Source organism: Rhinopithecus roxellana, chromosome 2 (genome assembly GCF_007565055.1).
Source record: "Rhinopithecus roxellana isolate Shanxi Qingling chromosome 2, ASM756505v1, whole genome shotgun sequence".
NCBI lineage: Eukaryota > Metazoa > Chordata > Mammalia > Primates > Cercopithecidae > Rhinopithecus > Rhinopithecus roxellana.
Window position 1 is genome coordinate 130,208,534 of NC_044550.1, and position 561,595 is coordinate 130,770,128.

The window sequence follows — 561,595 nt, forward strand, 5'->3', positions numbered from 1 at the left end:
AGAGGCTTGAAAGAAGCATGATTGGAAAATTGGTGACAAATCTGGGGAAGAGGTATGTGGATGGACCTCTCCGAGTGGTCAAGAACTGTGAAGATATTTGTATCCCATGTGAGTGCTCACCAATGGGTGACTTCAGCAGAGGAGGATTTTAATAATCAGGTGGACAGGATGACCTCTTCTGTGGACACCACTCAGCCTCTTTCCCCAGTCACCCCTGTCATTGCCCAATGGGTCCATGAACAAAGTGGCCGTGGTGGCCAGGATGGAGGTTATGCATGCAGATTCAGCAACATGGACCTCCGCTCACCAAGGCTGACCTGTCTACAGCCACTGCTGAGTGCCCAATTTGCCAGCAGCAGAGACTAACAGTGAGCCCTCAATATGGCACCATTCTTTGAGGTGATCAACCTGGTGGCAGGTTGATGATATTGGACCTCTTCCATCATGGAAGGGGCAGAGGTTTGTCCTCACTGGAATAGACACTTATTCCTGATATGGGTTTGCCTGTCCTGCATGCAATGCTTCTGCCAAGACTACCATCTGTGGACTCACGGAATGCCTTATCCACCGTCATGGTATTCCACACAGCATTGCTTCTGACAAAGGCACTCACTTTACAGCTGAAGAAGTATGGCAGTGGGCTCATGCTCATGGAATTCACTGGTCTTACCATGTTCCCCATCGTCCTGAAGCAGCTGGATTGATGGAACGGTGGAATGGCCTTTTGAAGTCACAATTACAATGCCAACCAGGTGACAATACTTTGCAGGGCTGGGGCAAAGTTCTCCAGAAGGCCGTGTATGCTCTGCATCAGCGTCCAATATATGGTCCTGTTTCTCCCATAGCCAGGATTCACGGGTCCAGGAATCAAGGGGGTGGAAGTGGAAGTGGCACCACTCACCATCACCCCTAGTAATTAAGTAGCAACATTTTTGCTTCCTGTTCCCACAACATTACGTTCTGCTGGCCTAGAGGTCTTAGTTCCAGAGGGAGGAACGCTGCCACCAGGAGCCACAACAGTTCCATTAAGCTAGAAGTTAAGATTGCCATCTGGACACTTTGGGTCCTCCTACTTTTAAGTCAACGGGCTAAGAAGGAGTTACGGTGTTGGCTGGGGTGATCGATCTGAACTATCAAGATAGAACCAGTCTCGGCCAGGCGCGGTGGCTCATGCCTGTAATTCCAGCACTTTAGGAGGCTGAGGTGGGTGGATCACATGCAGCCAGGAGTTCGAGACCAGCCTGGGAACATGGTGAAACCCCTGTCTCTACAAAAGAGATGGCCGGGGGTGGTGGCTCACGCCTGTAATCCCAGCTCTCAGGGAGGCAGAGGCGGGAGGATAGTTTGAGCCCAGGAGTGCGAGACCTGCCTGGGTAATATAGTGAGACCCCGTCCTCCACAAAAAGGAAAAAAAAAAAAGACAAAAGAGACAAAAATTGGCTGGGCACAGTGGCTCATGCCTGTAATCCCAACACTTTGGGAGACCAAGGCAGGCGAGGTCAGGAGATCGAGACCATCCTGGCTAACATGGTTAAGCCTCGTCTCTACAAAATACAAAAAATTAGCCAGGCATGGTGGCGGTCGCCTGTAGTTCCAACTACTCGGGAGGCTGAGGCAAGAGAATGGCGTGATCCTGGGAGGCGGAGCTTGCAGTGAGCTGAGATCACACCACTGCACTCCAGCCTGGGCGACAGAGCAAGACTCAGTCTCAAAAAAAAAAAAAAAAGATGGAATCAGTCTCTTACTGCACAACAGAGGTAAGGAAGAATATGCGTGGAATACCGGAGATCCATTAGGGCATCTCTTAGTATTACCATGCCCTGTGATTAAAGTTAATGGGAAACTACAACAGCCCAATCCAGGCAGGACTACAAATCACCCAGACCCTTTAGGAATGAAGGTTTGAGTCACTCCACCAGGAAAAAAAAAAACCACAACCTGCTGAGGTGCTTGCTGAAGGCAAAGGGAATACAGAATGGGAAGTAGAAGAAGGTAGGCATCAATACCAGCCACGACCATGTGACCAGCTGCAGAAACCAGGACTGTTAATTGCCATGAGTATTTCCTCCTTTTGATGAAAACATTTGTGCATGTATACACGAGTACTAAGAAAATCTCTTCATTTCGTTTCCTTTCTCCTTCATCGTGTGACATAAGATTTACTGACTTCACATCAACATTTGTTACCTTGGCCGGATGCAGTGGCTCACGCCTGTAATCCCAGCGCTCTGGAAGGCAGAGGCAGGCAGATCACCTGACGTCAGGAGTTCGAGACCAGCCTGGCCAACATGGTGATACCCCATCTCTACCAAAAATATAAAAATTAGCCCAGCACGGTGGTGGGCACCTGTCATCCCAGCTAATCGGGAGCCTGAAGTGGGAGAATCGCTTGAACCCGGGAGGCGGAGTTTGCAGTGAGCCGAGCTGAGATCACACCACTGCACTCCAGCCTGGGGAACGAGTGAAACTCCGTTTATTGGTACCTTTATGTAATAGTATTTGGGTTGGGGATTGGTGCATTTCCGGTTGTATGAAGGATCGTTGTATTATGTTAGGTGTAATTGTGACTTTTTGTCTTTATTTGAAGATTATTATCTCAGGAATACGTATGGGTTCAAGTTGACAAGGGGTGGACTCGTGATGGTTAATACTGAGTGTCAACTTTTGGACTGAAGGATACGAAGTATTGATCCTGGGTGTGTCTGTGGGGTGTTGCCAAGGAGATTCACATTTGAGTCACTGGGCTGGGAAAGGCAGACCCACCTTCAGTGTGGGTGGGCACCATCTAATCAGCTGCTAGTGCTGCTAGAATATAAGCAGGCAGAAAAACGTGAAAGGAGAGACTGGCCTGGCCTCCCAGCCTACATCTTGCCCTTGAACATGGGACTGCACGTTCTTCAGTTTCAGAACTCGGACTGGCTCGCCTTGTTCCTCAGCCTATTGTGGGAACCTGTGATCATGTGAGTCGATACTTAACACACTCCCCTTTATGTATCTATTCCATTAGTTCTGTCCCTCTAGCGAACCCTAACACAGCCAGGCTCCCAGTAACCCCCTTGTCTTGGTGACTTGGCAGAAGGCAACAGCAGGAGCATTTTCCCATGCCAGCTGCTGTCAATACTGCACCCCAGCTTCCAACACACATTCTCAGAGCAGTCACAGTAGCAAGAACGTTTATTATAAAAATAGGTGGATAGAGTAAGTGTGCTTTAACTTCCAGACAGATGACAGTGCTACTGCGATGCAGTTTCTCAGGGCAGACATGCGGCTCTGCAATGGCGGGGGCGGCCCCCCTAGTGTGATGCACAGCCGCAATACTTCATTTGACAAACCTCCTGGTTCAAGGCAGAGAGGAGACACCTTATTCTACATAACAGGATGGGGCTTCCACCCTAGGGACCATACAAGTGACCCCCCCATAGGCAGCCACCCCTTTCTGGCAAGCTGCGGCATGCCCAGGTGCAGGCTAGGGGAGGGGCTGGTACGCTAGCACCAGATTGCTCTGGCTTCAGCCTGATGGAGACACAGACCAGGACCTTCCTCTGCCAGATGTTCTTAACCCCATCTCCACCTCCAGCCTCCAGCCTCACTGGCAGTTCCCTGTGACCCAGCCTGTTCCATAGCCAAAGGGGCACCAAGGGAGTGATCACAGTGCCCCGCACCTATTTAGGGGCCTTGGATCTCAGGAGAGCTCAACCCATGGCATCTGAGAGTACCCACCCTGTCCCTGAGGGCAGCTGCGCCGGGCCAGGGGGCCGTAAGGGCACGGGTGAGTCTCAGTCACTGGCAGCACTCAGCCACATGCCTGAGCAGCTCTTCACCTTGCTCGTCACTGAAGCACTCCAGGCAGTGAGGGCACTGAAGGTCCCCCTGGCCTCTCTGGGCCATGCCAGGATGCCCGCCCTCTGCAGGGCGTTCCAACTGCTGGGCCCCAGTCCCAGGCCTCCAGCCACCAGGCACCATAAGCTCCAATGCATCGGTGGCCAAGTACTTGGCAGCTTTGCTCCCAACATGGATCCGGCAGGCGTCTGGCTCCTGAGAATCCTGGAGAAAAGGCAAAGGTCTATTTACATGGGCTGTGCTGAAGGTCAAAGTCTGGTCTCAGGTTCCAGCAACTAGAGGTACTTCATCTATCCCTGAGCGGAACCTCAGTCCCTCACTTTGCTTCCTGCTGTGCCCCAGAGCCCAGACAAGGGGGTGCTCAGTGAATGACTGAGGCGATCGCACCCACGCTCCCTCATGCGCTCATGAAGAAATAGGCCCTAGCGTGGTCCACTCCCCAACCCCTTGGTGGAAGTCCTGTTCAGCCGGACCCATCGGCCCTAGGAGACCCGACTGATAAGCTGGCCCTGATGATGTAGCCCACACACCACTGCAGAGTGGAGGTGGCAGAGCCTCTGGTGGGGAGCTGGGAAAACTCAGTCCAAACCCTACTCTGCACCTCCTCTGTGGGGCTTGGGGGTGCTCAGCACTCTGGGGCTCAGGAGGTCCTTCAGTAGCAGCAAGAGGTATCCCTGGCTTGGCCCCACCAACCACTTGGCACGGCCTGGCATGCGTTCTCCCAACATCCGTCCTGAAGCACCACAGCCTACGGCCCTCACTGCTTGTCTGTGAACTTCATTCCAGTAGGCCTTGCTGCTTCCACTTCCTGTCTGAATGTGGACTTTCCCCAGTGGGACTACAGCTTATCACCCAAGCCTTCAGCACCACTGTCCCTGGCTGTGCCACCCAGGGACTGAGCAACCCTCGAGGGGCCACAGGCTACTGTTGAAAGGGACACAAAGGCCACTTAGTACAAAGTCTGCAGGCCCCACCAGAAACTTGACCCTCAGGGGTAAGAATCTGGGCCTGCAAGTCTGGAGCCAGTTCCTCAGGTCCGAAATCTTTGAGAGGTGGCCTGAGACCATCCTCATGATTGTACCAACAGTGATCCTTCAATCCAAATCACATGCTTCCTTGAATTCGTGAAGGCCAGAAAACCCACAGGCAAAACCAAATCCCAGGAAAACCCACAGGTAGGTCTGTTGCAAGATGTTCCCATTCCTGCCTAGGGGACATGCTGAAGAATCCCTGTGCCAGGGACTTAGGAGAATCTGAAATTGGGGGATGGGGAGCTGCCCATACACATTCCATTCTGTGATGCCAAGAAGGCTGCGGGGGCTGGGCAGGGGCTTGAGGCAGGGCCTGCTGTGGCTGGTGAAGCCTCCAGTGCCTCCTTGTCAGCCTGTGAACTTAACGGAGGAAGACACAGTGCCCCACCAGGTTCCTCCTCCCTCATGCACAGGTACAAACAGCTGCCTGTGTCTAGCCCTCTGCTGCAGACTTAGTCCAAGGGTGTGTTAGAAAGGTGTCCACCATTGACTCTCCTGTGCCCTTCAAGCAGAGGAGAAGCAGAAGCCACAGAGGCCCAGTGGCTGCTTGGAGCAGGGCAGTGGGGGTGGCCTCACGGCCCCAGGGTCCCTGTTCACACCCTGAAACACGAGGCAGCTCAGCTTGGCATCCCAGCTCCAGCCCGGGGTGCATCGTTTCTCAGGAGGTATCACTACTGTTCAGTCTATGCCAGGAGAGGAAGCTCTTTGAGTGGGGCCCAGGGCCATTCCCAGGGCCAAAAGTGTGTCAGATACTTGATGAGGAGCTAAATAAACAAACTTCTCCTGGATTTTTTTTTTTTTTTTGAGACCGAGTCTGGCTCTGTTGCCCAGGCTGGAGTGCAGTGGAACGATCTTGGCTCACTGCAAGCTCCGCCTCCCAGATTCACACTATTCTCCTGCCTCAGCTTCCCAAGTAGCTGGGACTACAGGCGCCCGCCACCACGCCCAGCTAATTTTTTGTATTTTTAGTAGAGACGGGGTTTCACCGTGTTAGCCAGGATGGTCTTGATCTCCTGACCTCGTGATCCGCCCGCCTCGGCCTCCCAAAGTGCTGGGATTACAGGCTTGAGCCACCGCGCCCGGCATTTCTCCTGGAGTTTTGCAAAGCACGTCAGTGAGGAGAAGGAAGAGGCCATGGGTCATACACTGAAGAACCTCACCGGTTCCCATTCACGCCAGGCCTCCCTCAAGGTACCCATGGTAGGAAGAGCACTGAGCCCAGGGGTGGAGTGAGGGGCCCCTGGCCTGCAAGGTCCAGCTCCACGTGCCAGGCTGAGCTGGGGGATGTTAGTGGACACCCAGGGCCCTCATATCTATGTGAGAGGGTAAGCAGGGTTCCCGCCTCACAGACAGGTCAGGACATGTATGGAGCTCACGCTTAGAGGCCCGAGACATGCCCTCTGACTGCATGGCAGTGATGGACGGGCCCTGAGGACAGCCACCTGTCCTCAGGCCACCATGCCAGCCTCCTCCATAACTAAACAGTACAACAGGGAAGCTTTCCATGACCACGCCCAGGTACTAGGCCAGGTGGCTCTCCCCAGAGCAGGGAGGGGCCCACCACAACCCTCATCACCAGCAAATCAGGGCCTTGGCAGACACAGAAAGGCTCTAAACTCATGAGAAGAAAAACAAAAACACTAAACCTAAGCAGGAAGAAAAACACGTTCATACTCTACCTGTCTCCAGGACACCTGGTGCAGCAAAGAGGTGACCTTTTCCTCCAGTTCTTGAATCCTACTTTGAGCCCGTTCCCGATCGGCCCTTTCTGACATGAAGTCATCCTTGTAAGCGAGAATCTGAAGAGGCGAGACACACATTTCTGTTCAAGGAAAGAGAAAGTGCCCCCCAGGCTTCTCCCACCCCCACCATGACCACTGCCCACTCAGTGCCACCAAGCCTTCAGCCCAGCCTGTCCCATGATTTCGGCCACCACCAGCCAGCAGCCATCTGGTCGGTGCCATCCAGAGCCCGAGGGACAGACACCTGCTGTTCCAGCATCTGCACCCGCTCCAGTGCAGCGTCCCGGGCCGTCCTGGAGGCCGCCAGCTCCTGCTTCACTTCTGCACAGTCGTTTATTTTCTCTTCCAACTGTCTGTTGAGCCGGGAGATCTCCTTCCTCATCAGCTCGGGCTCATGTGGGATCTGCAGCCCCCTGAGCTGCGCATGGAGCCCCCTCACATATTCGTCCCTGCTGGCGTCGTAGCGCTGCCACTTGGCATTGAGGTCTTCAACCTGAGGAGGTGGAGCCGGAAAGCTCATGGCGAAGGCAGCGGACAGAGCTGCTCAAGCCACACCCAGGGGGAACCATTCATCAGCAGTGATTTGCTGAGTGAGTGTTTCCTCTTTTTTTTTTTTTTTTTTTTTTTGAGACGGAGTCTCCCCCTGTCGCCCGGGCTGGAGTGCAGTGGCCGGATCTCAGCTCACTGCAAGCTCCACCGCCCGGGTTCACGCCATTCTCCTGCCTCAGCCTCCCGAGTAGCTGGGACTACAGGCGCCCGCCACCTCGCCCAGCTAGTTTTTTGTATTTTTTTTAGTAGAGACGGGGGTTTCACCACATTAGCCAGGATGGTCTCGATCTCCTGACCTCGTGATCTGCCCGTCTCGGCCTCCCAAAGTGCTGGGATTACAGGCTTGAGCCACCGCGCCCAGCAGAGCGTTTCCTCTTAAATGGAAGCTGCCCCTCCCTGTCCTGTAGAGAGCAGGCACTAGGCCCACGAGAGAATCCTAAGGCACCGTGATGACACCCGGACGCCACCAGCAGAAACAGAGGTGCACTCGGTGCAGCTTTTCTGTCTTAGAAAATGTACCTCCTGGCCGGGCGCGGTGGCTCAAGCCTGTAATCCCAGCACTTTGGGAGGCCGAGACGGGCGAATCACGAGGTCAGGAGATCGAGACCATCCTGGCTAACATGGTGAAACCCCGTCTCTACTAAAAAAAATACAAAGAACTAGCTGGGCGAGGTGGCGGGCGCCTGTAGTCCCAGCTACTCGGGAGGCTGAGGCAGGAGAACAGCATAAACCCGGGAGGCGGAGCTTGCAAGTGAGCTGAGATCCGGCCACTGCACTCCAGCCTGGGCGACAGAGCAAGACTCTGTCTCAAAAAAAAAAAAAAAAAAGAAAAGAAAATGTACCTCCTGCTGCTAATTCTTGCATCTCCTTTACTGACCTGTGGATTAATTTTAGGGGATGGAGATGGACAGGACATATCCTGTATCTCGTTTTAAGCAAAAAAGTCCAGTCTCTAGGTACTGTATCAAGTCACAGTGGCCAGAGGGCGGGGGCAACCTCTGGGCCTCGGCCGAGGAGAGAACCCTCACTGACAGTTTGTAAGCTGCGTGTTCTCAACCAAAATGTGGAAGACACTCACGTGAGTCACCTTCTGTTTTAACAGTCGATTTTCTTCCTGCAACTTCTCAATAACACTCTGGACAGAGGTGTGCCCACCTGTATGTTCTGACTGCATGAGGAAGGGACAGAGAGAAGACAATCTGTTACATACAGCAAGAGGGGAGAAAGCTAGACCCAGAGGCTGAGGCCACAGATGATCACTGCATCCCCCAAGGCAGCGGGTAGTGATCATTCACTTGGCAGAGAAGCAAAGCAGGGACAAGCGACCACCTTCTTCCTGCCCAGGCCCACCCCTACCAGGCCCAGGCCAGAGCCCGGACGGACGGTCTTCAGGCCACATCACCTTTGACACCGTCCTTATCCCATCCTACCTACCAGTTTGAGCTGTTTGTCTTTTAAATATTTGGAATGTAAATATTCTCAAGTCATAATGTCTACAGGGATTGGCACACCAGACATGATCAAGTCTTCTCTTTGCCAGAGGTTTGCCATTATCACAGACAGCAGGGAGGGCAGGAAGCCGAATCCCATTGTAAACCAGAGATCTCCAGCGAGGGGGCTCCCAGCTGCCCAGGGTGGGCCTGGCCACGCACCCTGCTTACCTCCTTTGGAGCCCATGACACTGTCCTGTCTGCAGACAATCGGGTTCAACCAGGTGATTCTGGACACAGCAATCTAACCTCTGCCCCACGCAGGGTCAGGAGTCATGGAAGCCACAGCCCAAACCAACCCCCACTAACAACTACAGACCTGAATGAAAAGTCTCATGAAACTCGTGTGTACTCTAGAATTCTGACTGTATATCAGTGACATAATTTTTGAGAATTCCCCCCGAGTGACAAAGGAAGTGCATGTCCTAACGCAGCCTACACTGGGAAGCCCCGGGTGACTCAGCTGAGTTCAGGGCTGAGAAGTGACACTTATTTAGAGACTGTGATGAGGGCCTACGCTGCCACTGGCCCCACCCCCGCCTCAGGCTCAACACTGTGTGTGGCTCCTTTCAAATCCCCAGCGGGAAATGACACGCTGACTCAAAATCAGACCAGAATACCCGGCCTCCGCCCAGACAGCACTTTTCCTTTGGTTTCTGAATGCAGCTGTGTCTCTCTGAGGTTCCCCGCCTGGAATCCACCCAGCTGAGGTGGGCAGTTCTCAGACCAAGCTTCTCCCCAGTGGGCGCCTTGGTGAGGCTGCCGACGGGTGCAGAATGTACTGTCTGCCGCAGAACATCCCAGCCTGTGTGATTCTTTTTTTTTTTTTTTTTTTTAGACGGAGTCTTGCTCTGTCCCCAGGCTGGAGTGCAGTGGCTGGATCTCAGCTCACTGCAAGCTCCTCCTCTCGGGTTCATGCCATTCTCCTGCCTCAGCCTCCCGAGTAGCTGGGACTACAGGCGCCCGCCACCTCGCCCGGCTAGTTTTTTGTATTTTTTAATAGAGACAGAGTTTCACTGTGTTAGCCAGGATGGTCTTGATCTCCTGACCTCGTGATCCGCCCGTCTCGGCCTCCCAAAGTGCTGGGATTACAGGCGTGAGCCACCGCGCCCGGCAAGCCTGTGTGTTTCTGCATGAACCTTGGTGGTGCCTCAGAGAACCGCCTAGAAAGGACCCGAGCAAGAGGCCCTGTGCCCGGCAGTGCGAGTGAGGTGGGGCCTCAGCCTGGATGAGATGTGCACAGAGTGCCTCCATGTCCCCGCCTGCCACACACAGACACCACGGGCACCAGCGAGATGGAAGGTGCCTGGCTCACAGTGGCCACAGCACCTGGCACACACATGCCTTGGCCCGCTACTCCCTACTCTTCTGCCTAGGAGCCTCCTGGTTTCTCCTGATGCTGAAACTCCCACAGTCCCTCTCTCTCCCACTGGACCCCACAGGGAGCTACAGCCCAGATCCAGCCTATCCTGGAGGTCCAATGAACCCTTCTTTGGCCCTCACTGTCACCTGGTGCTGCTGTCCCCTGGCCCTTGCTTTGATGATGAGGCTGTGGCCCTGAGCCAGGTCTCCAAGCTTGTGGGAGGCCGTGCTGCTGGCAAGGACATGCCTAACGCCAGCTTTGGAGATGGTGGATCCAGCTGTGCCTGGATCCACTCAGACACACTGAGCCTGCAGAAGGCGAGCACTCACGGTCCTTCCAGGAGTTCTGGGTGTGGAACTGGAGGCACTCCCTGTCCCCAGCAGTACCACCCGGCTCTGCTTCAGTTTCCTCAGATGAGGAGGATGTGACTGTACTTCCTCCAGGCAGCTCTGCCACCCTCATGTCTTCCTCCTCATCCTCAGCTGAGGCAGATGAAAGCCAAGTGCCACCTCCCACCTGGGAGCAGGGTCAGCTACAGGCCTGGTGCTGGGCAGTGCGGTGGCTGCCTGCTTTCCTATTACATGGTGCATGTTCCATCATTTTAAAATAAACCCTTGGGGCCGGGCGCGGTGGCTCAAGCCTGTAATCCCAGCGCTTTGGGAGGCCGAGACGGGCGGATCACGAGGTCAGAAGATCGAGACCATCCTGGCTAACATGGTGAAACCCCGTCTCTACTAAAAAATACAAAAAACTAGCCGGGTGAGGTGGCGGGCGCCTGTAGTCCCAGCTACTCGGGAGGCTGAGGCAGGAGAATGGCGTAAACCTGGGAGGCGGAGCTTGCAGTGAGCTGAGATCCGGCCACTGCACTCCAGCCCGGGCGACAGAGCGAGACTCCGTCTCAAAAAAAAAAAAAATAAAAAAAAATAAAATAAAATAAAATAAAATAAACCCTTGGATGAGCGAGCTTTGTCTCGTCAGCAGACTCTGGCTGCTGAGAACAGAGTGGGTTCTGGGACAACCCCGGCCTCTGTGATTGGGGCCTGCAGGCAATGCTCCCAGCACACAGGGTTCTTCAGCACAGTCTGCTTACATTGTGGCCTACCTGGTCAGGACTTCCCTCCCCCACATTCCTGTGTGCATGCTGTCGTTCATCCAGACACTTGGCCAGATGCTGACACATGTGGGCAGTGGCGGTCAGCGTCCTCCGTAGCTGATGGGTCTCATTGGCCAAGGAGCGGCACAGGACATCACTGGCGGCCCGGGCGCGCTCCCCTTCCGCCATGCTCCTCCGTAGCAGGACGACTTCCTTCTCTCGCTCGTGCTGGGGCTGGCTCAGTAGCTGCTGCATCTCCCTCTCTTTTTCTTCTAGTCGCTCAGTCAGCCTCTCAATTTCCTAAGTGGAAGATTTAAAAGCACAGTTGACTGAATTAAAAGCAGCAGTGTCGAGAGCAAATGTTCAGAAAGCAAAAGGAGGCCTGGCATGGATGCCCCAACAGCAGACACAAACACACTCACTCCGAAGTCAGGCATCTGAACTAACAATTACTCACTCAGAAGTCGGGCATTTGAACTATTAACTCTGGAGTTTTTCGGCCTACAATGTTCTGTTCTGAAACTTCATCTTAAAATTTTTTTTTTTTTTTTTTGAGACAGTCTCGCTCTGTTGCTCAGGCTGGAGTGCAGCGACATGATCTCGGCTCACTGCAACCTCCACCTCCCAGGTTCAAGCGATTCTCCTGCCTCAGCCTCCACAGTAGCTGGAATTATAGGCGCCCACCACCACACCCAGCTAATTTTTGTTTTTGTTTTTTTTTTTGAGACGGAGTCTCGCTCTCACCCAGGCTGGAGTGCAGTGGCGTGATCTTGGTTTCACTGCAAGCTCTGCCTCCCAGGTTCACGCCTGTCTCCTGCCTCAGTCTCCCAAGTAGCTGGGACTACAGGTGCCTGCCACCATGCCCAGCTAATTTTTTGTATTTTTAGTAGAGACGGGGTTTTACTGTGTTAGCCAGGATGGTCTCGATCTCCTGACCTTGTGATCGACCCACCTTGGCCTCCCAAAGTGCTGGGATTACAGGCGTGAGCCACCGCGCCCGGCCCAATTTTTGTATTTTTAGTAGAGACAAGGTTTCACCATGTTGGCCAGGCTAGTCTCGAATTCCTGACCTCAGGTGATCTGCCCACCTTGACCTCCCAAAGTACTGGGATTATAGGCGTGAGCCACCATACCCAGCCCTTTTTTTTTTTGAGGCAGGGTCTCACTGTCACCCAGGCTAGACTGCAGTGGCACAATCATGGCTCCCTGCAGCCTCGGCCTCCCCAGGCCCAAGTGATTCTCCATCCTAACCTGAGTAGCTGGGACTATAGGTACGTGCCACTGTGCCTGGCTAACGTTTTTGTATTTTGTAGAGACAGGGTTTTGCTGTGATGCTCAGGCTGGTCTTGAACTCCTGGGCTCGAGCGATTCAGCTGCCTTGGCTTCCCAAAGGGCTGGGATGACAGTGTGGGCCACCGCACCCCGCCAAATTCTGTTTTCACAAGCAAGCACATCATTTTAGATTTCATATCAAGATGTTGTTTTGAAATGAGGGTCTCGCTATATATAGCCCAAGCTGGTCTTCAACTCCTAGGCTCAGGCAAATCCCCCCACCCCAGCCTCCTGAATAGCTGGGACTACAGGCTCAAGCCACCACACCCAGTTTTCATCAAATTATCAAAGTGGCAATTCCAAGCACTTTTTTGATAGGAAAGGTAGAAACTCCACTGTAGTGGGTAACCCCCAAAAGATGTCCACAACCAAATCCCCCATTCCCCAGTATCTGGGAATGAAACCTTATTTAGAGATAGGGTCTTTGCAGATGTAATTAGTTAAGGTGGGGACAAACTGGATCAGGACGGGACTGGTGTCCCAAGAAGAAAACAGAAGTCTGGACAGACACACAGAGAGAAGGAGGCCATGTGACAACAAAGATATGAGTGACATCTTGTGGATAAAGGCCAAGGAACACCAATGATTGGCGGCCCCCACAGGAAGCTGAAGAGGCGAGGAAGCGCGTTCTTCCCTAGAACCTTCAGAGACAGCCTATGCCTTGGTTTCCCGCTTCCGGCCTCTAGAACTGTGAAAGATTAAATTGCTGTTGCTCGCAGCCCCGGTTTGTGTTACTTTGTTACAGCAGCTCTAGGAAATTAACACACCCAACCCCAGTTACTTCTTAAAGAACTGAAAAAGGTTCTTAAAATGACAATTTTTTCTTGAGACAGGGTCTTGCCCTGTCACCCAGGCTGGAGTACAGTGGTGCCATCATGGTTCACTACAGCCTCGACCTCCCAAGTTCAAGTGATCCCCTTGCCTCAGCACCCTAATGAGTTGGACTACAAGTGCAGGCCACTGTACCTAGCTAATTTCTGTATTTTTTGTAGAGACAAGGTTTCACCATGTTGCCCAGGCTGGTCCTGGACTTGAGTGATCTGCCTGCCTCAGCTTCCCAAAGTGCTGGGATAACAAGCAAGAGCCACCACATCTGACCTGACAATTTTTTAATACCTGGCCTTAAATTTGTGCTTTTCCATTTTCAAAGACTCCTCCAAAATAAACAGTACATTACATGAAGGAGGTGAAGCAGGCACAACTAGTCCATCCCACAAGTGAAGAAACAGTTTCAGAAAAGTCAGGGAGGAGCCCAAGCTTCCCCCAGAAGCGGCAGGAGAAGGGTCCAGCCTCTGTCTCTAGTACTTGAGGTGAGAAGGGACAGAGACCAGGAACCTAGAATGTTCTCATCACAATGGAACAAAATACTAAGCCCTATTACTGCAAGAACCCTAATTATTCTTTTTTTTTTTTTTTTTTTTTTTTTGAGACAGGGTCTCGCTCTGACACCAAGGCTGCAGTAGAGTAAATCAAAGCTCACCAAAGCCTTGAACTCCTGGACCCAAGTGATTCTCCCATCTCAGCCTCCCGAATAGCTGGGACCACGGGCTCGAGGTCAAGGCTGCAGTGGGCAGTGATGGTGTTACTGCACTTTAGCCTGGGTGACAGTGAGACCCTCTTCAGGGATAAAAGACTTGAGGCAAAACCCGACTTCTGTTTCTGTTTTTGTTTTTTTTAATACAGACAGGGTGTTGCTATGTTGCCTAGGCTGGTCTTGAACTCCTGGCCTCAAGCAATCCTCCCCCTGCCTCAGCAGGAGTCACTGTGCCCAGGTAAAATCTGATTTCGGAGCCTCCTTCCTACACTGGTCAAATGCTGACAGCAGGAGAAGCAAACGACCCCACCAACAGGAGGGCAGCACGCCCACAGCCCAGAGATCCTGACGGCTCTCTCTCTCACCTCCACACCTTAGTACTCAACACTGAGCCCAGCCCCACACAGATGCCCAGTAAATGGGAATATGACTGGGCCATATGGAGACAGATCAGGACCCAGGCTCTATGCTCAACCCATGGGGGCAGACCAGCCCTGCAAACGGCTGCCCCACATATCCTCCCCTTAGCAGCATGTAGGGACCCAAGACCCCTCCAGCCCCCGGGGTTCTGGCATTTGTCCCTGGCTCTAAAGTTGCAGAGATGTGCGCTGGTTTACCTGTCTGAGTGCCTTGTCCAGTTAGTAACAGTTCTTAGGACACAACAGCACCTCGACCACTGTGGCCAGAAAGCAAGGTATGTGCTGGAGATGTGGCTCTACACACACGGCACAGCACATGGACTAGTCAGCGACGGGGCAGTCATCTCTCAGGAAAGCCTGTCGCTGGGACCCACAACCCCACGCTCCACGCTCAGAACAAAAGTGTCAACAGCTCTATTCATAGTCTTGTGGATTGACCTTAAAAATAAGAGGCACAGGCCAGGCGTGGTGGCTCACGCCTGTAATCCCAGCACTTTGGGAGGATGAGGCAGGCGGATCACGAGGTCAGGAGATTGAGACCATCCTGGCTAACACGGTGAAACCCCATCTCTACTAAAAATAGAAAAATTAGCCAGGCGCGGTGGCGGGCGCCTGTAGTCCCAGCTACTCAGGAGCCTGAGCAGGAGAATGGTGTGAACCCGGGAGGTGGAGCTTGCAGTGAGCCGAGATCGCGCCACTGCACTCCAGCCTGGGCGACAGAGCCAGACTCAGTCTCCAAAAAAAAATTAAAAAAATAAGAGGCACAGTGGCCTCTTGGCTTACAGGGCTGCTGTAACAAAGTACCACAAACAAAGTACCACAAACTTGGTTTTTTTTTTTTTTTTTTTTTTGAGACAGAGTCTCGCTCTATCGCCCAGGCTGGAGTGCAGTGGCCGGATCTCAGCTCACTGCAAGCTCTGCCTTCCGGGTTTACGCCATTCTCCTGCCTCAGCCTCCTGAGTAGCTGGGACTATAGGCGCCCGCCACCTCGCCCAGCTAGTTTTTTGTATTTTTTAGTAGAGACGGGGTTTCACGGTGTCAGCCAGGATGGTCTCGATCTCCTGACCTCGTGATCCACCCGTCTCGGCCTCCCAAAGTGCTGGGATTACAGGCTTGAGCCACCGCGCCTGGCCTCAAACTTGGTGTCTTAAACAACAGAAGTGTACTCTCCCAAAGCCTGTAATCCCAGTACTTTGGGAGGCCAAGATGGGAGGATCACTTGAGCCCAAGGATTGGGACTAGCCTGGGCAACATGGCAAAACCCCATCTCTACAAAAAATACAAAAAACATTAGCCAGGCAGGGTGGCGGGCACCTGGGATCCCAGCTACTCGGGAGGCTGAGGCAGGAGGATCACTTAATCCTGGGAGGTCAAGGCTGCAGTGAGCTATGATCATGCCACTGCACTCCAGCCTGGGCAACGGAGTGACCCTGTCAAAAAGAGGGGAGGGGAAGGGAGGGGGAGGAGAAAAGAAAAGAAAGGAAGAAAGAAACAAGGAAGGGGCTGGGTGCGGTGGCTCACACCTGTAATCCCAGCACTTTGGGAGGCTGAGGTGAGTAGATCACAAGGTCAGGAGTTTAAGACCAGCCTGGCCAACATGTTGAAACTCCGTCTCTACTAAAGACACAAAAAATTAGCCAAGCGTGGTGGTGGGCGCCTGTAATCCCAGCTACCCAGGAGGCTGAGGCAGGAGAATCGCTTGAACCCGGGAGGTGGGGGTTGCAGTGAGCCGAGATCGTGCCACTGTACTCCAGCCTGGTGACAAAGCAAGACTCAGTTTAAAAAAAAAAAAAAAAAGGAACAAGGAAGGAAAGAAAGAAAAGAAGAGAAGAGCCGGGCGCAGTGGCTCAAGCCTGTAATCCCAGCACTTTGGGAGGCCGAGACGGGAGGATCACAAGGTCAGGAGATCGAGACCATCCTGGCTAACACGGTGAAACCCCGTCTCTACTAAAAAATACAAAAAACTAGCCGGGTGAGGTGGCGGGTGCCTGTAGTCCCAGCTACTCGGGAGGCTGAGGCAGGAGAATGGCGTAAACCCGGGAGGCGGAGCTTGCAGTGAGCTGAGATCCGGCCACTGCACTCCAGCCTGGGTGGCAGAGCGAGACTCCGTCTCAAAAAAAAAAAAAAGAAAAGAAGAGAAGAGAAAAGAAAAGAAAGAAAGAGCCAAGAAAGCAAGCAGAGCAAAGCTAAGCTAAGCTGGAAGGGAAAGGGGGCTGATATGCCAGGACCAGGCAAAGCCTACGAAGCGGGTCCCTAGAGTGGTGACAGGACGGGCTTGCACAGTAACAGGTTGCATAATGAATTGGTGCCATTATTCCAGAAAGTATTAACCGGAGGAGCTTTGCAAAGCTGTCCACTCAGGCCTTGTGTTACAGATGAGGTAAGGTCTTAAGTCCAGCTGTGGCTGCAGTGAAGATCACAATTCTCTGGCCTGATCTTGCCCCATCACACACTGACCACAGCTTGATCACAGATGCACTGGTCAGCTGCTCCACTCCCTGAGCCTCAGCGCTCTCTCTAGGAGCCCTCAGTCCCTATTGGTCCAGGGTTCCTGCTCCTAATGGGCTCACTAACACAGCCATAGATGAGGGCAACCTAGCCACAGCTTGCTTCCTGCTGTGTCTTTGACTCTGCACTGCCACCTCAGTGAACCCAGGGCCTACAGGAGGTGACAAACCTCTCCATTCTTCCACAGGTTCTGTGATTGACCTCAGATTAAATGCTGGGATGAGCAATAAGTATGTAATTGCATAAGATACCAGATAAGGCCAGGCACAGTGGCTCATGCCTATAATCCCAGCACTTTGGAAAGCCGAGACAGGAGGATCCCCGGAGGCCAAGAGTTTGAGACCAGCCTGGGCAACACAATGAGACCCCCATCTCTACAACAACTTAAAAAGGTAGCCAGGTGTGGTGGCTTACAGTCCTTGCGGTGGGCTCTTCGCCTAGAGTCCTCGCCACTCGGGAGGCTGTGACGAGAGGGCTGCTTGAGCCCAGGAGTTCAAGGTTACAGTGAGCTATGATGGCCCCAAGGCATTCCAGCCCAGGTGGCAGTGTCACAGAGCAAGACCCTGTCTCTAAAACAAACAAACAAACAAACACAACCAAATCATTAAAATGGGCCGGGCGCGGTGGCTCAAGCCTGTAATCCCAGCACTGTGGGAGGCTGAGACGGGCAGATCAAGAGGTCAGGAGATCGAGACGATCCTGGCTAACATGGTGAAACCCCGTCTCTACTAAAAAATACAAAAAAAATAGCCAGGCGAGGTGGCGGGCGCCTGTAGTCCCAGTTACTCGGGAGGCTGAGGCAGGAGAACGGCGTGAACCCGGGAGGCAGAGCTTGCAGTGAGCCAAGATCCGGCCACTGCACTTCAGTCTGGGCGACAGAGCGAGACTCCGTCTCAAAAAAAAAAAAAAAAATCATTAAAATGTTCCTTAAATAATTAAAAATCCCATGCAGGTCATGGCAGCTCATGCCTGTAATCCCAGCACTTTGGAAGGTCAAGGCAGGAGGATCACTGGAAGAAAGGAGTTCTAGACCAGCCTGAGTGACACAGCAACATCCCGTCTCTACAAAAAAATAAATAAATAAACAGAATTAGCCATGTGTGATGGCAAACTCCTGTGGTCCCAGCTATATGGGAGGCTGAGGCAGGAGGATCATGTAAACCCAGGAGGTTGAGGCCGCAGTGAGCCGTGTTTGTGCCACTGCACTCCAGCCTGGGTGGCACAGTGAGACCCTATCTCAAAATAAATAAATAAATGAAAATCCCAAAACAAAACCTATATGCTCACATGTTGGTAAGACAGGACCAGGGCCAGTAATACTGGGACCACAGACCTAATTCTATCTGAGGCTACCAGGAAGCTGCAATAAGCTGCTTGGTGAGTGGCCAGATACATAGGACACAGGGGACACATGTGAGCTGAACACCAATGGCCACCAGACTGCAAGTATACTGCTCTGGTTGTGAGGTCCCTGCATCCTCTGTCCCACCAACATTCTGGAGATGAGTTCAGAGTGGCCGTCCGGGTCCTTGGTCTGTACTCATCTGTGGCTCCTGGTGTCCACAACTCTAAAACCTGTTGGTGTAGACCAGGGGACCTCTAAACTTCCCTTCTGCTCTAGTGAGTCGGGATCTACCTTCCAGAAAGAGGGAGAGAGTGGAGTCGTGGAGACACCGGCTGCTAAAAGTATTTTAAATGATGTAGATACTGACAACCTAATATTAAGCGGAACTGTATACATAGCATGAACACAGCCATGCCAAGTGTACACAGAGGAAAAACAGCAAGAAGGCATGCCAAGAGATTGACACGAGTCATCCCTGCACTGAGGGATTACAGTGGCTACTTTATTCTTTGTTTTTCAGATATTCAAAATTGCTTTTATAATTTTTTTTTTCAAAGGCATGTTTCTTTTTCTCTCTAAAATTAGGCTGTGGGGCCAACCCTGGAAACAAAAACTACCTTTCGCAGGCTACTGCCTTTGCAGCTTTAGTTTCTTTCCTGGGAAAACTAGGATGACAGCCATGAATCAAACGGAGTCACAGATGCCAGAGCTCACCCAAATGTTCCAGATGCTTGCAAAGACTATTCCACAAAAAAACTGTTACTCACACTGCTGTGGTGGTGCTTATAGTTTATCACCAAACACAGACATAAACATCACAGACAAGGACAAAGAGAGGAAAGTTAGGATTTGTGTCTATTTTTTTGAGACGGAGTCTCGCTCTGTCGCCCAGGCTGGAGTGCAGCAGTGCAATCTCGGCTCACTGCAAGCTCTGCCTCCCGGGTTCACACCATTCTCCTGCCTCCATCTCCCGAGTAGCTGGGACTACAGGCGCCCACCACGCCTGGCTACTTTTTTGTATTTTTAGTAGACACGGGTTTTCACCGTGTTAGTCAGGATGGTCTCGATCTCCCAACCTCGTGATCCACCCACCTTGGCCTCCCAAAGTGCTGGGATTACAGGCAGGAGCCAGTGCACCCAGCCGAGGATTTGTGTCCATTATCAGACACAGGGGCTGCATTTGCCATTGCTCCCAGCATAAAGTTGAAGTGCCACTAGTGAAAGACACATGTATAGGTGAGGGCTGTAAGGGACTCTAGAACACAATATGAGTACACTGACCTTGGACCCAAGACACACATGCGCGTGCACACACACACACCATACAGACACACACACCTAGGCACCACACCACACACCAGACACACCCAGACCACCATACACACCAGACACACACACCAGACACACCACATACACACCACACACACACCAGACCACACACACCAGACACACACACACCAGACACACACACACACACAGACACACCAGACACACACACACAGACACACACACACCACACACCAGACACACACACCAGACACACGACACACACACACCAGACACACCAGACAACACACAACCACACACAGACAGACACACACACCATACACACACACACCATACACACACACCATACACACCATACACACACTACACACACCACACTATACACACACTACACACACCATACACACTATACACACAATACACACCATACACACACACACCATACACACATACACCACACACCATACACACACACCATACACACACCATACGCCCACACCATACAGACACACCATACACATCATACACACATCATACACACCATACAACACAACCATACACACACCATACACACACACCATACACATGGACACACAAACCATACACACAAATCATACACACCATACACACACACCATACACACGCACACCATACACACACCCCCCATACACACACCATACACACACACACCATACACACACAAACACCATACACACACACCATACACACCATACACACACACCATACACACCATACCACACACCATACACACATACCATACACACACACACCATACACACCATACACACACCACACACACACCATACACAGCATACACACACCACACACACACCATACACAGCATACACACACCACACACCATACACACCATACACACACACCATACACACACACCATACACACGCACACACACACCGTACACACCATACACACACACACCATACACACACACACCATACACACACAAACACCATACACACACCATACACACGCACACACACACCATACACACACACCATACACACACGCACACCATACACACCATACACACGCACACGCACACCGTACACACCATACACACACACACCACACACACCATATACACGCACACACACCATACACGCACACACACCATACACACACCATACACACACACCATACACACCATACACACACACACCATACACACATCATACACACCACACACACGCACACACACCATACACACACACCACACCATACACACCATACACATGCACACACACCATATACACGCACACACACCGTACACACATGCACACCATACACACCACACACACACCATACACACACGCACACCATACACACACCATACACACGCGCACACACACACACCGTACACACCATACAGACACACCGTACACACACACACCATACACACCATACACACACCATACACACCATACACATGCACACACACACACCATACACACACACCATACACACCATACACACGCACATATACACCACACACACCACACACACACACCATACACACACCATACACACGCGCACACACACACACCGTACACACCATACACACACCATACACACCATACACATGCACACACACACCATACACACGCACACACACCAGACACACCATACACACACGCACACCATACACACCATACACACACACCATACACACACACACCATACACACCATACACACATGCACACCATACACACGCACACACACACAACCGTACACACACACCATACACACACACCATACACACACCATACACACGCACACACACACCGTACACACCATACACACACCATACACACACACCGTACACACACACCATACACCACACACACACCATACACACATGCACATCATACACACACCATACACACGCACACACACACCGTACACACCAACCATCCACACACCACACAACCATCCACACCATACACACACACAGCACACACACCCCATACACACACCATACACACCATACACACACCATACATACACCACACCCCACACACTATACACACACACACCATACACACACGCACACCATACACACACACACCATACACACACACCATACACACCATAAACACACGCACCATACACACCATACACACACACCATACACACCATACACACAATACACCGCATACACACACACCCCATACACATACACACCATACACACACACCCCTTACACGCACACACCATACACACACCATACACACACACCCCTTACACGCACACACCATACACACACCATACACACACCATACACACACACCCCTTACACGCACACACCATACACACACCATACACACACACCCCTTACACGCACACACCATACACACACCATACACACACACAGACCATATACACACCATACACACACACAGACCATACACACACACACCATACACACCCCTCAGAATGTGTCTCCTGCACACACACCTCAAAACACCCCTAAGAACCAACCGGAACATACACACTACACACACAGCATACACACTACACACACACACCCCTCAGAATGTGTTCCCACACACGAACTTCAAAACACCCCTAAGAACCAACCTGAACCTACACAGCACACACAGAACCCTAGAACTGCACCAACCCCCCTCCTCAGAACCCAGTGCCTCCTCCTCCTCACCAACCCCCCAGGACCCAGTGCCCTCCCAACCTCCCAGTTTCCAGCATTCCCTTATCCCCTTCAGAACCTTGCGCCCTCACCCCCTCCCAGGACCCAGAGCTCCCTCACCTCCACCAGGACCTGGTCCCCCCTCAAACCCCCCAGGACCCGGCACCCCTTCACCCTCCAGGACCCAGCACACCTCAGCCCGTGGTGTCCCATTACCCCTCGCAGAACCTGGTCCCCGTCTCTCCCCTAGGACCCAGGGTCCCCTCACCCTCCAGGACCTGTTGCCCTATCACCCCCAGGACCCAGTGCCCCCTCACACACCCCAGGACTCAGTGCCCCCTCCCTGCCCCAGGACCCAGCACCCCTCACTCCCTAGGACCCAGCACTTCCTCAACCCCCTCAAGACCCAGAGCCCCCTCACCCCACCAAGACCTGTGGCCCCCTCACCCACCGTGGCTGCCTCACTCTCCAGGGCCCCCTCACCCTCCAGGACCGTTTCACCTGCAGGGTGTAGCACCCACTCACCCACCCGGGACCCAGCGCCCCCTCACCCCCAAGACCTGGTGCCCCCTCAACCCCAGGACCCAGCACCCCCTCAATCCCCCAGGACCTGGTGGCCCCTCAACCCTTCAGGACCCGGGGCCCGCTCAACCCCAGGTCCCGGTACTCCCTCAACCCCTCAAGACCCGGGGCCCGCTGACCCACCCAGGACCCGGCACCCCCTCACTTCCCAGGCCCCTCACACCCAGCACCTGGTGCTCCCTCAACCCGTCAGGACCCGGGACCCGCTCACCCACCCAGGACCCGGCGGCCGCCACACGCACTCTCGCGCCCGCAGCACCTCTGGTGCCCGCCCTGGTACCTGGCGCATCTGGGCCTCTGCGGCGCCGCCCTCCTGCCGCCGAAGCTGCTCCCGGAAGCGCGCAACCTGCTCCAGCAGCGCGTCCACCAGGGACGGCGCGGCGTCGCCCTCCAGCGCGGCGAGGCGGGCGCGGAGGCGAGTGATGAGGGCGTCGCGGGCGGCCAGCTGGTCCTGCAGGCGGCGCAGCCGCTGTCCGGCCTCGTGGTACAGGGTGCAGAGCGCGGCGGCTGCGCGCGGGGTCCCCTCCCAGCCGCCCGACCCCGGGTCCCGGGACATGGCTGTAGGCCTGCCCGGGAGGCCGCGCGGCCGCCGGCAACTTCCGCGCCCGGGCCCCGCCGGCTGCCGCCCTTCCCGGAACTTTCCCCGGTGCGCCCCGCCCACCCACCACAGCCCGGCCCCGCCCTCCGCCGCACAGCCCCGCCCAACGGCAGCCCGCCCCGCTCCTTCTCGCCCGGCCCCGCCCCTTCTACCGCCGACAGCCCAGCCCCGCCCTTGCCGTGCGCAGCAGCCCAGGAGAGTCGGCCTGGCCCCCGAGGCAGTCCACACCCCCAGCTGGTGCTGGGCTTATTCCAGTGGCCCCAAACACGCGCCTCTGAGGAGTTGTCGGAGAGTCGAACTCAGCCCATGGCCCGGGGTTGGGAATTCATCAGCCTCTGATGGAAAGAAGGGCTTAAAGACAACCCCCAAGCGTTGGAGCTGAGTGTGGGTCTGAATCTGCCCGCGAGGCTGCAGGCGTTGTGGCCACAGGAGCCGCAGAAGCTCCAGGAGCTGAGCTCGCGGCGCACCAAGCACGTGTCATTAGTTTCCTCACCTGGGGACACTGAGTTCAGAGAGCGCTCCAACCCCTGCCCCACACGCCGTTTCTGTTTCTTTTTCCTTTCCTTTTTTTTTTTTTTTTTTTTTTTTGAGGCGACTTTTGCTCTGTCATCCAGGCTGGAGTGCAATGGCGCGATCTCGGCTGACTGCAACCTCCGCCTCCCAGGTTCAAGCGATCCTCCCTGGTGGCTGGGATTACAGGCGCCCGCCACCAGGCCCGGCTAATTTTTTTGTATTATTTGTAGAGATGGTGTTTCACCATGTTGGCCAGGCTGGTCTTGAACTCCTGACCTCAGGTGATCCGCTGGCCTCGGCCTCCCAAAGTGCTGGGATTACGGGGTGAGCCACCGCAGATGCTGCTTTGTGAGGTGGCTAGTATGGGCCCGCGGGACAACCTTCCTGCTAGATGGTGTTCTTAGAGCAGAGGCAGCAGGAAGCCAGCCCTTTCCCACCCTTTCGCTTGTCCATCGCTTTCCTTCCCCAAAATTCCCAAACGCTAGTGTTTTTCCACAGCCCAGTCTTCCCCACAATGATGCCCAAGCACACATGGGGTCTTTCTAAGTTTCCCTACTCGGGATCGGGCAGGGGTCTTCCCTGTGTGTGCGCTTGCCCACAGGCTCCACCCCTGAGCAGCATCCTAACTTTCTTTATGTGATCCACAGCCAAGCCTGGGCTGAGCCTGGGAAAACACTCACAAGCTTGTAGAATCAGACAAGCCTATAAGCAAAGCCAGAGCCAGCCAAGTGTTTAGGGCCTGGACATTGGGCTACACAGACCTGGCTTTGCTTTGGAAGGCTCCTTCTTACCCATCAGAGCCTGGGCTTCCTCTCAGCAGAAGGAAGGGCAGCGTGAGTGCCCACCCTACCTGGTTGGACGTTGTGGGGACTAGAGGGTGGAGTGTGCATGAAACACTTGTCCAGGGCAGTGGCTGCTGCACGGCAAGCCCACAGTTCACGTGGCTATGGTTACGAACAATGCCAACTGATTGGGTGGGGCATGGGTGGAAAAAGCAAAACTGGACCCAGAGCTGTTAGAGGCAATGTGTGGCCTGGGGCAGGTCATTCCAGTGACCTTGAGACTCTGCCTCAACTGTAAAAGGTGCATTTTACAATCTGCAGTCTCTCATCCAACAGCCTTGGGGTCAGGTGTATTGTCTTGTATTGTATTGTATTGTATTTATTTATTTATTTTAGATGGAGTCTTAATCTGCCGCACAGACTAGAGTGCAGTGGCATGATCTCTATGATCTCGGCTCACTGCAACCTCCGCCTCCCAGGTTCAAGCGATTCTCCTACCTCAGCCTCCCAATTAGCTGGGATTGCAGGCACCTGCCACCACACCTGGCTAATTTTTTGTATTTTTTAGTAGAGAAGGGGTTTCACCATTTTGGTCAGGCTGGTGTTGAACTCTTGGCCTCAAGTGATCCGCCTGCCTCAGCCTCCCAAAGTGCTGGGATTCTAGGCATAAGCCACCATGCCAGGCCACCAGGTGTATTTTAGAAATGAGGATCTTTGGATTTCAAATAGGTACATATAACTGGGGTAGCCAGCCTCCAAAGAGGATCCCCCCCCCTTCCAATATCCATGCTCCTGTGTAGTCCCCTCCAATCCACTGGAGAGGGCTGACCTGGGTAACTAAGAGGGTACTGCAGAAATGATGGAGTGTGACTTCTGTAGCTAGCTCCCACAAGACATCATGGCTACTGCCTTGCCCCTATTTCGGAGCTCTGGAGGAAGCCACCCACCCTGTCGTCAAGTAGCCCTGTGAAGAGGCCCATGTGGCAAGGAACTGAGGCTTCATGGCAGCAGCCGGCACCCACTTGCCCACTGCAGTGAGGAAGCCACCTTGGGACTGTATCCCCTGATGCTAGTCAAGCCTTCAGAAGACAGTAGTCCGTGGGCCGGGCGCGGTGGCTCAAGCCTGTAATCCCAGCACTTTGGGAGGCCGAGACAGGCAGATCACGAGGTCAGGAGATCGAGACCATCCTGGCTAATACGGTGAAACCCTGTCTCTACTTAAAAATACAAAAAACTAGCCGGGCGACGAGGCGGGCGCCTGTAGTCCCAGCTACTCGGGAGGCTGAGGCAGGAGAATGGCGTAAACCCAGGAGGCGGAGCTTGCAGTGAGCTGAGATCCGGCCACTGCACTCCAGCCTGGGTGGCAGAGCAAGACTCCGTCTCAAAAAAAAAAAAGACAGTAGTCCCCACTGACATACTGACTGTGACTCCATGGGAGACCCTGGACCAGAACCACCTAGAGAAACTGCCCCTGAGTTCCTGACCACAGAAACTGGATGAGATAATATATGCTTATTGTTGTTTGAAGCTACTACCATTTGGGATAGTTTGTTCTGCAGCAATGGAAAATAAACAGCTAAAATCTGACTCAGTGCTCCCACTAGGGCACAGTACAGCACCACAAAACCAGAGAGATTACAATTTCTTGCAAAGACAGGGTGACCATCAGACTGTGAGATGAAGATCAGAAAAAGCCTTGTAGCTGTTCAAGTCAGATTTTGCACCACCTTTAAGAAAAACATTTTGGGGCCAGGTGCAGTGGTTCATGCCTATAATCCCAGCACTTAGGGAGGTCAAGCAGGAGGATCGCTTGAGCCCGGGAGTTGGAGCCCAGTGTGGGCAACATAGCAAAACCCTGTCTCTACAAAAAGTTAAAAAAAACTAGGTGAGGCCGGGCGCAGTGGCTCAAGCCTGTAATCCCAGCACTTTGGGAGGCCGAGGCGGGCGGATCACGAGGTCAGGAGATCGAGACCATCCTGGCTAACATGGTGAAACCCCGTCTCTACTAAAAAAATACAAAAAACTAGCCGGGCGAGGTGGCGGGCGCCTGTAGTCCCAGCTACTCGGGAGGCTGAGGCAGGAGAATGGCGTAAACCCGGGAGGCGGAGCTTGCAGTGAGCTGAGATCCGGCCACTGCACTCCAGCCTGGGTGACAGAGCAAGACTCCGTCTCAAAAAAAAAAAAAAAAAAAAAAAAACTAGGTGGGTGTGAACCATCTGCCTGTTGTCCCAGATACTCAGGAGGCTGAGATAGGAGGATTGCTTGAGCCCAGGGGTTTGAGGCTGCAGTGAGCCGTGATTGTGCCACTGCTCTCCAGCCTGGGCCACACAGTGAGACCCTGTCTCTGAGAAAAAAAAGAAAGAAAACTATTTTGGGTTTCTGAGCTTTTTAGATTTCAGAATTGCAGATGAGGGATCCCAGTCCTCCAAGAACACTTGTCTTAGAGGGTGTTGTAAATATTCAGTAAGGTCACATGGGAAGTACCCAGCATGCTCTTGCCTTCAATGCAAATTCAGGTACCGGGCCAGGCACTGGGGACTAATGGGCAGACATTGTAATAGTGGAGACAGATCCTTTTCAAAACAAGAATAATTGTAACATAAGGAAATTTTGTGTAAGGAAAGGAAGGGAAAAATGTGTATAAGGAAACAATAGGCCGGGTGTGGTGGCTCATACCTGTAATCTCAGCACTTTGGGAGGCCAAGGGGAGTGGATCACTTGAAGTCAGGAGTTCGATACCACTCTGGCCAACGTGGTGAAACCCTGTCTCTACTAAAAATACAAAAATTAGCTGGGCATGGTGGCAGGTGCCTGTAACCCCAGTTAGTAGGGAGGCTAAGGCAGGAGAATTGCTTGAACCCAGGAGGCAGAGGTTGCAATGAGCCAAGATCGCACCACTGCACTCCAGCCTAGGTGACAGAGTGAGACTCTGTCTCAAAAAAAAAAAAAAAAAAAAAAGGAGGAACCTAACTTTAAAGAGAGTGATTAGAGACATAGAGACAAGGTAACAGTCCAGCTCTGCCACCTAAAGGGTGAGAAGGAGCCATGCATGAGAGCTGGCTGAGTGAGTTCACAACTGGGTACAGCCTGGAGTAGGGCAGGAGCTGATACAGGGAGCATTTTCTTTCTTTCCTTTCTTCTCCTTCTTTTTCCTTCCTTCCTTCCTTTTTTCCTCCCTCCCTCCCTTCCTTCCTTTCTACATTCTCTTTCTCTCTTTTTCTCTCTCTTTCTTTTAAGGCAGGGTTTCACTCTGTCACTTAAGCTGGAGTGCAGTGGCGTCATCTCAACTTCAACCTCCACCTCCCGGGTTCAAGCGATTCTCCTTCCTCAGCCTCCTGAGTAGCTGGGACTACAGGCTTGCACCACCATGCCCGGCTAATTTTTGTATTTTCAGTAGAGACGGGGTTTCACCATGTTGGCCAAGCTGGTCTCAAACTCCTGGCTTCAAGTGATCTGCCTGCCTTAGCCTCCCAAAATGCTGGGATTACAGGCGTGAGCCACCGCGCCCGGCCGGCATTCACTTTCTGTGTTCTGAAACTTATCTGGATTTGTGCGGGATAGGGTTAATGCAGCAGGCCTAGTGTAGTCAACCCTACACATTCCAAAAAAGGGATTGGTCCTAAACCTTTTGGAATATCCTACCTGATAAGAGTGTCTTTGATTATGTGGGGGCCTTGGACCACACCAGGTAGTCTAAGCTAACTAGAGGCCTTTGGGTCATGAGCTTGAGCTCCGAAGGAGCTGGAGACCGAGTAATTCAGGTCAGCCACATAGGCACTCCACACTCCACACCCATGTGATCAACCCCTAATCAAGACTCTGGACACGAAGGCTCGGGTGAGCTTCCCAGTTTGGCAGCGCTCCCGGTACTGCCGGGAGAGTGATGTCCTGTGGGTGCTTGCACCTGGTCTCCCCCCAGGCCCTGCTCTATGTGCCTTTTTTTGCTTTGCTGATTTTCTTCTGTGTGCTTTTGCTGTGATGAATCATAACTGTGAGTCCTTCTACTGAATCCTCAAACCTGAGGGCTGTCTTGACAACAGAGCTTTTTGCAGCAAATATGTATTTGTGCTAGATGGACAGTTGCTCCCAGCTTTTTACCACCTCCTGCCATGCCCTTTGGCCGTGTGACTTTGGGTACCTGCTCTGGAGTAGACCAAGTCTGTCCCTGCCTGCTTGAGGCTGCGTGGCCAGTGGATATCAGCAGAGGTCATGCAAGGGAAGGCCTAAGGCAAGACACCAGCCCCCCAGAGGAGCACGCCCTGGGTAGCTGCTGATCCCAGAATGGATCAGTGGAGTAAACCTGAGCCCCACCCACAGATGAAGCTGCTGAGGCCTGTGTGGTCCCCCTGGCCCTGCTGTTTTCAGACACATCTGCACTCCTCTCTGCGGCTGTGGACCAGCCATTCTGAAAGAGCCCATTACAAACACCAAGTTCTCTCCTGCCTCAGGACTTGGCGCCTGCTGCTTCAGTGCCTGGAATGCTCATTCCTTCCAGGTTTTGCACGAGTGCCGCCAGGGGGTAGGGCTCACACAGGGGCACTGTGGCAGGAACTGGATGTGGGCGTCAAGGTGGCCACAAAACAGACGGCTGGGTCAGCTCCCCAAAGAGAAGCCCCGAGCTGCCCAACAGGTCCCTCTAGGCCCCACACTTCAGAGGCAGGGCTGCCACGCATGCCTCCTGGGTCGCCTCTTGGCGTCCCATGGCCCCTGTGGGGCTCCTCCCTGGCATACCCTCACTCTGGGCTCCCCAGGCTCCAACTCAGCAGGGCGGTGGGAGGTTGACAGGAGCAGGCAGGGCACGGGAGGGCTCAGCAGGGCGTATGAGGGGTGGGCAGAGCCCACCTGACTCACACTTTCTCTTCCCCTCCTCCTTTGGGCACCTTCTTTGACTCCCACAGGCTCCTGGCTCAGACCTCTCCACTCTTCCTGGCTTTCCTTCAGGGAGGTCAGAAAAGTCAGGGACCCCTGGATAAAGACCAGGAGAACACCATGCAGGTATCTGGGCCAAGAACCTCCTAGACAGAGGGCCTGGCGAGTGCAGACTCCAGGGACCTGTGTGGGGCCTGATCAAGCCCCTTGGAGGAGTCCAGAGGTGGCTGGAATTGGAGCAAGCGGGGGAAGGATTGGAGTAGCCATGGGAGGGACAAGGACAGACTGAGCCCCAAACGTCCCCGTCGCCTGGCCCAGCCCATGGATGCTAGGCAAAAAACACTCAAGAGCAGGCCGGCCTCCAGGAGGGCAGGGGTCTTCTCCCACACAGGGGTCCCGGCTCAGGGCCGCCGCCCTTCCGGCCCCCACCCCACCGCCCAGTGCCCCGGGACCTTGGGAAATCTTTGTCCTGTCCTGAGCCAAAGCATTTGCCTTGTTGAGCCCTTAGGAACAGAAAAATATAGGCGAGCAGCTGGCAGCCACCATCACATTTGCTCCCAGAAGGCAAGACGAGGCAGAGAAAATTCCAGAACCCATTTAAGCGTTTGGGACCCTGAGGTCACCGTGGGCTACTGGCAGGCTCGGGGACACAACGGGTACAGAAGGGGTCTCTGGAGTTTCGTGAGGAAGTATTCGGGCTGTGTGGCCCCGTGACCCTGGCGGGACGCTGCCAGCGGAAGGGGGGCGTGCTCGGGGCTGCGAGCAGCGGGGGCGCAGAGGGGAGAGCCAGGGACGGGGCGGGGAGGAGCAGCAGGCATGGGACCCTCCGGGTGGGTGCGTCCCTGCGGGCTCTGCGGCCACACCGCCACCGTGCGCAGCGGCCCCATCAGCGCATGTGCAGGATGAACCCCGGACACGCGCCCAGAACCGTCTCGTGACCCAGTGATGAAAGCTCTAATCTTACAGGATCCGTATTCAGTTCCCCGTCCGCTCAACCCCAGCCTCCGCGGGAGGCGCTGGCCCTCGCGGCGAGTGTCCACGAGGAGGCGGTGTGGACCCGCGGACCCCGGACCAGGCCTCAGGCAGGGCCAGCGCGAGCGCCCCGCCCAGTCCCGCCCCGCCCCGCAACCCGCGCCCGGACTAGCGCCGCCAGCACCTCTCCACCCTCGCTCGGGAGTGGTCTCCACGTTTGTCTCAGAGCAGACCGGCTCAGTTCCCCAGCATGGGCCCCTGAGCGCTGGGGGCAGTCTGTTTGTTTGTTTATTAAGACAGTCTGGCTCTGTTGCGCAGGCTGGAGTGCAGTGGTGCAATCTCAGCTCACTGCAACCTCCCTCTCCCGGGTTCAAGTGATTCTCCTGTCTCAGCCTCCTGAGTAGCTGGAATTACAAGTGCACACCACCACCCTGGGCTAATTTTTGTATTTTTAGTATTGACGGGCTTTTGCCATGTTGGCCAGGCTGGTCTTGAACTCCTGACCTCAGGTGGTGGGCCCGCCTTGGCCTCCCAAAGTGCTGGGATTACAGGCGTGAGCCACCGTGCCTGGCCCGTATTTTTATTTTTTGAGACAAAGTCTGGCTTTGTCGCCCAGACTGGAGGGAGTGGTGTCATCTCGGCTCACTGCAACCTCTACCTTCCAGGGTCAAGCAATTATCCCACCTCAGCCTCCTGAATAGCTGGGACTACAGGTGTGTTCCACAACACCAGGTTAATTTTTATATTTTTTGTAGAGTTTTTTTTTTTTTTTTTTTTTTTGAGACAGAGTCTCGCTCTGTCGCCCAGGCTGGAGTGCAGTGGCCGGATCTCAGCTCACTGCAAGCTCCGCCTCCTGGGTTCACGCCATTCTCCTGCCTCAGCCTCCCACGTAGCTGGGACTACAGGCGCCCGCCACATCGCCCGGCTAGTTTTTTGTGTTTTTTAGTAGAGACGGGTTTCACCGTGTTAGCCAGGATGGACTCGATCTCCTGACCTCGTGATCCGCCCGTCTCGGCCTCCCAAAGTGTTGGGATTACAGGCTTGAGCCACCGCACCTGGCCTAGAGATTTTTATATTTTTTGTAGAGCAGTGGGGCGTTGGGGGGGTGGTGTCTCACTATGTTGCCCAGGCTGGTCTTGAACTCCTGGGCTCAAGCGATCTTCCCGCCTCAGCTTCCTAAAGTGCTGGGATTACAGGCGTGAGCCACAACCTGGCCTCCATAATTCTTTTACTTCCTAAATGCTAGGTGTCAGAGAGCATCCCGGCCACACTATGGGAGAAAACTCTGTCCTGAATCCCCTTAGCTTAGTCGTCCGATGCCAAACCAGGTCAAACCCTAGAGAGAGGCTTCTAGAAGCCTTCCTATGGGAGCAGAGGGACCTTAGGATTTGGACAGCCCTGCCTTGAGCCAAGGAACCAGCTCTTGGACGCTTGGCCTCTTCTGGGAGCCCCTTAGGAGTGAGGGCAGCAGAGCCGGGTTCTCCTAGGCAGCACCCCCAAGACCTGGGAGGAGTGACAACCCAGGGCCTCTTGGTAGCCTGGCGTCTCTGACAAACTCCAATGATGGGTGGGTGTGGCGCACAGCAGCTGAGGACAGATGAGCACAGCAAGAAGCCTGCACGGCCCCGGAGTGGGAGACCCTGGCATGTGACCTGCAGGCTCTGGTGGCCTTGACAGATCTTTCCCCTCTCTAGCCTTGATGATTGCATCTGTTCAATGAAAATTAGCCACAGCTTACTTTTGTCGTGTGTTAAAGACATTTGTAGCAAACATCCATGATAGCTGGTGTGTGCCAAGTTCTCTGCTGCTCCCAGGCCACCTCATCTGGATGAGGGTGATGTGCCCATAAGGTAGAGGTGATGCCACCTGTAAAGGTGGTGCCCGGGAGAGCCCTGAGCTGCAAAGCCCCTGGGCTAGGTGGTGAGGGTGGCTCTTAGGTCTTTGGTGGCTCCCATTCCTTGTCAGAGCCATTTTCCTCCTCCCAGAAGTCGCTATTCTGGCCTCCTTCCTGTTCCACCCCAGCCCCTCCACACAGAGTGGGGGGTCTGTATTTCATTCCCCACGGAGCCTTCATCTCAGCTGCCAGTGACAGTTCAGGTGCCGTTTGAGGCATGTGCTGATAGCCACGGTGTTACCTCTCAACTCCAGTGTTGGGTGGTGGCTAAAGTGTAGTCTGCAAATTACGATGTTTGATGGTAAAGCTTAATACTGATTGGAGTTATTTATAACAAAGAGGTTTTTGGAGACAGAAACTGCCGAGGAAGACAAGCCCCAGGAGAGATGCTGCTAGGGGCGAATTAGGTACCTGGCAGCTCCCTGCAGGCTCCTCCCCAGGTTCAAAAGTCCCTTCAGGTGCGAAGAGCCCAGGGGAAATGTAGTCCTCATTGAACAGCTGGGAAACTGGGGCTCAGAAGGAAGGACTAACTACAGCTTTGGTGGCCCCCAGGACAGAGGGCAGGGCTCCCCATACCCCCAGACCCAGGCCCTCGTATTCCTCCACCAAAGGCTCAGGAATTTGTGGCTCCGTGTAGGAGTGTGGGTGACAGGGAGCTAAAAATAAGCAGGATAGCTAGAAACTGGCAGGGAGCCAGATCCCCTCCAGGAGGAAACAGAGACTGTTCTGTGAGAAGACGGCTTGGAAAAAAACTGTCATTAATAGCTTCAAGAAGGAAAGATAAAATTTTGTATTTATGAAAAAAGAACTGGGTGCCATAAAGAAGGAACATTGAGAGAATATAAAGAGCACTTGGAAATTAAAAATAGGATCATGGAAATTGAAAACTCAGTAGAAGAGTTAGAAGATAAGATTGAGGAAATTTTATAGAAATTAGAGCAAAAAGTTGAAAATAAAGCCCCGTGCAGTGGTACGTGCCTGTTGTCTCAGCTACTCAGGAGACTGAGGCTGGAGGATCACTTGAGTCCAGAAGTTCGAGATCAGCCTGTGCAACATAGCCAGATCCTGTCTCAAAAAAAAAAAAAAAAAAAGGTGAAAATTAGAGAAAAAAAGGAATTGAAGGACCAGTCTGGGAAACCAAACATCTACATGATATGTCTAGATAGGGAGAACAAGGAGGGGAGAAAATCATCAAGAAATAATACAAAAACATTTCACAGAAATTAAACTCAGCTGGGTGCGGTGGCTCATGCCTGTAATCCCAGCACTTTGGGAGGCCGAGGTGGGTAGATCACCTGAGGTCAGGAGTTTGAGACCAGCCTGGCCAACATGGTGAAACCTTGTCTCTACTGAAAATACAAAAATTAGCCAGACATGGTGGTGCACGCCTGTAATCCCAGCTACTCGGGAGGTCGAGGCGGGAGAATTGCTTGAACCTGGGAGGCGGAGGTTGCAGTGAGCTGAGATCATGCCACTGCACTTCAGCCTGGGTGACAGAGTCTCACTCTGCTCAAAAAAAAAAAAAAAAAAAAAGGAAATTAAACTCAAGTTTCTGGATTGAAAGGACCCGTTGAGTGCTTAGAACCAAGAATGAAAATAAAAGTGTACTTAAGGCACTTCAAAGGGAGTTTCAGAACATGGGAGACAAAGAGAAGATCCTGTCAATATCCAGAGAGAAACAATAGGTCCTGGCCAGGAGCAGTGGCTCACGCTTGTAATCCCAGAACTTTGGGAGGCCTAGGCAGGCAGATCACTTGAGGCCATGAGTTTGAGAACAGCCTGGGTAACATGGTGAAACTCCATCTCTACTAAAACTACAAAAAATTAGCTGGGCGGGGTGGCGGGCACCTGTAATCCCAGCTACTTGGGAGGCTGAGGCAGGAGAATCACTTGAACGCGGGGGGCAGAGGTTGCAGCCAGTCAAGATCGCCCCATTGTACTCCAGCTCAGGCAACAAGAGTGAAACTCCGTCTCAAATAAAAACAGAAAAACGGCCGGGCGCGGTGACTCAAGCCTGTAATCCCAGCACTTTGGGAGGCCGAGACGGGCAGATCACGAGGTCAGGAGATCGAGACCCTCCTGGCTAACACGGTGAAACCCCGTCTCTACTAAAAAATATAAAAAACTAGCCGGGCGAGGTGGCGGGCGCCTGTAGTCCCAGCTACTCGGGAGGCTGAGACAGGAGAATGGCATAAACCCGGGAGGCGGAGCTTGCAGTGAGCTGAGATCCGGCCACTGCACTCCAGCCTGGGCGACAGAGCGAAACTCCGTCTCAAAAACAAACAAACAAACAAAAAACAGAAAAACAGCAGGTCCTGTACAACTGGCCAGGATCAGAATGGCTTCTGACTTCTCAACAACACAACTAGATGGCTGAAGTCAGTGAATGAAAGCTCTCAAAATTCTGAAGTTGAATGATTTCTAACCTAGATTTTTATACTTAGCCAAACCATTAATCATGAGTGAGGGTAGAAGAGAGAATTTCAGAATGATAAGCCCTCAAAAAATGCACATCCCTGGCCCCTTTCTCCGGAAGTGACTCCAGGGTGTGCTCGTCAAAGAGAGAGTAAGCCAAGAAAGAAGAGAGAGTAAACCAAGAAAGAAGAGAGAGTAAACCAAGAAAGAGGAAGTGGTGGGATCCAGGAAGCAGGGGATCCTACAGAAGACAGAAGGGTAAAAGAATGCTGGTGAAGGGAGGCCCCAGGGTGAAGGCTATGCCCCAAGCTCACAAAGCAGAGTCTATTTTGAGTTGGCAGCATGTCTGACGTACTGAAATGCTTTGGGGGAGACTGGGACATTTGGCAGAATTTGGAGTTGAATTAGTAATAATAGTTTTTAAAAAAAGGAAGCAAAATTAGAAAGACAGCATTTATTAACTCCAGGGGAAACAAGAAGTTAAGCAGGGAAGGGAGAGTTATGATGACCCATTACATAGCTCAGGTATGAAACAGTTCATGCCGTCCTCTCACAATGTCATCTGTGACTCTTGACCTAAATCAAAGATGATACAGTGATACTGGAGGTCAGGAAGTAGCAACGTAAGTGTGCTTTTCAGGGATACGAAGGTGAAATCAAAAGAATGAGCTGAAAGTTGAAGTCAGTGGCCTCCAGTGATGTGAGTACAGGGGACTGCTGTATTTTGTAAGCAGCCTTGTAAAACTATATAGCTGTTTAAATTGTGTGCATGTGGCCGGGTGTGGTGGCTCACGCCTGTAATCCTAGCACTCTGGGAGGCCAAGACGGGGGATTGCTTGAGCCCAGGAGTTCGAGGCATGCCTGGGCAAGATGGCAAGACCCCATCTCTACAAAAAATAAATTAGCTGAGTGTGGTGGTACACATCTGTAGTCCCAGCTACTTGAGAGGCTGAGGTGGGAGGATCGCTTAAGCCCACAAATTTGAGGTGGCAGTGAGCTATGACTGTGCCACTACACTCTAGCCTGGGTAACAAAGGGAGACTCTCTCTTAAAAAAAAAAAAAAAAAGAAAAGAGGCTGGGCACGGTGGCTCAAGCCTGTAATCCCAGCACTTTGGGAGGCCGAGATGGGCGGATCACGAGGTCAGGAGATCGAGACCATCCTGGCTAACACGGTGAAACCCCGTCTCTACTAAAAACTACAAAAAAACTAGCCGGGCATGGTGGTGGGCGCCTGTAGTCCCAGCTACCCGGGAGGCTGAGGCAGGAGAATGGCGTGAACCCGGGAGGCGGAGCTTGCAGTGAGCTGAGATCCGGACACAGCACTCCAGCCTGGGTGACAGAGCGAGACTCCGTCTCAAAAAAAAAAAAAAAAAAAAAAAAAAAAGAAAAGAAAAAGAAGGAAAGGAAAACAAAGAAAATGTGCATGTATAACTCTGATGAAAAGTAGAAACCAACTTTGAAACACACTCATGACTTACATGTCCAGTTTTACCTTGTTGGTAAGTCAGCAGGATATGAATTTGTACCTCGAGATTGACAGATTTCTGTGCAGTACTAGTGCATGTCCCTGTTGTCACAGGGCTACCCGGCACCCCCCTAAGTGTGGTATTGATAGGGAAAAGAGCATTTTACCAATTCAGGTCTGTGCACACCAGCAGAGGAGCACCCCTCAGCAGCCTCCTGCACTGGCTCATGCAGGGAGGGAGCAGGGTTGCTGTTGGGGACTCCCATCATGCTGCAGTTGGGGCTGTATGACAGCACAGCCCTACCCTGCTAACACCTGGCCAGGCAAAGTGTGCCACTGTGGGGTTCTCATTGACTGATCTTTTCTTTTGAGATGGAATCTTGCTCTGTCGCCCAGGCTGGAGTGCAGTGGCATGATCTCGGCTCCTTGCAACCTCCACCTCCCTGACTCAAGGGATTCTCCTGCCTCAGCCTCCCGAGTAGCTAGGATTACAAGTGCCTGCCACCACGCCCAGCTAATTTTTGTATTTTTAGTAGAGATGTGGTTTCGCCATGTTGGCCACGCTGATCTCGAACTCCCGACCTCAGGTGATCCACCCACCTCGACCTCCCAAAGTGCTGGGATTACAGGCGTGAGCCATTGCACCTGGTCCAACTGATCTTATGATAAGCACACACATTAATGTGTAGTAATAAAATGTTGCTTTTACCTGCCATTATATATGGGGGTGCCACTAAGTTTTATCTTCAATGAGCAAAAATGCTATCTCATTCTTCTCACTTGTATTTATTTAATTACTAGTGAAGTAGAACATTGTCTCAGTTCATTTTGTGGTGCTGTAACAGAATACCCAAGACTGGGTCATTTATAGAACAGACTTCCTTCCTTCCTTCCTTCCTTCCTTCCTTCCTTCCTTCCTTCCTTCCTTCCTTCCTTCCTTCCTTCCTCCTCCCTCCCTCCCTCCCTCCCTCCCTTCCTTCCTTCCTTCCTTCCCTCCTTCCCTCCTTCCCCTGCCACCAGGCTAGAGTGGCGTGATCTCAGCTCATTGCAACCTCTGCCTCCTGAGTTCAAGTGATTCTTCTGCCTCAGCCTCCCGAGTAGCTGGGAGTACAGGCACCCGCCACTGTGCCCAGCTAATTTTTTTTATTTTTAGTAGAGACGGCGTTTCACTGTGTTAGCCAGGATGGTCTCGATCTCCTGACCTCATGATCCTCCCTCCTCGGCTTCCCAAAGTGCTAGGATTACAGGTGTAAGCCACCGCTCACGGCTAGAACAGATTTATTTCTTCCAGTTCTGGAGTCCAGGAAGCCCGAGATCTAGGAGCCCACACTGGGACAAGGGCCTCCTTGCTGCATAATCCCATGGAGGAAGGTGGAAGGGCAAGAGGCATGCCCCAGAGAGAAGGGAAGGAGGCCAAACTCGTCCTTTTATTAGGAGCCCACTCCCGTGAGAACTAACCCGCTTCAGCTAGAATGGCATTAATCCATTCAGGAGGGCTTGGCTTATTAAAAAGTCCTGCCTTTCAACACTGGGGCACTGGGGACTAAATTTCTTTTTTTTTGAGACGGAGTCTGGCTCTGTCTCCCAGGCTGGAGTGCAGTGGCCGGATCTCAGCTCACTGCAAGCTCCGCCTCCCGGGTTTACACCATTCTCCTGCCTCAGCCTCCCGAGTAGCTGGGACTACAGGCGCCCGCCACCTCGCCCGGCTAGTTTTTTGTATTTTTTAGTAGAGACGGGGTTTCACCGTGTTAGCCAGGATGGTCTCGATCTCCTGACCTCGTGATTCGCCCGTCTCGGCCTCCCAAAGTGCTGGGATTACAGGCTTGAGCCACCACGCCCGGCCTAAATTTCTAATACTTGAACTTCAAGGGACACATTCAAACCCTAACAAACATGTTTATTTATTCATTTGCCTTTAGAGACAGGGTCTCACTTCATCACCCAGGCTGGAGTGCAATGTCACCATTGTAAATCATTACAGCCTTGAACTCCTGGGCTCAAGGGATCCTTCTGCTTCAGCCTCTTGAGTAGCTGGGACTATAGGTGGGCACCACCGTGCCCAGCTAATTTATTTTTATTTCTCAGTAGAGACCAGGGATCTTGCTATGTTGTCCAGGTTGGTTTGAACTCTTGGCCTCAAGCAGTCATCTCACCTCCACCTCCCAAAGTGCTGGGATTATAGGTGTGAGTCAACGTACCCTGCCAGGGATTGATAGATTGATTGGTTGATTGATTTTTAGTGACAGAGTCTTGCTCTGTCACCCAGGCTGTAGTGCAGTGGTGTGATCATAGCTTACTGCAGCCTCGACATCTTAGGCTCAAACGATCTTCTTGCCTCAGCCTCCTGAGTCATAAGATTTTAAACTATGGGCATTTTAAGTTTTGTCATTCACCCTGGCACTTTCCTGAGCAACTATAAGCCTAAAGTGTTTCATTGTCAAAGAGTGGTCAAGGGAAGTTACCCACTAGGGCTCATGGTACCACTGATCTCTTGCAACAACTGGGGTCATGGGCGAGTTCTCATTCAAATTCCCAGCTCTACAAATGTGAGTTTGAAGCTCTCCAAGTTTATTTGAGCAAAATAGATCAAATTGGTTCTGATAATTCACTGGAGTGGACTCAGCTGGAGGCCTCAGTTAGGCACTTTCTTTTTTTTTTTTTTTTGAGATGGAATTTCACTCAGTCGCCCAGGAGGGAGTGCAGTGGCACGATCTGGGCTCACCAAAACCTCCGCCTCCCAGGTTCAAGCAGTTCTCTGCCTCAGCCTCCCGAGTAGCTGGGATTACAGGCGTGTGCCCCCACGCCTGGCTAATTTTTGTATTTTTAGTAGAGATGGGGTTTCACCATCTTGGCTAGGCTGGTCTTGAACTCCTGACCTCATGATCCACCCGCCTCGGCCTCCCAAAGTGCTGGGATTACAGGTGTGAGCCACTGCGCCCAGCCCACTTTTTTTGATGATGGGTTCATTTCAATTCAAGGAGTCCGTGAAGACTGAAATTGGCACAACTAACAGAATCAATTGGAGTGTCTTGGCTAAAGATATTACTGATTGACAGACATCAGATCCACTCCCACTGGAAAACAGATTGATCCCTTATAAAATAGTTACACTCATACCTCTAATAGAGCTTCACCTGTCTCCTCTTGGCTTACTGCAACTTCTGCCTCCTGGGTTTAAGGGATTCTCCTGCCTCAGCTTCCCACGCGCACCACCACTCCTGGCTAATTTTTTTTTTGTATTTTTAGCAGAGACAGGGTTTCACCATGTTGGCCAGGATGGTCTCAATCTCTTGACCTCCTGATCCGCCCACCTCAGCCTCCCAAAGTGCTGGGATTACAGGTGTGAGCCACAGCACCTGGTCAATACTGCAAGACTTTAATGCATTGTGACAAAGTGTACTTTTGCCATTGACTGAGGACAATCAAACCTTTCACAATCTAGAACCTGGAAATTTGGTCTTGTGGAAACTACATCAGAGAGAGACTGCCCTTGAACCCCACTGGAAGAGACCATACCAAGTTCTTCTCACCACCCACACTGCAGTAAAACTTCAAGGCCTCCAACTTTGGATTCACATCTCCTAACTCAAAAGGGCCCCTCCAGGCTCCTGGAACTGTATATATGTTGGAGACCTCAACAGAAAGCTGATGAGGGAGGTTTTTCTTTAGACGCAGATGGGATCCTGGATGTGGGCGGCTTTCCCAAGGTCACAGATCAAGACTTCTCTGTCATCACGAAAGCCTTATATTTTTTCCTTGTTTTAATTTCCTGTTGTCTTAATCCCTTCCCTTTCCTTACAGGAGACTCCATGGCACCATAATCTGTGGTTTATCTGTGGACCAAAACTGCTTTAGCACAGGCTTATGCTCTAGCAAGAAACCAGAGAAATTGTTGAGTCTGTGGGCTAATGCCCCCCAAATCAGGAAACGATTCCACTGATGCCAGTGCCTCTCCATATTCCCCATAAGTCCCCTGGGCCAGGCGCGGTGGCTCATGCCTGTAACCCCAGCACTTTGGGAGGCCCAAGCAGGTGGATCACCTGAGGTCAGGAGTTTGAGACTAGCCTGGGAAACATGGTGAAACTCCGTCTCTACTGAAAATACAAAAATTAGCCGGGTGTGGTGGTGTGTGCCTGCAGTTCCAGCTACTCAGGAGGCTGAGGCAGGAGAATTCCTTGAACCTAGGAGGTAGAGGTTGCAGTGAACCAAGATTGTGCCACTGCATTCCAGCCTGGGCGACAGAGGGGAGACACTGCCTCAGGAAAAAAAGAGTCACCCTGAAACCCCAAAGGACAGTGGAAAGCTATCCTTGATTTTTTTGTTTTTGTTAGAGACAGAATCTTGGTCTGTGTCCCAGACTGGAGTGCAGTGGCATGATTTCAGCTCACTGCAAGCTTGGCCTCCTGGGTTCTGGTGATCCTCCCACCTCAGCCTCCCAATTATCTAGGACTACAGTGGTGCACCACCAAGCCTGGCTAATTTTTTGTAAAAACAGGGTCTTGTCGTGTTGCCCAGGCTGGTCTCGAACTCTTGGGCTCAAACAATCCACCCACCTTGGCCTCCCAATGTGCTAGGATTACAGGCAGTGATCCACCGTGCCTGTTCTATCCTTGATATTCTAGACATCACTGCTAATGCTTTTCTTTTCTTTTTTCTCCTCTCCTCTCTTTTCTTTCTTTTTTTTTTTTGAGACGGAGTCTTGCTCTATTGCCCAGGTTAAAGTGCAGTGGCACGATCTCAGCTCACTGCAACCTCCGCCTCCCGGGTTCAAGCCATTCTCCTGCCTTGGCCTCCCAAGTAGCTGGGATTATAGGAATGCGCCACCACGCCCGGCTAATTTTTGTATTTTCAGTAGAGATGGGGTTTTGCCATGTTGGCCAGGCTGGTCTCCAAACTCCTGACCTCAAGTGATCCACCTGCCTTGGCCTCCCAAAGTGCTGGGATTATAAGTATGAGCCACCGCGCCCAGTCAGAGCACAGTTTAATTTTATACTTTCTAGAGAGACATGAGACATCAATCAACATATGCAAGATGAACATTGGTTCAGTCTGGAATGGCGGGACAACTCAAAGCAAAGGCAGGAAGACTCCCAGGTCAAAGGTAGATGAGAGGCAAATGGTTGCATTCTTTGGAGTTTCTGATTAGACTCTCCGAAGGAGGCAGTCAGATCTGCATTTATCTCAGTGAGCAGAGGGGTTACTTTGAATAGAATGGGAGGCAGGTTGGCCCTGAGTAGTTCCCCAGCTTAACTTTTCCCGTTAGCTTAGTGATTTGGGGGCCCGAAGATTTCTTTTTTTTTTTTGAGATGGATTTTTGTTTTTGTTGCCCAGGCTAGAGTGCAATGGTATGATCTCAGCTCACAGCAACCTCCACCTCCTGAGTTCAAGCAATTCCCTTGCCTCAGCTTCCTGAGTAGCTGGGACTACAGGCATGCACTAGCATGCCTGGCTTCTTTTTTTTTTTTTTTTTTGAGATGGAGACTCACTCTGTTGCTCTGTTGCCAGGCTGGAGTGCAGTGGTACAATCTTGGCTCACTGCAACCTCCACCCTCCCTGATTCAAGCAATTCTCCTGTCTCATCCTCCCGAGTAGCTGGGACTACAGGCACCATGACCAGCTAATTTTTGTATTTTTAGTAGAGACAGGGTTTCACCATGTTGGTCAGGCTTGTCTCGAACTCCTGACCTCGTGATCCACTCACCTCAGCCTCCCAAAGTGCTGGGATTACAGGCATGAGCCACTGCACCTGGCCCATTCTTTAATTTTATTTTATTTTATTTTTTTTTGAGATGGAGACTAACTCTGTTGCTCTGTTGCCAGGCTGGAGTGTAGTGGCCGGATCTCAGCTCACTGCAAGCTCTGCCTCCCGGGTTCACGCCATTCTCCTGCCTCAGCCTCCCGAGTAGCTGGGACTACAGGCGCCTGCCACCGCGCCCGGCTAATTTTGTGTATTTTTAGTAGAGACGGGGTTTCACCGTGTTAGCCAGGATGGTCTCGATCTCCTAATCTTGTGATCCGCCCGCCTCGGTCTCCCAAAGTATTTTCTTAAAAAGTTTAAGTTGTCTAGCTTCAGTTTGCACGGCTTTATGAAATTACACCTTAGCTTTCAGTGATTTCAAGTTGGGAAAAAAGACAAGAAGAAAAAATGAAAATATTATTTTAAAGACTTGTAGCCAGGAAAATTTAGAATTCAGTATAAACTGTAGAAAATAATAAAAATTGAAAAGCATTAGGCAAGACTAGAATTTAACAACAGGTGCACTATAGTTTTTGAAACATAATTTTCCTCTCTCAAGTTTCCCATTTTTACCAAAGACTAATCATGGTAGGACCTATCTGCTTTATTATACTTGGCCAGATTATTTGTATAAAGTGCAACAAGAATAATTATTGTTCACATATGCTTTTTTTTTTTAAAAAAAATTGGCTTCAATGGAACTTTGTCCATAGAAGGAATCTTAGATAAGATTTTTTTAAAGCCAAACCCAGTCATGGATTTGCACCATCCAATACCTATGGGCTGGGTGAATTTCCTCTCCTCTTGAGGTTCCAAGATAAACTTGGGGCTCCTGGGCCTGTCAAAAAGTGACATTCCTTACTTACCACAGGTCAAAGACCCTGTACAGGGACTGTGTAGACAAAATATGGGGCCAGTTTTCCCAAGGGTTTTATTGGCTCCATAAGTCAAGTTTGATTCCTTAAAGGAAAGCACACCATTCCAATAAAAGCCTTGGAAAAATAACCAGTTTCTTCAATTGTGTCCTGTTACAAAGGAAATCAGATTCTTGCTGCAGTTATGCAAATAACTATATTGCCGTAAGTTAGGAATACTCACAAATAGTTTCCAAATTCTGGAGAAATCAGGTAAAGAGAAACAAATATGCTCCAAATTTTGTTCATAGGAGTATATTAAATTGTTAAAACCTGTCAATAGCTCAAAAGAAAAGTTTCAAGACTCTGAAAAACAAAACAAAGGATTAGCAACATTTTAAGCAAAAAGTCAAAAAGATTGGTTCAGTCCATGCAGTTAATTCCTCTTCTGTTTGATATCCATGAACATTTTAGCTTTCCATGAGTCCTGAATTTTTTCCTCTATTCTAATATCACAATCTCCAAAGTTATCAGAAACATGCATTCAAGAGCATCTGTTAGAGTTTTATAGGTGATTATAAAACCACCTTCTAAAGAGGACCAAAACAAGACAACAATTGTCCGTGGATGACAAAGTTTTATGGCAGCCATAGTCAAAAACATAATTGACAAGGAAATTTGCTACCTCTGTGGCACACAATAATTTTAACACTACAATTATGACTGTTATTGATAATGTACACCAAGTCATATCAGAATTACAGGATTTTCCCATAATTTTGGAACACATATCAATAACATATTTATACAAATACAGCCCAAAGAACACCAAACACCATTTCATATTTGACAATGCTTCCTGTCTAATTTTTATACCAAAGAAGTGAAATTATGTCATTTTTGAACTTTAAGGAATCTAATATCTTAAAGGATTAATTAGGTCAGAAAAATACATAATTTATCATTGGATTTTGGAAAGTTTGTCAAATATCAAAGCTTTAAAACAATTGATATCACAAAATAGAATCACAGATCATTGTAAAATAGGTCACTCATTTAACCAAAGTGATAACTCAAGGATTTCAAAAAAAGGTGAAAACCTTCATTCTTTGAGAGAGACTTAATTTTCCAAACAGTAAGTCCTACTAAAAACACTATGGGCCGGGCGCGGTGGCTCAAGCCTGTAATCCCAGCACTTTGGGAGGCTGAGGCAGGCGGATCACGAGGTCAGGAGATCGAGACCATCCTGGCTAACATGGTGAAACCCCATCTCTACTAAATATACAAAAATTAGCCAGGCGTGGTGGCAGGCGCCTGTAGTCCCAGCTACTCGGGAGGCTGAGGCAGGAGAATGGCATGAACCCGGGAGGCGGAGCTTGCAGTGAGCTGAGATCCGGCCACTGCACTCCAGCCTGGGTGACAGAGTGAGACTCCGTCTCAAAAAAAAAAACAAACAAAAAAAACACTATGAAGCCAATTAAATTTATTTCTCTTTAGGTCTTTTTTTTTTTTTTTTTTGGATACAGAGTTTTGCTCTGTCACCCAGGCTGGAGTGCAGTGGCACAGGCTGAGCTCACTGCAACCTCTGTCCCCTGGGTTCAAGCAATTCTCTCGTCTCAGCTTCCTGAGTTGCTGGGATGACAGGTTCATGCCACCACGCCTAGCTAATTTGTGTATTTTTAGTAGAGATGGGGTTTTGCCATGCTGGCCAGGCTGGTCTCAAACTCCTGACCTCAGGTGATCCACCTGCCTCGGCCTCTCAAAGTGCTGGGATTACAGGTGTGAGCCACCATGTCAGGATTTAAATTGTTTTTTCAAAATTTTATAAACAATCTATAAAATGTTAATCTTGACCATAAGATACAACCTCCATCAGCCTTTTGAAACCTTTATAACCTTTATTAAGGAGTCCGTTAATGCTTCAAAAAAATCTTGTTGGCTGGGCGCGGTGGCTCAAGCCTGTAATCCCAGCACTTTGGGAGGCCGAGATGGGTGGATCACGAGGTCAGGAGATCGAGACCATCCTGGCTAACACAGTGAAACCCCATCTCTACTAAAAAATGCAAAAAGCTAGCTGGGCGAGGTGGCGGGCGCCTGTAGTCCCAGCTACTCGGGAGGCTGAGGCAGGAGAATGGCGTGAACCCGGGAGGCAGAGCTTGCAGTGAGCCGAAATCCGGCCACTGCACTCCAGCCTGGGTGACACAGCGAGACTCCATCTCAAAAAAAAAAAAAAAAAAAAAAAAAAAAAAAAAAAAAAATCTTGTTAATCTGACACACGGGCTCATATGCTGGTCTTGCATCAATGTGCCTTTGACATTTATGATTATAGAGAAACTGAACCTATTTCATCTTTCAAAAATCAGCCCTTACAATCTCACACACCCACCTCTTTGGTGATAGTCCCTGGGCCTTAAGGAGTTGAGTAGCTTTAATTTCTGGCCCTGCATCTGAGGAATGCAGTTTATTCTGAATGGCAACTTCTCCCTGGGCCTGAAGATGAGGCTTTACTGTCAGTATTTAAGATGTGGCAGAACCTGGTGTCTTTTTTAGACCTAGCATCATTGTCTGGGGTAAATACCTGAGATTCATTGTCTCATGGCCACGGAAAACTAGGACTCGGCACACCAGAGTGAGGTTAAGAGCAGAAGTTTAATAGGCGAAAGAAAGAGAAGAGATATCTGCAGAGAGAGGGGTCCCAGAGAACATGAGTTGCCACTTCCACCGTGAAGTGAAGGAGGTTTTTTTTTTTTGAGACGGAGTCTCGCTCTGTCGCCCGGGCTGGAGTGCAGTGGCCGGATCTCAGCTCACTGCAAGCTCCGCCTCCCGGGTTCACGCCATTCTCCTGCCTCAGCCTCCCGGGTAGCTGGGACTACAGGCGCCCACCACCTCCCCTGGCTAGTTTTTTGTATTTTTTTTTTTTTTTGAGACGGAGTCTCGCTCTGTCGCCCAGGCTGGAGTGCAGTGGCCGGATCTCAGCTCATCGCAAGCTCCGCCTCCCGGGTTTACGCCATTCTCCTGCCTCAGCCTCCCAAGTAGCTGGGACTACAGGCACCCGCCACCTTGCCCGGCTAGTTTTTTGTATTTTTTAGTAGAGACGGGGTTTCACCGTGTTAGCCAGGATGGTCTCGATCTCCTGACCTCGTGATCCGCCCATCTCGGCCTCCCAAAGTGCTGGGATTACAGGCTTGAGCCACCGTGCCCGGCCTACAAGGACTTTTAAAGCACATACAGAAAGATACGTGAATGTAATAACCTTAATTTAAAACCTTTGTCTCTCAGGTTCAAGCGATTCTCAGGCCTCAGTCTCCCAAGCAGCTGGGATTATGCCAAGGTCAGCTCAGTCGGGGAGACCCTAACCCACCAGCACTAGAGGAATTAAAGACAAACACACAGAAATATAGAGTGTGAAGTGGGAAATCAGGGGTCTCACAGCCTTCAGAGCTGAGAGCCCCGAACAGAGATTTACCCACATATTTATTAACAGTAAGCCAGTCATTAGCATTGTTTCTATAGATATTAAATGAACTAAATGTATCCCTTATGGGAAACGAAGGGATGGGCTGAATTCAAGGAGAGATTCATTCTTTCCACTATGGCTTGTCCTTGAGAATTGTATGGGATACCAGTAATGTGTTTAGTATTCCACATAGAAAAAAATGTAGCTAGAGCTTGGCTAGTATAGCCTGGGGCACTATCTGTTTTAACAGAAGCTGGAATGCCCATCACTGCAAATCACTGCAAAAGATGACATTTAACACAGGCAGAAGACTCTCCTGATTGGCATGTGGCCCACACAAAGTGAGAAAAGGTGTCCACACATACATGTACATAATCTAGTCTCCCAAACGAGGGAACATGTGTGACATCGTTTTGCCAAAGAGTTAAGTTCCAATCCTCGAGGATTAACTCCTCCTGTAAAAGATGAGGAACGTACCATTTGGCAAGTTGGGCATCGCTGGATGATAGCTTTAGCTTCTTTCCAGGTAATGCTGTATCTGCGTTTGAGACCAGAAGCATTGACATGAGTTAAATTGTGGAAATATCTGGCATTAGATATTGTATTAGCAACTAGACGATAAGCCATTTGATTCCCCTCAGTCAAAGGTCCTAGAAGTATGAGCCCTAATGTGAGTGATGTAAAAAGGGTGCATTCTACTACTAACTGCTGTTTGCAATTGGGTAAATAAAGTCATCAGTTGTTCACCTGTATGAAATCGTAACTTAGCATTTTCAATTAACTGTGTGGAATGAACTAGGTATGAAGAATCAGAAATCACATTAATAGGCATATCAAAAGCAGTCAATACCTCAAGTACATACTTTCTGTGGCACAATGGTAGTATCATTTACTAAGGTCCCCAAGCAGGAGTAAGGAGTAGTAGTCTGAATTTTGTCAGGAGCTATAATTAAACCAGCATGAGATACTGAACTTTGCAAGTGATCATAACATTGGAGTAATATTTCTCCAGTGGGGGCAGCACAAAGTATATCATCCATACAATAAATAATGTAACACTGTGAAAACTTTGTGCCAGTAGGTTCAATTGCTTGCCACTGGCAAATTGTTGGACTGTTTAACATGCCTGTGGCAACACTTTCCAGTGAAAACGCTCCACAGGCTGTAGATTGTTTACTGCAGGAATTGTAAATGCAAACCGTTCACAGTCTTGCTCAGCTAAGGGGATAATAAAGAAACAGTCGGTTAAATCTATGACTATTAAGGGCCAATTTTTTGGAATTATGGCAGGAGAAGGCAATCCTGGCTGTAATGCTCCCATAGGTTGTATAACTGAATTGATGGCTCTTAAGTCAGTTAGCATTCTCCATTTACCTGATTTTTTTCTTAATTAGGAAAACCGGAGAATTCCAAGGGGAAAATGTTGGAGCTCTGTGCCCATTTTTAAATTGTTCAGTAACGAATTCCTCTAAAGCCTCCAGTTTCTCTTTATTTAGCAGCCATCGTTCTACCCAAATTGGCTTATCTGTTAACCATTTTAAAGGTATAGGTTCTGGAGGCTTAACAATGGCCACCATCAAAAATTATTTCCTAGTCTTTGGCAGGAACTTTGTTTTTCCGCTTGAAGTGGTTCTTTCAAACCTTGCAAATTTTTTCCTAGTCCCATACCAGGGACATACCCCATGTCATGCATTGTATGTTGACTTTGAGGGCTATATAATTGTTCTGGAATTAGAACTTGAGCTCCCCATTGTTGTAATAAATCTCTCCCCCATAAATTTATAGTTACAGAAGTTATAATTGGTTAAATAGTCCCAGGTTGTCCATGGGGACCTTCACAATGCAAAATATAGCTACTTTGATATACTTCAGGGACTTTTCCAACTCCAACTATGTTAAATTGAGTCGGCTGAATTGGCCACGTGGATGGCCAGTGCTGTAGAGAAATGATTGAAATGTCTGCTCCTGTATCTACCAAACCTTTACATTTCTTTCCCTGAATAGTTATTTCACAGGTAGGGCGTTTATCAGTAATTTGATTTACCCAATAAGCTGCTGTGCCCTGTTTATTTGTGCTTCCAAATCCTCCCGTTCATTTAATTTCACTTTTTCGCATTCCCACATATGGCACAATCAGGAGCTGTGCTACGTGCTCTCCTGGCTCTGCTTTCCAGGGAACAGAAGTAGATATAACAATATGAATTTCCCCATTGTAATCTGAATCAATGACTCCTGTATGTATTTGTACACCTTTGAAACTTACACTAGACCTTCCTAGAAGTAACCCTATTGTTCCTGCTGGCAAGGGTCCACAGACTCCTGTTGGGACCTTTTGTGGGGGTTCCCCAGGCAAAAGGCTCACAGCTTTTGTGCAGCATAAATCTACTGCAGCACTACCAGCTGTGGCGGGGGACAGACATTGTACAAGGGTGAGGGAATGGCCTGAGCTGGAAATGCCCTGGTTTAGAACGGGTCCCGGGACGGGCCCCTCATGGCGTTTCCCAAAATCGGGTTCCCATCTTTATCAAACTTAGGGTGACATTGATTAGCCCAATGTTTTCCTTTTTTACATTTATATTTCAGGCTCAGCAGTTTTCTTTCTTCCCCTATCTGGTGGCCTGACTTGCTGATTTTTTCTACATTCTTTTTTACTATGACCATGCTTCCCACAGTTAAAACAAGCTCCAGGAAACAGAGTATTTCCTTTATCCACTCTCAGTCCTGCCATTGCCTGTGCTAGCAGAGTAGCTTTATGCAGGTTACCTCCGATACCATCACAGGCCATGGTATAATCAACTAAATGTGCTTTCCCTCTGATAGGTCACAGGGCAGCCTGGCAATCGGGATTAGCATTGTAGAAAGCTAATAACTGCAGCGCTATATCCTGAGCAGCCGAATCTGCAATCATCTTTTTAAGAGATTTCTGTAACTGAGTTATAAAATCAGCATATGGTTCTTTGGGTCCCTGTTTTATAGCACTAAAGGAAGGGTATTGTTCTCCATCTGAAGTGATTTTTTCCGAAGGTCTAATGCACACTCCTCTAAGCTGTTCTGTGGCCTCATCCTGCATGACCACTTGTGCATCTAAACCAGCCCAGCCGCCAACCTCCAAAAGTTGGTCTGCAGTTATATTAATTTGAGGTTGGGCTTGGGCATTGCAAGCAGCCTGAATGGAAGCTTCATCTGCCCACCAAGCTTTAAATTGTAAGAACTGAGCAGGAGTTAGACAAGCTCGAGTAAGAGAGGCCCAGTCAGCAGGAATCACCCACTGGAAACAGTAACATTCTTTAACAGTCCCATTACAAAAGGAGAACCTGGTCCATACTCATTTACAGCTTGTTTAAATTCTTTGAGTAATTTAAAAGGAAAAGGTTCAACTGTAGTTATAATATTTCGCTGTTGATCTGGGGGGTGTATTCTAACAGGGAACTGCCAAGCCTCTAAATCATCCTCTCATCTAGCTTGCTGAATTCCTACCTGAATAGAACTAAGAATGGTCGCTTGAGGCACTGCTCTAATAGTCACTGGAGTAACTACTTTTTGCCCAGTGTCCTCTGGAAAAGAAAGATCTGGAGGGTCTTTTTCTTCAAAATAATAATGAGGGGGTGCAGAAAGGTAGGGATGAACCTCTCCCTCCTTTGCCGCTTTAGCTGGCAAATAAACATGCTCTGTAAACTCTTCTGTTACTTCGCTATACTCTCCTTCCTCCTCACCATCAGTGTGAAAAAGTTCCAAGGTGGAACGAACCACAGCCCACACCTGTCCCATTGTTATCCTGACGCTTCTGAGCTGCCCTTCTTACTCACCACGGGGATTGCTTTAAGAGTACTCAGGTGTTGGCCGGGCGCGGTGGCTCAAGCCTGTAATCCTGGCTAATGCCGCGCCCGGCATGCTGGCTAATTTTTGTATTTTTAGTAGAGATGGGGTTTCACCATGTTGTCCAGGCTGGTCTCGAACCCCTGACCTCGTGATCTGCCTTCCTTGGCCTCCCAAAGTGCTGGGATTACAGGCGTGAGCCACCACACTTGGCCTTAAAAAACAACTGTTTTTTGCCGGGCGCGGTGGCTCAAGCCTGTAATCCTAGCACTTTGGGAGGCTGAGACGGGTGGACCACAAGGTCAGGAGATCGAGACCATCCTGGCTAACATGGGGAAACCCCGTCTCTACTAAAACATACAAAAAACTAGCCGGGCGAGGTGGCGGGCGCCTGTAGTCCCAGCTACTTGGGAGGCTGAGGCAGGGGAATGGCGTGAACCCGGGAGATGGAGCTTGCAGTGAGCCAGGATCCAGCCACTACACTCCAGCCTGGGCAACAGAGCGAGACTCCGTCTCAAAAAACAAACAAACAAACAAACAAAAAAAAACAACTGTTTTTTAAAACAAATGTTTTAAACACTTAAATTCCTAAGTGTCTAAACTATGTTCTTCCTTAAAAATGCAAGAGTAGGCCGGGAGTGGTGGCTCATGCCTGTAATCGCAGTGCCTTAAGAGGCTGAGGTGGTTGGATCACTTGAGGTCAGGAGTTTGAGACTGGCCTGGCCAATATGGCGAAACCCTGTCTCTACTAAAAATACAAAAATTAGCCGAGCATGGCGTCCCACGCCTATAATCCCAGCTACTTAGGAGGCTGAAGCAAGAGAATCACTTGAACCTGGGAGGTGGAGGTTGCAGTGAGCCACAATCACACCACTGCACTCCAACCCAGGCAACAGAGCAAGAGTCCATCTCAAAAACAACAACGAAAACAAAAACCAAGAGTAGCCTCTGTTGTAATAACTATTTTAGTAAAAAAAATCAAGTGAAAAAATTTTTGCTCAAAAATAAAATAAAAAGGCCAGGCATGGTGGCTCACGCCTGTAATCCCAGCACTTTGGGAGGCCAAGGTGGGCAGATCATGAGGTCAGGAGATCAAGACCATCCTGGCTAACACGGTGAAACCCTGTCTCTACTGGAAACACAAAAAAGTAGCCAGGTGTGGTGGCAGGCACCTGTAGTCCCAGCTACTCGGGGGGCTGAGGCAGGAGAATGGCGTGAATCCGGGCGGCGGAGCTTGCAGTGAGCCGAGATCGTGCCACTGCACTCCAGCCTGGGTGACAGAGCAAGACCTTGTCTCAAGAAAAAAAAAAATAATAAATAAAATAAAATAAATAAAAAAGACAAGGTCCTAGGAGAGAAAAACGAAAACATGAAGGCCTTTTAAATACACACATGCACACACGCACACATACACAATACATCTTGGTTGTTAGCCTTTTACTTAAGCTGACTTTTAACCATTGAGCTCCTTAAAACAAAAAATCCTTTAAAATCTCATTACCGGCCGGGCGCGGTGGCTCAAGCCTGTAATCCCAGCACTTTGGGAGGCCGAGACGGGCGGATCACGAGGTCAGGAGATCGAGACCATCCTGGCTAACACGGTGAAACCCCGTCTCTACTAAAAAAAAAAAATACAAAAAACTAGCCGGGCGAGGTGGCGGGCGCCTGTAGTCCCAGCTACTCGGGAGGCTGAGGCAGGAGAATGGCGTAAACCCGGGAGGCGGAGCTTGCAGTGAGCTGAGATCCGGCCACTGCACTCCAGCCCCGGCGACAGAGCGAGACTCCGTCTCAAAAAAAAAAAAATAAAAATAAAAAATAAAAAAAAAAAAATAAAATCTCATTACCATATTTTAGCTAGGACAAATTGCTGCTACTTCAGAAGTACCAAGTAGCAAGCCAGAAAGGGCTCGATTTAGGAACCAAACCCAGGCTGTCACAGTGAAAAAAAAAAAAAAAATGCAGGACCTTAGCTATGGAACTGCAGGGTGGAGTGACAGCCATTGCTCTTTCAGTTTGGCATGGCTCACAACAAGGTGGCCTTGTTATGTAAATAAAACCCCTTAAGTAGTCAAAATCAAAAATGTTTCCTTTCTTGGCCAGGTGTGGTGGCTCACATTTGTAATCCTAGCACTTTGGGAGGCTGAGGCAGGGCGAAAGCGGATCACCTGAAGTCAGGAGTTCAAGACCAGCCTGGCCAACACAGTGAAAACCCATCTCTACTGAAAATACAAAAATTAGTGGGCCGGGTGCGATGGCTCAAGCCTGTAATCCCAGCACTTTGGGAGGCCGAGACGGGCAGATCATGAGGTCAGGAGATCGTAGACCATCCTGGCTAACACGGTGAAACCCCGTCTCTACTAAAAAATACAAAAAAAATCTAGCCGGGCGAGATGGCGGGCGCTGTAGTCCCAGCTACTCAGGAGGCTGAGGCAGGAGAATGGTGTAAACCCGGGAGGCGGAGCTTGCAGTGAGCTGAGATCCGGCCACTGCAGTCCAGCCTGGGCGACAGAGCGAGACTCTGTCTCAAAAAAAAAAAAAAAAAAAAAAAAAAAATTAGCTGGGCGTGGTGGCGGGCTCCTGTAATCCCAGCTACTCGGGAGGCTGAGGCAGGGGAATCACTTGAACCTGGTAGACGGAAGTTGCAGTGAACTGAGATTGCGTGTCTCAAAACAAAAAAACAAAAAAAACTTTCCTTCTTTTTTTTCCCCTTTTTTTCTGGCCATTTTTCTCCCCCCAGCACACCACCTTTGTGTGTGTGTTGGGGGTGGGGGGCGGGGGTGTGTCATTTAGCCACTTTAGAGACCTTGTTCCCCATAATCTGGAACTTTCCTTTGGAATTTATCAAGTCAGATACAGTTGGTCAAACCCAATGGGAAAGACTGAAACAACAACAAAAACAGAAACAAAGAACAACAACAAAAAAAAAAAACAGTTAAGCAAAACAAACGATCACACAGCTTATATGATTACTGAGTGTTCTAACGATAAGGAGAGATTAAGACCAGCTGGTTGTTAATCTTAACTTCAGCCAAGACAAATGGCAATTCAGTTACTTACCCAGGGATGGGTCTCAGGCTGCAGACAGTTCTCTTCCATCCTAGAAGCAGGAAAAAACTCATCTTCTCTGTTGGAAGCGACCTCTAACTCCACAAGGGAGTTACCTACCTTCCGTCGTCATGGAAACAGGAAATCGTGCCTTACTTGTTGGAAGCAAGTAAAACAAAAAAAGAGGAGTTGTACAGCAAAATAAACTCTAAATCTTGACCAAATTTGGGGAGATGAGGGATTCTCTGGAGGGGGTGCTCTTGGACCTCAGCAAATTGTCCTATTGGTTTGAGCCATAAAGTTAGCTCATTCCGGTACCAAGCACGGATAGGAGATTTGTCAAAAGTCAGGGGCATCTTCACTCACAATCCCTCCGTGGTTACCAAAATGTGAACCCTGAAAACCTGAGACAGGTCTCAGTTAATTTAGAACGTTTATTTTGCCAAGGTTGAGGATGAGCACCCGTGACACAGCCTCAGGAGGTCATGACGTGCCCGAGGTGGTTGAAGCACAGTTTGGTTTTATGCATTCTAGGGAGACGTGAGACATCAATCAACATATGCAAGATGAACATTGGTTCCATCTGGAAAGGCGGAACAAGTGGAAGCAAATCCAGGAAGACTTGAAGTGGGGAGGGGCTTCCAGGTCATAGGTAGATAGGAAACAAGTGATCGCATTCTTCTGAGTTTCTGATTAGCGTCTCCAAAGGAGGCAATCAGAGATGCATTTATGTCAGTGAGCAGAGGGGTGACTTTGAATTTAATGGGAGGCAGGTTGGCCCTAAGCAGTTCCCAGCTTGACTTTTCCCTTTAGCTTAGTGATTTGGGGGCCCCAAGATTTATTTTCCTTTCATAGACTGTATATTCTGCAGTTGTTGGGTAGAACGATCTGTGAATATCTGTTAAGTATATTTGTTTTATGGTATACTTTAAGTCTATTGTTTCTTTGTTGACTTTCTGTCGTGATGACCTGTTTAGTGTTGTCAGTGGAGTACTGAAGTCCCCCACTAATCCTGTGTTGCCCTCTATCTCATTTCTTAGGTCTAGTAGTAATTATTTTATGAAGTTTTTTATAAATTTGGGAGTTCCAGTGTTAGGTGCATATATTTACGATTGTATTTTCCTGTTGGACTAGTCTTTTCAGCATTATTAATGACCTTCTTTGTCTTTTTTTAACTGTTGTTGCTTTAAAGTTTGTTTTGGCCAGGTGCAGAGGCTCACGCCTGTAATCCCAGCACTTTGGGAGGCCGAGGTGGGCGAATCACGAGGTCAGGAGTTTGAGACCAGCCTGGCCAACATCGTGAAATCCCATCTCTACTAAAAATATAAAAATTAGCTGGGCATGGTGGCAGGCACCTGTAATCCCAGCTACTTGGGAGGCTGAGGCGGGAGAATCACTTGAACCCAAGAGGTGGAGGTTGCAGTGAGCCGAGATTGTGCCACTGCACTCCAGCCTGGGCAACAAGAGTGAAACTCCATCTCAGAAAAATAAATAAATAAACAAAGTTTGTTTTGTCTAACAATAGCTACTCCTGCTCACTTTTGGTGTTCATTTGCATGGAATTTCTTTTTCCACCCCTTTACCTTAAGTTTATGTGAGTCCTTACATGTCAGGTGAGGCTCCTGAAGACAGCAGATTCTTGTTTGGTGAATTCGTATCCATTCTGCCATTCTGTATCTTTTACGTGGAGCATTTAGGCCATTTACATTCAATGTCATTATTGAGATGTGAGGTACTCTTCTATTCATCATGCTATTTGTTGCCTGAATACCTTGGGGTTTTTTTTCATTGTGTTGTTGTTTTATAGGTCCTGTGAGACTTATGCTTTAAGGAAATTGTATTTTGGTGTGTTTTGAGGATTTGTTTCAAGATTTAGAGCTCCTTTTAGCAATTTGTGTAGTGCCGGTTTAGTAGTGGTGAATTATCTCAGCCTTTGTCTGAAAAAGACATCTTTGTCTTATGCCTGTAATCCCAACACTTTGAGAGGCTGAGGGAGGCGGATCACGAGGTCAGGAGATTGAGACCATCCTGGCTAACACAGTGAAACCCCGTCTCTACTAAAAATACAAAAAAAATAATTAGCCAGGCCTGGTGGCGGGCACCTGTAGTCACAGCTACTCTGGAGGCTGAGGCAGGAGAATGGCATGAACCTGGGAGGCGGAGCTTGCAGTGGACCGAGATGGCACCACTGCACTCCAGACTGGGCGACAGAGCGAGACTCTGTCTTCCCCCACCAAAAAAAAAAAAAAGAAAAAGTATCTTTCCTTCATTTATGACGCTGGATACAAAATTATTGGCTGATAATTCTTTTGTTTAAAGAGGCTAAAGATAGGACCCTAATCCCTTCTAGCTTTGTAGGGTTTCTGCTGAGAAATTTGCTATTTATTTGATAGGTTTTCCTTTGCAGGTTACCTGATGCTTTTGCCTCACAGCCCTTAAGACTTTTTCTTTCTTTTTTTTTTTTTTTGAGACGGAGTCTCGCTCTGTCACCCAGGCTGGAGTGCTGTGGCCGGATCTCAGCTCACTGCAAGCTCCGCCTCCCAGGTTCACGCCATTCTCCTGCCTTAGCCTCCCGAGTAGCTGGGATTACAGGTGCTGCCGTGTCGCCCGGCTAGTTTTTTGTAGTTTTTTTATTTTTAGTAGAGACGGGGTTTCACCGTGTTAGCCAGGATGGTCTCGATCTCCTGACCTCGTGATCCGCCCATCTCGGCCTCCCAAAGTGCTGGGATTACAGGCTTGAGCCACCTCGCCCGGCCAGACTTTTTCTTTTGTCTTGACTTTAGACAACCTGATGACTATATGTCTAGGTGATGATCTTTTTGCAATGACTTTCCTAAGTCTTCTTTGAGCTTCTTGTATCTAGATGTCTAGATCCCTAGCAAGGCCAGGGAAGTTTTCCTCAATTATTCCCTCAAAAATGTTTTCAAAACTTTCAGATTTTTCTTCTCCTCAGGAACACCAATTATTCTTAGGTTTGATCATTTAACATAATCCCAAACTTCTTGGAGGCTTTGTTTGTTTTTTAAACATTCTTTGTTTTTGTCTTTGTTGGATTGGGTTAATTCGAAAGCCTTGTCTTCAAGCTCTGACGTTTTTTCTTCTGCTTGTTTGATTCTGTTGCTGAGACTTTACAGTGCATTTTGCAGTTCTCTAAGTGTGCCCTTCACTTCCAGAAGTTGTGATAGTTTTTTTTAATTCATGGTATCTATTTCACTAGAGATGTTTCCATTCATACCCTGTATCATGTTTTTAAAATTTCTTTAAGTTGGACTTCCCCTTTCTCTGCTGCCTCCTTGATTAACTTAAGAGTCAACCTTCTGAATCCTTTTTCTGGCCATTCAGAGGTTTCATCTTGGTTTGGATCCATTGCTGGTGACTTAGTGTAATCTTTTGCGGGTGCTGAAGAACCTGGTTTCATCATATTATCCGAATTGTTTTTCTGGTTCCTTCTCATTTGGGTAGACTATGTCAGAGGGAAGGTCTGGGACTCGAGGACTGCTGCTGAGATTCTTTCGTCCCACAGGGGTATTCCCTTGATGTGGTGCTGTCCCCTTTCCCCCAGGGATGGGGCTTTCTGAGAGCCAAACTGCAGTGATTGATCTTTATCTTCTGGATCTAGCCACCCAGTAGAGCTACCAGGCTCTGGACTGGTACTGGCGAGTGTCTGCAAGGAGTCCTGGGATGTGATCTGTCTTCAGGTCTCTCAGCTGTGGATACCAGCATCTGCTCCAGTAGAGGTAGCAGGGGAGCAAAGTGGACTTGGTAAGGGTCCTTGGTTGTATTTTTGTTAGGTGCACTGGTTTTCTGTTGGTTGGCCTCCAGCCGAGAGGTGGTACTCTCAAGAGCACATCAGCAGTGGTAGGATCAGGTGGTGGGTAGGGCCATAGAGCTCCCAAGAAACTATGTCCTTTGTCTTCGGAGTTCCTCAGCTGTCCCACGGAGCCTGCAGCAGCAATCCACGTCCTTCAAAGGGTCTGTGGATTCTCTCGGCTTTCCTGGTATGTTCCTGTAGTAGTTCTTGGAGCAAAAGTTCACGATGTGGGGCTCCACATGCTTCTCTGACCATCCAAGTGAGAGCTACAAGTTAGTCCTGCCTCCTATCCACCATCTCCCCACAACTGTGGTTCTTCTTTTTTTTTTTTTTCTAAGACGCAGTCTTGCTCTGTCACCAGGCTGGAGTGCAGTGGCACAATCTTGGCTCACTGCAGCCTCCACCTCCCGGGTTCCAGGGATTCTCCTGCCTCAGCCTCCTGAGTAGCTGGGATTACAGACACATGCCACCATGCCCGGCTAATTTTGTATTTTTAGTAGAGACGGTGTTTCACCGTGTTGGTCAGGCTGGTCTTGAACTCCTGAACTCAGGTGATCCACCCACCTCAGCCTCCCAAAGTGCTGGGATTACAGGCATGAGCCACCGTGCCCGTCCAACTGTGGTTCTTAATCACCATTGTGTTCCAAAGAAAGACTGACCAACGGGACTTGAATGCTGTTGAACCATCTTCATTGCCTGAACTTTGAATTGTTTGGTTTTGATCAGTCGGTTTGCAGAGCCTCCTGTTAATGAGTGTGCTTCAGTTTCTTGTATCATCCTCCTGAAAGCCATCAGAACAGTTTCTCTGAGGCACTGTCCCCTCAAGTGTCTTAAATGCTTGTATGCAGCCATCCTTCGTACATCAAATGGTCTCACCACAGTTAGAGGAACAAAACATGAAGAAAACATCATCATCCAACTAACTTGACATTGTGAATTATGAAATTCACATTGAGACCAAACAAATCCATTATGATGGTGACAGAAAGTGACGCCAGTGCCCAAGGTTTCAGTCAATTGCTCAAAATTGAGAGGCTGACTAAAAGAGCCAAAGGTTAAATTAACTTAAATTTGGCCTAAAACTGCCTCAGCATATGGCAAACCCCAACCTAACTTAATCTGTAAACAAACTGCAGCCTGAATATACTCCCAGGTTAGATTAGTGTTTGCTATAGTCACAGGACTCTTTGAAAGAAGTCTGAGTCTTGGCCCATCAGAGCAGCTGAGCTTTCAGCCAATCACAGGCTGCAAACCACTCAGGCAGGTTCAAAGAAGGCAAGCACCTAGTTGTAGCCAATCAGGCGATTTCTGTGTCACTTCCTTTGTCTGTCCATAAATACTGACTGCCCAAGTTGTTGGATGGAGCTCTTTGAGCCTCTACTGGTTCAGGGTGCTGCCTGATTCAGGAATCATTTCACTGCCCAAATAAACTCTGCTAAATTGAATTCATCTAAAGTTTTTCTTTTCTTTCTTTCTTTCTTTTTTTTAATTTTTTTTTTTTTGAGACAGAGTCTTGCTTATTGCCCAGGTTGGAGTGCAGTGGCATGATCTTGGCTCACTGCAACCTCCACCTCCCAGGTTCAAGTGATTCTCCTGCCTCAGCCTCCCGAGTAGCTGGGATTACAGGCGTGTGCTACCACACCCGGCTAATTTGTGTGTTTTTAGTGGAGACTGGGTTTCACCATGTTGGCCAGGCTACTAAGTGGCTTCAGGGACGAGAAGGTGTGAGGATGTGAAAAGCACCTGGTACTGTACCTGGCACGGGACATGCTCCAGGAGGGCTGAGGGTGTGCACATCCCCAACTGGGCCTCACACCATCACAGGCCAGACCTTGTTCAGCTCTGCGTCACCACCCCCGCCCCCACTCTCCTGCTGCCTCCTCAGTGTGATGGGAAAGTCCCCACCCTTGGGGTCCTGAGTCTTCTGCTGTTCCTGCCAGCTCTGGGCTAGGTGGGGCAGCTCATCTTTCCAGGTTCACCCCGGTCAGAGGCCGGGAGGAGAGGCAGTGCAGGCTGGGGGCTCAGAGGCAGGGCCACTGGACCAGAGCCAGGGCCACTGGACCAGAGCCATTCTGAGCTACTTGGTGAGCCCTAGTAGAACCGCCGATAGAACCCCACCCTCCACAGGCTCACTGAGGGCAGCTGGCCACGCCTGACCCTGAGCTGGGCACATCAGAGGTGCCCCTGAGTGGAGAGGTGGCACTGTAGGGCATCACAGCGTTGGGGGCTCACACATAAGTATCCATGTCATCGGGCAGAGGGTGGCACTTTGGGGAGGGATGTTCTCAGGGCCGTAGCGGGGGCCTTTCGGGCTGCCAGCATGGTGTAGAGGACCCACAAGTGCGGAATTAAGGCCAAGGTTCCACTCCCAAGGATGGAGAAGTGGAAGGGGGAGGGAGTGGTCCTCTGGGTCCTGGGCTGGGCAGGCGGCTGAAGGCCTGGTGAGACCCCTTCAGAACCCACTTGTGGCCAGGTAGGATGAGGAGTTCTGGGTCCTGGTGGGGTGAGTCCCTCATTCACTCCTGCCAAGGCAGCCCAGTCTTGCCAGGGCCCTGGGAGAGGCCAGGGGAGCTGAGGTAGGAGCAGCCCTCAAGTGCCTCCTGGGGTCCCCTCTCCCGGGAGGCCTCCTAGGCTCATCTGTTCCCCTGTTCCTCCCTGCTCTGGTCATGAAGGGCTTTGCTGTCACGCAGGCCACCTTGCACCTCATGTCTCAGTGTCCAGCGCTGGCTGGGAAAGGGCTGGCTGCCTCTCCTGGCCCTGGGCTGGGGTAATAGGTGGGGACCCCTTGGGGTGACGTGGGAACCTCACCATTGTTGAAGGCCACAGCTTCCCCTTCCCAAGCCCCACATGCGCTTCCCCTTCCAGACCTCAATGCATTCCTGAAGGTCACGTGGCTGGCAGGAGGCGGTGGTGGGGGTGGGGAGTGCCAGGAGAGGGGGCGTTTTTGGAGGGAGGCAGGTGGGGCAGGCTGTTGTGTACAAACACCCACCTCCCACGGCGCAGGGACCGGAAGTGGCCTCGGAATAGATTTGCACTGCTTTCAAGTTCCAAATTGGGCTCCGGGGGTGAGAGCAGGTGACTCTGGATGTAAAAATAGAAAAGCTAGTGTGTGCGTGGGTCCTGGGTCCTCTGCCCACAGGCCTGGTGTTACAAAATAGAGCTTCCTAGTAGGACCTGCCTGACACCCTCATTTTATGTAGAAAATTGACTCAAGCAAACCTCAGAGGACAGAGCCAGCAGCTGACTTGGGCTAGGGGTGTGGCAGCCAGGCAAGCAGGGCAGGCCCTCCTGGGGAGTGCTGGTGGCCTGGCGGTGCTGGCTGGCCCTTGACCGATGTGAGCTCTGACTCTATTTCCCTCGCTGTGCCCTCTAGGGTTGTGCCCCTGCCAGGAGAGTCCTCCCAGGTTGTGGGAGCCCAGCTCAGTCCTATTGTCCCCCAGAAAGCCTTCGCAGACGTCGTCAGCCTTTACCAGCTCTCAGGCTGGCCAGGAAACCAGGCCTGTCCCGGGCACGAGGGGCAGCGGGCGAGCTGGCTGTGGGCCCCGCCCTCCACAGACTTACTGAGGGCAGCTGGCTAGAAGCCCACAGGCTGAGGCCACCCACTGAGGATGTTTTCTGAGCAGGGCCCCGAGCTGGACCATCCTGGGGACCACAGCGACTGGAAGAGCCCTGCCCTCAAGGCGCCCCAGCCTGGGGAGTGGGATGGAGTGGGGAGGAAGGCTAGTACTGGGCAGTGTGGTGGGTGAGGCCTGGGATGTAGGTGCGCATCTAGGCATGACTGTGGGGGTCTGGGGAGGTCCCCTGGGGTAATGCTACTGAGCTGGCTTTCCCGGGATGACACTGGAGGGCAGTGGAGGCAGAGGGGAGGCCAGCATGCAGAGAACTCTGGCTTGGGGTCTGACTGAGACCAGAGAAGGCCTCCATGCCTCCACCCCTCGCCCAGCACACACATCCTACTATCCCACCCAACCTCCACTGCTCCCCCTCCAGCCCTGGGCTACTCCTTTCCCTCATTCGGCAAAGGAGAAAACTCCCCATCCCACCCAGGGCAAGGCGTGAGGCAGCCAGGCCTGGCCTGGGATGCAGAGACGGCCCAGAGCCTGGAGGGGCCTCTCCCGCCCAGCCCACCCTCCCTGCCAGAGTGCCTGCCACCAGCGCAGCCTCCTGGGAGAGATGCCAGCCCCCAGCCCTGTCCTGAGAGCCAGCCTGATGCCTGCGTGTGAGGCCCAGCCTGCCTCCCCAAACTCCTCTTCCCATGAGCCACATCCTCCCCCACACCCCTCTCTGCCCCTCCCTCCAGTGCTGGGCTGTGTGGCCAGGGGACTGGACTGTGTGGCAGGATGACTCCAAACAGCCTCCCCCAGGTAGTGGGGATTGGGGGAGGTAGGGTGGGAACCTGTCCCCTCCCATCCCCAAGGAAGCAGGTGGGCAGCCTGTGGCCTTGGCCCTACTCAGGAATTGCCTCTCCTAGCGAGGCAGCCTGGTGAGGTGGTACACGGTATCACTGTGGGGCCACTCCTTGGAAGCATGGACCCTGCCCTCCCACCTGTCCCTGTCCCCAAAACCTGGCTAGGATGGGCGCGATGGCCCACACCAGTAATCCCAGCATTTTGGGAGCTGAGGTGGGTGGATCGTTTGAGCCCAGTAGTTCGAGACCAGTCTGGGTAACATGGTGAGACCCTACCTCTACAAAAAAAATAAAAATAAAAAATAAATAAAAATTAGCTGGGTGTGGTGGCAAATGCCTATAGTCCCAGCTGAGGTGGGAGGCTCACCTGAGCCCAGGAGGTTGAGGCTGCAGTGCCACTGCACTCTAGCCTGGGCAACAGAGTAAGACCCTATCTCAAAACAAAAAACAAAAATAAAACCTACCTAGCTCCTTCCCTGGGGCTGCCCCTTGAGGCCTTTGTCTGTTCATCCACCAATCATTCACTGGGAGTCTATTTTGTAACTCCGGTGCCCTGGAAACAGAGCCTAGACCGAGGGAAGCGAGGGCCCAGGCACACCGGCTAAGGCAGGAATGGCAAGTGCAAAGACCCTGAGGTGGGAAGGTGCCTAGGCACTGGAGGAGACGGGAGGCCAGTGTGGCCACCAGAGCGGGGCTACAGAGAGAGGACTCAGGAAGCAGGCCGGTGGCGCAGGCTCGGTCTGGGCCCTGCCCATGCCAGGACGGAAGGCATTTGCCTTGGGGGAGGCGGGAGCTACGGAAAGTTCTGAGTGAAGAAGAGACATGACCTGACTCACACTGTGACTGGATTCCTCTGGTGTAACGATGGACACTGCCAGGCAAGGGCAGGAGAGAGAGGATGAGACAGGCAGGGACTGAGAAGGGCAGGATTCTAGGTGTACTTTGCCTACAGAACCTTCAGGGTGGACTGGATGTGGGGCGAGAGGAGAGGCATCAATGCGGACAACTCTGGGGTTGCTGGCCTGAGGAAGGAAAAAGAGACTCGGGAGGGGTCCCTGCTGGCGCATAAAGCCCCCTGCTGGGAGGCCTGTGACCCTTAGGCCAGCAGCAGATCTCGCCCTCCCTGTCCTAACCACCAGCCTCGCCCTCAGCAGGGTCCTGCCCCGCCCCCAAGACAGCAGCTGCCTCTGCCTGTTCTGGGTCCTACCGAATCAGTGGCATGCCGATGGCACCTGGGGGATGGGTGTGGCAGGGGACCAGCCCCCTGTTCTTTGACCTTGTTCTGTGAGTGTGGTTGGGGTGTCACCATAGGTTTCTATCCCAGATGCGCCCTGCAGAGGCCTGCTCCCCAGCTGCCTGCCAGCCAGGGGTCCTCACCTCACCTCTGCTCACCTGCCCTGCACACCCTCCCAGCAGGTGAGGTCATCCTCCTCACCCATGCCCGCCCTGTCAGCCTCAGCGGAACCCCTAGGTGCCCAGAGGCTCTGGCCTCAGCCTCCAGCAGCTTCTTGCTCGGATGGGTTGCTAGGAGCTGCCCTGAGGCCCCAACTAGGGTTCCTTCCTCTCATGCCCTGGGGTTGGACTGGTAAGGAAGAAAGGAGTAATATGAGATGTCAAATTCTCCCCAAGGTGGAGGCTGCATCCTGTTCCCCGTTTGGCCGAGGTGCCCTGCACAGAGGCGATTTGCATTTCTGGGTGATCATTCTCTGGGCGCCTGGTCTGTCCACACTGTCTGCAGTGACCCTGCTCCATCAACTCTGAGCTTGGCATCTGAGGCCAGCCCTGCACACCCTACCCTGCAGTCAGGCCCTGGCGGGGCAGCACCGACGTCTGGCTTTGCTCCACTCGCCTCCTGGTCTCTGCTCCTCTCCCCAGCTGGCCCTCTGGGAACAGGACACTTGCTGTGACCCTATGGCATCTGCTCATTCATCCATTTGCTCCTCTCATGAGCCACAAGGGTAGGGACTTCCCTGTATCATCTTGGGTTCCTGGGGTCTGGTGTGGGGCCAGGCATTTCTTTAGCTGAACTGGACATCAGGGACATCAAGATGTCCAGCCCCAAGGTCATGAGTGTTTTGTCAGGAGCCCTAGCCCAGCCTGGCCCAGCCTGGAGCCCCCTCTGCATGTGGCCTCTTACAGGAGTGATTTGGTCCCATGCGGTACCAACAGCGGCAGTACTGTGCGTCAGATGGGGCTGAGCCCAGCCACTTCCACACCGGCTGTAGTTCCTATCTCTTCCTCCCGCCTAGGAAAAGGAGAAATAGCCCAGGGTGGAGGGGTGGGCAGAAAAGTTGCAGGCTACCCGAGGCTGGGACGAGCAGAGTTGAAACCTGGGGAGCCAGGCCCAGGAGACTTACAGGTGGGGGTGTGAGCAGGCACCCCAGAGGGTGAGCACCCCAGCCAGCCAGCACCCATCTCCTCCATCACTGGGGTCTAAGTTCAGCCCTGAGAGCTAGTTGTGGGTGGGTAGAGTCACAGCCCCAGCGCTGGCGTGAGCCAGGTAGGGTGAGTATGCCCCATCCACTTCTCCTGCCACCTCCCCAGTAGAGACCCTCCTCCATTTCACAGATGGGGAAAAGGGGTCCTGTTGTCTGAAGACTCTCCCATACCCTCCCCTGCCTCTGCCATCCCCTACTTTGTCCCTTCCTCTCCAGCGGCCCTGCCTTGGTCCTGGTCACTTCCTGGTAGGCACCTGCTCCTCCTCTATGCCTGGGCTCAGGGCCTGGCCACCTAGTTTTCTGGCTCCTCCCACTTACTCCCTTCCCCAGTTAACCTCTCTGATCCCAAGTGTGTCTCTCTATCAGGGAGGAGGGCTATTGCGGTCAGGGATCCCCTTTCTGAGGCTTGGGACCCATTGCTGGGCAGCTCTGGGACAGGTGGACAGTGACTTGGCCCTTGCTCGGTCCAGCTGCAACCCTGGGAACCCACTTGGTCTGGCTGTGTCTCCTGGAGGTCCCCGGGTATTTCAACCTGTAGGACCCAAACCCAGTCCTTCACCTGCTGCAGGGCCAGCCCTGGGCACCTCTGCCCCTGCCTGATTTGGAGCAGCCAATTCAGCCCCTGTCATTGCGCCTGATGGACTCTGACCCCTTGTGCTCAGCACAGAGGGTCAGACCTTGGCCTCCTGCCTGGACAGGGCCAGGTCACCACCACCCACCCCCAGCTCCCTTGGGTTCCCAGCAAGATACCGTCCTTCCTCTGCTCACAGCTTCCTGGGCTCTGGGACCTGGGGTCCAGTCCCCACTCCTCACGGGGAGGAGTCCCCCCACGCCCCAAGCAGTTGACTCCTCCACTGGGGGGGGTCCACTTGCCCTCAAGCTCTGCAGGCCCTGCTTGGTCTCACCAGCCCCTTCACTCTCTCCACAGCTCCCTCCACCTACCTGGCCCTGAGGGCTCCCGAGGGAAGCCATTTCCTCCCAGGAAGCCCCCTCCTCTTCTCTCCCCGGCCCTTAAACCAAGGAATCTGGGTCTACTATTAGGGAGAGGGTGATGGTGGAGGTGGAGGAAAGGGAGCCTCAGAGGAGGCCAAGTGTAAAGCACCCGGTCTCCTGTGCCTCCCAGCCCCCAAGACGACCTCTGAGCCACCGGGGTTCAGACCTAGTCCAAGGGGCGAGGACCCCTTGGGAAGTGCTTGAAAAGTACCCTGGAGGGAGGCCATCTGGAAGCCAAAACAAGGTTCCCTGGTGCCCAGCAAGCCCTCCTCCGCCTCCTCTGCTCCTGTCTTGGCCTGGGCCTAAGTCACACTCACCGGGCAGGGGTGGGGCCACCCAGAATTAGGACCACGGGGTTGGGGGGGTGGACAGCACCCTTTCCACCTGGATCGTTGGGCACGGGGTGTCACAGGGAGGGACACGCAGGAGGAACAGACATGCTACCTCACTCACGGGTAAGAAGTAAGCACGTACTGTGGACCCGGCGTCTAAGCCCGGGACGACGCCAGCCTTCGCCCCCCAGGGGCCTCCTCCCGGGGCTGCGGAGGCCACGTGCAGTTCCCCGCCCACCCTGAGGTCCCGGCCCCGCCCCAGCCCAACTCGGACCCCCAGGACTGTGGGACCGGCCGGGGAGGGGCGGCGCCGGCCCGGGGCGGGGCCAGGAGGAGGGCGGACTGGGCGGGCGCGGGCGGGACGGAGCTGCGGGCGGCTGGCCCCGCGGGCGCGAGCGCCTGGCGGCCGAGTCTAGCCGCCGCCTGGACCCAGGGCCCGCGGGCCAGGAGAGCGCTCGGCGGGTAAGCCTAGGCGGCGGTTCTCGGCGGGTCTCGGGGGTCTCGCGCGGGGAGGATGGTCTCGGCGTCTGGAAGGGGCTCGGCGGGTCTCGGGGGTCTCGCGGGGGGAGGATGGTCTCGGCGTCTGGAAGGGGCTCGGCAGGTCTCGGCGGTCTGGGGGGTCTCGGCGGGTCTCGGGGGTCTCAGAGGAGTCTCGGGGTCCCGGCAGGTCTCGGCGGGTCTCGGGGGTCCCGGGTGCGCAGCGGCCCCCCGCCCTGCGCCCCGGGGCCTCCGTGTCGTTGCCGAAGGACGCACGGAGCCTGGGCACGGCGGGCACTGCCCGAGGGAGCGCGGCTTCGGGGTGGGGGCCGGGTGTCCCTTGCCGGAGGCTCGGGGTGGGAGGCGGTACGATGCGTCTGTTTCGCACCCCTCGCGCCCCTCTGGCCCCGCCGCCGGGCCCTATTAGGCGACCCTGCCCCACAAGACTCAAAGACTGCGGCGGGCACTTGCTCTCCGCCCTTCCCGGAATCCAAACTTCCTTCCCTCTGCAGCGACCGCGCTTCACGTAGGGCGAGAAAAGCCGTCCACTGGCGCTGATTCACACCGAAGTGTGAGTGACTGATAGCTGGGCGTCTGCGACTCTTACGGGCAACAGGGAATCTCAGGGATGGCAGAGGGACTGGAGGAGTTAGGGGGCGGTGACAGCCGCTTCCACTTGTGCGCCAGCCTCCCTGGAGCCCAGCACTTTCCCGCTGCTCTGGGCCTGGGCTCCCTGGGGGCATTGAGGGCCTGAGCCCTGCTGTGGGGAGCCTCCTGCTGGTGCTCCGTGAGCGCCTCCTGTCCCCTCTCTGTGCCTCAGTTTGCTCGTCTGTTGACACTGGGAACAGCTGTGCCTCCTGGTCTAGTGACCACACTTAAGTCCTTCGAATTGGCTGTGGCCGGGGTGGGTGCTCCATGTGGGCTGCTGGGGTGGACAACCTGCCTGGATGACACGTGTATGGCCCTGCAGGTGACATGGGTCGGTGATGAAATGTGTATAATTCTTTCCACAACCGCCTGAAGGCAGGGCCGATGGCCTCCTCCTGACCGAAGCAAGACTCTGGGTTCAGGTCAGCCCTGCACCAAATCCATGTGCCTGGGCAAGCCCCTGCCCTCACTGACTCAGGCCCTGTGGGACCAGAGGAGGGGCTGGGCTCCACCTGCTCCTGGTTCTTCCCACTCCATCCACTGTGTCCTTTACGTAGACACCCTGGAAGGGTCCTCTTGGAGCCCAGCCTCAGGGCCCCACTCCCAGCTTTCCACTCCTGGTGGGACAGGAGGCCTGGGACGAGGGATGTAAGGGAATGAGGATTCTGTCTACACCCTCTCCGTGCCACCCGCCAGTCTCCGATTGCCTGACCCTGTGCCCAGCATTGGGCACACCCTGGAGGGGCAGGCAGGTGGAAGACAGATAGGCAGCCGTATCTAGGAACTGATAGCCAGAGCCATCTGGTGAGAGGGGTGCTGACAGGGGGCCTGGCCTTTCGGGGAGTCCCCAGGCCTCCAGGGTCATGGGGGAGTCCACCAAGGAGGCTGGCCTGGAGAGGCAGACGGAGGGAGGGCAGGCTCTGGGCCTGCCTCGGCCCTTTCTGCCCACATGGACAGAGGAAGCAGTGTGCTGAGTTAGCTCGAGCTCCCCACCCCGCCCCCCCAGGGACGCTCGCACACAAGCAGGCCCACAGACGGGAAGTCCAGGGGCTCAGAGAGATGAGATGGTCAGCCTGGGTTCCTGAAGGGCAGGGAGGAAGGGTGCAAACTCAGCTGGGGTCTTGGGTGTGAACTCTGATGCCACCAGTTTCCAGCTGTGTGATCCTGGCCAGGAGGCTTCCCCCTGCCATGCCTCCATTTTCTCATCCATGACCTGAGGACTGTGAAGCACTTTGTATCTGGTGGGTGGCTACGAGTGTCCGTGGGGGGATGGTGGTGGTGGTGACATGTGCTTGGTATTCAGTGAGAGTGGATCGCTGAGGGTGGGTGCTCTCCCTGGCCCTCAGGGCCGCTGTATATCCTGGCTTGGGTGGGGACAGGGCCTGGCCTGGAGAGGCCTGGGTAAAGGTCAGGGCTCCTGGGTTCCTGCCCACATTAGGCAGAGGCCTAAGTCCATCAGGAGTGGCCAGTGTTGGGCAGCCCCTGGGTCTTCCTGGGTTCTGCCCTCAAAAGCTCCCTTGTGGAGACACCCCAGGTCAGTGACTATGTGTGGCAGGCTCTGCCCTCCTCACTATCTGGCCTCTGTAAGCCATGGGCACGAGTATACGGTTCTTTTTTTTTTTTTTTTTTTTTTGAGACGGAGTCTGTTACCCAGGCTGGAGTGCAGTGACTCAATCTCGGCTCACTGCAACCTCCACCTCCTGGGTTCAAGCGATTCTCCCGCCTCAGCCTCCCGAGTAGCTGGGACTACAGGCATGCGTCACCATGCTCAGCTAATTTTATTTGTATTTTTAGTAGAGGTGGGGTTTCACCATGTTGGCCAAGATGGTCTTGATCTCTTGACCTTCTGATCTGCCCTCCTCCCAAAGTGCTGGGATTACAGGCGTGAGCCACCACGCCTGGCCGAATATATAGTTCTTTAATAACCGGGTGGCTTGGCCATCACTGTGCAACCTGGGCGGGTGAGGACAAGGGCAGGCTGGCAGGAAAAAGACAAGGAATTTGCCACAAGGTGAGAGCTGTCCTACCCCAGGTGCAGTGGTGTGGCTCCCACCCCTTGGGCCAATGAATACAGGGTGTGCCATCAGGATGAGAGATCTGAGCCGGGCGGGCAGCCATGCAGGTACAGACAGTGTGAGCCAAAGGCGGGCGGTGGGAAGGGTGGCAGACCAGTTTGACGGGAGTGGCCTATGCATGCCAGGTGTGGTGAGGGCATGGAGGGGCCTGGGAGGCAAGGAGAAGGGGCCATGCACATCCTGGAATCCTTCCTCCAGGATAGGCGGCTCCTCCCCAGAAGGCCTCTGCATTCTTCTGGTGGCCCTGTCCGGACACCCGGGGCTGGACACAGTCCCATGTGTGGGTTGCCTAAGTCCAAGAGGGGGTGGTAGGGAGCACTTCGGGCTCACTGGCTGGTCCCCCTCCCTGGGGCACTAGAACCCTCCCCACCACCCCTTGACCTGTGCACGGGAGGCAGACAGGATGGTTCCAAGAGCAAGGGACTGCCTCTCGGCCACGAGCCAGGAGACTGAGCCTTGCAGGTGAACTGTACTTCCTGACCCTCAGTTTCCTATTCTGCAGAATGGGATGACAGAAGTCCCTGGCTCTGGGCCATGCTGCTGGATTTGGGTTCTGTGCCGGGCCCCTGACGACACTCGTCCTTCAAGGGTGATGCTGGAGAAGCGTGTGCCCAGGTTTGGGGCGGGTGGAGACCTGGGTCAGACAGGAGTTCAGGGTGAGGAGCTCGAGATGGTGCAGGCTCCCAGGAGGGGAGAAAGGTGCCCTCCCCCAACCTCCTCTCTTTTCCCCAGGCTCTGTAACTTTCAAGGCCATGAGAGTGGTCAAGCCCTGCTTGGCCTCCTGGCCCCCGATCACAGATCGTGCTGGAACTGCTGGCCCCAACACCCAGAGGGGACTGGCCCTTTCTTCATGGATTCCAGTCACATCTGGTCCATCTTTGCCAGCTGGCCTCTGGGAAGAATGTGGGCTCGGCCACCTGGATCAGTGGCCTGGGGAGATCAGAGCAGCCCCGAGGGGTTGGCACAGCACCCTCGTGGTCTCCATACCCCCATCCCTGTAGCCGAGCTGATTCCAAGAAGTGCCCTGTGCTTCCTTGTGAATCAGATGTTTACTGCATGCCTGCTGAGCCTGCTCCAGGCAGCTGGGTGGGGTGCGCGGTGCTTGTCTGCTCAAGCCTGCAGAGGGAGGCCAGGTCCCCGCCCCAGGGTCTGCTGGGCTGACAGGCAACAACAGCCTCAAGTAGGCAGTGTGCGTGCCATGCACACGGGGCCGAGACAGCGAGGCAGGGGCCGAGGGAGGCGGCACAGAGCTTCTCCCAGGCACCAGAGGGGAGCTGAGGTCTGGACTCAGAGCAGGCTTCGTCTAACGGCTTCAGCTTCCTCCTTGTGAAATGGGGTGAAAGTAGGTCTAACTCATGGGAGGCCAGATCCCCAGGCACCAGCTAGGGCCTCCCTGCCCTTGACCCTGCGCAGATGGGCAGCTACGTTTGGGGGAGTTCCTTTAGCCTCAATCCAGGGGTGTTGTAATCTAGTGATGCTCTTCTGTGGCATTTGAGGGCCCTGGGTCCCCATGCCCTGGGCTGCTCCTGCAGCCCTGCCCATTGTCCCGAGCCAGGCATAGGGGTGGGCCCTTGCCGCTGGCTGCCCCTGGACAAGGTGGGAAGGGGTCAGGGGCCAGTCTGGGAGCTGGGAATGCTGGGAGGTCCTTGGCTTTGTCTCAGCCTTGGGAGTCTGGGGCAGTGGCACGCCTTTGACACCCAGCCTGGCCTCTGCCTCTGGGGCCATGGTGGACCTCCTTCAGAAGTCTGCTGCCCAGCCCCGGGCCCCGCTCATGCCATGCTGGGTGCCTGTGTACTGGGCCCTGAGCTGGTCACCCGCTGCCAGAGCAGACAGGCCACAGATGAGAGGGCAGGAGCGCTGGCAGGTGCCCATGGGTAGCAGCTGTCCTGCCTGGCCCACCTTGCCACTCTCTCCCTTATAAGTAATTTCAACTGAAGACATAAGTGTCTGTCCTGCTTGGTGCTCAGGGTACCCCCCTTGGCCACCCCCAACTCCACCCTGAGCTGGGTGCCTTCCTGAGCCCTCAGCCTGGTCTATGGCCACCATGCATGTTGACCCATCCATGGTGACCTGTTCGCCTGCCCCTCCTGCCTGGGAACTCAGGAAGACTCAGGGGCGCCTGAGTGCCCATGCCCTGGTGGTGCCCACGTGGGGCTGTCCCAGAGGAAGGGTGAGGGGAGTGTGGGCTCTCCCAGCCTCCCACTCCCAGGCAGGGAAGTGGCACGGGCAGTGGGCGGGCTGTGCCAGGCTCTTTGAAGTTGGCTTGTCACTATTCCCACCTGTGTTTAACTCTCTACTGAGCATCGGAGCCTAATGTGCCAGTTAGCCTGGCAGCTGCTGCCCAGTTGGTGGAGTTTTCAATCAGATAATAGCAGACTGTTGTGCTTTGGCCTCCCACGAAACTCTTCAGGTTTCCATCAGAGCCTCCTCCCTTCCCCCTGTGGGCTGCACTGTGACAGCCACCGCTGCCTGCCACCTGGCAGCAGGGACCCAGCTACTCCTGGGCCTGGTCTCGGTGGCCCTGGTAGCGGTAGATAGGGGGACCAAGGCCTGGTGAGGAAGGAGCCGCCAAGCCGAGTCCGGTACCCTGTCCTCTCCCTAAACGAAAGTGCTTTCTTTCTTCGTAGCTGCTCTTCCTGAACATGTGTGTTGGCACAACGTTGGAGTTAGCCTGGCCTCCCTGTGCCACCTAGGGCTTGGGGTCCTGAAGAGCTGGTACCTGAGGCAGGTCCAAGAAAAAGGCCGAATTTGTCACTGTTTGGAGGGCGATGGGGAAATACCCAGAAAAGCTGGCCTGGGAGCCCTGAGTGGCAGGTGGGGGGACACAGCCCTACGTGGAGACCAGGCTCGGAGCCAGGGGAGGCAGGCCAGGAAACTCAGCACTCATCTCTCTCGGAAACGCCCCTCCCTGACCCGACCCCAGCTGCTTCCTCTCCTCCTACTTGAGGCCAGAAAGGGAAGCCCCTTTCCAGTGGGGCGAGTGACTGGCGCTGCCCCGGGCGGCCCGCTGATGGCTGGGCAGATAGTGTTGGGGCCTGGCCTGGCAGGCAGATCAGTGGTGAGCAGGGTGAGTTTGACCAGGGCAGAGGGGAAGATGACGAGGCTGCATCCCCCAGCAGGGGGGAGTGACTTCCTGTTGCCATCACCTCCTGTGGCCTCAGGCGTTCCCAGGCTGAGACCTCTAGGAACATAGGTGCTGGGTGGCTCAGGGGGCTCCACCAGGCCAGGCCGTGTGACCTGGGCATCCTCCACCCTCTCTGGGCAGGGCAGGGACAGGAAGTGCAACCTCATGGGATGCATGAGGGTGAGGGGTGCCCACCCAGCTGCTGGGGCAGGATGTGTGGGAGTGGCCCCCCAGGAGCTCCACGCAGCACGGTGCTTCGGGGTCTCCAAAGCCGGCGTCAGGTCATCAAGGCCTCCGGGCTGACCAGGACTAATGGCGCTCAGGGGTCCAGCCTCAGCCTCCACCCGCCACCCATACCCGCCCTGCCTCAGGACTTTGTTCCTGCTGTACCCCTGCTGGCTGCCTGTCCCCACAGGTAGCTTCCTCCCCTCCGAGGAGCTGCTTCCAGACGGGACCCTGGAGGGGGCTGGAATCTCTGAAATGCCTTCCCGTCGGGACCCTCACTGTGACTGGACCTCGCTCAGCTTCAGACCCTGGGTTGCAGCTGCTTAATGATGTGGGATGGGGCCCTGGGTGTGTAAAGTGGAGGGAGGGGCAGTGGCCACCTCTGAGCCCTGGGCTGTCCTGGGGTCCTGGGTGCTGGTTTCAGGAAGATTTGCTACTTGGGGCAGGGGCTTTCTGAGCTCAATCTTCCCATTTTCTTGAAGATGTGACCAGGAGGGTGAAGTTTTGTGGTTGGAGTGGCTGTGCCTCTGGGGCAGGAAGCTGCTGGGGAAGGAAGAAGATTGAGAAAGGACCCCCAACCCCCCACCTCTGCAGAGGATCTAGCGGGCCCTGCCTCATGCCAGGGTTCCTGCCAGCTGGCACCAAGGGGGAAGCTGTTCCAGGGCTGGGGTCCTGAGAAGCAGGGGGGGACCCACTTGGCAGCCAGGCCCCCTTGAAGACCTACCCAGAGTCGCCCTTGCTGCAGGCAGGGTCCTGGCCCTTCCAGCACGAAGCTGGGAAAAGGCACCACCAAAGATGCCAGGGGCGCCTCATGGATCCCCCTGGGGGGCCTCCTTGAGGTGAGAGCAGGAGGAGGGGCCAGGCTGAGGGCTCGGGCTGTGTGAAAGACACCCTGGTTTGGAAAAGGGAGAGGGAACAGAGAGGTGGGGCCCAAGGGCCTGGCAGGGTTTCCAGCAGGGGCTGGCTTATGTTTTCAAGCTTACTCTGGGGTCTGGAGACCACCGCCGAACACACCCTCCAAGCAGTAGCCACAAGAAGACCATGAGGAGCTTGGGCGGGGTCTGGGGAAGGGTGGGGGCTGCCACAGAGAGAAGTGGGTTCATGGAGGCTGCGGAAGGCTGGGTGGGAGTGGAGGAGGTTGACGTGACCAGGTTGGGGTCAGTGACCCCTGCACAGGGGCTACTGGGGATGACAGGGGAGGGAGAAGCAGACTGGTGAGATTGGGGTGGCATTGGCCCTGGTGGTACTGACTGTGCCCGGCTCAGTCTCCCTCCTCCTTGGCTGGTTTTTTTGGCAGACAGTGGCATGGTCCAGTGCTGCCTCCCTGGGGAGGGAAAGGGCATCCCCAAGTCACTCCTGAGGCTGTGTCCCCACAGTGTCCACTGGGCTGTGCCACCTCCCTGCCTGGTGCAGCCTGCCTCTGCCTGAGCTGCCTGAGCCTGCCCCGTGGCTGCTCCCCATCCAGGAGGAGGCCTTAGGGGCAGACACTGGGGGGCTTGCTTACAGGCTCTGCTGACACCAGAAGCACCCCTACCTCCAGAGTCTTACTGCTACCCGAGCATTAAATGAAGGTGCTTGTCCTGTGACCCCCACACTGGGCTGATGACAGGCCAGGTGGCACTTCGCCTGCAGTCTCTGGGGAGGCTTTCTTGGGCCCCTGTGCCAGGGGTGGGTGCAGGGAGGCTGGGCAGACAGGAGAGCTCAGGCCTCGGGGCTCCCGTGGGTCTAGGGCTGTGGTGGGTGGGGTCCCTGACTAGAGCCATCTACTCCTCTGAGGAAGCACCTGGCCTGGAGCGCCATCCCCAGGGAGCTGTAGGGGTATTGGGGGTGTCTTGGGGCAGAAGGCCAGGCAGGAGTTTGCAGGTGGGGAATGGCACGAGGAACTCGTGGAACAGCCTGAGAGGTGTCCGGCACTGGGTGGCCTTGAACCCTGGGGCTGAGCAGGGCTGTCTTTGAGAGCCACTTCTGCTGAGGCTGCAGCAGAAAGGCTGTGACAGGCTGGCTCCGAGGGAGGAAGGGGCTGGGTTGTGGGCGGCCTTGCCTTGGGAAGGAGGCAGGACAGTTGCGTGGTTGGGGGCGGAGAGAAGGAGAGGAGGAGACCCTGATCCGGACCCCACCCCTGCCTGTCTTGACCGGGGCCAGACTGCAGGGGTGCAGGGAGCCTGCGGGAGAGGCTGGGGGCTGGGCTCCTTTCCCGGCAGCCCGGGCCCACCGCCAGACCCTTGTCCTCACTGGGCCTCTGAACAGTGGAGCATTGTGAGGGCCCTAGGAATGTTCAGGTCACCCAGGCCCCCTCTGGGCCATGCTGAGGGTGAGGACAGGAGCCAGCGGGCATGAGTCATCCCGTCCCCTGCCCAGGCCCCGAGGCTCTGGGGTTCCCAGGCTGAGGAGGAACACACAGCTCTCAGTTCCCCAACCCGGGGTCTGGCTCACTCCTTCTTCTTTTCGCCCCACTGTCAACACCTTTTCGTGTGGCCTCCCTCTGGCTCCTGGGTCTGCCGGCATCTCCCTGCCCCTATCCAGTCAGAGACCCCAGCCTAGGAGTGGCTGTGGCCTGCTCTCCCACCCCCACTGTCTGCCGCAGCCCCAGCAGAGGGGCTGGCCTGTCACCTTGAGCCCACCTATGCTGGCCTGTGAGTGGCCCCAGGAGGAAGCCAGTGCAAGGACAAGACCCAGCCTAGACGGGAAACCTCCTGAGGCCAACCTAAAATTTACTAAGGAATAAAAAGTGACAAGAAGCAGAAGGTGAGGGGATAAAATAATAAACCCAGAGAGTAAAAACTAACAACATCCAAGAAAAAAACCCATGTTTGAAAACAGTTTAAAAATATTAGCCAGGCATGGTGGTTCACGCCTGTAATCCCAGCACTTTGGGAGGCCAAGGTGGGCGGATCACTTGAGGTCAGGAGTTCAAGACCAGCCTGACCAACATGGTGAAACCCTGGCTCTACCAAAAATACAAAAATGAGCCAGGCGTGTTGGCACATGCTTGTAATCCCAGCTACTCGGGAGGCTGAGGCAGCAGAATCACCTGAACCTGGGAGGCAGAGGTTGGAGTTAGCAAAGATTGTGCCACTGCACTCCAGCCTGAGTGACAGAGTGAGACCCTATCTCAAAAAAAAGGGCCGGGCACAGTGACTCACACTTGTAATCCCAGCACTTTGGGAGGCTGAGGCGGGCAGATCACCTGAGGTCAGGAGTTCAAGACCAGCCTGGCCAACATAGTGAAACCCTGTCTCTACTAAAAATACAAAATTAGCCAGGTAAGGTGGTATGAGCCTGTAATCCCAGCTATAGGAGGCTGAGTCAGGAGAAGTGCTTGAACCGAGGAGACAGAGATTGCAATGATCCAAGATCAGTGCCACTGCATTGTAGCCTGGGCACCAAAGTGAGACTCTGTCTCAAAAAATATACACACACACACACACACACACACACACACACACACACACACATGCAACGTTAGGGAAAAGGGATCACAGCGAATGCATTAAGACAGCAGAAAGACATGACCCTCCACTGCTGAAATAAGTGGACAGAGGGAAGGGACCCTGTTGTGCTGACTCAGCCTTGGTGGGTCTCAGCCTGTGGCACCCGCTGACAGATGGTGACGGGGTTCCTGGGTAAGCGAGGGGCCCGAGGACCCCCAGCGGTACACAGAGGAGCCGTGATGGGGGCCGAGCCTGGGCCCCAGTGTCCTTTTCCCCGACCCAGGAGCTTGTCCAGATGAAATGCCATCAAGTGCCTGTGCTGAGCCCGAGGTGTGTGCGGAAGCTTCATGGTTTCCTGTGGTCCGAGGGAGGCCACCAAGGCCACCATGGTACAAAAAGTACCACAGTGATGAGTAAAAGGGACAGATGATGCAGGAGGCTCAGGCCACTTACTGCTACAGGTCCCAAGGCCTACCTTGTAGGGCTTACACAGGTGCCACACAGGGTGCCCGTCGTGGTGGCTCCTGACCTCTCCCGTTGGCTCTGGGCAGGAGTAGTGGGGCTGGGTTTCTCTGGCGCCCCTACTGCATCCTGCCCCAGCACGAGCCCCATGGCCTCGGAATCCCCACTCTGTTCCCTTGTCACCTCACCATGGTGCTGGGATCTGGGATAAGCAGGGTGCTCTCGACTTCCAGGGCCTAGGGACCCAGTGCTGGGCCAAGTGCCTATGGCCTTGGGAGTGGTCTGGTTTGGTCCTCAGAGTCCTGTTGCTAATAAGCGCAGAGCGGGAGGAGGAAGCAAGGCTCAGGGAGTGAAGTGACTTGCCGCCAGCCTCCAGCTTAAGGGAGCAAGGCTGGGACTGGAGCCCAGGCGTGAACGGTGCCCAGGAGCTCAGCCCAGGGAAGGTGTGAGACGCTATCTGCCTCACCTGGGCATGTGGCCTGGACTGGCGATTCTAACTGGGACCCATCTCTGTCTCTCATGTCTGAAGGTGTGTGCCTTCTCTTACCTGCAACCCCAGGGCCTTTGCACAAGCTGTGCTCTGTCTGAGACACTCTCTATGTAATCCCATGCTTGGCTAACTCATGTGGAAGATTGCTCCCAGGACGCTGGCGGATGTGTCAACGTGTCTGGGTGGAACAGATGTCACAAGGATGTGAGTCAGAGGTGGCTGCCTCCCCAGCAGATTGGGAGCCCAGGCAGAGGGTAACAGCAGCTTGGATCCCGGGTGCAGGGTGTGGCATTTGCCTGTAGGCCCAGTGCCCTGAGTGCTTCCCCTGTGCCCAGTATCACGAGACTCCAGGCCGAGTGGAGTGACACTGTGTAAGAGAGACAGAGTCCATCTGACCAGCCCCACCATGACTCCAGCCAAGCCCAGTGAATAGGTGGGCTACCTTCCACCATTCTCTGGCCTCAGTTTCCTGCTCTTGGTTTCCTCAGCTGCCTGGTGGGTTCCACTGCAACTCACTGGGGGTCTCCTTCTGTCCCGGCACCGCCTGCTCCTGTTCCTCATCCGAGTCTCTGTGGATGCGTGGACCCCGCCCTCTGTGCAGCCTTAGCACTGAGTCCTGCACCGAGCAGCTCCTGGGACTGCCCAGTTACTCCTGGGACACTGAGGACCGAGGCTCTGCTTCCTTGCCAGAGTGTTCTCCAGGCTGAGCACCAGACCACTGTTTCTTCAAGGGAACTAGCGGCATCGAGCGGGACCCAAAAGGGGGCTGTGGCCTGGGAGAGCTTCCCAACCAGCCTCCCGGGGGCCGTTGGGATCGGTTTAAAACAGAAGCAGCTCCTGGCCGGGCGCGGTGGCTCAAGCCTGTAATCCCAGCACTTTGGGAGGCCGAGATGGGCGGATCACGAGGTCAGGAGATCGAGACCATCCTGGCTAACCTGGTGAAACCCCGTCTCTACTAAAAAATACAAAAAACTAGCCAGGCGAGATGGCGGGCGCCTGTAGTCCCAGCTACTCGGGAGGCTGAGGCAGGAGAATGGCGTAAACCCGGGAGGCGGAGCTTGCAGTGAGCCGAGATCTGGCCACCGCACTCCAGCCTGGGCGACACAGCGAGACTCCGTTTCAAAACAAAACAAAACAAAAAAAAAAACAACAAAAAAAAGCAGAAGCAGCTCCTAACTCCTCAAGGGTGGGCTGGAGTCCCTGCTTCCCCAGGCCGTCCTGTCCTGCTGAGCTGGGCCCTATGGTGGCTTCCTCCCTGTACCCCACATGGCGTGGTCCACCCCGTGTCCCCTGGCCTCCTGCCCAGAGCCCTGCGCCCTCCACAGAGGCCAGGGCCCACCCCCACTGTCCTTGAGGTTGGTGGGCTTCCTTCTGAGAGTGGGCCTGGGGCTTCTCCTCTCCTTATCCACCCCAGACCCAGGCTCAGCAGGAAATGTCTGTTGGGGCCCTGCCAGGGCCATAAGGCTTTTGGGGCACCCTCAGGCTGTGTGGTAGGGATGGGCCAGGTGGCCCCAGGCTCTGGGTGACACTAGCCACGCTGGCTGGGTGGTCGAGCGTTGCAGCTCACTCAGCCTTGAGGTCCTAATCAGGAGAGCAAAACAAGTAGTTGGTGATGGAGCGGGCACGGAGCTAGTGCATGAGTGGGCACAGAGCTGGCACACTCGGAACACAGTGGACATTTCCTTGGGGGCTCTCTGCCCCTCTCCTGGTCCAGCGGCCCAGCCTTCCTATCACAAGAGGTGACTGTGGTCAGGGAAGCACCCCCAACCTTCACACCCACTGTGCCCGTGGCCCAGGCGTCCCAGGCGTCCCAGGAGGGTCTGGCTGGCGGGAGCTCTCTGCGTCTGCTTCCTCTAGATGAGGAAGGTGCCCGGCAGATTTCCCACCTAAGCACACCCCCCGGGCCTGGAGGGTCAGCAGCCAGGCTGGTGTGGGCGTGGGGTGTCCCAGCCACAGCTGCTCTGCTCAGTGAATGCTGCTGTTCTTGCCTGTAGATGAGGATGCTGGGGCTGGGAGGTCACCCTGGGGGCCCAGGCTGCACTTGGTGGGTGCAGAGCCCCTGGAGTGCCCCCCTCCTACAGCCAGGGGTCCCCCAAGATGGAAGAAGTGGGGTGCCTGGGGCTGGCTAGATGGTGTAATTCAGCACATGAGCCCGTGAGCTAGGCCCCATGGAGAGTAGGAGTTCCAGCCAGCTGGGGTGTGGACGAACGAGGTCTATTCATGCTACAGGAGGCACCTGGTGCCAACGTCATGCTGGGCACTGTTCAGGCGCCAAGGGCATGGGGGACGGACATGCAGAGATCTCTCCCCACAGAACTAGTGTCAGGGGAGGGGCAGATAGACAACAGACACGCTGAAAATGCCACAGCATCAGGGGTGCTGAGTGGGGGCCACCTCTCTGAGGAGCGGGGGCCCTGCCTTGGACTGAGTCTGTGTGGGAGAAGGGCCAGGGCCTGCGGGTCGGGGTCCAGCCCAGGGGAATGTGGTCTAGATGAGGGGCCGGGGGCAAGGGCTTGGCAGAGGAGTTGGAGAGGGTTGCGTTCCAGGTGGAGGGCACCACTGCTGCCAAGGTTCAGAGAGGGAAGGGTGTGGCACTGGGAATGTGGCTCTGTCCGTGCCAAGGGCTGCAGGGAGATGCGTGTTCTGGAGGCCAGGCCCGCAGGCACAAAGGGAAGGCGCAGCCGGACGCGAGCAGGGCGGTTCCTCCCTTCCCTTGATGCCAGAGCGAGCCCAGCAGCCAGCTGCCCCACCCCCACTGCTCAGGTGAGGAAACTGAGGCTGAGAGTGGGCCACAAGGCCAGGAGGAGGGGACTGCACCAGGCTTGTTCCCACCAAAGCCTGCAGGCTGACCACGGCTCTATTCTGCCTGCCAAGGTCACATGCGTGGAGTGGCCCTCTTGGGCGAGAGCCACTGGGTGCAGTAGGACTGCCGCCCTCAGGACCCTGCAGGGCTGGGGCAAAGGGTGCCCAGGCTGGCTGCAGTGGGGGACAGTGAACCCCTTCAGGCCAGGAGAGGCGAGGCAGGGCGGGGAGGAGGTGGGCCCCAGCCCTGGGTGGGAGTCAGGAGCTCGGGGTGGTGGACCCCGCCCACCTCACACATCAGGACTCTGGAGAATTTTTTCTCAAGTGATTAAAAGGTGGAAACTCATCAGTGTTTGTGAAGAACTGAAGTGTGAATCCTGAACCACCTCTGCTGCTTGTGGTTTGAGACCGGAGAGTGGCTCCAGGGGAGCAGCAGCGCCAGCCATGACTTCCCCCAGACCCACCTCGCCTCGCCTCACCTCACTGTCCCCAGCCCCACCTCACCCTCACCACAGCCTCACCACCCTCGGCCTGGAACCCGCCCTGGCCTCCTGCCTCCAGCCACTGTGCTGTCCCTGCCTGGCCAGGCCAAAGCTCCGCCTAGGGCAGCCCTCTCCCAGGTGTGGAGGCCCCTGGGCAGTCCTGACTCCCATGCCCATCTCAAGAACCCTTGCTGGGGACAGAGACACCAGGCCTGGGAGAGGAAGGCCCAGTGGGGCATTCGGGGATGTGAGAACATTGCAGCTTCCCTCTGAGGACAGAGCTTGAGGGCCAAGCATCCACCAACAGCTCGGCCTTGCCCTCTGAAGCTCAGGTGCCATGCAGGCAGCCGTGCCTACGGGGCCCTTGTCTGCGCTTTTCTTAATTCCCTCTGTCCGTCGCACACAGGAGTGGCCTGACTCTGCCTCCACACTGCACCGCTCTGCAAAGCCCCTGGGGCCTCTGAGCCCCGATCACACTGTGTCTTCTGGGAGCACTACTAACTCCAATGCACCAGGCTTTCTCTGTTTTGCAGTGAGCAGCCTCACGTGCGTGCCCAGGGCTGGCCGGCGGCTTGTCTCACTGGGCAGAGGTCCAGGGGTGTGGGAGGGCCTCAGCTGTGGCCGTGCTGCACACCAGTTCTTTGAAAACCTCTCGCACTGAGAGTCCGATTAGCACTAAGTCACAGTTTCTTCACTCTGAGCTCTGAAGCACGTACTGGTTACAACCTCGCTAGGGTCTGGCTTCAGGTGTGGACATGACAGTGAACTCATCTGTTTGTCTGTCTGTCCTTTTGGGTCCTGCCATGGGCCAGGTGCCCACCTGGGCCTTGGGGATTCAGTGGGACTTGGACCTGTGGGGAGTGCCAGGGACACATGGGGTGATGCTGGTGGCAGAACTGTGCCATTGACTTGGAGATTTCAGAGAAGGGGGCAAGGTTCTAGATGGTTCCGTCCTCAGAGGATGAGGGAGCATTTGGTTTCCATGTGGAGGTGACTGCAGGTACCAAGATGGGGCAAGTGCATGGCAGGTCCAGTGTCGGGGGCCCAGGGCAGGAAGGGAAAGCAGGCGCTGCACCCCATCCACTTGGACAGGGAGCCAATGTTGCCGCTGCACCGTGGTGGATGCGGCCTGAGCCAAGGAAGGTCAGGCCAAAGGGGTGAACGTGAGGCCAGGAGGTGGGGTCAGCAAGTCTGGTGGGGGTGGGTCAGGTGTGGCAGGTGAGGCTGGTGGACCCTGTGTGCAGGAGCGGGGGAGGTGGAGAGCTTAGCCTTCAGGAGGCTGTGGGCATCCGCGGAGGCGAGCTCAGCAGTGCCCGTCCAGCTGGTCACAGCCTTGTGGAGCCTGCCTCTCCCTGACAGGCTCACCCACACTGGGGACAGACTAAGTGGAGTCTGCAGGTCATCCTGGGGAAGGACTCAGGTGAGTCTCCATGTGGATTCATTTCCTGGACTGCCCTAACAAAGCTCCACACACGAGGGGCCTGAAAACAACAGAAATGTGCTCAGCTCACGGTTCCGGAGGCCAGAAGTCCAAAGCTGAGGGGTCTACAGGGCCACCTTGCCCTGGTGGCTCTGGGGAAGCCCCTTCCTCCCCACCCAGCTTCTGCTGGCGGCTGGCGATCCTTGGTGCCCTTGGCATGTGGCCACATCCCTCCAGCCTCTTTTCCATCCTTACACGGTCCTTCCCAGGCGTCTTCTCCTACTCCATCTCTTACAGGACGGTTGCCATTGGGTTTAGGGCCCACCTGGTCAATCCAGGATGTGCTGCTTAACTTAATTACATCTAAGATCCTTTTTCCAAATAAGGTGTTCACAGGGTCTGGGGATTAGGATGTGGACAAAGCTTTTGGGGGCCACCGTTCAGCCCACTGCACCATGTGACCCCAGGCACCGTCCTGCTTTCTAGGGTGCCATCTCCCTCTGCCCCAGTTGGGTAGTGCCCATTCCGAGTTCCCGGGAATCCTCCCGGTCCCACATCACAGGACAGCAATCAGAATGGGGCAGGGAGGGAAGGGGCTTCTGGCTGGGGAGAGTCTAGGAGGGTCCTAGGGCTGGCTGCAGAGTGGACCCAGGCCCTATGGGAGGGGCTGATGCAAAACATCTTATTTTGAGAGCTTGAGATTTTCCTCTATGGGGTTGCCCACCTTCCCCCAGGCTCAGTGCCCTCCCTCCCTCCCTCCCCTGGGCTCAGTGTCCACTTTCCCCAGGCTCAGTGCCCTCCCTCCCTCCCCTGGGCTCAGTGCCCTCCTTGAGCTCAGCAGACCCTCCTTGACGTGTTCAGCACCTGAGCCTCTCCTGAAGGTGGCAAGCAGGCACCAGGCTGGGTACAGGGTCCCTGGGTGCCAGTCCCCATGCCACTGTTCCCTAGCTTCCTCTCTGAACCCCAGAGATGCAGATGGCAACAGGACTGTCCTCTTGGGCTGTGAGCCTTGAGATGAGGCAGGTGCTGTGAGGCAGGAGGTGCCAGGGCAGTGCCAGCACTGTGCTGGGTGTTTGCCTTACTCCTGAGTGGGCTGAAGGCCTCCAGAACCCAGTGAACACTCCCTCTTTTTTTTCAGGCTGACCCTTGGCCCTCTGCCTGCCCTGCCGGCTGGCTCCCACTCATCCTGGTAAGTGCCCTGTGTCTGGCATGGTGGGAAATCCTCAAGCCTGGCAGTTTGAGGCACCAGCTCAGGGCAGGGGAGCACCTGCGACTTGGCAAGGATGGAGAGGGACACCAGGGCTGCCCAGTGAGGCGGCCCCAGCCAGGCCCTGCTGCACACACCCCCTGCCTGGATGCAGGCGTGGGGTCATCTCCACGGTTACCGGCACAGGGTAAAGGTCAAGGAGTGGCCATGGTTGAGGAGGGGAGAATGGCCTGTGTTTAGGAATATGAACGGTAGTGTCTTAGGCCACAGGGATGAAGAGGAGGTGAGAGAGCAATTGGAGAAGCTGAGGCCCAGAGAGGAGGGGTCTGCAGAGGTCACCCCGCAGCCCAGGACTCTCAGCTCCAGCTTCCTTCTGTAGCAGCCCCCTGTAGCATCACAGCACTGAACCAGGGTTGCAGGGGGATGGGCCTGGGCCAGGGTGGGGTGGGCCTTTTGCTCGCTTCCGCCTCTGCTGAGTTTATGAGTGTGGGGCTTTTGGCGGAGCAAGGGCAGGGGCGAGCCTGGCTCCTGCCCCCAGCTCAGGCCTTGTTCGCTCTTGCTTTGCCTGTCCAGCGAGGGGTGGCGTGTTCCTGAGCGCTCGCTGCCTCTGGCTTCTTATCCTCACGGGTTGTCATCCCCGAAGCTGTGCGCTGGCCGCCTCACTGCCTGTGGATTCCTCCCAACCCTGGGGTTGCTCACCCCAAGCCCCTTCCTCCTGTGGCTCCCTCACCCCGTCCCCTTCCAGCAAACTCTTCCTCCTCCATCAAAGCAGGGCCCCTCCTCTGGGAGGCGTTCCCCAGTCCAGCACCCACAGGGCCCGGCCTGTCCTCTGGACCCTGCAGCCCTGACTTTGAGAACTGCCTGCCTCGTCGTCCAGGCTGGGCCGTGGCCCAGGGGTTCCTCACCTGCTGTTTGATCTCAACCCTGCTGCAAGGAGGAAGGAGAATGGGAAGAGACCCCACTCTGTCCGTGCCCCCCTCGCTGCCCTCTGTCTGTCTGCTGTGGCGAGCCTTCTGCTGAAGGTGTAGTCTGCCCTTGGCCACCTGAGGGGACTGAGGCTGGCCCAAGCTGGGGATGCCAGGGTGGCTGTGCATGGGCTGTGCCCATGCTAAGGAGGCCCCAGGCCTAAAAGCCCAACTCCTCACCCTCTAGGAGATAGCAGGAGGTCTGGAGCCCAAACGGTCCTCTAGGGGGGCCTTGGCAGTAGGGCTGGGGCTGCAGATACAGCTGGGGAGACGGAGGCTCCTTAGCCTAGGAGCTGCCCTTTTTGACCTGACACTTAGGCCTGTGGGACAGCTTGGGACCTGCACAGCTGGTTATGGGGCTGGGGTCCGGGGTTTGTTGGGAGCCTGGATTCAGAGGGCCGTGCCCTAGGAAGCCTGGTGGGCAAGATGAGGCCCCTGCAACTTTGTGGCCCTGTGCTCTGTAGCCTCTGTCACCCTCAAATCCTGCTGTGGGGGTGGTTCCGGGCCCCAGAAAGCCCCTTTCTTCAGCTGCCTCTGCCCAGGGATCCTGTCTTCCCTGGGCAAGTTCTGGGAGGAGACGCAGGGCGCTCAGCACCCAATGGCTAGAATCCCCATTCCCCGCTTCCGGGCTCTGGGCCTGGACAGGGCATTGAGCTTGGTGGGGGCAGAGCAGCCCTGGGAGGAGCGGAACTCTGAGCAGGCCCTGGGACAGGGGCCGGTGAGTACGGGAGCGTGCTTTGCCACTCAGCCATCATGTGCTTTCTAGCAAACCAGATATTAGCAGAGCTGGTGTGGGTGCGGGGACACGAAAACACTGAGGGTGGGGTGGGAATTGAGAAATGCCGGAGCCCAGGACTAGTCCCTCGGTCCCTTGGTGTCAAAGGGCACAGAGGTGGCCACCTTGAAATTCACAGAACCGGGTGCAAGACATAGCAGCTCTCTGTGTGGCCTCAGATGGCAGAGCAGGCGGCAGTGGCTGCCCTGGCAGGAGGAGCGTGCTGGTAAGGTGACACCATCCCTGTGTGTGCTGTAAATGCTGCTCTGTGGTGGGCCTGACACCCAGGGTGCGAGTTGTTTCATGGTTTGCTAGGGAGAAGCCGAGTATGCAGAGGTGGCCGTGGGGGGAGGCAGCAGGGAGCTTCCTCCCAGGGGTGCAGATGGCCTTGTGCTGGAGCCAGAGAGCCCTGATCTCTGACTACAGGATGGAAGGGCAAGAGCAGTGGAAGGTAGGGGCTAAAACCCGGATTGTGGATGAGGGGCAACCCTGGGCCCCAGGCAACTTTCAGGACCTCCTGGGGCAGAAGGCAGGAAGTGCCAGCTACTTGGTGCTGCCCAGGGAGCAGGGAACAGGAAGTCCCGGGTGGGGAGGAAGCACTGGTGGCCACAGGCCTCAGATGCAGCAGGAGTGAGCTGTAGGCACAGCTGTGGGGCAGCCAGGCGCGTCAGGCCTCACATGTCTGGGAGATGCAGGTTGCCTGGGCTGGTGGCCCCTGAGCCGCATGGCCTCCCTGGGCCTCAGGACACCGGCCCCGAGCAGGTCACGAGGACGGAGGGCCATGTGTTGGGTCAGCACCATCAGGTCAGTGGGGTGGCCCCAGGACTGGGGGCTCGGGAGGCAGCACTGGTCTAGCACCTGAAGAACCAGTAAGAGGGCCCCACGTGAGAGCCACAGCCTTCCTCGGGGCTGGCCATGGGGGCCCACACGAGCTGGCCCTGGGCCTGCAAAAGGCAACAGGCTCTGAGGAGAGTGGTCTCTGTCTGGCTTGAGTGGCCCCTGAGCTGGACAGGCACAGGGGAAGCCCAGAGAGGGAATGTGATGCAAGAACACCCCTCACCCGCGGCCGATAGGGAGGCGGGAGCCAGCCTGCTGGGGTGGGACCCGGGTCCGGGAACTTCCTGTGATACAGCCTGCAGGGTGGCCTTGGTGTTTGGGTCCTAAGTACACACATGTTGTGTGTGGGGGACAGAGAGAGCTGCACAAGGTCCTTGCTGCCCACCTAGGGAGTGCCATGCTCTGAAACCTGGTGCATTGTGGAGGACCCACAGGGACCTCAGGGACTGCCGGGCTGGGGCTGTGCTCAGGAACCCCAGGCTGTGCCACCCTTCCCCTGGCCGGCAGTGCTTCTCCGGCGTAGCTGGTTACTAGGCCTTTACGGGAAAATTTTGGTTTTGATTATGTTAACAGTGAAAGATTCTGGGAAGAGGAAGGAAACGAGGGAAACCGAAAGGGAAGAGCAGACAGCTGTGGGGAGGCAGGGCAGCCAGGGCTCCGCGGTGGAAGCCGCCCCATCTGCGCATCCCACCCCCGCCACCGGCCACCCACTGTGTGCCAAGCTGGGCCAGTGGCTGTGCTGGGCCGGGGGTGGTGCATGAGCCACCATTTACTGGCTGTGAGACTTTGGCCAAGTTTCTTCGTCAGTGACTTAGGGAGGACTCTGGTTTGAAGCTCAAGGTGTTGGATGATGAGGCGATCGCTGAGAAGCACAGAGCTTGGTCCACAGGGAGTGCCCAGTGCACTTGGCACAAGGCCTGATCCTCTCCCAGCCTCTATACCCGGGTCTGCAAAATAGAAGTAAAGTATTGAGCTCAGGTGGACCCTGGGTGATTTAGTGAGTGTGAGGTGCAGCTTGGCACTGGGCCTGGCAACTGGGAGTGGTGGTGATGATTCTGTACGCAGGCTGCAGGACACTGAGATGCTGAAGACTGCACATGACAGGTCTTGTTGGTGTTTGGAGGCTGTGTGTGTGTAAATGAGTGTTTGCATGTGCATGAGTGAGTGTGATGAATGTGTATATTAGTATACATATGGGTGTCAGTGTGCACGTATGAGTAGACATGTGAGTGCATGAGTGTGTATGAGAACGTATGAGTGAGTGGGCATGTGGGAGAATGAGTGCATGTATATGTGAGTATGGATGGTGTGAGTGTTAAGTGTATATGTGTGAGTGTGACAGCATGCGCATATGAGTGTGTGAGTAAGTGTACAGGGTGACCTGGTATCTTCTCCCTTTGGGCTGGCTCCCCAGCCCCAACTTGCCCTCTGACTCCCACAAATGGGGCCAACCTCGTCACCACTAACAGTAAGTCCTTGACCCTACGGTCACATGAGGTGCTGGCTCCCTCACCACAGCCAGGATGATCCTGCAGGAGCCCAGCCTTCCAGAGCCCCCACCCTGCTCTCATGCAGGGACTCACGCCCGTGTGCAAGCAAGCCGTGCAGCTCATGTGCACGTCCTGTGTGAGTGCACCACCTGTGACATTAACTGGGTATGCAGAGACACAGCGCACATGAGGTCCTGCACGGGCCATGACCACACACGCCTCAGGGCTTATGGGGCCCCAGGGTGGTGGGAGCCACAGAGCCTACGTTAAGTGGAACCTGATGGGGTGCCTCTGTGGGACTGAGCACTTTTTACCTGCCTGCTCTGCCCCCAACACCAGCAGCCTCAGGCCTTTGGGTCACCTGAACCAATTGCAACTTTGAGAGAAGGTAGGGAGAAAAGCACAGAAACAGAGACCTGGAGAGTGTATCCCAGGTGCCCCGCCTTCCCTAATGTGCACGTGCACACACACACACACACAGACACGCACAAGTATACAAGCTCAAATGCATACCCCATGTGGGCACACACGCAAAGATCACATACTTTCTGGAAGGGCTCATGGAGCCCAGCAGCCACCACCAGATCTGGCCACCCAACGCTGGCCCATGTGTCTCCAGAGCCCTGCCCCAGAAAGCAGCTGCAGAGGTGTCAGGGGACTCCGAGAGTGGACTCCTCCATACCCACTTTACATTGGAGGAGGTGGGAGCTCAGTGGAAGAAGGGCCCCGGGGAGGATGTGAACCCAGGTCTTCGGCACTCTCCCTCACAGCTCCTGCCCATGTTAACTCAGCCGACACCGCAGCAGCATGGTGACAGGTCCCCACCAGGGTGTCTGCCTCTACAGAGGAAGGGACTGAAGCACCCAGAGAGCTGACAAGTAGGCTTGTGGAGTCCCCTGGAATGAATGAGTGGAATTTAACCATCAGGTCCCTGGAAGAGGGGCTGGGCACTGAGAAGCACAGCCAGGGCGTCCTGGCCAACTAGGAGTGTGGGTGCTCCTTGGGGATGCTCCTTGGCTTTCTCGAGCACAGGTGGAGCCGGAGTTTGTGAGCTGGTCAGAGATTCCCCAAGAGCCGTATGGTCACCACGGCCTCCATGGCCCATCATCAGCCTCAGCCGACACTTCCCCTTTCTGCTTTCAGCCTGGCCTGGCACTGGGCTCCTGGGCAGGTACCATCCCCTGGCACACGGCAGGGCCAGGTGGGGCAGAGGCTAGTAGGGTGGCAGGGGTGGGTTTCCCCTTGAATGGTCCCTCTGGAGAGGGGCTGCGGGTGTCAGTGTCTATCCCTGAAGTGAGGAACTCCCAGGGGAGGTGAGGGTGCCACATGACCTTGTCATGACCTGCCTTCCTGCCCAGGGTCAGCTGATGATCACCTAGGAGGCTTCAACCTGCCCACAGCAGGACAGCAGCCAGGCAGGAACGAGCCCCTCACAGGCCTGCCCCTACCTGACCACTGAGCTGGACCCATGTAGGACTGTAACCTGTCCCTGTAACTCTTCCTGCTGAGCCTTGTCCAGGTGTGGAGCCAAGAGGAGGTGGTGGGCTTCATCTGTCCTCACAGTGGCTCCTCCCACTTTGACACACAGGCCAGGTCTTCTGAAAGCTTTTGGGTGGCGGGGGCCCAGTGGGGAGTGATGTCCCAGGGTAGGGGCTCTCTTTCAGCTTCCTGTGCCTTTCAGGAAACTTGCAGTCCCTGTCACCCACGGGATGAACATTCCATCCTTTGTGGGCTCCCTGGGTGTCCACCCTAGGCTGGGTCTGAGCTGGTGAGGATGGGAGACAATGACCACCTAGTGTGGTCAGTGTTGGGGCAGAGAAGGCTATGCTAGCCCCAAGGGAGGGACACAGGACTCCAGAGAGGTTATGGGAGACTGCGTGGAAGAGGGAACGCTTGAACTAACTCTTCCTTTCATTTTTGGATTGTTGCTAGTATATAGAAATAGAATTGATTTTTGTATGTCGATCTTGTATCCTGCCACCTTGCTACTCATTTATTCTAATTTTTTTTTTTTTTTTTTTTTTTGAGATGGAATCTCATTCTTGTCCCCCAGGCTGGAGTGCAATGGCACGATCTCGGCTCACTACAACCTCCACCTCCTGAGTTCAAGTGATTCTCCTGCCTCAGCCTCCCAAGCAGCTGGGATTACAGGTGCCTGCCACCTTGTATTTTTAGTAGAAATGGGGTTTCACCATGTTGGCCAGGCTGGTCTCAAACTCCTGACCTCAGGTATTCCACCTGCCTCAACCTCCCAAAGTGCTGGGATTACAGTCGTGAGCCACTGAGCCTGGCTATTCTAATAATTTTTAAGTGGATTCCTTATATGTAAAATAATCTAATCAGTGAATAATCATACTTCTTTCTTTCCATTCCAGATGCCTTTTATTTCTTTTTATTGCCTAATTACTCTGGTCAAAATCTCCAGTACTATGCTGAATAGAAGTAGAGCAGACATTCTTTACTTGTTCCTGTTCTTGGGGGCAAAGCTTTCAGTCTTTTACCACTAGGTATGTTAGCTTTGGGTTTTTCTTTTTTTTTTTTTTTTTTTTTTTTTTTTTTTTTTGAGACGGAGTCTTGCTCTGCCGCCCAGGCTGGAGTGCAGTGGCCGGCTCTCAGCTCACTGCAAGCTCCGCCTCCCGGGTTCACGCCATTCTCCTGTCTCAGCCTCCCGAGTAGCTGGGACTACAGGCGCCCGCCTCGTCGCCTGGCTAGTTTTTTGTATTTTTTTAGTAGAGACGGGGTTTCACCATATTAGCCAGGATGGTGTCGATCTCCTGACCTCGTGATCCACCCGTCTCGGCCTCCCAAAGTGCTGGGATTACAGGCTTGAGCCACCGCGCCCGGCCTAGCTTTGGGTTTTTCACAGATCCCTTTATCAGATTGAGGAAGTTCCCTTGTCATGGAAGAGTGTTGAATTTTGTCAAACACTTTTTCTTCATCTGTCAAAATCATGTGGTTGTTTTGTCCTTTATTCTATTGATATGGTGTATTACATTCATTGTTTTGAATATTAAACCATCCTTGCATTCCTGGGATAAATTCCACTTGGTCTTGGTGTAGAATCCCTTTTATATGTTGCAGGATTCAGTTTGCTAGTATTTTGTTGAGGATGTTTATGTCTATATCCACAAGGGATATTGGTTTGTAGTTTACTTGTGATGTCTTTGTCTGGTTTTGGTATTGGGATAATGCTGGCCTCATAGAATGAATTCCCCTTCTCTTCTATTTTCTGGAAATTTGTGAAGGAGCCGTGTTCTTCTGAGCCAACTTTTGAGGGCTGGGTTAGTTCAATTTCAACTTTAGGCTTAGGCTGTGGCAACAGCATGGGCTGAGGCCTGGAAGTGGGTGCTTGCTTGATTCAGGTAACTGGAGCCATAGGGTCTGGCTGGCATAGGAGCACAGAAGGTAGAGGGCAGGAGTGACTGAATCAGGAAAGGCCAGTTTGGCATGAGGAGGCCCTAGAGGTTTAGCACTGAGCAGTGATGGGAATGGTGTGCATGTTGATTCTGTGCTGGGTGGGGGGCTGGAGGCTGGGGAGGCCTGAGGAGAGGAAGTGGAAGGGGCTGCCAAGAAGCAATGGAGAGGGGCCGGGCAGGGTGGCTGGAAGGAGGTGGGAGCCTTGAGGCAGGCCAGACAAGGGCACAGAGATGGGACAGAGCCTTGAAGGCTGGGTGCAGTGGGAAGCCCAGAGAGCGGACCTGAGATGGGGCCTTGAAACCAGGGTGGGTGCCCCAGATGGACAGCTAGGTGGGGTCAGGCCCAGGCTTATAGAGCCACACCTGTACCTGGTCCATCTTGGTGGCAGCCTGTATGCAGGTGGAAGATGGAGGAGGCAGGATGCCTGGGAGGCCAGCAAGGGCCTCTGCTGGCCTTTTGCCACCCCAGGGGACTCTCCTGGGTGAGGCGCCTGCGTATGGGCAAGCAGGTGGGAGGTGCCAAGGACCAGACTCCTGGCTCCTTGGGGAATCTGGGGCTGAAGGCCCATGGAGTCCCGCAAGAAGCTGAGGTGAGGGCGGGGCACGTGCCAGATCCCTTGCCCTGCTGCTGCCCTCCGTGCAGGTGCCGTTTTACAGAGGCCACTATCCCGAGGGAGCTGGTCGCAGGGGCCCGACGAGATGGGACCTGGGCAGGGCCTCAGAGCCGAGGCTCCCTCACCCGCCGTGGATTTCCAACCAAGCTGTGTGGACTCGCAGGTGCTGGGGGAGTGGAGCGGGAGGCCTCGTTTGCATCGAAGGCTTCTTGATTCCAGGCTGCACCGACAGATGTGGGCCTCCTGTCCCCAGCGCCCACCACCCTCCTTGCAGCGTGGGGAAACTGAGGCCCGCAGGGGGCGGCCGCGCACGGTGACGCAGCAGGGGGCGGTGCCGGGAGGGGCGGGCCCGGGATCCTCACCTGCCCGCCCCGTCCCCCGCCGAGAGGGGAGGAGTCGGCGGCTGCCGGGCCAGGGCCGGCGGGCGCGGCGGGCATGGCGGGCTCCGGGCCGCGGCCGCGGAGCTGGGGCCGGCGGGAGGCGGGCGCCCGGGATGAGGCGGCGGCGACCGGGGGGCGCGGCCCGGGGCCGTGCCGGTGCTCGCAGGGGAGGCGGGCGTGGACCGCCCCGGGAAAGCCGGCCGTTCCCGCCGCGTGGACGCCGTGAGTACCGAGCACCGGCCCCGACCCCGGGACGCGGGCCTCCAGCTTCCGGGTCTGGATCCCGCACCCCGACCCCCTGGACCCAGGCCGCGAGCCCCGGGCGCTGCTGGTCGCCCACGCGCTTCTTGGGGGAACAAAGGCGGGCGTGGACCGTCCCAGCTGGCGGGTGGGGGGCTCAGGCCGGCACGGGGCTTGTCGGTCTGCGGGCAGCTCTCCGCGGGCGGACTGGGCACGGGGCTCCCTCTTCCATCCCCACCGCGTGGCTCCCTCGGGCCGAGCGCGGTAGGGCGGGCGCTGGGGTGTGGCGGCGCCTTTGTTCCAAACCTTGGCCTGTGGTTGGGGGCCCTGCGGCTGGGACCCGCCCCTGACCCCTCCCCGCCCAGAGGGGCTGGCTTTGGGTGCAGAAGGAGCTGGTGGGGTCCAGCCTGGTGACCCAGGCCGAGGCTGGCAGAAGACAGCCTGATGCCTTGGAGTCTTCCTCTTGCACTTGTGCTGCTGGTTTGCTAAAAGCGGAGAGTACTCTTCTTTTTATTTATTTTGTTTTTAATTTTTAATTTTTAGCTCCGGCTCTGTTGCCCAGGCTGGAGAGCAGTGGCCAATCATAGCTTACCGCCTCCCGGAACTCTTGGCTCAATAGAGCCTCCTGGATTAGCCTCCTGCAGGGACTATAGGTGTGCACCACCAAGCTCAGCTAATTATGTTTTAGAGATGGTGGTCTCTATATGTTGCCCAGGCTGGTCTTGAACGCCTGAGCTCAAATGATCTGCCTGCCTTGGCCTCCCAAAGTGCTGGGATTACAGGCGTGAGCCACTGTATCTGGCTGTTTTATTTATTTCTAGAGACAGTGTCTCGCTTTGCTGCCCAGGCTGGAGTGTGGTGGTATGATCATAGACCACTGCAGCCTCAAACTCCTGGGCTCGAGTGATCCTCCTGCCTCAGCCTCCTAGAGCAGCTGGGACTACAGATGTGCCCCACCATGCCTGACTAATTTTAAAAAAAAATTTTTTTTTTTTTTTTTTTTAGAGATGGTGTCTTTCTATGTTGCCCTGGTTTAGTTTTCTTTATGTGTGTTTTTTGGGGTTGGAGCTGTAGTGGAACCAGTCCCAGCCCCACTGGGCATCTGGGTCTGACCTTAGCTGCTCCACTAAGAGCTTAACAGGACACTGGCCACAGGCCTGCTCCCATCCAGCTCCACTGGGGCCCCAGGAGGGACCCTACCCAGGATGGAGTGAGGGCAGGCACAGACCAAACAATGCAGGGTGGGGGATACTGTTCACTGGGATCAGAGGTGAGGAAGATGCTGGATTTAGGTGAGCAGTGAGGGTGCCTAGCAGAAGAGGAGACTCTCAATCTGGGTCTTGATGGATGAGTAGAAGTTCTCTGCATGGGAAGGGGTGGAGGTCATTTCAGGCAGAGGAGGAAGCATTAAACAGCATGGTGGATCTCAAGGAGAGCAGCTGGAGCATGAGTAAGAGGGGCTGGAGGAGGGGGCAGGGCATGACGTTGGGTCTGGTGGGCCTGGGTTAGCCCCAAGGCAGTCACTGGTCCTCCACTGACTGTGTGGTCCTTGCTCGGGCTCAGAGGGCATGGCAGTGATATCCTGGGCTGGTGGGGTGAATAGCAACCAACCCACCAAATGGTGGTCACGGCCACTGCTGACCACAGTGTGCTGTGTGCTGGGCTGGGTATCCACTCTGTCCTCCAGCAACTGAGTCTCAGGTTCTCCCAGGATGGGAGTCCAGGTCGTTTGACCTGGGAACTGGGGGCTCTTGGCTGCTCACTTGCCCTCTTCCTGTCTAGGCCCCTTATAGGCTCATCTGGCACTGGGACTTGAAGTAGTTATGGCCTGAGGTCTGACTTACCTGGGCTGGGGGTTTTCTGAGTTCTTTCACCTCTACCCAGCCCCCACAGGGCCTTGCACTCAGTTGCTGTGTGCAGAATGAACCAGTGGAGAGAAAGGGCTGCACGTAGCACTCAGGATCCTGGGGTCGGGTGTGTGGCCGAGTGGACCAGGGGCTGACTGAGTGGACCAGGTGGCTCTGTCTCTCCTTGGGGTCCCACCCGGAAGCCCAAGGTCTTCAGAAAAGGGGTTTCCTTGCCTGTCACGGCCCCACCCTCCATGCTTTGTCCTAGATCTTGGCAGTGTCCCCATGAACGCCCTGGCTCAGCCATCTCTTGCCTGACCGTAGCTGAGCCTCGTGCCTTTGTTCTTTATTGCAGCTTCATGGCGGCTGAAGAGATGCATTGGCCTGTCCCTATGAAGGCCATTGGTGCCCAGAACCTGCTAACCATGCCTGGGGGCGTGGCCAAGGCTGGCTACCTGCACAAGAAGGGCGGTACCCAGCTGCAGCTGCTCAAATGTGAGTCCCCAGGGTAGCTGGGAGCACAGAGGGAGGGCATGGGGGCAGGGCTGGCCATGTAAGTGAGCATCCTCTCTGAGCCTCTGCTTTCTCACGTGGTGGGCCCTCTGGATTTTTCTGTTTCCTCTCTGGTGGCTGGCAGCCCTGGAGAACCAGAGGTTGACTTCCCTAGCCCCCAGGACTGTAGCAGGGTCCAGGGTGGTGCACACTGCTGGCCAGCTGGCAAGGGGAGCTGCAGCCTGCAGCCAGGACCCGGGGACCACAGGTGGCCAGGTAGGTCTGGCCTCTGGTGCTGCCCTCACTGAATCTGTGAGTGTTCAGTGAGTTCGTTGGTCACTTGGCCCACAGTGAACCTATGTGTCAAGTCCTGGCTGGGTGCTGGACCTCTGGAGCTGCACAAGCCCCAGGCTCTGGCCCCCAGGACAGCTGGCTGAGAGGAAGAAGCAGCCCTCAGGCTCAGGAGATGCCCAAATGCTGAGATACTGAAGGCTGAGAGCATCAGGGCCTGAGCAGCAGGTGCTGCGTGCCTTTGCAGTAGCAGTACTCTCTGCCAGGGACTCCCTGGCCGGGCCACCTGGTTGAGATGTCCAGGCTGGACTGATTGGTTCCTTTGAGGGCACTGGTTGAGCTGCTCTTCTCTGCACAGACAGCCTCCTTGGAGGAGCTCTAACTGGCTTGTCACCCAGCCTGGGAGGCACTGCTCGGGGCTGGGGCAGTGGAGCTGGGGTGGTTCCAGTGTAACTTTCCACCTAGGGGTGGCCCCATACCAGTGGCCCTCACTGGCAAACTCTCTGGGCTCCTGAGTCTCCCTCTTTTACTTTGTTTTTTTGAGACAGGGTCTTGCTCTGTTGTCCAGGCTGGAGTGTAGTGGCACGATCATGGCTCACTGCAGCCTCAACCTGCCAGGCTCAGGTGGTCCCCTTAGCTGGGACTTACAGGCATGCCACTATGCCCTGTTAATTTTTTCTAAGTTTCTTGTAGAGATGGAATTTCATTATGTTGCCCAGGCTGGCCTGGAGCTCCTGAACTCAAGCGATCCACCCACCTTGGCCTCCCAAAGTGCTGGGATTACAGGTGTGAGCCACCACGTCCAGCCTATTTTTAATTTATTTTTATTATTTATGTATTTATTTTTTTGAGATGGAATCTCGCTCTGTTGCCCAGGCTGGAGTACAGTGACGTGCTCTCAGTTCACTGTAACCTCTACCTCCCAGGTACCAGCGATTCTGCCTCAGCCTCCTGAGTAGCTGGGATTACAGGCATGTGCCGCCATGCCCAGCTAATTTTTATATTTTTAGTGCAGACTGGGTTTCACCATGTTGGTCAGCCTGGTCTCGAACTCCTGACCTGGGGTGATTCCGTCTTGGCCTCTGAAAGTTCTGGAATTACAGGCATGGGCCACCGTGCCTGGCCTATTTATTATTTTTATGTCTCACTCTGTCACCCAGACTGCAGTGCAGTGGCACGAACATAGCTCACTCTAGCCTCAACCTCCTGGGCTCAAGTGATCCTCCCACCTCAGCCTCCCAAGTAGCTGGAACTACACGTGCATGCCACCATGTCCGGCTAAGTTTTGTATTTTTTGTAGAGATGGGGTTTCACGTGTTGCTTAGGCTCACCCCATCTTTTATTTTTAGAGACAGTCTCACCCTATCACCCAGGCTGGAGTGCAGTGACACGATCTTGGCTCACTGCAACCTCTGACTCCTGGGTTCAAGTGATTCTCCTGCCTCAGCCTCCTGAGTAGCTGGGATCACAGGCATGTGCCACCACACCCGGCTAATTTTTTATTTTTTGTAGAGATGGCGTTTCACCATGTTGGCCAGGGTGGTCTCAAACTCCTGACCTCAGGTGATCTGCCCACCTTGGCCTCCCACAGTGCTGGGATTACAGGTGTGAGCCACCGCACCCAGTGTTAGTCCCCCTCTTTTAGCTCTGATGTAGAGGGAGCCTCCAACAGCCCTGCAGCACCTAGCAAGTCAGCTGTGGCCTCCCTGGGCCTCTGGTCCTGGCTCTGCCTTTCCTCGTGGTGGCTCCACACAACCTCCCACATCTACCCCTTCTTTGTGGGCAGCCAGGCCTGCCTTCGAGTGGCGCTCTGGGGCTAGCCAGTGTGCCCACAAATTTTTCCTTATTTGGTCCCAGATTGGGCTCCTGGGGAGAGGGCAGCATGCCTACCTTGCTCCTGCTCTTCCCTTTGGTGAGGCTTGGAGGCAGGAGGCCTGGCCCCAGGTTGCCCTGGGGAGGGTCCTCACAGGGGCTCTTGGCAACCACCCCTCCAGGCTCATCCTCCTGCCGTTGCCACCTCCCACAGGGCCCCTGCGCTTTGTCATCATCCACAAACGCTGCGTCTACTACTTCAAGAGCAGCACCTCTGCCTCCCCACAGGGTGCCTTCTCCCTGAGTGGCTATAACCGGTAAGTACCCGACCTGCCTGCTGACCTCGACCTGCCTGCTGACCTCGGGCCCCCACAGCCAGCGGGTCCCTCCCAGCAGAGCTCCGGCTGGGCCTAAAGGAAAGTGCTTTCCCGAAGCAGCCTTCGTGCCCATCCCCTGCCCTCCCTGCCTAGCCTCCATGGTGCCTCACCCTCTCCATAGGTCCTGCCCTCAGGCCTAGGACCTTGGGTGTGCCAGGGTCTTCCTGTGGCTTCGTGCACAGGTCACAGGGGCCTGGACAGCCTGGTCTCCAGAGTCTCCACTTGGCCACCACCCAGTGACTTCTGCATCCTTCCCCCCTGCCAACCTTGCCCCTTCACCCACCATGGCCTCTTTCCAGGCAGCCCAGACCCCAGCCAGCCCAGGCCCTGTCCCAAACTCAGGCCCGGCCCCAGGATTCCCTGCTTCAGGGTCCTCCCGGGCTGGGATCAGTTTCTAGCTTCACACATGTCCTGGGCTGGGCTTTATCCAGTGATGGGCCGTGAGGTGCCCTGGAGGGCCTTCTGCACTAACAGGCAGGTGGGCAGTGACCAGGTGACAGGTGGACGGTGGCCAGGTGACAGGTGGGCGGTTGTCAGGTGGCAGGTGGGTGGTGGCCAGGTGACAGGTGGGCGGTGGCCAGGTGGCAGGTGGGTGGGGGAGTGCATTGGCACAGCCTATGGCCTGGGGCCCACGCAGAGAGTTAATGCTGGCACTCAGCTCTGGTTCTGGGTGCTACCCCACCAGAGCCCTGCACCCCACAGCATTCATCTATGCCTCTTAGCACCCCTTAAGGGCTCAGTCCCTCCTGCCTATGAGGAATCAAGGGTCACATGGTGTCGGTAGCGGGACTGGGGCCTTTGGAGTGACTCTAGGTCCCGGCCTGCACCCTTGCCACAGGCCTGGTAGGGCAGCCTTGCCAGAGCACCCAGCCCAGTGCCAGGTCCCCAGGCTGGCACAGACCTCTGGAGTCCCCTGGGGAAAGTCACTCCCTTTCCACAGACAGACACAGTACCTTCTGGCCTCTAGCATGTGCCAGCCGTGCCGTGAATCCTGGGCCCAGTGGCAGATGCAATCATGCCCCAGGGAATTGTCTAGCCCATCAGGGAATGCTGGGCCTGAGGGGTTCTGGCCAGGCTCTCTTATGGGCCATACAAGTGCTGTACCTGCCCTGGTGCCTGACCAGCAGGGCTCCCCGCATGATACACGTTGTGATCTCAGTGCAAACCCCACATTCTGGCTGTGTGAGTGGGCCACAGAGCAGCCACAAGTCATTCCCTGAAATGCACGCAGGGCTGCCGCTGGGCCGCAGGGGCACGGAGCCCTGTGGGGGCCCCCAGGCAGGCCAAGCAGGCCTGGGCAAGTGGGGCCAGAGGTGGGAGGGTGGCGTCCATGTAAAGTGGCATTGGAGGGCATTGAGGCAGGTGTGTCCTTGTCTCCTGTGCATTGCTGCTTCTAGGAAGGCCACGCAGCACCCCTCCTCCACCCCCTCCATGTCCCCTTATGCCTGCTTGGGCATGAAGCTCACTACCGGGAGCATCAGCAGCCGGGGCCCACCCTGATCTGCCTGCTTCCGCTGGGGCGTGGTGCTGGTGCCGAGATGCGTTCACGGGTGGGGGCCGTGGGAAGGCCATCCCTACAGCTGTGAACCAGGCCGTGACCCCTGGCGCTGTGCCCCCAGGGTGATGCGGGCGGCCGAGGAGACCACGTCCAACAACGTTTTCCCCTTCAAGATCATCCACATCAGCAAGAAGCACCGCACGTGGTTCTTCTCAGCCTCCTCGGAGGACGAGCGCAAGGTGACTGGGGGTGTGGGCCTGCAGGCACCAGGCTGGACCTGCCTTGGGGGCTCGCTGGTGCCGGGGCTCTGACCTCTCAGCCCCGAGCAAGGAGGAGGTGTGGCCAGGACACAGGCAGCTGGGTGGGCGCCACCCCTAGCCCCATCCCCATGCCGAGAGCCTGGTGCCAGCGCCCACATAAGAAACGTGCTGTCCTGGGAGGTGCCCCTGTGGGCTGAGGGGAGCCACACAGCCATGCTGTATCCAGCTGGGTCTTCTCCTCTGACCTTGGGAGTCACAGCAGAGCAGGCAGGGCAGTGATGGTGGAGGGGTGCGGTGGGGCCCACCCTGGTGGCACCGTGCTCACCGCAGCCCCGCTGACCTGCAGAGCTGGATGGCCTTGCTGCGCAGGGAGATCGGCCACTTCCACGAAAAGAGAGACCTGCCCCTGGACACCAGGTGAGCCCGGGCCCGGGGCATGCCAGGCAGTGAGGGCCCCTGGGGTGCCTGAGCCTGACCCGGGTGTCCACCTCCCAGCCCCGGGCTTGGCATAGAATTCTCTCTTCCAAAGTTTCCGGGAGATGCCAGCCGGGCCGCGTGTATGGGTGTGCATGCATCTCTCTGCTTCTGTCTACCTCCAGCCCTGTCTTGTCACGTATGTTTCCGTGTTGCTGCCATGGGTAGTCCCTGTAGGGGATCATGTGTGTTTATACATCCGCCACCAGGGGGGCCCAGCGTGGCAGCAGCTGGGCACTTTGGGTTCCCAGCCCCCTACACCCACCCTGGCTCACCCGGAGTGAGACCAGAATGAATCTCCCGGCGGGTCACTGCTGGGCATTCTGAGCCTTGGCAGCCTCCCCCGTGAGCTGGCCCAATGCCCAGCAGTTACTCTCTGGGTTGGGACTGCCTGGCCCAAGATGGTGTGGAGGGAACAAACCTTCCTGTCCTTTCACTGGTGGGGACAGGAGGCCTAGGGAGGGCTGGGCATACCCAAGGCTGCCCTGCAGGTCCCTGCCTGACCCCGAGCTCCTGGCCCCTGGTCCAGCCTGTCCTGCCTTGGACCCAGCCCAGAGTTGCCCAAGCCTTCTTGAGGCAGGAGCAGGTGGAGATGTGGGCACAGTCAGGGCGGCCATCCTTGTGGGCCAGGAGGGGCACCTAGAGGAGGCACCACAGCGTCCAGTTCTCCTGTCCGTCCTTGTAACTGCGTGTGCATGTCCGCGTGTTGCTCCATGTTTGTGTGTGCATGTCCGCGTGTTGCTCCATGTTTGTGTGTGCATGTCTGCATGTTGCTCCATGTTTGTGTGTGCATGTCTGCGTGTTGCTCCGTGTGTGTGCGTGTCCGTGTGTTACTCTGTGTCTGTGTGTGCATGTCTGTGTGTTGCTCTGTGTGTGCATGTCCACGTTGCTGTGTGTGTGTGTGTGTGTGCATGTCCGTGTGTTGCTCTGTGTGTGTGAACATCTGTGCTTGTCCTGTGTCTGTGTTTATCCTTGTACTTCTATGTCTGTGTGACGGAGTCCTTGTGTCTGTGTGTCCACATGTCTGTGCGTGTCCCTATGTCTTTGTGTATATATATATATCCATATCTGTGTGTCTGTGTTCCTGTGTGTGCATGTGTGTGCACGTGTGCATCTGTGTGTCTGTCAGTGTATCCTTGTGTGCATCTGTGTGTCTGTCAGCCTATCCGTGTGTGCGTATGTCTGTCAGCATATCTGTGTGTGCATCTGTGTATCTGTCCGTGTATCTGCGTGTGCCTGTGTGTACCTTTGTGTGAGCATCAAGGGACCTCCCAGGCCTGGTGTTCACTGTCCGCCCCAACCCACCCTGCATTGCAGCGACTCCAGCTCAGACACAGACAGCTTCTACGGCGCAGTCGAGCGGCCTGTGGATATCAGCCTCTCCCCATACCCCACAGACAATGAAGGTGAGGAATTTCTCCATGTCCACTCTCCATCCGCCTCTCCCCACCTGGCCTCTGATGGTGAGGGGCCCAGCCCTCCATCTTGGCCGCTGTGGAGGAGAGGGAGGTGTGTTCGTCTGTGCTCCTTGCTCTGGCCCTTTGGCAGAGCGCAGTGGCATCCCTGGGCTCTGGCCTTCAGCAGCAGGGTCTGGACTCACAGTCCTCCCATTGGGTGCTCACCCCTTGCCTCCTGGACTCAGCCCCAGGCATGGAGCATTGCTCGGAGATTGGGCCTGGGCCAGTTTGGCTCTCACCCCCCGCCCCTCCCATGCAGACTATGAGCACGACGACGAAGACGACTCCTACATGGAGCCCGACTCCCCGGAGCCCGGAAGGCTTGAGGGTAGGTGGGGCGGGTGGGCCTGGGGAGCTCTGGGTGCATGGGAAGCAGGGGCTGGGACTGGGAGCAGAGCCCCTCTGAGGCTAGGGATGTTGGCCCAGGTACCACTCTGGGTGGCTTCTGTTTCCCTGTGGTGGCCCAAGTATTATGAGGATTGGAGCAGAAGAGGTGTACCCGCTGCCGGCTCTGCTTATTTCCTCCTCCCACCTCCCAGGAGGATGGACAGGCACATGGTGATAAGTGGCAGGTGGAGCCAGGGTGGCGCTGGGGGATGAGCATGGGGAAGGAAGGACGTTGAGGAGCACGCAGACTCAGGGCAGGTCCATGTTCCCATGGCTGCCAGCTTGTGTGGACACTGCTGCAGACCAGGTCCTTGCCCCACCACGCCCCATCCCATCCCAGTGTCTACCTACCTCCTGCAGCACACGGCCTAGTCATGGAGACAGGCTGATACAGGTGGTCACATGTGGATGACGGAAGCATGAGCTGGGTGGGGAGGACGTGCCTCTGTCCTCCTCTGTCCCCTCCCTCCCTTCTTCCCTACCCATTATCTCTCCAGCCCCTCATCTTGTCAGTTTCCTCATGTCTGGGGCTGATCTTTGATCTTTCCATCTTCCCTGTGTCCGTCCCTGCCTCCTTGTTTTCCAGCCTCCTGTCCTCACTGACCTGGCCTCTGCCGACCCCAGTCCCCGACCCCGTGTCCTCTCTGCCGCGCGTCCCCTCCCACCTTCAGGCTCCCAGGTCCAGCCCCTCTTCTCCTGCCGCTCACTCCCTCCTTCCCTCTGGGGCCCCAGTGCCACCAGGATCTGTGGACTGCTTGCCTCAGTTTCCCTCCATGCAGAGCTCTCGTCTCACAGTGTTCACCATGCCTATCCCCTCACCCACACACTCCTGCCTCCCATCTTAGCCTGGCTGGCCCAGCCTTGGTGAGCTTGGACTCCATCTGCCCAGCCCTGAGCTGCAGCCCAGTGAGGCTAGAGATGGGCCTGGGGAGCCACCAGTGCTCCTGCATGCTACTGTTCTGCTCGCCCTCCCTCTGGACCCCCTCCATCCTCTCCCCAAAACATTTCTCGTTCAGGACCCCTGTGGCCTCCCCATTCCCAGTTCCAGCGCTCAGTCCTGAGCCACACCAGCCTGGCGCCTGCCCTATTCCTTGCCTGCCCGTCCTCCAGGCGCCTCTTGCTCCCGGGGCCCTCTTTGCTGTGCTGGCCCCGTGAGGGATGCCCAGGACTCAGGCCTCATTCCTCTCCCGAATTCCCTGGGTGACAGCCTGGGTCATCTGCAGGCTGCCGACTCTGACTCATGTCCAGCTGGGACCTCTGAACTCTGCACACGTTCCCTGACCCCTCATCCCCTGGCGTCTCCCAGCTTTCTGGACATGTTCTGAGCAAACACGGGCCTTCACCTTCCTCCCAGCTGCTCCCGTCCCCTGTCCTTGGGAATTCCGTCCTCCCTCTCGCTCCGGCCAAGCCTGGAGATCCTCCTTGACTTCTCTTCCTTTCGCTTCCTTCCACCTCTGTGAACCTGATGGCTCCTCAGGTGTCTTCTAGGCTTCAGGAAGCGTCCACAGGCTGCCATAGGGAGGATGAATGGGGAGGGCTGGGGGTGGTGGGTGGTCTGGGACCCTGGGGAAGGCAGGATGGGAGTCCTGGATGCTGGGCTGCAGGGGTGGGTAGGCTGTGGTGTGGGCCTACCACGGGTTGCACTCCTGGTTGGTCCGGCTGACCACTGCCAGCAGAGAGTAGTGTTGGCTCAGTCTCTGTCAGGGTCCAACTTGGGTCTCTTTGCTCTACAGATGCCCTGACGCACCCACCGGCTTACCCACCACCCCCAGTGCCCACGCCCAGGAAGCCAGCCTTCTCCGACATGCCCCGGGCCCATTCCTTTACCTCCAAGGGCCCCGGTCCCCTGCTGCCACCCCCACCCCCTAAGCACGGCCTCCCAGATGTTGGCCCAGCTGCCGAGGACTCCAAGAGGGAGCCATTGGGCCCAAGGCGGGCTGAGCCTTGCCCCAGGGTACCTGCTACCCCCCGAAGGATGAGCGACCCCCCTCTGGGCAACATGCCCACCACACCCGCCCTCCGGAAACCCCCTTGCTTCAGGGAGAGTGCCAGCTCCAGCCCGGAGCCCTGGACCCCTGGCCACGGGGCCTGCTCCACTTCCAGTGCTGCCATCATGGCCACTGCCACCTCCAGAAACTGTGACAAACTCAAGTCCTTCCACCTGTCCTCCCGAGGACCGCCCACATCTGAGCCCCCACCTGTGCCAGCCAACAAGCCCAAGTTCCTGAAGACAGCCGAAGAGGACCCCCCAAGGGAGACAGCCATGCCCAGACTCTTTGTGCCCCCCGTGGCTCCCCGGCCTCCTGCACTAAAGCTGCCAGCGCCTGAGGCCACGGCACGGCCCGCAGTCCTGCCCAGGCCAGAGAAGCCACAGCTTCCCCACCTCCAGTGAGTTTGTGTTGCGGCTGCAAGCGCTGCCTCCAGCTACAGAGACCCTGGCCTGGCCTCTGATGGGCACTCTGCCCACCCCGCTCCCCTGGCACTCTTAGCCCACGATGGGGTACCAGGTGCAGGGGTAGGAAGGTTCCCTGATGCCTCCAGTCTGCCTTGGTGGAACGTGAAGCATGTCCATGACTCAGCCCTGAAGCTTGCTGGAATGCTTTGGGTTTTTTTTTTTTTGAGACAGGGTCTCACTCTGGCAACCAAGCTAGAGTGCAGTGCCACGATCTCAGGTCACTGCAACCTCCGTCTCCCGGGTTCAAGTGATTCTCCTGCCTCAGCCTCCTGAGTAGCTGGGACTCCAGGCGCCTGCCAACACACCTGGCTAATTTTTGTATTTTTAGTAGAGACAGGGTTTCACTATGTTGGCAGGTTGGTCTTGAACTCCTGGCCTCAAGTGATCCGCCTGCTTCGGCCTCCCAAAGTGCTGGAATCACGGGTGTGAGTCACCGCGTCTGGCTGAAATGCTTTCTGCTTTATTTCTGGGAAGTGCCAGGAGACCAGTTTGTCGCCCCCTCCCACACAGTTACTCACACCAATGGGTGTGGTCAGAGGCATCTGGGACCCCCGGTGGGTTTCCTGCCTTGCCTGGCAGGCAAAGGGGCAGGTTTCACATGGGTGTGCTGGTTGCACGCGCACCCCTGAATGCCCACAGTGCCCTTCTCCCAGGGCTCCGTGAACACCTCTGAGATGCCTGCTGCCTGCGTGGAAGTGCCTGTGAGCAGCCCTTGTCACACTCGTGGTTCTGGTTCACCAAGGGCTGCAGAGGTGCAGATGTTTGGAAGTCACTGTTTTCCATGACTGTGGGGACAGCGGTTCCAGGGCTCAGCCTCACCCACAGGCTGGCCGCCCATGCTGGCGTGGCCCCGTTAATCCTCCCTAGAGCCCAGGAGGCTTTGCTGAGCGGACCACCTAGCCACAGGGAGGCGTGCAGGCTTCTGCCATGGGCGTCCCTCGGGGTCACATTGCGTTGTTCATCCGGTTCACATCGTCCACTCCCCTGCGGCTCTGAGTGGGCTGTGATTTGGCCATGGCCAGACCTCCCCTCCCCACGAGCATCCAGAGCAGTTGTTGACGGTGCGATGACACTGAGCTCGGGCCTCTGGGCCCCCCTTACCAGCATCCGTGGCAGCCCTGACCCCTGACTCAGGTGTCAGGCGATTCCTGCTACCCCAGGGCAGTCAGCACGAGCCCTACCCAGATCTCTGTTGTCCTGGGCCTTTTATGGTCACAGGGGCCATAGTAGGCAGCTTGCCGTCCTCACACAGAGGGGAGTGGGGAGGGGAGCAGAGGGTGGCTGGCCCCTTGTCTGACAGTGAAATGGTCCTGCCTTCCTCTCGCTGGCCCTCCAGGCGATCGCCTCCTGATGGGCAGAGCTTCAGGAGCTTCTCCTTTGAAAAGCCCCGGCAACCCTCGCAGGCTGATGCTGGCGGGGACGACTCGGACGAGGACTATGAGAAGGCAAGGCTGAGCAGCAAGCCCAGGTCCCAGTGGCCAACAGAGGGACAGGTGGTGGGAGAGCCGTAGGCCAGGGTGGCCCCTCACAGACCATCCTGAGCAAGGACCCCCCAAGAACCCGGGAGCCTAGGGGGGACACAGCACCATGCAAAGCCCCAGATCCTGGCACTGGGTGGACGCCGTCCGGGGAGTGGTGGTGCGGGTAGATCACTCCGACGTTGGCACTGACACCGTCAGCCTCTTGCAGGTGCCACTGCCCAACTCTGTCTTCATCAACACCACGGAATCGTGCGAAGTGGAAAGGTCAGCACAAAGCCCTGGATGCCCTGGGTCCCCCGCTGTGCCCCGGCTTCCTGCTTCTGTGTCCCTCTCACTAGCTTCTGTGTTGGGGAGTTGCTGGCACAAGTACATGGTCCTGCGTGCAGAAGGAACCGGAGGAGTGGACCCCCCTGCTATGTCTCATGCCCAGCTGGCACCCTGGCTGGCCCGGGCTCTGCTGGGCTGCTTCCCTCAGCTTCACTGCAGCCCGACGCACTCAGCGCCTGAGACATACAACAGCGAGAGGACAGAAAGCCGGGCTTGGGTGCGGGGCAGGAAGGTCCCTGTGAAAGCTGCCCGAGAAGGGCTCACCTGCCAATATGACTGTCTTATTTTAGGCTGTTCAAGGCTACAAGCCCCCGGGGAGAGCCCCAGGATGGACTGTACTGCATCCGGAACTCCTCTACCAAGTTGGGGAAGGTAGGCACCAGGGGAAGACGCCGCAAGGCCCCATGCGGTTGGCCTCTCTGGCTCTGCACACACCCCGGCTGTGGGCGGGCCCAGGACTCCCCAGTTCCTAGACCACTCCCCTTGTGGACTCTCACTTAGTGTCTCAGCTAAATTCTCTGCCCAGCAGCAGCCCCTAATCTATTCCCTAATAGATCTCCATCTGCAAATTGGGGGCGATGATGGCCACCTCCCAGTGCGGGCCAGGACTCGGGTAGGGTAGGGCTCATGCTCCGGGGTGGGGGAGGCCACATGGGGCAGTGGGAACGCCCGGTCTGCCCGTGTCCCTCCGAGCGTGAAGTTGTGACCTCACTGAGCCATGCTCTCCCGGGTGTGTCGGAGTGGTTTTTGGTGGTTATGAGCTGTTGCTCATCAGAGGCTCTCTGAGGGCTGCCAGTGTCGTCCCCGCTGTCCCTGTGCAGGTGGTCTGGAGCCCCTCCCCACCCCCCGAGGTCCACAGGACCCAGCCTTGATGGTTCTGCCCCGCTATCCCCAGCCCACGGTCTCCCCAGGCTGGTCTCACTGTTTCTCAGGAGCTGTCAGCCTCCCACTTCCCTCCTGTAGGTCCTGGTTGTGTGGGATGAAGCCTCCAACAAAGTGAGGAACTATCGCATTTTTGAGAAGGTGAGAGGGTGAGAGGGTGAGGGGGAGAGGGTGAGAGGGAGAGGGTGAGAGGGTGAGAGGGAGAGGGTGAGGGTGAGAGGGTGAGAGGGGAGATGGTGAGGGGGTGAGAGGGTGAGAGGGAGAGTGCGTGAGAGGGAGAGGGCGTGAGAGGGTGAGAGGGTAAGAGGGAGAGGGAGAGGGCATGAGAGGGTGAGAGGGAGAGAGGGTGAGAGGGTGAGGGGGTAAGAGGGAGAGATGGTGAGGGGGGTGAGAGGGGAGATGGGAGAGAGGGGAGGGGTGAGAGGGGGTGAAGGGGTGACGGGGGTGAGGGAGAGGGGGGGAGGGGATGAGGGGGTGAGAGAGTGAGAGAGTGAGAAGGTGAGAGGGTGAGAGGGTAAGAGGGAGAGGGAGAAGGGGTGAGAGGGTGAGAGGGTGAGGGAGAGAGAGTGAGAGGGTGAGGGGGTGAGGGTGAGGGGGTGAGAGGGAGAGATGGTGAGGGGGTGAGGGGGGGGTGAGAGGGGAGATGGTGAGGGGGTGAGAGGGTGAGGGTGAGAGGGGGTGAAGGGGTGACGGGGTGAGAGGTGAGGGGATGAGGGGGTGAGAGAGGAGAGAGTGAGAGAGTGAGAGAGTGAGAGGGTGCGAGGGGAGAGGGAAGAGGGAGAGGGAGAAGAGGTGAGAGGGTGAGGGGTGGGGAGGAGAGAGAGGGAGAGGGTGCGGGGGGTGAGAGGGTGAGGGGGTGAGGGGGTGAGAGGGAGAGATGGTGAGGGGGTGAGGGGGGTGAGAGGGGAGATGGTGAGGGGGTGAGAGGGTGAGGGTGGAGAGGGGGTGAAGGGGTGACGGGGTGGAGGGTGAGAGGGTGAGGGGGTGAGAGGGTAAGAGGGTGAGGGAGAGAGAGTGAGAGGGTGAGGGGGTGAGGTTGAGGGGGTGATGAGAGAGAGATGGTGAGGGGTGAGAGGGGAGATGGTGAGGGGGTGAGAGGGTGAGGGGGTGAGGGAGTGAGAGGGGAGATGGTGAGGGGGTGAGAGGGGTGAGGGGGTGAGAGGGGAGATGGTAAGGGGGTGAGAGGGTGAGTGGGTGAGGGGGTGAGAGGTTGAGGGGGTGAGAGGGGTGAGGGGGTGAGAGGGGAGATGGTGAGGGGGTGAGAGGGTGAGAGAGTGAGAAGGTGAGAGGGTGAGAGGGTAAGAGGGAGAGGGAGAGGGGGTGAGAGGGTGAGGGAGAGAGAGTGAGAGGGTGAGGGGGTGAGAGGGAGAGATGGTGAGGGGGTGAGGGGGTGAGAGGGGAGATGGTGAGGGGGTGAGAGGGAGAGGGGGTGAAGGGGTGACGGGGTGAGAGGGTGAGAGGGTGAGGGGGTGAGAGGGTAAGAGGGTGAGGGAGAGAGAGTGAGAGGGTGAGGGGGTGAGGGTGAGGGGGTGAGAGGGAGAGATGGTGAGGGGGTGAGAGGATGAGGGGGTGAGGGGGTGAGAGGGGAGATGGTGAGGGGGTGAGAGGGTGAGGGGGCGAGGGGGTGAGAGGGGAGATGGTGAGGGGGGTGAGAGGGTGAGGGGGTGAGAGGGTGAGAGGGGAGATGGTGAGCAGGTGAGAGGGGTGAGGGGGTGAGAGGGGAGATGGTGAGGGGGTGAGAGGGGAGATGGTGAGGGGGTGAGGGGGTGAGAGGGTGAGGGGGTGAGAGGGGTGAGGGGGGTGAGAGGGGTGAGGGGGTGAGAGGGGTTGAGGGGGTGAGAGGGCTCCCAGTGCGACAGGGACTCTGGCTGCATGGCCTGGCAAGAGGCAGAGCAGAATCTCCCTGATTGGGCGTAGGCAGCAGGTAGACTGAGACTGGCACTTCTGGGATACCAGCCTCCCCCTCCTGCCCAGCCTCCCTCCTCTCCTGGCCTGGCTTTGTCCTCCGCACCCTAGTGGGGACGGGTGGTCAGCACCAGACCCCGGGTCGCTTGTCTTGTCTTTTTCTTTTCGCGGGGACGGGGGTCTCACTGTCTTTCTCAGGCGGGGACAGGGTCTCATTGTCTTTCTCAGGTGGGGACAGGGTCTCACTGTCTTTCTCAGGCTGGTCTCAAATTCTGGGGCTCAAGCAATCCCCCCACCTCGGCCTCCCACTGTGCTGGGATTACAGGCCTAGCCCGGTCCCTAGGTTCATTCCCTGACCTGGTCTGCAGTGCTCTGGGTGCAGGCTCCTGGACACGGGGGACGGAGGGGAAGTGAGGCGGGAACGTGGAGAGCACGGGCCCGATGCGGAGGCCACCCTGGGGGCACCACCGACAGCCAGGGGCCGGCCTGGCGATGCCGCTGTTGCTGCTGCCGCCTTGTGTTACAGACAGGGAGACTGAGGCCTAGAGCCGCCGAGTGGCTTGGCCCTGCTGACGCTCCCCCTTTCTTTCCCCACAGGACTCTAAGTTCTACCTGGAGGGCGAGCTCCTGTTTGTGAGTGTGGGCAGCATGGTGGAGCACTACCACACCCACGTGCTGCCCAGCCACCAGAGCCTGCTGCTGCGGCACCCCTACGGCTACACCAGGCCTAGGTGATGCCTGCCCGTGTGGCTGCCAGGCCAAGGCAGTCACAGGGGCCCTGACCCCGGGCCACACAGATGGACACGGGCCCACATGGGAGAGTGCGCAGGAGCAAGGCCGTGCTTGCCTAGGGCCTCTGCGATGGACATCTCGTAGGACCCAGCCAGTCTATCCAGAAGGCTGGGTTCCAAGGCTGGACCAGGCTCCAGGCTCCAGGCTCCAGAGGACGAGGGGACTCTTGCCCCACACCAGCTTGCCCTGTCCCAACCCCAGAAACCCAGGACCAAGTCGTGCCTGGGCTCCGAGGACAAGAACAGTGGTCCCCCCATCACACCCACCCCGCAGTGGGCTGGGAGCCAGGCAGGGCCAGGGCAGCTGGGTGGGGGCCGGGGCTGGCCCTGGGACCCCGAGGAACGCTAAGACACAGGCTCCAGTAGGGGCTTTTGCCTCCAATAAAGCACCAGTGAGCTTTGCCTTGGTGGCTGGGGCTTGATTGGGAAGGAGGGGATTACCAGCTTCCTGGGTGCCCACACTGATGTCCAAGTGGTGACTGCAGCAGTACCCAGGAACCCCAAGAGTTGGTTGTCTTGTCTTCCAGGGTGCAGGTCACTGAGTGACTTCTCCAGGGTGCACAGCGAGTAACAGATCAGGACCCAAACTTGGGCCGTCTGGGCTGGGAGCCCACACCCCACGCAGCAGTTCTGCTGCCTTGGGTCAGGCCAGGGCAGTGCTGCTCAGAGCTAGAAGGCCCTGCAGCTACAGCTGGTTCATTCCCTGCATTAGCGAGCAGTTACTGGGTACCTCCTGCATGCCTGGTCCCGTTCCAGACAGGGGCCTCTGGCCTGGCTGAGTTCGCAGCCCAGTCTGGGGACAGCTGGGTATGAGGTGCTTATGGCACAGTGTCCAGGGCAGCTGGGTGTGCAGGGACTAGAGGTTTCAGGAATACTTGTTGGAGTAAGTGACAGCTATGATGGGACGGGAACAGTGGACCCTAAGCAGGCCAAGGGTGGGTCGGGACGGTGGTACCCAGATGCCCAAGTCCTCCAGGCAATACTTGACTCAGGCCCAGCCCCAATCGGTCCCCTTACTTTCTGCCATGGAGTTCCAGCGGGTCACTCTCCCTGGCACACCTTCCAGGCTGGATTTTTTTTTTTTTTTGAGACAGAGTCTCGCTGTGTCTCCCAGGCTGGAGTGCAGTGGCGCGATCTCGGCTCACTGCAAGCTCCGCCTCCTGGGTTCACGCCATTCTCCTGCCTCAGTCTCCCGAATAGCTGGGACTACAGGCGCCTGCCACCATGCCCGGCTAATTTTTTGTATTTTTAGTAGAGACGGGGTTTCACCGTGTTAGCCAGGATGGTCTCGATCTCCTGACCTGGTGATCCGCCCGCCTCGGCCTCTCAAAGTGCTGGGATTACAGGCCTGAGCCACCATGCCCGGCCCTTCCAGGCTGGATTTTTAATGAAACAGACTTGGGGGAGGTCGAGGGTTGGCAGGGACCCTAGGATCCTTGTGATTTTTCTTAGCACTTGATGTCAGGGAAACCTAAACTGAGGTCCGCACTTGTGCCACTGACAGTGACTGACTGGGGGAGAAGGTCCTGCGGCCCCTTCCCCGGGGTGTGTTCTGGGACCTGTGGTTTGCTGGCGGAAACAAGTGATGAGGCTGGTTAGCGGATGTGGGAGGCTGTGGCCCTAGGGGGCCATAGGGTGCGGTGGAACTGCAGGCCCTGCTGATGACGGCAGCCAGCTGCTTCCAGGAACCAGGTGTCCAAGGCCACCTCTGCAGGGGCTTCCTCTTCAGCCTGCCTGGGGCGAGAGGTCAGTGCACCACAGCCAAGGCTGGGGCACAGGGAGCTTCTGTTGTTCTGATCTGTCTCTGGAAAACCAGCCATTCCTCCTCCCTGCGGTCAGAATTCTTTGCCCTGTCTGACCTGAACTCGCTTAGGGAGTCATGCCACTCCCCACTGTGGCCATAGTTTCTCTTCCTGTAAAATTTTATCATTTTTTGTTTTTGTTTTTGTGATGTAGTCTCACCCTGTCACCCAGGCTGGAGTGCAGTGGTGTGATCTTGGCTCACTGCCACCTCTGCCTCCCTGGTTCAAGCGATTTTCCTGCCTCAGCCTCCCGAGTAGCTGGGATTCCAGGTGCCCGCCACCATGCCTGGCTAATTTTTTGTATTTTTAGTAGAGATGGGGTTTCATCATGTTGGCCAGGCTGGTTTCGAACTGACCTCAGGTGATCCGCCCATCTCAGCCTCCCAAAGTGCTGCGATTACAGGCGTGAGCCACTGTGCCCGGCCACTTCCTGTAAAATTTTTAAATGGAGGATTGGGTGAGACTTGTGGTTTCCAGCCTGGTGCCTGGAGTGCTGAGCTAGTGGTGCACTCCGGGACACCTTTGCTTTATCTTACTTACATGGCCACCTGGAGCCGGCTCAAGTGGCTAAAGCATCCTGGGGCCCAGAGCCAGGTGATAGGTCCCTCTGGCCAACTGGACAGCTGAGGCCTGTGGCTACCCAAAGCCCAGCTGGGGCCCTGGCCCAGTCTCACCTCCCAGAGTCTGCACCTGCTGGCATAGCTGCCCACCTCTGTGTGAGCTGCTCTAGGTCTAGGGCCTCAGTTGCAAGAGTGTTGGGCTGGGGTAGGGGCAGGCCATGGTCCTCCAGCATGAAGAAGGAGCCATGAGGGGTTCCCACGACCTCCCGAGACTTGCCGTAAATGTTCTATTCCACATATAAGGGTAGGGTTGGAGTTACCATTTACTGAGCACATCTGTGAGGTGCTGAGCTGGGTACTTGACATCATTTGCTTGGAGAAGCAGTTGCTATTAGACCCATTTTATAGGTGAGAGAACCAAGTCTCACAGAGGCCTGAGTTCAAGTCCCACCTCTGCCACTAACTGGCATGTGACCCTATCCAGCCTTCACTGCTCTGAGCCTAGACCCTGGCTCCTGCCTGGCTCCCTGCCACCCCTCATGGCCTCTGATGGTCATTGTGGGGGTCTCTGCCTGGCTCCCAGGGCTAGGGTTAGGGCTCTGGGGGTGCTTTCACTCAGTCAAGGGGGCCACAGCACTGGGGAGTGAAACTGCCCCGCCTCACCCTGCTTTGCCCTCTGGATCTGTGAGGGTGGGCTGGCAAGAGGCCTAGGCCCTGCCCTAGGGACAGTCCTGCTTCCTCATCTTTTAGGTAGGGAAACCTAGGCTTCAAGAGGACTCACTGACTTGCCTGCCTTCAAGATGACTTCAGGTGGGCTCAGTTCTGGGGCTTGGGAAAATGGCCCCAGTGGCTTTGGGAAGCACCCTGAGGCCAGGATGAAACATGCTTCTTCTCTTACTGTGGTTCCATCCGAAGGACTGTGGTGAACCCCGTGCCTTCTGTTAATAAAGACTTTTATTGTGAAAATATTTTTTTTTCTTTTTTTTTTTTTTGAGACAGTCTCACTCTGTCGCCCAGGTTAGAGTGCATTGGTGCGATCTCAGCTCACTGCAAGCTCTGTCTCCTGGGTTCAATCAGTTCTCCCGCCTTACCCTCCCATGTAGCTGGGATTACAGGTGCCTGCCAAATTTTTGTATTTTTAGTGGAACCGGGGTTTCACCATGTTGGCCAGGCTGGTCTTGAATGCCTGACCTCAACTGATCTGCCCACCTCTGCCTCCCAAGTGCTGGGATTACAGGCACGAGCCACTGCGCCCAGCCTTGAAAAGATGTTTTTAGAACCAGAAGCCTCGGTTCCCACTGCTGCTTCTGGGCCACATTGTGCGGAGCTCCCCTGCTGGTTGGGGCTCAGTGCAGCCCCAGGGAGGTGCTTCCTGCACCTCAGGATGGGCGAGGGTGGGCATCGGGAGAGAGGGGTCCTGGGGCCTGCGGCTCAGTGCCCTGAGGCAGGCAGGGCTTACTGGGGCCATTTAATAGAAAGGCAGATTGAGGCTCAGCAGGGAAGAGGCTTTTGAGGGTGATTCAGGCCCTGGAGGGATGGCCTAGGACACCAGCGTCACACCAGGAACATGGGAGGGCCGTGCTCATCTCTAGAGGAGGGGAATGGGGGAAGGGTCGCAGCCTTTGTCTTTGACTGTGACCCAGCAGTATCAAGCTCCTCGCTGGGCACCTCGCACACACACCTGCCCTATCTCTGCCTGCACGCCCTGTTCCCTCCACCTCAATAGACTGCCTCCCGAGGGGGCGGTGCCAGGAGGACGCGTGTCCTTGAGGAAGCGGGGCAGTGACCCCATGAAGATGCTTGACAGACAACCCCCGTCACCTCAGAAGTGTGTAAGTGGTGATCCCTTTTAAGCCATCTTCCAGCCATTCTCACTGGAGGGAGATTTGATGGGCACAGAGCAGACCCCTACCCATCTACCCTCCTTTGGACCCCTAGGAAAGTTCGCAGACATTCCAGGCTGCTGGACAGCCGCCCTTGCGTTACCGTCAGCTTCATCCGTGGCGGCGCTCTGAGGGGCTCAGAGCTGAGGCAGAATCCCTTTTTCATTCGTTTCCTGCAGAATAAAACAACATACAGAAAAGTGAATAAAACATAAATGCACAACCTAACACACGGTTAGGAAGTGAACATCTGTGCAGCCTCCGTCAGGAAATAGTTTTGCCAACACCCAAATGCCCTCCCCTCACAGAGTCACTTCCGGCCTCTCCGCCCTGGCTTATGTGAGTCTTACGTTCTTGTTTTTCTAAAAAGTCTTCAACACCCAATTATGCAGCCATTGCAGTATTTTCCTGTTTCTGTGCTTTATCCCCTTGAATCACACAGACACAAGTTCTGGCAGCGGACTTCTTTGGCTCATTATTATGTCTGTGAGATTTATTCACGTTGCTGTGTGTAGTATAGTTTGTTGCATGTTCATTGCTAAAAACTTCCATTGGCTATATCATAGTTCACAGATTCATTTTACTGTCAGTCAAGCTTGTCCAGTGCATGCAGCCTAGGATGCCTTTGAATGTGGCCCAACACAAATTTGTAAACTTTCTTAAAACATTATAAAATTTTTGTTGCTTTTTTTTTTTTTTTTTTAGCTCATCAGTTATAGTTAGTGTTAGTGTGTTTTATGCGTAGCCCAAGACAGTTCTTCCAGTGAGGTCCATGGAAGCCAAAAGATTGGGCATGTCTGCAGTAGCTGGACAGTTGGTTTGTTTCTAGTTTGGGGTAATTACACAAATGCTGCTAGCAACAATTTTGTCCATGTCTCTGATGCATGTGTGTTTTTTGCAAGTGGTGCACAAATTTTTCTAGGGTTTGTACTTCTGGAGTATGACTTCTGGGTTCTAGGGTATGAGGATCTTTCTAAATATTGTTCTAGTTTATGTGCCCACCAGCAGTAAAACAGAATTCCCTTGCCTTCCCATCCTTGTCAGACATTTCACTTTTGCCAATATGGTGGGGTGTAGTTACGGCCTTAATTTGCATTTAGCTAATTACTAAGGAGATTGAGCATATTTTTATGTTTTTATTAACCATTTTGATTTTGTCTCCATCATCTGATGTCTATCATCTTTTGCCCATTTTTTAACATGTTGTCTTTTTCTTTTCTTCTTCTTTTTTATTTTTATTTATTTATTTTTTTGAGACAGGGTCTCACTCTGTCGCCCTGGCTGGAGTGCAGTGGTGCGATCTCAGCTCACTGCAGCCTTGAGTCAGGCTCAGGTGATTCTCTCACCTCAGCCTCTCAAGTAGCTGGGACCACAGGCCCACACCACCAACCCCAGCTAATTTTTTGTATTTTTAAGTAGAGACGGGTTTTGTCACGTTACCCAGGCTGCTCTCAAACTCCTGAGCTCAAGCGATCTGCTGGCCTCAGCCTCCCAAAGTTGGGATTATAGGCATGAGCTACCAGATTTTTTCTTATTAATTATTTTCTAATAATTCTTTATATAGTCTTGATTTTTTTTTTTTTTTTTTTTTTTTTTTTTTTGAGACGGAGTCTCGCTCTGTCACCCAGGCTGGAGTGCAGTGGCCGGATCTCAGCTCACTGCAAGTTCCACCTCCCGGGTTTACGCCATTCTCCTGCCTCAGCCTCCCGAGTAGCTGGGACTACAGGCACTCGCCACCTCACCCAGCTAGTTTTTTGTATTTTTTAGTAGAGACGGGGTTTCACCGTGTTAGCCAGGATGGTCTCGATCTCCTGACCTCGTGATCCGCCCGTCTCGGCCTCCCAAAGTGCTGAGATTACAGGCTTGAGCCACCGCGCCTGGCCTATAGTCTTGATATTATCCATAATGTGTATTGCAAATATCTTCTCTAACTCTGGCTTGACTCTTTATGATGTCCTTTTTTGTTTTTTGGGGTTTTTTGAGACAGGGTCTTGCTCTGTCACCCAGGCTGGAGTGTTATGGCACAATCACGGCTTATTGCAGCCTTAATTCCTGGGCTTAAACAGTCCTCCCACCTCAGCCTCCCGAAGAGCTGGAACTACAATCACACACCACCATGCCCAGCTAATTTTTTTTTTTTTAGAGATAGGATCTTACTATGCCCCAGCTGGTCTCAAATTCCTGGGCTCAATGAGCCTCCCATCTTGACTTCCCAAAGTGCTGGAAGTACAGGCATGAGACACTGTGCCTGCCAGTTCTTATCTTTAATGCAATTGAACTGATCAGTGTTTTCATTTTGGTTAGTGCTTTTTGTGACTTAAGAAATCCTTTCCAGGCTGGGTACAGTGGCTCACACCTGTAATCCTGTAATCCCGGCACTTTGGGGGCAGAGGCAGGAGGATCACTTGAGCTCAGGAGTTTGAGACCAACCTGGGCAACATAGCGAAACACTCTCTCTACAAAAAATAGAAAAATTAGCTGGGCATGGTGGTGCGTGCCTGTAGTCCAAGCTACTCGGGCTGCTGGGGTGAGAGGATTGCTTGAGCCCAGGAGGTCAAGGCTACAGTGAGCTGTGATTGTGCCACTGCACTCCAGCCTGTGAGACAGAGTGAGACCCTATCTCAAAAACAAACAAAAAAAACACTGAAATATTTTCCACCCCAAGGTCATGAAGACAGTCTCTTAGATTATATTCTGATATCCTTATAAATTTTAATTTTATATTTAGGCCTTTAGTTCATCTGGATTTGTTTTCTCGCATATGGTGTGAGGTAAGGATTCACTTTTATTTTTTTCTCTCCATAGGATTACACACCTATCCTATCATTATTTATAATCTGACTTTCTGCGCCCATCTGCAACGCCACCTCTGTCATATGTCCACATATATGTAGATCTGTTGCTGGATTCTTTCCTCTGTTCCATTAGTCTGTCTGTTCTTGTGCCAATATCAAGCTGTCTTCATTATTATCAATTATGTATTGATATCTGATAAAGTACGTCCTTTCCACCTTATTCTTCTTCTTTGAGAGTGTCTTGAGTATTCTGGCTCTTTGTATTTTCATGTAAGGTTTTTCTCCCATATAAATTTTAAAATCAGCTTGTCAATTCCAACAATGATGCACTTGATAGTTTGGGAATTTATTATAGCTATCAGTCAGTTTTGGAAAATTTACATCTTTACAATATTGAGTTTTCTGATTCATGAACATGGTCTACCTCTCTATCCATGTGGGTCTTCCTTAAGGTTTGCCAATAGGATTTTATAATTTTGTCCATTGTGGTCTTGCTCATCTTAAGTTTGATTTGTAAATATTTTATGTTTCTTTTAGTCTATTGTAAATTGCATATTTTAAATTTCATTGTTTTGTTTGTTAATAGCATATAAAACAATGGACAAAACGCTCCAGTTAAAAGACAAGGTGTGTTTTATATGCTACATATTGTCTCACTTGTGTTTGTGTTTTTTTCCTCCCTTTTCTCTCCTTTTCCCCTTCTTTGGGATTGAGCAACTTAAATCATTTCATTTCCCCGCTTCTCCTAGTTAGACAGTTAAACACTCTCTATTCTTATTGAAGTCTAGAGTTAACTAATAAATATTTTTATCCTCCTCCTGGACAACCTAAGGACCTCAGGTGACTTTCATGTGTCTCCCTCATTACTTGATATTATTGTTGTATATATCTAATTCTAACTCAATATGTGTTAAAACTCTCACCCAAGACAGTATTTTTTTTTTTTTTTTTTGGAGAAGAGTCTCTCTCTGTCACCCAGGCTCGAGTGCAGTGGTGCCATCTTGGTTCACTGCAACCTCCATCTCCTGGGTTCAAGCAATTCTTGTGCCTCAGCCTCCTGAGTAGCTGGAATTACAGGTGTCCGCCACCACTCCTGGCTAATTTCTTGTATTTTTAGTAGAGATGGTGTTTTGCCATGTTGCCCAGGCTGATCTCTTAACTCCTGAGCTCAGGCAATCCTCCCACTTGGCCTCCCAAATTGCTAGGATTACAGGCAAGAGCCACCGTGCCTAGACCTTTTTTCTTTTTTGTAGTTGGAAAAGGAAGGAATATTTTAATAGCTTTAAAATTGTTTTATTATGGTAAAATTTTCATATTATAAAGTTTATCATTGTAAGTATTTTAAAGTGTACAGTTCTGTGACTTTGCAAATATTCATATTATTGTTCAGTCATCACCACCATCCATCTCCAGAACTTTTTCATCACCCCAAGCTTAAACTCTGTACTCATTAAACACTAAATCTTCATTCCTCCAGCCCTTTGCAACCACCATTCTGCCTCCTGTCTCTCTGAATTTGACTACTCTAGGCACCTCATACAAGTGGAATCATACATTTATTTTTTTGTGACTGGCATATTTCACATAGCATGTCTTCAGTGTTCATCCATGTTGTAGCATGAGTCAGAATTTCCTTCCTTTTGGCTAGGCATCATGGTTTATGGGCTTATGCCTGTAATCCCAGCACTTTGGGAGGCTGAGTTTGGATTTGGGAAGATTGCTTGAACCTAGGAGTTTGAGACCAGCCCTGGCAACATAGTGAGATCCCGTCTCAAAACATGACAAAAATTAGCCAGGCATGTTGGCATGTGCTGATAGTCCCAGCTACTTGGGAGGCTGAGGCAAGAGGATCCCTTGAGCCTAAGAGGTCAAGACTGCAGTGAGCCATGGTTGCAACACTGCACTCCAGCCTGGGTGACGGAGTGAGACCCTGTCTTAAAAAAAAAAAACACACACACACAAAACCCCAATAAATAGAATTTCCTTCTCTGCATAATGCTGCTATGGATATGGTACAAATAGCTGTTTTCTTTTCTTTTGCATGTATATCCAGAAGTGGAATTGCTGGATTATGTGGTAATTATGTTTAATTTTTTTTTTTTTTTTTTTTTTTTTTTGGGAGACGGAGTCTTGCTCTGTCGCCCGGGCTGGAGTGCAGTGGCCGGATCTCAGCTCACTGCAAGCTCCGCCTCCCGGACTTACGCCATTCTCCTGCCTCAGCCTCCCGAGTAGCTGGGACTACAGGCACCCGCCACTACACCCGGCTAATTTTTTTTTATTTTTTATTTTTAGTAGAGACGGGGTTTCACCTATGTAGCCAGGATGGTCTGGATCGCCTGACCTCGTGATCCACCAGCCTCGACCTCCCAAAGTGCTGGGATTACAGGCGTGAGCCACAGCGCCCAGCCTCTTCTCATTTTTATAGAGAATAGGGTCTCCTTATGTCCAGTTGAGAGAAAGGACTAGCTGGATTTCCTAGGCCAACTAAGAATCCCTAAGCCTAGCTGGGAAGGTGACCGCATCCACCTTCAAACATGGGGCTTGCAACTTAGCCTACACCTGACCAATCAGAGAGCTCACTAAAATGCTAATTAGGCAAAAACAGGAGGTAAAGAAATAGCCAATCATCTATTGCCTGAAAGCACAGTGGGAGGGACAAGGATCAGAATATAAACCCAGGCATTCAAGCTGGCAATGGCAAGCCCCTCTGGGTCCCCTCCCTTTATATGGGAGCTGTGTCTTCACTCTATTTCACTGTATTAAATCTTGCAACTGCACTCTTCTGGTCCGTGTTTTGTTATGGCTCGAGCTGAGTGAATTTTGCTCGCTGTCCACCACTGCTGTTTGCCGGCATCGCAGACCCACCGCTGACTTCCATCCCTCCAGATCCAACAGGGTGTCCGCTGTGCTCCTGATCCAGCAAGGCGCCCCTTGCCACTCCCAATCGGGCTAAGGACTTGCCATTGTTTCTTCATGGCTAAGTCCCTGGGTTCGTCCTAATCGAGCTGAACACTAGTCACTGGGTTCCACGGTTGTCTTCCGCGACCCACAGCTTCTAATAGAGCTATAACATTCACCACCTAAGATTCCATTCCTTGGAATCTGCGAGGCCAAGAACCCCAGGTCAGAGAACACGAGGCCCGCCACCATTTTGGCGACCACGAAGGGACCTCCAAAGCGGTGAGTAATATTGGACCACTTTCGCTTGCTATTCTGTCCTATCCTTCCTTAGAATTGGAGGAAAATACCTGGCACCTGTCAGCCAGTTAAAAACGATTAGCGTGGCCGCCAGAGTTAAGACTCACGTGTGAGGCTATCTGGGAAGGGCTTTCTAACAACCCCCAACACTTCTGGCTGGTTGAGATCATGGCGCAGCCAGAAGTCTCTACCCAACTAGTCGCCCATGCGTGTGCCCTTACCTTTCCTTCTGACCCATACTTCCTAGGTCCTGACCACGACTTTCTTGAAAGTGTAGCCCCCAAATCTCCTTACCTCTGAATCTACTTCCTCTGATGCCTGCCTCCTAGGTACTAACGGTTCAGACTTTCATTTCCTCTAGCAAGTTGTATCTCCAAAGGGATCTAAGGAAGCTCTAGGCTGTGTCCTTGGGCATCTAGACTATAAACCCAGGGAGTCTTGTCCCTGGTATCCCTCCCGATTTAGGTATACAGCTCTCGACATGGGCAGTTATGTAGGACCTGTTCCCCACCACCCTTGCCAGGGTCCCCAAGTTTGTAATGGCCGAGAGAGAGATGGAGGGAGAGAGAGAGACGGAGGGAGAGACAAAGAGAGAGTTGAAGAGAAAAAGAAAGAAAAAGAAGTAGTAAAAAAGTGTGCCCTATTCCTTTAAAAGCCAGGGTAAATTTAAAATCTGTAACTAATTATTGAAGGTCTTCTCTGTGACCCTATAACACTCCAATACTACCTTGTTGTCAGTGTAAACAACGGCGTATCCTGAAAACACTGAGGCCACTGACAACCCGGAGCTTTCCTATCAAAAATCTTTAACCAAGCAGATTTCCTAACAGGGGATTTAAATCTTAATTACCATACAAGGTCTGACCAGACCTAGGAGGAACTCCCTTCAGGACAGGATGATAGATGGTTCCTCCCAGGTGATTGAGAAAAAACCCAATGGGTATTCAGTAATTGATATGGAGACTCCTGTGGAAGCAGAGTTAAAAAATTGCCTAGTAATTGGTCTCCTCAGACGTGCGAGCTGTTTGCACTCAGCCAAGCCTTAAAGAATCAAAAAAGACTATCTCAATCCTGACTCAAAAGGTTAGCTACACCGTCTCTGAAACGAATTTGCATAAGAACTGTTGTTTATAGGAATGCATTTGGATGGGGCAGCTGGGTGGTTGTGAAATTCTCAGGAGCCCAGTCCAGCTCTAGGACTCACCCCGGAGTGCACAGGCAATAATGGGCACGCTGGTAAAGGACCACTAGAATCCAGCAGCCCAGATCCCTTTCTTTGTGGTCAAGAGAGGCGGTACAGGACTGCTACAGCTTAAGCATAACTAATCCCATAAACAGAGGTCCATGGGTGGTTACGCACCCTGGAAAGGAACTCACCCCTGAGCGCACAGGCAATGTTGGGCACGCTGGTAAAGGACCGCTAGAATCCAGCAGCCCAGATCCCTTTCTTTGTGGTCAAGAGAGGCGGGGAAACAGGTGCAGGACTGCTACAGCTTAAGCATAACTAATCGGATAAGCAGAGGTCCATGGGTGGTTACGCACCCTGGAAAGGAACTCACCCCTGAGCGCACAGGCAATATTGGGCATGCTGGTAAAGGACCACTAGAATCCAGCAGCCCAGAACCCTTTCTTTGTGGTCAAAAGAGGCGGGAAAACAGGTGCAGGACTGCTACATCGGTGAGAGTAACTAATCCAATAAGCAGCGGTTGATGGGTGGTTATGCACCCTGGAAAGGAATAAGCATTAGGCCCTTAGAGGACGTTCTAGGACTAATGCTCATCAGAAAATGACTGGGGTGCTGGCGTCCCTATGTTCTATTTTCAGATGGGAGACGTTTCCCCCGCAAGGCAAAAACGCCCCTCAGATGTATTTTGGAGAATTAGGATCAATTTGACCCTCAGATGCTAAGAAAGAAACGACATATTCTTCTGCAGTACCGCCTGGCCACGATATCCTCTTCAAGGGGGAGAAACGGCCTCCTGAGGGAAGTATAAATTACACCACCATCTTACAGCTAGACCTCTTTTGTAGAAAAGAAGGCAAATGGAGTGAAGTGCCATATGTACAAACTTTCTTTTCATTAAGAGACAACTCGCAATTATGTAAAAAGTGTGATTTATGCCCTATAGGAAGCCCTCAGAGTCTACCTCCCTACCTCAGCATCCCCCTGACTCCTTCCCCAACTAATAAGGACCCCCCTTCAACCCAAATGGTCCAAAAGGAGATAGACAAAGGGGTAGACGATGAACCAAAGAGTGCCAGTATTCCCTGATTATGCCCTCTCCAAGCAGTGGGAGGAAGAGAATTTGCCTCAGCTAGAGGGCATGTACCTTTTCCTCTCTCAGACTTAAAGCAAATTAAAGTAGACCTAGCTAAATTCTCAGATAACCCTGATGGCTATATTGATGTTTTACAAGGGTTAGGACAATCCTTTGATCTGACATGGAGAGAGATAGTTACTGCTAAATCAGACACTAACCCCAAATGAGAGAAGCGCCGCCATAACCGCAGCCCGAGAGTTTGGCGATCTCTGGTATCTCAGTCAGGTCAATGATAGGATGACAACAGAGGAAAGAGAACGATTCGCCACAGGCCAGCAGGCAGTTCCCAGTGTAGACCCTCACTGGGACACATAATCAGAACATGGAGATTGGTGCCGCAGACGTGTGCTAACCTGTGTGCTAGAAGGACTAAGGAAAAGTAGGAAGAAGCCTATGAATTATTCAATGATGTCCACTATAACCACAGGGAAGGGAAGAAAATCCTACTGCCTTTCTGGAGAGACTAAGGGAGGCATTGAGGAAGCATACCTCCCTGTCACCTGACTTTACTGAAGGCCAACTAATCTTTTTTTTTTTTTTTTTTGAGACGGAGTCTCGCTCTGTCACCCAGGCTGGAGTGCTGTGGCCGGATCTCAGCCGGATCTCAGCTCACTACAAGCTCCGCCTCCCGAGTTCACGCCATTCTCCTGCCTCAGCCTCCCGAGTAGCTGGGACTACAGGCGCCGCCACGTCGCCCGGCTAGTTTTTTGTAGTTTTTAGTAGAGACGGGGTTTCACCATGTTAGCCAGGATGGTCTCGATCTCCTGACCTCGTGATCCACTCGTCTTGGCCTCCCAAAGTGCTGGGATTACAGGCTTGAGCCACCGCACCCGGCCTGAAGGCCAACTAATCTTAAAGGATAAGTTTATCACTCAGTCAGCTGCAGACGTTAGAAAAAACTTCAAAAGTCCGCCTTAGGCCCGGAGAAAAACTTAGAAAAAACCCTATTGAACTTGGCAACCTTGGTTTTTTATAATAGAGATCAGGAGAAGCAGGTGGAACAGGACAAACGAGATTTAAAAAAGGCCACTGCTTTAGTCATGGCCCTCAAGCAAGCGGACTTTGGAGGCTCTGGAAAAGGGAAAAGCTGGGCAAATCGCATGCCTACTAGGGCTTGCTTCTAGTGCGATCTACAAAGACACTTTAAAAAAGATTGTCTGGGCCGGGCACGGTGGCTCAAGCCTGTAATCCCAGCACTTTGGGAGGCCGAGACGGGCGGATCACGAGGTCAGGAGATCGAGTCCATCCTGGCTAACATGGTGAAACCCCGTCTCTACTAAAAAATATAAAAAACTAGCCGGGCTAGGTGGCGGGCGCCTGTAGTCCCAGCTACGTGGGAGGCTGAGGCAGGAGAATGGCGTGAACCCAGGAGGCGGAGCTTGCAGTGAGCTGAGATCTGGCCACTGCACTCCAGCCTAGGCGACAGAGCGAGACTCTGTCTCAAAAAAATAAATAAATAAATAAATAAAAATAAAAAAGATTGTCCAAGTAGAAGTAAGCCGCCCCCTCATCCAAGCCCCTTATGTCAAGAAAATCACTGGAAGGCCCACTGCCCCATGGGATGGAGGTCCTCTGAGTCAGAAGCCACTAACCAGATGATCCAGCAGCAGGACTGAAGGCGCCTGGGGCAAGCGTCAGCCCATGCCATCACCCTCACAGAGCCCCAGGTATGCTTGAGCATTGAGGGCCAGGAGGTTAACCATCTCCTGGACACTGGTGTGGCCTTCTCAGTCTTACTCTGCTGTCCCGGACAACTGTCCTCCAGATCTGTCACTATCCGAGGCGTGTTAGGATAGCCAGTCACTAGATACTTCTCCCAGCCATTAACTTGTGATTGGGGAACTTTACTCTTTTCACATGCTTTTCTAATTACTCCTGAAAGCCCCACTCCCTTGTTAGGGAGAGACATTCTGGCAAAAGCAGGGGCCATTATACACCTGAACATAGGAGAAGGAACACCCGTTTGTTGTCCCCTGCTTGAGGAAGGAATTAATCCTGAAGTCTGGGCAACAGAAGGACAATATGGATGAGCAAAAAATGCCCTTCCTGCTCAAGTTAAACTAAAGGATTCCGCCTCCTTTCCCTACCAAAGACAGTATCCCCTCAGACCCGAGGCCCAACAAGGACTCCAAAGGATTGTTAAGGACCTAAAAGCCCAAGGCCTAGTAAAACCATGCAATAGCCCCTGCAATACTCCAATTTTAGGAGTACAGAAACCCAACGGACAGTGGAGGTTAGTGTAATATCTCAAGATTATCAATGAGGCTGTTGTTCCTCTATACCCAGCTGTACCTAGCCCTTATATTCTGCTTTCCCAAATACCAGAGGAAGCAGAGTGGTTTACAGTCTTGGACCTTAAGGATGCCATTTTCTGCATCCCTGTACATCCTGCCTCTCAATTCTTGTTTGCCTTTGAAGATGCTTCATACCCAATGTCTCAATTCACCTGGACCGTTTTACCCCAAGGGTTCAAGGATAGCCCCCATCCATTTGGCCAGGCATTAGCCCAAGACTTGAGCCAGTTCTCATACCTGAACACTCTTGTCCTTCGGTACGTGGATGATTTACTTTTAGCCACCTGTTCAGAAACCTTGTGCCATCAACCCACCCAGGCGCTCTTAAATTTCCTCACTACCTGTGGCTACAAGGTTTCCAAACCAAAGGCTCAGCTCTGCTCACAGCAGGTTAAATACTTAGGGCTAAAATTATCCAAAGGCACCATGGCCCTCAGTGAGGAACGTATCCAGCCTATATGGCTTATCCTCATCCCAAAACCCTAAAGCAACTAAGAAGGTTCCTTGCCATAACAGAATTCTGCTGAATATGGATTACCAGGTACGGTGAAATAGCCAGACCATTATATACGCTAATTAAGGAAACTCAGAAAGCCAATACCCATTTAATAACATGGACACCTGAAGCAGAAGCGGCTTTCTGGGCCCTAAAGAAGGCCCTAACCCAAGCTCCAGTACTCAGACAAAGAAATAGAATAGGGAACCTCATGAGGACATAGTTTCCTCCCCTCAGGATGGCTAGCCATTGAAGAAGGAAAAATACTTTTGCCTGCAGCTAACCAATGGAAATTACTTAAAACCCTTCACCAAAACTTTCACTTAGGCATTGATAGCACCCATCAGATGGCCAAATCATTCACTGGACCAGGCCTTTTCAAAAGTATCAAGCAGATAGTGGGGGCCTGTAAAGTGTGCCAAAAAAATAATCCCCTGCACTGCAGGCCATACATTTAAATCCCTGTATCTTTAACCTCCTTGTTAAGTTTGTCTCTTCCGGAATCGATGCTGCAGAACTACAAATAGTTCTTCAAATGGAGCCCCAGATGCAGTCCATGACTAAGATCTACCGCGGAACCCTGGACCAGCCTGCTAGCCCGTGCTCCAATGTTAATGACATCGAAGGCACCCCTCCCGAGGAAATCTCAACTGCACAACCCCTACTACGCCCCAATTCAGCAGGAAGCAGTTAGAATGGTCGTTGGCCAACCTCCCCAACAGCACTTGAGTTTTCCTATCGAGAAGGGGGACTGAGAGACAGGACTAGCTGGATTTCCTAGTCCAACTAAGAATCCCTAAGCCTAGCTGGGAAGGTGACTGCATCCACCATTAAACACAGGGCTTGCAACTTAGCCCACACCCGACCAATCAGAGAGCTCACTAAAATGCTAATTAGGCAAAAACAGGAGGTAAAGAAATAGCCAATCATCTATTGCTTGAGAGCACAGCCGGAGGGACAGTGATCAGGATATAAACCCAGGCATTCGAGCCAGCAATGGCAACCCTCTTTGGGTCCCCTCCCCTTATATGGGACGTCTGTTTTCATTCTATTTCACTCTATTGAATCTTGCAACTGCACTCTTCTGGTCCGTGTTTTGTTACGGCCTGAGCTGAGCTTTCGCTCGCCGTCCACCACTGCTGTTTGCCGCCATCGCAGACCCACCGCTGACTTCCATCCCTCCGGATCCAGTAGGGTGTCCGCTGTGCTCCTGATCCAGAAAGGCACCCCTTGCCACTCCCAATCAGGCTAAAGTTTTGCCATTGTTCCTGCAGGGCTAAGTGCCTGTGTTCGTCCTAATTGAGCTGAACACTAGTCACTGGGTTCCACGGTTCTCTTCTGTGACTCATGGCTTCTAATAGAGCTATAACACTCACCACATAGCCCAAGATTCCATTCCTTGGAATCTGTGAGGCCAAGAACCCCAGGTCAGAGAACATGAGGCTTGCCACTGAGAGGTGACAACATGCTAAAAGCCCTCGCTCTCGGCACCTCCTTGGCCTTGGCATCCACTCTGGTGGCACTTGAGGAGCCCTTCAGCCCACCATGGCACTGTGGGAGCCCCTCTCTGGGCTGGCCAAGGCCAGAGCCGGCTCCCTCTGCTTGCAGGGAGGTGTGGAGGGAGAGGTGTGGCCAGGAACCGGAGTTGCACATGGCGTGGGCCAGCGCGAGTTCCTGGTGGACTGGGCTAGGTGGGCCCTGCACTTGGAGCGGCTGGCCGGTGCTGCCGGCCCCAGGCAGTGAGGGGTTTAGCACCCAGGCCAGCAGCTGCAGAGGGTGCGCCACACAGTGCCGGCCTGCTGGCACTGTGCTTGAATTCTCACCGGGCCTCAGCTGCCTCCCCGCGGGGCGGGGCTTGGGACCTGCAGCCTGCCATGCCCAGGCCTCCCCTCCCCCGCTGTGGGCTCCTATGCGGCCAGAGCCTCCCCGATGAGTGCCGCCCCCTGTGCCATGGCCTGGTCCTATCAACCTCCCAAGGGCTGAGAAGTGCAGGCACATGGCGCAGGACTGGTGGGCAGCTCTGCCTGCAGCCCAGGTGCAGGACCCACTAGGTGAAGCCAGCTGGGCTCCTGAGTCTAGTAGGGACTTGGAGAACCTTTATGTCTAGCTCAGGGATTGTAAATACACCAATCAGTACACTGTATCTAGCTAACCTGGGGGCGGACTTGGAGAACTTTTCTGTCTAGCTCTCTGTGTCTAGCTAAATGATTGCAAACGCACCAATCAGCACTCTGTGTCTAGCTCAGGGTTTGTAAATACACCAATAAGTACTCTGTGTCTAGCTCAAGGTTTGTAAATACACCAGTACTCTGTCTAGCTAACCTAGTGGGGACTTAGAGAGCCTTTCTGTCTAGCATTCTGTGTCTAGCTAAAGGACTGTAATCGCACCAATCCGCACTCTGTGTCTATCTCAGGGATTGTAAACGCACCAATCAGCACTCTGTCAAAATGGACCAATCAACTCTCTGTAAAACGGACCAACAGCTCTCTGTAAAATGGACCAATCAGCTCTCTGTAAAATAGACTGATCAGCTCTCTGTAAAATGCAGCAATCAGCAGGACGTGGGTGGGGTCAGATAAGGGAATAAAAGCAGGATGTCTGGGCCAGCAGTGGCAACCCCCCCTCAGGTCCCCTTCCATGCTGTGGAAGGTTTGTTCTTTTGCCCTTTGCAATAAATCTTGCTGCTGCTTACTCTTTGTGTCCATGCCACCTTTATGAGCTGTAATACTGCGAAGGTCTGCAGCTTCACTCCTAAAGCCAGCGAGACCAGGAACCCACCAGAAGGAACGGACAACTCCAGATGTGCCACCTTTAAGAGCTGTGACACTCACCGCAAAGGTCTGCAGCTTCACTCCTGAAGTCAGTGAGACCACGAACCCACCAGAAGGAAGAAACTGCGGACACATCTGAACATCTGAAGGAACAGACACCGGACACACCATCTTTAAGAACCGTGACACTCACCGCGAGGGTCTCCGGCTTCATTCTTGAAGTCAGCGAGACCAAGAACCCACCAATTCCGGACACACCACCATCTTGGAAGTGGTCGGCCACCATCTTGGGACCTCTGGGAGCAAGGACCCCCAGGTAACATAGTCAAGTCTGCCAACTCCTGGGCTCAGGCTATCCTCCTGTCTGCCTCCCTAAGTGCTGGGATTTTAGGCTGAAGCCACTGCGCCCAACTTGGCTCTCCCGCTTCCTCAACTGCCATCCTAATGAATGTTAAGTGGTATCCCACAATGGTTTTGATTTGTGTTTCCCTAGTGATTAACGATGGGAAGCAGAAGTGAATGAGACAAAATTGTGATCTTGTCAGAAAAGTCATCTTGGAAAAGCCAACGTCCAAAAGAAATGGTTAGAACAAGGGTCGCTGACTCCCATCCAGGCGGTATCCCTGACCCTTGTGGGGCAATGTCACAGAGGCTCCTGCTGGGCAGGGAGGTCTGGATTCCACACTCTTCTGCCACTGCCCAGTTCTGGACCTCAGTTTTCTACGGGTGTCAAGAGGACAAGCAGCCGTGCCCATTTGTCTTGCTGGTGTTTTTGGGTGTCAGATGCGCCAGCAGGAGGGACAGTGTGTGGGAAGGTGCTGGTCTGAGGCTGGTCCCGCCAAAGCCCTGCAGGCTCACTCCCTGGTTGTGCGGAGGTGCTGGTGCTCGCTCATCCCCTCAGCACCCACAGGCCGGGCCCGGATGCCAGGCAGTTGTCCTCTGTGGAGCCTTATCGGGGCCCACAGGCCCTACTGCCTCGACCCCACCCGGGCCCCAAAACTCGGCCTGGGGGCCGCACAAGGCGGGGCCACGCGGGGCAGGGCCCGTCTGCTGGGGGAGTGCGCGGGGTGGGCAGCGCGGGTCAGGGTCCCTGGACTCCGACAGCCCGTCCGGCCGAGGTCAATCACAATGAAACCGTGTCCAGCGGAATCGGCTGGGACTCGCCGCAGCCGACCAAGCCATCGTGAAGCCATGACGTGGCGCCCAAAGCTGCTGGCCTAGTGCACTCCGTGCGGAGGCCCGGGCCTCCGCAGGCCCCGACGGGGTCCCCCAGAGGCGGGTCTGGCGAGTCCAATCGCCCCGCCCACAGGGGACCCGCCCCTCATGGGCTCCGCCAATCGCAGGGTACGTTGCTCGGCAGCGCCGCGCGGCTCGGCCTATGGGGCGGCGTGTTGTTGGGCTGCAGCGCCGCAGGCCGCACCCAGCTCGGGAGGTGGGGGCCAGCGGAGGGGCTGAGGGGCGGAGAGGCCGGGCGGGCCGCGGCTGCAGGCCAGGGGACGGGGGCGGAGCCGGAGTCGGAGCCCACGGGCGGTGGCCGCAGTGGCACCCCGGAATCCCGCGTGCTGCCCACGATTCGCTTCTGAGGTGAGGCTCACGAGCGGGAGCGGGGGCGGCGGGGGCCCGGTTCGGCCTGAGGCGGCGGCTGGGGCGCGGCGAACTGGGCCGCGGTTGCGGCGGGCGGGGACCGCTAGGCCTGCAGCGGCCCTGGCAGCGCGGGGGGCGGGGAGGCGGCTTCGGCGCCGAGGGCGTCTTGGAGGGGTCCCTGCGGGGCCGTCGGCCTGGGCCGAGCCTGGGAGCGAGGGCGCCGCGAGTCTTTCAGCGTGATAGGACCCCGAGGACGAGGCTTCTCCCTGGCCGGTCGTTCCTGGCCGGCTGGTGGGCTGCAGGGGTCGGGGCGGAGGAGGAGGACCCTGGGCGGAGGCTGGTCAGCATCCTGCTTGGGAGACCGGTTCCGCGGTCCGCAGCGCTGGTGGCTCCAAGGTTTGTGTACGGACGCCTGTTTGGGTACTGCCTGTCGGCTCTCGTATTTAAAAACGACGGCTTCTGCCAAAAGAGAAAAGCCGTATCTGCCGACGGAAGCTCAGGAGATAGCTCAGGAGATAATCCTGGAACTTTATCAGCGATGGGGCTGTGGGTCACCTTTGCCCTCCTTCTCTTTTCTTTTTTTAAAAAATATTTTATTTTCGTTTTTGGGAGATGTCAGAGGGCCTTTCCCTATTACAATGACTTTTATCTTTGTTCTTGTAATGGCTCAAGATAGTTGGGAGGTAATTTGCATTCACTTTATGCATGCCCACCTTGAAAAACATATTTTGGTTCTCCTGAAACTGTTGTGGGTTTGAGCATAATTTATGCCTAGAATGGCAGAAAGCAATGATCATATCTCCAAAGACCAAAAACATAGCTGATAGCTGTATGCATTACTGGTAAGTTATGATTTTTTGTGTGAAAAATTGAGATATTAATGGGGATAGGAAATAGAATGCTGATAGGTAGACTGTGTCTATGAGTAGAGGCACCTACTGAAAACAAGCTTGGAGTGGATGGATAGGAGTTCAGCAGGCACCAGAGAGAGGAGGGCATTTCAGGCAGAGGGTATGAATTGTATGAAAGTTGGTTTGTAAACTTTGGAGTCTTGAATGGACAAGGGCCAGTGATGATAACTTTATTTTTTTTTTTTGAGGCAGAGTCTCGCTCTGTAGCCAGGCTGGAGTGCAGAGGTGCCATCTCGGCTCACTGCAACCTCCGCCTCCCGGGTTCAAGAGATTCTTCTGTCTCAGCCTCCTGAGTATCTGGGACTACAGGCGCGCTGCCACCACTCCCAGCTAGTTTTTGTATTTTCAGTAGAGACGGGGTTTCACCCTGTTGGTCAGGATAGTCTCAATCTCTTGACCTCGTGATCCCTCCGCCTCAGCCTCCCAAAGTGCTGGGATTCCAGGCGTGAGCCACCGCGCCCGGCCTACGTTAAAATTTTAATACATCCCTTTGATTTTGACAGTGGGGAAAACTAGAATAGTAAAGCTGTCTTTTAAGGAAGTGGATGATTTTGGCATCAAAACTGCTTTTCAGAGTTTCGGTGTGATTTACAATGGTATGGGCAAGCCGGTATGATTTGTTAGTTTGCTACTTGTGGTGTCTTTAGGTTTTTTTAAAGTTTCGGAGACTGAGTGATGTGAGTCTAAACTCTAGCCGGTCCCCGAATTGTGAGATAGTTTTCCTTCTAAATTATACTTCGTGCAAGCTGATCATTTTTTCCCCTTAATTCTTTTGATGTTATCTGATGTACTGAGAAGGTTTTGTTTGGTGTTCAGTTTTGTGTTACTGATTTTGCCATAAAAACTGTTTCTTTACATGATTATTAGTTTTTAGTTCTTTCTTATAGTCTTTGACTTGAATAATAAAAGTAAATACTGAAATGCTTTTAAAGATAAAGTATTTATTTATTACTCAAAACTTAGAGTTGACTGCCCTTCCTTTCTTTCCTTCCATGTTTACATCTTCACATACACACGTATGTAGAGAGAAAATAGTATAAACCCCTTTTCTCATCCAGTTTCAACAATCTTGCTTCATCGTATCCCCGCAGTCCTAGATATCATTTAACCGTTAAATAGTTCAATATGTATATCTTAAAGGCTTAAAAAAAAAGGTAAACATGAGTACCATTATCACAGAAAATGAGTAATTCCTTAATACTTTCAAATATCCAGCCAGTGTTAAAATTTTCAGAATTGTCTCTCTCTCTTTTTTTTTTTTTTTCTTTAACAGTTTCCATCTGGATCCACATGCTATCCATACAGTGTGACTAGTTTTGTGGTAGTTTCCCCCTCCATATTTAGTTTTCTCCTATAATTTATTTGTTGATGAAACCTGGTAGTTTGTCATGTGGAGTTATGCACAATCTTGATTTTACTCTGTGGCGTAGTTTAACAATACAGAATTTACTGAAAACTGGTCGTTAGGTCTAAAGGTGTGATCAAATTCAGCTTTATTTTTGTCAAGAAAACTTCATAGGTAAGTAGGCAGAAATGATTAGTAGTCTTTGTTCGCAGCCCTTGATTGTCAGTGCCTACAGTCATTTCAGTAAGCACTGAGATTGTTGATATTTGAATTCTCTAACTTCTTTTATTAAATAGAATATTTTTATAAAGAGAATTTTTCATGCTTCCACTATTTGGTTATCTTGAAGTACTGTATACCTCTTATAGAAAAGGAAGGATAAATTCTTTTTTTTTTTTTTTTTTTTTTTTTTTTTTTTTGAGACAGAGTCTTGCTCTGTCACCCGGGCTGGAGTGCAGTGGCCGGATCTCAGCTCACTGCAAGCTCCGCCTCCCGGGTTTACGCCATTCTCCTGCCTCAGCCTCCCCAGTAGCTGGGACTACAGGCGCCAGCCACCTCGCCCGGCTAGCTTTTTTTTTTTTGTATTTTTCAGTAGAGACGGGGTTTCACCATGTTAGCCAGGATGGTCTCAAACTCCTGACCTCGTGATCCGCCCATCTCGGCCTCCCAAAGTGCTGGGATTACAGGCTTGAGCCACCGTGCCCGGCCAGAAGGATAAATTCTTAATTCTTCTGCATTATTTGCTAGGTTTCACATAATGAATTGGTTCGGTAACATCCTTCAAAAGTAGCCAATGAAGCTGGGCATGCTAGGGTGGGCCTGTAATCTTAGCTGCTCCTGAGGCTAAGATGGTACGAACCTGGGAGCCTGGGAGGTTGAGGCTGTAGTGAGCCGTGATCACTTCACTGCAGCATTCCGTCGCTTTAAAAAAGAAAAAAAGGTGGGGGGCTGGGCTCGGAGGCTCAGGTCTGTAATCCCGGCACTTTGGGAGGCCGAGGCGGGCAGATCCCGAGGTCAGGAGATCAAGACCATCCTGGCTAACATGGTGAAACCCCATCTCTACTAAAAATACAAAAAATTAGCTGGGCATGGTGGTGCGTGCCTATAATCCCAACTACTAGGGAGGCTGAGGCAGGAGAATCGCTTGAACCCAGGAGGCGGACGTTGCAGTGCCATTGCACTCCAGCCTGGGCAACAAGAGTGAAACTCCATCTCAAAAAAAAAATAAAAAAGTAAGACTAGGATTCTACTCAGCCTTCTCAATTTTATATGCCCATATCTACTTTTCTTCTAAGCCAGACATTTTGGTTCTACTTGCTCACTGTTTGAACCCACACATTTCAGTCTCAGAACAAGATGAACATGTGAACCCCGAAAATTTGAGACAGGTCTCAGTTAATTTAGAAAGTTTATTTTGCCAAGGTTGAGAATGTGTGCCTGTGACACAGCCTGCAGAAGTCCTGATGACATGTGCCCAAGGTGGTCAGGCACAGCTTGGTTTTATACATTTTAAGGAGACATGAGACATCAGGCAATATATGCAAGAAGTACATTGGTTCAGTCCAGAAAGGCGGGGACAACTTGAAGCAGGGAGGGAACTTCCAGGTCACGAGTAGGTGAGAGACAAATGGTTGCATTTTTTTGAGTTTCTGATAAGCCTTTCCAAAGGAGGCAACCAGATACGCATCTATCTCAGTGAGCAGACGGATGACTTTGAACAGAGTGGGAGGCAAGACTGGGCGCCATGGCTCATTCCTGTAATCCCAGCACTTTGGGAGGCCACGGCAGGTGGATCACTTGAGATCAGGAGTTCGAGACCAGCCTGGCCAGCGTGGTGAAACCCTGTCTCTACTAAAAACACGAAAATTAGGCCTGGTAGTGGGTGCCTGTAATCCCAGCTACTCAAGAGGCTGAGGCAGGAGAATCGCTCGAACCCAGGAGGTGGAGGTTGCAGTGAGTTGAGATCATGCCATTGCACTCCAGCCTGGGGCAGAGTGAGACTCCGACCCCCCAAAAAAGGAATCTTAACATAGCATAATATTAAACTTTAACAGAGTTGTTTAATTGTTAATGCTTATTCTGGCCTTTGTACATTGAGGAACCTTGAGTTTAAAGGAATGAGGGGAAGCACATTTAATACAGTTTGCCTTTTGAGCTTAATTTTTCTAGAAGTACCTTTTTAAACAGTTGTTATAACTAGCGTGTAACACTGTTTTTGGTAACTGTTAGCTTAAGTGTGCTGACTATATATTTAATTAATTAATTTTTTTTTTTGTTTGAGACTGATTCTTGCTCTGTCACCCAGACTGGAATATAGTGATGTGATCATAGTTTGCTGCAGCCTTGAACTCCTGGGCTTAAACCATTCTCCCACCTCTGACTCAGAAGTAGCTAGGACTGGACAGGTTCATGCCAACAGGCTTGGCTGTTTTTTTTTTTTTTTTTGAGATAGGATCTTGCTGTGTTGCTCAGGCTGATCTTGAATTCCTGGCCTCAAGTGATCCTCCTGCCTCAGCCTCTGAATATGCTAGGATAACAGGCATGAGCCACTGCACTTGACCTTTTTCCAGGGTTTTTTTTTTTTTTTTTTTTTTTTTTTTGAGACGGAGTCTCGCTCTGTCACCCAGGCTGGAGTGCAGTGGCCAGATCTCAGCTCACTGCAAGCTCCGCCTCCCGGGTTCATGCCATTCTCCTGCCTCAGCCTCCCGAGTAGCTGGGACTACAGGTGCCGCCACCTCGCCCGGCTAGTTTTTTGTATTTTTAGTAGAGACGGGGTTTCACCGTGTTAGCCAGGATGGTCTCGATCTCCTGACCTCGTGATCCGCCCGTCTCGGCCTCCCAAAGTGCTGGGATTACAGGCTTGAGCCACCGCGCCCGGCCCGGTTTTTTTTTTTTTTTTATGAGACGAGTCTCGCTCTGTCGCCCAGACTGGAGTGCAGTGGCCGGATCTTAGCTCACTACAAGCTCTGCCACCCGGGTTTATGCCATTCTCCTGCCTTAGCCTCCCGAGTAGCTGGGACTACAGTAGCTGGGACTACAGACACCCCCCACCTCGCCCGGCTAGTTTTTTTTGTATTTTTTAGTAGAGACGGGGTTTCAACGTGTTAGCCAGGATGGTCTTGATCTCCTGACCCCGTGATCTGCCCGTCTTGGCCTCCCAAAGTGCTGGGATTACAGGCTTGAGCCACCGCGCCCGGCTTTCAGGTTTTTACTGTTATAAGCAGTGCTCCAATTAACATTACATCTCCGTATTGAGCATTTATGAGGGACATCTATAAATACATTCTCTGAAGTGAAATTGCTATGTCGAAGGATAATTGCACTTTTCATTTGCATAGACATTTCCAAATTACCCTCCTGGCCCCAATTAATATTCTTACATTTCCATCTTTGGGCACCTATGAAGTATATCTATAGATACATTCTCAGAAGTGAGATTGCCGTGTCAAAGAGTAATTGCACTTTTACTTTCCGTAGATGTTTCCAGATTATCCTCCTAAGAAGTTATATCAGTTTATACTCCTACCAACTGCGTATTTTCTCCACATAATGAAGTATGGACACTAAAGTGACAATAGTACCTATTTTACATGGTTATTGTCAGGATTAAATGAAGTAAATGCCAAAAGGTGCCTACTAAGCTATCAGCAAATGACTTATTAATATAATTATTATTTTTTTCTGAACTTTATTACCAGAAATATTATAACCCTAGACAGTGCTTCATGAGGTTGGGAAAGAGGGTTCATACAATTGATCTGAGCAATATATGCCTCCAAAATACTGTTATCTGTGTTAGAACAAATGAGCTCTGCGTCTAGGCCTTGGGGCCGGGGAGTCTGGCATCTGGGGCTGATGTTAGGGGACAGAGCCCACAGATACATCTCAGATTTTGCTGGAAAGGGCATCCCTCAGGAATGGGGCACAGTAGATGTAACTGCATGTGTGCCTCTGCAGCCTGGAATAGCAGCTTTGGCTGTTTGCATGGGGAGGAGAAAGTCATCATTTGGGAGGGACCTTTAGAATAACCCATCCCAAACACTTCTCTCCTTCTCTTACTCTGAAGGGCTTAATGTAAATTTGCTTTGTGAATTAACTTATTGAGAATGATTTAGGGAGTTCGTTACCTAACAGATGTTCTCCCTTATCTGCACACTGTTGCTTGAAATTTGTTTCAAGGAGACAGAGCCATTAACACATTAGGCAGTGTGGTGTTATGAAAGGAGCACTGGCTCTTCACTATGGGTTTACTATGGTTTGCTGAGGGTAGTCGAGTGGGTGAGAAAGTCACTTAGCTGTCCCAAGCCTCAGTTTTCTCCATTGGAAAATTAAGTAGCTACGTAATACATGAAGGAGAGAATGTTGTGAAAACACTTTGAGAATGCAAAGGCCCAATGAAAACATATGTCCATACAAAAGCTTGTGTGTGAATGTTCAGAGCAGCATTATGTTTAATAGACAAAAAGTGAAACACCCCAGATGTCCATCAGCTGATGAGTGGATCAACAAAATGTGGTCTGTTCATATGATGGAGTAGTATTTGGCAATAAAAAGTATTGAAGCACTCATACTTGGTACAACATGGATGAACTCTGAACACATGCTAACTGAAATAAGCCAGACACAAGAGACCACATGCTTTATGATTTTACTTATGTGAAATGTCTCTAATAGGCAAATCTTTTTGCTTTGTTTTGTTTTGTTTTTTGTGAGACTGAATCTCATTCTGTTGCCCAGGCTGGAGTGCAGTGGTGCAGTCTTGGCTCACAGCAACCTCCACCTCCCACATTCGAGCAATTCTCCTGCCTCAGCCTCTCGAGTAGCTGGGAACAGGTGTGTGCCACCACGCCCGACTGATTTTTATGTTTTTCGTAGAGATGGGGTTTTACCACATTGCCCAGGCTGGTCTTGAACTCCTGACCTCAAGTGACCCACCTGCCTGGGCCTCCCAAAGTGCTGGGATTACAGGTGTGAACCACTGTACCTGACCCCCAGTAGGCAAATCTATGCAGGCAGAAAGTAGATTGGGGGTTGACTGGGGCTCCAACCGGGGAGAGTGGAGTGGGAATGAGGAATGACTGCTAATGTGTATGGGGTTTCTTTTTGGGTGTTGAAAACGTTATAAAGTTAGATTGTGATGATTACACAACTCTGAATACACTAAAAACTGCTGAACTCTGTATACTTCATTTAGAGGCAGAGCCTTGCTCTGTTGTTCAGGTTGGGGAACAGTGGTATAATCATAGCTGACTGTAACCTGGAACTCCTGGGCTTGAGTAATCTTCCCCACCTCAGCCTCCGGAATAGCTAGGACTACTGGTGCATACTACTACAGCTGGGTGATTTTTAAAAATGTTGCCACTCAAAATGTGTGGCCCTGGATCAAAATGGTGAAATTCTCTGAACCAATTTTTCTCATCTGTAGAAATAAGAGTAATAATAGTAACAGTCATATCTAACTGGAGGTGTGAGGCTGTGGTAAGCAAACTTACAGTGCTTACAATATGTGAGGATTCTGTCAGTGTGCTTTTTTTCCTTCTTTTCCAGAACATACAGGATGGAGGATCAGGCTTTAAGAGGAAAAGACACAGAAGATGCAATAGAGAGCCCTGTAGCTCTTTTTTTTTTTTTTTGTCTCTGTCTCTTTCCCTCTCTCAAAATAAAGCCTATGTAGAGGTATTTTTTTGTCTGATACAGCTATGTTTGCAGTTTAGTAGGAACTTTGTGGTTAAACCATGCTTTCTAAGGTTTTCTTAAGAGGCCAACCTTGTTGCCAGATGATACCATTAATCAAGTTATTGTCGCATAGGGCTTCAGGCAGGAAGCAAGGTTAGGAATGGTCTTTAGTCTCAGAATGAACTCCCTTTTCGTTTGAGTGTCTGTCTACTTCAGTGGGAAGGGATGTGATGTTGATTGACCAGTCTTTAGGGGAAATAGATGACCCCCACCATCCAGATACTCATTTTTTGTTCTTTTCTTTCTTCTTCTTATTTTATTTTATTTTATTTTTTTGAGAGAGAGTCTCACTTTTTCGCCCAGGTTGGAGTACAGTGGTGCGATCTTGACTCACTGCACCTCTGCCTCCCGGGTTCAAGTGATTCTTGTGCCCCAGCCTCCTGGGTACCTGGAACTGCAGGTGCACACACCACGCCCGGCTGATTTTTGTAGAGATGGGGTTTCGCAGATACTCCATTTCAGTTTTTTTCTGAGCATCATCTCCAGAGACTGAAGCACACATGCTTTGACAACAGAATCACCAGCAATGTCGCTGACCTAGGGTGTCTGCAGCATTCAGTGTCTTCTATTTTCTGTACTAGGTGTTTGATTGTTTTGTAAAGCAGGAAATTTTTATTTTATTTTTTTGGAGACAGAGTCTTGCTCTGTCACCCAGGCTGAAGTGCAGTGGTGCGATCTTGGCTCTCACTGCAGCCTTGATCTCGTGGGCCCAAGCAGTCCTCCCACCCAGCTTCCTGAGCAGCTGGGCCTACAGACCCATTCCACCACACCCAGCTAACTAAAAAAAAATTTTTATGTAGAGACGAGGCCTTGCTATGTTGCCCAGGCAGGCCTGAAGGTGCTTTTAAACTCAGATAACCAGGACATTTGTAGCTGTGGAAATAGCTGTAATCTAACCATCAGAGTTGTTTTAAGAATACAAAGTACAGTGTTTAAAGCATAATGAATGTACAGGTTGCTAGATTGGGGTTTACTCTATTCTTTTTGTAACTTTTTAGAAGTTGGTCACTTTTTTTTTTTTTTTTGAGACAGGTTCTCACTGTGTTGCCCAGGCTAGAGTGTAGTGGCACGATCTTGACTCCCGGCAACCTCTGTCTCCCGGTTTCAAGCAATTCTCCCACCTCAGCCTCCCCAGTACCTGGGATTATAGGAGCCCATCACACCCAGCTAATTTTTGTAATTTTAACAGAGATAGGGTTTCACCATGTTGGCCAGGCTGGACTCACACATCTGACCTCAGGTGATCTGCCCACCTTAGCCTCCCAAAGTGCTGGGATTATAGGTGTGAGCCACCGGCATCTTTTTCTTTTCTTTTTTTTTTTTCCGAGACGGAGTCTTGCTCTGCCACCCAGGCTGGAGTGCAGTGGCCGGATCTCAGCTCACTGCCAGCTCCGCCTTCCGGGTTCACGCCATTCTCCTGCCTCAGCCTCCCGAGTAGCTGGGACTACATGCGCCTGCCTCGTCGCCCGGCTAGTTTTTTGTATTTTTAAGTAGAGACAGGGTTTCACCGTATTAGCCAGGATGGTCTCGATCTCCTGACCTCGTGATCCGCCCGTCTCGGCCTCCCAAAGTGCTGGGATTACAGGCTTGAGCCACCGCGCCCGGCCACCTTTTTCTAATATAAGTGTTTAAGGCTGTATAGCTCTCTAGAAGCATCTCTTTAGTGAAGCCAATAGTTTCCAACTGTAATATTTTTATTACTAAATAATGTGTGTTTAGATTTTCATTATGATTTCTTGTTTGACCCATAACTTATTTTAAAATGTACCTTTAAATTTCTAAATATATGGTTTCAAGAAACTCTTCTGTTATTATATTGTGTTTTTTTCTTTGAGACTGAGTTTTGCTCTTGTCGCCCAGACTGGAGTGCAGTGGTGCAATCTTGGCTCATCGCAACCTTTGCCTCCCAGGTTCAAGCGATTCTCCTGCCTTAGCCTCCCAAGTAGCTGGGATTACAGGTGCCTGCCACCACACCTGGCTAGTTTTTGTATTTTTTGTAGAGACGGAATTTCACCACATTGGCCAGGGCGAACTCCTGGCCTTAGGTGATTGACCTGCCTCGGCCTCCCAGAGTGCTGGGATTACAGGCGTGAGCCACTGCGCCTGGCCGTTACTATGTTTTAATTGCATTGCACCCAGAGAAATGGCTTGTGTGCTGCTGATTCCCTTGAATTTGTTGTGATTTTCTTTATTGCCAGATATGACATGAATGTTTATAAACATTCCTTGTATTCTAAAGAATATGGGCTGGGTATAGTGGGTCATGCCTGTAATCCCAGCACTTTGGGAGGCTGAGGTGGGTGGATCACCTGAGATCAGGAGTTCGAGACCAGCTTGGCCAACATGGTGAAACCCCATCTGTACTAAAAATATAAAAAAATTAGCCTGGCGTGATGGCACACACATATAATACCAGCTACTAGGGAGGCTGAGGCAGGAGCATTGCTTGAACCCAGGAGGCGGAGGCTGCAGTGAGCCAAGATCATGCCAGTGCATTCCAGCCTGGGCGACGGAAGACTCCATCTTAAAAAAACAAGCAAGCAAGCAAGAAAGAACATGTGTTTAATTTGTGTGAGAAAGCAGGGAGGTGCAAAGTTCTATATATCTCTAATGATCTAACTTGTTGCTTGCATTGCTCATATTTCCTATTTACTGTTACTGATTTGAGCAATGTGGTAGATTATTATGGTAATCTCATTATGGTAGATTTGTCAATTTCTCTGTGAGTTCTAGCAATTTTTGGTTCATATATGTTGACAGTATTTTATTAGGTGTGTATAACCTTATACTTTTCATCTTCCTGTTGAATCGTACTTAGGTTTGTGGCCTTTTCCATTCTGAATAAATGCTTTTATTTTCTTGGTCTTCGTTGTCTGATATTAATATAGTTACTCCAGCTTTGTTTTGGTTGGTGTTTGCCTGGTGTTTGTATTTTTGTCCATTTATTTTCAGACTGTGTTCTGTTTCATGAGTATATTAGTTTTTTTATGGCTCCTGTAACAAGTTACCACGTACGTGGTGCTTTAAAACAACAGAAATTATTCTCTCATAGTTCTGGAGGCCAGAAGTTTGAAAACAATATCACTGGACCAAAATCAAGGTGTCGCTAGGGCTGTGCGTTCTTCCTTTGGAGGTGGTATGGGAGAATCTGTTCCTCGTCTGTTCCAACTTCTCATGGCTGCCATGTTCCTTGGCTGTGGCTGCATCACTCCAATCTTTGTGACCCGAGTCAGATTGCTTTCTTGTCTTCTGTGTGGTTAAAGGTCCCCCACCTCAATTTTATAAGGATACTGGTGATTACATTCAGGGCCCACCCAGGTAATCCAGGATAGTCTCACAATCCCAAAATACTTACTTTATATGGCAAAGACTACAGATATAATTAATATTTACAGGTTCTAGGCATTATTTGGACCTGTTAACTTGGGGACTGTTACTCAGCTTACTAGAATAGTGTCTCTTATAAGTTACCTATAATTTCTGTCTTAACTGGCATAATTTAGTACATTTATATTATCATGATTCTGATAAATTTGTACTTTCTTTATCATCTTGGGTTTTGTGTTCTATTTCTTTTTTTTCTCCCCATGCTTGCCTTTTTAAACAACTGGGAGGTTTTTTTTTGTTTGTATTCTTCCATCTTTTGGTTTGGAAATGACATACTCTTAATATTCTTTTAGTGATTGCCCTTGAAATTTTGCTATGCATATTTAATGAAGTCTAAAACTAATATTCTGTCACTCTCTTAGATACAGCAAAGGCATGAAAGTTCTTTAATTCCAATTACTCAACTCTTTTTTTTTTTTTTTTTTTGAGACGCAATCTCGCTTTGTTACCCAGGCTGGAGTGCAGTGGCGAGATCTCGGCTCACTGCAAGCTCTGCCTCCCGGGTTCATGCCATTCTCCTGCCTCAGCCTCCAAGTAGCTGGGACTACAGGTGCACACCACCACACCCGGCTAATTTTTTGTATTGTTAGTAGAGATGGGGTTTCACCGTGTTAGCCAGGATGGTCTCGATCTCCTGACCTCATGATCCGCCCACCTCAGTGGCCTCCCAAAGTGCTGGGATTACAGGCGTGAGCCACCGCGCCTGGCCTCAATTACACAACTCTTAAGTTACATGCTGCATGCTGCTGCTGTTCAGTGTTTTAGTCCAGGCTTTTTTTTTTTTTTTTGAGAGGGAGTCTAGCTTTGTTGCCCAGGCTAGAGTGCAGTGGCGAGATCTCAGCTCACTGCAAGCTCTGCCTCCCAGGTTCATGCCATTCTCCTGCCTCAGCCTCCCAAGTAGCTGGGACTACAGGCGCCTGCCACCACACCAGCTAATTTTTTGTATTTTTAGTAGAGATGGGGTTTCACTGTGTTAGCCAGGATGGTCTCAATCTCCTGACCTCGTGATCCACCCGCCTTGGCCTCCCAATTTTTTTTTTTTTTTTAAAGGCACAGTCTTCCTCTGACACTCAGGCTGGAGGGCACAAGTTTTTTTCTTTTATTTTTTTTGAGACAGGTTCTCACTCTTTCACCCAGGCCTCAGTGCAGTGATGCAATCACAGCCCACTGCAGCCTTGACCTCCTGGACTCTAGTCATCCTCCCATCTCAGCCCTCAAGTAGCTAGGACTACAGGCACATGCCACCATGCCCAGCTAATTTTTGTATTTTTCTTTTGAAACCGGGTTTTGCTGTGTTGCTTAGGCTAGTCTCAAACTCCGGGACTCAAGTGATCTGCCTGCCTCAGTCTCCCAGAGTGTTAGGATTACAAGCGTGAGCCACGATTGGGCATGGTGGTGCATGCCTGTGATCCTAGCTACTTGGAAATTATTTCACACAAGTTCTTTAAAAAAAAAAAAAAAAAAAATAGAGACGGATCTCACTATTATGTTGCCCAGGCTGGTCTTGAATTCCTGGGCTCAAGTATCCTCCCACCTCAGCCTTCCAAAGTGCTAGAATTACAGGCATGAGCCACCACTCCCAACCTTCACCTAAGTTCTTGAAAGATAATTTTACTTGATATAGAAATCCAGATTGACAGTTATTTCTTTCCAGCATTTTGGAGTTATCCTACTGTTCTCTACTTTTGTTGTTTCTGTTGGCAAGTTTGGCAGTAGTCAGTTTGTTATTCCTTTGTAGGTGATCTGTCTTTTCTTTCTGGCTTCTGTTAGAAGTTTCTTTTCTTTATTTTGGCCTTGGCTATTCTGCATATTCATTACAATGTGTGTAAGGTATGAATTTATCTTTATTTATTTTGCTTGGTTTTTGTAGATTCATGTCTTTCAGCTCTGGGAAGTTGTCAGCCATTTTCTCTTGGAATATTTACCCTTCCCTATTTATTATTTCTGCATGTAACTCAAGTAAATGGTTCCTAGACTGTTTTGTTTTTTGTTTTTTGTTTCCCTAAGATAGAGTCTTGCTCTGTTGCCCAGGCTGGAGTGCTCTGGCGTGAACTCTGCTCACTGCAACCTCCCCCTCCTGGGTTCAAGTGATTTTCCCATCTCAGACTCCCAAGTCGCTGGGACTACAAGTGTGCACCACCACATCTGGCTAATTTTTGTATTTTTAATAGAGACGGGGTTTCACTATGTCAGCCAGTCTGGTCTCAAACTCCTGACCTCAGGTGGTCCGCCCAGCTCAGCCTCCCAAAGTGCTGGAATTACAGGTTTGAGCCATCACACCCAGCCAACTTTTTTATTCTATTGTTTTTTATATTTTATTTTTTTTGAGATGGAATCTCGCTTTGTTGCCCAGCCTGGAGTGCAGTGGTGGGATCTCAGGCCACTGCAACCTTCACCTTCCGGGTTCAAGCAATTCTCCTGCCTCAGCCTCCTGAGTAGCTGGGACTATAGGTGTGTGCTACCACGCCCGGCTAATTTTTTGTATTTTTAGTAGAGACAGGGTTTCACCGTGTTAGCCAGGATGGTCTCGAACTCCTGACCTCGTGATCCACCTGTCTCGGCCTCCCAAAGTGCTGGGATTACAGGCATGAGCCACCGCGCCCGGCCCTTATTCTGTTATTTATATCTCTTCTTTCATATTTTGCATCTCTTTTTCTCCTTGTACTGGTTTCTGGGTAATTTTTTCTTTTTTTCTTTCTTTTTTTTTTTTGAGATGGAGTCTTGCTCTGTCGCCCAGGCTGGAGTGCAGTGATTTGATCTTGGCTTACTACAAGCTCCGCCTCCCGGGTTCATGCCATTTTCCTGTCTCAGCCTCCCGAGCAGCTGGGCCTACAGGCGCCCGCCACCACGCCTGGCTAATTTTTTTGTATTTTTAGTGGAGACGGGGTTTCACAGTGTTAACCAGGATGGTCTCGATCTCCTGACCTCGTGATCTGCCTACCTCAGCCTCCCAAAGTGCTGGGATTACAGGCGTGAGCCACTGCACCTGGCCAGGGTAATTTTTTCAAAGCTATGTTTTAGTTCACAGATTCCTCTTTGTGTCTAAGCTGTTATTCATTTTTTGACCTAAAAATTCAATTTAAAGTTTTTTTTTATTCTAAAAATTAGCAGGCATGGTGGTGCTCCTGTAGTCTAAGTCTCAGCTACTCAAGAGGCTGAAGCTAGAGAATCACTTGAGCCCCGGAGTTTGAGACCAATGTGGGCAAATCGAAACACCGTCTCTACATAAAATACAAAAATTAGCTGGGCATGATGGGGTGCACTTGTGGTCCCAGCTACTCAGGAGGCTGAGGTGGGAGGATCGCTTGAGCCCAGGAGGCAGAGGTTGCAGTGAGCTGAGATTGTACCACTGCACTCCAACCTGGGTGACACAGCGAGACCCTGTCTCACAGAGAAAATCTGAGTGGTAGGGATTTTCAAGTATTTGTGTTAGTTGAGGTCTCCAAATGGAAATAGTGATTGGGAACTAGTTTAAAACAAAAGGTGTATTCAGTGTGAGGTTGGTTCCAAAGTGCACAGTTTGACAGCCCAGGGAGCGAGTGAGGTGTGTTGTTGGTGTTTTCCATGATACAGGGGAACTGACTCCAGTGTGGCCAGCATACAAGACTTTGGTAAAATCATTACTTTGTTCTGGAACTCGATTTTAGCATCTGTGAAATGACTGGGTGACTTCTAAAGTTCCTTCTGGGGCAGAAAATACATGCTTCTAAGGTTCTGTCTCATTGCTTTTTTTTTATTATCATAATGTAATAATTTAATAAGCATTTATTTAAGATCTGTGTTCAGAGCATTATGTTAGGAGTATTGGAAGTAAAGCATTGTAATAGCTCTTGCCTTCAGTAAGCTCGCAGTCTGGCAGTTGGATTAAAAAAATGACCATACGCAGCAGTGATACAGCCTCTAAGAGGGAACTCTACTATGTGGTAGAGAGATGTGTCCCCCTGCAAATACCAGGAAAGACCGTTAATTATTGTCCAATACAGAATGATGTTCTGGTGTCCTTTTTAGAGAGATTCAGTCAGTCTTTAAAGATAATGCTGTTGCTGCTACTGCTAATAATAATAATGATAGCTACCACTTACTGAGTGTTTACTATGTACCTTGTACTAAACACTTGACATAAGTTGACTCATTTAATCTTAAACCAAGGAAGTAGATAATGATTCTCATTTTACAGATGAAGAAACTGAAATAGAGAGAGATGAAGAAATGTGCCTAAGGTTACATAGTTTAGTGAACTGGGATGAGAACCTGGGTTGTCTGGCCTTAGAGTTATAAACCATAGATAGGAGTTGAGCACATTTATTAATCAGCATTGCGAGGCTAATGGAATTTTGATAAAGACCCAAACCAGGTTATTTTCTGCACCAGCAATACTAGACATACTGTGGAAATATAAACAGGATAGGGTGCATTAAAGTTCACTCGCATTTGTTCAGTTAGACAGATGGTTGATTTATCTTTCGTTGCTTCACTCAGAGTCATTTTCAAAACCACACCCAAGGCCAGGCAGTGGCTCATGCCTGTATTCCTAGCAGTTTGAGAAGCTGAGGTCAGAGGATCACTTGAAGCCAGGAGTTTGAGACCAACCTTGTCCATGTAGTGAGACCATGGCTCAACAAACAATGAATAATAAACATATTTACTATCATGGGAGATCTGTGTTGCAGACATTGTGCTAGGCATTTTACATTTATTAGTTCTAATTGCCCCAACAACCTGGGAACATATGACCGAGTGTATTTTACTACAAATGTGGAAACTGACGTACAGAAGACAATAAGCCTATGAAGTGATAGTAGGGCATTGCTGGTACAAAGTCAAAACCTGCCTCTTTGGACCCTGCGCCTCTTTGTCTGTGGGGAGAAGGGATTGTTGATGATGTGATAGCTAGAAAACATATCATTCATCAGCATAAATCCCAGGTGGATTAAAAAGAAATGTTTAAAATTATAGAGGCACTGTGGAGACAAAGCAAAATAAAATGTTTATCAGAGATAACGCCTTAACATTTTCTTGGTACATTTTATTAGATGTGTGCTTGGGAAGGAATAATAACTTTCTTTTTAAAAGCAGAAGAAATCACAAAGGAAAAGGTTTGTTGACCTAAATATGCAAAATGTTAAAATATTTTCTTATTGAAAAATAAAATTATAGAAGATAATAATCTGAGAATGACAAATATGATAAAAGGGTCAATACCTGTACCATTTTTTTTTCAGATGTGTGTGTAGAAATAAATACATGAAGATCTCAACAGATATGTGGACAAAGGAAATAATAGACTATGGGAAATTTTATTTTTATTATTTTATTTTATTTTATTTTATTTTTTTGAGATGGAGTTTCGCTCTGTCACCCAGGCTGGAGTGCAGTGGCCGGATCTCAGCTCACTGCAAGCTCCGCCTCCCGGGCTCACGCCATTCTCCTGGCTCAGCCTCCCGAGTAGCTGGGACTACAGGCGCCTGCCACCTCGCCCGGCTAGTTTTTTGTAGTTTTTAGTAGAGACGGGGTTTCACCGTGTTTGCCAGGATGGTCTTGATCTCCTGACCTCGTGATCCGCCCGTCTCAGCCTCCCAAAGTGCTGGGATTACAGGCTTGAGCCACCGCGCCCGGCCGGGAAATTTTAAATGTAAATAAGCATATAAAAAAATTCATGCTCACCAACTGAGAGAAATGTCAAATAAAGTAGACATTTCTACACTCCAGCCTCGGCGACATTGAGACCGTGTCTGAAAAAAGCCAAAACAAAGCAGACATTTCCCATCTACCAAAACAGAGAAATTTTAGTGATAGCCTCTGCTTCCTTTTCAGAGTATGTAAGCCAAAAACGAAGTGAAACTTTTTATTTAATCCTTGCCCATTTTGGAGGTTTTCTTTACTGTAATTTTTCCTTTCCACTGTCAGGCTTACCCTTCACGCAGTTACCACTTTAGACACATTGTTTACCACCATTTCATTTAGCAGCCGCGTTATTCATAAGATCACTTTATGATGGCATACTTTTCCATCTTACTGTTTTATAATTATTAAATGATTCCCCTGGTATTGTTCCTTTGTTTTTTTTTGTTTTTTTTTTTTTTCAGGGGAAACATTCTCAGGTTAGTACTGTTAATCCCTCCTTACGTGTTTAATTAGATTATAGAGTGTTGGTTTTTTCCTTCCTTATAAAATCTTACGTAGAGTTTTCTATACTGTGTCCAGTCAACCTGTGCTTCCTGACTTAGCTGAGTCTTCCTGCAGTCTTTATGGGGTTTCACTGTAGTACCAGGCTCACTTAGTTACAACTTCCCTGAGGTCTAGAAATCTCCTTTTCTTTCTTTTCTTATTGTCCTACCTCTGGGAGTTGTTTATGTGAGCTTTAGTCTCCAAATCTAGCCATCAAGAGGCAGACATAGTAGTAACTTTTGCTTTATCAACGTTGGGAATTGACGTAATTCTTGGAAACATAAGACCTTCTTAATTCAGAGATACAAAACCCCATTTGATATGCAGATTGTCCATTTGCAGTCTAGAATTTCCTTGTGAGTGGCGAACTTGTGAGTGAAATTTGGAGTGTTTTAGTTTGCCGCTGTCCCCCAAGGGTGTCTTCAGTGGGATGTCAGTTGTGATTGAATGAAGCAAAGCAAAGGTTTTTCTTAGTCATATGCCTTTAGAAACCAAACTTAGATTAGCATTGTTAGTCCAAAATGTTAGATCTGGAAATGTATTTGTTCTTTAATATGTATTAATTGAGAGACTATTATGGTGACAGCTCTGTGAATATAGTAGTGAATAAGACAGACAAGTTTCTTGTCCTCTTGGGAGTTTTATTATACTGGGGGAGATAGTTTATTTCTGACAGTAATACTAAGAGTTAACACTTAAGTACTTCCTATTTATCAGCCACTTACTCTAAGCATTTTACATGCATTAACCTGTTATTAAACTCATAATTCACATGTGGAAACTTCCACCAGAGAAGTTAAGAAATGTTGCCAAGGTTACAGAGTCAGTGAGTGACTGAGCTGGAGTTTGAACTCAGGCAGTCTAGCTCCAGAGTCTGTGCCCTGATAGTGATAAGTGCTTTGAAGGGTAAGAAAACACAAAAAGTCCAGGGTGATTTGAGAGAGCTGGGAGTGGGGACTATTCTAAATAGGGTGGGCAGGGAAGCAGACTTCAAAATTTAGAGGTGAAATTTGACCGGCAGCCAAACTGATAAGGACTAAAGCATTCAGAGTAGCAGGAATAAATTATTTGTTCTGGGCAGAGAGGACAGCAAGTACAAAGACTGAGGCAGGAAGGGACTGGGGGTGTTTGAGGACAGAAGGGAAACTGGTGTGTCTGGGAGATGGTGAGCAAGGGAGCGTGGGGGCTGGGGGCCAAACTGGGAAGGCCCTTGCATGTTGGGGTCAAGAGTGCAGATTTTATTCTAGGGGCTGTGGGAAGCCATTGAACTCTTGGCCCCAAGTGGTCCTTGGCCTCCCAAAGTGCTGGGATTAGAGGCATGAACTACCACTGCCAAATTAAGTAGGGTGTGACATTTAAATATAGTAATACCTTTATGGAGAATGAATTATTAAGAGTTTACGAGTTTAGAAGCAGAGAGACAAGACTAGAGATTGAGTCTTATTTTGAATAAGTTAGGTTTGAGTGGACTTTAAATATTCAAACAGATGTTTTGTCGCCATTTGGACATGCATGTTTGGACTTGGAAGAGTTTAGGGCTAGAGATAAAAATTTGGGGTCCATTAGTGTATATAAATCTGTGGTTCTCAACTCTTGAGTGCACATTTGACTCACCTTTAAAAATGCTGATGCCCAGGCTCCATTCCTAGAGATTCAGATTCCGTGGGTCTGGGTTTGGGTCTAGCCATGGTTTGTTTTAAAGCTATCTAGGTCACTCTAATGTATGGCGAGGGCTGAGAACCACTGGTGGAGGTGGTGTTTAGAGCCAAGGATGAACCTGGATCAGTGTAATCCTTTAAGGCAAACTTGTCCAACCTGTGGCCCACGTGTGGCCCAGGACAGCTTTGAATGCAGCCTAACACAAATTTGTAAACTTTCTTAAAACACTATGAGATTTAAGTTCATCAACTATCGTTAGTGTTAGTGTATTTTATGTGTGGCCCGAGACAGTTCTTCTTCCAGAGTGGCCCACGGAAGCCAAAAGATTGGACACCCCTGGCTTAAGGCAATGGGATAACTAGGGAAGAGAAGCAGCTCAGGGTACTGGGCACCCCAGCAGGTAGAAGTTGGATAAAAGAGGTAGAACAGCAAGGGAGAGTCCCAGCAGTAGCTGGAGAGGTAGGAAGAAAACCAGAAACTGATGTCTGAAAACCAGAAGAGGACAGTGATTCCTGAAAGTGGGAGCAGCTGTGCCAGATGTTGCTGAGAGCTAGTAAAGTGAATGCGGTCAGAAGGAATTGAAACCAGCGTCACTGAGGAGTGGGTCTCAGAGGTTCAAACCAGGGTTTTAGGAGCTATGGATTCAAATCCTACCCCTGCCACTAGTTTTCTATGTAAAATTAAACAGGATGCTCAACTCTTAGCTTCTTTTTATCTTTGCTTATTTACCAAAATGTGACTGAACTATCTCAATGCTTAAAGAAAGGAGATGATAAACAGACAGCTTTATTCCCCTCTCCCATTCCCAGACAAAAGCCAGTTCTTACCTGGGGTTTTGACTCTAGCTTTCTCTCTGCCTGGAATGCCTTTCTGGATATATGGATATATGGCCACCTGGCCCAGTGCTCTCACCACCTGTTTGTCTATGAGTCCTTCCTCAGCTGTCCCCTTCTCTGGGAGCTTTCCTCTGCTCTTCGTACTTAATGATGTGACTCACCTCCCCACCTGGTGGACTCCCAGTTCCCTACCCATAGCACTTGTCGCCTTCTAACAGACTGTGTGATTTGCTTATGTATCATGTTTACTGCCTGGCCTCCCTGCAGGAATGTAAGAAATCTTTGTTTTGTTCATTGATGTCCCCCAAGAATCTGGATTGCTGAGCAGTGCCTGGTCTGTAGCAGCCTCACAGTTGGTGCTTGGTAGATACTTGGTGACTGAGTGCTGACTCCATGACAGTGATTGTCATCCTTTGACTCTGCTCCATTGCTTTTGAAAAGTTGCATGGGATCGGCCACTTCTCTCCATGACCCAACTGTAGAGACTTCTAAAGTGTGGCCTCTCCCCTCTACCTCTGTACTGTCATGCCTATTGAAATGACTCCATTTTGGTGCCATATAAGTAAGAACTAATACGTATGTATGCAATTTGAATCATAATTTTCCTTTGTTTAAATTTATGTTTGGCCTTTTTTTGCCATTTGTGGCAATTAAGACTTTTCATGATTTTCCCTTCCAAATATCACTTGGAATTTTCATGTTATTATTTTAATTTTTTTGAGACAGAGCTTCACTCTATCACCCAGGCTAGAGTGCAGTGGCATGATCGTGGCCCACTACAGCCTCTTCTGGGTTCAAGTGATCCTCTCACCTCAGCCTCCCGAGTAGCTGGGACTACAGGTGCATGCCACCATGCCCATCTAATTTTTGTATTTTGTTTGTTTGTGTTTGTAGAGATAGGGTTCTGCCATATTGCTCAGGCTAGTCTCAGACTCTGGGGTGAAGCGATCTGCCCGCTTCTGCCTCCCAAGGTGCTGGGATTACACTTGTGAGCCACTGTACCAGGCTTTACTTGGAATTTTTAAAGACTTCAGAAATTATTTGAATGTTAGTATAGGAAAGTGGTAGTGATAATTAGAAGCAAATTACATATATGAGAAACAGTATTTAATATATTTTGGAAACCAAGTGTTATGACAGGGATCAGAAATTTTCAGTTGTCACTGACAGTAAAAATCATTGCAAGAAGCAGTTTGGTGCTGTGGAAAGTTCATAGTCTTGGAAGCCAGGATACTTGGTTCTTAGGTTTGTTCAGTAATCTTAGCCACCCTACAGTGAGTGTCTGCTGTCTGCCAAACACTCTAAATGATTTCCAGACAGCATTTTTGATTTTACAGTATCACTCATGGTTGCCATTACTACACCTTGTTTTTTTGTTTTGTTTTGTTTTGTTTTTTGTTTTCTAAGACATAGGGTCTCACCGTGTTGCCCAGGCTGATCTCAAACTCCTGGGCTGAAGTGATCCTCTTGCCTCAGCCTCCCAAGTAGCTGTGAGTACAGGCATGAGTCACTGTGCCTGGCTACTTCAGCCTGTTTATAGATTGAAATACTGAGTTCCAGAGAAAAGATAAGCAAGAAAGAAAAGATTCTGTTCTGATATGAACAGAATCATTTTGGAGACCATGTGGGGCACATTTAACCCCCATACATTGTCAACTAGAGAGTTTGGTTAATTTACTATCTCTACCTTAAGGTAAGATACAATCTCCGAGGACCTACATTTTATGACCTGTGAGATCAGGATAAGGCTATCCTGCTAAAACACTTAAATAACAGAATTTATAGCCGGGCGTGGTGGCTCATGCCTATAATCCTATCTCTTTGGGAGGCCGAGGCGGGCAGATTGCCTGAGTTCAGGAGTTCGAGAACAGCCTGGGCAACATGGTGAAACTCCATCTCTACTAAAATACAAAAAATTAGCTGGGCGTGGTGGCGTGTGCCTGTAGTCCCAGCTATTTGGGAGGCTGAGACAGGTGAATTGCTTGAACCCGGGAGGCGGAGCTAGCCGTGAGCCAAGATCCTGTGTGCCATTGCTCCACCCTGGGCCACAGAGCGAGACTCCGTCTCAAAAAAAAAAAAAAAGAATTTATATTGTAAAATATAAAACTTTAAACAAATGTTTGGTATCATTATGCTGCTGAAAATACAGTGTTCCAACAGTGTCCTCTGTTCATTTTATACCCACAGTGATGCTTATTATTTTATTTATTCGAATGCATCTGAGATGCCAAGCTCAGGAGATTTTTGGAGTCCTGCTCTGTGTGCCCGTCTGCCAGGTGGCCCTACACTCATGAGCACTCTTAGGTGTTTACACTTCCTTCCCCTTTCTGGTCAGGGTCCCTGGCTCCCTGTGGAGTCTCCTCTCCAGGAGGTGGGGTGGGAGCTGATGCCTGCAGGGAATGGGGGGCCTATTGCTCTCAGTGATGCTTATTATTTTATGTTCTTAATGGTTTGAGTTTTTGTTTTTTTTAAGAGATGGGGTCTTGCTTTGTTGCCTGGCTGGACTTTAACTCCCGGGCCCCATTGTGCCTCACTTGTTTCATTTTTCAAATTTTATTATTTTGAAAATTTACGTTTTATAAATCTTTAAAAATGTATGTGTGTGTGTATCTATGAACAATAAAGGATCTCCTGGTCATCTCTGTCCCTATCCACCCAGCTCCCTCTTCTTCCTTACAAGTAAATCACCATTGTAAGTTTCTTGTATATTCTTCCTGCATTTCTTTATGCAAATACAAGCAAATGTGAATATTTTTCTTATTCTCTTCCTTCCCCCCACAAAAGGTACCATACACACACTATTTTCTCTTGTTTTTTTTTTTTTTTTTTTTTTTCTGCCTAACAGTATTTCCTTGTTTTTGTGAAGACCAGACCGTCTAAAATTTTGTGTACTCATAATTACTTGATAGCATAAAGACTTTCAAGTCTCCATCAGCTGACATAATTAATTTTCAATGAACATACCTTTGGCAAGTGTTCTTAGGCTTATTTTTGTGATTTTAAATGCTTCCTGCCTAGCTCTAAAAGGAAAACCTGGCACCATCTTCAGAAGTTTCAGAGTTAATGAAGTATCTCGTGTTTCAGCCTTTGCGTGTACAGAATAAATATATTTTTCTCAGTACACTTACCCATTGTGGTGTTCTCAGTTTATGAGCCCTTACGATAATTTTCAAAGCTTTCTTTTATCATTTGTCTTCCAGATAAACCAGCTACTTCACAACTAGGAACTTTTAGTTGTTGATTATTAAATTCTGTCAAAACTGCCTGTTTTTTTGTGGTCAGTATTTTAATCTGCCTTATCTGCAATCCTGCCAGACTTCCCCACCTTCTCCTTCCCTCTAGAAAAGTAAAATCCAACTCAAACCATTATTTAGCAAACCACTCTCACAGAGTAAAATTCAGAAAAAAATTTTGTTTCAATAAAAAGATTTTGAAAGATTTAATCACTTCAACAAAAGTATAGTTAAAAAATTAAAATATTATATTAATTGAAGGACAGTAACAGTATAATGAGGGAGCAAAAATAGAGAAAGCAGCTGACATTGCCAGAAGATAAGTCGAGTTCTGCTTTTTCCCACATGTGGATTGTTCAGGACATGTGGCTCAGAATATGTGAATTAGTATAGTAACTACAGCAGGGTCTCTCTTGGGTTCTGTTATTTGCTTAAGTGCGAGCTAGCAGATATATAAAATTATTTCTCCTAGATTTCTCTCCTGAAATCTTAACTGCAGTCTGCTTTGTGGAATTTCTTCTTGAAAAAACTTGTTTAAGAGTATACTGATTGATATTTGTTCATGGGCCATCTGAAAATTCTGGATGTTTTATTTTATTTATTTCATTTCATTTTTTTTGAGACAGTCTCCCTCTGTCCCCCAGGCTGGAGTGCAGTAGCACGATCTTGGCTTACTGCAAACCTTTGCCTCTCAGGTTCAAGCAGTTCTCCTGCCTCAGCCTCCGGAATAGCTGGGACTGTAGGCACGCACCATTGCACCTAATTTTTTTTTTTTTTTTTTTTTTTTAGTAGAGATGGGGTTTCACCATGTTGGCCAGGCTGGTCTCGAAGTCCTGACCTCAGGTGATCTGTCTGCCTTGGCCTCCCAGAGTGCTGAGATGACAGGCGTGAGCCTCTGTGCCTGGCCTGGAGGTTATTTTAAATAGTATTTTTGGGGGGAATGAAAACAAATTTTGTGAAAATTAGTAATACAGAATGATTTTGTGTTTTTTTTTTTATCATTCATTCATTTACCAAATATTTATTGAGGCCTGTTCTGTGCTGAATGGTGGGGAGATGGTGCTGCACTAGACAGAAGAACCCCAGTGTGCCTGCTAGCTCTTCCCGTGTTTACATTTTGATTTTCTGTGCTGCAGTACAGTAGATGAGCTTGGCATTGAGAGTAAGTAGTCTTGGATTTAGGTTTTGAAAAAGCCAGCTATTTATTTGTTGTGAGACCTCTGGAACTTAAAACTGTGAGCCAGGCACACCTGTAATCCCAATACTTTGGGAAGCCAAGGTGGGTGGATTGCTTGAGCCCAGGAGTTCAAGACCAGCCTGGGAAACTTGGCGAAACCCCATCTCTACAAAAAATACAATAATTTTCTGGGCATGGTGGCATGCCCCTGTAGTCCCAAGCTACTCAGGAGGCTGAGATGGGAGGATCACTTGAGCCCAGGAGACGGAGGTTGTAGTGAGCCCAGATCACACCACTGCACTCCAGCCTGGATGACAGAGCAAGACCCAGTTTGAAAAAGAAAGAAAACCCACAAAAACACTGAGTCAGTCTTTGATCTGCACATGGAGGCATCTTGTTAGGGTGGTTGGGATTAATTAGTGTGTGTGAGAACATTGTTCTCTGCAGTGGTCTTCATAGTGTCCTTATACAATTCATGGTCACTTTTCTGGATCCCTCGCATTTTCTAGCTGCATTTTCCTCAACTGGGTTTGGGAAAAATTAGGTCTGGAGTTTGGGAGGGGAGCTGTTTTTACTTTACAGGAGAGGTAACTCCATACGTGTTGAAGTTTTACAGGAGTGAGTGAAATCAACCTCTGATTTTTGGCTCAGTACTGACCCTTGGACTGGAGAGTCCTGTTGTCAGCAACAAGAACACAGTTTAATGAGAAGCAATTAGGAGTGCAGTCTCCAAACCACAGTCTTAATTTCAAATTCTTGCTTCTCCTCTTACTGCTTTCTCAACCTTAAGCAAGTAACTGGAATATCTCTCATAATATACCATAGGATTAATTAATGCTGTAGTTAAAAGAAAAACACCAGCTATATAATTGTATAAAAGACTTAATAAAATGTGGACGATTTAGGCTGGGAAGCCGTTAACTATCCATTCATCATTAAAGAGCGAGGAAGCAAGAGGACCCACTTGAGTAGGCTGGGACACTTTGCTGTGGTTCAGTTTTACGTTTTGCTTTTGTTTCTAATTGGAGACATCCTGATTGTCAATGTGAAGTGGAGGGAGGAGGAGGAGCTCTGGAGCCAGGCAGCCCGAGTTCAGACTCCAGCAACCCCATTGTTGACTGGCTGCTTAACTGTGTCATGCCTTATCTGCAGAAAAAATGAGTTAATACACACATAGTAAACAGTGATAACTTCAGCTGTGATTATTTGAAAGGTACCTTTTGAGCAGCTTCTTCTGCAAGAGGACATCCAGAGACACAGGAATAGAAATGATCCGATCAGAGTAATTAAAGGCTTTTACTGAGCTTTGAGGTCCCAAACAGGGCACATTCAGTCAGCCTAAAGCTGTGAAGAAGAACCTTCAACATAAGGTAGGTGTTCTCTTTTAGGGTAGTGGAGAACCGCGTCATTAGGCTAGTACTGTAAGCAGTGCGGTGTTAGAACTTACTACATTTGTGCTGTTTGATTTGGGAGATAGTGCCAGATGTTGGGCTCCCTCCTGCCAGTAGATAACGGGGATTTCCTTTGCGTTGGCTGGTGCTGCAGCCTTCCAATATTGCAGGTTTCCAAGTGTTTGTAATGAATTTCTGGCCAGGGTGTCCATGTCTCTTCTGCTCAGGGTGCTGGCCAGGGTGTGTGCTGACTGCTACACTGTTCCAGCCCTCTGACTGGATTTAGTCATCAGTGTTGGAGCCCCCAAGTCTGCTTACAATCTCGCTACTCTTTCCAGCGAAGTCTCCACCTTCTGTTTCACTGCCTATTTCCTGACCATGCAGTTTCATTTTGGATGCAGACCTCGTGGAGCCCTTTGTCCGAGGGAAGTTAGATGTTCCTTGTAGCAAATACCTTACTTCAGGAATAAACAGAGTCTCAGTTGAGCCCCTGCTATGTATAAAACACTCCCCCAGGGCCTTTGTACAAACATGAGTTAGAAATGTATTGTTCCTGTATTTCACAGGCCCACAGACCAGTGATGGAGCAAGCATGTACCCAGATAATTTATCCGCATATGATTTGGTCCTGTTTGAAAGTGGCCATGGGAGAGGTGGGAATGGTGTATGTTGACACACAGGAGGTCAGGTGCCAGGCTTCGGGCATGGGGAACCTTCATAGAGCAGGAAGCATTTGAGTTGGATATTGACAATGAGTGGGGGCTGAAAGGTTTAGAATAGAGAGAATAGTTAAATTAGGTCATTAAAAATGTGTGGAACACCTGCTGGGTGCCAGACACTGTGTGTAAAATCAGAGGAAGGTTGACTGCACTCACTCTGCTGTCTCTTCTGTGCTACTCCCTAAAGCTCAACAGGTGTTTATTCACCAGGTGACTGCTGCCTTCTCCAAGCCACCTGGCAGACACATATTTTCCTCTGAAATCATCTCTGTGAAGCTTTCCTGACAGCCCCTCTGTATGAGTTTCCCAGGGCTGCTGTAACAAAGTGCCACAGACCAGGGGCTTAAACAACAGTAATGTGTCATCTCACAGTGCTGGAGGCTGGAAGTCTAAGATCAGGGTGTGGGCAGGGCTGGTTCCTCCCGAGACTGAAGGAAAATGGGCCCCATCCTCTCTCTAGCTCGGTAGTTGGCAGTCCTTGGCATTCCTTGGCTTGAGGAAGCACTGCCTCAACCTCTGCCTTCATCTACACTTAGTTCTCCCTGTGTGTGTCTCTTTGTCCACATTTTCCATTTTATAAGGACATAAGTCATTTTGGATTAGGTCTGCCTTGTGGACCCCATCTTAATGAATTATATCTGTAGCGACCCTATTTCCAAATAAGGGCATATTCTGTAGAACTCTGGGGGTTAGGGCTTCAACATGTGAATTTTGGAGAGTGGACACAATTCAACTCATAACATCCTCTCTCACTTCTTTCTACCTCCCACACATGGACACTTTTCCCCTGCTGATATACTGTAAGTAGAGTTCTGTCATGCACTAAGAGAATTTTGTCTGTCATCTGCTACTCTTTGTATTTTTTAATCTCTGGTGCCTTGCATGTAATGTGGAAAGTGTCTCCAGTGCAAATATATTGTGTGTCAGGAGTTAGTAGAAATAAGGGAAGATACTGTAGAGATCACCCCTCTTCTTAGTCTCCTATTGACAATTCCAAAGGCTCTCTGGAGTTGGGTGCCAGGTTGCCAAGGCACTAGCAGGGGATACCACTTTCATTATCTCCTGACTTTTTTCCCACGGAGCAGTAATTCATTATTAGCTGACAATCAAAGAGCATTCTAATGGACAAGATCCTTTGGGTCCTCTAGCAGGCCTTTTTCACTTGGCTCTCTTCTTCCTTGTTTCAGCCTTAGGTTTTCATGTTCCAGCTTTAGGGACTCAAAAGTAAATCATGTGAATGCTGGGAATAGTTACCATTACCAAAGATGTCTGTGCCAGAAGGGAGATGCCAATAAATAATTGAATCTGTCCAAAAGTTTCAGAATTCCCTCATTATATATTTTAGAGAAGCAAACATTTGTCTGGTTTCTGACCTGAGATTTAGTTACACGTTAATAAAGATGGATCATCCTGGGGCTGCAGTACGTCTGCTAAGAAAAATATTCCAGCGTACCGTACTTTGTTATTTCCGGGTCAGTAAATAATGTACTAGGCAGAGTGGTGTTTTCTGGGACATTAGAAAAGGGATGTTATTTGGACTAAATAGTGCTGTTCCGTCAGGATTTTCTTCAATGCCATTTAGCAAACCAACTGTCCTTAGTCTGTCCAGCTAGCAAAAATTTGTGTGATGCAACAGGGTACTTTACGGTTTTCACACTTCAAATATCACATGAGGGGTTCTTCACCAGGCACCTGGAACCCAGTCTAGCAAAATTAGAGGAAAGGCCCTAAGGAGATTTATCTCTGTTAAGAGAAAAAGTTAACATTTTCAGGCTAAATAGTTGAATCTACTAAAGATAACAAATAATGTCTACTATCTCAACCCACCAAAGATTGAAGAGTGTTAGGATTGTCATTTGTGTTTTTTTGTGGGGTAGTTGAATAAAATTGGGCAGTTAAAATTTTCAGTTCCATGTACCTCCTAAACAAAAATCAAAATAAGTAGTTTGTGAAGTGACTGCAGACAAAATAGGAACTGTGCTGCATTCTGGTTTTTGTAAACAGATGACATTTTCTTTCTTTTTCTTTTCTTTTCTCTTTTCTTTTCCTTTCCTTTCCTTTTTCCTTTTTCCTTTTTCCTTTCCTTTGCTTTCTTCTTTCCTCTCTTCTCTTTCTTTCTCTTTCTTTTTCTCTTCCTCTTCCTCTTTCTCTCTTTTCTTTCTTTCTTTCTTTCTGCAGGAGTCTAACTCTGTCGCCCAGGCTGGAGTGCAGTGGTGCGATCTTGGCTCACTGCAATCTCCGCCTCCTGGGTTCACACCATTCTCTCGCCTCAGCCTCCCAAGTAGCTGGGACTACCTGTGCCCGCCACCAGGCCCGGCTATTTTTTTGTATTTTTAGTAGAGATGGGGTTTCACCGTGTTAGCCAGGATGGTCTCGATCTCCTGACCTCGTGATCCCCCTCCTTGGCCTCCCAAAGTGCTGGGATTACAGGCGTGAGCCACCGTGCCTGGCCAACAGATAACGTTTTCTAACCAGGCACATGCCATCCAATTTACCTGTCGATCATACCAAAAGCAGCAGAACTGAAGGGGAAAAATGATTGTTAAACACATTGAATTGCTTTTATGTCATTTAAGATAGTTGGTGTAAGTGTCTTGACTTTTTAAATTTGGAAACATTAAATAAAAATGGAAATAAATTTTTTAAAAAGGGATGTTAATCTTAGATAGCTGTTCATCCTGATCTCAGTAGTATTAGTCTGAAAAAGCATGCTGAAATATCTTCATCTGAAGGCAGGCAGAGACCAGCTCATGTAAGGTCTGGAGGTGCTTTCTTCTGAGAGCAAGAAGAATCATGGAGCGTTTCAAACACAAACGAAGTAGACAGCACAGTGTGATGAGTCCTGCACCAATCTTCATCCAGCATCAGTGATCAGCTCATGGCTAGTCTTGTGTAACTTCACTTCCCCTTCCCCCCACATACGTTTTCGGCGCATTTCAGATGTTATTTTATCCAGAAACATTTCTGTATCTAATATAATCATAATAATACTACACCTAAAATGTAAAACTAATTTCTTAATGCCATCAAAATCTAGCTAGTGTTCAAATTTCTAGTTGTCTCAAATGTCACTTTTAGATTTTTATTTTACAGTTTGTTTCAACCAGGATCCTACTGAGGTCCACATATTAGTTCTCAGATTTTAAGCGGAGGAGTGAGTGACGTGATCTGACTTACATTAAAATTCTCTAGGGCCAAATTTTAGAGAATGGATTGCTGTGGGAGTTGTTAAGAGGCTGGAAGTAGAGAAACCAATTAGGAGGCCGTTGAGTGTCCAGGGAGGTGAGTGATGACGACTTGGATTTGAGTGACATCTGGGGGGATGGGAGATGTGGAGGAAGTAGATGTCACTTGGGCAGGTCATACTTATTTGTCATGGTTCATCCAGACTTTTGTTTTCTGTTGTCTGTGTTTATTTGAAAATATTGTTCCCAAAGATTTCGTTAATTTAACTGTCACTATATTGTTGATGGTGAAACCTTAAAATGTATTACATAAGTAAAATTAAAGCAACATTATAGAATACTGAGATAAAGAAACATTCATCCGTACTTTAATCAACTTACTCAAATTTATTCCAACTTATTTGCCATTATATCATCTTGCCAGTGTATAATTACAGCATTACATAATAGAATAAGAAATATAGTTTTCCCCTTAATATGTTTTATACTCTTTTATCTGTATTATGCTAAAGAGTCTCTATAGTTACATGATATTGTATTGAGCAGATTTTAATGTTTATGTTACATTTATTTATTTGAGACAGTGTCTTGCTCTGTCACCCAGGCTGGAGTTTAGTGGTGCCTTCATGGCTCTCTGCAACCTTGACCTCCCAGCTCAAGTGATCCTCTCTCCTCAGCCTCCTGAGTAGCTGGGACTACAGGCGTGTGCCATCACTCCTGGCTAATTTTTTTGATGTTTTTGTTGAGATGCAGTCCTTACTATGTAAGCTAGGCAGCTTTGAACTCCCGGGCTCAAGTGATCCTCCTGCCTCAGCTTCTCAAAGTGCTGGGATTACAAGGCATGAGCCCCCACACCTGACCTGTTCCTACTTTTAAAATTATTTTATTTTATTAGTTTAAATTTATTTTAAGATACTACGAAAAATGTTCCAGAAGTTTGTTTATTTATTTATTTTTTTTTTGAGACAGAGTCTCCCTGTGTCGCCCAGGCTGGAGTGCAGTGGCGCGATCTCGGCTCACTGCAAGCTCCGCCTCCCGGGTTCCCGCCATTCTCCCGCCTCAGCCTCCGAGTAGCTGGGACTACAGGCGCCCGCCACCGCGCCCGGCTAGTTTTTTGTATTTTTAGTAGAGACGGGGTTTCACCGTGTTAGCCAGGAGGGTCTCGATCTCCTGACCTCGTGATCCACCCGCCTCGGTCTCCCAAAGTGCTGGGATTACAGGCTTGAGCCACCGCGCCCGGCCCAGAAGTTTGTTTTTTGCATATTTTTCCCTTTCTCTCTCTCTCAACTTTTTGATTAATTTTTTTTTTTTTTTTTTTTTTTTTAAGACGGAGTCTTACTCTGTTTGGGCTGGAATGCAGCAGTATGACTCAGCTCATTGCAACCTTTGCCTCCCGGGTTCAAGTAATTCTTGTACGTCAGCCTCCTGAGGAGCTGAGATTACAGGCGCGCACCCCCACGCCCAGCTAATTTTTGTATTTTTAGTGGAAACGGGGTTTCAGCATGTTGCCCAGGCTGGTCTCAATCTCCTGAGCTCAGGCATCCACTTGCCTCAGCCTCCCAGAGTGCCAGGATTACAGACATGTGCCACTATGCCCAGCAAATAATAATTTCTTTGTAGAGATTTTACTTGAAAATGAAGTTGATGAAACCTGAAGCCATAATTTATAAAAATGAAAGACAGGTTTGTACTTCAAAGTAGAATTGTGCTTAATCTTGATAATTGGGCTCAGAATGTGTATACTTTGATTTTGATTTAAGTTTATAGACTTCCTTATTGGAATGGAGCATGTATATACCTGGCGTGCAGTCTTTATCTTATCCCATTCACACAGCAATTTGTAACTAGGGGAAAGTAATACCTGCTTTATCTCAAATATGTTGTTTTTACAAAGATTCCTATCTTTCAGTATCTTCTGGGAACCAGGAAATAGCTATAGTTACCTCTAAAATATATCCCTCATATCCTTATTTACCGATGAAGATGGTTTACAATTGGGACTCAATGATTTTCTTTGGTCTTTTTTTTTGAAACACTGAAGCAGAACATTTTTATTGTTGGCTCAGAATGTTCAGCTTCAATTACATCTGATGAAATATTGCCAGATAACTTTTGTTTTGTTCTTTGGTCATTCTTTCGGAAGGTTTACAATAAATGGATTGAGTAGCCAGATTAAATTAAACAATTTAAAGGATATAAATAGAGAAGAGTAAGTTTCAGAGATTCCACTTAGGCTGGGCTCATGCCTGTAATCCCAGCACTGTGGAAGTCCAAGGCAGGAGGATCACTTGAGCCCAGGAGTTTGAGACCAGCCCGGGCAACATAGTGAGACCTCATCTCTACCAAAGAACTAAAAAAAAGTAGCCAGATGTGGCGATGTGGGCCTGTAGTCTCAGCTATTTAGGAGCCTGAGGCAGCAGGATTGCTTGAGCCCAGAAGTTCCAGGCTGTAGTGAGCTATGATTGCACCACTGTATTCCAGCCTGGGTGGCAGAATGAGGCTCTGTCTCAAAAACAAAGAGAAAAAAGAGTCCACTGAGGTCGTTAGTTCATTTATTTTGTTTTGATGTTTAGTTCCCAGTTGTTTTCATGTTTTGCCTTTAAGTTCTTGAAGTAGTGGTTGGGCGTGGTGGCTCATGCCTGAAATCCCAGCACTTTGGAAGGCCTAGGCGGGCGGATCACCTGAGGTCAGGAGTTCGAGACCAGCCTGGCCAACATGGTGAAACTCCGTCTCTACTAAAAATACAAAAATTTACCCAGGTGTGGTGGCACGCGCCTATAATCATAGCTACTCGGGAGGCTGAGGCAGGAGAGAATCACTTGAACCTGGGAGGCAGAGGTTGCAGTGAGCCGAGATCATGCCATTGCACTCCAGCCTGAGCGACAGAGTGAGACTGTCTCAAAAAAATAATAAATTAAAAAAAAGAAAAAAAGAAATACTGCCACTTTAAGCATATTTTTATCTTTCACATTTAGAACAGAAATATCAAATTGATCTTTTTTTAAACAAAAAAAGCTAATTTCTTCAGCTGATTCTTTGGCTGTTGGTTCCACAATAAAAATATCTTTTTTGCCTAACAAGCTCTACTCTATAGGCTTGCTGTCCAAAGTGTGGTTCAAGTTCAGCAGCATTGGTATCACTTGGGAATTGATGAGCCATGCAGAATTTCAGGCCCCACTCCAGACCTAATGAATCTTAATTTGTGTACTAATTTAATTCCCAGGTGGTTCATATGCACATTTGAAAGCTAACAGGGCGTGGTGGCTCATGCCTGTAATCCCAGCACTTTGGAAGGCCAAGGTGAGAGGATTGCTTGAGGCCAGGAGTTTGAGACCAGTCTGTGCAACTCAGGGATACCCCCATCTCCACAAAACTTTTTTTTTTAATTAGCCAGGCATGGCGGTGCACGCTGGTAGTCCCAGCTGCTTGGGAGGCTGAGGTGGAAGGATCACTTGAGCCTGGGAGGTTGAGGTTGCAATGAGCTGTGACTGGGCCACTGCCCTCCAGCCTTGGTGGCAGAACAAGACCCTGTTCCCCTGTCCCCGAGAAAAGAATGTAATGTCAGTAGCCGTATTCACATAATTTTAAATTTGAGCCATCTTGGCATGTTATGTTATTAACAAACTGAGCATCTTGACATTGCCAGTACCTGCAATGAAAGGAGCTGTTAGGGAGGAACATTTACCATTATGTGAGTTGTGTGTGAGCGGCTTCTATTCTGTTGATCTGTTTGGGGGATCCTTTGCAAAAGCACTGCTGGTACCTTATGGGGAAAAAAATCAGAAATCAAGTTCTTTTGGAATAAACTGTGCAGATCTTGTCTGTATGGGACAAATCATGTCTGTAAAGAATCACGTGGTCAAAAGTTTACTGTTTAGTTCTTTTTGGATTTTTCAGAGGACTTAATTGCTTTGTTAGATTGTTCTCTTGTTCTCTTCTTTGGAACAATGGCTAGGACAAAACATGCCATTGGTTAGTGGGAGGGTGGGAGGTGGTTGATCAGCCATGTGCCTCTGAGGCCACAAAGAAGCCTCACAGGTCATGGTTTCCACTGTCAGTTGGTCATTGCATCCTCCTGTTGAAGGTTGTGTTTACCAAGCTCATGTGCTCATCATGAAACACTGTTAGACATTGATTTGAAAACAATAATTTCTTTTATTTTGATTCTGTAGGAACCTAGAAAGATTGTACAATGAATGGGGATTCTCGTGCCGCGGTGGTGACCTCACCACCCCCGACCACAGCTCCTCACAAGGAGAGGTACTTCGACCGGGTGGATGAGAACAACCCAGAGTACTTGAGGGAGAGGAACATGGCACCAGACCTTCGCCAAGACTTCAACATGATGGAGCAAAAGAAAAGGGTGTCCATGATTCTGCAAAGCCCTGTAAGAAGAGAAATCTTTTCTCTGACCAGATGTTATCTTTCCTTTTCTCATACTTCAGGTCTTATGCCCTCTTGTATAAGTGGCATAGTTCATTGATCTTATCACAGGAAATCAGTGCCTTGAGTATATGTATATGGTTGTTGAAAGAATTCAGTTTAGTTCATGTTATCAGACAACATAAATGAAAGATCTTCAGTGTCGTAAAGGATAGGAAGTGTTAATTTCTCCTTTTTACTCTTGTGACTTTTCCAGAGGGTCTCTATATATTGGGGCAATTTTAAAATTACAATTTAAAAAATACCTAGCTTAGGCTGGGTGCGTTGGCTCACGCTTGTAATCCCAGCACTTTGGGAGGCCGAGGTGGGTGGATCACTTGAGGTCAGGAGTTCGAGACCAGGCTGGCCATCATGGTGAAACCCTGTCTCCATTAAAAATACGAAAATTGGCCAGGCGTGGTGGCCCATGCCTGTAATCCCAGCACTTTGGGAGGCCAAGACAGGTGGATCACGAGGTCAGGAGATTGAGACCATCCTGGCTAACACGGTGAAACCCTGTGTCTACTAAAAATGCAAAAAAAAAAATTAGCCAGGCGTGGTGGTGGATGCCTGTAGTCCCAGTGACTCGGGAGGCTGAGGCAGGAGAATGGCATGAACCCCGGGAGACAGAGCTTGCAGTGAGCCGAGATTGTGCCACTACACTCCAGCCTGGGCAACTGAGTGAGACTCCGTCTCAAATAAATAAATAAAAACTGAGTGAGACTCCGTCTCAAATAAATAAATAAATAGATAGATAGATAAATAAATAAATAAAAATACAAAAATTAGCCTGGCGTGGTGGCGCATGCCTATAATCCCAGCTACTCAGGCGGCTGAGGCAGGACAATCGCTTGAACCCGGGAGGTGGAGGTTGCAGTGAGCAGAGATTGTGCCAGTGCACTCCATCCTGGAGAACAGAGTGAGACTGTCTCAAAAAGAAACCAAAAAAACCCTAGCTCAGTCCTGGGTATATAGTAGGCCTTAACAGTACCTGCTTGTTGATTGATACCTTTAGTTAGAGTCAGCATTTTGAGTCATAGTCATGCCCAACTGAGTGTTTTCCAGATTGCACCTTTCAGTCAAGTAGTTGTATCTGCATAGTTTTCTCATGTTGATGCTGCTGCCTTTGTGTATGCTTCATCCTTTTTTGTCCCTTCTTCTGATTTGTTCTCGCTATGCCCCTTCGTATCAGGGGAGTATCATTTGGCAGAAAATCATTGATTTTTTTTTTTTTTTTTTGAGACGGAGTCTCACTCTGTCACCCAGGCTGGAGTGCAGTGGCGCGATCTGGGCTCACTGCAAGCTCCGCCTCCTGGGTTCACGCCATTCTCCTGCCTCAGCCTTCCGAGTAGCTGGGACTACAGGTGCCCGCCACCACGCCCGGCTAATTTTTTGTATTTTTAGTAGAGACGGGGTTTCACTGTTTCACTGTGTTAGCCAGGATGGTCTCGATCTCCTGACCTCGTGATCCACCCGCCTCGGCCTCCAAAAGTGCTGGGATTACAGGTGTGAGCCACCGCACCTGGCCTGATTTTCTCTTTTTTCTTTCTTTCTTTCTTTTTTTTTTTTTTTTGAGACGGAGTCTTGCTCTGTCGCCCAAGCTGGAGTGCAGTGGCCGGATCTCAGCTCACTGCAAGCTCCGCCTCCCGGGTTTAGGCCATTCTCCTGCCTCAGCCTCCTGAGTAGCTGGGACTACAGGCGCCCGCCACCTCACCTGGCTAGTTTTTTGTATTTTTTTTTTTTTTTAGTAGAGACGGGGTTTCACCGTGTTAGCCAGGATGGTCTTGATCTCTTGACCTCATGATCCAACCGTCTCGGCCTCCCAAAGTGCTGGAATTACAGACGTGAGCCACCGCGCCTGGCCTGATTTTCTTAAAAAAAAAAAAAAAAAAAAAAAAGATGTTGATTGTCTCTTATGTGCTGTTTAAGGAACTGGGGATTTAGCAGTAAATTAGACATACAAGGCCTTTAGTAGATTTTGTTTAGTTGTTGTTACTGAGGTGTAACTTACATAACGCACACAAATCTTAAGTATATAGCTTGGCAAATTTCGACATAAATGTTGCTTGTGTAGCTACCCAGATCAAGTCTCGGTCTTTACGCTCTCGTTGAAGGAAATAAACAATAAAGAACAAGCAGAAGGGCAGTGCAGACAGTAGTAGGACGATTAGATTAAGTGTGACACTCTCAGAAAGGCCGTTCTCAGGTGGGAAGGTTTAATCTGAACTCAATGACAGGAAGGGGCCAGTCTTTCAAGAATCAGGGGGCCGGGTGTGGGTGCTTGGCTGGGCATGGTGGCCCATGCCTGTAATCCCAGCACTTTGGGAGGCCAGTGCGGTGGATCACTTGAGCCCAGGAGTTTGAGACCAGCCTGGTGAAACACCATCTCTACAAAAAATATGAAAATTAGCTGGGCGTGGTAGCGTGCCCCTGCAGTCCTAGCTGCTCAAGAGGCTGAGGTGGGAGGTTCACTCAAGCTGAGGCTGCAGTGAGTTGTGATCGTGCCAGTGCACTCCAGCCTGGGTGACAGAGTGAGACCTTGTCTCCAAAAAAAAAAAGGAGAAATGTTCCCGGCTGAGGAACCAGCTAACATGAAATTCCTAGGATAGGGATGAACTTGATGAGCCCACAGAGGCAGAAGGCAGACAATGTGGTTCGGCCTGGGAGTGGCAGAGTGAGGTGCAGTGAAGTTGGAGAGAGGAGGGAGCAGATCCTGGAAGGCCGTGTTTGCTGAGATTGAGAGTTTCCATTGCATTCTGTGTGTGGCAGAGTCATTGGAGGGCTGCAGACAGGGAAAGGACAAATAGAATTTTAAAGAAAATTAATCTGGGTTTGGTTTAGAGTAAAAATCGGCTGGGGCAAGAGAAAAAGCTGTCTTCCAAATGAGAGATCATGGCAGCTTGGGCCAAGATGGCATAGTAGAGGGAGGAAGAGGTAGATTTGTATGGCTTTCATTTTGAAGGTAGTGTCAATAGGACTTGCTGATGGATGGGATGGAAGAAGTGAAAGGGAAAAAAAGAATCAGGATAACACCTGGACTTTTGGCTCGAGCAGTTTTCTTACATGAAAACAGCAAGAAGCTAAGTAAAAATGACTTGGGATAGTTGAGAAACTGGTAGCACCTAGTGTGTGCCAGGCGTTGTTCTAGGCACTGGGGATGCAGAGAGAAGAGAGTAAAGTTCTTGCCCACAGATGGTTTAGAACACAGTAACCATCAAGGCTGGGCGCGGTGGCTCATACCTGTAGTCCCAGTGCTTTGGGAGGCTGAGATAGTAGGATCAGTTGAGTCTAGGAGTTTGCAGCTGCAGTGAGCTATGATCACACCACTGAACTCCAGCCTGGGGCTTGAGGTTTTGCCAGATGGTTTGGTAGATTTGGAGGTGTTAGCAGGAAAGTGATTACAATGTAATCATTACAATGGATCTAAGCCAGTGAGGGACTTCAGAACGGGGAGGTGAGCAAAGGTGAGAAGGTGTTAGGGTGATAAATGGATGGAAGAAAGTGAGCTGGATGCTAGGAGGGGGTGGTTGCAGGGCGCATACTTGGCTTTGGGATTGAAGAGGGGGCATGGTTACTAGGAATGAGCAGGTGTAGTGCTGACCATGGACGTGGGAGCCTGAGGTGGGTTGGGTGCCAGGATCTTTGGAGGAGAGAAGGTCCAAAAGCAGAGAGGTAGGGAGGGTCCCAAGCTGAGAGTATGGATGTTGAACCAGCAAGAGTTATGATCAAAGTGGCACACACAAGGTCCTTAGACTAGTGACAGCTGGCTGGAGCCAGACGTTAAGATCCAGATTGGTGGCTCCAGGCCCTCACTCAGGACTAAGCTCAGCTCTGTGCCACATGTCCTTTCTGCACGTACAGGTCATCTGAAATGCTGTTTATGCATAGGGCTCCCGTACTGTGGTTTTCTTCTTTTTATGTCTTCCTTACCAAGCTTTAAGTTTCTGGATGGCAAGGACCATATTATTTATCAGTATGTATATCCTTAGCGCCTAAAACTGCACCCTGGTACTTAGTAGTGTGTGTCAAATTGAACTTTCCCTAGATCTGTATGTGGATTTGAAAACCATTGAAATAGATCCTTTGAATTTTCAGACTGAGAGCTCCTGAAGGCAAGGAGCTTTAGCTTTTGCTTTCCCTGTGACCAGCGCTGTCAGTGATGTTCAGGAGATGCCATCTGTATCTCTTTACTCTCTCTCTTTTTTTTTTGAGATGGAGTCTCACTCTGTCACCCAGGCTGGAGTACAGTGGCATGATCTTGGCTCACTGCAGCCTCCACCTCCAGAGTTCAAACGATTCTCCTGCCTCAGCCTCCCGAGTAGCTGGGATTACAAGTGTGCACCACCATATCCAGCGCACCACAACCTCCTCCTCCTGGGTTCAAGTGGTTCTCCTACCTCAGCCTCCCAAGGAGCTATGATTACAGGCACGAGCTTTCATGCCTGGCTTTTTGTATTTTTAGTAGAGACAGGGTTTCACCGTGTTGGCCAGGCTGGTCTCAAACTCCCGACCTCAAGTGATCTGCCTCCCTTGGCCTCCCAAAGTACTGGGATTACAGGTGGAAGCCACTGCGCCCGGCCTATCTGTATTTGCACATATTTCCCTTTCTCTCTCTTTCTCTCTCATTGCATTGTGCTTTGATAACAAAGATGGCTAAATAATCACCATGTTTTGCTTTTCTTCTTTATTTTTTGCTTGCAGTCAGAGTACTTCTCAGCTTTTCCCTTCCTCATGGATGACTACAAAATATGATCTGTGACATTACTTGTCATGGTTTGGTAAATAGGGGGTCCTCAGAGGGCTCTTGACACATTCTATTGTACCCTTAATTAACAGCAGTACATGTATTTGTTGTGTGCTTCCCCCAAGTGATAGGTACTCTTAGATTGTCTCTTGGCAATTTCTTGCAATATGTTTTCAGCTCAAGCAGTGACAAACTAGAAGTAAATTTGATGTGGATTAACATCCAGTGAATTTACATGTTCATATTGGATATCATTTATAACTGTTTGACAAGATTTTTTTTTTTTTTTTTTTTTTTTTTGAGATGGAGTCTCGCTCTGTCGCCCAGGCTGGAGTGCAGTGGTGCGATCTCGGCTCACTGCAAGCTCCACCTGCCGGGTTCACGCCATTCTCCTGCCTCAGCCTCCCGAGTATCTGGGACTACAGGTGCCCGCCACCATGCCCGGCTAATTTTTTGTATTTTTAGTAGAGATGGGGTTTCACTGTGTTAGCCAGGATGGTCTCGATCTCCTCACCTCGTGATCCGCCCACTTGGCCTCCCAAAGTGCTGGGATACAGGCGTGAGCCACCGCGCCCGGCCTCTTTTGTTTTTTCTTTTTTTTTTGAGACGCAGTCTCACTCTGTCCCTCAGGCTGGAGTGCCGTGGCCTGATCTCGGCTCACTGCAAGCTCCGCCTTCTGGGTTCACACCATTCTTCTGCCTCAGCCTCCCAAGTAGCTGGGACTACAGGTGCCCGCCACCACGCCCAGCTAATTTTTTGTATTTTTTGTAGAGACGGGGTTTCACCGTGTTAGCCAGGATGGTCTGGATATCCTGACCTTGTGATCCGCCTGCCTTGGCCTCCCAAAGTGCTGGGATTACAGGCAGGCGTGAGCCACCGTGCCTGGCTGATATTTATTTCATTTAAGGGTATGTGAAAAAATTATTTTAGTGCAGGTAGGGAATATAAATTGTCTGTATTGTTTTTTTTTTTTTTTTTTTTTTTTGAGACGGAGTCTTGCTCTGCCGCCCAGGCTGGAGTGCAGTGGCCGGCTCTCAGCTCACTGCAAGCTCCGCCTCCCGGGTTCACGCCATTCTCCTGTCTCAGCCTCCCGAGTAGCTGGGACTACAGGCGCCCGCCTCGTCGCCCGGCTAGTTTTTTTTGTATTTTTTTTTAGTAGAGACGGGGTTTCATTGTATTAGCCAGGATGGTCTCGATCTCCTGACCTCATGATCCGCCCGTCTCGGCCTCCCAAAGTGCTGGGATTACAGGCTTGAGCCACCGCGCCCGGCCATCTGTATTGTTATAATAGTGATTTTCTATTAAAATCACCATCAATCTAATTGCACTTTTTTTTTTGCCTGATTTAGTATTATTTGATAAAGGATGGATGTTTACGTTTTTTTTCCACATTTAAAACTAATTTGAAAAGTATTTTGAAGAAAGTACTGCAAAGGATAAAGTAGAATATGAAAAATTACTGATAATTCTATGACTAAAAGGATTACAATGAACATTTTGATGTATTCACTTTTTTTTTTTTTTTTGAGACAAAGTCTTGCTCTGTCGCCTAGACTGGAGTGCAGTGACGCAATCTCAGCTCACTGCAACCTCTGCCTCCTGGGTTCAAGCAATTCTCTTTTCTCAGCTTCCCAAGTAGCTGGGATTACAGGTGCCCACCACCACACCTGCCTAATTTTTTGTATTTTTAGTAGAGATGGGGTTTCACCATGTTGGCCAGGCTGGTCTTGAACTCCTAACCTCAGGTGATCTACCTGCCTTCGCCTCCCAAAGTGCTGGGATTCCAGGCATGAGCCACTGCGCCCAGCTAATGTATTTACTTTTAATCTTTTTATATCTTTAGGTATGTATTTGCTGTAATAAGGAGTGGTTATACTGCTTGATAACATTGTCACTCAAACATATATCAAGAGCAATTTTATGCCGTTTAAGTTTTTTAAGCTTTCCATGTTGAACGCATGCATAGCATTCCCAGTGTATTTTATCAGTCCTCTGTTGATTGAAATGTAGGATGTTTTTCCCTTTTATCAATAATGCTGGAATGAACATCCAAATGAATCAGTCTTTGAGCATTTCCTTGACTGTTTCCTTAAAATAGATTCCTAAGAGTAGAATTCCTGTTCAGAGTTTTAAGCTTTTATTGTAATAAATTCTTTCTAGAAAAGAATGTACCAGTTTATATTCCCAGCAGTAATGTGTGAGAATATCCGTTTGCCTTTCCAGCACTGGATGAAAACAAAAAATTAGTCTATGTGATAGCTACTCCTGACCCTCTGCCCAAGGAACAGAAAATAAATGCTATCTCAGTGTTTTAATATTTTTTACTAGGCTTTCTGTGAAGAATTGGAATCAATGATACAGGAGCAATTTAAGAAGGGGAAGAACCCCACAGGCCTATTGGCATTACAGCAGATTGCAGATTTTATGACCACGAATGTACCAAATGTCTACCCAGCAGCTCCGCAAGGAGGGATGGCTGCCTTAAACATGAGTGAGTAGTTCCTGATTTTTGATATATGTTCTGTGGTTTTCAGGTAAAATTTCCTGAAGATTGCTCATGTGAAATAAATGGGCATGTAACTGTGTAACATGACAGAGTTGAGTATTTTGAAAATTAATATGTTTTCGTTAGTCATAGTAAAAGATAGGCTGGAATTCTGAAATCGTCTTGAATGTTGCAGACTCCTCTTTTCTTAGCCAGTGAGACTGTTATTTCCGAGGCAGATGACTTTTTATGTGTCTTCCCAGCCCCTATGTAGATTAAAATAAACTAATCAGAAATAATGCTTGTGGAATGGCTTGTCGGTTTTGCCTGGCCAGCATTTCTTACCTGGCATTCTTCACTGCTGCATCCTAGCTAGTGAGAAAGAGAAATTCTAAAAGAAAAGCCAAAGGAAAAATACTGGATGGGTGAATATGAGCAAAGAATGGTCAGCTGTGCAAGAATGGAGCTGTGCCATGGCGATCGAGTTTGTAAATGTTTAACATGACAAAGCATCAACTAATCTGAGCCACCGTGTATTGTACAGGATTGGTCTCGGATGGGTCTGGTTGGATGGTCAAATCCAAGTGCCCAAAATAAGGTACTGGTTTCTGTTAGATCTGCTGACGTTTGCTCTTTACCTGTCTCCTCTGTGGTATTCTTAGAAGTTGAATAGCATTCACCAGATCTGATATATATTGTAATTAATATCTGTAGAATATTAAGAATCACATTCAATCCATAGCTGAAGCCTCCATCCTGAAATCACATGGCCACCACCAGTAAAGTTTTCATGTGGATTCCGTTTATTTTGTTGTTGTTTTTGAGATGGCATCTTGCTCTGTCTCCCAGGCTGGAGTGCAGTGGTGAGATCTCAGCTCCCTGCAAACCACCACCTCCCAGGTTCAAGCTATTATCCTGCCTCAGCCTCCCGAGTAGCTGAGATTACAGGCACGCACCACCACTCCTGGCTAATTGTTGTATTGTAGCAGAGACTGGTTTCGCCATGTTGACCAGGCTGGTCTCAAACTCCTGATCGCAAGTGATCCACTCGCCTCAGTCTCCCTGAGTGCTGGGATTACGGACATGAGCCATCACACCTGGCCTATTTCTTCTGTATTAATTAGCAAGAATATTCTGTCAGGAGAAACTTCCCTTCAGTTCTTTCGGTTACCTGGTGGTACAGTTTGTGTAGGAAAGACAGGATCCCTTTCCAAAATAATAAGTTGGTTTCCAATCATCCTTCAGTGATGAACAATTAGTTTTTTTTTTAGTATCATTTGAATTTATGATTTAAACAGTCAGTGTGTTTCACATCATTGCAGTTATTATCTGGATTTGTTGAGAACTTTCCTTCTAAATGGATGTTGAGTTTTGTGAAATGCTTCTTTTCTCTCTGTTAAAATGATCACCTAGTCTTTCTTCTTTAGTTTGATATGGTGAATTATGTTTATTGGTAGGTATTTTTTTTTGTTTTGTGTGTTCATTTATTTATTTAGAGATAAGGTCTTGCTCTTTCACCCATGCTGGAGTACAGTGGCACGATCACAGCTCAGTACAACTTTGAACTCCTGGGCTTAAGGGATCCTCCATGCCTGGTTAATTTTTCTCTTTTCTTTTCTTTTTTGAGATGGAGTCTCGCTCTGTCACCCAGGCTGGAGTGCAGTGGCGCGATCTCGGCTCACTGCAAGCTCCACCTCCCGGGTTCACGCCATTCTCCTGCCTCAGCCTCCCGAGTAGCTGGGACTACAGGCGCCCGCCACCTCACCCGGCTAGTTTTTTGTATTTTTTTAGTAGAGACGGGGTTTCACCGTGTTAGCCAGGATGGTCTCGATCTCCTGACCTTGTGATCCGCCCGCCTCGGCCTCCCAAAGTGCTGGGATTACAGGCTTGAGCCACCGCGCCCGGCCCCTCCCTCCTTTCTCTTTCCCTTCTTTCTACCCTCCCTTTCTTTCTCTTCCTTCTCTTCCCTCTCTCCTCTCCCTTTTTTCTTTCCCCTCCCTCCCTCCCTCCCTCCCTTCCTTCCCTCCCTCCCTCCCTCCTCCCCTCCCCTCCCCTCCCTCCCTCCCTTTTTTTTTTTTTTTTTTGAGATGGAGTCTCCCTCTGTCGCCCAGACTGGAGTGCAGTGGCGTGATCTCGGCTCACTGCAAGCTCTGCCTCCCAAGTTTATGCCATTCTGCTGCCTCAGCCTCCCGAGTAGCTGGGACTACAGGCGCCCACCACCTCGCCCGGCTAGTTTTTTGTATTTTTAGTAGACCCGGGGTTTCACCGTGTTAGCCAGGATGGTCTCGATCTCCTGACCTCGTGATCCGCCCGCCTCGGCCTCCCAAAGTGCTGGGATTACAGGCGTGAGCCACCGCGCCCGGCTCCTTCCTTAAATGTTTTGCAGAATTGACAGTGAAGTCGTCTGGATCTAGAGTTTTCTTTGTGGGGATGTTTTTAACTGTAAGTTTTGCTTCATAGCTATTCAGGATATCTGTTTCTTCTGGAGTGAACTTTGGTAGCTTTTATCTTTGAAAGAATTTGTCTGTTTCATCTAAGTTAAATAATTTGCTGGTATAGTTGTTTGTGTAATCCCTTTATTATTTTTTTAATGTCTGTAGTATGGGTAGTATGTCCTCTCTCCACTTCTTCATATTGGTTATTATTATTATTATTTTTTATTTTCTTTATTTATTTTTTTTGAGACGGAGTCTCGCTCTGTCACCCAGGGTGGAATGCAGTGGCCGGATCTCAGCTCACTGCAAGCTCCGCCTCCCGGGTTTACGCCATTCTCCTGCCTCAGCCTCCGGAGTAGCTGGGACTACAGGCGCCCGCCACCTCGCCCGGCTAGATTTTTGTATTTTTTTAGTAGAGACGGGGTTTCACCGTGTTAGCCAGGATGGTCTCGATCTCCTGACCTCGTGATCCGCCCGTCTCGGCCTCCCAAAGTGCTGGGATTACAGGCTTGAGCCACCGCGCCCGGCCTATTATTTTTTTTAAGATGGAGTCTTGCTGTGTCTCCCAGGCTGGAGTGCAGTGGCACGATCTCGCTCACTGCAAACTCCACCTCCCGAGTTCACGCCATTCTGCCGCAGCCTCCCGAGTAGCTGGGAGTACAGGTGCCCGCCACCACGCCCGGCTAATTTTTTGTATTTATTTTTAGTAGAGAAGGTGTTTCACCGTGTTAGCCAGGATGGTCTTGATCTCCTGACCTTGTGATCCATCCGCCTCGGCCTCCGAAAGTGCTGGGATTATAGGTGTGAGCCACCGCGCCCGGCCCATATTGGTTATTTCTTTCTCCTGTCTTTCGTTAAGTCTGGCTAGAGGTTTATCTTATTTTATTATTTGTATTTTATTTTTAATCTTCTCAAAGATTCGACTTTTGCTTTAATCAAAAAGCCTTAAAAACACTTTTCTCTAATGTATACGTTTAATGCTGTAAATTTCCTTTTAAGCACTCTTTACTGCACCCCACAAATTTGGCTATCTTTTTGTTATTGATTTCTAACTTAATTGTGTTAGTATTGGAAAACAGTCATTATGAAAGTGTCTTTGAAGTTGTCAAGACTTTATTGCCTAATGTGGAAGATAAATATCTCAGAACCATTAGTATTTGATTTGCATTTGATAAGAAATGTTAATCTTTGAGGCTTTTTGATAAGTCTGGCTTTGTTGCCTTGGCTATTCACAGCTGCCAACATAAGCACTACAGCCTCAAACTCGTGGCTTCAGGTCATCCTCCTGCCTTAGCCTGAGTAACTAGGACCACAGGCGTATACCATTGCACCTGGCTGAGTTTTGTTTTTCTATATTTCAGGTCTTGGTATGGTGACTCCTGTGAACGATCTTAGAGGATCTGATTCGATTGCATATGACAAAGGAGAGAAGTTGTTGCGGTGTAAATTGGCAGCATTTTATAGACTAGCAGATCTCTTTGGGTGGTCTCAGCTTATCTACAATCATATCACAGTGAGTATTAAATGGGGTAGTAAGTTGAAAGATAAATGAAATATTTTGTGTCTGGCATCACCTCTTTCCATTTAGGAGAAGAGGAAAGCAGGCTGAGCTTCAATAAGTCTTGGAATACCTCTTCTGATTCCTGACTACAGAGTCTAATAACCTGAGAATCAGCCAGTTTGGGTTTAAAGTTACAGGAATAGCAGTTCTTGAAAATTTCTTTCTTGCATGCTAACCTAATAAAACAACTAAGTGTTTACCAGATTATACACAGTTTCTAAAATTATTTTTATGCTTAAAAACCTAAGAATGATGATGTTTTCTTTCTTAGTCTGACCAAAGCCTTCCATCTCTCAAACTTATTTCTTCAGCTACTCCAGTTTTAACTATTTTTCAACATTATTAGGATCTCTTTTCCTTCATTCTGGGTATCTGCTTTCTCTGGACCAAGTGCTGTTCTAACTGGGGTTTTATCAGTGGACAACATGAGTCCTTCCCTTGTGGACGGTCACTTCTTCATCCCAATCCATTAGCCTATTGTTCACTCCCTACTTTGTCCATCTTGTATTTCCTGGTCCCTCATTTCAGTAATACTCTGCCAATCCTGTACTATCCCTCCCAGCTTCTGAGTAGCCAAATCCTGCTGTGGAAACCCTCCCAGCAGAGCCCATTGCCTTTCTCCATAGGTTCACCCAAATCTCAAATGGACCCATGACAGCCTGGCAACCAGAACTCATCTCTCTTCCATCCTCACTAATATTCAAGCCTTCTCCACTATCTTTGAGACTCCTGACCTCTTTCTTCCACCAAATGACCTCATCATGTCACAGAAAAAGTGGGTACCCTTACTGACATTTGTAGCCATTCTGTGCGCTTGACCGCCCGTTACAATGTCCTGCCTTCTGCCTGTGGCCAGACTTCGCTCCTCTGGCTTGGAACTCCACCCTTCCTGCCTTCTTCGATTCCCAGTGCATTGCCAGGGTTCTTCTGTCCTTCGCTCGTTGGTAGAGATAGCTTCTTCGTTTGAACTGCTTCCTTCCTTTGGTTTTGAAACTTGTTCCAGTCTTCTGGTTTTTTTCGTGTCACTTCTTTTAAAGGACATTTTAAGTTGTTAGTACAGTGCCTGCTGTTTGTATCAAGTGTACCTTATACAGATGCCTAATTTCACCAATACTTGCATCCCTCGAGGCAAGCACTGTGTGCGCTGTTGAGTTTGCTGAAGCATTTCCTCCGTACTCACACGCACATAGGTTTTTCCACATGTGGACTCATAACTAGCGGTGCTTTGTTAAGCCCCATTCTGGACTCAGGAATGCTAAGCCTCCTGAGGTGATGGTCTGGAGCTCACCTTGTGGTTAGTGTGTTGTGCCTCTGGGACTTGATATTGGTCTCTGCCAGAGAGACTGAGTTGGCTTCCATCCATCTGTTCTTGTTTCCACTTAAATGAGCTTTTCAAAATGCAAGCCTTACCATGTCGTGCTCTTGTGTGCAGCACGCTCACTCTGTGTAGAATGTCACTGCTGCTTTATTCCCCTTTGGCAGTTATCCCCATCCATTCTGTATGTTTAGCTGTAACTGTCCCTCTCTGCCCACAGGAATATAAATTCCACAGGGAGAGCCTCTGTTGTGGTCTCTGCTGTGGCCCCAGGGCCCATGGCACAGAGTAGGCATGCAGTAAACCTATGTCAGGTGAAAAACTGAATGAAACCCCCTGCTCAACTGAAGTGACTTCAGTAAGATTGTGAACGAGAGCTCGCTGGGACCTTTTGACATTTGATCTTTGGGTCCAGTTAGCCTAGCACAAATGCCAGCTCCCTTCCTGGTAGCTACAGGGAAATTGCTGGCCTCTGTCGTCTAATTATACTTGACAGAATGCTCTAGTGGAGATTTAATGCTAAATGGTTGCCTGAAGATTAGTGCCATGAAAATGTTACAGCTGTGATAGGAAATGTAATCCCTAGCTGTAATAACAGCTTCACATTCTTTGCAGGTTTTAAAATGCTGTTTGCCTAGTCCTTTTTTGAACGCTGATTAAGTAAGTTTGAATTGGTTAAATTGTTTGTTTTCTCCTCCTTTAATTGTTTAAGAATTGGCAAAATTAAAACATAAGTGTTTACTCTTCTGTAAATTATCTCCATGGGGCTTAATACCAAGTAAAAAGAAATGACGTTACCTAAAATGTTTCCTATGTCTTATAAACTAGAACTAGAGAATCTTTAAGGAAGAAAGGTGTTGGTTTATTTTGTTTTACTATTATGGCATCCATTTCTTATTTACAATCTAGGTATGGTACAGACGCTTAACAGAAAAGCAAATACTAACAGTATCAACAAAAAGTGACAGCAGGTCATTCTGCCCTGTAAAGAGGGTCATAGGGATTTTCTGCTAAAGGGATTTAAATTTGCTTGTAGGTGTTAGAAGATTGGAGATGATTGTCTGAAGCAGATCTTTGTTTTAAGATTGCATTGGATTTGGAGAAGTGTTTGTGGGGACTGGGGGAAGGGGGACAAGACGGGGTGGCCCACTTAGCACAGTGTACTGGGCTTCCTCTCTTGGTGGCTCTTAGCTGATGGCTTGGCCTGTCCGTCCTGATGTCAGTGGAATACCTTCAAGGCTTCACACCTGCAGAACCTGGCTGGTGCTCGTTCAACTCCATTCTGGATTCCAGGGAATGCTAAGCACCGAGGTGATGGTCTGGACCCACCTTTGTGACCAGTGCCCTGTGCTTCAGGGACGTGCTAGTGGTCTCCTCTGGAGGTACTGAATTGGGTACTGCGTTGGTCTGCAACAGGAGAATCTCATTCTTCATACACAGAGAAGGGGCAGTACATGTGTGGGAAGAGACACACACACGGAGAGCAGTGCTGGTCTGACGGGGAGGGACCACTGCAGAGGAAACTGACTTCAAAATGTCCTTCTCTATTTTTACTTGATGTTTGTAATTTTGCACTTTCTCCTTTTTGCTTTAGATTCAGAGAATTGAATGTTTTAAGCCTTTAAAATTAAAATATGTATTAATAGATCTGTTAAGCTTGCAGTTGGAAATAAATGTTAAAATAAGTAAAGAGGGAAACATTATTATATTAATTACAGCATTATTATTACTGTTTTTGAGACAGGGTCTCTCTGTCACCCAGACTGGAGTGCAGTGGTGGAATCTCGGCTCACTGCAACCTCCACTGCCTTGGTTCAAGTGATCCTCCTGCCTCAGCCTCCCAAGTAGCTGGAACAGGCATGTGCCACCATGCGCAGGTGTGCACCACCATGCCACTGGCTAATTTTTGTATTTTTAGTAGAGACAGGGTTTCGTCATGTTGGCCAGGCTGGTCTCAAACTCCTGGCCTCAAGTGATCTGCCTGCCTTGGCCTCCCAAAGTGCTGGTATTATAGGTGTGAGCTACTGTGCCCAGCCCAGCATTATTTGTAATAATGAAATTATTATTATTATTATTTTAGGCAGAGTCTCGCTCTGTGGACCAGGCTGGAGTGCTGTGGCATGATCTCGGCTCACTGCAACCTCTGCCTCCTGGGTTCAAGCAGTTCTCCTGTCTCGGGATACCAAGTAGCAGGGATTACAGGCACCTGCCACCACACCCGGCTAATTTTTTTGTATTTTTACTAGAGACAGCGTTTCACCATGTTGGCCAAGCTGGTTTTGAACTCCTGACCTCAAGTGATACACTCACCTTGGCCTCGCAAAGTGCTAGAGTTATAGGCGTGAGCCACTGCACCCAGCCGATAATGAAATATTTTAAGAGTCCTTAACTATTCAGAAGTAGATAGGAAATGGCTCAGTTATTCAATATCAAGTTGAGAAAATGTTGTATACTATGAAAAACAATTACAAAATTATGTAGAACAAGTGAAACATGAAAAATGAAAGGTGGCCGGGCGCGGTGGCTCAAGCCTGTAATCCCAGCACTTTGGGAGGCCGAGACGGGCGGATCACGAGGTCAGGAGATCGAGACCATCCTGGCTAACACAGTGAAACCCCGTCTCTACTAAAAATACAAAAACTAGCCGGGCGAGGTGGCGGGCGCCTGTAGTCCCAGCTACTCGGGAGGCTGAGGCGGGAGAATGGCGCAAACCCGGGAGGCGGAGCTTGCAGTGAGCTGAGATCGGGCCACTGCACTCCAGTCCGGGCGACAGAGCGAGACTCCGCCTCAAAAAAAAAAAAAAAAAAAAAAAAAAAAAAAAAAAAAAAAAAAAAAAAAAAAAAAGAAAAATGAAAGGTATTAGAAATGAGAAAATATGAAATGTATAGTGTTTACAGCTATATGAAATATGTGCATCTATATATATATAGACAAAAGAGAAATGACTGACCAAAAAAACAGCTCTGTAATATTTTTAAAATGTGGAACGTGACAGCATGCTTCTAAAAGTAAGATGGAAGAGCAGAAGGCCAAGAATAGCTAAGACACTCGGCCGGGTGCGGTGGCTCACGCCTATAATCCCAGCACTTTGGGAGGCCAAGGTGGGTGGATCACTTGAGGTCAGGAGATCGAGACCATGCTCGCTAACTCAGTGAAACCCTATCTCTACTAAAAATACAAAAAATTAGGCGTGGTGGCGGGCGCCTGTAGTCCCAGCTGCTTGGGAGGCTGAGGCAGCAGAATGGTGTGAACCCAGGAGGCGGAGCTTACAGTGAGCCGAGGTTGTGCCACTGTATTCCAGCCTGGGCGACAGAGTAAGACTCTGTCTTGGGGAAAAAAAAAATTGCTAAGACACTCCTGAAGAACAGTTCGGCAAGGAGATTTTTCTTACCAGATGTCAAACTTAATATAAAGTGGTGGTAATTAATATAGTGTCCTTTGGGCAAAGGAAGATGCAGATGGATCAGTGGGACCGAATTGCATGCATTGAAACAGAAATGCCGGGGTCAGCATTGCAGCTCAGCGGAGTGGGGGACGGACTTGGCAATGACGGGTGTTGGGACGCTTGGGTAGAAAAGTCACAAGTGGAAATAATTATATGAGACTTCTATACTATACATAATTACAAAGCAATCCCAGTGAGTTAAAGATTAAATGTGAAACGTAATACTTTAACAATTTTAGGACTAGTATACGTGAAAATCACTGGCCTTGAACCTCTGGCCTAAGGAAAGATGTCTTGTGATACAAAAATCACTTATCATAAAAGAAAAGATGGTTAAATTTGTCTACATTTAAAGTAAACAAAATTTTTCCTTATTAAAAGATACCATAGGCCAGGTGTGGTGGCTCACGCCTGTAATCCCAGCATTTTGGGAGGCTGAGGTGGGTGGATCACCTGACGTTAGGAGATTGAGACCAGCCTGGCCAACATGATGAAAACCTGTCTCTACCAAAAAATACAAAAAAAATTAGCCAGGCATGGTGGCATGCTTGTAGTCCCAGCTGCTGAGGAGGCTGAGACAAGAGAATCGCTTGAACCCTAGAGGCAGAGGTTGTAACGAGCTGAGATTGTGCCACTGCACTCCAGCCTGGGCGGCAGAGTGAGACCCTGTCTCAAAAAAAAAAAAAAAATAATAATAATAAATAAAAGATACCATAAAGACAGTAATAATAAAAGCCACAACCTGGAAGGTTTGTCCTGCGTGTAGCTGGGGCTGGGTGCAGTGGCTCATGCCTGTAATCTCTACACTTTGGGAGACCAAGTTGGGCACATCACTTGAGGCCAGGAGTTTGAGACTAATGTGGCCGACGTGTGAAACTCCGTCTCTGCTAAAAATACAAAATTAGCCAGGCATGGTGGCGCACGCCTGTAATCCCAGCTACTCGGAGGCTGAGACAGGAATCACTTGAACTTGGGAGGTATAGGGTGCAGTGAGCTGAAATCGTGCCACTGCACTCCAGCCTGGGCGGCAGAGTGAGACTCCATCTCAAAACAAAACAAAAAAAAAAATAGAAATCATATCTGGAATAGATAACTGTCAGTAAGAAAAAGACAAACCAGTATAAAATGGACAAAAGGCAAGAAAGGAGTTTCACAGAAGGGGAGCTAAGAATGCCTTATAAAAATATGAAAAGTTACTGAAATCATTTAGTAACCAGGAAATTATAAATTCATATCACAAATGGCATAGATACCAGTTTTTTTTTCTTTTTTTTTTTTTGAGACAGAGTCTCATTCTGTCACCCAGGCTGGAGTCAGTGGTATGATCTCTGCTCCCTGTAGTCTCCACCTCCCAGGTTCAGGCGATTCTCCTGCCTCAGCTTCCCGAGTAGCTGGCACTACAGGCAGGTGCCATCACACCCCACTAATTTTTGTATTTTTAGTAGAGACAGGGTTTCACCATATTGGGCAGGCTGGTCTCGAACTCCTGACCTCGTGATCTGCCTGCCTCGGCCTCCCAAAGCGCTGGGATTACAGGTGTCAGCCACCGGGCCTGGTGCCAGACATCAGATTTTAATTTTTAAAAAAGATCGGCCGGGCGCGGTGGCTCACGCCTGTAATCCCAGCACTTTGGGAGGCTGAGGCGGGCGAATCACAAGGTCAGGAGATCGAGACCACGGTGAAACCCTGTCTCTATTAAAAATACAAAAAATTAGCCGGGCGTGGTGGTGGGCGCCTGTAGTCCCAGCTACTCAGGAGGCTGAGGCAGGAGAATGGCGTGAACCTGGGAGGCGGAGCTTGCATTGAGCCGAGATTGCGTCACTGCACTCCAGCCTGGGTGACAGAGCGAGACTCTGCCTCAAAAAAAAAAAAAAAAAAAAAAAAGATGGTTGTAGGGTTGTAGCCGGGCGCGGTGGCTCAAGCCTGTAATCCCAGCACTTTGGGAGGCCGAGACGGGCGGATCACGAGGTCAGGAGATCGAGACCATCCTGGCTAACACGGTGAAACCCCGTCTCTACTAAAAAATACAATAAACTACCCGGGCGAGATGGCGGGTGCCTGTAGTCCCAGCTACTTGGGAGGCTGAGGCAGGAGAATGGCGTAAACCCAGGGAGGTGGAGCTTGCAGTGAGCCGAGATCTGGCCACAGCACTCCAGCCTGGGCGACAGAGCCAGACTCCGTCTCAAAAAAAAAAAAAAAAAAAAAGATGGTTGTAGATGCACAGAACTATCATGTACTTACTACTGGATGACTGTATCTTCAATTAGGCTCTTTGGAAAATAACTTGGTGTTACCTCCTAGTTTATTATGCTAGAGAAACTTGAATACGTACAGTAGGAGACAGGTACAAGAATGTTTATGGCAGCATAGTTTTTAATAGCAATGACTGAAACCACATCCACTTATGGAAGAATAGATTCATAAATTTTAGTGTATTCATTGAGTGGATACTATACAGCAGTGAAAATAAATTATAGTCATGTTGGTCATAATCTGGAGGAATCACAAAAATAATGTTGAGAAAAAGTCAGTGAAAAACACAGTATGATTTCAATTATGTAAAGTTAATAAGCAGGTAAAAATTAAACAATAAATTGCTTAGGGATGACTGGGAAAACTGTAAAGAAAAAAAGGGAATGCTTAATACATAATTCTGAATAGTGGTTACTTTTGGGTTATGAGGGAAGAGAAACAGCTTCAGAGATAACTAGAATTATTGTATTTCTTTCTTTTTCTTTTTTTTTTTTTTGAGACGGAGTCTTGCTCTGTCACCCAGGCTGGAGTGCAGTGGTGCGATCTCGGCTGTCTGCAAGCTCTGTCTGCCAGGTTCACACCATTCTCCTGCCTCTACCTCCCGATTAGCTGGGAGTATACGTGCCCGCCACCACTCCCGGCTAATTTTTTTTGTATTTGTAGTAGAGACAGGGCTTCACCGTTTTAGCCAGGATGGTCTCCATCTCCTGACCACGTGATCCACCCTTCTCGGTCTCCCAAAGTACTGGGATTACAGGCGTGAGCCACCACGCCTGGCCACTAGAATTACTGTATTTCTTAAGCTAATTGATAGATACATGGATGTTTGCCTTACACTTACATTGTCTTATATCTTCTAAATACCCTTGTATCTTCTAAATACCCTTGTATGTGTGTTTTCAAAATAAAGGCTTTTAAAATAAGCAAAAAAAAAAAAAAAAAAAAATCTGAAACTTAATCTTTTCTTATTTTCATCCGTATTTTTCTTCATTCCAACCAGTATATACACAGATCCCTTGTTTTATGTTTTTTTTGACTGAACTTAGGAATTAAGACAGCTGCTTACTTTTGTGTTAAATAGTTTAAAAGGTCAGCATGGCCGGGCACGGTGGCTCAAGCCTGTAATCCCAGCACTTTGGGAGGCCAAGACGGGCGGATCACGACGTCAGGAGATCGAGACCATCCTGGCTAACACGGTGAAACCCTGTCTCTACTAAAAATACAAAAACTAGCTGGGCGAGGTGGCGGGCGCCTGTAGTTCCAGCTACTCGGGAGGCTGAGGCAGGAGAATGGCGTAAACCCGGGAGGCGGAGCTTGCAGTGAGCTGAGATCCGGCCACTGCACTCCAGTCCGGGCTGCAGAGCGAGACTCCGCCTCAAAAAAAAAAAAAAAAAGAAAAAAGTCCGCATGCTTTTTAAGATAAAGGAGGCTGGGCACAGTGGCTCACGCCTGTAATCCTAGCATTTTTGGAGGCCAGAAAAAGTGGACACATCACTTGAGGCCATGAGTTTGAGACCAGCCTGGCTGACGTGGTGAAACCCTGTCTCTACTAAAAATACAGAAATTAGCTGGGCATGGTGTGCCTGTAATCCCAGCTACTCAGAGGCTGAGGCAGGAGAATCACTTGAACCCGGGAGGCAAAGGTTACAGTGAGCTGATAACATGCCCTTGCACTCCAGGCGAGAGAATGAGCTTTGTCTCAAAAACAGGAAAAAAAAAAAAAAAAAAAAAAAAAAAGGATAAAGGAGCTGACTTTAGGAAATAGAAAGCAAGGCTGACTCAGCTTTGCAAAGAAGTGGGTCATAGAGATTTATAGAGACTGGGTGTTGTAGTTCACCATCCATGTAAATGACCCCAGCAATGATTTACTGTTGCTGCTCCCACTACCACTAATGATGGTAATAATGGGGAGATGCCATTTATTGGAAGCTTTATTGTTGACACAGGCTCTTTTCATCCCCACTTAGTCATGAGGAAAACAGGGTGCCCGAAACACCATAGCCAGTTCTTGGCAGAGCTAGGGTTTGAACCTAAATCTTATCTGACTTTGGATTTTGTGCTCTTAACCCTGTTATGCTCTACTAAGGCAATCAGGTGAGTTTAGCCTAAGGATCTTATAAAGGGAGACAGGATAGATTCAGATGCCTGAAAATTAGATTGTAGAAGGGGGTTAGACTTTGTTCTGTGTTATATACTAGAGGCAGTGGTGACAAACACAGGAAAACAGATTTCTTCTCAGTGCTGGAAAGAACGTTTTAATCCTTAAGTCTCTCCAGTAGCTGTTTGTCATAGTGCTTCAGCACCCATGACGTAGTGGGCTCTCATTGAGTAGGTGGCCATTTCTTTCCTGAATGACGAAATGAGGGAGGCTGGAGTGAGCATCCCTATCACCGAAACTAGAACAAGCAGACCCTGGGTGTGCTTCGATTTGGGCCACTACAGAAGAGAGCACTATGTGGGTTAGGAAGCTGGACTAAACACCTTAAGTCCTTTTCAACAAACACTCAGCCCCACCTATCTGACCCTAGTTAGGATCTGGGTTCCTTAACCCAGTAGTAAATGTGTTTGAACTTAATCTTTAGGAAGCCTTTTGAGCCTATACCAAAATCATTATAAAAACTAGATTGAAGATTTTTGAGGGCAGGTCTCTTCTTTTTTACTGCTGTATTCCTAGTGCCTAGCATATGCTCGATGCACAGTGTAAACCAAATCTGAATTACTGTGGAGAGAAAAACATACTGTATGAAGAGGCAAACCAACAAAGGCAATGAGGGTGTGGTGTTGTAGAGACTTAAGAAATGGATTATGCTGGGCACAGTGGCTCATACCTCTAATCCTAGCATTTTGAGAGGCTGAGGCAGGAGGATTGCTTGAGCTCAGGAGTTCGAGACCAGCCTGGGCAACTTAGTGAGACCCCATCTCTACCAAAATAAAAATTTAAAAAATAGCCAAGCTTAATGACTTGTGTCTGTAGTCCCAGCTACTCAGGAGGCTGAGATGTGTGAATCGCTTGAGCCAGGAGGTTGAGGCTGCAGTGAGCATGATCGTGCCACTGCATTACAGCCTGGGCAATAGAGTGAGACCCCATCTCAAAAAAAAAATAAAAAATGATTGTTCAACATCCTACAGGTTGGTTTTAATTATTATTTTATTTTATTTTATTGACATAGGGTCTTATCTGTCACCCAGGCTAGAGTGCAGTGGCATGATCATGACTCACTGCAACCTCTGCCTCTTGAGTTCCAAGTGATTCTCGTGCCTCAGCCACCTGAGTGGCTAGGACTGCAGGCACCTGCCACCACACGCGGCTAAGTTGTATATTTTATTTTTTTTAGTAGACATGGGGTTTTGCCATGTTGACCAGGCTGGTCCCAAACTCCTGGCCTCAAGTGATCCACCTGTCTTCGCCTCCCAAAGTGCTGGGATTACAGGCTTGAGCCACAGTGCCCAGCCTAGGTGTTAAGTATTTTTAAAAATTCATTTTGTCAATGTCTACTGCAGCAAGGAGAAAAAAAAAGGACGTTCTGTTTGACTTTTCAAAAGTAAGTTTTGGCCAGGCACAGGGGCTCATGCCTATAATCCCAGCACTTTGAGAGGCCAAGGCAGGCGGATCAATTGAGCCCAGGAGTTTTTGAGACCAGCCTGGCCAGCGTGGCGAAACCCTGTCTCTATACAAAATACAAAAATTACCGGTCGTGGTGTTGTGCACTTGTAGTCCCAGCTACTCGGGAGGCTGAGGTGGGAGGATCACTTGATCCTGGGAGGCAGAAGTTGCAGTGAGCCATGATCACGCCACTGCACTCCAGCCTGGGCAGCAGAGTGAGACCCTGTCTCCAAAAAAAAAAAAAAAAAAATGTAAGTTTTGGTTTTCATTGTTATATCCCTAAGGGTGAGACCTTTTTGTCTTTGACACTGGTAGCCACCAGAAAGTGCAATAGAGTAACCCAGCAGTAATGTATTGACCTGTCAGAAGGCTAGTGTGGAACTGTTTTTTTCCTGTATAAAGTCAGTTCCCATGAACGTGAGCAAGAAGCACTTTATATATGTGATAAATTGGTACGATAGAATAATGGAAAGCTTCCAGTACCCCTTAGCTTCGTGACAGGCATTGTGCATGAACACTTCCCTGCATCGCTCACTCTAAACAAACCTGTGAGTTTGTAGCCTGAAAGAGTTGCAAATAATTTCACTTGGATCTTTGCGCTAATTCAGTCATTTTCCCCACAGACCAGAGTGAACTCTGAGCAGGAACACTTCCTCATTGTACCTTTTGGGCTTCTTTACAGTGAAGTGACTGCATCCAGTTTGGTAAGAATGTCCTTCTCTTTGGCAGCTTGTATGTGCAGGTCATATTAGGTCATTTGACATCTTCAGATCAGCTAAATATATAAAACCCAAGAAACAAGAAAGAGCCTGTGTTTTATGTGATGTGTTCAGTTACAGAAAAAACTTTGAGAGAAGTTACAAATATTGTAGCCTTGGGTTTCAGTAGTTTCTAGTTAGGGTAATTTGAAGTCCTCTTGTGGTGGGGTACATTGGCTCACACCTGTAATTCCAGTACTTTGGGAGGTCAGTGCGGGTGGATTGCTTGAGTCCAGAAGTTCGAGACCAGTCTGGCCAACATGACGATACCCCAACTCTACAAAAAAATACAAAAATTAGCCGGGCATGGTGGTGCGCACCTGTAGTCCCAGCTACCTGGGAGGCTGAGGTGGGCGAATTGTTGGAACCTGGGAGGTGGAGGATGCAGTAAGCCGAGGTTGCACCACTGCACTCCAGCCTGGGTGACAGAGCCAGACCATATCAAAAAAAAGGAAAGAAAAATGAAGTCCTCTTGGTATTTAAATGTTTTGTTTTTAATTTTCAGGTTAAGATCAATCTACAAGGAGATGTAGTGGATCGTGGAAGCACTAATCTGGGAGTAAATCAAGCCGGCTTCACCTTACACTCTGCAATTTATGCTGCACGCCCGGACGTGAAGTGCGTTGTGCACATTCACACCCCAGCAGGGGCCGCGGTGAGTGGCTGCCCTGGTAGCACCTCCAGTTTTAAAGCTGCTTAGTGAAAGGCACTGCACATTTCCTCTGACCTGCCCTTCCTTGTTTATAGTCAGTAAAACTACTTTTGTTGAATATAAAAGAAATGGTTTACCACTAAGTGTGACTTTCTTAAAATAATTTTTTTTTCCTTGTAAGGGATCCATATATCCCATTTAATTTGACAAACATGTAATAAGTCTGAAAATGCCTATTAGATTTAACAATTAGAAAATTATGGCTGGGCATGGTGGCTCATGCCTGTAGTCACACGGCTTTGGGATGCTGAGGTGGGAGGATTGCTGACCCCAGGAGTTGGAGACCAGCCTGGGCAGCATAGTGAGACCCCGTCTGTACAAAAAATATTTAAAAATTAACTAGGTGTAATGCATGCCTGTACTCCCAGCTACTTGGGAGGCTGAGGTGGGAAGATTTTTGAACCAAGGAGGTTGAGGTTTCAGTGAGCTATGATTGTGCCACTGAACTCTAGCCTGAGTGACAGTAAGACCTTGTCTCAAAAAAGTAAAATAATAGTAAACAAAACAAAGTTAAAGAGACTTGAGGGAGAGCTAAGATTTCAGGGTGTCAAAGACTGTGGGGAAGTGCAAAATGACAGCAGTAAGCAGGCACCTTGTTTGAGAACAAAAATGGGAAAAGAAGGAGAGGGCAAGCTGGGGTGGCGGGTTCAGGGTGCTGTGGGCTCAGGGAAGGGTTTTTGGGGTGCGGGAGACTTGAACATGAGGACAGTCTGTGAGGATGAGCTGGGGGAAGGGAGAGGTTGAAGCCTAGAAACCAACCTGTCCAGCTCCTCGCAGCCATCCAGGGGGACCCAGGCTGGATTGTGATGGGGAGAAGAAAAGGAGCGGCTGGGGGAAGAGACACAGGCAGTGCAGGCTGTTACGAGGCTTGGCTTCCAAGCTGCTCAGGAACCCTCCTCTTGCCCCTTCTGGTATGAACAGGCCACCCTGACAAAGCCCCAGACCCCTCCGTATGAAAGTGCACATGCAGGCTATCTGCTCAAAGTCATGTGAAAGCACAGTACTTGAGAAATATGCTTTTTATCGCCAATTCTGTGTAAGGACTTTTGGGGTTTATTGAACAACAGATGACCTTATTGATTCAGTAATGCTGTATTTTAATTGATCTTGGGTTTTTTTTTTTTTGGAGATGGAGTCTTGCTCTGTCACGCAGGCTGAAGTGCAGTGATGCACTCTCAGCTCACTGCAACCTCTGCCCCTTGGGTTCAAGCAATTCTCTTGCCTCAGCCTCCCAAGTAGCTGGGACTACAGGTGCACACCACCACGCCCGGCTGATTTTTGTAGTTTTAGTCAAGATGGGGTTTCATCATGTTGACCAGGCTGGTCTCGAACTCCAGACCTCAAGTGATCTGCCCACCTTGGCCTCCCAAAGTGCTGGGATTACAGGCGTGAACCACCACGCCCAACCTGATCTTGGTGTTTTAATGTCATGTGTGTTGGATTATTTGGATGAATATTACCTCTGGTTTGTTTCACGCTGAACGTAAGGTTCTTATGTCAACATCGTGGTTTAATAGATACATCATTGTGTGAATGATGTGATTTTTTTTTCCTGGAAGAATGCATGTCACTCCAGCCACTAAAATGTTTATGGATTTTTAAGAAGTATTAAAGGTACTTTTGACAGTATGGTTATGAACAGCTATCATGTAATGTGTTTTTGTTTGTTTTTTTGAGACAGGATCTCACTCTGTCTCCCAGGCTGGAGTACAGTGGCACGATCTTGGCTCACTGCAACTTCCACCTCCTGGGTTCTAAAAGATTCTCCCACCTCAGTCTCCTGAGTAGCTGGGACTACAGGCACATGCCACTTCACCTGGCTAATGTTTGTATTTTTTGGTAGAGATGGGGTTTCACCATGTTGACCAGGCTGGTCTTTAACTCCTGGCTTCAAGTGATCTGCCCGCCTTGGCTCCCAAATTACTGGATTTATGGGCACGAACCACTGCGCCCAGCCTGTTTTTAAAATTACCAAAATAATTTTGCTTGGTAAAGAAATTTCTTGTATGAGAGCTGATACTGTGGAAGGAGTTAAATGTGGTATGGTCTTTTTAGATGAACTTTTCTGTATGGAATTGTTGTACCTAAAGATAGTTTTTGAATCTTTGGAGCCTGTTACTTTAGGGTCATAATGTTGCTGTCTATAGGTCTTGTCTTTAGAAGACCTTCAAAAATAGCATATTCTGAGGCCACTCTGGGGAATTTTAGGAAACTTAAGGACTCTATGAACACTTAGATTTTTCTCTTTGAGAGTCAGTTTTACTTAATTACATGTAGAGAAATTATATAAGAAATTATATATAAATTGTATATATATAATTATATATATACAAACGTATAAATTTGCTTTCATCTAATTTTTAGGTGTTTCAATGTTATCTACAACCTAAGATAAAAAGTACACAAAACTTTAGAGCACTTGGAAAACCTCCTCCTTTTTGTTTTTTTTTTAAGAGATGAGGGTCTCATATGTAGCCCAGGCTGGCTTTGAATTCCTGCATTCAGGATTCCTTCTGCTTCAGCCTCTTGAGTAGCCTCTTGACTACAGATGCATGCCATCACATCTGGCTAATTTAAAAAATATTATTTGTAGAGACAGGGGTCTCTTTGTTGCCCAGGCTGACCTCGAACTTCCGGGCTCAGATGATCCACCTGCCTTAGCCTCTTGAATGTTGGAATTACAGGTGTGAGCCACCATACCTGACGGGAAGCCTTCTTTTGAAATGTGCTGAGTCCTCAGAGGAGTCTGTGGTCTGCTCCTTGCACTAGATGCAGTGCTCATTGTGTAATTAAATCCAGGTTTACATAGCACTTATAATCAGTGGGAAAAAGTCTAGAAAGATGTGGATTTTCTTTTGAAGCTCTCCTAATTTAAGGATAATTTTGTTTTTAAGTGTGAATTGTTAGCACTGGAAGTCAAGTTTGTCTTAAGTTCATAGATTGATTTGTTTTCAATAAGAGAACAAAAACACTTCCCTTCCTATTTTATTTCTGCGAGGAAAGCATTTACCATATCATTGGTCATTGTGTAACCCCGGCTTTCCTTCTTCATGGCGACCATTTGGTCTCTAGGTCTCTGCGATGAAATGTGGCCTCTTGCCAATCTCCCCGGAGGCGCTTTCCCTTGGAGAAGTGGCTTATCATGACTACCATGGCATTCTGGTTGATGAAGAGGAAAAAGTTTTGATTCAGAAAAATCTGGGGCCTAAAAGCAAGGTCAGTAGGCGTCTAATCTGGTATTTAAAGTACGGCAGAAAGAAGAATAAAGCAAAGGACCAGTCTTCTTGCCCAGCTCCATAGAGCATTCCTGCTTCCCCTCAGGTTCTTATTCTCCGGAACCATGGGCTCGTGTCAGTTGGAGAGACCGTTGAGGAGGCCTTCTATTACATCCATAACCTTGTGGTTGCCTGTGAGATCCAGGTAGGGGACAGCCATTCCAATCACTCTGCAGTTTATTTAGATGTGTCTGGGGTTCACATAGATTTTTTGATACTTACTGAGTAGGAGGGGAGTCTTTGAGCAATCTCTTTGTCGAAGATAAGCTCATGCATTTGGGACTTGATCAGGACAAATGCTGTTTCACTGATTGAAGTTGGCAAAGGATTACTGGACTTTACATTTCTAATTTTTAAATTTTCAAATATGTCCGTCACTACCGTTTATGGAGTACTGGTGTGTACCAGGCCTGGCATCAGGTGCTTAGCGTGTGTCATCTCATACGTGATGTCGTGTGAGCCCCCACAGTACCTTTGAAAAAGCAGGCATAAAGAAGTAGAGACTCAGAGAGTTGCCTGCAGCTTACAGCTGTGAGTTCCCCTCTGCTCTGTCAGCCCTTAGTTAATGTTCTCCCCTTTGCTTCTTGACTTATGTCTGTGGCGTAGTGAGGTCCCAAGTCCTTTGTAGGATCCTGAAAGGTGCTGTGTTTTCTCATTTCTCTGCCAACTTTGGTGCCCAGTATTTTTGTCATCCTAAAGAAATACATCTGAAAGTAAGCTTGTGATCAGTCTATCACTATGCATTCTACATTTTCTATTCTTACACTCTAGAGATTTGGTTTCTTTTGAAACCTGCATTTTTATTCAAGTCATCTGACCCTTTTGATCTCAGTAAGGAACTCAAGCCATGCTGTGTGTGTTTTGGAAAAGGTTCGAACTCTGGCCAGTGCAGGAGGACCAGACAACTTAGTCCTGCTGAATCCTGAGAAGTACAAAGCCAAGTCCCGTTCCCCAGGGTCTCCTGTAGGAGAAGGCACTGGATCGCTTCCCAAGTGGCAGATTGGTGAGCAGGAATTTGAAGCCCTCATGCGGATGCTTGATAATCTGGTAAGAGTGGTGCCACTACTTGATGATAAACCTTATGTCTAAAAGCACCAGTGTTGGTGTTCTTATAGCAAGTGAGATTGCTGTCTTTATGCAGTATCTGAATATTTTTACCCTCAAAGTCATGAAGAAGCAGTAAATTACAATAAAATATAGAGGTGAAGTGTTCCTGGTATTGTTTTTTTGTTTTTTTTTTTGTTTTTTTTTGAGAAGGAGTCTCGCTCTGTCGCCCAGGCTGGAGTGCAATGGCGTGATCTCGGCTCACTGCAAGCTCCGCCTCCCAGGTTCACGCCATTCTCCTGCCTCAGCCTGCTGAGTAGCTGGGACTACAGCCGCCCGCCACCACGCCTGGCTAATTTTTTGTATTTTTAGTAGACACGGGGTTTCACCGTGTTAGCCAGGATGGTCTCGATCTGCTGACCTCGTGATCCACCCGCCTTGGCCTCCCAAAGTGCTGGGATTACAGGCGTGAGCCACCGCGCCCGGCCTATTGTTTTATTATTATTATTATTATTTGAGATGGAGTCTCGCTCTGTCTCCCAGGCTGGAGTGCAGTGGTCGAGATCTCAGCTCACTGCAGGCTCCGCCTCCTGGGTTTTTACGCCATTCTCCTGCCTCAGCCTCCCGAGTAGCTGGGACTACAGGCGCCCGCCACCTCGCCTGGCTAGTTTTTTTGTATTTTTTAGTAGAGATGGGGTTTCACTGTGTTAGCCAGGATGGTCTCGATCTCCTGACCTCGTGATCCGCCCGTCTCGGCCTCCCAAAGTGCTGGGATTACAGGCGTGAGCCACCGCACCCGGCCTGTTTTATTTTTTAAAGATAACCTTTGTGTTTGGACTCAGTGGGGACAAGAGCACAGAGAATGCGTAGGCTGCTGGATGACCAGCTGCATCAGCTCAGTCCCCGCCGTCCCACAAGCAAGCGAGAGAGGTGGCGCTTAATAGGTCAGTCAGGTACCTAGGCTTTTGTCTTAACAGCAAGTCCTGGCTGTTTGGGGCCTGATGACTGTGTTACACGGGTATCCACTCCCTGTCCACGGTGTGGGAGCCCCTGAGCTGCTTATTGCAGGGACAGAACCCGGCATGGTCCAGAGGGCAGGCCTATGGGGCCTCCAGCACACAAGGAAAGTGAGCCCACACTGTGATAGGAGGACACACAGGATGTGTTCTGTGTTACAGGGTTGCCGTGAAGAATTTTATTCTTTTGCAAGGACTGGAGAGAAAATTTTATGTGGAAGGTAGCCCTTGGAAATGATCTCAAAGAATAGGTAGGATCTTAGCCTGAGTTTGAAAGCCTGGGGGAAAAAAAAAGGATGATAGCATGAAGAGGCCACAGCACAGCTGCAGACAACGGGAGTGGGGAGATGGGAACATGCACCGAATGGTGCACCTTTCAGGTTCATCTTGACTTTTATCAGGATCATTACTCAGTTCCTAGAGCTGTATTAGAACACTGCCCTTGGGGTCTCAGTCCTGCAGCCACATCATCAGACACAGGGCTCTGGAGCAGATCCCTTCCATGCTCCACATCAGACCTTTTAGATGGGGGTCACAGTGGTCCATCCTAACACCACGTGACCTCAAGAGGTGTAGATGTGAGGACATGCCAGTGTGGGGAAAGAAGGCCTCAGAGGGGCCAGTGTCCTTGTATGCTGCCAGCCAGTACTGGACAGGATCACAGATCACAGATGAGATGGGTGGCTTCAGGAGGCAGGAAGTTGAACTTTCCTAAAGGTGTGGAATAAAGAGAATTCATTGGTCTGATTCAGGCTATGTTAAATGTTACTGAAATTCTTTGCACTTGTGATGAATATTATCTGCTAGAAAGGAAAAACTGAGGGTTTTCTGCCTGGGTGCGATAGTCAATCAGTGGAGTAGACTCAATCAGTGACAGAGGAACAGAGAAGGCAGAGTCTAGTGTAACTTTTCAAAGTTCATATAATCAGTAAGATTGATTGCATTAATTGACTGTCTACTATTGAGTCATGAACGGGACACAGTTCTTGCCCTCAGGAGTTTATGACCTAATAAGAGAGATGGACAAATGAATCCCAAATGAGCCCTGCCCCTGTGATCTGTGCAGTCATAGGCATGATGAGAGCTTGCAGGCAGAGGTGGGTGCTGATTGGTCAAGGAAGTAGGAAGAGGAGCAAGAACTCACGAAGAAGGCTGAAGAAGCACTTAGAGTTGGGTGGCCAGCCAGGGTAGTGAAGCTGCAGGAACTCATAGCTGGAGAAAAAAACTTGAGAGTGGGACAGCCATGGCCCAGGTGTGTGTCAGGAGCCAGGTCATTCAGCATGGCTGCACAAGGTGAGGAGGGCTGGGGTTGGACCAGTTACACAGCCCCTGCCTCCTGGTAAATACGGCAACATTTCGCTGCTCTTCTACTTAAAGTCAGTGTAAGGAAGAGGGGAGAGGGGGTCAGAATGCACAGCAGCCACCAGAGACTGCGCTGAAAGCACGTCCTTGAGGGGAAGGTCAAAATCAGGCAGAAACTCTGATTTGGTAGGGAAGGAAGAGAAGGATGAATGATTAATAAGTAAAACATTCATTACAAAAAGCATGATGAATGTTTATTCACTGTCCTTAATGTGTACAGATTGTTTTAATATTAGAAGGCCATATAATTTATGAGAAATAAACTAGACAGGAATCACTAATCATAGTCCATGTTTTAATTTAGCATTGGGATTGGCATATATGTTGTTTGCTAATAACTAAGTATAGAATAGTTGCCAATTTCCACACTATAATGTATATTGCAACTGAGCACAGTGGCTCACGCCTGTGATCCCAGCACTTCAGGAGGCTGAGGTGGGAGACCAGGAGCTTAAGACCAGCCTGGGCAACATAGCGAGACTCCTCTCCACAAAAAATAAAAAAATTTCAAAAAGGGGGATATATTTCGTTGGAACTTCTACAGTTAGAAAAAAATGCTAAATTGTTCCCCCCACAAAAAAAAGTCAAGATACAATTTCAGTTTCTCAAAGAAGGAACAAATCCATATATATTTCTTTCTTTCTTTCTTTTTTTGGTAGAGACAGGATCTCATCATGTTGCCTAGGCTGGTGTTGAACTCCTGGGCTCAAGCAGTCCTCCCACCTCAGCCTCCCAAAGTGCTGGGATTACGGGTGTAAACTACCATGCCTGACCCAAATCCGTATTTTTAACTACAAGCCAGGTAGTAGTTCTGAGGTCTGAGTATTACTTCTGATTTTGGTTTAACAGCATTTAAAGGGGAAGAATAAAGAAAAATCCATATGGTGTCAGGAAAAAATGATGTTGATGAGTCCTGGGTGGTTTATTCTGAAGTTATGGAGATTACTGAGTCCTGGCTCTTTAAGCAGGAGGAAACTTGAATTAATAAGAAATGTGTTTTTCTGCAGATAGTCTTTATGGCAGAGTCATTATCTTTTATTATTCCTCAACAAAGCATGCTCAGAAATGGGAAAATTGCCACTACAGACATTTACCTTATCTTTCTGAGGATAATTATGAAAATAAAACCCAAAACAACTCCATTAGTGATTGTTACTACCTTTTTAAAAAAATGTAGGCCAGGCATGGTGGCTCATGCCTGTCATCCCAGCACTTTGGGAGGCCAAGGCAGGCGGATCACCTGAGGCCAGGAGTTCAAGACCAGCCTGGCCAACATGGTGAAATCCCTTCTTTACAAAAATTAGCCAGGTGTGGTGGAGGGTGCCTGTAATCCCAGCTACTCAGGAGGCTGAGGTAGAAGAATCGCTTGAACCCGGGAGGCAGAGGTTGCAGTGAGCCAAGGTCGAGCCACAGCACTCCAGCCTGGGTGACAGAGCGAGACTCCATCTCAAAGAAGACTCCATCTCAAAAAAAAAAAATTAAATAAGTAAATAAAATTATGGGGGACCGGGCATGGTGGCTCATGTCTGTAATCTCAGCACTTTGGGAGGCCGAGGCAGGCAGATCATCAGGTCAGGAGATCGAGACCGTCCTAGCTAACACAGTGAAACTCCATCTCTACTAAAAATGCAAAAAATTAGCTGGGTGTGGTGGCACGTGCCTGTAATCCCAGCGACTTGGGAGGCTGAGGCAGGAGAATCGCTTGAACCCGGGAGGTGGAGGTTGCAGTGAGCCAAGATGGCGCCACTGCACTCCAGCCTGGGCAGCAGAGTAAGACTCTGTCTTGAAAAAAAAATTAAATAAAAAAAAATTAAAAAAATATATTGACAGAGTGATTAGTAATGAAGGTGGCCCCCCAAAAAGAGCAGAGGGGAGAGAGAATTCTGAATTGAGAGGTATGTTTCTAGAGTACCACAGCCAGCAGGGCACGGGCCACTGAAGTTTCTTGTATATCTGGCCCCATGCAGTCCTTCCAAGTCCTCATTCTCTTGTGATGTATTGTGAAGGTGCTGTGAGTGACCTGGTTCAGGTGCGAATCTGTTAGGTTGTTTAGCAGACAGCTCTTCAGCATCCCCTATATTACCTGTCTGTGCTGTGCAACAAATCACTACAGACCTGGCGACTTCAAGCAGCAGCCATTTATTTCCCAGCTTCTTTGGGGCAGAAGTCCAGGCACAGCGAACTCAACCTAGGGTCTCATAAAGGCTGCATTCGGGGTGTTGGCTAGGGCTGGTTCTCATTATGAGACTTGACTCAGAGGATCCTCATCCAGGCTCTTCTAGCCTGGGGACAGAATTCCTTTTCTTAGGGCTGAAGCATTCTTGGCAGCTTTGCTTCTTCAGATCCAGCAGTGGAGAGAGAGACTCTTATAAGACAGCGCTACACTCTTCTATGATACAGCCCATCATCACCTTTTGTGAATTCCACTACTTAGAAGCAAGTCAGACATCTCACCCATGCTCAAGGTGGGAGGGGATTACAGGAGCTAGGGGCCTGGGGCCACTATGAAGTCTGTCTGTCACATTTAACAAGTGCTAAGCACTGGCCAGGAGACAGGCAGAGGATACCGTCCTTGCCCTTATAGATGCTGTCTGTGGGAGGACTCTGCAGACGAGTTGGTCCAGTAGAGGCGTGAAGTAAGTGGGGCCATCTTTTACCACAGAACACATGGTCATGAGGCAGAGCTGGAGGTGAATTTGGATGTTGTTGTATTCAGATGTAAAGTAATTTTGCTGAGAACCAGTTGTCATGAGTATACTTATTTACCTTACTTACCTAAAGATTATCACAGTATTTAAACTGTAACTTAAGAGGTAAAAGTCTATTAAGTAGGTTGATGAATATAACCTACACAGTAGCTGGCAGCAAGTAAGCCCTGTTTGGGTGTTCAACTTTAATTTTCTGCTGAAATATGTAAGCAAGAGAGTGCACCTACTGCAAGTGTTCAGTTTGTTGATTTTTAAAAACCGAACCCTCTGTATAACCAGCAGTCAGTAAGAGCAATGGTAGCAGCACCTCAGAACACCCCCAGCACCTCCTTCAGTTCACTTGTCCCATCCCAGGGGTGACAGCTGTCCTGTCTCCCAGGACAACCAAAACCAAGGTTGTTTTGCATCTTCTGCACTTTTAATGAATGGAGTTACATGGTCTATGTTCTTTGCAGATTGGTCTCTCTCACTCAGCTTTGCCTTCAGGAGAGTCGTCCACGTGGTTGGTTTGGAGCACATTGTGTCTCTAGGCCATCTTATGGAGACAGTACACTATCCATCTCCTATATGGATGGACCTTTGGGTTGTTTCCAACTGTGGTTTACGAGGAGTAGGGTTGCTCTTCACATTTTAATACCTGGCTTTTTGGTGATCATGTTTGCTTCTGTTGGGTATAAAATTAGGAGTGGAATTGCTGAGTCATAGGGTATGCATGTGTTCAACTTTTGTGGATATTTCCACATGATTTTCCAAAGTGAAACTCTGTTTTGAGATCTGGAATATTGACTGTCTTTCACTCTCCTTGGACCCTAGGGCTACAGAACTGGCTACCCTTATCGATACCCTGCTCTGAGAGAGAAGTCTAAAAAATACAGCGATGTGGAGGTTCCTGCTAGTGTCACAGGTTACTCCTTTGCTAGTGACGGTGATTCGGGCACTTGCTCCCCTCTCAGACACAGTTTTCAGAAGCAGCAGCGGGAGAAGACAAGATGGCTGAACTCTGGCCGGGGTGATGAAGCTTCCGAGGAGGGGCAGAATGGAAGCAGTCCCAAGTCGAAGACTAAGGTGTGGACGAACATTACACACGATCACGTGAAACCCTTGCTGCAGTCTCTCTCGTCCGGTGTCTGCGTGCCAAGCTGTATTACCAACTGCTTGGTCTGTGCCTACCTTACTGTTCATAGTTAGATGACGTAGAGCAAGTTGGGTAGCTGGGGCTTCGGAGGCTTTGGGAATCCAGCCTTTCTGACCCAGGTGTAAAGCGAACCTTCCTTATTCACTTTCTTGTAGTCTGAACCTAAGTCCACTGAATGCATTACTCAAATCCGGGTAATACTGTCTACTTGAAACTGCTTAAGATGTAATGTGACTCCGCAGTAGTTCCAGTGTATCTCCGTATATAGCAGAAATACAAAATAGTGTACATGTATTAACCTACAAATAGGAGCTCTTCTGATTTAATTCAAATTGTATTCAGGGACTCTTAATATTTCATGCACAAAAAGACACTTCAGTCCTAAACCTCATATTTTAGTGTTGTGGACTCCAGTGGTTTCAAGTCACTAAAGTTTCTTCTTTAAGTCTTCAGTGTTTTCTTAAGCAGTTTTCCCTCGTGGCTCCCTGGCGTGTTCTCTGCTGACCCTTGTCCCCTGCCCTTTAGTGTTACTCCCCTGCTTTCTATCCCAAAGCCTCCGAATGCACACCCCCAGCTGCCCTCTGCATGGACTGTTGCATGTGAGTAGACGGCCATAGTGGTGAGTCATCTTCTGACTCCTGCTGGGTGCGGCATGACCCAAGTGCAGCGCAGGCCATCTGCAGGCACCAGCGACAGACGCTGCAAGGGTGCTTCGTTTCAGCGGTAATGCCGCTCAGTTACCGTTTGCCCTGAGAGGTGCTCCCATGTCATGGTGCTGAGACCTCCTCTGAAGATCGGTCTTTACTCCTCCTGTAACCTACCTCTAACAGTCCACCCAGCTCTGCTTTAAACTGTAGAAGAGGCCCATTTCCAGAAGCCCCTGGAATGGAGGAGACAGAGGCTGAAGCAGACTCATCTATGCATGACTCGTTCATTAGGAGTTCAGTTGAAGTTAGATTCGATGCTCCTAAAACCTGGGCAACCAAATATTACATAAAGCGGGGCTTTCTTTTCCCCTTCTAACAGTGCTTTACTTTATAGATTTATTTAAAGAAAAAAGTTGTATCTTCTCCAGGTGGTCCTGGTGTTTTCCTGATGCAGTTGGTGAGAAGCCTCTGTGCTCCTGAGCGGCCATGGCACCTGGGCAGGGACCCTGTGTGGCCGTGGGGCTCCGAGCGTGGGAGTGCGTCTCTCCTCTTCTCTCCTCCCTCCTGGTCTCCTTTCCCCCCTTCCTGTCTTCCCCTTTTCTTTCATGTGTTTATTTTTTAGTTGTTTCACTTGTTCAAGGAAGTGGGCCTTATTAAAAAAAAAAAAAACAAAAAACCCAAAACACCTTTCTGTGGCTGATGGGAAGCACAGTGCTGAGTTGCCGTGAGGAATTTTCCCCAAGTGTTTAGGCAGCAGCACTAGCTGTATGTACCGTTAGCAAAACAACTAAGTCACTTTAGGCCTTTTAGTCAATGTGTACATCCAAGGGGAGGCCTGGCTCCGCATGTAAATTTGTTTCTTACTGTTCTGGAGGGATACAGATTCCATGCAGTGCTCCCAGGTTGGTATCTTTTCATTTATAATGACTGTTGTTACTTTTTCAAATGTGTTCAAGTTTCTGAGGTTGCTGTTTGAATGTTTTGACTAAAAATTATTTTTAATAAAACGCTGGAGTTGTTTTTATCTGAGAAGATAACCATCAGTGAGTACCCACAGCTCCATGCCCATTCCACACTCTCCTCGCAGTGGCTCAGCATTTGATGGTTTTGTTGCTTTTTTTTAAAGTTGTATGGTTTATGGCTATCTTACTGCCTCTCGAAAGTATTCTGAAAGGCATAACATTTGCTCTCGAAGATGGGCTTGTTTTAATGTTCAGTGCCTACTCATGCCTTAGAATTTGATGAAAAATCTCAAATTTGATTGGAGATCCAAAAAAAAATTATGAGTGGAAGGCTGAGCATGCTGACGAGATGCACTGATACTAAAACAGCCTTTAAATATTAAGGACTCATGAAGCGCTTCAAGTTTGTTTGGGATATTTTTGTAACACTCAAAAATATTAAGTTATATAAAATATTCGACATCACCAAACTCTTCTTCCAGGTAGCTACTGTGTAAGTGTCCGTACAGTAATTTTCTTGGGTTGAAATAGTTACGCAGACAGTGCATTCTGATGCTGTCATTTATTTTAACACAAAACTTTGGTGATGCCCACTCTTGCCTCACGGTGCAGGCTCCTCCCTACCCTCGGGTAGCAGCATCACATTGCTTTTCATGACCCTGTCATCTCATGCTTCCAGTTGGCTTTGGTGTTGGATGATTTTCAGAGTGGTGAACCAATGGTCTCTGAGGGGCCTCCCCTGCTGGTCCCAGGGTTATGGGGCTCAGCTCTGTCGTCAGCCTACTTTGTGACCCAGATTCAGCTGGGCTTTCCAGATGGTCCTTTTCCATCAGTCATGACTTTGACTTCCACTATTAACTGATCTTCATGTGGCTGCATCCTGCTGCCATGGCGACTCTGCTGAGTGACCCAGAAGATGTGGTCATTGGTTCATTCCTCTCTGTGATGTTCAGTGCATGACCAGATGTGAGATAAACTGAATAGATTGGATGCTATGTCACTTATTGTTGTCATAATTCTGACTTTTCAACTGTTCTTGATATTACAGTGGACTAAAGAGGATGGACATAGAACTTCCACCTCTGCTGTCCCTAACCTGTTTGTTCCATTGAACACTAACCCAAAAGAGGTCCAGGAGATGAGGAACAAGGTGTGTCCTGCGTCGGCACTCAGTGGGGGCTTGGGTGTGGGATTGGAAGGGATGCCAGCTGCTTTGGTGGGGGGGGTGTGCTTGCTTCTAGCAGAGGACATCTGCCGTTATTGCCACTGTTGTAACTGAAGCCATCTCTTCCCACTGCTGCTGTTCTACCATCAGTGTGAAGTATGAGCAGCAGACATCTTTTTTGGGCCCTGTTGAAATTTGAACTGATGTTTGCTCACAGGTCAGAACTGGAAGCTGCAAACCTGTTCTTAACAAGAGCAGACTCCTGTCCCTGATTTTCAGGGTTCATTCAAAGACTTGTGAGTGGCATTTGGTTTATCAGAGCAGGAGCCCTGCCAGTGCTCACATCACTAGACAACGGACATGCAGAGAGTGTTAATGACACCAAGTTAATGACAGTGAGAGATAGGTGCCCTGCCCAAGCATCTGAAAGATGTGGGGAGCTGGGAATAGTCTTCATCCCTGCAGACCAACACCCCACTAAGCAGGCATGGTGCTCACTCAGAACACATGGGGCCATCCTGCCTGCATAGGGCACGGGGAGAGCTGAAGTGTAGCTTCCATGTGGCTGGGACCCAAGTGCAGCGGCAGCATGGCTCCCAGGCAGCATGGCTGCTCAGGACCGCTGATATGTGCCTCTCCTTCCTATCCTCAGATCCGAGAGCAGAATTTACAGGACATTAAGACGGCTGGCCCTCAGTCCCAGGTTTTGTGTGGTGTAGTGATGGACAGGAGCCTCGTCCAGGTGAGAGTCCAGAGTGTCTCTGACATTAGTGGGTGGTGGCTGTGTGACCGCCTTCTCCAAAGTTATTCTGAAATTGAGAGAGTGACTTTATGAGGTAAGTATTCTAGGCAACCAGTTATCTTTGTTAAAATCTTCATGATGAGAAATAGTCCAGGCAGTTTTCCTTGAGTTCTAGATGGAGCGAGCATGCTGAGGGCTGTGTCCACCCGTCTGGTCCCCGCCCCTTGTAATGCATGCATATATGAGGGTGGCCCATACACCACCAGCTTTGGGGCTTAGATTTGGCCCGGGTTCAGCAGCATTCTGTGTAAGGAGCTAGGAGAGGGCGGGTTTAAGGGACTCCTGTTGTGGTACATATTGCTGTCTGCAACAAAGTGCTGCTTGGGTTGCAGAGGGCTGGGTGCCTGTAAATGTGGTGCACATTCACACACATTTCTACAAAATGACTCTACCTTGTGGCATTGAAGATAATTGGGTAAGTAGTTATCTCTGAAAACTAATATGCCACCTAATGCTTTAACACCTGACTCTGCAGGGGTAGACGATTGTTGGATTTGGCCAGCCGTGGTCCTGGTTTCGTGTTCAGTGTCTGCACGTCCCGCCATCATCACCGCCACATTTACTGTTGACAGCTGTCCCTGCTGCATGCTCTTAGCCAGCTCCATCCTGTGCTCTCAGTTGATACTTCACAGGCTGGGCCTGGTGTGCTCTGGTGACTCAGTTTACTGTTTCAGGATGCACCTCTCTCTGACTGTACGGAAACTATCGAAGGGCTCGAGCTTACAGAGCAGACCTTTAGTCCCGCTAAATCTCTCTCTTTTAGAAAGGTACTCACCGCCCTGTCCTCACTACCTGTCTATGCGCCTTGCTCCCCTCCCCTCCCCCTCCCCGTCTCCTCTCTTCAGGCATTGTCTTAGTTACCGAAGTAGCTTCAAATGGCTCTTTAAACTGTTGATGAGATTGTACAGAAGGTTCTGTTCTACCTGCTCGATTCTTTAATTAAAACACTTGGTATGAGGTGTGATAACAATCTCCAGCATTCGAAGTTGTTGCTGAGAAATGGCCAGTCTGAGCGATATGGTGCATTTCCGCAGTTCCGCATAGGACTTTGCCTTCTCCACGATGCTGACTGCAGACGGGCTCTTCTGGGCAGTCTGTTGTTGTTGGCAGCGGCCACTCCTGAGGGCCCTTCCACCCTCGCTGGTTCAGCTTTGACTGTAAATGTCATGAATGTAGCCACTGGAGGTCATATCATTGAAAGATGTCATTTCAGAGGAATGGGAATTCAGACAGTCTTTGTCAGCCCTTGTTGATAAAATGTATTTATTTACTTCAAAAATAAACCCTAAATAACATTTTTAAATGCCGCAGAGCAGAAAGACTTAGGAGAGTTTGAAACCCCACATCGTAATTTCCCTCTGTGCATGCGTATCTAGTGTGTGCAGTAGGTGGAAGATCTGTCTGAACCCACCCACATAGAAGGAAACCTTCCCTAAGCATTAGGCTGCTAGTGTGCAGGAGCTGGTGCCTTGGGCAGAAAGTGCCTGACCGCATGGTTGAGTCTTAGCTGAGAGGCATGGTTATATTCTTGTCAAAGGAAATTTCCAGAACCGTCTCTTTCACTTGACACACCTTCATTGAGATGCACATGTCACTTTAGTGGTGTTCCAGTTCCCATATAGAAGCGGGTTTGTAGCAAAGATTCTGTATTCCTGTCTGTAATCCCTGCTAATAACATTATTTTGCATATTTACTTATTAATTCCACAGGTCCTGTTTTTCCCTGTGCTTAGAGCGTACTTCCGGCTGCCATTCTTGGAAGAACTTCTCAGAGCAGGGGAGAAAGATGACTCTGCCTGTTGCTTGTTTTTCATCTTTTGACACTTTGTTGCGGTCTTGTCAGTTATTCTTTCTCTCAGGTGTGTGAGGGCTGTGCAGGCCATGAGCCCAGCTGGCCTCCTGTGTAGAGCCCACATGAGGGCAGCACTGAGGACCTTGTTAGGGCTCTCCAGAAAGCAGCCTGGGTCGCCGTGTTCAGCCACCAGTTACAGCTTTGTGTGCTCTGTCCCAGTGGTATTCAGATGTGGGTGTGTGTCACAGTCACCCAGGTGTTTCCTGAACGACAGAGGTAGGGTCTCTACCTTCTGAACACCATGCTCGCTGCAAGTGCTGCATCCAGGTGTAATTAGCAGAGAATACCACTGTACACTGACCCCACAGGAAGAGAGGTTGACCCCCTGGACAGAATTCCTTGTTCCAGCTTTGTGTTTTCTCTGCCTCCTTGTATCTGAAGTTCACTTTTGCACCCTTGATCTTTATCCCACACTGGCTAAAATACCCTCTTTTTGGTGAGAATGTGCTTTGGCTCCATGGGACTCCTTTACTGGGCGATTGTTCTACTTCCTTTCACGTGAACCTCAAAGCACAGACAGTCTTGCTCCTTTTGGAACATGGCGCTGCATGTTAAGAAGTTGAATTTCTCCTTGACCAAGCAAGGAGGACTGTGTCCTACACACTCCCCTCCCTAGTGCGGCGAGCACGTAGAAGCCTGCTTCCCGTCTGAGAACCTGAGGAATGGGTATTTGGGACTTAGGGAGCTGGGGATTTTCTGGAAAGGACTTTCCTTTGCCTTCCATTTCTACCTCACTGGCGATGGCCATTCCCACAGTGCAAGTGTTGCCTTCTGACAGAAGAAGGGACAGTGAGTCAGAGTTCAAACAGGAGTTCTAAGCCCAGCCGAAGGCTGTGTTGACTTTCCTTTGGGTGTCATAACATGTAGCCTGAAATACATATACATATATATGTATTTTTTGAGACAGGGTCTCACTCTGTTTTCCAGGCTGGAGTGTGGTTGGGCTATCTTGGCTCACTGCAGCCTCTGCTTCGCAGGCTCAAGCAATCCTCCCTCCTCCCACCTCAGCCTCCTGAGTAGCTGAGACTACAGGTGCACATCACCACACCTGGCTAATTTTTGTATTTTTTTGTAGAGACTGGGTTTGGCCATGTTGCCCAGGCTGGTCTCAAACTCCTGAGCTCAAGCAGTCCACCTAAAATGCTGGGATTTTAGGGTGTGAGCCACCTCATCCGGCATAACCTGAAATAATTTTGGCTGCCTTCTGGATTCAATTTTAAGTGAAATGAAGGATTAGAGATGAAGATGTGTGTCTACACTGCAAGCTGTTCAGCCCAGGGAAGGACTCTGTGTTCCCATGTGCACCTCACCGGGGGCTGTTCCCTGCCACCCTTCATGCTGTGTGGTAGAAATGCAGAGGGGCAGTAAGCTCAGCCCTCGGTTCTCTCACTGACCTGTGTTGAGCACCTAACCTGTGCATGGTCCAGCACTGGGAATGCCAGTCCAGATCCAAGTCGGCCTTGCTTGTAGATGAAAACCTGATGCTCAGAGAGGTCAGCCGCTAGCACAGTTTGCACAACCTCAGGCGGAGCTGTTGTTCCACCCAGGCTGCCTCAGTCAAGTACAGAAAGTGTTACTGGGCCTGTGTTTTGCCTTAGAGCCTTGTCAGGTGACAGGGAGGTGAGGGGAGTGGCAGGAAGGGAAGCTAGGTACATCCTGGTTTCCTGCCTGGGTTGTCCACGAGTGGCGTATGTTTCTCTGCATCTCAGTCATTGCTCTGTGTCCTTTCTTGCAGAGGAATGTGATTCTCTGTTCCCGTAACTGGTCTTGACAGCAGCTTGGCCCTTAGCTGTGGTCTTTGGAGGAGGGCGCTCTCCACCACTGGAGGCAGGGACCTGCTGCACTGTGCCTCGGGCTTCAGCTGTCTCAGTATGAGAGAGCCCCGCTTGTCCTTTGGGGCATCAAAATTGGGAACAAGGGCTTTGGTGTCTCTGTGCCAATGGATTTTATTTTTATTTTGAGACAGCATCTTACTCTGTGGCCCAGCCTGGAGTGCAGTGGTGCAATCATGGCTCACTGCAGCCTCTACCTCTCAGGCCAAAGGAATCCTCCCACCTCAGCCTCCTCAGTAGCTGGACTACAGGTGCATGCTACCACACGTGGCTAATTTTTAAATTTTTTGTAGAGACGAGGTCTCACTATGTTACCCAGGCTGCTCTTGAACTCCTGGGCTCAAGCAATTCTTCTGTCTTGGCCTCCCAAACTGCTGGGATTATAGGCATGAGCTCTGGTGCCTGGCTGATAGTCGATTCTTTTTGTTTGTTTGTTTGAGACGGAGCCTTGCTCTCTCGCCCAGGTTGCAGTGCAGTGGCGCAATCTTGGCTCACCTCAACCTCTGCCTCCTGCGTTCAAGTGATACTTTTGCCTCAGCCTCCCGAGTAACTGGGATTACAGGTGCGCACCACCACGCCTGGTTAATTTTTTTGTATTTTTAGTAGAGACGGATTTTCGCTGTGTTGGCCAGGGTGGTCTTGAACTCCTGACCTCAGGTGATCTACCCGCCTCAGGTTCCCAAAGTGCTGGGATTATAGGTGTGAGCCACAGTGCCTGGCCTGATAGTTGATTCTTGATATTTGATTCCTTTACTGATTTTAACCATTTGATTGAAATAAACTTAAGCATTTCTCTTGTGTCACCTTCTCATTTCACTGGCAGTGATATCAGGATGCAGGTGCAGCCAGCCAAACTGCCTTTGCTGGGATACCGTCTCTAGGGTGCCATCGTGTGAGGGCTCTTAGCAGTGGACAGCCCAGCCGGTCCTCCTTCAGATAGTGAGGCAGGCCTCTGGTCAGGGAAAGACTTGGCTCAGGCCACAGAGCTAACACATGGCAGACAGGACTCAGTTTCCTGTCTTGGTGAGGTAGGGCAGCTTCTTAACGAAAAGTCAATGGGCCTTGAGTCAGACCTGGTTCAGAAGAGGGTTCCCCTTGACCTGTTGACTGTCGAGAGTCTCCAGGCTCCCGGGCAAAAGTTGCCTATTCCAGCAGTCCATCTGTCCCTCCTGGGGTTCTGGGCTCTGGGCTCTGTGTCACTAGTCAGCACCGGGTACGCAGCATGCTAGTTGGTAACCTCTCAGCCCATCCCAGTCAGTCCAGGCTCCCCCGTCTCTGCTTGAGGAGCAGTCGGCCCGGGTGAGTTGAATTTCCAAAGTCAGCCCTGCTAGGACACTCACTATCTCTGGTGTTCACCCCTCACTGAGAGGAACACTAAAGGACCAGGCCTGGCATCCAAAGAATTGTGGATTCTCCTGTTTTTATTTGGTTTTGGAAGCTGTCATTCAGTCATGTGCACGTGTGTAAGTGCTGGGTAACTGTCTTAGAAGTGAGCTCCAGGGTAGCCGGGCGTGGTGGCGGGCACCTGTAGTCCCAGCTACTCGGGAGGCTGAAGCAGGAGAATGGCGTGAACCCGGGAGGTGGAGCTTGCCATGAGCTGAGATTGCGCCACTGCACTCCAGCCTGGGCGACAGTGCGAGACTCTGTCTCAAAAAAAAAAAAGAAAAGAAAAGAGCTCCAGGGAATTGGGGGACATTTTCCTGCCCCTGGCCCAATCAGGCTGCACTGTGGCCACAGCACTGTGCTGGGGCAGGTGGCTGTGAGTGGACCTCACCCCCTGACACCCACCCGGCCCACTGTGTTGGCCTCAGGCTCCCTCCTGCTTTAAGATTGGTGTGATCTGTGAGCCGCCTTTGTCCTTTGCTTTGCTTTCTTCTTTTTTTCTTTGGTACAAATGTTCAGTGTTCCAAATTCCTCAGCTAAACACTGGTGTCTTGGGACATTTTGTTATCTCTGAATGTTTTGGGATAAATTCCAGGAACTAGTTATAAACTAACCATAGTCAAAAGAACAGAACTTACCTGTGCTCTTAGAATATAAGCAAAGCTCTGAGCATGCCTTATGCTGAGTCTTGTAGCTTGTGACAATTTCTGATGTCATGAGGAAAAGTTACTGACTTTTAAACAGTAACGGGAAAGGGCCTCTTCCCCTTCTGTTCGACAGAGAGGAGTAGCGGGCACCCTCCCTGAGGTGCTCTGTGCTCTTGGGTCTGCATTGGGCTTTTTGCTTCTGAAACCTGGAAGGCTCTGTAAGATTTCTTCTGCGGTTAATGTCTGTTCATCGTGGCACTGACCTGTGTTTCCATTATCTACCACTGAAGGCTGCAGCTCAGCTTAGGCCTCGGGCCCATGGCAGTGCAGTCTCAGGGGTGTCTGCTCCTGGAAAGCCTCCTGTCCCCGCCCTGCCTGTAGCCTGCCTGGGAGGAGGGAGAGTCCCCGCTGGACTGGGCTCTTGCAGACCAGACATGCCTTTCATCCACAGGGAGAGCTGGTGACGGCCTCCAAGGCAATCATTGAGAAGGAGTACCAGCCCCACGTCATTGTGAGCACCACGGGCCCCAACCCCTTCACCACGCTCACAGACCGCGAGCTGGAGGAGTACCGCAGGGAGGTGGAGCGGAAGCAGAAGGGCTCTGAAGGTGAGTGCTTGTGGTCCTGGGCACTGCCACTCCAGAAGGTGTGCCCTGGGAGCTTCTCTGTGGTCCAGGTGCTGGCTGTGGGTGGTGATAAGAATAGTCACATGCATCAAAGTCAAACCAGAACTTTATCCAGTACTCATTTCCAACCTAGTCACTCAGGCCAGAATGGAAGAAATTGCAGGCCGGGCGTGGTGGCTCACGCCTTTAATCCCAGCACTTTGGGAGGCCGAGGCAGGTGGATCACCTGAGGTCAGGAGTTCGAGACCAGCCTGACAAACATGGAGAAACCCCATCTCTACTAAAAAGACAAAATTAGCCGGGTGTGGTGGTGCATGCCTGTAATCCCAGCTGCTACTCGGGAGGCTGAGTCAGGAGAATCGCATGAACCCGGGAGGCGGAGGTTGCGGTGAGCTGAGATCACGCCATTGCACTCCAGCCTGGGCAACAAGAGAGAAACTCCCATCTCAATTAAAAAAAAAAAAAAATTGCCAAGTTAGGCGCACTTGTGAGTGGCCCTGGCTAGGAGAGAGACGTGTGTAAATGACAACGTGGAGGACTAGTGGTGGCCACTCACAAGTGTCTGCGTGCCGTACTAAGGTACGCCAGGGTCCCTCTGCCAAAACAAGGCTGACCCTGAAGATGTCCTGCTGTGGCTCCATCCAACAGCTGTGATGAAGGTGGGGGTGAGAGGAGACAGCAGGAGTGAGGGGCAGCCCACAGAGCTCCAGGCTGGAAGGCATTGGTCCTTCTCCCAGGGGGTTTCTGTCCATATGGAGTGACCAGAACACTGACAAAAGAATTCGTTCATTTGTATCAGTTAGTGGGAAAGCCAGCATGCATATGATTATTATTCTTTTTGAGATGAAGTCTCACTCTGTCACCAGGCTGGAGTGCAGTGGCATGATCTCAGCTCACTGCAACCTCTGCCTCCCGGGTTCAAGCAATTCTCCTGCCTCAACCTTCTGAGTAGCTCAGACTACAGGTGCCCGCCACCACGCCCGGCTCATTTTTGTATTTTTAGTAGAGATGGGGTTTCACCATGTTGGCCAGGATGGTCTCAATATCTTAAACTTGTGATCCACCTGCCTCGGCCTCCCAAAGTGCTGGGATTATAGGCATGAGCCACCGTGCCCAGCCCTGAATATCTTTTTAAAGAGACATTTGTCTTTCTCTTTTTTAAAATTAATTATATTTTAAGTTTTGGGATACATATACAGAACGTGCAGGTTTGTTACATAGGTATACACGTGCCATGGTGGTTTGCTGCACCCATCAACCCATCATCTACATTTGGTATTTCTCCTAATGCTATCCTTCCCCTAGCACCACACCCCTGACAGGCCCTGGTGTGTGATGTTCCCTTTCCTGTGTCCATGTGTTCTCATTGTTCAACTCCCACTTTTAAGTGAGAACATGTGGTGTTTGGTTTTCTGTTCCTGTGTTTGCTAAGAATGATGGTTTCTAGCTTCATCCATGTCCCTGCAAAGGACATGAACTCATCCTTTCTTATGACTGCATAGTATTCCTTGGTGTGTATGTGCCACATTTTCTTTATCCAGTCTATCACTGATGGGCATTTGGGTTGGTTCCAAGTCTTTGGTATTGTGTATAGTGGTGCAGTACACATATGTGTGCGTATGTCTTTATAGTAGAATGTTTATAATCCTTTGGGTATATACCCAATAACGGGATTGCTGGGTCAAATGATATTTCTGGTTCTAGATCCTTGAGGAATCACCACGCTGTCTTCCACAATGGTTGAACTAATTTACACTCCCACCAACAGTGTAAAAGCGTTCCTGTTTCTCCACATCCTCTCCAGCTTCTGTTGTTTCCTGACTTTTTAATGATCGCCATTGTAACTGGTGTGAGATGGTATCTCATTGTGGTTTTGATTTGCATTTCTCTAATGACCAGTGATGATGAGCTTTTATTCCTATGTTTGTTGGCCACATAAATGTCTTCTTTTGAGAGGCGTCTGTTTATATCCTTCATCCGCTTTTTGATGGGGTTGTTTTTTTTCTTGTAAATTTGTTTAAGTTCCTTGTAGATCCTGGTTATCAGCCCTTTGTCAGATGGATAGATTGCAAAAATTTTCTCCCATTCTGTAGGTTCCCTTTTCACTCTGATGATAGTTTCTTCTGGTGTGCAGAAGCTCTTTAGTTTAATTAGATCCCATTTGTCAATTTTGGCTTTTGTTGCCATTGCTTTTGGTGTTTTAGTCATGAAGTCTTTGCCCATGCCTGTGTCCTGAATCGTATTGCCTAGGTTTTCTTCTAGGGTTTTTATGGTTTTAGGTCTTATGTTTAACCCATCTTGAGTTAATTTTTGTATAAGATGTAAGGAAGGTGTCCAGTTTCACTTTTCTGCATATGGCTAGCCAGTTTTCTTAACACCATTTGTTTAATAGGGAATCCTTTTCCCATTGCTTGTTTTTGTCCAATTTGTCAAAGATCAGATGGTTGTAGAGGTGTGACATTATTTCTGAGGCCTCTGTTCTGTTCTATTGGTCTATATAGCTGTTTTGGTACCAGTACCATGCTGTTTTGGTTACTGTAGCCTTGTAGTATAGTTTTAAGTCAAGTAGTGTGATGCCTACAGCTTTGTTCTTTTTGCTTAGCATTGTCTTGGCCATACATGCTTTTTTAGTTCCATATGAAATTTAAAGTAGTTTTTTCTAATTCTGTGAAGAAAGTCAGTGGTAGCTGGATGGGCATAGCATTGAATCTATGAATTACTTTGGGCAGTATGGCCATTTTCACAATATTGATTCTTTGTATCCATGAACATGGAATGTTTTTCTTTTTGTTTGTGTGCTCTCTTATTTCCTTGAGCAGTGGTTTGTAGTTCTCCTTGAAGAGGCCCTTCACATCCCTTGTAAGTTGTAGTCCCAGGTATTTTATTCTCTTTGTAGCAATTGTGAATGGGAGTTCACTCATGATTTGGCTCTTTGTCAATTATTGGTGTATAGGAATGCTTGTGATTTTTGCACATTGATTTTGTATCCTGAGACTTTGCTGAAGTTGCTTATCAGCTTAAGGAGATTTTGGGCTGAGATGATAGGGTTTTCTAAATATACAATCATGTCATCTGCAAACAGAGACAATTTGACTTCCTGTTTTCCTATTTGAATACGCTTTATTTCTTTCTCTTGCCTGATTGTCCTGGCCAGAACTTCTAATACTGTGTTGAATAGGAGTGGTGAGAGAGGGCATCCGTGTCCTGTGCCAGTTTTTAAAGGGAATGCTTCCAGCCTTTGCCCATTCAGTACGATATTGGCTGTGGGTTTGTCATAAATAGCTCTTAATACCTAGTTTATTGAGAGTTTTTAGCATGAGGGGATGTTGAATTTTATTGAAGCCCTTTTCTGCATCTATTGAGATAATCATGTGGTTTTTGTCGTTAGTTCTGTGTATACGATGGATTATGTTTATTGATTTGCATATGGTTTTTTTGTTATTTGTTGATTTTTTTTTTTTTTTTTTTTTTCTGAGACAGAGTCTCCCTCTGTTACCCAAGCTGGAGTGCAGTGGTGCAATCTTGGCTCACTGCAGCCTCTGCCTCCTGGATTCAAGCCTCAGCCTCCTGAGTACTTGAGACTACAGACGCATGCCACCACACCCGGCTAATTTTTGTATTTTTATTAGAGACAGGGTTTCACTGTGTTTGCCAGGATGGTCTCGATCTCCTGACCTCATGATCCACCTGCCTCGGCCTCCCAAAGTGCTGGGATTACAGGCGTGAGCCACTGCACCTGGCTGATTGTGTATATTGAACCAGCCTTGCATCCCAGGGATGAAGCCAACTTGATTGTGGTGGATAAGCTTTTTGATGTGCTGCTGGATTCGGTTTGCCAGTATTTTATTGAGGATTTTCGCATTGATGTTCATCAGGGATATTGGCCTGAAATTTTCTTTTTCTGTTGTGTCTCTGCCAGGTTTTGGTATAAGGATGATGCTGGCCTCATAAAACGAGTTAGGGAGGAGTCCCTCTTTTTCTATTGTCTGGAATAGTTTCAGAAGGAATGGTACCTACCAGCTCCTTTTTGTACCTCTGGTAGAATTTGGCTGTTAATCTTTCTGGTCCTGGGCTTTTTTTGGTTGGTAGGCTATTTATTACTACCTCAATTTCAGAGCTCGTTACTGGTCTATTCAGGGATTTGACTTCCTCCTGGTTCAGTCTTGGGAGGGTATATGTATCCAGGAATTTATCCATTTCTTCTAGATTTTCTAGTTTATTTGTGTAGAGGTGTTTATAGTATTCTCTGATGGTGGTTTGTATTTCTGTGGGATCAGTGGTGATCTCCCCTTTATCATTTTTTGTGTCTATTTGATTCTTCTCTTTATTGTGTCTATTTGATTCTTCTCTCTTTTCTTCTTTATTAGTCTGGCTAATTATCAATCTTTTCAAAAAACCAGCTCCTGGATTCACTGATTTTTTTTTTTTTTTTTTTTTTTTTTTTGAGACAGAGTCTTGCTCTGTCGCCCAGGCTGGAGTGCAGTGGCCAGATCTCAGCTCACTGCAAGCTCCGCCTCCCGGGTTTAAGCCATTCTCCTGCCTCAGCCTCCGGAGTAGCTGGGACTACAGGCGCCCGCCACCTCGCCCGCCTAGTTTTTTTGTATTTTTTAGTAGAGACGGGGTTTCACGGTGTTGTTAGCCGGGATGGTCTCGATCTCCCGACCTCGTGATCCGCCCGTCTCGGCCTCCCAAAGTGCTGGGATTACAGGCTTGAGCCACCGCGCCCGGCCGATTCACTGATTTTTTGAAGGCTTTTTTTGTGTCTCTCTCCTTCGGTTCTGCTCTGATCTTAGTCATTTCTTATCTTCTGCTAGCTTTTGAATTTGTTTGCTCTTTCTTCTCTAGTTCTTTTAATTATGATGTTAGGGTGTCGATTTTAGATCTTTCCTGCTTTCTCCTGTGGGCATTTAGTGCTATAAATTTTCCTCTGAACACTGCTTTAGCTGTGTCCCAGAGATTCTGGTACGCTGTGTCTTTTTTCTCATTGTTTTCAAATAACTTATTTATTTCTGCCTAAATTTTGTTATTTACCCAGTAGTCATTCAGGAGCAGGCTGTTCAGTTTCCATGTAGTTATGCAGTTTTGAGTGAGTGTCTTAATCCTGAGTTCTAATTTGATTGGTCTGTGGTCTGAGAGACAGTTTGTTATAATTTCTGTTCTTTTACATTTGCTGAGGAGTGTTTTACTTCCAATTATGTGGTCAATTTTAGAATAAGTGCAATGTGGTGCTGAGAATAATGTATATTCTGTTGATTTGGGGTGGAGAGTTCTGTAGATGTCTATTAGGTCTGCTTGGTCCAGAGCTGAGTTCAAGTCCTGAATATCCTTGTTAATTTTCTGTCTTGTCGATCTAATATTGACAGTGGGGTGTTAAAATTTCCCATTATTATTGTGTGGGAGTCTGAGTCTCTTTGTAGGTCTCTAAGAACTTGCTTTATGAATCTGGGTGCTCCTGTATTGGTTGCATGTATATTTAGGATAGTTAGCTCTTCTTGTTACATTGATCCCTTTACCATTAGGTAATGCCCTTCTTTGTCTTCTTAAATTTTTGTTGGCTTAAAGTCTGTTTTGTTAGAGACTAGAATTGCAACTCCTGCTTTTTTTGCTTTTTTTTTTTTTTTTTTTGCTTTCCTTTTGCTTGGTAAATATTCTTCTATCCCTTTATTTTGAGCCTATGTGTGTCTTCACATGTGAGACGGGTCTCTTGAATATAGCACACTGATGGGTCTTGACCCTTTATCCAATTTGCCAGTCTGTGTCTTTTAATTCGGGCATTTAGCCCATTCACATATTCAGGTTAATATTGTTATGTGTGAATTTGGTCCTGTCATTATGATGCTAGCTGGTTATTTTGCCCATTAGTTGATGCAGTTTCTTCATAGTGTTGATGGTCTTTACAATTTGGTATACTTTTACGGTGGGTGGAACTGGTTTTTGCTTTCCATATTTAGTGCTTGCTTCAGGAGCTCTTGTAAGGCAGGCCTGATGGTGACAAAATCTCTCAGCATTTGTTTGTCTGTAAAGGATTTTATTTCTCCTTCACTTATGAAGCTTAGTTTGGCTGGATATCAGATTCTGGGTTGAAAATTCTTTTAAAAATGTTGAATATTGGCCCCTACTGTCTTCTGGCTTGTAGGGTTTCTGCAGAGAGATCTGCTGTTAGTCTGATGGGCTTCCCTTTGTGGGTAACCTGACCTTTCTCTCTGACTGCCCTTAAAATTTTTTCCTTCATTTCAACCTTGGGTGAATCTGATGATTATGTGTCTTGGGGTTGCTCTTCTCGAGGAGTATCTTTGTGGTAGTCTCCCTGTTTCCTGAATTTGAATGTTGGCCTGTCTTGCTAGGTTGGGGAATTTCTCCTGGATGATATCCTGAAGAGTGTTTTCCAGCTTGGTTCCATTCTGCCTGTCATTTTCAGGCACCCCAATCAAACGTAGCTTTGATCTTTTCACATAGTCCTATATTTCTTGGAGGCTTTGTTCATTCCTTTTCATTCTTTATTCTTTAATCTTGTCTTTATACTTTATTTCATTAAGTTGATCTTCAATCTCTGATATCCTTTCTTCTGCTTGATTTATTCGGCTATTGTTACTTGTGTATGCTTCATGAAGTTCTCGTGCTGTGTTTTTCAGCTCCATCAGGTCATTTATGTTCTTCTCTAAAGTGTTATTCTACTTAGCAATTCCTCTAACCTTATTTCAAGGTTCTTAGCATCCTTGCATTGGGTTAGAACATGCTCCTTTAGCTCAGAGGAGTTTGTTATAACCCACCTTCTGAAGCCTACTTCCGTCAATTCATCAAACTCATTCTCCATCCAGTTTTGTTCCCTTGCTGGCGAGGAGTTGTGATCCTTTGGAGGAGAAGAGGCGTTCTGGGTTTTGAAATTTTCAGCCTTTTTGCGCTGGTTTTTCCTCATCTTCGTGGATTTATCCATGTTTGGTCTTTGATGTTGGTGGCCTTCAGATGGCGTTTTCGTGCGAACGTCCTTTTTGTTGATGTTGATGCTATTCCTTTCTGTTAGTTTTCCTTCTGTCAGCCCCTTCTCCTGCAGGTCTGCTGGAGTTTGCTGGAGGTGCACTCCAGACCCTGTTTGCCTGGGTATCACCAGCAGAGGCTGCAGAACAGCAAAGATTGCTGCCTGTCCCTTCTTCTGGAAGCTTCGTCCCAGAGGGGCACCGCCAGATGCCAGCCGGAGCTCTCCTGTATGAGGTGTTGTCTGTCGACCCCTGCTAGGAGGTGTCTCTTGAGGAGGCAGTGTCTGTCCCTTAGCAGAGCTTGAGCACTGTGCTGGGAGATCCGCTGTTCTCTTCAGAGCCAGCAGGCAGTAACTTAACTCTGCTGAAGCTGTGTCCACAGCTGCCCCTTCCCCCAGGTGCTCTGTCCCAGGGAGATGGGAGTTTTATCTATAAGTCCGTGACTGCTGCTGCTGCCTTTCTTTCAGAGATGCCCTGCCCAGAGAGGAGATGCCCTGCCTCTAGAGAGGCAGTCTGGCTATAGTGGCTTTGAGAAGCTGCAGTGGGCTCTGCCCAGTTCAGATTTCCTGGCAGCTTTGTTTACACTGTGAGGGGAAAATGGCCTACTCAAGCCTCAGTAATGGTGGACGCCTCTCCGCCTACCAAGCTCCAGCATCCCAAGTGGACTTCAGACTGCTGTGCTGGCAGCAAGAATTTCAAGCCAGTGGATCTTAGCTTGCTGGGCTCCATGGGGGTGGGATCTGCTGTGCAAGACTACTTGGCTCCCTGACTTCAGCCCCCTTTCCAGGGGAGTGAAGGGTTCTGTCTTGCTGGCATTCCAGGCGCCACTGGGGTATTAAAAAAGAACTCCTGCAGCTAGCTCAGCATCTGCCCAAATGGGTGACCAGTTTTGTGCTTGAAACCCAGGGCCCTGGTGGTGTAGGCAGCCAAGGGAATTTCCTGGTCTCTGGATTGTGAAGACCGTGGGAAAAGCATAGTATCTGAGCCGGAATGCACCATTTCTCAAGGCACAGTCCCTCAAGGCTTCCCTTGGCTACAGGAGGGAGTTCCCTGACTCCTTGCACTTCCCGGGTAAGCAACACCCTACCCTGCTTCGGCTCGCCGTCTGTGGGCTGCACCCATGGTCTAACTAGTCCCAGTGAGATGAGCCAGGTACCTCAGTTGGAAGTGCAGAAATCACCCACCTTCTGGGTTGATCTCGCTGGGAGCTGCAGACTGGAGCTGTTCCTTTGGCCATGTTGACAGTTACCCCGACGTTTGTCTCTTTTACGAACACGGTATTTCTGTCTGTTGAAGCGTCACTGGGGAGAGACCTCCTTTACTTGGTTTGATTCTTAACACTCATTGTTGCTGAGCCATCGTGCTGGGCACGTGCCCAGTGCTGTCGTGCGTACATCGCATCTCATTCCCAAAGTAACCCTGCGAGATCCGTCATTTTTCCCCAGTTAGAGCAGAGGAATAGGGGACTCAGACAGGGTGGCTCCCAAGAACGAGGTTGTGCATGGCTGAGCCCTGATTTGGACAAAAGCGCATTGCCTTCCTCACTGAGTCTTTGATCACAGCAGTCAGCCCCGGCCTCTGTGCAGTGGGATGCTCTGAATGTCCTTGCGGTGCTTGTTTGTAGGGTTTGGGGTTTCTGACAGAAATTCTCTTTCTCCATAAACCTTGAGGGTCTCCTGTGCAGGTGTGGTCACAGGCCTGAGGGTGAACATGCTGACTGCCCTGGCATGTGCCCAGGTCCCGTCAGGAGTGGTGGGTGCAGCCTGCACTTCTCTTGGTAGCTCACTGACAAAGGCGGTCAAAGATGGGGCAGTCTTACAATGAGTAAAAATAAGCGGCTCAAGTTTCAGACCCTCATGGAGCAGGTGGTTTCAGATGTCAGGCTTTGAAAAGAAAATGTTGAGAACTAATGAGAGAAGCAGGTCTCCAATGCCTCTTCCTTGAGGGCTCGTGGGGATCAGCTGCTTTTCCTCCGAGCTCCCTGCTGCCAGCTCTCTTGTTCACTGGGCTCTAGGCAACCTTGGTGCTGGCACCAGGAAGAACCAGGGGCACAGGGCCCCCGCCAGCATCCTCAGGGCCATTAGCTTCAACTCAGGTTTTTACTGAAACCTCAATGTGCTGCTCTGTCCTCTGGGGTCAGCCTTGCTGGAGCCCCTCGGTGTGTGGGACTGACTGTTGCCCTCCTGGACTGTAGTCATCCTGGGAACTAGGCATTCCTCCTGAGAGGACCTCTTAACCGGTTTTTGTCTTGTTCTAGACCAGCCACTGCATTACGTAGTTGTTACTGAAATTTGAGTTGCTGAATTGTTTTTCAGTGTTACACCGCTGTTTACTGTTCAGACCTTCACACACACCGGGCCCTGCTGCTGGTTGTCTCCCTCCAGTGAAGCTTTGAGCCATTGCTGTAATTACCTGCCTTAGAGCGAGAAGTAGAGGTGGTCAGCTTGAGCTGTGGGTCATGTGGCCTAATCCTAGTTTCTGTGCACACGTACACAGAGATGTGTCTGCCCTTTGGAGTCTCCTGGCATCTGAGTAACCTGGGATTGTTTTTCAGTCAAACAAGATACCTGGAGTTCCCCCCTACCCGGTGTGAGGCTCCTTCAGCAGGGCTGTGATGGCAGCTGAGTGTGGATGGGGTCAGCTCTGGCCATGCTCTGTGATCACAGAGCTGTTAGCAGGAGAACCCACAGGAGGTCTGATCCGGCCCTTGGCGTGGGCTGAGGGGAGTGTGTGCCACAGGTAAAATGCAGGCTGACTGCCGGAGGTCAGCACCTTTTCCTGGTTGAGGCTGTATGCTCACTCAGATAGGTGGTGTGGCGGCCTTTTTATGGGCGCCTGGCTTCTGCAAGGTAGTGCCAACATGGTACTTGGGGAGGTGAGCCAGCTGTTAGGGTGGGAGCAGAGGCCCTGGGAGCTCAGAAGGGTAATGACAGCTGCTTGTTCAAAATACAGATCTGCTGATTCAAAGCTATTCATCTAAACTTCTGAAATACACACAGACATGGAAGGAGTTCTCATAGTGGTGATCCCTATTTTCCCTCAAACGAGAAGTAGACTTGGAATCCTTTTCTATATCCAGGATCCTAGTTCCTGCATTTTTTCCTCTGGTTCTTATTAGCATGTTTCACTTTATAAAATAAAAATATGCATTACAGTTGCCAAGTTGAAATTATTGGGATAAAATGCCCTACCACAGAATTAAAACCAAAATAATTGCTCATATGATGTCCCTTGAGGTGGTGAGTGGGCTCAGGACCCTCCGCCACCTGCTTAGCAGGGAGAAGGCTGGGAGGGAGGGGCTGCCTACTCGCACAGGACAGCAGGGGACAGGCCAGGGCACACCATTTGAGTCCATCACAGAGCCAGCTCTGGCAGCTTCTCTTTGGAATAAGAATAGAAACGAATTTTGTATCTGAAGTTGTTTATGTTTCTCTGAAATTCACATCAGTCAACACCCGGGTCACAGCTTCCTTTATCCTCTCTTGGAGAGGAACAGGGAAAGGGTTGAGAGAGCCCTGCCTTCTCAGAGGGCGGCTGAGCAGGCTGCCCCATCTGCCATGGAGGCAGGTGAAGGCTCATGGCGTCCACAGCTCCTACCATATCCTTGTTGCTTCTCTGCAGAGAATCTGGACGAGGCTAGAGAACAGAAAGAAAAGAGTCCTCCAGACCAGCCTGCGGTCCCCCACCCACCTCCCAGCACTCCCATCAAGCTGGAGGAAGGTGAGCTCTGGGTGGCAGTGGCCACCGCTGTGGGAGGGTGCACGGCTCGTGCGCGCTGTGGCGGAATGTGGCGGGAGTTGTGTTAACACCAACAGAGAAGTGTGTGCTTGCATCAACGCCAAGATGTGACACCTCTTTTCTCCTATATTGGTTCTGTCCTGGGTAACTCCAGGCAAAACAGATTTGTATGTGAGCTGTGACCAAGTAGGAAGGCTGGCCTCGGGGGTCGGAACCCACCGTGGTTGCTGGTGTCCGCGTTGCCCATTGCTCGCCCACTCCTTGTGCCGTGTTGTCATGCAGATGCCACCTCCGGAGGTGCTCTCCGCTGTGTGGGCCACACGCCGGCTGCCTCTCAGCCACCGTGTGTCTGTGGTGTGTGATCCCGGGTGTCTGTCCCTCGGTCTCGTACATCCGTGTCTCTCGTGAAGCCCATGGCCCTGCCTTTCTTCTTCTGTAACCTGATGGCTGTGACTGAATGCATAGATTCTCTCCTTGTGCTTTTTTCTTCCTGTGGCTGCATCACAAGCAGGAGACGGATGCACTAGAGAGTACCTGTTACCCTAGTAAGTACCGCGCTGCCTCCGCTCTCCACCGGTGCCCTGTGCTTTGCCTCATTCTCCTGCTTCTTTGTTGTTTATTAAGTTTTGTTTTCTGTTTATTTCAAATAAAAACAGAAGCCCCCCCTTTTTTGTACCCAGTCCCTTGGAGGCCTTCCTGGAAGTGGCTCAGTCACCTGAGCACTGTGCTGCCTTCAGCGGCAGCGGGTGCCTCCCTCAGGGCCTCTACGCACCTTGGTGCCACTGGAGCACTCTGGGCCTCAGAGGTTCTTACCTCCGGCCTTCGAGGGTCTCTTTGGATTGCTCGGTGGGAGGGTTTGACCACACTGGGTCAGATGTCAAGTGCAGCCTCGGTTCAGACAGGCTGGGGTTCTGCCACCTGCTGTGTGGGGTCGGATTGCCTTAGAGCTTTGCTGAAGCTGGTCCGAGGAAGGTGGGCAGAGGAGCGGGTATCGGGACCCTTATAAAGCCAGTGTGATGTTGGCTCAGAGGATGGCAGCTCTCCAGAGCGAGCGCCCTGGGGCAGCCTCTGTCCTAGCATCAGCCGCACCGTGCCCAGCAGAGCGGGCCCCACCTCCTCACAGAGAGCGGTGCCTGTGTGCCCACAGCCCTCTCCCGGCCCTCAGGAAGCCTGGCCTGGAATTAGCCTGGGGCAGCTGGCGGGGTGGGGGCGCTTCCAGCTTCCCAAAGGTAAAGCCTTGAGGGTTTGGGGCCTGGGCCTCCTGTGCTGCTCCTAACCACTCAGCTGACTCCCCTGGCCCTGATGTGTGGCTTGATTTTTAAACACTGAACAGCTTGTGGTGTCTAACCTGTCAGTTGCTGGTAACATTGTAGGCTGTTTACGAATGGAAACGACAAAGCGGGTGCCCGGTAAGTGTGGAAGGAAGGCGCCCCCAGGCCGTGACCTGAGGGCCGATTGCCCCTTCACAGAGGGCCACTCCTGATGCTGGTCGGGAGTTTTTTGCCCCGCTCCTTGCCTTAAAGGCCGTCTTTTTCCTTTTAATTAACTTCCATCCTAAACGGCTTTGTTCTTTTGGATGTTGACATCACACGTGCTGTGGGAGTTATGCACAATTTTCTACTGGCTGTTTTGGGGGAGACCAGGTGTTGTAGACCCAAATTTAGACTTCATTTCACGACTATGAATACATGCCCTTAGGGTGACAGGGCAGACTTCTCTTCACATAATGAAAGCGGGACGTCGCTCCTTTAGCTGTCCTCAGCTTGTGCTGCCGTCTGTCTTTCCGGTGGGGGGACCCACGCCTGGGGCGGAGTCTGGTGTTGTCAGCACACTGCCCACAAGAAGGAGCTAGAAACTACCCAAAACCAAGTCTGTGTTTTGTGATTCTAGCTCCGTCCAGCCATACAGTAGAGTAGACCATATTTTAAGTTTCTTGTCTTGGTAAAAATCCATAGAGTCAAATAAAATAGCAGTTTCCTGTGTGGGGTGCCCCCATCTCAAGCTGCCCTTTGAGATCTGGGCAAGAACCCTTAACCCCGTCTCTCACCTCACCCACTAGACCTTGTGCCGGGGCCAGCTACTGCAGATGACAGTGATGCCGCCACCTTTAAGCCAACTCTCCCCGATCTGTCCCCTGATGAGCCTTCAGAAGCACTCGGCTTCCCTATGTTAGAGAAGGAGGAGGAAGCCCAGAGACCCCCAAGCCCCACTGAGGCCCCTACTGAGGCCAACCCCGAGCCAGCCCCAGACCCAGCCCCGGTGGCTGAAGAGGCTGCCCCCTCAGCTGCCGAGGAGGGGGCTGCCGCGGACCCTGGCAGCGATGGGTCTCCAGGCAAGTCCCCGTCCAAAAAGAAGAAGAAGTTCCGTACCCCGTCCTTTCTGAAGAAGAGCAAGAAGAAGAGTGACTCCTGAAGGCCCTGCGCTAACACTGTCCTGTCCGGAGCGACCCTGGCTCTGCCAGAGTCCCCGACTGCGTCTGTGCCCTGTCCTTGTATAATGGAATGCAAAAAGCCAAGCCCTCCACCTAGCTAGGGGTCCCCTCACGTGAGCAGCCCTGTGTAGCCCTGGGCTGACCCAGCGTGTGTGCAGCAGCCCCACCCCACCCTGCCTCTTGTCCTCTCAGCCTCAGCTTCTGGGGGAGATGTGCTCTCCCCACAGAGGGGAGGCACTAAGTCATGGTCCTAGCTGGAAGGTACTGGAGGCTTCTGCAGCTTTGGCCGCAGGTGTCACCCTCCTGAGCCTTACCTTTCCTGCCATCCTTCCTGTTGTGAAATCAGCACATTCTGTTTCTGCTCAGCTTCCCCTCCACCCTAAGGTCTCAGGTGATGGACTCAGACTCCTGGTTCCATGTGGCATTCTCTCTGCTCAGTGATCTCACTTAAATCTATATACAAAGCCTTGGTCCTGTGAAAACACTCGTGTGCCCACCAGCAGCCTTGAAGAGGCAGGTCTGGGCCAGACGCTGGGCAGGAAACGCCAGCGGCAGATGGGCCTGTGTGCACTCAACGCGATGCTCTGCATGTCTGACCGATGTTCCCTCGACCACAACCAGATTCAGGAGCTCAGTTTTTTCACTTGGGACTCTGGATTCCTGTCATAGGGAAGGTGTATCAGGAGGGGAAGAGTCCTTTCTAGAATTTTCTTTGAGTAGGTTTACAATTTAGCTTATATTTTTTGACTGTGAACGTGAACAGGCTTTTTGCTTTTTTCTTTCCAGACCCCATAGTAGAGCACTTTTCACTTACTTGGGGGAGGTTTCAGGGGATCTGTTCTCACCGTTAACTCAGCCAGAAAGATATCCTAGTTGTGATAAAGGTAACTCGAGGTGGAGAGCAGCCCCGGGGCCCCTCGACATGGCCGTCAGTGAGGGAGCCTGAGACATGCGCTCCTTGGCTAATACTGTTGTTTTCACTTCCCTGGAAGAGGCTGGAAAAGGGCTCAGAGCTGCTGAGCAGGAACTGGAGGGTGACCCATTTCAGGAGCTGCCTGGTACCCGCCTGACTAGGTGCAGGCAAGCTTGTGTGGGTCCAACAGGCCCCTGATAGAGCTGGTGCCAGATGTGGGCTCAGATCCTGGGCACGATGGGCCGAGCCACCTCGGATCCCACTGATTGGACGGCCGAGCGAGAACCAGGCTGCTGCATGGCACTGACGGCCGCTTTGAGCTTCCTCTGAGCCGCAGGGCCTGCTACGCAGGCAAGCGTGCTGCCTCTCTTCTGTGTCGTTTTGTTGCCAAGGCAGAATGAAAAGTCCTTAACCGTGGACTGTTCCTTTATTCCCTTTTATCCCTTCTTTACCCCACATATGCAATGACTTAATTTTCACTTTTGTAGTTTAATCCTTTGTATTACAACATGAAATATAGTTGCATATATGGACACCGACTTGGGAGGACAGGTCCTGAGTGTCCTTTCTCCAGTGTAACATGTTTTACTCACAAATAAAATTCTTTCAGCAATTTCTTTGTCTAAATTTGGGAAGCAGTTTTATATTTTAATTTTTTTGTTCCCAAGTTTGTGTGCCGAAAGGAGACCTCCAAATGTTCATGTCCTGGTAAAACGTCATCTGCAGCCATGGGCGCGGGAGGACGTTCCACCTGGCACTCCTGCTGTCCCTCCCCACGGGAACTCAGGGCGTCCAGGGAGCTGCTGGCCTGTCCTTGTCCCCACGGTCCCAGTCTCACCGTCACTGTGTGCTCATGTCTGATGGGGAGGGCGCTGTCCAGGGGATACCCTGCCAGGGTGCCAGGCACACTGCCAGATACCACCTGGCCAGGGCTGACCCCAGCCTTGGAGGGGCCTGAGTCCCCAGGCTGCCACTGCAGAGGGGGAAACTGAGGGTCTTGAAGACCCTTGGACCCTTCTGGTCAGTGGAACCATTCATTCAGCTCTAGCTGCCTCTCCTGGTGTGGGTAGAGGCCCGGCTATGTATGGAGAAAGGCATTTGGTATAAAACAGGTGCTTTATTTCATCATCAGAAACCTGGTGCATAGTTTAGAAAACAAACAGAAACCCTGACAGCCTTGGAGTGCTGCCGCTTGGCGTCATTAATAGGAATGAGTCTGGAGGAGCTGCCTGGGCTTCCTGCTGGGGGGCCGGCTCCCACCCACAGGGTCTCCCTGGACTGGGAAGGAGGGGGGTCAGGCAGTGGGCAGGGCTCTGACCCAGGCTCCCACTCCGCCTAGTGCCCACAGCCTGGGCACAGTGGCTCAGCTACTCAGCCTTGAGCGTCTGTGCCGAATAATTCAGCTTCTGCAGGAGGAGGAAGGGGAGCAAAAAGAGCCCGGACCACGTGGTGAAGCAGGCCTGGGCCCCAGCCAGCCAGTACACTGCGGAGAGATGGCAGCGTCACCCAGGCTCCGAGGGGGCTGGCACTGGGGAGGTGAGAGCAGGTGCCCGGCCCCCAGCACTATCCCGCGCCCTCACCTGAAGCAGCCACCAGGGGCCCCGCGGCCCTGGCCAGAGCACCTAGGCTGCGCAGTGTACCCATGACCGTGCCCTTCTGCCCTGGTGAGCCTGTGGGGAGAGGCGTAGTCAGGGGCCACTGCCCTTCTCCGGCTCAGGTGGCTTTGGCTGAGGGAAGGGTCTTACCATAGCCAGCGACCATGGAGGACAGGCAGGGCACCACAACAGCGGCGGCTGGTGGGGGACATTGAGGAGGCTCCCATCAGCCCAGGGGAGGGCGCATCACCCAGCCCCTGCTACCTATCGGATCCCCTGCCAGGGCAGGGCCACTCACCAAAGGAGTACAGCAGCAGCCCCAGGCCCAGCATGGGCAGACAATGGCCCCAGCCGATGAGGAGGAAGGCAGGCACCAGCAGTAGGAGGGCCTGCAGGTGGGCACGGCAGCCTCAGCACAGCCTGTGCCCCACACGGCTCAGGGGACTGCCTGCCACCCGCTTCGGAAGGACCCCCCTACCCGCTTCACGGCAGCAACTTCCCCGCCAGGGCGGATCCGCCGGGCATAGGCACCCTGGATGGTGGCCATGGTGAGGCCGATGAGGAAAAACATCTTCCCCTGCTGCAGGCTGGGAGCAGGCGCGTTAGTGCAGGGTCACCCCGGGGCAGGGTCACCCAGGGCAGGGCCAGGGCGAGAGTGGCTGCCAAGGCTTCCTGGGGATGGGGGTTGGGAGGGGTCATCCCTGAAGCAGGGGCGTTCAGGGGGACAGCAGGCTGTCCCCAGATGAGGATCCACCTGCTGAACTGGAAGCGCTGGTGTGTGAGGAAGCTCAGCGTGTACTCCAGGCCCGAGAACAGGAAGAGGTAGAGGAAGTAGACGAGGCCCAGGCGGCGCAGGCTGCTGAGCCCTGGGGAGAGGTGGAGGGCGCTGAGAAGGCGACCACAGCAGGGAAGGGCTCCGCCTGGGGATGCGCAAGGGAGAGCAGGCTCCACACTTGGGTGGGTCGAGTCCTTACTGTCTCCAGTGGGTGGGTCCTGGCCACGAGCGACGGCTGAGAAGCGCAGCAGGGCCAGGGGGCTGAGCAGATCGGCCGCATCACGGAGCCCCGGGGAGACCGACGGCGCCTGTGGGGACGGGATTGGAGAGCCTGCAGGAGCAGCTGCTGGCCAGGCAACCCACGGACTGTGGCCTCAAGAGCCCCAACACCAAGAGGGCAGCCCAGCCTCTCTGGCACCTGGGGCTGGCACACAGGGGCATTTTACAGCGCTACGGAACCAAGCCCCCAGCCCCTGGGCCTGTGGGTCCTGGACCGCAGCCCTACCCGTTTCTCCAGCGGCAGCGTCTCTGGCAGGAAGCAGAAGATGAACAGCAGGTCGGAGGCTGCGAAGAGCAGGGCAAACCAGGGTGCCATTTCCAGGGGCAGGGAGGCTCCAAGCATAGGGCCCAGGGTGAAGCCCAGTGAGAAGGCCACCCCAATGACCGCCTAGAGAAAAGGCCACCTGAGCTGCACAGGGAGACCCAGGCCAGAAGTCCACACCCGGACCCCAAAGGCCCAGCCTGTGCACTTACCATGCCTTGGCTGCGGGCCAGAGGCGAGCCCAGGTCAGCAACGATGGCCGTGGAGAGGCTGACGTTCCCTTTGCTGATGCCCCCAATCAGCCTGGAGGCCAGGAAGGCCGCAAAGCTCCGAGAGGTGGCCCAGACTGCATATGAGGTGGCCACACCCATCTGCCCAGGGGCAGGGGCCAAGGGGCAGGGGCGGTCACTTAAGGCCAGGAGTGGCTCAGAGTAGGGCTTGGTAACCCAGGCAACACCCCTCAACCCTGCCCTATTTTGAAGCATCTGAGGGCCACTGTGTTCTCAATGCCTCCCTAGGGGTCAGGAGCAGCTCCTCGAAAGTCTGGCTTTGCAACAGGAGCCACTGGTCCCCCAGAGAACCCCCTCCAGGATGCGATGAGGGCCAACAAGTGGCCATGAGTGGCCCACAGCCACGTCCCTCCCCCCACCTAACCCCATGGGGCTACTGGCTGGGTGGGAGGAGGCTTCCCCAAGGGCACCCAGCCCCAGGGACATACCAGGCACAACAGCATCACCGGGCGCCTCCCCAAGCAGTCAGAGGTGGCCCCAGTGAGTGGCGCACACAGAAACTGCAGGACAGAGAAGGCTGAGCCAATGAGACCTGAGAGACAGATATCACCATCATGGGGCTGTGGTCTCGGCCATCAAGGCCAATGTCCAGCCCCATCCTGAGGGTCCAGTCATGCTGGGCCCTACACTCACAGGCCATGGCCCTTGAGCCGAGGAGGCCCCAATGGAGAGATGAGAAAGGTGACAAACCTGACACGCAGAGGCAAAGGACCATGCCCAGGAGCCAGGACGTGTGGGCAAGGGCACCAGATTGATGCCAGCCCAGAGAGTGGGAAGGGAAGGACTGACAATTGGGGAGGGGCCTGGGCTGGACCATGTCCACCAAAGATAGGACCGTAGAGAGCCCGCCAGGGGCACAGAGCCAGCCATACCTCCGAACAGGACACTGTTGTACCTCTTCTCCACTGGCATCCCGATGGCGCTGGCAAACCAGTTCACCCCACCCTGCCAGGAGCCATAGAGGGGGTCCTAGGGGATGAGGAGGCACGATCAGGGCTGGGGAGGTCCGATGGGCCTGGGGGGCGGGGGGCACTGTGATCGCAGGGCAAGGACTCACGTGGGCACGGTCGTGGCTCTCCAACAGCCCGGGCAGCAGGGGCAGCAGCAGCGTGAAGGCCAGGAGGTCCAGCAGGAGGCCAAGGAAGACAACGGTGACCACGCGGCGCTCTGGTGGCTGCTGGTGGATGGGTGGGCGCGGGGTGCAGCCTCCACCCCCTCCCTGTCCCATGGTGGGCTGCTCTGACCTGGCCTGGCTGGGGTGGGGCGGGTCGGGTGAGCGGGGAAAACGGGTCCTCCAGGGCCTGCCATACCCCCACACCCGACAGCTGGCCAGCACCCTAAAGGGGCTGATGGCAGAGGCTCCGGCCTACAGACGCAGGGGCCATTGTGGCCTGCGCGATGCCCCCGCCCCGACCCAGGCATCAGGAAACGCAGGCTTCGGGGCTTGCACAAGAAATCGTAGCCACAAAGGCAACGGTCCCCAGGGACCGGGGTGAGCACATCGTGAGCCCGGCCCCACCTCGCCCCACGGCCGCGCCTCCCACGCCCTCGTAACAGAGCGAGAGAGGAAACTTGAGGCCGCGGGGCACCCGGACCCCAACCCCAACCCGCGCGCCGAGATCCCGGCCCCTGGTCCGGACTCGGCCTCCCTGGCGGGGGCCATGGCATACACACCGGACGCGGGAGCACCCTCAACCCCGCGCGCCTCCCACCCCGCCATCCCGCGTGTGCCCCGGTCCCGCCCCCACCCCGCGCGCCCCTGGCCCAGCCCCACACCCCGCGCGCCCCCCACTCCCCCACCCCGCGCGCCCCCTACGCCCCCCACCCCGCGCGCCCCCGGTCCCGCCCCGCACCTGCCGCGGCTGCGCGCTCGGGACAGACAGTCGCAAGGCCGCGGAACACGCCGCCAGGGGCGGGACGGCCACGCCCGGTCACGCCGAGCCCCGGAAGTGACGAACATCTCGGTACGTTGTCTTCCGGCCGGAGGCCGCGTTCTCGCCAGTCCTGCGGCTCACTGCTCGACCGTGGGTTAGCAGCACCCTGACCGGAGCGGAGGAGCTGTGCCCCCGCGTAACCCGGAGGCCGAGACTCCCGGCCTGGCCTCTCTGGACCCACGACACCTGCCCCGCGGAGCGGACCCATGGGCCTGAGGTGTGTGTGCGGGGCCTCAGGCGAGCGTCGGCGCAGCCTGTCCCCCAGCCTCTGCGCCGTACGGGCCTGGCCCTCCCCGTGGAAGGACCGCGGGCTTCGGGACCCCACGCCGGCGGGCTGACTCCTGCCACGCACAGCGGTGGTCGCAGGCCTGGGGCAGCAGCACAGCCATTCTACTCGGGCTGCGTGAGCCGACCCCGCTGTCTCTGTGCAGCTACTTTTGCTGCGTTTGGTGCAGAGCCTAAAGTCCCAGGCAGGCGGCTGAGGGGGAAAGATGGTGTGAATTGGGTGGGCAGAGACAACTGAAAGCCACAGGACCCGGTTGGCACCTTTTTGGCCGCCTGGGCCTGCAACCCCGTTCCCTGGGTCACGGAGGAGCTGGCGCTCTTGCCGGGCGCAGAAGCACCTGACCCAGCGCTGGAGGAAACGGCCCCCCTGGGCAGGAGGAGCTTTAGACAGGAGAAGCCTTGGGCCTGACTGCTGCCCGTGCCCCTGCCCCGGGGCCAGCACACTCAAGGAACTGCGCCAACGCCCGGCCTACAGCCAGCTCCCACCTCCCCTCCCACCTTCTAAAATACGTGCGGATCTCTTGTGGCAGACCCCAACCAGATACACATGGGGAAAGGAATCAGGTGGCACACGCACTGCCTTTACTCCACCCAGAACTTCCAATTGTGGGTAAGAACAAAGCCCCACCTCTGCCTAACAGATGCGTTTTTCCACCTGCAGTCAAAAAGACAACCTGTTACTAGCTTTTTCCCCAGAGGACAGGCATCCCTATGAAACTGCCATTGCAGGCCGGGCGCGGTGGCTCAAGCCTGTAATCCCAGCACTTTGGGAGGCCGAGGCGGGCGGATCACAAGGTCAGGAGATCAAGACCATCCTGGCTAACACGGTGAAACCCCGTCTCTACTAAAAAATACAAAAAACTAGCCGGGCGAGGTGGCCGGCGCCTGTAGTCCCAGCTACTCGGGAGGCTGAGGCAGGAGAATGGCGTGAACCCGGGAGGCGGAGCTTGCAGTGAGCTGAGATCTGGCCACTGCACTCCAGCCTGGGCGACAGAGCGAGACTCTGTCTCAAAAAAAAAAAAAAAAAAAAAAAAAAAAAAAAAAAAAAAAAAACTGCCATTGCAAACTTGTAACAGTGAAAGAGAGAACCAGCTCCATCTTCTAACCTCCATGCTCTCCGTTTATTCCTGGGCGTAGGCTCAACTTTGGGAGGAACTTAGTTTAAAACAAAAATAATAGCCCTTTCCCAAAAGACACCTTTCCTGGGCACTAGACTGCTTTTGTGGGACTAAAAGATTAGCCCCAAGATTAGAAACTATGGTTGAGGAGTCATGCAGCTGGAGGCTACAGGATTCTGACCCTCCCCAAACTGCTCCTGGCTAGAACATCACTCTTGCAAAGCCTCAGATCAGTACTTGATGGATCAGCTGGCACCACCCAGGCTTATCTGATCTCGTGGCACCCAGGAACTGACTCAGTGCAAGAGAACAGCTTCGACTCCCTGTGATTTCATCTCTGACCCGACCAATCAGTACCCCTGACTCACTGGCTGCCCCCACCCACCAACTTATCTTTAAAAACTCCAATCCCCAAATGCTCAGGGAGACTGAGTAATAAAACTGCGGTCTCCTGCACAGCTAGCTCTGTGTGAATTACTTCTTCTCTATTGCAAATGCCCTTTCTTGATAAATTGGCTGTCTAGGTAAGAGGGAAAGTGAACCCATTGGGTAGTTGACACTTTATCCACCCTTCCAGCTGGATCACGCGCCCTCTTCGATGACGTGACACAGCTAGGGTGTATGAGCTTGCTGCCGGCACCTTCTGTCCTGGATTGGATAGCAAGGCTTCAAGGGAGAGCCAGGTGCCTGGTCTGGTCCCGCATTTTTTTCTGCCCTGTTTTCTTTTCCTCTTTGCTTCGACAGTTGGGCCAGGGTCCTGAGTGCAAGGGCTTGGCTTGGTGAATTCAAGTGGCAGTAGCTGTGGCAGAGAAAATTTGTAGGTGGGAGAAACCCTGCAGCCGTTGATAACAGCATCCTGGGCCTATACGGTGACAAGACAGCCAGCCTAGTTGGTGGATGTGACAACCCCAGACCCTTCTAGATTTGTGGATCCTTGCACCTGCCAGACATGTCTCGGAGCCATCAGGGGAGGCTGGGTAAGATACATGCCCGTCAGGACGTGAGCCTCATCTTTAAGCTGCTGGCTTCAGCCCAGCTGCCACCAGCGCTGTCTCTAGCCCGACTGCCACCAGTGCTGTCTCTGTCTTCCACTTTGCAGGGGGAGACTGGCTCATTCTGAGCTCCAGGCCTACCAGGCAGCCCAACCACAGCAGTCACTGCCTCTCACACTGAGGATGGCTCATGCTGTGCTCCAGCCGTGGCCTCAACACCTCCCAACAAGAACAAAGCCAGACTCATTCTCCGCAGCACCTTCTTCCTTGCCTAAAGATCCCACACCTCGTTAGAAGCCGGAACTGGGTCCTTGTCACCTTCCTCACTTCCCCAGTCCTGGTCTGGTTAAATCTCACCATGGTCACTCTGGCTAGACGTGTGACCTCCACGATGCTTCATGCACATACTAGGGCAGCCTGGGCAGGGCTGGTCAGTGTGATCTCATGTGGCATGAACTTGACCCTGGGCTGCTTTCCTGGGCTACCTGCCCTGGCTTGTAGCCCAGCAGTGGCTCCATAGTCCACTGGGGAATGCCTCCGCCTGTAAGATGGCATACCATATTGGTACAGGGAAACTCTCACTTCAGCACCTCCCTCCACAAGGTAGTAGGTCCAACAAACCATGCACCGTGAGGTGGCTGTGGCATTCAGGATGTGGCTCCATGGCCAGCTTGTCAAGTTCAAGGGGGGTCATTACTCCTTACAGCTCACAGCCCCTCCTGGGTCCAGTAAACCTGAGGGCCGACTTCTTTCTTGGTTAGTGCAGGGTAAAAGCACTTTAAAAAGCTGTCTCATCCATAACATGCACATCTGATTCTCACCTGAAACTGTATCGCAGGTTGGCACAGATGCAACCCAGTCTTCTCCCACCTCCCACAGTGCAGCGTACTGAACGGAAGACCCCAGCACCCAAAAGCATCCACTGAAGGACGTAAGCAGGGCAAGGCCAACTGTGGCTGTTCCAGCAAGGGGACTGTGGGTGACGTTTCCCTTCTCTGATTTCTAAGCTATTTGCAAACTTGTTTCATTTATAATAGAAAATATAATTTGCGTAACAGTCTAAATTCTACACATGAAGGCAAATGTCCATGGTTGACAGAAATTACACTGGCCAGAATCCCCAGTGCCAACCCTGGCAGCACCAACTGAGGGTTGTCCAGATGCAGTGAACCAGTCGCAGCTGACATCACGCAGACCATTCCCAATCCCAGAGGTGCATTTCAGAATTCATTTTATTTCATCAGGAGATGTTTTAACGGGAACAAAATTGCAGGGGGTGGGGGGTGGTTGGAGGTTGGAATCACACCAACATTACAGCATTACTACTTTAACAAAAATTACTTTTTTGGCTGGGTGCTGTGGCTCACATCTGTAATCCCAGGACTTTGGGGGGCCAAGGCGGGTGGATCACCTGAGGCTGGGAGTTCATGACCAGCCTGACCAACATGGAGAAACCTCGTCTCTACTAAAAATACAAAATTAGCTGGGCGTGGTGGCGCATGCCTATAATCCCAGCTACTGGGGAGGCTGAAGCCGGAGAATCACTGGAACCTAGAAGGTGGAGGTTGTGCCACTGCACTCCAGCCTGGGCAACAAGAGCAAAATTCCTGTCTCAAAAAAAAAAATTTTTTTTTTTTAAGCGACAGGGTCTTGCACAGTTGCCAAGGCTGGAGTGCAGTGGCTTGATCACGACTCACTGTAGCCTTGGACTCAGCTCAAGCAGTCCTGCTTCAGCCTCCTGAGTAGCTGGAACTACAGGTACGTGCCACCACACTTGGCTAATTTAAAAAAATTTTTTTGTAGAGACAGGGTCCTCCCCCTGGCTGGTCTTGAACTCCTGAGCTGAAGCAATCCTTCTGCCTTGGCCTCCCAGAGGGCTAGAATTGCAGATGTGAGGTAATGTCCAGTACTTCCTTGCCTAATTTATAAAATGTGATTTATTTTTTGAACTTTTTCCTCTTCAGAGCCTTCCATTCACCTTCCTGTGTGGCCAGGCTGTTAAAAAGCTGCTTTACTTTCCCTTTTCTTTCTGCATCCCTAAAAGAAACAAAAGGCAAATGCCCATTTTTGGATTAGTTCTTGGAGAGCGTCTTGCCCTCTCTCCCCCACATCAGAACATTAGCCACTGTGGCCACGTTCAGCTCAAACAGAGAGGAAGCGAACCTGCCTGGCTCCAGCCCCTAGCCAGAGCCAAGGCTGTGCGATGCCAGGTGCTCGGTGCTCTGCCCAGGGCCACATAGCACCAAAGCTGAGTCACATCACAATCGTGTCACACACACACGTCCCCCTCACCGTTCCATTATTTCTGAGAGTTGCATCCTCGCCAGGAACTGATTGTCCTTGCGGATTTCTCGAACAGCCCCTTTAAATTCTCGCTTGTGTTTGTGGATCAGCCTCTTCCTTTCCTGTTCCTCCTTACTACTGCCTTGTGTTCTTCCAAACTCGAGGCTATAATCAGAAAGCCAGTTAAAGAAGCAAGAATCTGTCCCCACCTCTCGGCCAGAGCCTGCTCGGGAGTGTGGCTTTGCTCTGTAGTCATCTGCTCAACTGCAGAACTGGCAGACACCCCCCGTCAGCTCCCACTGAGCCCACAGTCCCAGCTCCCTAGGGAGATGCTGCCAACACCCACACTTTGACCAGCCGGGGCGTGAACAGCTTCAGTGGGACAGGCTTGCTCTTCTCACAGGTCAGCGGCCGGCAGAGCTGCTTCTGGCTTTCTATTTCGGTCAGTGTGCTCTGACACAGCTCCTGAAAAACACGCAATCCCCGACGCCGCCATGACTCGCCTGCTGCGACCTGAGCTTCATGCACAGGCTCTGCGGCGTCCAGGCAGCTGAGGACGGTACTGCGAGCTCCCCGCAGCAGGACGGTGCCCTGCTGTGTGCCCACCGGTGGAGGGGAAGCCAAGGCTGTGGCTGCTCAAGGTCTGGCACAGCCAAAACAAAAGTAAAGCTACTCTCTTCCTGAAGAGGGAGGGCCTGTGTGCTGGCCCCTGAGAGCACTCTGAAAGGAGGGGACTTGGAGGCCATGATAGTCTGTGCTCCTCACAGCCAGAAACGTCAGCAGAACCCCTTTCCCAGACAAACTTGGCACCAAAGGTCATGAGCCACTTGCTTCATGAGAAGGCTCACAGGAGAACCCCCTTCTGCCGCGGGGGGCTGCGTGCACGCTAGAACCCAGGCGTGCAGACTGACGCTGGGTGCCAGGCGGGGCAGGGTTTCTACCAGTCTTGGCAATTTGACCTTATTTTCAAGCCAAGAGAACCAACAGATAGGTAAGGCCCACTTTCACCAAGACCTTGGCTTCCAGAAGAGTTGGCTAGTGGCTTCTGAGCAGTTTACTGACGTTGGTCCTACCCGCTTTCTCTTGCACAGGTGTGTCCTGGAACCCTGGCTGCCTGCACCCACAGACACAGCCACTCCTGGGCCCATCTGGATATAACCTTTGACTGCCTGAATGCCACGTCTCCATGGAGACAAAACTCAAGGGCCTGACTGGCTCAGTCTACGAAGACCACAAGGCCTGTTGTGCCCCTCGGCCAGGCCAACCCAGTTTTTTAAATGAAAGGCACAACCCACGGCCACATCAGCAGAAAGTGGGTACAGGATAAGGGGCAGAGCTAATGTCTCCTCCTCATCAGCCTTTTTTGACTAGGCGATGGGAGTCTGTGATAGCTGGCTTGTCTGCTCTATGCTCCAGGGACCTGGCCAGGAATGGGTCGAGTTGCTGTCCTCATGGAACTCTCATCCTAGTGGGGCAGAGACAAGGATGGTGTAACGTGCCTGGGGGTCAGTACCACAGACAAGACACAGGGAGCGTGGCACAGTGTGGGTCAGGGAAGGCCTGGCTTCCCAAGGGCATTGGTGTGAGCAGCACAGCTGTGAGGAGTTCCAGGTAAAGAGAACAACTCCCGAGACGGAGCCAGGCCTGCGAGGAGGCCGGAGCGCATGAGGGAAGGGCACGAGGCAAGGCTGCCAGGGCTGTGCTAGTGGTGCGGGGCACCCCTGTGGGGGCAGCTGTGGACATGGCATTGATGCCTTCGGCTCTAGCAGCATCCTGCGCTGGTGCGGGCTGAGGGGCGGGGTTGGGGCAGGATGAAAGGCACAAGCCACAGCCATGTCAAGCAGGAAGTGGGTACAGCCTGTCAGGGTCACAGTGAAAGAGAGGGAGGCGGATAGGCTGTAAGTGAATTTGGAGCAGCCCGTAGAGGACAGGATGTGCCCAGGATCAAAGACTCATTCTTGGGTCCACCTGAGACTGTCCACCGGGGCCTCCTGTCACCTTGTGCAGGATGGTAAGACCATCCTCAGAAAACCCATCGGGACTACAGAGCGCGGTTCAGAGCTGACTGTCCAGGACTAGCAGGGGCTGACCCCTGGGCGTTGGTGCACCCTCCGTGCGGCCTCCTGGAGTTGGCACACAAGGCAATAGTTCCCAGCTACCGCTTGAGATGCAGCATCTGCTTTACTCCAGCCCAGCACTGCTCACTGTCACTGCCCACTTTTAGGATTTTACTTTCCTTTCATGTTTGTGATTTTGCAGATGGTGTTGACTTAGAGCTGCAGCCTCAAATGACCAAATGCCACCATGCCACAGCTTGGCCCCAGCTCAGGGACATGTCTGAGCCCAGGTAAAGCACCCGAGTGGCCAGGAAGCCTCACCTGGAGCTCCTGGGGGTGGCTGCAGTCCGCCAGGTGATCTGTGAGGAGGGCTTGGAGAGGCCCCATGATGGCGTGGAAGGATGGCAGGGACCCGTACATGAGCACACAGCGCTTCAGCAGGGCCAGGCCCACAGCCAGGCAGGACAGTCTGTGAGGGCAGGAGGCAAGAAGAGGTCCAACTTGTTCTATTTGTCACTGACAAAACCAATAACGTGGCACACATGAACTTCCCCACTTCCACTAGGCTGAAAAATTCAATGTGGTCACCTTAGCTGGCCAGGGTTGGGCCCATACACCCATGGGCAAGGTAGGCTCAGTGTCAGGCCTAATGCAGGAGGGAAGGCTGTGGGAAACGCAGCACCAGCTGGGATGGGGTGGCTCTATTTTTGGCTCCAAATTATAATTTGTGAAATCAAACAAATGTATTTTGAAAATGAAAAAAAAAAGGGACACCATGCCTCAGAAAGGCTTTCACCCTCCATCAAGCCAAACGGCCGGGCAGCAAGTTCGCTAACAGCCCATCAGAAAGCATGAGTGGCTCCTCCTGCCTCTGGGGACGTGTAGGGCACAGGCCCCGAAGCGGGGTCCCCTCACATACCGGATGTGATTGGCCTCTGTTGAAGTCGGGGCCCTCAGTCCACTCGCCCAGCGGAGGGAGAGGCTGCTCTGCTGCCACGTTGCCACACCCTCTCTATCAGACACCACAAGCAGTTCCGAGTTCTTCCCAAGTGCTCTGAAAGGGTGCACCAGAGTGGAACCTGAATTCCAAGTGCGACAGGACAGAGATGGCCTGAACGTTACTGGGCTCCCAGCAGGCTCTGCAGCACCAAGCCTGTGGAAGTTCACTCTCCAACAGACACACACTGATTTGTATGTTTCTGGGTTGTGCCAGACACTGAGTTTCAGTGTGGGCAGGGACACCTCAGGGGAAGGGGGAAAGCTCTGGCAGGGGGTGCGGTGAGAGCCAAGTGCCTGATCCTGCCTGGGAGGCCTGCTTGCAACAGACGTCCTGGGACCTACTAGGCACCACATGGGGCTGATGAGGTGCTCAGGCCACATCCAGGAACAGACTGAAGTCCCTGCCCCTGTTGGGAGACAGGCAGCAAACAGCACCCCGAGGAGCAAATGGACCAGACAGAACACGAGAAAGGAAAGCAGAGGGGCAGGGGGCAGACAGCAGGGTCAGCCAGGGGTGACGGTGCAGGGCGGGAGAGGCCTGAGGGGGCAGATGTCAGCAAAGGCCTGTAGGACACGCAGGAGTCAATCCACAGAGAAGGGCAATCCAGGCTGAGGGCGTGGCTGCAGGGGGAGGGATGGAGACAGGCACAGTGGGGCAGAGGTGCCAGGCCGAGAGAGAGGGGAAGGTGGTGGGTCAAACCCCGTCCCACACTCCCCCAAAGCCGAGATGCACGCCCCCTCCCTGACTCCACCCATGCCCAGCCTGTTCCGTCACAGCCCTTCACACGCAGGACTGCAGCAATCTGCAGGTGGCTCTCCCTGAGGCAGGGAGCATGTGGGCAGCCGTGCCCCTCTGGCACCCAGCACCAAGCCTGACAGACAGGAGCCTCGGGAGCCAGGGGCTGGCAGAATGAACCGGAGGAATGGCCAGATTCCTCTTGGAAGGGACTCTGCTGGCAGTGTGAATGACGCCAGAGCACCTGTTCCTCAGGTCAGTCCCCTCGACATGCAGGCGCTTGGCACTGCACAGTGAACTGGAAATTGAGGGCGGGGGTCTTAGCCTTGAGGTCCAACTTGTGGTCAGGCTGGGAGAGGCATCTGCAGACACGAAGAGTTCAGGACAGAGGCTGCACAGCTCCTCGCCCCGCAAAGGGAAGCAGCAAGTGCTGAGGAAGCACCCAGGAGCAGAGTTGGCATCAGGGGAAGGGGGAGGAGCACAGGGGCTGGGGTGAGGGCCCAGGAGGGCAGGCAGTGGGCAGACTGCTCCTCAACCCAGCACTGCTCTTGCCGCCCTCCCTCCCGAGTTCAGAGCATTACAGAAGCAACACAGCAGCGCTGCCTGTGTGAGCCACACGAGAACTTTCACACTGCCTTGTTGTCATGTAAGAAAAAGTAAAAAGGTAAAATTGATTTTAACAATAGATCTTATCTAACCCCAAATACCAAAATATTTGTGATTTTAACACATAATACAAAAAATTAAGATATTTTAGTATTTCTGGCGCTAAGTCTTCGCCACCTGGGCATATGTCACACGTAGGGCATGTCTCAGTTCAGGCTCTGGCCACTGGAGAACACGCTGGACAGCACAGGTCACCAGCAGCGCTGCTTTTCCCCACGTGGCGTGTGCACACGCTCACACAGAGGGAAAGAGGGTGCTACTCAGGACGGCGGGTGGCAGGTTTGTATGCTTCCTCTACTCTTCCATATTCTAAACCTTCTACAATGAGTATGAACTACTTTAAAAAACTCTAAAGTATAAAATATTGGTAGGAAGCTTCTTCAAATCAACTCACCTTGGCTGGCTTTGTTTGGAGTTGCTATGTAAAGAATCCCAAGCAGAAAATTAATAAGCTCAGGTATAAACCTCTGGGACAAAGCCACATACTCCAGGAACAGGCAGCACACGAACAGGCCCTTCACCACGTCCTGGAGGGACAGGACGGGGCACTGGAAAAGAGTATTTGGGGGGTTACTGTCCTGGAACGATGCCATGCCAGGCTAGGCCAACCACCGGCTTCCCTGGTGAACCACGCACCCCACTGAGCTCCACGTGTGCAGAGGGAACCCCGCACCTTACGGCAGTGTTGAGAGGATCAAGTGAGATGACAAAAACATAAAGAGCTTTAGTGATTTTTTTCCCTGAGACAGAGTCTCACTCCTGTCGCCCAGGCTGGAGTGCAATGGCACGATCTCAGCTCACTGCAACCTCCACCTCCCTGGGTTCCAGTGATTCTCCTGCCTCAGCCTCCGGAGTAGCTGGGATTACAGGCATGTGGCACCAAACCCAGCTAATTTTTGTATTTTTAGTAGAGACGGGGTTTCACCATGTTGGCCAGGCTGGTCTTGAACTCCCGACCTCAGGCAATCTGCCTGCCTCGGCCTCCCAAAGTGCTGGGATTACAGGCGTGAGCCACTGCGCCTGGCCAGAGCTGTACCATTTATAAAGTTCCTTCCACCCATACAGAGCGTACGATTACTGCAGTAAGCATGTACCAATCACATGCCTAATAAAGAAAAAGGAACAGCTTGAACTTTGTAAGCCAAAAAGGGAACAAAAGCCCTTATCATCACACTGGATAACTTCACCACTAACTCGAAAGGTGGTTTTCTGGGGTCCCACCCTCTGTAACCTTGAGGTGCCAAACCAGGCTCTCCCACTCCCACCCACACCTCGGGCTGCTCAAGCTAGGGCTCTTTTAGACGGGCCCTCTTATGCCGAACCCCAGTGCTCAGTCCCTGCAGCCCTTAAACAGCCACGCCCATGTTCCACAAGGCCCCAAGGGGCTGTGGCTCTGGCCGCCTGTGGTGCAGCAGGCCGGCCCCTGCCGTGTGTGGAGAGGACGCACCTTGGTGAGCAGCTGACTCAGGCACACGAGGGCAGGGGTCACCACCGGGTGCCAGAAGTCGGAAGTTGGAAACAGCAACCTAGTGATTTTCAAATAAATGAGCTGAAAAGAAGTGTTACCATACAGGTTAAAGGTGGTAAATGAAGTCCATCCATATGCCCTCCCCACACACACTCTGGAGCCAAGAACAGGCTCTGGGGAGGAGAGGGTGCATCTCCCTGGCCCAGAGTTCTGGCCTCAGTGTCACAGAACAGGCATCCAACCACCGTGGGTCCAACAGCTAAACGTACAGTGAGGACACTGTGCTGAGGCCCGTGAAGACTTCGCCGAAGCACTCAGCAATGGTTATAGACACGGGCTCAGATCCCGTTTTGGGGAGCTGATTAAAATCATTAACCTAAGTCCTACCTACATTTTTAAGCTTCTGCTAACTATTGTGAATCCATTTCAACACAAACGCCAGGCAATAAAAAGCCTATCTCAGCAAGTATTTCCTTAAAGTTACTAAAGCTGAAAATACAGCATGAGGCTGTTATAAAATTGTTAAAAATCTTAGTGTTTCAATGTCTCCCAACCTTTGAATAACACAGAAACCGAGACGAGTTGAAGCCAGTCCAAAGGCTTGGCCTTTATGGAAAACACTGTGGTTCTATTTGCCTTCCAACGCTTCTGTCACTGGACCAAATACGGCACCATTCACGTGGAGTCAAACCAGAATCTCCTTGTACAACCCACACGTTAGTCCGTGGCTAGTGGAGGAGCGCCCTCCCCTCCCAGGCTCGCTGCCGCGCAGCTCACTCCAGATCACCCGGGAGGCACAGGGTGCGGCCAAGAGCATCGTACCCATCATCGGCCTCCTGTGACACCAAACAGAACCTCCATGGCAGGGGCAGTGCCTACACTGAACTCTGCTTACCACGTCCAACCCTGGCCATGTTGCCCGGCCTTTGGTCTCAATCATTTCTTCCATCTCATGCATGGCATCTCGGAGAACAAATCTGACAGCGTCACTTGCAGATTCAGGAAACATCTGGCAAAGATTATATAAGTGCCTGTTCAGCAGAAATGTAAGTCAGGAGAGAATGACTTTAGATAAGAAACACAAAAACCCTGCAAGCCATTTTCCTATGAAATCACCTGTTGACTGAGCAAGTAAGAACTGGATGAATGCTGCTTTTTCTAACAGCATTCTTAACAGTCTACACTCACTTCTGCCATTTCCTAAACACTCGGCCATAACATTATGGACTGGAGGTGGTGGGGAAACAGTTTGACCCGTGGTAACAGCGTTGTTGGGGCGCCGCTCTGTGTGGCGGCTGCCGCGGACAGCTCCAAGGCACGTTCCCTATTAACTCATTCATCCCTCACGACAGGCACTTCTTTGATAGTGTCTCCATGTACACAGAAGATGGCGTGGAGAGCTCTGTGCGGCACAGGGCAGGAAGCTGGTGTGTGCTCTCACGGACACGACACCAACACACACCTCTCAACCGGTAACTCTGCCTCTGGCATTCTAGCCACCAGCCCCGGGGGCCGGGAGCCGCTGAGTGGGTCACACAGACTTCAGAGTGCAGCGAGGGCGGGAACTCGCCCTGGAAGGCCCCGTGCAGACACACTCCCCGGCATGCAGAACCACCCAACTGGGTTTCAGTGAGGGGTGAGGGGCGGGGTGTCTACCATGCTTTCCAAGTATCTCTCAATCACCCAGAGCTTGAAACTTACAATGAGCCCCCCCATCCCAGCCACAAATCTAAAGGGGTTCCCTTGTTTCAAAATCAACTTGTTTGTGGTTAAAAGTCAGTCCCAGCTCTACAGTGGCTGGAGCGGCACGTGTGAGAAGCTGACTTGTGCTGTGAGACTCACAAACCCTGGGTGACCACCCGCCCACCTGGCATGCTGACACCACAATTCCACCTACCTTAGTAACTCTGAAATGTATTTTTATGACTCTAAATGGGAGAAAAATTGTTCTGCTCAGCCCCACATCCCAGATAACACACCTTTTTTACTTACACAACCAATTTATCAATTACTCTGAGGTCTGGTGGGTCATCTGTAGCTAAATCGCCAACGTACTCCAAAAGAAAGCCAAACAGTTTCTGCAGGAACATGAATTGGGAAATAAAGCTCAGTGCTCAGCACCAAGAACAAAGCCACAGGCACACAGCTTCCAGATCATCTGCATTCTGGTGACAACCAGGTGGCGCAGGGGAGCCCAGGGTTACAGACATGAGCAGCCTTCTAACATGCAAGGAAAGACACTGCTAGAACTTGCTAAGCACTAGAAAGTGTAGAGGGGGCAAAAGCTAAGGGTCAGGTGCATCCTTCTGCTACATCACTAGGAAAGCAACATGAGCAGCACACACAGCACGGCGCCCTCCTCACGGAATATTCACCTCTCACAGAGGAAAAGGCACAATCACAGCCACCTATCTGACAGCAGTCTGGCTCTGCCACTTGTGGCTATGTGAACCTTAGTGTCCTCCCCTGTAACATGAAGGTGAAGGTCCCCATGCCTGCCTCTGGCTGGGTCTGGCACGAGGCTTAAGAGAGGAGTCGAAGCCAAGGGAGGCCTCTGCCTGTGCCATACCAAGTGTTCCCAGCCATCATCATAGGTAACCAGGTGATAGGCTGGCCCTATCTGGCCTGAGGCACACGTGGCCGTTGCACAGCTTCACACAGTTCTGGCATTCACATATGGGGCTGTGCCGACACTCCCAGGACTCCACACACACTCCATCCACCTACTTCTAATTTTGCTTTGTTTCCTTCTGCGACACTCGGGTGGTTGCACTTCTGAATTCTCTCCACCACCAAAAGCTGCTCTTCCATCGATCTTCCTAACAATAGAGATCTCAGTTCCTCATAGGATTCAGGGGCTATCAAAAACACAAAACATAATGCACATTTAACATTTATATATATATATACACATACATATATATATATATATATATTTTTTTTTTGAGATGAAGTCTCGCTCTGTTGCCCAGGCTGGAGTGCAGTGGTGCGATCTCAGCTTACTGAAACTTCTGCCTCCTGGGTTCAAGTGATTCTCCTGCCCCAGCCTCCTGAGTAGCTGGGACTATAGGCACTTGCCACCATGCCCAGCTAATTTTTGTATTTTTAGTAGAGAGAGGGCTTCACCATGTCGGCAGGCAGGTCTCGAGCTCCTGACCCCAGGTGATCTGCCTACCTTGGTCTCCCAAAGTGCTGGGATTACAGGCATGAGCCACTGCACCTGGCCCACATTTAACATTTAAAATGAGAATTACTTACATGTCTGCTAACATAGAGGTAATTTTATAGAACTGTTCTACTTCACAATCACAACAAACCCACCAGCTTTTGCTCTGGCACATCTGGAGGGGTATCAGCCATCCTGACCTGGGCTGTCAGGAGCGATCACACACCTCGGAACAGGCTAATAAGGAAATGCCCTCCCACCTTTCCTCTATTAGGAATTTGCTAAAACACCCACAGTTTCAGAGCATCTTGGTGGCAGGGCACTGGGTGTAGTGCCCAGACCACTTTAGAAAGACCTGGAAGGAGCCACTATGAGCCAAGCAGTGTCAGCTCATGAGACTCTTGCCACCAGAGGGGACATCACAGAGGCCAGCTTCACCACTAGCTTCTCCTCTGGAAGCGTCCTACAGGCACAGGACAATTCGGCATTGCTTACTAGAACCCGACCATTTTTTTCTTTTTTTTTGAGACAGGGTCCTGCTCTGTCACCCAGGCTGGAGTGCAGTGGTGTGATCGCGGCTCACTGCAACCTCAGCCTCCCAGGCTCAAGTGATCCTCCCACCACAGCCTCTTGAGTAGCTGGGAACACAGGCACAAGCCATTGCACCAGGCTTATTTTTAATATTTTTGGTGGGGATGAGGTTTTGCAATGTTGCCCAGGCTGGTCTCAAATTCCAAGGCTCAAGTGACCCACCCACCTTGGCCTCCCAAACTGTTGGAATCACAGGCGTCAACCACGCACCTGACCTGGACAGTTTTTCTCCAGATACTAGACAAAACAACACGGTATATTCCATCTAAAATGTTACATGGCCAAGCAGGAGGCCCAGGTGGGAGCATGGAAGCCTTCTCACAGATGCTTACCCACCTCCCCAGCCCTGGCCCTCTGGTCCGCCACAAGAGGCTGACCGTATGCTACAAGGGAGGTGAAGGTACCACTACAGAGAGATGCGTCTGGCCCATCTGGGGCCGGCCCACAGAACCACGGTGACAAACTAACATGACCACTCGCTCTAAGACCTGGCTCAGCAGACACGGGGAGTGTCCACGCACTCCCAAGGGCATCCTTGGTACCCACTCCACAAATGCACCTCCTGGGTGGGAGACGAACACACACAGCTATGGCCAGGTCATAAAGGTTATCCCAGAACCTGAGGAAACCCACGCACTTGCCCACCTGCGAACGTGTAGGGCAGCTCGTCTCTGGCAGCTTTTCCAGCTCTTTCCTTGCCGCTCGTCAGCCCTCTCCCAGGAGTTTGCCGCTGCTCTTCTGCTGGCTTCTCGTTTCCTTCCTCGCTCTCTACGTTGGATTCCAGGTCCGAGTGGCTATCTGGACTATCACTCTCCTCTGTGTCCTCCCTGCCTGAACTGTCACCTTCTTCCTCGTTGCTCTCAGGGTCACTGGCTTCCTTGCTTTGCTCTTCCTGGTCATCTTCCTCGACATTCATCTTTCCATCCTACCAAGAGCGTGGAAACCACAGGGCATCAGGACAGGCAGAGACAACCACTGGACCATCTCCGCAGCCACATCAAGAGGCAGCACACATCAGTGCTTCCTATGTGGTTGCAAGGAAAACAAACCTGTGTGTTCCATTTGCCCACTGGCATTAGGCCTCCTGCCCACCACCCGCTGCTAGGCTATTCGAGCCATAGGAGCTACAAGCTCCCAGCGAACCCTGCTGCAGGATGCTGGGCCAGGTTCAGGTTCTGCCAGGGAGCAGCATGGGATCAGGATTTGGAAGGTGTTCAGTGGCCATGGGCTTGAGCACTGGGAGTGTCTACAGCACCCACCACTCGTTTGGGAGGGCTGCACCTTCTGCTCCTCCAGGTAACCTAGTGTTTTTATCAGTATCCATTTTCCGGCGTGGAACTCTTCTGCTTGAAACCTGTCCTGCCTATTTTGCTTCCCTGGACCCTGATTGATAAACTCTTAAAACGAAAAAAGGGTATCAATTTATAAAGTTCGTGAATTAAAAACTACACCAGTCACAGAAACTCAATGACATCACTCAGAGAAAATTCACAACTCTAGCTTGAGTTAGCTCCCTCGATAGTACGCTGAGGTCATGGAGACAGAATCATGCCGTTATTAACAGAAATAGTTGATGTTAACCAAGTCATCAGTTTTATTTGTATTCCTTTGACAGAGAGAGACAGAGCATGAGCAAGCGAATGCACACACCATTGTTAAAGTCTCCTCTCTAAAGTTTTGATACTTGATATACCGTGAACACCCAAAGAACTTGAGAGAAACTGGTTAAAAAGATTTAAAATTCCCAACTGTAATAAATTCCTAAAATGAATACCAAAAAATGTTTTTAAATTAGAAAAAAAAAGAGAGAAAATGAAGGCAAATATCTTACTTTGTAGGAAAGCAAACGCCTGTCATCTTTATCTAGCATGAAGCCATCATTCAGATCATCTGCTGATATATGTTTTGGTTTCTTCACATTTTCATCCTCATCCTTTCCAAGCATTCTTCGAAGTCTCTCAGCCTGAGCAGGAAGAAATGAGATGTCTTAGAGCACACTCCTCCACACTTGGTGAGGAGGCATGCAGTCCTGCCCTGGGCAGCGGGCTGGGCCTATGGTCCTCCCAGCTGTGAGCCTGGTACATCCAGCTTGCTTTCTGCCTGCAGTTTTCAATCAGGCATGCAAATACTTGCTAAGCAGTACGTTCCTCATTTAACAAAATCAACTGTTCAAACTTTGTGGCCAATACTCTCCAGTCACCAGGCTAGCCTATTATTCTGAGGTCTTCATAGCAAAATTCTGCTGGCCAGCCCCGACTGGAACTCATCACCCGCCGCACCGAGAGAAGAGGAGCCAGGACACCAAGAGCAAGCAGCTCCAGGGCCTCCACTGTTTGACCGCACACCGACATGGGAAGAAGCTAGTGATGTGGTTACGTCAAAACAGCCAGCTGAGCCAGGTGTGATGGCAGCTCATGCCTGTAACCCCAGCACTGTGGGAGGCCGTGGTGGGAGGATCAGTTGAGCCCAGGAGTTTGAGAACAGCTGAGGCAACATAAGGAGATGCTCATCATACAAACAATTTTAAAAAATTAGCTGGGGCCAGGCGCAGTGGCTCACACCTGTAATCCTAGCACTTTGGGAAGCTGAGGTAAGGGGATCACCTGAGGTCAGGAGTTCAAGACCACCTGGCCAACACCGCAAAATCCTGTCTCTACTAAAAATACAAAAATTAGCCAGGCATGGTGGCGGGCGCCTGTAATCCCAGCGACTCAGGAGGCTGAGGCAGGAGAATCACTTGAACCCAGGAGGTGGAGTTTGCAGTGAGCCAAGATTGTGCCACTGTACTACTCTAGCTGGGCGACAGAGTGAGACTCCATCTCAAAAAAAAAAAAAAAAGAAAATTAGCTGTGCATAGTGGTGTGAGTCTGTGGTCCCAGCTACCTGCAAGGCAGAGGCAGAAGGACTGCCTGAGCCTGGGAGGTCGAGGCTGCAGTGAGCTGTGATCGTGCCACTACATTCCAGTCACGGCAATACAGACCTTGTTTAAAAAAAAAAACAAATGAGGTTGGGTGCAGTGGCTCACGCCTGTAATCCCAGAACTTTGGGAGGCCAAGGCGGGTGGATCCCCTGAGGTCAGGAGTTCAAGACCAGCCTGGCCAACATGGTGAAACCCTGTCTCTACTAAAAATACAAAAATTAACTGGGTGTGGTGGCAGGTGCCTGTAATCCCAGCTACTTGGGAGGCTGAGGCAGGAGAATTGCTTAAACCTGGGAGGCAGAAGTTGCAGTGAGCCGAGATCGTGCCACTGTACTCCAGCCTGGGTGACAGAGCAAGACTCTGTCTTGGAAAACAAAACAAACAACAACAAAAAACAAACGAAAAACTCAGCCAGCTGTAGAAGTGTCTTTACTTTGTTTTTGTTTTAATGCAATGAATTTTTTAAAACTGCATTTAAAAAAAGCTTACAAGATAATATACTCATTACATTGTTAGTAGATGTTTTGGGATAGAGTAATTATTAAGGAATGTCCATTTTTGGCGGGGCACAGTGGCTCATGCCTGTAATCTCAGCACTTTGTGAGGCCAAGATGGGTGGATCGCTTGAGGTCAGGAGTTTGAGACCAGCCTGGCCAACATAGTGAAATCCCATCTCTACTAAAAATACAAAAATTAGCTGGGCGTGGTGGGGGCAGCTGTAATGCCAGGTACTCAGGAGGCTGAGGTAGGACAATTGCTTGAACCTGGGAGGCGGAGGTTGTAGTGAGCCAAGATCACGCTACTGCACTCCAGCCTCGGCAACAGAGTGAAACTCTGTCTCAAAAAAAATAAATAAAATGTCCACTTTTAATTTGCTGTCCTTGGGTATTATTTGCATTTTATTTTGTTTTTGCTTTTATGATCAGAAATAAAAAGTTATTCATGTCGGGTGCGGTGGCTCACGCCTATAATCCCAGCACTTTGAGAGGCCAAGGCGGGGCAGATTACGAGGTCAGGAGATTGAGACCATCCTGGCTAACACGGTGAAACCCTATCTCTACTAAAAATACAAAAAATTAGCCAGGTGTGGTGGCGGGTGCCTGTGGTCCCAGCTACTCAGGAGGCTGAGGCAGGAGAATGGCGTGAACCCGGGAGGCGGAGCTTGCAGTGAGCCGAGATTGCGCTACTGCACTCCAGCTTGGGGGACAGAGTGAAACTCCGTCTCAAAAAAAAGGAAAAAAAAAAGTAATCATGAATAAATATAAACTTTAAATGGACTAAAATATTCCACTGATCAAACAGAGTATTCTCTTCAGCCAGTCGTGCAAAATGGAGCAGAAGGGGCTGTGGACGGACAGCAGCACAGCCCTGCTCCTGGGGTGCTGCCACCCTACCTCCAGCTTCTTGAGGCGCTCCTGCTCTTCCTTTGCCAATTCCGCCTCCGTCTTCATCCGGTTAGAGGGCTGTGCCTTCATTTCAAAGCCAAGCTCACGGACCATCATGTCATATGCATCGGGCTAAGGCAGAAAGAAGAAATTTTTCATTTTAAAAATATATTTATTCCTTATTTTACAAAAAGAAAAGCACATTCTAGTAATGGCTGGATTCTAGTAATGGCTGGATTCTAGTAATGGCTGGATTCTAGTTAGTAATGGCTGGGTTCTAGTTAGTAATGGCTGGATTCTAGTTAGTAATGGCTGGATTCTAGTAATGGCTGGATTCTAGTTAGTAATGGCTGGATTCTAGTAATGGCTGGATTCTAGTTAGTAATGGCTGGATTCTAGTTAGTAATGGCTGGATTCTAGTTAGTAATGGCTGGATTCTAGTAATGGCTGGATTCGTTAGTAATGGCTGGGTTCTAGTTAGTAATGGCTGGATTCTAGTTAGTAATGGCTGGATTCTAGTAATGGCTGGATTCTAGTTAGTAATGGCTGGGTTCTAGTTAGTAATGGCTGGATTCTAGTTAGTAATGGCTGGGTTCTAGTTAGTAATGGCTGGATTCTAGTTAGTAATGGCTGGGTTCTAGTTAGTAATGGCTGGGTTCTAGTTAGTAATGGCTGGATTCTAGTTAGTAATGGCTGGATTCTAGTTAGTAATGGCTGGGTTCTAGTTAGTAATGGCTGGATTCTAGTTAGTAATGGCTGGGTTCTAGTTAGTAATGGCTGGGTTCTAGTTAGTAATGGCTGGGTTCTAGTTAGTAATGGCTGGATTCTAGTAATGGCTGGATTCTAGTTAGTAATGGCTGGGTTCTAGTTAGTAATGGCTGGGTTCTAGTTAGTAATGGCTGGATTCTAGTAATGGCTGGATTCTAGTTAGTAATGGCTGGGTTCTAGTTAGTAATGGCTGGGTTCTAGTTAGTAATGGCTGGATTCTAGTTAGTAATGGCTGGGTTCTAGTTAGTAATGGCTGGGTTCTAGTTAGTAATGGCTGGGTTCTAGTTAGTAATGGCTGGATTCTAGTTAGTAATGGCTGGATTCTAGTTAGTAATGGCTGGATTCTAGTAATGGCTGGATTCTAGTTAGTAATGGCTGGATTCTAGTTAGTAATGGCTGGATTCTAGTAATGGCTGGATTCGTTAGTAATGGCTGGGTTCTAGTTAGTAATGGCTGGATTCTAGTTAGTAATGGCTGGATTCTAGTAATGGCTGGATTCTAGTTAGTAATGGCTGGGTTCTAGTTAGTAATGGCTGGATTCTAGTTAGTAATGGCTGGATTCTAGTTAGTAATGGCTGGGTTCTAGTTAGTAATGGCTGGGTTCTAGTTAGTAATGGCTGGGTTCTAGTTAGTAATGGCTGGGTTCTAGTTAGTAATGGTGGATTCTAGTTAGTAATGGCTGGGTTCTAGTTAGTAATGGCTGGTTCTAGTTAGTAATGGCTGGATTCTAGTTAGTAATGGCTGGGTTCTAGTTAGTAATGGCTGGGTTCTAGTTAGTAATGGCTGGGTTCTAGTTAGTAATGGCTGGGTTCTAGTTAGTAATGGCTGGGTTCTAGTTAGTAATGGCTGGGTTCTAGTTAGTAATGGCTGGATTCTAGTTAGTAATGGCTGGATTCTAGTTAGTAATGGCTGGATTCTAGTAATGGCTGGATTCTAGTTAGTAATGGCTGGATTCTAGTTAGTAATGGCTGGATTCTAGTTAGTAATGGCTGGGTTCCAGTTAGTAATGGCTGGGTTCTAGTTAGTAATGGCTGGATTCTAGTTAGTAATGGCTAGATTCTAGTTAGTAATGGCTGGATTCTAGTTAGTAATGGCTGGATTCTAGTTAGTAATGGCTGGGTTCTAGTAATGGCTGGATAATGTTATTGAAGTCGTTAAGCCACATCTACATCTTTTCTTCGAGAGAGAAAACTGTTCTAATCAGCCTTGAGGATTGCAAAATCAGTGGATATTTGGTCACAAAGAATTTGTTTACCCCTAGAAAAATTCTTCTCAGAATACATCTGCTTTAACAAAAACAGGCTGGGCGCAGTGGCTCACGCCTGTAATCTCAGCAGTTTGGGAGGCTGAGGCAAGAGAATCGCTTGAACCCGGGAGGTGGAGGTTGCAGTGAGCCAAGATTGTACCACTACACTCCAGCCTGGGTGACACAGCGAGACTCAGTCTCAAACAACAACAAAAACACTACTTATCCAGGCATTGCGCCCTAAACATGTGAAATTAAGTAAAGTAACAGTAACAGCAAGGGTGACTCACAAAGATGTACAGATGACCACATGACACTAATCTGGCAAAATCTAGATTTCTCTGAGAACCCAGTTTCTTAAACAAATGCAGCATTTCCCAACACTTGAGACTAAAGAGAACGCAGTAGGAAACAAGCATTGTTTATAGGGGAAAAAGTAAGTAAATGTATATTAAGTGTATATATTATGTAACAACAGACAAACGCACCACAGGGAAGTTCAGACACCTGTTCTGATGTGTCCACTCTGAAGTACTTCTTCCCTCCAGAAACACCCCTTTCTTCACTTGAATTCACTTGGAATAGAGACTCAAGTAACTGAATCTACTTCCACCCCAAGATTCCACATAGCAGCTAATTCAGTATCAATGTTCAACAGAACCTTGTCCTGAAGGCAACAGCCCTTTCTCGGGACAAAGTCAGTCAGCCAGGTTCAGTAAGTGAAGAGTTTGTTTCAGTCTCTTGGCTCCCACCTTGGGTTTCTCCTTTTTATCTCTGTTCTCTGCCTTGGGAGTTTTGTGGGACAGGAGAGTCTGAATTTCTTTCCAGTCTTGGTCTAGCTTCTCTGTGAGCTCGAGGGCATCTTCTCGTTGAGCTTGTCTCTCCCTCTGGGGAAAAAAATCAGACACACACCACACATCATTACCATTGGACTTCAACCCAGAGGCCCAATGTCAGTGCCAAGGACACACACAGTGACCACTCAGTCGGCACCAAACGTTTCAACAGAGGAAAGAGGCCAGGAGAAACTAGTATTTTAAATGCAAAGCTACACAATCTCATCAGACGGAAATCATTTCCTGCCATAAACCATTAATTTAGATACTCTGAGCAGTTCATGGCAAATGAATAAAAAGTGATTTTTTGGGTACACGTCAGATATTAAAACCAGCAACAACAAAAAACCCATCCATGCCAGCGGCGGTGGCTCACCCTGTGCTTTCGAACTAGGCCAAGGTGGGAGGACTGCTTGAGGCCAGGGGTTTGAGATCAGCCTGGTCGACACAGCATGATCCCCATCTCTACAAAACATAGAACATTAGCTGGGCATGGTGGTGCCCCCTAGCTACTTGGGGAGCTGACGTGGGAAGATCACTTGATCCTTGAGCGCAGGAGTTTGAGGCTACAGTGAGCTTTGATCGTGCCACTGTACTCCAGCCTAGGCAACAGAGACCACATCTCAAAATAAAACAAAATTTAAACCAAAAATAGGCAAAAGAACCAAAACCTGTCAGAGGTATATGCTTTATGTGATTTTTAAAATTCCTATTCACAATAAATGCTTTTATTAAACTCATATAAAATATTAAACACAGCCTAAAAATGTACAGGGAAAAATAGCTCGAACACATCTTGGTGAGCCTGTCTTACCACGGAGAAGATGGTCAAGAACACTCGCTAACCCACCTTCTCTTGTTTTGACTTGGCAATGAGCTCTTCAATCAGCTCCTTCCGAGACTTGGGTTTCCCCTGCTCCGCGCCTTCCTGTTGAGTCTTCTTGTGAAGGAGCCCGCCGCCGCCTCCGAAGTGGGCAGCAGTCAGCTCAGCTAGGACGAAAGGCAGAAACCCCCGTGAAGCCCAGTCCCGGTGTGGGAAGCGTTTCCTTAGCACTCTGCCAGCGCTTCCCCCACAGTGCTCTGGAAAATTCCATATTTGAGAAAAAAAATGCTCACACGCAACAGCCTGGCCTGAGACCACAGGCACAATGGCACTTGAGAAATACCCAAGGTAAGCCACTCTGAGAAAACCCAGACCCATTACACTCCCAACTGGCTATAACCCAAGTGGCTGGAAACACCGAGCACCTATTTTTGATTGTGCTGGTTCTAGTGAAGACTGGCAAGCCCAGAGCAAGCTGGCTCCAGGGTCTTGGTGGGGGCGTCACCTAGGATCAGTGGCACAGTCTGTGTCCCTCCCAGCTCCCTGGGCAGGGCCTGGAGACTCCAAAGCCCTGAGCTAAGAGCAGGAGCAGGAATCATCTACCAGGGCCACCGATCTTCAGTCTGCCCTACTCACTAGGGCGGAAGAGAAATTAAACATTGTAGGAAACATCACATTTGGAATAAAAGAAACCTTTAAAAATCCAATTTCTCATATGAAAAAAAGAGGCTCAGATGGGAAATGATACATCCAAAGGCCCACATCATAACAGAAACAAATGTTAAGATGGTTTCTCCAGCTTGGGCCTCCAGCATGCCAGCAGCTCCCTGACCAGCAGGTCCCTAGCCTGGTGCCTGCCTGGGCTCCCCACCTCCACTCCCTTCTCAACCCCCTCTCTCTCCTTTCTCTTCATCCCTCTGACTCTCCCCCGCGTCTCCTCTGAAATGCCGTGTTGCCTGAGTGATGGGTCAGTTCTCAGTCTTCCTCTCACTACCAGCAGTGCTCAACACATTCACCACTCCTAGAAAAGCTTTCTCTTCTTGGCTTCTAGCCCAACTCTGCCACCAGGGCCTCACTGTCTCCTCTTCTCCAACTCTTCAGGTCGCAGTTCCTGCTGTCTGTCCTCTAACTACTCGTATTCCCTTGGCAGCCTCATTCAGTCTCTGTGCTGACAGCATCCAGTTCCTGTCTTCAGCCTGCATTCTCCCTGAACTTGACTGCACCTCCAGCACTGCACCGTGGATGTCTAGCAGGCATTTCAAACTCCCCCCAAACCCATCTATCCCACAGTCTTCTCATCGCAACAAATGGCAATTCTATCTTCCCAGGTGCTTAGGCCACACACCCTTGGAGTCGTCCTTGATGCCTGTCTCCCACACCTGTATCCAGTTTGCTGGGAAATCCCATTGGCCTTGTCTTGTCACACTATGCGATTCCTTGGCTCCAATACCCTGACTCCTTTTCTCAAGTAAAAGCCAAAATCTTGGTCAGGCATGGTAGCACACACCTGTAGTCCCAGCTAGTCTGGAGGCTGAGATGGGAGGATTGCTTGAGCCCAGGAAGCCAAGGCTGCAGTGAGCCATGGTCATGCTACCACCCTCCAATGAGGCTGAACAAGACACCTCAATGGCATGTGCTGCCCTTTCCTGCTTTTTCCTCCACAGCACTTCCACCTTTGATCAGACAGCATAATTTGGTGACATATTTGTTTAATGTTTGGGTCTCCCCATACAATGTGAGCTGAAGGAGGGCACAGCTTTCTGTTTTGACACTGCCATTTCTCTGGAACCGAGAACAGTGCCTGGCACATAAACCAGTATCGGTAAATGAATGAATGAATGATTCCTGATTTCCAGAAACTAATGATTTCCTTCCTGGAAAACTAAGCATATCAGAAAACACTATTTAGTACCCTAGTAATCCAAGGTCGATCACGCTATTTTCTTTTTTTTTTTTTAACTTTTATTTTAGGTTTGGGGGTACATATGAAGGTTTGTTACACAGGTAAACTCATGTCATGGGGGTTTGTTGTACAGATCATTTCATCACCCAGGTACTAAGTCCAATGGTGATCTTTTCTGCTCCTTTCCCTCCCTCTCTAGATCCCCATGCCTGCTGTTTCCGTCTTTGTGTTCAAGAGTTCTCATCATTTAGCTCCCACTTACGAGTGAGAAAGTGTGGTATTTGGTTTTCTGTTCCTGAGTTAGTTTGCTAAGGATGATGGATGGCCTCCAGTTCCATTCACGTTCCCACAAAAGACATGATCTCATTCTTTTTTATGGCTGCATACTATTCCACGTTATATATGTACCATCATAATAGTTTCTTAAAAGATGAGCAAAATGCCAACTAATAAGCTTGTATTAATTATATAAAAGACTCAGAAAAGGATTATTAAAAAAAAAAAATCCTCCCTTAATGAGTTTGTATTAGGATTTGGTTAGAAAGATTTTTTATGTATCTATTTATTTGAAAGTCCAAAGAGTATATTTTACAGTAGGTGAAATGTCTGTATTCAGTGTAAAACAGCACACAGCAGCTACAATTTAGGAGTCAGGCTACTTGGGATTTGAAGCCCCGCCCCCTCTGGCTACGAAGCCTGAGCAAGTACCACAAACTCTCCTCCTTAGTCTCAGCTTCTGCAGTGGTAAAGTGCTCAAGGGGTGGTTTTTAAGATGAAATTCTCCTAATCTAAGAGAACAGATCATGTGACAGTTGAACAAAACAGAATTTGTCTCCTCATGACAAATTCAGTGTATTTATTTTCACATGTAAGAGGTTTTTCTTTTATAAAAATTACCTGGGTTTTGGTGAGCTCATAATCAAAATCAAAGGACAGGAAATCAGGAATGAATAGCTGAATTGCCAGGACCTGTTACTGGGAGAAACTGAGTCCTACTTCTCCCCTAGTCACGGGCGCACCACGGCGCCTCCCCTAGTCACGGGCGCACCACGGCGCCTCCCCTAGTCACGGGAGCACCACGGCGCCTTCTCTAGTCCGCGGCGCACCACGGCGCCTCCTGCCAATAAGGTGAATGCCACTCGCCCAACTCACACCAAGGCAGTTACCTCTACTCTCAGGGAATTAGGATCTCCCCAGGAAGCACGTTTTACAGCTAAGGGTCCACAAGAAGTCTTGAACAATGAAAAGAGCAAAGAGAAAGGCACGGAGGTTAAAATAACTGGCCATTCTCTTCACGCCTGTGAAGCCAAGCAGCGGCGGGGTCTCCTCCCGGTGTGCTGCAGATGGCAGGTTCTGCACCACATGTTTGCTGCCCTAACTCCTAAGCCTTTTGCCCCTTGGATTAGCCAAATATCAGAAGGCAGCCCCAGGTTTTAATGCCTTAACTTTCACACACTAACAAGACACAGCTTTTAGAGTCAGTTTTAGATCTGTACACCTTTGTTCTGAAGACACCGGAAAATGGGACCTACTCTAACAAGAAATGTCAAGTAGTTGATGTCATGACTGCAACCTTATACACAGGGTTCAAGACAGTCCTGAACTGAATCTTAAGACTCTTAACATTATTTAAGGCCAAATTTTATCTGTTTCATGGTGTTATCCTCAGATACGAGGCTCAATATGATTTTCCTCAAACTGCTATAATTCCACAGTAGGTACAGGCTAAAGGAACTCCATCAATACCACTGGTACAAATATTAGGCTGGGATTGATAAAGTGGGGTGAGCAAAGTAGTGCATTCAGTGAGCCACCTGGCGTCAGTGACGTGGGTTCTCCCCACAGCTTTTTTTTCTTAAAAAAAAAAAAACAAAAAAACATAAAAACTGTCACCTGCGAAAGTTGTGGAGAGGTTAATGATCAGTAAAACTTTCACGCAATAACTTTCTCTAGTCTCTAAGAGCAGAAGGTCCAACAAGGAACAGGCTCTCCCTGGCTCCACGCCCACAGGCCCGTGCAGAGCACCCCAGCCTCACCAGACAACGCTCCTCGATCCTCAGCATCGCTGTCACTGTCCACAATGTCATTATGCTTCTCGATGTCTGCCAAAGACTGGCCATAATGAGTCAATTCTTCATCTTCATTTAGGTTGTAGATGCTTTTTTTCTCATGATGTCGCTGACAGAAGAAAAAAAAAAGGTTTCCTAAAATTACCACTTCCAATTCACAGCAAAAAAAAAAAAAAAAAAAAAAAAGATATATATATATATTTCCATTATATTTGAAATATGACAATGAATCCTAAGCAGCCTTAAAGAGTATTCTGGGTCAACTAAGCAATGATTCACGATTCAGACAGAAACGGAACTCATGAAGGGGAATTCTTTTTTTTTTTTTTTGAGATGGAGTCTTGCTCTGTCCCCCAGGCTGGAGTACAGTGGCGTGAATTGGGCTCACTGCAACCTCTGACTCCCCAGTTCAAGCAATTCTCCTGCCTCAGCCTCCTGAGTAGCTGGAATTATATGCATGTGCCACCATGCCTGGCTAATTTTTGTATTTTTAGTAGATATGGGGTTTCATCATGTTGGCCAGGATGGTCTCGATCTCCTGACCTCGTGATCAACCTGCCTCAGCCTCCCAAAGTGCTGGGATTACAGGCGTGAACCACCACGCCTGGCCTCATTGAGGGCAATTCTTAAATAAGCCCAGGGCCCAGTTTCCACTCTAGCCATGCTGCTCAGGCCACTTGCTCTCTACCCAATGGAGCTGAAGGCAGCAGCTCAGCTGAGAACTCCTGTGCACACTGCTGCCATGTAGTAGAGTTAAGGGATTTATCCATTCAGCTAACATGTGCAGAAGAAGCTGCTTCTCCTTTGGCCTAGTCAGATAAGGCACAGGAATCAAGGGCTATCCCCTGGACCTTCCAAGTGCCCAGGAACATGCACAATGTGCAGAATCAGCCTTCTCCTTGGGCTTGACTTCCCTGTGCAATGTACAGCAAAAACCCTCCTCCAGTTTCTTTCCATACCTGCTGTTCCAGAGCAAACCTCTTCATCATCTTCTCCTCGGGGCTCATGCTGCTGTTGTATTCTCCGAAGCGTTTATCTCTGAATACATTGGACTTATCCCTTTCTTTGTACTCCTTTAGTAAAGTCTGTGTACGCTGGAGAACAGGTCAGAAAACAATCTCACAAAAAACTCTTGTGATTTCCACTACAGGGGACATCAGAACAGTGCATACTTTAAAGTTCAGGGCTATGCAGTGATATCAAAGTTCACACACAAGCTGCTTTCATCCATGACAGGCTTTCTCTACTAGTGACAGAATTCTGAGAAGAGCAAACAACTCTCAGTGATAATGGGGCAATCACTTCTTTTCCTCTTTAAGAGTCTATCAGGTGCCCAAAGGAAGGGTAAACAAAAGCACACTAGCCAAGCTCAAGGCAGGAACGGCTCCCTCAGCCATAACAGCTGCCTTAAGGTTTAAGGATGTGTGCACTTTACGCCAGAATCTTTTGGAAAAGTGGAAATGGGTTTAGACTCTTTCCATCATAGAGGAGTGTGGGGAAAAGAGAGAGAGATCAGCCTGTTACTGTGTCTATACAGAAAGAAGTGGACATAAGAGACTCCATTTTGTTCTGTATTTGAGATGCTGTTCATCTGTGACCCTACCCCCAACCTTGTCCTTGCAAGAGACATGTGCTGTGGTGACTCAAGGCTTAATGGATATTGGGCTGTGCAGGATGTGCTTTGTCAAACAAGTGCCTAAAGGCTGCTTGCTGGTTAAAGGTCATCACCATTCTCTTAATCTTAAATAGAAGAAAAGCATTTGTCTCCTGCCCATCCCTGGGCAATGGAACATCTCCGTGTAAAACCCGACTGTATGCTTTGTTTACTGAGCAAGGAGAAAACTGCCTTTAGGAATAAGGTGGAACTTGCCGGAGCAATGCTGCTAAAAGGTTTATGGAGAGTTTGCATATGCATCTCAAGGCACAGCATTTTCCTTTAAACTTATTCATGTCACAGGGATTTTTGTTCATATCTTACTGCTGATTTCCTCCCTACAATGATCCTATTGTCCAGCCACTCCCTTATCTTTTGGATGGTAAAGATAATTATCGGCCGGGCGCGGTGGCTCAAGCCTGTAATCCCAGCACTTTGGGAGGCCGAGACGGGCGGATCATGAGGTCAGGAGATCGAGACCATCCTGGCTAACACGGTGAAACCCCGTCTCTACTAAAAATACAAAAACTAGCCGGGCGAGGTGGCGGGCGCCTGTAGTCCCAGCTACTCGGGAGGCTGAGGCAGGAGAATGGCGTAAACCCGGGAGGCAGAGCTTGCAGTGAGCTGAGATCTGGCCACTGCACTCCAGTCCGGGCGACAGAGCGAGACTCCGCCTCAAAAAAAAAAAAAAAAAAAAAAAAAAAAGATAATTATCAATAAATACTAAGGGAACTCAGAGACCAGGGCCGGTGTGGGTCCTCTGTATGCTGAGCGCCGGTCCCCTGGGCCCCGCTTTTCTTTCTCTATACTTTGTCTCTGTGTCTTATTTTTTTTCTCAAGTCTCTCGTTGCACCTAACGAGAAATACCCACAGGTGTGGAGGGGCAGGCCACCCCTTCAGAGGAGGGTACTATTTCCCATCAGAGGTACTCCTAAGAAATGTACAGTTGTGGGTTCACACTAGACACAAGGCCATAAACAAGTTAGCGAGGTCATAGTTTAGGGGTTTCACCTTTGGAAAACCAAGAGAAGCAATATTTTAAATAGAGAGAGCAAGTATCAAATAATTCGGTTATTTTCCTAGCAGCAACAAAAAAAGACCAAGTTTAATAGTATTCAAAGTTGGCTGTCCTGGAGGTTGAATTCCCTAAAGCAGGGAAAGGACAGAGGTGAGTGAGGAATGAGTGGCCTCTGTAACCCGAGATGGCCACACTGCAAACTCTTTTCTGCTGCAGAACTTCTATTTGCTAAGGAACTGCCATTACACTGGTGTTTACACGGCAATTCCGAAAGGAAATGGCACCAAGGCAAAATCTTGACGCAGTGGAAGGCCCTTGGAATGATCCAATTCAGTGGTTTTACAAACCCACCACAAACTGGTGCCTCGGCAGACACTCCACACCTCTGATCTAACCCCAGAATTAAGTGTTCCTTTTCTTCTTCAGGGATTCCTCTAATTTGTGAAGTCACTTTGAAAGAATGTGAGTGGCCGGGCGCGGTGGCTCAAGCCTGTAATCCCAGCACTTTGGGAGGCCGAGACGGGTGGATCACGAGGTCAGGAGATCGAGACCATCCTGGCTAACACGGTGAAACCCCGTCTCTACTAAAAAATACAAAAGGCGGGGCGCGGTGGCTCAAGCCTGTAGTCCCAACACTTTGGGAGGCCGAGATGGGCGGATCGCGAGGTCAGGAGATCGAGACCATCCTGGCTAACATGGTGAAACCCCGTCTCTACTAAAAAATACAAAAGGCCGGGCACGGTGGCTCAAGCCTGTAGTCCCAACACTTTGGGAGGCCGAGACGGGCGGATCGCGAGGTCAGGAGATCGAGACCACCCTGGCTAACACGGTGAAACCCCATCTCTACTAAAAAATACAAAAAACTAGCCGGGCGTGGTGGCAGGCGCCTGTAGTCCCAGCGTAAACTCGGGAGGCGGAGCTTGCAGTGAGCTGAGATCCGGCCACTGCACTCCAGCCTGGGCCACAGAGCGAGACTCCGTCTCAAAAAAAAAAAATAAATAAAAATAAAAATAATAAAAATACAAAATACAAAAAACTAGCCTGGCAAGGTGGCAGGCGCCTGTAGTCCCAGCTACTCGGGAGGCTGAGGCAGGAGAATGGCGTGAACCTGGGAGGCGGAGCTTGCAGTGAGCTGAGATCCGGCCGCTGCACTCCAGCCTGGGCGACAGAGCCAGACTCCATCTCAAAAAAAAAAAAAAAAAAAAAAAGAATGTGAGCGTGGGGCAGGAGGGAGGGAGAATGTGGTGACTTGGTCACTGCCACTCTGGTTCCAAGTTCTGTTTCAGGAGGGGACAGGCCAGATTTTGCTCCAGACATAGGTCACTTCCCCAGGGTTGGAAATGAATTTAAAGGCTAAGAAACCCACATTTAAGGTCAAAACCAGGAGCTGGAAGAGGAGGAAAGGAGAGTGGAAGGGGTTAAGAAGCAGCTGGGCAAGAGCAGAAGATGCTCCAGCAGGGACAGAAGCACACCTTGGCCCTCCTTTCCATTTACAGCACATTCCATCTGGAGAGGTCAACCGCAGTATTCATCATGTGGACAGGAGAAAAGGATGTAAAAAAACCATTTCTCTTATCTCACTTTGAAATGTGAAAGTGCTATTATTACACTTAAAATGCATGAAAAACCCCTCTGCTGCCTGAAGAGTAGGAAACCATCCATTAGTTCAATAAACACTTCCAAAGGCAATTTTCGTCGTTTTCAAGAATGTTTCAAAAACCAATTTCTTTCAATGAGACATGCTGAATGATTAATCCCTAGTAACTTCCTACCGTGGCAGTGCTAAACAATGTTTGCTAGAAACACCTTTGGGGGCAGGAGCGGTGGCGCACGCCTGTAATCCTAGCACTCTGGGAGGCTGAGGCAGGCGGATCACAAGGTCAGGAGATCGAGACCATCCTGGCTAACACGGTGAAACTCCGTCTCTACTAAAAATATAAAAAAAATTAGCCAGGCGTGGTGGCGGGTACCTGTAGTCCCAGCTACTCGGGAGGCTGAGGCAGGAGAATGGCGTGAACTCGGGAAGTGGAGTTTAGAGTAAGCTGAGACTGCGCCACTGCACTCCAGCCTGGGCGACAGAGTGAGACTCCGTCTCAAAAAAAAAAAAAAAAACAAACAACAAAAAAAAACCTTGGGTACAATTTCCTGAACCAGAGTCTAAAGACAGCTAGTGTCTCCAGACAGACCAGAGGGCTCCATCACCGTCGCCCGTTTTCTCCACTTCTGTTAGGAGTCATTCCAGAGCGGGATCCTGCTGGGTGTTGACAGTGAACCATACACAGTACTGATCAGGTTAAGCTCTCTGAACCTTCACCATTCTTTTTTTTTTTTTTTTAAAGAAGTCTCACTCTTGTCCCCCAGGTTTGAGCGCAATGACTTTATCTCGGCTCACTGCAACCTCCACCTCCCAGGTTCAAACGATTCTCCTGCCTCTGCCACCCAAGTAGCTGGGACTAAGGTGCCAGCCACCACACCTGGCTAATTTTTGTACTTTTTAGTAGAGACGGGGTTTCACCACGTTGGCCGGGCTGGTCTTGAACTCCTGACCTCAGATGATCCGCCTGCCTCGGCCTTCCAAAGTGCTGGGATTATAGGTGTGAGCCACCACGCCTGGTCACCTTCACCATTCTTTATCTGCAGAGTAAAAATTTAAAACAGGCTGGGCGTGGTGGCTCACACCTGTAATCCCAGCACTTTGGGAGGCTGAGGCAGGTGGATCACGAGGTCAGGAGATCGAGACCATCCTGGCTAACACAGTGAAACCCCGTCTCTACTAAAAATACAAAAAATTAGCCAGGCGTGGTGGTGGGTGCCTGTAGTCCCAGCTACTCAGGAGGCTGAGGCAGGAGAATGGCGTGAACCCGGGAAGTGGAGCTTGCAGTGAGCCGAGATCACGTCACTGCACTCTAGCCTGGGCGATAGCGAGACTCTGTCTCAAAAAAAAAAGCAAAAGTAAAACATCTCACCATTTAAATCACAAGGTCTAGCTGGCAATCAGATGGGAGCACATTACATGTGCTGGCCTGTACTACTTGATAAAGTCTGTATGGACAGAAGCTGCTTACATGCTACACTGATATATATATATATATTTTTGTAGACGGAGTCTCACTGTGTCGTCCAGGCTTTTGAGTGCAGTGGTGCAATCTCGGCTCACTGCAACCTCTGCCTCTTGGGTTGAAGCAATTCTCCTGCCTCAGCCTCCCAAGTAGCTGTGATTACAGGGGCATGCCGCCACGCCCGGCTCATTTTCTTGTATTTTTAGTAGAGACAGGGTTTCACGGTGTTGACCAGGCTGGTTTCAAACTCCTGAGCTTAGGCAATCCGCCTGCCTTGGCCTCCCGCCTGCCTTGGCCTCCCGAAGTGCTAGGATTACAGGCACGAGCCACTGAACCCGGCCTACACTGAGAAGACTTCTGAGGCCTGTCCCTGCAGAGGAAGAGAGGGTCACTGGCTTCTAGCAGGAAGGAGGTAGATGGGGCAGGTATCGGCCATCTCGGCCTCTAAAAACATTAGTTCTCGGCCGGGCGCGGTGGCTCAAGCCTGTAATCCCAGGACTTTGGGAGGCCGAGACGGGCGGATCACGAGGTCAGGAGATCGAGACCATCCTGGCTAACACGGTGAAACCCCGTCTCTACTAAAAATACAAAAAAACTAGCTGGGCGAGGTAGCGGGCGCCTGTAGTCCCAGCTACTCGGGAGGCTGAGGCAGGAGAATGGCATAAATCCGGGAGGCGGAGCTTGCAGTGAGCTGAGATCCAGCCACTGCACTCCAGCCTGGGGGCGACAGAGCGAGACTCCGCCTCAAAAAAACCAAAACAAACAAACAAAAAAAACATTAGTTCTCATCATCTGGAATATGATTCTATGGGTAAATCTTAGTGAAGAACAGCCCTTAGGCTATAAATACGTACTATGAGTTATTCTACATTATTCTGATTCTCTTTCTTTCTTAAACTATATAGATGTTGTGACATCATGTGGAATTTATGGCATAAAATAGGGATAATAACAGTACTTCCCCCTCATAAGGGTGAGGATTAAATGTAAACCGCTTGGCACAAGGCCTGACCAACTGTAAGGGACCAGTAACTACATTAATAACATAGTTACCGATTAACAACTACATTCATATAACTTATTTTATAAATTATTTCAGAAATAAGGAAACTGAGGCACAGCTATAAAGCAACGTCCTGAGACTGGCACCTGGGGGCTGCCCTCTTCCTGCCAGACTTGAGTGCCTCAGAGTACTACAACCGACCAGAGGGGAGAAGCCAACTGAGACAGCCCACTTACTTCTAAGGGAACAGCCCACTCGAAAAGAGCCAGGCCTCCTACGCCGGCCTCACATGCCCCCACAGGTGTTATCAAGCTCACAGTCAACTGGACGACCTGCTGTCCCTCAGACAGCTGCAAGCGCCACACCTCACCACACCGGGACAATCTGCCTTTGCCTCTGTGTCCTCTGCCCACCCTGGGACCATGAACAGCTCACTCCCTTTGCGAAACTTGACTGTAAGTCCCTCTAGGAAGAATTTTCGGACTTTCCTGTTACCCTTTTTCCTGACTGTGATCTCCTAAGGCACTCAGGTTCCACTTCTGATTTCTTCAAATATTTGTTTCTACCATGGGCCAAGCATTGGAGGTCCAAAAAGGAGCAGCAATCCCCCCCCCCCCCCGACACCCCCGTCCCAGGCCTTCAGCAAAGAGCAGGGAGGTGGATCTGCTCAATACCAGAAGTTTGAGCAACCTGTCCTATTTGGGCTACATAGCTTGGGTGGTGAACCTGAGCCGGCCCTTTAGAGACTTTGGGAGCTAAGGCAGACCTTTTGGACAAACTGAGTTGCAAGAGGCGAAGCAAGGACAACAGCCGGACTGTGCGGGGCTCGAACAACAAGCCAAGAAGGCTAAGAATAACAGTATTTAGAGAACACTTGCTATGTGCTCTATGTGCTATCTTACTTAATTCTCATACGTCACCACAAGGGGTAGGATGTATATTATCTCTACTTCAGAAATGAGAAAACTGAGGTTTCAGTGGTGAAGACAAATGTGTCTATTCTAGGGACCACACTACCTTATTCTCCCACCCCTGCCTGTTGGGGTGTGTAATGAGGGACTCTTTCCGAAGTCAGCTGTAAGTCTATCCTGCCTCTTACGCACTCTGTCGTCGTCGTGCAGTAAGGATATTTGATTTAAATACCATCCAGCTTGCACACTCTGATGGAATAGGGACCAGGAGCTCATGAAGGCAGGGGCAAGTTTTCTTTACCTTTATCTCCCAGAACCTAGAAGCGAGGTCAAACAGAAGCGCTCGGGGGAGCAAGAAGGCTCTCTAGACATTGAAATGTGAATGCATGCCCAGCCCTTACCAGTTGTGTGACCTTAGGAAATTCACTTGTCCTTTCTGTGCCTTAATTTTTTCACCAACCTACTTATCTATGTTCCTCAGTGAAAATTTAAAAAAAAAAATTATATTAAAAAAACTAGGAAGCAATGAGTTTCCACAGAGTTACTTCCCAAGGAACAAGGTCACGCGCTTCAGGGGAGAGCCGATCAAACATCAAACGGAGCATCCCACACAGCCCCTAGCCGCCGTCCCTAAACCAGAGGAGCTCAGAGTAAACGCGGGTTAACCAGCAGCTGTCCAGGGCGCCGCCCGAAGTGACCGACTCCTCCTGACCCGGTTGGAAGAGTCACCGAAATAATACGAATGCAGGGTCTTCAGGAGAGCGATAGTTTCTAGGTCACTCCAGCTCAGAGAACAGCAGAGGCTTCCGAACCATAAAGTCAGTCCCGTGACTATACAGTCACGGCCTCCGCCGCTCAACGAGGAAACCGACGCACCGAGAAGGACGCAGCCGGTCCGAGAGCAGCATGGGGCCCAGATCCTGCCGTCCGGCTCCCCCTGCGCCCCCCGCTTACCTTCCTGAGGGCCCGCGCGCGAGACACCCCGGGCAGCCCCACGTCGTGGCGCGTCTTCCGGCCCAGGATCTGGAACTTCTGCCTGTTGACTTTCACCTCGAATGGATTGGAGTTGGCCTTCGCCGGGCCCCCTCGCGCTCCCGCCGGCGTCCCGGAGGTCTTCCTTCGCGCCCCGACCTTCTTGGCCTTCCCCATGGCGAGCGTTCCGCTGCGCCCAAGGCGCCGAGGCCCGAAGAGAGACGCGGCGCGTACCACCCCGAGACACGTGCCGGGCAGCGGAACCGCCTCCCGGCCTCGTCTCGCGAGAATAGCGCATCACCTCCGAGCTCGCGAGAGGTAAACACCGCGGCCGCAGGCTTCTGCTCGGCTCACACGCCGACAGGCTTAGCGACTACCACTCCCAGCAGGCCACGCGCCGCGGCCCGCCGTGTACTCTTGGCGCAGGGCCTTCTGGGAGCTGTAGTGCCCGCGCGCGGCGGCGAGGGGCGCTGCCTCTTTAGCTAAGCCGTTAGCGCCCAGCCCGCCCGAGTGCGGGTCGCGGGCGGCGGCGGCGGCACCCCTGCCAGTGAGCCCTTGTCCGAAGTGGGCCACGGCATTGACTCGGGGCTGCCCGGGGACCAGGCACTGAGGAGGAAGCTGCGCGCGCGAGGCGAGGGTGATGGGGCCGAGAAGAACCGGGGCGATATAGCGCGGCAGCGGTGACAGCTGGGATCCGCCGCGGTCGGGTTGCCCCCTCCCCTCGCCCCGACCGCTCCCCTGCTGGTGAGGGCCGGCGGAGGCGGCGGCGGCGGCGGCGCCCCTGGTGGCAGTGGTGGTGGTGGCGGTAGCGGGGCAGCCCCCCGGGATCGTGTCCGGGGCTCGAGGAGTGGGTGGCGCCCGGAGAGCTATGCGCGGGGGCGGCGGCGTCTCCTCCTGTTCCGCCTTCTCAGTCTTCTCCTCCTCAGTCTCATCGGTCCCGCAGAATCCGCCGGCGGAGGCGGCGGCGGCGCCGGCGCCGGAGCTCGAGAACATCATGGCCAACTCGCTGCTGCTGAAAGCGCGTCAAGGTGGGTGTGCGGCAGGCGCCCTCGACCTCCCCTGGAGAACCCCGAATCCAGGAGCTGGCCCCACTGAAGGAACCTGACATCCCCGGAGAACCCCGATTTCCCTGGAGAGCCCCAACACCTCCCATTGGGGGAACCCAGATCTGCACGGAGCCAGAGCCGGGGTCTGTGCAGTGTGGTCAGGCTGCCTTGGCCAGGTCCCGAGCTCGCGTCTCCTGGTCCAGATGAGAGAAGTCTGCGCTTTGCTCTTCTTAGTCTTGCCCCGTGTCCTTGTCCTGTGACCTCGGTGACAGTGTTGCTTCAGGATGGGGCAGGCAGTGTCCTGCTCGTGTTGGACAACCTGTCCCACCAAAAAAGAACGGCGTCTTTATGGTCTTAAGGGGGACAAAGAAGAGCAGCCTGGGAACTACTCTGGGTGAGAACCTTCCGATAGTGATTATAGGGCAATGTTATTTTTCACATAACTGCTTGGTTTTGAGGTTTGATCTGAGGCTTTATGGCATGTCAAGTGTGCTTTAGCACGACATGGTGACAAATGGACAAGTTGGCAAAAATTCAGGCCTTTTATCATTATTAAAGCGAGGCAGAAATTTAAAAATAATAAGTACTGCATTCATTCACTCCAAGAAAAGTAAAAGCCAAGGCCCAGAATGTGGCAAGGCAGGGGTTAAAAAGAAAAACACAACAAGTTTTCTTTTGCTTAGCAAGCTCACTTCAAGGACAGTTATAAGATAACGCTGTTCCAAGGCCGGGCGCGGTGACTCACGCCTGTAATCCCAGCACTTTGGGAGGCCGAGGTGGGCGGATCACGAGGTCAGGAGATCGAGACCATCCTGGCTAACACAGTGAAACCCCATCTCTACTAAAAATACAAAAAAATTAGCTGGGCGTAGCAGCGGGCGCCTGTAGTCCCAGCTACTCGGGAGGCTGAGGCAGGAGAATGGCGTGAACCCGGGAGGCGGAGCTTGCAGTGAGCCGAGATCGCGCCACTGCACTCCAGCCTGGGGGCAGAGCGAGCCTCCATCTCAAAAAAAAAAAAAAAAAAAAAAGAACGCTGTTCCAGAAGTCAAAACCAAAGAAATAGGCTCCAGACACCCCCCTTACGGAGCAGGGGTGAAGTTAAAAAAAAAAAAAAAAAAATGGACGAATGTCTGTATTTAGCCAGCTTTTGTTTTTTTCTTTCATCGCAGCTGCAAGGCTAGCAGCTATGCAAGGCCACAAGTTATGCCAAGTCATCAGTTATGCTATAGATGATGTGACCTGTGATTATATGATTAACTGCCTTTGTTTGGCTTCTGTAAGTTTGCTTATACAAATCCTGCTCAGTCTTTGTTCAAGGCTCAACTTTTTGGATGTGAATCCACTGAGCTGGTATGCACCTTAAAATAAATATCCTCCTGTTTTCACCCATCCTGGTCTCTCTAGTCCTCTGCCTCCCGCCACAAAAGCATCAGTTGGTCCAACCCTTCAGCGGGAGAACCCCGCAATCCTCTCTCTCGGACCTCATGTCTCCCTTGCTTGCCTCTCAAGAGAGCTAGTGACAGAGCTTCGGACCTCAAGTCCCCCTGTGCCAGCCACAGTAGTTCTTCACACCACGTCACTCTTATGGAATTGCTGATTTCCTCTATTTCCTTGTGTAATGGAGAAGCTCTGCTTGGATTTTGTGCTCCAGGACAGGGTAAATGCCGACTGAAGATGTGACACCAGCCAGCGCTGCATACTTAAAGAACAATCTGGAGCCGAAGGTGGCAGCCACACTTGTAGTCCCAGCTACTCTGGAAGCTGAAGTGGAAGGCTTGCTTGGGCCCAGGAGAGTCCAGCCTGGGCAAAAGAGCAAGACCATCTCTTTAAAAAAGTCTGAAACAAAGACTTCATCTTCTCAGTATTTTTATGCACCAACTCACACTATTTTGAATAGAAGAACTGAGAACGGGTGGGACGAGAATGGGATCTTTTTCCCTTAAGACAATCAGGGAGTCCCAGAGCAGTATGCGTTCTCAGCAGCCATTTTCAGTGGAGCACTTGACTGTGCCTCTTGTCCCTCACTCTGAACTCCAAATTGGTCATGGAAGAGAATCATCCTTCGTGGAAGTCAGATTGACGCTAAACCAGTTTTCTTTTTACACTACCTATCTGCATGTAACTTACAAAAAGGAATTATACCAACCCGCCTTCCTTATAATGCAGCAGAGATCAGATAATGAGGTAAATGTAAGTGCTCTATAAATACTAAATAATATAAAACCAGATTCTGCCACAAAGCCTGGGACCACAGTGATAGTTTGAAAAATGAAAGTTTTGGCCAGGCGCAGTGGCTCACGACTGTAATCCCAGCACTTCGGGAGGCCAAGGCAGGCGGATCACGGGGTCAGGAGATCAAGACCATTCTGGCTAACAAGGTGAAATCCTGTCTCTACTAAATATACAAAAATTAGCCAGGCATGGTGGCAGGCACCTGTAGTCCCAGCTACACGGGAGGCTGAGGCAGGAGAATGGCGTGAACCCGGGAGGTGGAGCTTGCAGTGAGCCAAGATTGTGTCATGCGCTCCAGCCTGAGTGACAGAGCGAGACTCTGTCTTGGGGAAAAAAAAGAAAGTTTTAATTTTTTCCCTGAAATATCTCATATTAACTTCGTGGTAGTGTGATTATGAGGTCTGTCCCCATTGAGTGAGAGTATTTGCTCCTGTAGTCAGAAAGAGTCATTATGTACAGCTTGATTAATGGTTAGAGAAGTTGAATATATAATATTAGAAATACATGGATCCATGCTGAGTGTTGGTTATAATTTAGGGCTTTTTTCCAAGTTGATGACTGGGTTTGTTACTTTAAAGTATCTCCCAGGATGTACCAGGAGGTGTCTTCTTGTACATATAACTTCATGGACAGCTCCTTGTTTAACTTCTCTGGCTCATGTACTAGAAAATTAATCTTTGAAATGAATGAACATAGCACAAGAGTTATATTCTGGTCCTGAGAAGTACAATGTTGATTTAATATTTTTAGTGAGTCCAGTCATTTCCTGGATTTATTGCAAATAGAATCAGTCAGTCTCCATCCCCCCTCCCTCTCTGGTCCTTGCTTGCTATGGTCTGAATGTTTGTGTTCCCCCAAAATTCTTATGTTGAAATCTTCACTACAAAGGTGATGGAATTAGGAGGTGGGGCCTTTGGAAGGTGATTGGGTCATGAGAGTGGAGCCCTCATGAATGATATTAATGCCTTTATAAAAGAAACTGGAGAGACATCCCTCACTCCTTCACCATGTGAAGGACACGAAAGAAGGTGCTGGCTATGAATCAGAAACTGGGCCCTCACCAGACACCAAATCTGTTTTGATCTTGAACTTCTTAGCTTCTAGAACTGTGAGAAATAAATTTCTGCAATTTATAAGCTACTCAGTTTATAGTATTTTGTTAGAACAGCTTGAACAGACTAAGACGGTCTAAACAGAGATTGTTAGAACCTTTCTCCTTTCAGGAATGTTGGCAGATGATGCTACACTGAAAGCGTTTGTGTGTCACTCTGCCAGGGACATGACGAAAGTGTGAAATGATCATATTGGGTTGGTCTTTTTGTTTCGTTCTGTTTTGAAACAGAGTCTCACTCTGTTGCCCAGGCTGGAGTGCAGTGGTGCGATCTCAGCTCACTGCAACCTCTGCCTCCTGGGTTCAAGTGATTCTCCTGCCTCAGCCTCCCAAGTAGCTGGGACTATAGGCAAGCGCCACCACGCCCGGCTAATTTTTGTATTTTTAGTAGAGACAAGTTTTTGCCATGTTGCTCAGGCTGGTCTCGAACTCCTGACCTCAAGTGTTTCGCCCACCTCGGCCTCCCAAAGTTCTGAGATTACAGGCGTGAGCCGTTGCACCCGGCCCATATTGGGTTTTTGTTGGTGTTTTGTTTTATTTTTTTCCTTGATGTAATTCATAGGTTCATAGATCATATTGTTAATGCATATGAAAACAATTTTTTTTTTTGACATTGTTTCACTCTTGTTGCCCAGGCTGGAGTGCGATGGTGCAATCGCAGTCTCGCAATCTTGGCTCACCACAACCTCTGCCTCCCAGGTTCAAGCAATTCTCCTGCCTCAGTCTCCCAAGTAGCTGGGATTACAGGCATGTACCATGACGCCTGGCTAATTTTGTATTTTTAGTAGAGACGGGTTTCTCCATGTTGGTCAGGCTCGTCTCGAACTCCAGATCACAGGTGATCCGCCCGCCTCGGCCTCCCAAAGTACTGGGATTACAGGCGTGAGCCACTGTGCCCTGTTTTTTTTGTTTTTTTTTTTTTTTAATTTAGGATTTTTTTTCCCTGTATAATATTGTTTGTTAAGCAACTTATAACTTTTATGTTTTAAATAAGCTTAAATTATTTCACATCATGCTTCTGAGGAGACTTTAAACACCATCTTATCTCTTGGAGAAATTGAAAACACAAATGCAGACAAGAATACATGATACGTGCATTTAATGTGGGTTTTGGTCTTATCCCAATTCTGTTCCGATTTCAGGCTGTGGTGTTATTTAGCAGTTTCTTTAACACCTGCAGCATAGTTGATATACCTATTACTATTAATGCTGTCTCTTGCTGAGGCTTCCTCCCTAGAACTTTTGCTAACTTAAGCAAATAGGAAATTTATGGAAAAGATATTGGGTAGCTCAAAGAATCAAAGTAAGAACCTAATAATCAGGGTGGAAAGAACGGGAGCCGAGACCCACTCATTCATTCATTCATTCATTCATTCATTCATTCATTCATTTGGCAGATGTGTGCTCAGAATGTTCCAGGTGCTGTGCCTATAGCAATAAACAACATACTCAGAAATTCCTGCCATTCTGGAGACCACATTCTTATAGGGGAGGCAGTCTTGAGACACATAAATAAGTGGCATATTAGCAAGTGGTGAGTGCCAAGGGAAACTACAGCAGGGATGGGGGTAGGAAGCACCCAGGTGGCATTGGTAGTTGCAGTTTCAGATAGTTTTAGACAGGGGGCTACTGATTGATAGTCAGGTCTCAACTGTCACTCCTGTGACACAGCGGATATCTTTTTATTTTATTTATCTGATTTTGCCTGTGAATTTCATGATTCTTAGCCTGGGAGAATTTCATGATTCTTATCCTGGGAGACAGCACCAATTGGCTTGCTTGGCTCTGGCTCCCTCTCTGCATCCGTGGCTGGGGGGAACCAGGCAACTGGACTGACAGTCGCAGCAAGACGTATACCGTGGGGGAGAAGTAAGGGAGGGGCTGCAGAAGAAACCAACAAAGGGCCACTGCAAGGGCCTGTTTCTGTGACATAGTAAGCAGGCATCGGCCATATGCGCTAGGACAGTGGGGTAGCTAGGAGAACAAACAGGAAAGAGGAGATCAGAGAGATGCTAAAGGTAGAACACAGCAGAGAATCCTCCAAGTTGCCTTTGAAGTTCCCCAGCTGAGGAAATTAAAAGAATGCTCTTTTTCTAGTCTCAAACTCCTGACCTGAAATGATCCACCCGCCTTGGCCTCCCAAAGTGTTGGGATTCCAGGTGTGAGCCACTGTGCCTGCCCAAATTTTCTTTTCTTTTCTTTCTTTTTTTAGGAGTTTTGCTCTTGTTGCCAAGGCTGGAGTGCAATGGCACAATCTCGGCTCACCGCAACCTCCGCCTCCTGGGTTCAAGTGATTCTCCTGCCTCAGCCTCCCAAGTAGCTGGGATTACAGGCATGTACCACTATGCCTGGCTAATTTTGTATTTTTTTGTACAAATGTACCTGTTGGTCAGGCTGGTCTCGAACTCCCAGCCTCAGGTGATCCACCGGCTTCGGCCTCCCGAAGTGCTGGGATTTACAGGCATGAGCCACGGTGCCCAGCCAATTTTCTTTGTTTTTTTTTTTTTTTTTTTGAGATGGAGTCTCTCTCTCTTGCCCAGGCTGGAGTGCAGTGGCTGGATCTCAGCTCACTGCAAGCTCCGCCTCCCAGGTTTACGCCATTTTCCTGCCTCAGCCTCTTGAGTAGCTGGGACTACAGGTGCCCACCACCTCGCCCGGCTAGTTTTTTGTATTTTTTAGTAGAGACGATGTTTCACCGTGTTCGCCAGGCTGGTCTCGATCTCCTGACCTCATGATCCGCCCATCTCGGCCTCCGAAAGTGCTGGGATTACAGGCTTGCGCCACCGCGCCTGGCCTGCCAATTTTCTTTTTTAAAGACAGGGTCTCACTCTGTTGCCCAGACTGAAGTGCAGGTGGGGCAGTCATAGCTACTGAAGCCCCAAAGCCTTGAACTCAGTGGCCAAGCAATGCTCCTGTCTCAGACTCCCAAGTGGCTGGGACCACAGGTATGCGCTGCCATGCCCAGCTAATTTTGTGTTTTTTGTAGAGCTGGGGTCTCACGGTGTTGCCCAGGCTAGTCTGGAACCCCTGGACTCAAGTGATCCTACCCTCCCACTTCAACCTCCCAAAGGGCTGGGATTACAGGGTGAACCACTATACCCGGCCTATTAGAATTTTCAACAGCATGTAAGATCAAGTTTTCTAGAAAGAGTTATAAACTTAATATTTCTTCTTATTTGTCAGATATTTGAAGTAATCTATGTAGTAGTCAGCCAAATTATTTCTCTGCCAAAAAAGGGTTACCCCATTCTCCCAAAATAATAATGTCTACCGTCTGTTACCATCATTGTGGTATAGCTAATTTGGGATGCTATCAATCAGCCAGGTTATTAGCAACCAGGTCAGTTTGGTTTTCTTATGTTTTCTACTTTTCTATAATGGATTTAAGTCAGGATTTTTATTTCTTGGTCAGTGAACCAAATATTGGGTTTAGTGGCTTTATGCTACTTTAGGACCAAAAATATCTATACACTGATACATAAAAGAATATTCTTGACCAGGCACGGTGCCTCATGCCTGTAATCCCAGCACTTTGGGAGGCCAAGGCGGGTGGATCATGAGGTCCAGATATCGAGACCATTTTTTAGTAGAGACGGGGTTTCACCGTGTTAGCCAGAATGGTCTTGATCTCCTGACCTCATGATCCGCCCGTCTCAGCCTCCCAAAGTGCTGAGATTACAGGCTTGAGCCACCGTGCCTGGCCCATGAAGCCCTTTAAATGCTTCTCTCAGGTCATTTGCATAATGTTGTGGCCTATAGTAAGTACTCAATAAATAGCTGATGGATGAATGAATGAATGAATGAATGAGTAAGGATGAGGAAATGAGCAAGCTAGGCATGCCTGCATCTGAAGCAGAAGTGGCCCAAAAATGCAAGGAAAAGAAACTTGGCAGGAATAGCAGGAAGAAGAAAAGCGGAGGATGGTATTGCGTGAGTTTGCTAGGGCTGTGTGACAAAGTGATACAAACCTGATCTCTCCAGCAACAGACGTTTGTTGTCTCACAGTCTTGGAGGCCAGAGTGCAAGATCAAGTTGTGAGCAGAGCTGGTTCCTTCTGTGGGCTGTGAGGAAGAATCTGTCGCAGGCCTCTCTCCCAGCCTCTGCCGGCTCGCTGGCAGTCTGGTGTTCCCTGGCTTAGAGGTGCATCATTCTGGTCTGTCTTCATCTTCACGTGGCGTGCCCTCTGTGGGCTTCTCTGTGTCCGATTTTCCATTTTTATAAGGATATCAATCATGTTGGATTAGGGTGCACCCTGATGACCTAATTTTAACTTAATTACCTCTGTAAAGATCCCATCTCCAAATAAGATCACTTTCTGAGGCTTAGGGGCTAACTGGGGAATAGAACTCTAACATACGTTTTTTAAGGCGGGATGAATTCAGCCTGTAACAAGTACCTTTGAAACAGATGAAGGCAGCCCGTAGAGAGGATCCTTGGGCCTTCAAACACTGTGGCCCCGCTTTACTGCCTGCTTTTGGGGACCTCAAAAACTTAGAGGAATCCTCTGCCAGTTTTCAACCCAGTATGCTGCCCAAACTTTAGTGTCTGTGGATGGTCCTCCTTTGAAATGCCTGTGGCACTGCCGACCACCGTTGACCTCGCCGTGGCCCCACGACTCATTGTACTCTGCCTTTTCTTGCTTGATTCTTCACCTTCTGGCCTGCTTGTCTTTACGTAGTATTGACAGCATAGCCGGCCCACCTGTGAGTGTGACTGGGCCCCGGCCAAACAGCGGGGGCGTGGAACCAGACCGCTGTGCTGTGCAGTGGAGACTTTTGGAACCGAGGACAGCTGAATGAGGGGTAGATTGGCTGCTAGCATTCACCAGCATGTGTACCCCAAACCTGCGGGGAGGGCCCCCCCCTTTAACCTGTGGCAGTCTGTCTCTTAGACCAAGCCAGGGGACCTCTTATAGCTGCAGTGTGCAGTGTGTGCTCCATGCCCCACCAGGTCTAGTCATATGTGGCGGGGGGCGGGGGTGAGGTGTTTAGGAGTGCACAGTGTGTGCACTGCTGTGTGTTTGTTATTTACTCTTTAAAAAAAAAATTACTTTGAGACAGGGCCTCACTCTGTCACCTAGGCTGGAGTGCAGCGGTGCAATCTCGGCTCTCTGCCATCTCTACCTCCCGGGTTCAAGCAATTCTCCTGCCTCAGCCTCCCAAGTAGCTAAGACTACAGGTGCCCACCGCCATCCCCAGCTAATATTTGTATTTTTTGTAGGGATAGGGTTTCACCATGTTGCCCAGGTTGGTCTTAAACTCCTGAACCCAAGTGATCTGCCCACCTCGACCTCACAAAGTGCTGGGATTACAGGCGTGAGCCAACGCACCTGGTCTTGTTATTTACTCTTCAAACAAGTGTGGGGTCAGTTAGGTGCTAGATGCTGAGTTCTCACCTCCACCACCTCACCAAAGCCATCCTTGCCATGTCCCAGGGATCCGTTCTTGGTCCTTGTCTTGCTGCCCCCGTGGGCTGCACTGGCGTGGTGTGTCATGCTTTCTTCCGTGAGCCTGTTCTGCATCATCACCTTTCCTGTTCCACTGCGTGCCTCAGATGGCTTGGCTGGTCCCCCCTTATCTTCTAGGCCTTTTAATACCAAATGCCCCCCATCTTTGTTCAGGAGCCTCTCGCTTTTTCTATCCACACTTGCTCCCTTGTGATCTTGTAGTATTATGGCTTGAAACAGGCTCCCATCTCTCCAGTTCATGCCTGCAGGCTGGGCCTCTCACTCAACTTGCAGCTCACTGTGCTCCTGCCTACCTGACATTGCTCTTTGGAAGCATCACTGGTGCCAGGAAGAGCCTGCACCAGACCCTGAATACTCAACCCAAGCACCCTGATGTTTCCATCTGCACCTCAGTTAATGCTCATGTAGCCGCACTTGACCTCCTCACACCCCCACACTCAATCCTTGGGCAGAGTGTTCAGCCCTCACCTCAAAACACAGCAGAATCCGACCTTTTCTCACCTTCACTGCTATCACTTGGCTCAAGCCATCAGCATCTCACCTGGAACACTGTGGCCAGCTTCTGCCTTTTCCCTGTTCTCAGCACAGCAGCCAGAGTGGCCTTATTAAAATTTAAGCCAGATTGTGTCGGCCCCTCCTCTGAACTCTCTTCATGGCTTCCCAGACCCCGACCTCATCCACCCTCTCTCACTCTGCCTCACTCTGTCTCTTGAGAATTTTTCTTACAGGGCTTATTCTCTCACCTGAGGAATTTCCTGACCACTACCCCTTCCCTCATTCACTCTTTTTTTCTTGGAGACAGGGTCTCGCTATGTTGCTCAACTCGAACTCCTGGGCTCAAGCGAGCCCACCTAAGCCTCCCCCGTAGCCGGGATTATAGACGCACACCACCACACCCGGCTCTCATTTACTTTTTTTTTTGAGACGGAGTCTTGCTCTGTCGCCCGGGCTGGAGTGCAGTGGCTGGATCTCAGCTCACTGCAAGCTCCGCCTCCCGGGTTGACGCCATTCTCCTGCCTCAGCCTCCCGAGTAGCTGGGACTACAGGCGCCCGCCACCTCGCCCGGCTAGTTTTTGTATTTTTAGTAGAGACGAGGTTTCACCATTTTAGCCAGGATGGTCTTGATCTCCTGACCTCGTGATCCGCCCGTCTCGGCCTCTCAAAGTGCTGGGATTACAGGCTTGAGCCACCTGCGCCCGGCCTCATTTACTCTTTATTTTTCTTCCTTTATTTTTCTCCACAGCACTTCTTATTATCTCGTATACTATGTATTTGATTTGTACTTGTTCGTTGGGCTTTTTCCCTAAAATGTAAGCTTCGTAAGAGGGGGAAGTTGTATTTGCTTTGTTCACTGCTGTATTTTTCGTGCCTAGAACAGTGCCTGGCACACATTAGACGCTCAGTAAATACTTGTTGAATGAATGAATGTATGAATAGCAGTTAAGATCATGGGCTTTGGAGCCAGCCAGACCTGGCTTTATATCTCAGTGCTCTCTTTATACTATCTTGACGACGGCGCCAGTTACTTCACTTTCATTCAAAAATGATTTATTGTGTGCCAGGCACTAAGCTTGGCTCTAGGGATACAGGGATGAATAAAAACAGATAAATCTCTCCTGAGAAGCTGACAGTCATGGAGGAAAGTACTTAGCTCAGGTAACGTGGGGGATGAGACAGGAGGGCTTTATGGTCCAACCCTGGAAGTGGGTACACCCATTTTTGGTTGTTTTTTATTCCAATAGTTTTGGAGAGACAGGTGGTATTTCGTTGGGATGGAAAAGTTCTTTAGTGGTGGTTTCTGAGATTTTGGTGCACCTGTCACCCAAGCGGTACACCTCTTTTGTACATTGCTCTGTCACATGGCCACTTTTAATTGCAAAGGGGGCAGAGCCACAGAAGTACTAGCTGGGCAGCCACTTTCTGGCAATGACTCTGCATAATGAGAGTGCATCTTGAGTCAGCAGAGGACAGTTGGCTCTCTCGGCCATGTCTGTCCTCTAGCCACCAAATATCCATGCACAGCCTTCTTCCCTTACAGGCATCCTAATTTCCCTTCAAAGACCAGAATTAGGCCGGGTGTGGTGGCTCATGCCTGTAATCCCAGCACTTTGGGAGGCTGAGGCAGACAGACCACGAGATCAGGAGATGGAGACCATTCTGGCCAACATGGTGAAACCCCGTCTCTACTAAAAATACAAAAATTAGCTGGGTGTGGTTACACGCATCTGTAGTCCCAGCTACTTGGGAGGTTGAGGCAGGAGAATTGCTTGAACCTGGGAGGCAGAGGTTGCAGTGAGCTGAGATCGCACCACTGCACTCCAGCCTGGCGAGAGAGCAAGACTCTGTCTCAGGAAAGAAAAAAAAAAAAAAAAAAAAGACCAGAAAGACCTCTGCTCTGTTTCCTCCATGAGTGCTAGACGTGGCTCCACAGGATTCAGCAGCCTACATAAAGAACCAAATGATCTTCCTTCCTCATACCTAATATACTATGGGGGAGCAGAGGCAGGGTGACTATTGCAGAAATTCCCTTTTAGGAAAGGAAGAGCGGGGTGCCCTCAGTAGACACTGGCCCATCAGTGAAAGGCCCTGTGGGGTTGGGGAACATTCCTTGATTAGTGCCCAGTTATGCCCTCACCTGTGTTCACTGTGTCCCATGGCTCCACCCCCAGGACATTTTCCTTCTTGAGCCAGCTAAGATGGACAGACAGATGAAACCTCCACAGGTTTCTTAAGCAGTGCAGAGCTTTGCAGACCCACTGCTACTGATTGGAGTTTGTGGGTTTGAAGGTTGTTTTAAGGCTCAAGCAGTTCAAGGCTGTCTTCATCCTGGATCCAAGTTCTTCAGCACCATACTTCTCTCAGAAACATAGTCGGCTTTGGCCTGGCGTGGTGGCTCATACCTGCAATTCCAGCACTTTGGGAGGCCGAGGCGGGCAGGTCATGAGGTCAGGAGATCAAGACCATCCTGGCTAACATGGTGAAACCCCGTTTCTACTAAAAATACAAAAAATTAGCCAAGCATGGTGGCGGGCACCTGTAGTCCCAGCTACTTGGGAGGCTGAGGCAGGAGAATGGTATGAATCCGGGAGGCGGAGCTTGCAGTGAGCCAAGATTGCCCCACTGCACTCCAGCTAGGTGACAGAGCAAGACTCCGTCTCAAAAAAAAAAAAAAAGAAAGAAAGAAACATAGTCGGCTTTTGATCTTGTTAAGCTAAATTTATAGGTGGCCATTGGTTTGTACTAAGCTCCTATACTAGGCCCAACAAATCAAACCACAATGGAGTCACTCATGCTGAAGTTCCATGTCACCATGCTGAAAGCTGTTTGACCTTCTGAGAGATCAGGAAGGAGATGTAGTAGCCAAATCCCCAAACAGGCCAATTTTAGCCAGCATGATAAGGAGGTCCCCTCTGCTTTAACCTTTGCAAGAGGCAAGGAGCAAGAGAAGTAACTTTGAAAGGACTAGTCTGCTTTTTGTTCTCTGTGTCTGCTTGCTTCAGCCCTTTTCTGCCTATAAAACCAAACTCCTCTGTTCAGCTCATTGAAACAGTCATTCTGTTTTCTTTCTCTTTCTTCCTCTCTGTCTCCTTCCATGCCTCCCTCCTTCCCTTCTCGTTTTTTTTTTTTTTTTTTTTTTTTTCTCTCTCTCACAGGCTCTTGTCTGTTGCTCAGGCTGGAATGCAGTGACGCAGTCACGGCTCATTGCAGCCTTGACCTCCTAGGCTCCAGTGATCCTCCCACCTCAGCCTCCTGAGTAGCTGGTACTACAGGTGCACACCACCATGTCTAATTTTTTTTTGTACAGATGGGGGTCTCACTATGTTGCCCAGGCTGCATTCTGTTTTTTGGAATAAGGTGTTGCCCAATTCTAGCATTGCAAAGAAAAGCCAACTAGATTCCATCTTGAAATTTGATGTAATTTTATCCTTTGACGATCTGTTTGCTTCTAGCCAGTTCCATGTGCCAGTAGTTGCACCCACCCTTCTTTCCTAGACACGTTCTCAAACTTGAATTTTCTTTTTTCCCTTCCCCTCCCCTCCCCTCCCCTCTCTTCCCCTCCCCTCTCTTCCCCTCCCCTCCCCTCCCTTCCCTTCCCTTCCCTTCCCTTCCTTTGAGTTTTGCTCTTGATGCCCAGGCTGGAGTACAATGGCACGATCTCAGCTCACCACAACCTCCACCTCTCAGGTTCAAGCGATTCTCCCACCTCAGCCTCCCGAGTAGCTGGGATTACAGGCGCACACCACCACGTCCAGCTAATTTTGTATTTTTACTAGAGACGGGGTTCCTCCATGTTAGTCAGGCTGGTCTTGGACTGCTGACTTCAGGTGATCGGTCCGCCCTGGCCTCCCAGAGTGCTGAGATGACAGGTGTGAGCCGCCACACCCGGCCGAATTTTCTTTCTTTCAAGTCTCTACTCTCCCCAGATTAATCGGGGGCTGTCTTGAGGCAGCAGTTTGGGTGGGAAAACTACACCCCTGATCTGCTTGTTGCACAGAGCTGAGTTTCTATGTGCTTTTGTCTTTCAAAGCCTTTTCCAGTTTTATTTTCCACGTTTGGGAGTCCAGGAACAGGTGGCCTTTCATATTCTCTAAAGGCCCAAATTTCTGGTCTGTTTGCACTTTTTTTTTTATTGCTGCTTACAAAGCCAGCAATTCTTGCTTGAGCTCCCTTCCCCGGCAAAATACCTTCCTCGGTATGACGAGTAACAGTGCATACTACTGCTGTTCGACCTGTTTGCTGGAGCATAGGGCTCTCTAAGCACTTGGTCTGTGTGTTCTGCCTCTTGAGTTATCACAGACAACACTGTACTAAATGTGTTGCTGCTACTGAATAACACAGAGCTCCGGCTGCTAGGCCTACTGCTAGACCATCTGTTTACTTGAGGTTTTTTTTAGGTTAACATTTCCCTTCAAGATACTGACATCTGTATCAGTGAAACTAATACTTGCTGCTGTAACAGATAAACCTTAAAATCTCTCTTGTTTGTGAAAAAGTAAGAATATAATTTATTTTTCCTGTCTGTAAAAGCCATGTTGAGGGTGGTCAGGGAGGGAGTGGGTGAGTGGACTATGCTTCGTGCAGTCATTCAGGGTTCCAGGATGGCGGAAGTTCTGAGTCATCAACACATGGCTCCCAAGATCCTCCTGTGGATCTCAGTCCATCTGCCAAACAAAGAAGTGAGAGAGCATGGAGAACCGTGTGGCAGATTCTTCCAGGCCAGTCGTGGAAGTGGCATAAACACTTCTGTCCACATTCGGTTGTCCAGATCGCAGTCACATGGCCCCCTTCCCCGCAGGGGACTGGGAAATGTAGTCCCTCGTTGGGCCGCCACTTCCCAGCAGCAGTGTTAGGAGTTCACTATATATTCTGATTACTAATCTCTTATCAGATATATAATGTGCAGATATTTTCCCCCATTCCATGAGCTATGAAATTCACTTTGCCTATTTTTTCTTTTGTAACATGAGCCTTTGGTGTCCTGACTATGTCTCTTTTGACAATAAAATATTTTCCTTCTTTTTTTACAGCTGAAATTGAGAATAAACTAGGTTTTATAGAAATTCCTAAAAGTCCGTTGCTGTATTAATCTATCCTAAAGATCCACATTGAGTGGGAAGAAAAAGGGGGAAAAAACTTTCATCTTTAAAATTACCTTTATGTAGAAAAGCTCTTTGGTTCTTGGTTATCTCATAGACTGTGGCTTCACACATTAAGCTAATTGATAGTATGCTAAGTTTTTAAGAATCTTCTAAAAGCTTGGTCTGATAGGATTCTATAATTGAGCTAATCGATTCTATTGTCAATTGAAAAAAAGATATCAGAGAAAAATATCTCCAAATTTAATGAATGTATTAGGGAGTGACAAAGAGGATTATAATTTGGGATGCACAGCCATGGCAAGCCACAGGTGCACCCGAAAAGGGGAAAGGAAGGGGAAAGGAAGAGGAAGCTTTTATTTGGCAAACAGGGAGAGGTTCACATAAGCTGCCTGGAAACAGAGTTCACTGGTTCCAGGGGCTGAACATCGCAGTTAGCATCAGTTCTGTGCTGGAGATGCCGCTGTGGGGCAGGTGTTCTTTCAAGAGCATCTTCTCCCAATTGCTGCAGTCCTAAAAACATCCAGACCAGGCCAGGCAAGGTGGCTCATGCTTGTAATCCCAGCAGTTTGGGAAGCTGAGGCAGGAGGGTCGCTTGGGCCCAGGGGTCTGAGACCAGCTTGGGCAACATGGCAAGATCTCTTCTCTACAAAAGCTTTTTAAAAAAACAGCCATGTGTGGCCAGGCACAGTGGCTCATGCCTATAATTCCAGCACTTTGGGAGGCCGAGGCGGGCAGATCACCTGAGGTCAGGAGTTTGAGACCAGTCTAGCCAACATGGTGAAACCCCGTCTCTACTAAAAATACAAAAATTAGGCCAGGCACAGTGGCTCACGCCTGTAATCCTAGCACTTTGGGAGGCCGAGGCAGGTAAATCACCTGAGGTCTGGAGTTCGAGACCAACCTGACCAACATGGAGAAACCTTGTCTCTACTAAAAATACAAAATTAGCCAGGCATGGTGGCACATGCCTGTAATCCCAGCTACTTGGGAGGCTGAGCCAGGAGAATTGCTTGAACCCAGTAGGTGGAGGTTGTGGTGAGCCAAGATCACACCATTGCACTCCAGCCTGGGCAACAACAGTGAAACTCTGTCCCCCACCCAGCCAAAAAAAACAATATGTAGCCATGTGTGGTAGTGCATGCTTGTGGTCCCAGCTGCTGAAGAGGCTGAGGTAGCTGGATCTCTTGAGTCCAGGAAGTCAAGGTGCAGTGAGCCTTGCATTCTGCATTCTAGCCTGGGTGACAGAGCAAGACTCTATCTCAAGAAAGAAAAAAAAAAAAACAGTCTAGTGGTAAACCTGGTCTCAGAAATATCTGCATATGTGCCAAATGTAGGTCGTGAAAAGCATGAGATGCATGAAGGATGTGAAAGAATTTCTTGTGGGGTTATTTTAGAAACTCCTCCTGATGGTTCTTATCTCAGACATGCAAGCAAGAGCCCTTTTTTGTGCCTTCCCTGCTCCAAGTTTGTTTGGGTCTGACAAGAGTGCTTTCAACCTGTTATGACCAGCTGCCTGACCCTCCAGTGCCTGGCACACAGGACAGGGACAGCAGATGTCTTCTGAATAAATAGTTTGTTAGCCAGGATTCACAGTATGGAAAGAAGACTGGGGCTGCCATGGCCACCCAGCCTTCCTGGAGCCTTCACTGCCTGGAGCTGGCTGAGGGTGGCAGCAGCCAGGATGAAGAGGAAAGCCTAACACCTTGACTTGTTTCCCTCTTCATCCAAGAAGGGAACCTGGGAACCAGTCTTCAGTGGGAATCTTCTGTGGATGTAGAAAACCATACCCTAAAGGGGAAGGGAAGGAACACTGAACCCTCCTCATGGGCCTGGTAGCTTTCTATACAAGTTACCCTATGTAATCTCCACAGCAAGCCTACTAGATGCTGAGATCTCCATGTGCAAATACCCCAGAACACCACCAAGATGAGGCATAGGGACTCATTGGAAGCCTTGTCTTCCTTGGGCCCATCTGTGAGGAGCAGAACAGCTCACCTCTTGCCTGATGTGCTAGTCCTGGGTGATGCATCCAGCCTACCTCTTGTTGCCACCCTACCCCACCATCAGTGCCACACACCCATGAACACAAACCCACGGGGGCTGAGTGGCTGTGCCACTGTCACAGGATCCTCAGGGTGTCACTTCACCAGCTGGAAACTTCTGTGGCCAGTGGCGGCTTTGCCTGAGTTTTGCTTGGGCCCACTGGGCTCCTTCTGCCCACTTGGCCTGGCAGGCTGTGCTTGTCTTGACTACTGGTCCAGATTCCATGCCTGCCAAGGGCAAGCCAGGTGCAGAGCGGCAAGGGTTGCATGAGCAAATGAGTGCAGGGTCCAGCCACTGGGCACAGCCAGGCATGCCAGCTATGGCAGGGAGGGCAGCTCCAGGCCCCAGCGCGGGCCCTGGCTACCTGCTGTGGCTAGACCAAGCATACTGCAAGCAGCTTCCACTGTGGGCACCAGGGAACATGGTGATGCCCAGAAGCTTGGAGGCTCCAGGAACCACAGAGCTTCAAAGAGTGTGTCACAGCTTTGGCTTGGGGAACTCCTAAATCTGGGCTCCCCAAGGGGCCGCAACTCTTCTCTCTTCTCTCCTCATCACCCACAACGTGGTGAGTTGGGGGGTGTGCTTCAGCCTGTTTGTGTTACACCTCTTTCAGTCCCGCCATTCAGTGGGTCCCAAGTTCTTGTCCCATGTCCAGGAAGAATGAGGTACACAGACAACTGGAGGGCAAGCAAGGAGAAGAGGTGCTTTGCTGAGTGACAGATGACAGTACAGCTCTCAGGAGACCCAAAATGGGTAGCTCCTTTCTGCAGGCAGATCATCCCATCATCTGTGTAGCCCTCAGAGGAGAGGAGACCTGGAGTGGGTAGCTCCTATCTGCAGGCAGGTCGTCCTGATGAGTGTACAGCCCTCAGTGGAGAGGAGACCCACAGTGTGTAGCACCTCTCTGCAGGCAGGTTGTCCTGTTTTCTGCCTGAGTCTGGCTGAGTCGGGGGTTTTTGTGAGCTTCAGAGGGGAGGAAGTGCATGCTGATTGGTCCATGGGTGGGCCCAGAAAAACCACCGTAAGTTCTCATCTCAGTCTGCAGAACTGGCAGCCCAGCCCCCAGGCTTCAGTCTATCCCTGGCTTGAAAGTGAGGTTTCACTGGGGACCCTGCCCCTTTCCACCCAGGAACCTGTCTGCTTCCTGCCCTTGTTCATGGTGCCCAGGCTGTTTGTGCCAAGGGGTGCCTGCAGACCTGCCTTGAGCTGAACTAAGCCACACCTTGGCCTCTCTGCCATGCTCACTGATGTCCAAAGTCTGGAGGGGACTAAGGCAGCAGGTGGCTGGTGTGTCAGCACCACCCCTAGCGTGCACACACCTGGCTGGGTCGTGATAGTGCCTGGGCTCAGCCACAACTTTGATCCAAAATCAGAGCAGGTGCCAGTAGCAGTGAGAGGCCAGTCAGTGGGAACAGGCACTTCCAGGCCTGCGGGAGCAGGGGAGCTTCCTGGGCCCCTGAGAGCACAGGGATGCCTAGGTCAGCAGCTGCGGCTGGGCGGCTGCAGCTGCTTCCAGTAGTGTGGGGCTCCCGCCCCACCAACCTGAAAGAGGGTAGGGCTCCCACCTGTTCCTGGCTCACACTTGCACTGGCTACTGCTGCCAGCACCACCTCATCCAGGCCCTGCCTGCCTCGCTGCTCGGCTCCTGAGAAGGTGGAAGCACTGGTTCTAAGCCTACAGACAGTGTCAGGCTTAGGAAAGTAAGGACATAGCAGCCAGGCTGCCATGTTGCTTGCTAGTTACTTGAGCAGTATAAAGTTGGGAGAGTCCAGGGACCCAGAGAAAGCAGAGATAGTGAAATATGAATACCACCAAGAGGGACTTATTCTCTGCTCAATGATTCAGCAGTTTGGGCACAGAAGCACCACTGAAGACGTAAGCCATGTCTCGGAGCACTTGTAGATCATGCTTGTTGTCCACTTGTGGAATCTAGAGGGCAAAATACTGCATCAGGCAAGTGACAGCTCAGCTCTGTACTCCTTTAAGAGGTCAGATAAAAATGGCGTATCCCAAAGAACAGTTCTTACTTCAACTGAAGGGAGAACCAGCAATAGCCCTGAAAAAAATAACCCATAACCAAAGATGATAGCCTTTTTTCAGTGCCTACTGCTTCTCTGGAATGAGTTTCTGTGTTCTCTGTGAAGGGACAGGAGGAACAGGTTCCCCTTTCCCCACCCTTCAGTGACATGGGACATGGCTGTCACTGATGCAGCACTTAGCATATTCTCTGGCATTGGCAGGTGGTTGTTACATGTTTATTAAATAAACAAATATTAACAAAAAGAAAAAATGTGGACTCGATCCGAGGGGGAAGATAATGAGTCTAAGGTGAACATGTTGAACGCCAGGTACTCTGGACATCTTGTGGTGTGGGACATGAGTCCAGAGCTCATGATCTCAGTTGAGATATTGAGTCGGGGAAGTAGAAGAGCAAAACTAAGCCTGAGGAAGAAGCTCTTGCATCTTTGATGGTTATCTTTTTTGCAGATATCAAGTCTGTATCTCTAGCTGAGCCTCTTCTGAGCTCATCCCAGTCTACCCATCTTCCAAATGTCTGTCTCTTACGATTTTCCACACTCACCGCATTTAAGACAGAGCTCATCGTCTCCCAAGGAAACGTGACTTTCCCCCTGGTTTCCCAATTCTTCCAAATGGTCATGGAGTCTTAGTTACCCAGCCTAAGCCATTATATTCTCCTGGATAAAATTTAGTAAAATGTTAGCTGCCCGGAAGGCTTGAGATTGAAGATGCTCATTTCTCGGAGTTACATTAAAGAAAAAAATGGTGCTTGTTTAAAAGATCTTTCTGGAGTATTACAGTGTAGCTTTTTCCACCATTCTTGTTTTGCCATGGGATGCTCTTCTCCCAGCACTTGCCAAGACTCTGTCCCTCACATCCTTCAGGCCTCTGGCTAAATGTGACCCTGGTAGAGAGGTCTTCTCTGATCCTACCTTAGTCAAAACAGCACCTTCCACCTTTACCCTGCTTGATTTCATTTCATATTTATCACTATACGATTAGCTATTTTTTTCTGATCTCTTATTATCTGATGTGTGCATCTCTCTCCCTGTATTAGTCCATTTTCACACTACTCTGAAGATACTACCTGAGACTGGGTAATTTATAAACAAAAGAGGTTTAATTGACTCACAGTTCTGCATTGCTGGAGAGGCCCCAGGAAACTTACAGTCATGGTAGAAAGCAAAGGGGAAGCAAGGCATGTTTTACATGGTGGGCAGGAGAGAGCACAGGGGAAACCATCAGATCTTGTGATATCTCCCTCATTATCACGGGAACAGCATGGGGAATCCATCCCCACAATCCAATCACAGGACTCCCACCAGGTCCCTCCCTCGACATGTGGGTATTATAATTTGAGATGAGATTTGGGTGGGGACACAGAGCCAAACCATATCACTCCCTCACTAAGAATGCGAGGGAGGGACTTGGTCTTTTTTACTGTCATATTCCCAGTGCTTTGAAGGTGTTTGGTACATAGCAGATGCTCAGTAAATATTTCTTTCTTTCTTTTTTTTTTTTTTTTGAGACGGAGTCTCGCTCTGTCACCCAGGCTGGAGTGCAGTGGCCAGATCTCAGCTCACTGCAAGCTCCACCTCCCGGGTTCATGCCATTCTCCTGCCTCAGCCTCCCAAGTAGCTGGGACTACAGGCGCCGCCACCTCGCCCGGCTAGTTTTTTGTATTTTTAGTAGAGACGGGGTTTCACCGTGTTAGCCAGGATGGTCTCGATCTCCTGACCTCGTGATCCGCCCATCTCGGCCTCCCAAAGTGCTGGGATTACAGGCTTGAGCCACCGCACCCGGCCGCTCAGTAAATATTTCTTTGATAAATATTTGTAAGCAGCCCTGAGCAATATGTCATGTTAGATCTGGTTTACAGATTTGGAAACTGAGGCTCACCATGGCTTCTAAATGGCAGACCCAGTGACAGATTGCATCACCTGGGAATTTTATACTTCATCAAGCAGCTTTCTAGATAAGACAAATCATTATAAGCATGTATTTTTACTCATCATAGGTACCCAAACCACTCAAACGGAAGTGATAAGATATATTAGTGGAAGTAGTTGTTATACTTGGATATTTCTGACTTTAAAAAAATTGCCTTTTTCTCCCAAATTCAGGAGGATATGGTAAAAAAAGTGGTCGTAGTAAAAAATGGAGGGAGATGCTGACGCTGCCTCCTGTCAGCCAGTGCAGTGAGCTCAGACATTCCATTGGTGAGTAATTGGTGCCTACTTATGCCTGAATGGTACATCTGGCATTATATCATTCATTAGATGTTATTCTTTCTTGAGAATATTGAAAACAAATATGGAATACATTATTCTGTATTTGTTTCAAATGTTTTATGATAAATTCTCCTTATATCTTCATTACTCCTTTCAGGAAAGAAAAACAAACCTTTAGATTTTCTGATCTGCAGTTATAAAGTTGGCTGTTGGTTTTTTTCATTAAGAACTTTTTTTTTTTTTTTTTTTTTTTGGAGAGGTAGGGTCTCACCATGTTGCCCAGACTGGTCTTAAACTCCTGAGCTCAAGCAATCTGCCCCCACCAGCCTCCCAAAGTACTAGGATTACAGGCCTGAGCCACTGTGCCTGGCCCACATTAAAAACATTTTTTAAAAGTAATATGTATACTCATTGTTCTATACATAACCGAAGAAAAAGTAAAAATTTCTCTTCCCATGACCCAGTCAATTATTGTCTCCAGAAGAAACACTGTTAAGTATTGTTTAGTAGCCTTCAAGACAGTTTTCTATGCATGTTTTTAAAAAATATTGGGCCAGGCATGGTGGCAAATACCTGTAGTCGCAGCTACTTGGGAGGCTGAGGCAGGAGGATCCCTTGAGCCCAAGAGGTTGAGTCCAGCCTGGGCAACATAGTGAGACCTGTCTCGAGGAGGGGAAAAAAAAGAGGGAAAGAAAGAAAAAAGACAAGAAAAGTTTCTAGTGATCTTCAGGAAAGGATTAGTCAAATAAAAATACAGTATATCAGTATAACAGAATACTCGGCAACTATAAAGAATGAGAGTTAGCTACAGGTCCTAACATGAGCCTAGGAAGTCAGATGTAGAATCATCTCTATAGAGCAGTCATAACTGTATTTTTTAAAGATAGAATTTTCAGTTCAAAGGATACAATCACCCCCGCCAAAAGATTGTATCAGTTTACCGTTCTGCCAACAGTATGTAGCAAGCCTTCTTTGTCATGCCTTTGCTAATACTGGTTGTTATCAGTATTTTTAATATTTACTAAACTGTTATTTGAAAAATGGTTTCTTATGGATGGGGTAGAACATATCCATTGGATTTTAAAAATTTTTTCCTTTCTCTTTTCTTTTCTTTTTTTTTTTGAGACGGAGTCTCGCTCTGTCGCCCAGGCTGGAGTGCAGTGGCCGGATCTCAGCTCACTGCAAGCTCCGCCTCTCGGGTTTACGCCATTCTCCTGCCTCAGCCTCCCGAGTAGCTGGGACTATAGGTGCCCGCCACCTCGCCTGGCTAGTTTTTTGTATTTTTTAGTAGAGACGGGGTTTCACTGTGTTAGCCAGGATGGTCTCGATCTCCTGACCTCGTGATCCGCCCGTCTCGGCCTCCCAAAGTTCTGGGATTACAGGCTTGAGCCACCACGCCCGGCCTTTCTCTTTTCTTTCTTTCTTTTCTTTTCTTTTTTTTTTTTTGCAGACAGAGTCTCAGCACTCCAGGCTGGAGTGCAGTGGCGAGGTCACAGTTCACTGCAGCTTCCGCCTACTGGTTCAAGCGGTTCTCCTGCCTCAGCCTCCAGAGTAGCTGGGACTACAGGCACATACCACCACGCCTGGCTAATTTTTGTATTTTTAGTAGAGACGGGGTTTCCCCATGTTGGCCAGGCTGGTCTCGAACCCCTGATCTCAGGTGATCTGCCCAACTCGTCCTCCCAAAGTGCTGAGATTATAGGCATGAGCCACTGTGCCCAGCCTCCTTTTTCTTTTCTAATTCATTTATAAAAGCTGTTTATATATAAAAGGAGTTATCCTTTTATATCCAATGTGAATATATTTATAATTTTGCTTTTTTCCCTTTGGCGTACAGTGTCTTTTTTTCATACAGAGGTTTTAATATTTTATAGAGACAAATGTATCAGTATTTTCCTTCTTAGATTCTGAGCTTTGTGTTATCTGTAGGAAGGACAGACACATTTATTCCCAGATGATTTTTACAAACTAATCCATCTTTCCTTTAGTACTCTTGTAGTTCCTCTTGAAGAAAGATGACATATTTTATTTATCAAGATTAGTTTCTGGTGGTATAAAGGAGCTAGTATTTCCCTCATTGGTTTAACTCCACCATTGTTTTAACTCCACCGAGTTTTTAAAATAACTGCTTCTTGAAGATATAATTCATATTCCATACAACTTATCCATTTAAAGTATATAGTTCAGTAGTTTTTAATATATTGAGTTGTGAAACCACCACAGTCAATTTGACAGCATTTTCAGCACCCCAAAAAGAAACGCCACACCCATTGGTAGCCACTCCTCACTCCGTCCTGCTCCCTCCAGAGCTAGACAACCACAAATCCACTTTCTGTCTATGTCTTTGCCTGTTCTGGACATTTCATATAAAGGGGAATCATATACTACGTGGTCTTTTACGTAGCATAATGTTTTTTGTTTTTTGTTTTTGAGAAGGAGTCTCACTCTGTGGCCCGGACTGGAGTGCAGTGGCCGGATCTCAGCTCACTGCAAGCTCCGCCTCCCGGGTTTATGCCATTCTCCGGCCTCAGCCTCCCGAGTAGCTGGGACTACAGGCGCCCGCCACCTCGCCCGGCTCGTTTTTTGTATTTTTTAGTAGAGACGGGGTTTCACCGTGTTAGCCAGGATGGTCTCGATCTCCTGACCTCGTGATCTGCCCGTCTCGGCCTCCCAAAGTGCTGGGATTACAGGCTTGAGCCACCGCGCCCGGCCATAATGTTGTTAAAGTACTTCATTCTTTTTTTGTTGGTGAATAATATTCCGTTATATGGATATATCACATTTTATTTAGCCATTCATCAGTTGATAGACATTTGAGTTGTTTTCTACTCTTGCCTATTATGAATAATGCTGCTATGAAAATTCATGTACTAGGCTTTTAAAAATCATGATAAAATATACATAACAAAAATTTACTGTTTTAAGTGTACAGTTCGGTGGCATTGAGTTGGATATTGCATGGATATACCACATTTTCCTTATCTGTTCATCTGTTGATGGACATTGGGTGTTCCCAGTTTTTGGCTGTGTGAATAGCGTTGCTAGGAACATTGGTGTGCAAATATCTGTTTGAGTCCCTGCTTTTACTTGTTTTGTGTATGTATTCAGAAGCAGAATTGTTGGCCGGGCACGGTGGCTCACGCCTATAATCCCAGCAATTTGGGAGGCCAAGGCGGGCAGATCACTTGAGGTCAGGAGTTTGAGACTAGCCTGGCCAACATGGTGAAATCCTGTTTCTACTAAAATTACAAAAATTGGGCCGGGCGTAATGGCTCATGCCTCTAATCCCAGCATTTTGGAAAGTCAAAGCAGGTGGATCATCTGAGGTCAGGAGTTCGAAACCAGCCTGGCCAACATAGTGAAATTACATCTTTACTAAAAATACAAAAAATTGCCTGGGTGTGGAGGCATGCGCCTGTAATCCAAGGTACTCGGGAGGCTGAGGCATGAGAATTGTTTGAACCCAGGAGGGGAAGGTTGCAGCGAGCTGGGATTATGCCCCCGTACTCCAGCCTAGATGACAAAAAAAAAAAGAAGTAGAATCGTATGGTAGTTCTGTGTTTAACTTTTTGAGGAATACCAGACTCTTCTTCCAAACTGCTGCCCCGTGTTACATTCCCACCAGCATGTGGTCAGTTGTTTCACATCCTTCCCCACGCTTTTTATTTTCCTCTTTATTTTTCATTTTCTCTAATCCTAGTGGGTGTGAAGTATCTTATTGTGTTTGGATTTGCATTTCTCTAATGATTAATGATGTTGAGCATATTTTCATGTGCTTATGGGCCATTTGTAAACCTTTAGAGAAATGTCTGTTCACATCTTTTATCCATTTTAAAAATTGAATTGTCTTTTTGTTGTTGAGGTATAAGATTTCTTATAAGATTTCTTTATATATTCTAGATATTAGATGCTTAACAGATAAGCAGGAGAATCGCCTGAACCCAGGAGGTAGAGGTTGCAGTGAGTCGAGATTGTACCACTGCGTTCCAGCCTGGGCAACAGAGGAAGGAGACTGTTTCAAAAACAAAAAACAAAACAAAACAACAACAACAAAAAAGAAGAAGAAAATAATATTGCAAATACTGTTTTTGACTTTTATTTTATCCAGTGAAAACAGGCTCAGAACAGCATGTGGTGGATTGTAATGATTGTATTTGTTTGCTTCTTACCCCTTTTCTTCACCCAGAAAAGGAATATAACAGTCTTTGTGACAAGCAACCAATAGGAAGACTTCTCTTCAGGCAGTTCTGTGATACCAAACCCACTCTAAAGAGGCACATTGAATTCTTGGATGCAGTGGTAAGCAGTTTATCTCCATACTGAGCAACCCACCCAATCTTGTGCTTTTGAAAATGTAAAAACTGGCCGGGCACGGTAGCTCACGCCTGTAATCCCAGCACTTTGGGAGGCTGAGGTGGGTGGATCATGAGGTCAGGAGATCAAGACCATCTGACCAACATAGTGAAACCCCTTCTCTACTAAAATAAAAAAAAATTAGCTGGGCGTGGTGGCAGGTGCCTGTAGTCCCAGCTACTTGGGAGGCTGAGGCGGGGGAATCACTTGAACCAGGAGGCGGAGGTTGCAGTGAGCCAAGATCATGCCACTGTACTCCAGCCTGGATGACAGAGCAAGACTCTGTCTCAAAAAAAAAAAAAAAGGAAAATAAAAACTAGACCTGGGCAATGATGTAGGAGTGGAGGGACTAGTTGTCTTGGTGTCATATTGTCTTCTTAAGACAGAAATCCCTTTAGTCTAGAGTGGTATTTTGCGTAGAATTACATCTCAAGTTTTGGAGAATCACATGTAGTCGTTGAATGACGTTGAAACTTGAGGCTTTAATTGAACGAAGACGACAGACTAATTAAGATGATAATGCTTTATTTATTTATTTATTTATTTATTTATTTATTTATTTATTTATTTTTGCGATGGAGTCTTTCTCTGTTGCCCAGGCTGGAGTGCAGTGGTGTGATCTGCCTCCCGGGTTCAAGCAATTCTCCTGCTTGAGCTTTGTGATCCGCCTGCCTTGGCCTCCCAAAGTGCTGGGATTACAGGCATGAGCCATTGCACCTGGCCCTAAGATGATAATGCTTGTTTGGCCACCTGAAAAGTGTCCTTTCTGCACTCAACTGGCCAATGCTCTTAACTTAAAAACGTTTTAACCCAGAAGCATATGGAAGGGGATAAAGTTTGTGCAAGAAGAATGATCACTTTGGATGGAATTTACTATGCTCAATAAAGTGTCCAACATTCTCATGTATCCTGTTTGAGATTTACTGTGATTTCCTTATAGGTAAAGAAACTTTCTGTTTCTAAATCTTTATGGGTACCATTGGCAAGCCTACAATTTCAAAACTATGAAATTCAGAAGCAAGTGACCAATCGAAAATTGGTGGAATTTAGCAGAAAAGCTCTCTTTCTTTTGTACCAGGGTTATGACCCTTCCTCTCTCTGCTTTGGCCTGTCCTAATTGTTGTCAGCAAATATGTATTGAGTGCTTATTATATGCAGGCATATATGATATGTCTTACATCATTGAGTTTGGATTTGATTTTCCTCTAACACAGCTTTTTAAAAACTTTAAGATGTATATATATTTATTTATAATGTATTCTTTTCAGAAAAACGTTTACGGCTGTTTTGTTGTTTGCTTCCTTCCCCCAGATCTCTTCCAGTCCTTTCCTTTCTAGCACTATTGCTAGAATAAGGTGATTTTTCTTCTTCCTTTTTTTTTTTTTTTTTTTTTTTTGAGACAGAGGTTTGCTCTTGTCCTCCAGGCTGGAGTGCAGTGGCGTGATCGCAGCTCACCGCAACCTCCGCCTTCCAGGTTCAAGCGATTCTCTTGCCTCAGCCTCCTAAGTAGCTAGGACTACAGGCATGTGCCACCACACCCAACTAATTTTTGTATTTTTAGTAGAGACGGGGTTTCCGCATGTTGGCCAGGCTAGTCTCCAACTCCTGACCTCAGGTGATCTGCCCACCTCAGCCTCCCAAAGTGCTGGGATTACAGGCGTGAGCCACTATGCCTGGCCAGTTCTTTTTGAAGACAGAGTTCCAACGTGCTGGGCCATGCCTACTCAGTTCGGGGGATGGAACCCAGGGTATAGGTTTTCATGTAGTGGGTAATGTTTGCCAAGCCGCTGTATTTTAAGAATTTAGGGACCTACTCTTCTTCCTTATGTTAAAATAGCTAAACTGCATTGTTGAAACTCTATTTTAGGTTGCAGTCTTCTGATATTGTCGTGATACCTGTAGTTATGCGGTGACAGCTATGTGACTGCGGTCACAGGTTATGTTTTGTTTTTTCGATGGCAGTTGTGTAGGTTCAGAAATGTGTGTGCCATTTTGTCACGCTTACTGCTTTGACTCTCCTGGTGACAGGTGATGACAGGCTCTGTGAGCTTCTCAGGTGAAGGGACTGTGTCTTATTCATTTCGCCCTCATGGCACCTGGCGTGGTGGTTTGCCGTGTTCCTTGCTCGTTAAACGAATGAATGGTATCTGTATCAGTCAGGATTCAACCAGAAAACCAGAACCCACAGGAGGAGATATTAAGAGATGTATTGCAAGGAATTGGCTTACAGAACTGTGGGGTCTGGTGAGGAAGGTCTGAAGTGTGTAGGACGGACTGTCAGGAGGGCCATGGAGGACTCTCCAGAGACGGGCTGAAGCTGCTGTACCCGGGCAGGATTTCTTCCTCCAGGAAGATTCGTCTCTGTTCTTAGCGCCTTTCAGCTGATTAGGTGAGAGCCACCTGGATTATCTGGCATCCTCTCCTTCCCTGGAAGCCAACTGATTATAGATTTTCATCGCATGTACAAGTAGCTTCCCAGCAGCACCTGGATTTGTGTTTGATTGACTAATTGGGGCTCATAGCCTGCCCGGTTGGCATAGTGAAGGACCGTCGCAGGATCAAACTTGCTTTCTCTTCCATTAATTACATACCACACAGTATCCAGAACTCCCAGCGCTGAAGTTTGTTTGTTTGTTTGTTTTTGAGACGGAGTCTCGCTCTGTCGCCCAGGTTGGAGTGTAGTAAGTAGCATGATCTCAGCTCACTGCAACCTCCACCTCCTGGATTCAGGCAATTCTTCCTGCCTCAGCCTCCTGAGTATCTGGGATTACAGGTGCCCACCACCACACCCAGCTAATTTTTGTATTTTTAGTAGAGACGGGGTTTCACTATGTTGGCCAGACTGTTCTCCAACTCCCAGCCTCAGATGATCTGCCTGTCTCGGCTTCCGAAAGTGCTGGGATTACAGGCGTGAGCCACTGTGCCCAGCCCTTAGATATCTTTAATGGATGCAGTGTAATATACAGAGTATTATGGGAAGCATTGCTCTAAAACTTCATTAACCTCTTTAAAACACTAACTTCTTCCCCCTCATAGACCTGACTTTCCCAAAGAAGAGCTGTAGCTGCTTGATCAGTAGAGTTGGTCTGTGGCTCTGAGGATATCAAACCAAAGAATTTGAAATGTAATGAAACATTATTAGTGAAGACGCTTAACTAACTTTCTCTTTTTTTAAGAGATGGGATCTCGCTATGTTGTCCAGATTGGCCTCGAACTCCCGAACTCGAGTGATCCTCCCAACCTCAGTATCCTGAGTGGCTGGAACTGCAGGTATGCACCGCCACATGTGTGGCGCCAGCTTAACTTCTCTTTTTCTTTTCTTCCATCTCTCCAATCAGGCAGAATATGAAGTTGCCGATGATGAGGACCGAAGTGATTGTGGACTGTCAATCTTAGATATATTCTTCAATGATAAGGTGTGTTTTCTTCTTTAGAATGAAGATTTGTAAATAAATAATTAGAGTGCATAGCCATTTTTACTCTGGTGGATAAGACATAACATTTGTCAAAAGCTGCAATTTGGCTGGGTGGGGTGGCTAACGCCTGTAATCCCAGCACTTTGGGAGGCTGAGGAAGGAGGATCTCTTTAGCCCAGGAGTTCGAGACCAGCCTGGCCAACATAGTGAGACCATCTCTACAAAAAATAAACAAAAAAAACCTAGCTGAGCATGGTGGCGTGCATCTGTAGTCCCAGCTACTTGGGAGGCTGAGGTGGGAGGATTGCTTGAGCCCAGGAGATTGAGGTGACTGTGAGCCAAGGTCATGCCACTACATTCTAGCCTGGGTGATAGAGCAAGACCCTGTCTTAAAAAAATAAAAATAAGGCCAGGCACAGTGGCTCATGCCTGTAATCTCAGCACTTTGGGAGGCCAAGGCAGGCAGATTGCTTGAGCTCAGAAGTTCGAGACCAACCTGAGCAACATGGCAAAACCCCATTTCTACAAAAAAAAAAAAAAAAAAAAAAAAAAAAAGCTAAGCATGGTGGCGTGCACCTGTGTTCCCAGCTACTTGGGAGGCTCAGGTGGGAGGACTGCTTGAGCCCAGAAGGTCAAGGCTGCAGTGAGCTGGGATCATACTACTATGCTCTAGCCTGGACAAGAGAGTAAGACCCTGTCTTAAAACCACCCCCCAACATTAATTAATTAATCTTAAAACTTTAATTTATTATACATGTTCCTGTTTTGCATTTTTGTTTGATGTCATGAGGAATTAGATTCCTTAGGAAAAAAAATTAGATCTCTTAGAAAATTGATTCAAAGTGGCCAGGCATGGTGGCTCACACCTGTAATCCCAGCACTTTGGGAGGCTGAGGTGGGCAGATCACGAGGTCAGGAGATTGAGACCATCCTGGCTAACACGGTGAAACCCCATCTCTACTAAAAATACCAAAAGAATTAGCTGGGCGTAGTGGCGGGCGCCTGTAGTCCCAGCTACTCAGGAGGCTGAGGCAGGAGAATGGCGTGAACCCAGGAGGCACAGCTTGCAGTGAGTCGAGATCATGCCACTGCACTCCAGCCTGGGTGACAGAGCGAGACTCTGTCTCAAAAAAAAAAAAAAAAGAAAAAGAAAAAAGAAAGAAAATTGATTCAAAGTGTTTACAGGTTTCAGAATATAGAGTTGGAGAATTTTATTAGTCTCTCTTAGATTAAAAATAACATTCTTTTTCCTAAAAGCTTTAATGGGTCATAGCTTTTATGCTTTTGACTTGGTTCTTGTAGTTTAGTATGTCACTGAAATTAGAGCTGTAACCTGCTTCCTTTCATGTGACTTCTGTTAGAAGTCCTCAATTATGGGCAGGGCCCTATATTGTAGGGATGGAAGGAGAACTGGAACAACAGTGATAGCAAACATGTAATTAACACTGCTCTAGGCTGGGTGCAGTGGCTCACACCTGTAACCCCAGCACTTTGGGAGACTGAGGCAGGCTGATCACTTGAGGTCAAGAATCAGACACAAGCCTGGCCAATATGGTGAAACCCTGTTCTCTACTAAAAATAAAAAAGCTGGGTGTGGCGGTACACGCCTGTAATCCTAGCTACTAGGGAGGCTGAAGCACGAGAATCACTTGAACCCGGGAGGTGAAGGTGGCAGTGAGCTGAGATCATGCCACAGCACTCCAGCCTGGTCAACAAGTGAGACTCTATCTCAAAAAAAAAAAAAAAAAAAAAAAAAAAAAATCAGTGCTCTAATATGTAATACATTATGTAATTATCACAACAAACCTATGAGTAGATACTATTCTCAAGTCTATTTTGACATGATAAGACTGAAAATCAGTGACTAAGTGACTTACCCAAGGTTACACGCGTAGTAAGTGCCAAACCAGGAATCGAACACGTAGAGAATGGAATTAGAGAATAGTGTGGCGAGAATGAGTTCAAAATATTTGGATTTGAAGCATAGCCAACTGGATATAGGGCTATCGACTTAGGGGAGCTTTGTTGTACAAAAGATAGCGTGCCAGAGGGGATGGCCAGCAGGACTGTCTAGCAGCACAAAGATACATGGCAGTGGGTGTCAGAGGTATGATTCAGACCCTAATGAGTTTTCTGCCCCAGCCTCCAGCCTTACAGATTATTCTTCTCAAACACAGCTGTTACAACATAAGCATATTTTGTAGGTACCCCCAGGACACTAGTTAGAATGAGTAGAAGTTTCCTTTATCTAGTTCTAATTTTTATTTTTATTTTTTCTTTTTTTGAGACAGAACCTCTCTCTGTTGCGCAGGCTGGAGCGCAGTGGTGTGATCTTGGCTCACTGCAACCTCTGCCTCCCAGGTTCAAGTGATTCACATGCCTCAGCCACCTGGGTAGCTTGGATTACAGGTGTGCATCACCACACTTGGCTAAGTTTTGTATTTTTAGTACAGACGGGGATTTGCCATGTTGGCCGGGATGGTCTCGAACTCCTGGCCTCAAGTGATCTGCCTCCCTCGGCCTCCCAAACTTTGGGGATTACAGGTGTGAGCCACCACCCCCGGCTCCATTTATCTAGTTATTTTGTCTTTTTTTTTTTTTTTTATTAACTCCCTTTTCTTTCTTCACCTCTCCTGAAGATATACCCATATAGCAAGGGAGGGCATCAAGAAGAAAGAAAGAAAGAAAAAAGAAAGAATTTTGAAATGAATCATGGTAGATATAGCAAATGTGGAAGAGGAAGGACGGGGAAGTTATACATGTTTGGCTTGGTGCCTTAATCTGTTTTGTGCTGCTGTAACAGAATGCCAGAGACTGGGTAATTAATTAATTAATTAGTTTATTTTAACTTCTGTTTTAAGTTCAGGGGTACATATGCTGGTTTGTTACATAGGTAAACTTGCATCATGGGGTTTGTTGTACAGGTTATTTCATCACCTAGGTATTAAGCCTAGTACCCATTAGTTATTTTTCTTGATCTGTTCCTTCCCCCCATCCTCCATCCTCCAATAGGCCCCATCATGTGTTATTCCCCTCTATGTGTCCATGTGTCCTCATCATTTAGCTCCCACTTATAAGTGAGAACAGGTAGTATTTGGTTTTCTGTTCCTGTGTTAGTTTGCTAAGGATCATGGCCTCCAGCTCCATCCATGTTCTTGCAAAGAACATGATCATTCTCCTTTTTTATGGCTGCATAGTGTTCCATGGTGTATTTACCCCATTTTCTTTATCTGGTTTATCATTGATGGGCATTTATGTTGATTCCATGTCTTTGCCATTATGAATAGTGTTGCAATGAACATATGCATGCATGGAGACTGGGCAATTTCTAATAAAAAGAAATTTCTTGGCTCACAGTTTTAGAGGCTAGGATGCCCACTTCAAGGTGCTGTTGGCCTAAAAGGAAGAAGCTGAGACACAAAATGTAATTTAAAGAGTTTACTTGGGCCAGGTGCTGTGGCTCACACCTGTAATCCCAACACTTTGGGAGGCCAAGGTGGGCGGATCACCTGAGGTTAGGAGTTAGAGACTAGCCTGGCCAACATGGTGAAACCTCGTTTCTACTAAAAAAATATATATATATACAAAAATTAGCTGGGTATGGTGGCGCATGCTTATAATCCCAGCTACTCCGGAGGCTGAGGTGGAACAATAGCTTGAACCTGGGAGGTGGAGGTTGCAGTGAGCCAAAATTACGCCACTGCACTCCAAACTGGACAATAAAGTGAAACTCCTTCTCAAAAAAAAAATAAAAATAAAAAATAAAGCATTTACTTGAGCCAAACTAAAGACAGTTATGTGGGACACACTTCCAAGTTGCCTTGGGAAGGCTCCATTGGCCTTGGTTACCTGCAGGTTTTGAAAGGCAAAGGGAACAAGGAGTGAGCTGATAGGAAGTTGTTGGACCCGAATTCTCACTGGTTTAAGAGAAAGCAATGATCAGTGATTGGCTATACATTGTTGAACTACAGAATGAGAGTATGAGTTACAGTGTCCAGTATATGGCATTTATGGATACTTGGCATCAGTCTAGAGACCACTAGTAAGTGAGTCTCAAAGTGTGGTCCCAGAAAAGCAGCATTAGTATCACCTGGGAATTTGTTAAAAATGCAAACTCTTGGCTCGGTGTGGGAGCCACCTGTAATCCACCTGTAAACTTTGGGAGGCCAAGACGAGCGGATCACGAGGTCAGCAGATCGAGACCATCCTGGCTAACACGGTGAAACCCCGTCTCTACTAAAAAAAAATACAAAAAACTAGCCGGGCGAGGTGGCGAGCGCCTGTAGTCCCAGCTACTCGGGAGGCTGAGGCAGGAGAATGGCGTCAACCTGGGAGGCGGAGCTTGCAGTGAGCTGAGGTCCGGCCACTACACTCCAGCCTGGGTGACAGAGCGAGACTCCGTCTCCAAAAAAAAAAAAAAAAAAAAAATTAGCCAGGTGTGGTGGCATGCGCCCATAGTCCTAGCTCCTTGGAAGGTGGAGGTGGGAGGATTGCATGAGCCCAGGAGGTCCTTTTTTTAAAAGGCTGAATAATATTCTGCCCTACGTATATACTGCATTTTATTTATCCATTCATCCACAGACACCTGCATTGTTTCCACTTCAGGCTACGATGAATTATGCTGCAATGAACATGGGTGTGCAGATACCTCTTTGAGACCCTGCTTTCCATTCTGTGTGTGTGTGTGTGTGTGTGTTGTTTTGTTTTATTTGGAGACGGAGTTTTGCTCTTGTTGCTCAGGCTGGAGTGCAGTGGCACGATCTCAGCTCACTGCAACCTCCGCCTCCCAGGTTCAAGCATTCTCCTGCCTTAGCCTCCTGAGTAGCTGGGATTACAGGCGTGCGCCACCACGCCTGGCTAATACTTTGTACTTTTACTAGAGATGGAGATTCACCATGTTGGCCAGGCTGGTCTCAAACTCCTGACTTCAGGTGATCCATCCACCCACCTCGGCCTCCCAAAGTGCTGGGATTACAGGGGTGAGCCATTGTGTCAGGCCCTCTGTCCTGTGTGTGTTTTGATGTGCATCAGAGAAGATCTGAAAAGGCAGACAATAGTGGAACACTGGAGAGTGGGACTAGCGTGGGGGGCAGGTGGCACTTTGACTTACATTTTATACACTTTGTGTTTCATTTTTTTTTACAATACGCATTAGATTCTGTTTACTAGTAAGTTATGAAATCACTAAATGGTTATGTATTTGGTTTGTACTATATTAAGTTGGCAGCCCCTTTACCAGAAATACCTCCAGATGTTGTGAGAGAATGTAGATTGGGACTGCAGGAGGAGAACCCTTCCAAAAAAGTCTTTGAGGAATGTACTAGGTAAGTGGTTCATGCCGAGCCCTGCATATATTATCTGTGACTAACACCGAGACAGACAGCTTACAGGAGGTTTCTCTGCATAAAACAAGTTCTTAGAGTGTAGTTGACCCTTGAGCAACATGGGCATTAGGGATGCTGATACCACCCAACCCTCTGTGCAGTTGAAAATATGTGTATAACTTTTGACTCTCCCAAAAGCTTAACTGCTATTAGCCTACTGTTGACCAGAAGCCTTATGGATAACATAAACAGCGATGAACACATATTTTATATGTTATGTGTATTATATGCCATGCTTTTACAATAAAGTATGCTAGAAAAAAGAAAGTGTTATTAAGATAATCATAAGGAAGAGAAAATATAATTCCTATTCACAAAGTAGAAATAGATCATCATAAAGGTCTTCATCCTCGTCATCTTCACATTGAGGAGGCTGAGGAGAAGAAGGAAGAGGAGGGGCTGGTCTTGCTGTCTCAGGGGTGGCAGACACGGAAGAAAATATGAGGAGAAGGAGGAAGAGGAGGGGCTGGTCCTGCGGTCTCAGGGGTGGCAGGGGCGGAAGAAAATACACGCATAAGTGGCTCCTGGTATCTCAACTCGAATTGTCCAAGGGTCAACTGTACTTTACCCATTAAAATGATTACTTTCTCTAGAAAGAGGTGAATGAAGAGTAATAATTCCATGTACACGTGAGGCACACTGAAAGGGGTCCCATCGTTTAGCACCAGTATCCTAGCATCCTAGGGGAGTGGCGCACCTAAGCCTGTGCAGCCAGAGCATGGTGGAGCTGGGGCTGGAACCCGTGATGCTTTAATGATGCATGTGCCTTTAAAATAACAAACAGGCCAGGCTCGGTGGCTCATGCCTGTAATCCCAGAACGTTGGGAGGCCGAGGTGGGCAGATCGCTTGAGGCCAGGAGTTCAAGACCAGCCTGGTCGACATAGAGAAGCCCCATCTCTACAAAAAAATACAAAATTTAGCCGGGCATGGTGGTGTGTGCCTGTAATCCCAGCTACTCAGGAGGCTGAGGCACGAGAATTGCTTGAACCTGGGAGGCAGAGGCAGCAGTGAGCCGAGATCATACCACTGCACTCCAGCCTGGGCAACACAGTGAGACTGTCTCAAAAATAAATAAATAAATAAATAAATAAATAAATAAATGCACTCCAGCCTGGGCAACACAGTGAGACTCTGTCTCAAAAATAAATAAATAAATTAAATTAAATTAAATAAAAAACAAGCCTTTCTCTGTCTATCTGGCTTTCTCTTGTGGTGTGGGTACTCTGCACACTGAGGAGCTGGGTTAGATGCTTATTCCTTTAGTGAGAATTCAGTGGCCAATTCCACGTCCCATAGATAAATGGCATGCATCCCATCTTTCTCCTAGCTAGGTGTATGGCACTGGACTGGAACCCTTCCCTCTGTCCCTCAGCCCCTCCTCTGAAAATGGATTAGAGTAAATGGATTAGAGTAAATGGATTAGAGTAAATGGAAATATTTTCAATTTCAAGTCGTCTTTTACTTATTCTTGTTGGATATTCACATTAATGGTATTCTAGTGTTTGTGATTTGAACTGTTTTGCAAAAAGATGTTGTCTCTGGCTGGGCACCATGGCTCATGCCTATAATCCCAGCACTTTGGGAGGCCAAGGCAGAAGGATTGCATGACCTCAGTTGTTCGAGACCAGCCTGGGCAACATGGTGAAACCCTGTCTCTAATACAAAAATTAGCCACGCATAGTGGTGCATGCCTGTAGTCCCAGCTATTCAGAAAGCTTGAGGTGGGAGGATCAATTGAGCCTGGGAGGTCAAGGCTGCAGTGACTGTGACCTCACCACTACCCTCCAGCCTGGGTGACAGAGCCAGACCAAAAACAAGAAAAGAGATGTTGGCTTCATGGCTCCATTTGATTGCTTCTCTGGTGTAGCAGACAGGACAGGCTTGGTCTGTGCTCTCTGATACTGGTCCTGGGACATTGTGGTAAGAATCAGATTTCTTCCTGTCTTCATCTGGGATGTCACAGAAGCCAGGAAGGACCAATCTTTCATTCCACACTTTTGTTCTTCACATCCCTCTCCTGGGCATGTACACACCCTGAACTCTTTCTTGTACATGTGCACTAAGAGACGTGTAATAGTAATAACACAACAATAATAAGGCTAGGCTTTGTGGCTCACACTTGTAGTGTCAGCGCTTTGGGAGGCTGAGGAGGAAGGATTGCTTGAGGCCAGGAGTTCAAGGCTGCAGTGAGCCATGATTGTGCCATTGCACTCTGGCCTGGGCAACAGAGTGAGACCCTGTCTCTAAACAATACCACCACCAACAAAAAAATAATAAATGCTTGGAAGTATTAATACATTTACCTGCTCACAGTAACCCTACGAAGTAGGCATGATTATTATCTCTGTTTTACAGAAGGAGAAACTGAGGCCATAGAGGTTGGGTAAGTTGGCTCAGGTCCCTCAGCCAGTGAGTGGCTGAAGCAGGACACGCAGCAGCCCATGGCTTTGACTTCTGTGCTGTCCTCCAGGGGACCCTTCCACTGTGCCTTGTACGTGGGAAGCATGCTGCTTGACAACAGAACAGCTGATGCCCTCACTCCCAAGAAGGGAATGCATCCTTCTATTTCACTGCTCTTTTCATTCATTCTATTTCACTTCTATTTTCACTTACAGCATTAGAACCTAATGTGGACTTTTATAATTGCAAATTCAAAATATTGAATTGTGTGTAATGATTGCATTTCCCATATTCAGTGCCTATTAATACACTAAAACACACTTGTTTTTACTTCTTGATACAGCAAATGTATATAATTTTGTAAAATCTTTTTCTAGAGTTGTCCATAACTACTTAAGAGGGGAACCATTTGAAGAATACCAAGAAAGCTCATATTTTTCTCAGTTTTTACAATGGAAATGGCTGGAAAGGTATGTTCTAATTTTAAATTCAATAAAAGCCAGTTGAAGTGGCACACGCCTGTAGCCCCAGCTACTCAGGAGGCTGAGGCTGGAGGATTGCTTAAGCCCAAGACTGGAAGGCTATAGTACGAGATGATCATTCCTATGAATAGCCACTGCACTCCAATCTGGGCAATGTAGCAAGACCCCATCTCTAAAAAAGAAAAAAAGAAAAGAGACCTCAATAAAACAAGTGTTAACTTCTCATGATGCGTACTGATTGACATAGACTTTTCTATCTGTCAAAATACAATTAGAAATTTTGAGTTGTATATGATATTTTTATACAGAAATTTTCATAGGTATTAGTATTATACAATTTCTTCTGATTTAATAGACTCTGTTCTCTCTTTTTAAAATGGCAGGTATCCCTATTGTTTCAGTGACTAGAAAATAAAACTTAGCTTAGATTTTTGGTGGTAGAATAGGATGCAGTGGGTGGCACCTGGCAGTTAAAACCTGCTCAGCCTCTTACTGTTTATGTGGCCTCAGGTAAGTGGCTTAGCCTGTATGAGTGGCAGGCCCTTGTTCTGTAAATTAGAGGTAATTATAGAATCTGCCTCCTTGGACCATTGCTAGGATCACCTGGGAAATGTGTGTACAACGCTTATGGCACAATGTTTGGTGCACAAAATAAGTGCTTAAAAAGTGTTAGCTGCGGGCTGGGCGCAGTGGCTCACGCCTGTAATCCTAGCACTTTGGGAGGCTGAGGCAGGTGGATCACCTGAGGTCAGGAGTTCGAGACCAGCCTGTCCAAAATGGTGAAACCCGTCTCTACTAGAACTACAAAAATTAACCAGGCGTGGTGGCATGCACCTGTACTCCCAGCTACTTGGGAGTCTGAGGCAGGAGAAATCACTTGAACCCAGGAGGCGGAGCGTGTGGTGAGCTGAGGTGGCTCCACTGCATTCCAGCCTGGGTGACAGAGTGAGACTCCGTCTCAAAAAACAAAAAAGTGTTAACTGCTACTAGTGTTATTATTAGCACTATTATTATTGATCAATTAAATTTCCAGTTCTTGCTTATACATGCTGTTTTTGAGGCATTGGGTATAAACATCTTTGAGGTTCTTTTTTCAAAGGATGGCACAATGTGTGTATGTCATCTTCCTCACCTGCTTTCTGACAGGTTGAGAGGGGTCTACCCAAGACTATACCAGCAGTTGAGAACATACACATTTCCTAGTGTCAGCTGGTTTCAGACCTGTCTTTAGTTAGTAAGGATAATTGGACTGTTCTGCCTTTTGCTTCAGTGTCTTAAATGTTAATTAAGATTAATTGGCCGGGTGGTGGCTCACACCTATAATCCCAGCACTTTGGGAGGCTGAGGTAGGCGAATCACAAGGTCGGGAGTTTGAGACCAGGCTGGCAAACATGGTGAAACCCCATCTCTACTAAAAATACAAAAAATTAGCTGGGTGTGGTGGCGGGCGCCTGTAATCCCAGCTACTTGGGAGGATGAGGCAGGAAAATTGCTTCAACCCAGGAGGCGGAGGTTGCAGTGAGCTGAGATCGTGCCACTGCACTCCAGCCCTGGCAACAGAGTGAGACTCCATCTCAAAAAAAAAAAAAAAGATGAATTAATTGCTCTTAGAGCAAGTCAAGAGCTATCCTGCTAGAGGGAGCCACAGTCCCTGAGCACAGATACCCTTTGTCCTGGGCATCCCCTTTGAGCAGAATGGTTCACTAAATGAGGTGAAGACAAGCGCCAAGTAGTCTTTTCTGTTTTAAAAGAACAATGCAATGTGAGACCTGAAACTTGTTTTTCTCATTGATTAGGCAACCCGTAACCAAGAACACATTTAGACATTACAGAGTTCTAGGAAAAGGCGGATTTGGAGAGGTGAGTAATGGGAGCCAGTTCGGAGCAGCGCTGCTAGCTGGGTAGGCAGCAAGGTCCTGAGAACACGCCTTCAAGTAACGCATCAACCCTCCCAGTACACTGTTGCCTTAGTGGGCGTTTTGGGAATCATCTTAGCCGACTGTGAGAATCCACATGGAATTTTGAGCAAAAGGTTTTGAAGAATCCCTTCTCTTGGTGACTTCACCTTTTACCTTATATTTCTGAAGAAGCTGGTTTCCATGCTTGATGCCCCAGCTCAGTCACTCTGCCCAGATGGAAAGATGATTCTGTTCCTGTATTGTGGAATTTCCATGATTGTATTTCTATAAATTTAAGACTGGCCCCAAATTCACATAGTACAGAGTGAATTATTCAATATACTTATGTAACCCCTACTCTGTTTGGACACGTATGTACCTCATACCTACATCAAAAGGTGTTTGGAAATGTGTCCATTTGGGAAAATCCTAAGGAAATGACTCACAGACTCACGAGGAGTTTTTGGTTTGTTTGTCTGTTTGTTTGTTTTGAGATGAGTTTTGCTCTTCTTGCCCAGGCTGGAGTGCAATGGCGTGATCTCAGCTCACCACAACCTCTGCCTCCTGGGTTCAAGCGATTCTCCTGCCTCAGCCTCCCGAGTAGCTGGGATTACAGGCATGCGCCACCACACCTGGCTAATTTTTGTATTTTTAGTAGAGGAGGGTTTCTCCATGTTGGGCGGGCTGGTCTTGAACTCCCGACCTCAGGTGATCCGCCCTCCTCAGCCTCCCAAAGTGCTGGGATTACAGGCGTGAGCCACCGCGCCCGGCCCAGAGTGTTGTTTAAATATGATGGGTCTCCTAGATGGAGACCACTGTAGTTGGCGGATGGAGAACAGCAGCAGTTCTGGTCTGGGGATTTAAAAGAATGTTAATTACCTTATTAGTTACCTGGAGTGATCATATGAAGTTCGAGAACTTATAAGCCCCTAAGAGCCAGGCAAGCCATTGCCAAACTAACACTGTATGTTTAACTCAGAAGCAGGTTACACTGCCTGGGCGTGACTCAGATATTATTGCTCCCATATTACATTCAAAGCAAAAGCCACTAGCATTGGCTTGAAGTTAATTAGAAAGCTGACCTAGGAGGCAGCACACTGCAACCGAGATCTGTCATGCACCTGCAGCTTGGCATAACAAGAAATTGGCCAACATAGTCGTGACTTCAGTAACAGTACTGTCCCTCTGCTACAGTTCCAGAGACCACGAAGAATATTTTGCCTAATCCAATCAAATGCTTACTCTCATCCCTCCAGGACAGATATTTCTGTAAGAAATCCGCCCTCTGTTTGAATATGTCCTAGAACAGGAAATTCATTTTCTCACTTCGAGTCTTGCTAATCTGCCTCTAATGATCTGCAAATGCAAAGACTCAGATTTTGTGAAAGAGCAGAGGAAACATTTCTGGAACATGGGTCATGTGTTTACAAAGGAATGAAAGTCTAATTATGGCCACATGTCAGTTTATAAAACATGTCAGTCCTGATAGGATTCAACAGGGACATGTTAGCAAATTTTAGCTATTGTGAAAGACCTGGTGCTGGGTGCGGTGGCTCACGCCTGTAATCCTAGCACTTTGGGAGGCCAAGGTGGGCGGATCGCTTGAGCCCAGAAGTTCCAGACCAGCCTAGGCAACATGGCAAGACCCCGTCTCTATTTAAATATTTAGTATAAATAAATACATAAAAAAGAAGACAAGAAAGACTTAGTATAATTATGATTGTATAGATTACTTTTTAACAGATTTACTTGGGTTCCCAAACAAATGACTGGCTGCACGAATCAAGCGTGGCAGTTTGCAGCAGACTTGCTCTGGAGGTGGTGCGCTCTCCGTCAAGGCCCAGAGGCAGGGAACAGTCAGCCCACCCCTACTCCGAATGCCTGTTGGAAGGAGCCCTGCTCACCCTAATGCGGGGACAGCCTCTGTGCCCTTTAATCTAGATTCTAATCGTGCATTTGCTTTTTCCAAGTGCTAGCACTTCCTCTAGTGGGCTTTTCTTTCTTTTTTTTTTTGAGACGGAGTCTCGCTCTGTCGCCCAGGCTGGAGCGCAATGGCCGGATCTCAGCTCACTGCAAGCTCCGCCTCCCGGGTTTACGCCATTCTCCTGCCTCAGCCTCCTGAGTAGCTGGGACTACAGGCGCCCGCCACCTCGCCCGGCTAGTTTTTTGTATTTTTTTTTTTACTAGAGACGGGGTTTCACCGTGTTAGCCAGGATGGTCTCGATCTCCTAACCTCGTGATCCGCCCGTCTCGGCCTCCCAAAGTGCTGGGATTACAGGCTTGAGCCACCGCGCCTGGCACCTCTAGTGGTCTTGAGAGAGCAAACGTAGTTGGTTTTATTTTGTCAACAGTAATTCTTTTGCTTATGCTTGAAGTCCTCCAAAATTAATTTGTAGGGTCCTGAGTGAGCACAATGGTAAGGGAATTGAGTAGACATCTCTGCTGTCATGGTTTTAGGCCGCAGACTGTAGTGGAAGGAGCACGTACTCAGACGTGGACAGACCCGAAGTCAGGGTCCTGTCGTATCACTTCCAGCAGTGTGATCTTGGGCCCGCCATGGCGATCTCATCTCTAGCAGGGAAATAATGGGCCCTGCCCGCCAGGCTGCTGTAAGCCAGTGAGTGTTCACCCCCAACTGTTAGCACAGTGCCTAACACTCTTGTCTGCTTTCCATTCCCTGTCTCTGATTTGCCAATTCCACTCAGAATATTTTTTAAAAAATTAACGATAAAGAGATATGAAGAGATTTTTATGCCAAGTCTTAATGGTAAGAAAATGATTAAATACATTTCGCGATAGTCACATTTTAGGAAAACATTTCATGATGGGAAAATAGTCACACAATAAGATTTTTTAAAAGGAGGTTAAGAAATAATACCTATTTTACAATATGAGACCAGTTTTGCCATCAAAGGCTGGGGTGGTGGGGAACAAGGTATGTATTCTTGCATACCCATGTAAGAAGGTGGGCCTAGAATCAAATAGAACAAAATATTAACAGTGATTATCTTGGAATTGCAGGTGAGTTTTTATCACTATCCTTCTTACTTCCAATATTTTCCACAATTAACTTTGTATTTCTTTTACCACCAAAATTGTTTTATTGGTAGATAAAATTATATCATATCTTATGTTTGCTTTTAAAGCAGTCGCCTGTGGGGTGTGCAATGGATGGGAGTTGAAAGAAACAGTAGCCTAATGTTGATGACACAGCGGCAGGGGGACCAGAACCTGAGGCTCATGATACTATTTTTTCCACTTTTGAATGTTGGAAATTTTTCATGACATAAAGTTAAAATAATACATAAATACTACTTTAAGAAGTAATTGAATAAAGGTATGAAAATTGTGAATTATATGAAATATATTTCCTTATACTCTTGATTTTTTAAATTAAAAATTCAAGAATCTTTTTAGGCTAGGCACAGTGGTTCACACCTGTTAATCCCAGCACTTTGGGAGTCCAAAGTGGGCGGATCACCTGAGGTCAGGAGTTCAAGACCAGCCTAGCCAACATGGTGTCTCTACTAAAAATACAAGAAAAATTAGCCAGGCATGGTGGCGGGCACCTGTAATCCCAGCTACTCTGGAGGCTGAGGCAGGAGAATCCTGAGACGGAGTCTCACTCTGTCACCCAGGCTGGAGTGCAGTGGCGCGATCTCGGCTCACTGCATCCTCTGCCTCCCAGGTTCTAGCGATTCTTCTGCCTCAGCCTCCGGAGTAGCTGGGATTATAGGCACCTGCCAGCATGGCTGGTGAATTTTTTTTTTTTTTTTTTCGTATTTTTAGTACAGACAGGGTTTCACCATGTTGGCCAGGCTGGTTTCGAACTCCAGACCTCAGGTGATCTGCCTGTCTTGGCCTCCCAAAGTGCTGGGATTATAGGCATGAACCACCATGCCCAGCTGAAAAAAGAATCTTTTTAGTTTTACTTTTTAAAACTTTTGCCGTTTTACAAAAAGTAAAATAGACGTATGGGAACATTTAAAAATTAAACAGATGTACCGTGATCACCTATGCCAGTTAGTGCCATTCGGACACTGTCTTAGAGTTGATAGAACACAGCGCGTCACTGAGAGGAGGACCGACTCACATCGACAACACGCACCTTTGAAACGGTCTCCTCATGCGTTGCTGCTGGTCTCTGCCAGTGAGGGTCTCATCAAGCAAAGGGTTTCCTTTGTGTGGCCTAAGAAATGTCAGGTGGACACGACTCACATCGACAACACGCACCTTTGAAACGGTCTCCTCATGCGTTGCTGCTGGTCTCTGCCAGTGAGGGTCTCATCAAGCAAAGGGTTTCCTTTGTGTGGCCTAAGAAATGTCAGGTGGACATAAACCTCCTTTACTTTGCTGTTTAGGTTTGTGCCTGTCAAGTGCGAGCCACAGGAAAAATGTATGCCTGTAAAAAGCTACAAAAAAAAAGAATAAAGAAGAGGAAAGGTGAAGCCATGGCTCTAAATGAAAAAAGAATTCTGGACAAAGTGCAAAGTAGATTCGTAGTAAGTGTCTCCTCTTAGTCTTCACTGTGCCTTGGGTGATTCGTAGCACTTATGTTAGCCGACATGCCGTTCAGCTCACTCATTGAAGCTGTGGAAGTCATTTCTTGTTTTCTGAGTTTATGTGGGGTTTTGCTCTTTTTAGTAACAGTTTAGTTTTTAGTAACAGCTCTCTTCTTTCTTATTCAAACCTTAGAAAAGATGAAAGTAGTGATACTGCTTCTAACTTCTGGTTTGTTATAAATCTGTAGTCCCCCGCCTCCCATTCCTGTCCCTCTTCACACCTGCCAGCTTGCGGAGCTTGTCCAGGTCGGTTAGTTACCTTGTGTTTCTTGGTGAATTTCCCCTTATCACAGCCAGTCAGAGCTTATCTCTGTTTGCTGTCAGTCTCCAGTCAAGTTTCTCTGGCCCCCAGGACACTGACTTGGCTGTGCTTAAGGAGACCTTCTCTGTCTCTTTTTTTTTATTGACACAAGGTCTCACTTTGTGGTCCAGGCTGGAGTGCAATGGCACGATCTTGGGTCACTGCAACCTTGACCTCCCAGGCCCAAGTGATCCTCCTGCCTCAGCCTTCCAAGCAGCTGGGAGCAAGGGCACATTCCACCATGCCCAGCTAGGTTTTAATTTTTTTATTTTTATTCTTATTTTTAGAGATGAGATCTCTGGCCAGGCGTGGTGGCTCACACCTGTAATTCCACTACTTAGGGAGGCCAAGGAGGGTGGATCACCTGAGGTCAGGAGTTTGAGACCAGCCTGACCAACATGGTAAAATCCCGTCTCTACTAAAAATACAAAAAGAATTAGCTGGGCCTGGTGGTGCGTGCTTGTAGTCCCAGCTACTCGGGATGCTGAGGCAGGAGAATCACTTGAACCTGGGAGGCATTGGTTGCAGTGAGCTGAGATTGCAGCACTGCACTCCAGCCTGGGCAACAGAGCGAGACTCTGTCTCAAACAAACAAACAAAAAAAAGACAGAGGGAGAGATGAGATCTCCTTTTGTTGCTCAGGCTGGTCTTGAATTCCTGAACTCAAGTGATCCACCTGCCTCAGCTTCCCAAAGTGTTGGGATTACAGGCGTGAGCCACCACGTCTGGCTGAGGATACTATCTCTAGCCCCTCTTCTCATGTGGGCCTCCTCCCTCTGGCCTCAATCTGTTTTCTACCTTTTCCTTTTTCTGGGAAGTTTACCGCTAGACCCTCAACTAGCATATCCCAATTGTATGAAGCCCAAATCCCACCTTCCCACCTTTCTGGGGAGGACAGAACATTGGGTGGACTGGTATGAGTTCAGGGAAGGAGTTCCAGGCTTTACAGTATGCATGGTGTAGAGTGGTTCTCATCTCCAAACCCAGTTTCTCTCTACCTGGTTACGTATGTCCTGTAGCAGCTACTGAAGTATGAAGACTGGTTGAAGAGGTCAGTGTGAATGAGAATTTATAAAATGATTTGTCATGTTAGAGCTATTTCCTCCAAGCCATTTATTTCTTAGCCCTGAGGTCAGCTGCTTTGTGCAGGGGGACAGATGTTCCCAGTGTACCTTCACAGCCAGCACCTGGATTTAATAGCACAGTGTGTGTATATGATATGTCACTCTCACCTGCAATGACATGAAAATCTTTAATACAGTGGGCTTATCTGGGAGTTGCTTTAAACATATTTTTTGGCTGGGCTTGGTGGCTCATGCCTGTCATTTCAGCACTTTGGGAGGCCAAGGTAGGAGGATCACTTGAGCCCAGGAGTTTGAAACCAGCCTAGGTAACACAGGGAGACCCCCATCTCTACAAATTTTTTTTTTTTTTTTTTTTTTTTTTTTGAGACAGTCTTGCGCTGTCTCCCGGGCTGGAGTGCAGTGGCGCGATCTTGGCTCACTGCAACATCCGGCTCCCGGGTTCAAGTGATTCTCCTGCCTCAGCCTTCCAAGTAGCTGGGATTACAGGCGCCTGCCACCACACCCAGCTAATTTTTTGTATTATTAGTAGAGACTGGGTTTTACTTTGTTGGCCAGGCTGGTCTCAAACTCCTGACCTTGTGATCTGCCCGCCTTGGCCTCCCAAAATGCTGGGGATTACAGGCGTGAACCACCGAGCCTGGCCTCTACAAAACTTTTTTTTCAAAAAGGCCAGGCACTGTAGCTCACGCCCTGTAATCCCAGCACTTTGGGAGGCTGAGGCCTGCAGATCACCTGAGGTCAGGAGTTTGAGACCAGCCTGGCCAACATGGTGAAACCCTGTCTCTAATAAAATACAAAAGTTAGGCCGGCCGCAGTGGCTCAAGCCTGTAATCCCAGCACTTTGGGAGGCCGAGACAGGCGGATCACGAGGTCAGGAGATCGAGACCATCCTGGCTAACGCAGTGAAACCCCGTCTCTACTAAAAACATACAAAAAAACTAGCTGGGCGAGGTGGCGGGCGCCTGTAGTCCCAGCTACTTGGGAGGCTGAGGCAGGAGAATGGCGTCAACCTGGGAGGCGGAGCCTGTAGTGAGCTGAGATCCAGCCACTGCACTCCAGCCTGGGCGACAGAGCGAGACTCCATCTCAAAAAAAAAAAAAAATACAAAAATTAGCTGGGTGTGGCGGTGACTGCCTGTAATCCCAGCTACTCGGGAGGCTGAGACAGGAGAATTGCTTGAACTCAGAAGGCAGAGGTTGCAGTGAGCCCAGATCGTGCCATTGTACTCCAGCCTGGGTAACAGAGTGAGACTCCATCTCCAAAAAAAAAAAAAAGAAAAATTAGCCAGGCATGGTGGTGTGTGACTGTAGTCCCAGCTACTCAGAAGGCTATGGTGGGAGGATCGCTTGAACCCGGGCGGTCCGGGCTGCAGTGAGCCATTATTGCCCACTGCACTCCATCCTGGGTGAGAGAGTGAGATCCCATCTCAAAAACAAAACAAAGCAAAAAAAAAAAAAAAAAAAAAGTCCCGTGTAACTACCTTGGAACATAAAAATCCAGTCTAGCTTTATGAAAAGAACAGATGCAGTTGTTACCGTTTCTTTTGCTTAAATGCTTTGATTTCTATATTATTGGCCTCTCCCAAGGAACCTAGAGACATTTTTCTGCTTCTGTGACTGGTGTTTTCTCCCTGCTTACAGTGGCACGTTCATCCCTGCTGCGCCCTGACCCATGGCAGTAACACCTCTCCCTGGAGCCCCCTGCCCCTGCCTGCACCCTCGCCCCCCACAGTCTGTTCTCCACGGAGCCGTGCAAGGCAGTCTGTGGAAAAGTTAAATTAGTCATCCACTTTCCAGATTAAAAACTCCAGTGGCCACCTGTCACTCTGAGAATAAAATGAGACTCAACTCTGGCCTTTCAGGCACTGAGGGACCTAGCTGCTGCCGCCTCTGCCACACGAGGCCAGGGGCCTGACCGCGCTCTGCCTGGAGCATCGCTGCCTTTCCCTCTCGCCCTTGGTGTCACTCCCCATAGGCAGTCTGCGAGTCACCCGTCACTCTGTCGGATGGTTTCTTTGCATTGGTTCATCTGTCATCTGTGACTGCCCAGGCCTCCTCCACCACGGTATTAGGACAGAGCTCCTTAGGGCCGTGCTCACCACTGCGTTCCCGCTGCCTACAACAAGGCTGGTGTGGTAAAAGATTCTCAATATTATTTTAATATATATTGAGCAGATGTTAAATGAATATTCACAAGAGGAGAGGAAGTAAGGGATCCTTACTAATTTGAGGACCAGTGAGAATTCCTTGTGGTTTAATCTGTGGTCTATTGCATGCCAGCTGGGGCCTCCTCTCCTCCACCTCTCTTACTGTTTTAACACATTGTGACCAAGTTGGATTTATTCCAGGAAGGAAAATCGAATAACGTAATTTATCATATTACCAGAATCAAGGGAAGAACCGTATGGTCATCTCAGTGGTTGCAGGAAGAGCTTTGGATAGGAGCTAATGCCCAGTCATGCTTAAAAACCCAAAGCAAACCAGGTACAGAAAGGAACTTCCTTCAGAAAATCTCTAGCACAATCATACTTAATATGAAAATATTAAAAGCTTTTCCCCATGAGATCTGGAATAAGGCTAGATACCTGCTGACCATTTCAATTCAACATGATATTGGAAATTCTGGCCAGTGCAGTAAGGTAAAGGAAAAAGTGGAAGAGATTAAGGTTAGAGAAAAGAAGAAAAAAGGTTGAAAAAAACCCTCATCATTTTCTTTTTCTTTTTATTTATTTATTTATTTTTAGATAGAGATGAGGGTCTCACTATATTGCCCAGGCTAGTCTGGAACTCCTAGGATCAAGTGATCCTCCCACCTAGGCCTCCCAAAGTGCTGGGATTATAGATGTGAACCACTGTGCCCGGCCAAAACTCATTATTTTCAAACAACATCATTGTATGTGGAGACCTTCCTGAATTTTTAGATAACCTATTAAGGATTTAACCAAGTGATTAAATATGAATCAGCCACTAACAATTAGAAAATGGAAATGTTACTGATACCATTTACAATGGCCTCAAGAAACATCAAAATCTAAGAAAAGGCCTGGCGGGCGGTGTGCACCTGTAGTCTCAGCTTCTTGGGTGACTGAGATGGGAGGATCACTTGAGCCCAGGAGTTTGAGTCTAGCCTGGGCAACATAGCAAGACCTTGACTCTTAAAAAATAATTCTAGGCAAAGAACTGACAAAAATGTGCAAGACTTCTACACTGAGAACTGTAAAATGTTATTATAAGAAATTAAAGAAGGAGGCTGGGTGCTGTGGTTCACGCCTGTGATCCCAGCACTTTGGGAGGCCGAGGCAGGTGGATCACTTGAGGTCAGGAGTTTGAGATCAGCCTGGCCAACATGGTGAAACTGCATCTCTACTATAAATACAAAAATTAGCCAGGCATGGTGGTGGGTGCCTATAATCCCAGCTACTCAGGAGGCTGAGGCAGGAGAATTGCTTGAAACCTGGGAGACAGAGGTTGCAGTGAGCCGAGATGGCACCACTGCACTCCAGCCTGGGCGACAGAGCAAGACTCTGTCTCAAAAAAATAAAGAAGGTCTAAATAAATGGGGGAAGACCATGTTCCCAGATTGGAAGACCCAATGCTGTAAAGATGCTGGTTTCCCCTAATTGATCTGTAGATTAAATGAATTGAATGCAGCCCCAATCAAAATCCCAGCAGGGTGTGTGTGTGTGCGTGTGTGTGTGTGCGTGTGCGTGTGTGTGTGTGCGTGTGTGTGTGTGTGCGTGTGTGTGTGCATGTGTGTGTGCGTGTGTGTGTGTGTGAATTGACATACAAACCAATAGAAAAATGGGGGAAAAAATAGACTAGGCATTTCACAAAAGAAGATCCAAATGGCTATTAATTACATGAAAGTGTCCCCTATATTTGCATATATACAGAAATGCAACTTAAGACCACAGTAAGAGACTACTCCACCAGCAGGATTCAAACTAAAAAGGTTGACAACAGAAAATGTGGGAAGGAGGTGGCGCAGTGAGACCTCCCTTGCGCTGCTGGTAGGGCATAGCCTATGTGCTGAACGTGGTTGCCCGGGAAGTACAGACTGTCAGGGCTCAAGTGATGAGAGCACGACACAGAGGAGTCATGAGCCCAAGTGTCTTGGTGAAGTTTTGCCACTTCTTTGCTTAACTTTAGGAAGTTGTCTCTTTTGGCTACACAGCTGCGGTAAAATGTTCAGTATGCCAAGGTCCAAGAGGCACGTGATGTGTCCTGTACATTTCCCTGAAACGTATAGTATCCGCATGTTCTGATTATAAAGCTAACGTGGATTGCTTATTAGCAAATAGAGGAAATCACCAATGAAAGAGCAAGTTCGTGTTCTGTTTTTATGATGTTGCTATCTTTAGGTTAGTTTAGCCTACGCTTATGAAACCAAAGATGCCTTGTGCTTGGTGCTCACCATTATGAATGGAGGGGATTTGAAGTTTCACATTTACAACCTGGGGAATCCCGGCTTTGATGAGCAGAGAGCTGTTTTCTATGCTGCAGAGCTGTGTTGCGGCTTGGAAGATTTACAGAGGGAAAGAATTGTATACAGGTAAGAACGGTGCTACCTAATGGAGCCTGCAAGTCTTGGAGCCAGTTTCTCCCAGCCGTAGGCTTCCCTGGCTCACACTGGCTGCTTCCAGACTGAGCAGGAGAGTAGCTGGGAGCCCCTCGATGGTGACTTATAGGGGTGGTCACTTACACTATTGGGAATATGGCCAGCCAGAGGGCCCTGGGTGTTTTTTTGTTTTGTTTTTTGAGATGGAGTCTCACTCTGTCACCTAGGCTGGAGCGCAATGGTGCAATCTCGACTCACTGCAGTTCAAGCGATTCTCCTGCCTCAGACTCCTGAGTAGCTGGGACTACGGCACCCACCACCCTGCCCAGCTAATTTTTTGTATTTTTACTAGAGATGGGATCTCACCATGTTGGCCAGGCTGGTCTCGATCTCCGGACCTCAGGTGATCCGCGGGCCTCAGCCTCCCAAAGTGCTGGGATTACAGGCGTGAGCCACCGTGCCCAGCTTACATTTCTAATAAATTATCTTTTTGAAGCAGAAGTTTGTTTTTTACTTGTTAAGTTGATCAAATAAAGGTAGTGCTACTCAGGTAAGCATAAGAATAGCCCATTTCCAAGGTTCTTAGGTATTTTGATAGTTCTGATAAGGATGTATTATGTCCTGCCATATAACATAACAATTTAATGTCTTGAAGTAGTAGTTTCTTTTTTGCATCTTAGAATTTAGTAAAGAAAATTAAATTAAAATTAATGGTTTAGTGTAATCAATGTATTTAGTTTTAGGAAAAAACAAAATCCCTTCCTATCCCTTAAATGCTGGCGTTCCTGGGCTCTGGGTCTCTTCTCAGCCACTCTCCCTGGGCAATTTCATTTCCTCCCTTCTGTGGGTTCATCTACCAGTTATAGTCGGTCTCCCACTGGGTTCCATGTTGTAGATTCAACCAGCCCACTGTGAATCGAAAATATTCAGAACATCCTGCTCAGCAGGGTGAAAAGGGGAAAAAAAAGAGAAAATATTCAGAAAAAAAGGATGGTTGCGTCTGCATTGAACATGTAGACCTTTTTCTTGTCCCTATTCCCTAAACGATATAGTGTAATAACAATTTACATTATTATTTACATAGTGTCTGGTAGTATGTGTAATCTAGCGGTGATTTAAAGTAATTGGGAGGATGTGTGTAGGTTATATGGAAATTCTACACCATTTTATATCAGGGACTTGAGGACCCTTGGATTTTGATATCCAAGGGAAGGGGGCCTGATGTGGGACCTGATGGTGTCTCCCTTGTCACCTTGCAAGCCTGGCCTTCATGGCCTTTGTGATGCAGCTCCCCACAGAGCCCTCCAGCTTTGGGTCCTGCTCCTCCCACACGGGCACCTCCTGCCCTTGTCATGCGAGAGTTTCAGCTGCTCAGGTGTCCTCACCTCACTGGACCTTTGCACAAGGTGTTCCTGTGTGGGTGCCACTCTCCACCCAGTCCCTCTTCCTGTCATTCTGAGAGACTCCTGCTCATCCGTCCAGAGTTAGCCCACATAGCACGAGGGTGTGAGGATGTGCCCCCTCTCCCACATCCTCCAGGTGCTGCCCACGTTGTCTGCTCAGATGGTCACGCCAGACAATGAGCTTCTTGGGAGTCCTTGGTCTCACTTCTCCCTGTTCTGATGGACCTTTGGCTTCTCCTTATCTTCCATATCCCACAGCCGGTATGGGATAAATATCTCTCAAGGATCAGAGACCAGGCTTGGCAGTGGGGCTGACACCTCTGCACCTTGAGCATTGAGCAAGGGTTGTATTGCTGCCCTGGCTGTGAGTCCTCTAGACAAAGAGGTGGTCGCCTGAGTTGAGGAAGCCTTGTTGCCATTGCTTAGAGGTAAGAGTCTGGTGGTATTGGAGCATGGAACACACCCGTAGGAGATTGGATTCTTTTGTTCCTCCTGGAGTAAATCACACTTCACAGGTGACTATAGCTGAGCCGCCGTGTTTGGCTTCAGTCTCAAGACGAGCTGGATTTTCTCATGTAAGCTTTGGCTCATCCCCTAACCTACCGTACCCACTTGCCTCACCCACCTGCACTCAGTGGGGGCTGCCCATGGCTGCCCCATCCACCGCTGTGTCCACAGGACTCACCATCAGTAGCTATCACCAAGCATTTGTTGAATGAATGACCAATGGCCCAAGTGACATTCCCACCTCAGCCCCCTGAGTAGCTGGGACTACAGGTACATGCCACCGCACCCAGCTTGAGGCATTCTAATATGGGGAATTTTCAGTTTTTGAAACTCTTAAAAATATGTTAATGGTTAAGAGAAATTGAGCCACGTTCATTAAGGACTAGTTGCTTTCCTTACTACTGGGCTGCATATTTAATCACTGAAATGTCTTCAAATCTGTATAATTATGCAAAGCAGTTCATTTTACACTGTCATCATATGTGAGCTGTTTGCTGAGATGAATTTTGTAACATTCTCGTCCTGCCATGTGACAGCTAAAGACAGTTTCCATGGCTCATGAAGGGTGGTTTTGCTTTCTGCCGTCCTGGCCCTTGCTTATGCTGGTTGTTCCCACTGGGTACTCGGGAATCACAGTGCCAGCTTCTGAATCATTGAGCCTTCTGTTGTTGTTTCTTTCCTTATAGAGACTTAAAGCCTGAGAATATTCTCCTTGATGATCGCGGTAAGTGGGCAAGCCTTTCCCATCTAACGGGTAGACTTTGTTAAGGGACTTGGATACAGAAAGTTGGATGCAGAAAGTGGACTTAATAATTAATAGAGAATGGAAACAACAACAAAGAAAAACTCTGTGGTATGTGTTCATTTTAAAAAGATAAAATACTGACAATTTGGTCATTTCCCAGTATTTAGGCAAGAAGCAAAGCTGGTCATAATTTTCAATTAATGATTGAGTTCAGAAGCCTTTTTTTTTTTTTTTTTTTGAGACAGTCTTGCTATGTCGCCCAGGCTGGAGTGCAGTGGTGTAATCATAGCTCACTGCAGCCTTGAACTGCTGGGAACAAGCAATCCTGCCACCTCAGCTTTCTGCAGAGCTGGGACTACAGGTGTGTGTCACCATGTTTTGTAGAGATAGGGGTCATGCTATGTTGTCCAGGCTGTTCTCAAACTACTGTCCTCAAGCAATCCTCCTGCCTTGCCTCCCAAAGCACTAGGATTATAGGCACAAGCCACTGTGCCCTGCCTAGAAGCATACTAAAGTAAACACAAAGTCAGAACATTTTCTCTCTCTTGTTTCTTGCTGTTGACCCACCTCTTGCTTTATTCCTTTTTTATTTCCATTCCCCTCTAAAGTTTGTCATGCTGCCCCTGGTGCTGTCCTCTTGTCCCATAGCATGTGTCACAAAGCAGGGTGCAGATGGCTGCTTGGAGACCCTGTAATAGTGGAGAGGGAGTGGCCCTTTTCAGCAGGCTCCTTGTCAGCAGCATGGGTGCACACTCCACCTTGGTTCCTCTAAGGGACAGACATACCCAGAATGCAAGGATGGTTGGACTGCTGGGGTGCGTGCTTGTGCTCACACATAGCTCGCAAGCAGTGCTGGGAGAGAGCTTCTTTCAAGTGAGTTTTCTTGGCAAAGAAGGGTCTTACAGTCTAGTAGAGCACATATGGCAGGGTCAAAGTGGCTCCTGCCAAGAAGAGGACAGGCGTCTAACGCGGAGACTGAGGGCAGTCGCAGGGGACTTGGAATGCTAGTCTCCTTTTACACCTCTGCCAGATGCTTTCATGCTTATCTAATTCATGTATGACACTCCGCCCTGTGAGGAAGGAGGGTACTGGAATTCCAGCATCCCGGGGATGGCAGAGGTTTCAGTGAGCCAAGATCGCGCCGCTACACTCCAGCCTGGGTGATAGAATGAGACTCCATCTCAAAAAACAAACAAACAAACAACAACAACAAAAACAAACAAAAAAACAGTAAAAGATTTCTTTGCAATTCTTTTAGTCATTAGCAAAAGTTCTTTGGTTCTTGGGTTGTTCACTCAAATTAATTTAAAGTCACTCAGAGGCTGGGCACAGTGGCTCATGCCTGTAATCCCAGTATTTTGGGAGGCAAAGGAGGGTGGATCACCTGAGGTCAGGAGTTCAAGACCAGCCTGGCCAACATGGCGAAACCCTGTCTCTACTAAAAATACAAAAATTAGGCGGGCGTGGTAGTGCATGCCTGTGGTCCCAGCTACTTGAGGAGCTGAGGCAGGAGAACCGCTTGAACCTGAGAAGTAGAGGTTGCAGTGAGCTGAAATCATGCCATTGCACTCCAGCCTGGGTGACAGAGTGAGACTCTGTCTCAAAAAAAAAAAAAAAAAAAAAAAGTCACTCAGTATCATTCCTTTCTATGTGGTTATACCACCAGCTGGATACATCATTAGGTTCATTTTCTTAATTTTGCTTTCAATTTTTAGCAATCTAATTTTTTAATGTTATAATTATGTAAAACATTTATGTGGTTCCAAAGATAAAACCACAAAATAGAATGTATTGAGAGATGTCTAGATTCCATCCCTCCATCCCTGACCACCCCCAAGTAGTTATTTTAGCTCATATTTTATTCCTTCATTTACATATGGTATATGTATAGACATACACATATCCTATATAAACAAGTTCCCCACTTGTTTCTTAAATAAAGTAGTAGACCACACGCATTGTCCTCCACTTGGCTGTTTCACTGAATATGTGGCAAAGATGGCTCTGCAACACTCGTGAAGAGCTTCCGCCGTCTGCTGTGCCTCCTGCAGGCGCACCTGCCCTGTTTGCACGGCCCTTGCTGGTGGGCGTGTCATCTCCACTCGTGCTGTTTCCATTAGTGCCGCGATGGAGAGCACATGTTATTTCCTAGTTTGTTGGATGTATCCTTGATAGCGGCCTAGAAGTGGGTGAATTCATATGCAATTTGCCAGATATTGCCAGATTCCCCTCCAGAGTGTTGTCCCATCTGCATTCCCAACAGCAGTGCCCAAGAGCACCTGTTTCCCCACAGCCTCGCCAGCAGACCGAGTTCTCTTCCGAACTTTGGAGCTTTTGTCAGTTTGTTAGCCGGGAATTGGTATTTCAATGTAGTTTTAAGTTGCATTTCTCAGTTTAAAAATCCATTTTTATAAGAAAAATAAGTCAATGATGCCAAAAAAAAAAAAAAAATAAGTCACAACATGCTAGCACTCTACTTAAATGAAAAATACATGAAAGCTGGCCAGGCACAGTGTCACACGCCTGTAATCCCAGCACTTTGGGAGGCCGGGGTGGGAGGATCGCTTGAGCCCAGGAGTTCAAGACCAGCCTGGGCAACATGACCAAACCCTGTCTCTACAAAATAAAAAAAAAAAAAAAAGGAAAGAAAATGAAATCTGGATTATTGAAAGAATGCATCTGTACGAGGGGAGGAAACTGAGACGTGATAGTAAATGGCAGAGCCAGGACTCAGACCGACTCCATCTGGCTACAGGATCTGTGCTCCTCACCCCTGTACTCTCCCACCTCCCAGGGTGGGCACGCAGCAAGGGCAGGGGGTGGTGTATTATGTGCATGCAGCCGAGTCAGAGGCCGGCTTTCCTCTCTAAAGCATCATGTAGACTGTTTTAAAATGACTACAGTGCCTTGGAGGGCATGTTGCATATTTTTAGTTTTTAGCAAACATTTATTGGTTGTTCATTCATTTTGCCAATAAATATTTATTGAGCACCTACTGTAGGCCTGGGTACTATATTAGAAGCTGAGGATAAGTGGTGGATAAGTTGAAGATAGTGTCCGCTTCCAGGGCTGGCTTATTTTTCTACACACTCAGCAGAATGTTTTCAATAATTTCTTACTTTCTTTATAGTTTTTTTGAGACAGGTTCTCACTCTTGCCCTGCAGTAGTGTGATCATGACTCACCGCAGCCTCGCCCTTCCGGGCTCAAGCGATCCTCCTGCCTCAGCCTCCAGAGTAGATGGGACCATAGCCATGTGCCATCACACCCAGCTAATTTTTAAAAACATCTTTTTTTTTTTTGTAGAGACAGGGTCTTGTCATGTTTCCCAGGCTGGTCTCAAAATCTGGGACCCAAGTAATCCTCCCACCTTGGCCTCCCAAAGTGCTGGAATTACAGATGTGAGCCACCATGTCTGGCCTAATTTGTTAGTTCCATAGGAATTCAACAAATATTTAAATCCTTCTATATACAAGGCATTAACACAATATAGTTTCCTAAGTACCTTAATTTTGTTTATTATTTCCCCGACTCTATTACCATTTGTTCTCAAGAGAAAAACTCCATGTCATTCATGCATAGCTGTCCCTGTATATAGTACTGGTACTCTGACAAAGTGTTTATTTACTCTTCTGTAGTTGATATAATATTCATTATATTTTTATTGATGTATCTGGAAGTTGTATGACATAAAATAATAAATCCAGTGTTTCTGTCTTGTCAGGAGTTTGTCTATGATTAAAGAGCTTCCTAATCAATAGGCAAAAATCAAATTTTCCTGCTACTAGTGAAACTGAATGCACCGTATGGAATTTTACTAAACATGAAAAAGGTTAAATATTTTATATTTACTGTTCCAGAGTATGAAATACTATTATTTCCATCCATGGTTTCTGAGGGGCCTTTTTCCTCATTTTAATTGTTGTTAAAGTGTCACTACTGCCCCCATGACCTGTGTAATAACATATTTGAACACACAGGACACATCCGGATTTCAGACCTCGGTTTGGCCATGGAGATCCCAGAAGGGCAGATGGTGCGAGGAAGAGTTGGAACAGTCGGCTACATGGGTTCGTGAGAGGCTTTCAGCATCCTTATCCTTTCTCTCCGGGTGCCTGAGTGCCTCAGAACACAGAGAAAGCCACCCTGAGTGGACCAGGGCCTCGGTTTGGACACTAGTAGATGCCACAATGGTCTTTTGAATCTCTAACCTGTCAGAGTGTTGAGGCTGCTGGGGATCCTGTAGGCTGCCCTCACCTTCTTACAGATGAGGGGTGAGGCCCGAGAGGTTGTGAGTCCTGAGGTCACTCAGCAAAGTGAGGGCAGAATCGGGATGACACCGCAGGTCTCCTCACTCTGCCAATGTCCTCCCCGTGCACGACGGCCTCTCAGAGCCTCAGGAAATCACCCCACTCTGGTTATTCCAAAGATCCAGGGGCAGTGCCAGCCAACCCCCAGGGGTGGCCTCTGAGGGTCTCGCAGAGTCCTGCAGGAAGACCCCAAAGTCTTGTGGCTTTCTGCTCCTGCGTCTTCTGGGATTTTTCACTGACCTGGGATAGATGGCAAGACATGATACTTGGGGTGCTCTGGGCATGGCTCTGTGTGTCTGGAGAGAACCCCTTCAGGAGGGGGAGCCTTCCCTAGACCGCCATGTCCCTTGTGAATGTGACATCTGTGGCAATTCAGCTCATCCTGGATGAATCATACAAATGTTTAAAAATATTAGTTTTATTGGGGTATAATTCATATGTCGTAAAGTCCATCAGTTTGAAGTGTGTAATACAACAGATTTTAGTATTTTCACAGAGCCATGCAACCATGACCACCATCTAATTTCAGACCTTTTTTTTTTTATTTTGAGACGGAGTCTCACTCTGTCGCCTAGGCTAGAGTGCAGTGGCACGATCTTGGCTCACTGCAACGTCCACCTCCCAGGCACGAGTGATTCTCCTGCCTCAGCTTCCTGAGTATCTAGGACTATAGGCGCCTGCCGCCACACCCGGCTAATTTTTGTATTTTTAGTAGAGATGGGTTTCACCATGTTGTCCAGGCTGGTCTCGAACTCCTGACCTCAGGTGACCTGCCTGCCTCGACCTCCCAAAATGCTGGGATTATAGGTGTGAGCCACTGGCACAGCCTTAACATAATGTTTTTAAGGTTCGTCCATGTTGTCACACACGTTGAATGTATACTGTATTATTGGAAAATATAAGAAAATTTAAAATCAAAATTTAACTTAATTTCCATTTCCCGTATTTGTTATGTAGCACCTGAAGTTGTCAATAATGAAAAGTATACATTTAGTCCCGATTGGTGGGGACTTGGCTGTGTAATCTATGAAATGATTCAGGGACATTCTCCATTCAAAAAATTCAAAGAAAAAGTCAAACGGGAGGAGATTGATCAAAGAATCAAGAATGATACTGAGGAGTATTCCGAGAAGTTTTCAGAGGATGCCAAATCTATCTGCAGGATGGTAGGTCAGGCTCTGTAGAGGCTGGGAAATGGCACTTCTCATTCTAGTTGTTTTCACTGGCAGATATAACAAGTGTTGGTCTGTCATCTTCAGCAAACCTTGGCCGCCCACCTCCCAGGCCCTGCCCCTGCCCCTGCCCCGGCGGCCCAGCAGGGAGGACATGCGTGCTCAGGAGGCTCACATCAACTGTCTCCTGGCCCAGCAGGTAGGACACGTGTGTTCAGGAGGCTCACGTCCACCTGTCTCCTGGCCCAGCAGGGAAGACATGCGTGCTCAGGAGGCTCATGTCCACCTGTCTCCTGGCCCAGCAGGCGGGACATGCGTGCTCAGGAGGCTCACGTCTGCCTGCCTCCTTCCCCATGCTCCTGCCACTGGGATTTCATCAGACAAAAAGGGCCAGCGAGAAAAGTTTCCAGACATGATCTGGAAATGACTTAATTGGGTTTCAATTAGAGCGAAACAGAGTAAAATTCATGGTTTGATTTCTCAAACAATGCTATTGAAAGGGAAGAGTGATACCAAGGCTATTAATTCAGCTTTCAGAAAACAGCCGAGCCTTGTTTCATTGACCAGTTTTATATGAAGTTAGACATAAAACCAATCTTTCATGTAATTTGAGATGGTAAGGGTTCAGCCACCTGCCAGTGATTGTAGTCCCAGAGACACTCTGACCTGAGGGCCTGCTGTGTACCTGGCTCTGGGCCTGGTGCTAGATGGACAATTCCCTTAATTGTGCCAAGGGCCTCTGAGGCTGACAGTGGCACCTGCGAGTCACAGCAAGGAGACAAGCCCTAAGCAGTGGAGACCTGGCCCCTGGTCCCAGAATGAGCAAGGGGCTGTCAGGGTCCATCTGCCTCTGGGACCGGACTGTGTTACCACCCCTCACTGCCCAGACGCTCTATCAGTGAGGGAAATTCTGTTACTTATTTCAAACCAGTATTTTTTGAGCACATTTTTTTTCCATTTATTTTCATTCAACGAGGATTTATTGAGCATCTTGTACACTCCAGGCACTGTCCTAGGCATTGGGGGAAACAGCAGCAAGTAAAACAGAAGTCCCCACCCTCCCAGCGAGAACTGACAGGAAACAGAACAAATGCTGTGGGGAGGACCTGCACTCTGGAGGACAGGGAACTGCCTGGAGCGGCGGCAGGCTCGGGGGGAGAAAGGGAGTTAGCCTGCTGGGCAGAGCAGACCGCTGGCAAGAGCAGGAGGGGGTTAGAGGGGGACAGGACAGAGAGCAGCAAGCCCAGGCCATGCAGAACCACCTGTCACCTGTCATTGTCATCATTGTCAAGCCTTAAGTGTTGCTTCCTCTGATGGCCATGAAGCCATCGCAGGGCTCTGTGAAGAGTGATGTGATGGGACCAGGCTTGCCGGCCGCTGGGAGAAAGTGAATGGACAGGAAGGAGGAAGGCCATTGGGGGCTTTGCAGCTGTTCGGGTGAGAGTAAAGGTGACGCAGACCTCGGTGGTGGCAGAGCAGGTGTGAGAAGTGATGCAGATGACCACTGTCAGATTCAGGATGGATCCTGAAGGCAGATGGTGGAGAAGACTTCAGGCTGACCCCAAGGTGGGCTGGAGGGAAGGGGGTACTCACTAGAGCCAAGTCCTTGCGGTGGGGAGGACAGCAGCCAGCGCACAGGAAGTGTGTGGACAGTTCCTCCAGCGACCGGAGAGGAGGCAGAGTCTGTGGCCAGCGCAGCACAGCTGGGGAGACGTGAGCGGGGCTGTGAACGGTCTCTTAACGGAGCTGCTTTTTCTCAGATGGTCAGCCCAGTGGGGAGCAAAGGTGGGAGGCAGGTGTGAGGAGAGGGGAGGCTTGAAGCCCTAGAAAGCAGGGTTTTCCTCAACAGCATCAAGAGCCATGTGGACCTGAAGGGAGGGGAGTGGCCGTGGTTGTGTGCTAGGCTCCTGCCACACCTGGATGGTGCAAGCTCAGAGCCAGCAGGGAGCTGCACTCGCCCAGCTCTGGTTTGGTCCAGCAGCTAGAGAAAGGCTGGGGAGCTGGGCTACATGCAGAGGAGTGACTAGAGGACAGACCATGGGCTCGACGCTGGCTCCAGTGGACGAGGAAAGGGGCACAGGGAACAGCAGGTTCAACAGAGGATGGGCCAAGCACAGTCCAAGTTGGGAGTCCAGGCCCCTCCAGGCCAGAGTTAGAAAGACTAGAGGGATGCTCAGATAGGAAACTGCTTGGAGTGGAGCTGACGGAGGGAGCTCTTGCTGGCCAAGAGTCTGGAGTGTGACCGGGAGAGAGTGGCTGGGGGTCACTACGGGGATGGAGGATAAGGTCACTGGAGAAGAGAGGCCACAGGACCAAGCAGCCAGGCATAGGCCCCTGCCTGGGTGTGGGCATTCCTAGCAGCCGTGCCTGGGTAACTAATGTGGGCTGGCACTGGCTGGAGAGGAATTATTCTGATGTCCTTTTCATGTGTTTCCATATATGAAGCCATGGGCACTACAGGCTCGTCCCAGAGCCAAGGGTCATCCTGGAGTTCTCCTGGCTGGCTCACTCTGCTTAGAGGTGACTATTAAATAATGGAGTCTTCTCACAACACTGACAGGGCTGCAAGAACGTATAAATATGTACTAGAAATGGAATCTGCCCCTAAGAGCTCACAGTTTAATGTTAGGCCTAAAACAAACAGAAATGACTGCAGTGAAAAAGCAGAATTGGCCGGGCGCGGTGGCTCACGCCTGGAATTCCAGCACTCTGGGAGGCCGAGGCAGGTGGATCACGAGGTCAGGAGATCGAGACCATCCTGGCTAACATGGTGAAACCCCGTCTCTACTAAAAATACAAAAAAAAAAAAAAAAAAATTAGCCAGGCGTCATGGCAGGCGCCTGTAGTCCCAGCTACATGGGAGGCTGAGGCAGGAGAATGGCGTGGACCTGGGAGGTGGAGCTTGCAGTGAGCCGAGATTATGCCACTGCACTCCAGCCTGGGTGACAGAGCGAGACTCTGTCCAAAAAAAAAAAAAAAAAAATGTGTTCTATGGGTTAATGACATCACACAACGATTGCTGGCAGCTGGACCTGAGCCCAGCTTTTGGACCAAGCCCCTCTCCTCTGCTCTGTGCTGCCTGCTCAGGCCATCTGTCTTTGTCCCTTCGGGCTGCTATGACAGAATCCCTTAGACTGAATAATGTATCAACAGCAGGAGTTTATTTTCTCAGTCAGGAGGCTGGAAGTCCTAGATCAAGATCCCTGCAGATTGGGTGTCGGTGAGGACTGCTCTTTGCTTCAAAGATGGAGCCTTGGCTGGACATGCTGGCTCATACCTGTAATCTTAGCACTTTGGGAGGCTGAGGTGGGAGAATCACTTGAGCCAAGGAGCTCGAGACCAGCCTGGTAACACAGTGAGACACTGTCTGTATTTAAAAAAAAAAAGAAAGAAAGAAAAAGAAAGAAAGATGGAGTCTTCTCACTGTACCCTCACAGGGCAGAGGACAAACCAGCTCTCTGGGGCCCCTTTTCTAATGGCACGAATCCCATTCAAGAGGGCAGAGCCTTCATGACCTCACCACCACCAAAAGGTCCCACCTGTCAATACTATTGCATTGGGGATGAAGTTTCAGCTTACAGATTTGCGGGGGACACACACATTCAGACCATCCTGGCCCTCAATGGGAGGGGAGTATGCTGGCAGCAAGCTCAACCATGGGGCTGTGGAGGCCCTGAGATGCAGAAATGGTGTTTGCATTACAGTTAACTTTCAGATCTGTTTTATTTATGTGTGTATTGTTGTTTCTTTGAGACAGAGTCTCAAGAAACAGATCTGGCCCAGGCTGGAGTGCAGTGGTGCGACCTCAGCTCACTGCAGCATCCGCCTCCCGGGTTCAAAGGATTCTCCTGCCTCAGCCTCTTGAGTTGCTGGGATTACAGGCACGCGCCACCACACCTGGCTAATTTTTGTGTTTTTAGTAGACTTGGGGTTTCACCATGTTGGTCAGGATGGTCTTGATCTCCTGACCTCATGATCCACCCGCCTCGGCCTCCCAAAGTGCTGGGATTACAGGCGTGAGCCACCGCACCCAGCCTTCAGATCTCTTTTAAATCAACAAAGCATGTGAAGAACAAATGCACTGAGCAACTGTTACTGAGTGCCTGCTCTGGCTAGACGCTGGGGTGTCACAGTGGGCAAGAGTCACACAGCCCCAGCTTCAGGAACCTTTGAGTCTAGCAGGACAGCCTGGCAATCACAGTACATTCAAATGCCTCATTCTCAGCATGAAATATTTGTCATCAAGGAGAGGTGGAGGATGCCCTCAGGCTGTAGCAAAAAAAGTTGGGGAGCCTAATTTAGTGCAGGGATGAGGGCTAGAAAGCTAAAACCTGAAGAATTGAGCAGGAGTCAGCGAGCCAAAGAGCTTTGTAGACACAGCCCTGGAGCAGGCACAGCCCAGCAAGGAGCTGAGAAGTGGGAGATAGAAGCACAGACCAGAATACTTTCTGGTCTTTGGGACTTTGAGTTGGCCAGGGATCAGCATACTTTTCTGTAAGGCCAGATGGTAAATAGCGTTTAGACTTTGCAGGTCTCTATTACAGCTATTCAGCTCTGCCAATACAGTGCAAAATAAAGCCTTGTTTTGCTTGGTGCCGATAAAGCCTTGTTTACAAAACCAGGCAGCTGGTGCCTGTGGTGGCTGGACTGTGGTTTCCCAAGCCTGGGTCTAGGTCACATTTCAGGGGTTCAAGTCTTTCATGTGTTGCTTCTGAGCACAGCCCTGCTTTTTCTGATTGATAAGAATTGTGGAGGAAGGCTTATTGGACTTTGTGATGATTGTAAACATGCATGTAAGGAATACTTTCTAAAGAGATCCTTTCTGGTCATTTTAAGAATACACTAGAATACCAAAGTATTAAGAATATATTTTTAGGCCGGGCTCGGTGGCTCAAGCCTGTAATCCCAGCACTTTGGGAGGCCGAGACGGGCGGATCACGAGGTCAGGAGATCGAGACCATCCTGGCTAACACTGTGAAACCCCGTCTCTACTAAAAATACAAAAAAACTAGCCGGGCGAGGTGGCGGGCGCCTGTAGTCCCAGCTACTCGGGAGGCTGAGGCAGGAGAATGGCTTAAACCCGGGAGGCGGAGCTTGCGATGAGCTGAGATCCGGCCACTGCACTCCAGCCCGGGCGACAGAGTGAGACTCCGTCTCAAAAAAAAAAAAAAAAAAAAAAAAATATATATATATATATATATATATTTTTAGAACTCGGTTTGCTCAATGTTTGCCTCATCTGAGGTCTTTAGTGGTATTTCTGAAATTCACAACAGTTTCTGTTTCCTCTAAAAATCCCCGAATTTTTATGATTAATTTTTTAAACATAAAGAATAACATAGCCAACCCCTTATTTATTGATAGCTCAAAGGCAAAACCTCAGCCCCCTTCCTCTGTGAAGCATCATATAATTTAATGAGTAAAGTCTGAGTTCCTGAGGTTTGGTGGATGCTTTGAAATGATTTGTTCGATGCACCTGCTTTCTGCCCTCCCGAGTCCTTTGGTTATTATTATGGAGGGAGTTCTGAGTTTTCATTTTTATCCAGAAGCTTAAGTGGATTCTATTTCTGCCTCTTGCAGTTACTCACCAAGAATCCAAGCAAGCGGCTGGGCTGCAGGGGCGAGGGAGCGGCTGGGGTGAAGCAGCACCCCGTGTTCAAGAACATCAACTTCAGGAGGCTGGAGGCAAACATGCTGGAGCCCCCTTTCTGTCCTGATGTAAGTGCACTGCCAGGACGAGCAGGGCCCCGGGAACAGTGATCCACACTGCACGGGTTTTCTCTTTCTTTTTTTAAAAATAGCGATGGGGGATCTCACTGTGTTGCCCAGGCTGGTCTTGCACCCCTGGCCTCAAGTGGTCCTTCACCTTGGCCTCCCAGAGTGCTGAGATTATAGGCGTGAGCCACTGTGTCCAGCTGCAACACAGTTTTTTGTTTATTTGTTTTTTGTTTTGTATTACAACAGATGCAGAATCACCAGGTACAGCAAATATGTGGCTTTCGCTCATGGTGCCTATCCTACCTGGTTCTTCTTTTGTCACCCCAGTGTCCTCTGGCCACTCACTGGCCCCTCACAGACCTCAGCGGTGCTCTGGCTCCTTGCCTGGTGTCACTTTCAGCCTCAATGCTGGTGGAGCCCCCTAAGCAGCTGAGATCACAGGCACACGACACCCAGCTCATTTTTAATTTTTTACTAGAGACGGGGGTCTCCCTATGTTGCCCAGGCTACTTTTGAACTCCTGGCCCCAACCGATCCCCCTGCCTTGACCTCCCAAAATGCTGGGATGACAGGCATGAGCCACCATGCCTGGCCACCCGTGTCCCCTTTCTGGTCTCAGGGCTGGCTTTCTCTCTCGTTCCTGTGTTTCCCACGGCCATGAGCCGCCCCTGCTTCCTTTGTCTGGAATGCGTATCCCCACCCTGCTTCTCATGAGGTCCTGGGACTGTGGCCTGGCCCCATACTGAGGACCCTGAAGTGGTCACTGTACCTCCTTGTGAACGTGCTGTTGGGACACCTTCCCCTGGACTGTCCCCTAGGGGCAGGGCCTGCCAGTGGACTTCCAGCTCCCCACCCTGAGGGGATGAATGAGTGAAGAGCAGCTGCTCTAACAGCAGTGCTGACTGTGGCCTTTGGAGCGTCACTGCTTTACTGTAGTGCACAAGTCCTGGGTGAAAAGTGTTCTCAGAACTGTGGGTGCCTCCGGCATGAGCAGATGAGGGCCCCACAGCTGCCAACTTCCGTGCTGTTTGTTCCTTTGCCCTGAAAGTGCAAACAACTGTACTGGCGGCAGGTGGAGACCTGGGCCTTGGTACTCCCTCCTGCCTGCCTGACCCTTTGCCTCTGAGGACAGCAGTGCCGGGATAGGAGCTGTAGGCCTGGGCTCCTGTCCCAGGGGAGGGACCTGCCGACCCAGGGAGCTGAGCCTCTTGCAGCCTTGGAGACCACTCGATGGACCTGGAGGAGGGCGGGAAGTGGGAGCCGCTGCTGTTCCTCAGGTTTTCTCCAGGCGCTTTGCAGGGAGCGCACCTAGAGTTGGAGGCAGGTGTGAGAATTGTCACTAAGGGATCCCACTGCTGGTGGCCTCTATCCCTGCTCACACTTCCCCGGGTCTGTGCTGCATCTTCTAATATTTGCACTCCTTCCTGCCCTGCATCCCTGGCCTTTGTTTGCAATCCATTTTCCACTACAGAAAAGAGAAGGGCATGGCCCTCAGAAGGGGTGTGTGTGTGTATGTGTGTGTGAGAAAGAGAGAGGGAGAGAGCCAGAGCACCTGACACAGTACCCACAAGACTGGTGACACTAAAAGCTGGCGAACCACCTCTTGAGAGGACACTTTCTCTGATTTAGAAAATGCCTCAAGTGAGGGAGGGGCCTGGCAAAGAAATGGAGAGAGGAAGAATGGCGGTGTTTATGCGTCAGTTTGCTGGGCGTTTCATTCCTGGGAACTGAGAGAGCTGAGAATTGCTGTAGTGACCTCAGAGGCTGCCTCTGTTCTTGCTGTACAGCCTCATGCCGTTTACTGTAAGGATGTCCTGGATATCGAGCAGTTCTCGGCAGTGAAAGGGATCTACCTGGACACCGCAGATGAAGACTTCTACGCTCAGTTTGCTACAGGGTGTGTCTCCATCCCCTGGCAGAATGAGGTACTGCCCTTCCAGCACAGCAGCTTTACGTTAGTTCCAGCAATGACCCAGGAAAAGGGTGTGTGTGTGTTGTGTGTGTGTGTGTGTGTGTGTGTGTATGTATTTGGAAGATAAAATTATACAAGACGGCTGGGCGCAGTGGCTCACGCCTGTAATCCCAGCACTTTGGGAGGCTGAAGTGGGCGGATCACGAGGTCAGGAGATCGAGACCAGCCTGTCCAACAAAGTGAAACCCCGACTCTACTAAAAACACAAAAAGTAGCCGGGCATAGTGGCAGGCACCTGTAGTCCCAGCTAGTTGGGATGCTGAGGCAGGAGAATCGCTTGAACCTGGGAGGCACAGGTTGCAGTGAGCCGAGATTGCGCCACTGCACTCCACCTTGGGTGACAGAACGAGACTTTGTCTCAAAAAAAAAAAAAAGATTGTATAAGACTTTTGACCACAGGACTAGACCATGGGCAAGCTAAGAACCATATCAGCAGCTGTCCAGAAGCACAGTATGTCCGTGGTCCCAGTGACAGGAAGTGGACGGGAGGTAGCTATTTTGGGTCGATGGGCGCTTACCTGCCACCCCTGAGCCCCCCTCCCTAAGCAGGGCTGACTGGCAGCCAGAGTTCCCATGGTAGTTCCCCACTTTGGGGGGTACACTGAGAGACAAGGGGAGAGGAGACCACGTTACTTATCCAAGAAGAGGTCAGGAGGCAGGGAAGGAGGAACCCAGGAAAGGGGCCCCACAGTGGGTGTGGGAGCTCTGAGGTGCCCCACACGGGACTGGGTAGGAGCTGCTCTGCATGGGGCTGGGCAGGAGTTGCTGGCGCTGGGAGACACCCACTGACCTGGAAGCTTCTCTGCGACTTCTCTGTCCTGCTCTTCTGTGCATGCAGATGATCGAATCGGGGTGTTTCAAAGACATCAACAAAAGTGAAAGGGAGAAAGCTTTGCCATTAGATCTAGACAAGAACATACATACCCCGGTTTCCAGACCAAACAGAGGCTGCTTCCATAGACTCTTCAGAAGAGTGGTAAAAACACCTAAAAACTAATATATGTGTGTGTGTGTGGAAAGAAAAGCATACTGACTACCAAGGTGAAAACATCATACTTTTTCTGTTTGCAATGGCTCCTACAAACAGTTTTATACAGTTTGAGAGCCACGTGGTGCTAGGTAGAGGCCAGCCAGAACAATGAGAACATCCTCGCAATGAGGTTTGTCGCTGTTGTGTATTTGGGAGATAAAATTATGTAAGACGGCTGGGCGCAGTGACTCACGCCTGTAATCCCAGCACTTTGGGAGGCTGAAGTGGGTGGATCATGAGGTCAGGAGTTCGAGACCAGCCTGGCCAACAAAGTGAAACCCCAACTCTACTAAAAATACAAAAATTAGCCAGGCATGGTGGCAGGCACCTGTAGTCCCAGCTAGTCAGGATGCTGAGGCAGAGAATCGCTTGAACCTGGGAGGCGGAGGTTGCAGTGAGCCGAGATTGCATTGTTCTGATCTAAAACAGGACTGCTTTCCAACGTTCACAATCAGGTTCCCATGTCGATAACAAAATATTTTACACTGGGCTCAGAAATCGGCATCCTGTGGAACCTTCGTCAGGTGGCACCCACGCATGCATCTCTCCCTGCTCTGGCTCTTAGACTCTCACCTCCTTTGCCCGCTGCATGGGGAAAGTGGATTCCTTTTTGAAAATGGCATCCTGGCCGGGTGCGGTGACTCACGCCTGTAATCCCAGCACTTTGGGAGGCTGAGGCAGGTGGATCACCTGAGGTCAGGAGTTTGAGACCAGCCTGGCCAACATGGCGAAACCCCATTTCTACTAAAAATACAAAAATTAGCCAGGCGTGGTGGCGCACGCCTGTGGTCCCAGCTACTTGGGAGGCTGAGGCAGGAGAATCGCGTGAACCTAGGAGGTGGAGGGTGCAGTGAGCCGAGGTCGTGCCACTGTTCTCCATCCTGGGGAACAGCGGAAGACTCCATCTCAAAAAAAGAAAAAGAAAAAGAAAGAAAAATGGAATCCTTTGGAGAGACCTTTTGTAGTAGCATTAAATGTAGACAAGCCTTTTTTCCATGCAGTGTCTCTCCTTGGATTTGTGGACCATCCTACTTTGCACCCTGTGTGTTCCCAGGGGGTTTATTCAGAGCTCGGCCACTAACATTCTAATCCATCTTTCTTTCAGTATGAAAAATAGGCTGGGCGCAGTGGCTCACACCTGTAATCCCAGCACTTTGGGAGGCAGAGGAGGGTGGATCACCTGAGGTCAGGAGTTCAAGACCAGCTTGGCCCACATGACGAAACCCTATCTCTACTAAAAATACAAAAATTAGCCGGGCATGGTGGCAGGTTCCTGTAATCCCAGCTACTTGGGAGTCTGAGGCAGGAGAATTGCTTGAACCCGGGAGGTGGAGGTTGTAGTGATCTGAAATTGTGCCATTGCACTCCAGCCTGGGTGACAGAGCGAGACTGTGTCTCAAAAAAAAAAAAAAAAAAAAAGAAAAAAATTAGCACCCCCCCAAAAGTTTATAAATGGTTGTCTACACTTAAGGAAAGTGAAACCTTCGCATCAGCCGTGTGACTGAGGCCAGCGCTGTGTGTCGCAGGGCTGCCTGAGCATGGTCCCCAGTGAGAAGGAAGTGGAACCCAAGCGATGCTGAGCATCCCCGTGCAGACCGCAGAGCAGACCCTGGCGCCAGGAAGGAGCAGGTGTTGGCGTCTCCTCCCAACTGGAATTGTAATAAATACATCGAAATAAAACGTGCCTTGGGAGCGTGCAGATCTTTCCACACTAATACCTGAGTTGTTTTCACTAAAGCTGGATTGAAGAAAAAGCCGCAAGTGTACCCCCTGAGGCCTCAGACACGCCCAGGTGTGGGCGCCTTGCGTGCTGGAGTGCGAGCTTTCCCTGCACCCAGGGAGAGGCCAGCCGGGGCTTGGGAATGGATGGCGAGTCCACCAGCCCTGCACTGCCCTGTGCCACCCCCAGTCTTGGTCTCAATACTCAGCCAGGGATGTGGTGGTCCAGGAAGAGACTGGGCAGCCGGGCGTCCTTTCCCCAGGGCCTGGGTATCAGACAGCCGGAGCCCGTTGGCATTTCCTGCATCTTTGGATGGCTATCCCGTTGCCTTGTGCCCCTCATTGAGATTCCTGAGGTTTGTGTGTTTGTGGCCAGTTTTTATTTTCTCCAAGCGTATCTATCTGCCCTTGAAAGGGGCTGCTGCCATGACCCTGCAGTCAGGGCCTGGCGGCCAGGGCCCCAGCGTGTGCCTGGCATGCGGTGACAGCCTCCACCATGAGAGTCCGCATCAGGGCCCCCGAGAGGCTGGTGCTGTGTCAGGCATGAGCCCTCCTGGGCTTTAGTGGCGCTTAGGAATCTGGGAGCTTCCCGTGGAGGTTAAGGGTGCTGAAACTGCACAAGTTGGTAACTCACAGCAGTGCCTGGTGACTCTCCTCTTCCGCTGGAGTGCTAACCCGTGGGGGAGACGTGGCAGCCGAGCGCTAACTGGGGGGAGACGTGGCAACCGGAGCGCTAACCTGGTGGGGGAGATGTGGCAGCCGGAGCGCTAACCTGGGGGGGAGACATGGCAGCCAGAGCGCTAACGGGGCGGGGGGAGACGTGGCAGCCGGAGCGCTAACGGGGGGCGGGAGGGGAGACGTGGCAGCCGGAGCGCTAACCTGGGCGGGGAGACGTGGCAGCTGGAGCGCTAACCTGGGGCGGGGAGACGTGGCAGCCGGAGCGCTAACCTTGGGGGGGGGAGACGTGGCAGCCTGGAGCGCTAACCTGGGGTGGGGAGACGTGGCAGCCGGAGCGCTAACCTGGGGGAGGAGACGTGGCAGCCGGAGCGCTAACGGGGCGGGGGGAGACGTGGCAGCCGGAGCGCTAACCTGGGGGGGAGACGTGGCAGCCGGAGCGCTAACCTGGGTGGGGAGACGTGGCAGCCAGAGCGCTAACCTGGGGGCGGGGAGACGTGGCAGCCGGAGCGCTAACGGGGGAGGGGAGACGTGGCAGCCAGAGCGCTAACCTGGGGGCGGGGAGACGTGGCAGCCGGAGCGCTAACGGGGGAGGGGAGACGTGGCAGCCGGAGCGCTAACTGGGGGGGGTTGGCAGCCGGAGCGCTAACCTGGGTGGGGGGGGGAGACGTGGCAGCCGGAGCGCTAACCTGGGCGGGGAGACGTGGCAGCCAGAGCGCTAACCTGGGGGGGAGACTTGGCAGCCGGAGCGCTAACCTGGGGGGGGAGACGTGGCAGCCGGAGCGCTAACCTGGGGGGGGAGACGTGGCAGCCGGCGCGCTAACCTGGGGGGAGACGTGGCAGCCGGAGCGCTAACGGGGCGGGGGGAGACGTGGCAGCCGGAACGCTAACGGGGGGGGGGGGAAACGTGGCAGCCGGAGCGCTAACCTGGCGGGGGGGAGACGTTGCAGCCGGAACGCTAACCGGGGCGGGGGGAGACGTGGCAGCCGGAGCGCTAACGGCGGGGGGGAGACGTTGCAGCGGGGGAGACGTGGCAGCCGGAGCGCTAACGGGGGGGGGGAGACGTGGCAGCCGGAGCGCTAACGGGGGGCGGGGAGACGTGGCAGCCGGAGCGCTAACCTGGAGGGGAGACGTGGCAGCCGGAGCGCTAACCTGGGGGGGGAGACGTGGCAGCCGGAGCGCTAACGGCGGCGGGGGGAGACGTGGCAGCTGGAGCGCTAACCTGGGTGGGGAGACGTGGCAGCCGGAGCGCTAACGGGGGGGGGAGACGTGGCAGCCGGAGCGCTAACGGGTGGGGGGAGACGTGGCAGCCGGAGCGCTAACCTGGAGGGGGAGACGTGGCAGCCGGAGCACTAACGGGCGGGGGAGACGTGGCAGCCGGAGCGCTAACGGTGGGGGGGAAGACGTGGCAGCCAGAGCGCTAACGTTGGGGGGGGGAGACGTGGCAGCCGGAGCGCTAACCTGGAGGGGGAGACGTGGCAGCCGGAGCGCTAACGGGGGGAGACGTGGCAGCCGGAGCGCTAACGGCGGGGGGGGAGACGTGGCAGCCGGAGCGCTAACCTGGAGGGGGAGACGTGGCAGCCGGAGCGCTAACGGGGGTGGGGGGAGACGTGGCAGCCGGAGCGCTAACCTGGAGGGGGAGACGTGGCAGCCGGAGCGCTAACGGGGGGGAGGGGGAGACGTGGCAGCCGGAGCGCTAACCTGGAGGGGGAGACGTGGCTTTGTGTGCCTGGCGAACCCCCACGCTGGGGCGTAGCGGAAGCGTGTGGACCAGCACTGAAGCCCCGCGGAGGCACCCGTGCGTGTGCGTGGGGAGGGCATAAAGATTTTCCGGGGGTGACGTTGGAGCCGGGCGGAGAGCGAGCAGGAGGGACAGGGAAGGCTGAGGCCCCAGATCTGGCTCTGCTGAGGGCCCTGGCTGAGCGGGTGATGGTGACGGCCTGGAAGCTGCGCCCAGATCCTCGGAGAAGGTGCGGACCTCGGCCTTTCTCCTAGACCGCGCGTAGGGGGTTGGGCCGGCCGGGCTCTGGCTGGGGCTTCCGCAGAGCAGCGCAGCGTTTGACACGGTGAGGGCTGGTTCGGGGGAGCTGACGGGGACCCCAGCCGGGAGCCTTCACCTTCGCCCCTGTCCTTTCTCCACCGCCGTCATGGCTGCCTGGAGCCTGCAGCCGGGATCTTCGTGCTGCCTGCTGCGTGAGAAGCCAGGGGACAGGCCTTGGTGACTTTAAACCAAACAGTGACACCTCGGACAGCTGTGTGGCGGAGAGGAGCCACGGTGCCTGAGGGACAGAGCGCTCCCTGGGCCGCCTTCACGCGAGCAGCAGGGGCGGCCACGCTTCCAGGGGTTTCACCTGCATCGGGGTGTCAGGAAAATCAGCTTCCGCACGTGCCCACCGCCGGCTCCAGCAGGGGCACTGAGGCCAGTCCTGGGAGGAAAACACCAGCGAGGATGCCACCATGAGGTTGGGAGCCTTCTTTGTACCAGGGGAAGGGAAGGGGAAGTTATCTTGGGGACTTGGGGTCTTTATTCTTTGGGGGAATGGAAACAGCTTTGCTTTTCTTCTGATTGAGGCAAAACTCATTAAAGAGTAAGGCTTTTTGGAAGCGGGTCACCGCGGCTGGGCTCTGGACCCCTCTCCTCTGTGCCTCACTGTCCTCAGCTGCAGAATGAAGGCGGCAGGAGTTGATGCCCCCGGGATGCTGAGAGCAGGTTTCTAAGTCTGTAAAGCATGTGGCACAGTGCCGAATACATGGTCACCATTCAGTAACTATGCTAGCAATCATGGGAAAATAATACTTGCTCATTGTAGAAAATACAGGAAAACCTGCAGAAAAAAACACCGTTATTCCACCACCGCCCCCATTTCCACTCTGGGAGAGGTCTTCCATCAGTGTAGACAAAGTCCACAGCAGATTGATAGTGTAGACGACTCTGCTGGGGCTGGGGACCTGGCTTCCTTGCCAGCCACAGGGCCTCTGTAAAGGCCTGCCTCGCGGGGTTGTCGAAGTTCAGGGACACCTGCCTGTCAGAGGCATTGGAACCAGAGCAACTCCATCTTGAATGGGGGCTGGGTAAAATGAGGCTGCGGCCTGCTGGGCCGCATTCCCAGGTTAGGCGTTCATAGTCACAGGGTGAGATAGCAGGTCGGCACAAGATGCAGGTCCCAAAGAGCTTGCTGATAAAACAGACTGAAAGAAGCCAGGGCCCGGCGCGGTGGCTCATGCCTGTAATCCCTGCACTTTGGGAGGCTGAGGCGGGTGGATCACTTGAGGCCAGGAGTTCGAGACCACCCTGGCCAAAATAGTGAACCCCGTCTCTAAATACAAATATTAGCCAGGTGTGGTGACGGACACCTGTGGTCCCAGCTACTTGGGAGGCTGAGGCAGGAGAACCCGGGAGGCGGAGGCTGCAGTGAGCCGACACCTGGGCAACAGAGCAAGACATCGTCTCAAAAAAAATAATAAAATAAAGAAGTAAATAAAGAAGCCGGGAAACCCACCAAAACCAGGATGGCATGAGAGTGACCTCTGGTCATCCTCACAGCTCATTATATGCTAATTATAATGCATTAACATGCTAAAAGACACTCCCACCAGCATCATGACAGTTGACAGATGCAACTTTCAGATGTTGCCATCTGAAAGTTACCCTATATGTTCTAAAAAGGGGTGGAACCCTCAGTTCTGGGAATTGCCCACCCCTTGCCCAGAAATCTCATGAGTAATCCACCACTTGTTTAGCATATAATCAAGGAATAACCATAAAAATGGGCAGCCAGCAGCCCTCGGGGCGGCTCTGCCCATGGAGTAGCCACTCTTTATTCCTTTACTTTCCTAATAAACGTGCTTTCCCTTTATGGATTTGCCTCGAATTCTTTCTTGAGCGAGATCCAAGGACCCTTTTTTGGGTACTTGTCCAGTAGCACTCCCTCCATCTTGCCTGCACAGAGCACATGGCTGAGGAGGAAACCAGATGGGGAGGGACCAGCACTGCAGGGCCAGGGCCCGGGGGCATCCTTCATATCCTGGGCTGGTGGCTAGGGAACCAATAAAGCCCTTTGTGTTTCTTTGTTTCTTTTCTTGGCTTACATTAGTCTGAGTTAAATTTCCCCACGCCCAAGTGAAAGCTGTGACTGAGAGAAATAGGAAAGCTAGGCCAGGATTTGTACACGGACCGGTTGGTAACTTGTTCGATTAACATGTTGAACATTGAGGCCGGGCGCGGTGGCTCAAGCCTGTAATCCCAGCACTTTGGGAGGCCGAGACGGGCGGATCACGAGGTCAGGAGATCGAGACCATCCTGGCTAACACGGTGAAACCCCGTCTCTACTAAAAATACAAAAAAACTAGCCGGGCGTGGTGGCGGGCGCCTGTAGTCCCAGCTACTCCGGAGGCTGAGGCAGGAGAATGGCGTAAACCCGGGAGGCGGAGCTTGCAGTGAGCTGAGATCCAGCCACTGCACTCCAGCCTGGGCCGCAGAGCGAGACTCCGTCTCAAAAAAAAAAAAAAAAAAAAAAAAAACATGTTGAACATTTCATTTTTCTCTTTCTTTCTGTTTATAAGGAAGCATATATGTATTGAAGAGAATTTTGAAATTAAGAAGAATAGTGCTCGCTTTGGCAGCATATATACTAAAACTGGAATGATACAGAGAAGATTAGTGTGGCCCCTGCACAAGGATGACGCACAAATCTGTGAAGTGTTCCATACAAAAATATGTTTAAAAAAACAAAAAACACAAAAGTTCATCTTTAATATTAACTGCCGTGCAAAGGCAATCCCTATCAACATTTTGTTTGATATTTATATAACTAATACAGTAATTTATTTCTTTCCATGTCATTTGGCTGCTTGATTTTTAAATTTTTTTTGAGGGTCTTGCTCTGTTGCCTAGGCTGGAGTGCAGTGGCATGATCTCAGCTCACTACAACCTTCATTCAAGTGATTCTTGTGCCTCAGCCTCCTGAGTAGCTGGGATTGCAGGCACCACCACCACACCGGCTAATTTTTTTTTTTTTTTTTTTTTTTTTTTAGTAGAGATGGGGTTTCATCATGTTGACCAGGCTGGTCTCGAACTCCTGGCCTTAAGTAATCTGCCCATCTAAGCCTCCCAAAGGATTACAGGTGTGAGCCACCGTGCCTGGCCTGCTTAATCTTTCATTACTTATTTCAGTCATCCATGATACTGTTAAATTATATTGGGTTTTCATTCAGTCTTCTGGCATATATTTCCCCAAATCCTTGGAGTCTTCAAAGTGATGAATGTCTTTTCTGTATGTTAATGAGGTGGCTGGTGGCTCCTAGACAGTTTCAGGATAGGAGGGGTCACCAGAAAGAAGGCAGGATTAGAAGGTTGGGACTCAGCCCTACCCTTGACCTCTGGGAAGGGAGAGGGGCTGATGGTTAAGCTGATCACCAATGGTTAATGATTAAATCATGCCTATGTGATGAAGCCTCCATAAAAACCCAAGAGGACAGGGTTCAGAGAGCTTCTGAGTATCCTGGAGGTTCCTAGAGGGTAGCGCACCTCCATTCTATGGGGGTAAAAGCTCCTGTGCTTGGGACCCTTCCAGAACTCTCCCTATGCATCTTCTCATCTGGCTGTTCATCTGTATCCTGTAAAATATGCCTTGTAAGAAACCAGTAAATGTGTTTCTCTGAGTTCTGTATGCTGATCTAGCAAATTAATTGAACCCAAGGAGGGGGCTGTGGGAGCCCCCAATGTTTAGCAGGTCAGTCAGAATCACAGGCACAATAACCAGGGGCTTGCAGTCGGCATTGGAAGTGGGGTTCAGTCTTGTGGGAACTGAGTCCTAGATTTGTGTGGTCAGACACTGTCTACAGGTAGATGCTGTCGGACTTGAATGGGAGGACACCCAGCTGGTGTCTGCTGCAGAACTGATTGCTTGCTTGTTGGTGGAGAGAAGTATTCTGTATTGATTCTTGAATGAGATTACAGGAAAAGGACACTGTGCTTTTCCCGTAGATCCTCAGGGCGGCTAAATATACATATTGAATAAGCTGTAGGAGGAGTTATGAATATTTTGAGAGGAGCAACACACCGGTGTGCAATTAGCTGCATGCCTCTTCATGGGTCACGTGTTCAAAAAATGTTGGGGTTAGTGTGATGGGAGGGTGGAGTTTCCCTCCCTCTGACGTCAAAAGGTTAAGCAGGGGACACAAGAACCCTCCCTGCATCTCCTCTGGAGAAGGCCACAGTCACTCCAGGGTCTGTGGTATCTTAACAGGAAGGGAAGCATTGTCCAGCCGTGGCCTCAGACGATTGGCTAAAGGCGATAGAAGAATGACTTGTCTGTTTCTTGGTTTCTAGAGCTGGTTTCTGTTTATTCTTTAGGAAGGCATCCTGGTTAAAGGTTATTAAGAAAGGGGCATACTGAGGCGAGTCTGACCTCCTGTCCTGTCACGGCCAGGAACTCAGTTTTTAAGGTTTCTCTGGGGTCTGCTAGACCAAGAAGGGGTCTGTTCAATTGCCAGGGGTTTTAGGATTTTATTATGTATCTCAAGGTAAAAGTAAACATCACGTTATACATTTTTTTTATCAAATAAAGCGCACTATGCACTCAAAACAGTGTTTGAACATTTTAAAGAATACATATTTTATACCTCTGTTAAATGAAAAACTTCAGCCAGATTAAATTTAAATCAGTATAATTGAGCAATGAACGAGTCACGAATTGGGAAGCCCCCAGAATCACAGCAGATTCAGAGACTCCAGGGATGCCTCGTGGTCAGAACTAATTTATAGACAAAAAAAGGGAAGTGATGTACAGAAATCGGAGGTGAGGTACAGAAACAGCTGGTTGGTTACAACGTGGCATTTGCCTTATTTGGACATGGTTTGAACTCTCAGCAGTGAATGAGTGAAGTATGGCTGCTGGGATTGGCCAAGACTCAAGTACTGTTACAGGTGCAGACTCCTAAGTTAGGGTTTCAATGTTGTCTACCTATTGTTAGGTTGCAGTTCGTCCACATGGACTCAAATAGAGAAGTATGGAGTCCTTCTCAGGCCATATTTAATTTGCTTTAACAATTCCACCCTTTTGGTCATTTTCTCAATTTTGAGAGATTGACCAAGACTTTAGTCATTGATATCACTGTCACCATCGTAAAGGTACTTATTTGGTCTTGAAACCCTCTGAGAGAAACAGTAGAACAGTGAGTTTTGCAAAGGTAGGAACAAGGACTGGGGGTACCTCCTTATGCTGGAACGTCCTGTTTATAGGAGAATGTGTTAGGATCTACGTGTTTCCTTAAAGTCTTAGTTTGATTATGTCACATTTAGCATGAGTGACTCCATTTTTGTTTGGCTTAGTCTGTTGGGACCTAGTGCATGAGCTCAGTCCAAAACAATGGCCTCCCATAATTTTATTGTAATAAATTCACTCTTTTTGTCCAGGTTCTCACTTAGGTGAGTGTGGGCGGCAAGCCACCCAGGTGCCAAGGCAAGAGACCAACGACACAATCCGTTCCAGTGTAATTAAAAAATATAGAGAGAATAAGAATAGTTATACTAGAAATAGATTATAGATATGATTATATATGAATATTATTAATCATTACTTTGTAGCATTACTCTTTATTCCAATGTTATAATAATATTTTTTCTACAATTATAACCTAGGAAAAACCAGGCCATACAGAGGTAGGAGCTGAAGGGACACAGTGAGAAGGGATCAGAACGCAAGTGTGAGCCCCCTGTCATGCCCGGACAGGGCCACTAGAGGGCTCTCTGGTCTAGCGGTAACGCCAGTGCCTGGGAAGGCAACCCTTACTTAGCAGACCAGGAAAGGGAGTCACCCTTTCCCCAGGGGAGTTAGAGAAGACTCTGCTCCACCACCTCTTGTGTAGGGCCTGACATCAGTCAAGCCCGTCCGCAGCCATCCGGAGGCCTAAACGTCTCCCTGTGATGCTGTGCTTCAGCGGTCATGCTCCTGTTTCACTTTTATGTTCCGCTCTGTACACCCGGCTCTGCCTTCTAGCAGAAGTCTTGATCCATGATCTTAGCAAAAGCTGTTCACATCAAGGATGCCATGTTCTGGAGAGAGACTTCCTTGGTTAACTTTACCTTAAAGATTCCAATGGGCGTACAGTTCCAGGAGTATGAGTGGACCCTTCTCAGTTGTGAGATTATGAACCCAAATTTCAAGATCCCGAGGTTTTGTTGCAGTGTGGGTGGCAAGGACAGTCTTTCTCTGATGTTCTCAGAAGATCTAGTCTTCAAGTTCTAGATTGCAAAGGATTTGACTGTCCTCAGTGAACCATCCTGGTTAACACGGTGAAACCCCGTCTCTACTAAAAATACACACACACACAAAAATTAGCCAGGCATGGTGGCAGGCGCCTGTAGTCCCAGCTATTCGGGAGGCTGAGGCAGGAGAATGGTGTGAACCCGGAAGGTGAAACTTGCAGTGAGCCAAGATCATGCCACTGCATTCCAACCTGGGTGACAGAACGAGATGCCATCTCAAAAAAAAAAAAAAAAAAGAAGAAAAGAAAAGAAAGCCAAGGAATAGAGAATGACTGACTACTCCATGGGCAGAGCAGCCCTGATGTGTGCTGGTTGGCTATTTTCATGGTTATTTCTTAATCATTCGCTAAACAAGGGAGTGGATTATTCATGAGTTTTCTGGCAAAGGGGTGGGCAATTCCCAGAACTGAGGGTTTCTCCCCTTTTTAGAACATATAGGGTAACTTCTAGGCAGGGCACAGTGGCTCATGCCTGTAATCCCAGCACTTTGGAAGGCTGAGGCGGGCAGATGACCTGCAGTCGGGAGTTTGAGACCAGCCTGACCAACATGAAGAAACCCCATCTCTACTACAAATAAATTAGCTGGGCCTGGTGGTGCATGTGCCTGTGGTCCCAGCTACTTGGGAGGCTGAGGCAGGAGAATTGCTTGAACCTGGGAGGCAGAGGTTGCGGTGAGCTGAGATCGCGCCACTGCACTCCAGCCTGGGCAACAAGAGTGAAACTCCATCTCAAAAAAAAGAACATATAGGGTAACTTCTATACTTTGCCATGGCATCAGTAAACTGTCATGGGGCTTGTGGGAGTGCCTTTTAGCATGTTAATGCATTATAATTAGTTTATCATGAGCTGTGAGAACGACCAGAGTTCCCTTTTATTGCCATCTAGGTTTTGGTGGGCTTTGGCTGGCTTCTTTACTGCGACCTGTTTTATCAGTAAGGTCTTTGTGACCTGTATCTTGTGCCGACCTCCTATCTCATTCTGTGACTAAGAATGCCTAGCCTCCTGGGAATGCGGCCCAGCAGGCCTCAGCCTCATTTTTCCCCACCCCCATTCAAGATGGAGTTGCTCTGGTTCCAATGCCTCTGACATATTAGCTGCATCATTTTACATTTCTTTTTTTTTTTTTTTCTTTCTGAGATGAGGTCTTGCTCTGTCACCCAGGCTGGAGTGCAGTGGTATGATCTTGGCTCACTGCAATCTCCACCTCCCAGGTTCCAGTGATTCTCTTGCCTCAGCCTCCCGAGTAGCTGGGACTACAGGCACCCACCCACACTGGGCTGATTTTTGTATTTTCAGTAGAGATGGGGTTGCCCCGTGTTGCCCAGGCTGGTCTCGAACTCCTGGGCTTAAGCAATACACCCGCGTTGGCCTCCCAAAGTGTTGGGATTACAAGCATGAAGCACCACACCCAGCTCATTTTACATTTCCACTTGTTAAATCCAACTGAAATCTGGCCTGAGAAAGCTTCTGTACTGCCATACTTGTGTCCTTGCAGATGAATCGTAACCTAGTATAGTAGGTAGGCAGACTGAAAACCTAACTTAGCAGTAGGCTTCTGTAACAACAGCTGTGTCTCAGCCAGTCCCTGCAGCCAGACCTCAACCACTCACAGGCAGCGAACTGTTCAAACCGTGTTCAGAGAGGGCGAATTCATCCGGCTGTTTCCGTACCTCACTTCTGCTTTCTGTGGCCACTTTCCCTTTTCTGTCCATACATTTGCTCTGACCACACAGCATCTCTGGAGTCTCCCTGAATCTGCTGTGATTCTGGGACCTGCACGATTTGTGAATTTTTTTTTTTTTTTTTTTTCTTGATCAGCTAAACTCTGTTCAATTCAATTTGTCTGAAGTTTTTAATATACCAACAGTTCACCAAGGTTCCAATTTCTCCACTTCCTCATAAATAAGTTATTTTAATGGCTTTTCAGTATTGAAATATTTGGAAGCATTAATGTTTCTACCAGCTTTCTATTGTTGGACATTGAGGTTTTTTTTTTTTTTTTTTTTTTTTTAAGATAGAGTATTGCTCCATCGCCCAGGTTGGAGTGCAGTGGCCTGATCTCAGCTCACTGTAGCCTTCACCTCCCGGGTTCAAGCGATTCTCCTGCCTCAGCCTCCTAAGTAGCTGGGATTACAGGTGCATGCGCCACCACACCAGGCTAATTTTTTATTTTTAGTAGAGATGTTGGTCAGGCTGGTCTCAAACTCCTGACCTCAGGTGGTCCACCTGACTCGGCCTCCCAAAATGCTGGGATTACAGGCCTGAGCCACTGTGCCCGGCCTCATCTTCTTGATATTAATGTTGCTTTAACATCTTTGTCCCTGTGTCTTTTTTTTTTTTTTGAGACAGAGTCTCATTCATTCTGTCACCCAGGCTGGAGTTCAGTGGCACCATCTTGGCTCACTGCAACCTCTGCCTCCTGGATTCAAGTGATTCTCCTGCGTCAGCCTCCTAAGTAGCTGTGTTCCTGTGTCTTTCGAAGGTTATTTAATACTTCCTTAGAGTAATGCCCTGTGCGTACATGCTAAATGTGATGAAATGGTTAAATCTTTTGAAAGACATTGCCAAGTTACTCTTCAGAAAAGGAATGTGAGGTCATAGCAATTTTAAGAAGCCCCCATTTCTGCATTTCCTTACTAATCTCGGTTGGTGTCTCTTCAGTCTTTCCTTACACTTTTCTTAGGTTTTTACTGAATCATGAATCTACTACATTTAAAAATTTTAAAGTATCTTTAGAAACAGGATCTCACTTTGTTGCCCAGGCTGGAGTGTGGTGGCATGATTATAGCTCCTCATACTCCTGGGCTCAAGTGATCCTCCCACCTGTGAACCCTCAAAATTTGAGAAAGGTCTCAGGTAATTTAGAAGTTTATTTTGCCAAGGTTGAGGGTGCACGCCCTCAACCCATGATGATATACGAGTTACAAAGAAATTATTTAGGCAGATACTGAGGGTAAGAAAGTCCTCGGTAAGGTTTTCTTTTCAATGAAAAGCAGCCCCCAATCAATTTTTTTTTTTCTAACAAAGAGCAGCCTGTAAAGTCAAGCTGCAGACACAGCCAGGCAAACTGGAAGCTTGCACAGGTGAATGCTGGCAGCTGTGCCAATAAGAAAAGGCTACCTGGGGCCAGGCAGGTCCAACACGGTGGCTCCATCCGGTGGCTCCATCTTCCCTTTCCTTGTCAACCATGTGCACAGTAAGGAGCAGGCAACATAGTTTCTGCTAAGTACAGACCAATTTGCATAATAAAAGACCAGGGTAGGGCGGCCAGCTTCTTTGCATGCTATGTAAACATCATGCGTGGTCCAACCAATCTTTGGGCCCTATGTAAATTAGACACTGCCTCCTCAAGCCTGTCTGTAAAATCCTGTCCACTCTGCCTCCGCTGGCTGAAAGACCCACTGGGGCACCCCTCTCTCTCTGTAGGAGAGAGCTATTCACTTTTCTCTTCCTTTTGCCTATTAAAACTCCACTCTTTTTTTTTTTTTTTTTTTTTTGAGATGGAGTCTCACTCTCGCCAGGCTGGAGTGCGGTGGCGCAATCTTGGCTCACTGCAAGCTCCGCCTCCTGGGTTCACGCCATTCTCCTGCCTCAGCCTCCCGGGTAGCTGGGATTACAGGCGCCCGCCACCACTCCTGGCTAATTTTTGGTATTTTTTTTAGTAGGGACGGAGTTTCACCATGTTAGCCAGGATGGTCTCGACTTCCTGACCTTGTGATCCGCCTGCCTTGGCCTCCCAAAGTGCTGGGATTACAGGTGTGAGCCACCGCACCCAGCCTAAAGTGCCAGTCTTAACCTCCCTCCATGTGTATCTGTGTTCTTGATTTCCTTGGCATGAGGTGGCAATGAACCTTGGGTATTACCCCAGAACCTTGGGTATTATGCTGCTTCAGTGACACAGCCTCAGGAAATCCTAATGACATGTGCCCAAGGTGGTCGGGGCACAGCTTGGTTTTATACATTTTCGGGGGACATGAGACATCAATTCGTATATGTAAGAAGTACGTTGGTTCTGTCCAGAAAGGTGGGGACAACTTGAAGCAGGGAAGGGGCTTCCAGGTCAGGTAGACAAATGGTTGCATTATTTTGAATCTCTGATAAGCCTTTCCAAAGGAGGCAATCAGGATATGCAGCTATCGACTGGGTGTGGTGGCTCATGCCTGTAATCCTAGCACTTTGGGAGGCTGAGATAGGTGGATCAGCTGAGGTCAGGAGTTCAAGAGCAGCCTGGCCAACATGGTGAAACCCTGTCTCTACTAAAAACACAAAAAATTAGCTGGGCATGGTGGTGGGTGCCTGTAATCCCAGCTACTCAGGAGGCTGAGGCGGGAGAATTGCTTGAACCCGGGAATAAGAGGTTGCAGTGAGCTGAGATGGTGCCATTGCACTCCAGCCTGGGCAACAAGAGTGAAATGCTGTCTCAGAAAAAAAAAAAAAAAAAAAGCCAGGCACGGTGGCTCACACCTGTAATCCCAGCACTTTGGGAGGCCCAGGCAGGCGGATCACGAAGCCAGGAGATTAAGACCATTCTGGCTAACACGGTGAAACCCCGTCTCTACTAAAAAATACAAAAAATTAGCTGGGCGTGGTGGCGGGCGCCTGTAGTCCCAACTACTTGGGAGGCTGAGGCAGGAGAATGGCGTGAACCCAGGAGGCGGAGCTTGCAGTGAGCCAAGATCGCACCACTGCACTCCAGCCTAGGCGACAGAGCAAGACTCTGTCAAAAAAAAAAAAAAAGAGAGAGAGAGAGAGAGAGAGAATATGCATCTATCTCAGTGAGCAGAGGGATGACTTTGAATGGAATGGGAGGCAGATTTGCCCTGAGCAGTTCCCAGCTTGAATTTTCCCCTTAGCGTCAGTGATTTGGGGAGCTCAAGGTATTTTCCTTTCACAAACGTCAGCCTCCCAAGCAGCTGGGACCACAAGTGTGTGCCACCACACATGGTTAATGTTTAATTTTTTATTTTTTTTGTAGGAATAGGGTCTCCTATGTTGTCCAGGCTGGTCTAAAACTCCTGAGCTCAAATGGTCCTCCCACCTCAGCCTGCCGAAATGCTGGGATTACAGGCATGAGCCAGCATGCCCAGCCTAGTCTTCTACTTTTATAAATTGCCAATTCAAAGTTCCCTCTCCAAAACCTCATGGTTTTCCCTGTTCTCATCCCCTACACCCTCCCTTCCCCTGGAGCACTCACCTGGCCTTGGAGGCCTGGTGTGAACCTGGAGTTCGATTCTAGGCATAGCATGTGATGAGCGCCCCCAGGTCAAACACCTCCCCTCTGCGGCCTGTGCTTCACCATCAGGGAAGGGAGACAGTGAGAAAGGTCTCCCTTCGGCTCATTCTTTGAAGTCTCAAACTTCATTTCTCCTATGGGCTGATTCTGAATTCAGTCCCTGTCCAACGTCCTGGCCCCTTTCTCTTCTGCTTGGCGTGTTGTTCATCATCACTGTGCCCTGCTGAGGATAAGCGCGGTTCTCTGGGCCTCTGCTTTATCATTAGAACAGACTCTTGCGGTTTCCCACGATGTTCCTTTCAGTTCTCACTTGGGAGATGAGCCATGAGGAAATCCTGTGTCGTGTGGTATGTGGGCTGTGCTTCTGCTTGACGTGAGGGCCAAGCAGCATTGCAAGCCCTGATTTTAAATAAGAAAGAACAGAGCTCTCCCACTGGGAGGAATGTCCCAGTCCAACCACACCTTTTACTAAAGAGGTCTTCCTGACCCTCCGACCCAGGCCAGGGGCGGGGGTCCTCCCTGGGGCTGGAGCCTTTAGTAGGGGATCCCAGACACTGCGTAGCCTTTGTGACATTCATAGTCTCATTATACAATCCCTGTAAGGGTCAGTTGAAGTAAGTGCTACAAAGGAAGGGAGGTGCTCAGTGGGAGGACTCTCTTTTATGTATTATATTTCTTTCAGGGGGAAAGGTATGGATCAGGGATCAGCAGAGGTGTTTCTGTCCCAAGGGAAAGAAAGTCAGCATGGCTTGGGAGTTGGGAGCAGCAAGACTGTGGCTCGAGATATCTTAAGACTAGTGGAGTACACCTTGCATGTTAAAACCCTTCCTCAGGGCTGCCTGGTTCCTGTAGGATGACAGAGATGGCCTAGCTCTGCATACTGCACCCCTAGGGGCTCAGAACAGTGCACATGTCAGTCTATCTGTCGGTGGCAGAGCCAGCCTTGGAGCAGGGGTACAGGGAGATCTCTGCGCTGGCCAGGCATGCAGAACATTCTGTTCGGTCCCACCGGACAGAGGCCCCATCTAGATGAGACCAGGCTGGTGGGGCAGGACAAGGACTCCTGGGAGCTGAAATGGCCTGGCAGATGCTTAGTGAGAGAGGGCTTCTTGAGACAGCACCATTTCTGGGGAGAGAGTCACCTGGGAGGGGTGAGGCCATGCTCTGGCTTGGAGGTGAAGGGAGGGACCACTGCAAGAAAGAATTAGAGACATGCCAGCCCTTGCTGTGTTGCCCAGGCTGGTCATGAACTCTTGGCCTCAAGCAATCCTCCCACCTCAGCCTCCCAAAGCGCTGGGATTACAGACATGAGCCCCTAAGCCGGCCAATAAAAGATGATTTTATGGAGGGGATGGTGGTGAAGGTAGGGTGGGTGGTATGAAATAATAAGAAATATATATTGGTGTGCACCCAGTTCCTGCCACAGAGCTCCTAAAATCCTGAGAATTTCCTGGGTGAGCATCTTTTGTTCTAATGAGGTGACTCTTGGTGGCTCCTGGATAGGAGCGAATCACCAGAAAGATCAAGCCAGAATTAGAAGCAGAAAGTGCTGGCTATAACACAGGAAAACTGTAACACAAATAATAAAGATGTTTGTTCTTTTTTTTTTTTTTTTTGAGATGGAGTCTCACTCTGTTCAGGCTGGAGTGCTGTGATGCAATCTCAGCTCACTGCAACCTCCGCCTCCCAGGTTCAAGCGATTCTCCTGCCTCAGCCTCCCAAGTAGCTGGAACAACAGGTGCACGCCATGACATCTGGCTAATTTTTGTATTTTTAGCAGAGACGGGGTTTCACCATATTAGCTAGGCTGGCCTTGAACTCCTGCCCTTGTGATCTGCCTGCCTCAAACTCCCAGAGTGCTGGGATTCAGGCATGAGCCACCGCACCTGGCCAAAAGACATTGTTCTTAGCAGAATCAACTAACTAACCAAATAAAAAAAAATCTAACCTAATTAAGAAAATAAAAATACACAAAAATTAATTTCAAGGGGAGAAAAATCATGTAAAGAGAGAAAGATGATGAATACTTTGCAGAAATTTATGAAAATAAACATAAAACTTGGATGAAATGCATTTCTAGGAAATGCATTTCTAGGAAAACATAATTTATCAAAACTAACCACAAGTAAAATAGAAGCCTAAATAGGCTATTTTCAAGAGAAGAAGTGGCCGGGCGCGGTGGCTCAAGCCTGTAATCCCAGCACTTTGGGAGGCCGAGACGAGCGGATCACGAGGTCAGCAGATCGAGACCATCCTGGCTAACACGGTGAAACCCCGTCTCTACTAAAAAATACAAAAAAAAAAAAAAAAAAACTAGCCGGGCGAGGTGGCGGGCGCCTGTAGTCCCAGCTACTGGGGAGGCTGAGGCAGGAGAATGGCGTGAACCCGGAAGGCAGAGCTTGCAGTGAGCTGAGATCCGGCCACTGCACTCCAGCCCGGGCGACAGAGTGAGACTCCATCTCAAAAAAAAAAAAAAAAAAAAAGAGAAGAAGTAAAGTTGTCAAAGTGCTACCCTTCAAAAAAACACCAGGCTCAAACGATTTTACATGGGAATGTTAGCACACCTTAAAGAGCAAATAAAAGTTTGAATGAGCTTGAAATATTCCAGACTCTAGAAAAACAAAACTTCCCAATTCTTTTTATAAAGCAAGTATAAATTGATATCAAAATCTTACAAAGACCTTATACAAAACTTCATACCAATCTCTTTTATGAATATTAATTCATAAATGAATATTAATTCATTAAAAAGCCTTAATAAAATATTACCAAACAGAACCCAACAACACATCAAAAATATCACATCGTAACATAGTGGGGTTTATTTCAGTAATGCATGGATGGTTCAATACAAGGAAATTCAGTAACACAATATAATAGATCATGTGAATAGACCCAAAGAAAAAGTAGATCATTTTCATAGATGCTGTAAAGGCATTTGACCAAATTCAACACCCACTTTTTATGCAGTCAATAAAATAAATTAGTTACTCCTTCTTTAGCATGATAACATACATTTGTCAGCCCAGAAGGCATCATTTTGCCCGATAAGGGCACACACTGGAGGGAATAATGTTAAAATTAGGAATAAGAGGATAACCTCTTTCTCTCTCTCCTCCCTCCCTCCCTCCCTTCCTTCCTTCCTTCTTTCCTTCTGAATTTCTTTTTTGAGACAGAGTCTTGCTCTGTTGCCAGGCTGGAGTGCAGTGGCACAATGTCGGCTCACTGCCCCCTCTGCCTCCTAGGTTCAAGCGACTCTCCTGCCTCAGCCTCCTGAGTAGCTGGTACTACAGGCACGCACTACCATGCCTGGCTAATTGTTTTGTATTTTAGTAGAGATGAGGTTTCACCATATTGGTCAGGCTGGTCTCGAACTCCCAACCTCAGGTGATCTGCCTGCCTCAGTCTCCCAAAGTGCTGGGATTACAGGCGTGAGCCACTGCGCCAGCCCAACTACTTTCAACATTATCCTTAGTAGTGATGCTTCTTGACTTACTATGGGGTTACCTCTAGATAAATCCATAGTAAGTTGAAAATATAAGTAAAAAATGCATTTAATACACCTAACCTACCAAACATCACAGCTGAGCCTAGCCTACCTTAGCTATGCTCAGACACTGACGTCAGCCTACAATTGGCAAAATCATACAGCAGCACAGTCTACTGCAGAGCATCTGTTGTTTGCCCTTGTGACTGCGTGGCTGCCTGGGAGCTTCCCAGCTTCACAAGACAGTATTGTACAGCACGTCACTCGCCTGGGAAAAGATCAAAGTTGAAAATGTGAAGTATGGTTTCCATTGAATGTGTATTGCTTTTGCACCATCATCAAGTCAAAAAATTTTAGTTGAACCATCCTAAGTTGGGGATCATCTTTATTTTTAGGAGGAACTTCTATGTACATTGATGAGGGACTATAGAATCCGTTTCTATCGTCCTGATGAGCATAATGAATAAAGCCAGACAAACATAAACATTAACAGAGTAAGCAGCTTTTGGGGCTGAAAGCCAGAAGAGGGTGAGAACGCAGAGAGAGGGGCCAAACACCAGGGTGGCTTCTGCTTTGGGGGTATTTGCTGATCTGGACAAGATACCTGGAAGGCTGAGCTAAGCCTTCTCTTTTTTTGAGATGGAGTCTCACTCTGTTGCCAGGCTGGAGTACAGTGCTGCGATCTTGGCTTTCTGCAACCTCTGCCTCCTTGGTTCAAGGGATTCTCCTGCCTCAGCCTCCCAAGTAGCTGGGATTACAGGCTCCCGCCACTATACCTGGCTAATTTTTGTATTTTTAGTAGGGATGGGGTTTCACCATGTTGCCCAGGATGGTCTCAATCTCTTGATGTCATGATCCGTCTGCCTCGGCGTCCCAAAATGCTAGGATTATAGGCACGAGTCACTGTGCCCTATCTGAGCTAAGCCTCCAGAGCATAGGGGACTAAAAATGAAATCTAGCACATGCCAAGTTTGGGGTCGCAGGCAATTCACTTTCCACTTTGGGGTCCACTTTGGGGTCCACCCCACTCAAGAAGAAGGATGACTTGAAAGTAAACCAGCTCTGAAATATGGATGGTCCTCTGGTACCATACCAATCCCTTCATATCAACCACATCCAGTTCCTCAAAGCTGGAACTTGGATTAAGATGGCCTAGGACTTCTAGTGTCCCCAGGGGCCCGGCATTGCAAACACAAATCCTCTCTGGAAGAAGATATACCTTAAGCTTCATATTACTCTCTAATAAATTTCAAGTACAATGTCCAGTACACAAACGCAAATTACCAGGAATGTGATATGAGGCCCAATGGAGGGGAATTTGCAGAAACTTCAGGCACGAGAAGCATACCCTCAGAGGCCTAGAATCTATCTAGTGTCTAGATAACGGAGATATGAGATACAGACACTTAAACAGCTATGCTTCCCATGTTCAAAGAGGAAATTTGCAAAACTTGAAAGTGTTGGCAGGAAACCAGAAACTATAAAATGTGACAACAGCATACTTAAGAGTCAGTATAAATTACGGTCCTGAAAACTGGAGAATTCCAGAACTTAATGGTAAAGCAACGGTTTTTTTTTTTTTTTTTTTTGAGACGGAGTCTTGCTCTGCCACCCAGGCTGGAGTGCAGTGGCCGGATCTCAGCTCACTGCAAGCTCCGCCTCCCGGGTTTACGCCATTCTCCTGCCTCAGCCTCCCGAGTAGCTGGGACTACAGGCGCCCGCCTCGTCGCCCGGCTAGTTTTTTTGTATTTTTTTTTTAAGTAGAGACGGGGTTTCACCGTATTAGCCAGGATGGTCTCGATCTCCTGACCTCGTGATCCGCCCGTCTCGGCCTCCCAAAGTGCTGGGATTACAGGCTTGAGCCACCGCGCCCGGCCAAAGCAACGGTTTAACAGCAGAATAGAAACAGTCAGAGAGAACTAGGAAGTAAGTCAGATGACACTATCCAGAATAAAGCATTGAGAGGCAAAAGAATGGAAAATGCAGAAGAAAGGATATGAGATATATCCTTTCTAATATATGTGTATTAGAAGAGGATCTAATATACATTTATTTGGAGTACCAGGGAGGGAGAGAAGGAGAACAGAAGCCATGTTTCAAGGACAGTGACTGACAGGCTTCGAAACTGATGAAAGCCATCAGTGCGCAAATTCAAAGCCCAATGAATTCCAAGGAGACAAAAAGAAATCCATACTGTTAAAGCAAGTCCAGATAATGACAAACACCATCAACAATACACAGGACTGGCATAAGATGCATTGAATGGGGACACTCAGAGGCAGAGGGTTTTCAGAAGGAGGCACCTCTCTCCCAAGTTCTCATCATTCCCAGGGCCAGGGACAGCCGGTCACACCATAGGGAGTTCACTAGCAGAGGGATCTGGCTTCTTGTCATTCTGGGTATTTGTAGGGAAATTGGAAGGAAACCGGGAGCGCCTAGCCAATCGCGTAGCAGTGGGAGATTCCGGGAGCGCCTAGCCAAACGCGTAGCAGTGGGAGATTTCAGGCTGTGGGGAATGTCTTTGCTGGTGAAAAGAACATCGTGACCTTAGAAATCTTTCACCAAGGGAGATCTGTGTTCCAGAACTTCAGGAACTGGTATCGGTAAGGCTTTGAGCCTTCCTACTGAGCCAGCCTGTTGCTAGGTTACCAAAGGGGACCTCCAGGGCCATCCGGCCAACAAGCAGATTTGTCTCTCCTTACACCCCCAGACATATCACTGCAAAACTACAGAAAACCAAAGACAGAGAAAATCTTAAAAGCAGCCAGATGAAAAAAAAAAAGGCACATTAGTTTCAAAGCAGCAGCCATGAAATTGACAGCTGATGTCTCCACAACAAGAATGAAAAGTGGAAGACAGGCCTGGTGCGGTGGCTCACACCTGTAATCCCAGCACTTTGGGAGGCCAAGATGGGTGGATCACAAGGTCAGGAGATTGAGACCACCCTGGCTAACATGGTGAAACCCCGTGTCTACTAAAAATAAAAAAATTAGTAGGGCGTGGTGGCGGGCACCTATAGTCCCAGCTACTCGGGAGGCTGAGGCGGGAGAATGGCGTGAACCTGGGAGGGGGAGGTTGCAGTGAGCCGAGATCGCACCACTGCACTCCAGCCTGGACAACAGAGCGAGACTCCATTTCAGGAAAAAAAAAAAAAAGTGGTAGACAGCGACGAAGTTTCAAGCTCTTGAAAGAAAGCAACTGCCGCCTTTGATTCGATACCCACCAAAATCCATGAAGAAGGAAGGCAAAATAAAAACACTTTCTGATTGAATTGGAAAGATTTCTGCAATAGAAGACCCACTGTCAGAGGAATTCTAAAGGATGCTTTCCAGGCAGAAGATAATGACCCCAGAGTAAGGTCAGAGATTCAGGAAAGAAATGGAGAGTGATAAAAATGGAAAATACGGGGCCCAATTTAAACAAAAGCTGACTTCTCTACAACTGTTGTGTCTATATCTTTTGTGACATGTATGTGTGTGGTTTTTTTATTTTTATATTTTTTCGAGATGGACCCTCACTCTGTCGCCCACACTAGAGTGAAGTGGCACGATCTCGGTTCACTGCAACCTCTGCCCCTTGGGATCAATTCTCCTGCCTCAGCCTTCTGAGTAGCTGAGATTACAGGTGCCTGCCACAATGCCTGGCTAATTCTTGTATTTTTAGTAAAGACGGGATTTCTCCATGTTGGCCAGGCTGGTCTTGAACACCTGACCTCAGGTGATCCACCTGCCTGGGCCTCCCAAAGTGCCAGGATTACAGGCGTGAGCCACTGCGCCTGGCCTGTGTGTGTCTTTACATGGAATTAAAACCCACGGCAATAATACCCTCCAAACTGGGAGAAACCAAAAATAGCATTTAAATGTTGTAAGCTCCCTGCATGATCAAGGAGAGAATAGATCTATATTAGATTTTGATACCTGGAGGATGAACGTTGTAATTTCTATGGTGGCCATGAAGAGAAGAGGCAACAATGTATGACTTTTTATTTTTTTTTGAGATGGAGTCTCACTCTGTCACCCAGGCTGGAGTGTTGTGGTGTGATATTGGCTCACTGCAACCTCCGCCTCCTGGGTTCAGGCCATCCTCCCACCTAGGCCTCCAGAGTAGGTGGGATCACAGGCACCTGCCACCACACCTGGCTAAATTTTTTTTTAATGTTTAGTAGATATGGGGTTTCACCGTGTTGGCCAGGCTGGTCTTGAACTCCTGACCTCAGGTGATCTGCCTGCCTCTGCCTCTCAAAGAGCTGGGATTACAGGTGTGAGCCATCGCGCCTGGTCAACAGTGATCACTTTCAAACTAACAGAGGTTCAAAAATAAAATCAAACTTAAATCAACCAAAACCCAGGTACGGAGTTGGTAGGATATATAGAAAGACTGACCTCATGGATATCAATGATTACAGTTAATATTAATGAAGGAAATGTTCCAGTGAAAAAACAAGGGTTGTCAGACAAAGACCCCACATAAGAAGCTCCTTACTAGCGGTGCACCTAGAACCTAAGGAAACAGGAAAGATGAAGGAGGACGCGCCCCCTCCGCTGTCCTGCGCTTCAGCCATCGTATGAGACCAGAAAGGTTTCTGTCTGCAGCTGGGCCGGTGCTCTTTACCAGCTCCTGGCTTCCTTCTCTGGAAGGTTCTTGCCTGCTTTGCCCTCACACCCGCTCCTCTCTCAGCCCTCTCAGGGGTGGGGCTGGGGGCCACCAAGGAGCCCCCTCTGCTCTCCAGTTGCTCGGCTGCTCCTCCTTTACCCCCGGGGTCTGCGTCAGGGTTTCCTTCTTTTCCAGTCCCACCCCGCGTGCATCTCACCTGGTCTGGAGTTGGGGCTGCCCCCGCTTGCTGCCCCCTGCCCAGGCTGGTGTGCACCCCGTCTGGCTGCTTCAGCGCCTTCTCTCCTTGGCAGGACAGGCGCAGACATGTTACCAGGTGTTACCGGGTGTTATGCTTAGCTCCCCGCCCAGTGAGATTCTCTGTCATCCAGGCTGGAGTGCAGTAGCCCGATCTCGGCTCACTGCAAGCTCTGCCTCCTGGGTTCACGCCATTCTCCTGCTTCAGCCTCCTAAGTAGCTGGGACTACAGGCGCCTGCCACCATGCCCAGTTAATTTTTTTTTTTTTTTTTTGTATTTTCAGTAGAGACGGGGTTGCACCATGTTAGCCGGGATGGTCTCGATCTCCTGACCTCATGATCCGCCCGCCTCGGCCTCCCAAAGTGCTGGGATTACAGGCTTGAGCCACCGCGCCCAGCCCTGAGATTCTTTTATTTCACAATCTTCCCCCTGAGTAGTTCATGTTCATTGCTGAAAATTTGAAAAATATGGAAAAGCATAAAGATTAAGATATAAACTGCCCTCAATTCCACTGCCCAGAGAGAGTCACTGCTATGACTTGGTGACTAGGAACCTTATTTCTCTCTCTCTCTCTTTTTTTTAAGATAGAGTCTCTCGATCTGTTGCCCAGGCTAGAGTGCAGCGGCTCGATCTCAGCTCACTGCAACCTCCACCTCCTGGGTTCAAGTGATTCTCCTGCCGCAGCCTCTTGAGTAGCTGGGATTACAGGCCCCTGCCACCATGCCCGGCTAATTTTTGTATTTTTAGTAGAGACGGGGTTTCACCTTGTTGGTCAGGCGGACTCGAACTCCTGACCTCAGGTGATCAGCCCACCTCGGCATCCCAAAGTGCTTGGATTACAGGCGCGAGCCACTGCGCCTGGCCTTCATCTCTTTTCTATGTATGTATATGCTGTTTTTTCTTTAGAAGGGGAGGTTATCAGGCTGTACATAGTGTGTAATCGGCTAACATGTTGTAAGCCTTTCCCTGTGTCACAAGTGCTCATCTGGAACAGGATTCTAATGACTGCCTGTGGCTATGTCGGGATTCATTTAACTCAGCTCCTTCTGCCCAGCATCTATCTTTTTTCCATCTTTTGTCCTAAGTGTTGCTATAATAAATCATTGATCACATACGCCTGTTTGCATAGGATAAATTACGGGAAGCGTTTTCGCTGTTCAGGCACTGTGCCCATTTTTAGGCTTTGGAGACAGCACGCCAGACTGCCCAGTGTTGATCTTTAATCACTCTTTTTAGATGATGCCAAACTTTTCTGTGAACTTTAAAAACCTGTGTCTTGACAGTCCCTTTCGGTAAGTCTTTCACATTAGATTTCCTGTCAGGATGATAGTCAGTTCTAGGCAGATGATGATTTTTCAGCCGTGGCTGAAGGAGTTGTGATTTCTTGTGGCCATGTAAAGTCCTGATGACCCATCACCTCCCTGGACGGGTTGAAATAATTTGGTTTAGGAGCATAACAGAATGACCTGGAGTCACAGCAGCTCAGACAGAACAGAAGTGTATTTCTCTCAGATGAAAGAATTCCCGGCCAGGTTGGAATGACAGCTGCACACAGTCATCTGGGCCCCCTCCTTCCAGCTCTCATCACCCCAGGATGTGCTTTTATGCTTATGATCCAAAATGGCTGCTTGTGTCCCAGCCAACACATCCCATTCCAGGGAACAGGAAAAAGGTAGGTGCATCCCTTCATTTTATGTACTTCCTTTCTAGAAATACTACTAATGACTTCTGCTTGCATCTCCTAGCACTTATTTGGTTATATGGCCATGGCTAGCTGAAGGAAAGACAGGGACTGTTGTACACTAGCTAAGAGGCAAACTGCTCAGATAAAAAGGTCTTTAAAGAAGGCCAGAGTAACTGTTAGGGTGCAACTCTATTACTTATTGTTATGGGATGAACTGTGTCCGTCATTCAGGTTGAAGTCCTAACCCCCAGAACCTCAAAATGGGACTGTATTTGGAGATAGTTTCTTTAAGGAGGTAAGGAGGCTAAAATGAGATCATTAGGGTGGGCCATAATCCAATCTGACTGATGTCTTACAAGAAGAGATTAAGACACGGACATGCATGGAGGGACGGCCACGTGAGGACACCGGGAGAAGGCGGCTGTCTGCAAGTCAAGGACAGGGCTCAGGAGGGCTCAGGAGAGCTCAGGAGAAACCAACCTTGTCAACACCTTCATCTTGGACTTCTAGCCTCCAGGACCATGAGAAGATATATTTCTGTTGTTTAAGCTGCCTGGTCCGTGGTACTTTGTTATGGCAGCCCAAGCAAATGAATACACTCATCTGCTGCTGGGACAAATCGCCCCAGCACGGTGGCTTGGCAGCACACATCTAGTCATATAGTTATATGTAGTTACACGTAGAGCCATATGTATAGTCACAAAGTTCTGTGGGTCAGGAATCTGGACCCAGCTTAAGCAGCTCTGCTTCTCGCCAGGGTTCAGTCAAATACCAGCTGCTTCCCACGAGAGCTCAGCCAGGGTCCACTTCCAATCTCACCTGGCGTTGGCAGGATCAAGTTCCTCGTGGCCTGCTCCACTGAGAGCCTCAGTTCTCACTGCCTGTTGGCCAGAAGCCGCCTTTACGTCCTTGCCATGTGGGCCTCTCCAACATGGCAGCTGACTTAATCAGAGCGTCCATGCCAAGAAGGCAACAGATAGCACCAGGGAGACTGAAGTCATACCTTTTTGTGATCTAGTCATGAAGTGACATTCCATCACCTTTGCCCTGTTACATTGGTTAGAAGCAGGCCACCAGGTACAGCCTGCACTCACGGGGAGGGGTCATACAAGGGTGTCAATACCACGAGGTGAGGGGTGCTTGGGCCATCTTACCCACTGAGGTAACTAACAGCCTTGAGGCCCAGTAGAGTGGACAAAGGCCCTTATTAACAGCAGAGAACTGGGAACTTTATTTATTTATTTATTTTTGAGACAGAGTCTCACTCTTGTTGCCCAGGCTGGAGTGCAATGGCATGATCTCTGCTCACTGCAACCTCCACCTCCCGGGTTCAAGCAATTCTCCTGCCTCAGCCTCCAGAGTAGCTGGGACTACAGGCACGCACCACTACACCGGGCTAATTTTTGTATTTTTAGTAGAGACAAGGTTTCGCCATGTTGGCCAGGCTGGTCTCGAACTCCTTACCTCTGGTGATCTGCCTGCCTTGGCCTCCCAAAGTGCTGGGATTACAGGCGTGAGCCACCACACCCAGCTGGAACTTAATTTTTTTAAAGACAGTGTTGCTCTATCGCCCAAGCTGGAGTGCAGTGGTGCAAACATAGCTCACTTGCAGCCACAAATTCCTGGCTTCAGGTGATCCTCCTACATCAGCCTCCCAAGAACTGGGAACTAACGGCTATTTCTCTGCTGTCCTTCTCAAGAGAAGGGAGGGAGATAATGCTGGGTTTCACTTTGGGACAGGCTCTGAGACAAGGTGGAGGTGCTGCTTGTGGCCACAGAGCAGGGGACTCTGGGTTGCAGGTATGGCCTGGCTAGAGTAGGCTTTAGTGGGCTTCTCTCTGCCTGCACCACTCCTGGGCTGGGCGGTTGTCTCTGAGGTCAACCCTACTCCCTAATGGGCAGGCTGGACAGCTGCCCTCTGTTTGCCGCTCTAGCACCCAAAAGGCGGGAGGCTCTGGAGACCAGGACCCTGCCTGCGCCGGCCTGTGTCCCAGGCGCAAGGGGGTGCCCCACAGACCTCTGCTGAGCTGCCGCTGAATGGCGCCCCTTGGGGGTCCTGCCGGAAGGTCAGAGTAGGGGTGCTTTCCCATACAGAAACGCCCCCAGGTCGTAACTCATTCCTGTGGGAGGCGTCTTGTGGCCATAGCTGCTTCTCGCTGCACTAATCACAGTGCCTCTGTGGGCAGCAGGCGCTGACCACCCGGGCCTGCCTCAGACCCTCACCTCCCTTCCGGGGCGCTGTGCTGGGACCGATGGGGGGGTGCCAGGCCTGTGGGCCCCGCCCTGCAGGGGCCGCTCCAGCTCACTGGGGGGTGGGGAGGGTCACACTTGGGGTCCTCAGGTCGCACCGACCAGGCGCATTCTCTGCGCTCTGCGCAGGGGCTCGCCCACCCTCTCCCCGTGCAGGGAGTCCCCAGCAGGCTCCCCGCAGGGCTGTCCAGGTGAGCCCGGCTCTGGCCGCGGGCCAGTGTGGCGGGCGGGCAAGCCCCGAGGCCACCTCGGCTCAGAGCCCACGGCCGGCTCTAGCCCAGCTCCAGACGTCTGCGAGGGTTCCATTCCGCTACGGCCGGCGCCCCGCGCCCCGCGCCCCGCGCCCCGCGTCCTGGCCCCGCTCCTCCCTCACCCCGCCCCCTCTGCACCCCACCCCTTCCTGGCCCCGCCCTCTGCGCCCCACCTCTCACCTTCCCGCCCCGCCCCCAGCCGCCCCGCCCGTCATCGGTCAGCCCCCTCCCCTATCTGCCCCGCCTCTCATCGTCCCGCCTCGCTCCGCCCCTCAGCCGCCCCGCCCCTCAGCCGCCCTGCCTAATGTCCCGCCCCCAGCCTCGCCCCGCTCCGCCCCAGCCTCGCCTCGCCCCTCAGGCGCTCTGCCTGCTCTGCCCCGCCCCCGCCTCGCCACGCCCCTCGTTACCATGTAGTCCCGCCCCGTCCCTTCCGCGTCCCGCCTCGCCCTGCCCCTTCACAGGTTCGCCCCACCCCATTACAGTCTCGCCACGCTCCGTCCCCTCTGCGTTGAGCCCCGCGCCTTCGCCCAGGTGGGGCGCTGCGCTGTCAGAGGCCTTGGTGGCTCTGTGAGGGAGAACACGCGGGCGCGGGGACGGGCTGGCTCCCTGGCCAGTCATTGGCAGAGTCCGCAGGCTAGGGCTGTCAATCATGCTGGCCGGCGTGGCCCCGCCTCCGCCGGCGCAGCGTTTTGAGACGCAAGGCGCCGCGGGGGCTGCCGGGACGGGTCCAAGATGGACGGCCGCTTCGGTTCCGCTTTTACCTGCGGCCCAGAGCCCCATTCATTGCCCCGGTGCTGAGCTGCGCTGCGAATCGGCCCGAGGCCTCCGGGGACTGCCCAGCCGGGCGGGAGACCGCCATGGCGACCCTGGAAAAGCTGATGAAGGCCTTCGAGTCCCTCAAGTCCTTCCAGCAGCAGCAGCAGCAGCAGCAGCAGCAACAGCCGCCGCCACCGCCGCCGCCGCCGCCGCCTCCTCCTCAGCTTCCTCAGCCGCCGCAGGCACAGCAGATGCTGCCTCAGCTGCAGCCACCCCCGCCGCCGCCCCCGCCGCCACCCTGCCCGGCTGTGGCTGAGGAGCCGCTGCACCGACCGTGAGTTTGGGCCCGCTGCAGCTCCCTGTCCCGGCGGGTCCCAGCCTACGGCGGGGATGGCGGAACCCTGCAGCCTGCGGGCCGGCGACACGAACCCCGGCCCCGCAGCGACAGTGACCCAGCAACCCAGAGCCCATGAGGGACACCTGCCCCCTCCTGCGGCGAGACCTTCCCCCACTTCAGCCCCGGTCCCGCACTTGGGTCTTGTCCTCCCGCAAGGGGAGGCAGAGCCTCGTTGGGACCTGTCTTGAATTCACCGAGGGGAGTCACGGCCTCAGCCCTCTCTCCCTTCCCAGGATGCGAAGAGTTGGGGCGAAAACTTGCTTCTTTTTATTTGCGAGAAACTGGGGCGGGGGTTTAACTGTGGTGTGAAGAGAACTTGGAAGAGCCGAGATTTGTTCAGGGCCACTTCCCTCATCTAGTCTGAGAGGGAAGAGGGCTGGGGGCGCGGGACACCTCGAGAGGAGGCGGGGTTTGGAGCTGGAGAGATGTGGGGGCAGTGGATGACATAATGCTTTTAGGACGCCTCGGCGGGAGTGGCTGGGGTGGGGGGCGGGGAGTGAGGGCGCGTCCAATGGGAGATTTCTTTTCCAAGTGGCACTTAAAACAGCCTGAGATTTGAGGCTCTTCCTACATTCTCAGGGCGTTTCACGTAGTTCATGATCGCGGTGGTAGTAACACGATTTTAAGCACCACCTAAGAGACCTGCTCATCTAAGCGCAAGTTGGTGTGCAGGCATTTGAATGAGTTGTGGTTGCCAAATAAGTGGTGAACTTACGTGGTATTAATAAAATTATCTTAAATATTAGGAAGAGTTGATTGAAGTTTGTTGCCTATTTGTGTTGGGAATAAAACTAACACGTTGCTGAGGGGGAGGTTAATTGCCGAGGGATGAATGAGGTATACATTTTACCAGTATTGCAGCCAGGCTTGCCAGAATATGGGGAGTCTGCAGACTCCGTGGACATCTCAGATATGCTAGTGAAAGGGTTTCTGTTTGCCTCATTGCTGACAGCTTGTTACTTTTTGGAAGCTAGAGGTCTCTGTTGCTTGTTCTTGGGGAGAATTTTTGAAACAGAAAAAGAGAGACCATTAAAACATATAGCGGAACCCCAGGACTTGGGAGTGTGTGCTGAGTGTTCAGCAGGAGTTAGGAAGTACTCTGCTGCAGTTCAGGCCTTTCTCTTACCTCTCAGTGTTCTATTTCCGATCTGGATGTGTATCAGATGGCATTTGATGAGAATCTCTCTATTAAGACTGATTAATTTTTAGTAATATTTCTTGTTCTTTGTTTCTGTTATGATCCTTGCCTTGTCTTGAAAGTTTAATTAGAAAAGGAGGATTTGGAGAGCAGTGTTAGCTTATTTGTTAGAATAAAATTTAGGAATAAATTCTTCTAAAGGATGGAAAAACTTTTTGGATATTTAGAGAAATTTTTAAACAATTTGGCTTATCTCTTCAGTAAGTAATTTCTCATCCTTCCAGAAATTTACTGTAGTGCCTTTCTAGGAGGTAGGTGTCATAGAAGTTCACACATTGCATGTATCTTGTGTAAACACTAAACTGGGCTCTTGATGGGAAGGAAGACCTTTCTGCTGGGCTGCTTCAGACACTTGATCATTCTGAAAATATGCCGTCTCTTTCCTATGCTGATTGGATAGAACCTGCATTTGCTTATCTTCAAAATATAGGTATCAAGAAATTTCCTTTGCTGCCTTTACAAAGGAGATAGATTTTGTTTTATTACTTTATTTTAAGGTAATATATGATTACCTTATTTTAAAAATTTAATCAGGCCTGGCAAGGTGGCTCATGCCTTTAATCCAAGCACTTTGGGAGGCGTAGGCGGACGAATCACCTGAGGTCAGGAGTTCGAGACCGGTCTGGCTAACATGGTGGAACCCTATCTGTACTAAAAATACAAAAATTAGTTGGTCATGGTGGCACGTGCCTGTAATGCCAGCTGCCTGGGAGGCTGAGGCAGGAAAATCGCTGGAACCCGGGAGGTAGAGGCTGCAGTGAGCTGAGACTGCGCCACTGCACTCCAGCCTGGGTGACAGAGCGAGACTCTGTCTCAAAAAAAAAAAAAAATTATTATTTTTGCATAAGTAATACATTGACATGACACAAATTCCATAATTACAAAAGGGCAATAATTAAAATATCTTCCTTCCACCCCTTTCATCTGAGTAGCTAACTTTGTCCCCAAGAACAAGCACTATTACAGTTCCTCATGTATCCTGCCAGATATAATCTATGCATATCGTAAGATAGATTTAAAATGCTGTAAAAACAAAAGTAGTTTACAGTAATAATTTCTTTTCTTTTTTTATTTTTTTTGAGGCGGAGTTTCACTCTTGTTGCCCAGGCTGGAGTGCGATGGCACGATCTCGGCTCACCGCAACCTCTACCTCCCAGATTCAAGCAATTCTCCTGCCTCAGCCTCCCTAGTAGCTGGGATTATAGGCATGTGCCACCAGGCCCAGCTAATTTTGTATTTTTAGTAGAGACGGAGTTTCTCCATGTTGGTCAGGCTGGTCTCGAACTCCCGACCTCAGGTGATCCACCCGCCTCGGCCTCCCAAAGTTCTGGGATTACAGGCGTGAGCCACTGCGCCTGGCCAATAATTTTTTTTTCTTTATTTTTTTTGAGACGTAGTCTCACATTGTCACCCAGGCTGGAGTGCGGTGGTATGATCTTGGCTCACTGCAACCTCCACCTCCCAGGTTCAAATGATTCTCTTGCCTCAGCCTCCAAAGTAGCTGGGATTACAGGTGCTCACCACCATGTCCAGCTAATTTTTGTATTTTTAGTAGAGATGGAGTTTCACCATGTTGGCCAGGCTGGTCTTGAACTCCTGACCTCGTAATCCGTCCACCTCGGCCTCCCAAAGTGCTGGGATTACAGGTGTGAGCCACTGCCCCTGGCTAGAATAATAACTTTTAAAGGTTCTTAGCATTCTCTGAAATCAACTGCATTAGGTTTATTTATAGTTATTTTAAATAAAATGCATATTTGTCATATTTGTATGTATTTTGCTGTTGAGAAAGGAGGTATTCACTAATTTTGAGTAACAAACACTGCTCACAAAGTTTGGATTTTGGCATTTCTGTTCATGTGCTTCAGCCAAAAAATCCTCTTCTCAAAGTAAGATTGACTAAAGCAATTTAGAAAGTATCTGTTCTGTTTTTATGGCTCTTGCTCTTTTGTGTGGAACCGTGGTGTCACGCCATGCAAGGGCCTCAGTCTAAGTATGAACTTATGTGCTCTGCTCAGCATACAGGATGTGGGAGTTCCGTGTGGGGCTGGCCGCAGTCTCAGCAAGTCTAGCATGCTTGGGAGGGTCCTCACAGTAATTAGGAGGCAATTGATACTTGCTTCTGGCACTTTCTTATTCTCCTTCAGATTCCTATCTAGTGTTTCCCTGACTTTATTCATTCATCAGTAAATATTTGCTAAACATGTACTATGTACCTGGCACTGTTCTAGATGCACGGCTCAGCAGTGAGCAGACAAAGCTGTGTCCTCATGAAGCTTTCATTCTAATGAAGGACATAGACAATAAGCAAGATAGATAAGTAAAATATACAGTATGTTAATAAGTGGAGGAACGTCAAAGCAGGGAATGGGATAGGGAAATGTCAGGGTTAATCAAGTGTTAACTTATTTTTATTAAAAAAAAATTTTTTAAGGGCTTTCCAGCAAAACCCAGAAAGCCTGCTAGACAACTTCCAAAAAAGCTGTAGCACTAAGTGTTGACATTTTTATTTTATTTTATTTTATTTTGTTTTGTTTTGTTTTGTTTTTTGAGGCAGTCTTGCTTTGTCAGCCAGGCTGCAGTGCACTGGTGTGATCTTGGCTCACTGCAACCTCTGCCTCTTGGGTTCAAGCGATTCTTATGCCTCAGCCTCCTGATTAGCTGGGATTATAGACATGCACCGTCACGCCTGGGTAATTTTTTTTTCCCCCCTGAGTCTTGCTCTGTCGCCCAGGCTGGAGTGCATCTTGGCTCACTGCAAGCTCCGCCTCCCGGGTTCACGCCATTCTCCTGCCTCAGCCTCCCAAGTAGCTGGGACTACAGGCGCCCGCCACCACGCCCAGCTAATTTTTTGTATTTTTAGTAGAGATGGGGTTTCACTGTGTCAGCCAGGATGGTCTTGATCTCCTCACCTCGTGATCCGCCCACCTCGGCCTCCCAAAGTGCTGGGATTACAGGCATGAGGCACCACGCCCGGCCTGTAATTTTTTTTTTTTTTTTTGAGACGGAGTCTTGCTTTGTTGCTAGGCTGGACTGCGGTGGTGCGATCTCGGCACACTGCAACCTCTGCCTCCCGGGTTCAAGCGATTCTCCTGCGTCAGCTTCCCGAGTAGCTAGGACTACAGGCATGTGCCACCACGCTTGGCTAATTTTTGTATATTTAGTAGAAACGGGGTTTCACCATATTGGCCAAGATGGTCTCGATCTCTTGACCTCGTGATCCACCCGCCTCGGCCTCCCAAAGTGCCGGGATTATAGGTGTGAGCCACTGCGCCTGGCCACGCCTGGGTAATTTTTGTGTTTTTAGTAGAGATGGGATTTCACCACGATGGCCAGACTGGTCTCGAACTCCCAGCCTCATGTGATCTGCCTGCCTAGGCCTCCCAAAGTGCTAGGATTACAGGCATGAGCCACCATGCCTGGCCAGTGTTAATATTTTAAATAGGGTGTTCAGGGAAGGTCCACTGAGGTGACAGCTGTTTTTTTGGGGGGAGTGGTGGGACAGGGTCTTGCTCTTTAACCCAGGCTGGAATGCAGCATCACAATCGTAGCTTACTGCAGCCTTGAACTCCTGGGCTCAAGTGATCCTCCCACCTTGACCTCACAACGTGTTGGGACTGTAGGTGTGAGTCACCATGCCTGGCCAGATGATAGCTTTGAGTAAAGACCTCAGGCGAGTTAAGAGTCTAGCGTAAAGGTGTATGGAGTAGGGGTATTCCAGATAGGGGGAACAGGTCCAAAGTCTTCCTGTTTGAGGAATAGCAAGGGTGCCATTTTAGTTGGGTGAATTGAGTGAGGGGGACATTTGTAGTAAGAGGTAAAGTCCAAGAGGTCAAGGGTGTGCCATATCAGACCAATACTACTTGCCTTGTAGATGGAATAAAGATATTGGCATTTATGTGAGTGAGATGGGATGTCACTGGAGGATTAGAGCAGAGGAGTAGCATGATCTGAATTTCATTCTTAACTGAACTCTGGCTGACAACAGAGTGAAGGGGAACATGGACAAAAGCAGAAACCAGTTAGGAAGCCACTGCAGAGCTCAGATAAGCATGGTGGGTTCTGTCAGGGTACCGGCTGTGGGCAGTGTGAGGAATGACTGGATTTTGAATGCAGAAGCAACTGTACTTGTTGAACTCTGCTAAGTATAACAATTTAGCAGTAGCTGGCGTTATCAGTTGGGTTTGTATTCAGCTGCAAGTAACAGAAAATCCTGCTGCAATAGCTTAAACTGGTAACAAGCAAGAGCTTATCAGAAGACAAAAATAAGTCTGTTTGGGGAAATTCAGCAATAAGTTAAGGAACCCAGGCTCTTTCTTTTTTTTTTGAAACGGAGTTTCGCTCTTGTCACCTGGGCCGGAATGCAATGATGCGATCTTGGCTCACTACAACCTCCGCCTCCTGGGTTCAAGTGATTCTTCTGCCTCAGCCTTCCGAGTATCTGGGATTACAGGCGCACACCACCATGCCCAGCTAATTTTTGTATTTTTAGTAGGGACGGGGTTTCATCATGTTGGCCAGGCTGGTCTCGAACTCCTGACCTTAGGTGATCAACCCGCCTCAGCCTGCCAAAGTGCTGGGATTACAGGTGTGGGCCACTGCACCCAGTCAGAACCCAGGCTCTTTCTTACACTTAGCTTGCAAACTCTTGTTCTTATTCTTTTCCCTTTGTATTTTTATTGTCGAATTGTAACAGTCCTTTGTATATTCTGGATACTGGATTCTTTTTTTTTTTTTGAGACGGAGTCTCGCTCTGTCGCCCGGGCTGGAGTGCAGTGGCCGAATCTCAGCTCACTGCAAGCTCCGCCTCCCGGGTTTACCGCCATTCTCCTGCCTCAGCCTCCCAAGTAGCTGGGACTACAGGCGCCCGCCACCTCGCCCGGCTAGTTTTTTGTATTTTTTTAGTAGAGACGGGGTTTCACAGTGTTAGCCAGGATGGTCTCGATCTCCTGACCTCGTGATCCGCCCGTCTCGGCCTCCCAAAGTGCTGGGATTACAGGCTTGAGCCACCGCGCCGGGCAAAGCCAGGACTGTTCTTACCCTGTTTTTCCAGTTCTTGCTCAGAGCAAGGTGGTTTATTTTTCACTTAATTACCATACTTACTTTTCATGTAGAACAAGTCAGTTTGAGTTATCAGTTCATCATCTAACTAAATTCCATGGGGGAAGGAATTAGTTTTAGTTTCTTAAACTTCCAAGGTTGCTTATTGGACAAAATGAGATAGCAAGGCAGTGTTTTTAAGTTAAATTTTTTATTTCTTTGGTAATATAATTTTCTCAAAAACTTAGTAGTCTTTTAGTTTAGTTGTTTTTAGTTGGTTCTATGTTTTGCATCACCCCTCTCTACTTTATTTTGATAGTGCCAATTGCGAAGACATCTGAAGCCATAGGTTTGGGTAGGAAGGAGGCACCTTTAGCCTGATCATCTTTGCCAGGCTGTTTATCTCCTTTTGCTTGGCTGAGAAGTCTTCATAGGAGGCTTATTCCCAGCTATTCGGGGATATAGAAGCGGTTAGCCATTTTTTGTGTTTTACTGAGGTCTGTGTGGTATGTTGACTGCAGTCAGTTACCGATTTTGAGAATTGAAGGCAGCCTGGTATATAGAGTAGGTATTATATTGTGTTTCTTTGAATTGAATTTCCCATCTCTTGTAATCTTTGCCATCATCTTCTGTGAAAGAAAAAAAGTTTCTAATCAAACTATACCATTGGTTGTAAGATGCAGTTCGCCTTTAGTGATGCTAACACATGATCCAAACGTGAAATTGAGTATTGGTGAAATACAGAGGAGATTTAAAGCCGGAAGACCTGGGTTTAAATGCTGGCTCTATGACTTCAAATCTGTGTGTTCTTGGGCACATCATGGTTGGCACTTCAATTTTTTCTCTCTTTAATGGGGGAAATGAGGCCAGTCATGGTGGCTCATACCTATGATCCCAGCACTTTGGGGGCCAAGATGGGAATATCGCTTGAGGCCAGGAGGTTGAGCGATTGGGCAACATAGTGAGGCCCCGTCTCTACAAAACATTTAAAAAAAATTAGCCAGGCCCAGTGGTGCATGCCTGTGGTCCCCACCACTCAGGAGGCTGAGTTGGGAGGATCCTTTCAGCCCAGGAGTTTAAGGCTAAAGTGAGCCATGATTGTGCTACTGTACTCTAGCCTGGGCAGTAGAGCAAGATCCTGACTCTAAAAAAAAGTAAAATGAAATAAAATGGGGGAAATGAACTGCTTTAGTTCATTTTATTTTATTTTTTTTGAGACGGAGTCTTGCTCTGCCGCCCAGGCTGGAGTGCAGTGGCCGGCTCTCAGCTCACTGCAAGCTCCGCCTCCCGGGTTCACGCCATTCTCCTGTCTCAGCCTCCCGAGTAGCTGGGACTACAGGCGCCCGCCTCGTCGCCCGGCTAGTTTTTTGTATTTTTTAGTAGAGACGGGGTTTCACCGTATTAGCCAGGATGGTCTCGATCTCCTGACCTCATGATCCGCCCGTCTCGGCCTCCCAAAGTGCTGGGATTACAGGCTTGAGCCACCGCGCCCGGCCTTAGTTCATTTTTAAAACCATCATCTGTTTTTTCTGTGCGCAGTGTAGCTTGAAAGCCATTGGTGAGCTCATGCGCTGTGCTTCCCTGTCCAGATCCCCATTCTGCCCCCAGCATGGAGTATAACAGTTTATTAATAGTAGTCGAGAAACCCTCATTGAATGAATGAATGAGGTGTAGAAGTAAGTGGAGTGGGTAATTGAACACATATTCATTTCTTTCTTCTTTTTTCTTATTTTTAGAAAGAAAGAACTTTCAGCTACCAAGAAAGACCGTGTGAATCATTGTCTGACAATATGTGAAAACATAGTGGCACAGTCTGTCAGGTAATTGCACTTTGAACTGTCTAGAGAAAATAAGGACTTTGTATACTTTCAGTCTTAATGGGCTAGAATATTCTGTGTCCCAGTTATTTTAAATGGATTCAAAAATCCATGAAGAAGGACCCTTTTCCCATATTTCTGGCTATATACAAGGATATCCAGACACTAAAATGAATAATGTTCCCTTTTTGTAATCTTTTATGCAAAAATTAAAACCATTATGGTAATTGAACAACATGTTTATGTTTAGTTAACACCCTTAGCAACTATAGTTATTTTAAAATCCTCTGTGGTTTGATATTTTTGCATTTGTTGTAACAGTGGGAACAACACAAGGCGGTCCACTTGGTCTCTTTCATTTGCTTTTTTTGGCAGTTTGCTGTCCTATTGTACTGGTGCTCCTAGCAGTGGCTGGAGCCCACTCCTCTGTGCTTTGGGATTAGTGGGGTCATGGGGCATTGACTGGAGGTCAGTTTTCCTTGCTTGATCTTTCTCACCGGGGTGAACTAGCAGCACCTTCTTTTGTAGCTGCTTTGCTTTTGACTATCTTTCTGACCGTTCTTCCTAGTAGCTGTAGATGGTAAATATATTTAGGCCTGTTTCCACTGGCTGAGTAGGAGACATATGCACCTATGATATCTGAATTCTGTTACCCAGATGGGCATGTGTGAAATAGTTACCTTGCTTTACTTTCCCTTGGAATAAATAATTCATGTTATTTTCCTGGTAGAAGCTAGAAAAAGCTCTTTATAGTCAGTGAGAAAAAAATTTTTAGACAAATAATCTTGATTTTAGTACTGACAAAAATGTGTGGTGATTCTTTTTTTTAGTTTTTTTTTGAGACAGAGTTTCACTCTTGTTGCCCAGGCTGGAGTGCAGTGGTGTGATCTCGGCTCACTGCAACTCCGCCTCCTGGCTCAAGTGATTCTCCTGCCTTAGTCTCTTGAGTAGCTGGGGTTACAGGCATGTGCCACCACGCCCAGCTAATTTTATATTTTTAATAGAGACAGGGTTTCTCCATGTCGGTCAGGCTGATCTCAACCTCCCAACCTCAGGTGATCGGCCCGCCTCAGCCTCCCAAAGTGCTGGGATTACAGGCGTGATTCATTTGTTTTTTTAAAAAATTTCCTCTTGGCCATTGCTTTTCACTGTTTTCTTTTTATTGTGGTAAAACACATATAACATTTACTATCTTAACCATTTTTAGGTGTACAGTTCGGTATATATATTCGTAATGTTGTACAGCCGTCACTGCCGTCTACTTCATAAGTTTTTCATCTCTCAAAACGGAACATCTGTCTTCATTAAACTCCCGATCATCCATCCTTTCCTGTAGCCCCTTTCTACTCTCTCTCTGTATAAGTGTAACTGCTCTGGAGACCTCATACAAGTGGAATCCTACAGAATTTGTCTTTTTTTTTGGTGATCTGCTTATTTTTAATGCCTCTGTGCATTTGTATTATATACTTTCAAAGTGATTTCAGAAAACCTTTTCATTTTAGGTTAACTCATTTCTATTGTTTGTGAAATACTGTGTATGATTCTGTTCTGTTTCTGTCTAATTTGTAGAAATATTGTGGGAAGAAAATGAAATAACAATTGAGCATATGTCCTGAAAATAAAAATATAAAAATTCTAAGTTAGCATGCTATTGTAGAATACAACACTATGATAAAAGTAGGAAAAAAAAAGTTTGAATTCTATGTCTGCTGCCTGTGTAAGCTGGGTGATTTTAGATAAGCTTTAACGTGTTTGAGCCTTACTGGCTCACGTTTGAAATGTAATCCCCCGTTACACAGTTCTTGTGGGATCAGACGATGCATGTGAAACACTGTGAAGAAGTAACTGCGATAGATGTGTTCATTAGCCACCTGAACGGGAAGCACATCCCATTGCGATGCCCATCATCCAAAGCTATATGTTATCTTTACTTTTTTTGTTTTTTAGAGACGGAGTCTCGCTCTGTCGCCCAGGCTGGAGTGCAGTGGCGCCATCTCGGCTCACTGCAATTTCTGCCTCCTGGGTTCACGCCATTCTCCTGCCTCAGCCTCCCAAGTAGCTGGGACTACAGGTGCCCACCACCACACCTGGCCAAATTTTTGTATTTTTAGTAGAGACAGGGTTTCACTGTGTTAGCCAGGATGGTCTCGGTCTCCTGACCTCGTGATCCGCCCACCTCAGCCTCCCAAAGTGCTGGGATTATAGGCATGAGACACTGTGCCCGGCCATCTTCAGTTTTTTTGTGAAATGACTCTAAATGCTTGGCAAACATTTGGTGATTATTCATCTGATTTCCACCATCCAGGTCTCAGAGAATATAATTTCTCTCTGAAAGCTTATTGACCCAGGAAACAAGATCTCTTCCAATCTGAGTGCCTCAGGCTTTATTCTTGTCATTTTGTCTTTTGAGCATTTTTAAATGGAATTCATGGAATGTTGGCTCATATTCACATATTAGTAAAGCACGTTGAGACATCTTAAGATTGATTTGTGGTTCTATTTGCCATATTAAATCAAAATAATAACTTAATGGTTTTCACATTAGTCTGTCTCTTGTTTTTATGGAGTAATGCTGAGAGTTCATTATGCTTCTTGTTCTACAGAAGAGCATGTTAAAAGGATTTTTTGGGATCACAGAGGTTATCCATGATTTCATAGGATACACTCTATACTTTGCAGGGATTTCAGGGTATATAGCCGAAGGTGATATTTTATATAAATATGTTTTATGAAAACTTACTGATCATCGCTGTTTCCTGTTAACTCCCCTAAAATATAATTAAACCTTTGGAACTTTTTTATAGCTTTTGTGCTAGACTGATTTTTGTCTCCAATGAGGTTATATAAATGGCAGCTTCTGAGGTTTTCAATGTAGGAAGTCATTTAAAACCTCATGTAGGCCGGGCGCGGTGGCTCACGCCTGTAATCCCAGCACTTTGGGAGGCCGAGGCGGGTGGATCACGAGGTCAGGAAATCGAGACCATCCTGGCTAACATGGTGAAACCCCGTCTCTACTAAAAATGCAAAAAATTAGCCGGGCGTGGCGGCAGGCACCTGTAGTCCCAGCTACTTGGAAGGCTGAGGCAGGAGAATTGCTTGAACCCAGGAGGTGTAGGTTGTGGTAAGCCTAGATGGCACCACTGCACTCCAGCCTGGGTGACAAGAGCAAAATTCTGTCTCAAAATAAAAGAAAAAAAGAAGAAATCAACGCTAATATGGTGAGACAATATATGTGACATTAAAACAGTGATTGGACATTAGAACCGGTATAGAACAGAAAGAAGAGTATGTGTATCTATGTGGATTTATGATGGGTGTAACATATTTGTATTAGTAGGGAAATGAGGGAAATGATGTATTTCTCTGACTTTGGGACAACATCATATCTCTACCTCATATTGCAAACAAGCATAAAATTCTGATTAATTACCTAAATGTGAAAAAATGAAATACTTTCTTCAAAAAATGTAATCTTAGTTTGAGGAAGGCTAACATTATACAGGAAAAACTGTTTTAACTGGAATATAGTTCAATATGTCAAAATCCACCTTCAACAAAATTGAAAGTAAATTGAACTTGGGGAAAGTATTGACAGCGTGTAGATCAAAGGTTACTAGCCTGTGTAAAGAGCAATTATAAATCATTAAGAAAAGACTGTCAACCCGTCGGCACCTTGTTCTCCGACTCCCAGCCTCCAGAACTGTGACGAGTAAGTGCCTGCTGTTTAAAACACCTAGTCTATATGTAGTATTTTGTTATAGCAGCTCAAGCTGATTAGGACCCTAGTAATCAGTAGACTGAGACTAAAACAAAACTAAGAACCTTTTTTACCTATCAAGTTGGCAAACATTAAGAATATGCAGATTTTTGTCAGAGGTGATACAACCTTCTAAGAAGGCAATTTGGGAAAACATAAAGCTTTAGATTATTATGTGTCTGACCTAGGGCGCTTACCCTAGGAAAGTGTGTAATGATATTGGTGCAGTGCTGTTCATCCCATTAGAAAATTAAAAATAACCTTAATAGGTTACCACTAAAAGGGGGATTGAAAAATTAAGATACATTATTTATTTATTGAGACAGGGTCTTGCACTGTTGCCTGGGCCAGAGTGCGACAGTGCGATCTCAGCTCACTGCAACCTCCGCCTCCTGGGTTCACATGATTCTCCTGCCTCAGCCTCCCGAGTAGTTGGGAATACAGGCTCACACCTCCACACCCAGCTAATTTTTTGTATTTTTAGTAGAGATGGGGTTTCACTGTGTTGACCAGACTGGTCTCGAACTCCTGACCTTGTGATCCATCCCACTCGGCCTCCCAAAGTGTCAGGATTAGAGGCCTGAGCCACTGCACCTGGCCAGATACATTTATACAAGAGAGTGTTAGTTAACATTCATAGATTTTTTTTTTCTTGTTTACTTTTTATTAAAAAAATTTTTTTTTAGAGACAGGGTCTTACTCTGTCACCCAGGCTGAATGCAGTTGCACAATCATAGCCCACTGCAGCCTGAACCTCTGGGCGCAAGTGATCCTTCTGCCTCAGCCTTTTGAGTACCTGGGGGACTTTAGGCAGTGCTGCTATACCTGGCTAATTTTTAAATGTTTTATAGATAGGATCTTGCTATGTTGCCCAGGCTGATCTAGAATTCCTGGGCCCAAGCGATCCTCCCACCTTGGCCTCCCAAAGCACTGAGATTACAGGCATGAGCCACCACTTCTGATCAATAGATATTTATATTTGTGACTGGAAAATATATTAACAATGTGTTAAAAAATTCAGTTAAAAAATAATGAAAGATTTTTGCTTCTAGCTAAGATAGAATAACAAGGACAGCATTTATCTTCTTGCCTTGAAATAGTTGAAAATGGATAAAATATATGTAACAGTGGTTTTCAAGTTATTGGGCATCAGGCAAAGAAGAGTAGTTATCACAGGAAAATTAATGTGGAGAGCCCTACAATTTCCTTACATTGCTGCCTGGCCATGGCAAGAGGAAAAACTGAGAGGAAACTGAGGCTGAGCCAGTGGTTTGCTGGGTTGAGGAGGCAGAGCTGGGAGTCCAGAGATGCAAGGTGGCTAGAGCCCGTATGGAAGAATGCCAGGGAAGAGAGCTACAGAGGGAGCTCCGGAGAACTACACAGTACCCTCTTCGTACCCTCTCATGTGTGTAGCTGAGTATTGATGAGCACATGCTCGTGAGGAAATGACCCAGGGCTGCAGGTAGAACCGCTTAAAAGGATTAGAAGGAACAACTGCTGAAACCCACACAGGACCAGGAAGAATTTGTAATCACACAAGTTGGAGAGGAAAACCTCAGCTCTCGTAGAGCAGCAGGTAGAGTACTCAGAAGGGTTTGCCTGCCTAGCCCCAGACTACGTTTCGTTACTCTGACCCCGCCTAATATTAAAAAGAGATTAATTAAATGTTTGCAACAAAAATAATTTATTTCAGTGTTTATAACATGTAGAAGTGAATTGTATGACAATAGCATAAAGGCTGGAAGAGCAGAAATTGACATGTATTTGTGCTGGACAGAATAATGTTCCCCTCTTTTCCCAAAAGATAGTGAGTCCTAATCCCTGGAACCTGTAAATATTACTTTATAAGGAAATGGTTTCATGGTGTGATTAAATTCAGGATCTTGAGATGAGGGGGCTGTCTTGGATGATTTGGGTAGGCACTAAATGCAATCACATGTGTATGAAAAGGGGGCAGAGGGAGATTTTACATACACAGAGAAGGCCATGTGAAGATAGAACAGAAAGATTTGAAGGTGCTGGCCTTGAAAATTGGAGTGATGAAGCTATAAGCCAAGGAATGCGGTAGCCACCAAAGCTGGAAGAGGTAGGAGCAATTCTCCTTTAGAGCCTACTCCAGAGGGAACGTGGTGCTGCCAGTTCCTTAATTTCAGCTCAGTGATACTAATTTTGGACTCTGGTCTCTAAAACTGTGAAAGAATAAATTTTTTTTTGTTTGTTTTAAGCCACACAGTTTGTGGTAATTTGTTACAGCAGCTGCAGGAAACTAATTTATGCTGCATGTGAAATGGCATAATATCATCAAAATAGATTGTGATAAAGGTACATAGTATAAACAATTAAGCAACAACTAAAAGCACAACAAGGAGTTATAGCTAATGAACCAAAAAAGGAGATTAGAATCATAAAAATAGTGAATCCCAAAGAAGCCAGAAATAGGGGAAGAGGCAAATAAAGGAAAGAAAGAGCTTGATGGTTGATTTAAACCTAGTTATGTCAAAAAGGACATTAAATGTAAAAGATATTTTTCAGATTGAATGGAAAAGTAAGACCCAGTATGTGCTGCTGCCTGCAAGAAACATATTCTAAATGTAAAGGCAAAAATAGCCTACAAGTAACAGAACAGAAAGAAGTTCACCGTGCTTGCAAGAATTAGATGCAAGCTAGACTGGTTCTGTTAATATCAGGCAAAGTAGATTTCAGAGCAAAGGCTACTGCCCAGGATGAGATGGTTGTTTCATAATAACGAAGGGGATTCATTCATCAGCCCCGCATAACAAGCTGAAATGTTTATGCACCTGAGATGCATAAACAAGCATAACAAGCTGAGATGTTTATGCACTACAGAGCTAAAATACACTAAGCAAAGCCTGATGACTACGAGTAGACACAGACAAATCCACAGTGATAGAGATTTCAGTAGCCTCTCTCAATGATTTGTAGAACACGTAGCCATAATATCTGGATCTAGAACACTTGAACAGCACCGTCCCCATGCAACCTGATTGGCATTTACAGGACACTCCACCCGGCACCAGCAGAAGAGACACTCTCTCAAGTGCTCACAGAATGTCTGCCAAGATAGAGCAGATGCAGGGCCATAAAACAAGTCTCTAAATTAAACGCATTCAAATTATCCAGAGTATGTTTTCTGACCTCAGTATCATTAAGTTGGAATGTATTATAGGAAGATAACCTGGAAAAGCCTCAGATATGTGGAAAAACTCATTTCTAAGTGACCCATGGGTCAGAAGTGATGTCAAAAGGGAAATTTGAAAGTCTTTTGGATTGACTGATATGAAAACAACAGATTTCTATACTTGTGGGGTGCTGTTATAGTATAGTAAAGGGAGATTTCTAGCATTAAATGCCTGTTTTAGGAAAGAAAGATTTCAAATCAGTGACCCAGCTTCTACCTTGGGAAACTTGAAAATGACAAGCAAATGGAATCCAGAGTTACCAGAAGGGCCAGGTACAGTGGCTCACGCCTGCACTTCTGCCACTTTGGGAGGCCGAGGCAGGCGGATTGTTTGAGACTGGCTGTTCAAGACCAGCCTGGGCAGCATAGGGAGACTCCATATCTACAAAAAACACGGAAAATTAGCCAGGTGTGGTGGCATGTGCCTGTAGTCCCAGCTAACCAGGAGTCTAAGGTGGGAGGATTGCCTGAGCCTGGGAGGTTGAGGCTGCAGTGAACTGTGATTGTGCCACTGCGCTCCACCCTGGGCAACAGAATGAGCCCTTGTCTCAAAAACAAAAACAGTTACTAGAAGAGTGGACATCATAGAGATAAGAGCGGAAGTCAGTAAAATAGAAAACAAATACATAGAAAATCAGTAAAACCAAAAGCTAGTTCATCAAGAACATCAATAAATTCATGAGACTGATAGGAAAAAAAGTGAAGTCACAAATTATCAATATCAGGAATGAGGGAGATGACAGTAGTATAGATTATATAGATATTAAAAGGACTATATGAGGCAGGTGTGGTGGCTCACGCCTGTAATCCCAGCACTTTGGAGGCCGAGGTGGACAGATCACCTGAGGTCAGGAGTTTGAGACCAGCCTGCCCAACATGGTGACACTCCATCTCTACTAAAAATATAAAAATTAGCTGGTCGTGGTGCCGTACGCCTGTAGTCCCAGCTACTCGGGAGGCTGAGGCAGGAGAATTGCTTGAACCTGAGAGGCAGAGGTTGCAGTGAGCTGAGATTGCGCCATTGCACTCCAGCCTGGGTGACAGAGCGAGACTCCATCTCAAAAAATAATAATAATAAAAAGGAGTATATGGGAATATTATGAACAACTTTATGCCAATAAATTTGATAACTTATAGATGAAATAGATACGTTCCTTGGAAGACACACAAACTATTAAAGCTCTCTCAAGAAGAAATAGATAAACTGATTAGCCCTATATCTATTTTATTAAATTTAAATGTAAAAATCAATATTTAGTCACTGGAAAACTTTTAAGTGTGGTTGGAAATGGTATATGAACTTTTTCAACTGAATTTTATGAAGGCTAATCACAGGTAAAGGTTTTCTGATGAAAATTTAGTGTCTGAATTGAGATGTGCTGTAAAAAATGTTGTTGTGTATCTTAATCATTTCTTCACATTAATTACATGTTGAAATAATACTTTGGGTGTATTGGGTTAAATGAAATATTATGAAAATCTTGCCTGTTTTATTTTTACTTTTGATGTGTCAGCTGGGAAATATAAAAGTGTAGCTTACATTCTGTTTCTGTTGACAGTACTGCTTTGGAGCACAGTGTTGGAATGATCTAGCTTTTCAAAGACCTTTCCTCAGTTCGTTATTCAGGGCTGTATTCCACATAGATAAGGTCTGAAATATTGCTAAGTGGCACATTTTGTTTTATGCTTTTGTAAGTTTGTTGATCATTACTGATGTGGACCTTTGGTGCCTCTTAGGCTCATGGCTATCTTCCAACCATTGTTTGCAATTTTTACCTAGAGATAAAGAGACAAGGAGATTTGGTTTCAGAGTAAGTTAGATTGAGATCATGAAAGAGCAATCTCATTTTGATGCTTCAAAAATAGCACATCCCCTGTATTACTGGGATTTGCTATTCTTGGGCTTACTTCAAGAACATCCTTGTGTTACTGGTTTGGATGCTTCCAAATGCTGTGAAGTCAGTTTCATGGACGTGGCTCATCAGTTGAGCTCTCTCTTGGCTTTGTTCGGACAGTTGGAGCATGATGGTCTAAACAGCTTCTTTCAATTAAACATTTACAAATAGTTTACGAATAGTAAACTCCAGGTTTTGTGACTCTTTGATAGTTTATCTAGCACAACAAAAACACAATGTGACCATGATCGTCTGGCATCTTAGGGTGAAATATGGTTATACTTTGGCCCATACTGAAAGCAAAATTAAAAAGGGGCAAGAGAGATATACTGCTGAACTGATTTTCAAGGTTTCAAGAATATCGTAGGTTAAGAGTAAAAGTAAACTTTTGACAGAGAGCAGCGGGTTTTCTGGGATTGAAGTATCTGAAGTTTTCAAACGAAAATTTAAAAAGAAAAAATGAGAATTGCCTTACAAGTACAATCTCTTCTTTTTTAACAAATAAACTTTATTTTGGAATAGTTTTAGATTTATAGAAAAAAATTAGGGTAAGAGTTTTCATATACCCTACATCCAGTTACTCCAGTTATTATGTTAATTTAGTGTGAGACATTTTCATGTTTAATGAATCAATATCGATGTGCTGTTAACTAAAGTGCAGACTTTATTCAGATTTCCTTAATTTCTATGTAATGTCCCTTTTCTGTTCCAGAATTCCATGCAGGACACCGGATACCTCATTACATTTCATTGTCATGTCACCTTAGGCTCCTCTTGACAGTTTCTCTTCTTTTTTGCTTAGAAATTCTCCAGAATTTCAGAAACTTCTGGGCATCGCTATGGAACTTTTTCTGCTGTGCAGTGATGACGCAGAGTCGGATGTCAGAATGGTGGCTGACGAATGCCTCAACAAAGTTATCAAAGTAAGAACCGTGTGGATGGTGTTCTCCTCAGAAATATCATTGTTGTAGGCTAAGAGAAGAAGCCATCGTTGAGTGTTCTTCTGTTTTGAGCCCCTGAGGATGTCTGCACTTTTTTCCTTTCTGGTGTGTGGTTTGGAGGTGCTCTGGTATCTGCCCGCATTGCTTGCCACACCTGCCTGGTCAGAAGGAACTGTGTTGACCCTTGTGCCTGCATGGTGCCTAGGTCAATGAAGGGAACCGATGGTGGCCACTGGATGCTCCTGGGAAAATGTCACTACAGGTACCAGAGAAGCCAGAGCTATGCCCACATTTCTATGAGTCTCAGTTTTCTTAACTATAAAATGGGATCAAAGTTTTTGTGGCATGTGTATGAGTGTGTGTCTGTGTGAGGATTAAATGCACTGATTGCCACTACCGGATCCTCAAAGTGGTAAGAAGTATTCTTATTAATCATGACATCCTTACACTCTTATGCAGCCAGATTGATGGGTGTGGCACTGCTTCTCTTTTTCCATCACATGGATTCCATGCTATCCTTTTGCCCAGGGAATCTTTCCTTTGTGGCTAGCACTTTGTTGTTTGGCTAATCACACTTTCTGTGGTCAGGACGCTGGCTTCTCTGGAGTCTTAGGATTCTAGCTCCCTCTCTTGTCCCTGGAGTGGTCACTGTCATCTCTCTCTGCTTGCAATTCCTGCTTTGCTCGCATCTCACTCATGCGGTGACCCGTATCAGTTTCACCTTGTTCTCTGTGCCTGCTGGTCGTTGGCACCACTTGCCTGTGGATGGCATCCCATAGCGTATTTAGGGCCTGCTTCCAGTTAAGCTTGCTTTTCTACAGGCCTAAATATCCTTCCTTGCTTCTGTTATTCCCACTGGCAGGACCAGGGCCGTCTTTTTTGGATGAGACAGGGTCTCGCTCAGTCACCCAGGCTGGAGTGCAGTGGCTGATCATGGCTCACTGCAGCCTTGAGCTACTGGGCTCAAGCTATCGTCCTGGTTTGGCCTCTTGAGTAGCTGGGACTACAGGCGTGCACCACCATGCCCAGCTAATTTTAAAAATTATTTGTAGGTATGGGATCTCGCCAGGTTGCCCAGGCTGGTCTTGAACACCTGGGCTCAAGTAATCCTCCCTCCTTGGTTTCACAAAGTGCTGGGATCACAGGTGTGAGCCACTGTGCCTGGCCCTTGATGTTTCAGTTCTTGATATTTGGTCCTCAGAGTCAGAAAATCTAAAAAGAGGACTATCCCAGGTTGCCTTGGTTCACGGCAAATGGGACGTTAAGAGGGCAGAGAAAACAATTTGACCAGAAACTCTTCTAATGTTGGCCATTTAACGTGTCAGTATTGTTCTTTTTTAAACCTCCTTCATCTTTTTCTAGGGATTGCTGGACACAGTGGCTTGGTGTGTCTGAGGGCTGTAGGCCATGGCCCTGGGTTGTGGTTTTAGGTCTCAGGTGCTCTTCCTGGTTGTCTCCTTTCTTCTTTCCCATTTCCTCTTCTTTGTTTCCAGCCATTTCTCCCTTCTGCTTAAGTTTGGTGCAGCAGGGTTTGGCTGCTCTCAGATTCCTGCTTCCTCAGATGACACAGTTGCCAGGCCCAGTGGGCTGGCAGTGGGATCAGGATCTGGCTAGGTTTGCTCTCACTGTGGCAGAGGAGGGGCAGGCGTGGGAGAGCACGTGTGACCCCAGGCCAGGTGTAGGGAGCACAGGCATGGTCACTTAGCCTTCAGGTCCTAGACTTTGTCTTCTCATGAGTGTGGCTGTGTGTGTATGGTGAGAACCAGGTTCTACTTAGCCCAAGAAAATGTAGAGAAATGCACTGGGTATCTGACATAGCCTGGCAGCACGCCACCCTCAAGTAGGTTAGTCTCAGGCGGTGAAGCATGTGTGTCCAGCAAGAACTTCATATGTGGCATAAAGTCTCCGTTCTGTGAGGCACTGACAAATCACCACCGTCAGGAGGCCGAAGTAATTTCTGTCTAGGGAGGCAGGGAAGGCTTCCTGGAGACAATAGTCAATAGGTGAAAGGGTAGATTGGAGACCTTCTTAATCATCGCTGCCTCTTGGTTCGAGGGGTGCCAGGAAGCTGTGGAGGCTGAGAGGAGGGGGAACCCATCTTATGCTGCCAGAGAGTGGGACACCCTGAGAGTCAGGTCAAGGGGTTGTACCTTGTTGGGTGGAGAATTAGGGGCTCTTGAAGACTTTTGATGTGGTTGGGGGAGTGTATCATTTAGGAAGAGTGACCTGGTAAGGACGTGGGATAGAGGAGGACAGAGGTGGGAGGGAGTCCAGGTGGGAGTGAGTAGGCCCAGCAGGAGTGCGGGGCCTTGAGCCAGGATGGTGGCAGGGCTGTGAGGAGAGGCAGTCACCTGAGTGTCTGCAGAAGCAGGGGCAAGAGGGAAGAGGCCACGGGCGCGCTGCCATCACCCAGCGACTGGCGTAGATTGTGAGAGCCCATTCCCTGCTCTTAGGAGGGGCCGAGTTTTAGTTTTCTCTTATAAAGTAAGCTTGGTATTTGTTTACAAAACATTTGTAAAGCTAAATCAAGGTTTGATAAGGCTTCTAGTTTTATTTAAGAAGTAATGTTTAAATAAATGTCCAGTTCGCTTTGCTCATTTAAGGACTTTCAGGACAAATTCAACAACAGGATCAGGATTTAAACATTTCTGAGATGTTGTTATCCCTCAGAATTTCCCAGAATGTGATCTGGTTTTGATTTTCAAGCTTGCTGACCCAGTAGGTTAACCCACAAGTTTTACTAAGATACACCTCAGTCCATTTATATCGACTGCCCATACCACGATCAAAGAGATCATCGACTGATGTTTGGCACAGCTTCCTCCCTCTTGGGTGGGCAAGCATTTGGAAGAGAAGGCTCCCATGGGTGAGAGTGGGGCACCAAAGTCTTCCCCGTCCTGTCCCTTAGCTTGAGAAACCCTTTCCTAATGTGGACTTTGTGCCGTTAGCATCGTTACTGGCTTGAAGTTGACCATGTGGACATAATTTCTGGTTTAGCCTCACAAGTGAGCAAGGAGGGTTGAGAGATGTGCTGTGAGGAACATGGGGCCCTAGCTGGCCGTGGGCTCTGGGTCAGGGGGACAGGGGACCATGGGCATACCTGACAGTGAGGAGGGGCCACACCTGCAGAAGGCATGCGGGACTCGGCCTCGAGAGTGTTCTGGGCCAGAGTGCGGGTCTGTGGTTTTCTAAGTATACCCACAGTGCCTGGGACCCTGCAGATGTCCAGGGCACCGTCTGAGCCTGTGTCATCCAACAGAATGTTCTGCTAGTGAAGATTGAAGATTTACTCCAGGGGCTTTAGGATTTATATACAAAAATAAAAATTATATACATATACTTTTATTTTTTTTGAGATAGAGTTTTGCTCTTGTTGCCCAGGCTGGAGTGCAATGGTGTGATTTTGGCTCACCGCAACCTCCGCCTCCCGGGTTCAAGCAATTCTCCTGTTTCAGCCTCTTGAGTAGCTAGGATTACAGGCACCCACCACCACGCCCGACAATTTTTGTATTTTTTAGTAGAGACGGGGTTTTTCCATGTTGGTCAGGCTGGTTTCAAACTCCTAACCTCAGGTGATCTGCCCGCCTCAGCGTTCCAAAGTGCTGGGATTACAGGCATGAGCCACCCCGCCAGCCAGGATTTATTATATTTGAACCATCTCCCATTTTAATTTTGATGTTATGTAGTATTTGATGATAGTGAAAGTTAAATTGTTTTTCTTTCCATTTTTCTGTTTAAGTGAATGACCTGTATCTAGTTTATTCAGTAACTTCCTGCATATATTTGCTTCTTTCTTTCGTAATGAATATGTTCTTAATTTAGTTGCTATTATGTTTTGCTTTGCCCCAAAATTGAAATCTTAGTTTCCTTTTAGCTCATTTTAGAACTGATGATGGGATGTGTCTTCCATAAATAAATCTCTTGTGTTTTGTTGTAGGCTTTGATGGATTCTAATCTTCCAAGGTTACAGCTCGAGCTCTATAAAGAAATTAAAAAGGTGGGCCCTGCTTTTCTTTTTTAAAAATGTCTTAAATTTTAAATTTTTATAGGTATACATATTTTGTAGGTACATGTAAGTGTATATATTTATGAGGTATATGAGATATTTTGATACAGGTATATGATACATAATCACATCATGGAAAGTTGACTATCCATCCCCTCAAGCATTTATCCTTTGTGTTACAAACAATCCAGTTACACTCTTTTACTTATTTTATTTTATTTTATTTTATTTTTGAGATAGAGTCTTGCTTTTTCATCCAGGCTGGAGTGCAGTGGCATGATCTTGGCTCACTGCAGCCTCCGCCTCCCAAGTTCAAGCAAACTTTGGGCTGGTCTTAAACTCCTGACCTCAGGTGATCCACCCACCTCGGCCTCCCAAAGTGCTGGGATTACAGGTGTGAGCCACCGCACCGGGCCTGATTGTACATTTTAAAATAACTAAAATAGGGCACGGTGGCTCATGCCTGTAATCCCAGCATTTTGGGAGGCTGAGGCTGGTGATCACCTGAGATCAGGAGTTCGAGACCAGCCTGGCCAATATGGAGAAACCCTGTCTCTACTAAAAATACAAAAATTAGCTGGTCGTGGTGGCGGGCGCCTGTAATCCCAGCTACTCGGGAGGCTGAGGTGGGAGAATCACTTGAACCTGGGTGGTAGAGGTTGCATTGAGCTGTGATCACGCCACTGCACTCCAGCCTGGGCAACAAAGTGAGACTTCATCTCAAAAAAAAAAAAAAAAAAAAAAAGAAATAAAATCAGTCCGGGTGTGGTGGCTCGCACCTGTAGTCCCAGCACTTTAGGAAGCTGAGGCAGGTGGATTGTTTGAGACCAGGAGTTTGAGACCAGCATGGGCAACATGGCAAAACGCTGTCTGTACAGAAATGAGCTAGGTGCGGTGGTGCACAACTATAGTCCCAGTTACTTGGGAGGTGGAGGTGGGAGGATAAATGAAGCCTGGAAGGTTGAATCTACAGTGAGCTGAGATTATGCCACTGCCCTTCAGCCTGGGCGAGCAAGTGAGACCCTGTCTCAAAAAAAAAAAATTATTGACTATATCTTATTGTCTATAATCCCTCCTCTGTGCTATCGAATACCAGGTCTTGGGCCCTTATTTCCATCACTGAACAAACTTCACTCTGTTGAGCAGCATGTGTGGAATTTCATCTTTATTCAATAATTAACAGCTAGGAGGAAATGCTGTTTGCTAGACTCTTGCTTTACTTTTCTTCAAAAGGTTACTTTTTATTAGATGAGATGGGAATTAAAAATGGTAACTTACTTTATGTCTTTATAATTAAAGCCCGCTAGATCTTAAAGTAGTTACCAGATGTTTTATGCATTTAAATGGCCTTTTCTCTAAAAATAGAAAGTAACAATGAAAGAAAATGCTTCGTTTCTATGCAACCCTCTTGGTGACTAGTGTGTGTGACTCTTAATGCGACACTCATTGCACCCCCTCAGAATGGTGCCCCTCGGAGTTTGCGTGCTGCCCTGTGGAGGTTTGCCGAGCTGGCTCACCTGGTTCGGCCTCAGAAATGCAGGTAAGTTGTACATTCTGGATGTTGATTTTTGTTGGGGGCCAGCTGCTACTGATCCTTTATGTCTCAGCTCAGATGTCATTTCAGAAATCTGCTCTGCCCCCTCCAAATGGCAGTCGACCTTGCCCTGTTTATGTTTCCGTCATAGCACTAATCCGTGTCAGAAAGTGTTGCGTACAGTCTGTCTGTGTGCTTGTTCATTTTCTATCCCCCCCTCCCCCAAGAGACTTATGGGATGTGTGCCCCAGGACAGCAGGGGTCTTACTGTCTTACGCTCTGTTGCAGCCTAAACAGCAGTAACAGTGTCTGCACATAGTACTTGCTTAAATGATTCTTGCCAAATTGTTGAAGGTTGAGGTACCAGTTTCATTATTGCTGACTGTAGGAGTTATAGCAAAATATCCATTTGTCTATTACATGAGTTAAAAATATGGTTGTTTCACTGTGAATAGTTTTGTCTAGTCAAAACAATTGTGTCTTAACGGATTGAGAAACAAAAGTAGGACTACTTTTCATCAGCTCCCTCCTCCTTAACCTGCAATACAAGCTGATGCTGATGTCCCATAGACCCTCAGCTCCATCCTGAGTCACTGGGAACATGGTCTAAACCCTCACTATTAGTATGAACTGAGTTTCAGTAAGAATCTTATATGGGTCGGGTGTAGTGGCTCATACCTGTAACCCCAGCACTTCAGGAGGCCAAGGCAGGTGAATGGCTTGATCCAGACTAGGCAATATGGTGAAACCCCGCCTCTACAAAAAATACAAAAATTAGCCGGGCATGGTGGTGCGTGCCTGTAGTCACAGCTACTCGAGAGGCTGAGGTGGGAGGATCACTTGAGCCTGGGAGGTGGAGGTCGTGTTGGGCCAAGATCACATCACTGCACTCCAGCCTGGGCAACAGAGTGAGACCTGTCTCAAAAAAACAAAAAACAAAAAAACAAAAAAAAGCTTATATGGGTGCAGAGGTATAATCACTAAGGAAATTTCTTTTTGTGTAGTCTTTTTTCTTTTACTGTCATTTCAAAAATGTGTTATATTTCTGAAGTAACACATCCAGGTTCTCCACATAGCAGCCAAAGTGACCTTAAATAATATAATTGGGTCTTGTCATTCCCTTATTTAAACTCTTGTGCCCGTTTTTCTTCCTCCTGATGGTTTGTTTGTTTTGTTTATTCCCCTCAGTTCTCAGCAAAACAGTCATTTCCTTAGGGAGGTTTCCCTAGCCTCCCTGTCTTTCCCTGTCCCAGGAGCCTGGTGGTGTGGTCACTGCCCTCTGAGGCCCTGCTTGTTGCCAGGCTCTGCCACTAGAGGGCAGGGCTGCACCACTCCTGACACCTCGCACCTGGCCTGCCCTGTCACTGTGTTTGTTGGGTGAATTCTTGTGATCTGTGACTCACTGCTCTGTGTCCTACACATTGTGCTTTTCGTCTCCCCTCACGACACCATTTATAATTCTCCTTTTTCAGGAAAGCTTTATTTCCATTAAAAAGTTTTTGTTTTTAAAATGGTATTTTCTTACACTATTATTTTCTAATTAAAAATGAGTATTCCTGTAATCCCAGCACTTTGGGAGGCTGAGATGGGCGGGTCATGAGGTCAGGAGATCGAGACCATCTTGGCTAACACAGTGAAACCCCGTCTCTACTAAAAATACAAAAAAAAATTAGCCGGGCGTGGTGGCGGGTGCCTGTAGTCCCAGCTACTCGGGAGGCTGAAGCAGGAGAATGGCGTAAACCCATGAGGCGGAGCTTGCAGTGAGCCGAGATCGCGCCACTGCACTCCAGCCTGGGCGACAGAGTGAGACTCCGTCTCAAAAGAAAATTAAAAAAAATAAATAAATAACAAGTTAAAAAAATGAGTATTTTAAAAAGTATTATGATTTACTGCAAATAATTTTTAAACCCAGCCTTTTAGATCCTCTGTTATCATAAGAGAAATGAAGGATTATCCCGACACTTGAGCTTCATTCACATTTCATTCTCCCGTTCTTTCAGCTGAGCTTTGCCCATCCCCATTAGGGACCGTTTGGCATATGAAACTGGCTTTTCCCTAACAGGGAACGAATTGCTTCTATTTCTCCTGAAGGAGAACTGGAGGAATGACTTGCGTTCTTTTGAATACACAGGCCTTACCTGGTGAACCTTCTGCCGTGCCTAAGTCGAACAAGCAAGAGACCCGAGGAATCAGTCCAGGAGACCTTGGCTGCAGCTGTTCCCAAAATTATGGCTTCTTTCGGCAATTTTGCAAATGACAATGAAATTAAGGTACGATTATTGCCTCAGATCACAAACATGCGAGTGACGCTGTGAGTGAGTCTGTGGACGGTTAGGGCTTCTGAACAGGGAGTCATGTGGGAGTGCTTCTTAGAGTATGTTGTATGTCGCAATTTAGACTACCATCATTTGTGTTATTTTTGAGGCACCTAAAGACTTCTTTCCACTTCTGATTTCTTACTGTGGGGTGAAGAGTTGAATTGGGAGATGGTTTATAGATGCAAATTCAGAAGGCATATTTCCAGAGCAGATTGGTTTTCGGTGTACTAGAGTGATTGTACTAGCTGTGGAAAGATGGCTGTGCCAGGACTGCAGGTAGGAGAAAGCTCACTGACGAGGCCTTGTGGGTCTGAACGTCCTGCAGCTGTGAGGGCCTGTTGGCTCCCTGTTGTGCATTCCAACAAACCACTTTCAAACCCACTTTAGTGTTTGTTTATAATGTCCAGAAATAGTGACCCTGTCACACGCTCTACAGATTACGGGGTTCCTAGCCTCTTCCTTTTTGGTGGGTCAGTCCTGGGTTTGAGCCCAAGTGGCCCTCTTGGAAGGTGATGATTCACAGTGGGTAGAGTGGAATCAGATGGACTTGGATTAGAATTCTGTCCGCTTTACTGGTTCTTTTCCTCTAGGCAAACTACCCAACAGCTCTAAGCCATTTCCTTCATATTCTGAAAAATAAGCCTTAATGGGACCCATATCGGGCAATTCTGAGAGTGAAATAAATGAATATGTGTTAGAGTGTAGCATAGTCGCCCACAGGAAGGGCTCAGATGTTAGCTGCTACTGCTCTTATTAGCTGAATGACTTGGAATAAACTGTTAGCCTCTCTCGTGTTTTTTCTCTCAGCTTTGAAGTTTTCTTGTTAATACTAAGGAGATATTCAAACTAGTCATGGGGTTTTGGAATGATGAAGGGCTATCATGAATCTAAAGAATTTAGTGTGGTAATTCATCATGCTCAGTAAATGGTAGCTGCTGCTTGCTGTTATTTTTATTACCATCTCTTTGGAATGGGAGTAGGTCTCCTTTGTGGTCAGAGGCTGTGAGAGCTCCACAGCGCCAGTCTGCCCTTCTGTACACTGGGCTCTGATGAAGGCAGTTCCCTCTGTGATATCTCTGGCTGTCAGAGCTCAGATGATAGGTGGTATTTTTGTACTCTTAGTTCTCATCATTTTCATGATTTCGATCACCATTTGAGTATGATGATGCTAACACTTTGTTGAACATAGAGTCCATTAATTACTTCCTTTCTGAACCTTAGGTATTTAAAAAAATCTATTCTGCTACCTCTCTGCTTTATTCAGATTTATTATCAAGAGCCTGGTACAGTAGCTTGTGCCTATAATTGTAGCTACATGGGAGGCTAAGGTAGGAGGATTGCTTGAGGCCAGGAGTTTGAGACCAGCCTGGGTAACATAGTGAGACCCTATCGCTAAAACATGAAAAAAGTTAGCTGGGCGTGATGGCATGTGCTTGTGGTCCTAGCTACTCAGGAGACTGAGGCAGGAGGATTGCTTGAGCCCAGGAGTTGGAGTTCGAGGCTATACTGAGCTGTGATTGTGCCACCACACTCCAGGATGGGTGGCAAAACAAGATGCCATTTCTTAAAAACAAAACAAAACAAAACAAAGGTATTATCAGTGAAGTTCAATAGTACCAACAGGATTATAAACAAAGATAGTAGTTCCCTTCCTACTTTTTCTCTTAATCCTTATGTCTTAGAGGCAAACATAACTCTTAGTGTTTCTTCCAATATTTACTTCCACATTTCTTTCTTTCTTTCTTTCTTTCTTTTTTGAGATGGAGTTTTGCTCTTGTTGCCCAGGCTGGAGTGCAATGACGTGATCTTGGCTCACCACAACCTCCGCCTTCCGGGTTCAAGCGATTCTCCTGCCTCAACCTCCTGAGTAGCTGGGATTACAGGCACGCACCACCACGCTCGGCTAATTTTGTATTTTTAGTAGAGATGGGGTTTCTCCAGATTGGTCAGGCTGGTCTCGAACTCCTGACCTCAGGTTATCCGCCCACCTCAGCCTCCCAAAGTGCTGGGATACAGGCATGAGCCACTGCACCTGGCAACTTCCACGTTTCTAAATAACATGCTTCTGCTATTTTTGTTTTTTTTTTTTTTCAATTTTAGACATTTTTACTTTCACACTATAGGTGTGTCTTTTGGAGCACATGTGCAGGTTTCCATCATGCACAGCTAGAGGTGGAGTTGTTGGGTGATAGGGTGTGTGCATGTCAGCTGCAGCAGAAACTGCCAAATCGCTTTCCTGAGTGCTTGTACCAGCTCACCCTTTGGCGCTGTGTATGGGGACTCCAGGAGCTCTGGTCCTTGCTAGCACTTGGAATTGCTGATGCTTTTACTTTTAGCCTTCCTGATGGGTATTTTCTGGAATCACATTATGATTTTAATTTCCATTCCTTAAAGTACCCTTGGCTCTGAAGTTTAATGATTAATGCATCTCTTCCTTTTTGAAGTACTCTTAAAGGTATGTTGTGCATGTGTTGAGAACTGGAGCTATCTAGTCTAAAATACAGTGTACCTCCTCCCTGTTTGAAGAGTTGTGGCATGGCCTCGGGGCCTCCTGTTAGCTGCCTTGGAGAAGGGATTCTTGGGATTGTAGAGATTAGACCTGAGGAGGCCCCTTGGAGCTCTCAGACTAAATTTTATTCTTTATTATTCCAAACTATTTAAGCTCACGGTGTGCTGACTCATCATAATAATGAGTAGCTCTCACTGTGCTTGTATATTTGGACCAATAGAATGATTTTTTTTTTTTTTTTTGAGACACAGTCTTGCTCTGTCACCTAGGCTAGAGTACAGTGGCACAATCTTGGCTCACTGCAGCCTCTGCCTCTGAGGTTCAAGCGATTCTTGTGCCTCAGCTTCTCGAGTAGCTGGGACTACAGGTGTGTACCACCATGCCTGGCTAATGTTTGTATTTTTAGTAGAGACGGGGTTTCACCATGTTGGCCAGGTTGGTCTTGAACTCCTCACCTCAAGTGATCTACCCGCTTAAGCCTCCCAAAGTGCTGGGATTACAGGCGTGAGCCGCTGCACCTGGCCGAAGTAGTTTTAAAGATGTCAATATCTTTTCTTGCAGTTAAAAAAAATTTGTCAGAGATAATTCTACTTTATTCTCCAGGTGGTTTTTCAGGGAGAAATTGGAGGCAGTAAGCCACTGGGGGAGTCCTGTGGGTCGGGGGGGAGGTGTGGCTGGAGTGGGGAGAAGTCCTGTGGCTGGGGTGGGGAGAAGTCCTGTGGCTGGGGTGAGGGGCAGTCCTGTGGCTGGGGTGGGGGAGTCCTGTGGCTCGGTGGGTGGAGGGGGGAGCTGTGGCTGGGATGGGGAGAAGTCCTATGGCTGGGGTGGGGGAGTCCTGTGGCTGGCATCTCATCATGTGCCTAACAGTGTCCAGAGGTCTCGTGTAAATTCCCTGGGAGTCGATAAGCCTCTGAGAAACAGAGGATGCTAACCATGCTGTGGGAGAGAAACTTGTTATAAATCAGATGTCCGTTACTAGTTTACTGCTTGTTTGCCTAGGCATAGCTCCGACAGGGTCCCCGACTCATAGTGATTGCTCAGTGCATGCTGAACAATGATTGGAATCAAGTCATGGCTCAGAGCATAGTTTTGAATAATGGGAAATGGATGTTCCTAAGTAACATAGTCACCAAGATACTGCGACTAGATGGGTCACCCCTTTTCAGTTTTAGGATATTTTTATCAAGATTTAAATGGTCATTAGAATTATAGCAGTTTCTCCTTTGGATTGTCCTAGAGGCCCAGTGAGAAAGTATTCCCTAATTTCTCAGGAGAACAGTTGTGGGTAGCGTGCTGTCATGTCCAGTTAAATTGCAGATGTTTCCGGTTGAAGATGTTCCAGTCCTGAGAACTTTGTGACATTAGCAGGACTTTTACAAGCCATCGCTTAGAGTGGGGCATTACTGTAGTTGGCTGGTACTCTTTTCTCCTTAACTTGGTCATTTGTTGATTTTTTTTTTTTAATTGTCCCCAAATACTGTGGGCAGAGTGTATCTAGAATTGAGGCCTCCACCCCTGCAGAGAGGACATGGATGCTGAGCAGTCCCCTGAGTGAAGATTATAAAGAAGCAAATAGAGTACACGTGTCTGTGAACTGCTCTTGAGTGTCCCAAATTCGGGGTACTTCAGTTCAGCTATAGGAAAAGCCTCAAACTGTATATACTTTGCAAGAATTGGAAACTTCTAATTCAAGTTAAGTTTTATGGAATGCATGGTAAGCTTCATAGAAGCTTCATCTTTTATCTGCTTGGACTTTTGCTTCTATAGGTTTTGTTAAAGGCCTTCATAGCAAACCTGAAGTCAAGCTCCCCCACCATTCGGCGGACAGCTGCTGGATCAGCAGTGAGCATCTGCCAGCACTCAAGAAGGACACAGTATTTCTATAGCTGGCTACTAAATGTGCTCTTAGGTAAGGTGGAGGCATACGAGTGGAAGGGTCTCCAGCATGTACTCATGATAGACCTTTGAAATAATTAAAATCAGGTGATCCCTCAGCTTCTAGACCAGGCTATTTGGCACTGGTTGACTGAATGTGAACTGCATTGGGGCTGCTGTGAGCACGCATGGGTCTCTGTGACCCTGCAGATGCAGCCATGCCCAGGGACACCTAGCTGGGCAGTGGGTGTGGGCTGGTGTGAGCCCTGCCTGCCACCCAGGGCCTGGTCCTCCATCTGTGCCACCCCTGACTACGGTGAGTCTGTGAGGCTTGCAACTGTGCCTCAGGTCCCTGTGGGTTCTCTGTAGTCAGTTGACAGTTTCTCCTATTGTTTGGGTAACTGTGGAAATGAACACTGGCAAATGCTGAAGTGAGCATTGGACTCGTGATATGAAATAATGACCTGACTTTCAAAGGCAGTGAGGCTCACTGGAAAGGACCCTGCTAAGCCAAGGATATGGGTGTGTAGCCACTCCCAGTGGGCCTCATGGTGTACTCGTTCATGGTCATGTTCGTGCCATATTGATCTCTCAGGATCTCTTCTTTTTTAACAAATTAAGCGGGGAATCTGCAAACAGTGAGTTGGATGTTAAGATATCTTGCTGCCGCCCCCACAGGCTTACTGGTTCCTGTCGAGGAGGAACACTCCACCCTGCTGATTCTTGGCGTGCTGCTCACCCTGAGGTATTTGGTGCCCTTGCTGCAGCAGCAGGTCAAGGATACAAGCCTGAAAGGCAGCTTCGGAGTGACACGGAAAGAAATGGAGGTCTCTCCTTCTGCAGAGCAGCTTGTCCAGGTAGGAGCACAGGGTTTACTCTAGGCCCTGCATGTGAACAACTGACATTCGAAGAACTGATTACTTTGGAAGAGAAACGGCAGAACCAAGGGTTAGAGGTATGGACTCTGGAACTGTAGTGCTCGGTTCCAACCCTAGGTGCTGACCTCTAGCTGCCTTCCCTCTGTATGTCATTGTCACTGTGAGTCAGATGCAGGTGATGCCTCTTCAGGTGCCGCTCTGTTTCTAAAACCAGAGGTCACTATATGTGTTCATCCACCCAGTAAATACTGATTGAGTACCCACTGTGCGCTCGGCTCTGGGGTAGGTGCTGGGGATCCCGTGGTGAGTATTTCCGCTGCAGCCTCTGCCCTGTGGAGCCTGTGGCTGGGTGTACTGGTCGAGGCAGGGTGGTATGCCCCCTCAGGGAGGTGGGGACGTGGTCCTTTGGGGTGTCAGAACAAAATGTTGGAACTTCTCTTTCCGATGCAGAGAAACCCTGCAGTAATTCTAAAGTACTGTGATTGGCAGTTGACTTCAGTTCTTTGTAGCATGCTTACTCAGGTTATTTTCACTAACTGTGTATCAATGCAGCCTCATTTTAAGCAATTGGATTTTTTGAACTTTACTTAAAAATGTTAGGTCAGGGTTTTTATTGTGCTTAATATGTGCCATTTAGCTAAATTTTGTAGGATAAAAAATTGTAAGTGACTTAAAATGATTCTTGCATAGAATCATGAATTGAAGATAATGCTAATAATTTAAGCACTGAGTTAGGTAGTGTTTGTGAAGTGCTTAGAATGCTTCCTGGCACATGTGAAGGCCATGTAAGTGCTGCTTATTGATAAGCAGCTGAGCAAGAGTGAACTCTAAGAAAGTATTGGGACTGAGAGTTCTATTCCAACCAGCTGCCCTTTGGTTATTTTACAGAATAAAAGCAGAGTCTCATGGGATATGACATTTAATGATATTTCCTTCACAAAAAACACTGCTGAATATTTGTTGAGTAAAAAGGGTGTAGCCATGGTAATAATACATTTAAAATATAGTTTATTTCATCTTTACCTTACCTGTTTTTTTTTTTTAGCTGGCTTTATATTGAGAATTCCATACATGCAAAAGTATCAAGTCATGACCAGTTATATTTCATTTATAATCCTACTTCTCCCTTTTTTTTTATTATTTGGAAGCAAACTGAAATCAACCTCTTACTTCATCTATAAGTATTTCGGTATCTCTATAGATGAGGACTCTTTTTTATTTTTAAAACTTAATGATGGTCAGGCGCAGTGGCTCATGCCTGTAGTCCCAGAACTTTGGGAGGCCAAGGCGGGCAGATCACTTGAGCCTAGGAGTTTGAGACCAGCCTGGGAAACATGGTGAAACCCCATGTCTTTAAAAAAAAAAAAACAAAATCAGCCAAGTGTGGTGTGCATGCCTGTAGTCCCAGCTACTTGGGAGGCTGAGACGGGAGGATCACATGAGCCTGGAAGGTTGAGGCTGTAGTGAGCCATGATTGTACCACTGCACTCCAGCCTGGTTGATGGAGCAAGATTCTGTCTCAAAAAAACAAAACGAAACTCCAAAACAATGTCACAAAACAGTGCCATTGTTAGACCTGAAAATATTAAACATTTCCTACATCAAATACCCACTAACTCATTGTCAGTTTTTCTCTCTACTCTTGGAATCAGCATATAAATAAAATTGGTTGATAAGGATTGTACATCTCTTTGATCAACTGGTTCCCCTCCATCCGAATTTTTTTTCCCCTTAGAGTTCATTTATTGAGAAACCAGATTGTTTGTCTTCTAAGTTTTCCTGTGGTCTCATATACTGCTTACATCTCCATTGTGTAAATTAACACCTTTTTCTGTTCTCTGTATTTCCTGTACATCAATAATTGGAGGAAAAGCCTTGTCAGATTTAGTGTATATTTTATATCTGAGTTCAGTATTTCTTATATAATATTTTAAGGTAAGTATACTCTTTTAAAAAGTGTTGAGACTACATGCTCAATTTTTTTTTAACAGATACTTTTGAAAAGGCTGCTTGATCATAAAAGTTTAGAGACCATTGGTCTGTTGGGAGAAGCAAATAATTACGAAACAGTTTAGCAAGGTTAAGTTGCACATGGTAGGGCCTGGAGAGGTTCAGTCATGAGCCGTCACTTACGGGCACGTGGAATCTGACCCGGTACAGAGAGCTGGGAGAAGACAGGAGCTTTATAGACAGAAAATGTGGTCTTTGCCAAGTCCCAGGAGTGAAAGAGTGAGAGAATGCTCATAGCATATGAGTGTGGGTGCATAGACAGAGCAACGGTGGGTCCTGAAAAGGCCTCCAGGCTTTCTCATAGACTAGCAAGAGTGTTGGTTATGGAGGTTAGAAGGAGGTCGTAACTGTGTTAAATTGGGATTGCAGTAATCCTGGAAGGACAGGGATAGAGGGTGAAGGGGAAAAAAGGGTATGGATGTGAGACCTAATTACTGATTTTCTTAATACCTTTCTCCAAAGTAAATAAATGATATGGCACATTTTTGAACTAGCAAACTCTAGATATGATGATCTGTATAACATATCTTACTCCATCTTCTTTTGACTAATAACTGTTCTTAATTAAATTACCATGAGATGTTCAATTCAGCAAATGTAGTTTGGCTAACCATATTTAATTAGAATTTAATATAATCCTAGGCCTGGCCAAACTATTAAGCAAGTGTGGGCAAAATATTGATACTTTTAGATATGCAGGAGCTCAGTTTGCTTTCCATGTGTGCTTTTTGAAAAAGAAAGAAATTGAAAAATCGAGGAAGCCCTGAAATCCAAGAAGCGAAGTCTCTCACCTAGGCATGCAGTAAAAACAATTCTAGGGTGGTGGTTGTTCGGCATGTAGTCCATGTGAGAAACCATTCTTCTTGAATGAATAGTATGCTTAAGAAAGTGGGCAGAGGGAAGGCATATGCATCTATTATTAACAAGGAGGGAGAAAAAGGCAATTAGTAACCATCCATAGGAGAGCCAGCAAGATTTATAAAGGAAATTCGTGATCCAAGTATGAAGCAAAATAAGATGCATAATAAATTTTAAGCAAGTAATAGATTACAGTAAGAGAACCCATTTGACCATTAATCTTGGGGCATTCTCTTTCAAATGACATGGAGTAGTAATGAAATCTTTCTTTCTTTCTGAGTCTAGGTTATTGTGACTGGACTCAGAAAGAAAGATTTCATTATTGCAGTGAATAACATTTTTGAACATTATTCATAAATTATGCAGTGAATAACATTTATGAACACATGATACATAAGATACATATTGTTTATTTTTAATTAAGTTTTTCAGCTCAGCTTCTAGGCAGGGAACATTAAATGTAAATAGTGTTACCTAGTAGCATGTAAATGGAAATCTCCATAGTATGAAAGCAGTGCTGCTGCTAACAGAATTTAGGAGGCGACAGATGAGGTGAAGGAAATGTGGGTGCTGATTTCCTTATTACATTGAGAGGAGCCAGGAGATTCTTTGTTCAAAATAGATGGCTTAAGAAGTCAAGGTATAAGCTGATTACCTAGAGCAGGTACCCACAAATGTTTTGTGTAAAGGGCCAGATAGTAAATATTTTCAGTCTTGCAGGCCATTCCAAGTCTGTGGCAACTAGTCCCCACTACCTTTGTAGCACGAAAGCAGCCACAGGCAGCCCATAAATGTGGCTGTGTTCCAGTGAAACTAGATGTACAAAAGCAGGTGCGGGCCAGACCTGACCTGTGCACCGTAGTTTGATGACCTGGGATTCAGGGGTATAGAAGTTACCATCAGAGGAGCTGAAAGTGAGACTTTTTACTTTATACTCTTCTACACTGTCTGATTTTTTAAAAAAGAAACATATGTATTTTATAATACTGAAGATAGGGTTGGCAAATAGCAAATAAAAATACAGGATGCCAGTGAAGTTAGAACTTCAGATAAATTATGAGTAATTTTATGATGTAAGTATATTCCAAATCATGTGGGACATACTTACACTACAAAATTATTTGTTGTTTCTTTACAATTTAAATTTAACTGGGTGCCCTTGTATTTTATCTGGCAACTCTAATTAAAGGGAAAAAGAATAAATTCATTATGTTCATATAATGTGATGTAGCAGGGGTCCCCAGCCCCCACGCTGCGGAGCGGTACTGGTCCATGGCCTGTTAGGAGCCAGGCTGCCCAGCAGGAGGTGAGCAGCAGGTGAGCTGGCATTCCCACCTGAGCTCCGCCTCCTGTCAGGTCAGTGGCAGCATTTGATTCTCATAGTGCAAACCCTATTGTGAACAGCACATGTAAGGGATCTAGGTTGTGTGCTCCTTATGAGAGTCTACTGCCTGATGATCTGAGATAGAACAGTCTCATCTTGAAACCATCCCCTGGCCCTGTGGAAAAATTGTCTCCCATGAAACCAGTCTCTGGTGCCAGAAAGGTTGGGGAGCACTGTGATATAGTATTGAAAGTGCTGATAAATATGGCATACTGCCTTTTTTTTTTTTTTTTTTTTTTTTTTTTTTTTTTTTTGAGGTGCAGTCTCACTCTGTCACCCAGGCTGGAGTGCAGTGGCTGGATCTCAGCTCACTGCAAGCTCCGCCTCCCAGGTTTACGCCATTCTCCTGCCTCAGCCTCCCAAGTAGCTGGGACTACAGGCGCCCGCCACCTCGCCTGGCTAGTTTTTTATATTTTTTTAGTAGAGATGGGGTTTCACCGTGTTCACCAGGCTGGTCTTGATCTCCTGACCTCGTGATCCGCCCGTCTCGGCCTCCCAAAGTGCTGGGATTACAGGCGTGAGCCACCGTGCCCGGCCTGGCATACTGCCTTTAAAATGTCTGGTAGCTCTTTCTCAGTGGCACTCATAATAGTGTTTTTTGATTTTTAAATGTGTGTCAAGCTAACTCTTCCCTCAGTGTATGCTGGACTTTATTTTCCCTTTCCTAGTCACCAGTTTTGGGAAATAGAGATCTTCATTCTCATGCTGCTTCTGTAGTGGAAGTGCTCCATTTATTTTTAAGGAATGAATATAACAATGAAAAAATCATGGAAGGTAATGATCACATTGGTAAAAGTGATAGGGAAATATTTAGGGGGAGAAATTAAGGTGTAAACTTTGCCAACGAAGTCCTGTTAAAAAAAAAAAAAAGTGAAGCTTAGGATGCATTTTATAAACTCTGACCAGAACACCTGTGTTTCTCTGTTTCTAGGTTTATGAACTGACGTTACATCATACACAGCACCAAGACCACAATGTTGTGACTGGAGCCCTGGAGCTGTTGCAGCAGCTCTTCAGAACGCCTCCCCCCGAGCTTCTGCAAGCCCTGACCACAGTGGGGGGCATTGGGCAGCTCACCGCTGCTAAGGAGGAGTCTGGTGGCCGAAGCCGTAGTGGGAGTATTGTGGAACTTATAGGCAAGTTATTAGTAAGGTCTACTCTTGCAATTAACTTTTCAGTGATTCTAGTTACCCTCTATTGATGATGGGCCTGCCCTGTGCTAAGCAGTCTGCATTGCATCTTCCTTGCCAAAACTTATAATACAGATTTCATCTTTATTTTATAAATAGGGGAGTTGGACTGGGTGTGGTGGCTCACGCCTGAAATTTCAGCACTTTGGAAGGATCACTTCAGCCCAGCAGTTTGAGACAGCCTGGCCAAGTGAGACCCTGTCTCTCCAAAAAAAAAAAAAACCAAAACTGGGCATGGCGGCACGTGCCTGTAGTCCCAGCTGCTTTGGAGGCTGAGGTGGTAGGATTGCTTAAGCCCAAAATGTTGAGGCTGCAGTGAGTTGTGATGGCAGCTGCACTGCAGCCTGGTGACAGAACAAGATGCTGTCTCAACAAAATTTAAAAATCAGAGAATTAAAGTTTAGAAGGTTAGGTGGCAAAATGAGGCCACACATTTAAAGCCCCTCCTCCTGATTCTTTCTCTACCTTGACTGCCTCCTGTGGCGTTTCAGTTGCTGAGAAATGAAAACAGTAGGGAAAATAGTTCTAGGATCCTTGTGTTAATTTGCCAGAAATGGCAACTGTAAGTCGTCAGAGGGATCTGAGAGTTCCTTCCTGGCCCGACTTTAGAAAATCCCTCTGTCCCCAGCTCTATGTCTGCCTCCACTGCCCAGTCGGCTCCTCTCCATGTGCTTGGGGCTGGGCCCTGTCCCACCATGCAGTGCTGCCCTGGAGCAGTGAGCTTAGTGGGTCCTTTCTGGCATGAGAGCTGCCTTTGGGAGCTGGAGTGGGTGGGAATCTCTGAATCCCAGCCTCTACCACTGGGTCTGGTGCCTAGCAGGCTATGGATAAGCTTTTGCAGACTCTGGCCTCTCCTAGGCCACTGCAGCGTGGTCGGTGTAGTGCACTGCGTGTGCAGCGTGGCCTTTACTCACAGCGTCCACATTAGAGAGAATCTGACTGAAGTCTCGTTGCTGCCTCGTGTGAGCATAAATGTTTGCCAGAACCGTGAGCAGGAAATATTAATCTGCCTTGTTTCCTGTCCTTTACACTGAAGAATCTTTTTCTGTATGGAATGCATGCCTTACAAATAATGAGTGGAAATACTCATCGCTAATGAAAAGTTATACTTGTTAGTCTACCAAATAATCTGAGATTTCTAATACTTTTAATTTGGCTTTTAAAATGCAATTTATCTTAGCTTTTTTGACTTCTTAGGTCATATCTTTAGAACTATATATTTGAATGTTAATGTAATTTTCATATTGAAATTAAAATGTTGAACTGTGATGTTAAGTGCTTCCTGTGGAAATACGTTCACATTTTCTCTAGTTTTAAAGTTGAATCAAGCTGTTTGAAGATTTTCACATTTCTTCTAGATTTTATCAGCTTGTTACTTTATCTGTCGCTTTCTGTGATTGACAGCTGGAGGGGGTTCCTCATGCAGCCCTGTCCTTTCAAGAAAACAAAAAGGTGATTATTTCAGAAGTCAGAGTCTTGTGTTGAATCTTACTGATTTCCTTGTATTTCTGTAATGTAATGTATCTTGTATTTCTTGTAATACTGTATTGGACTCTATGTATGTATATATCTTCTCAGTGGAGTGATTATATGTGTGAATGTTGCTGGAATCTGATAACCAGGCCTGAATAGTTTTATAGGGTGGCTTTTAACAATTACTTTCGTATCAGAATTGCTTTGTCATAAATTTTGAATGCATCATAAATTTCTAATGTTCGGGGTCAGCAGACTTTTCCTGTAAAGGGACAGAGTGTAAACATCTTAGCTTTATGGGCCATATGGTCTCTTTTACAACCATTCAGCTCTGCCCTGTGGCAGGAATGCAGTTGTAGACAATACACGAGCTACTGGCCAGCTATGTTCCAGTAGAACTTTACTTACAGAAACAGGCAGGCTGTAGTTTGCCCATACCTGCCTTAGGGAATGTGTTGTTATATTTTATGAAGTTAACTTATCTTCCCAGTGAATTTTGTTTAGTATTAGTCAGGAATATTATTAAGTAGCTTCTTTTCCAGCCTGGGCAACGTCATGAGACCCGGTCTCTACCAAAACAAGACCAAACAAAAAAACAGCCAGGCATGGTGGCATGTGCCTGTAGCCTCAGCTGCTGCTCAGGAGGCTGAGGCAAGAGGATTGTTTGAGCCCAGGAGTTTGAGGTCACAGTGATCTGTGATCATGCCACTGCACTCCAGCCTGGGCAACAGAATGAGACCTCGTGTCGTTAAAAAAAACAAAAAAAAAGTTTCCTTTGTTGGGCTATTTTAATTTGGACCTGGTTATCATTTTTCAGCCACATCTAACTTTGTGCATATCAGAATGTTCTGATAAAGCTTAACTTTTATTAAAGTGTTTCTGATAGTTTTGGTACATATTATCTTTTGCAATGCCAGTTATTATCTTTTCCAGTGGGGATTTGCATAGGAAAACAATTGCTGTCACTTTCTATTTTGAAATCTTAAAAGACTGATCCTGTTTTGTGTCATGATTTGAGTGTTTAATTGAGAGCCTAATGCCTAATATTATTTGCAGTATTGAATGGGATCTTAACAGGAATAACATTCTAGCCTTCATTGAATTAAGTAAACATTTCTTGAAAGAACTTGGAATCTATAATATTTGGGTCATCACATTATGAGATACTTAATCAAGTTTGAGATTTTAGTGAAACATTGTTGAAAAGCCAAAAGGAGTCTAGGAAAAATTAATCTCTATATTCTTGAATTAGGAGAGATTTTCGGACTTAGTCAGTTACTCTGACACTTCTTTGTTTCTTAGTCACTCTTTCCAGTGGCAGTGAAAAAGAAGGTGGCTGGTTCACATTGTTGAGATTAGTTTATCCTCTTCTGGCTAGGACATGGGATATATCCTGTCTCTTTTAAGCCTTTTTGGTATTTTTTCCCCCATTTAGAGCTGTGTCTTCAAACTGTTTTGCTATAGCTGGAAAATCCTTTTTTTAAGTGAAATCTGCCCAAATTTTTTTTTTTTTTTTTTTTGATATAGAGTCTCGCTCTGTCACCCAGGCTGGAGTGCAGTGGCCGGATCTCAGCTCACTGCAAGCTCTGCCTCCCGGGTTGATGCCATTCTCCTGCCTCAGCCTCCCGAGTAGCTGGGACTACAGGCGCCCACCACCTCGCCTGGCTAGTTTTTTGTATTTTTTAATAGAGACGGGGTTTCACCGTGTTAGCCAGGATGGTTTCAATCTCCTGACCTTGTGATCCGCCTGTCTCGGCCTCCCAAAGTGCTGGGATTACAGGCTTGAGCCACTGCGCCCGACCAATCTGCCCAAATTTTAAGACAGATGAAAGTAGAGTTGTGTTGGATATAGGATCAGGGTGCAAGTGGCAGGGGTGTCCTGGAGCCTCTCTTCTGAGGGCAGCCTAGTGCTTGTGCCTTCGAGGAAATTACCCTGGGGATGGCTCTGTGGAACATATTTGCAAACCACTGATTTGGAAGATAGAGATGGCTTTTGTTAAGATCTGAATTCACCTTTTTGGCATTTAATTTGATTTCTCAAGGTAAAGAACTTAGTTTGTAATAAAGTTTCCTATTATTTAGTAGATAGGCCAAGTTGCTGTGTTAATTTAACCTAGATTTTGGGTTTCCTTTGCTATTTTTTTTCACCTTTAATGTCACATCATTGTAAGTTTGTGGAAGTTATCATACTTCTGACTTATTCTTTGAAGAACAGAAATTAGAAATTTCCAATAATTATTTTGATAGTGTCATTTAATGACATTAATATGTAATGTAGCCGCAAAGATTTAATGAGTTCAGTTAAATCATATTAAGACTGTTGGTTTCATTTGTTCTCATTAATGTAATTCTGAAGATGAACAATAAAATATATTTTTAGAACTTTCAAGTGAAATATTATTTCATCCTTCCAGATCATATAATGCTTGAGTTCTGATTGTTAATCATAAAGTCAAGAAAATTAAAAGATAATAAAATGAAAGTGACTTTTAGGTATTAGAGTTTTATGTATAAATTCTGGTGTGTCATTGGAGCTATGACATGAATATTTCAAAGGCCAATAGCATTGGGTCTTTACAGTTAAAACTTACTTTTTTTTTTTTTTTTTTTTTTTGGAGACGGAGTATCGCTCTGTCGCCCAGGCTGGAGTGCAGTGGCCGGATCTCAGCTCACTGCCAGCTCCGCCTCCCAGGTTTATGCCATTCTCCTGCCTCAGCCTCCCGAGTAGCTGGGATTACAGGCGCCCGCCACCTCGCCCGGCTAATTTTTTGTATTTTTTTAGTAGAGACGGGGTTTCGCCGTGTTCGCCAGGATGGTCTCGATCTCCTGACCTCGTGATCCACCCGTCTCGGCCTCCCAAAGTGCTGGGATTACAGGCTTGAGCCACCGCGCCCGGCCAAAACTTACTATTTTTAAGTTTAAGTAGTACTATAGATTATTTAATAATCAAAATCAATAAATATTAATTATTAAAATGTTTTGTGGTATACTTTGAGAATCATTGCTTTTAACTTTTTCCATATAGGTTTATTAACTTTAATAGCATTCTAAACATAACATCTCTACATTCTTTGTGTTTAATACTATAGAGGTATAAAAATACTTATATATGATGATAAACCATATTAGAGTAAATTAAATATTCTTATGAGTTTCATTTTAGAGTGCATTTACTTAATTTTGAAATCCTTATTTTTAGCAAACTAAAGGAATGTTGGTACATTATTTACTAGGCAAAGTGCTCTTAGGAGAAGAAGAAGCCTTGGAGGATGACTCTGAATCGAGATCGGATGTCAGCAGCTCTGCCTTTGCAGGTAGTTCTCACTAGTTAGCCACTGGTGTGGACCTTCACTCTCTGCCATCCACCCCTTGCCCTTCCTGCCCGTCCCCCTGCACCTGGTGGACAGCACAACTGGGGGCAGCAGTAGACCCAGGTTGCTTAAATGGGGGATATTTGGGCTTCTTTCATAATACTCTGAAGCTTGTGTGTCTGTGGTGTTTGCATGATATATTTGCTGTTTTCTGTGGTTTAGACTGTTTTAAAATTTAGGTTTATGCTCCTTAAGCATAGGGCTTTGTGAGTAGGGGATGGCACGTCGAAACATCTCATGAGTTGGATGGGTTATGCTGGGGGTTGGAAATGGGATGAAAAATTGCCTATGGATAGTTTAACTTGAAAGAATCTGCCTTTGTTTACAGATAGTTAACCTTTTTTTTTTTTTTTTGAGATAGAGTCTCACTCTGTCACCCAGTGCAGATACCCAATGTCACTGGAGTGGAGTGGTGTGCTCTTGGCGCACTGCAACCTCCGCCTTCTGGGTTCCAGCCGTTCTCCTGCCTCAGCCTCCCAAGTAGCTGGGACTACAGGTGCCCGTCACCACGCCTGGCTAATTTTTGTATTTTTTGTAGAAACGAGGTTTTACCATGTTGACCAGGCTGCTCTTGAACTCCTGCCTTCAAGTGATCCGCCTGCCTCAGCCTCCCACAGTATTGGGATTACAGGCGTGAGCCACTGTGCCTGGCCAGTTACAGATAGTTATCTAATGAAATTCTCTGTGTACTTTATAAATGATGAGGATTAACTTAAGGTACTAATAACTGGATTATATGAGGGTGGTTTTGGTTGTATAATCCTATCTAAAAGAATATTTTAGCTGGAACTGAAAGTAACACTTAAATATTTAGGGAGGAAAATCTGAATAATCCTAGTAGTAATTATTTATTTACAAAATAAAAATAGGTTTTATTTTTGATTACACAAATTAAACAACAATAAAACATCACAGCGATCTAGACTAGTATAAAGCTCACACGCTTACCAACCCAACTGCCCCAGGAGTGACCACTGCCAACAGCTTCGTGTTGACCTTTTTGATTTCTATACAGTCTTTTTTGTTTTTAAATGGTAATTTAAAAAGTCAACTAGGAAAATGTGTTAGAAGTTTATCTTCCAGGAGAATAGGACTGGAGTGGAGATCTTGAACGTGGCTTGAAAGAAGGCAAGCCCACCCCAGAGAGATGAGTTTACAGTTGTTTCTGACCACTGCTTGCTTAGGGGACCTGCATGTCTGTGACCGCCTAGTTTTGTGCCCCTGACTAGGCTGCCCCTTAATTACGAACGTCTTTATGAATTGCCCTAGCCAGGGCTTGGAGTCGTTGGTTAAGAACTTGAACTTCAGTTTTTGCAGTGAAACACCGTTTGAGAGTATTACCTTCTGATAAGCCTTATTTTATTAACAGGGGTACTGTAGTGAGAGGCAGTGTGAGTGGTACTTGAAGGATGCACTGCTGTCCTGATTTCACTGTCTTTAGGATGCTATGCAGTTAAAACATTTGATGACAGTGGAACTTTTTGTTATTTTGCAAGCCTTTGATTCCATATTGAATGTTTTCTCTCTCCATTTGACAAATGAGTGTTTCTCTGTCTGCAGCCTCAGTGAAGGATGATATCAGTGGAGAGCTGGCTACTTCTTCAGGGGTTTCCACTCCAGGGTCAGCAGGTCACGACATCATCACAGAGCAGCCACGGTCACAGCACACGCTGCAGGCGGACTCAGTGGATCTGGCCAGCTGTGACTTGACAAGCTCTGCCACTGATGGGGATGAGGAGGATATCTTGAGCCACAGTTCCAGCCAGGTCAGCGCCGTCCCATCTGACCCTGCCATGGACCTGAATGATGGGACCCAGGCCTCCTCGCCCATCAGCGACAGCTCCCAGACTACCACCGAAGGGCCTGATTCAGCTGTCACCCCTTCAGACAGTTCTGAAATTGTAAGTGGGCAGAAGGGCCTGCCATCTTTTATTTTTTATTTGAGACAGAGTCTCACTCTATAGTGCAGTGGAGGCCGGGCACAGTGGCTCATGCCTGTAATCTCAGCACTTTGGGAGGCCGAGGTGTGCGGATCACTTGAGGTCAGGTGTTCGAGATCAGCCTGGCCAGCATGGTGAAACCCCGTCTCTACTAAAAATACAAAAATTAGCTGGGTGTGGTGGCACGTGCCTGTAATCCCAGCCATTAGGGAGGCTGAGGCAGGAGAATTGCTTGAGCCCAGGAGGCGGAGGTTGCAGTGAGCCGAGATCGTGACACTGCACTCCAGCCTGGGTGACAGAGCGAGATTCCGTTTCAAAAAAATAAAGTGCAGTAGCACGTTCCCAGCTCACTGCAACTTCTGCCTCCCAGGCTCAAGCGATTCTCCCGCCTTAGCCTCCTGAGTAGCTGGGATTACAGGTGGGCACCATCACACCCAGCTAATTTTTGTATTTTTAGTAGAGACGGGGTTTCACCATGTTGGCCAGGCTGGTGTCAAACTCCTGACCTCAAGTGATCCACCCATCTCGGCCTCCTAAAGTATTGGGATTACATTTGTGAGCTACCATGCCCGACCCTACTGTCTGCCATCTTTTGAGCTCTTCCCTGGAGACCCCGACCTGAACCCTCTTGCTTGTTCTCTTCTTGTCTAATACCCCTAATGACAGCACAGCTTAGATCACTAATGGAGAGCTTGACCTCTTCCGATACCTTCACTGAAGGGAACAGCTTAGTGTCTTTTCTGTTGAACACTGAGGTAAAAAATTGGAATAGTTGATTATATGAACTCTGCTAAAATTGAGTGCATTTTACATTTTTTAAGGCCTTTTTGGGCCCTGGTTAAATAATTATTTTTAAAAATCCTTAAGGAGCCTATTATAAACAGATCTGTGGTCTTAATGAAATGTGATTAATACTGTGCATTATTTTAAGAACTTTTGGCTTTTCAAAAAACTTTTACAACATTTCCCATTTTATAGCAGCATAGGTGTAAGGACCTCTCACCTCTGAGTTAGTGGACAAGAAAGCCTCAAGGATAGTCTAATAACGTTTGGTACAAGTCTGTGTTGTTTTATACTCCATTTTATTTTCAGTTTTAAAAACTGTGGTTAAATATGTGTAACATAAAATCTACCTTCTTAACCATTTTTTATGTATACAGCTAATGTCATGGAATCATCGCTACCACCCATCTGTGTAACCTTTTGATCGTGTGACACTGAAGCTCTGTTCCCATTGAACTCTGTATTCTTCCTTCCCCACCAAGTCCCTGGCAACCACCATTCTTCTTTCTGTCTTCTGAATTTGACTACTTTAGGTTCTCATATACTTTAGGAGTCACACAGTATTCGTTTTACTTAGCATAATGTCCGCAAAGCTCATGCATGTTGTAGCCTGTGTTAGAGCTTCCTAATGTTTCAGGCCAAATGCTATTCCATTGTATAGATAGGCCACATTTTGCTTTTCCATTTCTCTGTCCATGGACACTTGTATTGCTTTCGTGCTTTAGCTATTGTGAATCATGCTGTTATGAACATGCGTGTACAGATATCTCCTGGAGACTGCTTTCCATTTTTTTGGCTAAATACCCAGAAATGGAGTTGCTTTTACATTCTGATTTTAATTTAAGACATTTATATCATTGAGTGTTTTACTTAATAGTATAATAGTTAGCAAACTTAATAAAATAATATTTTGGTAATAATTTGCTGGTAGTTTTAGAGTCCATTGCTCAGTTTTTTAGGTAAATTACACAGGACATTTCAAGTGGACATGGAACAACTTGTGATGTGGAATCATGCCCCAAGTTTAGCCCATATGGCTAAACATATGAAATACCATGCCCTAAATTTAGTAGATTTAGTCTTTGCAATTTAGGAGATAACCTGTTACATTGTTAGGTTTTTGTCTAAAACTTTGTCCTCGTATTTCCAACTTGCTGTAAAATTTGTTTGTGAAGACAAATATTTTTGTATGGGTTTTTTCTTTTTTATATTAAAAAGAAATGTCCACATTGGAATTTTTTTGGAGTTTTTAGAGCTAATAGAACTTTTCATAATGTAGTGGGAATGAGTGATCAGTAAGCTCTTAGCAGTTTCCGTGCACACATTTCTGCACATTGACATAAATGACAGATGAGTACATTTGTGTTCTGTGTGTAAAATGTGCTCTTTCCTCGTTGCATTTCCATGTTGGAGGGCTTGTCTCTTGGTGATCACACTTCAAAATTCTCACAGCCCCCCTTGAACCGTTTAGGTGTTAGACGGTACCGACAACCAGTATTTGGGCCTGCAGATTGGACAGCCCCAGGATGAAGATGAGGAAGCCACAGGTGTTCTTCCTGATGCAGCCTCGGAGGCCTTCAGGAACTCTTCCATGGGTATGTGGACCACAGGGGACGCGCTACAAAGTGGTCTTGTATTCAGCCCTGGACATCTTAAGTATATCTTTGCTATCAAGAAGAAACCCTTTAATATTGTTTTCTGAGTTCTGAATAGCTGATGAAAATGACCAATTGAGGGATAATCATGCTTTTTCTTGATCTAAATCTTATGCTTTTGAGTTATCTTAGCATAAATGTATAATTGTATTTTAAGTGGAAATTTGTCACTTAATCTCGATTTCTCTGTTTTTAAAGCCCTTCAACAAGCACATTTATTGAAAAACATGAGTCACAGCAGGCAGCCTTCTGACAGCAGTGTTGATAAATTTGTGTTGAGAGATGAAGCTACTGAACCGGGTGATCAAGAAAACAAGGTGAGGGACGTAGGCTTGAGACAACTTGGTGTTTCTGAGCTTGTGTGAGGATTTAAAATCGCCCTGGCTACTGTCTACTTTATTGCTTTCCCGTCCCTGGGCTTTTAAATTTCCCCTTTAAATACCGGCTCTTCCCAGGCCTGTTGTTTTCCGCCTTTCCAGGTGCTACCCACAGCATTAAGAATTGCCTGCGTTCTGCCTCCTTTGAGAGTGTGCCCCAGAGCAATCTGTTCTGTACCGAATGTTTCCTTGTCTGATTTCTGGAACCATTCATTTGATGGCTGCGTATGGCCTTGCACGGTTTCATGTTTTGGTTCTATTGAACTGTTTTAAAAGTCTCTGTTTATATTATCTTTTTTTTTTTTTTTTTTTTGTTGAGACGGAGTCTCGCTCTGTTGCCCAGGCTGGAGTGCAGTGGCCAGATCTCAGCTCACTGCAAGCTCCGCCTCCCGGGTTTACGCCATTCTCCTGTCTCAGCCTCCCGAGTAGCTGGGACTACAGGCGCCTGCCACCTCGCCCGGCTAGTTTTTTGTATTTTTAAGTAGAGACGGGGTTTCACCATGTTAGCCAGGATGGTCTCGATCTCCTGACCTCGTGATCCGCCCCTCTCGGCCTCCCAAAGTGCTGGGATTACAGGCTTGAGCCACCGCGCCCAGCCTATATTATCTTTTTACATGTAAATGTAACTGTCTTCACTTTTAATTCCTCAAGGGCAAGGAATAGCCTTTCACAGTTTCTCCCAGCAATCAGAATTACAGCCTTTGGCATCTCCCTGTCTACCAGGCCCACTTCCTCTTAGCTTTGAGCTTCCCCAGGCTGTTGCCTTTCCCTGAGTAGCTTCTGCTTGTCCTGTAGAAGACCACTCATGCTTTGCTTCCAGAGCAGCCTTTCCTGAATGCCTAGTGTCAGGTGCCTTCTTACTGTGCCCACCCTCCCTGCATGCTGCATTTATCCCCTGCCACAGCCCCGTGACCCTGTGTCCTGCTGCCTCTGACTTGTCGGTTTCTGCTTGGCCATGGTCTCTGTGAGGTCAGGTGTGCACATGAGCACAGACCAGGGCATCTCTATCCCCAGCACCCAGTGTAAGTGCTGCTCTAGGACTATTTGTTGAATGAACTAATGCATGAATGTATTGGTTGAGTATGAGACAAACAAGTGTCATTGTCTCTTTTCTAGCCTTGTCGCATCAAAGGTGACATCGGACGGTCCAATGATGATGATTCCGCACCTCTTGTCCATTGTGTCCGCCTTTTATCTGCTTCGTTTTTGCTAACAGGGGGAAAAAATGGTGAGTACAAAAGGGGACGTGCAGAGTTGAAGGAAATAACTAGGTTTCAGAGGTCAACTTGGTGCCCGTCTGTGTACTGTGTGCAGCAGGGGCAGTAGAATCTGAGGATGAGTTTGGTTTTCACTAGCCAAGGGGAAGGGAGGAAATGATGGGAACAGGTAGGTTATTGGGTCTGGTTTTGTTCATTTGAAAACAATCTGTTGTTTGAGGCTGAAGGTGGCTTGGGTGATGTCTTTGCAGTGCTGGTTCCGGACAGGGATGTGAGGGTCAGCGTGAAGGCCCTGGCCCTCAGCTGTGTGGGAGCAGCTGTGGCCCTCCACCCGGAATCTTTCTTCAGCAAACTCTATAAAGTTCCTCTTGACACCACGGAATACCCTGGTATGTTAAAAGTTCACATCTTATTTTCTCAGATTTAATCATTATTGTAAAAACGATTTCAGTATTGACTATTTTAGTTTTAGAGTGGTGATTTGAGTTTATTTGGGATATTTGACCCACGTTGTAGCTCTTCAGAAAACACATGAATAGTGAAGTTCTTTGTTTCATGGTTTCTCTTTAGATGAAACCCATAGAGGAAAAAAACAGAAACCTCAGCACGTAAGAGCCAACTTATATATGCGTCGGGTTTCAACCTAAAGCACAAATTGTGCATGGTGACGGTGGCGCTGAGTCACACTCAGCCAGGCCAGGCATTCACACTCGGGGTGAGTGGGAACCAGGACTGGCTGAGGCAGCAGTGGACCCGTGTCTCCACCCTGCCCATGCTTATTATGGCGCCTTCTCGCTCTCTCTTTTTCTTTGGGTGAGAGGGTACACTTGTGTTTTTGAATTTATATGAGGTAAGGTTTATATATAGGGTTTTTTCTAATCTTTTTTTAAGTGGAATCTGGAATTTTAATCAGATTTACTATCTGACAACCTAGAATTATAATCCAGAAAGTCTGTAGTATTAAGGACATATTGGCAATATGATGAATCTGTAATCCTTAAATCCTGAAACTTTTTTTTTTTTTTAATCACTTAGGGTTATTATAGTGAAGTCATTTCAGAATTTGGATCTTCTCTTCACACCTCTTTTTCTCTTTCCTGAGAATTAAGCTTTTGTTTTGAGTTAGAAAGTTGATAGTAGGAAATTGTTCCATGACTGGGCAATTTATCTCCACAGAGGAACAGTATGTCTCAGATATCTTGAACTACATCGATCATGGAGACCCACAGGTTCGAGGAGCCACTGCCATTCTCTGTGGGACCCTCATCTGCTCCATCCTCAGCAGGTCCCGCTTCCACGTGGGAGATTGGATGGGCGCCATTAGAACCCTGACAGGTAATAGCCAGTTTTTCAGCTGTGTTTTTTCTAGATATCCTTACTAAGGTTTAAGTGTACATGATGATGTTTGTTTCTTGTTCTTCTGGTTAGGAAATACATTTTCTTTGGTGGATTGCATTCCTTTGCTGCGGAAAACACTGAAGGATGAGTCTTCTGTTACATGCAAGCTGGCTTGTACAGCTGTGAGGGTGAGCATAATCTTCTGTGGAACCATTTCTTCACTTAGTGTACATGTTATCATTGCTACAGTTAAAATTGGAGCTTAATAGGAAATATTTCCATACACTCTAAAGCTGTAACCAGTAATATCCACCATGTATCCATCTCTCAGCTTTAGAAAGAAAACATTGCCAGTAAAGTTAATGCTTCATAAACTTCAGTGTAAGTTTTAATTCTCAGAATATTTGTTTGAAATAGACCTCTTCCTAAAGGATATATTTAGAAATAACCTATCATTACATGTAAAGTCTGTTGAATATGCTGGGCACGGTGACTCACGCCTGTAAACTGAGCACTTTGGGAGGCCAAGGTGGAAGGATTGCTTGAGCCCAGGAGTTCAAGACTATGGGCAACATGGTTGATCCTGTCTCTACAGAAAATTAAAAAGAAAAAAAAATTAGCTGGGTGTGGTGGTGCATACCTGTAGTGTCAGCTACTCGGGAGGCTGAGGTGGGGGGATTACTTGAGCCCCAGAGATTAAGGCTGCAGTGAGGCGTGGCTGCATCACTGCCCTCTAGCCTGGGCAACAGAGTGAGACTGTCTCAAAAATAATAGTAATAATAATCAGTTGAATTAAAAAAAAACCAAAAACCACTGTGTTAGGCCCTTAGTGTAGTAAGAGTTAAAGTGAGCCTTAGGGAATATTTACCCAACCTCTGTGTTTATATGAAGTGGAATAGCCCCAATTCTTTAAGTGATAGCATGTTGAACCTTTCCATACCAGCTGGCTTGTAAGTCACAACTGGCCAGTCAACAAGAGTCAAAATTAACTAGTAAAAATCAAAGCAAAAAACTTAGAATTGTCAAATTTGTGCCATACCTCCCCCTTTAAAAATGTCATGCCTGACAGTAATTTTTCCCTAGTTTCCAGGTTTTGTTTCAGTCAGTTGTGTCTGTCTTGAGCAGAAGGAAGCATGCTAACAGCTCAGTCTCGTGGCTAGCTGGGGGTCTATGTGTCAGCCATGCATGTGATGGTGCCCCTGGGTGCCTGAGGCTGCCGGGGAGGGGTACAGCAGTAGGGGCCTATTCTGTTCTCCCGTGCCGTGGAGTACATAGTGATATAGTGGGGGTGGTCCTTGGTGTAGGTCCCTTGTTCCTACCCTGGGTCTGCGATTTATTTAGAAGCGGTGTTGGGGCTGTGCGGCAGGCCCCTTTGTAACTGATCAATGTTTGTGAAGTTGCCGTTTGAGAGTTGAAACCATGACATAAGCAGAAATGGAAGAAAAAAGGAACCAGTTATGTGAAAGGGACGCATTCACTTTTAAGCTTGTATTTACTGAGATAAAATATATACCATCAATGTTCTTGAGAGGTGTGGGAAAAGTGCAACATCCTGGTTGCAGTTAAACCCAGAACATCGTGTGTTGAAGACTGACAGTTCTCAAACTGTCAAGACGCGGGTACTGAGTGGGACTAACCTGCTGCCCTCTTACCTCGGACCTTGTGTTCCAGCATTGTGTCATGAGTCTCTGCAGCAGCAGCTACAGTGAGTTAGGACTGCAGCTGATCATCGACGTGCTGACTCTGAGGAACAGTTCCTATTGGCTGGTGAGGACAGAGCTTCTGGAAACCCTTGCGGAGATCGACTTCAGGTAAGTGAGTCACGTCCATTAGATTTCATGAACTAAGCTCAATTGAAAGTCCTGGGGTCACTTGCTTTAAGGAATGATGCTATCAAGTACCCTGACCATCAGAAATCTGAGTGGTTTAGGTAGATGACAGTGATTTTCTCCTCCCAGTGGCTTTTTGCTGAACCTTGCTCTATGCGTGTATTTTATTTTATTTTATTATTCATTTAGAGACATGATCTTGCTCTGTTGCCCAGGCTTGGATGCAGTAGCACACTCATAGCTCACTGCAGCTTTGAACTCCAGGACTTGAGTGGTCCTCCTGCCTCAGCCTCCCGGTTAGATAGGACAATAGGTGTGTGCCATCACACTGGCTAATATTTTATTTTTTGTAGAAATAGGGTCTTGCTATGTTGCCCAGGCTGGTCTCAAACTCCTGGGCTCGATTGATCCTCCAATCTTGGCCTCTCAAAGTGCTGGGATTACAGGCATGAGCAGCTGTGCCTGGCCTAGAATTTTAAAAGATAAATAGAAGAGTAGTTTTTTTTTTTGGATAGTCCTAGTCATTTAAGTGTTCTGGATAGTAGGAATAAAAGAGCTTAGAATTTTTCATCTTTGTCTTAAACTTTTTAAAAAATGTAGCTTATGTTAATTCTGCTTGTTTAAAAAGAATATACTCATCATTATACTGAACCTAGGTAAGACAACTGGTTTATATTTTGTTGCAATTAAAAAATGTGAGCTGTGGTTGCCGTGAGCCGAGATCGTGGCCATTGCACTTCAGCCTGGCGACAGAGCGAGACTTCGTCTCAAAAAAAAAAAAAAACAAAAAAAAAACGTGAGCTGTGTTGGCACTTTCATTTTCTGAGAGTAAATTTTTGGCAGGAGAAGTTTTCTGTCAGTACTTTATTTTAGAAGGGAAATTTTTATAATTCAGGTGTTTTTTTCCCCCCCAACCCACCTTTTATAGAGCCCTTGTGGGTTATTTAATCCTTAAAATGTTTATAAATCTGGGACTGTTCTTGGCTCCACCCACAGATAGGGACGCTGAGCATGCGTGAGTGGGCAGCAAGATAGCAGGTTATGGGGGGCCCAGCTCGCCCCTTCTGTGTGGTTTGAGCCAATTCTGTACGGGACTTACAGAGTCTTTTGAAATAGTATTTATTTTGAAGAAAAAGAAAAACAGTTTACTGAGTACTGAGTACTGTCTTCTTGAGTCTGGAGTTGTGAGAGGAATGCCACCTCTATTTATTTAAAGCCATCAGCCTTTTCTGTTGTCTTGAGTAAGTGCTGCCCAAGGGCTTTCCAGGGCGCCTGACTGAGCCTGCTCTGAAGCAAGCTGGCGGTAAGTGTTTACTGAGTAACTAAATGATTTCATTGTTAAATGTGCTCTTTTGTTAGGCTGGTGAGCTTTTTGGAGGCAAAAGCAGAAAACTTACACAGAGGGGCTCATCATTATACAGGGGTAAGCGGCTTATTTTTGTGAGATGCTGTTTTACCTTCAAGGAGGTGAAAGTGAGGCTTTCCTTGTGGAATTTCTCTAAATGCGTTTGTCATGTTTTAGATCTGTTTATTTCACAGTTTATATCATGAAAGTTATAATTGTGTCATATGGATTTAAGTCTAGCAATGTTGAGTTCTTTCTCACTAGCTTTCCAAAATATCTTACCTAAAATTTAGTCAAATACAAGATTATGTTTATTTTTATTATCCTTCTCTCTAAAGCTTTTAAAACTGCAAGAACGAGTGCTCAATAATGTTGTCATCCATTTGCTTGGGGATGAAGACCCCAGGGTGCGACATGTTGCTGCAGCATCATTAATTAGGTATTTACCAGTATTTTATCTCTTTTACTTTTTTGGTTGAAGTACTAAAAGGTGTGAGAATGGAAAGAGAGGGAAGAATTCAAAGGATGTAGAGCAGTATTCCTGAATCTGAGCTCATTTCAGCTATTCTGTTCTTAAACTATCAAAAAAAAAATCCAAAAAAGTATAAAATTATAATTAAAAAAACAAAATACTAACCATCCATTGTAAAAAGTAATGCATTTTCATTGTAAAAATTTTGGACTATAGAGAATGGCACTAAGAAGAAAAAAAACCACCTTCAATTCTGCTACCACCTGGAAGTAATCACTGTTAATATTTTGCTGTATACTTTTTATGAGTTTCTTATTCAAAATGGGGTCAAAATTACATGCAACTGTGTAACCTGACAATTTTCACTTAATATTTTATTAGCATTTTTCTGTTATCTTATGAAACAGTAATTTTAGTGATGGGTCATTGTTTTACTATGTGGTTGTGATAAAATTTTACATAAATTTTTTTTTGGCAGTTAACTATTGTACATAAGTGTTTGTGTACAATTTTCTTTTTCCAAGAATTCCTGGAAGTTGAGTTAGCAGCCCAGGCTTTGAATTTTGTTTTTTTGTTTTTTCTTTTTTTTTTGAGACAAAGTCTTGCTCGTTTGCCCAAGCGCTATCTCGGCTCACTGCAACCTCCGCCTCACGGGTTCAAGCTCTTCTCCTGCCTCAGCCTTCCGAGTAGCTGGGATTACAGGTGGACACCACCACACCCAGCTAATTTTTGTATTTTTAGTAGAGACAGGGTTTCACCATATTGGCCAGGCTGGTCTCAAACTCCTGACCCCATGATCCACCTGCCTCAGCCTCCCAAAGTGCTGGGATTACAGGTGTGAACCCCCGTGCCTGGCCAGGCTTTGAATTTAAAACAAATTTTCTAATAGCTTTATGGCGGTATAATTTACATTTCTTGAAACCTACTCATTTTGAGTGTATTGTAAACTTCAATTTTATCACATTTCTATCACCCCAAAGGTCCTTGGGCCCATTGCAGTAACCTCCGGTTCCCGCCCCCACTCCTAGGCAGCCACTCATCTATTTTCTGTCCCTTAAGATTTGTGTTTTTGTCAGGCACGGTGGCTCATGCCTGTACTCCCAGCACTTTGGGAGGCCAAGGTGGGTGGATCTCTTGAGGTCAGGAGTTCAAGACCAGCCTGGCCAACATGGTGAAACCCTGTCTGTACTAAAAATACAAAAATTAATCGGGTGTGGTGGCATGCACCTGTAATCCCAGCTACTTGGGAGGCTGAGGCAGGAGAATCACTTGAACCTGGGAGGCGAAGTTTGCAGTGAGCAGAGATCGTGCCACTGCATTCCAGCCTGGGCAGCAGAGAGAGACTCTGTCTGAAAACAAAGATTTGTGTTTTCTGGACATTTTATAGAACTGGGGTCATAATATAAATGGACTTTTGCATTTGGCTTCTTTTACTTAATTTTGAGATTGGTTCTTGTTATAGTATGTATCAGTAGTTTGTTTGTTTTTATTGGTGAGAGTATTATATGAATACCATATTTTATCTATCCATCAGATGGATATTATTGAGTTCATGTTTTGGCCAATTTATGAATTATGGTACTGTGAACATTTGTCTACAAGATTTTGTATAGGCATGTTTTCATTTCTCTTGAGTAGATAACCTAGAAGTGGATTTTTAAATAATTTTTGGTACTTACTGTAAAACTGCTCTTCAGAAACATACCGTCATTCGTTCTTCCTTTCTTGTCTTTCTTTCTTTCTTTCTGCCTGCCTGCCTGCCTGCCTGCCTGCCTGCCTGCCTGCCTGCCTGCCTTCCTTCCTTCCTTCCTTCCTTCCTTCCTTCCTTCCTTCCTTCCTTCCTTCCTTCCTTCCTTCCTTCCTTCCTTTCTTTCTTTCTTTCTCTTTCTTTCTCTCTTTCTTTCTACATATACACATTTAAAAAAATTTTTAATAGTTTTTGGGGTACAAGTGGTTTTTGGTTACATGGCTGAATTTTGGTTGCATGGTGAAGTCTGAGATTTTAGTACACTTGTCACCCGAGTAGTGTATCTTGTACCCAATATGTAGTTTTCTGTCCCTCGCCTTCCTCCCAGCCTCCCGACTTGTGAGTCTCCAATGTCCATTATACCACTCTGTATGCCCTTGCGTACTCACAGCTCAGCTCCCACTTCTGAGAACATACAGCAGAAACATACCAAAGTATACTCCCACTACCAGAATGTGATTGTGCCTTATTCTTCTCACCAATACAAATATTTCAAAAAAAGTTAAATATATGTCAGTTGTTTGGGCAGAAGTTGATACTTCTCTTTATTTTTTATTATTTTTTTTGAGATAAGGTCTCACTCTATGATGCCCAGGCTGGAGTGTGGTGGTGCCATCTCAGCTTACTACAATCTCTGCCTCCCAGGTTCAAGTGATTCTCCCACCTCAGCCTCCCAAGAAGCTGGAATTACAGGGGAGAGCCACCACTGCCAGCTAAGTTTTGTATTTTTTGGTAGAGATGGGGTTTCACCATGTTGGCCAGACCGGTCTCAAACTCCTGACCTCAAGTGATCCACCTGCCTTGGCCTTCCAAAGTGCTGGGATTACAGGCATGAGCTACCACACCTGGCTGATATTTCTTTTTAAAATAACTTACCTTCTTTTGAAAGTAATACATGTTAAATGAACAAAATTTAAGGAAAATATAAAAAAGGAGATAATCTTTGTAATCAAACTACTGAAAGAAAACCAAAATTACATTTTGGTGCATATTCTTTTTCGTTTTCATCATTGTAATTTGCATTTCTTTGATTACTTGTGAGACACACTTTTCATTTACTTAAAGGTTTGTATGACTTGCCTATTCAGAAATTTTTCAGCTTTACCATTTTCTGCAAATGATAGCAACTTCTTTTTATTTGTTTGTTTGTTTGTGGTGACAGAGTCTCGCTCTGTCACCCAGGCTGGAGTGCAGTGGTGGAATCTTGGCTCATTGCAACTATTGCCTCCTGGGTTCAAGCGATTTTCCTGCCTCAGCCCCCCAAGTAGCTGGGATTACAGGAATGTGCCACCATGCCTGGCCAATTTTTGTATCTTTAGTAGAGATGGGGTTTTGCCATGTTGGCCAGGCTGGTCTTGAACTCTTGGTCTCAAGCGGTTCCCCTGTCTCGGCCTCCCAAAGTGCTGGGATTACAGGCCTGAGCCACCCTACCCAGCCAATAGTTACTTCTTATATTCTAGAAAAAATTGTACTCATGATCAAGTCTCCATGAGGAAAAAGACTTTAATTAAAGATATTGGGGTTTGCAGACCAATATGATAAAATAGTTGATTGTTTCTAAAAGTATTACTGAGTAATGATGGCAGATATAAGCCCTTTTGTTTTTGTAGGAAAATGTTACCCACGTTCTGCATTTGAATTCAGTTTAGATTTGTTAGGAATCTCAGCTTAAGCTTTGCCATCTGGGAGTGTTTGGGACAATTTTGCAGACAGAATTGCAAAAGTGCCTAAGGGATGCAACTGGCACTCAGACTTGCTCTGTGCTTAGTACTCTGTGGACAGATGTTCAGCACTTGTTGATGTTGATCAAAAGGTTTAGAAAAAGAACTTTCAAAGTTGGTTTTTAATTAAAGCATTTAATAGTGTGGATAAAAAGGGACTTAATTTAATGACAGACAAAAGAAAGTACAGCACCCGGCGGGGTGCGGGGGCTCATGCCTGTAATCCCAGCACTTTGGGAGGCTGAGGCAGGTGGATCATGAAGTCAGGAGTTCAAGAGTTCAAGACCAGCCTGGCCAAGGTGGTGAAACCCCGTCTCTACTAAAACTACAAAAATTAGCCAGGCGCGTTGGCAGGCACCTGTAATCCCACTACTTAGGAGGCTGAGACAGGAGAATCACTTGAACCTGGATGGCAGAGGTTGCAGTGAGGCAAGATTGTGCCACTGCACTCCAGCCTGGGCAACAGAGTGAGAGTCTGTCTCAAAAAAAGAAAAAGAAAGTACAGCACCCAGTTATGTCAGAGTGGGTGCATCAGAGAGTGACCCTGAGATTGGAGATGATGCTGTCATGTGCTTGAAGAATGCCACCTGAGAAAGGGGGCGAGAAGTGATGTCTGCTGGTAACCAGAGGTGTTGGCTTAGCCACCTGCAGGGAGGGTGGTCTATCACAGGTGAGTTTCATCTACTTTCTTAAGCAAATTAACCTTACTTTTGTATTAGGCTTGTCCCAAAGCTGTTTTATAAATGTGACCAAGGACAAGCTGATCCAGTAGTGGCCGTGGCAAGAGATCAAAGCAGTGTTTACCTGAAACTTCTCATGCATGAGACGCAGCCTCCATCTCATTTCTCCGTCAGCACAATAACCAGGTATGCTGAGCCGGTGGCGTCCTCACATTGTCAGGAAAATGCCCTTTCCTGATGCCTTTCTTTAGGCTTTCATTGAAAACATTTTATTTTCTAGAAAAAAGCTTTAGGTCGGGATGTTTGAGTGTAGGTCAGTCCTTTGACAGGATATTGTCATTGTGAGGATTGACCACACCACCTCTGTATTTAAGCCCTGCCACAGTTACACAGCTGTGACACTGTAAATCTTTTAATCGTTGATTACATTTCATGTGCTGACAGTTGTATTTTTGTGTGTGACACGTATTATCTGTTAAAAAATTTTCACTTCCGTTATATTACCTTTAAAGAGGATTGTATTCTATCATGCCTGTTGATTTGTAGGTGAGTGGGCTATTAAAGTCAGTATTATTTAGGGCTATCCACTAGTTCCGTGATTTGCAATGACTCTCATTCACATTTGTTGTGGAGCTTTTGAATATAGCGTCAAATGGCCACATATATCCCATGCTTAACTGATTCTTAGGTGAGTAGGACAGAGTGCTTTAATGAAGCTATGATCTTCAGAATTCTAGCTTGCAAAGGAGATTGCAGAAGGATAAGACTTGCGCTTTTCAATTTCGTCTCTTAAATGTTATTTTAAAAATTGGCTTTATATGATACTCTTTTTCTGCTGAGTAACAGTGTTTTACAGAACTTGGACTAGATGACTTCTAAGCTTAAATGATCACTTGATGCTTTTTTTCTGAATTAGGAACTCAGCTTATCACATTTCAAAGTCATAATTCCTGAATAAATAACATCTTTTTTTCATGTAAAGACTGCTTTAAAAAACACATGGAAGGTCGGGCGTGGTGGCTCACACTTGTAATCCTAGCACTTTGGGAGGCCCAGGCGGGCAGGTCGCCTGAGTTCAAGAGTTCAAGACCACCCTGGGCAACATGGCAAAACCTGCCTCTACTAAAATACAAAAAATTTATTCAGGCGTGGTGGTGGGCACCTGTAATCCCAGCTACTTGGGAAGCTGAGGGATGAGAATCACTTGAGCCCTGGAGGCAGCGGTTGCAGTGAGCCGAGATGGTGCCATTGCACTCCAGCTTGGGCTACAGAGTGAGACTGTATCTCAAAAAAAAAAAAAAAAAAAAAAAAAAAAAAAAAAAAAGCCACAAAACGACAACAACAAAGACACATGGAAACATTTTCTTTGGCCCCCTTAATATTTCCCCTTCAGATAATTCCTTTGTTTAAACTCAGAACTGGCATTTTCTCTCTTTGAAAAGATTCAGGATAAATACTCCTTCAAGATAAGTAGAAACGGTGAAAGAGTATTTGATTATCAGGAATTTGATAGGCTTAGAATAAATTGTTGCTTCTTAATGTCATTTCAGAAGATGAATATTTATTAATAGATGCCAACTGAGATATCATTAAAATTGGTGACTACTACTTTGAAAAGTTTCCCAGTTCCAAACTTCAGCAGGCCTCTTCACAACTCAACAGTGCTTAATTGGGACTTGCGTGACAGATACGATTCCCAATTGTGTAGCAGAGTGTGCTGCTTAGCTGCCTAATCTGTTAGCATTCACATGTTAACTTAAAATCATAATCTCCTTAGTTTTGTTAAGTGTCTCAGTGGACGAGACACTGTGAGGGATTCAAAATCAGATTGGCTTTATTCAAACCGTTGGGGTATTATAATTTATTTTATTTTTTGCCTTTTTTCCATGTGTTCTAAAGGAATTAGAGTTTGAATATAACTATAATGGGGGATAGAAATTTACATGTGCCGTGAAGGGAATGCAGAAAAGTGCCATGGGAGCTCAGAAGTGGAGAAAGGAATTTCTTTTTTCTTGGAAGCAGGAGTAACTTCATGAAGCATTTATTTCAACTTAAAGAGATAGTAGGCAATGCTGTAAGGGGAGCGTGGCTGCAGCGAAAGTGTTCGGGGCGGACTGAGAGGAAGGGAGGGAATAAATTCAGCCATTGTTATGGCGTAATGATCAAAATTTATTTTCAGCCCCTCTTTCACTTAAAAGTTGAGACTGCTTAACTTCTTTTAATCTTTAATCTTAAACCATTAAATGCCATTTGATCTTTGAAAATATATGTTTTAATAGTATATTTTAAGTCTCTGTATTTTCTTATTAGAATATATAGAGGCTATAACCTACTACCAAGCATAACAGATGTCACTATGGAAAATAACCTTTCAAGAGTTATTGCAGCAGTTTCTCATGAACTGATCACATCAACCACGAGAGCACTCACTGTAAGTCTCTTTCTTGATTGGTCTTAATGAAATTATAATAATTTTTTGTAACTTGTATGGCCAGTTAGTTGTATGGTCATCTTATGGTGAGGTGCTTGTATTAGAGCTCTTACTTATCTGTGGGGCTTGCTAAGAAATTGTGTTTCTGTAAAAAGAATCTTAGCTTACTCCAGGAATGTAAATAACTACTTTTTTCTGATTATTAAAGTACATGCTGAAAGTAAAAAAATTCAGCCAATTTAGGAAGACATAAAAATGAAAATAAGCCAGGCGTGGTGACTCACGCCTGTAATCCCAACACTTTGGGAAGCCGAGGTGGGGGCTCACTTGACGTCAGGAGTTCGAGACCAGCCTGGCCAACATGGTGAAACCCCCATCTCTACTAAAAATACAAAAATTAGCTGGGCTTGGTGGCGGGCGCCTGTAATCCCAGCTCCTCGGGAGGCTGAGGCAGGAGAATCGCTTGAACCTGGGAGGTGGAGGTTGCAGTGAGCCAAGATCGAGCCACTGTATTCCAGCCTGTGCAACAGAGCGAGACTTTGTCTCCAAAAAAAAAAAAAAAAGAGAGAGAGAGAAAGAAAACTACTGTCACCTGCATTGGTAATGTATCAGAAGTTTAAAATGTCTCAATTATAATTATCTCAGTGACCTGGTAATATATACTAAGGGAAAAATATTTGTGATTTACATTTTTTATTTATTTTTAGTTTTTGAGACAGAGTTTTGCTTTTGTTGCCCAGGCTGGAGTGCAATGGCACAATCTCAGCTCACCACAACCTCCGCCTCCTGGGTTCAAGCGATTCTCCTGCCTCAGCCTCCCGAGTAGCTGGGATTACAGGCGTGTGCCACCACACCCAGCTAATTTTGTATTTTTAGTAGAGATGGGGTTTCTCCGTGTTGGTCAGGCTGGTCCCAAACTCCTGACCTTAGGTGATCTACCCGCCTTGGTCACCCAAAGTGCTGGGATTACAGGCGTGAGCCACCATGCCCGTCCTTACGTTTTTATAATAATAATTTATGTTGCTGACATTAGAAAAGAACCATAATATCCAAGAATTCAAGAACAATTAAATTATGTACATATGCTAGTGTATAGTGTGATGCTTTGGAGAATTTTTAACAATATGGAGATATATAATCTGAATTGTGATATTGAGTGAAAAAAGGCAGAATACAAACCTGGTAGGGGGTATAGTCGGATTTCAGTTAAGAAAAATAGTATTTACATATATACATTCCTCACATTGGCAGATAATCACCAAAATAAATTTTGGGATCGTGGATGATTTTTGTCTTCTTTATATTTTTCAGGTATTCTCAAATTTTCTAAAATGAGCAAGTATAACTTTTGTCATCAGAAAAAATAATATACAAAAGTAATGTTAATTTGTTGGTGACCAGGTTAAACCTTTTTGTTTTTAATATTATTTTTTGAGATAGAGTCTCGTTCTGTTGCCCAGGCTGGAATGCAGTGGTGTGATCTTGGCTCACTGCAGCCTCTGCTTCCCAGGTTCAAATGATTCTCCAGTCCCAGACTCCTGAGTGGCTGGAATTATAGATGTGCGGCACCACACCTGGCTAATTTTTGTATTTTTAGTAGAGGTGGGGTTTCACCAGGTAGGTCAGGCTGGTCTCGAACTCCTGACCTCGTGATCCACCCTCCTCGGCCTCCCAAAGTGCTGGGATTACAGGTGTGAGCCTCTGCACCCAGCCAAACGTTTTTATTTTATTTGACAAAAGAAATACTTGCATGTTATAGAAAACTGAATATTGTTTGGGCTGTCTGCAGTATGGTCTTCTCTTGATTTGTTCAAAATATTGTAAGCTTTGATTTGTTCAAAATATTGTAAACTTTGCTTATTTTTTTGTTCTTCCCTTCATTTGTTCAAAATATTGTAAACTTTGCTAATTTATTTTTATTGTGGCTGACATGTGTCAGACACTGTTGTAGGCTTGGAATGTAAAAACAGGATTCCTGCCCTTAATGGTCTCTGCAGGCTGGTCAGGGAGATAATGTGATCAGCTGGAGCTCAGCTCCTAAGATTGTGCAGGGGCAGTTGAGAGGCGGAAGGGTGGGACAGCATTCCAGGGTGTGGGCAGCACAGGAGCCTATCTTCACTGGGATATAATTGCCATTCTGGTAACATGTATTTGAGTTGTCTAAAGTAGGAAGTTGTATCCTACTGGTGGGATAGATATCCCATGGTTATCATACACAGATCTCAGTTCTCGTTGTTTGTACTTTTTATAAAGGGTAAAAGGAGATATAATTCAATAAACCTTGGTGGTGTTTAGGTGTGATTTTATTGTTTCTTTGTTCTATAGTTTGGATGCTGTGAAGCTTTGTGTCTTCTTTCCACTGCCTTCCCAGTTTGCATTTGGAGTTTAGGTTGGCACTGTGGGTATGTATTTTCCTCGGTATATATTAATAGTTGTCTACAACAGTATAATAGAAATGTAGTTAGTCGGATGCCCTTTTTCTTTCTTTTTAAGTCTTTTATCAGTTTGGCTTTTGGAAAAATATCTGGTGGAATACTTGTTTCTGCTGTATTAGTTGTGTGAGACTAGTGACAGGAACTGTGGGAACTGAATGCCAAATGTTCTTAGGCATTTTTGGGAATTTGAGGGTGTGATCTTCAAGTTCATTTAGGGGAATTTTCATATGCTGGCAAAAGACTTTTCTCATTAGCTTGATTCTTTCCAGAATTATTTGCTGCGTATTAGAAGTTTAGGAACCTTTTTTCACTTAAATGTGACCTAACATATGAAATGGTGATGATTTAGGAACTACTGTACTTACATTAATAGCTTTTACTTAAAAATGATTTTCCCCCAGTAGATGACCCTACTCGCATCTGGGAAATAATTTCAAGTCTTCTCCAGCATTCAGGAATAAGCTTTCATTCTGTGTATCAATTACTGAGAATGATTTTGGTGACTCACGTCACATTTGAGAAGTAAACCTGTAGATTTCTTGTGTGTGTCAGCGAATGACCAACTGACATTTGCTTAAAGTGGATTACATTCTCTGCTCTAGAATGATTGCTTTCCCGCCTTCCTCATATATAGACTGAGCAACTATGGTTTCTAGTCGTAGGTCCGGCACTAGACTTGACTTCTGAGCAACTTTGGCATTGGAGTAAAATGTATTAATTTAAAGAAAGCTAAAAATTCATTCAAGTAAACATACAGTTCTAATACTTTTTAAAATTTAAAATATAGATAGATTTAAGTGCTAAAAAAGAAAATATGGGTAGACACCATAATCCTTATTTCTGTATCTGTTCACAAGGGGTTGATATTTATGAGTTCTGTTCTCCATACCCATTCTGTATTCTCTTAATCCTCAGTCAGCACCTCAGGTGGTTGGGATTCAGTTCTTGGTAGTTTGACTTATACTATCTTTTCTAGGGGATTGAGCCCTGGGTAGTCCTCCTTATATGAGATTGTAATTTGTCTTCCAGTAACTTTTACTACAAGATATGGGGTATTAAAGGATACCATTGGGGAACCAAGATAATATTAATATCAGGAAGACTAACCACGTCAGACCTGCCCCATTGGGTATCAAGTACACTATTTTTCCATAGTAATAAAGAGCTCACCCCAGCCAATTCTCTTTTATTTTGGGCTTGTTTATTCAATGGCATTAAGATGCCCAAATGTCTGGGTAGCTATCTCATCTCCAGTTCAGCAGAACCCTAGTGGAAGCATTCCTTCATTGGACACTTAGGCCCCAGTACTTTTATTCAGATCTACTACCTGATTTCATTTCTCAAATGATTTTTATGGAGCTTTGATTTATAGGAAAGTTGTTAGTTGATTAACAGTAAAACAGTTTCTGAGCTGGTATAAAACATACTGTGACACGCTTTTCTCTTGGAATTGCAAGAGAAAGGAAGACTGTTGTTTGCTTGAAATTTTTCTGTAATTTGACCTTGCAAATGTCTGCTTCCAGAGTGCCTCCACTGAGTGCCTCAGATGAGTCTAGGAAGAGCTGTACCGTTGGGATGGCCACAATGATTCTGACCCTGCTCTCGTCAGCTTGGTTCCCATTGGATCTCTCAGCCCATCAAGATGCTTTGATTTTGGCCGGAAACTTGCTTGCAGGTACTGGTACTGAGTTGAAGCAGGGACTCCGAGGCTTGGATTTTGATTTCCTTAGGGGGAGTGGGGGTGGTGAGCATATGAGGGGAAAATACTGAAAGGTCATTGCCAGTGATGGCTTGTCCCTTTAGTCAAATTTCAGATGTTACCTATATGCATAAACACATGCAGTTGGCACCTGTTCTGTGCTGAGTATTTTAAAGTGGCCTCTTCCCAGTATAGCCCCTCAGTTAACTACAAATAAACTCATTTTGAATTTCATCTCAGTGGGCACCATATGCCAGTACTGCCTCAGGCACTGGGATGGTAAGAAAGGATAAAGTATGGACTCCATTCTCAAGTTGGTTTTAGATTAGAGGAGATACATGTAAACAAAAGTGCAATGGTCACGCAGAGTGGCCATGATCACTCTCCTTGGGCAGATTTATGGGCTCACAGGAAAGGGTGCACAACAGGGAGAGGGTGCAGCACCTTGGCGATGATAATGGAGGATGTGGCCAGCAAGGAAGACGGAGTCCATTGAAATTGATTTTGGGAGAAGTACCAATCTCCCTGAAAGAATCGGGACCTGTGTTCTTTGCTTTAGGAGGCTATAGGAGAGTTTCGTGAAAGGGACTAAAAGATGAGTATTTTAATAAGATCATTCAGCCAACTTGAATGTGGGCTGGAGGAGAAGGTAGAAAGACTCAGGAGATTAATGTTGACGCTAAGGCAAGAGATGGGGAGTCTAAACCAAGATAATGGCTTTGGGATTGTAGGGAAGACACTGATCGTAAGAGAATGAAGGAGGCAGAATTGCCAGGCCTGGGTCACCAACTGAACTTCGGTTGTGAAGACCAAGAAACCTGGGATGACTTCACATCCTGGGCAGGTGTGTGGTGGTGACAGTCATGGAAATTGGGAACACAGATTTGTGGGGAAGACATCAGTTTCAGTTTGAGTTTGGCTTATCAGTTGAATATCAGGCACAGATGTCTGGCCAACTCTCAACATAGATTAGGGTCTTAAATGACTTCAGTTCCCCAAGCAATTTGTCCTTCCCATGCTATTGGGCTAGAGAGGTAATGTCTATGCTCATATCACAGCCAGTGCTCCTAAATCTCTGAGAAGTTCATGGGCCTCTGAAGAAGAAGCCAACCCAGCAGCCACCAAGCAAGAGGAGGTCTGGCCAGCCCTGGGGGACCGGGCCTTGGTGCCCATGGTGGAGCAGCTCTTCTCCCACCTGCTGAAGGTGATCAACATTTGTGCACATGTCCTGGACGACGTGGCTCCTGGACCTGCAATAAAGGTAATGTCCCACTCAGGTGCTGGATTAATATAGCATTAATGACTGTGGATTTCCAGACTATCTTTATTTAGTAATCTGCCCCTTCTTTATTCTCTTTTGCTTTAAATGAACAAAATTGCTCAGATTGTGACACTAAATTTAACATGAAAATGTGACCATGTGGCTGGGTGCAGTGGCTCATGCCTGTTATTCCAGTACTTTGGGAGACGGAGGTGGGCAGATCACTTGAGGCCAAGAGTTCAAGACCAGCCTGGCCAACATCACAAAACCCCATCTCTACTAAAAATACAAAAAAATTAGTTGGGCGTGGTGGCACATGCCTGTAGTCCCAGCTACTTGGGAGGCTGAGGCAAGAGAATTGCTTGAACCTGAGAGGTGGAGTTTGCAGTGAACCTTGATTGTGCCACTGCATTCCAGCCTGGATGACAGAGTCAGGCTCTGTCTCAAAAGAAAAAAAAAATGTGACCATGTGTTTTACAGTTCCTTTGGTATCATCAATCACTGTTACCCCTAAGAGGGAATTACCTAGCTTTAGCTTTAGGTTTCCATCATTAGCCAAGAAAGCTCAGAATTGGTTTTCCTGGCTAAGTACCTCATTGCTGTCTCCTTAAATCTTAGTTAATGGCTACTGTCCTGGCTAGCATAGTTATAGAGCCTTTCCATGGTTGTAGAATGTTCTGCCAATCTCAGGGACAGTTTTGCTTTTCTGTGAAGCAATAAAATCAACTTCAAAACAAATGTTAACTGTTTGCACAATGGATTTAAGTTAGACCAGTTCACATACTTTTTTTTTTTTTGAGATGGAGTTTCACTCTTGTTGCCTAGGCTGGAGTGCAATGGTGCGATCTCAGGTCACTGCAACTTCGGCCTCCTGGGGTCAAACGATTTTCCTGCCTCAGCCTCTGGAGTAGCTGGGATTACAGGCATGCACCACCACACCCAGCTAATTTTTTTGTATTTTTAGTAGAGATGGGGTTTCACCATGTTGGTCAGGCTGGTCTCAAACTCCTGACCTCAAGTGACCTACCCGCCTCGGCCTCCCAAAACGTTGGGATTACGGGCGTGAGCCACCACGCCCAGCCTAAGATAGACCAGTTCACTTACTGTTACATCTGTTTACTCTCTCTTTGCTGTGTCTTCTACCTTTAAAAATCTCCCCACTAACTTCCCATTCTCCTTTAGCTGCCATCAGTCACTTCCCTTCTCTGCAAACATCTCTGGAGAGTCTCAGCCTCAGCCCACAGAGCTTCCCACTGCTCTGAGGTGGACCTTGTTTGCAAGACTTCTTGGCCCTCTTGGCCTGGACCCTGTCTCCTACTTCAGCCATCCTTCCTTAACCATTGCTAGTGGTTTTTGTTGCCACCCTCCATAGCAGCATTTCCCTTCCGGATCATGTCTTTACATCTCTGGGCACTGCTCTGGTCCTGCCTGCCTTTCCCTCTCTGTACCCTGCAGGCCGCTGCCCCCATCTTGAGTGTCTTCTTCACTTGGCTTTCAGAGGGCCTCCTGGGTGTTCCCCGACCCACTTGCCACTCCCCAGTCACTGGGTTCAGTACTTCCTGCCCACCAGCACATGCTTTCTAGGCTCTGTCCTAGGCCGTCTTCTCTCTTTGTAGTCTCTGGGCCAGTGCTGTCCTAGAGAGTGGCAGAATTTTCTATAACCGTGGAAATGCTCCATAGCTATGCCAGCCAAGACAGTAGTCACTAACCACATATAGCTGTGGAGCCCTTGAAATGCAGCTAGTGTGACTGAAGAACTGAACCCCTGATTCGGTTTAATTTTCATTAAATTTAAATTTATATAACCCTATGTAGGTAGTGGCTCCAGTATTGGGCAGGGCAGCCCGAGAGTCAGGGCTGTTCTCCTGTCTTTGGTGTCTAAGATGAGGGACCTCAGAGGACCTATCTCTGGAGCTGCAGTTCAGTGTAGCCAGCTGCCCCGTGACACTTACGTTTGGCTGATTTGTGGATATGTCAGACACGATGTGATAAGCTGAGCTTTCTGTCCTCCTCCCCACGTCTGCCCCTGCCCCTCCCCCATTTCCCCCACTTTGCATCTAATCAAGCTAGAAACAGGTCACCACAACTCTTCATTTCCACTCACCAAGCCTTTTGTTTCCCCTACTAAGTATTTTGCAAAAAGAAAGTGTGTACATTTGTATTCACATACATGTATATGCACATATACATGCACATATGCAGGCGTCCCCAACCTCTGTTAAAAACCGGGCAGCACAGGAAGAGGTGAGCAAGCATAACCACCTGAGCTCTGCCTCCTCTCAGACCAGTGTTGGCATTAGATTCTCATAGGAGCGTGTATGAGTTCGTTCTCACACTGCTATAAAGACATACCTGAGACATATAAATAAAAGAGGTTTAATTGGCTCACAGTTCTGCGGGCTGTACAGGCTTCTGTTTCTGGAGAGTCCTTAGGAAACTTGCAATCGTGGCCGAAGGTGAAGGGGAAGTAGGAACATCTTCACATGGCCCGCAGGAAAGAGAGAGAGAGAGAGAGAGAGAGAGAGAGGTTAAGAGGGAGAGAGAGAGAGAGAGAGAGAGAGAGAGAGATAGGTTAAGAGGGAGAGAGGGAGAGAGGAGGGAGAAAGGAGAGCACCTGTAGGGGGAGTTGCTACCAAGGGAGCACTCGGGGGATGATACTAAACCGTTAGTAACCACCCCCATGATCCAGTCACCTCCCACCAGGCCCCACCTCCGACATTGGGGATTACAATTCAACTTGAGATTTGGGTGGGGACACAGAGCCAAACCATATCAGAGCATGAACCCTATTGTGAACTGCACATTTGAGGGATCTAGGTTGCATGCTCCTTATGAGAATCTAATGCCTGATGATGATTTGAGGTGGAACAGTTTCATCCCAAAACCATCCCCCTCAACCCCGGATTGTGGAAAAATTGTCTTCCACAGAACCGGTCCCTGGTGCCAAAAAGGTTGGGGACCTCTGCACATATGCATACACCTGTACATGGACACATAATACATGTACATACGCATCCTTTATGTTCTCTGCCATGCTTTTGGTCCAGACTGATGTACTGTCTCGTTTGGACTACTGCACTAGCCTTTTGTTTTGGAAACAGCATTTTTTTTTTAATTTAATTTAATTTTTTTGAGATAGGATGTCACTCTGTTGCCCAGGCTGGAGTGCAGTGTCATGATCGTAGCTTGCTGTGGCCTTGATCTCCTAGGCTCAAGTGATCCTTCTGCCTCAGCCTCCTCAGTAGTTGGGACTACAGGTGTGCACCACCATGCCCAGCTAGTTTTTTGATTTTTTTTTTCTTTTTTGTTTTTTGAGACAGAGTCTCACACTGTCGCCTGGACTGGCACAATCTTGGCTCACTGCAACAACCTCTGCCTCCCAGGTTCAAGTGATTCTCCTGCCTCAGCCTCCCAAGTAGTTGGGATTACAGGCGCCTGCCCCCACACCCAGCTAACTTTTTGTATTTTTAGGAGAGACGGGGTTTCACCATGTTGGCCAGTCTGGTCTCGAACTCCTGACCTCATGATTCGCCTGCCTCAGCTTCCCAAAGTGCTGGGATTACAGGCATGAGCCACTGCTCCCAGCCAGGAAACAGCATTCTTGAGATAATTCATATAATTCACCTATTTAAAGTATATAATTCATTCTCTTTAGTATGCCCACAGAGTTGTGCAGCCATCACCAGAATCAGTTTTAGAACCCACAAAGGAACTCTGTACCCTTTACCCAAAACCTCCCATGCCCCCAGTTGCAGGCTGCCACTGACCTACTTTCTGTCTCTGTGACTCTGCATCTTCTGGACATTACTGTGGATGGGCTCATACAGTCAGTGAGCTTGTGACTGGTGCCTTCTACCAAGCAGGGTTTTCAGTGCAGTAGGCTTTCTTTCTTTCTTTTTTTTTTAAATTGAGACGGAGCCTCTGCCTCCCAGGTTCAAGTGATTCTCCTGCCTCAGCCTCCCAAGTAGCTGGGACTACAGGCCCATGCCGCCATGCCTGGCTAATTTTTTTTTTTTTTTTGTATTTTTAGTAGAGATGGGGTTTCACCATGTTAGCCAGGATGGACTTGATCTCCTGACCTCATGATCCGCCCACCTCGGCCTGCCAAAATGCTGGAATTACAGGCGTGAACCACCACGCCTGGCTAACCTCTCATGTACTGTCTGCAGTTCTTCCCTGATGCCTTCCAGTCCATGCACCCGATTGTAGCCCCTCATCCTATTATGGTTTAAGGTGACTGTCTTAGTCAGCATGGGTTGCTATAACAAAATACCATAGCCTGGGTGGCTTCAACAACAGAATTTACTTCTCACAGTTCTGGAGGTTAGGAAGTTCAAGATCCAGGACTTTCACCTTGCCCTCATGTGGTGAGGGGGTGAGGGAGCTCTCTGGTGCCTCTTATATGTGGACGCTAATCTCATTCATGAGGGTCTGCCCTCATGCCCCAGTCACCTCTCAAAGGCCCCACCTCCTAATACCATCACCCTGGTAATTAAGTTTCAGTGTATGAATTTGGGGGACTATAGACATTGAAACCATAACAAGCACTTTTCTAAAAGATCAGGGAGTGAGTAAGTACCAGAGCTAGGACCTCAATTCCACCTCTCGGTCATCTTGCCTTCACTCTGCTCCATGATGGCTGCCTCCTAGAGTGATGGGGGAGCCTCGATGTTTTATATTCTCTCATGTGTTGTGTACTGGAGAGAGTTCAGGCTTTATGAATACATCTGGATTTGTTGACTTCTAGCTTTGCTGGTAACCAGCTGTGACCTTGAGTAAGTTAACTTCATCTCTGAGCCTGTTTCCTCTTTTTGAAAAGGGAGTTTAAAATGCTGTTTTGGGTTGGGCATGGTGGCTCATGCCTGTAATTCCAGCACTTTGGGAGGCTGAGGCTGAGATGGGAGGATCACTTGAGCTTGGAGTTCGAGACCAGCCTGTGCATCGTAGTGTGAGATCCTGTCCCCTCAAGAAATTAAAAAATTAGGCCGGGCGTGGTGGCTCAAGCCTGTAATCCCAGCACTTTGGAAGGCCGAGGCGGGCGGATCACGAGGTCAGGAGTTCGAGACCATCCTGGCTAACACGGTGAAACCCCGTCTCTACTAAAAAATACAAAAAAAAAACTAGCCAGGCGAGGTGGCGGGCGCCTGTAGTCCCAGCTACTCGGGAGGCTGAGGCAGGAGAATGGCGTGAACCCGGGAGGCGGAGCTTGTAGTGAGCTGAGATCCGGCCACTGCACTCCAGCTTGGGCGACAGAGTGAGACTCTGTCTCAAAAAAAAAAAAAAAAAAAGAAAAGAAATTAAAAAATTAACTGGGTGAGGTGGCGTGTGCCTGTGGGCCCATCTATTCTGGAGGCTGAGGTGGGAGAATTGCTTGAGCCTGGGGGGTTGAGGCTGCAGTGAACTATGATTGGGCCCCATCCCGGGTGGCGAGTGAGACCCTGTCTCAAAAAAAAAGAAAAAAAAAATGCTGCTTTGCACCCCTTTCATGTCATGGTGTCATGGCTAACATAGAATGCCCTGGTTGTTTGCTGTTGGAGGGCGTGGGCCTCGGGGCTCCCTGAGGACTCCTTCCATCTTCAACTCGTTCTCTGTGCACCTGTTAGCAAGCTGTGTGTGGGCCAGTTCCTGCCATGTACCATTGTGTGGGTAAAAGTAAATAAAATGTGTACAGTGTCTGAACTGTACATATAGGGGTCCAAGAACAAAATGAATGACATGGGTTAGCTCTTTCTAATAACTGGCAAAACCAGATATTCTGATTTTCAGTTTTGTTATACTTCCATCACATGCTTTTGTTTTTTGTTTTTGTTTTTCTATTTTAGGCAGCCTTGCCTTCTCTAACAAATCCCCCTTCTCTAAGTCCCATCCGACGAAAGGGGAAGGAGAAAGAACCAGGAGAACAAGCATCTGTACCGTTGAGTCCCAAGAAAGGCAGTGAGGCCAGTGCAGGTAGGAAACAGTGTGGGGAAGGGAGGGACAGGAGTGCAGCATCTGTCATGTAGCAACATAGGATTTAAGTAACTTGGTGTTTTAGAGAAATATAATACACATCAGTAAAGTGAGAGAAGGTTTCTCCAGGTGCGGTTCAAGATATTAGAAACTAATGACTAATATACACAGACCACCTTTTGGTCTGAAGCATCTCTAAGTGCCACCTGCTGACATGCAGACCCTGCAGCCTCCAGGCTTCCAGCCCCCGCACGGAGCCTCGCTCTCCTGTGCTTCCCTGGTTGCAGGTGAGGGCTGGAGAGGCCTCCTGATTTTCAGTAAGGAAAGTGGTATAGATGCTTAGGAATAGATATAGTGGGTGAAAAAATTGATTCTGATATGTCAAAAATTCTGATTGGAAATGGAATATTTACATTTGGAAGAGCTAAAGGAGAGAGAAAGTAGAGATAAAGTCATCTGAGTTGGAGGAGCTTAAACCATTCACAAGTTTGGAGGACTTTTTTTACACATGAAAAGGTCAGAACAGAAGGGGCTAGGATTTAGTTGTGACTGCAGTTTTTCGAATTCCCATCCATACTGCTCTTGGAGGGCAGTGGCAGGGGCAGGAGAGGAGCCTGGCAAAGCATGAAGTGACTGCTGCTGCCTCTGCTATCTGGGTCGCCTGGCTGCCTGTCTGTACCGTCTCCCTCCAAAACCCATTCTCACGCTGTCTCTTGGTGCCCAGGGGCCAGTGATGGTTCTCCCATTTGTTTTGTGTATATAGCATTTATATCAAGGCTATTTATTTATTTAGAGACAGAGTCTTGCTCTGTCGCCCAGGCTGGAGTGCAGTGGTGCAATCTCGGCTCATTGCAAGCTCTGCCTCCCAGGTTCAAGCAATTCTCTTGCCTCAGCCTCCCAAGTAGCTGGGACTACAGGTGTGCACCACTACACCTGGCTAATTTTTTGTTTTTTTTTTTTTTTTTTTTAGTAGAGACAGGGTTTCACCATGTTGGCCAGGATGGTCTTGATCTCCTGACCTTGTGATCTATCCACCTCAGCCTCTCAAAGTGCTGTAATTACAGGCATGAGCCACTGCACCTGGCCTATTTATTTATTTTTAATTGACAAAATTGTATATATCTATAGTATACAACATTATGTTTGAAATATGTATGCATTGGCCAGGCGCGGTGGCTCACACCTGTAATCCCAGCACTTTGGGAGGCCGAGGTGGGCAGATCACGAGGTCAGGAGTTTGAGACCAACCTGGCCAGCATGGTGAAACCCCGTCTCTACTAAAAATACCAAAAAAAAAAAAAAAAGTGAGCTGGGCATGGTGGCGTCTGCCGGTAGTCCCAGCTACTTGGGAGGCTGAACCAAGAGAATTGCTTGAACCCAGCAGGTGGAGGTTTCATTGAGCTAAGTTCATGCCATTGCACTCCAGCCTGGGTGACACAGGGAGACTCTGTCTCAAAAAAAAAAAAAAAAAAGAAATACATATGCATTGTGGAATGGCTAATTAACCTATGCATCACCTCACATACCATTGTTTTGTGGTGAGAACACTTAAAATCTACTCTTTCAGTGATTTTTCTGCATATGGTACATTGGTAGTAACTGCAGTCATCATGCTATACAGTAGATCTCTTGAACTCATTCCTCCTGTCTATAAATGAAACTTTGTATCCTTGACCAACACATTAAAGGTTTTTTTTCTTGAGACAGAGTCTTGCTTCTTCACCCAGCCTGGAGTGCAATGGCACGATCTCATCTCACTGCAACCTTTGCCTCCCAGGTTCAAGCGATTCTCCTGCCTCAGCCTCTCAAGTAACTGGGATTACAGGCACGTGCTGCCACACCCGGCTAATTTTTGTATTTTTAGTAGAGATGGAGTTTCACCATATTGGCCAGGCTGGTCTTGAACTCCTGACCTCAAGTGATCCACCTGCCTTGGCCTCCCAAAGTGCTGGGATTACAGGTGTGAGTCACTGCACCTGGCCTAAAGCGTTTTAAAAGATGCTCTTTTCTAAGGTTGGACTGTAATACAGGAGGAAGATTTACCTGTTGAAAAACCTCAGCCTTTACAAGTGTAAAATTATCAGTATACGACTGTCATCTTTCTGATGAATTAAATAAACTAAGGACTCCAAGTCAAAAGTCTTCAAACTGCAGAATAGTTGTATATAGTGCTTGGCACTTTAATATTTAGTATCGGTTTAATGATAATGTTTGTGCCTTTACTGTCTTTAAAACATTTTTACATCATCCCTGTTTGATGACTTGGTGTGCTCATGAAGTTGTTGGCCACTAGGGAATCTTAGGCTTGGAGAGGTTCTGGAATTGGCCATTGGTCCTTGAATTAGCCGCTCCTATGATTCTCTAACTGATTTCTCAAAAAGCAAACAAGCAACCACAGCAAAACAGCTGTGCACACCGCTCTTCTTATTTTGTTATTGTTTTAGTACTTAGGCTGTACTTACGTTTGTTAGTCAGTTTCTCATTACTTCTAGTTAATCAAAAGGTCAGAGTTAATATTTGAGTATTTTCGTACTAGAATGCTTTAAAAAAAGTCATTATTTCCAGTAATCTCTTTAAAACTTGGCAAGTTATTTTGATCTAAAAGTTTATCTTTTGTGTGCACATTTTGAAAGCTTCTAGACAATCTGATACCTCGGGTCCTGTTACAACAAGTAAATCCTCATCACTGGGGAGTTTCTATCATCTTCCTTCATACCTCAAACTGCATGATGTCCTGAAAGCTACGCACGCTAACTACAAGGTATGGGCCTCTGCATCTTTTGAAAATATATATGCCCACATACTTATGTCTAATGGATTGTTGATGTTTTTCTTATGATTTGTAGAATGTGTAAGCGCTTTGAGATATGAGTTACAATTCGTTTTTTCAAGTTTGTCTATCTTTCAGCTTTGTTTATGATAGCTTCTATCATACAGGTGTTTTGGATTTTCATACTGTTTGTAGTCACAGCTAACATTGATTACAGTGAGAGAGCTAGAATGTGCAGCCAGGTTATGGGGGAAGTGACCTCGGTGGAGTCTGGAGGGATCCGTGTACAGGCTTCTTTCCCTCCCGTGAGGCTCACACAAAAATACACCAACATGCTGGTCCTGCAGGTACCCTCTGCCTAACATGAGCCGCAATTCCAGCCTCACAGAAGAAAAGCAGGTGTTCAGCATAAACCATGTGTTTCAAATAGTCTGGGCGTGGTGAGCCACTTGTTACCAGCTAGGGAAAGTTTTTATGTCAGTGTAAGGTACTGTTGACCAGATAACTCCAAGAGCCAGCCTTTCTGTCTAGGGATGTTTTAGTTTTCTAGTTCATTTTTTTTTTAACTTTAAAATTTTGTATTCATCTGTAATTTGTTAGATATGAAGTATGCATCTAATTTAATTTTTGTTTTTGGTTGTCCCCAATGCTATTTACAGAAGAATTTTTCTGCACTAATTGGCTTGAGTTACTTACATTCTCATAGTTCTCTAGTTTCATTTATCATTTTGTTACATCAATCTATCTGCCTGCTCATCTATTAGAAGCATCCTTTTTTTCCTTTTTTAGACAGTCTCGCTCTGTCCCCAGGCTGGAGTGCAGTGGTGCAACCATGCCTCACTGCATTCTCAATCTCCAGGGCTCAAGTGATCCTCCCACCTCACTCCTGGGTACCTGAGACTATAGGCATGTGCCACCATAGCCAGCTACTTTTTACATTTTTTGTAGAGACAGGGTCTCCCTAAGTTGCCTGGGCTGGTCTCAAGTTCCTGGCTTAAGTAATCCTTCCTCCTTGGCCTCCCAAAGTGCTGGGATTACAGGGGTGAGCAACTGCACCCGGCTAGAAGTATACTTCTTAATTATTATAGCTTCATGGTATTTATGAGGGGATCAGTTCTCCTGTTCTTTAGAATTTTCTGGATATTCTTCTTTGTTGATTTTGGGATGTGAACAATAGAATCAACTTATACCTGTAGATTAATTTAGGGAGAACTTATACCTCAGATGTTAAGTCACCCTGTCCAGAATGTGGGATGCTTTCCTATTTGTTCAAAACTTTTAAAATTACCTCAGAAGCACATGAAATTTAAAGGATTTAAAAAAATCTTCAAAGATTATTTCACATAGCTCTTGCACATTTCTTGATAAATGAATGCTCAGATATTCCTCTGTTTTTGTTACTAATAGATACTTCTCATGGTTTTTTTTTTCCCCCCTGAAAATCATTTGTCAAACTTATGTGGCTTCTTTTCTGAAGGATGTTTGATAATTTTGGAAGATATAAAAGTCTTCATATTTTACAAGGTTTGGAGTCTCTTTAAGCTGCGTGGTTCTCATGTCAGCTCCCAAAGCAGAAGACGGCATGTTGAAAAATATGCCATAGAGAATATACTTCTTTTCCACCTGTTTTTAGCTCATATCACCTTGAATTTCGGGGCACCTTTCTATGCTCCTAGTGCTTGCTGTCTGTTTATTATTTTCCTTCCTGAATACCCTGAGCTCCAGCATGTTCTGCTGTAATTCTGGCCTCCCTGGCATCTTGGACTCCTGTTTCCTTTGCTCTGTCATCCCTGCGGTCAGCTCCTGCTGCGCAGCTTCTCAGCTGAACCGTTTGGAGTGGCTGGCATGTCTTGCTGGATCTTTGAGTATCGCCTCTGGTTTCCTTGGTTCCTTCTGCTGAGTTGCTCAGCGTCTCCACTCCCCATTTCTTGTGTGGCCCTTCCTGCTCTTCTCTGATTCCTTTTGTCTTCCCTGGTTTCTTGCTTTGGTTTTCAGTCTCCGCAGAACTTTTGCCACTCTTCTGAAAACCCAGAGGCTTTTTCATCTTAATTCTCATTTCGTGACCTCTTTTCCCTTATTTGAGAGCTAGATCTTCCCATGGTGAGCTTCTCTTTCCAAAATTCCATGCCTTCTTTTCCCTCCCACTTACCTGTTGTCCAGGAGAGGTCAGATTGCTGTGCGCATTGAGGAGCACCCTTTCTCCCCTGGGCTCTTCATTTCACAGGACATCACCACATCACCTCATCCCTTGGACCCTCGGTGGTGGCGCTGCTGGGTTTTTCTTTCCTTTGGCTGGCCTTAGGGCACACCCCGGCCGGCCCTAGCTTAGTCGTGGTATTCAGATCCACTCACATTTTCAGTTTCTGTGTCTGTCTCTTGCCTGCTTCTGACTTTGCCCAGAGAAAAGCTTCTCTTTCACAGGGCTCTTAGATTTACGCTCACTGAGCACCTTCTTTCCTGAGGCAGTGTTTTTGCCAATATTTATTTTCCTAGTCAGTCTCGCCTTACCTTTCTTGTTATACATGATGTCTTTGGTCCTGACCCATTCTCTGAGTCTGTAAAATAGAATTGCTGTATAATTTAATTACATGAAATCCTTTAGAATCTTAATATATCTTACACCAGGTGTAATATTTTATTATATCCAAATTGAACAACCCTATGTGAATTTGACAGTGATTTCTCCTAGGGATCCTAATGTATAAGGAATAGGACTTTGTATTTTCTGTTTTTTGATATACCACATACCAGATACTGATTATGATGGACATTTAACCCTTTTTTTCTCATTATGAAAGAAAGTTAGGAATTACATCTTTCAGTAGTGCCAGTGTAACCTGAAAGATGCCTTTGAAAGAGTAGTTTTTGTATAGCTATCTGAAAGGAATTTCTTTCCAAGATATTTTCCCAGTGCTGACAACAAACACGCAGACGTACCCTACAAGGTCAACGTACAGCACCGCACAGTGGAGGCATCTGCCGCAGCCGTTAATGTTTGTATCTTTGGTTGTACTTTACGAGATCTTGACAGGGCCAGTAACCGTGTGTTCTCTCCTTCACCTTCTCAAGGTCACCTTGGATCTTCAGAACAGCACGGAAAAATTTGGAGGGTTTCTCCGCTCAGCCTTGGACGTTCTCTCTCAGATTCTAGAGCTGGCCACACTGCAGGACATTGGGAAGGTTTGTGTCTTGTTTTGACGTGCGTCCTCTGGGCTGAGTTGGTCTAGGATGGAGTCCGGTTCTCCAGGGTGCCTCGGGGAGACTCCTCCCTGCGCCACGGACTTGCATCACAGGACCCGAGTCTGACTCTGCCTTAGCCATGAAGTTTGGGGGGAAGGTTCTATTTGTATTCTATTTTTGTCTGTTATCACATATTAGCTTAGACCCAGTTTAGTTTAGAAAATTAGTGGGTTTAAAAATGTGCTTATAGAGTCCTTTATTTCTTAATTTGACCTTTTCAAGTGGAAAGGGGCAAAACAGACAGATTGGGGGGGGGGCGGGAGGTGTGACTTGCTCTTTTGTGCCTGAGGAAGTAACAGAGCTGGGGTTAACAGTTATATTCTTTAGTTTTGTGTCCAGGAATTTCCCCTGCCGCACCCCTAGTTGATAGCGAAAATGTTCAAAACTATAGGAAAGTTAGAATGCTGTGGTAAACACTCTATTATGTACGCACAACCCAGCTTCTGCAGTTGTTTGCGTTTGGCTAGGTTTCCTTTCTATGTATATAGCCATCTCTCCATTTACCAGTACATCTTACTTTATAATGCATTTTAAAAGAAGTGACAGATGCCTCCCCCCACCAAATGTGTGTCTTCACGTGAAATACAGTATGTCTAATGCACTTCATTTGTTCTTATGTCTTTGAATCTTTTTATCTGGACATGCACACAAGGGTACCTAGTTTTAATCGTTACATGTGTTCGTGCTTCTTCTCTGTTATTCCTCATGTTTTTCCCATATATCTATTTAGTGTGCGCAGTTGTCATTTTTAGTGGCTATTAGTGTCCTGCTGTGTTGATACTCCAGCGTTCCCTCAGAGTAAAACTTGTTGAGACTTCAGTAATGTCACCTGCTCGGTGAGACTTTCCTGGCCATCCTTTCAAAACTTGCTTCTCTCTGTACTCTCTTTTCCTTTTCATTTTTCTCTTTGACCCATAGCATCATCTAACAGTCAACCTTTAAATAAATAAATAAAGACTTTAGAGAAATGTCCAAATACATGGAGTCAGTTTGGGAATGAGAAATGAGGATTATAATCTGGGATGCATGGCATGTCTGGCTGCCAGTGCCTCTGGTGAAGGAAGGGTAAAGGGAAGCTCTTATTATCAGAAAGGGAGAGAATCATATAAGCTCCCTGGAAGCAGAGTTCTTTGGCTCCAGAGGCTGAAAGCCAGAGTTGTCGTCATTCACTGGTGGAATTGTAGGTGCCGGGCAGGTGTTGAGTTGAGAGTATTTTAACTGAATTGCTGCAGTCCTCCAGAATGGCTAGTGATAAATCTGGTCATAGAAACATGTATTCACGTGGAACACGCAAGCCATGCACAGCAGATGTGTAAAGGATGTATGGGAAGGATTTCTTCTAGGGTTGTTGGAAAGTCTTTGGAAACAGCTCTAACCTGGGGCACATAAGCATGAACCCCATCTCCCTTTGTGCCTTCCTAGTTCAGTTTTGTCTGGGTCTGACAAAGTGATTTTATCCCTGTATCTGCAACTTTCACAAAACATACTATTTATTTTACTTCCTTGTCTTTTCAGTGCCTATAGCAGTGCCTGGAAGATTGTGGAATTTAGTGAACATTTGTTGAATGAATAGATGTTCCTGTTAAAAATGAGTTTTAGTGTCTCATTTATCTTACATCCACACTGTGGTGGAGCCATATTAGCCCATTTGACACCATAACTCGAAGCTGAAAGATGTGACATTCTCGGGGCCAGATAAGTCAGTGGCAGAGCCTGAGTTAAGTCTCAAAGATTTTCTTTTTTCTTTTTCTTTTTTGGTGGCTGACTTCGGTTTTATTTTTATTTATGTATTTATTTTTATTATACTTTAAGTTCTGGGTTACATGTGCAGAACGTGCAGTTTTGTTACATAGGTATACATGTGCCATGGTGGTTTGCTGCACCCATCCACCTGTCACCTACATTAGGTATTTCTCCCTAGGGATAATGTTATCCCTTCCCTAGTCCCCTCACCCCCGACGGGCCCCGGTGCGTGATGTTCCCCTCCCTGTGTCCATGTGCTCTCATTGTTCAGCTCCCACTTGTGAGTGACAGCATGCACTGTTTGGTTTTCTGATCTTGTAATAGTTTGCTGTGAGTGATGGTTTCCGGCTTCATCCGTGTCCCTGCAAAGGACATGAACTCATCCTTTTTTATGGCTGTATAGTATTCCATGGTGTCTATGTGCCACATTTTCTTAATCCAGTCTATCATTGATGGACATTTGGGTTGGTTCCAAGTCTTTGCTGTTGTGACTAGTGTCGCAATAAACATACGTGTGCATTTGTCTTTATCGTAGAATGATTTATAATCCTTTGGGCATATGCCCAGTAATGGGATTGCTGGGTCAAATGGTATTTCTAGTTTCTAGATCTTTGAGGAATTGCCACACTATCTTCCACAATGGTTGAACTAATTTACACTCCCACCAACAGTATAAAAATGTTCCTATTTTTCCACAACCAGCATCTGTTGTTTCATTAATTTTTAATGATCGCCATTCTAGCTGGTGTGAGATGGTATCTCATTGTGATTTTGATTTGCATTTCTGTAATGAACAGTGATGATGAGCATTTATTCATATGTCTGTTGACTGCATAAGTGTCTTCTTTTGAGAAGTGTCTGTTCATATCCTTTGTCCATTTTTATATGGGGTTGTTTGCTTTTTTTTTGTAAATTTGTTTAAGGTCTTTGTAGATTCTGGATATTAGCCCATTGTCAGATGGATAGATTGCAAAAATTTTCTCCCATTCTGTGAGTTGCCTGTTCACTCTGATGATAGTTTCTTTTGCTGTGCAGAAGCTCTTTAGTTTAATTAGATCCCATTTGTCAATTTTGGCTTTTGTTGCCATTGCTTTTGGTGTTTTAGACATTAAGTCTTTGCCCATGCCTATGTCCTGAATGTTATTGCCCAGGTTTTCTTCTAGGATTTTTATGGTCCTAGGTCTTATGTTTAAGTCTTTGATCCATCTTGAGTTGATTTTTGTATAAGGTGTAAGGAAGGGGTCCAGTTTCAGTTTTCAGCATGTGGCTAGCCAGTTTTCCCAACACTGTTTATTAAATAGGGAATCTTTTCCCCATTGCTTATGTGTGTCAGGTTTGTCAAAGATCAGATGCTGGTAGATGTGTGGTGTTATTTCTGAGGCCTCTGTTCTGTTCCATTGGTCTCTATATCTGTTTTGGTAACATACTGTTTTGGTTACTGTAGCCTTGTAGTATAGTTTGAAGTCAGGTAGCGTGATGCCTCCGGCTTTGTTCTTCTTGCCCAGGATTGTCTTGGCTATGCAGGTTCTTTTTTGGTTCCATATGAAGTTTAAAGTAGTTTTTTTCCAATTCTGTGAAGAAAGTCAGTGGTAGCTTGATGGGGATAGCATTGAATCTATAAATTACTTTGGGTAGTATGGCCATTTTCACAATATTGATTCTTCCTATCCATGAACATGGAATGTTTTTCCATTTGTTTGTGTCCTCTCTTATTTCCTTGAGCAGTGGTTTGTAGTTCTCCTTGAAGAGGTCCTTCATATCTCTTGTAAGTTGTATTCCCAGGTATTTTATTCTCTTAGTAAAGCAGTTGTGAATGGGAGTTCACTCATGATTTGGCACAATCTTGGCCCACTGCAACCTTTGCCTCCTGGATTCAAGCGATTCTCCTGCCTCAGCCTCCAGAGCAGCTGGGATTACAGGCACCCGCCACCACGCGTGGCTAATTTTTTGTATTTTTAGTGGAAACGGGGTTTCACCACATTGGCCGGGCTAGTCTCGAACTCCTGACCTCGTGATCCACCTACCTCAGCCTCCCAGAGTGCTGGGATTACAGGCTTCAGCAACTGCGCCCAGCTGGATTTTCAGATCTCCCTCTCTTTGCCCTAAACCACTGTGCTTAATAAGAAGTCTTTAGTGGCCAGCAGTCTCCATGTGTAACATATTGTAGCAAAGTGGAAAATATTACATGTTTTAAATTTGAATGTGAGATATACTAAAATAAAAATCATCTAAATGAGATTCTTTAAATAATAAGATTTTCTTTTTTGTATGTGGGTTTTTTTTAACATTATTATTATGACTGTCATATATAGAAATGTCTGTTTTTCAACGACAGTCAGTGAGTGTATCAAATGCTGCCTTATCCAAATAATTAAAGTAAATGATTAACAAGTCACAATTTAGTGAAGATTGATGTTAGTTGATCTTTATATTCCTGAATTAGCCACATGGTTGTGTGTGTGTGTATATGTTTAAAGGTACATATAGATAATAAGCTCATCTCTGAAAATTTTTACATTTGGCATAAGAATAACTGGATAATTAAGCATCTTATTCTCTGGCCTGTGTCTTTACAGTTAAAGGTAGATTTACTCACCTCTCCTTTTTTGTTTTTCTAAGTTCATCTTTTTTGCTGTTTCATGACGGAGGCCCATTTTACCTTTCTCGTATATCCTTTTGTTTGTACTTTGGAAGCCTCACCTGCTTAATTGTTGAGTTTTTATCTGTGGTCTTTTAGAGAAGGATGTGTAGGGTAGAAGCTTTCACAGGTTCTTCTTTGCACTTGGCCCTTGACTGTTTTGAGGAATCTCCCTCACTCACTCACAGCATAGCAAGGTTTGAGATCTCTTCTGCCACACAGCAGTTCTGAGGCAGCTGGAAAGATATGCAGATGCTCGGATTGTCAGGCCAGCCTTGAGATATACAAACTACTGAGCCTTATCTGTGACCTTGCTTAGGTGAAGGCATCAGAGCCCCTGCACCGACATGTGTAGGCCTCTGGATGTGTGCGGAGCTGGGTGTTGGGGTCTGAGCACAAGTGTAGCTGGAGAGGTGAGCTTGATGTGGTGTTGGGTATGAGCAAGTTTTCTTCAGACTTCTGTGAGTTTACCTCGTTCCAGGATTTAAAGGCACAGAGACCTTAGAATTAAAATAGAATCATTTTCTTTTTCTAAATAGCAACACTAGGAATAAAAAATAATAATTCCACATTCTTTACAGGTAATGTTTTGTTTTTCTTGTCTTCTAATCCTTATTTATTCCATACTTATTTTTATATGTATTTGAAATGTATTATGTGTTGGAGTTTTCTTTTTGCATTGTATTATACACGGTTTTTCATGTAACTCCTTAGTGTTCCATTTTATATGTTTTGTCTGGTTTATTTTAAGACTTTATCAGCAAATCGGGAAACCGTCTCTACAAAAACAAAAACAAAAACAAAAACAAAAATAGTTGGCCGCAGTGGCATGCGTCTGTGGTCCCAGCTACTCGGGGCTGAGGTGGGAGGATTGCCTGAGCCCGGGAGGTTGAGGCTGCAGACAACCATGGTCGTGTCACTGCACTCCAGCATGGGTGACAGACTTTATACTGTCTGTTTGGGGTGATTTGGTAATGATATGCCCTGATATAGTTTTTTATAACTTGTGTTTCTTGTGTCTGGGTTTATTGAGCTTGGGTCTGTGGCTTCATAGTATTTTTAAAGTTTGGAAAATTTTAGGGCATTATTTCTCCAAAGATGTTTTTCTGCCCTGTTCCCCTCCTTTGTTTCCTCTCTTAAATGGGCTGTGATTTCCTGAGTGATTGCTTAGTGTTGTCCCATAGCTTATTGATGCTCTTTTCAGTGTTTTATGTGTTTTCTGTTTTGTATAGTTTCTATTATTGTGTTTGCAAGTTCTCTAATCTTTTCTTCTACGGTGTCTACTGTGTTGTTTATCTGTTAATCTGTTGTTAATCCTGTCCAGCGTTTTTTTTTTTTAAACAGTCTCACTCTGTTGCCCATGCTGGAGTTGAGTGGTGCGATCTCGGCTCACTGCAACCTCCACCTCCCAGGCTCAAGTGATTGTTCTGCCTCAGCCTCCCAAGTAGCTGGGACTACAGGCACGTGCCACCACACCTAGCTAATTTTTGTATTTTTATTAGAGATGGGGTTTCACCATGTTGGCCAGACTGGCCTTGAACTCCTGATCTCAGATGATTCGTCCACCTCAGCCTCCCAAAGTGCTGGGATTATAGGCATGAGCTACCTTGTCTGGCCCCTGTTCAGTGTATATCACTAATTGTGTTTTTATCTCTATAAGTTTGATTTAGGTCTTTTAAAAATTTCTCCCTGTGTCTCTACTTAGCTTTGTGAACACAGTTGTAATAACTGTTTTAATGTCTTTCTCTGCTAGTTCTAAGATCTTCTAATAACTTCCCAGTTCTCGGTGTTTTTGGTTGGTCGATTGATACTCCTTGTTGTGGATTGTGCTTTCCTGCCTCTTTGCATGGCTGCCAATTTTTGGTTGGATGCCCAATCTTGTGAATTTTACTTTGCTGGATGCTAGACATTTTTGTGTTTCCATATATCTTCTTGAGTTTTGCTCTGAGATTAGTTGAGTTACATGTAGATGGTTTACTCTTTTGGGTCTTGCTTTATATTGAGTACTCTACCTAATGAACCAGAAAGTTCGGGTTTTCCAATCTGCCTGCTGAGAACAGTGACTGTTTCTAGCCCTGTGCGAGTGCCGAGTGCCGCTCCCTCTGATCCTTTCCGATGCTTCCCTCTGTGGCCTCAGGGAGTTTTCTCACATACACAGTTCTGCTGAATACTCGAGGGGGACTTTCCCCAGATCTCCAAGGCTCTCCCTATCTTGCTCTCTCTTCTCTGGTGCTCTGTCCTATAAGCTGTGGCTGTCTTGGTCTCCTTATATTCTCAGCACCTCTTCAATTCAGAGGGTTGCCTGTGCCTCCTCCTTATGCCACAGCCTAGGAATTCTCTCAAAGCAATGAGGTGGGGCAGCTGTGGGGCTCACTTTGTCTCTCATCTCCCAGGGATCACTGTCCTTCATGGCTGATGTCCAGTGTCTTGAGGACTCTGGGTTTTGTCTGTTTTGTTTTTTGGTTGGCTTTGTTTATTTCAGACAGAAGGGTAAACCCAGTCCCTCACTCTCATTGTGCTCAGTACTGGAAGTCTCGCTCTGTTATATTGGATATTAGTATTTGTAGCAGAGCCCTGGTTCCCTGGTACTTGGGGAGCTCTTGAAAGGCCAGAAACAGCATGCTTTCTCACCTTTTCCAGGGCTTCCGTTTCTGGTGCACACAAAGCATTCCATACATATTTGTTAAAGTTCTTTGTTAGCCAAATAGTGATTCACAGGCTCTATTTGTAATTTTTTCAGTAAGCATGTATTAGATATCTGCTGGGAGCTAGTAAAAACAAAAAGTGACATGTGACAAATTCAATTCTGACAAGAACAACCTTAAACATTTAGAATATAATTTGAGTAAATCAGAATTTTAAAAATGTGTGGCCCTTGAATATTTGAAACCAACAAGAATCTATTGCTTATTAGTAGAGGATATTTTGTCAAACAAGTGGAGAGAGAGGCATTTTCAGTCTAACTGATATTGGCTTTTAGCAGCTGATGGAAACTGGTTCATGATTAGCCAGGCAGTGGTGAAACAGGCTGTGCATTCTGAATGCCTAGATTGGTGGCACTCTTTGAGTTAGCATCTTCTTCTTTCTTCTTTTTTTTGAGATGGACTTTCACTCCTGTTGCCTAGGTAACAACTCCAGGGCAATGGTGCCATCTCGGCTCACTGCAACCTCTGCCTCCCTGGTTCAAGCGATTCTCCTGCCTCAGCCTCCCAAGTAGCTGGGATTACAGGTGTGCACCACCACGCCTGACTAATTTTGTATTTTTAGTAGAGATGGGGTTTCACTATATTGGTCAGGCTGGTCTTGAACTTCTGACTTCAAGTGATCCACCTGCCTCGACCTCCCAAAATGCTGGGATTACAGGCGTGAACCACCACTCCCAGCCCCTTCTTGATTCTTGTAAAGGACACTGGGTGCTGTATATCTTGTTATAGATGTTGATAAAAATGCTTGTGAGAATAGTAACGTTAAGGTAGTTGTTTGGTCATTTTTGCATATCACTATAAGATAATTCTAGGACTGATTTGTGGTAAATCACACATTGCTGTATCATAGTTGTGTTCACTGAACATGTTCAGGGGCTCTACAGATGCAGGGCTCTTAGCTGCTTTGCACACTTCTGAATTCCTGCCCTGAGAACAGGACTGGATACCTAGTAGACAATAGGTATTTGATAACAGTTTAATGAATTAATGAGTGAATGAACAGATACGTAGATATATGAAAGAATGGTTGTAATGTATATAACTTGGATTTCAAGACTTACTGACTCTGTTCAAATAAGAAATGGAAAACTTTCCTCTGATCTTCCTCCACTATTTATACTATTTAAATGGAAGTTATCTTGTACCTTTGATTTCTGTCTAGGATTCGTACAATAATGGGTCATCTCTGAGTCACTTACCGTCTCACTGTTCTTTCCACAGTGTGTTGAGGAGATCCTAGGATACCTGAAATCCTGCTTTAGTCGAGAACCAATGATGGCAACTGTTTGTGTTCAACAAGTAAGAGCTTCATTCTTTTCCTATTCTGTTAAGACTTTCAGGTATGACGACAAAATGCTGCTGCTCCTTAAGAAGCAGGTGCTGGTGGCGTAATCAGCTGGGAGGATTGTGGGGTCCAGCATAGCACTTTTTGGCTCATTCCATGATTGAGCCAAGAGGCCGACCTTCCCATCATTCCCCAGGAGGACGAGGTCTGTCACTGTGGAGAGCACAGGACATCAGAAGCTCCCCTGCAACCTCACTGGTTAACTTCCAGTCCCTCAGGGTTTTTGTTTAGCATGCTCAATCTCATTTAGAATCGCAAGGAAACCCAAAACTCTTATTTAAGCACTTCATACAATATCTCGCCGAGGTAATAATAGTGATTCACAGGAAGAATTTCACATTGTGAATCTTTGCTAACGTATCCAATTATTTACAGATGGATTTGATATTTGTGTGGGAGATTCTTAAAGTGTTGTTCATGCCACGTTGTTTGTGCTTCAATTTTTTCACCTTAGTTGTTGAAGACTCTCTTTGGGACAAACTTGGCCTCCCAGTTTGACGGCTTATCTTCCAACCCCAGCAAGTCACAAGGCCGAGCACAGCGCCTTGGCTCCTCCAGTGTGAGGCCAGGCTTGTACCACTACTGCTTCATGGCCCCGTACACCCACTTCACCCAGGCCCTCGCTGACGCCAGCCTGAGGAACATGGTGCAGGCGGAGCAGGAGCACGACACCTCGGGGTAACAGTTGTGGCAAGAATGCTGTCGGTGGTGGAAGCACAAAAGAGCAAGCAGGAAATACTTTGTAAAAGAATAAAAATGAAAAATGTTAGCCAACATCTTCTAATAGTCTGCTGTATTCAAAGAACTCTAGGAAATATGGTTGATGCAAAGATGATTTAAGGCATAGCCCGGCCTTTCAAGAAGTGTGTGGCCAGTGAGTGAGATGGGCTTGGGACTTACACACGTCAGAGGTGGGGGTAGAGGAGGAGGAACACTGAGTGGGCTGAGAAGCAGCCAGCTTTCATTGCCAAAGTGTGTCAGCAAACCAGAATGCAGTTCATAATGTCCCCATCCGTTCAAAGCACAGGCCCTGTAGAGTGGTGTGGCATGTGTTGGTGGCACTTTTCAGGCCTGTAACAAGGATGAAAGAACAGCTTCATTGCAGCACAGTAGTGCTGGTATTCAGAGGTGTGAAGGTCATAGAAGCGTCTTGGATATATTACCTTGTGTTTTATCAACTTGATAACTAGAAATCTCTTTTTACTTAAATTTATGTTTGTGTCTTTAATGCCTGGAATACACGACTTCTTAAATTGCCATAAGTATCAACAGGTATTTGAGTTACTAATCTGTATAGTAGCAATAATAGAATTCCTTGTTTTTCCTTTTATAAATGTAACGATTAAATAGCTACAATTGAAACACTAGAGTCAGGAGGCAAGGAAAATACCCATGTTCCAGGCTGTATGTTAGTGATGTACTTACTGTATATTCCAGTTTCAGGAGTAAGTCTGTTTCAATGCTTTCTGTAACCATTTGGGGTATTAATAAGCATGTGAGTGTATGCATGTTTGGGTTAATTTCATATATGTTTCTTAGAAAGGATATCATTGATGTAAATATTTTCAAGGCTTGACCTCCAAAAAAATCATGTGATTTCTTCTAAATTACTGATCTTTTAAATGACCTTCACCTTTCTCTCAAGTCTCACTTAAGACTGGGCTGAGTAGTCAGTTTCCTGTAGCAGTAAAAAGCTCAAACTTGAGTAGCCTTCTACAGGTGATGAGACTTGATGGCTGTCAGGCAGCTGTAAACTCTAAACAGAGTGTCATTATCTCGAGAGGGTGATGCTGCCACACTGAGTGGTCTTTCAAGTTGTTTCTCAGTCTGACATGTTCTGATCATGTGAATGTGAAATTGGTTTGAACAGGAGTATATCTGAGTGCAGAGGAGATTATTTAAATATATTCTCATTGTCTGCTTCCCTTCTATTCCCATTTGGCAGATGGTTTGATGTCCTCCAGAAAGTGTCTACCCAGTTGAAGACAAACCTCACAAGTGTCACAAAGAGCCGCGCAGATAAGGTAAATGGTGCCGTTTGTGGCATGTGAACTCAGGCGTGTCAGTGCTAGAGATGAAACTGGAGCTGAGACTTTCCAGGTATTTTGCTGGAAGCTTTTGGTTGAAGGCTCACTTATGGATTCTTTCTTTTTTTTTTTTTTATAGAATGCTATTCATAATCACATTCGTTTGTTTGAACCTCTTGTTATAAAAGCTTTAAAACAGTACACGACAACAACATCTGTGCAGTTACAGAAGCAGGTTTTAGATTTGCTGGCGCAGCTGGTTCAGTTACGGGTTAATTACTGTCTTCTGGATTCAGATCAGGTTTGTGGCTTTTAATCTTTCATCCATCATACCTGTTCCTAATTTAGTACAAATTAACCTAAAAGACACTGAAATCTACCTTAAAGAAATGTGAACTGTGTTTCCCCACCCCCCATCAATTGCTGCTGCTTATGTTTTTCACGCACTTAGCTAGTACAAGGCCCGGGGCATAGCCAGCCTCAGCAAGTCAGCATCCTTGCCCCAGCTCCCTGGACTCAAGGCTAACCTGGGGTTGGCTGTTAGGGATTTCCAAAGGTTTGTCCCATCTACTCGCCTCTCCTCCAAAATAAGTTTGAATTTAAATTGTGAGATATAATTAAGATTTATTGTTTGGGGAATATTTTTGCAAAATCTAGAGAGTTAGTTTAAATGGATTATCAATTATTAGTATAATTGATCATCTGCAGTTTCAGGCTATCTAACAAGTTAACTTACCTCTTTAAAAAGGAATGGAATTTAGCTGGACAGTAACTGAGACCCACACTCCTGGAGTCCACGTGGGGGCTGTGTGGCTCTGCACAAGCATTTGCACTCTTCCCCTCTTGGCTGCATTGCCTTCCTCCTGCAGTTGCTGTGGGCACCAGATTCTGGCTAGTCATGTCCCTTCATGATGCACAGTTTCCTCAAGATTCGTGCCAGTTAAATCACTGCCTTTTCGTCGTCAAAATTTAACTGTCATTTTTGAGCCATGATCTTGGGCTACTTCCTTATGTGGGGTAGGAATATTTCTGAGATAGAAATATTACACTTCTCTGTTTCCTTCTAGACATAAATCTGTTAATCCTGTCTGTACTGTTACTCATCTGAAAGGGTCTGTTTCCCTAGGAGAACTGAGGGCACGCGGTCAACACTGATTTCCCACCATGGGTATTGGGGTGGGGTCTGCTTTTTTTTTGTTTTGTCTTTTTGTTGTTGAGACGGAGTCTTGCTCTGTCACGCAGGCTGGAGTGCAGTGGTGCCATCTTGGCTCACTGCAACCTCCACCTCCCGGGTTCACGCCATTCTTCTGCCTCAGCCTCCCAAGTGGCTGGGACTACAGGCACCCACCACTTCACTTGGCTTATTTTTTGTAGAGAACGGGTTTCACCATGTTAGCCAGGATGGTCTCTATCTCTTGACCTCATGATCCACCTGCCTCGGGCTCCCAAAGTGCTAGGATTACAGGCGTGAGCCACCGTGCCGGGCCTGGGGTCTGCTTTTAATGAAAGAGGCGTCAAGGGGTGGGCTTTGCCTTGGCCCGATGCTTTGAACCTTCGTTCACAAAACCTATCTGAAGAAAATCCGTCTCAATGGGCCATTGCTCTCCTCAGGAAACATGCATTGGGAACTTCTTTTCGTTTCCTTTGACACTAGGAGGCTGCCTGGGGAGAAGCGCTGGTCTATGGCTATGGGCAAGCAGGGGCTGAGAGGAACAGGCTCTCAGTGGGGTGGGGTACCCCAAGGGAAGCCAGAACCCTGATTTGTTCCATTCTAGTGAGAACAAAGACTGCAGTCTACCTTTTCTTCAGAATTTCCCAGTTCTAACTGGGCATGGTGGCACACCTCTGTAGTCCCAGTTACTGAGGAGGCTGAGGCGGGAGGATCACTTGAGTCCAGGAGTTTGAGTCCAGCCTGCACAACATGGCAAGTCCTGTCTCTAAAATAATAGTAATAATCATAATTTCTAGTTCTGGCCGGGCACAGTGGCTCATGCCTGTAATCCCAGCACTTTGAGAGGCCGAGGCAGGTAAATCATTTGAGCTCAGGAGTTTGAGAACAGCCTGGCCAACATGATGAAATCCCATCTTTACTAAAAGTACAAAAATATTAGCTGGGTGTGGTGGCAGGTGCCTGTAATCCCAGTTACTTGGGAGGCTGAGGCAGGAGAATCACTTGAACCTGGGAGACAGAGGTTGCAGTCAGCTGAGATTGCCACTGTCCTCCAGCCTGGGCGAGACAGAGCGAGACTGTGTCTCAAAATAATAATAACAACCTGTGGTTCTGACTCATCATGGGTAGGAACTGATTTTCTCATGTGGTAGTTACAGACTATGGTCTCCTTGGGCCTGTCTTTAGTAGGGAAAAAAGGCAACTCCCCACTCTAACATAAAATAGGTGGACTTGAGTGTTTTATCAAATTCTTTCTTTAGTCGTTCTACTGGAGCTTTTTCTTCAATGTAGAATACTCTTTGTTGCTTTATTATATTTGTCTGCAATCTCCATGTGATACTTCCATGTTGAGGGAGGACAGCCTCGAGGCTCCCCCGTGCTGCCCGCGGCCCTGCAGGCATGTGGAATTCATCTTTGGCCTGTGCTTTCTTCTGGGTCCCGGTGCCCCTGCCTGTGAGGCTCATGTCCAGCTTCCCCTTTGTGGTGGCGTGAGGTCATTCCTGCTGTGAGCGCTCTGGTTTCATGTTTGTTCCGATTGCCTTTCATCAACCGATCGCCTTTCTCCCAGTTCTTAAGATTTAATACAGTGACAGTTTTATGAACAAGAACAGAACTAGAACAGACAAGCCATTGAACTCTGTGCTGATAATGATTTACCGAGCACCTGCTGTATGTTTGCATTCCGCGCAGAGGCTCTGAGAAAGCTGGGCCATGTGCTCCATGCTTTATCAGTGGAAGCTCCTCATCAGGTTGGGAAGGCTGACAGCTGCGTGGCATACCAGTGTGACAAAGCTGGCTCCCGTGCAGCCCCTGCGTGTTGCCTCTCAGATGGTGGGAGGAAGAAGGTCGACTCCTTTGGGGATCTTATTACCAAACCAGTTTCAGGGAATCTGCTACCCTGTCTGCCATTGATGGGAACAGATAAGTCCCCAAGGTGTACTTTTGGGTATTGTCTGATGTCTCTTGGAATTTATTATTTGTTTTTCCAATGAGGTTTCACCTCAGTGTATAGTAAAGTTGTTGAGGGGATTCCTGGATGTGTTCTACAGTTATCTAGGCTGATTTCAGAATAGAGTTGTGCTTATAGTCAAAAATTTGTCAGCTGTCAAGAAATTTATTTAAAATTTATGCAGATAAGCAGGAGGAAAAGAAACCTGGTTTTTACATTTTAATCCTATTATTGATGTAAAATTTTACTTTCCTTCTCGTAGGTGTTTATTGGCTTTGTATTGAAACAGTTCGAATACATTGAGGTGGGCCAGTTCAGGTAATAGCATTTTGTTATTTTAGATTTTTTTCTCCTTCTTGTGTACTTACATGTAATTTAGGTTATTAAGATGAATGTTTAAACTACTGTTAGGCATTTTTGCTGTTTTCTTTAAATGGAAATCTGATTAACATGCTGTGCATTTTTGCTTCTCTTAAAAATTAATGTATATCTCAAGACTTGTTTGGAAGTAGTTATATATCTGAAAATTCCATATGTTGTCAGTTTTCATTGCACATTTCAAAGCATTTAATTATGTTGACAGATGGCGAAATGAAATCTCATGGTGGAGCACTAGTTTTTAAATCGTCTTAGAGAAATCACTTTTTATATAAGGTTGTCTTTAGTAATTATTATGCACTTGTATTCTCTGCAGCTTTTTCTTGCTAGATGTTGAGGTTTTAATACTTCTTGCTAGTCCATTACAGGTTTATAATTATTGAAAGTTAAAATTCTTTAGTACCTGAAATACTTAATAAATACTGTAGTTAGGAAAACTTAGTGCAGAAGGAAAGTGTTCCCAGATTCCCTGGGGTCTGGAAATACAGTGTTTGTTCTAGTCACGTGACACCTCCACTGTGTTTTGGGGCAAGTTACTTTTTCTCTTTTGAGTTTCAGTTTCTACAAGAGCAAAGGGGCAGAGGAGAGCTAGGAAGATTGTAGCTGCTGTGCCTTTGTGCCGTCAGGTGCCTTCTACCTGCTCCCTCCGAACCTCTACACCTGTCCCAGCTCTGCACAAGGGCACAGATGGGATGCACTGTAGCAGGGATGGGGTTAGAGTAGATCACTGACACCTGTTAGCTTAATGTGCCCTCATGAATTATTTTATGTTGCTTATATTGATATGTATCTTGATTTTAAAAGAAAGGTCTAAATGGATGTTTTTGTTTCTAGGGAATCAGAGGCAATCATTCCAAATATCTTTTTCTTCTTGGTATTACTGTCTTATGAACGCTATCATTCAAAACAGATCATTGGAATTCCTAAAATCATTCAGCTCTGTGATGGCATCATGGCCAGTGGAAGGAAGGCTGTGACACACGGTAATGGGACACATCTTTCACTGTCGTCTTCGGTGTCACGATGTGCTTGGCAGTGTTCGTTTTCATACACCCACTTTCAACTTTGTCAGTGGCAGCTGTGTGCTTCTCAGGCTCTGCATATGTGCCTGTGTGTCTGTGTATGTGAATGTACTGGTTAGAGACGTTTCAAAACAGAAGAGAGCATGTTCTTTACTCTCAGCAATTTGTAATCTTCTCAGGGAAAAAAAATTCAAGAAACAGTAAGATAGCCTAAGGTACAGACAGATTCTGAATATAAAGTTCCTGTTCATTCACACGAAACACTAAAAGTTCTTCACCTGATCTTAGGCAAAAGGCCGAGAAGCGATGAAACACTAAAAATTCTTCAATCGAATTTGTCGTGAATTAAATTTTGATCTCTCATCCAGGTGGTATTGGAGATGCAGTTTGACTTGGGTTCAGGGCTTTCTGTTCTGCCTGATGATTTTGCTGGAGCTTAAATAAAGACAGGACTCCAGGAGACGGCCAGCTGTGCAAGCCCCCAGCCTGTGGAAGGAGCTAGCCTGGTTTTATGAATGAGCTGTCAGTCTTTCTTTGAGCTTTTTGAACTGGTCTTCTAGCATTGCCCTATTGACCCCTCCCTGACTCCTTTGCTGGAATCCGTAGGCCTTTGAACTTTGACAGGGACACATCCTAAGACCCTTGCAAACCCCTAGATGTGAGAATGGCACTACTACATAGAGTCTTTTCCACTCAGCGTGTGTGCAGAAGAGCGTCAACCATGCTGTGTGGTGAGGCAGGGCCTTGGCTGACCTCTCAGTCAAGGCCTTCGCTTTACATAGCTAAGCCAGTTAGTCTTTGCCATGGCTTCACAAAGGCTTCAGATTCACACTGCCAAAGTATAGATTATTAAAGGCATAGGTGTTTGGTTTCCCGGACTTGGAGGGTCTTTGGACGGAAAATCAGTAGGCAGCCAAACCCAGTACTTTGCACTGGGAAGCTTGGTCATCTGTGAGAGGGTCAGAGAGGATACCCATGCGTGCGTGCCACCAAAGGGTCAGTGAGTCTCAGGGCTCTGTGTGCATGTCTCAGGGCTGGAGAGAGTGTGTCACTGAGAGGTCAGAGTGTTTGTGCGTGTGTGTCAAAGAGGGTTGCAGTGTGCCCTTCACTGAGGGGTCAGAGGGTGCCTCGCGTGTGTGTGTATGTGTGTGCATGTCACTGGGGGTCAGTGAGTGTTCTTGTGTGTGCATGTCACTGAGGGGTCAGAGTGTGCCTCTGTGTGTGTGCTCGTCTGTGTGCGTGTCACTGAGGGGTCAGTGTTCCTGTGTGCGCATGACATTGAGGGTCAGAGTGTACCTGTGTGCCAGTGAAAGGCATTTCTTATTTTTTTTTTTGTATGTGGTCATAGTAGACCAATTAATTTATTTTGACTCCTGTTTTAGACCAAATAAGACCTGGGGGAAAGTCCCTTATCTATCTAATGAGAGAGTGAGTTTACTTAAAAAAGCATAATAATCCATGGCTTTGACTAAATGTGTTATGTGGAAGTTTTTATTGTCTTTTCAGAGAATCAAATAGATTATTCTCAAGACCAGGAATGTTGCTGTTTTGGTTATTTGGAAAGTTTTATCATTTTCAAATTGACTTTTGAATTGGAGTCACCTTTTTTCAGAAGTGGTGTTAAATTACAGGAGCCCTAGGTTTTTTTTCTTTTTTTAGAAGCCATCACAAAATGATCAGTGTTCAGAGGAAAAGCTTTGATCTTCCACAATGGTATAATGATTGATAACCTTAATTCATCTCTTACCATAAACCAAGTATGTGTAAGGGTTTTCTTTATTTCTTGACATCATTTTGTAGATGTTGAGAGCAGTTTTCCAAGTGTAATTTCAATGAAATGCTTGATGAGGGTACCCTTTTGTCCCCACAGCCATACCGGCTCTGCAGCCCATAGTCCATGACCTCTTTGTATTAAGAGGAACAAACAAAGCTGATGCAGGAAAAGAGCTTGAAACCCAAAAAGAAGTGGTGGTATCAATGTTACTGAGACTCATCCAGTACCATCAGGTAAGAGGAATGTGTGTTGGAACTGTCGTGGATACTTTATTGACCCGTACAGATGGAAGGAAGTGCCATGTGGTAGCACTCACTGTTAACCGTGTTACTTTGAACCAGGTTTGAGCTTTCTGAGGCCTGGGGAGATGCTGGGGCAGCGGCGGGTGCAGGGGAGGTGGGGACGGGGGACAGGCGCGGTGGCAGGAGGTGTCATTGGTGTTTATCTTTCCTTTTTTTTTTTGAGATGGAGTCTCACTCCGTCGCCCAGGCTGGAGTGCGGTGGCATGATGTTGGCTCACTATAAGCTCCACCTCCCAGGTTTAAGCGATTCTCCTGCCTCCACCTCCCGAGTAGCTGGGATTACAGGCACACACCACCATGCCCAACTAATTTTTTTTTTTTGTATTTTTAGTAGAGATGGGGTTTCACCATGATGGCCAAGCTGGTTTCGAACTCCTGACCTCAAGTGATCTGCCTGCCTTGGCCTCCCAAAGTGCTAGGATTACAGGCGTGAGCCACTGCGCCCGGCCTGGTGTTTATCTTTAAAGTGGGTACAGCCACAGGGGTTCACCTGACCCCTGGTCTGAGAGTCACGAGATCGTTCAAGATAGTGAGGCCTTCTTTTCCAAAACGAGGACCAAAACTCATTTGATAGTGTTGGTCAAAATGGTAGAAACCTAAAATGATAGAAATCTCAACTCTGAAATCAAAACTTTATTTGCATATTTATTTACCACTGTTTTGACATAGGGCTAAGGTCTTTTTCTTTGAGCTAGTTTCTGGTTTTGTTTTCTTAAGGTGGCATAAGAAATCAAAGACATTTTGAGGAAAACCGAGTGCAGAAATCTCTCTTTTTTAATGACTTCTCTTTTCTTTCAGCTTGTACTGTTGTGTAGCCCTCGCTTATTTTGTCAATTCTTTTTGGCTGTTTGTCTTTGAATCTCTATGAAGCCATAGCTTTTCTCATAAGAAGCAGCACTTTCTTTGTTCATTCATATTTTAATTAACCCCGGTAGTATTTAATTAAATACTTAATGCCTAATTAAATCACATAATTGCAGTGCAAAAGTACATGTATCATAAGGAGGTCTGAAAATGAGCAACTGGCAAGCAGGTGGTGGCAGGCAGAGCTGGCTGGGTGGGTGGGTGTCCTGGGGAGGAGCTCATCAGCTCCATGTTCAGTGAGCTCTGGATATCTCTGTGTAGAAATGATCACTAATAAACTTGTGCTCAACCGTGTATACTTCCGGAAAGTAGATGCTGTTCAGTAGACTGCCTCTGCAGAGAACACAGAACTGAAGTGAATGTCCACAAAGGCGGTGAGCCGCCTGCAGAATAGTTTAGTCAAGGCTGTGTTTGAATTTTGCCAAAGATTAATAGACATTTGATTTTCATGTTGTGCCTTTTCTCTGATTGTGAAATATTATAAATTCTATCCAAATAACAATGATGGCAAGTCCTCCTGAGCAAAGTGTGCAGCTTGCATGTGTCCTAGAGGAACTTGTGTTTCGTTCTGATTCCCCTGCATTTCTCATGTCATAGAGTGGGGATTGCATCAGTGTCCCCCTGTCCTCGCTGGGATCACATCTGTTTGGATCCTAGAGTCTTCCAGCTGAGCTGGGACAAGTGTGACAGATGGACACATGGGGGTGGAAAGGCGCCTCTTGGCAGCAGACTTTCTAATTGTGCACACTCTTATAGGTGTTGGAGATGTTCATTCTTGTCCTGCAGCAGTGCCACAAGGAGAATGAAGACAAGTGGAAGCGACTGTCTCGACAGATAGCTGACATCATCCTCCCAATGTTAGCCAAACAGCAGGTTTGTCCCCGCAGCCTTGGTTCGTTGTTGCATAGTGATGGTAGCTTAAGGCCCTTGTAAAAGGTGGGTGGCTGGAATCAGCTCTTCCTTCAGTCCTAATCTGTGCTTTGATAGCAGTTCTGCATGCTAGTCATGGGGCAACTGACTTCATTTCTTCTCATAATGCCATCTCAGGTTGGTGTTGCCCACCTACTTTACGGGGGGAGCTCATGACTCAGAGAGGTTATGGAGGTGATCAGGCAGCACACAGCTTTAGAGTGCCGGAGTGAGGGCGGGCCAAGTCTGACTCTAAAGCCCGAACCCTTACCTCCTGTACTGCCTCCTGTATTCTGGTCAACGCAGTGTTTTATTTGGTGGTTACATTTTTGTTTTTGTTACCTTACTACTTGTAATTTAGCAGTTTTCCTTTCCTTTCCTTTCCCTTCCTTTTTCCTTTCCTTTCCTTTTTCCTTCTTCCTTTCCTTTCTGACAGGGTCTCGCTCTGTCACTCAGGCTAGAGTGCAGTCATGTAATCTCACTGCAACTTCCGCCTCCCAGGTTCAAGCAATTCTCCCACCTCAGTCTCCTGAGTAGCAAGGACCACAGGTGTGCACCACTACGCCTGGCTAGTTTTTTGTATTTTTAGTAGAGGTGAGGTCTTGCTGTGTTGCCCAGGCTGGTTTTAGACTCCTGGGTGCAAGTGATCCACCAACCTTGGCCTCCCAAAGTGCTGGCATTACAGGTGTGAGCCACCTCGCCTGGCCTGTTCATCACTAATCAGAATTTCTATGATCAAATGACATGAAACATTGTTTCCACAAATGCAGTGGAAGGAAATGGCCTGGCAGTACCAATTTTGGAAGCAACATGCCCCCAGTCAGGCATAGGACACTGTGCCCCCAGTGTAGCAGCATCTCTGTATCTCACAGAGAAGGGTGGTGGGTCCTCCTCAAGGCAGCTGTGCCAGAAAATCTCATGAGCTGCCTGGCATGGCTTGAGGTTGCCTTTTAAATGGACTCAGCAAATACATGTTTGTTCATCTTGATTATACACAATAAACAACTACTCTGTGTAGTACAAGTAGTCCATGGTTTTTTGCATTTGATTTAAACCAGAGGCATGTGATATTGATGGTTACTGCCTTCATGACTGCACCCCCATCCTGATTTCATAATGGAATGTTATCCTGAGACCAGTTAGACAATGGAACAGGGATCTTGGCTTCTGGTGAGACTGACAGCAGGTTTAGTGTGGTCAGGGTCTCCCTGCCTACAGATGGTGTTAGAATGGTGTTCTGGAAGCTTTATTCCATTATCTTCTGTGCATAGTCTGAGTAGAGTGGAGATTGAAGGCCTGAATGCATAGTAAGTATCTGACTTAATTTCTGCCGCAATGGAAATTGTGTGATAAAACATTTATGAAATACGTAGCACAGCCCTGGCCAGGTAGCTCAGCACAGGTGCATGTTGCATTCAGAAGTAGTGCTAGATACTATCCCGTTACTGGCAGTACATACATCAGTGATCAAAGCAGATTCAAGAAAGACCCCCTGCCTTCTTGGAGTGAAGATTTTGTTGGGATGGGGGTGAGGGGACAGACAATAGAAAAACCAGTGAGTGAAGTTTCTACCATGGCGGCTGGTCAGGAACGCTATACAGAAGAATCCAGGAGGGAAGAGAGTTAGGTGGTTTCGGCGGTGGAGTGGCATTGTTCAGTTGGTGATGAGAAAAGTTGTGGTGATCTGGTGACATCTGAGTGAATTTGCAGAAAGGAAGGATACAAGCCTAGAAGATACCTGGGGGAGGAGCATTCCAAGCAAAGCAAACAGCTGCAAAGGCCCTGGGGGGAGCATGCTGTTAGGGTACAAACAATGGGGGTGGAGGAGTGGGGCAGCCATGGGGAGGGAAGGGAGCGAGGCCTGGTGGGGTGAGGCCAGCATGGAGGAGCCTTGAGAGGGTTTGCCCTGATGTGGTGTTTAGCAGGATCGTTCTTACTCCTGAGTTGAGAATAGTCTTGAGGGGGAGGTGAGGGCAGAGCAGGCCACCCGAATGAGGCCCAGCAGTGAAGTGGAATGGCCCAAGTGGGCGTCCCTTGGCAGCGTGAAAACAGAAACAGCAAGGTTTGCTGTTGACTTAGATGTGGAATGTGAGAGAGAGCAGGGCATTGGGGGTGATTTCAGGGTGAGGACAGGGTGGCTGTGGACGAGGTAGGGCGGACATTGGGGGCAGCAGGAGGTCAGAGATTGTCTGGATGTAGCAGTTGAGACCCCATAGGTGCCTAATGAGGCGAGGCCAGCATCAGGTGTATGAGCCCAGAGTTGTGGAGAGACTGTGGGGCAGGGGGTCAGCATCTGAGATGTCCACTCACAGTGGACGCAGCCTGGCTGGAGAGGAGGAGGAACTTGAATACTGAGCCTGCTGAGTCCCAGTTCCAAGGTCAGGGAGGTGAGGGGAGCCAGTGCTGGGGCAGGGGGGGTAGGCAGGTGTGGGGTTCTTAAAGCCAAGATTTTTTTTGAAGGCATTTTGTGCAGGAGGGTGACATCTGCTGTGAGCACCCTGGGAACTTGGCACAGGTTTGGCAGCACCGAGAGCACTGATGAGTGCTTTTGGAGGAGCAAAGGGAGCCAAACCCTAATGGGAGTGTGTTCCTGAAAGGACAGGAGAGAGACTTGGAAAAAGGTTTTACTTGAAGAAGGAACAGAGAAATAAGGTGGTAGCCAGAGGAGGAGAGGAGTCAGCAGGGGGTTAAGTTGGCAGAAATGAGGGCCTGTTGACACCCTGAGGACGGAAGCAAACAGGGAGGATCGGTTCCTGACACGGGAGAAACAAGTCTCCGTCGTGGTGTTCACAGACACGGGTTAGGATTGGCTGCACAGATGACAGAGCACTGTGGGTTCTCCCAGAGTTGCTGGGGGGAGGCAGAGTCGGTGGGCACAGGTGAGGGTCCAGGATGCAGGAATCCTGGAGCTCAGAAGGCCCATTGTTCCCTTCTTGTAAGATGTGGCCAGTGTTGTGAGCTTCACATCTGTGCCTTGAAAAACACCACATCTCTTTGCAGAATTGTTTGCTATGTGTATACACACGCAGTAGAAACAAATATTGGAAACAGTCAGTGCCCACCATCAATAAGGAATCGTTGAACACACTGTGGTATAAGCTTAGACTATTTTAGCTTGGGTTATTTTGCATGATTAAAAATGTTCTGGCCAGGTGCAGTGGCTCATGCCTGTAATCACAGCACTTTGAGAGGCCAAGACAGGCAGATTGCTTGAGCTCAGGAGTTTGAGACCAGCCTGGGCAACATGGTGAAACCCTGTATCTACTAGAAATACAAAAACTAGCTGGGTGTGGTGGTGTGCGCCTGTGAAGTCCCAGCTAACTCAGGAGGCTGAAGTAGGAGGACCACTTGAGCCCATGAGTGTGTCATTGCACTCCTGGGGGACAGAGTGAGACTCTGTTAGAAAGAGAGAGAGGAGAGAGAGGGAGAGAGGAGAGAGAGGGAGAGGGAGAAGGGAAGGAGGGAGGAAGGAAGGAAGGGAAGGAAGGAAGGAAGGAAGGGAATGAAAGAAATGGAAGGATGGAAGGGGAGGGAGGAAGGAAGTTCAGCCAGTTGCCTTGGGAGTTCTCCATTGCACTGTTAAGTGAGAAAAGCAAAGATGTTTATGGTTTTTCAAAAACAACTGAAACAAAACCTGTGTGTGTGAGTGGGCAAGGATATGGCTATAGGAACATGGGGGAGATTAAGAAAGGGATATACGCGACTTAGCATTTGTTACAACTGTTGGGGGAGGAATGGAGTGTGGAAAAAGAAAAAAAAGGAAAAGAGTGTGCATACCATCCCGTGTATGTGTTTACAAAGGGACGCTTGGAAGACTGGTCCCCAAAATGTTGGTAATGATTTATCAGGGTGCTGCAGTTCTAGTTGATTTTTTTTCACACTTTTGTATATTTGAGTCTTTTACAGAAAGCATTTATTATTTATGTAATAAAAATCTAAATGAAAATATTTCTGTTATGGGAAAAATATAGCCGATACAGTGTTATTCTAAAAATGTTTGCTTGGTTCACCACTGAACTTAAAATGCTTTTAAATGAGGGAACGTGATGATGAGATGATTATGACAATTTGCCCTGGAGTTACATAGCTGATGTATAGGAAGCTGACGTTTCTTTTGGCTTATGTAGAAATGTTTGTGGTGTCTAATTTCACAGATGCACATTGACTCTCATGAAGCCCTTGGAGTGTTAAATACATTATTTGAGATTTTGGCCCCTTCCTCCCTCCGTCCGGTGGACATGCTTTTACGGAGTATGTTCGTCACTCCAAACACAATGGTGAGTCTCTCGCCTGACTCAGCAGATGAATCTAGAGGGCCTGTTCAAGCACTGATTACTGGGACCACCCCCAGAATATCTGAGTCAGTCAGTTTGGGTGGAGCTTGAGAGTTTGCTTTTTTTTTTTTGCACGGGGCAGGGGATGGAGTCTCACTGTGTTGCCCAGGCTGGAGTGCAGTGGTGTGGTCTCGGCTCACTGCAAGCTCCACCTCCAGGGTTCACACCATTCTCCTGCCTCAGCCTCCCAAGTAGCTGGGAGTACAGGTGCCCGCCACCATGCCCGACTAATTTTTTGTATTTTTAGTAGAGACGAGGTTTCACCGTGTTAACCAGGATGGTCTTGATCTCCTGACCTCGTGATCCGCCCACCTTGGCCTCCCAAAGTGCTGGGATTACAGGTGTGAGCCACCGCACCCGGCCTGTTTTTTTTTTTTTTTTTTGGAGATGGAGTCTTGCTCTGTTGCCCAGGCTGGAGTATAGTGGTGCGATCTCGGCTCACTGCAACCTCCGCCTCCCGGGTTCAAGCGATTCTCCTGCCTCAGCCTCCTGAGTAGCTGGGACTACAGGCGCGTGCCACTGTGCCTGGCTAATTTTTTGTAGAGACAGGGTTTCACCGTGTTAGCCAGGATGGTCTCAATCTCCTGACCTTGTGATCCGCCCGCCTCAGCCTCCCAAAGTTTACAGGTAGATTACAGGTGGCTCCCACACCGAGCCAAGAGTTTGCATTTTTAACAAATTCCCAGGTGATACTAATGCTGCTTTTCTGGGACCACACTTTGAGACTCAGTGATAGAAAGATTTATTGGTAGGATAGTAAAATAAGAGTAATTTTTTTTCCACAAAATTGGCAATTGGGGGAAATTTAATCTTCCTTTTTTCTTTAGCTATGACTTATGTATTCTGTTTATTTTAGGCATCTGTGAGCACTGTTCAACTGTGGATATCAGGAATTCTGGCCATTTTGAGGGTTCTGATTTCCCAGTCAACTGAAGATATTGTTCTTTCTCGTATTCAGGAGCTCTCTTTTTCTCCATATTTAATCTCCTGTCCAGTAATTAATAGGCTAAGAGATGGGGACAGTAATTCAGCACTAGAAGAACACAGTGAAGGGAAACAAATAAAGAATTTGCCAGAAGAAACATTTTCAAGGTATGCTTTCTATCTGAGCCTAGAACTAACCCATGCCTTTTGGGAAGTCACTTGGTGTTTCATGATCAGTTAAGTCTGGAATAACACCTGGTCTTGCTTCAGTTCTGAGCTGGGTAAAGAAGTCTGTATCAGTGTAATTTTCTAATCCGTCCTGCCTTATCTGTGGCTCTTGTTTCATACCTCTCTTGAGGTTCTGTCATGTTCTGTCTCTTGTCCTCAGTAGAGATGCTACAGCAGTGGCTTGCTCAGGTAGGGCAGGGCAGTGGGGTGGCTATCCTGGGGGCAGGCAGTAGGCGTGCATTGCCTTCAGGGAAGTTAAAACCCAAGAGAAGCCACAGAAAGTGAATCTTACATTCTCACCATGTGCCAGCAGTTTTACACGCTGTCAGTAATAAAATACTTCTCCCTGCAAGGCAGACTGCCTCCAGTAAATACCTGTAGTATCAAATCCTGTCTTCCCTCATAAATTGTTTGGAAGCTCCCTCAGGACGGTGATCAGGCACTCATAAATGCTTGCTGCTTAGATGGGTCCCTCTCCACCTCTGCTGGATTCTGAGTGTTCACTGAGTTAGAGCTGCTGCTGTAAATGTGCTGCTTCTGGCTGAGTGGCTGTGACTTCATGCAGCCGTCATTTGGTTTGTCTTCAGTGAAGATGCCCTGTGTTGTCGATGGAGATAAGCCCAGTAACCCTGCTGGGCACCTTTTTGTTTGCAGGTTCAGCAGGCAGCCCGTGGTTTTTCCCTCTGTTGTTGCATTGAAGCAGCTGGCTAAAACTGATGGTACATTAAATTCCTGTGACAGATGATCAGCTTGTATTTGTGTAATGGTGTACAGTTTACAAAGCTTAAAAAAATACTACCTGCCATTTCATCCTCAGCGAGGAAGGTGATACACAGAGAGAAAAAGTGACTGTATCCAAGGCGATGGTGTTACGCATTTCACTTTAACGGTTTAATGTACTTTACTTCTGTTTTTTCTTTATATTTACCACATATATTTTCATATATACTTGGCATAAGTGCTTTATAGTAGTCACCTAATTCACTGTCACCCTTTTTGTTTCTTGGAAGGTTTCTATTGCAACTGGTGGGTATTCTTTTAGAAGACATTGTTACAAAACAGCTGAAGGTGGAAATGAGTGAGCAGCAGCATACTTTCTATTGCCAAGAACTAGGCACTCTGCTAATGTGTCTGATCCACATCTTCAAGTCTGGTAGGTGAATCACATTAGTCTTTCTCGAGTATCTCGTTCCCCATTCGGCACTGTACACTCTCAGAGTGCAGGAGCTATGCTGCCTGGTAGAAACTCTGCCTTGCCCAGCGTGCCAGTTGAAAATGTTTGTTGCTGTAAGAGTCAGCCTGATCCCTATGACCCAGCAGTTCTACTCTTGAGTATATACCCAAAAGAATGGAAAGCAGGGTGGTGAAAAGATGTTTGCATGCCAGCGTTCATAGCGGCATTATTCACAACAGCTAAAATGTGGAAGCAACTCAAGTGTCCATCGATGGATGAATGGATAAGCCAAATCTGGTGTGTCCTTAGAGTGGAATATTATTGAACCTTAACAAAAGGACAGTCTGAACATGCTGCAACATGGTGACCCCTAAGGACGTTATGCTAAATGAAATAAGCCAGTCACAAAAGGACAAATACTATGTCATTCCTCTTATATGAGGGACCTAGAGTACTTAATTCATAGATACAGAAAGTACAGTGGTGGTTGCCAGGGGCTGCAGGAGAGGGGGAGTTATTTTTACAAGATGAAAAGAGTTATTCTAGAAATGAATGGTGGTGATGGTTGTATAACAGTATGAATGTATTTAATGCTACTGAACTGTACAGTTAAAAATAGTTAAGATGAGCCAGGTGTAATGGCTCATGCCTGTAATCCAAGCACTTTGAGAGACCAAGGCAGGAGGATTGCTTGAGGCAAGGAGTTTGAGACCAGCCTCAGCAACGTGGCAAGACCCCATCTGTACAAACAGACTAGCAGGGATAGTGGTGTGCCTGTGGTCCCAGCTACTCAGGAGACTGAGGCTGGTGGATCGCTTGAGCTCAGGAGGTCAAGGCTCTAGTGAGGTATGTTCATGCCTCTGCACTCCAGCCTTGACTATAGGGTAAGACCCTGACTCAAAAAAACAAAACAAGACAAGACCCAAAAATGGTTAAGATGGGCCAATCACAATGGCTTACGCCTATAATCCCAACACTTCGGGGGGTCAAGGTGGAAGGATCTCTTGAAGCCAGGAGCTTGAAACCAGCCTGAGCAAGATAGCGAGACCCCTACTCTACAAAGAAAATAAAAAACTAGCTAGATATGGTAGGCACATGCCTGTAGTCCCAGCTACTTGGGAGGCCGAGGTGGGATGATCGCTTGAGCTTGAGACCAGCCTGGAAAACATAGCAAGAGACCCCATCTCCACAAAAATAAAAAAAAATAAAAAAATTAGCCAGGGGTAGTGACATGAGCCCGAGCCCAGGAGGTCAAGCTGTAGTGAGCCACGATCGTGCCACTGCACTCCAACTTGGGCGAGAGATCGAGACCATGTCTCTAAAGAAAGAAAATGACAAGGACAGTGAACCCAAGAAAGTCATAAGACGCCAGCTGTGCAGCAAGCATAGAAAGCAACCCGTCCAAATTAGGACAGTGTGTTTTCCAAGAAGAATGATCATTTGTCATGAGAATGCTTTGCTTTAAATAAATGAGTAAATAGCTAGAAGACTAGTTCTAGGGGATAGGCACATCTTTCTTCTCTCAACAAGAAAAAAGAAAGGCAATTCTAATCTCTAGGAAAAGCAAATAGCATTAAGTCATGGTCCAAATATGAGGCAAACCAAAATATGGCTTGATTTTTCAGCAGTTCATCTGTTGGAAGCCCTTGATATTAAAAAGGTTCTCCTTTAAGCAGCTTAGGGGTCATGATCAAAGACCCATAGAAAGAGTTGCCATCCTTTTAGGATCCTTGGCTCTCTTGGGAACTGTATTCACATAGTCATAATGTAAGTATTGCTTGAGCTTTCATTTTTGGAATCAATATGTGACTGAAACACTGAAGACTTACTGACTTAATTATGGTTTCAGAACAGAATGAAAATGTCTTCAGTTCTGATGAATGTAAAAGGAAAACTAACCAAGTTAATTTGGCAAGTAGATGGTAGAGATAGGGGTGGGAATGGAAGGGGCACTAAAATCCTTACCTAGCATTGTTGGAGTTACATGATTACATCATCTGAAGTTGACAGACCAAAATATAGAGGCTTCAAAGGTATCCAGATAGAGCTAAACATGTAACTCAGGTTGTTAGGAGGTAGTATAAATGAGCCAAATCTCCTCTTTATTACCGTAGAGTTAATGGGTAATGTCTAAAGTTGTCTGAAGTCTGTAAATCATGACAAATTATGATGTGGTGATTGTATTCAACAGTCTTTCAGTTGCAGGGATAAAACCCCAATTTAAACTAGAGTAAGAGAAAGAATTTGTTGGTTTGAGCTCCTGGAAAGTGCAGGCAAGGGTATTTGGTAGGACTGCATCTAGTGTTATAATTCTGTGGTCTGCATTGTATATTTATGCATCTCAGCTCTGCTTTCTTCTCTTAATTTGTATAATTTTTAAATTTTGTTTTAAAGATAGGGTCTCACTTTGTCACCTATGCTGAAGTGCAGTGGTGTGAAGTGCAGTGCGAGGCTCACTCTAGCCTTGAACTCCTGGGCTCTAGAGTTCTTCCTGCCTCAGCCTTCTGAGTAGCTGAGACAATAGGCATGCACCACCATGGCTGGATAGGTTTTAAAATTTTTTTGTAGAAATGGAGGTCTTGTTATGTTGCCCAGGCTGGTCTTTAACTCCTAGCTTCAGGTGATCCTCCTGCCTCGGCTTCCCAAAATGCTGAGGTTATAGGTGTGAGCCACCATGCCCAGTCTCATCTCTGCTTCCTGTCTCAGCCCCTCAAGTAGGCATGTGATTGGCCTTGCATGAGCCATATGGGTGACCATAAACCCCTGAATGCTCTGGTCCACCTGGGCCAAATGGGAGACTGGACAGCATTCCATTGATGAGGAGGTGGGGGTAGTCTCCAGGAGTAAGGGAGAGGAGCGCATGCAGTAACTGATGGTCTGCTGCACGGGATAGCAGCGCATCAGTTAGAATTTTGGAGGTAACTACCAGAACTGAAAACAGAAATGATCACAAGTAGTTGCCTTAAAAGGGATGGGGCAGGGTGCTTTTGTGATCAGAAGCTCCTTTCTCTTATTGATTTTTGTACACATTTTGCGGACATACCCTTAGAGTAAAGATAATTAGCATTTTCAGCCTTGGTCCATTTGAGGAGTGGCCCGTCTCCCTGCTAGCAGGCTCTGGGTCTGCTAGGTTCAGTTGAGCATCCTGGCTTTTGCCTGCATGGAACTTACAGTCAGTGAGTCAGTATCACAAGTCTTAATATTTCCTATGAAGGAAAACAATAGTGCAGTGACAGACAAAATGGGTGGGCAGGCAGAGGCAGGATTTCCGAGGGGGAGAAGTAGCTAGCTTTTTGCAGAGAAATGTTCCGGCACCCGAGAGAGCAGCTGAGAGTGCAGGCAGGCAGGAGGCGAGTGGGGCCTGGCCTCACAGCGCCACAGAGTCCCAGAGAAAGGGCCCTCTTCATGGCCACTGCATTCAGCTGCGGTCACCCTCCACACAGGCCATGACCAAGATTTAATTTTGATAATGGACTCTAGTTTTTGAGCTTACTTGCTATTATTGAAAGAATTTTCTTATTTTTTTTTAAAGATCTTCAGATTATGCTTCATTGACCACTGTAATAAGTTTAAAGTTGAGAAAATGTGCCTTGTTAATGAATGATAGGTCAATTTAAATATGTTGGTCATTTTAATATTTTGCCACCAGTTGGTTTGAATCTGATGCCAGGAGGAGACAGCTTCATTTCTTTTTGAGACAGAGTCTCGCTCTGTCGCCCGGGCTGGAGTGCAGGGGCCGGATCTCAGCTCACTGGCAGCTCCGCCTCCTGGGTTCACGCCATTCTCCTGCCTCAGCCTCCCGAGTAGCTGGGACTACAGGCGCCCGCCACCTCGCCCGGCTAGTTTTTTGTATTTTTTTAGTAGAGACGGGGTTTCACCGTGTTAGCCAGGATGGTCTCGATCTCCTGACCTCGTGATCCGCCCGTCTCGGCCTCCCAAAGTGCTGGGATTACAGGCTTGAGCCGCCGCGCCCGGCCGAGACAGCCTCATTTCTAAGGGCTAGTCTTGCCTTCGTGGGATAAGGGTGGTATGTTCTGTGTCCTTCTACATGTCTGAGCGATCTCTACAGCTCAAAGGTGTTCACTGTCTTATTGTGCTGATTTCCTCTTCTTCCATCTCAAAATTGAGGCAAAATACTTTTACTATTGAAGTGTTGTCCAATAGAGCTTCCAGCAGAGACGGGATGTCCGCACTGTCTAATTTAGCTGCTTTTAGCCATGTGTGGTGTTCCGTACCTGAAATGTGGCTGGTCTGATTGGGTAGCTTAATTTATAATTTTATTTAATTTTAATTAAGTTTAAACAGCTCTGTGTGGATAGTGGCTCCTGTATGAAACTGCAGGTCGGTTGAGAAGCATCTTTACTGGAGAGAGTGGAGGGCTTGGAGGGGGCACGTGGGTTACCTGCTGCTATCTTTGACCTTATTTAATTGGCCCAACATTTGCAAGTAAGTTGTCTGTGCATGTATATATAAATGTCTGTTTCTGTCTTCTTGTTTCGTTTGACTGCATTTGTTTGAAAGACACTAGGTGGCAGAATTACTATATTTGGTTGGTTTCAAGATAAGAGTTGAAGTAATCCATCTTGTGTTTTTATATCAGTAAGATGTGTTTAACATGTAAAATTGGTAATTTGTATTCACGTACTGCTTAAACAAAGGCTATGAATTCCACCCTTACACTGAAAATGGAGACCTTTGAATTTGTCCATTTCAGGCATTACTTCTTAAACAATGCCTGGTTCAGGAACTAGTCAGAATGGCACCCTTGACTTTTAGTTTCCTGCTTTTCCTTTTGTTGGGGGAGGAGGGTATTTAGCCCAAAGCTGTTTGCCTATTTCAGATTCCATCTAGGAGAAGCAGAATAGCCAAGAAAGATACGTGTCCTCCTGTTTACATTTGGGGTAACCAGCATCCTTCTCTTTTGGGCCAAGATAGACAGGTTTAGAAACAGACGATGGTACCAGAGGCCCAGGGGGTGGAAGCATCAGCTTTGTTTGTTGTCCATGTGGCTGGTTTAGAGCTGTCTGGCTTTGTAGCCTCAACACGGCTGTCCAGCTTTGCTCACTGTGATTTTCAAGGACACATTTTGTGCCCTTCCCTGCCTGCCATCCAGACCATACTCAGTCAGGGTGGCAGGAGCTGCTGCCCCTTCCTCCCTGAGTCCTGGTCGTGGGTGGTGGAGATGTACCATGACCCTCATGGAGGCATGCTCACCCTTCCTCTGTGGCAGAGGGGATGGCTGCACGACAGCTCTTTCCCTGACCTTCCCAAAGCGTCCGTGGTTCCACTTTATGGGGCAAAGCAGGAATACTGGAAGAGAGAGAAGTGGTCCTTTCTATGGTAATAAAGTTGGCATTGATTCAAGTTCACCCTTGGGGAAAGGACGGGGCTACTAACAATTATCATGCTGGAAGCAATGGAATTTTCTCATGGGTATGTGGTAGGTTTAATTTTACGTATCCCAGTTAATTCTTAGAACAGCTCTGTGAAGTATTTCCCCCTTTCTGCTTGAGTTCTAAAAGATCCTATGCCAAAACCAAGAATGAAAACCCAAGCATTCTTTCTTGCCCATCGATCTTTCTCTCATCGGGCCACTTCTTGGGTTGATAGTGGTGAATGTAGCCGCTGGCAATTGCAGAATACCCACCATGGGCCCCAGTCACTGTGTGGCGTGGATTAGAGGTGGTTCTCTCCACGTCATAGCTGAACAAGCCCAGCCCAGAGAGGTTTCTGCCCTAGGAGCTCTTGATGGTGGAATTGGGATGCGATCCCACATCCTGCCTGTTTTGAAAGCAGCATTGTTTATTTCCAGTTCCTGCTTCCATTGTTCCTTTTAGTATTTCTTTGTTTAGCTCACAAAATCAGGACTTGGGGAGCTGCTGCGTGCAGCTGTAGCTGTTTCTCTGGGTGCAGCCTGCATCCACCTTCCCGCCCCCCTCCTTTCTTGCACTGCCATTGTGGTCTCTGGGCACTTGGTCCCTTTCTCTTCCCCCAAGTCCCTTTGGCTCCCCTGTGCCACCCTTGTGATCCACAGGCTCTGCCTTCTTTCTGTCTCAAACTGCTGCTCATCACTACCCGGGACCCTAGGAAGGGAGGTTCCTCCGAGAAGCATCTTCTAATCTCAGCCATGTTCTCAATGCCGCTGTTGGCTTTGTTAAATAATGGTAGCTACTGTAACAAATACACCAACATTTACGTGGCTTCATACCAGAGAAGGTTGTTTCTTGGTTTTATGACAATGTGTTGAGGGTGTTCCCGGTTCACGGATGGTTTTCCTCCATGTGGGAATTCGGGGACCCAGGCTCCTTTCCTTCTTTTGGTTCTCTTCTCTGGGCCTCCACATCCTCTGTGTCTAGTTGGGGACAAGGAGAGGGAAAGTAGAGAAGAAGGCTCTGTGGCCTTGGACAAGTGACATGCATGCCTTTGCTGGTGTTCTCTGCTGGTGATGGGTCACAGCCCCACCCCGTACAAGGGGACTGGGAGACGTCGTCCTGCTGCCTCCCAGCAGCAGGCAGCACTGTGGTCTCTGATGTGTTTTCTATGAGGATAAGAACAGGCGATTCCAGGATGAGTAAAGTCAGGGAAACCCTTGGAAGGAGGGGACCAGGCGGGTGTCACCGTGGGATTAGTGGTGGCTTCAGAATGAGCCACCAAGAGTGCAGTGCCTTCTAAAGTTTTTGCTTTTCTGATATGCCCACACCATGCCCAGCAGGTGTCTGCCTTGCTCTCTGCAGAGAGAGTGATGAATCCTTCTCATGAACCTCTGTCCAGTTCTTCCTCCCACCACCTGGAAGGGACCCTGGGTGACTTGTAACATCCCGGCAGAACAGGGGACCTTCTGTCCTGTCCCCAAGCTCAGCCTCATCCTCCTGCCGGCTTCCCAACCCCTCTTATGTCTGCTTCCTCACGCCACATCCTTCTGGATTTTCTGGAATTGAATTTTGCCTTTGATGCTTATTTAAAAATATCCATTGCAGGCCAGGTGTGGTGGCTCACACCTGTAATCCTCTGCACTTTGGGAAGCCAAGGCGGGCAGATTGCTTGAGCCCAGGAGTTTGAGATGCCTGAGCAACATGATGAAATCCTGTTTATAGAGAATACAAACAGGGCATGGTGGCGCACACTTATACTCCCAGCTAGACAGGAGGATTGACTGAGCCCTGGAGGCCAAAGCTGCAGTGGGCTGTGATCATGCCACTGTACTACAGTCTGGGCAACAGAGTGAGACCCTGTCTTAAAAAAAAAAAAAAATCCATTGCATACTTCACCATAGTGAAACATGTGTGTCTTATCTTTCCTTTCCAGCCTGTAGCTGCTCTTTTGCACTTATAGCCACACTAAGTCAACCTTAAATTAAAAGCAAACCAGCACTTCCTGTGCTCTCCTGCTTCCTTCATGAGGGGTCTCTCCCTCTGTGTACACTCCATTCTCATTGCCCCTGGTGGTTGGTTTCCCTCTTGGTTCTCAAGCCATGGCAGCCTGCCTCTTACCATCTTTACTGAAAAGTCCTTTGCAGAGGCTGCCTGTGTTCTTTCTTTCTCGGTCCCTCTCATCCTGGGCCCCCCAGCTTGATTCTGTGGGGCTGCCCTCTCCTCACTCAGTAGCTTGCAGGGTTTTCTCTGTCCAGCCACTTAATTGGTTGTGTTCCCCGAGTTGCTGTCCATAGTCTCTCGTCACTGTTTTCTGTGTCTCTGCCTCTCTCCTCGGCCTTGGTAGGTCCCTCCCCTTTGTGACCCTGGCTGTTGCTCTCGTGGACAACTTTCTCTTGCTGGTCCACGTAGTCTTGGCATCCAGCTTCTCGATATGGGACTTGTCCTGCCAATACCTCAGACTTGCGCGGAAAATTGAACTAGCACCACTGTCACTCTCCAGGACCTGTTTTTGTTAATTAGGTCATTAGGGATGTTCAAAATCCCAGCATCATTGTCCATTCCTTCTCCCGCCAGCCCAGGGACCCTGACTGTACCTCCTCCTCTCCATTTACCGGGGGGTGGCCCTCAGAATCCGTCTCATCTTCCACCCGGACTTCCCTATAGACTCCCCGCTGCCGCCCAGGGGCTGAGCACTTCCTCTGTGCCTCATGCAGTGCTGAGCCCTTTACCTGGGTTCTCCTGTTTGCTCCTTATTGCAACCCTGCGGACAGATACTGCTCTTAATTCCATCTTAAACCTGAGGAAGCTGAGGCCCCAGGTAAGGTGCATCCAAGGTCACTCAGGTAGCAAACTGTAGAGCCATGATCCGAACCAGGCAGTCTGATTCAGAGCCTGTGTTGACACTCAGCCACCTAGAACACAGCTCGGATTGTGGGTTTCTATTACGTGTTCAAAACCCCCACATCCCGGGTCTGTCCCTGCACGTGCTCTGTGGCCTGGCTGCATCCTCTTGAAGGCAGCGCATGCGTCTTCACTCGAGGGGCCCGTGCAGGAAACAGGGCCGCACAGAAGGGCGAGGTCAGTGCAGAATGGGCTGGAGGGGTGATGCTGAGTGTGAGGCAAGTGTAGAGAAATCCCAGGACACCTGGAGGAACCGGAGACCGGGCGTTAGAACTCGTCGCTGTGACCTGGTCTGTATTCTGAGTGTGCTGCTGCTTTTAGCTCGCTTCCTTAGTCTCAGGTTGTAGTTTAAGGCATTGTGGAGCCCTAAAAAGCCTCTACTCTGTTTTTGCCTGTTTTGGGACCTTTTCACTTTGGGGATGTGTTGAATTTTTTTTTTTGTTTTTTAATTTTTTGAGATGGAGTCTTGCTCCATTACCTAAGCTGGAGTGCAGTGGCACAGTCTTGGCCCACTGCAGCCCCTGCCTCCTGGCTTCAAGCGATTCTTGTGCCTCTGCCTGGGATTACAGGCACCCGCCACCATGCCTGGCCAATTTTTATATTTTTAGTGGAGACAGGGTTTTGCTGTGTAGACCAAGCTGGTCTCGAACTCCTGACCTCAAGTGATCCACCCACCTCGGCCTCCCAAAGTACTGGGATTATAGGCATGCGCCACCATGCCCGGCCTGAAATTTAATCAGAAATAAAATTTTGACCTCAACAATGATGCTAGGAGGCCCAGATCTGGGGGAGAGGGTGACCTTGGCCAGATGGGCCTTTCTCTGTTTCCTAAGTCTTGCTGCCTCTCCCTGCTGTGCTTTGCAGCCTGTGCATGTCTCTGTGCCTTTGATCTTGTTTATCCAAAGGAGAGGATAGAATGAAGTCATGATTCCTGGAGCCCTGAGAAGGATGCTGTGGAGAAACTTGCAGGTAGAATCTAACTGAGTGTGTGGCTGCGGTGCCAGCATTGTGTGTGGGGAGGCTGACCGCTTGGCCTGCCCAGGCCCAGGATATTCCATGGCCAGGCACAGAGGCCACTTGGCTGTCAGGTGTCAGGAGCCTGCAGAGAGCACACAGCCTGGATTGCAGGGGGCTGCCCATGTTCTTTCAGCACCTGTCCTGCTTGCTCACCTGGCCTCTTACAGCATTTCTATCCCTCAGTTCTTAGCAAGCCCAGGAGCTGTTCAGTTTGGCAGGTACCGAGTGCTGTTCCTGCCTGTGTAGCTGTGGCTCAGTCCTGTGGGGGGCCCCGCTGTGGCCCAAGTGCAGTGATTCGAGGTGCCGAGTGTTCCCTGACTCCTTTAGGAGCTGTGTTCAGACTTTCACAGCTCTTGGCTTGGAGCTTCTGGAGGGCTTGGCATTGCCAACCAGTGCAGGGGTGGACAGTGGGAGACGAGGAATGCTAGCTTTCTTGACCAATCCATTAAATAAATGGGATATTGGCCAGCCACGGTGGCTCACGCCTGAATCCCAGCACTTTGGGAGGCTGAGGCGGGTGGATCACGACGTCAGGAGTTCGAGACCAACCTGGCCAACATGGTGAAACCCCCTCTAGTCTAAAAATACAAAAATTAGCTGGGCGTGGTGGCAGACGCCTGTAATCCTAGCTACTTGGGAGACTGAGGCAGGAGAATAGGTTGAAACCAGAAGGCGGAGGTTGCAGTGAGCCAAGATCATGCCACTGTACTCCCACCTGGGCAACAAGAGTGAAACTCCATCTCAAAAAAAAAAAAAAGCAGAATGTCTGTTTCTGCTTAGAAAAATCAGAATTTTCTAAATGCCAGGTGCTGTGAATATGTAAGTATGGGAAACAACTCAGCCTGTTTCATTTTTATGTAAAATCTCCACGTAGCCATGTGGCACTGGGCCGAGATGAAAGCAAAGACATTTCTCCTTCTTAACTTTGTTTCTAGGAATGTTCCGGAGAATCACAGCAGCTGCCACCAGACTGTTCCGCAGTGATGGCTGTGACGGCAGTTTCTACACCCTGGACAGCTTGAATTTGCGGGCTCGTTCCATGATCACCACCCACCCGGCCCTGGTGCTGCTCTGGTGTCAGATCCTGCTGCTTGTCAACCACACCGACTACCGCTGGTGGGCAGAAGTGCAGCAGACCCCGAAGTAGGTTCATAATGCCCACAGCCCAGGGCGCTGGCCCAGCACTCTGTCCTGAGACTCCCAGTAACCTGAGATTGGGCCACTGTTAAAGCATTTTCATTTTCCATTTTTTGTGAGGGCTTGTAAAATTTCTGCTGCATATTAATATTCCTTTCATGGACAGCATATTGTAGAGACAAACATGCAGTCCAGCTAAAGGCATTCAGAATAGCAATTGCTTTCTAAATGTGATTTTCTTTGGCAAGTTCTTTGACACCATTCCATTTTGTGGGATATGCTTGTCATGCTGTGTGGCTCCTACTAAGTTCTAGTCCTTCAGTTGGTTCCATAGCCAGACATGTTGCAACGTCTTAACTTCGTTATAAATTAAATGTGGTTCTGGTTATTCTTAGATAATGAAGTAACGATTTAGCAAATTTCAAAACTTCTTGGAAATATTATTTGACCATTCAAAAAGACTTACTAAGTCTCTCATTATGGGTGGCCCTCTTTTTGTAAAAGGTTTTCAGGCTTAAGCTCCATTTCTAGGTGCTCCAACACTCCGTTATTTGTATACATATGGAAATAAAAGCTGTGACACCCCCGCCCTAGCTGAATCCTCAGCACAGTGTTTCTGGAAGGCTCAAGATCCCACGCTGGGGAAAAGAAGTTCCAGAGAGAAAAGAGGGCAGGTGCTGCCGTGCCTCTCTGCTCAGTATGGATACTGGGCCATGTGCGGCCAGGGCTCGCAGTAGGGCCAGTTCATGGCACTCAGCTGGAAAGTCCACTGTTGGCGGGCATTCTTAACCATCCACTCTGTGCCCTATGTAGTGGGGTGTGGCATCTAAGTATTTGAAATACTTGGAGGATGTCTTAGGCCTGCTATGATGACTGAGCACTGTGGGAGCAGGAGACAGAAAGTCAGTGTCTCCTAGTTCTGTGCTGCTTTAACGTGCAGAGAAATCAGCCGCGGATGCAGCAGATCACTCCTTTTCTGACAGGCCTGCTCACTCTGATGTTATATCAGAAAGCTCTGAATCTGGGAATTGTGTTCCCTGAATTGGAATAACAGAAATGCTTAGATGATCAATGTTTAAAAGAAATAAACCAAAGGTAAATTTAGTTTGGAATTCAGCAAGCGTCTTCATTCAGCCCTCTGAGGGCAAACTACAGCTTTTCATAAATGTAGGTAAATTCTGTGACTATTTCTTGACCCCCTCTGACCCAGTTTTCCTTTATAACCTTCTGTATTGTTCCATTATCCTGAAATAACATTAATAGATTAGGCTGGGTGTGGTGGCTCATGCCTATAATCCCAGCACCTTGGGAGGCCAAGGTGAGAGGATCACCTGAGGCCAGGACTTCGAGACCAACCCAGCCTGGCCAACATGGTGAAACCCTGTCTCTACTGAAAATAACAAAAATTAGCCAAGCATGGTGACAGGTGCCTGTAGTCCCAGCTACCCAGAAGGCTGAGGCAGGAGAATCGCTGGAACCCAGGAGGCAAAGGTTGCAGTGAGCTGAGATCGCGCCACTGCACTCTAGGCTGGGTGACAGAGTGGGACTCCATCTCAAAAAAAAAAAAAAAAAAAAAAAAAAATTTAATGGATCAATGGATTTTTAACCTAGTAGTTAAATTCAAAAAATATCGTTCTTTAATGGTAATGTAAAGGTAAAATTAAGAGAAGATAATATGTAACAAGCATTTTAGTGTGTGAGTGTCTAAGGTCTCCCTGTGGTGGAAGGAAAAAATAAATCCCCATTAAGTGTCCAAGATGCCCATAGAGAGCAGAGCTGTTCCGGTTTAAACCGCTGCTCTTCGGACTGTGTTTTTCCAGCTATGGATGGTGGGGGATGAGTATCTTTTTATTTCCATGAGATGAGAAAAATGAATTACTAGAAGTATGAAACACAAAACACAGCTGCTGTTTTTTTATCCGGACTCAGCAGCTATAAAATTGCTCTATCCAGTTGCAGAAGCTCCTGCTGCTTACCCTTGATGCCCCCTCGGTTAGTGTGCATCTCCTATCAGGCTGGCTCCCAGATGGGAGCTGGCTCCAGGCGACACTAGGTGCTCTGCTCCAGGAGGTCCTTGTGTGGGCCCTGCCCTGGCCTAGCCCCTCTCTTACGGACTCTGTCACCGTGGGTTTGATTCACTCAATCTGTCTTACCTTTTGGTGAGCTGTTAGAGTCCTGCCTATGCTTCAGCACTTGTGGGTGTGTTGTGGTACACATGACATGTTGGTCACTTCCCAGCTCGTCTTGTTCTGAGTCAGCCTGGATTTGGTACGCTCGTTCGCCACTAGTAGCTGGCGGTATATGGCCTGAGATTTGGGGGGCTTGTGCTGCTACAGATTGGGACTGAATTTGAGTTGGTACTGGTCCTTCTTTATGTCTACTGCTAATATTTGAATTGCAGATGCTGCCTCTTCGCTTTCAGAGGCTCATTACCCTATAGCTGTATTATTGCAAAGTACATAGTTACAGCTTGAGTGTAAGTCATGCTGGGCTGGCAGGACAGCCGACTGAGAAAGGGCAAGTTTCCTGTTAGTTTTCACATTGACACATAATTTACAACACAGTAAAATGTACTTTTGTATCAATTGTAGTCAGTAACAGCCCCCTCCCCCAACCACATCAAGATATAGAGCAGTGCTGTCACTTCAGATAGTTCCCTCTTCCTCTGCCGTGTCCCGCCCTCCCCAGGTCTAACCGCCAGTCCGTGCTCTCTTCAGCCCATTGCAGAAGGTCGTAGAAATAGAATCTATAGGCTGGGTGTGGTGGCTCACGCCTGTAATCCCAGTGCTTTGAGAGGCTGAAGTGGGAGGATCACTTGAGGCCAGGAGTTCGAGACTAGCCTGGGCTACCTAGCAAGACCCCATCTCCAGAAAAAAAAAGTTTGAAAATTACAAGCACGTCCCTGTAGTTCCAGCTGCTTGGGAAGCTGAGGCGGGAGGATCGCTTGAGCTCTGGAGTTTGAGGTTACAGTAAGCTATGATCGTGCCACTGTGCTCCAGCCTGGGTGACACAGTAAGACCTTGTCTTTGGGAAAAAAATTAAGAAAGAGATGGAACCATGCAGTGTGCAGCCTTTTGAGTCTGGCCCCTTTCAGTGAGCGGTGTGTAAAGTTCCGTCACGTGTTGCACACGCGTTGGTGGCTGGCTTCTTGTGACTGCTGAGCATTATATGGCTGGGCTCTAGTTTGCTTTCACTTCACCAGTTGGGAAACAGAGAAAAGGCAGTTTTTAAAAAGTTTAAATCTGTAGAATTTTGGTTTTTACCAGTTCTCTTCTAAATCCTGAGGGATTACAGGAAAAGTTGTTGTATTTCAGAATATTCTTAGCTTGATATGACCTCTCTCCCCGTTAAGGCCCTTTGCTGCAATGGGAAGGACGTCGTCCTCGGTCAGACTCTGAAGGTCAGAGGGGCACTTTGGGAGTGTGTCAACATTTTAACTGTATGGACTAGAGCCAAGAGTCTCAAGGTTTATAATTCCCACCTATTGAAAAAGAAAAAAAATAAAATAAATAAAGTGAGCCGAAGTCAATGTAAAGTGAAATAACCTGTGTTAGTGGGGAAGAAGTGTTTTTAAACAGAATTTCCATAACGTATACCCTGAACGTGTTTAGAGTGGTGATGTTTGATTGGGAAATGAACAGTAAAACGTGAAAGCAGGGAGATTTTCTTTCTGGCAGTTGGCAACTTTCATGGCAGATGGGGAATTTGAAAAGCAATCGCTCAATTATCAAACATAGCCAGTGTGAGTTCTGAAATAAAGGTGCTGATTGAATGTGCAGCTTTATGGTGGATTTTGTCATTCAGGCAAGCATTTTAATTTTCTGCCTGTTAAATTCTGTTTTCTTTAGTTTTTCATATGTGGTTTATTGTAGCTTGGGAATAGATAACTGAGAGTATATATTACACATACAACATTCTGATATGGCAATATTTAAACCAACTTGTCTGTTTTAGAACTAGAATTAAACATAATCATCTTCGGTATTTTGCAAATAAGCTCACTGCCATCCAGAAACATTGTCAATGCATCTGTTGCTCCTTCTAGAAGACACAGTCTGTCCAGCACAAAGTTACTTAGTCCCCAGATGTCTGGAGAAGAAGAGGATTCTGACTTGGCAGCCAAACTTGGAATGTGCAATAGAGAAATAGTACGAAGAGGGGCTCTCATTCTCTTCTGTGATTATGTTGTAAGTTTGAAATGCCTGAAAACGGGGTTGAGGGAGGTGGGGACCGGGAGAACATTCTGAGTAGATGACACTTGCCTGGACCCTCTGGAACCCAGACTGCCCGGTGTCCTGCCAGTTCCATCAAAACTAAATCTGGAATGAATGTTTACTTCTGCTCTGACATATAATTGGAGACCGGGCCTGGCCTTCCAGTCACTGGATTCTAAGCTGGACTGTGAGAGTTTATGCAGCTGACTCATTTATCAAATGCCCAGCTATTGGCTTCACGCCTACATGATGCTGGGCATATTTGTTAATTTGAGGGAAGCAATGGAATAATAATAACTAATGATTTAAAAAACAAGATAAGTGCATTGACTGTAGTGGAGTTCTGATTTTAAATTTTTAAAAAAATTAATGCCAGGAGCAGTGGCTTATGCCTAAATTCCAGCAACTCGAGAGGCTGAGGTGGAAAGATCACTTGAGCCCAGGAGTTTGAGACAAGCCTGGGCTATGGTGTGAGACCCCCATCTCTAAAAAAATAAAAAATGAAAAATTATCCAAGTGTGGTGGCTCGTGCCTGCAATCACAGCTTCTTGAGAAGCTGAGGCCGGAGGATGGCTAGAGCGTGGGAGTTCGAGACCAACCTGGCAACATAGAGAAACCCTGCCCCTACTGAAAGAAAGAAATAAAAATTAGCCTGGCATGGTGGTACGTGCCTGTGGTCCCAGCTACCTGAGAGACTGAGAAGGGAGGATTGCTTGAGCCCAGAAGTTTGAGGCTGCGGTGAACTGTGACTGTGTCACTGCACTTTAGCCTGGGCGACAAGGCGAGACCCCTGCTCTAAAAAAAAATTTTTTAAAGTTAATTTGTAGAAAAGGTGTTAGATGTTCATTGCCATATTTTATGATGGATTCCTGTTTAAATGCCATTCTCTTAAAAAAAATATAACTTGTCGGAGTTTTTAACCGTAAAATTAGCATCACATGTTTACCATGGAGAATTTATAAAAAAACAAACAGAGGAAAATAAAACCTCTGTAATCATACTAACTCAGAGATAACTTGCTGTTAGATTTTGGTGTAGATCTAATACTTTTTCTGTATTTATATTAAAAATACTTAAAACATATACATTTCTTTGTTACAAACATGGTGTCTTATAGATAGTGCTGTCACATAGCAAAACAGTGTTAAATATTCTGAATCAGAAAAGGAAGCCGACTCTCCAACTGAAAGAGGTATTATCCTAGAGACTTTTTCTGGTGATGGCAATTTGTTAATACTCACTTTTTGCTTTAAATTCTCTATTGAAATAGTTTTTCTGTTTTGCTCTACTTTTAAGGATAATATAATTGTATCATGCTGTTTTTCACAGAAATGTAAGAAAAAAATATATTAATTTTATAAGTTAATAGAGGTTGAGCATCCCAAATCCAAAAATCTGAAATCCCAAATGCTCCAAATTCTGAAGCTTTTTGAGTGCTGACATTATGTTCAAAGGAAATGTCCATTGGAAGATTTCAGATTTTTGGATTTAGGGAGCTCAACAAATAAGTATAATGCACATATTCCAAAACCTGAAAAAAATCCTAAATTCAGAATACTTCTGATCCCAAACATTTCAGATAAGGGTTATTCAACCTGTACTGTCAGATGATCCCAAATGAAAAATATTAATCGTTAACCAAATGTCAAGGAATTGATCACATTTTACAGTTTCTGCCTGGGATTATGAATCAAGATGAAAAGGCTCTGCGTGTTTAAAAATATAAATTTTTTTATTTTGTTATAAATCTTAAATTTATCTACACTTAAGATTTATTTGATATGTGGGATCCATTCATATGTTGGATTCAACAATTCTGTCAAAACTGTGGCAGTGATAGAGGATTCTTTTTTTCCCACTGAACTATCACAAAATTGAAAAAGAGTAATTGGAGAACCCCACTGGCTTGGCCAGCTCGAAGCCTGGGAGGGGGCAGGCAGTGCTGTGGATGGGAGCGTCCCAGCACCACACTGCCCCTCCTACCCACGGATCTCTGAGGCCTGCCTTTGTCCTTTGACCCTGGGCCATTATTAGTGTCTTTGAGAGCTGGACTGCTGTACCCTACTTCCCCAGGGGGGCCTGACTTCACACAGCCTCTGCTGCAGTGCGTGGTTGGAGGTGACGGCCTTGGTAAATCCAGTTTCCTGCCTCCTCAATTATTTGTGCTCATATACTGTATGTTTTTTAGTGAGGTTTATATTTGAGATGTGTTTTCTCCTTCTTACCCTTTCTGGCCTTTCTATGGATTAATACCTGGTCTCTTCTTGTGTACTTGAAAGTGAATCTCTCATCATATTTTTCCTTAGTGTCAGAACCTCCATGACTCCGAGCACTTAACGTGGCTCATTGTAAATCACATTCAAGATCTGATCAGCCTTTCCCACGAGCCTCCAGTGCAGGACTTCATCAGTGCTGTTCACCGGAACTCTGCTGCCAGCGGCCTCTTCATCCAGGCAATTCAGTCTCGTTGTGAAAACCTTTCAGCTGTACGTCTTCGTCCTGCCAACTATTGCCAGTTGCAGTTTTCTCTGCCTTAAAAATGGAGTATTGAAATTTTTAACTTTAATTTCTGATTGGCAAAATAGTCATCTTTTGTTCTTTTCCTTCTCGCTGTTAGCCAACCACTCTGAAGAAAACTCTTCAGTGCTTGGAAGGGATCCATCTCAGCCAGTCGGGAGCTGTGCTCACGTTGTATGTGGACAGGCTTCTGTGCACCCCTTTCCGTGTGCTGGCTCGCATGGTCGACATCCTTGCTTGTCGCCGGGTAGAAATGCTTCTGGCTGCAAATTTACAGGTATTGGGAAAAGAAACCCTGATATTGGTTTACATTGAAAATTTAGCAGGCCAAGCAAAACAGGTGGCTGCCTTTTTCCTCCATAGGTATGGTCTTGACATGGTCACCGATAGAAACATGGAAATATCTGCAAACTTGCCATTCCTCGTGTGTCTGATCTGTTTCTTGTATTTTTTTCTAGTCTGTCCTTACTAGGATGAACTGTACACATCAGTTTATCCTTTTTAAATGAGCATGAGGTTATTTTGGGTGTTCGGTGTCACAAACACACTAATGTGTTTTTGTCTATTAGAGCAGCATGGCCCAGTTGCCGATGGAAGAACTCAACAGAATCCAGGAATACCTTCAGAGCAGCGGGCTCGCTCAGAGGTAATGCTGGAAACACAGGTCGTCCTTGTGTTAGGATAACCCAGGATATAAAGGATATAGATTTGTGCGGGAATAAATTCACAGGACAAGAAATTGATGTGCGTTATAGGTGGGTTTACTGCAGAAGTGCCATAATAGAAAGCTTCCTACTTTTAAAACAACCAGATCTCACTTTATATGGAGTAAAGGACAATCAGCAGGATCACGTCTGTGACATGAGTGGAGGGAGTTTGCACTCCTGTTGGCTGTTTGAGAGGTAGTATTTAGAATGCCTGAATTCACTGTCCTGTGACGAGTGGGAAAATAGGTTATCCGCTTTATCTTAGCAAAATCAAAGCATGTCATCTAATTGCTAAATAAGAGTTGGCAAATCTGAAAGACATTACTGAACCCTTGGCATGCAGGACTTACATCTGCATCCCGTTGCCATTTTATCTCTTCAAAGCATTTAATCACTTAGTTGTGTTTGCAAAGTCTTTGAGAAGCCTTTATCAGAAATCCTTACATCTCCTATGTGAGTGTACTTCCATAACTGCAAAATAAGTTAAACTTTTACCTTTTTTCTTCCCTTGGTGGGTAAAAGGGAAAGAGAGACAGCAGAGAAGGAGAATATAATTATCATGCTGTGTCCTTTGAGCTGAAATTGCAAAAAAGAAAAAACACACACACAAAAATTATTGTGTGTTGATTTCAGTCTTAAGAATACCTTGTTGATGGTGTTTTTAACTGGGATTGGGCACAATTAGGTGGACAGTTTGGGATGATTTTTCAGTCTGTAGGGCCAAGCTGTTTTGTAATTTGCATTATAAAGTTGTCACTCTCATAGCAGATGGTGGCAGATAAACTATTATTACTTTTTGACCCTAGACTTAATCTTCAGTCCAGATGAGGGAGATTAAAAGATTATAAATATCTAGTGCCAGATGAGGTGATTTTATTTTGAAATGACCATAAATTCCTATCAGTTGTCTTACTGGGATATTTGATAGTGGAGTTTGTGCATTTGAGTCTTAGATGATCTGTTTTACATTTATTAAGATAGCCTTTATTAGCTTTTATACCATGTATGGACTGTTGCAGTGTTTGAGTATAAATGAAATTTCTGGACGGTATTAATGGAGTACAAACTGTGATACTTAGAAGTAAACTAGGGCCTGCATTTGTATCATGACCTGTTTCAGTGTTGATGAGAAAATAGCTGTGAAGAAAAAGTTTTAAACAAGTTTCATTTTCCTTTAAAACCACTAATAGTGCATCCTTAGAGTGTCTATTTCTAGAATCCTAGTGTGCAGAGTTTAGACTAAGACTAAAAAAAAAAATTACACTGTAATTTCATTTTTATTTGTATTTTAGACACCAAAGGCTCTATTCCCTGCTGGATAGGTTCCGTCTCTCTACCATGCAAGACTCACTTAGTCCCTCTCCTCCAGTCTCTTCCCACCCGCTGGACGGGGATGGGCACGTGTCACTGGAAACAGTGAGTCCGGACAAAGTAAGTGTCCAGCGTGTCTGCATGCGAGGCACAGGGCACTGAGTGCCTCTGTCACCCGTGGCAGATACAGAGAGTGCAGAGGAGGCGCAGTGGACTCAAGGAGTGCTGGCGCTCGGCTCGGCTCAGTGAAGCTGTGGTTAGAGATCTGGGGGGCCATCAAGGTCCGAGGGAGCAAAGCAGTGCTGATGTGGGACCCTTTCGGTAGGAGTGCGGGGTGAGTCGTTAGTGGGTGAATCAAGGGAAAGTCAGTTGTGGCCTGCAGGCCCCTGACTGCACAGGCCTTCAAGCACGTGTCAATGCATTTAGCTTCCCTCCATCGCCTCATACCTTCTGGCCACCTGTGAGTTGCACCGCCACGGCCAGCCATTCTGGTATGTTGTCAGCACCTCTACTGCTCATACCTCACAGTTAGGGACCACTTGGGGCCTTGGTAGAGCCTTGGTACTCTACTTTCCTGGAGAGAGTTCAGCTTATGAATATGAATTTAGATTTCAAAAACCAGCAGCCCAAGTATAAGAAAGCAAAGGTTCAGTCCTGCCTTCTTAGGCTCTATTTGCTAAGCATCTGCCCTGCCCTGCCCTGGTTGCTGGGAAGAGATGAGCAAAGCAGACAGCCCAGGAGAGGATGGCAAAGGGGCCGCTAACCCTTAGTAGTTTAGCTATATTTGGAAGGACTATTAGAAGTTCACCAGGTGAAGGGGGAGGCCGTGAGAGTACCCAGGCAGGTAACAGAGGTCCCAAGGGGAAGACCTGTGGTGTGGTGAGCTGTAGCCACAGCATGCCGGCCGGCAGTCCTCTCGGTTAGCCCTGTGGTGTGGTGAGCTGTAGCCACAGCATGCCGGCCGGCGGCCTTCTCGGTTAGCCTAGTGCAGTGTTCCCAAGCACTGGCCTAGGCCTGTAGCTCCAGGGATGTGAAGTCCCCTTGAACTCCACCCATCATGTTCCCCTTATTCATCTTTTTCTTCCCAGGTCTGGTACATTCATCTTGTCAAATCGCAGTGTTGGACCAGGTCAGATTCTGCACTGCTGGAAGGTGCAGAGCTGGTGAATCGGATTCCTGCTGAAGATATGAGTGCCTTCATGATGAACTCGGTACGGGGGGAGCAGCGGAGGCAAGGAATCCTCAGCTTTTCTTGTGACTTCCAAGTGGGATTTGTCTCCTCATGTGACTCACTTGTTGACAACACATGTTGGGAACTCCACTCTGGATGGGGACGGGATGACGGAGAGACTCCACTCTGAATGGGGCTGGGAAGTGGGGAGGACTCCATTTCAGGGGGCCGGGACATGGGGGATATGCTGATCGAGATTGTTTCAGCCACATTAGAATCCAAGGAGGCAAGTCGATTTCACTCAACCTTTCATGCATTTAAAGAAAATGGGCCGGGCGCAGTGGCTCAAGCCTGTAATCCCAGCACTTTGGGAGGCCGAGACGGGTGGATCACGAGGTCAGGAGATCGAGACCATCCTGGCTAACACGGTGAAACCCCGTCTCTACTAAAAAATACAAAAAACTAGCCGGGCGAGGTGGCGGGTGCCTGTAGTCCCAGCTACTTGGGAGGCTGAGGCAGGAGAATGGCGTAAACCCGGGAGGCGGAGCTTGCAGTGAGCTGAGATCCAGCCACTGCACTCCAGCCTGGGCGACAGAGCAAGACTCCATCTCAAAAAAAAAAAAAAGAAAATGGAGGTGGTCTTAGATTACAGTCATTTTGCTTGTTTGTTCTCGTGGCAGTGAGGAAGGGTATCGGATTGGTGTCTGTCTTAATTCAGGATCTTTGAGAAGATGGAGAGCACTCCCTCAGGGATTAGGAGAGACTCGAGATGGAAATGAAGATTTTACTACCTACAGGTCCTGGCGGGTACATGGCATGCCTAGAGGCCCCTCACACACAGAGGTTGGGGGCACGTGAGGGAATGAAGTGTGGCCCTGGGCACTTTTATTGGCATCTAGGGTGGGGGACCTGAGCGGCAGGGAGCAGGGTAGAAACCGGATGGGAGTGGAGTTGGAAGCAGACAGCTGTGAAATGTGAAGCAAGTTGATAGGAGCCCTCTCTCATGAGGAGGTATTGTTTTGAAATCCAGCTGGCCCCAAGGCTGGGTGTATGGTTTGGGATGAGAACTATCTGACCTCCACGGGAGGAACAAACACGGGATGTTATCATCTAAGCTCCATGGCCAAGACAGAATGGAAGTCAGGGTTGCATATTTGCCGTAGACTTTGACACAGTGTCGTAGTGTGTGACTTCAATAACTTGTTTCTGGTGTTCTGGAGGTTGATCTTGAGTCACAAAAGAGACCCTTGAATGCAGTGAGATTTCCTCTACCCACACCTCTGTTAGATGTAGTGAGGTTCTTCACCCCCCAACCCCAGATGTCAGAGGACAACCTGCGCAGAGCTATCCCAGGAGACCGTGCAAAGCCTTGCTGTCCCTGTCCTTCACCCATGGGCAGATCCTGTGAGCAGTCGGGGGGCCACCTCTTTGGTGTGGTACAGCCATGGCCCGAGCAGGGCTTCCTCTCGGACCTACTAGGACGGGAGAAACCTCCTGGTGCTTTAGCCCTGTGTTGATACGCAGCAGATGGGAGGGAAGTGGGCACCCGGGAGGACAAATGCCCGTAGAGGCTGGGGGTGGAGGCAGGTGTTCATGAAAAGAGACCTTGCGGGGAGGGCAACACAACGGTGTGTTCTGATGTACTGAAGAGCTCAACTGAAAAGAACAGGAGAATTCACCCAAAATCCGTTTGCTAAAATTGTTTATCTTTTTTTTTTTTTGAGACGAAGTCTCGCTCTTGTCCCCCAGGCTGGAGTGCAATGGTGCGATCTCGGCTCACTGCAACCTCCGCCTCCTGGGTTTAAACAATTCTCCTGCCTCAGCCTCCCAAGTACAGGCATGCGCCCACCACGCCCGGCTAAGTTTTGTATTTTTAGTACAGATGGGGTTTCACCATGTTGGCCAGGCTGGTCTCAAACTCCTGACCTCAGGTGATCCACCTGCCTCGGCCTCCCAAAGTGCTAAGATTACAGGCCTGAGCCACTGTGCCCGGCCTAAAATTGTTTATCTTAAGATTCATGCAGTGAAAACTAACTTATTGAGTGATAAATTTGCTTAGTGATCTGTTTATTAGGTTTTCCAAATTTGCTAACTGGGCTTTGAACAGCTGTAAAAGTTCTGACTGTAAAAGAAAGCTTCAACTTTTGGCATTCATGATGCTTTTCTGAATATTAAACTAAGATAGATGTTTTACCTGAAGAATTGGCCCCCAATCTTATAAATGGCTAAACAAAAAAGGTTGCTAGAACATAATCCAAATTGTCATAGGAAATACCAGTTTTCCAACCAAAATTTTGTCATTCATATGGCTACTTTTACTTATTTCAGCTGCATTTGAACATCTTTTTCAAACTTCAGGGATGGTTGGTGTATCACTGAGGTCTTGGATGACACTTTAGCTTTTTTCTGTTTTTATGAGTTAAAATTGTCATACCAAAATTTTTACTTCAAGCAAATCCAAGAGCATAAAAAATTAAAATATTACTTAAAGTACCAAGAAAGAACAGAAATATATTTTACTAAGCATATGTTGAATGAAATTGTTCAAATATTTGTAACAGGCATAGAGTAGAATTTTCTTAAAAACATTTTTGATGGTATACCAATCTGTGTTTTCTCAGAAACATTTGCCTTATTCTTTTTTCTGTTGTGTTTTTCTTACCTGATTGAAAGCTCATAATCTGTTGGTATTGTTTGTTTAACCTTTAATGCTCTGATTTCAGGAGTTCAACCTAAGCCTGCTAGCTCCATGCTTAAGCCTAGGGATGAGTGAAATTTCTGGTGGCCAGAAGAGTCCGCTTTTTGAAGCAGCCCGTGAGGTGACTCTGGCCCGCGTGAGCGACACCGTGCAGCAGCTCCCTGCTGTCCATCACGTCTTCCAGTCTGACCTGCCTGCAGAGCCGGCGGCCTACTGGAGCAAGTTGAATGATCTATTTGGTAATTAAAATTAAAATTTATCTTATTTTTAAAAAGCATTCCAGGGCCAGTATAGTACTTTGCACCAAGTAAATATACAATAAAGGCAGTGGATCTAATACACCAAAAGCATTTACAGAGGTAGCTAAATAGCAGCACTGGTGTCCTCAACTCAGAATTTCTTCCTGTGTGTTTGCCACTTTGCCATTCATTGACATGGTCATGGACATAGGGCTCTAAGCCCTTGAGGAAGGCTGGGCCAGACCTCAGGGGAGATGCAGCCCCAAACTACATGCAGTCATGTGGACGGATGTGTAGATGTGCCATTGAGGAACAATGTCTTGTGCTTTCATCAGATTCTCAAAGAATTGCTTGACTGCCTTTTGAAGGTGTTGCATCTGTTCTCACGTTTGCACCCACCCACGAGGGCCTTCTGTTTCAGGGGATGCTGCACTGTATCAGTCCCTGACCACTCTGGCCCGGGCCCTGGCACAGTACCTGGTGGCAGTCTCCAAACTGCCCAGTCACTTGCACCTTCCTCCTGAGAAAGAGAAGGACACCCTGAAATTCGTGGTGGCAACCCTTGAGGTAAGAGGCAGCTCAGGAGCTCAGTGTTGCTGTGGGGAGGGGACACGGGGCTGACTGGAGAGGGTAAAGCAGTTTTATTTGAAAAGCAAGAGCTCTGACCAATCCAGTCACTCTTCCATCTCAGCCTGGCAGTAAGTCTTGTCACCGTCAAGTTATTGTAGCCATCCTTCACCCTTGCCTCACCACTCCTCACGGTGGCCTGTGAGGTCAGCCAGGTCCCCTTCTCATCTGCACCTCCAATGTCACGTGGATCGTAATTTTAGTGACTTGAAAAATAATCATCTGGAGGCACTTTGTGTCTTAAGTTGGCCTGGACATGTCAGCCAGGGAATACTTGGTTTGTGTTGGTGCTTATAATTAGCCCCCAAAACGTGTACACATTCTGGATGCATTAAAGTCAGGCCTGTATCCTTAAAGGGCCATCGCTGTGCTGCCTGCCCTCATCAGGGACACACTTTGCAGACCCATAGAGGCTCCGCCTCCACCTCACACCAAAGAAAGGGAGGAGTCCAAAGGGCATCAGTGCCGTTACTCACAAAATGATGAATACACCCTTATTCTGAACCACGTGGAGTCAGATGGTTTGTGATCCCTGTCCTTTAGGTTTCAGCTTAGTGGGGAAGTGGGAAAGTCAGCGTGTGATCACAGCACAGGGTGATTGCTGCCAATTATATTATGTGCCTGCTGTGTGCAGGACAAAATACTTTACACGCATCTTCTTATTTGACTCTCACAACTCCCTGTGAGATAGGCTCTGTTACTCCCATTTGACAGGTGAGGAAAGTGAGGCCTAGAGAATTTCAGTGACTTGCCCAGGTCCACTGAGCTACGAAGTAGCCATTCTGGCGTTTGAACTCAAGGCCTGCTATCCCTAGAACCCACGCTCTCAAATTCAACCTCTGAGGCTATGACAGAGGCAAGCCCCAGTGCTGTGGGGGCCCCAGGGAAGAACCTCTGGCCTGGTGGCCACATAGCCCAGGAGAGATTTCTACAGGAGCCCACAGCGCTGAAGGAGAGAGAGGCAGCAGAGTAAGGGGGCATTCTGGCAGAGAGGGGACTGGCACCTTGGGTAATAGCTGGGTCAGGACTGAATGTAATGGAGTCAGGTCAGAGCTGTCCTTCTGGAAGGGCAAGGGCATCTGGACCCGCTTCCCCTCAATGCTTTGGACGGTTCCACCACAACTGATTCACACGGCCTCCCCAAATGAACGTAAACGAGTGGGCATTCTGTGATTTGGTACTTCCCTTTAGGCCCTGTCCTGGCATTTGATCCATGAGCAGATTCCGCTGAGTCTGGATCTCCAGGCAGGGCTGGACTGCTGCTGCCTGGCCCTGCAGCTGCCTGGCCTCTGGAGCGTGGTCTCCTCCGCAGAGTTTGTGACCCACGCCTGCTCCCTCATCCACTGTGTGCACTTCATCCTGGAGGCCGGTGAGTCCCTGTCCATGAACAATGGGTTCCTATCCTAGTTCCTGTCTAGTTCACCATGTTTATATTTTGTGCTGCCTGTTTGCCAGGTACTAAGCTAGGAATTGGGGATGGAGAGGTAGATAAAATATGCATTAGGAAGGGCTGGGCCCCATCTCTTACTCTCCAATATATTGGAGTCTACACTGGAATTTACCTTGAATTTGCTTTTTTAGTCATTTTATTTAGATTTTGGAATTTCAGCTTTCCTCAAAATTACTTCTAAATTTTATGTCTCTGTGATCTTTCGTCTTAGCTGACTGTTTTATGCATTTAGTCTTATATGATCGTAAGATTAGTAAGATTACATTCAGAAGATTGTTTTCTGTTCAAATGCTTGTTTCTATACTGCACTGTAATATTCACGTACTGTAAAATAAAAGTGGCTTATTCTTTTCAAGGAACAGTATCCTCAACAAGAGTTATTAGCCACAATTTTTAAAAAATTGGACATCATGGTTTACATGTTAGAGGGCGTTCTGAAGCTTCGTATTCTCAAATTAAACATTATAGAGTGATGGTTTGATGTTTCATAATTGTTTTCATCTGTGCATTTGTAGCCAGCTTGAAAACAAAGATCCAGGGATTAGTACTTAAAAACCAGACTTCTTGGGGGTTATAGAGATGATTTTGGTAGTAATGAATGTTGAGCTGTCTGATAATAACCTCGGGGTGAGAGATGGCCAACAGGAGACAGTCGAGGGACTTAGAAATCTGAATGAAATCTGAAGTACAAATCTTCAGACATATACCACTAACCAAGAGATTGTTACCTCAGTCTAATATTGTCTGTCTAAAATTGGTTCTAAGAAATTTAGGCTCATCTGTCTATCCCTTTGAACTTTTGTGAGGCTGCACAAATGTAAAATTTTGAATGAAAAGCACTGATGGAAGTCTGTGGAAATTCTTCTGCTTGTTCTGTTGTAATTTTAGTTGCAGTGCAGCCTGGAGAGCAGCTTCTTAGTCCAGAAAGAAGGACAAATACCCCAAAAGCCTCCAGAGAGGAGGAGGAGGAAGTAGATCCAAACACACAGAGTAAGTCTCGACCCATGCTTTCTTACATGTGGTTCCTCCCAGACTTAAAAGTCATTCACAAAGACGTGCACCATGGTGAGTGTGCACTCCTGGAAGCGCACCGTAGCTCAGCTGTGTCCTGCTGCTTCTCCCTCGCCGTTGGGAGGCTTTAGTCCATTGCTTTGCCACACTCTTTTGTCTCACCTTATCCCTATGCATGCGGCTGTCTCAGACCCTACAGACCAGCTGGGATGCCTCTGGGGAAGCCCTCCCCTCCCTCCAGCACGTTCCACATGCAGTTACTCTGAGCACTTTCCACATGCAGTTACTCTGAGCACTTTCCACACACAGTTACTCTGAGCACTTTCCACACGCAGTTACTCTGAGCTCCTTGAGGGCGGGGAACGGGTTTGTCTTCTTTGTGTTCTCAGAAATTAATACTTGGCCCCTGGTCAGCAAGCAACAACCTTTCGTTGAGTGGTAATGAATAAATAAATGTTTCCCACATGAGTATTCAGTAACCTCAGTGTCAGGTTCAGCCATCTGTTTTGGTGGATATTTAAAAGAAAATTCCGCTTTTCCTACAGAAAAAAATAAATAAATAAGTAAATCCAAATCCCAGTGATTTAAGCCAGTTATAGACTTAGACATATACTACGGCTTTTCATGCCCTTTCCTCCCAATTCTAGAGTAGGTATTTTACTAGGAAAATGGTGGCAATGCCTGTTGAGAGGAAAATTTTTTGGCCAAGTGTCTTTTGTTGTTGCCAGGGCCCCTAGGCTGCTGGGGCTACTTCAGTTTCTTTAGCCCAGTGTCTGGAGGGAATGCTCCCTGTAGCCTGTCCCACAGAGACGGGGGTGCCTCACCTGGGGCCTGTCCACGCACTTTACACAGCACCCTTACTGGGAGCATCAGGCATCTTTTCCGTGTTCCATGGCTCAGGAAACACACCTTTTTAACCATGAGTGCGCCAGTGCTTTTGGGCTTTTTCTCCCAGCTTTTGTGCAATCCTAGTTATGGACGGAGTTTTCCTGTCTTTAGTCTTCTGCATAGTACTTTTTTCTTCTGGTTCCCGGTTCGAGGTTTTGTAATTAGAGAATGACCCAGAAGCAGTGGCATTTTCATACACAGCCAAGGTCTTCTCTGAATTTTTATCTCGAACCTCTGTGGGTCCTTCCGGCTTCAGTTTGTGATTTCATTATTTCTTGTTGCTGCCTAAGGAATATGAAAACACTCACCTCCCTACTCTGCGTCTTCCAGCCGAGTGGCACCTCAGGCTGTTGGTCCTGTGCTTCTGGGGCGAGGATAAGAATAGTGCCAACTGTGTGGATTGAGACAGATCAGTGAGTCCATCCATGTCAAGCACCTGGAACGGATGACAGTCTTGTGAATCCCCAACAGATGTACTATGACTTTTAGTTAGATTTCCATTGCTTTGAAACTGTTGAGACATCTCGGGGCTTTGAGCCAGAGCAGCGGGCCCTGACGCGGGTTCTGTTTGGGTGAAGATGATTGTGTTTATCCCCGTGGCCCTCTGTAGGCCGGAGTGGGAAGCTTGCTTGATTTTCATCACCTTGATAGGATCTTACTTCTTAAAGGTCATCCCATAAATAACGAGCCAACTCATTAGCCTGGGGCTTAATTGCTTAAGTCCAACGAGAAGTCATTCTCTACCCTAGGAAGTTGCCCAAACTGTAGAATCTCGTGGCCTGTGGGTAGTAGCCACTTACTACACCTTCACTGACTCAACAAATCATATTTTAATAGATACGATATTCTAGACTCAAGACAGCATGCTGTGGATCTTCCCAGGGGTGTGACGTGTTCCTCGGCGTCTGCCTTGGGAGTTTCCATTTCCATCAGAACCGTGCCCCAAGCCCCTCAAACACTCTGATCTAGGAACGCCAGTGAAGCAAGGATGACAGCGTGGCCCTTTGATACCAGCGGAGGGACAGACACAGGTCCTGGGAGACCAGAGAAAGACAAGGGGCAGAGGAAGTGTCCTAGAGGGTGGGCCAGAGGGCTGGGAACCAAGGCCAGAGCTCAGGTTCAGGACCATTCCAGCAATCCCAGCAGAAAATGGGGAGGATTGTATGGTATAGGCGGATATGATGGAGGTACAATCTGCAGGCTTTCAGTGGCCAGCTCAGTCTAGGTGATTCCACAATTACAGCTTGAGCAGCTGGTTGTTGGTCATGCTTCTTACACTGGGCATGTAGAATGTGTTTTTTAAAAAGTCCTCTCTTAACCATTGCTTGTTTAGATCCGAAGTATATCACCGCAGCCTGTGAGATGGTGGCAGAAATGGTGGAGTCTCTGCAGTCGGTGTTGGCTTTGGGTCATAAAAGGAATAGCGGCGTGCCGGCGTTTCTCACGTCAGTGCTCAGGAACATCGTTGTCAGCCTGGCCCGCCTGCCCCTTGTCAACAGCTACACACGTGTGCCGCCACTGGTGAGTCTGGTCGTTCCGTGCAGAAGATCAAGTACGGTGAAACGCATGGGTAAGCCCTGGGCTGGGCCACCTGAGAGGGCAGGACAGAGTCCCTGCGGCCCAGAGGCTGCCAGCTGTGTTTCTGGTGCCTGCTGTGGTTCTGGTGCCAGCTGTGGTTCTGGTGCCAGGCTGCTTTCCTCAGGCACCATGTGTGGAGGTCGCTAGTAGAAATACTGGGTTTTCTAAAATGAACTGAGGCCCCACATCCTTAAGAGATTAGTGTTAGACTTGATTCTAGAGCAACTAGACCACTTTGCTTACTGGCAGACCAGAAACCACACTCCCTCGAGTGAGTAAGATTTTCCTTTGGAAATAATTCGTGTTTTTCTACACAATTTTGCTGTTGTCTTCAGAATCGGTTTAAAGTAGGTGTTATTGCTGGGCGCAGTAACTTATGCCTGTAATCCCAGCACTTTGGGTAGCCAAGGCGGGCAGATCACTTGAGGTCAGGAGTTCGAGACCAGCCTGGCCAACATGATGAAACCCCGTCTCTACTAAAAATTAGCCAGGTGTGGTGGTGTGTACCTGTAGTCCCAGCTACTCAGGAGGCTGAGACAGGAGGATGGCTTGAACCCAGGAGGTGGAGGTTGCAGTGAGCCGAGATCACGCCACTGCACTCCAGCCTGGGCAACAGAGTAAGAGTGTCTCAAAAAAAAAAAAAAAAAAAAAAAAAAAAGTAGGCGTTATTGATCGGGACGCTTGTTTCAGATAACATGAAGAGCTTAGTTTGAGGAGAGTGAGGGTTGATGGAAGGGGACTGGCTTCTGCTCAGTGAAGTGGCATCATCCCCCACCAGCCTGCTGAAATAAGATGATGGGACCTGTTCCTTAGGGACTGCAACATCCTCAGGCAAGAAAGAAAGGCCGACCCGGCAGGGTGTGAGCCAGCAGGTATAGGTCAGTGACAATGGAGCTGGGTCCCAGGGAAGAGGCTTGTGGCTGCCTGAGAAGGGTGTGTGCCTGCCTGTGTGTGCATGCACGTGTGTGTGTGTGTGTATGCTGGAGAGTCTGGGGAGGCTTGCTCCAAGGACACAGTATTGTTTGATTCTGAGAGCTGAGGAGGGTTCTGCCGCAGGGGATGAAGGTATTCAGATGGAGAGCTCATTCCGAAGAAGAGGCCAGGGCCTGGCGGTGCTGGCAGCAGTTGCAGAACAGGGAGTTGTAAGCTTTTTTGGGAAGAGCAGCAGGAGTGCTGGAGAAGCCGGTCACCCTTGCTGCATGGGGGTTGCTCTCGGCTCCACTCTTGGTGCACAGCGAGTCACTGTGGGTTCGTTAGCGTCTGGTTCTGAAACAGTAACTGCTCCTTTGGAGGGGCTCGGGGACACCATGTAGGAGGGCACAGTCTAGAGGTCATGCCGTCTGGAACACACTTGAGGATATGCCAGGACGGACTGCATGCTGTAGATAAAATTCCTCTAGCAAGCTCTTAACCGGCATTGAGGAGTTCCCTGAGTGCGGTCATCTGGAAGGCAGCTGTGAAAGGTACTGCAGTCTCCTCCTGGGCAGGTACCAGAGAGGAGCACAGCGGAGCATAACTGATTTAAAGAGAGGGCTTTCCTGTGGTGAGGTGAGAGATTAGCTGGTCATTATCATAGAACCCCTCTGCCTGTGTGTAGATGGGCTACGGGAATCCTGGGGTTCCGTTGGGTCCTCTGTCACCTCACTGAAGGCATGTCAGCTGAGCTGGCCAGACCTTCAGCTGATCCTGCCACTTGAACAGCATCAAGCCTGCCTGTGGATTCTTCTGTGCACGGTGCTTGTCTAATCACCTCATGCACAGAGAACTGTACTTAAGAGTTTACAGAAATAAGCTGTATGGTTCATTTTCGTGCCTGCTTGCCAACAAACATATCTGAGCTGAACTTCACTGAACGCCTGCCTTTATTCTAACACACCATCTGCTGTTTGTGGGCGAGGGGTGCTGTCTAACTCCTGCCTGCCTCTCCCAGCACTCCCTGAGTGGGGTGTGCCAGCAGCCTCAGGGTGAGGACAGGAAGTGGGAGGGCAGAGCAGATTTGGAAGGGCCACTTGATGGGGAAGGAAGTCCCAGGAAGCAATTGGAGCTGTTTTCTGGGGGAGAAGGTGCCAGCTCGGGGACAGTGTTGTAGTGAGGAGGGAGCCCGGTGGAGAGAAGTGGGGCTTCCTGCTTCCTCACAGTGTGTCTGTCCTAACTCAACTCGGGTGATGTCACTTCCTTTTCATCTTCTCAGGTGTGGAAGCTTGGATGGTTACCCAAACCGGGAGGGGATTTTGGCACAGCATTCCCTGAGATCCCCGTGGAGTTCCTCCAGGAAAAGGAAGTCTTTAAGGAGTTCATCTACCGCATCAACACACTAGGTACTCTTGGGGCCTCTCCTTCAGGTCACCATCATCAGGCATCTACTGGGAGGAAATCCAGAGCCCCAGTACTGGGATCTTCTCATTTGACTCCAGAAAAGATTTAAGCATGATAATAATACAAACCTGTGTGAATACATTTTGCAGTGTTGGCAAAACTCCTTTTATACTGAGAAAATAGATCCCAGTTCCTGTGTTTTGTGGCTTGAATCCCAGCTTTTTATATTCTGGGCTTGTTTGAAGTCAGGAAAAGTTCATGTGTAATGGACAACGTGAGGCCAAATTCTGCCTTAGATTTTGCATTTAGGCTCAACCGTGGCAGCACTTGTCTCGGAGTGTGTTCTCGTGTTCACCAGTCTGATCCTGTTGTATCTCACTGGTGCGTTTTCTCATATGGGAACAAGCTGACGGGAGCAGATGGAGTCAAGTCTCTTAGCACTCGCCTTCCTCAGAGCCTAGAGGCAGCATGGGGAGAAAGCAGGCTTGGGGCTCAGACGGTCCTGGTCTGCTTCCAGCCCTTCTTAGCTGAGCAGCACAGAACAAGTCCTTCTAACCTCTAGAGACCCTCAGTTTTTGTCATATGTAAAATGGGGGTCATGTCTATTTCATAGAATTGTTGCAGATTTAGAAATTACATTTCTTTTTTTTTTTTTTTTTTGAGACGGAGTTTCGGCTTTGTCACCCAGGCTGGAGTGCAGTGGCGCGATCTTGGCTCACTCCAAACTCCACCTCCCGGGTTCACGCCATTCTCCTGCCTCAGCCTCCCGAGTAGCTGGGACTACAGGCGCCCGCCACCATGCCTGGCTAATTTTTTGTATTTCTAGTAGAGACGGGGTTTTACCATATTAACCAGGATGGTCTCGATCTCCTGACCTCGTGATCCGCCCGTCTCGGCCTCCCAAAGTGCTGGGATTGTAGGCATTAACCACCACTCCTGGCCTAGAAATTACATTTCTAAACAAGTGTTACTCCTTATTTCTAAATAAGTGTCTAAATGAATAAGTCACCACTTTTGCCCCTATTGGATGGCAAGAGGTGTGATCTTGTGGTGGGATTGTAATCAGTCAGTCCTCAGTGACTGTGCCCTGCTGTGATGTTTCCTGGAAAGTTCCTGTCTTGTCCTAGAAAGTCTGGCAGGGGCACCCTGACTCCACTGTCCAGTCTTCTCCCCAGGCCCTTCGGGCTTCTGCAAATTTGAGGCTTGTTTTCATCCCAGAAGGTTCTGGCAGCAGACACCTTGCGTCTACTTTCCCCTTTAGTTAATTAGATAATTCAATGTCCGAAGGGAACCCTGAGCAGGAACCTCAAGCCAGCTGTCTCACGGAGCTCCTCCTCTTCCTCACTGTGAAGATTGGTCTCCCCCTTGCCTAACACGAACTCCTTTGCTTACTTGGGTGCCCTCGCTCTTGAACTCCCCGGCAGATGTGCGTGACCCAAGACTGTGCTGCAGTCCTTGCTTTTGTTCATGCTCATCTTCCTCTTGGTTCATTGTTTTCCCTGTAATGTAAATTGTTTTATTTGTCTGTATCTGTGTCTGAATCAGTCCTGCACGCTCTCCTTCTCTCTGTCTCTTGTTCTTTCTTCACCCAGTTTAATCACAGGGACCCCGATGTCTATTTCTCTAGTTCTACTGTCCTAAGCACCCCATCCTGTCTTTCTGGCCTTATCACAAGTGGCGTGTCTGCCTCAGACATCGTGATGGGGGCATGAAGCACAGCTGTCAGAAACAACTGTTCGTTAGGTACACTCGAATGCAGCTCATCAATAGGAATGGAGGGTCTATCAGATGTGCTTTCACTGAATCCCTGTTCCTACCTCGATACACTCTTTTTTATCTATTCTTCTAGACAGGTCAGAGGAACCATTGCTTTGACTTTTAAATTTTTAGCAGCTTTATTGAGGTAGAATTCACATACTACAGATTTCACCCACTCTAATCGGACAGTTTGGTGGCCTTTAGTTTTATCCACAGAGTTGTGCAGCTAGCTGTACAGTTTCAGGGCTGGACTCCAGGGAATATTTTAGCCCATCTCGTGAGTGGGGCAGAAGTGGCCCTGGCCTTGCGCGAGGTCACCTGCATGGGTGTCCCTGCCCTGTCCCTGTGTCTGCACCACTGGGGGTTGAGCAGGCTGCCAGGGCCGACCTGGGCCTGTGCCACCTGCCTCTCACGTGCCTCGGACAGTGCAGCTGGTGTCTGTACTTCGGTTTCCTTGGTGATGAAATGGAGGGGATAGTGTTCCTGCGTCATAGACCTGTGTGAGGTTTAAGGGACTTACTGCCCTTGGCGTGGGGCCTGCTCCAGGGGCCGTGCTGTGTCGGCGTAGCTTTCCGCTACAGGCTTGAGAAGGCTTGACACTGACACTGTCTCGTGTAACATTTATATTTCTAGGCTGGACCAGTCGTACTCAGTTTGAAGAAACTTGGGCCACCCTCCTTGGTGTCCTGGTGACGCAGCCCCTCGTGATGGAGCAAGAGGAGAGCCCACCAGAAGTAAGGCCACACCCCATGCTGGTTGGCACATGGACAGTTATGGCCACTTGCAGGCCTTTGGTGGTGAACAAAATAAGGCAGCAGACTGTTTTCTTTTTTTTTCTCCTACCTTATTTTTGAAAGAGTAGCCAGATGGTGTCTTGACTGATATTCCAGAGCAGGGACAAAGCCCACTGAGGTTTGGGGGCTGCGATTACCAGTGGCTGGAATGCATTTGATTACGGTGCGTTCCATGTTAAGGATCAATAAGATTGTGCCCTTTCTGGAAAGTATCTTTTAGTTTTATTTATCGGTATTCAGAGGAGTATAGGTTGAATTAAAATGAAAAGGCACTTTATAAAGGCTGTGAGTAGTACATGGTTTCATTTTTCTTTTTTTTTTTGAGACGGAGTCTCGCTCTGCCCCCAGGCTGGAGTGCAGTGGCGCGATCTCGGCTCACTGCAAGCTCCGCCTCCCGGGTTCACGCCATTCTCCTACCTCAGCCTCCCCAGTAGCTGGGACTACAGGTGCCCGCCGCTACGCCCGGCTAATTTTTTTGTATTTTTAGTAGAGATGGGGTTTCACTGTGTTGGCCAGGATGGTCTCGATCTCCTGACCTCGTGATCCGCCCACCTTGGCCTCCCAAAGTGCTGGGATTACAGGCGTGAGCCACTGCGCCCGGCATGGTTTCATTTTTCTAATGTCTTGCAGAGATTTTATTAGGCTTCTTGAAGTGTTCACGTACATTACATTAATGTGATACTAAGAGTAACTGTGCTCTGGCACAGCGAAGCCAGCAGAATGGGAAGTTGTGGAATGCAGGCCCTTGATTCTGATAGAAGGTGTGGTATAAACTCAAAGAAATGACAGTTTGGAGGGTAGACATATGTCACAATTCATCAAGATTGTCTTTAAATTCATCCATAGAAGCTAACAGGTTGTCATAAGCAAAGCCTCTGAAATGTATGAAGGAATTCAAGGGTAATTTATCAAAAAATAATTCATGTTTGGAGTTTTGTGCCCAAAGGAGTCCTTGATTTGAAAAATGGGCATTTGCCCATCAGATTGTTTCAGGGCCCGTATATGCAGAGGCCGTGCCTCGTGCCCCGTGAGCTCAGCCTGACAGAAGTCCCTTGGTAGCACTTAGGGCTCCTCTTCCTCCCTTTGAGGCAGGGTGGACTCTGGGTTCTGCATTCAGAGCTGGTTGTGGGTGTCTTGCTGTTCTTGTTGACCTGTGGGCTATTCTTCCAGGAAGACACAGAGAGGACACAGATCAACGTCCTGGCCGTGCAGGCCATCACCTCACTGGTGCTCAGTGCAATGACCGTGCCTGTGGCCGGCAACCCAGCTGTGAGCTGCTTGGAGCAGCAGCCCCGGAACAAGCCTCTGAAAGCTCTGGACACGAGGTTTGCTTGAATTCCCACGTGTCTCCAGGACATAATGGGTGCTGGGGACGGTGGGGTCCCCGCTGAAGCATCCAGCAGCTTCGCCCAGGCTGTTTTCCTTTGTTGCTAGAATTGAAAACACTGTCCATGTGGCCTGTGCAGGTGGTGCAGACCCAAAGGTGGCCTCTTGGCCATTGAGGAGCTGGAAACGCGACGGGAACTGACATGGGGTTATTGAGCATTTAGGGGTAAACATGAGCAGAGCAAGAATGAGTGGGCAAGTAGTAGAACACCCACCTAAGGGCTCATGGACAGGCGCTCACTTAGGAAGTGAGTTTCATTTGGTATTACACCAGGTTCCTTTAGGCAAAGCGGAGGGAAAGTTCTGGCGTTTTTCACTTGTAAGATTTTGAAGGAAACAAAACACTCTTTACCTTTTTTCTGAAATGTAGGTTTGGGAGGAAGCTGAGCATTATCAGAGGGATTGTAGAGCAAGAGATTCAAGCAATGGTTTCAAAGAGAGAGAACATCGCCACCCATCATTTATACCAGGCGTGGGATCCTGTCCCTTCTCTGTCCCCGGCTACTACAGGTACCTGAGGGAAAGGGTGGGGGATGGCTGTACTTGGGCTGGGATGAGAAAAGACTGGCGTGCTCACCACACCAGTTATGCAGGAAGACCTGAGTGTGGTTTCGTTGGAGGCTGTGGTGCTAAATATGCTGCCCCGTTCATAAGCAGGAGTCTTATTCAGGCCCAGGGAGGAAATAAAATCTGGAAATGAATTAGAAGCATGATCTCCTGCCAGTCAATTCTCACGGGCTATAAGAACAGCAGGATTTAAAAGTTGAATGAGTTGCTTATGTTAAGAACTCAACCGAGCTCATCTACACAAGCTGAATCTCCAGCTTTTCCTAAGAAACCAGGTATGGCAGTGGCTGCAGGGCGGGGCACAGCTGGGCCTGAGCACCCCGCTCCCTGCACCTCTCCCCTCCCTGGGCCCTGTCTGTCGGTGCCCACTCTCCCACCAAGCCTTCCAGTTGTGTGCCTGCCCTATCACAGGCATCAGAGTTTGTCACCTGGTTTACAAGAAGGGAGTTGTGTGGGGATCTGGGGATGCACGTTTTTCACCAAACAGTATTTTAGCATAGAGGTTTGTGATTCCCTGGTTATTTAGGAGGTTAAGCACCTTGAAGGCTTTAATTGCAGAAAGTTCTGTGTGGACATGCAATGTGTTATATGCAGTGTCTGTGACCCTCAGATGTTTATTAGGGCATTGAAATAAACAGCACTTGGAGGGCCATGGATCCAGCCTTCAAGGAGCTCATAGGTCAGGAGGACCCAGGAGCAATGACCTGTCGTAGACGGCAGAAAAGAGGGGCACAGAGGTGGGTTGGGGGCATACATAGGCAGCTCCTGGAGCTCCAAGGAGAGCAAGTGCTTCCAGGGAAGGGGGTGTGGAGGCTCCTTGGGAGGAGGCGAGTTGATGCTGGGGTCTGGCAGAGGGTTAGCTGGGGACATTCGGCTGGAGGCTGTTGTTTGGGAATTGGGGGGATGCCCAGCAGAAAGACATGAGGAGGTTGTTTGGCCTGGGGCGTGGGGGATGTGAGAGGTCGAGTGGGGGCATTATCCTGCTCTCGCTCCTGGCTGTATCTGCTCAGCCTGGGCACTGAGGTGGGGTTCTGGAAAGCACTGTTCACAGATGCTTATCTGGGTCCTCCAGAGAGCTTGCCTGCCTGGACTGTCAGCTCACCTGCAACTGCTGACTCCTAAGCTTTTGCAGCTCAACCCACAACCAGTTCCCACTCACAGAGATGGGAGCTGAGGGGTGACAGGTGAATGCTACAGTCTTATATGTCATAGAGAAAAAGCGACAGAGTCCCGCTTGCCCACTGGCCCTGCCAGCTTAACGGGTTATAAAGTGACAAACCCCCAAGACCCACAGGTCTCTGCACAACCTGGACCCTCCTGCCAGTGGCGAGGGCAGGTGGCTCAGGCCTGTGTGCCTGTCTGGGCAGGAGCTGGGCTGGCACGAGGTGGGCCTGCGGCCCTGTGCCCCTGTGCAGATCAGGACTCAGGGTGCTGGTGTTCGCAGGTGCCCTCATCAGCCACGAGAAGCTGCTGCTGCAGATCAACCCCGAGCGGGAGCTGGGGAGCGTGAGCTACAAACTCGGCCAGGTCAGTCTCGCGCCTCACCAGGCCTCTGCCTGTTTCTGTCCTCAGACTTCGGTGCTTAACACACCCAGGAGAAAAGCTCAGTGCACTTTTTAAGTGAAAGGAAGTTTTACTTTTTTAAAAAAAAAAATCTTTAATGTTCATTGTTTTTGTCCTTTTTATTCCTAGGTCCCACAAGCAGAGGAAATATTACTTTTGTTTTTATTTATGTTCTTTATTCTAGAAAGTAGTTAAGAGACCTCACATGTAGTGATAGAGATGTATATAAGAGACAGTGAGAGGGCCTGAGTTGGACTTAAGCAAGGACCGTGAGACACCAAAAGGGGTGAGGACAGAGTGGAGTTAGCTGAGATGCTCAGGAGGAAGTAGATGCCATGAAGGGCTCTGTTGTGGGGGGCTGCAGGCTTGGCCCTGAGTGTCCCTGTGGCCAGTTGTTGGGGGGGCAGACAGCTCGGCCACTTCCTGGCAGGTCACGTTGGTCTGTGCTTCTGTTTCCTCCTCAGGTAAGTGAAGGGATTTAAGGGTCCGGGCGTGGTGGCTCACACCTGTAATCTATAACATTTTAGGAGGCTGAGGCCAGAGGCTCACCTGAGCTCCAGCGGTTGAGGCTGCAGTGAGCCATGATTGCACCACTGCACTCCAGCCTGGGCAACAGACCAATACTCTGTCACTTAGAAAAAGTGTAAACAGAAACATAGGGCCATTTACATATGATGGCCCATGGCAGGAGCCCCACGGGTGTATGCTCAGGGGAGGGCCTGCTTTGCCGGCTGACGTGCAGCTATCCCTCCACCCTGTGCTGTGTCTTTCGCTCACTGGGTTCCTGGTTTGGTGAAACCAGTTGTGCAGGACAGTTCTCTCGGTAGCTTTTGTTTCAGTGGAAATGGGTCAGAATGTGGTGTGTAGAAGCACTTATGAGCTCTGAGAGTTTCCTCTTCTGAGTTCCTGGCCTGCAGCCTTCACAGCAGAAACCCCATGATGTCACATGCCTGTTTCTGTCCCTGCTCTGTGCCCTGTACTGTCCTGTTCTGTGCCTGCTGGTTTCAGTGACAGGAGGCAGGGAGCTGCTGGACCAGCCTGTATTTTTCTAGACATAGTTGGAAAAAGAAGTCACACTCTTCGGTCCTCTCACCTTTGACAGATGTTTCCACCTCAAGCTAAGTGGACGTGGCCAATAGGACGCACTGTGCTTTTCCTGGAAGTGTTTCTGAAGGGCAGGCTGAGAGTGAGAGGCCTGGAGCTCACTGGGTGCCTGTGGCCTTGTCCTGGGCCTGGGGACACTGGTCTGTGCCCGAGATAATCCCTATTCCCCCCGCCTCACTGCATTTGCCCACATCCTTCGATGTTTGCCCTGTGTCCAACGTCTGCAAACCGACTGTCATGGGATTGTACTGGGGCTGAAGTATAGTGCCACCCCTGCCCTGTCTGGGACGTTCAGCTCCAGATGCCACTGGACTGAGCCACTGCTTGCTTTTAGGAAAGAGGGGTGGGAGTTATGGGTCTGGGTGTGGGGAGCACAGGGGCTGCTCCTTGGCCTGAGAGTTGTTCATACAGACTCCCCGCCCACTCCCTGCGGGGGTGCTGGGTCCCAGCGGGGAAATGGCCCTTGGTGCCAAGAACGTGAGTTGGGCCTAGTGCCAGTGATGATGGAGAACAGCTTTTTATGGGCACACAGCCCACAGCACTGTGCCAAGTGCTCGAGGCTTCCAGAGAACCAGGCAGAAGGGAGGACAGTCGAGGTGTGCTGACGGCTGTGTGATCTGGAGCACGGGTCACAGAGGCACGGGGAAGCTCTGGCCTGGGGTTTACCACAATGACTGCCAGTGAGGGAGATTGGAAAAGAAATCTCACGTATTGGTTCCGTGTTTTGGGGACTGCATTCAGATGTCACTTAGGAGTGAAAGCGTCCCTTCGTAGAGCCTCTTTCTGTGTCACCCTCCTCAGCTGCTCCTGGGGTTGACTGACTCCTGATTCAGGCCTTTAGCGTGTGCTGGACCTTCCCAGCAGCAGTCCAGCCCCCAACCCACCCTCTCTGTGGACTCCCTTGCCTGTAACCTGGGGTGTCTGAACGACCCTTGCAAAGGGGCAGACTGTTCGACGGTAGGCATGTACTGAGTCCCAGGGGCTGCATCCGCCCACCAGGAGCCTGGCACTGTGGCTGCAGTGCTGAGCAGCACCCTGTTTCTGTGGCAGGTGTCCATACACTCTGTGTGGCTGGGGAACAGCATCACACCCCTGAGGGAGGAGGAATGGGACGAGGAGGAGGAGGAGGAGGCCGACGCCCCTGCACCTTCATCACCACCCACATCTCCAGTCAACTCCAGGTTTTCCAATGGCCTTTTTCTTTTCTACAGAAATTTGAAATTTCTTATCAGTCATTTGATTTGTTTGAGGTGCTTCTTGAAATGAGCCTCTCATCTTCTGTACCCAGAAAATACCCATCTTGCATATTCTACAGGAAACACCGGGCTGGAGTTGACATCCATTCCTGTTCGCAGTTTTTACTTGAGTTGTACAGCCGCTGGATCCTGCCATCCAACTCAGCCAGGAGAACCCCAGCCATCCTGATCAGTGAGGTGGTTCGATCCGTAAGTGAGCCTTCCCATTCCCCTCACACCGGCACATGCCACATGCACCACATGCACCACACACACGCTGCACACACACACACGCCACACCACACGCACCACATGCACCACACGCACATCACATCACACATACCCCACATGCACGCAACACACACACACGCCACATGCACACATACCCCACATGCACACACACACGCGCCACATGCACATGTGCCCCACATGCACACAACACACACACGCCACATGCACACAACACACACACGCCACATGCACATGTACCCCACATGCGCACAACACACACCACATGCACACGTACCCCACATGCACACAACACACACACGCCACATGCACACGTACCCCACATGCACACAACACACACACGCCACATGCACCACATACACCGCACACACGCCACACGTGCACACACACTTACACCACATGCACCACACACAGCACACATGTCACACACACACCACACACCCCACACAGCCCATACACCACATTCATGCAACACACACACCACATACACCGCACACACGGCACACACATGCCACACCACACACACCACACACAATGCCACACTCGCCACATGCACACACACGTACATACCACACACATGCCACACGCACCATACACATGCCACATGCACCACACACCACACGCATCACATACATGCACATGCACACACACCCCACACCACACACACGCCACACGCAGATACACCACACACGCACATACACCACATGTACACACCATACACAGACCATACATGCACCATGTGTACTACGCACACACACAGACACACCACACACGTACACCACACACAGACGCACACATGCGTCCTGCACAGTAATGTCTCTTAGGTGTAAGAACACGACTTGCCAGTAGCGGCGTTCTGGATGCGTTGCCTGGATTCTAACAGTGCTGCTCTCCCCTTGCTTCCTGGTGTTCCACATCTCCAGCTTCTGGTGGTCTCAGACTTGTTCACTGAGCGCAACCAGTTTGAGCTGATGTATGTGACGCTGACAGAACTGCGAAGGGTGCACCCTTCAGAAGACGAGATCCTCGCTCAGTACCTGGTGCCCGCCACCTGCAAGGCAGCTGCCGTCCTTGGGATGGTAAGTGACAGGTGGCACAGAGGTTCCTGTGCTGAAGCCACGTGGGCCCATTTGCCTTGGGACCTGGTGTTGGCCAGAGGTGCTGGGTGCGGCTGCCTCCTTCCAAGAGTTGACCCGACCCGGACTCCACAGCCCACGTGAGCTGCAGTGCTTCTCAGCTGGAGGGGGTTCAGCGATGGTCAGTGCCATCCACAGGCCACCGTGATGTGGGTCGTGGCGGCCAAGCCATGGTTTGGGGTCCCGTGTCCCTGGGCTTGTGACATCATTGTAGTAGCTCATCCCCACAGAACCCCGGTGTGTGGTGGCACTGAAGCAGCGTAGATGGTGGAAACGCGACTGGCTTCCCCGTGCCCTGCCCTGAGGCCTGACTGCCTCACTCCCCCTCAGTTATGTTCCAGGTCCCCCGAACTGCCTGGCTGTACAGCTTCTCTGCTGGGGGCCATTTTGTCACAGTGACCCTGCGTTTCCAGTCCCAAGTCTGGGTGCTATAGTGTCTTCTTAGCATGGTGGTTGTCTTAGTCGATTTCGGCTGCTACTACAAGGTACCTTAGACTGGGTAGTTTATAAACAGTGGAAATTCACTTCTCACAGTTCTGGGGGCTGGAAGTTCATGGTCAAGGTGCCAACAGATTTGGTGTTTGGTGAGGGCTGCTCTCTGCTTCATAGATGGCATCTTCTCGCTGGGTCCTCACGGTGGAAGGAGTGAACAAGCTCCCTCAGGCCTTTCAGACAGGGCCCCAGTCCACAAGGGCTCACCCCTCATGACTTCATCACCTCCTAAGGCCCCACCTTCTAGTACTGTGGCACTGCAAATTAGTTGTCAGTGTAGGAGTTTCGGGGGGGGGGGATACAAACATTCAGACCATCCCAAGGGTCAAGTGTTCATCCTCTTGAGTTCCTCCTTATTCTGCTTCTGGTTTATCAGGATTCAGCCAGTGCAGCATGGTACCTGTATTCTGTGGGCATATCACCACATGGTATTTGCCAAGCATCCATCAGCTGTACACATGAAATCGTTACCTGTGGGCCCCGACATCTGGCGAAGCCTATTCAAGGATGTCAGAACTGTCAGAGCTGGTGCCTCTGGGTCTTTGTCTTGTGGCATTACCTAGTAATCCATTTTATGATAGCAATAGAAACTCGTGTCTTCAACAAACACCTGAGTGGCTGCCGTGTGCCAGCTGTCTGGAGCGCTTGGTGAGAATGGCATGGCAGTGCCCATCAGGGCCTGCTTACCCCTTGCTCTGGACGGGCTCCTGTCTGTCGGTCACAACGCTGTCGTGACAGCGATGATGTTTTTTGCCGTCACTCCAGCCACTGACATTTGCGGAGCTCTTCCTCCTGCACCCCACCTGACAAAGGCACCCTAGGCGGCCAGTGTCAGAGGTTAGCTGGCTTGTCTGGGTCACACAAAATGCGGCAGAGGTGGGACTGAGCCCATGTCCGTAACCTGGAGCCTGACTCCCTGCGAGTCTTGACTACTCTTGCCTGGACTCTGTCTTCCCCAAGCCCAAACGCCAGTCGTCTTCCCTTGTGGGTGGCCTTCAGCCTGGTGCCGTGCTGGTGACTCGGCAGCCGTCCAGGGAGTGGAAACAATGAGCATGTGGGCTCCCTGTGTGGGCGTCTGTCTTCACTGTGAACACCCTCTGGGGGTTGCCCACATGATGTCAAAGCGGCTCTCGGAAGGGGTTCTTCTCCTTTGTGGGGAGTTTCAGCTGCTGGGCTAACTTGAATTGTAATGTGGTTTTGTGCTCAGGCCCAGAGCTCCTTAGGCAAGTGTTGTGCCATCAATAATCAAATGAGAAATAATCATTTTGAAAAGCAGATCCTAAGGCAGGATGGTCATGGGCACTAATTCCCAGCTCTGTGCATCTTTCTTGAAGATGGTGATCCTCTGTGAAGGTTTTCAGCATGTCATGCTTGGTACCAACGTATCCAGAGCATGTCGTTTTGAGGTATTTGCCTCCTGTTATGAAATCTGTGCCACCTGAGAGCAGGTCCTGATGTGGGACTTTCAGAGGTGGGACCAGGGGCCGTGGGAGCGCAGTCCTCAGGGAGGTGCTGCGTGGCGTTGTGTGTATGAGGGGATAGCACAGGGTGAGGTGGGAGCCCAAGAAGGAAGTGATCCACAAAGAACAACCTCTTTCGGTCCTCATTCCTGGGATGGGTGGGAGCGGCTTCTGTGTCTTCCGGTCATTTCCCCTGCAGAGAAGCTCCTGCCACTGCCGAGAACCTCATCTTGGTCCACAACAAGAAGAGGCTGCCTGGCCGTCCAGCACTCCATGGGAAATCTGTGTCCCCATAGTCTTGGGCTGAAGGAGGGCGACATTCCTGAGTGACTTCTGCAGGGGTCTCCTCACTGTTAAAGAGCAGATTGAAAGTGAAGAATGTGGGCTAAGTGTTTAGGTCGATATTCAACCCCATTAGGTTTTGGATACTAAGTGAAATGGAGGCCATTTTGGTTGAAGTTGGCATAAACTACTATCAGGGATCCCCAAGACTACCCCCAGGCTTTTCTAGAAGGACTGTCAGCTAAGATGTATTACAGTGAAAGCACACAAAACACAATCAGCAAATCAAATCAGCAAGGGCAGAGGCCCATGGGGCGGTGTCCCGAGTAAACCAGGCCCGAGCTTCCAGTATCCTCTCCCGGTGGGGTCGTGTAGGACGCACTGAGCTCCCCCTAGAGTGAGCCGTGACAGTGTGTGAAGTGTCGTCACCAGGGAAGCCCACTAGAGACTCAGTGCCAGGGTTTTGACTGCGGGCTGTACACGTGGGCACCTTCTGCCTGCTTCATGCCCAAACTCTGGACTCCCAGAGGGAAGGCAGGTTCTCAGCACAAACCCCGTTGCCCACACAAGCAGCTGAGCACAGGGAGCCCCTCCTCAGTGAGGACGGTGGGTACCGTCCCGACACCAGCCAGGGGCCAGCCTGGCACTCAGGCCTCTCTGAATGGTCTCGGGCCTGCTGTGTAGTCTCTTCTGCACACAAGCATGAGGGCAGCGCACCATCCCCGCCCCTCCTTGGCTGTGGGGAGGAGCCACCGGGGCGTGAGCTCTGGTGGCATTCAGCAGCTTTTGTCTGTGTGTGTCTAGGACAAGGTCGTGGCGGAGCCTGTCAGCCGCCTGCTGGAGAGCACGCTCAGGAGCAGCCACCTGCCCAGCAGGGTCGGAGCCCTGCACGGCATCCTCTATGTGCTGGAGTGCGACCTGCTGGACGATACTGCCAAGCAGCTCATCCCAGTCATCAGCGACTATCTCCTCTCCAACCTGAAAGGGATCGCGCAGTGAGTGGGAGCCTGGCTGGGGCTAGGACGGGGGTCTCAGAATGAGCTGTGAAGGAAGCAGCATCATGCTCTCCAAGTGCCCAGGCCCCTGGCCAAATGGCAGGGAGGTGTCAGTGGGAACCCAGGTGGGCGCCATGGCTGAGGTCGGTGAGACGCAAGGGCACAAATGCGTCCTAGAGGCTTCCTCGGGCACCCCCTGCGAGCTGGAGCTCCCGCCTCTGCCGCTGTCTCGTGTGGCGCTTAGCACATTTCCCCATGTGCCCATTCCTGACTCTGCTCGCGAGGCCAGCGGTTCTCATTCTCTGCTCCCAGAACGCTCTTCTCATTACCCAGGCCAGCCTCCTCTCTGCACCTTCCCCGCCCTGGCCCAGCACCTCCCTCTTGTTTCCACTGTGATTCCGACCTCACTTTATCTTAAAGCTGCTGGGCGGCAGGTTCTGCACAGATGTGTCCTTGACAAAGCACGGCTGGTGCCACAACCCCTTAGCGAGCAAGTCAAGCTCTTCACAACGATGTCTTGTGAGTGCGGAGGGCTCTGTGACACCCTGGTCTCACCTCCGCTCTCCCGAAGTCGCAGAGGCTTTAGCAGAGATGGGCCCAGGCTCTCTGAGTCACAGGCTTTAGAGCTGTCTGTAGAGGGAGGGTAGAATTTCATCAGCCACCCACATGGGGGAGTTGAGGGCAAGAATTAGGAGCAAAGATGGGAAGGGGGCTGGGAAGAATGGCCAGTGATCCCCTTTGACAAGTGGGCAGGAGATGGGGGCCGGGTCAAAGCTGAGTGGAAGACTTGGAGGGAGATGGGAAGATCTCTGTAGGCACAGTTCAGACAGGAGGGAGGTGTGAGCCATGGCACGGGCCAGTGGCTGTCTGGCAGGATTTGGGACATGCTGGAGCAGGGACAGCGGCTCATCAGGGGCCGTTGCCCTCATCCAGACCAGAGTGGCACAAGCCACTCTGTGGCGAGGCCCTTCTCGTCTGTCATCCTTGCTGGGCAGTGGGTGCTGTGCTAGCAGGACACAGGACAGGCGGACAGCTGGGAACTGTCTCTGCATCCCTAGGAGCCTGGCATAGGGCAAGTCACACAGGACACAGGCCTGCAAATCAGGCACATGTGTTGGTGCAGTGAGGTGATTTTGGGGGGCAGCCCCACAACAGGCCCCAGGCACAGGCCGAAGCCCTGGCTGTGCTGGCGTGTTGGGCTGTCTATGGCTCTTGCTGTGGGTATGGAGGACTCAGAGAAGGAGAGTTGAGGTGGCCCAGGAGTTGCGTTTGGGATGCAGAGAGCTTGTGGCATCCAGGTAGAAATGGTGTGTGGGGCTGGCCTCAGTGCCATGGGCACAGGCTGTGTCACATGCCTCCGAGGTGGAGGTCGGACCACGTGGTGATGGATGTAAGCATCACTGGGCACGTTTCTGTGGGTGGAGGGGCGCATCGTATTGGCTTCTCTGTTCATAGTGGGCACTCATTCAGTCCCTGGCTACCGGGTCCTCATTGTGCCATGGGGAAGGCAGGTGCTGTCAGGGGATCACACAAGGCAGCACGTCATGGTGAAATGTGCCACGAAGGAAAAGCACAGGACACTCAGGAAGTAGAGGGGACTGGCCTGGGGTGTGGGAATCCAGGGCCTCTTTGAGGGACAGAGAGAGGAAGTCTGTGGTGGCCAGTATGGAGGTGGCCACAGGGGAGGCTGGGCCAGGCCGAGAGGGCAGGGCGTGGGGGAGGTAGATGGGCTCAGCTACCCAGGGAGGGGTTGAGCAGAGGCTGAAGGGTCAGGCCAGGTTGCAGGGGCCTGGGGAGCCACACAGGGTAGGTGCTCCCGGGGGCCAGCCTGGCCCGCAGCTCTTCACTCCCGTGTGGGGCTGGGCATGCTGCGAAGCCCTCTTTACGTTGGATGGGGGCGGCTGAGCCTGGCTGCTGTCGTCTCCCGTTTTCAGCTGCGTGAACATTCACAGCCAGCAGCACGTACTGGTCATGTGTGCCACTGCGTTTTACCTGATTGAGAACTATCCTCTGGACGTGGGGCCGGAATTTTCAGCATCCATAATACAGGTGAGTGGGCCCTGGCTGGCTTCCTCTGCACACGGGGAGTGGCCTTCCCTTCTCTTTTCCTTGTGGGATCATACCCGTGGGCCAGTTTTGACTTGGTGGGGAGGAGGCGTGAACACCTGAGACCACGCAGCGATTCTTTGACGCAGAAACCTTTCTCCCTGTGCAGATGTGTGGGGTGATGCTGTCCGGAAGTGAGGAGTCCACTCCCTCTATCATTTACCACTGTGCCCTCAGAGGCCTGGAGCGCCTCCTGCTCTCTGAGCAGCTCTCCCGCCTGGATGCAGAATCCCTGGTCAAGTTGAGTGTGGACAGAGTGAACGTGCACAGCCCGCACCGGGCCATGGCGGCTCTGGGCTTGATGCTCACCTGCATGTACACAGGTGAGCATGTACACGGTGCCCGCAAGGCCAGCCCAAGTCCTGTTCAAGGGAGACAGGAGCATGCTCACTCCAGGGACCTAGACTAGGTGTCCTCTGATTGGACACTTTTGGTGTTGCCCCAAGCCGTCCCCATCACCTTGCCAGAGAGGCTGGAGCCCCAGGGCTGGAGTACTGGTCAGGGTTGACCGCCCCTCTGGTCACTCATCCGTGTGGCTGAGCTGTGCGGGGTCCTGGGCTGGAGCCCCCAGGGCTGGAGTACTGGTCAGGGTTGACCGCCCCTCTGGTCACTTATCCATGTGGCTGAGCTGTGTGGGGTCCTGGGCTAGCGAGGGGCCCACACCACCTGCTCTCAGATCTTCTCCAGGGATTCGCTGGACTCTGCGTACAAAGCACTGTCTGCAGAGTCTGTTGGGTTGTATAGATGTGACTTCGTACTAAACACTTTTGTTACAGGAAAGGAGAAAGTCAGTCCGGGTAGAACTTCAGACCCTAATCCTGCAGCCCCAGACAGCGAGTCGGTGATTGTTGCTATGGAGCGGGTGTCTGTTCTTTTTGATAGGTAAGGAACGAAGCCCCATCCCTCAGCCGTTAGCTTCCCTAGAACTTTGGCCTGAAGCTGAGCGTTTGTGTGTGTCGGCTGATCCCCTGGCGCTATTGCTGGAGTCCCGCCAGTGATTCCCGACCACAGCCTGACCGTGGGCTGCCTTGGCTCAGGGTTCCACTGGCGAGCTGGTGGTCCTTGGACCCCAGCGCTCAGGTGTCGTGTTGACCAGTTCCAAGGTTGTCCCAGCACCTGCCCATCTCTCCTGAGGGCTCAGGCACCGCACCTGGCAGTGTGGGGCGTGGCAGGGGGCAGGAATGACCAGTCTCTGGGAGGGTGCGGCAGAAGCCTGCTCAGTGATGAGGAGTTGGCTCTGTCTGGCTGCCTGTCGTGAGAGGGGAGCCCACGGGCCCTGTGGGAGGGGGATCTGTGGGAGGGGGTCTGTGGTGCCCGGGAGCAGGGTGAGGGGCAGCAGCAGGAGGATGAAGGTGAAACCCACACATGCATCTTTGAGACCCGTGTGGCCAGTGGCTTCTCCTCCCTACCCCTCCGCCCCACTGCCGTGCGTGAATTTGTGTTGAGAATTGGCTTCGCTCACCTGCTCTGGAAGTGGGTTAGGAGCTTTGTAGGGCTTTTTCTCAAGGACAGGGCTCTCTGATTTGCTCTCCGGCCTCAGTCCTGACGACATGGCAGATCTGGGGCGTTGTTGCACTGCCTTGCCTGTGCCATCCAATCAGGGTGTCTGGTGGGGAGCCATTTGGCTTTTCTCAAGAGCATACTCAGGTGGACTTTGCTCTACTCTTTGACCAGATGAGGTGTTCTGAACAGCTGAGCCTGTGCTGGTCTGTTTTCATGTTGATTTTTTTTTTTTTTTTGAGACGGAGTTTTGCCCTTGTCACCCAGGCTGGAGTGCAGTGGCGCGATCTCAGCTCACTGCAGCCTCCGCCTCCCGGGTTCAAGCGATTCTCGTGCCTCAGCCTCCCAAGTAGCTGGGATTACAGGCACGTGCCACCATGCCCAGCTAATTTTTGTGTTTTTAGTAGAGACGGGGCTTCACCGTGTTAGCTGGACTGGTCTCGAACTCCTGAACTCAAGTGATCCACCCTCCTTAGCCTCCCAAAGTGCTGGGATTGCAGGCGTGAGCCACCGTGCCTGGCCCCCATGTCGATTTTAAAAGGCACCTCTGCATCATTCTTCAGTTCCCACATGCTCACTGAGCACCACCACAGCTGGCAGACGGGCACAGGGAGGCGCCACGACCAGTCCTGGCCTTCAAGGGGCTTGTGGTCTAGTGGACCCAGTGCTAGGTGGCGAGTGCTCCAGAGAGCGTGGTGCACGTCTTCCGCTCTAGCGCCCTCCAGACGCCGCAGGGAGGCACCTTGGAGCTGACCACAGATCTCCCTCCGTGGAGCACTGTCTTCAGCGCAGCCGCCATGCCACTGCTGGGTGAGGGTCTGCGGGCGGGTAGAGTCAGGAGCACCTGTGAGAAAGTGCACTGCCATTTCTTGGCTGCTTCCTGTGCGTCTCAGGTATGCACAGCAGGCATGTGTGCACTGATGAGACAGGAGCATGATGGCTGCTTTTCAGCACTGGAAAGGATACTGCTCAGGGGGCGTGTTTCGGGATCTGGTTAGGGAAGCAGCAGCGAGAGCACAGATGGGGCCCTGTTCGGTAACAAGAAAAAAGTCCCGGTTGACAACAGTGCTACGAAGTGTTAGAACACATAGAAATGTTTATGGAGCATTTGGATGTGGAAAGCAGCAAAAACGTAATGAGAACGGGTTCGTTAGGATTTTTAAAAATCTCTTTTGTAACGTCCTTCCCGCTGCACCATTTCTGCATATTTTTTTATGTAGCTTTCAGACTCTTCTTAGGATTTCTGGTCCCTGCAGGGCATGGGAGCCCAGACAGAGCCTATGCCTAGCAGCCTGTCTTCACGAGCTGGACAGAGGAAGAGCTGGGGTTTTGCCTTTTTAGTCTCAAATTTCATACTCCAGTTGCTTAGGCTCTGACTTTCCCCACTTGGAAAGTCCCTCACGGCCAAGGGTACCTCCCAGCCCTGATTTCACATCAGCATTTTCCCCAGAATTAGAGCCAAGGCCCTCTGCGGGCAGGTGGGGCAGCTGTGGGAGCTGGTGCCAGGCTCTGACCTGTGTCCCTCCTCCCAGGATCAGGAAGGGCTTTCCTTGTGAAGCCAGAGTGGTGGCGAGGATCCTGCCCCAGTTTCTAGACGACTTCTTCCCACCCCAGGACATCATGAACAAAGTCATCGGAGAGTTTCTGTCCAACCAGCAGCCATACCCCCAGTTCATGGCCACCGTGGTGTATAAGGTGAGGTTGCATGTGGGATGGGGTTGGAGTGGGGAAGCCTGGAGGTGGAGTCGCCCCCGACTTCCCAGCAGATTCGCCAGCAGAACCCAGCTCCTCCCCTTTAAAGCAGCAATGCCTCTGGCCCCTACCCCACCCCCACCACCCAGGCACAGCAGGTGCTTCCCGCACCCCCAGCCCTGACACTCAGGCGCCCGCTTGCTCCTTGCAGGTGTTTCAGACTCTGCACAGCACCGGGCAGTCATCCATGGTCCGGGACTGGGTCATGCTGTCCCTCTCCAACTTCACGCAGAGGACCCCAGTCGCCATGGCCACATGGAGCCTCTCCTGCTTCTTTGTCAGCGCATCCACCAGCCCGTGGGTTGCGGCGATGTATCCTCTCTGGGTCCCTGGTGCTGGCCGTTTCCCTCGTCAACACCGAGGCTCATGTTTCATGATAAAGTTTTGAAACCTAACCTTTGCAAAAACCCCACAGATGCCAAGGTGACAGGCCCTCAGCCCCAGGGAAGTAAAATGCTGACAGGGATACAGAAAGGAGCACATCCAGACATTCGCTGACCAGGGCCTCTCAGAGGGGCCCGTGTATGGCGGAAGGGTCGAAGCTGCTAAGGGGCCCGTCTGTGGAGGGCCTGGGTGAGGGAAGCGAGGGCAGGCGGCGGTCTCTGCAGACCTCCCGCCCACTCGCGGGCTCTGTGTGGCTGGGCTTCTCCTGACACTGCTTCTCATTAGCTTTGGTCATTGTGCCTCGATCACCCTCTCGGGGAAAGGCTTAAGTAAAGATCCAGTTCCCACCCCTAGATGCTGGCTGCCAGGAGTTTCCCTTTCCACAGCCCTTCCCCAAGACAGACCACAAGAGCCTCCAAGCAGTGCGGTTGTCCTGGTGCTGACAGCACAGCCTCGCTCAGTGTGCCTGGCGTGGCTCTGCCCTCGCTGTACTGGAGCAGGGCTTGTGGGGGCCAGCAGGACAGCAGGAGCACCGGCCACCAGTGCTGCACAGGAGCCAGGCCAGGTGAGTGCTGCCGAGTGGGTGCCTGCCTGCAGGCCTCCTCCTTCCTTGGCCAGCTCTGCCCAGCTCACGTCTGCCCTGCTGGCCTTCCAGCAGGGTGTCCAGCTAGCCAAGGGTTGCAGGAATGAAGGTGGAGGCGCTACTGCAGCTGGAGCCATCCAGGTGGCCCTTCCGGGGCTCTGCTGGCTCTCCAGGCTCCCTGGGCCCCTTCGTAGGCTGTTTCAGGAGAGGAGCTCCCAGGTGAGGACAGGGAGGCAGCATTCCCCTCATTTGCCGGCCTTTTTCCTTAACTCCTGCACCAGCCTCCCACATGTCATCAGCAGGATGGGAAAGCTGGAGCAGGTGGACGTGAACCTTTTCTGCCTGGTTGCCACAGACTTTTACAGACACCAGATAGAGGAGGAGCTCGACCGCAGGGCCTTCCAGTCTGTGTTTGAGGTGGTTGCAGCTCCAGGAAGCCCATATCACCGGCTGCTGACTTGTTTACGAAATGTCCACAAGGTCACCACCTGCTGAGCGCCATGGTGGGAGAGACTGTGAGGCGGCAGCTGGGGCTGGAGCCTCCAGAAATCTGCACCCTGTGCCCTGCCTCCACCGAGCCAGCTTGGTCCCTGTGGGCTTCCGCACATGCCGCAGGCGGCCAGGCAACGTGCGTGTCTCTGCCATATGGCAGAAGTGCTCTTTGTGGTACAGTGGCCAGGCAAGGAGTATCTGCAGTCCCGGTGGGGCTGAGCCTGAGGCCTTCCAGAGAGCAGGAGCAGCTGTGCTGCACGCCATGTGGGTGACCAGGTCCTTTCTCCTGATACTCACCTGTTGGTTGTTGCCAGGCTGCAGCTGCTCTTGCATCTGGGCCGGAAGTCCTCCCTCCTGCAGGCTGGCTGTTGGCCCCTCTGCTGTCCTGCAGTAGAAGGTGCCGTGAGCAGGCTTTGGGAACACTGGCCTGTGTCTTCCTGGTGGGGTGTGCATGCCATGCCCTGTGTCTGTATGCACAGATGCCATGGCATGTGCTGGGCCAGTGGCTGGGGGTGCTAGACACCCAGCACCATTCTCCCTTCTCTCTTTTCTTCTCAGGATTTAAAATTTAATTATATCAGTAAAGAGATTAATTTTAACGTAACTCTTTCTATGCCCGTGTAAAGTATGTGAATTGCAAGGCCTGTGCTGCATGCGACAGTGTCCGGGGAGGTGGGCAGGGCCCCTGGCCACGCTTCCTCTCCTGTAGCCACTGGCATAGCCCTCCTGAGCACCCGCTGACATTTCCGTTGTACATGTTCCTGTTTATGCATTCACAAGGTGACTGGGATGTAGAGAGGCGTTAGTGTGCAGGTGGCCACAGCAGGACTGAGGACAGGTCCCCACTGTCCTAGGGGCATGCTCGCCTGCAGCCCCTCCTCCTCGGGCACAGACAACTGTCGTTCTCCACCCACGTTAGGGACAGCAGCCTCCCTGTCACTCAGCGGAGAAGGCCAGCCCTCCCTGGCGGTGAGCAGCCTCCGCTGTGTCCAGAGACATGGGCCTCCCACTCCTGTTCCTTGCTAGCCCTGGGGTGGTGTCTGCCCAGGAGCTGGCTGGCCGGTGTTGGGATCTGCCGCTCCATGGATGCATGCCCCAAGAGTGTCACTGAGCTGTGTTTTGTCTGAGCCTCTCTTGGTCAACAGCAGAGCTTGGCGTCTTGGCACTGTTAGTGACAGAGCCTGGCATCCCTTCTGCCCCCGTTCCAGCTGACATCTTGCATGGGGGCCCCTTTTAGTCAGGAGAGTGCAGTTCTGTGCTCCTTGGAGACTGCCCCACTGCCCTGTCAGAGCCACCGCTCCTATCCCCAGGCCAGGTCCCTTGACCAGCCTCCTGTTTGCAGGCCCAGAGGAGCCAAGTCATTAGAATGGAAGTGGATTCTGGATGGCCGGCTGCTGCTGACATAGGAGCTGGATTTGGGAGCTCTGCGATGGGGCAGGAGCTCTGCTTCCTCAGCCTTAGAGGCGAGCCAGGCAAGGCTGGCGACTGCCATGTGGCTTGGTTTGGTCATGCCCGTTGATGTTTTGGGTACGGAATGTGGGAAGGGGAGGAAATGCTTTTCCGGGGTCTATGCACGTGCTGCCTTGAGACCCCCAAGCTTCCACCTGTCCCTCTCCTACGTGGCAGCTGAGGAGCAGCTGAGATGTGGACTTGTGTGCTGCCCACATACATGAGGGGGCGCTGAAAGGGAGCCCCTGCTCAAAGGGAGCCCCTCCTCTGAGCAGCCTTTGACAGGCCTGTATGAGGCTTTTCCCACCAGCTCCCAACAGAGGCCTCCCCCAGCCAGGACCACCTCGTCCTCGTGGTAGGGCAGCAGGAGCGGTAGAAAGGGCTCTGATGTTTGAGGAGGCCCTTAAGGGAAGCTACTGAGTTTTAACAAGAAAACCACCATCCTTCCGTATTGGTTGGGGGCTCCTGTTTCTCATCCTAGCTTTTTCCTGGAAAGCCTCCTAGAAGGTTTGGGGATGAGGGGAAAGTTCTCAGAACCGTTGCTGCTCCCCACCCACCTCCCCTGCAGGTTATGTCAACAGCTCTGAGACAGAAGTATCACAGGCCAGATGTTGTTCCTGGCTAGATGTTTACATTTGTAAGAAATAACACTGTGAATGTAAAATGGAGCCATTCCCCTTGGAATGCATATCGCTGGGCTCAACACAGAGTTTGTCTTCCTTTTGTTTACGATGTGATCTAAAACAGTCCTTAGCAAGGGGCTCAGAACACCCCGCTCTGGCAGGGGGTATCCCCCACTCCCAAAGGCCTGCCTGTGTGCTCCAGAGATGGATATGAGCTCATTAGTAAAATGACTTTACCCATGCGTAAGTCAAGTATACATGCATGTGCATACGGACACATCTATAATTTTATACACACACGTCTCAAGACAGAGATGCATGGCCTCTAAGAGTGCCTGGGTCAGTTCTTCCTGGAAGTTGGCTTTCCTTAGACCTGCCAGGTCAAGTTAGCCGTGTGACGGACATCCAGGCGTGGGGCTTGGTCAGAGTAGGGCTCATTCATTGCTCACTAGGATCCCACCGGAGAAAACGGTCTCCATATCAACTCTGCCGAAGGGAGGAGGACTTGATCGTGTTCCTAAAAACCTGTGGCAAGCACCAATCATCGTATCCGAATTTTGTTGAAAATGTGATTAATTTGGTTGTCAAGTTTTGGGGGTGAGCTGTGGGGAGATTGCTTTTGTTTTCCTGCTGGTAATATCAGGAAAGATTTTAATGAAACCAGGGTAGAATTGCTTGGCAATGCACTGAAGCGTGTCTCTTTCCCAAAATGTGCCTCCCTTCCGCTGCAGGCCCAGCTGAGTCTATGTAGGTGATGTTTCCAGCTGCCAAGTGCTCTTTGTTACTGTCCACCCTCATTTCTGCCAGCACATGTGTCCTTTCAGGAGGAAAGTGTGAAGCTGACACCCCTCCAGACACCCAGAATGTAGCATCTGAGAAGGCCCTGTGCCCTAAAGGACACCCCTCGCCCCCACCTTCATGGGGGGGTCATTTCAGAGCCCTCGGAGCCAATGAACAGCTTGTCCTCTTGGAGCTGAGATGAGCCCCGCACGGAGCTCGGGATGGATAGTGAACAGCAATAACTTGGTCTGTGGCTGCCTGGCAGGTGGACGTTCCTCCCCCTGAGGGGCGGAGTGAGGTTAGTTCTGTGTGTCTGGGGGGTGGAGTCAGCCTGCTCTTGCTACCTGTGAGCATCCTTCCCAGCAGACATCCTCACCGGGCTTTGTCCCTCCCCTGCTTCCTCCCTCTGCGGGGAGGACCCAGGACCACCACTGCTGGCCAGGGTAGGCTTGGAGCTGTGCTCCAGAGGGGCCACCTGTGGGAGCGAGAAGAAGGAAGATCTTGAGAGCTGCTGAGGCACCCTGGAGAGCTCAGGATGGTCCAGACGAGAAGAGGACACTCGCTCGCCAGGCCTGGGCCTCCTGGGAAGGAGGGAGCCGCTCAGAGCGCCGCATGACAACTGAAGGCAACCTGGAAGGTTCAGGGGCCACTCTTCCCCCATGTGCCTGTCACGCTCTGGTGCAGTCAAAGGGACGCCTTCCCCTCAGTTTTTTCCAAGAGCAGAGTCTCCCGCTGCACTCTGGGTGGTGATTGCCAGCCTTGGAGGATCGTGGCCAACGTGGACCTGCCTACGGAGGGTGGGCTCTGACCCAAGTGGGGCCTCCTTGTCCAGGTCTCATTGCTTTGCGCTGTGGTCAGAGGGACTGTCAGCTGAGCTTGAGCTCCCCTGGAGCCAGCAGGGCTGTGATGGGCGAGTCCCGGAGCCCCACCCAGACCTGACTGCTGCTGAGAGCAAAGGGAAGGACTGACGAGAGATGTATATTTAATTTTTTTAACTGCTGCAAACATTGTACATCCAAATTAAAGGAAAAACATTGAAACCATCCGTTGTTGCTGTGTGAGGCTTGTTTGCTTCATGAGAACCTAGACCTTGCTGAGCTGGAGTCTTAGGAAACAGTCTCCTAAGTGCTTCTCCAGCGGGGGCAGAAACTGTCCCACCAGCTAACATCTGACATTACGGAGGGTCCCCCAGGCAGCTGCCAGCAAGGACAAGCCCTGTGTTTCCTGTAGCCAGGGATGAGGAAGTGGTCCCAGGGCGTGGGCCTGGCTGGGTGCTGCTTCAAGGGCCTTCCCAAACCACAGTACAGGTGGTCTTCCTGCACTGCCGATGGGAGCTGTGGGAGCTGCTGGATCCTTCATGGTCAAGTGATATCATAAGCTTATATGACACACACAAGCCTCAGGACTTGGCCCATGGCACTGGAGCAGGTCATCAGGCCCAGCACAGATTAGAGCTGTGTTCTCACAGGGCCCACCACCTTGCCACCTCCTTGGCCTTTGACATCTGTGTCCCTGACCCAGCTGCTCCCAGGCACCCCCCAAAGCAGCTGGCACGTCCCACCTCTGGTGTGGCCTGGGCTGCTGTGTGTCCACAGGGCCTGCCCGGTCTGTTCTACCTTGTTTCTCCTGTCTGAACCAGCGCCTACTCCAAGAAGCCTGTGCTCAGCCCAGCGGGGATGCTTCTGAGCTCCGGCCCAGCCTCTCAGAAGCCTTGGTGGCCAGTGGTGTAGTCATCGTGGGATGCAGAACAAAAACCTGCAAGAACAAAAACTCTGTGGCTTCCTCTGGTGCAGGGTATTTAGTCAATGTTTGCTGAGGTCCTGTCTGGTTCTGGCGAATTGGCAGGGGTCGTCCACCCATTCTGTCCCTGCTCTGCTGTCCATGCCAGGAGAGACGGGGGCCTGTTGGCCGAGGGGGCAGCTCCTGCTGCCTGCTGTCCTTAGGCACATGCAGGGACCCCCTTTTTCTGAGCAGGATGGGGATCAGTCTGCCAGAGGGATGTGGTGGACAGGCCCAGCCAGGTAAAAATTTCCCCCAGTTGCTCAAAGCATTTGGGGCGGGGCATGCCACTTGAGCTCCCTAAGTCTGTCTCATAGGTGACACCGCTCCAGGGCCCCCCAGTGGCCTCTCCCTTCAGAGCTACCTAAGTTCTGGTCACTTCAGAGAAATGGAGCACCCCCTTCTCCCTGGTCCAGGTGTGGACAACCAGACCCTTGGCACACCTAGCACACGTGTCATGGCTGGTAATTTCAGAAAGAAAAGGGGCCGGGGTCCAGTGGGAAGCAGTGGCGAACCCCTCATGCGTGGGCTTTGCGATCCCTCCCCCTGCCACGGCAGAGCTGCCCTCAGCACAGCCTTCCTCTTCCTCATCGGGGAGCACACCCTGTCCCCTTGCCGGGGCTGTGCTCTGTGCCTTCGGTGGTGTTTGGTTTTGGCTGCTACTGGCTTTGTTCCAAAGAGGATCTGGAAGTCGCTTCCCCTGTGTAGAGCGTGGAGCACTGTAAGTCAGATGAGGGAAGTAGCTGGGGGAGGTGAGTACCAGGCGGAGCCGCCACAGAAGGGACTGGGTAGGGGGCCTTGCCTCCACGTGATGTGACGGCCAGCCGAGGACAGAGGAAGCCCCGTTCCTGGGGGTGTGGGGTGCACCCCTCAGGGAAGCCTGCAGTGGGGCCTGCGGAAAGGCACTCTCTGCGAGCCCACGAGTCTGCTCTATGAGCACCATGACAGTGCCCGTGGGCAGAGGTGGGTCCGGCCTCGTGTCGTCACCAGGACCTCTTGGGAAACCATGTGGGCATCCCTTGCGGGTCCCCCAGGTTCTGCAGTCCCAGCAGCCTGGCTGCCTGTTGGGCAAGTGGCTTGAGCCACCCAGAGGGCCCAGCCCTGTTGTCAGCCACGTCCTCTAGAGGCCCTGCGGTGGGGCTAGCTTTCTCTACCCCACACCAGGCCTCCAAGTATACTGGTCGGGGGTGTCTGGGCCCTGGGTGGGCCCCGTGGACCTGTGAGGTCAGGGTCGGGGCATCCCTGGAGGCAGAGGGCTTAAAATTGCGGGTCTGGGTTCTCCTTGTGTGCACAGGCCCCCTCCCCTCCATGCTTCATCAGGCAGCTGGCCCCAAAACCGCTCGGACAGGCTGGTCCTGAGGTGGATCCTGGCCCCTGTACCCTCCAGACAGCCCACCTGCCCAACATTCCACCCTGCCCCAGTGGCAGCAGTGTTGGCCACATCCTTCCCCTCCTGGCCCCAATTGCTCTGGGGAAGTCCAGGCTCCTGAGCCTGTCCAGGGGCCCCCATGGTTTGGGCCCAGGACTCCACGTGGTTCTCTGCCTTCACCCAAGCCCTGAACTCCTCGGCTGCCAAATCCCCACCCATCTGCACAGGCTGTGCTCACCACTGCTGCTCCTGAAAGATGCCCCTTGGTGGGACGCCCACCTCCTCTCTGGGCTTCTGTGTTTAGGAGCCCTGCTGCCCCCTCCCTTGGTCAGTCCCCATGTCCTACTGGCCTGTCAGGCGGGGCAGAAAAGCTACCCAGAAATGCTGAGCGGGATGAGAGTCTGGTTGGGCCCAGCCTCATTATTTAGAAGGAATAGAGGCCTAGGTGGCATGCTCCTAGCCTGAGCACAGCAGGGCCCTGCCTGCATCCCCAGTCTCCACCAGGGACAGCTCCTGCCGAGGCCTGACCTGCCCCTTCTCCCTCAGGGGCCGCTGGTTGCCCAGCCCCTGGCCCTAGGAGACCCCGCAGCGACCAAGGGTCCCAGCAGGCCATGCAGCTGTGCCAAGGTACAAGCCCTTCCCCAATAGGGGACAGATGCAGGGACCCTCCCAGGCAGGGGCAGCTGGGTGCCTGGTGCTGCCATCTGCTGCCTGCCCAGTCTTGTCCTCACATTGGAGGTCAGTGTGAGGACTCTGACTCAGGAAAGGCCGCAGAGCTTGCCCTGTCCAGGGTCTCCCATGTGCACTGAGCCCAGGAAGAGAGGGTTGGAATTGAGCCATTTACCCTGGAAATGCTGCCTGGAGGATGGTGTGAGTGTGGGGTGGCACCCTGCCAGGCGGGGCTCTGTCTCCCTGTGCCCACTGGAACTCGAGCAGGCAGGGGTATAGGTGCTTCCTCTAGAGCCGTCAGGTGGGGCCCCCAGCAGTGGTGGTGGTGCCCACTGGCCAGCAGCTCCCCCTTCAGCCAGGACAGTAGGCCTGACGCTATCTCCAGCAGCTCCAAGTGGATTTGTGGAAGGGGGCAGGGGGCAGGGTTCTGGGAGGGCTGTGCCCCCTTAGCCAGCACCATGCTGGGTGAGATAGTCAGATCCTGTTACCCCTGTTGTAGAGGTGAGGAAACAGGCTAGCGGGGAGGACATGACTAAGGTCCATGCTGAGTCGCTAGAGCTGCACCCAGAACCCACTGCTGGGACCCCATGACTTTCTGCATACCCCTTGTGCCAGGAGGTGCCAAGAGATGCTGGGAGCCAGCCCCACCTCTGCCCTTGGAGTCATGGCTACGGAAAGGGCATTCGGACAGGCCTCCGACCTCACTGGAAAGGGCCGAACCCTGTTCCTGAGCAGTCGGGGCTTCCCAGAGGAGGTGGGCCTTCTAGTCACTCCTTCATCCGCAGGCACTCCACAGAGCTCTGCGCCAGCCCCCAGCACCGAGGGCTGAACTGAGCAGAGGGGGTCTTGTGGGCCCCTCCCATGCCCTGTGCCAGGCAGTAGGGATGATGTCTCCAGAGCCCAAATGGAAGGGGCTGGACTAGTCTCACGGGGCTGATAGTAGGGCCAGGCCTGGACCAGGAACCCGGTGTAGGGGTGCAGAGACCCCTCTGAGTCCCTCACACATCCCTGGGGCCCTCCCCATACACTTTCCTATCCTGACTGCGGGCAAGAGGGAGCCCCAGGTCACCCTCCCCATGCTGGGCACCCACAGTGGGGCCAGGCACCCCTGCCACGCCCCTGCCCTGTCCTTCCTCTGAGAACCTTAGTTCCACCTCCAGGGTGCCTCAGGGGACAGCAGGGGCAGCGGGCAGAGGCTGAGATGCCTCCCCACTCCAGGCTCAGCTGCCCTTCCTGCGGCAGCCCACACATGAGAGTCTCCTGCAGTTGGTGAGGCCTGAGGAGGGCAGGGGGGTGCCCGCTGTCCCTCTGCTGACCACCGTGGCATTGAGCCTGGGTACCGCGTTCAGCACGGCCCATCCTGCACAGGTGCCGTGGGCTCCACAGAGCCCTGCCTGGCTGGCGTGTGTCACGTTTTGGGTGCTCATGCCTTTGGGAGGGCACTTCTCTGAGCAGAACCCCCAGGCCACACGCTCCGATTCCGCTGCACCTGGGGCTCTCGGCAGGCTGTGGTCCCCCAGAAGCCTGGGGGCATCTCAGTCCCTCAGGGCCCGCTCCGCAGCCTGGGCCTCGAGCCCCATCTCCACATGCCGTGCTGAATCTGGCTGCCCATCAGCTCCCTGCGTACGCAGGCTGTGCCCTGCCATGCCCATGGCTCTTCCCAGGAGTGCCCTGTGGCCTCCCCCTGGCTTGCTGGGCTGATTCCCTCCTGTGTCTCAAACAGAGCTCACCTTTGCCGTCCCTGCTATCCTCGCCAGCTGGTGCCAGAGGCCTGTGTCTGTGTACCCTGTGACTGCACCTCTGGGCAGGGCCTGGCTCTGAACAACCTGGGCTTCCAGGGTCCACAGACCTGAGGCCCAGGGCGCCTGGGTGCTGGAGCAAGAGAAGCAGAAGGAGCAAAGGGTGGGGATGTGGGGTTCTTGTGAGGGCCCAGCCCTAGGACCCCAGGACCAGGAGACCCGGGGTCCCAGGGCCCAGCCCCAGTTCAGCCTGGCAGAGGCCTTCTGAGGGAGCTTAAGGTCCCACAGCCCAGGACTCCCGCCAGGGCCAGTGGCCAGCATTGGGGGACTCAGCCTCCTTGTCTCCTGTCCTTTCTGTTTCTCCCACCTTTTGCCCCTTTTCTCCTTGCCTGGTCCCACCCGAGTCTCCCTCTTGGCCTGCGTGAGCCGGGACGGCACTGAACTGGGGGCCTATCACCTGGGCGGCGGTGGGAGGCAGGGCCGGGAGCTGGGCCGCTGGGTTTGGGCCTGGCCCGCTCACTGCAATATTGATGGCCCGTCAGTGCGGCCCTGATTCCTGGGCTTTCAGTTAAAAGGTTTCTGTTGTTGTAGCTTATGCAGTTGCTCTGTTGCTATGGAAACGTGACATCAAAATGACGTTTCCCGTTTAAAAGCTTTTAACTAAATTCCTGCCTGTCAGATGTAGGCCCCATTTTGAGCGTGGAGCTGCCTTCGAGCGAGCGTGAGCGGCGCCTCCCGCCCATGGTGCGTGGGGCCGGGCCAGGGGCCTCGCTGAGCCGCTCTCTCACCCCCCAGGCGCCTGGAGCATGGCGGCGGCCGAGGGGCCCGGCTACCTGGTGTCTCCCCAGGCGGAGAAGCACCGGCGGGCCCGCAACTGGACCGACGCCGAGATGCGCGGCCTCATGCTGGTCTGGGAGGAGTTCTTCGACGAGCTCAAGCAGACCAAGCGCAACGCCAAGGTGTACGAGAAGATGGCCAGCAAGCTCTTCGAGATGACCGGCGAGCGCAGGCTGGGCGAGGAGATCAAGATCAAGATCACCAACATGACCTTCCAGTACAGGTGGGTGGGCGCGAACGCCATGTGGGCCCCCCAGGACAGGCGGCACCCAGCGTGGAGGCCGCTCCTGGCTCTCTCGGAGCTCTGACTCGGGAGAATGTGTGGGTCCTCTGGCCGGGTATGGGCAGAATCCCACGGGGTGAGACGGGGCCCACGGAAACCGTGTGTGCAGCCTTCCATGGGGGAAGTGGGGAAACTGAGGCCCAGCAAGGGCAGGAAAGCGGTCTAAGAACTGAGGGGTAGCAGGGGTGGGGCTGGTACTGGGCAGAGGCCAGGATGGCTCCCAGGACATATGGGCGGTCTAGGCACTGTCCCTCGGAGGCAGCATCACTCATGGTGGTGCTCACTGACCTCACAGCCTCTTCTCCCATAGGGAGGCGGCAGCTGCCAGTGCCCTCCCCGCCACCAGGCTCCCAAGCTCAGCAGGGGTTTCAGGGGCCTACTGTGCCACTGGGGAATTGAGACTGCAAGTGAGAAGGAGGCTCAGTGCTCTGCGACTTGGAACATCCACTGAGCCTCTGCCATGAGCCTGTGAGCCCCACTGGGGCTGGCCCTAGGGTTAGGGTGGGGTGTTCCCAGAAATCACCAGGTGAGGCGCAGGACGGGCCAGCGCGTGGGCAGGGCTTACTGTGCGAAGAAGAAAGAGATGGAGCCCTGCCCTGGCCCAGGACTCCCAGCGTGGGGGGTCCCGGCCTGGCCCCACCTCTGCTCCTGCCACATGGCAGGTGGGCCCTTCCTGCCCCAGCAACCTGCAGGGAAGGCTGGAGGGGACCACCCAGCCACGGAGGCACTGGCACCTAGGAGGGGACAGCTGTGGTCCCACACACCCAGCATCTTAAAGTGCGTGGGTCTCCAGCCCATTAGGATGGGGTCACGGGTGGGCGGGGGTCATGGTGGGATGAAGGTGTCAGGCACAGGTGGGGTCACAGGTACGGTGAGGGTCTTACAGGGTGTGAAGGTCATGGGTGTGTGGTGAAGGTCACAGGTGTGGGGTGATGGTTTTGGGTCTGGGGAGGGTCTTGCACAGAGCGAGGCTGGCAGCAAGAGCTGGAAGCCGCAGGGGGAGAATGGCGGCCGAGAGCACCCGGCCCTGTGGGCGGCCTGGACCGGGCTGGGCCTGGGGCTACCGGAGAGCCTGCCAGCTTCCAGGATGGGAGGGGCTGCCCTGGGGGCGCCTCACGCAGCTGCTCCACCTCTGGGTCAGGCAGGTGAGGCTGGGAGCACCTGAGCCACTTGTGGGAGAGGCAACCCCCACTGCCCCCCGCAGGCGAGGAGCCAGCCTCCAGCACAGCAGAAGGGGACCCCCAGTCCCCGGCCCTGGTAGGAGCAGGGAAGAGACCCAGCAAGGCCCTGGACAGACCGCCAGGCTGTGGGGTCTCCGCTTTCAGTTGTGTTGATTTGATTTTTTCTGAGCCTTGAAGGAGGGCTCCGGTGCCTGGCCCTGCCCAAAGGCCCCTAGCCAGGCCCCAAAGCTGGGACCTAGGGTGCTGAGCATGACGGATGTTGGGTTTGAGCGGCTGGCTTGCGACGTGAGGGCTAGGTGTGAGCCTGGGTGTCTTCAGAGGCTCAGTGGACGCAGGCAGCTGCCCACAGTCCCACGGTTCCCGTGGCCCCACCGTTCCCGTGGCCTCCTAGCCCTGCTCAGGCACCTGGTGAGGAAGGGACACAGAGGGCGGTGGGAGGTGGCCGCGACTGGTCCAGCAGGCTCCCCTCTGACTCAGGAATTCACGGGCACCGCCTCCCCGGCTGGCTCTGGTTGGTATCTGGCCAGGTTATTCATTATTTATGCTGAAAGCCTCTTCAGAGTCCCAGGGGAGGGTTTCTGTCTCCATTCCTGGAGGCCAGGAGATGAGGGTGCAGCAGAGTGGGGGCCTCCACTCCAGACCCTACAGTCTGGCGGGGCAAGGGCTGTGTCGGTGCACAGCACGTCATGGTTGATGAAGCCCCTCAGAGCTGCCACAGTCAGCCATCGTTCACCGAGGGGGAAGCTGAGGCCCAGAGCCTGAGAGGACTTGCCCAAGGCCACACAATCCTTAGCAGAGGGAGCTGTGGCTGGGTGACTCTATCTTTGTCCTTTTTCTTTATACCCCCCAGCCTCCCCATAGCAGAGGCTTTTCTCATTTTTTTTTCTTTTTTTTACAAGAGCTCTTTATATATTAAGGCTGTTGGGCTGAAGAAGCCTGAGAGGGTGGCTGGTTCTGTGGAGCGTAGTTTGTTGGAGTACAGTTGGGGGCCTCCTACGCTGAGAATAGGCCTTTTCTTGTTTCTCCAAAGAGTGGGCTGGCTCAAGTAGGGCAGAGAGAGAAGCCTGGGGCAGAGATTCGGGATGGGCACCCAGTGCCCGGCCCCACACACTCTGTGCTGGTGTCTTCGCAGCCACGTGCCACCTTGGGCAGCAGCCCCTGCTCACCATCTGGCTGTGTCTGTTTGCTGGGGCACCTCATTCAGAAGCCAGCTTATTGTTTCCAGGGACCAATAGCTACATCCTGGCAGGTAACAAGAGTAGGAGAGAGGAGATGCCCACTCCGAGCACAGGGTGGGTTTGGAGCCCGGACTCAGGGCACTCTGTCCAAAGGCAGAGTAGGGGCTGGGCTCTGGGCCTTAGGAGGTACTGGGTCTGATGAGGCAGAAACCCCTGCCTCACCCCCACCTTGTGGCTTCTTTCCTGGCCTGGCCAGAGCTGTCTGGCCGCCCTGGGGCCCTGTCTCCCCTGTCTTGACCTCCCAGAGCCCCAGGGGAGGTCTGGGGACTTAGCCTCTCAGAGGGCAGGACCTGACTGTGGGAGTAGGTGGGCATAGGGGGTGCCAGTGGTAATGAGGCGTCAGGCAGTGTGGGAAGGGGCCCATCCGGCCCACCCCAGGGCCTCTGGGCAGGTTGCAGGTTGTAGTGCTGGATCTAGGCTCCTGCCCAGACTGTAGGTTCAACCAAGAATGGCGTGGGAGCCCAGCCTGCTGTTTGCTTTATTAAATCTGCCCTGCATCTGGGGGAGGAGCTTACTTCGATCATCCCCATGTCATTGATCTAAAAACAGAGGCTCAGAGAGGTGAATGAACCTGCCCAAGGTCACACAGCGAAGTGTGGAGATGAGATACTGACTCAGGGCTGTGGACACTGAGGCCTGTGCTCTAACGCCAGTGGCTGTCGCTCCCTGAGGCTGCACAGTTATTCCATTACAAAATATTATCACTACATTTATATATCTTATAATACCTTATTATTACAACAATACCTTATTACTCTACCTTTCAAAATGACTTATTTAAAAAGCAGTATTTGCTCATTGCAGAGAGTCTAGAAACTACAGAAAAGTGAGGGAAAAGCAATAGGACCAGCCCCAAGGTCCCAGCATGCACAGATAACCTTAGTTATACTGGGACGCGTGCTTCCTTTTTAACATCTGAGCCCGTTGAGGTCCTGAAGCCTGGCTTCTTTCTAAGTCCAATGTCATCTTGACCCTGGAGCCTGGCCGATTTTGCTGGGGAGGCCCTTGCTGGCTGAGAGCGGCTCTGGCCTGTGCCGGCGTGGTGCGCCCCTCTGCTGAGGCTGGGCAGGACAGGGGCTGGGCCAGCTCTGTTTCTCACCCTTGGCTCTTGTGTCTCTCGTTTCAGGAAATTAAAATGCATGACAGATAGCGAGTCCGCCCCGCCCGACTGGCCCTATTACCTAGCCATTGATGGGATTCTGGCCAAGGTCCCCGAGTCCTGTGATGGCAAACTGCCGGACAGCCAGCCGCCGGGGCCCTCCACATCCCAGACCGAGGCGTCCCTGTCGCCGCCCGCTAAGTCCACCCCTCTGTACTTCCCGTATAACCAGTGCTCCTACGAAGGCCGCTTCGAGGACGATCGCTCCGACAGCTCCTCCAGCTTACTGTCCCTTAAGTTCAGGTAGTGTGTCTGCTTGTCCTTCCCCTGCCCTGGAGTGTCTCAGCCCCCACCATTTAGAGAAAGGGACTGGGAGCGGCGAGGGCGGCGGCGGTCGCAGTGGTTGCAGAGGCCGTGGCTGTGGGCAGCGCCTCCAGGGACAGGCGGCCTCAGACCAGGGAGGGCTTTAGTGTCCACAGGCAGACCGAGTTCGTCTCCCAGCTCCATCACTTTTGAGCTGCATGGAAAGTTCCTTGACTTCTCTGGCCTCAGTCTCCCTCCTATAAAATGGGGATAAATCAGTACCTTTCTCAGAGGGTGGCTGGGAGCATCGTGGGAGGGAAGACACGGCACAGGGCCCAGCACACAGAGGGAGACCAAGCCCCAGACCCAAGAATGCGCCCCCGGCCTCCCTCACCCCACACAGACCCCGCCCTCACAGGCCGGCGGCCCCTCAGCGCTGGGGAGGGTATCGGGCTGCGCCTCATCACGTGTTGCCGTGGGGATGGCCCATCCCCTCTGCCGTCCATCCCACACTTCAGATCAGGCCTGTGCCAGCCGCGTGACTGTGCCTGCAAGATATTCACAAGGCAACGAGGAGCCAGGCAGCACGCAGGACAGACACCTGCGGGGTGGGCCCGGGGAGCCCAGAGAAGGTGCTTTGGAGGAGGGGACATTGGGGTGGGCTTTCAAGGTAAAATAGAAGTTGGCCATTTGGAGGCAAGAACAGGAAGATTGTGGATTTGAGTCACAGCTTCTCCCCTGCCCTGGTCTTCAAGTCTTTCCGTCAGGAGGTGGGGTGAGGAAGGTGTCTCCGAGGAGGGACCCCCAAGCTGGCACCTCCCGTGCCGGGGGCTGCTGCTTGACTCAGGATTTCTCATTGAAGACCTGAGACAAAAACACTTTTGCTGGCAGCTAGAAGGAACCAGCAGGAGGTCTGAGATTTATGGCTGTTGTTCCTGTGGACTGAGCCCAGTTCCCGGACTTAGCTGCCTGGGGCCTTGCACAGGGCTGGGACGTGGAGGCTGCCCTCCCTGATCAGGACCAAAGCACTGCGCTCCTGCCCCTGGGGTTGGCTGCACGCTCCCAGCTCACAGCAGAGTGTGGGCAAGGGGTGAGCAGGCACTGGAGCAGGGCCTTGGGGTTTGTGGGTTTTAGCAGCTCCCTGCCCTTCAGGGAGGTCTGCTGAGACCACGGGTGGCCCTTACCCCAGCAGCAGAGCGCTCAGGAGGTGCCCACAGGGCTGGACTGCCTTTACCTGCCACCTCTACCAGAGCTCCAAGGGCCTGGGGAGAGAGCCCAGGCCTCTTGTGGGCCCCACACCCTCTAGGTGCCTGTCCTCCTGCCTCTCTACCAAGGTGTGCTGGCCCCATTTCTAGGCCACCAGTAGATAAAAGGGAAAAGGGGCTCACATCTCAGGCCCTTCCTTCTGGGACCTCAGTTTCCCCATCTGCCTAAGGCCGGGTGGGGCTGGTGGTCTCTGGCTTCCCTACAGGTGTCCTGAGTACTCCGCACTACCCAGCACCCCCCACCCCTGCCTTCTTCTCTCCCTGGGTGTGGCCTCTCCACCCCTGGGCATGAACTGGGGCTGAGCCCCCACCTACCCAGCTCGGTGGGTGAGGGGTGCTCCCTGGCAGGATGTGCCCCTCTGCAGCCCAGAACATCCCGCCCTTTCCACACTGAAGGGGTGTGGATTGTCCTGGACCCTGGTCCTTGGGATCATCTGCTAGTTGCAAAGGATGGCAATGCCTGTGGCCTCTCTTTCTTTCTCTTCATTTTCTTTTTCTTTTTCTTTTTTTTTTTGAGACGGAGTCTCATTCTTGTGCAGAGTGCAGTGGCACGATCTTGACTCACTGCAACCTCCACCTCCCGGGTTCAAGTGATTCTCCTGCCTCAGCCTCCCAAGTAGCTGGGATTACAGGCACCTGCCACAACACCTGGCTAATTTTTGTATTTTTAGCAGAGATGGGGTTTCACCATGTTGGCCAGGCTGGTCTTGAACTCCTGACCTCAGGCGATCCACCTGCCTCAGACTCCCAAAGTGCTGGGATTACAGGTGTGAGCTGCCGTGCCTGGCCACCCCTGTTACTTTCTTACTGTCAAAGGGGGCGGGTTTTGGCCCCTCCTTTGCACATGGAATATGAGACCCCGAGTAAGTCACCTGACTCCCTGGGGCCTCAGTTTCCCCATTTGCCTAGTAAGATAATTGGGAGGGTCCAGTGAGGCCCCCGGTGTGCCCAGGCTCTGTGGCCAGCACCTTCACAGCTGGCGCTGTCCTTCCAGGTCGGAGGAGCGACCGGTGAAGAAGCGCAAGGTGCAGAGCTGCCACCTGCAGAAGAAGCAGCTGCGGCTGCTGGAGGCCATGGTGGAGGAGCAGCGCAGGCTGAGCCGCGCCGTGGAGGAGACCTGCCGCGAGGTGCGCCGCGTGCTGGACCAGCAGCACATCCTGCAGGTGCAGAGCCTGCAGCTGCAGGAACGCATGATGAGTCTGCTGGAGAGGATCATCACCAAGTCCAGCGTCTAGGCCAGCAGGTGGCGGCGGCGGGGCCGGGCGGTTGGTGGTGCTGCTTGGGCCACCCAGGGCAGGTCACTCAGGCCAGGCGGGCAAGGGGGCCGCCCTGTGAGAGGAGACCGCCTTCCACCTGGCCTCTGGCGGGATGTCCCTTCTGAGGGGTGTTTTGAGGAACCCCCAGGCCCTGGGGACCGTGGGGCTCCAGTCTCCAGCATGAACACCCTTCCTCAGACACAGGCCAGGGCCTCCGGGGGTCACTCTGAGTAAGAACATCCTAGAGCCACTCTCCAGTGTCGTTACTATCAATAATACTTGACATGGCTTTGATATTAAATGTATACTTTTTCATTCTTGCCTGGACCGCACGGTTTGCTGTTGCTGACTTGGTGAGGATGCCCTGATTGATGGATCCCAAAAATGAAAGCAGATGGAAATGGGTCAGGGCAGGCTGGAGCTGGGGGGAAAGCTCTGCCCTGAAGGGAACCTGTGTCCTCCCTCACCAGGACCCCTGCGTCTGTCCTTACATGGCCACCCACGCCTGATGAAAACCCCAGGGAGCCTTCCGGGAGGCTTTTATTCAGCTCTGTTTGGAGCATCAGGTGTTTCTACTGCCTCCTTAGCAATGACCCTAATAAAAGTCGTAACACCTGCTTGCATGCACGGCCCTGTTGGATGTTCTGGGTTCTGGAGATGTCATGGTAGATGACACAAAGGCCCTGGCCTCTTGGAGCTTATGCTCCCATGCGGGGAAGACCAATGGCTCAGTAGAGAAATGCTTGCAGGTTGTGGTAAGTGCTGGAAGGGAGGGGTTGGCGTGAGGACACGGAACCAGACTTACATGGAGCTGGGAACAGTGGCCACACAAGGAATCGCCAGTGTGAAGGCCCAGAGGCAGAGGACGCTGGAGCAAGCCTCAGGAGCAGCTAGGAGGCTGGTCGCCAGCAGCCAGGCCACGGAGGCCGGTGCAGCCCATGGGGAGGAGTGTTCGTGTTTTTCAAGCTTAGTGGGAGTGTTTTGGCTAGTGCAGCTCTGGGTCTGACATCCGCGGGGGACAGGGGGGCGGTGGAGCAGCCACAGCTGCAAGCTCACCTCACTGCCGGCCCTGCCACCAGTTGCAAACTCTTTCCAGAAGCTCCAGCTTTCCAAAAGTTGAATTCTCTATAAGCCTCCTCGGCCAGGACTTGGGCATTTCTTGCCCTGGCTGCAAAGAAGGCTGGGGCCAGGTGTGTTTGAGTCACCTCCTGGAATTAGGCAAGTTGCCGCCCAGATGGAAGGTTCTTGGCAGGTGGGTCAGCAGGTGGACAGCATGGTTTGACTCAGGGTTCAGAAAATCTCCCTCTGGCTGCCAGGTGAGCAGGCCATGGAGACAGCTGCGGAGACAGGTGCGGAGGCAGGCGTGGAGGCAGGCATCCTGCCAGGCAGGGCTGTGGTCATCCTGTGACAGGCAGCAGCAGCTCCTCCAACCCTCTAGGGGGCCTGAAGGTCAGCCAGGCAAGGGAGTAGCTTGGGCTCCACTGGGCGTGGGAGCAGCCTGTGGACCATGGTGGTGTGGAGGATGCCCTAGGCCTGCCTGTGTGAAGGAGAGGCTGGCGTGCTCTGTGGCGCCCAGAGGGGAGCTGGGCAAGAAGGATTCACTTTGCTCTGAGGGTCCTGGAGCTCCCACCCTCCTCAGCGATCTCCCCAGAGCTTGTGTGACGAGGACTCGGCCCACGTTGCTGTGGGATGAGAGGCAGAGTGTCGTGAGGGTTTAATGAGCAGCGGCAGTGGTGGGAGGAGGGAGCAGCAGCCAGCACTGCAGTGCCAGTTTCCAGATGCCAGGTGACGCCGCTGACCTTGTGGTTGGGAAGAGATGCACAGAGCCGGCCTTTGCAAGCCAGTGTGGCTGCCACAGTGCCTGCCGAGAACCAGAAGGAAGGGTGGCCCCAGGGCAGAGGATGCGGGCACATCTAGTGATGCGGGCCTGAGTTTTGGGAGCTTTTGCTCTGGCCAGTTTCCAGCTCAGGGACCCACCCACCTCATAGTCAAGACACTGCCCAAGAAATCAGTTGCTTAACAAACACACTGGGCTCCCACTGGGCACCTGTGCCACCCTAGATGCTGGGGACCCAGCCATGACACAGGCACCTGCCCCCGGCTGCTGACCACTGAGGCTGGCTAGCAGCTCCCACGGGGCCAGTGTGGGGTTCCCGAGCCTCTTAACAGGGAGCCAGCCCCAAGCCCTCGAGAGGGAAGGGTGCCTGTGGCCCTGGCAGGAAGGTTAGGCTGGACGCTCCCGCAAGACGTAGCAGATGGAGGTTCTAAATGATGTAGCGACTTCTTCACCTTGAAATCGCTCTAGAGTCAGCCATGACGCACTGGGACTACAGTAGCTGCCAGGCATCTGGGAAGGCACCACGAGGCGCTGCTGTGCTTGGGTTAGAAGTGGTTTTGGTCTGTTTTCTTCTCGCCCTCTCTAATCAGAGTCGGTGATTCATGCCCCTTTCCACCACCTTAGAGAACTCCTCCAGGCTGCAGCAGCAGCATCTCAGGTCAGCAGAACTCAGCTGTGGAATCTCCTGGGGTTGGTGCCGTTCATCAGCAGCGTGTCCTTGACAACCGTCTGATTTCTGCCTTAGTTGTTGGTTCATTAAGGAGGAAAACAATGATGCTGTTAGCCATTGCTAAAATATTTGATAAGATTCAGCAAAGCAGCGTGTTAACACTGAAAACCAAAACCAGGAGCCAGGCAGATGTGCCTGCTTTTCGCCTGTAGTATTCCATGTTGTTTTGACGTTTTTAGCTGATGCATTAAGATAAATAAACAAAAGAAGCAGGAGGAGAGATGAAGAAAGTAGAGGTACCTTTGTTTTCACATCTCATTTTTGTATACCCGGAAAGCCAAATGTACAAAAGACTGGGAGCTCTTTAAACCGGCTGAAACTTGTTGAAAATGAGAATGAAGAAATGTCCCATTCAGAGTTGGAGTGAATTTAACCCAGAAGGAACAGGACCCATACAGAAGAGAACGATGCAGTCTTATTGAGCTGGAGAAACTCAGCACTCTCCCGAAAGCTCCAAAGTCAATGTCGTCATTTTATTAATGTCATTCCAACCACACTCTCAATAATGCCGCTTTTTGGTTCTGAAGTGGACACGATGATGTTTACATTCATATGAAGAGAGAACAAGGCCGAAAGTCCAAGGCCAGCCAGCATGAGAAGACCGCTCGGCCTCCCTCGGAGTCGCGGAGTTGGAACCGCAGACTGAGATCATGTGGCTGCTGGAGGCCAGGATGAACGTCGGGAAATGGAGACTCCTGCGATGCTGGTGGGACGTGGTATAGCCACTTCCAGGGACAATTTGTGTCCCCTCCTAAAGCTGAAGAAACACAGTTTCCTTCCCTGGGCAGTGCCACTCCTAGACAGGTCACCCTGCAGCAGCTGTCCTCAAACTGAGGACCCCTCAACACTCTTAAAAATCATTAAAAGTGGGCCAGGCGTGGTGGCTCACACCTGTAATCCCAGCGCTTTGGGAGGCCGAGACAGGTGGATCACAAGGTCAGGAGATGGGGACCATGCTGGCTAACATGGTGAAACCCCGTCTCTACTAAAAATACAAAACTTAGCCGGGCGTGGTGGAGGGCGCCTGTAATCCCAGCTACTTGGGAGGCTGAGGCAGGAGAATGGTGCGAACCTGGGAGGTGGAGCTTGCAGTGAGCTGAGATCGCACCACTGCACTCCAGCCTGGGCGACAGAGCGAGACTCCGTCTCAAAAAAAAAAAAAAAATCATTAAAAGTACCAAAGAACTTTTGCTTATGTGAGTTCTAATGACCGATATTAATACACATTAGAATACCTTATTAGAAATTAAACCTGAGACCTTTGGAAAACATGTATTCATTTCAAAATAGCAATAAACCTACAACATATTAACATAAATAACAATTGTATGAAAAACGTATTTTCCAAAACAAAAAGTTTTTGGGAGAAGTGTGGCGTAGTTTTACATTTTTGTAAATCTCTGGCTTAAGAGAAGCCCACTGGCCTCTCATCAGGCTCCAGTCCATCCGCTGTAGGGGTGTTTTGGTTGTGAAGTATAGGGGTGAATGGAGAATCTAAGCCTTACCCAGATGTGTATTTGAAAAGAAAAGGAACATTTTAATAACCTTTGCAAATAATTGGGATATTCTTCCTTGATCCTCTTCCAACACTGGACAGGTGGTGTTTTTTTTTTTTTTTTTTTTTTTGAGATGGAGTCTTGCTCTGTGGCCCAGGCTGGAGTGCAGTGGTGTGATCTCGGCTCACTGCAAGCTCCGCCTCCCGGGTTCACGCCATTCTCCTGCCTCAGCCTCCCGAGTAGCTGGGACTACAGGCGCCCGCCAGGAGCTGGGACTACAGGCGCCGCCACCACGCTCGGCTAATTTTTTGCATTTTTATTAGAGACGGGATTTCACTGTGTTAGCCAGGATGGTCTCGATCTCCTGACCTTGTGATCCGCCCGCCTCGGCCTCCCAAAGTGCTGGGATTCCAGGCGTGAGCCACCGCGCCCAGCCCACAGGTGGTGGTTTTGTACTGGCTGGCTGTGTGTGGAATCTGCAACCCTATCAGTGAACTTCCATTTCATTTCAGGAGAATCCGTGGGTCTGTCTTGTGCTTCATGAACTCTGTCCGTCACGCTTCTGTGACCTCACACACTGGGCCTTTGGTTCACTAAGTTATGCGGAGATTCCAAATGCTGACACAGCTCCTCAATAGGTATTTTAAAATCACTTTTGGTGATATCACCAATCTTAGAAAAGTCTTTAAGCTGGAAAGGTGATGAGCTCATGGTGGTGGATACAGAATTTCAGAATTCTGATTTTTGCATGAAAGCTTGAATTTTATCATCGGTAACAAATGCTGTCAGCTATTTTCTTTGAATCAGACAGGCTCACAGGCTCACTTTGTTCATTTTCAAAAAAAAAAAAAAAAGTCTGTCAGGACACCCAAGGCCGAACAACCAGAGTTTTTGTACATCCTTTTTTCGAGTAAAAAGTGTGCTCCGTACATGTGTTCCAGATCCAGATGGCAGCGCAGCTGCATTTCCCCAGTGTGTCCGTGGGGCAGGTGCGCCTTCCGATTGCTCAGGCAGAACATTGAAAAGACGTGGACTCCGGGGTCAAGACCTCACACACGTGACCATTTTCACTGCATCAAGGACATTTGGAAGTGACCGGCGTTTTGTACTGCGGCTGTGCGGTGCGGAAACCCCTCAGGGCTGCACCAGGGCTGGGGCCTGCCTGTGTTCCTGCTCGGGTCTCGCCACATCAGTGCTCACGTCAGCTCAGTGAAGACCCCGTGAAGACCCCGTGATCATCAGACTATGATGAAAGCAGCTGCAGCCTCAGGGACCCTTGGAGACCCACAGGCCGAGACCTGAGAGCCACTGTCTGAGTGCTGGAGCATGCACACAGCTAACCTGAGCGAGCCTCATCTGTCCTTGCCTGGTACCTGGAGCTGGCTCCCTGGCGATCGGTGGACACACGGGCGCCATCACACAAAGGGACCCTCCATGCCACTGGGTGGTGTCATCACAGCACGTGGGAACCGTGCCCCCAAGAGGACCTGGAGGGACCCCCTGCTGCCTTGTAGGCACTGGGGATAGAGTCAGGTGGAAAGCAGATACAAATCTGTGTCTTTACAGGGTTTCGAGTTGAGGGTGGGGCTAGATCAACAGTAAACACGAGAGTATCCAGTATAAGAGACGTGCTTTCCAGGGAAAGAGGGCTGTAGGGGGATCGGAGCCGTGGGGAGAGAGAGAAGGCCTCCCCACAATGTCACGTGAGCAGATGGAGTGGGAGGGGCGCCCCTCACCTGAGCGCTGGGAGCTGCACTGTCTAGGCGGGAGCCGGCCCTGAGGGCGAGGTGGGCCTGGACAGGAACACCAGGTTTTCTGCTGGGACAAGAGAGTCCCGGAGCAGGGAGGGTCAGGCGTAGTGTGCAGCCTGGGAGGTGGGTGAGAGGTGCTCAGGAGGCATCCTGGCCTGGGGGAGGATACAGTGGTCGGACTGGCACAGGCCTTGGCTGTTGCCTGGGGTGGGGAAACACCGGAACCTGTGTGCTGGCTCTGCGCTCATGGTCATCTCCAGGACTCAGAACATGCGAGAGGCTGCGAGGCGGAGCGTGTGGGGGAAGGTGCTGCCTGCGGTTTCAGCCCAAGTTCATCTCAGCTGGGCCCGGTGGGAGAGGGCGCCCTACCCCTAGAACACAAGCATCTTACACTAGAAGAAGCCAGTTGGAAGCCCCTGGGACCGCCCTGCCTTCCAAAATAGAAGCCGAGAACTGACACATCTGGGGGAGACGCGGCCAGCCAAGCTGTGAACACTGTGCACGTGTGGATTCCTGGCACATCTGTGGCTTGTTGCAGGGACCACCATAGGCTCCCCTCCGCTCAGGGAAGTGGGACCCCTGCACAGCCCCTGCCCAGCACGCAGTGGTCCGCCTGGCGCCTTTCGCTGCCCTCTGTTTATCTCTACCTTGCCAGGCACAAGCTCAGCTTCACTGCTTTCCGTCAAGGCTAATCCGCTCTCCTGCTCTGCACCACCATGTCCAGACCTCAAACGCCTCATCCCCAGCGAATGTCTTATTTACCCCCAGAGGACTAGGGGGTAAAGTTACCCCCTGGAAGACCTAGAGGACAGGAGGGAGCAGGTCCACTGGGTAGCGTGGTAAAACCCACACGTGCCTCAGGTCTGCCCTTCCCAGTGGGGCCAAGTGCCCACACCTTGCACTCCCTCAGAAAGGGTGTGGCATTTGGGGAACGCCTTCGGGGCTGGAGCCACACGTAGGCTGCATTTGGATGTTTTCCCTGATCCTTTTTCCAGGCAGCCCACAGGCTACAGCTGAGGGTGCGCCCGGGGTGAGAGAAGAAGCTGCCGGCCTCTGGGCTGCCCTTGCGGCGTGAGTCGTGCGCTCTTGCTGCCGGGCGTGCTGGGCGGAGGGATGTCTGGGGTCTTGGACAGTTCTTCCCAGGAGGTCACGGAGGAGGCCCTGTGGCTGTGGAACTAAGCCACACCAGCATTGGGAAGTTCTCCTTTGTAAACAGTTTTTAGGGTGTGCCCCTCTCAGCCTGAGTCCGATCTCACAGAGACTCCGCCAGCTGCTGCTCGCTCTGATGACCCCCTTCGGCTCATGCCAGCCCGCCTGGTCTGCTGCTAAGAACCAGCGCTGGCACAGTGTGCATCTCTCCCCTGCCCAGCCTTTTCTTGCACAAGTACATGCTGCTGTGAACCTTGCCATTTTCGCCAATATCCCTGCATTAAAAAGGTTTGCTTCTTGTTAGTGCTGCAGAATGCCCTCCTCCTCTTGACCGGGAGAATCGGATTCCAGTGTGTGGAGGCTCCGCCGACTCATGGGCCCCTTACTGATGGGGGGATTGTTCCAGGCTTTCTGTGCAATAAACCGTGGCGCAGCGGATGTCTCGATGTGTACTTGTGTACACCAGCAAGGTTTGAAGAATGAGACAAAACACTTATTAGCCCTAGGGGAAACGAAAGGCCGTAAGGAAAGGGAAAGTCATGCTACAAATGGTTCACACGTGAGGTCGGGTTGAGATTTACTTTTTTCCACACAGATATCCTGTTGTTACAGCACCGTTTGTAGAAGAGGGTGTCCTGTCGCTATGGAATGGCTTTGGACTCTTTCTTGAAGATGAATGGCCTGTGGATGTGTCGGGCCCGCTCTGGAGGCTGCATTCTGTCCGTGGATAATGATGTCTGTCCTCACGTCAGTGCACACTGTCCTGATTACTGTACGTCTTGAAACCTGGTCTAATAAATCTTTCAACTGTATTGTTCTTTTTAGAAAGTGGATATTTTTTAAGTCTTTAGCATGTCCTCATATTCTTTTTTGTTGTGGTAAAATACACTCAATATACAATTTACCATTTTAATTATTTTATGTATTTATTTTATTTTGTTTTATTTTTGAGACGGAGTTTCACTCTTGTTGCCCAGGCTGGAGTGCAAAGGCAAGATCTTGGCTCACTGCAACCTCCGCCCCCTGGGTTCAAGCGATTCTCCTGCCTCAGCCTCCCGAGTAGCTGGGATTACAGGTGTGCGCCACCACACCTGGCTAATTTCTGTATTTTTAGTAGAGACAGGGTTTCACTGTGTTAGTCAGGCTGGTCTTGAACTCGTGGCCTCAAGTGATCTGCCCGCCTTGGCCTCCCAAAGTGCCGGGATTACAGGCGTGAGCCACCGCACCCAGCCCATTTTAATGATTTAGAAGAGAACAGTTCAGTGGCATCCAGTACATTCACATCATTTGCATCCATCACCACCATCCCTCCACAGAATTCTCCTCATCTTGTCATATGGAAACTCTGTCCCCCTTAAACACAAAGTCCCATTGTCTCCCCACCTCCCCAGCCCCGGGCACCCATCTTTCTTCTGTCTCTGTGCATTTGACTACTCTAGGGACCTCATATAAGTGGAATCACACAACATTTGTCCTTTTGCGCTGCTTATTTCACTCAGCATAATGTCCCACCCATGATATCACATGTCAGAGTTTCCTTCCTTCTCAAGGCTGAGTAATATTCCACTGTCTTCCACCACGTTTTGTTTATCCGTTCTTTTTTTCTTTTCTTTTCTTTTCTTTTTTTTTGAGACAAGGTTTCACTCTGTCACCCAGACTGGAGTGCAGTGGCACAATCACAGCTCACTGCAGCCTCGACCTCCTGGCTCAGGTGGTCCTCCCACCTTGGCCTCCTCAGTAGCTGAGACTACAGGGGCTCGCCACTGCATTCAGTTAATTTTTGTATTTTTTGTAGAGAAGGGGTTTCGCCATGTTGCCCAGGCTTGTCTGGAACTCTTGGGCTCAAGTGATCCTCCCACTTTAGCCTCCCGAAGAGCTGGGATCACAGGTGTGAGCCACCGTGCCTGGCCTTGATTCATGTTTTGAAGCACACTCGGGTTGCCGCGCCTCTGAGCTAATGTACATAGTGCTGTTGTGAACGTGGGCTGTGCGCGAATGTCTCTTAGAGACCCTGCGTCCAGTGCTTGTGGGAATACCCAGAAGTGGAATTACTGGGTCGTGTGGTAAATCTACATTTAACTTCTTGACGAATCAGCAGCAAATATTTTTGTACTATTCCTACATACAGAATTTCTGGATCAAAGGAGGATGCATTTAGATTTTTAATAGATGTTGTCAAAATGCCTCCTCAAGATGCTATTTAAATAATTTAAGATCCTAAAAAAGACGAAAATGTCCCCATTCATGTTATGAACCAACCAAAGCCTTAATACCAAACCCCGATTTTTTAAACATACAAAACAGCCCAGGCATGGTGGCTCACACCTGAAATCCAAGCACTTTGGGAGACCGAGGTAGTGAATCGCTTGAGCCCAGGAGTTTGAGACCAGCCTGGGCAACATAGCAAGACCCGTCTCTACAAAACATGCAAAAAGTTAGCCAGGCGTGGTGGCACGTGCCTGTAGTCCCAGCTCCTCTGGAGGCTGAGGTGGGAGGATCACCTGAGCTTGGGATGTCAGGGCTGTGGTGAGCTTAGATTGTGTCCCTGCACTCCAGCCTAGGTGACAGAGCAAGACATTTTCTCAAAACAAAACAAAACAAAAACAAAAACAGAAAAGGAGACTTGCCGTGTTCTTGTGTGGGAGGATAAGAAGGAAATGCCCAGCTCCCGAGGCAGGATGTAAACGTAACTCCAAGTAGAGCCTGGCACATCTGAACAGTGGGAGCTGAGTGATGAGAGTGCAGGGACATAGACAGGGACAGAGGAGAGCAGCACACGCCAGGGCTGTCGGAGGAGAGGCTGGGAGGGGAGAGGATCCGAAAAACAAGTAGTGGGTCCTTGGCTTGACTTAAAAGGCTGAACCTAGGCCGGGCACGGTGGCTCAAGCCTGTAATCCCAGCACTTTGGGAGGCTGGGCGGATCACGAGGTCAGGAGATAGAGACCATTCTGGCTAACACGGTGAAACCCCGTCTCTACTAAAAATACAAAAAACTAGCCGGGCGAGGTGGCGGGTACCTGTAGTCCCAGCTACTTGGGAGGCTGAGGCAGGAGAATGGCATGAACCCGGGAGGCGGAGCTTGCAGTGAGCTGAGATCCGGCCACTGCACTCCAGCCCGGGCGACAGAACGAGACTCCGTCTCAAAAAAAAAGGCTGAACCTAAAAAGAAAAGTAGGATAAAATGACTTTAAGCTTCTTGTGGAAGAAAATAAAGGAAACGAGGGACAGCAGCCCCAGGGCCAGTTCACTAGGGAAAGAAACTTGTGTCAGCTCCCAGCACTCTAAGCCACGTGGCGCTGCCACAGAACAAACAGTGTGGGGCACGCACGGCCACACAGGGACAGCCCAGCCCGCCACGAGGGTCACCCTCATGTCTAGTGGTGCGTAGGTGTGCTGGTGCAAAAAATAAGGACCTGTATAACCTCGTACATGGCTTTCCATATGGGCTCTTTATTTGAAGTTGGTGTCAGGTGGATTAAAGACTCATGTAAAAAATGGAGATCTTGGCCGGGCACGGTGGCTCATGCCTGCAATCCCAGCACTTCGGGAGGCTGAGGTGGACGGATCACCTGAGGTCAGGAGTTCGAGACCAGCCTGGCCAACATGGTGAAGCCCCCACTCTACTAAAAATACAAAAATTAGCTGGGTGTGGTGGTGCACACCTGTAATCCCAGCTACTCGGGAGACTGAGACAGGAGAATCACTTGAACCCAGGAGGCAGAGTTTGCAGTGAGCTGAGATCCCGCCGCTGCACTCTAGCCTGGGTGACAAGAGTGAGACTCCATCTCGCGGAAAAAAAAAAAGGTGAGTCAGCTACCATAGGTGGTAACAACACTTGAGCAGCACGCAGGCTGGACAATGGTTATCTGTGGGCCAGCGTTTGAATGGGGCTGGAGGTGTGCAGCTCCAGTGTCCTGGGAGGAGGGGCCTCCATCGCCACCCGAGAGCCAGACGGTGCCTCACCTTCCAGGGCACCCCTTCCTCACCACCCCTTGCCCAGCCCTCCTTCCAGGGGCCCTCTGCTCTTCCTTCTCGAAGCAGTTGCTGCCTCTGAGTGTCCAAGGCCAATTTCTGACACTACATTCTGGAGTGTTCCACTGACACCGTCTGCCACAATCCACACTTCCCAGAATCCCCACCCTGTGTGCTTCTAGGGCAGACAGATGGGGTGAGAGGTGAGGCAGCGGGGATTTGGGAGGCGGGAGGTCAGGGCCATGGTTGGCGAGAGGCCACTGATGGTCAGGAGCAGCAGGACGGGGACACAGGCATCCGGCAGGTGCCGGTTTGTTGGCTCCTCCTGCTGTGTGCAGCCTCCTTCCCGCTGGGCCCTGCTGACCAGCCCTGACCTCAGGCCGCCCCGTCAGTGCGCAGCGCACAGAGACCGGCAGCCAGGGCAGCCAGCCGCGGGGGTCCAGCGATCTCATCTAGGAGCCTGCGGGGTCCCATGAAACAAGATACCTGAGGAAGTTCCTGCCAAATCTGGCAAACTGCCTTAAAGGGGCAGGCAGGTAGGCTTTTCCCTTCCATATTGCTTCTTGCACAAACAGACGAGGTGGAGGAGATGTCTGGCTCTCCAGCGGCCTTCTAGGCCCTGAGCAGTCCTGAGGGTGAGGGCCACCTCCGGAGGTGGCCGACCCGGGCCTGAGGGCACTGTGGGCTGTCACCTGGGCCTGGCTACTTCTGTGGGAGAGAGAAATAAAATTCTCAACCATGCCAGTGTTATTTCCACATTGGCAGCCAAATGCAATTTTTAAGAGAGAATTTAGTGCCCAAAAGGGGAGGGAGTGTTGAAAATGACAGGTTCAACGCCTACAGCACGGTGTTGGCTCCATGAGGCTGCTGAATGGGGTGTGGAGAGAGGTAAGGTTCCACCTGCTGCAGGCTGGAAAGCTGATGTGGTGGGAAACATGTGGTCACACTGTCACCTGGGCCTCCTGGACCAGCAGACCACCCACAGGCCGGGAGGGCAGCATGAGGAGAAAGGCCGGAAAAACCTTCAGAACGTGGTGCCACTGTCAGCGAAGTTCCACAAGGAGATGGCCTCGGGGCAGAGCCAACAGGCCCGGGCTCCAACAGGAGCTGCTGCTGGGCTGGGGAGCGCTCTCTGCCTGTGGCCTGCCATGAAAGCCGGTGTGATTTCGAGCTCTGCAGGGCTGTCCCCAGGCTGCAGGCATTGCAGGAGGGTCCAGTCCTAGGCACACACCATTGTCACTTCACCAGGCTCTGTGCGGCCCCAGCTCTGGGGACTCTCCAGTCCCCAGACTCTGTAGACACAGAGTCAAATCTGACCCTATCCTGCCTTTAAGCCAGTGTAGATCAGGCCTGGGTGCACTGGGCCTGTGGGGGAGGGGCCGTGGGTTGGCCCCCAAGGAGGGGAAGATGGGGGCAGCAGGCAGGGGTGGCGTTGGGGAGATCCATGAGGAGGGCAGGGGAGCCTGGGAGCGTTGGTTGTAGATCCTGGCTGCAGGGGCGAGTAAGAGGAGGGCCTCAAGGAGGGGAGGGTGGGGCTCACTGTCCTAGTCAGACCTAGACTGGCTCTGACCCCACACCCAGGGATGCAAGGTGGTGGGGTGAGGTCAGGACTCCCCGCGGCAGGGCCGCCCAGGGGGACGCGGGGTCCCAGGCTGTGGCCCACGTACCCCATGCCCCATGCCTGCACAGGGTCTCCAAGTCAGGAGGAAGGAGACCAGCAGTGGAGCCAGGCACTGGGCCATGCTGGCTCCGCCCTGCCACGCAGAGTTGTTAGGGGCTGGCTCTGTCCTACTGCTCGGGGTCCAGGGTCTGGGGTTCTGTCCTACTGCTTGGGGCCCAGGGTCTAGGGCTCTGTCCTCTGCGAGCACAGAGGACCCTAACCCTAACCCTAAGGGAAGTGGTGGAGGGGAAGAGCGGGGCAGCGGGTTCCTCCTGCTCCTCCTCCTGCAGGCGCCTCCCGTCCACCCCACAGAGGGCTTCTGCCAGCTTCTAGAACTTTCCCCACAGTACTGCACTGACCATGTGTTCCTTAGTCCCCAGCAGGGTTAGATTCCTGACTTATTCCCTTGTTTAATCCTCAGTTTAGGGTGGGGTGGGGGGTCTGGAACGCGGCCTCCCCGACAGCCCACCTGCTCCCTGCTGGCCCCTGGCGCAGAGGCCCTAGTCGCGCTGGGATCCAACCGCGGGCCTGGCCCCGCCTCCCTCATTTTCCAAAACGCCTTTGTCCTTTCTTGTTCGAAGAACTTTCAAGAGACTTTCCAAGTTTCGTTCGGGAACAGTGTGGCTTCCCAGGGTGCCAGCTGGCATCTTGTGCAATTATCATTAAATTACAGGGACAATTTTAATTTCACAATAATTAGAAATATCAACTGCTGCTCAGCCTTCGAAACTAATGGAATTTTAATGGGCAGCTGCTTAGGTTACAGCTAAGAATAGCAACGTTCCACCGAGCGGCTGCAGCCAGGGCCCTGAGTGGGCGCCAGCCTCCGTGTGGGAGCCATGCCCAGGGAGCAGGGGCACCTGGTGGGGGCCGTGAAAGGCAGGCCCTGCGTGAACCCTCCATAGCTGCCCTGTAAGGGAGAAAATGGGACTGTCTTGGTCAGGTGGAGGAGACCTGTGTCCTGGACTTTGGACCCCAAGGTCGGCGCATTCCCCCTGCAATGCAGCCCCAGGTCCTCCTGTCCCACAGCCACAGCCTCAGGGCTTGGAGCTGAGCCTGCGACCTCAGATGGTGCCCTCTGGGGAGCCCACCTACTCTGGGCCTGAGCAGCCTGGGCTGACCAAGACCTTCCCCTCTGAGCAAATCTGCAAGCCTGGGGAGCTCCAGGCCCTCAGAAGGAAGGCGCCCTCACTCCTTCCTCGTGTTCTTAAAATTACAAGGCCCAGAAACAGTCCAAGGCCTGGAAACAGTCATTCCCCATGTTGTGTCCAGTTTTCCAGTCATGGGAAGCAGGGACTGGGGAGAGGTGAGTCCAGAGCTTGTGACTCCATGCTGGTGGAAAGTGGTATTAATGGTATGTTTCAACTGGGCAGGTTTTGCTTTTGATAAGATCAAAATTAGCTAATTATTTTATGGCTAAAATGTTTTACGTCCTGAGAAAGCTTCACCAATGCCACGGAGATATTTTCCCGTATTGTATTCTAGAGGCTGTGGTTGCATCTGGGTCTCTGTCCGTCTCAATTGCTTTGTGGGAAGTGAAATGGATATCAGAGACATTTTTTTTCCATGTGATTCTCCTGTTATTCCAGAACTGTTTGTTAGAAAGCCTGCCCTTTCCCTGTCACATGTATCTGCTGCCTTTGTCAAAAAGCAATTCATAGAACAGGAGTGGGTCAATTATTATTATTATTATTATTATTATTATTGAGATGGCGTTTCGTTCTCATCACCCAGGCTGGAGTGCAATGGGGCGATCTCGGCTCACCGCAACCTCTGCCTCCCAGATTCAGCAATTCTCCTGCCTCAACCTCCTGATTAGCTGTGATTACAGGCATTCACCACCACACCCAGCTAATTTTTTTTTTTTATTTTTAGTAGAGATGGGGTTTTGCTGTGTTGGCCAGGCTGGTCTTGAACTCCTGACCTCAGGTGAACCGCCCACCTCGCCTCCCAAAGTGTTGGGATTGCAGGCGTGAGCTACCACACCTGGGTCTATTTTGAGACACCATTTGATCCTGTTGGTCTGCGTGTCTGCATTGTCTTGCTTACTGTGACTTTATAGAAAGTCCTCAGGTCACCTATTGTAAGTCTTCCAAACTTCTTTTCCAAAATTGTTTTTGCTAATCCATATATTTTGCCATTCTGTATACATTTTAAATCAACTTATTGATTTCGATCAACTTATTGATCCCCAAAGGAGCCTGCTGAAAGTTGTATTGAGATGGAATTGAATTCATAGTCCCACTTGATAAGAACTGACGTGTTAAAAATATTGAGTCTTACAATTTGTGAACATGGTGTATCTCACCATTTGGAGCTGTCTAATACATCCTTTATTACATTTATTTATCAGTATATTGATTTTCTAATTTTTTGCTAGTATCTAGAAATACAGTTGATTTTTGTATCTGTAGCCTGCAACCCTGCTCAACTCACTTATTCATCCTAACAGCTTTTTCTTTTGTGATTCTTTAGGACTTTCTATGTTTACAATAACATCTTCTTGATGACAAGCTTTTATCTGTATGTGAATAAGGACAAGTTTCTTATCTCTATGTCTTTTATTTCTTTTTCTTGCCTTATTTTCTGGCTATGAGCTCCAGTATATAATGTTGAAAATAAGTTCTGAGAGCAGCACCATTGCCTTAGTCCTGATCTTTGAAAGAAAGTATTCAGTTGTTCACCAATGAGTATGACATTACCCGTAGGTCTTCCTTCTTTCCTTCCTTCCTTCTTTCCTTCCTTCCTTCCTTCTTTCTTTCCTTCCTTCCTTCTTTCTTTCCTTCCTTCCTTCCTTCTTTCCTTCCTTCCTTCTTTCCTTCCTTCCTTTTTTCCTTCCTTCCTTCCTTCTTTCCTTCCTTCCTTCCTTCTTTCCTTCCTTCCTTTCCTTCTTCCTCCTTCCTTCCTTCCTTCCTTCCTTCCTTCCTCCTTCCTTCCTCCTTCCTTCTTTCTTTCCTTCCTTCTTTCTTTCCTTCCTTCCTTCCTTCCTTGAGATGGAGTCTTCCTCTGTCTCTCAGGCTGGAGTGTAGTGGCGCAATCTCGGCTCACTGCAAACCTCCCCCTCCCAGGTGCAAGTGATTCTCATGCCTCAGCCCCCCAACTAGCTAGAATTACAGGTGCCCACCACCATGCCTGACTAATTTTTGTGTTTTTAGTAGAGACGGGGTTTCACCATGTTGGCCAGGCTGTTCTCAAACTCCTAACCTCAAATGATCCACCTGTCTTGGCCTCCCAAAGTGTTGGAATTACAGGCGTGAGCCACTGCACCTAGCCAGCTGTAGGTGTTTCATAGATGCCCTTTATCAAACGATGAAGTTCCCTTCTAATTTTAGTTTATGTACAGTTTCTATCATAAGTGGATGTTGAATTTTAACAAATGCTATCTGTGCATTTATTAAGATGACCATAAGATTTTTCTCCTTTATTTTTATTAATGTGGTGACTTTGAAGAATTGCTTTGCAAATATTAAACCAACCTTGCATTCCTTGGATTAACTGCACTTGCTCATGGTGTGCTATTCAACTTAGTAATATTCTGCTAAGGATTTTGTGTCTGTGTTCATGAGGGTCATTGGGCTATAATTTCTTTTTCTCATGATGTCCTTGTCAGGTTTTGATATCAGAGTTATACAGGTTTCATACAATAAGTGCAAGAGTGTTCCATCTTTCTCTTTTTCCTGAAAAAAAATATGTAAGGATGGTATTATTTCTTCTTAAATATTTGATCCATTCCAACATCGCATGGTCCTGGGGTTTTTATTTCTGGATCAGTTTCCTTGTGGAAAATGTTGGCTTTTCCCCAAAATTTTTATTATGAAGAATTTCAGCCACTCAGACAAATGAATAGAATCGTATAATGTTTAGTCATACTCATTTCCTAGAATGACATTTTATTATATTTTCCTTATCACATATCTATCCATCTATTCATCATTCCATCTTATTTTTTGATGCATCCCTTTAAAGTTCTTAATTATTATTATTATTATATTTTATTTTATTTTGAGATGGAGTCTCACTCTGGCACCTAGGTTGGAGTGCAGTGGTGAGATCTCGGCTTACTGCAGCCTCCGCCTCCTCAGTTCAAGCAATTCTTCTGCCTCAGCCTCCTGAGTAGCTGGGACTACAGACATGCGCCAACATGCCTGGCTAATTTTTTTGTATTTTTAGTAGAGATGGGGTTTCACCCTGTTGGCCAGGATGGTCTTGAACTCCTGACCTTGTGATCACCCACCTTGACCTCTCAAAGTGCTGGGATTATAGGTGTGAGCCATAAAGTTCTTAATTATTAATTCAATTCCTTTGATTGAAATAGAGCTGTTTAAACTTTCTATTTCCTCTTGTGTAATTTTTTTGTGGTTTTTAAAGGAACTTTAAAATTTTATATCAGTTGTCAAATGTATTGTTATAAAGTTGTTTGTACTATTCTCTTACTATCCTTTTATTATTATATCTATAGGCTCAGTGTGATAGCGTAATGTTTGTAACTTGTATTTTCCCTCTTTTTCATTAGTCTTCTAAGGGTGGATAAATTTTATTAGTCATTTTGAAAAACCAACTGTTGGACCTTTTGTTTTTTTCTGTAGTTTGGCTGTTTTCTCTTTCAATGATTTCCACTCTTATTTTTATCATTCCCTTCCTTCTATTTACTGTAGGTTTAATTTGTGCTTTATTTTCTAGCTTCTTAATGTGGAAGCTCAGATCATTTATTTCAAACTAGTTTTTAAATATAAACATTTAAAAATTATAAGTATCTCTATAAGAACTTTAGTTATATACCACAAATTTTGATATATTGTGTTTTCTTTACTATTCAGTTAAAAATATTTTTCTAGCTTTCTTTGTGATATCTTCTTTGACCTATGAGTTATTTAGAATTATGTTACTTCATCATCAAAAGTGAATGGTTTTCTAGACATTGTTACTGATTTCTGTTGAAAGAGAGAATATATGCTGTATAATTTCAATCCTTTAGCATTTAAAGAGATTTATTTTATGGCCCAGTAAATGTTTTTTCTTGGTAAATGTACCATGTGCACTTGAAAAGAGTATTTATTCTATAGTTGATGGGTGTGGTCTTCTAGATGTGTTAATTAGGTTAGATTGTTTTGTGGTGTTTTAAAAATCTTTTATATTCTTACTGATTATTTTGTCTGGTTTTCCCAACAATTTATAATAGAATAATGTTAAATATTCAACTATATGGTGTGGTCTTATTTCTGATTATTTTTCTTTTTTTCGTTCTTACAATTTTTGCCTCAAAAGTTTGAAAATATAGCCACCCAGCTTTCTTATGGTATTTTTCCATGATATTTCTTTTTTTAAATTCTTTTACTTTTAACCTAAACGTGTTTTTATATTTTAAGTGTTAAATAGAATATAGAGAGTTTTGATTTTTTAATTCAGTCTGACATGCTGTCTTTTAATTGTACTATGTAGCCCATTTATATTTAATGTAATTATTGATATAGTTGGGTTTAAGTCTACCTATAGTCTTGCTAATTGTTTTCAATTTTTTATGTTTGTTATTTACACTCTTGTTTCTCCTTTCCTGCCCGTTTTTTTTTTTTTTTTTTGAGATGGAGTTTCACTCTTGTCACCCAGGTTGGAGTGCAATGGCGTGTTCTCAGCTCACTGCAACCTCTGCCTCTCAGGTTCAGGCGATTCTCCTGCCTCAGCCTCCTGAGTAGCTGGGATTACAGGTGCTCGCCACCAAGCCCAGCTACGTTTTTTGTATTTTTAGTAGAGATGGGGTTTCACCATGTTGGCCAGGCTGGTCTTGAACTCCTGACCTCAGGTGATCCACCTGCCTCGGCCTCCCAAAAGTTCTGGGATTACAGGCATGAGCCACTGCGCCTGACCCGTGCCTTCTTTTTGATTGACTTTTTAACATTAAAAAAAATTTATCTCCTCCATTGGGTTTTAATTTACAACAATCTTTGTATTATCTTTTTGAAATTGCTCTAGGAATCCTAATATATTTCCTTAATTTACCTCGATTTACTTTGAAATCATATGACACTATTTGACATATAATGTAAAAACCTTTCAACATATAATTCCATTTCCCTCCCATCCTTTGTGCTGTTGTTGCATATAATTTATGTGTATTTATAAGCCTCATGATACATTGTTAGTATTTTTGCTTTAAGTGTTCAATTGTTCTTTTAAAAAATTAAGAAAGGAAAAACAAATCTTTTATATATACACACACCTTTACCATTTCTTCTGTTCTTCATTTTGTGTGTGTGTGTGTAGATCCAAGTTTCCCTCTGTCATTATTTCCCTTCAGCCTAAAGAATTTCTTTCAGCATTTCTTATAGTGTGCATCTACCAGCAATAGATTCATGCAGCTTTTGTTTATCTGAAAACACCTTTATTTTGCTTTCATTTTTTAAGGATGTAGTCACTAGATGTAGAAATTCTCAGTTGACAGTCCCTCCTCCCATGCTCCTAGTTCTTTAAAGATGTTCTTTTGTCTTCTGGGCTTCATTGTTTCTAATAAGAACTCTGCCATCATTTTTATTATTGTACTAATGTATGTAATCTATCTTTTTTCCTCTGGTTGCTTCTAAGATTTTAGTTTTTGTTTTCAACAATTTGTGCCTGAGTGTATTTTCTTTGTACTTGTCCTGCTTGGGATTTATTGAGCTTTGGGGATCTATGAGTGATTTTTTTTTTTTAATTCAATTTGAGAAAATTTTGGCCACAATTTCTTTAGATTCTCCCCATTTTACCTGCACTCTTTCTCTGGAACTCCAGCTACACATATGTCACCCCACTTGATATTATCACACAGGTCACAGGTGCTCTTTTCATTGTATTCATTCCATTTTGTGCTCTGTGATTTCATTTAGATTATTTAAGTTGAATTTTTTTTTTTTTTTTTTTTTTGCAGTGCACAGAAGCCTCACCAATACATGTTTTATTTCCGATATCATGATAGTGTCATTTTTGGCTTGAATTTCTTTTTGATATTTTATTTAGAGTTTCTACTTATCTTCTAGTATACCACATCTCTTTATCTTTATGCATCTTTATCGGTACATTCTTTCATGTATTCATAATACTTCTTTACCTCATGTGTCTGCTAATTTCCATTACTGGATCATCTGGGTCTGCATCTTTTGTGTTTTCTTTTGATTATGGGTCAAACTTTCCTACTTCTTAACATGTCTTGTAATTTTTTGTTTCATTCCAGACATTGACTGTAAATAAACAGTAGAAACTGATAGGTCATATTTTATTCTGTTTTGATTTTGTTATGCATGTTTCCCACATAATGTAAACACTTTCCTCAGTTTGGGTAAAGGGCTTATCATTCACATTCCTCTAAAAGCCAAGTCATCCTTGGGTCTGGGCCACAAATTAATTACACTGAGTTTACCCATGTTTAGCCTAACCCTCTACTTCCCATTCCACTGCAGCCTTTTTAGATCTTGTCAGTATTTGAGCTAGGAAGGGTTGAGCTTTAGGTATATTTGGTAAAACCTAGATTTAACTCTGGCACAGCAATGGAATCGCGGCACTGTGATAATGTGGAGGACTAAGTGATTTCTGCCTGCTTCCCAGCCTCTCCTCCATCACTACTTTCATGGCAAAAATGGAGGCTGGATGGGAGCCGGTAGGCTGGTTGGGCTGAATGACACGTCACCTAGAACTGGGCTGCTTTCTCTTCATCCCCGTGGTCTCCCATTTTGTGGCAGACTTGTTCCTTCTTCTGCTAACATGCAGACCAGCCTCCTCTTCTGGGGATGGAAGTTGCTGTTCTATAAGAAGGGCTGGTCTGTCTTGGGAATTTAGGTCATTAAAATTTCCTTGCATCTACTAGACTACTAATCTCATAGAAATGTATAATATTGTTTCTGGGTTCTTCTTGTTGTTGCCATGGGAGTGAAAGTCTTTTCCATCATTCTATATCCTAGGTGGAAGAAGTCTTGTTTTCTTTCTCTCATTAGGCTTCACATCGAAAGTGCTCAGCTAAGGGTAAAAGAAGAATTAACGAACTTGTCTCTTCTTCCTCTCAGGTGGTGTGAGTGCCATAGAGTCTCACATAATGAAATACTGTTTCCTAATAGCACCAGTGTCTATTTGTCTTGTTTTTCTTCATATTTCTATTTGTGATTGTTTCCAGAGATTCTCACACATTAGCAGAGCAATCACCACAGGGTCGCGTGGCAGTGGAAGAGCATTTTGCAAGATGGGGGGTTCTTACATCTAATACTTACAGGCAGGGCCAGAACTCACACAGCACAGGGTTCCTCACTTTCACACTGGCAGCAAGTGAGCCATTTTATTTAATGAGAGTCAATTAAATTTTCAAAAATCAAATAAAAACAATTTTAAATTTATTTAGTTTTTTTTTTTTTTTTTAAGACGGAGTCTCATTCTGTTGCCCAGGCTAGAGTGCAATGGCGTCATCTCGGCTCACTGCAACCTCTGCCTCTGGGTTCAAGTGATTCTCCTGCCTCAGCCTCCCAAGTGGCTGGGATTACAGGCAAGCACCAGCATGCCTGGCTAATTTTTGTATTTTTAGTAGAGATGGGGTTTCACCATTTGGTCAGGCTGGTCTTGAACTCTTGACCTCAGGTGATCCGTGCCCCCCTTGGCCTCCCAAAGTGCTGGGATTACAGGGGTGAGCCACTGCATCTGGCCGATTTAGGTAGTTTTTTTATTTTAAAAGATTGTCGGCCGGGCGTGGTGGCTCAAGCCTGTAATCCCAGCACTTTGGGAGGCCGAGACGGGCGGATCACGAGGTCAGGAGATCGAGACCATCCTGGCTAACACGGTGAAACCCCGTCTCTACTAAAAAAATACAAAAAACTAGCCGGGCGAGGTGGTGGGCGCCTGTAGTCCCAGCTACTCGGGAGGCTGAGGCGGGAGAATGGCATAAACCCGGGAGGCGGAGCTTGCAGTGAGCTGAGATCCGGCCACTGCACTCCAGCCTGGGCGACAGAGCGAGACTCCGTCTCAAAAAAAAAAAAAAAAAAAAAAAAAAAAAAAAAAAAAAAAAAAGATCGTCAAGGGGAGGCTATGGCGGCTGTGATAATGGTGCTATCCCAATGGGTAAGGGAAGAGGTATACAAGCCAACAGAGCAGCCAGATGCCTAGAAGCCACCTTTTATCCATGTACAGCACAGAGTTTGAATTTGTTGTCAGGAGCTGTGGTTTTGAGGATGTCAAGAGTAAGGATGTGCTTTGGAATACCCCGAGGATTATATTTGATAGTTTCTACATCTTCCCAAAGATGGGACATCTTGACTCAATGTGTATCATATTTGACCTTATAATCATCCTCAGAACCACAAAAGAATGCCAACTAAATGCTGTTAAAGCAATTAGATTGAATTTATACAGTATTCAAGATGTATTAGAAGAGTTAAGGGAAACAGCATAATATTCTTTTTTTTTTTTTTTTTTTTTGAGACGGAGTCTTGCTCTGTCACCCAGGCTGGAGTGCAGTGGCCGGATCTCGGCTCACTGCAAGCTCCGCCTCCTGGATTTACCCCATTCTCCTGCCTCAGCCTCCCGAGTAGCTGGGACTACAGGCACTTGCCACCTCGCCCGGCTAGTTTTTTGTATTTTTTAGTAGAGATGGGGTTTCATTGGGTTAACCAGGATGGTCTTGATCTCCTGACCTCGTGATCCGCCCATCTCGGCCTCCCAAAGTGCTGGGATTACAGGCTTGAGCCACCGCGCCCTGCCAATAGCATAATATTCTTAGATAAAAGTGAATTGTGGTCTTCAGAAGAAAATGAAATTAATTTTAGACATGCTCTGTCCCAGTCATTTGATAACATATGTTAATTGCTATTGGTAACATTTGCAAAGGCTTACCCTCAAAACAGGAAAGAAAAGAGGGTGGACTATTTTATGTTTAAAAAAATTTTAAATATATTTTTTAGTTGGAGAGAAAATGGTTTTTGTCTATGACAAAGGCCTCATGTAAAATAAGCAATAAAAATAGCATTCTAGTAAAATCTAAAGAAATCAGAACAAGGAAATGAAAACATTTGCATGATGATTGATATGGTTTGGCTCTCTGTCCCCACTCAAATCTCATCTCAAATCGCAATCCCCATGTGTCAAGAGAGGGACCCATAACCACCATGTGTTGAGGGAGGGAGATGACTGGGTCCTGGCGGTGGTTTCCCACATGCTGTTCTCGTGATAGTAAGTGAGTTCTCACGAGATCTGGTGGTTTTATAAGACAGTTTTCCCTTCTCTTGCTCACTCTCTTGCCTGCCACCATGTAAGACATGCCTGCTTCCCCTTCCACCATGACTGTAAGTCTCCTGAGGCCTCCCCAGCCATGTGGAACTGTGAGTCAATTAAACTCTTTCCTTTATAAATTACCCAGTCTCAGGGAAGTTCTTTATAGCAGCATGAGAACGGACTGATACCATGATGAAAATGATTCACATATAAACAATCTTTAATGATTCTATACAGATTATTTTCTGCCATTTTAGATTTAGGAATAATCTCAATTGAAGAGAGATTTGAATAAACTGAGTGATATTCTGATATTTTAAAAATAATATCTTAGCACTGACAATTTTGAAAGAAAGGTTTTAGAAATGCTGTGTGAATCTAGGTGTTGCTTTAAGAGATGGTGAAAATCTTGCTATACATTACAGTGATTTCTGTGATGAAATTTAAGAAGTTTGGGCCAGGCATGGTGAATCCCAGCTCTTTGGGAGGCCCAGGTGGGTGGATCACTTGAGGGTAGGAGTTCAAGACCAGCCTGGCCAACATGGTGAAACTCTGTCTCGACTAAAAATACAAAAACTAGATGGGGGTGGTGGCAGGTGCCTGTAATCCCAGCTACTCAGGAGGTTGAGCCAGGAGAATCACTTGAGCCTGGGAAGTGGAGGTTGCAGTGAGTCAAGATTATGCCACTGCACTCTAGCCCGGGCAACAGAGCAAGACCCTGTTTCAAAAAAAAAAAAAAAAAAAAAAGGTAAGGAGTTTGCAATATTTTCTGTGATAACAATAATGTATTATAGGCAGCACCATAATAGTGTTAGAATTGGTACATAAAATTTGTGGCTCTTTTCCAATGATAAATATTTGCTCGAAAAAATTTATTGACAGTTATGTTTGCTTCTGCTTCATCAGGGAAAAGTTTTTCCAAATTGAAAATAGAACATAAATTATATGGAAATCGAGATTATAACAACATAATTAGAGATTTTGCTGAAATGAATGCAGGAAAAGTTATTTTGGGGAATAAAATGTAATCATTTGTGAACAGTGTGTGTCCTTCTGCTATTACTCAGGCAGGCACAGCTGACGGTCACTGTTCCCCAGACACAGGCAACAAACATTGTCAGTTTGGATATTTTGCTTTTGTTTGGTTATCTGAGAAGCCATAGCTTTAGCTCTATTGTTCAGTTTTGTTGTTTTAAAGGAATTTTCGTCAAAGTGGGTGGATAGAAGACATTTTATTTCACATTTTATTAGTTTTACATTTATTCTGTATTTGGGCGTGTGTTATGTGTGGCCTGCATTGGAGCTCTTACTCTGAAGTCATGAATATTGGGGGTGCCATGGAAGGGCTGAGGCTGGAACGGATCCTGCCTGTGAACACTGAACCACGTAGGATGCCTGGGCCACAGCTGTAGTCATTCATGTGATCTACCTGTAAAGGTGTAGGAAAGCTGGAGAGATCCACCCATCTCAGGACGCTGACATTTATGCCCAAGGCAGCACTGACCAGCAGGCTTCAAGCGGGTCCTGGAGGAGGCTTGTGGCTGGGAGAGAAGGAGAATGAGGGCCTGGGACCCCTTGGGATAGGGGTGAGACAGTGACCTCGGTCTCCCAGGGAATGGCAGGAAAGGATCAGGATCAGGAACTTGGAGGAATGGAGTGGATGTGGTGAAACATTGGCAGCTAGGTGGGTAGGGGGTGGATTCCAAAGGGAAGGACAAATGGCAATATCACCAGGAGGCCTCACTTCCCCAGGGCAGACACTACCTGGCCTGGGATCCCAGTGTACTCCCTGCCCCTCAGGAATAAACTGCATGAAAGTCTGTCCTGTAACATTGGATCTGCAAGGAGGGGAGATGGAAGAGCTGATGAATTCCTTTTCCCCAAGGGCACATCTTAATCTTTACACGGCTTGAGGTGGCCGAAGACTGCAGTCTTACAGGCTTGAGGAGTCAGAAGACAGAGTCCAGGTCTAACAGGAACAGCTGAGAGAACTGAACAGAGCTTTTAGCTGCTGCCCATTGTGGAGGAGACAGAGTTTGGGATTTGAATCCAGTGAAAATAAGGTTCTCTTAGAATAAAATCAACACTTCTCAGAGAAAGATAATAGAATCCAGAAGTTCTACAACATATCATTAATGACATCCAGCATACAGTAAAAAGTGTGAAGAAACAGGTATGTAACCTGTTCTCTAGAGAGAATGCAGACAATGGAAACTGACCCCAAATTACCTACATATTGCAATCAGGATGCTAGAATTTTTTTTTTTTCTTTTGAGACAGAGTCTCACTCTGTTGCCCAGGCTGGAGTGCAATGGCGTAGTCTCGGCTCCCTGCAACCTCTGCCTCCTGGTTAAAGCAATTCTCCTGCCTCAGCCTCTCAAGTAGCTGGGATTACAGGCACCTGCCATCATGCCCAGCTAATTTTTGTATTTTTGTAGGGACAGGGTTTCACCATGTTGGTCAGGCTGATCTTGAACTCCTGAGCTCTGGTAATTCACCCGCCTCGGCCTCCCAAAGTGCTGGGATTATAGACGTGAACCACTGCACCCGGCCCAGCATGCCAGAATCATACACAGCTGTTCTAAGCATGTTCAAGGACTTAAAGGAAAACATTCTTTTTTTTTTTTTTTTTTTTTTTTTGAGACGGAGTCTCGCTCTATCGCCCAGGCTGGAGTGCAATGGCCGGATCTCAGTTCACTGCAAGCTCCGCCTCCCGGGTTTACGCCATTCTCCTGCCTCAGCCTCCTGAGTAGCTGGGACTACAGGCGCCCGCCACCTCGCCCGGCTAGATTTTTGTATTTTTTTAGTAGAGACGAGGTTTCACTGTGTTAGCCAGGATGGTCTCGATCTCCTGACCTCGTGATCTGCCCGTCTCGGCCTCCCAAAGTGCTGGGATTACAGGCTTGAGCCACCGCGCCCGGCCTGAAAACATTCTTATAAGGAATGAACAGATGGGAGAATTTAAGAAGAAAAACATAAGCCATAAAAAGAATCAAATGAAAATTTAAGAAATGAAAAGTGCAGTAACTGAAATGAAAATTTCACCACATAGGCTTAGAAGGAGATTGGATATGGCTGAAAAGAAAATCAGTGAATGTGAAGATACAGCAATAGAAATGGCCCAGTCTGAAGCATCTAGATAAAAATGATTGCAGCAGCATGAACAGAGCCTGGGCACCTGTGGGCACCATCGTGTGGCAGAATGCATGTGGAACTGGGATTCCAGAAGGAGTTGAGAGAAATGAGGTAGAAAAAATTGTTGAAGAAATAAAGATGACAGATTTCCAAAATTTGGTGAAAAACATAAACTAAACATCCAAGAAATCCAACAAACCCCACACAGGATTATTAGCGAGAAAATCACACCCAGATACATCATAACAAACATGCTGAAATCCAAACAGAAAGAGAAAAATCTTGAACATAGCCAGAAACAATAACCTTACATGAAAAGAACAATTATGCATATTTTGGCTGACTTTTCATCAGAAATAATAGTGGTCAGAGGATAATAAAATGACAACTTTGCTTTTTTGTTTTTGAGACAGAGTCTCACTCTGTTGCCCAGGCTGGAGTGCAGTGGTGTGATCTCGGCTCACTGTAAGCTCTGCTTCCCGGGTTCACGCCATTCTCTTGCCTCAGCCTCCAGAGTAGCTGGGACTACAGGCACCCGCCACCACGCCTGGCTAATTTTTTGAATTTTTAGTAGAGATGAGGTTTCACCATGTTAGCCAGGATGGTCTTGATGATCTGACCTCATGATCCACCTGCCTCAGCCTCCCGAAGTGCTAGGATTACAGGCGTGAGCCACCGAGCCTGGTCTGCTTTTTTTTTTTTTTTTTCAAATTTGACAACACGCATATGTATCTGGAAAAATACACTTCGTTTCATCTGTTTTTGAACCTTCTATAAATAGAATCATTTTGGTGTATTCTGCTTTTTTCATGCAGCATTCTTCTGTGATTCACCTGTGGTGATGTCTACGGCAGCCTGTCATTTGCTGTCCAGCTGTAGTCTCCAGGGCATTTTAGTGTCCCACTGTGTCCATTCCCCTACTCATGGGTGTGTGAATAGGTTCACTTAGTAAATCTATGTATGTTGCCCATGAAATTCTGCATTGACTGTCTGGGTCTCTTTCACCTGTGCTGGGACCTTCCCCTCCCTTCTTCAGAGCTGCACTGCATTCTGCTTTGTGTCCAAAGGCCGACCTTTGCGAGCTGCAGCCACCAGGCTTCCTTTCCTTCTGGCTTCTGGTTGGCTTTGGCCAGCGGGAGACACCAGCAGAGATGGGAGCAGGAGGGCTGTGCTTTCTCTGGAGTCTGATAGCACTTCGTTCCCTGAGTCTCGGCAGCCCATAGCGCTCTACTGTTGCCCCATCTGGGCTACCTCACTGCCCCCAGCATTTCCCTTAACCTTTCCACAGGTTTATGAACAAGCTCCTCATTCAACAAACCTTAATCACCTCTTTTGAGTGTGCTGTTTCTTGATTGATAGAGGAATTAATACCAGGAAAGGCCCCAGGAAACAGATTCTCAAAATGAGATTCGAAGGCTAAATTGCTCACATATTTGATGGCTACATAATAACTTCCTTAACGGGGAAGCTGGGGCACCAAGAATTCACTGCACACACAGGCGTCACGATCACTCAGATGACTACCAGGGCAGGCATGGGTGAGCCCATGGCGCTGGGAGATGCCTGTGGCACTTAGAAGCTCTGACGACAGTGGAGATGGTGAATATTGGGTCAAGATAGAGCATCCATTGGGACGAGGACAAATTCGAGGGCCTGAAGCCCAGCAGAAGGCACAGGTAGAAAATCAGAAGACCTCTGTGATAGGTTTCCTTATCTCCTGGAGCCGTAGGACAGACAGGGCAAGAGTCAGGTGCGGGGCCTCGTGGAAAGGGCGGCACAGGTGAACCCTCTTGGTGGGTTCAGGGCACAGGTGGGGAAGGAGTGGGCTCCCAAGGCATGGGGTGGGGATATCTTGACAGAAAGATGAAATTAAACTTTGAACCCACTGCGGCCGCCCAGACTCCAGCCTGAGAGGACGAGCCTTCCCTTTTTTTCAGACTTCAACACACCCCCTGCCCACTGGGATTTGCTGCATCCCAGCATAATCTGGACAGAGAGGCGAAAGGTTGCTCTGGGTCAAAGTCACCAATCTGTAGGAGCAGGTGTTTGGGGACACGGGTGGAACAGGGTTCCAGGGGTGCCAGGCTAAGCAGGAAGCCGCACGGCGCTGGCCAACGGCATCCACCTGGGTGTGGGAATTGGGTTGTCGGCTTGAGCCCCAGGGGCGGCATGAGCAATCTGCTGAGCTGGCTGAAGCCCAGCTCACCCTGGCCTGATGGGAAGTGCCAGCAGGGTGCCCTGGAGGGAGGGCTGAAGCGCAAGTGCGGGGGTGCGTCTGTGTGTGCTGGCTGCTCAGCTGCTCCGTAAACTACCCCACCGCCCCCCGGGAGACATTAAGAAACATCCAGTGGGGCGCGGCGGCTCACGCCTGTAATCCCAGCACTTTGGGAGGCTGAGGCTAGGAGTTCAAGATCAGCCTGGCCAACATGGTAAAACCCTGTCTCTACTGCAAATAACAAAAATTAGCCGAGCAAGGTGGCAGGTGCCTATAGTCCCAGCTACTCGGGAGGTTGAGGCAGGAGAATCACTTGAACCTGGGAGGCAGAGGTTGCAGTGAGCCAAGATTACGCCACGACACTCCAGCCTGGGTGACAGAGCAAAACTCCATCTAAAAAAAAAAAAAACATCCCGTGAGGGCCGGCACGGTGATGCACGCCTGTAAACTCAACACTCAGGAGGCTGAGGTAGGAGGATGGCTTGAGTCTGGGAAGTTGAGGCTGTAGTGAGCTGTGATCCCACTGCTACACTCTAGCCTGGGCAACAGAGCAAGACCCTATTTCAAAAAAAGAAAAAAAAAAAAAAAAGAACTATCCAGTGGGAGGCAGAGGTAGCAGCCAGGCCCTCCTGTGGGCTCCCTGGCCTGCTAAGGAGGGAGAGGGGTAAGCCTGAGTCCTGGTTCCGCCCCCACCTCTTGGTGTTCCGTCAACTCGGCTGGGCCACAGTACTCAGTGTTTAGTCGAATGCCAGTCTAGATGTCACCATGAAGGTTTTTTTCAGATAAGGGTAACATTTAAGTCAGGGAACTGTGTGTGAGGCCAGTGACCTTCCATGGTGTGGGTGGGCCTCATCTGAGCAGTTGAAGAGTTTGAGAGGAAAGTCAGAGGCTCCCGAGGAGGAGGGAAGGCTGCCAGCACAGTGCTCTGGACTTGAGGGGCAGCGTCAGCTCCTCCCCAGGTCTCCAGCCCCGGGTCTCCCTGTTGAATGCAGACCTGCCGGCCCCCACCAGCCCATGTGTCAGTTTCTTAGAATCAATCTCTTGCCTTCCTCTCTTTCTGTATCTCTGTCTGCACATCCTACTGGATTTTGTTTCTCTGAACAGCACTGATACGGAGAACCCCATAGCATTCTTGGGGCACTTGCAGAAAAGTGGTCCCCACTGAGGACTTGACAGGTGGCCCAGCTGGTGGGTCTTGTCTGGATGGTGGGACAGCAGAGGCAGGGAATCCTGACCTGCTGGCTGGCTGCAGTAAGGGGAGAGACCGGGGCGCCGCTCGGGCAGCATGTGGAAACCATTCCTTCAGCTCCCGCTCCCTGTTCACAGCAAGTGCTCCGGCTCCAGCAGAGGCCTGTTTTGGGGGTCATGACTAAAGTGACCAGAGCAATGTGAGGAACAAAGGGTGCGCCAGGGTGGTGTGGCTGGGCCTCTGGGAGTGCGGGAGCCTGGAAGGAAGGGGGACTGGTGCCCAGCGCTCTGCTCCAGCCCCCTTTGTCCTGTAAGTCCTGTGCCGTGGCCTCCTCTGCCCTGGAAGCTCCCAGGGCCCAAGGATGCTGGCCACTTGGTGGCCCCCAGGGCCCGTGCAGTGTGCTTAACCTCGTGGGGTGGGTCCCGCCCTGGAACAAGCCCCAGCCCCACTGTCACTGACGGGGGTCAGCTCGAGGTGGTGCCTCCTGGCTCCTCCTCATCCCCTGTGTCCCCCACCCCAGTTTCCTTCCAGAGCGGACTTCTGTGGACTGGCTGGTCAGAGCCACCAGGCTGTGTCCCCGCACAGGAGCCGGGCGTGGACGGGACTCTAGGTTCTCATGCCCTGGGGAATGCCCGTGCCTGGGGCAGCGCTCCGTCGAGTCCTTTGTCGCCCCTCAGCTTGAGGAAAATGTCCTGCAAATACTAGCCTAGATGGAGGGAGCCGCAGCTCCTCCGCCACTTCCTGCCAGTGTGCGGGGCTGTGCTCCAGGGACCGCTGGGGCCGCCACCAAAAGAACGGAGCCCGGGGAACGTGGAGAGGAGCCCAGATGCCTGAGGTGAGCAAGGCAGTGCCTCCGTCCGGCCTGGCATGTCCTTCTGGTTATTTGTGAGGCCACCACAAGGAGGGTGACCCACTGTCTGTTTTGCTCAGGGTTCCAGGGACGCAGGACTTTGGATGCTTGTCCAGGAGAGGCCACTTGGCCACCCTAGGGGCAGGTTTTCCGCCCTGGGCCGTGTGTGCTTTCTTTCAACACACTGAGAAAGCCTTTCTCCTGAGATCACCAAATGCAGCCTGCTCGGTGTCCGCTCCCCATTACTGCGTATGCGGTGGGCAAACCTCCGGCCCTGAAAGATCCGGGCTGCCTGGGGGGTCTCTGTGTGCTCTTACATAAAAGGCAGCTCCTGTCACTCAAGTGGCAAATACAGTCTCAATTTACAGTCAGTCCAAATCCATTACCCGAAAGCTGAGATATTAATCCAAGCTCCATTCTTGGTTTAAAGCCAGTCCCTGTGGACTCTGCTCCCCTGGCCTCCTGGGGTGGGAGCCTGTGCCGGGGGCTGTGGTGTGGGGTTTGCTCTCCTCCCTCCCGCAGGTGGATGCAGCGTAGGGGAGTGAGGAGGAATGAGGGGTGGGGAGGACCTTTGTGCCCGAGGCTGGTGAGCAGGCTTCCTGCAGGCCGGGCCTGGCGGGTGCAGGGCTCACCACTCTGGTGCCTCTGTGGTCCCTGAGTTGATCCATCAGCAGGGAGCTGCGCCCATTCCTGGGACCCGAGGAGTGGGTCCGCTCCTGTTCTCGCCAGGGGCCTCTGACCCCTGCGGGGCAAGTAAACGGGATGACTTCACGCTTCGCCGCGGGCCCAGGCTCAGAGCCCAGGCACCCCTTGTCCCCACAGACCCAGAGCCAGGCCTGTCCCTTGCAGTGCAGCCACCCCGATGTCCCCCAGCCCCCAGTGTCCCCTCAGCGGTGCCTCCCCCATGTTGTAGTGCAGACCTGCAGCACAGCACCCCCAAGAATCTCTTGCCAAATCCTGCCCTCTCCCTCCCCTGCCCTTCAGGAGGCTGCAGTGAGTAAGGGGGTGAGGTCTCACCCTTCCCCGCCACTCCAGGTCGGTGCCTTGTAACCTTCCTTGTGCTGACACCAAGACTTTGCTGTTGTGGAGAAGCCAGATATCCAAACGGCACGTTGGTGCAGGTCCTACAGAGCTGGTTAAATCCCGGCTCTGCCCCTGTCCGACGGGGGTCCAGGGAGACACGCTTTACCCCCTAAACCTCAGTTTCACCATCTGAAAATTGGGATATTGATTATACCCACTTTACAAGGCTGGCTAATCACAGTGATGTGGGGAAGTTCCTCACGCTGCACTTACTGCTCACCCATGAGGTCAGGGAGCACAGGTGGAAAAGCCGTCTGCGTCCTTGTTGGAGGGGTTGGCTGTCTGCATGGTGGCTTAGGGCTCCAGACCAGCCGGCTGCCCTCACTGGGGCTGCTCACCACACACTGTTCACTCCAGCCCAGCTGCTGGCCGGCCACCTTCCCTCCCTATGGCCACAGGTGTTCCTGGCCACAGCCAGGATGGTGGCCGCCCAGTGCCCCTTCCTGCAATCCCTGTTGCTGGTGGGAGCTTCCTAGAGCCCTGATCTGCCTGTGGTGACCACCTGCTCACAACCTGCTGTGGCTCCCATGGCCTGAGAAGGATGCTGGTGTGCTGTAGTCTCCCTGCTGGATGCGGAGCTCAGGGTGGGGACAGAGAGGAGGGCATGGCACGGATGCTGGTAACAGGCGCCCACTCCAGCCAGCCTCTCCTTTTCCTCAACTGCTCTGCTCTGCAGCTTTGCCCAGCTGCCCCTGTGGTTTCTGTGGCTCCCGTGGTGTACACAGCGAATTCCCAGGGCCAGTGCAGCTCAGGGCGGCAGGGCAGGAAAGGTAGCCTGTGGCAGCCAGGTGGGGCGAGTGCTGCACACTGGGGAAAGGCTCAGCGGGAGTGTGTTCCGAGCACTTCGTCTCCCCAGGCCTGTTTCTGCATCTGTAGACAGGCATGTGCGGGGTTGTGAGAGGGTCAGAGAGCCCCTGTCAAGCCTTTAGTGCACTACTGGGCACCGAGTGGGAGCCCGGTCAGTGGAGCCTGTGGGAGCCAACGCTGCTCCAGCAGGATTGAGTGGAATACCGCACAGGCCGGGAGCTCCTTCGGGCTGGGGAGGCCTCGGGGACCTGGCTGTGATGGTGATCTGGCCTTGATGGGTGAATGGGTCAGGCCCAGCATCAGCTTTGGGCATACATTAGGGAGTTACTGAGGAAGGCAAGAAAAGGGGCACCCAGTTCTTTTACAATCCTCTGGCAAAAAGTGAGTTCCGAGCGCTGCCTGCTCACTGAAGAACGGAAAAGTGTCCAGGCCCCAACGTTGCACAGGGCCCCGGGAGGGCACCATTTTCGCGACTGTTCAAGGCGGACTCGAAGAGCAACACTTAAAACATTTTCGATGTCATTTTCTTGTTTTGAGGCAATACTTTCTGATTTATTTCACGTTTATTTTCTGTGAAGGAAAACACCCTGCTAAACACGTATTTTCTCAAGGCACATCACGTGGTCTGAAAAAAAAACGAAGAAAGGACATCTTCTCCAAACTGGCATTCCTCCAGCTGGAGCAGCTCTGTTGCTGCCGAGCTTTGGTTCTTTGACAAGAAGAGACATTTCAAAGCCGGGTCCCACAGGAGGACGGCGTTCACGCCACACACGTGGCCAAGCCCTTCCTGCTTCCTGAACCTGCCCCTGCCTGCTGGCCTTCGGGACCTCCCCAGCCCCTGGACCTGGCGGCCCGAGGAAGTTCTGTGTAGGAACAATATGGTCTACTTAATTAATGCATATTCTATTTGGTGACAACGTCCCTAATTGCCATGAGCTCTACTTAGTAACAATATGCTCTATTTAATTAATTTTGTGTGTTCTGGTTAAAAACATTATGCTTCATTTATTTTATCTGTTCACCGAGGGTGAATTCCACAGCATGGGCGCAGGAGGCAGCCCCCCCTGGAAAGTGGTCCCGGGATAGAGCATTTCAGATGTGGCAGAGTGCGGGCAACGGGCTGGCAGGCTCATTTGCCCTTCGGGGCCTAGGCAGGGGCCCTCAGCTCCCACATCTCCCCCAAACTGACCGGGCCCCACACAGACCTGTCCCCTTAGCTCTGTTTGGGGGCAGCCCCAGCCCCCTGCTTTGTCCCTGCCCTGCTCCCCAGCGTCAGCGCCAGAGTCCCTCTGGGTCCTCCCCCTCCCATGGCCAAGCTGTCCAGAGACATGCTGGGCTCGCACCTGCTGGCCCTGAGCTCCCTGAGCCTGTGTGCTCCTTGCTCTGAGCACACACAAGGATTCGATGGCAAATAAACTACTGCCACATGGGGAGTGTGCACAGACCCCCAAGAGTGATGGGCCCGGCGGGTGTGTGGGGTCTGGTGGGTGTGTGGGAGGACTGCGGCTGGGGTGGGGACGGCGCTGGCTCCACAAAGGTTGTGACATGGAGCTGGGCCCTGACAGGAGGGGGGCAGCTGACAAGGGGGCCCCATGGGTGCGGGCAGCATCTCCACCAGGAAGGAAAGGTATGGGCCACGCAGAGGCCTGCTGGCCACCTGGCCACCAGCATTCCCCTCCGGGCCTGGCTTCCTGGCACAGCTCCTGAGGCGCAGCTTCCCCCACACTTTGAGGCCAGGGAAATACTCACGGGGGACATGCAGGTCCAGGGGTGCCCCTTACGGGGGACCTGGTCAAGTTCTGATGAGCCCCAACTCTCTCCGGAGGACAGAAAGGGTTTGGGTTACCCTGGTGCCTGGGTCAGCTCAGACCCTGACACAAGCAAGCCCCCCAAAGTCTGGGTGTTCCTCCTTTCTGGGACATATGGACCCTGGCAAAGTCGCTACAGGCCCAGGGGAAGGCTAGGGAAACACTTGCTTAGAGACTGACGGGGCATCCCAGGGCCTTCTGCAAACGGATCCGGTCCCTATGAAGTGGCTCTGGGCCTTTGCACTGACTCCCACCTGGAGACTGCATGAGGTGTGTGGCTTGTCGGGGCCCCAGCAGCCCCAGCTCCCAGCTCTCCTTGTCTCTAATTATGGACACCATCGACCCCGAGTGAGCTGCCATCTCCTTGCCCCTGTAATCGGTGTAGCCCCTGGAGCTGGCCGGCCCCAGCCTGGCTGCCCACTCTGCCTGCCGTTCCCTCCCCAGGAAGTGCATCTACCTGCTTCTGCCATCAGGATCCTGTTGCCCTGCTGTGGGAGGGACCCAGTCTGAGGTCCCACCTCCACCTGTCAGCCTCCACCTGCTGAGGACAGTCACCACCAGGTCCCCAAGTAAGGTGTCCCCTCTGAGAACACTGTTTTACATATTTTCTTATTGGGGTAAAATACACATAACATAAAATTTACCAACTTAATCATTACTTTTTTTTTTTTTTTTTTTTTTTGAGACGGAGTCTCGCTCTATCGCCCAGGCTGGAGTGCAGTGGCCGGATCTCAGCTCACTGCAAGCTCCGCCTCCCGGGTTTAGGCCATTCTCCTGCCTCAGCCTCCCGAGTAGCTGGGACTACAGGCGCCCGCCACCTCACCCGGCTAGTTTTTTGTATTTTTCAGTAGAGACGGGGTTTCACGGTGTTAGCCAGGATGGTCTCGATCTCCTGACCTCGTGATCCACCCATCTCAGCCTCCCAAAGTGCTGGGATTACAGGCTTGAGCCACCGCGCCCGGCCTACTTTTTTTTTTAAGACAGGATCTCATTCTGTTGCCCAGGCTGGAGTGCAGTGGTGTGATCTTGGCTCATTGCAACCTCTGCTTCTCAGGCTCAAGTGATCCTCCTGCCTCAGTCTCCTGAGTAGCTGGGACCACAGGCATGCACCACCACACCCAGATAATTTTTTGTGTTTTTGGTAGAGACAGGGTTTCACTGTGTTGCCCAGGCTGGTCTCCAACTCCTGAGCTTAAGTGAGCCACCTACCTCAGCCTTCCAAAGAGCTGGGATTACAGGCATGAGCCACCATGCCTGGCCTAAAATTTTTATTTTTTACTTTTTTAATTAGTGCAAATCCCATAGTATATTTTCATTTTTTAAATTAACAAATGAAAAATTATACAGTCTGATGCTTTGATATATGTTTACACTACGGAATGATTAAATTAAGCTAATTAACGTGTCCCATCACGCACATCTCATTTTTTGTGATGAGCACATTTAAAATCTACTCTTAGCGATTTTCAAGGGTACATTATTATTGACTAGTCATCATGCTGTACGATAGATCTTCTGAACTTACTTATCCTGTACAGCTGAAACTTTGTGCCCTTTGACCAACGTCTCCCCAATTCCTACCCACCCACAGTCTCTGGTAACCAGCATTCTACTGTTTCTGTGACTTGGACATTTTCAGATTCCACATGGAAGTTAGACCGGGCAATATTTGTCTTTCTGTGCCTGGCTTATTTCACTTTTATAACGTCCTCTAGGTTTATCTGTGCTGTTGCAGACGGCACATTGCCTTCTTTTTAAGGGCTCCAGAGTATTCACTATTACACGATGTTTTCTTTATCTACTAATCCATCGACGAACACTTAGGTGGGTTCCATATCCCAGCTATTGTGAGTAGTGCCGCAGTGAACCTGGGAGTGCAGACGTCTCTGACACACTGATTCCATTTCCTTTGGATACATACCCAGCAATGGGATTGCTGGATCACATGGTAGTTCTAGTTTTGATTTTTTGTGGAACCTGCAAACTCTTTTCCATAATGGCTGTAGCTCAACCATTTTTAAGTGTACAGCTCAGGGGGATCAAGCACATTCACACTGTTGTGCAAATATCTCCACCATCCATCTCCAGAATGCTTCCACCTTCCCAAACTGAAACTCTAAATAACTCCCTGTCCTCTTCTCCCCAGCCCCTGCCGCCCACCCTTCTACTACCCATCTCTATAAATGTACCTACTCTAGGGACCTCGTATAAGTGGAATCAGACAGTATCTGTCCTTTGTGACAAGCTTATTTCACTTAGCATAGTGTCCTCAAGGGTCATCCATGTAGTAGCCTGTGTTCGAATGTGGGGGGATGCCCCTGCACCCCGAGTCCTGTGGAAGAATTATCATCCATCCCACCTGTTCAACTCAGGAGTGCCTCCTTGAGCAACTGTAGATGATGAACTGTGGGTAGGGCCGCTGAGCTGCTTCCTGGCAAGCATGGAAGAGCAGGTGCACCCCTCTCCGTGGCCCTCCCTGCACCAACAGAGGCTGCCCTGCCAGTCTGGGCCAAGTGAAGCCTACAGGAGCAGAACCACAGGGCCATGGACTGACCACCCAGAGACTTGGGCGTGGTTCTGTGTCTAGCCCCTCCAGATGGACTGAATGAGTTTTGCTTAATTGGCAAGACCTGCCTTTTCAAAACCTTCCAGCATGACACTTGACACCTTCTCTCCATCTCACCCAATTTCTCCCCACTTCTGGGGGCCCTGGCGTTCCCGGGGATGGACTTAGTGTGCTTCCTCCCATGGAAACAGCTTCTCGGGCCACCCCCTGCTGGGCACGAGTTCTCTCACAGGCTCAGTGACCTCTGGTATGAGCTGCTCCTCCTCTTCCCCCACCCCTGTCCATGAGGCACCTGGAGGCTGGGCAAGTGCAGAGGAAAAAGCCAAAGAGAAAGAAGAGACCTGCAGGTGATGTCTCCCCGTCTCTCACTCAGGGCCACTTGTCCCTGCCCTGGAGCCAGAGGAGGTTGAGCTCTGTGGCCTGTTTCCTTCTGGCTTGGCACTGCTCTGGAAGGTTCCACCATCCGCACATAGGCAGAAGAAAAGAAGATTGCCAGTTGCCGGGGGGGCCGGCTTGGGGGCAGTTTCTTTCCTGGTTCTCTTTTTTTTTTGAGATGGGAGTTTCACTCTGTCACCCAGGCTGGAGTGCAGAGGCACCATCTCCGTTCACTGCAACCTCCGCCTCTGGGGCTCAAGTGATTCTCCTGCCTCAGCCTCCTAACTAACTGGGACTACAGGCGAACACCCCCACGCTCGGCTAATTTTTTTGTATTTTAGTAGAGATGGGGTTTGGCCATCTTGCCCAGGGTGGTCTTGAACTCCCGCCTCAGCCTC

At 49.0% G+C, this 561,595-nt stretch overlaps 8 protein-coding genes, 2 long non-coding RNA genes and 2 other non-coding genes across 33 annotated transcripts; 8 read left to right on the forward strand and 4 right to left on the reverse strand.

The window, feature by feature from the left end:
* Positions 1-3,156: 3,156 nt before the first annotated feature.
* TNIP2 (TNFAIP3 interacting protein 2) lies at positions 3,157-23,440 on the reverse strand. 2 transcript variants are annotated; one of them, XM_030919946.1, is made up of 6 exons: positions 23,083-23,440; positions 11,118-11,408; positions 8,241-8,330; positions 6,858-7,106; positions 6,551-6,670; positions 3,157-4,044 (listed from the first exon to the last, which is right to left on the reverse strand). In XM_030919946.1, exons 1-6 carry the CDS (start codon positions 23,356-23,358, stop codon positions 3,781-3,783), a joined length of 1,290 nt encoding a protein of 429 aa, XP_030775806.1. In that variant the 5' UTR covers positions 23,359-23,440; the 3' UTR covers positions 3,157-3,780. The 2 variants fall into 2 exon arrangements, with proteins under 2 accessions (XP_030775806.1, XP_030775800.1); XM_030919940.1 differs by having other exon boundaries at positions 11,106-11,408; positions 23,083-23,438.
* A 42,100-nt stretch (positions 23,441-65,540) lies between these two features.
* SH3BP2 (SH3 domain binding protein 2) lies at positions 65,541-107,901 on the forward strand. Of its 10 annotated transcripts, XM_030919987.1 has the most exons (14): positions 65,541-65,664; positions 81,977-82,027; positions 92,965-93,104; positions 95,419-95,521; positions 97,201-97,318; positions 97,686-97,756; positions 99,131-99,219; positions 99,530-99,598; positions 101,391-102,045; positions 103,449-103,557; positions 103,802-103,857; positions 104,211-104,292; positions 104,884-104,943; positions 107,305-107,442. In XM_030919987.1, exons 3-14 carry the CDS (start codon positions 92,969-92,971, stop codon positions 107,440-107,442), a joined length of 1,686 nt encoding a protein of 561 aa, XP_030775847.1. In that variant the 5' UTR covers positions 65,541-65,664; positions 81,977-82,027; positions 92,965-92,968. The 10 variants fall into 10 exon arrangements, with proteins under 10 accessions (XP_030775847.1, XP_030775852.1, XP_030775833.1 ...); XM_030919992.1 differs by lacking the exon at positions 81,977-82,027 and having other exon boundaries at positions 65,550-65,664; positions 107,305-107,901; XM_030919973.1 differs by lacking the exons at positions 65,541-65,664; positions 81,977-82,027 and adding an exon at positions 83,995-84,011.
* A 19,009-nt stretch (positions 107,902-126,910) lies between these two features.
* Positions 126,911-219,822, forward strand: ADD1 (adducin 1). 9 transcript variants are annotated; one of them, XM_010384389.2, is made up of 17 exons: positions 127,023-127,203; positions 161,123-161,337; positions 168,445-168,607; positions 172,398-172,549; positions 183,838-183,918; positions 184,478-184,627; positions 187,757-187,900; positions 188,006-188,104; positions 188,830-189,006; positions 194,903-195,154; positions 197,882-197,983; positions 198,651-198,740; positions 199,475-199,567; positions 204,965-205,121; positions 215,735-215,833; positions 216,363-216,396; positions 217,911-219,822. In XM_010384389.2, coding segments are annotated over exons 2-17 (1,989 nt in total). In that variant the 5' UTR covers positions 127,023-127,203; positions 161,123-161,142; the 3' UTR covers positions 217,912-219,822. The 9 variants fall into 9 exon arrangements, with proteins under 9 accessions (XP_010382685.1, XP_010382691.1, XP_010382689.1 ...); XM_010384387.2 differs by having other exon boundaries at positions 194,903-195,247; positions 217,911-219,036; XM_010384383.2 differs by lacking the exon at positions 216,363-216,396 and having other exon boundaries at positions 126,911-127,203; positions 194,903-195,247; positions 217,911-219,036.
* A 470-nt stretch (positions 219,823-220,292) lies between these two features.
* On the reverse strand, positions 220,293-224,331 carry MFSD10 (major facilitator superfamily domain containing 10). 3 transcript variants are annotated; one of them, XM_010384391.1, is made up of 13 exons: positions 224,250-224,331; positions 223,454-223,649; positions 223,269-223,365; positions 222,825-222,928; positions 222,319-222,477; positions 222,071-222,232; positions 221,765-221,873; positions 221,545-221,656; positions 221,269-221,377; positions 221,089-221,179; positions 220,941-220,988; positions 220,776-220,865; positions 220,293-220,678 (listed from the first exon to the last, which is right to left on the reverse strand). In XM_010384391.1, exons 2-13 carry the CDS (start codon positions 223,622-223,624, stop codon positions 220,563-220,565), a joined length of 1,368 nt encoding a protein of 455 aa, XP_010382693.1. In that variant the 5' UTR covers positions 223,625-223,649; positions 224,250-224,331; the 3' UTR covers positions 220,293-220,562. The 3 variants fall into 3 exon arrangements, with proteins under 3 accessions (XP_010382693.1, XP_030775920.1, XP_030775927.1); XM_030920060.1 differs by having other exon boundaries at positions 223,454-223,645; positions 224,250-224,301; XM_030920067.1 differs by lacking the exon at positions 220,941-220,988.
* A 3,235-nt stretch (positions 224,332-227,566) lies between these two features.
* On the forward strand, positions 227,567-228,789 carry LOC115893978. Its single transcript, XR_004054030.1, has 2 exons — positions 227,567-227,938; positions 228,529-228,789. It is a non-coding gene; the product is annotated as an uncharacterized LOC115893978 (long non-coding RNA).
* NOP14 (NOP14 nucleolar protein) lies at positions 227,748-259,635 on the reverse strand. The gene is made up of 18 exons (XM_010384392.2): positions 259,241-259,635; positions 251,601-251,735; positions 250,609-250,750; positions 246,697-246,836; positions 245,763-245,897; positions 243,006-243,128; positions 240,523-240,654; positions 239,337-239,616; positions 237,662-237,792; positions 236,927-237,012; positions 235,830-235,965; positions 234,914-235,015; positions 233,861-234,014; positions 231,985-232,144; positions 231,387-231,534; positions 229,355-229,473; positions 229,018-229,173; positions 227,748-228,762 (listed from the first exon to the last, which is right to left on the reverse strand). Exons 1-18 carry the CDS (start codon positions 259,433-259,435, stop codon positions 228,663-228,665), a joined length of 2,574 nt encoding a protein of 857 aa, XP_010382694.2. The 5' UTR covers positions 259,436-259,635; the 3' UTR covers positions 227,748-228,662.
* Positions 259,636-259,688: 53 nt separating this feature from the next.
* On the forward strand, positions 259,689-263,298 carry LOC115894845. Its single transcript, XR_004055062.1, has 2 exons — positions 259,689-260,286; positions 261,709-263,298. It is a non-coding gene; the product is annotated as an uncharacterized LOC115894845 (long non-coding RNA).
* A 25,440-nt stretch (positions 263,299-288,738) lies between these two features.
* On the forward strand, positions 288,739-328,003 carry GRK4 (G protein-coupled receptor kinase 4). The gene is made up of 13 exons (XM_030923598.1): positions 288,739-288,776; positions 293,997-294,100; positions 296,517-296,544; positions 296,939-297,031; positions 303,303-303,443; positions 309,250-309,440; positions 312,043-312,080; positions 316,081-316,170; positions 317,368-317,576; positions 323,163-323,300; positions 325,088-325,225; positions 326,111-326,248; positions 327,829-328,003. Exons 4-13 carry the CDS (start codon positions 297,014-297,016, stop codon positions 327,880-327,882), a joined length of 1,155 nt encoding a protein of 384 aa, XP_030779458.1. The 5' UTR covers positions 288,739-288,776; positions 293,997-294,100; positions 296,517-296,544; positions 296,939-297,013; the 3' UTR covers positions 327,883-328,003.
* Positions 328,004-333,303: 5,300 nt separating this feature from the next.
* Positions 333,304-333,410, forward strand: LOC115895834. The gene has a single exon (XR_004055941.1). It is a non-coding gene; the product is annotated as a U6 spliceosomal RNA (small nuclear RNA).
* A 22,009-nt stretch (positions 333,411-355,419) lies between these two features.
* Positions 355,420-511,235, forward strand: HTT (huntingtin). Of its 2 annotated transcripts, XM_030920084.1 has the most exons (67): positions 355,420-355,809; positions 363,844-363,927; positions 373,578-373,698; positions 377,654-377,713; positions 379,183-379,262; positions 381,388-381,526; positions 385,851-385,992; positions 386,637-386,815; positions 392,020-392,224; positions 393,683-393,730; positions 396,985-397,065; positions 398,683-399,023; positions 401,317-401,440; positions 401,699-401,817; positions 402,994-403,105; positions 403,346-403,483; positions 404,271-404,429; positions 404,523-404,620; positions 406,104-406,243; positions 407,621-407,684; positions 407,945-408,045; positions 412,266-412,412; positions 414,537-414,657; positions 416,983-417,059; positions 418,616-418,767; positions 419,850-420,052; positions 425,875-426,001; positions 428,635-428,762; positions 431,841-431,951; positions 440,319-440,396; positions 440,897-441,120; positions 442,388-442,466; positions 442,609-442,770; positions 445,851-445,906; positions 446,801-446,949; positions 448,859-448,995; positions 450,685-450,801; positions 454,992-455,114; positions 456,028-456,263; positions 457,334-457,476; positions 467,723-467,930; positions 471,970-472,111; positions 474,445-474,624; positions 474,756-474,932; positions 475,225-475,301; positions 476,655-476,793; positions 477,762-477,884; positions 480,568-480,781; positions 481,203-481,348; positions 482,600-482,777; positions 483,747-483,848; positions 486,091-486,278; positions 488,527-488,653; positions 491,043-491,143; positions 492,374-492,528; positions 492,960-493,099; positions 494,601-494,683; positions 496,874-497,004; positions 497,139-497,268; positions 498,231-498,386; positions 501,482-501,672; positions 503,607-503,721; positions 503,888-504,101; positions 504,555-504,660; positions 506,811-506,973; positions 507,182-507,342; positions 508,279-511,235. In XM_030920084.1, the coding sequence occupies exons 1-67, from the start codon at positions 355,577-355,579 to the stop codon at positions 508,490-508,492; spliced, it is 9,399 nt and encodes a 3,132-aa protein (XP_030775944.1). In that variant the 5' UTR covers positions 355,420-355,576; the 3' UTR covers positions 508,493-511,235. The 2 variants fall into 2 exon arrangements, with proteins under 2 accessions (XP_030775944.1, XP_030775950.1); XM_030920090.1 differs by lacking the exon at positions 393,683-393,730.
* Positions 359,499-359,560, reverse strand: LOC115896147. The gene has a single exon (XR_004056095.1). It is a non-coding gene; the product is annotated as a U7 small nuclear RNA (small nuclear RNA).
* A 1,548-nt stretch (positions 511,236-512,783) lies between the features above and the next one.
* MSANTD1 (Myb/SANT DNA binding domain containing 1) lies at positions 512,784-524,986 on the forward strand. The gene is made up of 6 exons (XM_010384399.2): positions 512,784-513,135; positions 513,438-513,872; positions 515,036-515,116; positions 517,693-517,957; positions 521,563-521,838; positions 524,098-524,986. Exons 2-6 carry the CDS (start codon positions 513,509-513,511, stop codon positions 524,336-524,338), a joined length of 1,227 nt encoding a protein of 408 aa, XP_010382701.2. The 5' UTR covers positions 512,784-513,135; positions 513,438-513,508; the 3' UTR covers positions 524,339-524,986.
* Positions 524,987-561,595: the final 36,609 nt, after the last annotated feature.

Bases quoted from the DNA above. Each gene is read 5' to 3' on its own strand.
- TNIP2 (XM_030919940.1), bottom strand. From the start codon at position 23,358: ATGTCCCGGGACCCGGGGTCGGGCGGCTGGGAGGGGACCCCGCGCGCA. The intron at 6,671-6,857 runs GTGTCTGTCCCT...TCGCCTCTTCAG, and splicing joins TGCAGATGCTGGAACAGCAG to ATTCTCGCTTACAAGGATGA. The intron at 4,045-6,550 runs GTAGAGTATGAA...CCTTTTCTCCAG, and splicing joins ACCAGGTGTCCTGGAGACAG to GATTCTCAGGAGCCAGACGC.
- SH3BP2 (XM_030919958.1), top strand. From the start codon at position 90,578: ATGGCGGGCTCCGGGCCGCGGCCGCGGAGCTGGGGCCGGCGGGAGGCG. The intron at 102,046-103,448 runs GTGAGTTTGTGT...CTGGCCCTCCAG, and splicing joins CCACAGCTTCCCCACCTCCA to GCGATCGCCTCCTGATGGGC. The intron at 103,858-104,210 runs GTCAGCACAAAG...GTCTTATTTTAG, and splicing joins GAATCGTGCGAAGTGGAAAG to GCTGTTCAAGGCTACAAGCC.
- ADD1 (XM_010384383.2), top strand. From the start codon at position 161,143: ATGAATGGGGATTCTCGTGCCGCGGTGGTGACCTCACCACCCCCGACC. The intron at 172,550-183,837 runs GTGAGTATTAAA...TTTTCCCCACAG, and splicing joins TTATCTACAATCATATCACA to ACCAGAGTGAACTCTGAGCA. The intron at 205,122-215,734 runs GTGAGTGCTTGT...GCTTCTCTGCAG, and splicing joins GAAGCAGAAGGGCTCTGAAG to AGAATCTGGACGAGGCTAGA.
- MFSD10 (XM_010384391.1), bottom strand. From the start codon at position 223,624: ATGGGACAGGGAGGGGGTGGAGGCTGCACCCCGCGCCCACCCATCCAC. The intron at 220,989-221,088 runs GTGAGTGGCCCT...GTCCCCCACCAG, and splicing joins GCTGCTGCTGTACTCCTTTG to CCGCCGCTGTTGTGGTGCCC. The intron at 220,866-220,940 runs GTAAGACCCTTC...CTCTCCCCACAG, and splicing joins CTCCATGGTCGCTGGCTATG to GCTCACCAGGGCAGAAGGGC.
- NOP14 (XM_010384392.2), bottom strand. From the start codon at position 259,435: ATGGGGAAGGCCAAGAAGGTCGGGGCGCGAAGGAAGACCTCCGGGACG. The intron at 246,837-250,608 runs GTGAGGCTGGGG...CTTTCGTCCTAG, and splicing joins GGATCGAGGAGCGTTGTCTG to CTGAGCTGACTGCTGCCCAC. The intron at 229,174-229,354 runs GTGGGTGTTGGC...TTCTGATTATAG, and splicing joins ACGCCCCGGCTGGTCAAAGT to CCTCGAGTTTGGAAGAACAC.
- GRK4 (XM_030923598.1), top strand. The intron at 309,441-312,042 runs GTAAGAACGGTG...CTTTCCTTATAG, and splicing joins AGGGAAAGAATTGTATACAG to AGACTTAAAGCCTGAGAATA. The intron at 317,577-323,162 runs GTAGGTCAGGCT...TGCCTCTTGCAG, and splicing joins CCAAATCTATCTGCAGGATG to TTACTCACCAAGAATCCAAG.
- HTT (XM_030920084.1), top strand. From the start codon at position 355,577: ATGGCGACCCTGGAAAAGCTGATGAAGGCCTTCGAGTCCCTCAAGTCC. The intron at 441,121-442,387 runs GTAACAGTTGTG...CCCATTTGGCAG, and splicing joins CAGGAGCACGACACCTCGGG to ATGGTTTGATGTCCTCCAGA. The intron at 504,102-504,554 runs GTGAGCATGTAC...CTTTTGTTACAG, and splicing joins GCTCACCTGCATGTACACAG to GAAAGGAGAAAGTCAGTCCG.
- MSANTD1 (XM_010384399.2), top strand. From the start codon at position 513,509: ATGGAGCACCCCCTTCTCCCTGGTCCAGGTGTGGACAACCAGACCCTT. The intron at 515,117-517,692 runs GTACAAGCCCTT...CTCACCCCCCAG, and splicing joins GGCCATGCAGCTGTGCCAAG to GCGCCTGGAGCATGGCGGCG. The intron at 521,839-524,097 runs GTAGTGTGTCTG...CTGTCCTTCCAG, and splicing joins TTACTGTCCCTTAAGTTCAG to GTCGGAGGAGCGACCGGTGA.